General features: G+C 46.4%; 16 protein-coding genes, 2 long non-coding RNA genes and 1 pseudogene across 78 annotated transcripts in view; 13 read left to right on the forward strand and 6 right to left on the reverse strand.

The window, feature by feature from the left end:
• LOC148221932 (uncharacterized) overlaps positions 1-1,079 on the reverse strand; it is a 5,407-nt gene extending 4,328 nt beyond the window's left edge. The window contains exon 1 of the long non-coding RNA XR_015807283.1: positions 974-1,079. This is a non-coding gene — a long non-coding RNA (uncharacterized LOC148221932). The remainder of the gene's footprint in view (positions 1-973) is intronic.
• A 2,170-nt stretch (positions 1,080-3,249) lies between these two features.
• Positions 3,250-12,889, reverse strand: LOC148221933 (uncharacterized). The gene is made up of 2 exons (XR_015807284.1): positions 12,673-12,889; positions 3,250-11,339 (listed from the first exon to the last, which is right to left on the reverse strand). It is a non-coding gene; the product is annotated as an uncharacterized LOC148221933 (long non-coding RNA).
• Positions 9,036-31,921, forward strand: NTN3 (netrin 3). The gene is made up of 6 exons (XM_014890261.2): positions 9,036-10,026; positions 16,307-16,495; positions 22,139-22,288; positions 23,227-23,280; positions 30,001-30,075; positions 30,347-31,921. Exons 1-6 carry the CDS (start codon positions 9,060-9,062, stop codon positions 30,673-30,675), a joined length of 1,764 nt encoding a protein of 587 aa, XP_014745747.1. The 5' UTR covers positions 9,036-9,059; the 3' UTR covers positions 30,676-31,921.
• Positions 31,922-125,470: 93,549 nt separating this feature from the next.
• On the forward strand, positions 125,471-159,287 carry TBC1D24 (TBC1 domain family member 24). Of its 5 annotated transcripts, none has more exons than XM_088174697.1 (9): positions 125,471-125,535; positions 136,999-137,233; positions 139,075-140,109; positions 143,714-143,731; positions 148,522-148,680; positions 149,343-149,406; positions 151,807-151,902; positions 153,457-153,691; positions 155,317-159,287. In XM_088174697.1, exons 3-9 carry the CDS (start codon positions 139,127-139,129, stop codon positions 155,469-155,471), a joined length of 1,710 nt encoding a protein of 569 aa, XP_088030823.1. In that variant the 5' UTR covers positions 125,471-125,535; positions 136,999-137,233; positions 139,075-139,126; the 3' UTR covers positions 155,472-159,287. The 5 variants fall into 5 exon arrangements, with proteins under 5 accessions (XP_088030823.1, XP_088030825.1, XP_088030824.1 ...); XM_088174698.1 differs by having other exon boundaries at positions 125,472-125,535; positions 136,999-137,129; XM_088174699.1 differs by lacking the exon at positions 143,714-143,731.
• A 15,679-nt stretch (positions 159,288-174,966) lies between these two features.
• On the forward strand, positions 174,967-184,447 carry ATP6V0C (ATPase H+ transporting V0 subunit c). Its single transcript, XM_014890247.2, has 3 exons — positions 174,967-175,250; positions 182,347-182,530; positions 183,615-184,447. Exons 1-3 carry the CDS (start codon positions 175,175-175,177, stop codon positions 183,817-183,819), a joined length of 465 nt encoding a protein of 154 aa, XP_014745733.1. The 5' UTR covers positions 174,967-175,174; the 3' UTR covers positions 183,820-184,447.
• A 5,700-nt stretch (positions 184,448-190,147) lies between these two features.
• AMDHD2 (amidohydrolase domain containing 2) lies at positions 190,148-198,132 on the forward strand. 2 transcript variants are annotated; one of them, XM_014890242.2, is made up of 11 exons: positions 190,148-190,555; positions 191,096-191,232; positions 191,911-192,050; positions 192,397-192,451; positions 192,871-193,083; positions 194,103-194,191; positions 195,160-195,304; positions 195,559-195,666; positions 196,316-196,384; positions 196,820-196,921; positions 197,298-198,132. In XM_014890242.2, the coding sequence occupies exons 1-11, from the start codon at positions 190,473-190,475 to the stop codon at positions 197,384-197,386; spliced, it is 1,230 nt and encodes a 409-aa protein (XP_014745728.1). In that variant the 5' UTR covers positions 190,148-190,472; the 3' UTR covers positions 197,387-198,132. The 2 variants fall into 2 exon arrangements, with proteins under 2 accessions (XP_014745728.1, XP_088030829.1); XM_088174703.1 differs by lacking the exon at positions 190,148-190,555 and adding an exon at positions 191,329-191,427 and having other exon boundaries at positions 191,095-191,232.
• On the forward strand, positions 197,405-208,205 carry C16H8orf33 (chromosome 16 C8orf33 homolog). 4 transcript variants are annotated; one of them, XM_088174702.1, is made up of 7 exons: positions 197,405-198,525; positions 200,144-200,231; positions 202,712-202,846; positions 203,036-203,724; positions 206,684-206,774; positions 206,885-207,031; positions 207,155-208,205. In XM_088174702.1, the coding sequence occupies exons 3-7, from the start codon at positions 202,783-202,785 to the stop codon at positions 207,346-207,348; spliced, it is 1,185 nt and encodes a 394-aa protein (XP_088030828.1). In that variant the 5' UTR covers positions 197,405-198,525; positions 200,144-200,231; positions 202,712-202,782; the 3' UTR covers positions 207,349-208,205. The 4 variants fall into 4 exon arrangements, with proteins under 4 accessions (XP_088030828.1, XP_088030827.1, XP_014745726.2 ...); XM_088174701.1 differs by lacking the exon at positions 197,405-198,525 and adding an exon at positions 199,412-199,459 and having other exon boundaries at positions 206,687-206,774; XM_014890240.2 differs by lacking the exon at positions 197,405-198,525 and adding an exon at positions 199,414-199,459.
• LOC106861675 (uncharacterized) lies at positions 207,491-237,150 on the reverse strand. Of its 4 annotated transcripts, XM_088174705.1 has the most exons (5): positions 236,947-237,150; positions 226,588-227,349; positions 226,337-226,440; positions 226,063-226,229; positions 207,491-217,796 (listed from the first exon to the last, which is right to left on the reverse strand). In XM_088174705.1, the coding sequence occupies exons 2-5, from the start codon at positions 226,743-226,745 to the stop codon at positions 217,419-217,421; spliced, it is 807 nt and encodes a 268-aa protein (XP_088030831.1). In that variant the 5' UTR covers positions 226,746-227,349; positions 236,947-237,150; the 3' UTR covers positions 207,491-217,418. The 4 variants fall into 4 exon arrangements, with proteins under 4 accessions (XP_088030831.1, XP_014745700.1, XP_088030830.1 ...); XM_014890214.2 differs by having other exon boundaries at positions 226,337-227,349; XM_088174704.1 differs by lacking the exon at positions 236,947-237,150 and adding an exon at positions 236,481-236,884 and having other exon boundaries at positions 226,337-227,349.
• On the forward strand, positions 219,913-225,500 carry LOC148221934 (uncharacterized). 3 transcript variants are annotated; one of them, XM_088174710.1, is made up of 5 exons: positions 219,913-220,452; positions 222,650-222,720; positions 222,818-222,960; positions 223,077-223,149; positions 223,244-225,500. In XM_088174710.1, the coding sequence occupies exons 1-5, from the start codon at positions 220,394-220,396 to the stop codon at positions 223,270-223,272; spliced, it is 375 nt and encodes a 124-aa protein (XP_088030836.1). In that variant the 5' UTR covers positions 219,913-220,393; the 3' UTR covers positions 223,273-225,500. The 3 variants fall into 3 exon arrangements, with proteins under 3 accessions (XP_088030836.1, XP_088030835.1, XP_088030834.1); XM_088174709.1 differs by having other exon boundaries at positions 219,926-220,452; positions 223,077-223,176; positions 224,768-225,500; XM_088174708.1 differs by having other exon boundaries at positions 219,933-220,452; positions 223,077-223,176; positions 223,794-225,500.
• A 2,753-nt stretch (positions 237,151-239,903) lies between the features above and the next one.
• Positions 239,904-248,539, forward strand: RNPS1 (RNA binding protein with serine rich domain 1). Its single transcript, XM_014890217.2, has 7 exons — positions 239,904-239,963; positions 243,075-243,230; positions 243,511-243,702; positions 244,859-244,961; positions 245,493-245,646; positions 246,101-246,242; positions 247,458-248,539. Coding segments are annotated over exons 1-7 (855 nt in total). The 5' UTR covers positions 239,904-239,961; the 3' UTR covers positions 247,564-248,539.
• A 153-nt stretch (positions 248,540-248,692) lies between these two features.
• Positions 248,693-279,505, forward strand: TELO2 (telomere maintenance 2). 4 transcript variants are annotated; one of them, XM_088174718.1, is made up of 21 exons: positions 248,693-249,044; positions 249,450-249,727; positions 250,275-250,343; positions 251,509-251,656; positions 252,038-252,140; positions 252,908-252,976; positions 253,839-253,980; positions 255,226-255,362; positions 256,066-256,154; positions 257,342-257,452; positions 258,058-258,143; positions 258,388-258,485; positions 259,412-259,528; positions 260,477-260,548; positions 261,083-261,253; positions 261,954-262,045; positions 262,860-262,959; positions 263,462-263,526; positions 264,125-264,240; positions 267,147-267,257; positions 279,244-279,505. In XM_088174718.1, the coding sequence occupies exons 1-20, from the start codon at positions 248,713-248,715 to the stop codon at positions 267,248-267,250; spliced, it is 2,499 nt and encodes an 832-aa protein (XP_088030844.1). In that variant the 5' UTR covers positions 248,693-248,712; the 3' UTR covers positions 267,251-267,257; positions 279,244-279,505. The 4 variants fall into 4 exon arrangements, with proteins under 4 accessions (XP_088030844.1, XP_088030843.1, XP_088030842.1 ...); XM_088174717.1 differs by lacking the exon at positions 279,244-279,505 and adding an exon at positions 269,505-270,661; XM_088174716.1 differs by lacking the exon at positions 279,244-279,505 and having other exon boundaries at positions 267,147-268,814.
• IFT140 (intraflagellar transport 140) lies at positions 268,642-361,113 on the reverse strand. 6 transcript variants are annotated; one of them, XM_088174715.1, is made up of 30 exons: positions 360,972-361,113; positions 354,591-354,766; positions 353,263-353,484; positions 349,792-349,913; positions 348,968-349,110; positions 345,284-345,459; positions 341,901-341,992; positions 340,664-340,770; positions 339,380-339,528; positions 325,566-325,769; positions 325,102-325,174; positions 323,888-323,979; positions 322,946-323,073; positions 321,325-321,442; positions 320,764-320,891; positions 317,018-317,165; positions 315,162-315,293; positions 312,863-313,059; positions 277,328-277,505; positions 274,948-275,138; positions 273,846-273,941; positions 273,377-273,509; positions 273,144-273,287; positions 272,629-272,757; positions 272,242-272,424; positions 271,342-271,548; positions 270,969-271,181; positions 270,723-270,889; positions 269,661-269,802; positions 268,642-269,112 (listed from the first exon to the last, which is right to left on the reverse strand). In XM_088174715.1, exons 2-30 carry the CDS (start codon positions 354,735-354,737, stop codon positions 268,915-268,917), a joined length of 4,359 nt encoding a protein of 1,452 aa, XP_088030841.1. In that variant the 5' UTR covers positions 354,738-354,766; positions 360,972-361,113; the 3' UTR covers positions 268,642-268,914. The 6 variants fall into 6 exon arrangements, with proteins under 6 accessions (XP_088030841.1, XP_088030838.1, XP_014745696.2 ...); XM_088174712.1 differs by lacking the exon at positions 268,642-269,112 and having other exon boundaries at positions 269,185-269,802; XM_014890210.2 differs by lacking the exons at positions 268,642-269,112; positions 360,972-361,113 and adding an exon at positions 360,626-360,641 and having other exon boundaries at positions 269,185-269,802.
• Positions 284,400-312,566, forward strand: TMEM204 (transmembrane protein 204). The gene is made up of 3 exons (XM_014890218.2): positions 284,400-285,504; positions 298,747-298,902; positions 310,477-312,566. Exons 1-3 carry the CDS (start codon positions 285,225-285,227, stop codon positions 310,719-310,721), a joined length of 681 nt encoding a protein of 226 aa, XP_014745704.1. The 5' UTR covers positions 284,400-285,224; the 3' UTR covers positions 310,722-312,566.
• A 3,451-nt stretch (positions 361,114-364,564) lies between the features above and the next one.
• Positions 364,565-410,956, forward strand: CRAMP1 (cramped chromatin regulator 1). Of its 5 annotated transcripts, none has more exons than XM_014890213.2 (21): positions 364,565-364,872; positions 367,045-367,394; positions 376,238-376,431; positions 377,863-378,016; positions 381,090-381,173; positions 383,647-383,695; positions 388,359-388,444; positions 389,132-389,255; positions 390,326-390,407; positions 391,437-392,690; positions 394,869-395,043; positions 397,214-397,395; positions 398,051-398,125; positions 399,359-399,440; positions 400,130-400,234; positions 400,878-401,056; positions 401,607-401,675; positions 402,961-403,195; positions 403,512-403,676; positions 404,328-404,473; positions 406,764-410,956. In XM_014890213.2, the coding sequence occupies exons 2-21, from the start codon at positions 367,046-367,048 to the stop codon at positions 406,926-406,928; spliced, it is 3,954 nt and encodes a 1,317-aa protein (XP_014745699.1). In that variant the 5' UTR covers positions 364,565-364,872; position 367,045; the 3' UTR covers positions 406,929-410,956. The 5 variants fall into 5 exon arrangements, with proteins under 5 accessions (XP_014745699.1, XP_088030820.1, XP_088030819.1 ...); XM_088174694.1 differs by lacking the exon at positions 364,565-364,872 and adding an exon at positions 366,504-366,579; XM_088174693.1 differs by lacking the exon at positions 364,565-364,872 and having other exon boundaries at positions 366,808-367,394; positions 376,241-376,431.
• A 3,689-nt stretch (positions 410,957-414,645) lies between these two features.
• Positions 414,646-444,328, forward strand: JPT2 (Jupiter microtubule associated homolog 2). 5 transcript variants are annotated; one of them, XR_015807285.1, is made up of 6 exons: positions 414,646-414,789; positions 422,914-423,059; positions 423,509-423,651; positions 425,886-425,931; positions 426,677-426,906; positions 442,857-444,328. XR_015807285.1 is itself a non-coding variant. In XM_088174720.1 (5 exons), the coding sequence occupies exons 1-5, from the start codon at positions 414,746-414,748 to the stop codon at positions 426,853-426,855; spliced, it is 558 nt and encodes a 185-aa protein (XP_088030846.1). In that variant the 5' UTR covers positions 414,646-414,745; the 3' UTR covers positions 426,856-429,001. The 5 variants fall into 5 exon arrangements, 2 of the variants coding, with proteins under 2 accessions (XP_088030846.1, XP_088030848.1); XR_015807286.1 differs by having other exon boundaries at positions 443,371-444,328; XR_015807287.1 differs by lacking the exon at positions 442,857-444,328 and adding an exon at positions 435,154-440,715.
• On the reverse strand, positions 433,382-441,425 carry LOC148221935 (lysosomal dipeptide transporter MFSD1-like; annotated as a pseudogene).
• Positions 444,329-472,555: 28,227 nt separating the features above from the next.
• Positions 472,556-530,325, forward strand: MAPK8IP3 (mitogen-activated protein kinase 8 interacting protein 3). 30 transcript variants are annotated; one of them, XM_088174723.1, is made up of 33 exons: positions 472,556-472,994; positions 479,813-479,933; positions 480,678-480,748; positions 481,491-481,582; positions 483,412-483,435; positions 487,355-487,499; positions 492,695-492,944; positions 495,592-495,694; positions 498,376-498,494; positions 502,694-502,705; positions 504,346-504,363; positions 506,688-506,745; positions 507,689-507,841; positions 509,133-509,214; positions 510,939-511,090; positions 511,668-511,724; positions 512,195-512,365; positions 513,799-513,925; positions 514,666-514,761; positions 515,997-516,158; positions 517,094-517,259; positions 517,718-517,903; positions 518,512-518,695; positions 519,406-519,525; positions 519,802-519,882; positions 520,519-520,586; positions 521,672-521,820; positions 522,636-522,807; positions 522,908-523,021; positions 524,234-524,272; positions 525,832-526,011; positions 526,268-526,411; positions 527,437-530,325. In XM_088174723.1, the coding sequence occupies exons 1-33, from the start codon at positions 472,677-472,679 to the stop codon at positions 527,556-527,558; spliced, it is 4,056 nt and encodes a 1,351-aa protein (XP_088030849.1). In that variant the 5' UTR covers positions 472,556-472,676; the 3' UTR covers positions 527,559-530,325. The 30 variants fall into 30 exon arrangements, with proteins under 30 accessions (XP_088030849.1, XP_088030850.1, XP_088030854.1 ...); XM_088174724.1 differs by having other exon boundaries at positions 510,942-511,090; XM_088174728.1 differs by having other exon boundaries at positions 510,960-511,090.
• Positions 530,326-532,857: 2,532 nt separating this feature from the next.
• Positions 532,858-535,017, reverse strand: MRPS34 (mitochondrial ribosomal protein S34). The gene is made up of 3 exons (XM_014890239.2): positions 534,534-535,017; positions 534,397-534,439; positions 532,858-533,541 (listed from the first exon to the last, which is right to left on the reverse strand). The coding sequence occupies exons 1-3, from the start codon at positions 534,849-534,851 to the stop codon at positions 533,264-533,266; spliced, it is 639 nt and encodes a 212-aa protein (XP_014745725.1). The 5' UTR covers positions 534,852-535,017; the 3' UTR covers positions 532,858-533,263.
• A 1,559-nt stretch (positions 535,018-536,576) lies between these two features.
• Positions 536,577-562,688, forward strand: GLYR1 (glyoxylate reductase 1 homolog). Of its 3 annotated transcripts, none has more exons than XM_014890249.2 (16): positions 536,579-536,693; positions 538,647-538,683; positions 539,614-539,693; positions 546,820-546,958; positions 547,532-547,774; positions 550,775-550,861; positions 551,723-551,779; positions 552,819-552,869; positions 552,981-553,054; positions 554,796-554,895; positions 556,129-556,239; positions 556,540-556,641; positions 557,689-557,851; positions 558,269-558,448; positions 558,916-559,040; positions 559,376-562,688. In XM_014890249.2, exons 1-16 carry the CDS (start codon positions 536,656-536,658, stop codon positions 559,448-559,450), a joined length of 1,662 nt encoding a protein of 553 aa, XP_014745735.1. In that variant the 5' UTR covers positions 536,579-536,655; the 3' UTR covers positions 559,451-562,688. The 3 variants fall into 3 exon arrangements, with proteins under 3 accessions (XP_014745738.1, XP_014745735.1, XP_014745736.1); XM_014890250.2 differs by having other exon boundaries at positions 556,543-556,641; XM_014890252.2 differs by lacking the exon at positions 547,532-547,774 and having other exon boundaries at positions 536,577-536,693.
• The last annotated feature ends 673 nt before the right edge of the window (positions 562,689-563,361 follow it).

A 563,361-nucleotide genomic window follows, 5' to 3' on the forward strand; every position in this document is an offset into this window, starting at 1 on the left:
CCTTGGCGGCGGCACCCTCGGCGCGGTGGGCTACGGCCCGCAGCCACCCGCACTCCGGGGATGGATCCTCTGTGGGCTGAGCGAACTCCCGGGGTGCGGTGGGCCTGGCCGGGCAGCAGGTGGGACCGCGGCCACCGGGACCCCCGCAGCGCTGACCGGCGGGAGGGCTGCCCGCGGCGGGGCGGCCCCGCTTCCCGCCCGGCTCCCGGCCCTGCCCGCTGGGCTGCCGGCGGGGCGGAGGGCGGAGGCAGGGCTGGCAGCGGCGGCGGGCGGCGCACACGCACACACCTCCCTGCATGTGATTAAATGGCTCGAAATCTGCTTCTGATTTCCTTGGGGAGGTGACTTTTCCCTTCTTTTCAACCCGGGATTTATTGGAGCCTTTTTACTCCGCGTCCAGGCGGCGGTCGGGGCTCAGTTTCTCCATTTCTTGCTTTTCTTTTCCTTTTTATTTTTTTTAAGGGGTGGTTGTTTTTTTTTTTTTTTTCCCCTTTCCTCTCCTTTTCGCCCTGCCCTGCCGCCTCCCCCCTCCCTCCCGCAGCCGAAGCAGCCACGGGCGGTACGGTGGAGCGGGCGGGAGCGCGGCCGGCTGCGGGCACAGCGCTGGGACCGGCCCGCACCGCCGAGAGCAGCGCTCCCGCTTTCCACTATTTCGCCTTGTTTCGTCCCCACGCACGATTCTCTGGAAATTTGTTATCATTGCTTTTCCCCCCCCACCCTTTTCTTCACTTTTTTCCCTTTCTTCGCGCTGCGGACAGCACCGAGAAGGAGCTACCCCCTGCGCGCCGTCCGCCCCGCCGCGGACCCGGCTCCTCTCGCCGCCGCTCCCGGACCTGTCGCCCAGACCGGCCCCGCTACCTGCCCGGCCGCGGTAAGCTGCGCTCCCAACTTCCCGGCGCTCCGGGCTCTCGCTCTCCTCCCCACCGCTCCCTCTCTTGTTGCCCTTTATTCCTCCCTCTCCCCCCGAACTCACCCTCCCTTTATTTCCCTTTTCATCCTTTCAGCGCCGAGAACGGGGCTGCCCGCCCGCCCGGCGCCGAGTCCCGCTCTCGTCCCCGGGCAGCTCCGGCCGCCGCCGCTCGCACTCTGGCCCAGCTCGGCCCGGCCCGGCCCGGCTCGCTGCCGCCGCCTCGCAGAGCCGGCTCGGGAGCTCTCGGCGCTCTACGGAGCCCCACAGTGCCGCAGCCCGGCGGAGCTCCGGCCCCGCTCGGTGCGGGTGCAGTGCGGGCAGCGGCGGGAGCCCTGCCAGGCCGAGCCTGCGGTGCCAGCCCCGGCTGACCGGGCACGAGGCACGCACGTGGTGCCCTGCCCACCGCTCCCACCGCGGGCCCTTCGCCTGTGAGGGCTCCGCCGGCACAACGTCACCTGCGCGGGCGGCATCGCCCCTGTCACCATCCCAGGCTTGGGGTCCACCACTAGTATCTTCCTAGCAGGGCTGCTCCAAGAGACTCCCCTGCAGGGTGGGCTCGGAGAGTCGTCTTCCTTTGGAAACGGCTCCCGTGGGATGTGCTCTGCTCCACTGCAGTTCTGGAGCCAGGCTGAGCAAGACCCTCAGCACCCTGAGTACCCGGCCCTTAAGCCACAGCTCTGGCCAGTGAACGTGTGCGTGAGCAGCTTCACGGGAAGAAGGGAAGCTGGGCTGCGTTTGGTGGGTTTGCTTTTGCTTTCCTCTCTTGGAGCTGCTGAAACCTCATTTCCTCAAAACACCATCCTACCCACAGCTTCCCTGGCCCACTGGAGAGTGGGTGGGTGGAAACACCTTTCTTGGGATGAGGACTAACTGGTGTGATGGGGACGTGGTGCTTGGAAGTCTGCTGTGTCACCAAGTAGGGTGGGTGAGGAACGCCTCGTGGGCAGGAGCACCAGCTCCTCTGGCAGTGCAGTGGTCCTGCTGGCTTGATGCTCATCTAGGCAGCACTTGGGCATGGATACTCCTCTCTCAGGAAGTTCATCCCATGCATGTATGTGATGTAAGCCAGGCTGAACATCCCCACCTCCATCTGTGCCATTTGTATTGGACCAGTAGCCAGGCTGAGATAATACTGAGTGTAGACCTGGACATGCACACCCTGCATGGCTGGAAATGCCACAGATCCTTCTTCCCTGGCCTAGTTTTCTGTTGCCTGTCTCTCAGAGCCAGGAGAGGCTAGAAGTCTCTGTAACCAGTGGAGAGGGATGTGGCTTCAGCCATGTGCTGGAAACATCCTCCAAAGTGTTTGGATGGATGGAGGGCAACTTTTTTTCTCTTTTTCTGCAATATCCCATTTACAAAACAGAGGGAGCTGCTGTGCTGCTCTGACACCTGTTTGGAGCAGGCTGATGAGGGGACAGGAGATCCAGCAGTTCAAGAGCAGGGTGGCCTGCAAGGGTCCCGACATCCCTTCGTCTTCTACCTGTGTGTGGAAGGAAGGTAGGACCCTGCAGAGAAGAGGGCAGGTGTAATGCCAAGCTGGGAATGAGCTGATGTGTGTCTGCAGGCTGTGGAAAAGAGAAACCTGGCCTAGGGACATAGCTGATTGCAGGATGTTCACCAGAAATGCAAGCTGCTGGGTGTAGAGGCTGAGGAGCAATTCCAGTGCTCTCTGAGCACTAGAACATTGATGTCTTCAGTCTGAGTTGGACGGAATGGAGGTTCCACCTTAGCTGGCTGCTGGCATAGGTGTGACTCTGAGAGGGGGTTTCCTCAGCCCTGAAGAAGAAGGTGAGCATCAGTGCACACCTTGGAGGGTGTGCTGAGATGTTGTCAGCAGGGAAACAGCCCACCACGTCAAGGATGTAGAGGCAGAACTTCTGCCTCCTGTTTCCCCACCCTGGTTAGTCAGGCCCTGCTCCATAAGGAAGCAGTTATTTTGTGCCCCTTTGAGCCCCTCCCTGAGCCTGCGCAAGACACTTGCACTCGGTATGGAAACGCGACAGATTTTCCATATTCCGCTTTGCCCCGTGATGTTTAAAAATGTACGTGACAGCTTCTTCCTAATGCTGCAGGCTTGGCTGGCACTCAAGCAGTAAGAGACTGTGGGACACCAGGGGCATGAAATATCATACCAATAGCCAGAAAGGGGGTAAAAAAAAATGAGATGTCAAAGTGCAGTGTGTTTCCAGCCCGTTGTTGTGAGCCATCCTCTGCCCGATGTAAGAGATCTTTCAAAGCCAGCCAAATGTTGTAATTTCTGAATACCATTTTAAATATTCATCCAGACTATTTTCAACATCTGTGCCCGGCATGTTGTGAAAATGCAATGAGGGATGTTATGGAAACCAGATCACTTTATTCTCATATGGAGTGGAAAGGGGTGGAAGCAATGAGGACGTCTGGACTGGAACTCTGAGTCCCCTGCATCCACTGGGAGTAGTGGGAAGAAAATCCTCTGCACCTTGAGGGATGCTGCTGAGACCACTCAGTAGAGCTAAGCACTTTGGTAGGAATGTGCAAAGGGGTTTGGGAGATTGCGGTGGAGTTAGAGTTGGGTAAAATAACTAACTGGTCAAGATGTAGTAGAGGTTAATAAATGGGTAGAAAAAAATCACAGAACACCCTGAGTTGGAAGGGACCCACAAGGACCATCGAGTCCAAATGCATCCAGGCAGTGCTTGCTCATCCTGCAAGGTCAAGGGCTCCAGATGTCTCCTTGACTCGCTGTTGCACTGGGAACTTTAGGAGGAGATCTCCAGCTTGCTCTAGCTGGGGGACACAGGAGTGTTGCAGCAAAATGGATTCAGGTCTGCATCATATGGGTGATACTATGCTGAAGTCTCCTCTCACCAGAGCGGAACCACCTCTACCCGGGGCCAGTGGGGGCATGGGGGACCCAGCAGGACACCCATGCTGGGTGTTGGTCCCTCCTTTCTGTGGTCAGCATGGCTTATGAGTTACTGAAACTGGTGAGCAGGGATGTCTCTGAGCATCCTGCATTTGACAGCTCCGTACACATAGCTGAGTAGCCTGGGGACTGTTTGCTTTATGGTGGATTTCTTTTTTTATTATTATTATTTTTTGGTTGTTTTCGATAACCTTGGAAATCTGGGCTCCTTTGCTGCCTTTTGTAACATCAAGCTGTGAGTAATTCAAGTCAGGCCAGATCCTGACCACAGGTATGCCAGTGTAAATTTGAATGGAGCTGCTTACGTCTTGGTTTGGCCTGATGTGAATGGAGTTACTTCGGGCTGATGCCAAAGCACTGAGGTCAGAATCTGGCCCATCCTTTCCTGTGTGCAGTGTAATTTGTACATGTCTCCTGGCACTGCTGGGGTATCATATGGCTTGTGTAATTCTGGCTCCAACCTGCCAAGAGTGCATTGCAATATCCATCACCTGCAGTGCCTGCTGCAGGAAGATGCTGCTGTGTAATTGCCCCCCTGAGCTGTGCATGCAGGGGGCTGAGAGCCCAAGGGGCTGCGTGGAATGGGCAGCCCTGCAGATGTGGGCCTGTAAGCACTCAGAAGCTTCTGATACTTAAATATCAGGAGAGATGAGGGAGCTTGTAAAGGAAAGTGAAGCATCTCCTTTGTGCCATTAGCCATGTCCCAAGTGGGCACCAGTTACTCCATTAGCAGCTGGGAAGGCGATTCGTGCTCCCAGCCACACTGCATCCATCCAGCCTCTCCCAGTGCACACTCCCTCCCTCTGGAAAGCTGAGCTGAACCAGTACCTTGGCTCCATGGAGTTTTTCCTTTCACTTTAAATACTTCTCAGTTATGTTTTTATATCCCAGAAACACATGGAATGATTTATCCACAGCCGGAGCAGAGTTTGGGCCTGATTCTGTTTGTTGCATGGAGGAATTAAGTTTCCCTGAGCTGACACTGGCATGGTGGAGAGGGACCTGGGTATCCGGGGACCCTGGCAGCCCCCCAGGATGGATTTTGTTCATGGGCTGGGGCAGAGCTGCAGTGTGCTGCTCCCACAGCATGTGTGGCAAGGGAGTGCAGATGCCCTCATTACAGCCATCACCTGCCCTCTAAGCCCACATTTTTCCAACAGCAGAGCACCACTCGTGCCTTCCCCTCCACTTTAATTAGAGATGGATGCTCCTATGCTGCAAAGGTCCTCGGATCAAATCCGGTTAATAACCTGCTTCCCTCCCTGTCCTGTGTTGTTTCACCTAATCCTGTAATTACTTCAGCAAAGTTGTTGTGGCCCTCGTCTGCCAGATGGTGATCCTGGGCCCGCTGTAGGCAGCAGCATCCACGTTGTGGGAAGTTTGTTCTCCTTGCCCTGCCTCACCTGCTGCACTTGCCTCATTCATTCTATTTTGGGGACCAAGGACCTACCCGATGGCTCAGCATTGGGAGACCTGGAGCTCCAGGCATGCATCTGCACCCAGCATCACCCTCGGCAGCACTGCCTCCTGCCTGGAAAGATGATGGAAAGGAGCATTGCCCTGACAAGTCTCCCACAAGGCAGGGAAACACTGCTGGTTGCTCTGGGAAGCGTGTGGTTGTAGAGAGAACGGGTGTGGAGGTGTTGGATGTGGAAGCTAATTTTTTTTAAAGCACTTCTGAAGCGCTCCGGCAGTATGACTTCCTTCCAAGCCGCACAGCTGTTAGCATTCCTGGAGTGGAGGAGTGAGGAAATCGCCCACCTCAAAAATGCAGGCGCTTCTGGGGAGGAGCTGGGAGGGTAGCCGCTTCCTCGGGAAGGGTGAGCCCCGCCGCCGCATTCACCCGGACCACAGCTGCTGCTGGTGGCAGGGAGCTGGCATCCACCCGAAAGCCTTGCTAGGGACACCTTCGGGATGCTGTCCCTGCGAAAGGGGCTCCATTGCTTACGTCCCTCCTCATGCGAGATCCAGGAACGTGCTGGGCTGGATTCGGCACCCAGGGGTCATCCCAATTCTCTCTGCTTAATCAGCAGTGTCTCCATTTTATCTGAACCGGGGGCAGCAAAGATGGGAAGTGGAAAGGTGGGGGGCAGATGGGGACCAGGGAGAGAAATGCCCACTCCCAGGCCTCTCTGGCAGCTTGCCGGCAGTCCCGGGGTCATGCTGAATATGCATAAAAGGGAGCAGATTGCAGCTTGCCCTCCTCTCCAATACGGAGGTGAGGCCCACAGAGACCACTGGCCCCAGCTCTCTTTCAGCGGGATAATGGGGTGAGCTGAGCACGGAGCGTGCGTGCCTGTGTGTGGTCCTGCGGATGATAATGATATCCACTCATGCCCTGCCTCTGCAGCGTTGATGTGCTGCTGAGCGAGCACTGGCTCCACGATGGCTGTTCCCCGACAGCAGAGCCACCAAAACTTTGGCACTGATCTTCAGGGACTTGTGCCTTAGTAAGACTGGCAGGAGGGACAAAGCTTCCCACTGGGGTGGGGAGGATCAGCAAGAGATGCTCATGACCCCATGCATGCCTACACCAGTAGTAACCTGGTCCTGGCTCCTAGACCTGCTGCTCCAGTGCTCATAACAGCTTCACCTGTGGCCTCTCCCCTGGCTACCAGAGATGCTGCTGCTGTCACCTTCCCCTGGGCAAGGTTTTCCCCACACCTTTGTGTCTTACTAAAATAATTCAGAGGAAATTGAAAGGCCTTTGCTTGAGTATGTCCCTACTCCTGTCACCTTGCTGCCACAACATAGAGGGGGTGGAGGACACTCATTTTTGGCAGGGTTTAGCAGATGCCTTGTTCTATACATCCTGATTCTCCCTGGAGCGGATAAATGCAGCTGCTGAGGACCTCTGGGGATTTCTCCTCTCTCCTACTGATGCAAAGGTTTTCCCACTGGGTTGTCTCCCTACTAGTGCTGCCCTGTGAGTGATGGGATGGGAAGTGATTGCTGCAGCACTTGACTGTGTGCCCTCTGTGGGATGTGCAGTTGCAGGGGACAGTGAGGGGAAGAGGGCTGGCAGCACCACAGGGCCAAGGGTGCTGTGCTGGCTTCTGCAAGTACGTGCATGGCTAGGTCTTGCTGGACATTGGAGGGGTCTATGAGCACCTTGCAGCCCCTTTGCTGGGTGAAAATACAGGAGCAGGACTCTGCCAGTGGGTGGCAGTGGGTGGCTTGTGCCCACCGTGCACTGCTCGGCACCAGGCAGGGGCTGGGGATCATCCTGTCAGGATTGTGCAGGGGGATTAACCAGCCGCAGCCTCTGCTCAACAAGCAGATGCAGGTATCTGGCAGCAGCCATAGCTTCTCCTGCCCAGGAGGCAGGTGCCTGCAGTGGGGCCAGAAGTCCCAATAGGGCCCTGTAGGCTGCCTGCAGTGGGGGATGCTCTTCACTGCCTGGTGCTTGTGGCACAGCACCTCCTCTGCTGTGGTAACTGCCACATCCCGGCAGTCTCTAATCTTGCAGCCACACTCCTCAAGTAGTGGGTTCTCAATGCTCTGAGCACTCCAGGGACAGAATTCTTTGTCTTGCTGGCAGCCAAGTCACCAAGCCACGGGCTGACATGCCCCCAAAAGGCTCTGCGGCATTGTGGTAAAGCTGGAACTGTGCTCCTGGGGCGACACAGGGACTGCCAAGGGAGCTGCCAATTTTTCACATCTCTCTTTCCATCAGCAGAGGATTAAGCAGTGAAGAAACTGCGTGGAAGTGGCAGGGGCAGGTTTTGCCTTGGGGGAGATGTCCCAGAATGGGCTGAGACCCCTGTCCCTGTTGCTCCCTTGGTAGGCACAGGCTGTGGCTGCTGGGCTGACTGTGGCTGGGCAGGGAGGAGCTTCCCTTCATTAGTGGTTTGGCAGCCTGGAGAGGCCATTTGCTTCCACAGTCATGGCTCCTTTTTCTTTGCAAAATGGAATAACAAACCAAAAAAAAAGGTTCTGGATCATTGAAAGGGGCTGTTCCCTGGAGCCTCCTTTGGCCAGAGTGGGCAGCTGGACAGGCAGGAGTGGCACTGGGGCTGTAGGTGGGGGCTGGAGCTGGGGATACTGGGCTGGGTCATGCAGAGATTCATTCCTCAGAGAGAAACATAAGTCATCCTGTGAAGATTTACTAGTGGGGAGGGGATGATCAGGGGATCCCCTCCTCCTGACTGGTCATGGCATTGGGCTGAACCCGTGGGATGGCAGGGCTGATGCCACCCACCCATCCAGGAGGCTCAGGGGTCTGCTTTGGCAAGAATGGGACATGGCCAATCTGCATTGTGTGGGAGGTCCTTCATGCATTCAGCACCAGCAGGAGAGAATGTGACCTCCAGACCTTTTCCACTCTTCAAACTAATAACTCAGAAGATGAGCCACATCCCCTGGGAGCCACCAAGCTCCCTGGCCCTGTGCTGCAGCTGCTGGGAGAGGAGCCCAGACAGGTCCTGCATTTGGTCCTGGCCTTCCCCCCCGTCAACAAACACACCAGACCCAGACCTGGATTTCTTGGGGGTGAGGCCAGAATAACTTCCTTTGCTACTGGGTTGTGTGGCAGAGGAATTTGGAGGGGATCCAGCCCCTGGCTTGGAAAAGCCACTGTGCCCATAGACAGCAAAGAAAGTAGTGGTGTGTTCAGGAGCTCCAGGTATTCATCCTGACAAGCTCCTGCCTCTTGCACAATGTACCTTCAAGGTATTTTTGCTGGTGTCTGTTTCTCCTGCTCTGTCAGGAGTTATTTTGTGCCACAGGTGCATAACTTGGGGTTTGCAGCTCCTGTTTCATCTGGAAAATCTCCCTTAACTCTTCCCCACCAGTAGCTCTTGTCAGCCATGCAGTGACAGGGTCTCTTAACTGTGTGTAACAGCCAGGGCTGCTAGCAGGCAGGAACATTCCTGTCGTGATGGGACAATCTGTAAGAGGCCAGGGAAGGACTGTCCCCTGATTTCAACCTCTTCCGTCCAAAGCTCAGGCTCTTTTCCCATTTCTATGATATTTCAGTCCTGCTGATAAGCAGTGGGGGATTGGTGTAGATGAGGCAACACGAAGTAATTGGTTCCCTGCCCTGCTCCCAGGATACTGCATCAGTGGATGTGGAGTGGGAAGATGGCTATAAGTGACTCCCCCACCCAGATGTGGGGGAGTTTCCCATCCCTTACCATCTCTCCCAACACGGGTGGTGCTGTGGCCGTGACACTGCCAGTGCCACTCACTCTTGCTGTTCTTCCTCCAGGGAGGAGCCACTTCCCTCTCCCCAGAAGGATGGAGGTCCTGCAGCTCCTGCGCCTGCTCCTCACCACTGCCATGCTGGGCCTGTCCCAGACAGTGAACCCCTTTGTGGCCCAGCAGACGCCCCCAGACCCTTGCTATGATGAGAGTGGTACTCCTCGACGCTGCATCCCTGAATTTGTCAATGCTGCCTTTGGGAAGGAGGTTCAAGCCTCCAGCACATGCGGGAAGCCTCCGACACGGCACTGCAATGCCTCAGACCCCCGCCGAGCCCACCCACCCGCCTACCTGACTGACCTCAACACTGCCTCCAACATGACCTGCTGGCGCTCAGAAACCCTCCACCACTCACCCCAGAACGTCACCCTCACCCTCTCCCTCGGCAAGAAGTTTGAGGTGGTCTATGTCAGCCTCCAGTTCTGCTCACCCCGGCCTGAGTCCACCGCCATCCTCAAGTCCATGGACTACGGCAAGACCTGGGTGCCCTACCAGTACTACTCCTCCCAGTGCCGTAAGATCTACGGCAAGCCCAGCAAAGCCACGGTCACCAAGCAGAATGAGCAGGAGGCCCTGTGCACCGATGGCCTCACCGACCTCTACCCACTCACCGGGGGACTCATCGCCTTCAGCACACTCGACGGGCGACCCTCAGCCCAGGACTTCGACAGCAGTCCCGTGCTGCAGGACTGGGTGACGGCCACCGACATCCGCGTGGTCTTCAGCCGCCCGCATCTCTTCCGTGACCTGGGCAGCCGGGATGCCGGTGACGAGGAGGGGGCCACGGGCTCCAGCCCCTACTACTATGCGGTGGGGGAGCTGCAGGTGGGCGGGCGCTGCAAGTGCAACGGGCACGCGGCACGCTGCATTAAGGACAAGGAACAGAAGCTGGTGTGTGACTGCAAGCACAACACAGAGGGACCCGAGTGCGACCGCTGCAAGCCTTTCCACTACGACCGGCCCTGGCAGCGAGCTAGTGCCCGTGAGGCCAATGAGTGTCTGGGTAAGGCATTTTTAAACATTTTTGTTTTCTCGGGCTGAAATGCTAAAACAGGTCATCAGGGTAGGAAGTGATGGGTGCTGAGCCAAGTGCTTGTCCAGAGATGCTGGGGAGCATCCCTTGTGCTGGAGGATTGGGAAATGCTCAACCATCTATCCTGTCTCTGCTGCAGGTGTCCTGTAAGAGACGCAGTGGTTCCACCATGAGCCAAAGCACAAAAACCCTCCCAAAAATCACTGGTGTCTTCCAGCCAGTCAGCAGACCTCAGTACGGGATGGTTGTCTGTCTGGGATTGTTTCCCTTGGGTAGCAAACCAGCTGTCCGTGGGCCAGACGAGCAATCGCAGCAGTTCCCTGTGAGATGTGCTTGGGGACAGAGAGCAGGCAGAAAAACCTGGCAAAGGTTGAGGCTCCCAATTCAAAATTTCATCCTTCATGTTCAGTCTATGTGGTGGTTTTAGCTTGTCTGTCCTTGAAAAGGTTTCCCTAAGTTAAAAATATTGTCACTAAAATGAAACATTTCCAAAACATCAAACTGGTATTAGTTGGCTGTCCTGCTCATGATTCTTTATGGGATTTTGGTGGAGACTTTTGCTTTTTGTGCTGGTTTGGGATGGGGCTGGGAGATGCCAGAGCCCTGTGAAGGTCTGGGAGAGAGAGAGGAACAGCTCCTCCTGGACAGGAGCCCAGGTCTCAGGGGGCAGCGGGAGGATGGAGACAAGGGAAAGCTGTACCATTAATCAGCCTCTGAAAGGCTCAGTGGATGTGCCAGAGGTCAGCAGGACTTGTTAGTATTTGTGATCGATGTCTTGTTGAGAACCCAGCTGTCTGCTTCAATATATACATGTTAGAGCAGATTTCTTCTAAGAATGGCTAAAAAGGCAGTGGATTCAAAGCAAGTGCTGGAGCTGATGCTTTAAGCCACCTCATGCCCTTGGGAATGTGTCAGCCCTTGTGTTTTTCCACTTGTTTCAGAAAGATGAGTTTTGGAGCTCAGAAAAAACCTCCCAGGGCTGCTGCAGGTCGTGGGGGGAGGCCTCCAGCAGGTGCGTGAGCCCATGGAAACCCCCAGGACATAAGGAGGACCTCGCGCCACTCGCTGCCCCCACTCTGCACTTGCCTCACTGCCACGTTCTGCAGAAAAGCAGCACGATAGCAGTGGTGGTGGCTCTGCTGGCACAAAAGGGGTTAAACCAGACGAGGCTCATTTTTGAGTAGCATCTGCAGGTTTTCTGTCCATCTCGTTCAGGGCGGGGTGAGGGTCCCTTGCTCTGAGCATCCTGCCCCCCAGCTGCGTCACCCTATTGGCAGATGGAGCTGAAAAGATAAACGAGGGAGGGAAGAGGAGGCGGGGCCGCAGCGCCATCTCTTCAAGCCCCCCCCCCCCCCCCCCCCGACAGACCCGCACACAAAGACCCTTTCCCGAGCTGCGTGTGAAAGTAGTTTTTTCCTGTTGATTCGCTCCCCTTCTTTCTCCCTTTCCCCTCTCGGGCTTTGTGCCCTCTCTGAAGGGACCTGAAAGAGCTTCTCCATCACCCGCCTTCGAAGGGTTTAGCGGCTGAAAGCTGGATTAGCTCCCCGAGCCTTCCCCTCTGTGCCTTTCAACAATGACATCTCCCCAGCCAGCACGAACAGACGCAGCAATTAGCACCAATTAAAAGGAGTGGCTGCCCAGGAAGTTCCCTTTGCTCAGCCTGGGGGCTGCGGGGTTTCGGACTCTGTCCTGTGGTCAGACGGCGCTAATGCTGGCTCGTGGTGATGGATATCAGGCGTGGCTGGGAAGTGGGGAGGAAGAGGAGGAGAGTGGGTGGATGCAGGAGCTTGGCAGCTCAGTGACAGCCCAGGGGGAGGGTGGAGGATCGCAGCGCCCCGAAAGGGGCTGAGAATGGATCCATAGGGCTGGTACAGCTTCAAGTCGTGTTAGGGTATGTCAGCTCTTGGCTCTGTGCTCCTCAGCACTCTGCATGGGGGTTGTCTCAGTCCAGTGCATGGGAGTATCTGCCTGCTCCATCACGGGGACAAACTGACGTCCTACAGCATGGCACGATGCTGGGACATCCATGCAGCTGCAGGTGAGGACAAACATTTGTTGTTTCACCGGAATTTTTGCCTCTGGGAAATGCGCAGGCGAAACAGCCAAGTACTGCATGAGGTCTGAGCATTGGCACAGGGCACAACCCCACCACGCTGCCGTAGGGTAACTGTGGCGTTCGCGGGGACATCACTGTGCTGCCGTGCTGAGGGGGTCGGCGTGAGATTGGCAAGCAGGGAGGTTTGGGGCTGTCGCAGCCAGGACAGTGACAGTGGATTTGCCAAACTGCTGGCTTGGCAAGAGGGCACGGTGCCAGCTTTGTGCCGCAGAGTGCATGGCCCCGTGCCTGGTGGTTGGAAACCATCGGTCCACAGGCACGGGAGGCTCTCCTGACACACCACAGGGGCTGCATGTCGTGCAGGGAGCTTGCCCTGCCAGTACTGGGATACTCTGTGTGTCCTCTGGCAGGGAAGAGGAACGTGTCCCCACCCATGTATCCCCCAGCTTTTAGCCTGGGACACGCTATGTGAAGGATAATCCCAGCAGAGGGGCTGGCAGGAGCAAGACTGCGAGAATCCTGGGGACCCTCCATCTTTATCTCTGCAGATATACACTTACCACTGCTGCCGGTTCAGCCTGCACCCACGAGCAGCTCAGGCAGCCCTCTCGGCAGCTCGGCCCCCAAACACCCGGCCCGGGGTAGGAGGGGAAGCGGATTAGCACGAGGCAGCCACTGGAAGTAATTGATGCACTCGCTGGTGATGCGGGAGCCCTTGTTCCCTTTGTGGCCGCCGCGGCAGGAGCGCTCTCCAGAGCACCGGGATAATGCACAGGGCCCGCTTTGATCCGGGGCCTCGGCGGGGAAGGGGCGGCGCTCCCCTGGGAAAACCTCGCAGGCTGCTCGGGGGGGGTGTGGTGAGCCAGCCGGGATGTCGGTGCTTGAAAACACCAATCCCCGGAGCGGTGGTGGGATTTGGAGGATCACATGTAATTCCCTTGTGCCCTGTGCCCCTTCCTGTACATTTTTCCCTTCCCTTGGGAGTTCCTCTCACAGGGTTCTCTGCACCTGCTCCCCAGTAGGCGTGGTGGAAACCAGTGAGTTCCCAGCAGCACTGGTCATGGTCCTTTCCTGGGGAGAGCAGGGGGAAGGCGACGGCTTTGGGAGGTGGGCAAGAGGACAGCATGTCCCTGCCGCCCCTGCCTGGGCAGCCCACCTCCCACCCGAGAGCAGTACGGCAGCGGACCTGGAGTGCAGGGGAAGGCAGCCACTCCGGCAGAGGAGATTTACAGTTGTCTGACCATCTTGAGTCCTGCTCCTCCCGGGTGGATGGAGTGCCTCAGCCTTGTCCCTTGCAGTCCCTTGGGGAAGGTTCTCTCTTGCTTCTCCTCCTGCTTCTTGGCAGCAGCAGAGTGAGCCCTTCTCTCCCACCACCTTCCCCAGGATGGAGGGACAGTGTGGATGAGAGGAAAGGAGCTGTTCTGGTCTTGGCTACTATGGAACCGAGAGGTGCAGCCTCATCCTGCCCTGTGTCCCAGCTAGGCTCTACTCCAGCCAAAGCAGGGGCGTAGCTCCAATCTGCTGCGGGTTGGCAGCAGCAACCGGTCTAGGGTTTCGCTGATCCGGCTGCCTTCCCTAATTATTCCCAGGGAATTTGTAGGGGCGGTGAGCCTCTGTCCTGCTCTGCGGGCTCCACTGCCTGCTCCACTGTGTGTATCAGTGCACGGCGCTGCCTGTCTCGTGCCAGAGTCTCTGTCCCAAAGCCCCTCGTGCTGTCGTTCCAGGCTCCTACATCTGCAGCAGCCTGGTGGAGGAGAAGTTTTGGGGTGGCCACGGCTTGGGAAGGGGTTCAAACACCATCAAAAGGGAGACAAAAGATTGCTCCATTGCAAGGTGTCAATGTTTAATTAGTCTATTATTGCAAATTATTAGATCTTGTGATTGTTTAATTGATCATATGATTGTTTAATTGGGCATACTGTACAAGGGCGGAAGCGAGCTACCAGGTAATTAGCCCCAAACTGTGCAATTAAATTCTTATTAATACCCCAAACAGCAGGGAACATTCAAGCCTTTAATTAGTGATTAACAGGAGACAGACAGAGCTTACAACTGCCTCAGTACTGAGGAACAGTGAAAGTATTTAGCTGAGTAAGAGGGGGACCTGTCTGCTCCGATTAGCTCTGGATGGCTGCGCCAGGGGGTGAGGGAACTGCCATACGTGTTGGTGTGACCCTGTCCCTGAGTGGGGCCAGCCACCCAACCCAGAGTGGCCAAGCCCAGCCAGGTCTCCCTCTTGGCTTTGGAATCCCAGCCTGGCAGTTACTGACACCGACCCAGAGCGGGCAGCACCACTGTCTGAAGGAGAGGGGATGATGCTGGGCTGCCAGGGGAGGTTTCTTTCCCAGACCCAGCTCCTGAGAGGATCAGAGGGTCTGCAGCATGTTCTGAGGGAAAAGTGGCCCTGGGGTAGATGAGGACGTGCCAGGGTCAATGATGCCAGGAAAAGGCCCCACCAGTTACTCTCTCACCAATTAAACTGTAGGCAGAGAGGGACCCGCACCGAGGGCAGCATATCATTTACCCAACCATTCTCCTCCACTGCCCATCGCCTCCCCTCTGAGCTGCCAGCCCCTCTCCTTCCCCAGAGGATGCTGGGGGCATTCCAACAGAGACACAGAACTGCCTTTTGGGATGACCCTACTTGCCTTTCAGTACTGCAAGGGGAAAACAAGGCCCCTCTCCTCCCAAAAATTGCTCTTTTGCCACAATTCTGTAGCAAAAACTGCCTTGTCTTGTCCTGTCCCATTATCTGGAGAATGCAAGAGCACCCTGGCTGTCAGGATACTTCACTGTGTCTCTTTTGGCCCTGGCAAAGCCTGTTTGAATGTCAACATCCCCAGTTCAACAGCATCCTGTGCTACCCGGGGCCTTGGGCAGTATTTGTTGCTTTCCCTCCACACACCATAACCCAGAATTTGCCTTAAAAATCCCTATTTTCCACTGTCACCAGGGACAAAGAAAATAGCTCAAAAGGAACAAGCCCCTGAAGGTACCTACGTCCACACCGGGTGTTATTTTGATGCCTGCCATGTGATTTCTCACTAATCTCATAACTCGGGGGAGCTCTGAGGGCAGCCGAGGTTTGAGTGTGCTGGCATTAACCTTCTGCTCAACTCAAGCCTCAGAAAAACTCTTTTTTACGATTGGGGTTTGCTGTGTCTCCCCGCAGCGTGCCCGCGGCCAGAGCACCGGGGCAACGTTTGATCTGTGCGGGTGAAGCTCCCACTGGCGCTGCTGGCTGTGGTGAGGCAGCTTCACACGGCCGCCAGGCCAGGCCCAGGCAGTTAAATCTGGCCTGACACGTTAATGAATTTCACAGTACGCCTGGAAAAGCTCTCACCCAACCTCAATTTACCAGCACAGGGAGGGGGCCAGGGCTGGGGGAGCAGGGCGCCACGTTTTGCCGAAGGAAATCTTGTTCCCATTATCTTTTTGCAAGAGTGTTAAGGCTGGAACAGGCAGTTCTTTGCCTTTTTATCTCACACACGTGGAATCGGCCAGGAGGGCTGTGTGCTTCCCAGGGCTAATTTGTGTGTGCACATGTAGGGGCGTGCAGATGTTTCTGTGCACATCTGTGTGTGCCTGCCTGTGGGCACATGTGCGGCTCTGGGAGTATTTTGGTGCACGTCTGTGTGCACACATGTTCACGTGTATGCTTGTGTGCATGTTTGTGCATGCACACACAGGGATGTGAGCACACAGGGGCTGCTGTGTGGGTTTCTCTGTGTGGTTCATGCACACAGGATAGACCTGTAAATATAAACAGCTGAGGGCTCAGTTGCAGGGGAGGGCTGTCACACAGCCTGGCGTGAGGTGGGTGGTCCTGCTGGGAGGCCGGGTGGGCTCTGTCACCAGAGAAGTGTCGCCAGGGAAGGGGCAGGGGCGACAGTGGGGCTGCAAGTGCCCAGCTGGCACTGCCAAACCCCCCAGCTGCAGCCCTCCATCCCACACTTGCTTGTCGAGTGGTGCCAGTTCCTACACGTGTCCCTTCTCCTGTGCCCTGACCTCATGGCACTGGCCCCACAGCGTGGTGGGAGCTGCACATCTGGATGGTGCATTGGGATGACCTGTGCTGTGCTGTACCCATCACAGTCCCAGTACACCTCCCTAACCAGGACAGCTCCAGCCCACCCAGAGGGTCCTAAGTTTCACCTTCAGCCCTCATCCTCATCCTCTCCCCTTCCCTCGCAGCCTGCAACTGCAACCTGCATGCTCGGCGCTGCCGCTTCAACATGGAGCTGTTCAAGCTGTCGGGCCGCAAGAGCGGTGGCGTGTGCCTCAACTGCCGGCACAACACGGCAGGCAGGCACTGCCACTACTGCAAGGAGGGCTTCTACCGCGACCTCAGCAAGGCCATCACCGACCGCAAGGCCTGCAAAGGTGAGCTGGGGGGTCTCCATGGGAGCAGATGAGTGAGAGTCTCTCTCGGTCTCCTTGCTCTCCCTTCCCGTCCTTGGGATGTCCTTCTGCTCACTTTGGCAGCTGCAGCTGCCACCACCCTGATCACCTCTACCACCCCAAGGCAGGGATAGCACTTTGAGCCCAGCATCAACTCGAGGTGGAGGAGGATTACAGGAAGGGAGAGAGCAGGTTGCCAAGACCCTGGGAGGGTTCTGGTGTGTTTGCAGTTACCATCTCCATTGGTCAGTGTTTGGAGAGATGCTGGGGAGGTGCTGAAGCAGACGTGACTAAATGTGCTGGAAACCTGCCTCTGATATGGATGTTGTCCAGGATTTAGACATGCTTGGAGTGTGGGTTCCCTCCTCTGGAGAGCTGAGGATGCTGGTGGAAGTCACATTTCCCAGGTGGCTGTGGAGCCAGACTCCACGTTGTGTTTTTCAGTTATGAGATGGTTCTTGGGATCTGCTTTTGGGGACATGCTGAGTTCCGTGGCTCCTGGTAATTGGCCTTGAGCTGGCCAGGAGCCACACTGGCTCCAAGCCATTAAACTGCAACTTGACTTCTCAAGGTCCCTAGCCCATGCCAAACATCATGGGACCTGTACGTCTCCTCTCCCTCCGCTTAACTTTTGGCCAAGCTTGTCTGGTTCCTCTTCCCTCTCACTGCTCAGCCTCTCTGTGGAGCCTTTTCAAAGCAATAGTTTCACCAAAGAATTTGAGATAAGAAAACACCCTGCCTGTCTCCAAGGACTGTTGAGATCCAGACTGGAACATCAGATGGGCAGGAAGTCAGCCATAACTGTTTAGAGGCTGAGAATTCATCCCTGCTCCCTGTTTTTCTGTCTTTGATTGTGAGTCCCTCCTGGAAGGGAGCACACTGTCCCTCTCAGATCTCTCTCCAATGCCTTTAGCAGCCGTGTGAGCACTGGGCCTCTTCACTTCTGCAAGAGCACGATGCTTGTGTGTTTATGTAGAGCCTACAGGAATTACTGGATCTGGTTTTGGACCACTAACATTGTGGCCATGGACCCCAGTTGAAGGATTTGACTTTTGAGGTTCCCCTGTCAGGTGCTTTAGTGCTGCTGGAGGTCTGGCTAGTCCAGGTTGGGATACAATAAAGAAAATCCCTCCATTGCCTGTGCTGTGCCAGTGACCTCTCCTCGTCCTTGCTGCTTCCAGGAGTGCTTGAGAGGATGGAGTGAAGGGAGAAACTTCCCACATTTGCGCAGTGTCACAGTGGGAGCAGGACTGAGCAGGCACTGGCAGGAGGAGACCTACCTGCAGGCAGCTCCTTAGCAAACTGAGCTAATAATTTTCAACAACCCAAGCAGCTGACTTGACACTTCCCCCTCACAGCCTATGTTCCCAGGGACAACAAGCTGTTCCCACCCTGTGGCCTTGGTCAAGCCATGCCACAGGCTGTAGGCATGGCAGCCCCTGGCACCACACCATTGATGAAGATTGTGCCAGGTGCCAGCATCCTTGGGATGACACGGGGAGACACTGGGAGAGAGGAAGAGGAGGAGACACCTCAAGGCATGCATTCTGATGGTCTATGGCCCAGCATCCCAGTGTCCCATTCCCAGGAGGGGTCGTGGCTCTGCTGAGGCCAGGGATGGATGGCAGCAGCCCCCAGCTCCTGCTGCAGCACCACCAAACTGGGGCAGCTGCAGCAAAATTCTCTTTTCCATGAGGATTCTGTCAGGTGCTGAGGGCTGGCAGGCAGCCCCAGGTCTTCCAACACTTGAGAGCACTGGGGTGGCTGTGCTGCCTCCACCCTTCATCTCCTGCAGGCAGCACCTCACCTCCCAGCCCTCCCCAAAGAACGGTTTCTGCTTTTCTTTGGATTAGGGAGGTTTAGGTTGGATATCAGGAAAGGTTCTTCCCCTAGAGGATGCTGGGCACTGCCCAGGCTCCCCAGGGAATGGGCACGGCCCCGAGGCTGCCAGAGCTCCAGGAGTGTTCGGACAGCACTGCCAGGGATGCACGGGGTGGGATTGTTGGGGTGTCTGTGCAGGGATAGGAGTTGGATTCAATGATCATATTTAGTCCCTTCCAGCTTGGGATATTCTGGAATTCTATGACCAGCTCCTTCTACTTTTGCTCCAAAACTGATACAATCCCAAGCAAAGTGGGCAGCCTGTAGGCATTCACCTCCCCAGGGCCCCCAGCACCATTTCCCTGGGCATTGGGAAAATGAGGGGCTCAGTTTCTGCTCCAGATGGGAAAGAGCACTTACTAAAGAGCAATAATAGAAAAAAATGACAAAACCTAATAAAGCAATCTGGATTTGGCTGGGACCGTGGAGGATTACTGAATATAGCATGGGTTTGTGGGACCAGGGCTGCTGCAGGTTGCAGTGTTTCCTACCTGACTGTGGCTCAAGTCCCTCTCCATGCAAGGCCGAGGATAGGGGAGGCAGAGGGGGCCTGGCTGCTCCCATCTGCCTATGCCCACCATTTGTCAATGCTAGTCTTGCTCCACCGCCCTCGTAGGGCAGTAATTGTGCAGCATTGCAGTGATGGAAAGTATCTCTGATCCAAGGTGGCTTCTCTGAAGGGGACAGGGTGGGCAAAGGATCTCAGGATGCCCAGGAGTGGATGAGACGGAGTGAGCACAGATGCTGCAGCCCAGGAGAAATGGCAGCCAGTGATGCCTAGGCTGCAGAGTACTGGGACAGATCCTCCCTCACAGACAAACCTCTGTCCTTTGCCAAGCCACAGGCAGAGCTCTGCCAGTCTGGGTGGGGGATGCTGCTACCGGAGGGCTGGCAGGGTTTGCCTGTGGTTTGGAAATGCTTCAAAGCTCAGCCGAGCCAGGTGAACATGTGCACAGGGCCGACCCCTGCCACGGGGCATATGTTGGTACCCTGGGTCTGGGGAGTCAGTTCCTGGCTCTCCCTCAAGGAATAGAGTTAATAATAAAATCCCTGATGCTTCTGCTTCGTTGGCTGCCCCTCCTCCAGTAAAGCAGAAAGCATTTCCACCCCTCCCTTATCTAGGCGTGGATCTGCTGGGATTGGGAGCTCCTTAGAGGAAGAGCAAGGTCCCAGGTACTGGCAATGGAGAACTGGTGCTCCCAGAGAGGCATATAAATACACAGAGATGCGACAAGACAATTTGTTTTTCCCAAAGATGTGTCCCATACCTGCAGCTCAGGTATCTACACTCTTTCAAGAAAAGACAAGGCAAGGATCCTGACAGTGGATGTTTAGAGCAGACATGGAGCAGGTGGATGGGAGCAGTGTGCTGTGTATTTGAACAAATTTGCTCCTACCACAGCACTGGCCCAGGGCAGAGGCTGAGCATCACAATGAAGGCAGATGCTCATAATATCACAGACTGGTTTGGATTAGAAGGGACCTTGAAGATCATCTGGTTCCAATCCTCTGCCATGGGCAGGAACACTTTCCACTAGACCAGGCTGCAGATGGCTCAGTTAATATTCAGGAGGCAAATCACTAACCCAGAGGCCAAGAACTACTACATCTTATTTAAACAAACCCTAGCACGTGTTACTAAATAACTCTTCAAGCATGGCGTGTCTCTGCTGGGATGCAGCATCCTTGAAATAGGCACAAAAATACCAGCTGCAGGTTGTGTCTAACTGAGCAGAGCCCTCGGCCACCAGCCATTGAGCAGGGAGTGCTTCCCTCTCACTGCCAGCATCACTGCTGGACCCTGAGAGACAGAAAAGCTAGGAGGATAGAAAAGGCAGAGCAACCAACAGGATTAATTCAATGGTGGTAATTGAAAAGTCAAATAAAGGTTGGCTGCATTAATCTAGTAGTAGTTTAAACAAAGCTGTGGGCTTTCTCCAATGAAAACTGGTGAAGCAGTAGCAGCTAAGCCTCAAGATGCAAAAATACCCTCAATATGAAGTGCAAGACATGCTTTCTGGCAAGCACAGCTTGATGAATTAAGCTCCAAGCTAGTAACTTAATCCACCATTCAGGCTCCATGGGCCAGATCCTGGCAGCCAGAGGCTGGGAGCAGCAGGGCTGTGTGTGTGGGCAGTGGTGCAAAGCTGCACCATGCCCCTAGCTCTCCCTTCCCTGGGGCTGGGATAGGCTCCCTGAGCCAGCCCCCTCCACAGGTTGTGTCAGGGTGAGGAAGGATCAGATGCTACAGCTGCAGTGGTGGGATGGGCTGTGATGCAATGCAGGACCCATCAGGGTAGATTGGGATGCTCTTCCCACAGGAATGGGAAGGAACAGTGTATTTTTGTGGGACTGTGGGAAATCCCACAGGGGTAGGACAAATGGGCAGAGACTGGTCTGGCAGAGACCAAGCTCATACCCCAGTGACACTGATCAGTTGTGCACTTAAGATGAAAAAAGCTGCCTTAATTACTGATCTGGGTAAAACATTTAGAGTTACTGAAATCTGCCTTCGACCACATGGAGAGAGATCAGCTTAGATGAACTAGATCCTGATTGGGCTGAGATTTATGTCTGTCTATAAACTTTACACCAGGAACAGACCGCTGGAGCCCAAGAAAGGCCCTGTGTTTCCAACAGCCCTGCGTCATGCCAAGACTCCCTTGCTCACTGCCATTTGTTATCACAGCTGAGCCCCCAAAATATCCCTGTCAGAAAGATGTCCGCTTCCAGTCCTAGCCAAGATCTGATAAGGATGAAGCATCTGGTCCCCATTAGAGGCTGCTCGCTTTGGTTTCTGGCTGTGCGGGGCGGGGCTCGAGTGCCATGGTGCTCCCACCAATCCCATCTGGTGAAAATTAGGAAAACAGTAACATCAGGGGGCTGCGGAGGCGGGTGGGGGAGATGTTTTTGTTTTGCTTTGAAATCACATTCAACTCTTACACTGATGGAGGCCAAGATAACCTCCTCCAGCTCGTAGCCAGCCCAGCTCCAGGCAAGCAGATGGGAAGGTCCTCTCCTGAGCAAGCATCTCCTTCCACATCCCTCCATGTAGACAATCTTCATCATCCATCACATCATGCACTGTGACGTGATGCAGCATTCTGAAAGCAAAGACAACTTTCACCCACCTCAGGTGTGGCTTGTCCCTGGAGAGACTGTGGTAGAAAGGTGTAGGGTCATCCTTTGCCCAGGATCTCCAGGAGTCAGGAGGGGCATCGAAGCTTATGAGCTTGGGAAACATTGAGAAAATATGCTTCATTCTAAAACCAAGACAAGGTCAATGTTTGTGTAAAAACCCAGTGTTGATTCAGCTCCATGGACTGAGAAGTTCGGAGGTAGGGGAACGAGTGGAGAAAATGGTTTTTACTGCTGTGACAGGAACATCTCCATAGAGCTGAGGTGGGGGAAGATCTTAAATGAGAGCTGCTGGCTGCAGGCACCTGTGGGAATTGCAGAGGCTCTGAGTGCTCATCCTGAGCATCCTGTCAGAAAGGCCATACCCTGGCCAACCCCTTTGTCCACTCGCTCTCCTGTCTGTGCTGATCACAGCACATGTGGGGCCATGGTTGGTCCAGACCCACGGGTCCAGCTGGGTCTGTGTTGTGCCAGCCTCAGCAGCTGATTTCCAGCAGTGCTCTGGAAGGCTCCCCCTCCACCTCTCTGGGACTGCACCTTGGCTCCAGTTTGGGGTTGGTGTTGTGTCTCCCCTCTCACATAACCGTTTCTCTCTCTCCCACCCAGCTTGTGACTGCCACCCAGTCGGTGCAGCTGGCAAGACCTGCAACCAGACCACTGGGCAGTGCCCGTGCAAGGACGGCGTGACTGGCCTCACCTGCAACCGCTGTGCCAAGGGCTACCAGCAGAGCCGCTCGCCGGTGGCCCCCTGCATCAGTGAGTGTGCCATGCCTTGCCCTGTACTCAGGGACCCCCACGGGCACTAGGGGATTCTCCTTGGCCCCCCGCTCACCTTGGATGGCTTGTGGTGGGTGGGAGGCTCAGACAAGAAGCTGTGTGTCCTTATGGATGTTCTCCAGGAAGTGGTTGAGCAGGACTCTCTGATCACTTTCTGGGGTGACCTGGGCTTCAACTGCCCCAGGACAGGAGGCTCTGAATGATCCCTTGGACCAGTGCTTCCAGCTGGCTGAAACAGCTCTGCTGGGTCCCATCCTTGGTACAGCACGTGCCCTCTTCACCCAGCTGAGCCCTGAGTGTGGTCACTTTTGGGGCAGGGCCAGAGCCTGTGGTCAGCATAAAACTGTGTTTATTGTCACAGTGGGTTTGAATTTGACCCAAGTGGCAGAGGAACAACTTCCCACCCTGCAGCATTTGCTGGGCTGCTGGAGCAGTGGCAGTGCGGGTGACTGGTGGAGCTGGCTCCTCTCTCTGTTTCTCCCCAAATCTGAGTTTAGGAAAGAAATTCCACCAGGTTTTCCTGCCAAGAGTCCTGAGAAAGTGTTACCTTTTCCCACATTTACCCCTGTGCTGGGCAGCCTGAAGCATGCTGAGATCAGCTAGGCACCCATCTGATGTTCAAACTGAGTTCAGATGAGCTGAGCACCTGGGGAGCATCCATCACTGGAACACACATCCTCACACAACTACTTAGGGCTCTTGGGGATTGCAGAATTGCAGCCTGGCCCAATTTACTGAAGTCTGTGCATCTCCAGGTCTATTCAATGGTCTGCAATGGTCAGGTCAGATTCATCCCATCATCTCTCATTTGTGACCAACAAAATCTCCTTGTGGCCCATTTTCAGAGGGCTTTTTCCCAGTTTCACTCCCAGAGCTGGGGATCTCATCCTTAAGCTACCTCTCCCTTTCTTTTCCAGAAATTCCTGCCATCAACCCCACCTCCCTGGTCACCAGCACAGAGGCACCTGCAGGTAAGTGCTCCATGTCCCTGGCTGAATCCATGGCCCAGCCCTGCCCAGAGACCTGGGGGCAGATTCCACCTTCCCTCTCCCTGGACAGCACAGGGGAGAGCTGTGCTCTATACCAAATAATTTGGCAAAAACTTAATGGTAAAAAATTTTGGTGGAAGATGTTAAAGTCTTGTGTATTTCGGGAAAGGAACTGACTAAGATTGATAGACTTTTTCTGGAAAGCTTTCTCCATTGCCTCCAAGGAGGAGAGCAGGAATGCAGCCCACTGGGGCCTCGCTATCCCTTGGCAGGTTAAGGCAGGGATTGTGGCATATAGCACCAGTGGGTGCTTAGGAACTGGCTTTGTTTAACCTACTTTAATCAGTGCCAGTGCAAGAGGTTTCTCCTCAGTGTCCTTGGCCTCTGCGAGACCCCTGCTCTCTGGGAGGTGCTGGGAAGGTGGGGATCTGGAAGGTCTCAGGCAGGCTCTGGGGTTCCTGTGCTGAGGCACAGGCTGCCAGGTCTCCCCTGGGATGTGGGTGACATGGTGCTCACCTCATCCAGGTCTGCAGGAGTGAAGGGTCTGGGTATGAGCTGCTTGTCCTGGCTGCACAGGGTGATGGGACCATGGGTGATGGGACATGGAGGGATGAGTGTCACTGCTGTGGTCACCCAGAGAGAGGTGACAGCTCCACTGACAGACTGTAGGCCTTGCACAGGCAAGGCAGGCATTGCTGCAATGGTCCCCAAAGCTCCTCAAGAGCTGCCCTGTTTCCCCAGATTGGAGTGGGAAGGTTGGCATCTCAGTACAAGCTGCAGGGTCACCTGCTGTGTTCCTGCATAGGCTTTGCTGGGGCTGGGCACTGCTGGGTGGGGACACGAATGCTCCCTGCACTGATGGATTACGGTCCTTCTTGCAGCCTTGCCAGGGCCCAAGGTCCCCTCCAAGTGCCCTGAGCTCCCACCGTGTCATGGCACATCCCAGTAGCACCAAGCAGTGCTGTGCCTGCTCTTGGATCCAGTGCCACCATTCTCAGCCCTCCAGTGCTGCAGGATGCACCTTGCAGGGTAAAGAGGGCTGTAGCAGGGCTTTCCTTCCCCCCTCCTCCCCTTTCTGCAGTCCCCTCAGCACTGCAGTGAGCCTGTTTCCAGCCATCCCAGGTCTATCCCCCTGTAGGGATTCCAAGCCAGGTGGAGGGGGAGAAGCTGGGAAAGAAACAGCCCCTTCCCTCCTTGGGCCACCCCTATTCCTGCTCTCCCCAAGAGCCCAGTCTTCCCCTGCATTCCACTGTGGTGGAATAGACATCCCGAACAATTCTCTCCTCCGTGCTATGGTACGTGGTCCTGTGGAGACAGCAGGGCCCCCTCCAGCCCATATTTAATAAGCAGCTTCCCTGTGCCCTGACTGGGGTACATCTCTCCCAAGGAAGCCTACAGCCTTCTTGGAGAGCCAGTGCTCTCTTTGTATACAACTCTCCAGCTCCCCTTACCATGGCCACCTTGCCTTGGCAGTGGAAAATGCCAACAGCCTCTTCCCAGGCTGGTGTGTGCCTAGGATGTGCTCTCCAGCCCTCTGGGAACATTTTCCAGGACGGCCACTGCAACTCCATGCATGAACTTGCTGGCACGAGCCGCAGGAGAGAGCCAGGGATGAGGTGTGTTGAAGAGATGGAATTTTTGACCCCTCACAACAAGGCAGACACTGAGTGGCTGGAGCATGTCTTGAGAAGTGAAAGGAGCTGGGGAAGGGTCTGGAGCACAGGTCTGATAAGGAATAACTGAAGGAGCTGGGGAGGCTCAGTTTGGAGAAAAGGAGGCTCAGGGAGAACCTTCTCGCTCTGCACAACTCCCTGACAGGAGGGGCCAGCCAGGTGGAGGTCAGGCTCTGCTCCCAGGGAACAGGGACAGGACAAGAGGAAACAGCCTCAAGTTGTATCAGGGGAAGTTCAGGTTGGACATCAGGGAAAATTTCTTCCCTGCAAAGGTTGTCAGGCAGTGAACCAGGCTGCCCAGGGCAGTGGTGGAGTCACTATCCCTGAAAGTGTTCAAAAAGCGAGTAGGTGTGGCACTTTGCAATGTGGCTTAGTGGGCATGGTGATATTTGGTTCAAGGTTGCACTCAATGATCTTGGAGGCCTTTTCCAACCACACTTTACTCCTCTGGCAGGAATAAAGTGTGTGGATGGGGATGGAGAGGGGAGATGCACAGGAGGAAGCTGTAGCTCCTTGCAGAGTGGTGCTGGCTTAGCACACGTGGACCCCAAGGAGTGGGCAGAACCTGGGACCTCTGCACAGCTTGGCACCCCACCCAGCACTTATGGGCACTGCTGAGCCCTCACAGCCCTGCCCCTAGAGGCTCTGGAAAAGAGGGGGTGTTTTCAGGACAGTGAGGAGCAGCCCTGCCTGGATCTGGCAGAAGTTTCACTCCTCACTGTGGCAGAGGGGGAGAAATGACGCTTGGAGTACACATCCTGCCCAACGGGAAGATGCTGAGCTGAAGTGATGATACCACTGCTGGGGGGAGCTGCATAGGACAGGGCACACCACCACCACCTCTGCTCCTACCTGCCCTGCCCAGCCTGCCAGCTGTGAGGAGGGAGCTGGGAATATCTTTGGGAAAAGGAAAACAATGGGGGGACGGAATGAGAGATTTGGCCGGTTTTATTGCCAAGAGAGATTGCAGCATGGAGCAGAGTTAATCAAGGTGACTCCCCTCCGGTGTTTTATAAATAGGATCAGACTCACAATGATGTCTGAGCTGTTCAGCTGCGCAAAAATGAACAGCAGTGGCAGAGAGCTGGGTTGTTTGCTCTGTTTTAGCAGAGCAGGTCTGCCTCAGACTGCCTCCAGTTTATCTGTGGGTTTGTTGGTTTAAGAGTTCTGGCTTCTAGCTCAAATACCCTTAATGCAAAGTATCTGCCTCTGCCCAGAGTCTGCACCACTGGGGGATCAGAGGACTTGGTGGGGGTCCTGCTGTCCCCTTTGCTAGGGGGTATCGGAGATGGGAGGTGCCCTGGCTGGCGCTGCCAGGGTTACCTGCACCTGGTGGGCTTGTCCCGCAAGCAGGGCTGCCAACAGTGGTCCTTTCTGCCCACACCCTGTGCCTGTTCCTTGATGCCCCTCGGCTTACATCCCTCTGCCCCAGGAGCCCCCAGCTGTCCCTGAGCAGGGCACTCCCCAGGGGGCCCTCAGCACCTCAGGCAGCCTCTAAGCCCCTTCTCCCCCCATTTCCCCACCTCCAGCCCTGCCTCTGGCAGCAGGTGCTGGCTGCAGGAACAGGGGCACATTGTTCAGGGGCACCTGCCATGCTCAGGTGCTGGGCTTCCCGCCCTCTCCCCACCCTCCTCCGTGCTGGGGTTCAGTCCCTGGGTGTGTCCAGGCTTTTCACTGACATTGCCATCTTTTGCATCAGTTTTCCCAGTTTTCTCCTGCCTTTCCAATCTTCCAAAGCCTTTGAGGTCCAGCTTTGATGTCTGTGTCTGAGCAACTGACTGGCTTGGTGATGAAACATCCTGGGTCCACTTCTCATATTTTTATTATTACTATCTTAAAATATTTTCCACTTAATGGAAAAAAGTAAAATCCACGTTCCCCATTAGCAGAATTAACAAAACTCATGGAGAAAAAATCAGAGCCTTAAGGGAATTCAAAGTGAGCAGCAAAAGATTTGCAGCCATAGCACCTAATTAAGTTACATCTCTCTTAAAACAAAGTATTTCTTTTTTTCAAGGAGAGGAGAAGTAAACCAGATGTGCAAAGCTGCCACCTCTCACACACGTGCTCCCCCACAGGGATGGGGAATGCCCACACCAGGCCAGTGGCTCTGGTTATCAGCTGCCTCATTTCTCTGCACCATAGCATCTCCCAGGGATGCAGCAGCGTTAGAGCTGGGGCTGCAGCATGTCCCAGGGATACATTTGTGCCTGGGATGGGGCTGTAGTGAATCCCAGGGATGCAGCAGTGTCAGGGATGGGGCTGTAGCATATCCCAGAGATGCAGAAGCATTTCAGGGTTTGTGGGTGCACTTCTATGCCATGGGCTGTGTCAGGTCTCTGCTGAACCCTGCCCTTCTGTGGGGCCTGACTGCCCCATCCAACTGCACCCACACAGCAGAAGGGAGGCTGAAGCTTCTCCCCACTGCCCTGTGGAATGTGTAAAGTCATGGGCTCTCAGGGCCTGTTTGTGTGAGCAGCCCCATGAGGCACACAGCATCCCAGTGCGCTTGGGAGCACGGAACCATGGTCCGTAGCTGTGTTGTGATCAGGACTGGGGGGCTGAGATCCTTGAGCACAGCCCTCCCATGGCAAAACCCTGCAGGAACAGGACAGGATGCTCAGGAAGAGGCAGTTTGGGGAGGTGCAGGCAGGATCCATCTGCCCTGACATTCCTTGCCACTTTGCAGCCACAGCATCCATGTCTGCCCCACACCCACTGATGGAGGAGGCCATGTGCTCAGGGCCAAGGAATGGAAATGCTTCCAGTTATTTGGACTTTTTTTTTCTTCCCAAGTTTCTTAGATAAGTGGAGCAGGAATTGATTTTACATTTGAGGAATGTTCCTCAGCACAAAGCCGTGGTTCAAAAATCCCCAAACTAATCCTAAATTGTTAATTCCCAACACAATTTTCTGGCTCCTTTGAATCACAGCGTTATGTTGTTAATCATGAGCAGGAGCCCAGGGCAGTTACAAGATTTCTTTCTGCATCTCTCTCATCCCCATTGCCGAGGGAAGGGGGCAGCAAGCTGGCTGAGACTGCCCCACAGCCTGCTCCCACCACCCATCAGCCCACACTGCACCAGCCCAGCACTCATCAGCCAGGCCATGCCACCCTCCTCCCCCGCAGCGCCCATGTGGTATCCGTGGGAAGGCCTGTGGCAACTGATGCCAGGTACAGGACGGCTTCTGTGCCCCTTTGCCTGGGGAGGAAAAGGTCTCCTGTCCTGACAGGTGCTCCCCCAAATAAGTGGGAGGCTATCTTCAGAGTCCCTTTCATGGTGCAGGAAAGGATGGAGCAGTCTCAGGGGACATGGTGGGGTCTGGGATGGAACTGTAGGGTATCCCGGAGAACACAGCAGGCTGAGCCTGAAGCTGTGGCACATCCCAGGGGATGCAACAGGGTCCAGGCTGAGGCTGTAGCATATCCCAGGGATGCAGTGTATGAGGGCACCTTCAGTGCCACCGCCAAGCACTCCAGCACACTCAGCAGCCATCCCCTCCTATGGAGAGGCCCTGAGCCCCCTCTGTAGCCACCACGGCTGTTTCAGGGGAGGCAGCAGGGCCAAGGCAGCTCTGCCAGCCCAGGCAGAGGGGCAGCATGAGGGGGCTGAACAGAGAATCAGAGCTCATCCTCCTCTGCCAAGAATTAGCTTCATGCTGCACTGCTTCTATCACTGACAAATTTGGAACAGGTGGCATGAAGTCCCAGATAAAAAGGAGTTGGTCGGAGAGGAGAAAAGCAGAGCCCAGGGTGAGTTTGTGCTCCTGGGCTTTTCTTTCCTTATTTCTCCTCCTCCTCCTCTTGGCACAGGCTTCTGTTATTCCCAGTCTTGCCTCAGAGCTTCGCCTCCATCCCCAGTGATCACTGTAGCAACCCACAAAGACCACTTTAGAGGCTGCTGGCTTTGTCCTGGGACATGGGGCCAAGCCGGAGGGAGAACCTGCAAAAGGCAGAGAAAAGAAGAAAGATGGGCTCAGAAAAAAACATACCATTTGGAAAGAGACAAATTGAGATGTTCAAAGGAAGATGGCAGAGTAAAGAAAGAAGAGAACAGGGCTGCTTCGGGCAATTGTTGGGATCAAAGGCTTTGGGGAGAAGGAAAGAGGCATTCCCTGCCCTCCCTCTGCTTGAGATGCAAATCTGAGGGCTTTAGAAATGCACAGAAAAAAGCTTTCTGGAGGACAGGAGCCTTGGGGGACAGCAGGGTGATGGAGGACAGCCTGATGGCCTCCTCAGCCCCTCTGGAGCAGCCTGAGCAGGGGATGCCTGGGCAGCAGGAGTGGTATGGTAGAGAAGAGCCACTTCCCTCACCTGCTTCCTTCCCACAGCCTGAGTCCCCTTCCCCAGTTATGGGAACCTATGAGGCACAGGTCCCTGGAGGGGCTGCCCTCTGAGGGTGCTTCCCAGTGCTCTGGCCCCTGAGAGCTGAATCACTCTGACGATCGCGACTAACTTGGTCTGGTGTCAGACCTGTCTTTGGATCTGCCCCCTGTGGGGCTGATTGTGAGACTGGTGCCAAATCCTGTTTTCCCACATCACCCAGGACTGCAGGGTCATAGCTGTGACTCTCTTGGCCATGGCCCCTGCCAGCCCTCCATGGAGGCAACTATCATGTCACCTGCATTCCTCCCGTACATCCCTTTGTGTGTCTGGAAGGAGTCCCCAGGCTTCCTCCACCACCCCTGTGCTGACTTGTCTTGCAGGACACTGTCACCACAAGTGACAGAGTCTGCTCAATGCACCCAAGGCCACTTGGTTCCTCTTCCTAGCTGATGTGGTATCAGTTGTTCGTGCTGGTCTTTGAGTCCCTAGCCCATGAGGTGCCAGGGGAGCAGCTAGACTCCACAGACCCCCATCACCAGCATTGCTTAGGCCCTGACTTGGGAGGAGACAGTACCCACCACTTTCTTCCAGGCTGGGTCTTGCTGCTGTCCCCTCCACCCGACTCCCTCCTCCCCTGTGGTGGGATGAGTCCCCACATGCCTAAAGCCCCTCAGTGCTCAACCCACTGTTCTTCTGCTGCAGACTGTGACTCCTACTGCAAACCAGCCAAGGGCAACTACAAGATTAACATGAAGAAGTACTGCAAGAAGGACTATGGTAAGGACCTCCGACCTCTATGAGCCACCCTGGGCTCTGCCCCAGAGGTAGATGAGGGCTGGCTGTGGCCAGAGGCAGGAGGGTCAGATGAAAGCATCCATGGGGTGGGGGACACTCCATATGGAGAGGGGTCCCCAAACGAGCCCTCCCAAAGTTGCAATGGATGAGGCAGGTGGGGCTGCAGGGGAAGGGCAGTTCCTGTCCCCAGCCTTCCTTTGGGAAGCAAGGCAAAGCATCCTCCATCACTATTCTTCCCCCTTTTTTCCCTCAGTGGTCCAGGTGAACATCCTTGAGATGGAGACGGTGGCCAACTGGGCCAAATTCACCATCAACATCCTCTCTGTCTACAAGTGCCGTGACGAGCGGGTCAAGCGTGGTGACAACTTTTTGTGGATCCACCTCAAAGACCTGTCCTGCAAGTGCCCCAAGATCCAGATCAGCAAGAAGTACTTGGTCATGGGGATCAGCGAGAACTCCACTGACCGACCTGGACTGATGGCCGACAAGAACAGCCTGGTCATCCAGTGGCGGGACGCCTGGACACGCCGCCTTCGGAAACTGCAGCGGCGGGAGAAGAAGGGCAAGTGTGTGAAGCCCTGAGGGGTTTGCACCCACCCTGTTCCCCATGTGCCCAGCCCAGCTGGGCACTGCCAGACTGCGCCCACAGACTCTGTACATATATATAGTGTGAACGGACTGTCTATAGTGTATATTTTGGCAATGGTTTCCTGTTGTGTGCGTGTGCACGGGTGGGTGTGTGTGTCAGTCCTTTTCTCTAAGTGTGTATTAAAAATAATGCAGTAATGACAAACCTTTAATGAGGAGCAAAGTGGAGCGAGGTCCTGTGGGTGCCTGTCACCTGAAGGAGCTTGAAAGTGATTGGTGTCCTGCTCCGGGCACTCTGGAGCTCATTTTCAAGGCTTATATATTCTCTTTAACACAGTTGTCTTCTGCCCAGTGTTGACATCTCAGTTGACAGCTCTCCCTTCTCCAGGGTATGATTCTTCCTCACTCTGAACATGTGCTCACCCTGAAATGCTGCCAGACCTCTCTCTGCCTTTCTCCTTGCCCAGGAGGAACAGGAGGTCAGAGTCTTCTGTCCCTTATCCTGATGTGCGGGCAGGCCGAGTGGAAACTGTCCAGTACTGCAGAGCGTCCAGCCCCAGGAGCTCCACCAGGAAGGACAAATAAACTTTTGCAAGGCCTGATTCCCTGGTGACCTTGGGCTCATGTGGACTAGTGCTGCTGGCTGGAGCAGGACCTGTGCAGTGCCATGGGAGGAGCCAGGCCCTGGCAGTGTGCTAGTGGCCACTACCAGGCAGGACTGTGTCCACTAGCGAGAAAGGGACAGACTTGGCAACCCTTGGTTGCCACTGTCCTGCTGCCTAGTCCAGACAACCCAGTGAGAAAGACCTGGACACACCATTTTCCCCTCCCATGTCCACCTGCTCCATCTGAACATGAGCTGAACTGGACAGACTGACCAGAGCCATCGTATATCATCATCCGTCCACCCAGGTGTCTGTGCCTGTATTCTCACCTGGTACCAACTGACATAATTTCATCTGTTTCTGTTGAGATGACACCAAGTGGCCATCTGCCTTGGTGTGCATCTTCCAGAGCTGGCCAGACTGTGTACTCTCCTGGGAAGAATTGCTGTGGCCAACGTTGTCCAAGGAGATGCACAAGGCAGAGGTGACAGGAAGAGAGAAGAGTTTTCATTGATCCACCTCTAGTCTTTTATATCTTCTTCATCGTGTATTAGTCTCTGGTTAAGCAGACACCAGTATCTTCCCATGTTGAGATTGTAGCGGTCTTGGCTTAATAAATACAAATAGAAATAATAGGTGCTATGACAATAGATATTCCTTTCCACATAAACCTTGCCTTGCTTATTGAATGGCTCACTGAGGGGTTGTAGCCTACATCACTTCCAGTCTTCCAGTCCATTAGGATGAAACTTTACCCTTTGCAGCCCACGGCAACTTGTGTGGACTCCCCTTTCCATGGTGTTGCTTCTGGGCTTCAGCATTCCAGGGTGGTGCTGGAGCTTCCAACTGAAGAGACTAGTGGAGCACTGTTGGGTTTCAGGACAAGGGAATTTGGGGATTGAGGATCTAGGCCCTGGGGATGTCTGTGTGGACATGCAGGTGCATTGGTGAAGCTGCTGCAGATGCTGGAAGTGATGTTTCAGAGCTGTAGAGGGCCTGCAGTGCCACTGTTCAGGTCCCATGGGTACTTGGATGCCTACAAAAGACATGGGCAGAGATGTGGGGAGGCCAGAAGGGGCAGAAGATGAGGGGCAGTAGGTATGTGGGACCACTTGGGCTTGGATGAGCTGGTATTATCCTCCTCCCAACACAGACCTTCTTCCCTCCTCTGTCTGAGCTGAGGGGACCCTCCCATCCCTGACTCCTCTTGTTTGGATTGTCACAGATTATTAGCCTCTACCACGAGATGGCTCTTGGTGTAGTTGAGTCACCCAGTTCTCCTCTTCCTCCCACAGCTGCTTTCACCAGACTTGCCCTTGGCTTAGGCTCACTCGAACCTCATGCACCCAACAGCCACAGAATCACAGAATGGTTTGGGTTGGAAAAGACGTCAAAGATCACCTTCTTCCAAGCCCTGTGATGGGCAGGGACACCTTCCACTAGACCAGGTTGTTCAAGCCCCAGTCTGGCCTTGGATACTTCCAGGGATGGGGCAGCCACAGGCAAATGGGCAAATGCAGGAGTCCTCACACAGAAGTCAGTGGTGGAACACCCTTTGTGTTTGCAAGGATAGGACTTTTATCAGGATCATCTCTTCTGTTCCAGACACTGCTCAGCATCCGCATGGGATGTGGGGGTTCTCTGCCCTCTCTTCTCAGCAGCCACAGCCCAGAAAGATCAGGGCAGCAGCACTGTTTGATGGGCATGGATACTTCTCAGGGCAGGGCTTCAGCAGCATGTGGTTTCTCCAAGCAAAGAGAGGCACAACGTGTCTGTGTTCCCCAAAAACGCTGGGCACAGCCTTCTCAGGCATGGAACTCCAGGGTTTCCTTTGGCACTTGATTTCTCCTCTGCTGAAGTGGGACATCTAAAACTCTTGGAGGAATTTGGTGATTGGAGTTCTCCACTTATCCTCCCAGGCAGCTCCCCCTCTTCTTTCACCTTTGCCATCTGGGACTGTTGAGGAAGGATGGCTCCCAGCTGGCATCTCAGTGTCCTGCTGGGGCAGATCAGACGCCAGAGCAGAACCACCACCTGTGGTCTGTGCTGAAGAGAGGAGCTCTCTCTCTCTCTCCCTTTGGCTGGGGAATGTCCTAAAATCCTGGCTAAAGGACCAGAGGATGCCGCTCTGCACCTTCACTGGGTCCGATTGCAGAAGGACTTTTCCTGACTTCCCTTGTTTATGTCACCTCCATGTTCAAAACAAGAATTCACCTTGCTTATTCCTCTGCTTGGCATGGTCACCTGGGAACTGGGGACTGCACAAGAGTTTGGCTGTATCTGAGATGCTGTATCACCCTGAGCTAGTGCCAGAACACCAAGGGCAGTGAAGGAGGCATGGACTTGCTCAGAGGTGCTGCTCATCCTGCCCTGTAGATTGGGCAGGGCTTGGAGCACACACTAGCATAGGCATCATTTGGTGGAGGGCTGCAAATCCAGGGGCAGTTCCACATCCACCAGCACCCACCCAGCCCTGTCCACCCCTTTAGTGGTGAGGAGTGCTTTACACCACTGGGAGCTGCCAGAGCCGGTGGGTGACACAGGGAGGGGCCTCAGGTGGCAGCAGGGTATGTCACACAGTCCTGGTGGCTGCAGCCAACAGCTATGGGCTTTGCAAGGGCAAGAGAGAGACTGCAGTGCAAACTCTGCTTGGCACTACAAACCCATATGTTTTCCAAAATAGCTCTTCAAGGAAAAACGTATTAATTCAGCAAAGCATATGAAAAGCCTTTGGTGCACTCTGGTGCACTCCCAATTCCTCGAGCACAGATCCCCCGCCCTGTGCAGCAGCTGGCTAAGCTCAGTGTGCCAAGAGGCACCGTGCTGGGACCGGCTGCTGCAGGCAGCGGATGCCGGCCCACATGGGAAGGGCCAAAACCACCACGCACATTTCCATCCGTGTTTTTTTATTTAACAGGTCTTTTCTCAGTATTCAGCTGGAGTAAAGTATTTGAGACACAAAGGCAGCAGAAAGAGAGGCCAAGTTTGCAATTTCCCTCCTGCTTTGGGACTGAATTTTGCAGCTGGTTGAAATTTTTCTCATTTCAAAACGCCAGTGGACATTTTTCATGAAAACCCGGAATTTGGCCAAGGAAAGACACAAAATGTGAAAATACTACAGAAAACTCAATGCTCTGTTTCTGTGTTGTCCAGCCAGCTCCACTCATGAGAGATCACGGGAGTTTGGACAGCTGAAACCCAGCTTGAGTGGACAGACAAATGGATGTATGTGTAGCGTATTTTCCATCATTTTGCTCTTGGTAACCAAACCCCACATAAATAAAAATTGACTGCATCACACAGGAAAACACGTTCCTTAGGTGAAATAGGATCAAGCAAAGATCATTTTGTTTAGCCAACAGGGCACAGCTCAGTGCTGGGCTGTGGGGATATTCTTCCTGGTGAGGAGCTGAATCTCTAAGAAGGAGCAAGGCCTACTTAAAGTGACCCCTGTCATAGTCTGACCTGGTCTTGCTCTCCTTATTCTCCTGATGCTCTCTGGTACACAGAGCAACTTCTGTCCATGCTACCATGCAGATCCAAGTGGATCTTAGTAGCGGCTTCAGTTATCAGAGAGCAGTGATGGTGGCTCTGCCAGCCCATACTCTCCAGGCTTCTATGGTTAATAACATGGACAAGTTGTACTTTGCCACCTGTGAAAACAGTACTAGGCAACTGTGGCCTGGTGCCTCTCCTCAGGTGTGGTGACCTGTCTCCAACCAACCACATCCTGTCATCCAATCAGCGCCACATCCTCTGCCCTGTGCCCTTGGTACTGCAGCACTCTGTCCATCACCCCTTACCTTAGCATAGTGTTTTACTCAGCGCTTTACAACCCTCACAAGTCTCATTGACATCCTAAATATTGCTTCCTAAGCAAAGCACAGCCTCTGCAATTCTCAGCCCTCCTCCTGTCCTCCCAGTCCCAACCAGGGCTCCTTCATCCACTCAGGCTCCTTCCAGAGGGGCTGTAGGACCAAGGCAGGGCACACTTTTTGCACCCATGACCACGTCAAACAAGTGTTTGGGGAATTTATTTGCTCCAAACCTCTCTTGTCCTTGCAAAACTGAGAAATGTGCTGTTCTTCAATATGCCTAGTGTATTTTTGCCAGCCTTGGGGGCACTTATTACATCAGCATTAGTCACCTGTCATTTGTTCATGTAGTCCTTCATTCAACCTATCTAGCTCCTTGTTCATCTTTACAAGGGCACAATTCACTGGCTAAACATATGCTCCCCGTGTGCACAGGATATGCAGCACCTGTGTGGGGTCTGGGGCATAGGGGCAGGGGGGGGCTCAGTTCAGCAGGGCTGGGGAGCAGGGAGACAGCTTCCCACGTCGGCTGTGCTGGGGGAACATGAGGAAACCATTAATTGATGGGTTGGCCCGTGCCGTGTTTTCCTAAGGAAGAGCCGAAGATGGGGAACAGCTGGGGTCAGCGGGGCACCATCTGGAGAAACCCGTCAGCTCCCTCCTGCTGGGTTTTTCCCACCTCAGCAGCAATGGAGAGGATGAGGCAGGAGGGAAGAGCAGTCCCGACCAGCACCCTGGGGATGGGGGTATCCTGCTGCAGTCCCAGACCTGCACATGCCCCAAGCTGGCTCCGAGGCATCGCTTTGGTGTTGTGCCAGGAGGTTTGCCAGAGGCATAGGAGTCATGGCACAAAGGTAACATCCTGCCAGGGGTGCTGCTGCCCCATCAGAGCCATGCTGGTACCCTCATGTCTTGGGCTCAGCATCCTTGATCTCAAATCATTGATTTCTGATTTCTCTGCACGGGAAAGGATCAAACCCTCAGCATCCATCGAAGCTGGACCTCTGTTTACACAGCCACAGTGAGACTCAATAAAGAGACAATGTTTTCATCTTGGACCAGATGCTCTACCCCAAAATCTTGGAGAACCAGCCTCTCTGCTGTCAAAATAAACACCACACACTGCTTCCCACCACCCCCTCCCCCCCCGCCCCCCGCACACCCACACGATGGGAAACCATCAGCTGTCCAGGAGCAGGGAGAGCTGGCATTCCCAGAAGATGGCTGGTCCTGGAGGATTCCCTGTCTGAGAGCAGGCAGTGGCCAGCCCAGGCACACACAGTCACCAGCTGACCCCTGGCTTGGCCGCAGTGGGGATCACGGTCCTGCTCACAGCACAGGGTGTGAGGAGATGAAGATGAGCAGATCAAACCCAGCTCAGCATATTCGAGGAGTCTGGAGGTGCCTGGGTTGGGTCTCTCCCTGACACCAATATCCCCACAGAGACCTCTGCAGCAGCAGAGGTTAAAGCCAGGTTCTGCATCCTGCCTGTCCCCTCCTGTCCCCTGCCTGTGTCTTGCCAGACAGTGCAGATGACAGTGGGTGCAAATCGTCTCCAATGCTTAAAGCTCCGGGACTGTGCTATGGGTCACTAACCCGACCTCAAGGCCATTTGCGGCTTTTGGTATGTGGTGACTCTTGAGTGTCCCTTCCCAGCCCTGCTGGCCACCCATGCTGCGATCCCCGTGGCCGTGGGACAGGGCTGGTGCTGCTCGGGTCAGTGTCCTGGGAGCCATGTGTTCTCCCCATGCTGGGGCAGCTGGGATTTGCTCATCCATCAGAATACCCAGCAGACCCCAACAGGCTCTAGCCGGCATCTTGAGCCAGAAATGAGATGGCTTTGGCCAGCACACACATACAGACTGTCCCTTTTCCAGCAAAAACAGACAGTACCTGGAGCTGGGAGCAAGGCAGGGTGGCCAAAGGGGGCCCTTGGACTGGCCGGGCAGTGCTTCCCCGACACCAGGAAGGCTCAGTCATTCCCGTGCCCTACCCAAATCTGAGCCACTGGCAACAGCCCCCAGGATGTTCCAGGAGTCCCCACCTCCATCTTCATCCCTATCCCTTGCTCCTCACTTCCTGAGCAGTGCCTTCCTGTCAACCTGCTGGCTGTAGGGGGAAATTCCTGGTCCTGACTGTTATGCAAAATCAGCTCTCAGGGAATGCTGGTGAAGTCGTGGGGCCTGCGTCTTCTCCGGGTGCTTTCAGACTTTTCCCTGGCATCCAGTGGGACGGCCATAAATCTCCACTACTGCGTCCAAGTCGAACATTTCCTCTGAGCCCCATTATTAATTTTCTGAAAGATCCCATAAACCCCCAGATGGAAAAATATGGAGATATTTGCACATGTGTCGTAAAACACATTGCCCATCCATTTCAAATGGATGTGGCAATATATAAAACATACTTAGGGCATGAGCCAGGTTTCACGGTATTTAAACAAGGCTGCATGATGTAATTGGAATTTACAGTATAGGAGCTGTATAAGACGCTGGGCCATGGGTGCGTAGCATATATCTTGGATCTCCTGAAGATTTGGCCTGCTCTAGAATGATAAATATCTTTTGTACTTGTCACCTGTATTTTAAGTGGATGAACAGCTCCTTTCACGAAATATAATGGTTGGAAAATATATATTTTTTCCATCTGAATTTTGGAGCCTCTCTGGAGACAAGAGATCTGCCCTATTCCTGTAAAAAGCATGATTCCTAGGGATGCAGGTGTCTCAGGGCTTTGTTTCCCTCATCCCCCAGCCCAGATGGCTCCTGTCCCTGGGAAACACAGTGCCACCACCTCTCCCACTTCATGGCCTCAAGGGTGGGGGTGAGGACCTCAGAGACTCCACTGTGTGGGGTGGGGATGAAGATCTGCTGCCCATAGCCACTGTCCAAGGCCAGATTGGATCAGTCTCCCATCAACCTGGTCTAGTGGAAAGTGTCCCTGTCCATAGCAGGGAGTTGGAAATGGGCGTTCTTCTAAGTTAAACCATTCTACAATTCCCTGGAGCAGGAGAGGGTGGTGAGCCTCAAACACTGCTCTCCACTACTGGGAAGAGCAGCTGGAGCTCCAGGAGCTGCTGGCAGGGGCACAGGCAAGAACTAGTACAGGAGAGAATAGCCAGTGGAAGAGGTGCCACCATCAGGTCCCCCAAAAAAAGCTGTGGGGAAGCCTTTCGGGTGCCTCCGCCTCCCTGCAGTGGTGGCAGTATGAGGGCAAGTGGTGGGAACCACTCCACAACCAGGCAGCTGGGATGATGGGAGAGTAGGGGATGTTTAGGGGCCACCCAAGCTGTTCCCATCACCAGTGCAAGCACCATCTGCCCCCCATCCCAGGATGGGGGGCAGATGGGCACAGAAAGGCTGTGATTTTGGCTCCAGCAGTCCAACTCCTCCCAGCAAGGCCCTGATCTCTCCCTTCTCCACACACTGCTCAGACCCCATGGTGCTTGCTGATGTTGGGAATTTTTGGGAGGTGGGGGTTGCTAAGGGGCTGCAGACATGTCACTCTTTTCCTGCTGCTCCTCGGTGCTGACCCAGCTGGGAGAGACCCACCAGCACAGACCACAGTCTGCACCTTGGCACAGGAATAAGGTGCCCCATGGTTAGGGCATAGTTATGGGCCCTGTCCGATGGACAGGGTACCCTATGGCCTGGAAATCCCCCTGAGCTCCCCCAGTCAAAGGGAAAGGCAAAAAGGGGAAAGATAAAAGACACCAAAGCATAAAAACTTGAATTTTACTCATAGGTGAACTGGTGGCTCCATCCTAGCCAGTGCCACTGGTGGGCTGTGGGCACAGGGCTGATAGTGGCCTGATCACCAGCCCAAGCATGTCAGAGTGCTTGCAGGGCACTGAGGTGACTGTGTGCAGTCAGAGGGGTCCTAAGGAGCTCATCTGCAAGCTGAGAACAGGGAGGAGGAGCCAGGAGCCTCAGCACAGGGTCCCCTGTGTCTGCCAGCTTCAGGCAGGGCTGGTGAATCTGGTCTGCCCAAACTCATTGTCCCTCTCTCCACCCCCATTTGAGCATTCAGAAAGTTTGGATGAAAAATTTTTGAAAAATTAATAAATCAAGTCCTTCCCTTCTGGCAGGAGGAAAATCCCTCCAAAAAATGTCCGTTAGAAATAATCCGAGTGATTTGTTTGGAAAATTTTGAAGGGCAGGTCCTCTGGAGAGCCAGAACAGTCTCTAGGCCTTGCTCTGCAGAGCCAGGAACCAAGAGCCAAGATCCTGCTCCAGGGCAGGAAGCCTGGATGCTCTCATAGCCACGGCTCAGGCTGGAGCCCAAAGGAACTACTGGCCACCTGCAGCCCAGCCAGAACTGGGACCACATGAGCCCACCTGGAGCCTCTCCAGGGCTTTCCAAATGCAGGGATTCAGCTTGCAGAGGACTGGGCCGGATGCTGAGGAGAAGAACAGTCAGCTGGCTCAGCTCAGGCAAACTGGCTTTTTCAGAGGGTAAAACCAGTTGGATTAGGAATTTCCTAACCAGTTCTTGACAACCAAGCATGGCGCTGGACATGGATGAGACACGGGACTGCTGTATGCTACCTGCTGGTGTGGAAACCAGGCTACTGCTCCTTGGCAGCCCCTGAGCTGTCATCCCATTGGATCTTTTCCTGCTCCAAAGCTCCAGACTGAATTCCTGCTCATGAATGAGCTGAACTGCTCTGCAGAAGCATGTGAGCAGCCATTAGCTGGACAGTACTTGTGGTTTCTCGAGATCTCCTCTATCATGTTCTGAAGGGCCCTTACAGCCAGACAGAAGGTCTCTGAGGGTTTCTCATGAGCTTCAAGTGTGTACAGCACAGCAGAAACTGCTCAGCAAGGTTGTGAGTGTGCACCCCCAGCCCCTAGACCTCTTGGAGACCCAGATATCAGAGGATGCTGAGCATCAGGTCTCTGAAAGATGGCAGCCTTCCCATCATTGCCACAAGGGAGGCACCTGGAACCACTTGCCAGGCTGTGGAGCTTGGACCTCACCAGACCAAAGCATCAACGTCATCTGCTGATCACAGGTTGTGATCAGGCCCTTCTCTAGGCTGACTGCAGTGGTCATCCAGTGTTTTGGTTCTTTAATCCAAAGAGGAACAAAATGAGCTTTTCTTGGCTACCCTTGTGGAGTTATTTCTCCAGGTGCCATTAGAGATGCAGGAAGAGGAGTAAGCAAATGGTTTTGGTCCTGTGGCTTTACCTAAGGAGTCTACAAACCACCCTCCTACCACAGGAAGGGTAGATTACAAGAGACTGGGAGCATTCAAACCCAGACAAAGCAGCTCTGACAAAAGGATGGAGCTGGAGGTGATGGCTCAGGAGGGGATAGCATGAATAATGGGAGATAAGCAAACACTGGCAGTTCTGTCTGAAGAGATTGCAGAGGTGACAGCTCTAGGCCATCAGAGGCCCATGAAGCCCTTGCCTGTGAGGCACACAGTGGGCACCGTGGCTACAGGCCTGACCAGCACATTAGCAGGAGTCAAGGAACTTGGTAGAGAAACCACATTTCCATATATCTGGGTCATCCTTTCACAGTCTCACTGCCCTCCTCCATCTTTCTCTCACTCATCTCTCTTGCCTTTGACCTCTCCCCTCCTCCCGTCAAACTTTCTCTTTTCCCAAGTTTCTTGCTGTTTGGCTGCTCATTCTCCCACTCCTGTCAGGGATGATAAATCGCCTCTACAGATGAGCATCATCAACATACCAGACTCATCCTTCTTTTGACCTCCTCATCTCTGAGTCACTTCCAGGTGGTAAGAACTGGACCCAATTACGCTGGAGAGGAGATAACCAGTCAACCCATTGAAGCAGGAACTGATCGATTTCCCTTTTTTCCTCCAGCTACAAATCCTATCCTCACCAGTCCTACATGTGTAGTGAAGACTGCACGTCCCTCTGGCCATCATGTTGTGCATTCAGCTGGGGCATCTCATGATGAAGAGATGTCCATGTAGATGTGCCCCTCCCTTGATCTGCCTCACCTTGCTCCTCCTTTTCCCTTCCCCCAACACACATCTGTTCACATAGTTCCAGAAAATTTGTTTCATATCACCACTGAACCGTTTATTTCTTTCCAGAGAGTTAAAAGCTTGTCTCCCTTGATTTAGTGAGTCAAGAGTGCCTAGGAGGGAGTGGAGAGAAGAATGAAAGAAATAAAATAATGAAAAAAATATCTTGAGAACATCTGGAGTTGCTCTTAAGCAAGACGCAATATTCTTGGCCAGATGTTGAATGACTGGCTTCTACTTGGGAAATGTCAACATGTCAGATGTTGAAATCCCACCCAACACCCTCTTCCTTACCTTCCTTCCTCTCTTCCTTGTCCTGCTCTGCTTGTGTTGCCCAAGTCATCCGGCTGGGATGGCACCAAGAGGAAGGGGTAGTTTGTCTGGGACCTTGATGGGTGTCACCGTGAGGCACCAATGGGCCAAACTTGTCACTTGAAAACCACTGCTTCACCAGGCAGAGGGCTGTGGTGAGGCTGGGTGAGCTTACAGTGGTGCTGCTTGTGCTGGATAAGGCAGAGACAGGCAATGGAGGAGGCATCTCCAAGAGATTCCAAGGAGCTGGGAACATGGCTTCAGCAGGCAAAGCCATCTGGAATCTCTGGAAGCAAAACTTTCCCAGAGAGGCAAAGAAAGACTTTCAATCCCTCGGTGAGCACAGCTGAGCAGATAGCTGCCAGCAAGGCAGGAAGGGCAGTGGCACGCTGGAGGCCTGGAGCCGCTTCCCTGGAGAAAGGACATCTCAGACACATGTGTCATTCTGGCTCACCAGCGTCAATGCAAATGATTGTGGGGATTTATACCAGCTTCAGGGCTGGCTGGGAGAGCGGGGGGAGCGGGTCAAGAGCCAGTGTAGCTGAGGGGGTGACATCCATCCTGAGCCAGACACGCTTCAAGTACCACAACACAGTTGGAGCTGTCGCCCCTCCTGGCTGGGCCTGGCTAATCTCCTGGGGGTGCCCCTCTACAGATCTGTCCATCACTCCCACCCTGTGATGCCCATCCGTCACTTGAGCTGGCACATCCAGCAGCACCACACAGAGATACTTGGGAGTTAAATATTCCTTTTGCCCACCACTGGTGTATAAATTATGAGCCACAATATGAAAAAGCAGAACTGGGAGTTGATCAGAGGAAAATCCCCATTGGCTGCTGAGAAGGAGGATTGGAACCCCAGGACAAAAGCAATGCTGGATGGCACCTGCCATGCCAGGCCAGTTCCTTCTCCATGCTGGATGTCCTGCAGAGGCTGAGGTCCATCCACCAGTGCCCGTCCCAGACTCTGGCCTCAGGTCCCAGTGCTGTTTATTTCAGGGCCAGCACATGGCCTCCACTAACCTGCTGCTCTTCAGCATTCTACAACCCAGGGCTCTGCTGGTCCAGGGCAGTCACCACAGCCAGGACCACAGGACCAGCCTCCTCTCCCATTCATACTGTTATGGGAATTAATAAGGAAAGAGAAGCTGTGGCTGCCTCATCCCTGGAAGAGTTCAGCCCAGGCTGGATGGGGCTCTGAGCAATCTGATCTAGTGAATGGTGTCCCTGTCCATACATGATCTTTAAGGTCTCTTCAACCTAAACCATTCTATGATTCTGTTGTCAGTCCAACCCTGGTGCTGTCTAGGGTCTTGTAGTTGGCTTTCTGCTCCCACATCTCATTATGGTGGGTATCAGGAACCCAGGGTTTGGCCTGTATGGAGGTTTTGGGCGGTGGAATTTATCCTCATGCATCAGCACTGTCCAGGTACCAGGAGGAGCCCTCCAGGGTTCATGGAGTCTCCCACACATCAGAGATTATACCTGGTGCAGGATGACCACCAATGTCTTCCTACTGAGCTGAGCCAGGTTAAAAAGAGACCTGCCTCCCCTCCCAGTGAGAGTGGGAAAAGGAGGGTGGAGAAGTAAAGGACAGCTGATCCAACCCTCCCATCACCAAACTCTGCTTGCATGTGTCACCTCAGCAGGTATTGCATGGTGATAGCTGGGATCTGACCACAAGAGGCTCTGAGTCACTCCAGCAGTTCCCATGGGCAGGCAAACACTCCTGCTTGGAGAGGGGTTGCTTTGGGTGCTGCTTCCTGCTAGCTGGAGCTTCCTAAAGCCCACTCAGGCCCTTATTAATGTTTGAAGAAACTAAGTAGCCTCAGGCAGAAAGAGCATCTTCTACCTCTTCAGAGCAGGGACAGGAACTTCTTTAGCCAGGAGACCAAGGCACGTGACCAGGTCTGCCTACAGCCTTCCCTGCACTTGTTTCTTTTTCCTAGACCACAAAGTAATAGCTGGAAGGCTGAGACCACAGTCACAATACACTCCTGTGACCTGTCCATCTCCCCATGGCCCCCAGCCCCCACCACCCCACATAGGCATTGCAGAAAGACACACAGTCCTCCCATCTCTGCTGGTCCCAGCCCTGCAGGTGCCAGGCTGGGCTCCCCATGGCCAGGACAGTGGGAATCTGCTGAGGAGGTGTCAGCTCTCCCAGCTGATCAGTAGAGGCTGCAGTAGAAGGGCTAGGTCCTTGCCATGGCCTGGGGCACCAGCAGGGAAAGTCTGGGGGAGAACAGATGGCCAGTGCTCAGGGTCACCCTCTCCAGGTATGCAGAGCCTTCAGCCCCGTGTGACAGCAAAGTTTTGTGCTCCCTCCTGCTGTGCGTGGGGTCCTTAATCCATGGAAAGGTGACCAGGATATGATCTGTATGGAAACAGAAGCAACTCTGAGGAGTAAATCAAGGTCCCCTTTCTGGAGGATCACCCTCTCCAGACTGTCTGGGAAAGCCTCTGACCCTCTGTCCCTCCACGGGGATGGGATTAGGGGATCCAGCCCCATGTTACATGGGATTCCCTCTCCCTTGGAGCAAGCTGCCCTCCAGAAGTGAAAGCGGTGTGGAGTGGGGTGATGAGAGAACCAGACAAGCAAGATCCTCCGTGAATCCCCACGGGGTGTCCCCAGGGCTGCCGTGCTCCCACCCCAGGGCAGCGGGGCCGGGCGCGGGGTGGGAGGGGAGGGCAGTGCCCGGGCACCGAGCTCAGGTGGCCGCAGCGGGGGCCGGGACCGTGGTAATGACAACCAGGTGAGCCAGGGGCGATAAGCTCCCAGGAATGCGGCGGTGGCAGCTGCCGGCCCGCGAGTCCTCAGCCCTTGGATGGGCCAATTAAGTAAATAGAAAATTTGGAGCGCGGAATCAAAGCCCGAGCGTGCGGGCTTTATTTATATGGAAAAGGTCAGATTATATTGGCAGATGTGTTAAAGGAGAGAGGAAGAAAAAAAACCTTTCAAAAACATTGGCCCTGATTTGAGGTTTCCTGACGGGCGGGACGGGGTTTTTTCTTTCTTTTCGGGCTACGGGTTCTTTGGAGCTCTGGGGGCAGCTGGGAAGGGCACGTCTGGCGCTGGGCTCACTGCCCCTGCCCACCCACCTCCTGGACCCTCTGCCAGCAGCACAAACCCCAGAAACAGGGTCCCTCTGGCTCAGACCACCACCTAATACTCGGTGGTCCACCAGGTGATGCGGAGTTGGTCTCCAAAGTGGACATGATGGGTTCTGCCCAGTTCTGCCCAGTGCTTCACCCCCCTATTACCCCCAGCAGCTCCATCAGTCCTGGACTTTGTACTCCAAGGTGGTGTCCCCATCCACCCAGTGTCATCCTGGATGTCCATGGCAGTCACTGTCTATCCCAGATCACTGTCCCACTGCTGCTCTGCTGCCTTTTTTATTTTCTCAGCTTGCAGAATTGGGAAGCCCACCTGTGTGATGGCCAGCCCTCCGACAGGCAAATAGGGACAAACATCACCTACTTTAGGACTCCAAAACTGCACAAGGAAGCCAACTTCAGCATCCCGCACCCCCAGGCTTTGCTCTGATTCCCAGAAGAAGCGTGGGGGTCCCAGATGAGGAAACTGAGGCAGGGAGGTGGCAGTGGAGAGGGGTAATGTGGTGGGAGCAGGGAGAGCGGCAGCATCCAGCAGCAAGGTGGGGAGGTGGCAGGAGGGACCTGTGATGGGGGAATAGAGGAATGCGTTGGCCCGGGCAGGAAATTGTTGGGCTCGGAGAGCGGGGGACCCGCCTGCTAAGAAAACAAGCGGAGGCTGAAAGGCAGCGGGGGCGCAGCGGCGGCGGGGGGGCAGGAAGGGGCTCCGGGGGCAGGAATGCCGGCTATGCTCCCGCTCTGGGCAGGTGTGCTGGCACCCGGTGCTGCACCCAGTGCTGCACCCACTGCTGGACCTGCTGCCAGGCCCCTGCCAGCCATGCCAAAGCTGCAGTTTCTCCATGGGACCCTCATTCCTTCTGCATGGGCAGGCGTGAAGCAGAGCTGCAGCCCCAGAGGTGCAGTCAGCTCCTCTTCTGCTCTTGGCCTGGCTATGCCTCAGTTCCCCAATCTTAAAATCACCCTGTGCATCAGTCACAGGCAGTGGCAAGACCCATCCTGGAGTTGCTGGGATGGGCACAAGGTGTCTGTGGAGTTAAGAGCTGCAGGGCTTTGCTGTGCCAGCCCTGGATGTCACTCAGGGCCATGACAAAGGGAGCTCCTGCTCTCCCATGTTATGGGAAGGAAAGCCCTCTGTCACCACTGATCACCCTCCCAGGTCTTCTCCACCTGCATACTGCGTGCCACCGGGGTGAGCAGAGCCCACAGGCGTCAGAGCAGGTCAGATTAGGAGAAGAGGGAAAAGCCAGGGATGGTCCTGCTCAAAAGGGATGGTCCAAGAGGGTAAAGCCAGTGTCTAGGGACAAGGGAGATCATGTTGGCATCTGCCACTTCCTGGTCCCTCATGGGGCTGCCACCATCCTGGCCACCTGCCCACCTTGTCTGCTCCAAGGGCTGCTCAGTGCAGTCCTTGGGAGGGACATGTCTGAGTGGTCTCTCTTCCCTTTAAGGGACAGCATGGCACAAAATGCCACCTGGATCACTGCACTTCTTGGAAACTCCACTAGTGTGTAATACAATATCTGGCAGGGGCGTCTACGTCTTTATCTGCAACAGATCAGGTTGGAGCAAAACCTTCTGAGACAGCATCTGGAAGTGGTTTAACCCTCACCAAGTTTTGCATGAAATACCAATTTTCCACCCCTTTCATTTAGTTTCTTGAAATTAGGAGGAAAAACTCGCCCTCCTCCCTTCTCCTCCTCCCCCCACCCCTGGGTTCTCCTCTAGGCTCAAGCTTCTCATAGCTCTTCTGGAAAAGCAGAGGACATCATGGAGCTGCATGTCCAGCCAGGAGCACCTCCCCGTGCTGTGCCAGGCAGTGGGGCTGTGCCAGCACAGCACCATCAGAGGGGTCTGAGAGGAAGAACATTGTACCAGGCCACAAGCAGGGTCCAGGCAGGGTCCAGGCAGCAAGAGGAGCAGGATGGTGTGGAGGAAGCCCATGGTGGCCAGCACTGAGATCGTTGGAGCAGAGGTGGGTGCCCCAAAGCAATAACCTGAGGGAAGGGCACAACTCATCACATGGAAACTGGGCAGGAGCTGTGCAGATCAGCTGGGGGCACCATGAGGGACTATGCCAAACTGTTACCAGTGCTGACGTTTCAGAGGAGGGATGTTTTAATCAAATCTGTTGTTTTCACCCCAGACTCCATCGTGCTGAGCCACAGGGCCTCGCTGCAGAACAGGGACACGTGAGCTGCTGAGGAACCATCACACACAATGGAAAATCAGCCAAATTTTGAACTCAGCTTCAAACTGCTCCAGCAGCTGCTAGGCTCCGCAGCCTCTTCCTGAAACTTTCCTTTGTCACTGGAGGCAGAGGGACAGAAAGGGACAGCTTTAGGAAGGGCAGTGTCAGCTTTGCCACAGGCTCTGGCTGCCAGGAGCTGCCAGCCGGGTCGCGAGGGGTCCGGAGGGGCTGGCTCGCACATGTGCCACGCTCACAGGATCTGAGCAGGTGTTTCTAGGATGGAGCTGGCACGTTGGCTTTGGGGACAGATTTCCATGTGTTTGCCCATGCGAGGTGGGGGCTGTGGAGGGACTGTGTCACTCCTGGCACAGGGCAGCAGCAGTGTGATGTCCCAGGGAAGAGCTGGCAGAGAAAGGGAACTGGCTCTCTCCCCACTGTGAGGACAAGGGGCAGGGGGTCAGAAACATGCCAAGCCCCTGGCCAGGAGGGATGTACTGAAAAACCAAGAGCTGCCCTGCCTCAGAAAGAAACTCGGGTACTAAAATAACTTGCAGGCTGGAAGCACATCCCAAGCCTTGCCTGGCGGAAGGTGATGAAGGCAGTTGTCCAGCTGCCTGCAGCTCTCACTGGCACAGATCCATCATGCTGTGGGCACGGTCCTTGCAAGCTCTCTGTCTTGGACATCTGAAGAGCATGGGGAGTGTCAGGAGGGAGCATGGGCCCAGGCTGCCTTGCACAGCCTGGACATCCCCCTCCAGGAGTGGGATGGGGCATTATGAGGCTGCTTGTCCCCTCACTGGGTCCTGGGGTGGCAGTGGGCATCATGGCACAGCTCTGTGGCAGGGTCTGTGCTGGTTGTCCCTTGCTGCACAGCTCCACCCCGGCTATGCCACAGCTTCCATGGGTGGGATCATGAAATGCCACTTCGCATTCCCACAACAAAGCTGCTGCCAAGGCAGGACATCACTTCCTGCCACTCCTGCTCCTGCAAAAGGGGGATGGAGGAAGAGGGGCCCAGTGTGCACATTGTTAGGGTGCAGTGAGTGGGAAGGGAGGGCTTTAGCTCCCTCATGACCCGGAGACCTGCTGCAGGAGGGACTGGGGAGTCCTCTCCTGCACCATGGTGGGGGCTTTAGGGCTGCTCCTCTCCAAGCACAGCCCCCCAGGCCCTTCTCCCCACCCTCATGCTCACTGCCCCCCAGGAGGGGCTGGAAGGGTGTTTGTTTTCTGCTGGCATTGGTCCATGCCGATCCCAGCTGCCAGGCAGGGAGGGGAGGTGAGGTGAAGCCAAAAGCTGTAGAATTAGGCGTGTGAAGCTCAAGGCTTAGCTGTCCTAAATACCGTCCTTCTCCTCTCACCCCTGTTCCCAGAGGACTCTGCCTTCCCCCATGCCGTGAGCAGGGCCAGAGCTGCACCGCTGCCCCTCTGCTCTGGACATAAAGGGAGGCCTGCTGGAGGCTCCAGGGGCCTTCCCAAACAGGCACCCCCAGCATGCTGCTGCCTCAACCTCCAGCTGTGTCCTCATCCAGATCCAACCCTGCAAGAGGTGGGCACAGGCTAGGGCTGGGCCCTGGTGCAGGATGTCACCCCTAGGGGTGAGATCCTAGTGCCCGTCCTGAGCTCTGTGCTGGGTGCTGTGACCACAGGACACATCCATCACTGCTGCAGGTGTCAGTGGGATAACACCCAATTCCCACTTGTGAGGTGGGGAAGCAGAACCTTTTGGGACAACTGGGAAACCTATGTCCCAGTTGGGGGGCCAGGAGGGACAGGCTGTAAGAAGAGCCAGATCCTCCCCACAGCTGGATTTCAGCTCCTCGCAGTGCATCCTGAGGGTCCCGCCTGCACATCACAGTTGGGCTGAGGCTCGGCAGGGGGGAGCCTGTGCCAGCCTGGCCTCAGCAAGTTGCAACCAGCATCCCCCTGGGCATTTGGGGATCTGGGATGGACACATCTGGGGTGTCCATCCCTGTGGCATGCCAGCCTGGAAGTGGGATGTGACAGTTCTCTACACACAAACAAGCCCTCTGGAATTACTTTCATGCACTCGAGTGATGGCTCCATTCCCCAGAGCCAGCAAATGCATGCAGGGCAAACAGCCTTTCTCCTCCATCCCTGACTTCTCCATCCTGCAAACTCCTGGGGTGTTCCAGGGCCCAAAGCTTCCTCCTTGCAGAGAGTTGCACCTATTTAATTTGAGGTGTGAAATGATCTCATTAAACCCGTGCTGGGCTCTTAGTCCAAACTGCTCCCACAGCACATGAATGGCTTGATTCCACTCTGCTTCATCCTTTTCTTTTTCATTTTTTTCTTTCTTTTTTTGGCTTAGTTTCCAAGGCACTCAAAGTTTCTGCTCTCGTGGTATGTGTGTCTCTGTGTCCAGCTCTGTAACTGTTGAAGCCACCAGCCAATTTCAGCTGGAGTTGGTGGAGGGATGGAGAGTTCAGGGTTGCTCCATCCCCATGCATTCTCTAGGAAGGGTAGGAGATGCTGCATCCCCAGCCATTTTTTCACTGGACACAGCAGGAGCCAGATAGGGCCAGATAGAGCAGGAGCTTTTGAGATACAAATCCCAAAGCCAGGGCTCACACTCATCAAACCTAAGAATAATTTGCTCTTTCCTACTGGAAATTTTGCCTTGATGCTCCCTAGGCTGATTCACTGCAGGAGTCATTTTGACTGAAAGATCAGTTTTAAAACACTCTTGCTATCTAAAAACCACAGAATCACAGTATCTCCTGAGTGGTAAGGAATCCATCAGGATCATCCAGTCCAACCTCTGGCCCTGCACAGACACCCCAACAATCCCACCCTGTCCATCCCTGGCAGCGCTGCCCAAACACTCCTGGAGCTCTAGCAGGCTCGGGGCTGTGCCCATTCCCTGGGGAGCCTGGGCAGTGCCCAGCACCCTCTGGGAGAAGAACCTTTCCTGATATCCATGTAAGCTTCCCTGACACAGCTCCGATAAGACCAGCTGAGGAAGAGGAAAGGAAGAGCTGAGCAATGTGAAACTTGTCCAGGGCACTGCCCAGGAGCTGTGTCAGGGCACAGAGCTCACACCATCTTACCCAGCTAGGATTAATGCCTACAAATTAATATTAAACCTTGTCAATAAATTAACTGTGGAGGTGCTTTCTAGATCTATCAGACAGAGGCATGGTATTGGATGGGGATGAAGGCAACCTGACCACAGCTGGAAAGACTGTGTGCCCTGCACTGCCCCAGTGGAACCAGGCAGGGACTATACAGCACGACCGACTGGCAGCAGAATTGCAGTGCAATCCCGGAGGTGCTGACCCATCCCAGTCCTTGCCCTTCTGCCACTGCCCTCCAGTGCAGTCCCTTTACCCCCTCCTCGCTCCTGCTCCCTGCTCAGACCCTCGCTCCCCCCTTTCTTGGCCGCATGTTTCCCGGCACAGGTGCACTCTAGTCACCCACCACTGCCCTTTTTTTAATTAGACGATAAAGAAAGCGTCCTTTTGAAGCAGGTAGGAGATTCTTCGCATCCCTGGCATTGCTGGGCTGCCTAGCTGTAACCCTATTCCAGTTAAAAGCTTTCAGCGCTCATCCACGGCCCCACACCTGCAGTCAGATCCTCGCAGGCTGCCCTCTCGGCCACTCGTGTAATTACCCAACGTGATGATTAACTGAGGGAGCACAGCAGGGACGGGGACTTCCCGCTGCCAGCTGCCACTGCCTTCACCCGTGCTGGGGGCAGGTGGGTCCCCCATTCTGGGCTGCCCAGCACCCAGTGCTGCCTCTGGAGAGATATGCTGATGATGAATGCTGGGGGGGACATGGGACTCAGAGCAACTGTCGCCTCCTTGTACCCATCTCAGGGACTGGGTGCTGTTGGCATAGGGATGTTTGTCACGGAGCCTGAAACTGGGCTGACATCTCTGCTCTTCCCAGCCTGGTGGGTGACTAGGGGAGAGAAAACCAAGCAATGGGGCTTGGAGTCCTCTTCTGGGCAGGGTCTCTGCTCCCTGGCCCCAGGCAGCCTGGAGCCCCTCAGGCAGACGGAGCAGCTCCTCCTGCACTCAGTGCAGTCCCTCCCCATGCACATTTTCCCCCACAGCCGCCTGAATGCCCTCCTGTAGCCCAGCGCACGCCCCCCAGCACGTCCCTCGCTGTGTGTCCCCAAGGGTTCCAGGGCGTGCCAAGCACGCCTGTCAGCGCCGCACGGCTCCCGTTCTATTGCGGAACCAGTAAAAGTCACTCCGGCATGTGCCTGTGTGGTCTGCAGCAGTGCCCCAGCCGGAGATAACCCGAGCGGAGGGAGCCCCAGGCTGCGTTTTAAATCTTCCCGTCCTTTGGCAGCCGCCCTCAAGTGCCCGAGCCCTTGTCCCACAGCCAACATCTCCGCTCTGCTCCCGCGAGCTGCCCGGGGAGCCTAGCAGCCACCCCGGCGGGGACAGCCAGCGCACCGCAGCGGGGACGGCATTCATATCCCTCTGGAAATCAATTGCCGCGCCCTGGCGGCTCTATTTCCACGCTCCCATGTTATTCTTTCACTCAATCACGGGGATAATGACTCTGTTTTCCTTCGGCAGTTTAGGTTCTTTTTCCTCTTTCTTTCTTCTTTTCTTTCTCAGGGCGAAGGATGGGGTCAGAGCGAATATTCATTTCCACGGTTCCAGCTCATTGAGAACAATAAGGGCAGTAAACAGAGGGCAGCATTGCTCAGGAATGTGAAGCATTTGCCTGCGGTTTAAAATTACTAATTTTTTTACAGCCAAGAATATATAGGGGTTTTTTGGGGTTGGTGTTTTGTTTTTTTTTTTTAAGACCTTTAAGAATTGGCCAAATTCTGCTTCCCCACATCGCCCTCTCCCCAAGATTTCCCAAATCTTCCCCCACACCGAGTTTGTTTCAAATTGGCACTAAGTGTGAGAGGTGATGGAAGGCTGCATCACCCAGGGGTCCTGGGGCAGCCTGGCCCTAGAGCAGGAGTGGAGGACAGAGACACAAAGTCACCATTTGAAGCCACAGAAGTCTCACCTGGTACTTGAAGATTTTTGGAATGGACACCAAACAGAAGTGCTGCTGCCTGTGCAGAAATGCAAATGAAATGTGTCTGGTGGGGAGAAGATCCCACCCTGGGCATCACTGGTGGTGATGGCCTGGGGGCAGTGGTGGGGCACAGCTCTTCTCAGTGCCTGCTCCATTGCTGGAGGTAGGAATTGTCCCAGCTGACTGGGAAAGTGCTGGGTACCAGATAGAGGAGCAGCTGACTCTGGCTGTTCTGGGGCACCTCAGAGCATCCTTGCTCCCGCCCAGCAGCCAGAGGCCCTGCTGTCCCCCACCCTTGCTCCTGATGGGCAGAGCAAACCTGAGAGCAGCATGAGATCCCTGTGTGGGCACAACCTGACTTTGCCCCACAGCGCTCTGGGAACAGCAACTATGTCATGCAATTTCCCCTGCCCACAGAGCTGCACCCACCATTTCCAGTGCCATTCCATCCAAAGGCAAGGGATGTCCCCACTTCCCAACCTCAGGGGGATCACTGCACCTTAGAGGACCCATTTTAGAGCTGCTCAGCTGGGGCACAGAGCTATGGGACTTGGCCAGGGGCCACCTGCAGCGTGTGATGTGAAGGCCCATGTACTCCTGCTCAGCTGTACCAGTCCCCACGTTCAGTCAATTCCTCCCCTCAGAGGGAGCAGAAGGACCAGGAGTGTCAGCTGAGGACATTTGGGCTCACAGCTTCACTTCCGAATGAAACAGAGGAGGGAAACGTTTTATTGAGAGCAATTCTTTCACAGCCCCAGCAGACACCCAAGCATCCTGTGTCAGGCTGATTAGCTCCAGATCCACACATGCTGGGTGTGTGGGGATGGCTGCCTCCCACTCCCACTCCCTACTCCCGCAGCCCCCCAGCCCCCGGGCTGCCCCCTGCCAACCTTCCACCCCACATTCCCAAAGACATGCAGGCTCCACTCGCAGGGAGCAGCTGTGGTTCCCCCCATCTGGATCCTCTTTGCAGATCCAGCTCCCAAACATTTTGCTGCTCATCCAGAGGCTGAATGGAAACATTTGCATCCTTTCTCTTTGCTTCCCTTTTCCTCTTCGTGGCCACAAAACCCTGTCTGTGCCTTCCACTATGGCATCAGGGCTCACCCTGGGCTTCTCGACCCTGCAGGACATCAGGCAAAGGCCATTGTAGATCCTAAACTGGACCCCACACAGGATCAGCCCAGGCTAAGGGATGGATATGGAGTCCCCTGGCTGATGCAGTTTGCTTCCACAAGACTTTTACAAGAGCTGAACAACTTGAAGAGTCACAAAGCATGAAGGATTATAGCAAAAAGACCATAAATCAAGTAAAAAGACATGGACATAAAGCGGGGAAGACATTTGCCTTTTATTGTCTCTTCAGACAGGCTTAGCATTTAAAGGCTTTTATCTCCTTCTTGTGTCTTTTCAATTGGGCTCCAAGCCAATAGGTACCTCTTGTCCGTATTCTGCATTAAATTACATCACGGGGACAGGAGCCTGGGGAGCAGATTGCCTGGATGATGCAGCCAATGCATCTGTGCCTGCTGCCAGGAAGACTCAATGCATCTGTGCCTGGGCTCTCCTCCGAGGAGAGCTCTCCTGCCCTGACAGCCTCAGCCTGCTGTCCAGCCTCAGCTGGTGGGAGGAACTGCTCCATCCACAACTTAGGCGATGCTTTGGAACCACTCAAAGGGACTGCAACCTGTCTGGAATTAGTCTGGATCAGATCCATGCCCATTAAAAGCCTGGATCACAGTGATCAAACGATGGAGCGAAGTCCCAAAACCTCAAGGGCTTGTGCAAACTGTTGGGGAAATCCCACCTTTCTTCTTAACAGACAATGCATCCTTCCTGCTCCCACTGCCAATAGAGACCCCAAACCTGCAGTGAGCCAGAGGCACCCAGCTGATGGGCTGGGAGCCCCAAATACCCCCAGGACTCCTAACCACGAGGTATGGTCAGGAAGGGGCAAGCTGCCAGAGTGAAGGAGTGAACTTATTGCAAGAGAATCCCAGGAAAATGCTGCCTTGGCCAAAGCACCCCCACAAACCAGCCAAGAGGCAGGAGCTCATGGTGAGCTCGCAGCAGAGAGGAGGGCTGTGATGGAGAGGGTCCACAGCCTCCCCAGCCTGGCAAGCAGACCCCTCAGCAGGGTGACTGGCCCTGCTGCGGTGACCCACAGTTTCAGGACAGGCTGTTCGTGCTACAGAGCTGAGTTTGCTTAATAACAGGCTTTGAATTGAATGTGCTTTTAGCAAGGTTCCCTGCTGACACCAGACATTGGCTGTGTGATGAAAGACCTCTGCTCCCCCAGGCCAGCACCCCATGACTTCCTTCTACAGACCTTCCCCTGGAAAAATTACTGTCTCCCACAGAAGTTCCTGGGGAGTATCAGGGTATAGGAAGAGTGAAGGTGGCCATTGGACCCCCATCTCACCCATCCCTGCAAAAGCTCTCCTAAAACAAGGTCATGGTCCCCAGAGGATCCCAGCAGTATGGATGTGGTCACGAGTGGGATATGTATCCAGGAGTCACCATGCCAGGAGTGGGGCTGTAGGTGCTTGGTGGCTGTGTCCCTGCTCCTGCATTCGCTGGCCAGGCTGGGTGGGGGATGGACAGGGACCTCTGCACCTGCTGGCAGCTGCTCCCTCAAGAGTCATGTGCCTGCATCCTACCACCCTCTGCTCCCCCAGCTCTCCGTCACCAGGGGTCTCTCCCATCACACCTGAGAGCCTTGAGAATGGGCTCTTGGTGGACCAAGCCTCCTTCTTTGGCAGAACTCACATCTCCCAAGGGCCAAGGGGACAAAAACATGTGGCCAGCACCTCTATCCCTGCTGTGTTCAGCCTCCTTTCCCAGTCTCAGGGTTTGGCAGTAGCTGGTTTTTTTGGCGCCCTGGTTTTCCCCCACCATGGGTCTGCAACCTCTGCTGAAACCGAAAAGATGCTGGGGCTGCAAGACACTAACTTAGATCCCCAAGCAGGATTTTTTCTTTTCAAATTTTCTCCTGTGCTTGTAGCAGCAGGTCACATGTGGGCAGGTGTGCAGGGACTGAGGCATGGCTATGGACAGTAGGTCAGGAGGGGAACTCCCAGTGAGTCCCTGCTGAACTCCCAGTGCCCCCAGAGCAAGAACTACAAGGTCAAATGGAAGAATAAGCCTCAGCACCCTGTTCAAACCAAACATCTGGCTGGACATCAGCTGGAGGGACAGCCCTGGGCTGGCAAGGAGATGCTGTGCTGGGGACACAGAGAGAGGAGCAAAGGGAAAGGTCATAGCATGCAAAGGGTTAAAGGCGCCCTTCCCACCCAGCCTACGCTGTGTGCCAATACTCCCAGCCATGTGTTTGAAATCCTTTCTGCTATCTCCTGAAAATATTTACAGTACACGCAGATAAATTAGCTGTAGCGCTTATTACGTCTCCGTGGAAATATATACAGCAGTTAAAGATGTTTAAAAAAAAATAGACGAAAGCCGTCTCTTTACTATATCTGGAAGATATTTCACAGTGCAGAGAATTTACAGGGCTGGGTGGTGGGGAAAGCGCATTTATTTTCACTCGAGTAGAGAAAGTTAAAGGACCCTTCACTGGAGTTTATTTTCATCTCTGCTTGTGAGACAAGGAGCCAAGGTTGGCTCGGAAGCGAGCCAGCACAGCGAGGCGGGGGCGCAGGGCAGGTTGGGGTAGAGTGGGGATGGAGACCGGGAGCCCAGTGGCACCATGAGCTGCCTGACACACATGGATAAGGACCAGCTGCTGCAGGGCATGCTGCCTGCCAGAGCTCCAGCTGTGCCTCCAGAAAAAGAAGGTGACACACAAGTTGGGGACACCAGTGCCAGGTATCCATGGAGGTTCAGAAGATGGGACACTTCTGGTAGTCCGGGCTGCCTGGTCCAGGGTGGAAGACTCCCCTCCAGCCAGGGGGATCTCAGCTACTCTTACTCCTCACAGATCTTCTTCCACAAAAGACATGTCTGGCCCCTTGCCCCAAAGAGACATTTCTGAGGGCACTGAAATTGTCCAGAGCTCCCACAGTGCCATCGCAGAACAACATCCTCCACACACATCTCCTCTGCTAAACCAGCCTGAGAAGCTGCTCCCATTCCCAGTGCCAGCCCAATTCCAGCAGCTCTGCCAGGACAAGGGGATGGGGCATCATCACACCCACTGGTTGCTTTGTGAGTTCTTGTCTGAAGGAGGAAAGTGTAACTGGAATCATCTTCATTTACAACTTTCTTAATAGCTTCCAGGTGAAAAATAAGCTGGTCTTGAAACCCACAGCAGAGGCACCAATGGTCACACTCATTCCATCTCCAGACCTCAAGGCTGACCCTCCTCAAACGTCCTTTCCAGAAACTCCCAGATCTTCACACTAGGGTGAAAGAGCTATGGTAGAACACTCCTCCGTCAGCTCCTGTTGTCGTGGTCCAGTGAAAGTTTGCTGATGGAATCCTTCTCTTCCTATCTTTTCTGGCTTCTCCCTTGACCGAGGTTTCGCATAGTGAAGACACCTGCCAGCTTGGACCCAAGGTCCTCAAACGCACTGGTTGACTCATGGTCACTGACCCAACATGAGATGACAATGTCTTTTGGGCCACTGGCACCGAGATCTGGAATCAAGCTGCTGTCCCTGACGTAAAAGTCTTTGAGAAGCCATTTGCTAATTCCCCTGAGTCACCCGCTCCCTCTGGCTGTTTTGAAATTCATATCTAATGAGTGGTTTGGGTGAAGGAATTCTGCAAAGATGCAAACAATTCCTTTGCCAAAATAAATGGAGCCAGAGCTAGGCTTATAAACATATAAATCATTTCTAGTTTTTAGCTTGCAAACAATATACTTGTTTCTTAGTGCAGATTTGGGGGAGAGCAGGAGGAGCAGGGTGAGGAGGAAACCAAATGAACTTAGCCCCAAAAAGCAGCCAAGGCCTTCCTCAAGGCATAGTATGGGGCACCAGCCACCATCCAGAAAGCCTCCAGGAGAAAGCAGCTCCAGAAAGTCCTCCAGAAAGTCTCCAGGAGGGAGGAAAATTGGGCTTTCTACCAGCTTTTTTGGTTATTTGCTCCTCAAACAATCATCTGCAGCAAATTAACTCAACCAATTCTTAATTTGCTCTCCAAGTGAGGGATGACATGACCTGGGCCAGGCAGAGAGGAGAAACATCCTTGAGGCTGCAGAACATTGCACAGGGGACAGTGTGATCACACTGCCCAGGGCTGGCTAAACGTGCCTGCTCTTCTCTGCATCACACAGAATTGCTACAGGACAGGAGAAAAATGGTGTAAATCACTGAAAACAGTCAGGCAGAGCACGGCCCTGGAATGGCCAGCAGAAGATGGAGCTCACGGGGCTGCAGCTCCCTCTGCCATTCCTCTGACCCCCATGACACTGGTGGGGACACCGGCCTTGGCTTTGGCACCCACTTGCCCAGGAGCTGGGTGGTGGCAAACCTATGCCCTGTTATGGGAGCTGCTCCTATGGATGAGGTTTGTACCGAGCTCATGCTAACCACATTTTTTCCCAAATAAAGTGTTCCAGCATGGTCAAATTTGAGCATATTCCAGGAACACAAGATGAAGCTCAGCCTCTCTTCCCTCTCTACTTGCCAAATTGCTTCAAAGACAGAATTTTAAAATGAGAACAAATCCTTTATTTTTTCCTTTTTCCCCATTCTTGAAAAGAGCCATGGTCTCCAGCTGAAATTTTCCCCAGAAATTTAACTGCAGGCTGCAATCTACCCTGCACACAATTGCCACCCACCCTGGGATGGTTTGGCAAAGCTGGCAGCAGCTGCAAGCAGGGTTTTTCAGCAGGAAGCACTGAACATCCTTAAGAGTCAGGGGCATCTCCAGCTCCCCACCCTGAGCACATGGAGTCTGTCTGCGGCACACTTGGAGCGCAGTCACTTTATTTATAGGACACCAAGGATGTGCCTCGGTCTTCCAGGGGCTCTTTCCCCTGTATTTTTCCCAAGCCTGCGGAAGCCAGGCAGATATCCAAAGCTATTCCTCACTTTCACAGCAGATAAGCTAATTGTCGGATGTGCCCTTTGAGATAAGCAGAGCCGGGGTTTATGAGGGAACATGTGTTCTTCGGAAAGCTGTCACCCAGCTGCAATGCAGGTGATAACCCAAGGTCGGGCAGGCTCCCTTCTCAGGGAATCATGGTGTTCCTCAGCCACGAGGGCCCAGGGGCAGCTGCCTTGGGCCACAGTGATGTGGTTTTTGGGGGCTCCTCTCCTGCTTCCCTAACTTCATCATTGCTGAGCAGGGAAACTCTCAAGTCCTCGTAGAGAGAGATTCAGCTCTTCAGATGCTTTGCAATTCAGCCAAAAGTTTAATGTTATTGAAAACCACCAAAAAAATCACAGTGAGGTCAGGCCAGGCTGTTGGTGATGGGGAGGATTCCCTGGCAGTACTGGGGAGTGCTGAAATCCTGCCAGAAGCATGAATGGAAGCAGGAAGGTATCTCCCCCCAGACCCTGAATACTCACCTGGCTCCATCATTGTGGCACTGGTGTGGCACTGGTCAGTACTGGGGGCAGCCAAGGCACGGGAGCTGAGGCTCAGTCCAGAAAGAGTGGAGCAGTAGGAAGCTGTGGGTGACCTTGCAGACTGTGGGTTCCTCCCTTCTAGCCAAAAACCTGCAGAGAGGCTCTGCCACCCACACAGCCCAGGTCTGGGGTCAGATTTCCCATATTTCACAGAAATATCAAGGCCAGGGACCCCTTAGAAACCCTTTTGCCTGTCCCAGCCTGCCCGGACTGCAACCAGCCTGTCTGGGAGCAGCCAGGTCCCCAGCTCTCCGCTGATGGGGATGGCAGAAGCTGCCGTGGCAGAGTAAGGCTCACCCCCATGGGAGCCATGTGCCAGCAGTGCTGTGCTGGAGGCCTGCACTGCCCAAGCGACTTCCACCAAAATCTCTCCCATGCAGTCTTTCCTGCCATGGAGAGAGAGCTGCCATGCTCCTCCAGGGCCATAGTCACATGCCAGTCATGAAAGGCACAAGGGGATTGTGAGCCAGCATGTCCCCAGTCCCAGAAGGCACTTGGAGGGTGTGTGGGAGAAGACTGTGGGAGGAGCCCTGCTTCTCTGGGAGGGAGGGAGTCTCCCTCAAGGAGACTGACCTGCTGCCTGGCCTTTGCTCGGGCACAAGCCCTGCTGCCCTGACCAGGACTTCCCAGCCTGACTGTGAGGGAGTCACTGGGAACGATCCAACCAGCATGGCTCCCAGCACTGGGGATGTTCTGCCCCATCTGCCTCCCAGCGCTGGGGATGGTCCCTCCAGACCAGTTCCCAGCACTGGGAATGCTCCATCTGGTCCAGTTCACAGCACTGGGCATGCTCTGGTCAGTCCAGCTCCCAGTGCTAGGGATGCTCCATCCAGCCCGGCTCCCAGTGCCACCACCCACAGCTGCACCTGCAGGACCTGACAGCAAAGGCCTCCACACCTTGTGATCCCAGCATGCCCCTCCCTGGAGCTGCGGCCAGGCCGCGCTCCCTCGCTCCCCCTCCTGCGGGTGAGCCACCCTCTCTCCGCTGTCCCTTCCTTCCCTCCCCTGAGCCGTCACTCACCAGGCTTTGATTACGGCCACAAAGGAGCCTTGGAGGAGCCACGGGAAGCTGGAGGGAGGCAGGCAGATGATGAAAGAGCTGTCAAATGGGATTAAACAGAAACCGTCTCCTCCACTGCTGGGCAGCAGGAAGGGGGACAGATTGTACCGGATTGTAATGCAGGAGCCCTCCCGCTGCTGGAGCCTGCCAGCACCGTCCCCCATGGGCTGCAGCTGCCGTGCCTGCCAGCGGGCAGCAGGACAGAGGGACAGAGGGACAGAGGGACAGAGGGACAGCGCCGCAGGCAGCCCTGGCAGGCAGTGGAGCCAGGCAATGCCCAGCACAGAGCACCCACATCTGCAGTGACACCCCTGAGTCCCGGGTGAGATCCCCGCTCCGTGCTGTCTCGTGAGCAAAGGAAGCCACACTTGGAGTTCCCAGGCACAAGAGACCCCCCACGGCTTTGGATGGAGGCTGTGACCACCCCCAACCTGCGGCTGGTGAAGTCCTGCTGTCCCCACCAGCATCTGTTGCTGCTAGCATGGCCCTGATCTCTCCTGCCAGCCAGTCTCCAAGGGGCAGATGGTCTGGCAGATGACAGCTCACTTGAAGTGTCCTTCTCGCCAGCCCTTGGGTAGAAACTACCTTTTTCCTTGCCTGGCCTTCAGGCACAGGATCCCAGAGGTGGGGAAGGGGTAGGCAGATGCCTTCTCCCAATACAGTGACACACCAGAGCTGTCCAGGTAGTTTCTGCAGCTCCCCAGTGTCATGGGTGATGCTCATCCCACCATGCAGAGCCCTGGGGGCAGGATGGACACTGGGGATTCTGGCCATCCACACATACTCCTGCTAAGCCAGAGCAGCACAGCAAGCAGCTCATGGGATTCCACAACTCTGGAGTTGTCTTGTGCATGGCATGGACATCTTTGGGCTTTCACAGGAGTGCATGGCATCAGTGGAACACCAGGGTGCTGGTAGGCCTCCCAGAATGCTGAGCCACGTTGTTGGCCATGTCCTGGTGCTCCCACCCCTCCATTCTCTGCTGCTGCTCTGGTTCTGCCTTCACCCTGGGACCAAGAGGCACGTGTGGGTTTGGGGTGCTGGAAACCCAGTGGGGATGCTGTTGTCCAAGATCCCAAAAAGCCACTCATTCTGGATCTAAAGACCAGCATTGCTGGGGCTGTCCAGGCATGGGAACAGGTCAGGGGTCCAGCAAACCCATCCCTACCAAAACTGGGTCTGTCCTGGCCTAGACAAGTATCTCCATCTTCCTTCTGCATCTCCCAACTTTTGGGTGCTCCAGCATCACCATGGCTGCTTTTCACCCCCAGTAGGTGATATAGCAGGGCTGACCTTTCCCCCTTCTGGAGCCCATTCTGGATGTGCTGGGGTGCGCACTGCAAGGCTGTCTCCCCACAGGCAAGGGATAGGCAGGGGGACAGGCAAGGGGCCCTATTCTTGGCTTTCCAAGCCCCCAGGCAGCAAAGCCCTCGGGATCTCCATCACTCCAGTGCCCCCCACCCCAGCTCCATGTAGGAGCCCCAGCCGGGCACTCACAGGCAGATCCCTTTCACCCCACCCCCCCCGAGCACCAAGTCCTCACCACCCACTCTGCCAGCGGCAGCCCCAGTTTCTCACAGCACCCTCTTTTCTGAGCCATTCGTCACGGCCCCCAGCACAAAAGCCAAGGAGAGAAAGAGACAAGGAGTAGGAAAAGGAAGGAAGATTAAAAAAAAAAAAATAGAGAAAGGGAGCAAGAAGGAAAGAAAGAGAGAGGACAAGGCGTGAAAAGAGCCAGGTCTGTCGCCTAGAGGGGAGGAGGGGAAATTATGAAATAAATGAAGCACCTCAGCAGTTCAGGGACACTGGAAGACAGCCCGACCGCGGCTGAATTTTAAATGCCTGCCGCACAATCGGTCCCATTTTCCGAAGAGAGGAAGCTGTGTCCAAAGACCCTCATGTTTATTCATGAGGAGCCTCACTGGCCCCTCCTACCCTATTGTCTGGGGGTATTTATTTGGGGGCATCTGTCTGGGCCGATGAATGGCAGAGGGGTAATAAATGGGCTGATGGGGCCGGGGAGGGGAACCGGTGCAGCCGAGCCGGGAGGTGGGCTACCCTGTCTCCCAACCCCCTTCCCACTCCTCCTCTCAGCCCCCTGCCACCTGGAGGGTGTTCCTGGCCCCCGTGCTGTCCCCAGCCCCCAGGGACAGCAGGCAGGCTGCCCAGAAGTGGCAGGCCTGGAGGGGCACAGTTGGGTGATGCTGGAGCAGTGGACTGCAGCAGGCCAGGGGAGTGGTGGGTGGCCATCCCCAGGGTGCTAGCAGCAAGGTCAGAGCAGGACACGGAGCACGGCGTGCCTCTGAGAGTGGCTGTGCAGGATGGGGCGTGCAGGGGACTTGCTTTGCCTGGCTGGGGACAGGGACAGGCAGTGCCATGGGCAGCAAGAAGGGCAGGCAGCCCCCAGGGACAGGCAGGCATGGTTCACGAAAAGGAGGTTCTGATTCATCCACGCAGGAGAGCAGGCACTCATCGAGGACAATGAGGAGACCTGAATCCCATGTCTGCAGGGCCAGGCCACCCTCTCCCACCTCTCCTGCTGGCAAGGAGCAGCTTCCTCTGGTAGAAACTCCTCATCCTCCCATGGTGGGACATGTTCTTCATGTGACACCACGTGGCCTGAGAGGAAGGGCAGGAGAAACTGGTGGGGAAAGAAATGGCTGGGAAAAACAGCCCGTGCTTCAACTCAGCAAAATCAAACACCTCTTGAACCACAGTGGTAATGGGGAAGTGATGTGATGAGCTGGAAGCCTCCAAAATCCCATCTCCTCTCCACTCAGGTGCCACAGGAGAAAAGATGGGGAAAATTACCACGAGTGAGAGCAGATAGGCTCCTCACCAACTCGCCTGCCAGCCAGTCCATATTCTTACACCTCTGGCAGGGTGTTTTCCAAGCACTCTATGTTTTGGAGACCTCACTCCGCACTAATGAAATGCTTCCTAGGTTGTAATTCGGACAAGTTGGCTTTGGTTGTGAGAAACCAGAAGGAAAATCCTCCGAGTCTTTCTAGCTTCTGTAATTGGATGCAAATTGCTCGGTAAATATCTGCAGCCAAACACCCCTGCAGCCAAGGAGCAAGGAGGGAATGCTGAGCTCCAGAGGGAATGGATGGCTTCTGCTACAGGGTGAGCCTTCTGGCACACCTGCTTGGCTCTTCATGACAAAGGGAGAGAGCTTGGGGCACATCCCTAGCCAGCACCAGCTTTGCTTCACAGAGGTGCTGACAGGTTGGACAGTACATGTGCAGGAGGCTGTGATCTTCCCACTGCCCACTGCCACCCTCCTGGCCTGCTGGCCCTGTGCCCCGCAGGGTCTGGGGTTCCCTGCAGGGACAGCAATCAGGTGATGTAGGCATTGACCCAGCAAGGAGGTACACTCCTCGGGATGGAGCTGGGTGGAGGCAGGGAGAGCAGGACGGAAGAGACATGGGAACAGAGCATGTCACATAGGCACTATCTTGTCTGTCATGCACTGTTTGGGCAATGTGGGGTCCCCTGAACCCTGGAGCCACTTGAGTTAGAGGCAGCCCAGCCAGACTTAGGGCACAGCCCAGCCCAGGACCACAGTACCTGCCAGCAGCCCCTTCCAGAGCTCCTCACTGCAAGTGACAGGGTCATCTCTGATGCTGCATCCAAGCCTCAGGGATGCCCTGTCCCCCTTCCATGGCCGTGGGATGCAGGATAGTGTCCAGGTTGGGCTCCACATGCTCTTGGGGAGAGAATAGCCATGAGCAGCACTGGTCCCCACTGTTGTCCACCACCGATGGGGAAGCCCACCCTGTTCTGCACTGATCCATCCATTCCTTGGCCACCCACCCATCTGCCATCGCTCAACACATGCTGAGAGTGGAAGAAGCATATTCGACAGCCCAGCATGACCCACGGATACTGTGCAAATTCTGCACGCATGGAGAGCTGTGAACACCTCCCCAAGCAGACACCAACACATGCAATAAGATCCTCGGCTACACAAACTCACTCCTGGGGAGATATTTAATCAGGCAAGGGGAACAGCCCCAGATGCCCAAACCCGCTAGCAGACAGATGCAAACATTGAGCAAGACACCCCGAGCCCACGACATGTGCATACACACAGTCGGACACATCCGTACACAATACCTCATTAAACATGGGCAGTGTACAGCCCCAGACTAGGGCTGGCTAGGCTGTGGGCACCCAGCCAGCCTGGGATAAGGGTTCAACTTTAGCTTTGACACGTCCTGCAGTCTCACAAGCTGTTCTCGTGGGATTCCAACACTCCAGGCTATCAGCGGGCACATAGGGGCAGCCCTGGACTGGAGCAGGGGCCAGAAATGCTAAGGCTCATGCAAGTCCTGGAAGCAGATTCTGATCCCTGAGCCTGTAGTGAGTGTCCCTGGAGATGCCCCATCCCTGGGAATGCTCGAGGTCAGGTCGGACAGAGAAAGATTTCCAGGACGATGCACCAGATGTTCTTTAAAGAAGTGGGCAAAGCCACTCTCTGATGTTACGACCTAGAGAGAGACCTGGCTCCAGCGCGTGGGTCCCGCTCGTAGGACCCTGGTGGGAGCAGCCATCGGGACGGGGTGACGCGCATCCTTCCCAGGCCGGGACCGGGCACCCGCGGCAGGTCCCCGCGACCCCGTCCCAGGGCCTTTGCTGCCACCTCTCCGCGCTGCCTGGAAGGACAGCCCCGGCTCCGGGGGAGGAACAGCCCGGCCCCGGTCCCGGTCCCGGGGGAGGCACAGCCCAGACCCGGTCCCGGGGGTCACAAAGCTTCTTCTCCCAAAGGTGTCTCCTCGTTCCCACACCCTGACCCCTCCTTGTCAGCGAGATCAGCCCTCGTGGGCTCCAGCACGGAGGAACTCCGTGGAACCTGTGAGGTTCCTCGCCTGCTCCTGCTCCCCACGTGCCCCACACCAGCCCCACGTGCCCCTTGTGCCTCACATCAGCTGCAGTCCTAATCGCCTCATGCCCCACCTGCCCCACACCAGATGCAGTCCCACTCCCACATGCCCCTCATGCCCCATGCCAGCCATGCGCCTTCTGCCACTCCCAGCCCTGCTCTGGCAATATCCGCAAGACCCCCATGCCTGGCCCACCTTCCCAATGCAATGAAGTGTCCCACCTTAAACTGGGAGAACTCCTGTGTTGCTCTGGGCCCAGTGCCTCAGGCAGGTTGCCCTCGCTGTGCTGCACTTCCCACCTCCGGAGGCTGCTGGGTGTGCAATAGGGTTAGGTCCCAGGGAGGACAGGGCAGAAGAGGTTCAGAACAAGTGATGAACCACAGGGGTGTAGCCGCCCAAAGCAGCCTCTGCCCACAGTGCAGCTCTCCACACTCCCTTATGGAACACCACGGCTGCCCAGCCAGCAGCTGGTAGGATGGGACTGGGACAGGCCATGAGGTGGTTGTTTGTGGGCAGGACACTCAAATATAGGAGCTGGGCCCACTCCATGACCATTTCCTATTGAAACAGGCAGTGGACTCAAGCAAGTGATCCTGAGAGATACCACAGGCATGGAGTAGTGCTTTCTTCTCAGCATCACTCTGAGCACAACCATCAGCCTTAAGCAATGTCTCTCCAGCCAAATGCCAGATGGACTTCAAACCCCATATGGGCATCCTGGAGAGAAAGAAGGCCATAATGTCGCCAAAACCAAACCCCCAGAGCCAGGCCTGGGAAAGAGAAACGCTTCACATCTTAATTGTGTCACCAAGAGCTCGGCAGTACACAGCAACAGGGAAACACAATTATTGAGACAAATGCAGCTGCCTCCCACATGAAAGAAACAGAACTGGTCCAAGCCAGGGAGCTTGGGAGGAGGGAATGAGAAAATTTTCATTAAAAACTTTTTTTTAATGACAGCAGGGCTGAATGTACATCGCACTCACACACACAAACACACAAACAAAAACCAAACAACCAAAAGCTCCGACACACACTGAGGTCCTCCAGTGATGCCTTGAATTGGTTTGGGGGAGGGCGGGGAGAGCCTCCCTGCAATGCCACCACCTCGATGGATGCCTCTCTCCTACACTGACAAAAGGCAGCCTCACACATGCCTGGAGAAGTGGGTCCCAGAGCCCATTTGCTGTTCTTTCCATTGTTTTGCTTTAATGAGTTGCTAGCAAGGGATGACCTTTCCCTCTCCCTCCTCAACAAAGAAATGAATACAATTCTGAAAATCACGGGGGAAAAGAAAACATGTCAGGAAGCACGATAGCCACAGAGCTACTAAACATGCTGCAGACAAAGACCAAGAGAACCACAGCGAGCTGGCACAAGCTGAAGAGCCACAGGGCCAGGAGGAATCAGGAGAACTTTAAGAGAAGAGGATGCTCCTGCGAACCTGGGGCTGCAGGTGCAAAGCACTCCGGAGACTTGCGCTTTCACCAGGACACGCAAAGCAGGTTCCCAAGAGCTCCTCTGGTGTGGGACTCCATCTGCCAGCCAGCAAGGCTGGCCATGCTCATCCTGAAGAGCTGGCACCAGAGAAAGGAGCAAGACTTGCCCATACCCACACACAAGAGTTGATGGGGTCCAGATTCACAGAGACCCCTCAAGACTCTGTTCCCCACTACTCCAACACCTCCTTTGGGTTCAACAGCAGGGCTTGGACCTCATTTACCTTGCCCATTTGGGCTTTGCCAGGTCCCTGTCCATCCCTTTATCAGGGATGAGACAAAATCATTAAACACTGAGGTCAGCACAGTCTTGAATGTGCCCTTCAGCCTGGATTTATCCTGCGTGAATCCTCACAGACCTCCAGAGATGCCTTCTTCACTTCAGGGGCAATGTTGCTCCTCCCTTTGACATAGCGTGACCACTACTCAGCTCTGGGACAACAGTGCTGAAGTCCTGGTTTCTGCTGAAGTGGTGAGACCAAAACAGGCCTATGACCCTCATCCAGCTTCAGCTAGGCAGGCCATCTCTTCACTGAGCTGTGAAAAGTGAGGAATGGCTTCGGATATCTGCCTTGCTTCTGCAAGCTTGGGAAAAAAACAGGGGAAAGAGCCAAGGCACATCCTCGGTATCCTATAAATAAAGTGACTGCACTCTGAGCTGTGGTCTCCATGGCTCAGTTATCCTTGACTGCCCAGGTGGCTGCTGCAGGGGCTCCAACAGAGAGGCACACAGCAGCAGTCAGACCTGGGAGCAGCTAGTCTATTTTCATTTACCTTCCCTGTCCTTTCCATGGCATCTCCAAGCTCTGAGAGAAGACACAGCCATGCACTCCCCCAGGAAACCAACCCCAGGAGGATTCCCTCCACAGGCTTTAGAGAAGGGGCAGGTTTTCCCAGGCACTTCCCATCCTTTCCGCCTGCTGCAGACCATGTTGTGTATTGGCAGCTCCACCCAAATCCCTGCCAACATCCAAACATCTGCAACTCCTTAGCATGCGGCATTCTCTTTCTTTATTTCATTGGTGTTGCTGGAGTTAACCTCCCTGCTCCCCAGCCGTGGCCCCACAACCACCACCCAGCGTCTCTGCTGGCCAGGGTGGCTGCTCACGGGTGTGGGTGTCACACCCAACCCCACAAGCGTTAACCCTGCAGAGCTGTGGGCACACGGCATCGGCTGCTGGCCTCTCCTTGGATGGTCTTATTTTGGTGGACTGGTTTCCCCTGAATTTTGGAGCTCTTGCAAAACGTTTAAGCTGCTGCTGCTTAGCGTGGAGAAGCACAACCACCATCAGAACTGGTGGAAAGAGTTGAAAGACTTTCTCCCCATCTTCTGTGATCCTGGTAGCAGCAGCCGGCTCTTCCTCTCCCTTCCATCTTGCTGATGTCCACTCATTCCCTTGAAGAAATACAACCACCAGGACTGTACTGCCATACTGCCATGGAAACAGCTGCCCTCAGCCCCATGCTGTGCACCATGCTATGCCATGCCACGCTGTGCCCATAGCTAACCTCCTACTCTCTCCCATTTCACCCTTTTTCTCCACTAACCAAATCTTCCTTAAAAGCCCCTTTTGCCCTGCTTACACCTGTGCTGGCTCAGGGGAGGGCAGAGATGTACTGCAGGTCATCCAGGCTGCCCCCAGAGCATGGCCAGAGGCAAGGACCAGAGTCTGTCCTCCCTAGATGCACAGCAAGAGCATGGAGGCAGAAAAAAATTACGTGGGAGGTTTTCCATTGGAGGACACTCCTTCCCTGCTCAGTGTTCGGGGCTGGAAAGTTCTCGGAAAGTGAAAGGGGTTGACACTTCTTCTGGCAGCAGAGTTCAGTAGGGGTCAGAGCTAATCCAAGCAGAGCCGACAGGAGGGGAGGGAAGTGGCAGGAGAAGCCGAGCATTGACGCGCTGAGAAGTAAAAGCTGTGTCAGACATTCCCAGGAGGGAGGAAACAAATGTATAATCAAAACAAAACCGGCTGGGGCTCGTGTGGTTGATGGTGGGTCTCCGGGGGCTCAAATTTTATGTTTAGCTGCTGCAGTCAGCATGGAGGGAGACCGGGGCTGGGAGTGCTGCTGTCAGGCGCCATGGTCAATGCAATCAACTTGCAGCCAGCTGAGGATCCACCTGGCTTCAAAGCCATCTAGATTCCCAATAGTCCTCGAATCAGCCCATGGATGCTCAAGGCTTGTTCTAGGTCCCATTTCCAAGGGATGGTTGGGTGGGAGCTCAGGCTGACAAACACACTGGAAATCATGTTAGGATGCAAAAACACTCCTGCACCTTCATCCTATGTTTGTACAAAGCTCCAGACACTGGAAACACAACCACCAAGACAAGCTCCCCACCCCAGAAGGAGATCAGGACAATTCAACAAAACCTGAGCTTTCATCCTGACAGCCATGCTATGCTGCTCCCATCACATCTGGAGACAGCATTGGAGCAGCCTGGAAGGGTCCTGGAGGTCTCTGGGCAGCCACGTGGCTCTGTAAATCCAACATATATTATCCAGGGCATGTAGAGAACCGGCACAGATCTAGAGCTCAGGGGAGACCTTTGCCTGCCAGTGCATGATTGACTTGGTGTTGAGCCTCAGGCACCGGTCCAAGCCATGGGATGATAGTAAGCAGTGTCTGATAATAAAATCAGCACCAGACAGCAGAGCCCATTTGTTTCAGATCAAGGGGATTACCAAGATTTTTACAGGTTTTCTAACAAACATGGTATTTCTGTGGAGATGTCCGGGCCAAATCCATCTTTCAGCCAGAAGTCTCAGCTCTGACATGGGGAGCTGTGGGCAGAGCATCTCTGTTTTTCAAGCATGCTTTTTGTTCATCTTAACAGAGTGCAGGACTGGAAAACAGATCAAAATCATCAAAATGCAGGCATTTCTAGTGGTTTTGAATGTTTTGGGGGCTGAGTTTTTTAACTTGGACAATTGAAATTATTCATTTCCCAAAAAGGAATGGAATGCACGGGCAAAGTGATGTCAGGGGCACGCAGGTGCAGAAGGCCTCTTGCATGTCCTGTTCCTCCAGCCTGGCAGGCTCTGCATCAGTTGGTGTTGGGATCGATGTTCCTCACTAAGCTCCCGGCCCTGACTCATCCATTACACTGACCTCCAGCCTTGAGACAGGGCTGGAAACCCTGGGAACTGAAGCCCCCAAGGCAGGATTCCCTTCAGCAGCACCTATTCATGGAAAATTAGCAATCTGCGTAGGCAAAAAGCTGCACAAGCAATCAGGAAGCTTTTAGAATATCTTAAACCTTCTGAGTCTTCAGATCATGCCAATATCACATTTTCATGTTTTCTTCATGATGGCGGCAGCTAAAGCCTTCCTTTTCCTTGTCAAACCCCCTCTAAAGAGAAAAGTGGAAAAGCCCTCCAAGCACTCTGTCTCCCAGGTACTGACCCTTAGGAGAAACATCTGGAATTGGGGAGGACAACCTGGCAGAGCTGCAGTACAAAGTTGTAGCACCCAGGTCCCTGATGTATCAGCTGCAGGAGACATTTAAACCACTTCTTCTCCCAGTATGCCCAGCATGACTGATAAATCCAGGCAGAGATGAGCGGTGGTTGGGTTCATTGCCTGGGAGCAGCTGTGAATGGCCTCAGATTGGTGAAGACTCACAACTGCAATTTCTCCACCAAAATTGTCCTGGTTTTGAATCATCACTGGGACTTTCACTGCAGCTATCCCCTCCCAGCCCCTCAGCAGTGGGGGGTGACTGTGTCTGTTTTACAGGCAGAGGGTGAAGGCAGCAGCAGTCCCAAGCCCAGCAGGAACCTTTGTCCACTCAGCAGTAGGACACACTGGGACAATGGGTTGCTTCAGTGGAGCAGGGTCTGGCTGGGACCAAATGCAGGAGCAGCCACCCCCCATGAGGGCTCCGAGATGAGGTAGATGGACCTGAAGCACAGGGGGGCATGATGAGGGGTTGCTTATACACCAACTTGCTGCCTTGCCAGGGCTTGACAACCTTCCAAGGACACTTCCAGTAGAAAGAGTACAGTCTCTCCCACTTGCCCCACAGACCACTGTGTGGTGTGTGTGGTGTCCCTGTCCCCCCATGCCCAAATGGCCAGAGGTCCCTCCAGCACATTCCGTGGGGAAACCCCCAGCCAGCACAAGCCCATTGCCTTCTAATAGTCTGGCAGAGCCAAGACCCTCTGACTGCATGGCATCAGAGGGGTTAAGAAAACTGAACCTGCCACAAGAGATTTGAGCAGAAACTCCACTGGAGACCTTGAAATCCTGTTAATTGATGCCACACATGTGCTGCATTTAACCTTTGCCCTTTGCTGTAATAGTTTACACAAGTGGCACGAAGGCTGATGCACAAGGGCGGTCTGCATGAGCCCCAGCCCGCAGGGATCACACTGGGCATCCTCCGGGTCCTGGTCCCCTTCTCAGCACCAGGTTCTTCCACTCCAAAGGCACTAGTGATCCTCCTGATGGGAATTTGGGCTCATGAGCCCTCACACAGGAATCAGCAGCTGTTTGCAGGCAAGTCCCAGGCAAAGAAGGAGTAATTATTCCATTATTTGCAATAAAACCCCAGCCACCGTCTCTGGGGAAGTGCAGCCCTGCCAGCTGGTGCCCAGGCAGGTGGCATCCCCATCCTGCTGGGTCTCACCCAGGGATGTAGAGAGGAGCTACTGCTGCTTGTGGTTAACACCAAGGGTGTGAGACGGCATCTTCCCAGCCCTGCCAATGAGAGATTTGTTCTTTATCACTCAGATAAAGGTCAGAGTTATAGACATTGTTAGCTCCTATTATAGCCAGGCAAAGGACAGAGTAAATGAGACTTATAATTTTATTCATCCTAAAGTCACCTGAGTAGGTGAAATATTAAAATATAATTTTGTAACTTCTACCTGATAGGGGTCATGCTTCAAACCAGCTTGTTTTTTCCACTACGCAGGCTTCAGGGCTGGACACAAGAAGGACGTGCTCTGACAGCAGGGCACCAGGAGGAATGAAGAGATGGTCTCAGGGCAAGGTAGGAGAAACAGGAAGTGTCACCACAGAGAACTTGCAGGGTTACCTGTGATGATGCCCTTCATGCCCCTCCTCAGCCTCAGGAGCTGAGGCCTCACCCAGCACAGCAGTGCCCGGGTCACAAGTGAGCAGTGGGACCTAATTCCCAGCTGGCACATTGGCAGATATCTGGTGAATCCACCACATTCCCTAGGCTGGGTCAGTTAAGACACAATTCATGTGTCTACAGGGCCATGAGCACCAGAAGCAGCCTACCAGCCCCCAGCCATGAATAGGGCTTATTGTGCCCCTACTATGGTGTAGGCAGCTGTGAGCTGCTCTCAGACAGCCTAGAGGTGGATTTACACCCTGTGTTTTGTCATTTGCTGTCATTACCATCCTGTCTTCACCAATCAAAGGATGCAGAGCCATGACCAAGGTCTCAGCTGAAGAAGAAACTGACATTCTGTATATTCAAGTACAATAACAGTCCTCAGCATTGTGTGTTGTGGAGGTAAGAGCTTCTGGATGCAGGAGAGCTGGTATTATTATCCACACCCATTCCAACTTCTACAAGCCACAGGAAAATCCCTTCTGGTAGAAACTCAGGGCAAGGCGAAGCACCTCATGATGGGGATCTGACTGTCAGTCACTTCAACCTACAACTGCCCCTCATTCACAAGCTGCTCCGTCAAAGACACCTCCCAAAGGTTTCCCTACAGGTTCACATCAAAAGATGCAAACAAAAGATCAGTTCAAATCTGTCCATTTCTCTTCCTCTTGGGAAGATTTAAATGAGATGTCAGAGATCATTTCACTGTTTTTATCTTCCCTCCACAGGCTGTTAGGGGGCTGTCATGGACAACCTGGTGCAAAGATGTGCTTCAGGAGAGACACAACCCCTCTGGGTTCTTCCAACCAGCTGTAATCTTACACCTGGTGACACAGAAGGTCCTGTTGTATTTCAGAATATTTACGACCAACCAAGCATGTGTCAATCAAAACATCTGGGGAAATAGGACCGTCCTGGGGGAAGCAGTGGGCGTGACACACAGTGGGGTAGCCTGAGGGCTTCTCATAAATGCTTTGGGCCACAACTCTGACAAATCCAGATCTCCAAGAGACCAGCACCAATAGGCTTTAATTAAGCTTCAGTAGGTCCTGCTTGGGAGTGTATGAGCCAAGTTTTGGGCAGTGGTGATGCGGGGGACTAAGGGCATCCCAGCAAACGGGAACCTCCTGCCAGCAGCATCCCCAGGCAGGAAACCTGCAAGAACAGCTGCCAGCACCACTTGCCTTTGGCATCAGAAGAGGGAGACAGGCAGAGAGCTGCAGCCTGGGCTAATTGGCTGAGCCCTTGTTTTATCTCCAAATGTTCCTTACGCAGCTATTAGAGCTGCCCAGCCAACATCCCAGGGATGATTCCCTTTGAACGGCCGCTTTGTCTGGTAACTTTATTTACACTTTTGATGCCAATGTTTATCCACTCTTTAAAAAGCTATTCAGAGCGTCTCCCAAATTAACTTCAGATGTGAGAGCAAGGGGAACATTCCCTACATCATATTTCATACACTTTCGTGTTATTTAATTCTTGGAAACTCTTTTTTTAAATATAAAAATATTTTTTAAAAAATCTCCAAGGTTTTAGAGAGTATAACCTCTCCTTGTGTGGTCTGTAAAATCTGGCTGTAAAGCTCTTTCCTAAAGTTCACAAACGCCATTATAAATTGTCTCCTTATCTTGCTTATTGGGTTTCTGCTTTCACTGACACACATCCTGGATAAGGAACTGTTCCACCAGTGGAACTGGCGTGCCCCTGGCAAGAGCAATTCTGTCTGGGGATGGCTGGCAAGGATGTCCTCAGGAGATGGGGATGAGGTGGAGGGCAGTGGAATAGGTGGGATGGCATGAGAGGGAAGAGGTGTGTGGGGTGAGTGGAATAGGATGGATGTGATAGGATGAGAAAGAGTGGGATGGAACAGGGTAGGATGGGACAGGAAGAACAGAAAATGGGGTGGGATGAGGTAAGTAAAATGGATGGGGCGGCATAGGATGGAGTGGGATGGGATAGGGTAAGATAGAATGGGAAGGATGTAGGGTAATAGGGAATAGGGTAAGTCGACTGGGATGGGTGAGATGGAGTATGATGGGATGGGATAAAGCTATGAGATGGGTCAAGATGAGATGGAGGCCAGACCAGACAAGAGCATTTGCTTTTCCCCACTTCCCCACAAACCTTCCCTCAAGTTCCAATCTTTTTCCTCTCAGTGCCTTAGAAGAATGAAGCTGGCTTGCTGTAGAGGAAAAAGAAGACCACAGCAGCCTGGTACTCACAGAGCTCACTGGAGACCTGCATCCAAGTCCTTGGAGGTTTGGAGCAGGTCACCAGCTCTGCTCTGCACAGAAGCAGCTGCAGTGGCACAGCAGACTCGAGGTCCATCCTCCAGATCCCTGGGAAGGGGCTGTACCATCAGCACCAGGAGCCAACCAAACTGACGGTGGTCATTTCTGCATTGATTTCCCAGCACAATGACCAGCTGAACTGGAAGAAGGCATCACCTACACCCAGAGTTAACCTCTCCATTCCCAGCTTGCATCACCACTGGCTTCCATGCAAAAGGCATCCCTGTCAGCAGTCAGCTCTTGGGCTGTAGCTTTCCAGTTCCAGGGGAAATTAAAAGGACTTTTCTCAGGAGGGCAATCTTCACCGAAAAGAAGTAGGTAGCTTGAGACAACCTCTAAAACCACCTATCAGAGCCCAAAATCCTGCTTGGATGCAGCAGCCACCCAGCTGTCTGTACCTCAGCAATGCCACTCACAGCCCAGGATGTGCAGCGGAGGAAGCCGAGCAGCTGAAGGAGCTGGAGCAGATCCGAGCAGGCAGACTGCTTCTGCTGCTGGGCCAAGCCAGAGCAGCGTCCGACAAAAACCTCTGCATCTCCTGGGACCCTGCAGCTGTGGAGAAACCTCTGGACAGGACCAAGGAGGACCTGATGACAGCCAAGGGCTTGGACAGGGAAGAGGAAATCTGAAATGCTGTATTATTTGGATTCAGCAAGCAAAAATTCCATGCCATTAACACCCTACTTGCCCCAGGGCACAGTGTACTAGAAAAATCCATTCCTGACCAAAAATGGGGTCTGGGGACACAGAGGGTGGCTTTTTGTTGATCCTGCATCTCTGATGAAGGGGGACAGCTATGCTGATTCCCTGGCAGGGACTTCTCAGGTGAGAGGTGAGGCTTCAGGCTATGTGCCAGGTTGCAGGGCAGCATCCCATCAACTTAGACTGGAGCTGTTCAGTGCCCTGGGTACCTCACCCTGGGCACCCCAGAAGGGACAGAGATCTCCAAGGAGGTGGCTGGGGTGGGAAGGCAGTCAAGATGAATGCAGGGGAAGCTGCAGCACCAATGCAGGCATGGTCAGGTATCCAGGTGAGATGTGGGAAGGGTTTATCACCTTCCCTTGATGGCAGGGGGGTGGAGGGGTGGTACTGCTACCTCCTGGCAGGCTCTGAGACATCCGTTTACAGAGCACTTGAGGATGCTCAGAAGCGAGGCGCCACACAAGCACGAAATGTCATTACAAAGGATATGATTTAAGGCCAGGAGGGGAGGGGGATCCAGTTTGCATGGAAGACTATACAAAATAAATCCTGTCCAAAAGGCTTCCCGCCTCCACAGCAGAAAGTGGAGCTGTATCAGACTGCCTGTCTCTGCCATGGTGTCCTTCTTCCTTTTACAGGCATAAGGAGTTTTTTTTTTTGCTCATCTTTGCTGCAAGACTTGCTGGGTCCCGCCAGATGATCCATGGCCAAGGGGGAATGTCGAGAGAGGAAGGAAAACAAAGGGATCCAGATCCCCTCCCTGGTGGGGCCTCCACAGCCATGTCCACCCTCAGCTGGGCAACCTGCAGAGTCAGCAGGGGGATGTGGGCACCAGAGGGAAATAGCACTGACATCACTGGTCACATGCAAAGGTCAGGAGAGGCTGTGGAAAAGGAAAGCTGGAGAGCCAGAAGCCATGATCCCAGTGTGCCACCACTCTGCTCTTCCCAGCACAGTCAGGCTCCCTGAAAGGTGATTGTAGTCAGGTGGGGTTGGTTTCTTTCTCCAGGCAGCACTGATAGAACCAGAGGGCACAGTCTCAAGCTGTGCCAAGGGACATAAAGGTTAAATATTAGGAGAAGGTTTTTCATGGAAAGGATAATAAAGTACTGGAATGGTCTACCTGGGGAGGTGGTGGAGTTACAATCCCTGGATGTGTTTAAAAAAAGACTGGATGTGGCACTTGGTGCCATGGCTTAATCAAGCTGTCAGGGCATGGGTTGAACTCGATCTTGAAAGTCTCTTCCAACCTACTGATTCTCTGATTCTGTGATTCAATCAGCAGGAATCCCCCCCCGCCCCGAGACTCATCTCCATGGCTGCAAATGGAACAAAAGGACATTATGGCCAAAAGGATTTGCCAAAAGTGCTGCTTCTTTTATTTTTAGGGAAATTTCAAAGTGAAAATTTCTGATTTTCAGCTTTGCTGTGAATTTTTCCCTCTTTCCCCACACAGGGCAGGTAAGAAGTCAAATGCTATTTCCACAGGAAAGGAAACATTCTCCTCTCCCCTTTCCCGTGCATTTTCTAGGAAGGAGAAGAAAATCTTGATAAAGTTAGAGGAAGGGGAAGCCCATTGAAATAAAATAGCCAGCAGCAAAGTCATTGGGAAATGTTAAATGAACAAACAAATGGTTCATTGGTCTTAAATTTCAGACCAAACTGTCTCTGCAGAGCACATGGATCTCCATCCCCACTGAAGCTCAGGCAGGAGAAGAGAAGGAGGTTCTCTTTGGCTTCTCTTAGTGATGCCCCTTAAAGCCTTTGATGTTCCTTCATTTAGCTGTGTGGTCTCCCCCTTTTGCCACAGAAAAGGGGAACCCTTTTCCCAGGAGAACTGCCTCCAAGGTCTGGATCGTTTTCTTTGTCAATTGGCTCTGAAGGAGGGCGAGGAAATACAGCTCCAAGCGTGGATACCTCTCTGATTAGGCCTTAAGTCAAGCAAGACAAACCCTGGCCTGCAGGCAGATTTCATGAGGAATTTGGGACCCTAATTAGAAAAATAAGGTCATATTCACACAACATATAAATATAATACAAAGGTTAGGTTGAAAAATCCAAGATCTAGAGAGGAGAAAAACCAAAGAGGCCCCAAAGTTTCCGAGTTCCTGTTGGCTTTGGAAAGAGGTCCATGCCTGGGGAAGTTCAAGCTTCTCCAGATCTCCAGGGTCTGCAAAACCTGTGCTGAGGCTCTCCAGCAAGCAGGCTTGCTCCCACAGTTTCCGGCATTTCCTAGTGAGGCAAGGTCTGGGAAGCACTGCAAGAACAGCCTTTTGCAAAGTATTTTGGCACTCTTGTTTCCAACAGGGATGCAGAAAGTACAAAGGCTGGAAAACCTAAAAGAAAGTAGGGGGAGGCAGGCTAACTGAAGGTTTCAAGCATTAGCAAGTTTGACTTGGGGGTGGTTCAAGTCGGAGGTGAAAGTTCGGGCGAGGTGCTCATTCTCCATGAGTCAGAGCATCCGGAGTAGCAGGAAGCTGAGGATCAAGAGGCAGCTGTCAGGGGCAGAGACTTTTACCAGAGCCAGCCCCAAGTGCTCTGCCTGGCCAGGGCAGCCTGTGGCTGGGAGCTGAGCTTAGCCCCGTGCAAGACGTTGGAGTAGGGGCAGGGGTGACAGCCCAGGCAGCACGGGAGACACCGTGATGTGGGCACAAGGGTCAGGCAGCCACTGGCAGCACTGCCTCTGTAGTTGAGCAGCTGGAGATATCCCAGGATGACCGGCTTTCCCTCTGAACTGTGACAGCCTGCCTCCACCCACTGCAGAGCCAGACACACCCTGACACACTGAGATGTCCCTGGGGGACCTCGTGGCACTGCCAGGGAGGCACCTGTGCCCCAAGAACGGCACTCGGACTCACTGGAGAGTGGGGCAGCAGAGCAGGGCAGAGGATAGGGCCTAGATGCTGTGCTAGTGGCTGGCACTGTCTCCCTCTGAGAAACTCTGGGCACTTCTGAAATTCTTCAACAATGGAAAAAAAAAAAAAAAAAAAAACCCCAAAAAAAAACCCAAAAAAAAAACCCGAAAAACCCCCACTCAATTTGGGCAAACGGAACCATTTTTGCTCTGATTCTGATGTTCCTTGATTTTGACTTTTCCATTTTGCCATAGAAAACATCATACAACAGCAGATTGCAAAGTGCCATTTTTTCCATAACCTGCCCTGGAAATGGCCTGTCCTGAATCTGCTGAAAGGACATGTCCTGATACTGCTAGAAAAAAAAATACAGAAAACAGGTTTCAAACCAAAATCCATACAATTTTCCAGAGCTCAGTCATGCCATACTGCTCAATTTTGCATCCTCTCATTAGCATTGTTTTCTGCTGAAACACCACATCAGCATCCCTTGTTCTGCTGTCCATCCAGAGTCTGTACTCCAACCTCCTACACATCCTCTAATTTTGGGTGTCTTACAATTTATGCTCACAGGGTTTTGGGAAAGAGGCTTGCAGACATGTAACAGATGCTTGATGGAGCTCAGAGACTGTGTGAAGGCAGAACCAGAACCCCTATTTTGCAGGCACCAAGACAAGCCAAAGATGAAGCTGCTGATGGCTGGTGTGGCCGCCCCATCTAGAACTTCCACCTGGCAGGAAATGGATATAGACAAGGCTGGAGGGTTTGTCAGGTCCCAAGTGGAAGCTGCAGCTGAGCCTGGTAAAGGCCTTTCTCTCTAGCCCCAAGGTGGCCCCACAGTGGTCCAGGGTTGAGCCCATCTTGAAACCTTCAGCCCATCCTGAAGACTTGTTTTCCACCAGGGTTGAGCCCAATGCAAGCAGGAAACACATGAGCATTTCTAAAAGAATCTGTAGACTGGGAAGAGCATCTCCCAATCTGCTCTGCTCTTCAAACCCAGTGCCAGACCCTGCCTGTCCAGCAGTACCCATTTCTTGGGAAGGCTTTGAATAGGGAAGAGAACAACATATGCAACCCAGTTTACAAAAACAAAGCCCAAGCAAAGGCCATAAAATCTAATAATTAACAGAGCAAATAAGCTGAAGGCCCATTAGGCTGCACATATTAGGTAATGACAAGTAGTTCGCAATAACCACTTCTGAATGGACTTCACCCAATATGCATTTAATTAGGGTTTAATAAAGCAACAGCATGTTCTTAAAAGCCAATTAGAAACATATTCACTGAGGTTTAGAAGCTATGTAATAGATGCCTGTAGGAACCAGATATGTGCTGATTACATAGCTATTAATCCTCAATAAAGGGTCTAATAATCATTTTGTTCTTCAGGAGCAGGCAGCTGCTTTATTAAATCTTAATGAAACGCATACTCAGGAGCTTTCCTTCAAAGCTGGTCTGTGTTAGGAAGATGGGTTTGGAAGTGGTAGTCTGCTGAGAGAAAGGACCCCCTCCTCATCACCACCTCTGCCATTGTGGCAGCAGGTTTGAGGCCAACTCTGCTTCCAGAGCAGGCAGTTGATTCCTGCAGCCACAGAAGTGAGAGATCACTGGGTCTGAGAGCAGCATGAGACATTTCACCCTGTGTTGAACATTTCTTTGCACCAGGAAATGTCTCCATGAACCAGGATATCCACCTGATTCATGGCTCTATGTCCAAAGCATCCCTGCGCAACTCACATCAGGAAGGAAGCAAGGGCCTAGAGTCAGTGAGGTGTGCCACATTCCATGAGGATCAGCCTACCCACTTCTCCAGAAATTCACCTCCTGCCTCTATTCGTAGCTGCCCAAAAAGGAATGAATGAAAGTGAGTTCCCTTCCACCATCCCTCAAAGAGGAGTTGGTTTGATTGATAGTTCTGGGCTACACAGGTGGTGTCTTCCTGCCTTACCTCTAGGATTGGAAGTTGATCTAAAACCTGGCTAGCCATTATTATGTTCCCAAGGACACACATCCAAACAAACTGTGCCCACACCATTCCACCACAACTCCATCGGAAAGCCAGCAAAATGCCACTGCCGGCTTTAAAACTGACACATTGCAAAAACTTTTCATAAACACCCATCTGTATTTTCACCTGCTGTTTTCCCACCCCTCTAACACATGGGCTTGAGTTTTCCATGTTGGCTGGAAACTTCAGCAACTGCAGCTGGGATGCAGCCACACTTCACCCGTACACTGACCCGAAGGTGAAGATGTACCTGCTCGTCACCCCAGGAGCAGAGACCACCCCAACACAGCAGATGAGTGTCAGCTTAGAGCTGCCAGCCCAATCCTCCTCTGCTGCCAAGGAGGATGAAGGTACAGCCAGCCAGAGCTGGTGCAACTGGGGTAGAACCAGCTGGCAGCACCAGGATGGATCCAGGCCCCACAGCTGGAAATAGCACCATCCAGCAGCACAAGGCTCTGCCCACCAGTTCAGACTGGGACTGAGAGGTGCAGGTCCCTGTGTGGTCCTAACTGATGCCAAGCCTGGCTCCCAGCCAGCAGCCCTTGTTAGCCCATCAGGACTCAGCAGTCTGGACACAGACAGGCCATGGCACTGTAGGGGCCCCATGCCCTCCCCCAGCTCCAGGTCCCAGCCTGGTGATGAACTTTTCAGAGGATCAGTCATGGCAGGTCATGGGAAGAGCGGCCCACTGCAAGAAGCAATGGGAATGAGAGAGGGTGAGTGATAGGGTAGTCCCTGCAGCTCTGAATTTCAGCTCTCTGCTGAGCTCTCCTGGGGAAGGAATGGATAAAGCAGGGAAAACACCTGGGATACACATGTGACATCCCAAATACGCTGCCCTCTTGAACACTCTCAGTGGTCCTACACTCTAATTAGCCCAGTTAAATTGAGATCTGCCTGCTGCTCCCGTGCCAGGCACGAGGTCTGGCTCACTCTGGAAGGGCAAAGTGCCTTTGAGTTCTCCTGGTTGTGGGGCTTTGCAGCCAGGGGAGCAGCTTGGAGGGGCAGTGCCCCACCTGCCCATGGCTGTGGGGCCAGGGAGGACACCCCCAGAGAACTCCTGTCTCCACAATGGGACTGCCTCCACCTGCTCTCCTGTCTCTGAGGATCACTTGCTCCTCCCCACCCAGGTTCTTGCACAGCATCCCCACCCCAGGGCACCTGAGTCCCCCCTTCACCCAGACCTTAAACCACCATCCCAGGCCCATGTGGGTATCTTTTGCAATGCCCCACTGTAACCAGAGCAGGTGTCCCACAAGGACAGCAGCCAAATATCCTGGGTCAGGCATGCTCACCCTCAAGGGTGCCTGAAACTGCAGGATCCACATCCCTCAATATGGGGAGACCATCCCCTACCACATCAGCAACTTCCCTGGCCAAACATCTCCAAAAAAGGAGTCATGATTAGCCCTAAGCAGGCTGCTGGGCGTGTCGGTGGACAGCCCTGGGCCTGGGAGCTGCTGGTTCACATTAGGTGCTGTCAGGCCTTGCTGCAGGTAATGTCATCTCCTGTGATATTAATTCATGTTTTTTCACAGAAAATGGTTACTTCTTCCCAGCCTCAAGGAGGAGATCATCTGCTGCACAGATCAGCCCTACCAACAGCCCAAGCCAGTCCTAAGGGAAATAAAAGAATGAGGCATTTCATTATTCTTGTTCCTCTCAGTAACAAAAGGATAGACCCAGCCAGAGTGCAGATCCCTCCCACTTGCCCATCTGTCCCTCTGCATGCCCTTCCAGCTTGGCATCCCACTGCTTTGTGGGGATGGAGAGCCTCAGCCGTGGACCCCACACATGAGGTGAAGGACTGGGAGCTCCCAGCCAGTGTAATACTGACACCCACTTCTAAGACATCCACTTCTAAGCATTTGCTCTGGGGGATGTGGCAGGAGAAAGATACTCCATTCTTTCACCATGGACTCTGGTTACCTCCATTAGTAACTTTCAGGTGGTCCTTCCCACCCAGCCACAGGTGCCTGAACTCCACACTGCTCTGCCCATGGGCTCAGTGCTGAGCAGAGGTGCCCAGACCTGTGCAGGCTTGTTTGTTCCCACTTTTGGCACATTCTGCTCTTCTTGTTCAGCCAAGCCTCACTCGCCTACAGCATTGGTGACAGTTTTCTGGTGGAACACATGGCTTCTGCAAATGTGATGCCTTCTCTCCAAGACAGTTCTGATTTTCTCCCAAAGACCAAGCCTCAGACTTGTTTAGCCAAACCCGAGCAGTTTGACATTGGCTTGACATGAAACCTCCTGCAAAGCTTGGTCTGGGGAAAAGAGTGATGCCCCACCAGCTCCAGAGGGCACAGGTTAGCATGTGGGAATTGAAAATGATTCTAGAATTGAGCATTGCTGCCTTTTTTTTTTTTTTTTTTTTTTTTATTTCCAGCCCAGAGAAGATTTTGAAAAGTTCATTTTTCCACCCTCTTGAGGACAGGTACAAATTCTGAAATACCACAATTTCTGCAAGGCTGAAACTCCTGATTTTCAGCCACCTTCTCTCAGGGCCTCTCCAGGAGGTCTGAATCACCCATGCAGAAGGTGCCTCGCATATATATAGATATGTCTGGGTTGCAGCCTGGGATTCTTGGGAGTTTAATGAGGCACAAGCCCACAGCATGGTATCCTCTCCCAGCCTGGCCCCACACCGGAGCTGAACATTGGTACCATCCCCACCAGCCCTTGCTGAGCCACCAAGGAGGTGGAGACATGGGAATCATGGGGACGAGGTAGGGAAAGAAGGACAATCATGCACGTTTGGGGTATCCTGAAGATTGTGACCTCAGAAAAAAATATGGAGGCAACAGGACTATATTTAATGAAGGATACTCAAGGGAGGGATAATTTTTTACAGAGAAGAGCCCCCAAAATGCCTGTCTGGAAGTCAAACCTGACTGAGCCCCAGTAGACAACACAAGGCAGGAGTCTTCAGCAAGCATGCTTTCATGCAGGGTCTGCCCTGCCCAATAGCCCTCTCTTGTGCCCCATCTCCTAGTTTGTTGGGTCCTACATTCAGAAAGAATGTTAAGAAAAGTCAAGAAAAGAATAATTTTGTTGCATGCTTACAGGAGTGAATTTAGAGACACTCCACAAGGTTGCACCGAAAGGACTGGAGCTGTGTGTCCAGCCCTGCCAGATCACAGAAGAACTCACATGAGACCTTCCCAGGAGCAGTCAGCTTAGGGACATTCAAATGGTGGCCTTCAACAGCCACCAACACACCAACATTTCTCTCATGCCTTTTTTGAATCAAACATGGTCAACTGGTAGTGTAAAACAAGCCTGTCTGTTGATTAACTCTGAATAACACTCTAGCTGAGGCACCACAGATGACCACAAGCTCAGTCCCACAGCGGCTGCTAGCAGAGACAAGAAAGATTTGTCACATGGCAATTAGCTGCAAGGAATCTCCAAAACCCTCCAAAGCTGCTGCTCACAGCCTTTGGCCGTTGCAATAAACTTACCACTGCTCCCTGTTTCAGCTGGCAGCTGGTCCTAATTTCTAGACCTGTTTCCTTTCTACTAATTAATCACCTCCAAATGTGTCTCTGCCTGAACATGTGGCCAGAAACACGATGTCAGGACACACTCTTTGATACACAGTTGTGCTGTATGTGAGAGGCCAGGAGTGCCAGTGGCAGAGCTGGGATGGCCCTGTGTGGCCACCCCTGTGGCCACTGTGCTGCTGCACACAGCCAGACACCACCCCCCCCCCCCCCCCCCCCCGCTGCACATCCAGGGCACAGGCAGCTCTCGGCAGGGACAGTGGATCGAGCAGACTGATGAAGATCAGCCCATTGTGCCGACTCCTGACCCCAGAACCCCACAGAGGGAGGCAAGAGCTGGCCCCATTTGCACATGTAACTGCAGCTCCTCTCCATGCAGAGCTAGGGCTGAAGTCTCAGGGATAAAAAATGTGTTCAGCAGACAAAAGAAAAGCAAAAGGTGGATGAACTCTGCAGAGCCAGCCCAACAAGGTCAGCTTGGCTTACTACCCACAGCTGACACACCCCAAGCAGACCTGCCTGCACAGGAACTAGCCATGGGGAAACAAGAACAGAGACTTGTGTCCAGGATACCAGAGCCAGTGGCCACCTCCTCTGAGCAGAGGAGCTGGGACCAGAGACCATTCCAGCACCCTGGGCTCTGCCGCTTCAGCTCCCTTCCTCTTGGAACAGCTGGAAGGAACCAAAGGTTTTCTTTTATCTTGTATTAGACTTGCGCAGTGAAGGTGCTCCAAGGCCACCTGTGCCAGGACATTTACAGAGTTTCACAGCATAACAATGAAGCAAAATGAGGGGAAGCTTTTTGATCCTTATGCATCTGACACTCAGAGGGAGCAGGAAGCATAAAGTTCCCCTTCCCAAGCTTGTGATCATTCCTCATGGCCATGGCCTCAGGCAGCAGCACAGAGCCTCTTCTCTGCTGCAGCTGAGCAGACCACAGAGGAGTGCTGGGAGCCGTAAAGCTCTGCAGATGAAGGATGCCAAATGAACAACCTTTTTTGACATTTAGTCTCTTTTCAAATCGTATTTTGAAGATTTTATAGAACCAAGGAGGATTTTGTGCTGTTTCTCCAGCTCTGCTTCCAAAGCCCATCTACCCCAATAAGCAGCTGTAGTTAACCTCCACAAAGGGAAAGGTTGAAATTCCCAAGCTGATGGCCAGTCCCAGAGATAATAAGTCCTTGGCACAAGGCTGTAAGACATATTGTGCCTTGGGTTTCTGTAAGTGAAAAACTGTAGGGAGGCAGGACTGTCCCCATGGTAGGATCGTCGTCCTTTTTTAGGGTCTCAGATTCACTGTTGCAGCTCAAGTCTGACATGCTAGCCTGGAAATTGGGTGGCAAATAGATTTGACTGAGACTTCAGCATCCCCTGCCTCCAGACCTGCTGGAGATTTGATGGGTCTTCCTGTAAGAGCAGAGGAAGAACAAGCCAGAGCCACAGTAACATCCACAGCAACGTAGGCAGGAATGAGCTGGTTGTGTTGGTCGAGTCACCAGAGCCAGGTCTTGGTTTTGTTGGGACACTGATGATTCCCATCCCACCCCAGGAATGAAGCCATGGGGTTGTTGTCCCCCGAGCAAAATATATCCTCTTATTCAGCTCCAGAGGTTACATAGTGCAAGGAGAGTTTCCCTCGTGCTGCTGAAGGAGGACCCTGGAAAATTCACACCTATCAGGCTCGCTTCAGTGCCCTGTAAAATTCTGGAAAATATTGAAAAATACCTGGAAGACAATGCTGGCATCAACCACAGCCAGCACAACTTCATGAGAAGAAAGTCCTGTTTGTCAAGCCTTATTTCCTTCTAAAGCAGGGTAACCCAACCGCTTGATCCAGGAAAGTCACTAGATGTGATCTTTTTGGACTTCAGCAGAGCTTTTGATATAGTCTGCCAGGATCCTTCTGGACAAACTGTCCAGCCCACAGCTGCCTCACAGGTCAGGCACAAAGAAGGACAGTGAGGGAGGTAACATCAGACTGATGTTCAGTCACTAATGGGGCTCTGCAGGGCTCCATCCTCAACCAAGTTCTCTTCAACATCTTCATTAATGGCTTGGATGCAGGACTTAAGGGAACACGAAGGAAGTCTGCCAATAACACTAAACTGAGAGGAGCTATTGACACCCTTAAAGGCCCTGCAGAGAGAGACATCTTGACAAATGAGAGATGGGCAATCACCAACCATGTGGAATTTAACAAAGGCAAGTGCCAGATGCTGCACCTGAGACGGAGCAGTCCTGGTTGTGTGTATGGACTGGGAAGGAGATGCTGGAGAGAAGCTGCAGGAAGCAACTTGGGGGTCCTGGTCAAGGGCCAGTTGGATCTGAGACAGCAGTGTCCTGGAGCCAGGAGGGAAATCCCTGTCCTGGGGGCACCAAGTCGAGCATTACCAGCCGGGTCAGGGAGGGGATTGTCCCACTCTGCTTTACACTGGGGTGGCCTCACCTCAAACCGTATGCGCAATATAAAGAAGACATTAAGCCATTAGAGAGGGTCCAAAGGAGGTCACAAGGATGGAGAAGGGTCGGGAGGGGCCATATGAGGAGCAGCTGAGAGCACTTGGTGTGTTCAGCCTGGAGAAGAGGAGAACTGACGGGAGACCTCATTGAGCTCTTCAACATCCTCCTGAAAGTCACCACAGGGGCAGCTCTGATCCCTTCACTCTCATGTCCCATGATAGGACTCAAGGAAGTATCTGGATCTGAGGGGAGGTTTAGACTGGATATCAGGAAAAAGGTTTTTTACCCAGGGGGTCTCAGGCACCGGAATTCACAGAGAAGCAGTCACACCTCCAAACCTATCTGAGTTCAAGGAGTTTGCACAATGCTCTCAGGCACAGAGTGGGATTCTTGGGGTGTCCTGCATAGGGCCTGGAGTTGGACTCAATGATCCTGATGGGTCCCTTCCAATTCAGCATGTTCTATGATTCTATGATTCTATGATTCTATGATTCTATGATTCTGTGATAAGGACTATTCAAATACCACCGAGCAGATCCCTAGCAACACTGCATGGGTTAGATCACCCAAGGCAAGCAAGGGCTCTAGTTGAGCAAGCCAGCATTTCTTCACGCTGTAAACAAGCCTGAACCTTGCCAGATCAAATGTCACAGAGGTTGCAAGCCCTGGACCTCTCTAGAAACCACCTTCACCAGGGCCCTGCTGAATGGAGAGGACTCAGCAGCTGCAGGGCAAACAGATCTCTGGAGCCATCCTCAGAGCCTCTGGCTTCTTCTGCTCATGGCAGAGCTCAGCTGAGACCTGCCCCACTGGCAGTGGGCTGTACCCACCAGCATCACACCCTCCAGCCCAGAGGAAACAGCTGGAGCTGACTGGGGGGAGGTTTACCCTGGCCACGTTCTCCATGCTACCCCGCACTCTGGCCCCACTGTCAGCTTTGTTCCAGCATAGGCTGCATGCAGGGTTTCAGGACCTCCTCCTGCTGAGGGATTTATTTGCACCAGCTGAGTTGTCTGGCAGGATATGAGCTGCCTGGGTTGCAGATGACCAATACACAAGCCTCTGCCAAAGGACTGATGTCCCAAGAGCACAGGGCTGTCAGCTCAGAGCTGCCCATCTGACTCTCAGGGGCTGTGCAAACCCTCTGTCAGCCCCTCAGCCCTTCTTGGAGAGTGAAAAGCCCTCATCTCATGCAGAACATGAAAGGACTGCTTCCAAGTTTTGCTAAACACGCTCCCACACTGCTGCCCAGGGAAAGGGCCAAACGCATGTGGAGCTGAGGCCCTCAGACACATTGCACCAGTGGCAGCTGCAGAGCAGCCTATGGGGTGGAGCAAGGGCAAGCAGAGTGTGACCAGCAGTGGGGCTCTGCAATCATGACTCTTCCCAGCCCTTCCCAGCACATTAGAGGGAATGTGGGAGCCTCGATCAGAGGTGAGGGGCAGCTGATGAACGAGGTGATAACTCCTCAGCAGATGGTTCCAAAGGCTGCACCATGCTTGGGGGACGCAGACAAAACACAGAGGTGAAGCCCAGATGTTTAATTTCAGCATCTGGATGTGATTCCTAAACAGAGACACATCTGACTGTTCTGCCTGAAAATAAATGATTTGTTTGACTTTCCCCTTAGCCCGCCCCAATATTTTCTGGGTCTCTCCTAAACACACAGCAGCTGGTCCCTCCTCGCTGGACCCAGCCATGTGCCAGACAAGTGCTGTTGGCACAAGGGACACGGCATCAGGGGGTGCGGGGCAGGGCACAGCACAGTCCAGAGCCGTTAGCCTGGAGGGAAGGAGAACATCCTTCTGCACTGCAGCCTGTTTTGGGCTCCTACTCAGCACATTTCAGAGCAGGATACCAACTCTGGGTGTCCACTCTGCCCAAGAGCCTGCTCACGGCTTCCATCCTGGCAAGTGTCTGCTCCTGCCCCGAAAGTCCTGTGGGAGTAGAGAGGGATGGGACTACAGAGAGCGACTGGTCTGCAACCATGTCCTCCTACCTTCAATCCCCGAGATCCCCACCTGAGATGAACCAGAGCAGCCTGGCTGTCTGAGCATCCCCTTGACTCACCCAGGCACCCCACCACTCAGCACAACCTGGGTCTCATTTCACTGCAGAGGCTGCAACATCCCATCACCCACAGCAGGGACTGCTAGCAGGTGCTTCCAAAGCCAAGCAGGGAAAAACATGCTCCATGCCTCGGGAGCACTGGAAGAACCTGCTCAGGGATCTAGGTCTCCAGGATATATTGAAACCAAGCAGTGCCCTTCACAGAAGATACCTCATCTTTGAATCAGAGATGCCATGTGCTGGAGAATCCACCACGCTCCTAATAAATGGGAATAGTAGGCATTGGGTGGTGCTGAAACTGACAATGAAGATAGTGATTAGTGATGACGGGCAGTACTAATTATGGCTGATCTGCCTAATGGCCAAGTCTGAGAGTAGTGTGTGTGACTGATGGTGAAAACTGATGGCAGCTGGAGGACGCCACATGACCACAGAGATGTCAGACAATGCTGGTGACAGACAAAGTGAACGAGTGGTGAAACAGTAAACTGTTACTTGGGTTGTTTGTAATCCTACAGACACATCTGGCTCCAAGCATGCCACAGTCCTGCAAGGCTCCTGAAGGATCAAACAAGCAGCACAAACCTCTCTCTGCAGCTTCCTGTGGAAAGTGTGGGGTGAGAAGTGGTGGCATGGTGTGGTGTGGCACACCAGCTGACACCTTCGTCCACTCCAGCCCAGCTCCAACTGTGCTCTTAGACCAGCAATAAGAAGGCAGAGCCAGCATGGTGGTGTTGGACCCCCCAGCACAGTGGGACAAGGAGCCCAAGGTCCCACTGAGATCCAGTGACCAGATGCCCACCATGAGGTAGCCACCCTGGCACTGTCAATCCCGTGCAGCAGGAGCAGCCCCGTGGCAGCAGCACATGGCCCCACAAGCCCTGGTCAGGGCAGCCAGCCAGAAGCAATGAATGGGTGCAGTCAGGGTGCCAGCATGGCCATCCTGGGGGGGTGGGGGTGCATTGGGTGCTGCACAGCCACCTACAGCCCAGCCTGTCCCTGGGTACGCTGATGGTATCACCCATTGCCTCTAGCACCAGTACAGCAGGCAGAAGGGACAGAGGTGCCCCAGACAGCAGTACCACAGCGTGGTGGCTCACAGGTGAAAGCCCAGCTGGCCCTCGGGGACCGAGGTGATATTTCACACAGGCAAAAGGAAAAGGGCAAAACATGTCAGCTGGCTGTGATAAGAGCAGTCACACAAAGCAGGCGCCACTTGCAGAGCAATATGTTCACTGTCATCAGCCTGGCAGCACAGCGGGGGCCAGCACCTCATGCCCATCAGATTTATTCTCTGCCTGAGGTTAAAGCAGGGCTCAGGTCCAAACAAAGCTGGGGCAGATCAGTCAAAAGCTGCCCACATATGAGCACAGAGTTACTAGCACTCATAGAGTGTAAGCAAGCTCCGAGATGCTGCAAAAAGCTGAAGCTCTGCAACCCAAGAACTGCTCATGTAGCCTGCTAGTTTGGGGCAAGAAAGGCTGCTTTTGTGGCATTTCCCTGGGATGGGTCTTGTGGTGGTATGTCCTGCCTGCACCCCTCCTCAGGCCAGCTCTACAGTGTCAGAAGCTCCTGATAAACCTTTATGGTAATTGGGCAGTGAAGCACGTCCTGACTGCACCAGGAGCTCTTGCATGGTACAGGAGGGAACGATCCTGCCTGTAACAGGAACATCAACTGCCCAAACAAGATGGGAAACAAAGGATAAGCAGTAATTCTTGTTAGCTTTGGTAAATCATTTACCTGAATCACAGTCGAAGTGAATTGTTACCATTGTTGTGAGATCTTCGGAAAAAATGAGTTGTAGCCCAAGTGGAACAGCACCATTGTTAATGGAAGAAACGTCCTGTAGCTTCCAACTTGGATACTGGCCAGGTTGGAAACTTACTGGTGACTAAAGCCAACCATCTTGTGACCCTGTAAATATCAGTCCTAAGTGAGGCCCTCCTGTACCTAAATGGGGCCTATCAGTACCTAAAGGCCTACAAGAGAGCGGGAGAGGGAATTTTAGCAAATGCTGCAGTGATAGGACAAAAGGAAATGGCTTCCCATTGCCAGAGAACAGGGTTAGATGGAATACTGGGAGGGAATCGCTCCCTGTGAGGGTGGGGAGGCCCTGGCACAGGGTGCCCAGTGAAGCTGTGGCTGCCCCTGGATCCCTAAAAGTGCCTTGGATCCCTGGAAGGCCAGGTTGGACACTGGGGTGTGGAGCAACCTGGGATAGTAGAATGTCCCTGCCCATGGCAGGGGGTGGAATGAGATGGACTTTAAGGTCCTTTCCAACACAAACCGTCCTGTGATTCTAAGGTGATGAACAAGCTCTGCCCAAATCCCTCCCTTAGCAGGGCTGCCCTGCCTATGCTGCAGCAGACCCTTTCTTCTCCAACACATTGCAGGGAGGCAGCTGATGGAGCTGGGAATACCCTGGTGTTCCCATAAGGATGTGGCTGCATCTCAGCTTATTAGAGTTCACAGGGACTTGGAAAGGAGGTTGGCAGTGGTAGTACAACCCAGAGCTGACCTGACAGCCCACACCAGTCCTAGCAGGAAGCACCAGTGAAGGACATAGGCACCAGTGGCACCTGAAACTCCCATAGCACCCTGTCCAGCAGGTCCCCCCGTTCCACATCCCCACGTACTCAGGATGCTCTCCACTGGTAGTGCTGGGGATGGCAGCATGGCATGGCAGCACAGAGCTGCTCCCAACTGGGGCAGGCATTTTCAGAGGGACATGCTCCACTCTCACTTCCCACCCACTGATCTTATCATCAGCCACGAGACTCCGACACACTTTTTTCTCAGTTTTGAATTCGCTCTGTTTTTAATTTGGGGGATGATGCCATATCTAGTGCTGCAGCCCTTGATTAGCACACACACCAGCACACACGCACACACGCACACACACATTGGCAGACTCAATCACACATATTTGTTCAAGACCTTTTGTAAATCTTTGGATTCAGACCAACTTTTCTTTTCTTACATGAGTTTGTTGTAGTCTGATATTTATAGTTTACTTAAAATAAATGGCTCCTTATGTTTCCTGCTTCCCGCTCCTGAGACAAGGGTCTCACAGAGTTGCTGCCTGTCTTCTCTCTTTCCTCAAGGTTTTGCTATTTTTTCCCTCTTCCATAAATATTTTTTGAGCAGATTCTACATTTGCCAGATGCTGCTGAACCTTGTTCCAGTGGTTTTCAGTGGTTCTGGTGAGCAAGACACTGGTTCATATTGAATCAGACATCACAGTGCATACTGGGCAGCTATGCCAAAGGGCCTTTGTGGAATAACATGCTGGAGGAGGATAAAGATGCAGATTCACTCCCTTGCAGGACTGGGACATGAGGATACAGCACCTGGACTCATTGCTTTTGCAGGGGACAGGAGTGGCAAGAATCCATGCCCACCCTTGCTACCCTGCTTGGGTTGTGAGCACAGGGCACTTGCAAGCCCCCACTCCAGGAGGGACCTTCTCCCCAGAGCAGGGTGGATAGTGGAGCTTCATGAAACAATCTCTCTCACTTGGGCCAGCTCCGAGCAGGCTGCTCTTGGGCTGCTCCCGTCAAGTATCTCCAAGGATAGATTCCCACCCCACTCCGTCTGAGTGTCCCAAGGTCAAATTCCCAGTCCTGTCCAGGCCCCTACTGCAGTATTTGAGAACACTCATAGTGGCCTCATGATTTGTCCCTGTCTTCATAGGGAATTTCCCTTATTGCAGCTCCTGCTGCTGCTTCTCACTGTCTCTCTGTGCATCTTTGAGAAGCCCCGGGTGTAGCCTCCTGTTTGCTCTTGGATGCACAAATGCCCTGTGCCTGCAGCAAAAGGGAGTGTGAGTCCTGACAGAGAATGAAAACCTCCCAGGAAGCTCAGCCACTGGGCAGGCAGGCCTGGGGGAGCCAAGGAGAGGGAGCCAGGGACGACCTGAGAGAGGAGAAGTTCCCAGACTGCTCCTTGGGGCCTTGCAGCATCTTGGGGTGCTACTGGCAGGGGTGTTGGTAGAGCATCTCTGCAGGGAGCAGGAGGAAAGAGAGATTAAACCAATGTTTACATGGCCTTTCCCACCCAGCAGCCTCTTGTCAGTTCTCTCCGGTGCTGAGGCTGACAAACCCCATTTGTTTTGGAAGAGCCAATTGTTTTCAAACCCTCTGCTGTGAAGGGAATGCTTTCACTGCAAAAATTATTCTCTCCCATTATTTCAGACCCTAGGGCTCTATTGGTCCAGTCTCACCAGAAGTAGCACATCTGCACACACATGTGCAACTCACACCAAGCCCTTGCTGTCATCTGTGAGTAGAATCCCACATGCCACATTCACAGACCAGCCCACATGCTGCATATCCAGACACATTTGTGCAGGCTCAGGTACTGCTCCCCACACACACACAGCGAGCAGGCTCGCACACTGCCCCTGTACCAGCCCTGTGTGAGCTCACACTGCCCCTGTGCACACCTGTGTGAGCTCGCACTGCCCCTCTTCAGGCAGCTTCCACCGTTCCAGGGGGGCAGCTCCGGGACCCTTCTCCCCATGTGCAGCGTACCACCTTGGTGTATGGGGTAGCCCAAGGTACCTGGAGGAGAGCAGGTCACACTCTCAGCCTGCAGGTGGCCCGGGTACGGTGCCAGCAGGGCCGGCTCTGCAGTGCCTTTCTGGGCCATGTGGCGTCCAGCATCGCTCAGTCTCAGGCAGCGCTGTGTGGGAAGCCGAGCTGGGAATCCTCGAGAGAGGCTGAAGCCCCTCTGTACCCCAGGCACAGACAGGGCGGTACCACTGCCCTCCCCCAAGCAGCAGCACCCCACCATGTCCCTGCAGAAAAAATATAATCACAGAATCACAGACTGGTTTGGGTGGGAAGTGACCTTGAAAAGTCAACCAGTCCAAAATTTTTCAATGAGTCCCTTCCACTGTTACAACTCCAAGCCCCTTCCAACCTGTCCTTCGACACTTCCAGGGATGGGGCAGCCACAGCTTCTCTGAGAAACCTGTTCCAGAGCCTTGCCACTGTTACTGTAAAAAAAAATACTTCCTAACATCTAATCTATATCTCCCCACTTTTAAATTAAAGCCATCCTACCTTTTCCCATCACAACAAACCCTGTTAAAAAGGTTTGTCCTACCTTTCTTGCAAGCCCACTTTAGGCACTGGAAGGGACTCTAAAGTATCTCCAGAGCCTTCTGTTCTCCCAGCTGAGCAACACCAAACCTCTCAGCTTTTTCCCACAGGAGAGATGCTCCACCCTCTGACCGTTTTTGATCCCAAGATCTTCATCCATGCTGAAGCCTGGATGTAAAGGCAGGAGTGTAGCCTGGCTTTCTCCTCCAGACAGCCCTGGAGGCACATCATCCCATTGGGAAGTGCACCCAGTCAAAAGCACCACATAGGCTGGGGCTGTTTCCTCATGGCACTTTGATCACTGATGCCTTTTTCTTTTTTTTTCTTTTTTTTGTCCTTTTCTTTCCCTTCTGTTTCTTCTTTCTATTTTTCTTTCTTTTTTATCTTCTTGTTTTAATTATTGTTATGGGGTTTTTTTTCTTTTCTTATCTTTTTATTTTCCTTTTTTTCTTTTCCCCTTCCCTGGAAAGCCAGTTTTTTCCCTTTTTTATTTTCTTTTTTCTCTCCCTTTTCCTTTCTTTTTCTCTCTCTCCTCTGTTCCAGCTGCATGCAATCCAGGCAAAGACCATATGACTTTCCCATACCCATTATTCATTTGCCATCTTGCTCTTTGAGCAGGGTGGGCACGTGAGCACAGCAGCACCACAGGCCTGGTGGAGGAGTGACAGAGGGCTGAGCCCCTGGTGGGGTGGGAGGACCCATGGCTGGGAAATGCCAGCAGATGAGTAAAAACCCTCCCAAAAATGCTCTTGTAGATTGTATGACAATGGGCTGAATAGAACTGCCTCCTCCAAATGTTCCTGCTGGGAGCAGGGCCACCAGCAGCCAATGCCTTAGCAAAGCAGCCAAAACAGCATCCAGTGGGCAGCTCTGCCCATCTTGCCCCAGCATGGGCTCAGCTTGCTGCTGAAAACCATCCAACCCCTAGGGATAAATTATGAGAGAAAAAGGCACCTGGGCAAGGTATGGTCTCAGCTCCAAGGAGACAGAAAAGGGGTGAAAGTAAATTGTGCTCCTGGGTACCACATGACATGAGGCTGAATGTTCTCCCTGCCCAGCTTATCCTAGAGCGGGCAGGGGGCCCCAGGGATGGGCAGCCATCAGAGGAGTTCCTCTGACAGCAAATGTTGAACAAGAAGGGAGCATAGCAATGGCCAACCAGTAGTGTTGGACACTCCAGTTAGAAAACTAGTGTTTCTGGATACAGGCTCTGGGGTTCCTGGTGGAAAGGGCAGATGGTACCCAAGTGGCTGTACAGGGCACATCCCAAGCCCCGTCGCAAAGCAGCTCCAGTGACTGTAGAGTTTGCACCCAGGAGCTCAACCAACCATGCAGATGCCTTTCCCCCCATCTTCATGCAGGCCCTGGTCCTTGGCCAGCACCCACTAGCACACCCCTCCTGATCAGGGGCCCCTGGGCTGGGATGATGCCACCATTCCAGCTGCAAGAAACAACCCAGAGAGACAAAACACCCTGAGTTGCCCAGACTGCTTACAGCAGGCTAAGGACTATATCTCCCAGGCATGAGCATGGATTTCTTGGCCATCCTCCATGTTCCTGGAGGCCTTGCACAGCCTGGGGGCATTAAAAGGGTTTCAGGAAGATCAAGAGTCAGACTGGGACAGGATCTGGGAGTGGGAACCACAGCCTTGGGAGCCAGCTCGCATGTGAACTTCTCAGGCACCTGAGCCACTGTGCAGCAGGATGTTCCTATGGGAACTGACAGCTCTCCACCCACTGGCACTGCAGCTGGGGTGAACCAACATCTCATAGAGCCATGGGGTCAAAGTACCCTCTGGCTGTCCTGAGCATCCTCATGGGCACACAGCCAAGAGACAACCTCACACCCTGGGAAATGTCCCCCATCCATGGACCATGGCAGTCCTGGTGTGACCCCAGGGATGAGCACAACCCTGCCCATTCCCCTGGGCCCCTGACCCTCTCTGACTTCCACAGCTCCCAGCTCTTTCTCTTCTGGCATAAGGAATCTTCAGAAAGGATCCTGGGCATCCAGTTTGGAGGGGAGCTAGAGCCAAGTGCCTGGGGCAGGTCATGAGGATGCTGAAGTATTTCAGAGCATGGGGGCAGGCCATCAGGATCTGGCAGGCGATGAGACGGGAGGACAATACAACGACCCATTTGTGCTTCTTGCTACCGGGCCCCCTGCCCTGCCCCATGCCATAGTAAGGCTGGTATTCAGGAATTAATTGATGTAATTAAAGTGTGGCATGACTTTGCCACGGCCTCCGAGGGCGGTGGCAGCGGGCCAGGGTCTGTGGGTGGAGGAGGAGCCCCTTGCGTGCTATTCTCCCCATAGAAAAAGGGCAGATCTTGGGTAGATCTGAGGCATGAAATTGGTGTAAAGAGATTGTCAGGGAAGCGTAACCATGTTGCTCTTGCTGTCATCAGCACTGCAGGGTGATAATTCATCGCAGGGAGCTGCTGCATCCCATCCCACCACAGCAGCACCTCTGGCAGGAGGTTGCCAGACCCAACACCAAGAGGTGTCTGGGTATGTTCCATCCCAAGTGTGCTCCGTGGTTGCTCTTTTCTGGTTCTTTTCTGCAGCTCTTGAGCATCGACAGAACTTGATCATGGGGTTGGAGGCTCCACTGGCAGACTGGGGACACCTTGCCTCATCATGGACCATGCACCAAAGGACAGGAATGTCTCCAGCCTCCCCCTTTCCCTGCTCCAGCTCTCAAAGAAGGCAGAATTCAAGCAGTGACTGTAAAAATATCACAACACTGGGCACAGAGGGCGAGGGAACAGAGCCTGGCCCTGATTTGTGACTGCTTGCCTGTGTGGGAATAATTTTCCCACTGGGGTTCCTGTGTCAGAAGGCAGCCAAACCTGGGGCTAGCCATGGCATGCCAGCTGGAGCCCTCCCAGTTCACTGCCAGCCTGGCAAGGCTGTAAGCAACTCCCTGTGCTTCCAACAGCCAGAAGAGAATAAAGTGGTGCAGCCCAGAGAAAACGGGATCTCACATGGGGGATACCTTGTTAAAGAGATGCAAAAGAGGACACAGACATCCAGCCCCTCATCTCCCCAAGGGTGCTGGCTCCGCAGCCATCCCAGTAGCTTTCCCTAGGTAAAGGAAAAGCAGCAGGCACCACATCTCCCCATCTCAGCACCAAGCACATCCATATCTGCTGGAGGGAGCCAGGGGGCCAGTTGGGATGCTCCACCGCAGGCAACCAGTCAGACCCTGCTAGCACCATGGTCTGGTTACTGCAGGGTGAGGGAGTCCATCCCTGTCCCTATAGCACAATGACAGCATCAGGACAGATCTTTCTTCCCTTCTAAGAGCTCCACAGCTCCTCGCACTGCAGCATCTCCTCCATCCACCCTCCTCAGCATGGTCCAGGCAACAACCTGACCAGGCCAGGAGGAGGTACAGAGCAGTCAGCTGGGAGACAGCAGCTCAGTGTCATCATCTCCCCAGAGTCTCCACCCCAGCAAACCCTGCAGCCTCAGGTAATGGGCTGTACTTTGCTTTTTTGGGGGAAAGGGACAAATGAGCATGTCAGCTTATTCCAGACAGCCACACAGAGGTGATGGGTTAGGGTTTTAGGGCCAGAGTGACATCACCAGCCAGCTGCTCCCTCCCATGTGGGTTCTGGAATGGTAGAGCAGGCAGGACATCCACACAGCTCCAGCCACTGGGCTTACTGGGCTGGGGACAAGCCAGAAGACTGGAAGCTGTAGGGAATCTCCTAGCTCCAGAGCAAGAGGAGCCACTGGGCTCCCACTACTGCTCCACTAGTTTGAAGCAGGACAGAGAGCAAAAATGAGCTCAACCTCCAGAGCAGCCACTGGAAACCCAAAGAAGCCATCCAGCTGCACCACAGAGAGCTGGGACTCTCCCCATCCCTCCTTTCCAAAGCCAGGGGCCACTTCTTTGCAAGACACTGCCAAAGCTGTGCACCAGCTCCTCTGCCTGCAGGAACCACAGCTCCTATGTCTTGCACACTCCGTCGTCTCTCAGTCGCTCGCCAGACACCGTGGCTTGGTCCATGCCCCACAGAGTTGGCAAGCATACTCATAGCCCCGGGTAGACAAATAGCCCTTCCTCCAGGGCCGATGACCTTTGGCTGGGCCGGCTGTGCCACCACACAGCTCAGAGCTTCAGCAAGGTCCAGCCCTGTGGTGGTTGTGGGCTTGGCTGCCAGCCACTGCCTCCCACCACGGCTGGCACAGAGCAGGGCTGAAACAAGTCACAAACAAGGAACATGTACAGCTTGGCTTGGCCTGCACATTGGAAACAGAGATAAGCTGCTCCAAAAGCTGAATCCCGAGGAGGCAGTGGAACAGGAGGAAGAGGATGATGGAGCTGCCGTGTGCTGCTAGGGAGGAGACAGCCCTGGCAGATACCTGATCCCACCTCTGGGTGCTAGGGAGGGGAAGCACCCCGAGGTGCGAGCAGAAGTGCCCAACTCCAGTCACAGGATGCAGGAGGTCTACTGGTTTGGACAGCACTGTGCCATCCCCTTGTGCCACAGCCAACCCTGCCAGAGGCCACGTGGCCAAGCACACACAGTGATGGTGGTATACAGGGGGCAGTAAATCATTAAACTGTTCCAACTGCTCAGTTAGACCCTGCACTGGAATATCTGGGTACGTCACCCTGTTTGTGGCTGCATAAGGGCTGGAGTCAGGGTCTGAGTCTCACCAGCCTCTCCCCTGCACAGATCCTTGTGCTTTGCCCCAGGGAGCAGCTGCCTCACCCCTTGAGCTCATTATCATTTTCTAAGCAACCAGTCTTGCAAGCGCAGCTTAGAGCAGAGCATCTGCTGGGTTATGTCTGCAGCCCTGATTCTTTGGAAACTGCTAAAGCAGGCAAAGTCCTCTTGAATGCACCCAACCTTCCCAGAGAAGATGGCTGAGTGAGTGGTTTGAGCAAAAGACATTTGCTTTATTCCCAGCTCAGCCACTGACTCACTGGGTGGCTTTGAATCACTTCCCTCCTCCTGTACTTCCATGTGGGAAGTGCCAGCCAGGGCAGCTGCTGCTCCCCAGGTACCTGGCTGGCTGCAGGACAGGCAGCAAGGGCACAACATGTTGGAAAGGGACAGCTGTCAGCTCCCTCAGGACCCTGAGGACCAGGACATCCTTGCTAACAGGCCAAAGGTAAAGCAGCCTGACTCCCCCAGCAGTACTCAGCCTGCCACTGCAGGCACAGAATGGACAAGACCTCATGTGCCACCAAAGAGGTCTACTCCCTCTCTTCCCTCTGCCACTCCTACATCCTTGGAGCCCACCTTGGGCTTGGTTAACCTGATGCTCCATCAGGCCAGGTCAGATGGGGTTCCTTCCTAGTGCCAGTTGAAAAGACCCGGATGAGACACAGCAGCAGTATTCCCAGGATTTCAGATCCTTTGGGAAAAAAAGTCTTGATGCTAGAAATAAACTATAAATGTTCTGGACTATCATGATGACTCAATCCTGCTAATGCTGCACAAGCTCTGCCTCTTGTGGGCTTGCATTAGCGTGGATGCACAGCACCCAAGGAGCTGCACCTACAGACCTGCAGGGTGCTGTTCCCATGGCACTGGGCTGGGCAATCACATCCATCAGAGGTTTGTGGTAGGGATCACCAGGTTTCTGGAAGAACTTCCAGAAGAGTGGCCTCTGGGATGTTATGAGGGGATGAAGTGAAGGTAAGAAATGCAGGAAGGAAGTGATCGGGAATGTGGACAGGTGTCCCAGGCGTCCCAGGCCAGGGCAGGTCGGGAGGTGCAATGGGCAGCATTGTGGTTGTTTGGAGAACAAGGGTCAGTCCATGAACACAAATTCTGAATTTTCCTGAAGAGAAAATCATGACAGGAAGAGGCAAGTCAGGTGTGGAGATCAGCAAGAGTATGAACATGGAGAGCAAGCTTGGAGCACCCTGGCCTGCACCTCCACCATGGACAGCCTTCTCACAATGGCACTGTTCCCCTTTGCAGGTTACAGAGGTACCTCAGGTTCACAGCCAGACCCTCCACAGTGCCCAATGAGCAGCCACAGAGACAGAGAGGAAGAATACATGCACCAGAACATAGTTATCTTCCACAGATAATGCTGCTACTGGGATCTCAGAGGAGAAACAGGATCTGGAGCAACCTGTCAAAGGTAACACTCAGTGGTCTCAGCTCTGTCCCCAGGGCACACCTCTCCTCCACCCCAGACTCTGCTGTGGCCCTGGGCATATCAGCCCCAGTGCCACTGAGGGCATTCTGCAGGCCATGGCAGCCAAGCTCTCTGCTAGGGAGTCTGCAGGCAGCTCCTGATGCAGCCATGTCATGGCAGAGCCCAGTGAAGGCACAGGGGCTCCTCCTGGGGCGCCACAGGAGCCACCTCCAGTCGATCCACTCCCGAACTGAACAGTCTGCTCCCTTCCCTTTCCAGATTGCTCCCGGCAAGGTGGGGTTGGATGTGCACTAGGCAGGCAGCTCTGCTCGCCTGCCTGAGTGAGCAGTGGGCAGGGTCAGAGCACTCGCTGCTCCTGATCCACCACCCAGCTCGCACACCAGAAAAGGAGAGAAACTCCAAGGCTCTGGCATGCCACCTGTTTAATAGGCACAGCAAAGGAAATTTATAAATTCAGTTCACTCATGTAAATGGATTTGCATTTGGCATCCCTTTCAACAAGGGCAATGAAAACAAACCTTTTAATGTCATATGCTACAATTTTACTAATAAAAACAGATTCCAGTTGCCAAATACATCTGAGCATCTTAAAAGTGCTCTGTGAATTAAAGTGACATTGCCAAATTTGAAGGGCAAGTTCTTAGTTTAGAAGCTAGCCTGCATCAGTTAGACACAGGACAGCACCAGAAATGAGGGACACACTGAGTACCCTAGTGTGCTCCTGATCACAGCTGCTTGCACAGGTCTGGCCTCTGCACTGCTTCTCCAGCAGCAGCATCCCTAGCTGCCGAGTGGATGTCCTGGGCCAGCTCCCTCAGCACACCTGCCTGGGAGAGCCTGGCTCCCACAGGAACCAGGCACTGAGCTGCAGGAAGCCGCAGCAGCACGGCAGGCTTTAGCTGGCCATGTGGCGAGCAGCGTGCCTCGCCAGCAGCCAGCGCCTCGCTGCGCAGCATCCCAGGGCGGTCCCACCTGCAGAAAAACCTGGTGGGTGAGATCACTTCGGGGATCAGCCGGTTGCTGAGGGGAGTTCACAGCATAGAGCTGGGAGCCCTCAGGTTGGATCAGAGTGACCGGCACTCAGGTGGGAGCCAGCAGCTCTCCAGCTCCGAGCATCTCCTCCAACGTGGCTGCCTGCAGCGAGACACCCGCAAAGGAGAGCAGCCCGCAGGCTGCTCCTGCCATCAGCAGCTGCTCCGGAGCTTGGCCCACAGGGGTGTGGATCATGACATCAGGGCCCTGCTTTTGTGAGAAAATGAGGACCCAGAAGCTGAGACAGTTACAAAGTCTGTCCCTGCACATTTCCATCTCTGAGTCACTGGCTGATGCAGGCTAACAATACAGGCAGTTATCAAAAAAGCAGTTGTCAAAAGGGATAAGTCTGATTGCTCTTGTCACTGTCTGCCTAAACCTGTCTGCATACCTTCACACCATGTCAATACAGTCCCTAAGGCTTGGAAAGGCTCCCACTTCCCGAGTCAGCAGTTTGGAGGGCTGCTTTGAGGAGTCCCAGCTTCCACTCAGCATGCAGGAATATGCAGAAGACCAGCCGTCACTCCTGCTGGCCTTGTCCACACTTGGGGAGTGGGGACCTCTGTGCTGGCTAGAGATGCCAAACTCTCTGCGTTCCAGGGCTCCTTGTCTCAGCTCCTCACAAAGAGGTCTAAAATTGGGAGAGGTGAATCACTCCCTTCTTCGCCTTTAGGGCAAAGTTGGTCAGGAATTTTCTGTCATTGTAATTTTTGTAAAGGAAACTCCACTTGTGCCCAGCCACACTTTTCAGCTCTGTGACCTTTAAGACTGGCTGCCTGCTGGGAAAGCAGGAAACAAACAGATTTGTTTGGATCAGTTTGATCCAACTCGAAATATTTATGGTTGTGGTCCTGATCCAAAGTGTTTCATCTCAGATCAGTTCCACATTAATCTGTAATTCCCTGGCAGGCTCCACTGCCAGCAGCACTGTGGCTGGGATGCTGCTCCCTCCTGAGGCCCTGCTCCTATGCCAGGATGAATCTCTGTGGCTGTCCTGACCAGCCCTGGCCAAGTGTGCCATAAGGGTCTTAGAGAGCTCAGCAGGAGCCTTTTTCAGGAGGTGCAGATCCCTAGCAGAGGGTGCAGGTCTGTGACAGCCACCTCATGATGTCCCTGTGCAGTTCAGTGCCCACATCTGTGCACTGGTTGAGGACTTGGCCTTGCTCTGGAGCATCAGGCTCCAGAGCTCAGTAGAAGGTTCCTCTGAAGCAGCTTCTCACTGTCTTCTCTGTAAATTTTTTTTGCTTCTCTCTGCTTTGGGACGATCACATTTCTTCCTAGTATTTGCCCTATCCCTAGATCTTTGTCTTTTGGCACTGTACCCCTGCCCTGCTCATAATTCTGTGTGTGAGCAGCACAAGGGAACCTGAGCCCTGCATGACCAGACAATAAACCTTTGCTGTCTTTTGCTGCCTGGCTGTCTCATTGGTATAAGGCACTCAATGTTTCAAACACAGAGCCATAATGGAGGAAGAAAAGGGACGACACTGTGTCAGGATCAACAGCGAACAGGGGCTGCAGACAACCCCTGGCTGTGTGTGCTTGTCCCACACCAGCTCCCATGGGCAGGCCCGGCTCCAGGCAGATGCACCCCCAATGCAGGAGGTGTTGATGGAACCACGGGCCTGGGTGGACCCTGCTCACAGGCAGCTTCATCAGACAGAGCAGAGCTGCTGTGACCAAGGGAAACCTCTGCCTGCGGGTAGACTCCAGGCAGGCTCAGGTTCTGATGTAGTGTGAACTTGGGGTGCCACACAGCACAAACTGTCCTTCTATTTCAATCCTGGGTGTCCTCAGCCACAAGCAGAAGGGTTTGTAAAGCATAAGGAGCCTGTCCTTCCCCTTGTTGGGATGCACCTTCAGGTGTGCATACTTAGAGAGCTGGCCTGTAGCAGGCTCAGCCCCAAGGATGCCTCTGCTGGACAGGCACACGCTGCCCTGCTCTGAAATCACAAAGGAAGCCTCTAGCATCACTCACCTCACCACCACGTGCTGCAGAAATTTGTCCATGAACCAAAACATCCCAGTCAGTCTCAGTGGCATTATCTGGAGGGTGGGAAGGAGCAATCCAATGAACTTCTATGCCACTATTACAGTGGTAATAGGTAATCCCCTACCTATTTCAGAGCAACTGCTGGGGATGTAGAAGCCACCTCACTTCCTCAGGGAAGGAAAGCAGAAGGCATGCTGAAGCTGAGGTCGAGTTACAACGGTGGCCTTGGGTGGAGGCATGCTATGCAAGGATCCTGATGAATATCATGAACCTCTGTGGTAAAGCACAGCATGGAATCCACAGCCAGGACAGTGCTTTCAGAGGGGGAACCTGCAACTTACCTCAGCATCTCTGTTTCCAACTGTCCTGTAAAATGGTTTCATACATGGATAGTTTTTGCCATGGCAGGTAGATATACACATAGCCTCCAAGAAAGACTTTCAGATTGGTTCTGCAGGAAAACCTTATAGTGTCTGGGTATTTCAGCCTGTCCAACTGAAATAACAGACACACAACTATCATCTCAGTTAGCCAAGGCTCCCAGGAGCAGCATTAGGAAAGCAAACATTTGGTTGCTAGAGATTGTGCTCCATGGACCCTAGGCGCATCTTTGCTATCTTGTGTCTAAAATGCTCCTGTTCTCCTGGCCACAGGAGAACACACAGGGCTACAGGACACACATGTACACAGTCCAGCAATTTATCACTTGAGTACCCAGCTCCCTGAGCTCATTTCCCAGTAAAAGACTTGCTGCACTTCTCCTCTTTGAGTCTGAATACAAGACTACCTGCCCCAGCAGGGGAGCACCTCCCCACACCTACAGACCCCAGGTGCCATGCCACCCATGTACCAGAACATCTTCCCCTTCTGTGGGGAATTCTTACTGCATAGAATGCTTGAGGGTGGAAGGGACCTCCAGAGGTCACTTTGTACAATCCACTCAGGGAGGAGGGGGACCCACACGGAAAACACACGGCTCCAGGGCCAGGCTATTCTGAAGTGTCCAGGGGCAACCACCACAAGACAGTGCTGACATGCTGATGTGATGTTGCTGCTTGGCACATTGCTGCCAGCTGCCGTCCATGACTGCATGGGTGCTGCAATCAGTGGGAAATGCATGGAATACTGCAGCCACGAGTAGGCTTCACAAACAGCTGCATGATCGCAATGCACAGAGCTGACATGCAGACTCATGCCAGGAACTGCACAAGGAGCCAGACAGCTCACAGACAGCGTTGGCATGGCAGGAACCATCTCCATCTACCACTGGCAGCATATCTGCTCTCATGGCATCACAGCACCAGGGAGGCTGCAGAAGGGAGATGGAGGATGGGGCAGAAGGGCAATGGATGGTTACAGAGGGGTGGAAAACTCAGAACCATAGAATATCATGAGTTGGAAAGGGACCCACAAGGCTCATCAAATCTAGCTCTTGGCCTTTCACAGGACAACCACAAGAATCTCACTACATGCCATGAGAAGAACTGGGAAAGGGAGACTGGCTGTGTGATTGGTCACGATAGAAAACAAGAAGCCAGAAAGAATATATTTTGTAATGTAAAAATAAGGTCTTTCAGCTCTTCATCTTTGCTCTCCGAGGGCTTCTGTGATGAGGACTGAGAAGTATGAGACAGTCCAAAGAAACAGCAGCTGTACCCAAACTCTAGGACCCAGAAACACATTTCTGCACCAGTATTTTGTGGGAATCAAATCACATCACAGCTCTACAGCAGGATAACAGTCATCCGTCCCACTCAACGCCAAAGTTAGTCTGTCCAGGCAGCAGGAGCTAAGCTGTCAGGCACTGTCCTGGACTTACAGTGCTACACCACTGCCTTTAGCAAGACCTTAAGGTGCTGGGAAGATGTTTGCAGAGTATCAGACTTGTGGAGATGATGTGCCTGGGAGCTCTGCCAACCTCCTCCTTCAGGTACAGAGGAGGTCACAGCCTGCTCAGTTGTTCATGGTCTCTTTATTCTGGCTCCCTTTTAAAATGTTTGCAGTTCTTTATCTAGAAACACCTTTGTTGCTCTCAGCAATTGTTCTTCCTAACTCAACAGTAACTCACTTTGTATTGCTCTGTTTATCTAACCAAGGATAGTTTGCTTGGTTCTCCTTATCTCTTCTGAGCTTCATAAAGAGCTTTGAATCACACCAAGGCAGCAACTCCACTCCCCATTTTTGTGGTTCAGAATACGTTGTCTGTGCTAAACCATCACTCACACCAGCTGCAGACTCTTTGACCTGCCCCTCTCCCTTGCTGAGTTTTGTGGGAAGTAAAGCTGGACGTAGAGCCTGGAAGGAAACTGTGATATGCTCTAATCCCGCTGATTAGGCATAATTTGTTGACACATGCTGAAGAACCAAAGCATGAATCTTTGTCAGAGGAGGTTTAGATAAAATATTAAGAAAACGTTGTTCACCCACAGGGTGATCGGGGACTGGAACAGGCTCCCCAGGCAGTGGTCATTTCCCAAGGCTTCTCAGAATTCAAGAAATGTTTGGACAAGGCTCTCAGGCACATGGTGGGGCTCTTGAAGTTGTCCTGTGCAGGGCCAGGAGTTGGACTCGATGATCCTTGTAGGTCCCTTCCAATTCAGGAGTTTTGTCGGTTTTCCTTCCTCCCTGGGTCCTCTTGGCTAGCTCTGGACTGCGGGGAATGGGGAAACGCCGACAAGGACAAAGGCAAAAGACCAAAGGAGGCTCTTTCTCCCGTGGGAAATGGTCCCACTGTTCATTGTATATTCCAGGTGGGAGATGGAGAAAAAGAGAGTGAACAGAAAATGGCGGGAGGTTTTAAACCCAGGGAAAGGGGAGGGGAGGAACAGGACCCTGAACAATGGGGTATAACCGAAGGGGAGGGCGGAACCATCACCATAGCTTGGAGGGGTACAGAACAAACCATTTAGTGCAATAGAACATTCACGAACCAAACCAGTGCAATACAACAGTTTCTAAGGTTCTGTTATTCTGCTGTGCTGCAGAGGGAGACTGGGCTCCAACTTTTACATTTGAATCACAAATAAAAGTCCCGATCTGTGAGTAAAATCAGACCAAAAAGCTACTTGGGTTACCTCTCCCAGCATCTTCATCCTCCTGCTTGTTGAAATCCAGTGGGAAGGACCTGTCTGCAGCAGGCCTACTCTACCAGGGCCAGCATACTCGCTTTGAAAGGCCCTAACATCTGAAAACATGACTGGTCTTACTTCTGTGTCCCTACTGTGTCAGTGGGTCTTGCCTTCTGTTGTCAGAAGCCCAACACCACACATTTCTTCACCTAATTTTCTCCTCTGGTTGCCTGTTCCTTGAAACCCTAGTGCAGCAGGATCTGCCATTTCAGGCCAGCTATTGCGTATCAAGATCTGTCAGCTGTTTCCAAAGGCACAGAATGAGTTTACACCAATAAAAGGTCCCATGCAGGTACCAGGAAGCATGACCTCTGCAATGTTTTTGGTCACAAGCAATCCCATAGGGAATAGTGGACCTGGCGCCTTCAGCCTGGTTTCCAATGGAAATAAAACCTAAGCAATCATGCTGTTTGTGTTTGTTCATCCATCCCCAACAGCTCAGAACCCATCAGCAAATTTCACCCAAATCAGACTGAGCCATCAATGGTCTGACTCGACCTGTGACATGGGATTCCTCTCTTTACCAGCTGCATGGGAGGAGCCCATACAGAAAGCTGCTGTGGGAGCTCAGCTTCTACCAGACACCAGAAAAGCGTACACAGATTTCCCCAAACACCTCCTCATGCAAAAACTTTAGGCAAGACTCACACTTTCCAGGACACCAGAGGATCCACCAGAGAAAAGAGAGCCCTGGGAAGTGAGGTTTCCTTGAATAGGCTGCCCAGGCTTGCTGCCTCTGGTTTTGCACTGAGGACGTCACCACCATGAAACAGAAAATTTAACACTGACAAGCAGAATGACGGGAACACCTGTACCTGATGGGCAGAAGCAGCCTCCCACTTTGTGAAATCAGCACCCCAAAAATATCACCATCAACCACAGCTAGGTACCAGAACAGCATAAGGGTCATGATTTTCTCACCCTTCCAGATGATTTTCAAAGATAATGGTGTTTTTTCTCCAGGCTTCACCAAACACTCAGAGCAAAATCCAGGGGAAACGATTGATGTCAGTGACTGATGTGCCCACTACAGTGCTTAAGCTGGTCATAGGAAGAAGCACAATAATAATACAATTTCACTGTTTATCTAACACCAGCTAAAGGTAAAATCAACAAACAGTCTTAGTATCTCTCAGGAGACATAAAGCTGACAGCCCCAGCCTACCCTCAACAGACACAGGACACATTGACTTTGGCAGCGCTGACTGCTGCATGCTGTCATGTCAATAAACATACCCATACAGATATTCAGGGGAGGTGAAGAGTCATGGAACATGGAGAGGAGCAGTGTTTGCTACAAAAAGACAAGGGAGAGAAAAAAATTAGTCTTATTAATAGTAACTCCTCACTTTATGATATGCTCATGAATAAGGACAAGTAGGAACACCAATGGAGGAAGCTGTCCTAGATACACTCCAGAAGACACAGTATGGACTGTACTCCTGTACACCTGGACCCAGCTAAGAAGGTGGTGATGCTGCTGCTTCCCTGTGTGCTTCCAGGAACACTTTTACCTCACCACACAGGGTGAACCACTCAGGTTGCTCCTTTCCGAGAACACAGTCCCCATGTGCCAGTTTGCATGGAGAGGAAAGCAGCTCTGTGCCAGGTTGTGGCTGGAGAGTTAATGTGGAGCAGGGTTCCTTCAAGCACACACCTCCTCTCATATCCAGGTCCTTTCCCACCTCACTACCCAGAGGCAAGCCCTTAGCAAAAGTGCATTAGGCTGATGCAGTAGCTTACACATGACGATGTTGTGATTACATCCTGATGCTACTGTTACTGTGGGAAACCCACAAACATACAACTATGGCTCACGGTGCTAATTTAACTCGCTGAGGTGTGACTAGTCTAATGCAGTCCCTTCAGCTGCTTACTTAGAGAAGCAATGTTTGTTTCCAGCATCTTCAAAGAAAGAGGGCTGCCTGAAATGGAAGCTAAAAGCAAACAAGCAGTGCAGGCAGCAGAAAATGCCAGGCCATCAGCCCTGAAATTCACATCACAGCACAGGATAGAGGACAGCTTGTGAAGTGCCCTTTGACTACCAGCTGTGCCCTCGGAGGTATCAACTGGCTGTCCCTAATCTCACTGAGAGTGCACTCTAAGCCATTAAAAAGGGCATTAAACATTATGGATCCCAGTATCAAAGAAGTATTGAATATCTGCGTTTTTCATGCCCTTTGTTTCTTTGTTTCATGCCACAGTATACAGCAAGCTCACACTTTTCCATAACCTTCATTTTTCATCTGGAATAGTTGAAAGAGGCCCCTCTTGGTGTCTTTCACATCTGCTGGTCCCAGCACCTTGGCTTTGCTCATTCCATTCTTCAAAGTTCAGGCAATGCCTCAATGCCCACTGCAGGTAACTTATCCCTGGATACACTCTTGGATTCCCCACTAAACATTATTCTTACATCAAGGAAGCTGGTCCTTTGTACAAGATGCTGCTATTTCAGTGATCCAGGGTGAAAAGGAAGGTAAAGTTTCAGTCCAGTCTATCCATGGGGAATCAAAAGTGAAACTCCACTCTTCCCAAAACATCTGAACTGGGAATACAATACAGGACCATTTTAAGAGCAACAATGCCCCCTGGCTGTCTCCACTCCTGCACACTCTTCCCATTCCTTTGAATTTTCCACCTACAAATCTGTTGATTTAGATCAGTGCCTTCTATCATAACACAGCTACAACTGTGGTACAACTCCAGGTTTAGGGGAAATGGATCTTTCTGGCCTGAATTCTGTTTCAGCATGGTGTAAAGTGTGGCTTCACTGAAGTTTCTGCTCTTCAGTCTGAACCAGTGCTTGGTCAAACATGACACATCCTCAGGAGTACCCAGAAACTCAGCTCCTTCTATTTCAGCTTCGTATTCCAACTTCATCCTGCTCTCTCCTTTCAACTCCATCACCTTTTTCAAATTCCCATTGTGCCAGAGAGAAGATACTGCCAAGATCTCACCACCGACCTCACTAGCATACTCCACATCTTCTTGCTCTCTAAGAGTAGAGCCATATTTGGACTCTCTGCTTTCTCCAAGTGGGGAACAAAACAAGATGGAGGAGAGGCAGGTCCTGGTGCCCATGCCAAGGAGGCCTGCTGGGCTGGAAAGGGTTTGCAGAGTGAGGGGATACCCTCTGAGCCATGACCTGGGTTCCCACAGGGAGCTGGCTGGCTGAGTATACCTTCAGAAGAGGACTAGGAGAGCCTGAACCTGGAGCAGATCATTGAGACTCCACGAAGCAGAGCAGGAGAGTTGCCAAAACTACTCTCTGGACAGACACGGGCTGTGGTAGAATCACAGACATCCCTGACGCAAAGGAAACCAGGCACTGGGAACCTGGAACAAGGGACTGAGAAGCACAGCAAGGGAAGAGTTTGGGGTGATGAGTCAGAGGCTGAGCGCAAACACAGGATCCGGCTATCACGCGGTAAGTGGTAACTGCGTGTCAGCCCTACAGTCCATGTGCATTTGCTTAGTCCGTGCAAATAAGGTCACTTCAGCCAGCTTAGTGCGGTTCTGTCGCGTTGGCTAAATTGAACTGACTTGCATGTGCCATGGATTAAGCATGTGCACACACAGCTGCCCCCCACAGCAGTATATTCCTCCGTGACAACTTGTCCAGTCTGTCCACAGCTCCAGCTTCAGAACAGCTTCATTGGTGGGACAGGAGAAGCCCAAGAAAAAGCACCTGGAATATGGTAAAATAGCTAAGAAGGTCACACAAACAAGGTGGCAAGTGGGCTTATGCTGAAGCACAGTGAGGACACATCCCATGCCATTTCAGACCTCCATCTTGGGTATGCCTTCTCCAGGACCACAGCCTCCCATATTCCTCTCCTAAGCTGAAGCCTACTGGGCTTGGACGGCTGTTTTACAGAACTGCCTCATTAGGAGGTTTCGCAATCAGCTCCCTGTGACTGTATTAAGCAGCCTGCATCATCTGTTTTGACTTTGCTGGATTTGTCTGTGTTCAATATATTTCTTGCAAGGGTCCCAGTTCAGCCCTCATTGACGTCAATGGGAGTCAGTCCATTCCCTTCAGTGAGAGCGAGAGCTGTCCCTTGGTGCTTGTATCTCGGCTATTCCATTTCAGTGCCCAGCTCCACATACCCTCCTACCTTTCCCATCCCTTCCACATGGCTGGCGGCTCTACCCTCTCCCTTCTGGCTGAACAGCAGATCCTGTCCCAAACTCTCTCCTGTTCCCTGAAACTCGTTTCCACCACCAATCTTGATTTTTCTGACCACCTTCACAATCATATTTCCTCAGCTGGACCCTCAGCAATGTTTCCATTTCCTAATCCTTCACAAAGCAGGTTTTGTTGGTTGACCTCTCCACCTGGCCATGTCCTCCTTCTACAGTACAATCATCCAGCTGGACAGTAAGGAAGGCTTTGGCTTTCCCTTCAGTTACATTTATTTCTGCATTAGCTCGAGAGTAAGTTCCAACCCTAACTTAGATCTCTGTGTGGGTGATTATCAAAGAGGAAAGCTGAACAGTCACAGGAGTCTGAGAATCTGGTTTCAACACCACACTCTGTTTCAGGATTCCCACTGAAATTTCGGATAAGTCATTTAAATTCTTCACTCCTTCCTGTAAAACTGGGAATCATCCTCCCCTCTCTGCAGTGTTTTTTGATGCTGAGATGTCCTCACAGTACTTTTGAGACCACTACTATAACTCATGCAGAGAACTTTACATCCCCAAGCCTGACTTAGCACCATCTAAGATACTTCAAAAATGGCCAAACAAAGATACAAAATATTTGCTGATCATCCACTAGATAAACCTTTCACCACATCCACGGACCATCAGAAAAGAGGCAAGACAACACATGCCATGCATGGATTGTTTCCAGCCCTTTCCTACAGCACTCACTCCAGTGATGCTGTGAAGAAGATCCTGTACTCAACAGCCCCATGGTGTGACCCACTCCAGCCTTGCTTACGTTTGCATGTTCATCCTGGAGCCAAACTGTCTGTCTGATTTATGTTATCCTAAGGAAGATCTTGAGTTAATAGCAATAAATTCCTTTAGAGAAGACCCATCTTATGGCAGAGGGAAAAAGACAAGGAAAGAGGGAACCACGGGAATTCTCCTTTCATATCACAGCTGGGCATGGCTGGAGCTGTCTCCAATTATGCTGGTGGAGCCCAGCACAGCGTGCACTTCTGAGGCTGCCACAATGACACCAGTGCCAGAGATGTGCTCTCAGGCAAAGTGAGAAGCAGATGGGCCAAACACAGCACCCCCAGCTTGTGCGGCAGGCATTGTTTGAGAGAAGGGGATTGTTTTTATCAATCAAGAGATTCTGCTGGAAGGGGAAGGCTTCCTGTGGGCTTCGGCAGCAAGGAGGGAATAGCAAAGTACTCAAAGAGCAGTCAGCCATGGTTCCAGGGAAACGCTTTCAAGATGTGGTCTGTCGCATTGATATGCAATCCCAGAGAATTCAGCCTCAGGAGCAACCCTATATCCCACCAGATGCAGAGATGAGAAGGAGGAGAGACAACTCTTCAAGGTTGATGGTGTCCAGGCTACTCCTGGACATCATCTCCCTGAGTATCTGCTGAGGCCTGTCAACTCTGTCATAGGGAAAGCCACTCAGATTGAGGTGGTCACTTACAGCTCCCATCTCACAGGCAAATCCTGGGAAATGAATTGTCAAAGACAAGGCCATCTAGCTCTGCATGCCCCCAGAACTTCACCTGAACAGCACCTGTACCAGCAAACACACAGGGAATGGGGACATGCAGTGACATTCCTGTCAGACTAAGAAGGAACCAGGGATGTGAGAATGGTGAAGGACGAGGGATGGAAAAGGTGAACATGAGCTGCCAGAGCCTCACTCAGGTGGAAGCTGGTCAGAAATGGCAGTGAATCCACTATTTACGAGGAGTAAAGTGCTACAGGGCACAGCTGTGCCTGGACTACCTTCACCAACACCACAGCCCTCCAAGCTCCTAATAAAACCCAACACAGGTTTACTTGGGTTCTCTTGCTGCTCCAGAGCAGCAGCTTTCCCCTCCCCACCTGGGGCCCACGTGCACTGTGAAGCAAGTGCTTCTCAAGCATCTCACCACATCCAGAGTCTCCAGGGCTTCCCTACACACCTCTACAGCCAAGCAGAGCATCCCAGGAGAAGTGGATGCATGCCCTCACTGCTTAACTCACCCTCTGCAGCCCCACCTTGCCACACAAGCCTCCCCACTCCAAGCAGGGATGGCGTATGCCCACAGTCTGTTGTTGTTGGCTTTGGCTCAGCAGTAGCAGGCCGCTTCCAACAAGAGTGGTATGAATAATTGCCCAATTAACTGAAGGAACTTCCAGATGTGTGTTTTCTTTCATATCCATCCAGCCCCCCTCAATCCCATGTGCCTAACGCTGTGAAGAGTGGTGGGGGTGGGAGAGCCATGGCTCTGCTAACTCGTGCAGCAGTGTGGGCAGGGCTTGCCTGCTGCCTGGCTCAGCTCCCCTTTCCATCCCCATCTCCCTCTCACTCTTTAAATGGGCAAATGGTCTTTTTTACTGATCCCAGGGAGAAGGAAATTTGCCCTGCCTGGCAGAGCTTGGTTACACATGCCAAAAGCCAAGAAAGCAGCGAAGAAAGCTGATCCCATGTTATGATTTTTATCAGGTGCACATACAGTGAACTCTCTTAAGACAGGTTGCCATTTTTTGCCATTTCCTCCCACCTTTTCCCATTGAATAATCTCACACCCAGCAGAGGTTTTATTGTCAGCTAAACTGCTTTTACTCTGCAGGACACTGGGAAACCTTTTAAGATTGTGGTTCTTCCCTGTTTTCAGCAGGATCCAGCACTACCCATCTGCTTTTCACCAGCTGGGAAAGGAGGGCTCTTTCTGGGATCCAGGTACAGATTTGACCTGGGCATGGGGTGTCTGGAACTCAGTCAACAGAACCAGGTTTAAAGGTGGCTCAGACTCCATAGATGATGTGAGCTTCCCACCAGCCCTCCCTCACACAAAAAGTGAAAGGAGGGGTTTCATCTCTGGTTTTAGCACCCAGTTTGGCACCTAAATATCTAAACTCCAGTGAGAAGAAGCAGAATCAGTTCCAGAGCAACCTGCTCCACCCAATAGTGCTTAAGACAAAATGAGCTGATTCACTCACGGGAGGCTTCAGTCTCTCCCCAGTGCACAGGACAGATGGAGCTCAGAGGACAAAATTACACCAGATGGCAAACTGCTACATAGCTGCCGTTTGGGGAAATAAATGCCATCTATAACACACATTCTGTCCAACCACAGCAGGAATGTAGCAACTCCGGCTCAAGGCATTCTCCCAGACCAAACCCTCAGCCTTGAGACCCTTTGGACAAGATGTCCGGAAATAACAGCAGCTAGGGATGATGATTCTGGAAGCAGCACTATCTTGGCATTTTGGGCTTCGCACATCCCCTTATGTCATCCAGCTCCCAAGGCTTTATCTTGCAGCAAGTAGCAGAGAGCATCCAGGACTCAACCCCAGCCAGAACATCTCCTTGAGCTCCAGCACATGGCTGCACACATGGCACTGTTGAAGCAGAAGGCTGCAAAGACCTGCTTCTCACCCAGCAGCTGGCAAAGCCTGAACCAAAGAAAGAGAACAAACTGCCACGTGATCCTGCCTCACTGCAGGCCAAGCAAATGCTCTTTCTAACTGAGCAACTTCAAGGAAAGTGTGCTCCTAAGGCTGGGAAATGGTTTGAATGACCTCTGCTCCCATCCTTTGAATCACAACAAGTGGACAGGGCAAACAGCCAAGCTCCAAATACCTCTGAAAGATGAACGATGGTGTTTTGCTGAGAGGAGCTCAAAAGTCAACATCAACTTTTCAGTAATCAGCAAATAGCCCAGTGCAAAAAACTCTTTCCCATGCCAAATTTCCATACCGCTCATCTCAAGACTGGGATATAAAGTCCCATTTCTCACAAATCTCTCTTCAATCACTGAAAAAGTCACTGCTGCCAGGACTTTCCCTTGCCCCTTAGATAGCTATTCAAATCTAGCCCACCTACAGCAATGATAGTTCATCTGCCCCCTTCTCTCCACAGCACATTTTCAGGTCAAATCTAGACATGGAGAGCTAAACAATCAGGTTGTTTCTTACAGAGGGAGTGTGAATGTGGTTGCTGGAGGGCAGCTGTCCTCCTGTAAAGCCTGCCTTTCACAACTCCTATGCTTGACCTGCTGCACATGGGGCAGCAGCTGCAGACCCTCCCATGAGAGAAGACAGACTTGAAGCCAGGGGAGGAAAGAGGAGGTGACATTTGTATGAGGAACACGAGGAGGGCAGGTTCTGAGATCCTGCCTGAGGGGTAAGATTGTACAGGAGTAAAAGCAATAAAGATAGGGAATTCAATAAATTTCCAAAGGGAGAAACTGTGTGTTTCCTAAGGACAGAAAAACCTTGCATCTGTTCTGGGCACTGGGGTCTCAACCCACTCTGACATCAGCAGAGCAGGGCACTAAGCCCACTGCCCACAGCACTGCTGTCAGAAGGCAGAGGAAGCCTTTAGACTCTGCTGTATTTTGCAAGGGTGGAACAACTCCTCCACAGCCATTGCTCTCCCCACCACCCCATAGGACTCAAAGAGGGCCATAAATGTTTTCAGCATGGCACTTTACCAAGCATATGTCATAAATTACAGTCCCGTGCCGATAATAAGTCAGGTAATAGTGACACTTTTTTGTCCTGCCAACTGCAGAAAAGGTGGTAAAGGGGAGGGAGGAAGGTGGGGGAGACGCCTATTAGCACCAAGCTGGATTTTACAGGCAATGGAAAGTGTTTGTTCAGCTGAAAGTGAGAAGGGTCCTTAACCAAAGAGCACACGCTAATGAAAACAGAGTGTGTGGAGGGGTGAGGGGCACCAGCACAGAGTAGCAATTCATGCTCTGGCACAGGTGCAAAGGCTGCAAGGACCAGGTCTGGGCCAGAGCACCACCGAGCCTGCTTTTGCTCCAGCTCCATTTCACACCTTCTGGAAACACTAATTGCAGGTTCTGCTTTGCATTAGAGGAGAACACGGGCAGGCCTGAGAGCACCCAGTGCCATGGATTTTGGTATAAAGCCCTCCTGAGAGCTGAGCCTGCCCTTGCTCTTTGGCTGGGATAGACAGGATCCCTCTAAAGGCAGAGGCCGTCTGGGCACTATACCCTCTTACCCTTTACCCAGGGAGGTTCACCCTATTCTCAGGTCTCTAAAAAGCAGATCTGTGGGATCGCAGCCTGGTTTTGAACTTACTTGTCCAGCCACCTTTGCTGGGAATTCTGCAGATCCCTCACTGCTCCCACTCAATCACACTATGAGGTAAATGCACCAGAGACCTTGAAGATCCAGAGCCAGAAGCCCAGACAGAGACATAATATCATGAGGGACCCCCAATTCCCGAAAAATGTTCCTGCTTTCACTGATGAAAGCCAATGAGCCCCCTGAGAAAAGGCGGTGGTGTGTTTGAGTTGGTGCAGTGGACTGCAGGAAGGACGAAAGGGTTCAAGCCAACATCAAAGATAGTGGAGGACATAAATTATGCAATATTTAGTTATCTATCCATGTCTGTAGAATGTGACTGACCAATAGTCCTTGGAGTTTATAGGATACACCTGCACTTGGAATAAGCCAAACTCCTTCAGAATCACCTTGCCAGGAAAAGCCCTTGGATTATGAGCCATTCCCTAAGACCCCACAGGTCATCAAGCAGGCACCCCACGGGGAGAGGGGAACTGTAATCTGCAAGATCCTTCTGCAATGAACTCTCCTCCTTCACAGTCAGGAGCTGGTAAGAGTACTCCAAAGATGCCCAGTAGCCAGAGGAATCTCTGTGGGCTGGACCCTACCAGGTATGGAACACCACAGCAGGACCTGCAACCAAAGCTGGATCACACAACAAAGCAACATCACACTCTGGAATACCTGGTGCAATATGCTGGGAATGTACCACACACCACGTCTCCTCACGGATGAGGGGGATTAAAGTCATCCTAAAGGGAAACTGCTAATTCCCTTCTCACAAATCCCCTCTCCACACCAAGAGGATCACCCAGTACCAGAAGACAGCCTTTCACATTCATGGTACAATGTGGCTGCTCACCCCTAAACAGGCAGGAGCTGCCATAGCTGGGCCAAGGGAATGGAAACAGGAAAGGCTGGCTGCAACCCATCCAACTGAATGGAAAATACAGTGTCCACAGAGTACTTCTTTCAGTCACAGAGAAATGCTTGGCTGCCTTCATGACCACATTTCTTTTATGTCATTAAAACATCCACCAGCACTCTCCCAGTTTTAGGACCATCAGACTCACCCTCATTGTCAGGAGTAACATCAACAGCTCACCTAAAGGGACAGAACAACGTCTGGCTGCTGCAAATGGAAGAGAAGTGATCCACAACACTAAGCAAACCTCTCCTTAAGATGCTGGCACGTGATAGGAAAAAGATTTGCTCAATCGTCCCCTAGTAATTCCCAGTTTTACCCACAGGAGGTCAGACTTTGCCGAGACTTATCAGCTTTCCATGCAAGCAGCCCAGCAAATCTCATTGCTGTGGGACAAGCAAAGCCACTGTTTTACTAGCCAAGCTTAGGTTTCGGCCTAAGACCCTTCTGTGCTTTCTGGCATTCTCCAATGATCCTCCAGCTGCTCCTCTACCCACTTTACCAGTGCAAATCTCCTCTCCAAGGCCGTTGGACACACATGAGGATAGGTCACGTGATGGCTCATTCCATCCACTTAGCTATTCCTCACTTGCTTTTCTTTTCTTGCTTTCATATGGTTTCCCAAATCAGCTTTCCAGTCCCTCCACTGCCCCTGTCAAAAAGCTTCCATTACATCAAGTGCCTAGTCCATAAGTCCAGCCTGGTTTCATAAGAAAATGTGAGATATACAACTGTACACACCAGAGAAATTTCTGTTCCTGTAGGTTCTGGAAAATGTATATTCAGGGGGAATAGCATTCCTACACAAAGGAACGGTTCAGTATGAGCTCACTTGTTCTTGTTCTTCGGAGAATAGAGAGAGGAGCCACCATCAAGGCACAAACCCAAAGGTCACAGGCTTCATCCAACCTGCACTTGTGGAACTACTTTATTTCATGCTGCATGAAAGTGTTTCAAAACTCTGGGAACTAGTTAGATATAACAAAGATCCTTCTTTCACCCCTAAAAAGTGTCTGTAGACTCACTGCCCTCCATGCCCAGGGGCTCACCAGTTCTTGCTCTTTCTTTGAACCACTGCAGGGTTTAGGACTTAGAGAGCCTTGGCATTCCTTGGCGTCTGTAAAGCTGCCAGGAATGAACATCTTCCTCCAGGAAGAGGAGTAGATGCATTCAAACATGTTTTCCACCAGCCATCAGCCAGCTACTCGAGCAAGGTCTTCACCCTCTCTCTCACAGTCACAGACAGTCCAGCAGCCTGAACATAGGCTGGTGATTACTCATATAGCCATGCAGGCTCCAAAGTTTTACAGCACAGAGCATCCGCTCTGCCCGTATCATCTGCGATTTTCACCACCCATGCAAGTCCACACACTGCTGTCTCCTTTTATCCTTTATTCAGACAGGCCCCTCTCCTGAAAGATTTCCCCACACTGACCTTATCTCTGTGCCCTTTACCTAATTTCTGCCTCCTTGAACTCTATCCCTCTATGGGCACCCAGAATACTAGAAGTAGGTAAAACCATCAGGCTATGCAGAGGCTTTAGTCACCATTATACTCCTGAAATATCTCTCAATAATGCACCACTGAAAATCAGGACAGAAGTCTGGAGAGAGTCTTCAATTATTCCTACTTTCAGAACACTGAGAACAACTGTCCGGCTAAACAGTATGTTCAGTTCCAATCGTGGTCCACATTTCAGCAGAGAAACTCTGGGAGTCTGGTCCCTCTCCCTGTGCCTACTCTTGCTTTTCCAAAGCCTGTCAACCTCCAGCTTTTTTTTCCCCATGTGAACACACTGTCTCTGCCGCAGTTTCCTGGGAGGGACATGAGAATAGCAGCACTGCTTTACCTCAGAGGAGCACCTTGAGCCCAAGTATGCAAAATACATAGATCTCACCTATCACAGTGAAAGGATGCTGAAGACAGATGAAAGTTTTTCATCCTCCTACAAAATCTTAGCAAATGCTGCCCACAGTTATCTGTGTCCTCACATCTCTCCATCTACTTTCATCCTCTTTTAAACCTGCTTTCCTTGCTAGCTCAGCTTCATTTTGCACAAGGAACATAATGCCTCACATGTGTGGAAGTGTCTTCTAGGACCCTGCAGAATCAAACACAAGTGAATATAAAATAATGTATTATATTTCCAATTTATGTTTGGATAAACAAATGACTTCTCATCACAGCTTCTGGAAATGACTCTCATGCTCCACAACACGAGTTCATTGCTGTCCATAGCGGCATTAGCTAGTCACAAGGAAGCACCTTACAAGGACTGCTTACTGCTTCCCCCCAGTTTGGAGCAGTGGGACTGCCCTGCCTGGAGACCAGCAGAGGCAGGGGCACAGCACTGCCCGAGACCCCACTGATCATTTGTCACAGCATAGTGACTGCTGTGACTTTCTGCAGGACCTAACAGGGGTCTGTAAGAAAGGTGAGGACAGCTCCTTCAGTAGGGCCTGTAGTAACAGGAAAAGGGAGGATGGTTTTAAACTGAAAGAGGGGAGATTTAGGCCAGGTATTAGGAAAAGGTTTATACAGTGAGGGTGCTGAGGCCCTGGCACAGGTTGCTCAGAGAAACCGCTCCATCCCTGGAAATGTTCAAGATCAAGTTGGACAGGGCTTGGAGAAATCTGGTCTAATGGAAGGTGTCCCTGCCCGCAGCACGTGGTGGGACAGGATGGGCTTTAAGGTCCCTTCCAATCCAAACCACTCTAGGATTTTATCTTTCCTCTAATCACTGCCCATTAGCTTTAAGGTAAATACAAAACACCCTCTTAAGACCCTGTTTAAAATGCAGCTGCAAACGGCTCCAAGTCCTCTGTGTATTTTATGTTTCATTATCATGTTTTGTACTTTCCTTGTGGTCCTTTGTGGTTTCCTTTAGATTGTAAACCTTAAGGATAAGGGATTTGTTATCTCTTTGGCAAGATCCAGCCGTCCCAAGCTGTGTACATGTACAACACCATATAAAAGATTACTGCTTTATTGGCCACTGAAGCATTGCTAGTTAATAATCTTTAATGTGGTAGTTATTTATCCAGTCGTAAACAGAACACTGCTGCCAAGCCAAGTCAAATAAACTCTATGGAAATCTTTCATCTTTAAAATGAACCAATTTCTGTCCTGGGCATTGTAGGCTTTGCAAAAAAAAAAAAAAAAACCAAAACAAAACAAAACAAAAAAAAAAAAAACAGACACATTGTTACTAAACACAAAAGTAGACAGATTTTAAAGCTTTCCTAAATCAACAATTGTTTGCGCTTAACTTTTCCCAGGCCCCAGGGCAGAAGCACAGCCCGAGTTCCCCTCACACAGCACTGGTGTCTGTGGGATGATGACCAAGGAGCTAAGCAAGGGCTAAGGCTTAATGTCTACAGTCTACGCTGTGTACCCTCTGTGTTATCTCTCTGGATGGAGAGCTGATAGCTGACATCAGGAAAGACCCAGAAGGAGCAGGTCCTGTGGAGATGCGATGATCCTGCTCTGGCTCTGAAGAATGAAGCAAATGAGAACAAAGTTATATGACCAGAACTTCGAAGGACACCAAAACAAAACACCAAACAAACAACTTTTTCTTGATTAGGAGTCATTTGGATATTAAAATGTACGACCTTGCATATGCTAATCACCTTAATTAAGTACATTAGTCCCACATATATTACTGTATTATGCTGCTCTCTGCTCAGATCATGTGATATATGAAGAAGGATGTGTTGGTTTGAAAGTAAAACCAGTGCGAGACTCCAAGTCAGTAATACAATTTAATAGGAGAAAAGAGAAAAAAATAAAATACATGCAATAATATAAAAGAAACAACCACCAACACAGTCAGAAATACAACCTGACACCCTGTCAGTCAGGGTGTTGGTAGCAGTCCGTATAGATGGTGGCTGCAGTCCTCCTGGATGACAGATGTGGTTCTGTTGAAGCAGTGCTCCTGTAGAAGGTGCAGTTTTCCTCCGAAGATCCAGCGATGATGTGGAAAAAGGTCCGACTTTCCTCTGGGATCCAGTAGAAAGGTCTGCCCTCGGGTCCCAAACCCCAGTTTTTTATCTAGGTAGGAAAGGCTTGGCTCCTGCCCCTGGTTGGGGCATCTCCCAATGGGGTGATGTAATCTTATCAGTCACACAATAGGACTTAATGGCCCATTAACAGAATATATCTTCTGGAGGAGGGATGGGTTGTGAATAGATAACGATGATCATCCCCCCATCTTATCAGATGGCACATCAGCAGAGGATATCTCCCACAGAGATAAGGATCACCACCCCTCCCACATTTTAACAGATGGTGATAGAATACACATTTTTGCATTGTACCCCAGGACATAATCCACCCCTTATTCTATTACCATCTACATCACACCCAAACCAATACCCTCTTACAGATATATAATACAAAATGAAACCTTACATACAGTTCTCACTAAAAATTAGGTCTCTTTGCGGTACACAACGGGTTTCCCCATCTTTCTGCATTACCCACCAAGTGTAACCAGGTCCTTGAGCAAAAACAATCCCACGGATTGGTTTGCCTTTGCCTGTGGTGGGATTAATCCAAACAGTCTTTCCTAAAATACCTTTCATGTGTACCACTGGGACCTTGTCCCCATCCACTGTGTGCAGGGGTTCAGAGTGGGCAGGACCGGCTCGATTGATGGACCCTCGAGTGTTAACCATCCAGGTGGCTTTGGCCAAGTTCATTTCCCAATTTCTGAAGGTTCCACCACCAAGTGCTTTCAAAGTAGTCTTAAGGAGTCCATTACACCGTTCAACTTTCCCGGCAGCTGGCGCATGGTAAGGAATATGATATATCCATTCAATGCCATGTTCTTTGGCCCACGTGTTGATAAGACCGTTCTTGAAATGGGTTCCGTTGTCTGATTCAATTCTCTCAGGGGTACCATGCCTCCAAAGGACTTGTTTTTCTAGGCCCAAGATGGTGTTCCGGGCAGTGGCATGAGGCACAGGGTAGGTCTCTAACCATCCTGTGGTTGCTTCCACCATGGTCAGTACGTAGCGTTTGCCCTGGCGGGTTTGGGGAAGGGTGATGTAGTCAATTTGCCAGGCTTCCCCATACCTGTACTTTGACCATCGTCCACCATACCACAGAGGCTTTACCCGCTTGGCCTGTTTGATTGCGGCACAGGTCTCGCAGTCGTGGATGACCTGTGAGATACTGTCCATGGTAAGGTCCACCCCTCGGTCACGGGCCCATCGGTACGTTGCATCTCTCCCCTGATGACCAGAGGCATCATGGGCCCAACGAGCTAGGAATGATTCTCCCTTGTGCTGCCAGTCTAGATCCACCTGTGATACTTTCACTTTGGCAGCTCGGTCCACCTGCTCGTTGTTGTGATGTTCTTCATTAGCCCGGCTTTTGGGTACATGTGCATCCACGTGTCGAACCTTTATGGTCAGTTTCTCTATTCGGGCAGCAATGTCCTGCCAAATCTCAGCTGCCCATATGGGTTTCCCTCTGCGTTGCCAGTTGGCCTTTTTCCAGCGATCCAGCCAACCCCACAGAGCATTAGCTACCATCCATGAGTCAGTGTAGAGATAGAGCCTTGGCCACTTCTCTCGTTCAGCAATATCCAAAGCCAACTGGACGGCTTTTAGCTCTGCGACCTGACTCGATCCACCTTGTCCCTCGGTAGCTTGTGCAACTTGTCGTGTGGGGCTCCATACTGCAGCTTTCCATTTCCGGTTAGTGCCTACAATTCGGCAGGAACCATCAGTGAAGAGGGCATATCGTCTTTCAGCCTCCGGTAGCTCATTATATGGTGGGGCTTCCTCAGCACGTGCCACTTGTTCCTCTTCTTCTTCAGAAGACAATCCAAAAGTCTCACCTTCAGGCCAGTTTGTAATTATTTCCAGAATCCCAGGGCGATTTGGATTCCCAATACGGGCGCGCTGAGTGATGAGGGCAATCCACTTGCTCCATGTGGTGTCAGTGGCGTGATGTGTGGAAGGCACCTTTCCCTTGAACATCCAGCCCAGCACTGGTAGTCGGGGTGCCAGGAGGAGTTGTGTTTCTGTGCCAATCACCTCTGAGGCAGCTTGAACTCCTTCATAGGCGGCCAAGATCTCCTTCTCTGTGGGAGTGTAGTTGGCTTCAGATCCTTTGTAGCTTCTGCTCCAGAATCCCAGTGGTCGACCCCGAGTCTCACCAGGCACCTTCTGCCACAGGCTCCAAGACAAACCATGGTTCCCGGCTGCAGAGTAGAGCACGTTCTTCACATCTGGTCCCGTCCTGACTGGGCCAAGGGCTACTGCATGAGCAATCTCCTGCTTGATCTGGGCGAAGGCTTGCTGCTGCTCAGGGCCCCAGTGGAAATCGTTCTTCTTGCGGGTAACCAGGTAGAGAGGGCTCACAATCTGACTGTACTCAGGAATGTGCATTCTCCAAAAGCCTATGGCACCTAGGAAGGCTTGTGTTTCCTTCTTGTTGGTAGGTGGAGACATAGCAGTGATCTTATTAATTACCTCTGTTGGGATCTGACGACGTCCATCTTGCCACTTGACTCCTAGAAACTGAATTTCCTGAGCTGGTCCCTTAACTTTACTTCGCTTAATGGCAAAACCAGCTTTCAGCAGAATCTGGATAATCTTCTCTCCTTTCTCGAAGACTTCCCCTGCTGTGCTGCCCCATACAATGATGTCATCGATATACTGTAGATGTTCGGGGGCCTCACCCTTCTCCAGTGCAGCCTGGATCAGCCCATGACAGATGGTGGGACTGTGCTTCCACCCCTGGGGCAGACGATTCCAGGTGTACTGCACACCCCTCCAGGTGAAAGCAAACTGAGGCCTGCATTCTGCTGCCAGAGGAATGGAGAAAAATGCATTGGCGATATCGATAGTGGCATACCACTTTGCTGCCTTGGACTCCAGCTCGTACTGCAGTTCCAGCATGTCCGGCACAGCAGCGCTCAGCGGTGGAGTCACCTCATTCAATGCACGATAGTCTACGGTCAATCTCCATTCTCCTTCAGATTTACGCACAGGCCAGATGGGGCTGTTGAAGGGTGAGTGGGTTTTGCTGACCACCCCTTGGCTCTCCAGTTTACGGATCATTTCATGGATGGGAATCACTGAGTCTCTGTCAGTACGGTATTGCCGGCGGTGTACTGTTGTTCTGGCGATTGGTACCCGTTGCTCTTCAACTCTCAGTAGTCCCACAGCAGAGGGGTCATCTGCAAGACCAGGCAAGGTGCTCAGTTTTCTAATGCCGTCTGTCTCTACAGCAGCTATCCCGAAAGCCCAGCGATATCCTTTTGGGTCTTTGAAGTATCCATTTCTAAGATAGTCTATGCCAAGGATGCATGGGGCCTCTGGGCCAGTCACGATGGGGTGTTTCTGCCACCTGTTCCCAGTTAAACTCACTTCGGCCTCCACTACAGTCAGCTGCTGGGATCCTCCTGTTACCCCAGAAATAGAGATGGATTCTTCTCCTACATACTTTGATGGCATCAGAGTACACTGGGCGCCGGTGTCAACCAAAGCCTTATGTTTTTGTGGGTCGGATGTGCCAGGCCATCGGATCCACACAGTCCAATAGATCCGATTATCCCTCTCCTCTACCTGGCTAGAGGCAGGGCTCCTCTATTCCTGATCCTGGTACACGTTGCTCTCTCCCTGTAAATAGGTTCTTGAGGTTCCTTCAAGAGGATCAGTCATATCATCATTCTGATACTGTCTGGAGTTCTGTACACGAGAGACTGGAGCAGCATTGACTCTAGATGAACTTCTTGGGGTAGGTGTCCCTCTTTTCAGCTCCCGTACCCGGGCTGCTAAGGAGGAGGTGGGTTTTCCATCCCACTTCCTCATGTCTTCTCCATGCTCCTGAAGGAAAAACCAGAGGTTACCTCGTGGAGTGTGTCCTCTCTCCCTGCCTGAGGAACGCCGGCTCCTAATGGCAGAAACTCTTGTTGGTTCAGGAGAGATCTGGTAGTTGTTTTCCTTAAGTTCTTTTTTTAGTTTCTGATGGCCCTCTTCAATCAGGCTTCGGACTTGCTCCACCAGCCGTGTTTCCACGGATGAGACATGGGTACGAAATGGGGCTGTGACAGTGTCCTCATAAATTCTTAGTTTATTGGCCAAGACGCCTACCATGTCCTCACCTTCCCTCCACTGCAGTGTTGCCAGGTAACGGGAATACATCTCTGGTCCAAGTCGTGCAAATCTCAACCACATCTGTGACGTGCACCGGACACAGTCTGGGCTCTTAGGAAATCTCTCATCTTCTGAGAAAATGATCTCCAGCACGGCCAATTCCCTCAGGCATCGGATACCTTGTTCTATTGTGCTCCATTTTCCTTGGTGCACCTGAAGATCTTCTTTACAAAGGTATCTGTCCTTCACACTTGTCAGCAGTCGCCGCCAGAGGCTGAGAGTTTCTTGGGTTCTCCCAATCCCCTGGTCAATGACCACATCCCGGGACAGAGATCCCAGTTGCCTGGCCTCACATCCATCCAGAATGGTGTCATTGGCTGCAGCGTCCCAGATGCGGAGCAGCCAGGTCAAGATGGACTCATTTGTCTGGCGGGCGAATTCCCTCCGCAGGTCACGCAGCTCACCCAGGGATAGAGAGCGAGTGATGATCTCTGGCTCTGTCACTTCTGCTGGGTGCGAAGGTCCTGCCACGTCCTCGTCAGTCACTATGCGAACTGATTTGCTCTTTGATTTCTTCTTCTGAACGGGCGCAACTGCTACTGGTCTAGGCTGTTCTGGCTCAGTGATGGTTTGTGTGGAGATGCTGATGGTGCTTCTGGCTTTTTTCTCCTCTGTGGCAGACTGCATAGACACGGACACCGTTGCTTTGCTTTTGGCTTTTTCCTCCTCTGTGGCAGTCTGCGTAGACACGGACACTGTTGCTTCGCTTTTGGCTTTTTCCTCCTTTGTGGCAGTCTGCATAGACACGGGCACTGTTGCTTTTTGTTTGGTTCTTCTCCTCTTTGTGACATTCTGTGCAGTCGTGGACGAAGTTGATTTGTTTCTTTTTTCCTCTTCCTCAAGAATACGCATCAATACGCCATGTAGTGTTCTGTTTCTAAGCATGTTGTAGGCTGTAAAGGCTGTGCAGAGGAGACAAAGCAGAACTAACAACAATATTGTGCTGTCCTTAGCATCCAGCGGGAACTCAACATTTCCAAAAACTACTGTATCAGGCCGGAAAGATTGGAAAAAATCATCCTTTACCCCTCCCCCCAAGGGCTGGGTGTGATTGTTAAAACCCCGGATGTAGCAACCTAGACTAGGACAAGCAAACAAAGTCGAGTATATATTCCGGATTATGTTCATTGCCTCAGAGGTTATCATGCAGTAGACATAATAGGCCAGTAAAGCAATTTTTATACCATATCCTGGTCTACACAGGAGCATTACAGCTGGCAGATAGTTCCCCATGTGTGGAAAAATATAGAGAGCAAGATATAAAACCCATGTAAGCATGTTGAGAATCATGGTGAAAACAAAATTGTAATACTGACTTTCCTCAGCACCCTTCGTGCCCCACGTTGGGCGCCAATTAATGTGTTGGTTTGAAAGTAAAACCAGTGCGAGACTCCAAGTCAGTAATACAATTTAATAGGAGAAAAGAGAAAAAAATAAAATACATGCAATAATATAAAAGAAACAACCACCAACACAGTCAGAAATACAACCTGACACCCTGTCAGTCAGGGTGTTGGTAGCAGTCCGTATAGATGGTGGCTGCAGTCCTCCTGGATGACAGATGTGGTTCTGTTGAAGCAGTGCTCCTGTAGAAGGTGCAGTTTTCCTCCGAAGATCCAGCGATGATGTGGAAAAAGGTCCGACTTTCCTCTGGGATCCAGTAGAAAGGTCTGCCCTCGGGTCCCAAACCCCAGTTTTTTATCTAGGTAGGAAAGGCTTGGCTCCTGCCCCTGGTTGGGGCATCTCCCAATGGGGTGATGTAATCTTATCAGTCACACAATAGGACTTAATGGCCCATTAACAGAATATATCTTCTGGAGGAGGGATGGGTTGTGAATAGATAACGATGATCATCCCCCCATCTTATCAGATGGCACATCAGCAGAGGATATCTCCCACAGAGATAAGGATCACCACCCCTCCCACATTTTAACAGATGGTGATAGAATACACATTTTTGCATTGTACCCCAGGACAAAGGAGCAGCAGGATAAGATTGGGCTGCATATAAGGAGGGTAAAACTATCACCTAGTTAGGAGAAAGACCCAGAGACAGTTGATGGGCTACTAGTCTCTCTCCTCCCAAGCATTCATTGTAAGCTTCTACGTAAGATGATGATTATTGTTACCTGGGCTAACACTATACTATAGTTACTGTTAGAATTCTATCACAGCTAGTGCATCCATCTAGGGCAATTCCAAATCTGTATTTAATAGAATCCCAGAATCTCAGAATGGTTTGGGTTGAAAGGGATTTTAGAGCTCATACAGTTCCACCCCCTGCAATGGGGTAGGGACAGCTTCCACTATCCCAGGTTACTCCAAGCCCTGGCCAACCTGGCCTTGGACACTTCCTCGCATGCCACAGCATCTCTGGGCAACCTGTTCCAGGGCCTCATCATCCTCTGAGTAAAGCATTTCTTCTGAAAATCTAATCAAAACATACTACCTTACAGTTATTCCCCCTTTCTATTCCCCCTTGCATTTCTGCTGCTTCAATAAAACACACTATTCATGAATTTGTGATGGTGAAAGTCCTTATTGAACATTACCAGACTCAGTGCTGAAAATGCCCTGTTTGAGAACCCGTGCTCATGGAAGTTCCTACTGAACACAACCACTTATAGTGCCAAACTGGTTATAATCAGAGACTAAGCTCACCTACCCTGACCCTCTCTGATCTCTAACGACCAGCGGGCTTACAAGAGGTTTCTTTTCCACCAAATTTCTATACTATTAATCACAACACCGCCCCAACCACCCTGTCTGCTCCACACTGCCCCCACCACCCCTCACAGTCCCTATCACCCCACTCAGCCTTCATCACCCTTCACACTCCCTCAACTTTGACCTGCAATCCCCCCCCCCAGTCCTTCACTGTCACCCGTCACAGCCTCCTGTTCCTCCAAAGGTCCCATCAACCATGGCAGCCACCCTCACCACCCCTCCATCGCTCCTCGCCTCTCCTCACAGCCCGCGGCCCCCCCGCACAATGCTCAGTCCTAGGGCCGGGGCCGCTCCGCGCGTGCCCGCCCGTCCCCGCGCTGCCGCGCCCTCTGCGCAGGCGCGGGGCTGCTCGCGCCCCCAGTCCCGCCGGACGCGGCCCGGAGCGGCGGAGAGCGGTGAGGGTCGGGCGCGGTCGCGGAAGCCGACCGGGGGGATGGAATTCGGTGTCGGGCGGTAGCATTGCGGCGGTGTCCTCCGGCGACCGGCCGGGAGGGACCCGGAGGGGGCTGGCTCCGAGACCGGCCTTCCGTCGGGCCCCCGTGGCATGGCCCCGGGTCGCTGGCCGTGCTCGTGCGAGACCGGGCAGCAGCTGCGGGGCAGGCTGTGTGTGTCCGTGGGCTGCAGAAGCCCGGAGCGGAACCTCCAGGGGTGTCGGTGGCCGGAGAGCGGCCGCGGGGGCTCTGGGCTGCGCCTGGGGGCTGGTTCGGTGTTTGAGGAGGCTGGAAGGTGTTTAAATGGCTTGTGCGAGCCTCAGGGGCTCCTCTGACCGCTGCTGACGCTCGCCCCAACACGCAGTTTACGCCCCTTCTGCCAGCCCGCCCTCGCAGCGGGACAGTGGATCCTCACAAGGGAGAGTTCTCTAAAAGCAGCACTGATGTTCTGCAGACTTAGCCTTATGTTTTTGAAATTTCTGTAAAGAAAGTAGAATTTTGTTATGAGCTTGTTTTCACGTTAGTCTTTCTGGCCCATCCTTCAGTGAAATCTGCTGCTGAAATATTTGGGCTGGCACACTGTTAGCTACCAAATACCAAATTTAGAGTGCTGGCTAGAACCTGCCAAATGCTGCCTGGCCTCTCTGGGCCTGTGAACAAGCAAGCAATAGCGGGGTGGATGCAGCATGCTCAGCTGATTCCGGTCCCAGGGCAGCAGCAGGGATGCCACCTCTCAGGTGCTGTGTACTTGTGATGAGAGTAAAGTGGGACCTTCTCCTTTGAACTGTATTATCTCAGTCCTTGTGTTTTTATGTCCAATTCCTACAAGAAGCTGGAGCGTCTGAAAGTTTCTCTGGCTTAGAGGGAATCCCAATAGGATTTCAGAACATCCTGCAGTACCTAGAGCACAGAAATAACCTGGATCATATCTAGGATACTGTTGTTGGAATTTCCTTCTTTCTGTAATCACTAGCTGTTAAGACTGTTGCAAAAGACTTCTCCAAGATAGTTACTCAGGAACAGCAATGATAACTCGAGTCCAAGGATTCCAGCAACATTTTATGATAACTCTTTGTTCCTTCTAATCAATACATGGTACTTATATCCTTTGTAATTTTCAAAACAGCTGCGGATAGTATTGTGCAATAATTAGCTGTTGGGAATCCTTGTACTGAATGTCTTTTCTGTCATTAATATTTGAAAGTTTGTAGGTATTCCTGCGGCCAGAAATTTTAACTCAAAGGAAAACAGCTTTCTCCCTGGTTTTTGGTTTTTCTGGGATTTTTTTTTTGGTTGTTTGTTTGGGGTTTTTGTTGTTGGTTTGGTTGAGGTTTTTTGTTGGATTTTTGTTTTGTTCTTTGTTTCTGGGGGGTTTATTTGTTTAGGGTTTTTTGCTGTTAATGATTAAGTGCTGCCAAGTAAATGTTTCTAGCAGGTTGTTTGTGGATCCTCTCACATATTTAAGTACCTCTGCTCTTCCCAGCTCACTCCTTTTGTTGTGACCTTTGTTTTCTCCCCTTGCTTGTATTTGCTTATTTGTTCTGTTAATCTCAAATCTTTAAGGGCCTCCATCCTGATCCTCCTGTTATTTGAAGTGTAAAGAAAAGTGGGAAAAGAAGCTATCCCTGTACTAAAATAACTGTATATTTAAGGCAAGCAAAGCAAACCAGTCCACACTGCACTGGTCTCTCACCATCTCCAATACCAAGGTTATTGCAATCTGATAATGCATTGTTTAGGCATTATTGTTCTCTTGTATTGTATGCATTGTCATAAGTGCCATTACTTTAGTGCTGAAGCCTCATAAAGTCAGTGACAAGCATTGGTAATATACCATAAGTTAGGTCCTTGCTGTTCTTCTGGCTCTGTAGAATTCCCCCTGCCTTCTCTGTTAGGTTGGAGAGCAGCTGGAACTGCTGCTGTTAGACTCTGTGGCTGCATGCTCAGGCACAGGTAAGTGTGTGTTACCACTCAAAATTGATAAGCTGTGCTGATGGTCTGAAAGAAAAAATAGCTCCTTATATTCTCTCTATACAGCCTTGAATCGGGAATAAAGAACTACAGTTTCTCTCAAAATCATCTGGGGATGCCTTTATTTTCAGGTTTATTTGCAGCAGTCTGACACAATTGCATGGGGTATGTTGGCAGGTGCAGTGGGTCTTGTTGCAGAAATGGTGTTCTTGAGCTATTTCCTGCTTTGGTACTTGACCAGATAGTCTACCTGATAGAAAAATACATCTCATTGCACTATAATTAATGATTGACTGGCTTGGAGTCCACATGTGTTGGTGGGAATATGTGCTGGCGAGGTCCAGTCCTGGACTCAAATGTTTTAAAATCTCTGACCTTAATATATAGATGTGCTCATGTCTGTGGTGTTCACACTCTTGAGCTTTAAAATAACCTGTTTGTTCTCCTCCGGCTTAAACTTCTGCAGTTAGAGAACAGTTGCCTGAACTTTCAGACATGTTGCAAAAGACCATGAGCTGTTGATTCCCACTGTCGTGGGAGACTCAGGAGAGATCTGGGAGACTGCAAATGTGTGTGTTAAGGAGCGTGCTGAATGATGCTTGGAGTGTAGGCAGCTACATCAGCACAGAACCACAGAGTGGTTTGGGTAGGAAGGGTCCTTAAGGCTCATCTCATTCCAGCCCCTGCCATGGGCAGGGGCACCTTCCACTATCCCAGCTTGCTCCAAGCCCCATCCAGCCTGGCCTTGGACACTTCCAGGGATCCAAGGGCAGCCACACCTTCTCTGGGCACCCTGTGCCAGGGCCTGCCCACCCTCACAGGAAAGAATTTCTTCCCAATAGCTAAGCTAAACTTACTCTCTGTCAGTGTAAAACCATTTCTCCCTCTCCTGATTATGTTGTTAAATAAGTGTAACTTTGGTGTAGCTGCCAAAATTCAACACTTCATTATTTTGTTATGTTTTTATAGGGAAAAACAACTTAAAGGAGAAATAACTTCTACACAAGTAAAAGTGTAGTGACTGTGTTTCAGAAAACTTGTACTGTATTATTGCCAAATCTCCTATGCTGAATATCAACCTTTTGAAAAGAAAAATAATGTTCAGATTAGTTTTTTTCTGCCTAATAGGACAAAGGCCATATACCAATTCTCAGCAGATCAGCTGTTCTAACCCATAATCCATTGCATATCTTCAGAGTATAGTTGGGTTTGTTTCAGAACTGGCGATCCAAACACTGCAGAGCTGGAATTCCAAAATCAGGTACCTGTGCAGCAAATACCTGTTAGTCACCAGAAGAGAGACAATTTCCAGAGATTGCCTATTTTATGCAGACTTTGTACATCCTGTATAGAATAGGGGGAGCTAAAAGTATTTGTGACGTAGCTGCCACAAGTAGTAATCCTGCTTGTGATTTTGGAGACTGAAATTAGTTGTTTTTGCTGCAAGCACTTTAATAATGTAGTTAATTAGTTGTTCGTCTCTTTGGTGAGGTGATTTGTCACCTTGTTTTCTGTAGCACAATTTCAGGTATGAAGGTTGTAAGCCATACATGCAGATACCTTTTTTTTTAAAGTATGGAGGTCACTGATGTATATCAGTGTTGCCCAGTGCACTGTTTAAAAAACAGTCTCATATTTGCATATTATTTTTCCCCTCATAAGCAGGTCCAACAGAAGGGAATAAGTTATAGGATGTATACAATGACAAGTTCCAAGGTAAGGGTTAATAAAAGAACTTTAGTCTGAGTGGTGCAGGAGTTTTGGAGTTCTTTTTGTTTAATATTTTTGTTTTGTAATATCTTCATTCTATAAATAAAATGTTTGTTTTCTAATCTTGGCCCGTGTGGAGACAGGATTCCTGTCAATACACCTGTATCCTCCAGGTGAGAGACTTGGAATCCAGCCAGTGCAGTGCCACTGGAGAGAGGAGTAGGTGTGTCAGGTGTGTTAAATCCCTTCAGATTTGCTCAGAACAAGCACATGGGTACACAGCAGCCTCAAGCAACAAAGCTTCCTGTAAATCCTGTGCCCTGGATCCTGAAATCTCCCAAAATTCTTTCCCCAATAAGACGAGAATATTACTAGTAATAACTAATTAAGAAGAAGATAATTAGTAATTAACTAGGAGATTACTAGTAGTAAGATTATGAACCTGGCAACCAATCTGTTGTCATAAATGCCCTTTGATTTTGAAATCACAATCAAAATAAGGACTAGTTTTTGATTCCACACTCACAGTTTTTCATTATGAGGTGCTGTTTCTGTACCTTTGCTGCTGCTGCACAGGAGTCTCTACTGGTACTCTTTTAACAGAGTGTAAGTTTAGAAAGATGACAGAAGTAAGTACCAAAATAAAGCAATGTGTTGTTCCAGTTCCCCAAAATGGAGCTGTTGGCTGAGCTTAGGTTCTCCTGGTTGTAAAGTGTAGTTGGTATCTGAATATGTCCCCCGTGTAGGGTAATCTACATTTCATGAAAGGGTAATCCATTACAGGGTATACCAGATTGTTGAAGCTTTTGTCCTGAGCGGTGTCAGAAGAAAGGAACAAAATTTGTAGGGTTTTGCAGAAATAGAAGAAAATAAAATTGTGAGTAAAATGATAGCTTTAACTTTCATTTTTATATGCTCATCTTACTGTAAATTGACTTTTGCTTTCCAAGAGAAAACTGCTGTTCCCTTATACATAGTGTAGACACTAATGAAATAGACTGAGATATTAAGATTTCCCTACACTGTTTTTAGCTGCTGGCTGAAATTTTGGGAGCACAGATCTCCCCTGGAATAAACAAGTTGTAGAGATAACTGCTGGCAGGAATAAAGTGTACATCTCCCTTTGCTTACTACAGAGACAAGGAGTGTGTGCAATGATTTTCATAGGCTCAGCAAAGTTTAAAGATTTGTGTGTTCTATTACACCAGGGTTACTGCTGCATCCACCCATTTCCCAATTTAGGTACCCCTTAAGCTCTCCAGCAGTGCCCATTAAGGCTTTGTATGTTCATGTATTGCACTGAGGGGGTCTTAAATATCTATAAACATGTCTTATCAGTTAATTTTACAGAAGATTTAAACTGGCCTAAGTATCCAAACTGATACTTGAATTGTTTTGACTAAATTGTCTTTTTGTTTTGTTTTAAAGATGATGTGGGGAATTGGGACATTGGCTGGTTTCCTTAACAGACTTTAAATGACACCATTCGTGCTTTGAACCTTTAACAAGAGAGAATGTCCAGCACTCATCTGTGTGGGTGTATTTTCGATAAATATGAATATTATGGGGAAAATTATTCTGAGCATTAGTTTTTTAAAATTGCGTATGTATTTGTTATATTGTATATATACACAATATTGCCATGAACTGGGAAAGGCCTCTTAGCAAACGTGTCTCCTAGAGAGGCCCTTTCCTGGTACCTCAGATTGAGTCTTCTGCTTGTAAAAATCTACCTGCATTTCCATTCGTGCTGTCAGTTGCTGTTCTGGACCTGAAGAAACTCTAAATGTAAAAGAAAAAACACATGTACCTGTGAAGTACAAGTTCCTGCACCTTCTGGCTTAGATAAGAGAAAAATTAATAAATCAGTGTCTGACAGAAACCAATGCAGACACTGCATCTAAGAGGAGAACATATCATCAGCAGATATTTAAATATGTTTTTCTGCCAGTAAATGTAATGGAAGAGGGTCTCAAGGTGATAGATGTCAAACTGACAGCATCCAGTGCAACAGAGAGAGAAAAGGGATTAGATTTTTGTGCATGGATTTGATACCATGTCAAGTTTCTAACTGACAGTCAACACTGTCTTTGGTTCTACATAGTTGACTGTACTACAAAACAGAAAGATATAAACTGAAGTGTTATGGGGAAGTTAAAATAATAAGACCAAAGATTGTATGTTCAGTCAGAGTTTGCTGTTGAAGGGAGACATGTTTGTAGTTATTTCTGATTTTGCAACGAAGGGACGACAAGTAGCACAGCATGAAGGATTTTTTCAACCTTATGATTTGGAAGGACCAAAAGGAAAACGTAGTCAGACAATGTAGTCAGAAAATTGTATTGATTTTTTGCACTGCTTTGATAGATATCTTTTTTTTAATGGATCATTTTTAATGCATCATGTAAGATAGTTTTGCAGGTTAAGTGCAGTTTTCTTTTGATCTGGAGGGAAAAAAAAGGTAGGAATTACCCTCTCTCTAATTTTACTGTTTGTTCCTTGAGTGTTTTAATGATATAGGCAGGAGGGCTAATTATGGCTTTGATAACATTTACCCCCAGTACCTTCTTACAATGCTCTGCTCTTTAGCCCTTTTGGACCTTTGTGGAGCCATTAACCATTTATTTCCTCTTACATTTTTTCAACAAAAATGTGTTGTGTTTTTCCCCAGACTTTTATCTTGTTTGGTTTTGCGTGTTTACCTTGTGCCTTTTTGTATCTTACTGCTCATAGCATTCACAGAGACTGGACATCAGAAGTGCTTGTGTCATCCCAACCCAGAGATGGGAAGGAGAGGGTGCTTTGTATTGAAGTGCTTGCAGCTATGAGATGAATTTAAATTAGATATCAGGGAGAAATTCTTTACTCAGACGGTGGGGAGGCCCTGGCACACGGTGCCCAGAGAAGCTGTGGCTGCCCCATCCCTGGAAGTGTTCATGATTCTATGGCATACACATTCTCCTAAATATAAGCTGCTGTCACTTACCTGCCCTGCAGTGAAGAACTTTAGGCTGTAATAAAAGTGCACAACAAATTACACATAATTTAAAGACTGTTTAAGAAGGTGATAGTATGTTCCTAAGAAAGAAAACATGGGATTCTAGGACAAACTTTCTGTTATTGTGCTTCATATGCAGTGGTGATATCCCAAGAGAAATTGTCTAAATGCCTAAAAGTATTTGTCCTGTAGGAGCTCTGATGTCAGGTCTTTATCAGTTACTCGGGAAATTGAGAGGTTTTTAGACTTTGTCCTAAAGGCATAAAAAAAACCAGCAGGAAGCATCTAATAATCTGCTATCACACTATTGCTAAACATGTAATAGAACTTTGTCAGGAATTTTATCGTGGTGCCTAGGTTGTGGGTACAGAGAGCCCAGGGCACATCGCAGAGATCGAACTGCATTTAACCACGTTAAAGCAATCCATCGAGCTCTGTGTACTCTGCTGGAAGGGATCATCACTGCACAATGCAGCCACATGCTCCCAAACACTCCGCATGAGATGAGCTGGTCACTTTCTAATGCTAAATGGGGTGTTTAATTCAAGCTCTGAAACACATCTGCCCCAGGGAGCGTGACAAAGGATGTCACAAGCTTGTACAAGTGGCAAGCTATGCTTCTAATCAGGAGGTGTTTGGGTGCAGGGGGAACAGTGGTGTCCAGTCTTGTTCCCAGATCCATGTAGCAGAGATGTCAAGGTGTGCTGCTCTAAGTCCTGGCTTGGGAAAGCTGCAGGATGCACTGAAATACTGAGGGAGGAGAGGGAAGCTGCCTGCCAGTTGTCTTTTGTTCTGCAGTTACTGCTACCTTGCTGTGTTGCTTTATGCTTCTGTCAGACTTCCCTTTAGGAAGCAAACATCTCAGAGGTGACTGAGTATTCCTCAAGGATGGAATTCATCTCCTCAGACTTTTGAGGTTAATTTCCTCTTACTGGGAAAAGGACTACTAGCAAGCAGTCTTGAGGAAGCAGTTCTCATTATCTCTTCATGTGCCTTCTGCATAGATTAGTTTAACAAGGTTATGAAAAAGAGTAAATTTGAGTCTTTTCCATGTCTACAACACTGGTCAGAAATATAAACACCCAATCATATGCTGCAGCTCAGGAGGATTACATTACTCTTGCTTTGCAGGGCAGCAAAAGGGAATGTTTGCTTTCTGTTAGAACCTTCTAAAAATGCCTGCCAAAATGTTGGTTGTCCGTATCTAACTGTATCTGTACATAGCAAAGAGCTGAATCCAAGGTGGTGTAACTGCCCATGCACGAGATGAAAAATGTAATTCTCAAACTTTGGTAGTTCCTGTTACAGAACAGTTACACTAGATTTAAATGAAGTGTCTTAATAATGTTTTAAACTGTAGGCAGACTTTCAGAACACAAAGTTGCAAGAATACCCAAATGGAATAGGGAACCAAGATCTCCTGATTAGTTATAGCTTGGCTTTTTTAGGACACTCTCTTATGTTTATTTAAAAGAATATCAAATAATGTAATCTCAGGCTTTAACCAAAGTTGGAATTTATTTTTAAGAAGTTTAGACTGTGAATATTTCACTACTATAGAGTATTTAGTGTGCTCTCAATTTGGAAGAAATAATTGCCCTCTGAGTTGGTTGTAGTTAGATATTTCAGTTTGCTAGTTCCTGCATTTTGGAGAGAAAAAACAAACAAACCCCTTTAATAATAAAATAATTATTCTAAATAATAAAATTATTGAAGTTGCCCACAGCCATTTTATCTTTAGTAAAATTATAACTTTATATTCCCCCTACTGAAAGTAAGTAATAATTAAAATCTTTTTTTTCTGATGTGGTTTTTGACACTTTCATAGAATTTTTCTTCATAGGCAGTATGGGAATTTGCCTGTCACACTTGGCTTCATTGCTGTGCATTTTATACAGATTCAGACAGCTTTCAGCAGTCTTCTGAAAGCAGTCCAAAAGACAATGGAAAGAGATAAGGGAATGAAATGGAAAATGTGGCTAGAATAGCAAGCTAAATATTTCCTGAAAATTCAGTCACTGACTTAAAATCATGCAGGTTACTGTGACCTTTGCTTGGGTTTGAATTGTAATGATTGCTTGCCTGTTTCAGAGTTTAAACTTAACTGTGGAAAAGCTTTTGCCTGTGCTGCACCCATTGTTGGCAGATCTTCAGTATGCATTTTTCTAATTCTACTTCTCACTTGTGTACTTGCTTTTTTTTTTTTTTTATGTTGCACTTAACTGAAGAGCTCCTTTTAAAACTAGTAAATCTAACAATATACAGATGTGGGGCAGGTACTAAGAAGAAAGCTCTTCCTCCTGGTTCTCTTTATTCTATTTTAATTCCTGCTTTTTTTTAAAGTCAGTCTGATTAGAAAGGATAATGACTGCTTACCTTTAGTACAAGAACTTTAAAGCTTTGTGGCTGCCCCATTCCTGGCAGTGTCCAAGGCCAGGTTGGACAGGGCTTGGAGCAACCTGGGATAATGGAAGGATGCCCTTGCCCATGGCAGGGAGTGGACTGGGATGGGCTTTGAGTCCCTTCCAACGCAGAACATTCTGTAACTCTGTGGTTGTTATGAATAATGCAATTTCTTTATAGTTCTTACAGTGTCCTTATCATTCTGTGCTAAGACATATTAGACCACATTTCAGCTCTGTGCAGTTGAGATGCTCATCCATTCTGTTGTCCCCATCTCCAGTTAGAGGGTATTTACCATAACATGATGCTGACTTCCCTAAAGCAGGAGGGAAAGAGGTTTGCTGCAATAAGGGTCTGTAAATGAGTCTCTCTGCCTGCCTATAGCCATATCTATATATAAACATTTCATTCTGAAATGTTGTTTCTATTCTGCCTGTCTTACCCCTTCTTTATATGGAGGGGTAAGTGAGGTAGTTTAGGTGAATATGGGACTTTGTGACACAACTGCACTCTCACACAGCCATCCTCTAGTTTTACTCCCTAACTGAAACTCCAGCCTCCCTCCAAGTAGAAGTCTGTACTGCCTGCTTGCTTCCTTGTGTTGGAAGGGATGAGCAGGAGACAGCCCTGGCTCACTGGCTTTTGGCTGCTGAGGGCAAGACATCTTCTGTCTCCTCTCCCAGCTGCCCATAGTTAAACACTACTCTTTACACGATTACTAGAAGAGAGAGAACTTGCCTCACAGGAGAGAGGGAGGATGAATCTGAAAGAGTTGAGGAGGAGGAATTTTCCTGAGATTTCTTGGGCTCTTCTCCTTTGGCATGTAAATCCCCCTCCCTCTTTGAGACCTGCTGGCTTACAGTAGCTGCTGGCAAGGTATCAGCAGCTATGCACCATTACGCTGAAGCACACAAGTTTTGTTGGTTTTGCAAGCACAGTTAAGAGCTGGTCATGCTCTGGCAGCCCTGAGGATGCCCAATTGTTCTGCTGTCAGTTTTTATTGCAGCGTCTAGACTTGTGAAAAGCATAAGCAGCCAGATCTACTTGCAGACCCCACAGTTTTATCCCAGCCAAAATATGTATAAAACTGTGAACTCTAATTAAAACATATGGCAGTCTGTCTTGGTTTGAAAGACAGGTATCTGCTAAGAAACTCCCTCTCCCTCCAATTTATTATAATTTTGAAATTAAGGGGCTCTCAGCTAAAGATATGGAGGTAGGAATAATAGTTCTTTACTGGTATATATAAAAAACAAGGCAAACAAAACAACAACAACTACGAAATTAACAACAGAACAGGAACCCAGTAACAGCTCTCTGGGCTGTGGACACCTTTCCCCTGTGCAATTACCGTCCCGTCCCGGCTGGCTCCCGGTGAGCAGGGGGACGTGCGGTGATCCCACGTGGCTGGAGGGGCGCTGGGGATGATGGCGTCTGTGTCCCGGATGGGAAGGGTGGAGGAGAGGCTCTGCCCACGGATCTTGGGGCAGTGTCGGTCCCGGTACTCCAACAGGATGCTTGGAGTTGGCAGGGAGGGCCTCCGAGCAGGGGGGAGTTGCGAGATCCCACAGCCGAGGAAGAGCAGCTCCCAGCATCGGTGTGGCAGGGCGACGTTTTCCAGCGACGATCCTTCTCCACGCCAAACGAGAGAGAGAGAGAGAGAGAGAGAGAGAGCACAGCTGCGTCCACCTCTCCTTTACCTGCCCCCCCCCCCCCCGCACCACGAGAGAAACTTCCAGAAAAAAAAAGAAGGGACAGGGAGTCTTTTCCCTCCCCCTGTCGCTAGCCATCCGTGCTAGGGTGTAGCCAGCAAATTTCTTAGTATGACAATGGAAAAAATTCCACAGAGACAAAAGGGAAAAATCCAACCCCCAACACAGTCTGACTGCCATCCTCTAGCCATGGATTTCAGTGAGCTTCAAGAGCACATATTCATCAAATCCATTAGTTTCTGGAACAGGCAGTAATTGCTAGAGTGGAAAATGTCTGTTTGATGCAGCCTCTAAGTATTCCTGTGTATCTTAGAAAAGAAGACAGGAGAAGAAAGTTTACAAAAAAAAAAAAAACAAGATGGATCTGGGTGTCTTAGAAGTTGCCTTATATGATGAACATTTTACTTAACCCTCCCTAATAAAAATCTAAGCGGTTCCCAAGGGATGATGGCAGAAGGTGGAAGTGTGCTGGAGACTCCAGCAAGCACAGGACAGTGATAAGAGCAGGATTCAGGAGCAGAATGGTTCATGTCTCCATGCTCTCACCACTGCAAAGTAGGATTACATTTGTCTTCTACAAAAGGACCTTAGTCTAGGATTTGAATTAAAAATGAGTGTTTCTGTGATTCCCAGGAGGAGAACTACAGAAAAATGTTCACTTCCCTGGAGCTGACGTTGGCTCTGCGATGGACTGGTGTCTTGCTGTTACTGGATCTCCAGAAAACACATGCTGAGCTCACACTGAGACCCCACAGCTGAACCCTGTAAGATATCTCACTTTCAGAACTGGAGTCAGGACAATGTGTTGCCTCCTTTAATTACAGTCTGAGAATTAGTTTCAGATGTGGAAGAATGCAACAAAAAAATGGTGAGCATTTCTGTGTCACTCTCACACTGTAAGAAAGATGATACAAAACCAGTCTTCTTTTTATAAAAAAGCCCTTAATTAAATATGGTAGCGAAGAGCCATCCAAAAGCCTTCCCTGAAAGGCTCCTGCATGCTGCTGCCAAACTTTTAAAAGGGGAGTTGAATTTGGGACTTTCACCATGTGATTCCAAAATACCCAGATTAGCATTTACTCACAGTCTAAAAACTGTCTGGATTGACTGTTATGGCTGCTTCAGGCAAAATGTTTTATTTCTTTTCCTGTGGTGCAGCTAGGAGGATGAGATCTCATCTTGATGGTACATCTGCCTTAAGAGTTTCAAATCATTTTGAAACACCTGATTTATAGACGACCATGCCAATAAATGTCAGGTTCCATGCATTTTTCAGTCTGTCAATACAGGAATGACTAATGGTTCTTTGGAAGCCTTTCAGTGAATATTTTCATTTATTTAACCTTGCTATATAATGTTTTAATTGGACAAAATAATTTTATGGATCTGTCAGATTTTATAGGGACTGTCTGCTTTTGCAGAATGTGCAGCATTCACAACCATGTTCAGTTGGACACTGAGGGCACATGGGTAGAGGTTCCAGCCCTCAGCAGTGCTGCTGCGATAGTGGAGGTTATTGTGCGTCCCCTTCTGGCTTTGCACGGACTGGTTAAAGGTTTGGATATGGCCTTTAGTGGTCACAGCCACACTCTGCTGGGACACAGGTATGCTCTGAACCTGGAGCCAGCTGGTAGATCAGATAAACCTGGCACGAGGCACTAGGGGCCAGAACCTGATGTTTCAGCTCCTAGTGCTGTCACAAAGTGTCTGTGGCATTGCCAGTGGCAGAGCTGTTGTGTGCGTGTGTGACAGGGCATGGCCAGCATCAAGAGCAGCACTCAGAAAATGTAAGTGCTTTAATGAAGGTGTTTGAAGCTGACTTGACCCTGTGCTGCAGTCAGAAAGCAGGATTCTTGTCCTGCACAAGTCTCTCTTCTGTCACTAGCAATGATCTGGCTGACTGTACAGCTGCACACAGTCATTGAGGTTGGAAAAGACCTCCAAAATTGAGTCCAGCCTTTCACCAGTCACCACTTTGTCATCTAGACCGGAGCACTAAGTGCTACATCCAGTCATTTCTTGAACATTTCCAGGGAGATTTCTTGAACACTGTTCAGTGACAGTGACTCCACCAACTCCCTGGGCAGCCTGTTCCCATGTCTGACCACCCTTTCCATGAAGAAATCTTACCCAATGGAAAAGAAGAATTGTACGAGATTTAACAAGCTAATCTCAGTGACTATGTGGTCACACAAGTGCTAGTACCAGCACAAAGAAGTTACTCAGAGGGCATGGCTGTGGTTAAGTAGGAGCACAGTATCTCTTCTCACTAGCCACACAGTCTCAGAACAACATACGCTACTCGTGAGACTGCATCCTTCTAGTATAAGTTTCACTTATACTTCCCCAGAGAATTGGAAAAAGATTGCAAATTGAACATATTTTGCAATATATTTTTTTTGCAGTGGTAGTCTTCTCTTAAGTGTGATGTTAATGTAAAGGTCAATGCCTCAGCTTGGACTTTCAGTTAGGGAAATTAATTTTTTGGTGAGATGTCCTCAGGATCAGCCTCTTGGCTAGCCTTTGATCAATTACTGCAGTAGGAGTTACTGGCAGAATTGAAAAGTTTGGCTTAAAAATAAAAGGCATCTTTAACTTTCTTTGCTTTAGAAAACAGTTTTGCCATTACAAGAACAAGTATGTACATATGCGTGTTCATAAAGAAAATTATGTTACTCAGATGTCTGGTTTTTTACTTTCCTTTTGCAGAAAAATACAAGAGCCTATCAATAACTATCTAAGGTCTCTATTCTCATGATTTATGTGCTTTGCTTCTCCTGGAGCCATGGATGAATACTGCTGCTTTGTGGACTGGGACAAAATGGATGTAAGTGCCCAGAGCCAGGATACGAAAGAGCTCACCTGCACAGACTTCCATGAGCTCAAGCAGCTGGCCCGGCAGGGCTACTGGGCCAAAAACCACTCTCTGAGAGCCAAAGTGTACCACAAACTCATCAGCAATATCCCGTGCCGTACAGTGACTCCAGATGCAAATGTGTACCGGGACATTGTGGTGAAGATCATTGGAAAACGCAGCAGCAGCTCCCTTCCACTGCCGGAGTTTGTGGACAACAGCCTGATCCCCACATACTGCCTGAACGCCGAGGGCATCGGAGCCGTCAGGAAGATCATTCTGTGCATCGCCAATCAGTTCCCGGACATCTCCTTCTGCCCGGCGCTGCCGTCGGTGATCGCGCTGCTCCTACACTACAGCAAGGACGAGGCTGAGTGCTTTGAGCAGGTCTGTCGCATCCTGGCTTGCAACGACCCGTCCAAGCGGCTCATTGACCAGACCTTCCTGGCCTTCGAGTCCTCCTGCATGACCTTCGGGGACCTGGTGAACAAGTACTGCCAGGCAGCCCACAAGCTGATGGTGGCAGTGTCCGAGGACGTGCTGGAGGTGTACTCGGACTGGCAGCGGTGGCTTTTTGGAGAGCTGCCCATGGCGTACATTGCACGAGTCTTCGACGTCTTCCTAGTGGAAGGGTACAAAGTTCTCTATCGTGTCGCACTGGCTCTTCTGAAATTCTTTCACAAAGTCAGAGCTGGGCAGCCCATGGAGTCTGACAGCATCCAGCAGGACATTCGAGCCTTCGTGAGGGACATCGCCAAGTCGGTGTCCCCAGAGAGGCTCCTGGAGAAAGCCTTTGCTATCCGCCTTTTCTCTAGGAAGGAGATCCAGCTCCTGCAGATGGCCAATGAGAAGGCTTTGCAGCAGAAGGGCATCACAGTCAAACAGAAAAGGTAGGGCTCAGCAGAGGTAACCTGAGCAATCTTCTGAATTTTCCCAGTGGAGCAGTCAGGCAGCCCTGGGTGCCTGGTAGGGAAGCTCCACTGGTGCATGCTGGTATCTGCTGATGCATTTTCTCTGCAGAAAAACTCAGCAGCTCCAGAATCAAGTATTGCTGGGACTATAATGGGAGGTGTAACTGTAGTGTTATCATACAAGAGGAACAGAAGTTTCTTGTAGCTTGCTCAGTTATACAAGAATTTATACAAGTATATATTAATTACAAGTGTTGTATCTCAAAAGTGGGTTTCATAAGCAGTTTTTTAACTAAAAGTCATTTTAGCAAAGTTGGAAAGAACACTGATAAATTACTTGGAAGAAACATACCCAAAGAAATGTGAAAATTGATTCTTAAATATGATATTATTTGTATAAAATGTCAATTTGATGCTGCCCAGTACTGTGAATTCAGCAGTTTCTTTACTGTAAGGCACTGTCACAGCTGGAATCATTTTGTCTGACTGAGGAGCTGTTTTAACAGAGCAAGGAAGAAATAAGTCATATTTACATGTTACTTTTAAAATAGCTTTGACTGCAAGCCTCCTGGATATCAGGAGTATAGTACTCACAGGTAGAAGTTGACCTGTTTTGTGACAGGTTCATGTACTATTAGAAAAAACAGTTTTGAAAGAACCATGGAAGAGTGACTATAAAGATCCAAGAAACTGTTGCATAATCACAAGCTCTTCTCAGAAATAAGGGGAGGAAGAACCAACTCTGAAACCAGTAAATGAAATCCTGTTCTGATGTGACAGTAAAAGTCATACTAATAAAAAGCTTAGCTGAAAGGCCTCTCAATGGGTATAGAAAAGGCAGCAATATATTAATCTGAACAAAATTAACATCTTGCCAAGTGCAAATCAGTGTGCAGGTAAGTCATGCATGTTCTGTTTTTCCAGAGGCCTCTGAGAGCAGAAAACTTGCAACCATTTTTGAACTCTCAAGTTTAAGTGCTGGACAGTTTTATGAACTGCCCTGCCCTCTGAAGAGAGACGTCTAAAAGTCCCCTGGGTCAGTAAGTGTGACATCTAGAACTTGATAGTCTAGACGCACAGTCTCATTTTCTCTAAATCTCCACTGATGTAGTAGGATCTTCCAACCAACTGCATTGCTGAGTTAGTTACAGCAGTTGCAAACAGATACTATTCTGTGGCATGGCAACACATACTCTGTACATTTCAGCCTAAAAGATCACATAAATGTTAGCTGAACCTTCTTAATGTGTTTACATTCATGTAAAGCTCCCCCTGGTTTCTTCCAAGGGTTAATTTCTTAGACTCACAGCTTGATTTGCAATCAGCTTCAGCATGTTGCTGTCAGTCTCAAATATTTTGAGGCCTTTAGCCACTGGATTGTCACACTGGAGGCAGTTCAAATCACTGTATTTGAAACTTGTAACAAAATATTGACTCCTCCATTGTGTCTCCTTGTTAGGAAATTTAGGAGAGTTGTAATATCCTTGAGTATATTGTTTAAAACAGAATTAGAGCTTTCAATAAAAATAAAATTTAAAAAGTAATTTAAAAAGTAATTTAAATAAACCAGAGAAAAAGAAAACATACATCAACCACAGACACTCCAGAAGCTCCTGCTGTGTTAAATGTTCCAGAGAAATTCTCACTCACAACAGTGATGCTTTCAAGGCAAAATACAATAATATACTGTCTTGGTTTAATTTTTACTTACCCGGCCAACGCACCAAATTAATGTCTTCGTTTTGAGTTGCCAATTTAAATAAACTTATTTTTTCTGTTGTGAGACAGAACCAGGAGCAAAAGAGCAAGGCAGGCCTAAAACTTGAGAGAGTATAAAAGAAAATTTATTAACTACACAAACAAAAAGAGGGGAAAAAAAATTCAGAATAAGATTTTTTCAGATCACTCCTTCCCTCCCTCTCCCAATCTTCATAACAACAAAACAAACATATAACAAATACTTCGGTCAGTCCCCAGTTTAGTCTTTCTCAGTTCACTTCTGGAGAGAGAAGCCTCTTCTTGTTGAAGTTGTAGGGATTTTTCCCAGAGGAAGGAAAAAGACAGTTCTCTTGTGGTTTTATCTTTCACGATTTGCATCCGTCCGGGAACCTGCAACTGTGATGCTCCTCCCAACTCTACAGCCGTCCCAAAGTTGTAGATGTGGGCCATGTCTGTCTCATGGGGTATTACTTTTAAGAATTAAATGTTCGACAGCAAAGATTCTCTCTGTCTCCTTTCTCTCTGCTCAGGCTTCATCTTCAGAAAACCCAAATCCCTTTCTTTTCTCAGGGCAGAAATTCTCAACACAGGTGCTTTTTAGTCAAATAATCTGTTAAATGGAGCATTTCCATCCCCCCATGTCTTTTTTCATGGTTTATAGGAATATTCAGTACATCAGTTCATCCCTACAATTTTACAAAAAGATTTTTCAGCCATTTCAGCATCTTCTCATTCTCCTTCCATCTTAAAAACTTAGCTCTTACGTCACTGACTTCAGAAATCTTCTTATTCCCTTTCATATTCAAAGGAAAGGCTGGAGGCTTTGCAAATCTTATGTGAGCACTAAAGAGTTAAAGTTTAACACAACTACAAGAGTTGGGCCAGGCTCAGGCCGTGCTGGGGAGGGCGGCTGAGGTGTTAATCAGCCTTTCTGGGGCTGGGCTGCAGCCCCACACTGCTCATGGCCACCCGGGCAGGCCCGGCCCGTCCGACGGCAGCAAGAGCCGGCCTCCCCCCCACGCCAGAGCAGCAGGCTCGTGGAGGAGGAAGCCGTGAAGGTTTTATCACACAACCTTTTCTCCCCCCGGCCATCGGGTCCCCTTCTTGGCAAACGGGGCCCAAGCGGCCCCCTGAGCCTTCCCCCCCCCCCGCATGGGGAGGGGGAAGCTCGGGTTGATGTTACCTGCTCAGCCGCCGGAAAGACAAAGAGACTCAGTTCCGGATTACCTCCTTCAAAATGTGTGTACACGGAGCAAACTAACTTTCTCTAATTGGCTGTTGCAGGTGCCACAACCCCCACAGAGGAAATTCCCTTAGGAAGAACCCCTTCTGAGTTTCTTCTTCCTAAGTCAACCTATCACATATACCCAAATAAAGCCAGTAGTTACTGGCAAGGCAGAGTTGCTACTGCAACTCAATGAAAAATTTTCATCCTCTCTTGGCTACCTTTGTAAATCCACTGACATGTCTTAATGTCCCCAGGTACGGTGCTGCCAGGAGCTTGGCTTGGCTCAGTTTGGGTCCCAGTGTGGGCAGATGGAAGTGCAGAAGTGAGCTGTTCTCCAGGGCTCCATGGGGTACCAGTGAGTTCTCTTCTCCAGCTGTGTTTGGCCTGTGCAAGGAGAAGATGATTTATTTTCCCATCACATAACAAAAAAGGGGGGAAATAGAAATACGAATTTGTCTGATTGGTTTTTTTGTGCTTGGTGACTCAAATCAAACCTTACTTTGTTTCTCTCCAGGCTCTTTTCACTCACTTTGTCATGGATGTAAGAAGTCACTGATCTTTTCTGTCTTTTTCTCTTTGTCCTTGTATGTTCTCCTTCTGTCCATTCCATCTCCACTGCACCACTCCTGTTTGCAGTCTTGCACCTCCCAAAAGGTAGGTTAAAACACTTGAGTCTTTGCACTTTGCTCATTCCTGCTGTCTTTGGCTTGTTGTTTTTTCCAAGGCCATCATGTATTGCTAACATTGGGGCAGGAGAGGCAGGGCAGCAGTCAGATTGCTGTGCCACATCTCCTGAAATACCTTCCTGCAAAGTTAGTTCATAGCACCTGCAGAGCTGTGAGAGAAGGGGTAGTGGGCCCAAGGAGTCAGTGCAGCACTTCAGACAGCAATACACCTGTGTTTTCCAGAGTGGGAAAGAGTCCTGTACATGGAGAAAGTACATAGGGGTTTATGGTTATGGCTGTAAAGGGCCATTAATGGTCCTTTCTACTCTGGAAGAAAAAGTGTAATTTTTTTTTTAACATCTCAAATAATAGCTCAGAAGAGCTGTTAGGTATTATCCCTCCAAACCTTGTATATGCTGTTGCATTAGATGTGAAACAGAGTCAACTTTTTATCTTCTTTGGAAGCTTTCTGCAGTTAATTGGAAAAATTTTGGTCCGACCCCAACTTGCCACACTCGTAAAAGTGACCTGTTTCTATTTATAGTAGATTATTTTTAAGTAGGTAGAGTTTTTTTAGAGTGGAGAAGACAAGACTCTTTTTCTTTGTCAAGGAGGTCAGAGTTACTCAGCCATAGAGCATTAATGGTTAATGAAGTCATTTATCAAGTCTAGGCCTGAAAAGTAAATCTTAAAGAATGAAACCCAGTGAGTGGATTGTGATACCTGATAAGCAGAGAACTTGGAAAGAAAAAGGCTGCCCTGTGAGTATTAAATACCACAGATGTTTGGTTTTAAATTCATGCCTTTGAGAATCCTCTAGCCTTGCTGCAGGTACCCTGAGTTAACTTTAGTGAGTGATGCACATTAACATTTGTACTAATTTATAAAATCAAATTTGGGATTAACTTCCTCATGTTTTCATGTTTGAAAGAACATCTTAAGAGACTTAGCAAAGCATGTTTCATACCAGAACTTCTGTGTTGAGGATTTTACCTCTAATAAATCAGCAAGCTTTTAAATCCAGTCAAGCAAATAGTCAGCATCTGTGTATTATTTTTGCAGTTAGGTTGTTCTGAAAGCAGCAGAAAGCCTTGATTTATGCTAAGAAACAGTTTGGGTTTGAGGGGACTTAGGGAGAGCAGGGTGTCTGTTGACGCTGATGTGGACACAGGATTAAGTTTCAGATTTGTATACCCCAAATTACTTATATTGCTATTTATGACTGAAAAAGAAATCTCCTTTTACCACACAATTATGCCCTCACTGACATTATAATGGATTTTAAATATAATGCATCTCCTCTAAGATTTGACCCAAGCCAGAGTAGAGCAGGAAGATGTAATTCAATGAGTAATCTTTGGAGCTGGGTATTTGTTGTTTTTTGAATAATACAGAGCACATCCACTTTGTCAGGTACTGCTGCATGTCCTCAACTTTTGGGGACTTTGAGGTCTCTGAAGCACATTGTATAAGTGATATAGCTGGAAAAGCAACATTCCTATGAAATTAGCAAATGCTGCTTTATTAAACATTAATTGTGCTGGTTTTCAAATCGAATTCCTTGGAATAATAGCAGTTGGACAAGTTTTTTCAATATCAGCAATTGTAGCAGCATGGAAATGGATGTTGATTGCTGCTACCTCTCCAAAAGCATCTTCTGAGGAAGCTGCTTGGGCAGGCACAGCCAGTCACTGAATCCACACTTACACACACCACAGATAGGTCAGAAAGACAGGAAGAATCTCCTGAATAGAGTTCCAGCAAGGTTTATTGCAAAGTCACGCTGAAGGAGTCCAGGGACAAAAGACAGAAATCAGTGCAGTGTCCCAGGTTAAGTACAGGGTCAGGGGCCAATGGTCTGAGGGAACAGGGGCGGTACCACAGAGCAGGGCAAAGGGCAGTGACCTATAGGGAACTGAGGCAGATTAACATAGGCAGGGCACCATAGGGGAAGCCTCTTTGTCTCACTCCAACTACTGAGGCATTCTCAAAGCCTGGGGCAAACTCTTGCAGGGCATTACCTTAGAAGTTCCCCTGATGGGCTCAAGGGCCCATCAAGCAATCAAGAGAAAGTTGTCATCTGAATCCCAGTAACTGAGGAAAACATTAATGCAGGGCAAAGCCTTCTGAATTTGTTCAGTTCTAATGGTAGACTCAGATGACCCTGAAAGGAGTGGAGTGGTAAAGGCTAAACTTCATTTTCCTCAATCCTTTTTTTTCCTCAAAAACCAAAACATTTGGTTGTTTTCTTTGCCCATTTGTGTTCTATTCATTTTCACTCATTTACTACTTTGAAAAACAACTGCCAAACTGGAGGAAATTATTTTCAGTGTCATTAGATAAATACTGTCAAAAATAAGAGAATTAATACAGGTTAGGTACTTGTAACTAGCTGCAATTTTCTGGAATTCCCCAACAAAGTTTTATGTCTGCTCAGCATCATGGAGTTTGGTTTGATAGATGCAGGCTGTATGTGGACCCTTCTCAAGGGTCAAGTCTCAGTCTCAACCATCCCCAGCTGTGATTTGTTATTGGGAAATAGCAGGTCATTTTGTTTCACATTCTGTAGCCACGTTCTTTGGTTTAACTAGATGCTGCCATTAAATATAAAATTATTTACCACGATATTCAATGGGCAGGAACTTTGTATGCCTGGTTAAATGGCCAATACCATGGTAAATGCTTTCTAGTAAATCAGAAAGATCTGTTTGAAAAGGTGCTGTTCTACCTGTATGGAAGAGTTGTGGGAAGGCACAGGATACTGAAAGGGATGTGTTCAGAATGCTGCTGAACACAGGCTTTGAGAGGAGTTTGGGTAGGAAAGTCTTTACATCAACAGTTCAGAGTAGCCAGGAGAAGGAAAAAAGGCAAAAGCAAAGAAACCCTGCATGTGAGAGCCTCTTAGAAAAAATAACTGTAGTTTAGTTGCCCAAATAAGCTCATAGAAATGTGAAAAATGTACAGACCAGGTGTACAAATAATTGTGAGGCTTGCTTGAGGTGTAAATTTAAACCTGTTTTGATATTTGCTATTGAGTCTTAGCCTATTTATCACCTATTTATCACGCTGGAAATTCATTTTAATAAACGGTTGACTGCCCTGAGTATTGTTTAATGTGGGGGGAAGAAAAATCTTAATTTCTGCTGAACTGAAACCAAGACTTTCTCTCAGCTCTGTTCCGTAGTGACACCAGTTTTAGCTGCAGACCTGCCAGAACACAGAGGGTGAGACCTAAAGTAAGATTCGGGACATGGGTGTTCAAGGCTTGGTTCCTAGTTTGTTTGTACTTTAGATCTCTCCTTTGCCTCGATTGCTGTGTTTAAAAGTACAAATAATGTCTCTAGTCACTGATACTGCAAGTTTTAAAACCCATAAGTAGTTACAACTTGCTTAAACAGCTGCCCACAGAAGTTCTTTGCATTAAATAATGAAGGGTAGCAATGCAAAGACTGATTTTGCTCATTTGGATAAAATAAGCAGTAATTTTAGTAATTTTTTTAAGTGACGTAAAGAGTCACTTTGTTCAAAATGCTGACATCAAGGTGCCTACAGTGAATTCCAGAAAGCAGTTCCCAGTGTCTCCAGGCACTGCTCTGCATTGCAAATGCTGCTGTTTCTTCGGTGTTACTAGCATACAAAATAAATATATATATATATATATATTTTGTGTTCTTTAGGGAGTGAGCTAAGCTTTCCAGATCCATGCAGATATTGAGGGTAATACATACAGTATTGAGAGCCCCTTCACGATCATGAAACTGAGAGAAAAGAAATGTGTAATGGTCAAAAAAAACCCCTCAGAAATTGGCAAATACTTGCACTCAAACCCTTGCATGCAGAGCATAGTAATAAAGCTTTACTTATTTAACACCTGGCTGCCCAGTAATTCAGTGACTTGTGTAAATTTTGTGTCCTTGGCTGTCACCATCGCATTTTAAGCATTTAACATAGACAGTGGAAGCAAATAACGTTTAATCCCCAGACTCTGGGTTTGCGTGCTTGTTTAGCCTGAGAAATGAAGGCTGGTTAAGATGGTGATGATTGTTACCTTCAAGTGTTTAAAAGCCATGAATCAGTCCTTCTAATTGTATCAGACCCTTCTGGGGATACAGGGATTTCCTTCCCAGTGTCAGTGCCTGGCATTCCTTAATGTTCTCAGGCTCTGTTCTCTAGGATCTGTAACCATGATCCCAGGAACATTTTTGATTTATAATGAAGTCGAAGTCATTGATAATGACATATTTCCAAGAGGTGGAACTTCTCAAAAGCTTGGATTAAAATTGCTTGCCCTGGAAATATTGATTCCTCTGAAGTTTCTGGGGAGTTTAAGAATTCTCTAATCCCGTGATACGGGCAGGACCTCACAGATAGAAAAAATACTACCCCTTCCTCTTAGATCCTGGCTGTTTGTTTAGGTGTTCTGTTCTCTGTGCTTAAATACAACTACCAGTGAGACTGTCACAAACAGCAAATATAAGGCCATGGTCATTTTTAGTGACTGTGTTGTGTCTTCGGTGTGTAAAGGTGCAGGCCACTGCTGCCATACAGAGGAATATTTTCTTACAGAAAAGCCAGATCTCTGCCTCTGAGGATTATGTTAAATTGCAGTAGTTTCGTACCTTCACCAGCTCACAGCCATGTAATCCCGTGGGCTGGAGCTTTGACCAGTATTTTTTATGCTGGAGTCTGTTAGTGTTCAGCTGTCTTCTCATGTTTCAGTTCAGTAATCCAAAATTTGTTAAATTATTGCTTCTCAATGTTTTGTGTTGTATTTCTTAGGCAGAATGTGCACTTGGCAGTTCATGCTGAGAACTTCAAATCAGAAATTGTCAGTGTGAAGGAGATGCGGGATATCTGGTCGTGGATCCCAGAGCGATTTGCACTGTGCCAGCCCCTCCTGCTTTTTACCACTTTGGAACATGGCTGTAGTCTGAGCAGGTAAGGAAAACCTTCCTCTCTCTTCTCTACTGTAGAAAGAAGCAACTGCTGAAGTGTTTGCTAGATTGACAAAAAGGCAGTTGTTAGTCAGAACTTGATCTGAAGGAGGGGGTTTTAAGTGAGATAAACTAGATATGAGTTGTCCTTGTTCTTGCTACTGAAGACTATAGCCCTATAGTTCCTAATAATGACTTTGGCATCAGCAGTTGATGTACTGAGGCAGGGAGTGACCTGCTCTCCCAGCTTTATGTGCCTATGACGAAGAGCAAAAGCAAGCAAAGAGGATGCATCACAATTAATTTCCATGAAGACCTAAAGCCCTTCAGACATTGCCATCAGTCCTCTAGGTCGTTTTACAATTCTTTAGGTTGTTTCAATTCAAAATGCCATAAAATGCTGCAGTTGATCTAGGTAAGCTTCTAGTTATTCTTCAGAGATGTAAACTGTACAGGGGACTGAGTAGAGAGCAGCTGCTTGATAGTATTCATTTACACTCATCTGTATTGTTTATATGGACTGTATAAAGTACTTGCAGGAATATTCTTAGTCTTCAGGTGTTTTTTTGCCATGGCATCAGTTGGAGAAGGAGGTGGTGCCTGACTCTGAGGAGGAAAGGAGTTGGTAGCAGTCAATTGCTCACTTTGTTGTGCTCTGCACTTCAGGTTCTATTCCCACAGCGAGGGACACGAACCAACTCTTCTCCTCATCAAGACAACAGCAAAAGAGGTGAGTGAGGCAAAAGACAAGTGATTAAATTGGGGTTTGGGCAGTGTGCGATGCTGTGTTGCAACACACAGCTGTTTATAATAAAATGAGCAAGCAAAGTTTGGCTTTGGATTTTTAAATTATTCTATTTGTTGGTTATAGGACTATGCATTCTTGAGCAGACCTTGCAAACCAGATCTTGGTTAACTTCTTTTTCTCTTGCAAGTAGTGTGGGGTGATGGACTAGAGTAGCTCATTTTGCTCTTGGACAGACTCTGAAATGCAGAATCAGAGGGACAGAGTGGGAATTGTGCTAAAGTTATGATTCATAGAAGATATTTTCATTTTCTCAGAGATATGCAGAGAGAAAGTAGCAGAATGTAAATGGTATGAACAATGTTGGACTACATGATGTGAAAACAAAAGCTTTAGCTTCATCGCATGCTTGATTGAGAAAAAAAATAAGCGGCGGAAGCTCTGAGAACCTGTGGAGGAGTGCACACACATCCCTTATTTCTGCTCCTGTGTATGACAATACTGGACATCATAATGTGAAATCAGCAACATGCTTGTTTAAAAAGTTAACACATAAAACAAGAAGTCTTCCCAGATCCTTCTCAGGAGGGCACACAGGAACTTCCTGTAATGGTGGTGTTGTCTGTGCCACTGTACATGACTTCTAAATATTCAGTATATAACAAATTAAGCTGTTATTACAGCCTGTGGGCTTTATTCCTGCCTATATCTCTGCAGGATGATTGTGCATGAACAAGCCCATTTCTACTCTTATTTACTTGTACCTAATGCTCACCCTCCAGGCCATTTCATAGTTCTACCTATGGTTTCGGCCCATTTAGACCTGTGTTGAGATGCCAGTGGCTTATGGAACACCCCTAGTGTCTAAAGGGTAGAGGGGGGAACAATTATTTTGTTTCTTGTCTTGGAGCCTATCAAAAGTCTGGCTTTGTAAGGGATTCTGGTTTTCATTAAGACAGTTTGTTTCTCACCCCTAAATAAAACATATATTAGCAAAAAAACCCAAAAACCCTAGGAGAAAAATATGGGGGGGTTGTTTCATATGTTTTGTTTTTTGAGGGTTTTTGCAAAAGGTTGTTCATCCTTTATTTGTATGTCTATAGTTAACTTTTAGAATGAAGAAAATTTGCCTTCTGATTTTCTGCCTCTCATACCTATTAGGCATATCACATCAAATGGACTTCTGGGTTATTTGGATTGAATTCTAAATCTAAATTTAGATTTAAATCTAAATACAGATTTATCTGTATAAAACAAGTCTGATCCTCAGTAATTTTGTCCTAGATCATAGATTCATCAAGGTTGAAAAAGACCTTTAGGATCATGAAGTCCAGTCATCAACCCAGAACTACTACTACCCTGAATCATGTTCACTAGTCAACTATGTCCCCAAGTGCCACATCCACACGTTTCTTAACATTTCTAAGGATGGAGTCATGGTTTGACACTGGCCAAATGCCAGGCACCCACGAAAGCCACTCACCCTCTTCTGCTACAGCTGGGCAGAGGAGAAAAGATTTATCAAAGGGTCCATGAGTTAAGGACTGGAAAAAAACACACCAATGGCAAAATAGGCTCAACTTAGAGATATAGAGTGAATTTATTACTTACAAGATCAGAGCACAAAAATTAGAAGTAAAATAAGCTTGTAATGCTCATGGAGCATTAGAACAATTCTGTATAATCATAATTGTTTTTCTAGTTTCCGGGGGGGAAAAGCACAGATGTTTTCATCCCACTCTTGGACCTTCATTGTTTCCTCTGTGTGCACTTGGCAGGGATGTGTATTGCTGGTAACAAAAAATTCTAGTGCAAACACAAGACTCGAGAGACCAGATCAGCCCTCAAAGGATGCTTCTCTTTATTGGAGACTAGTGATCCCCATGTGGTTCGAGTAGCTGCTCTAAATATTTGAGCTAGTTCAGCATTTGCTTAGCTAACCTGGCATTAACCTACACTTTGAAATGTAAGAAAGTCACCAAGGCCACTGTTTGACCAAAAAGTATTCAGGCAGAGCTGCTCATACTGTAACTTGGGACAGCCCTGCTGCTTTGGTTGCCAAAGTGAGGGAGTGGGAGTCAGGCTGTACAGACCTGCAGTGACCTATGCTTTGGTACCTGGGGTTGTGTTAGAAAATTTCTCCCTTAAGGCATCAGAGGTAGGAAATAATTTATAACACTCCTAGGACTTAGAGGTAACCACTGGTGGATTAAAGCAGTTTAAATCTGTCTGTAGATATAAGTACTTGTGCTGCTTTAATCCACTGGTATAGAGACTGTGAAACTCAAAGTAAATCCTGCAGTTTTGGCCTCTGAAATGTCAGTATCAGTGGGTTTAACATACTTTCTCCTTCAATGGGAAACCTGACTGTGGTGTCTGTGCCAGGTCTGTGGGGCTTACCTGTCCACTGACTGGAGTGAGCGCCGGCGAGGAGGGAGCAAGCTGAGTTTCTTTGGAACTGGGGAGTGCTTTGTGTTTAGGGTGAGTAAAATTTTGTTGTTGCAGTCCAGTACCAAGAGAGAACAATTGTACTGGTTAACTGTCACCTCCCACTTAAAGAGGCTGAATTACATGTCTTTCTAATTTACAAAGTTTATTGAACTCTTAATGTGGAGAAAAATTTTAAGTTTTGTGGTGACTCTTTCTCCCCTCGTACAGAACATTTTCTTAAAAGATCATAGAATCATCAAGGTTGAAAAAGACCTTTAGGATCATGAAGTCCAGTCATCAACCCAGAATTACTACTACTCTGAATCATGTTCACTAGTCAACTATGTCCCCAAGTGCCACATCCACACGTTTCTTAACATTTCTAAGGATGGAGTCATGGTTTGACACTGGCCAAATGCCAGGCACCCACGAAAGCCACTCACCCTCTTCTGCTACAGCTGGGCAGAGGAGAAAAGATTTAACAAAGGGTTCATGAGTTAAGGACTGGAAAAAAACACTCCAATGGCAAAACAGGCTCAACTTAGAGATATAGAGTGAATTTATTACTTACAAGATCAGAGCACAAAAATTAGAAGTAAAATAATCCCTTAAAACCACCTTTTTCCTCCTAGCCCCTCCCTCTTTCCCATCAGCACTGCAGGGAGACAGGGGCTAGGGGGTTTGGTCAGTTCATCACTCAAGGTTTTCTTCCACTGCTCTGGGAGAGGAGTCCATCCTCCGTGAAACCGTGGAGTTCCTCCCACAGGAGACAGTTCTCCGTGAACTTCTCCAGCGTGGTTCCACTCTCACAAGCATCAGCTCCCTGTGGATCTCTGCCTCCCCTGTGCATCCCCATGGGTGGTGGGTGGATCTCTGCATCCTTCATGGATCCCCATGGGCTGCAGAGGCACAGCTGCTTCAACATGGTCCTCACCACGGCCTGCAGAGAAATCTTGGCTCCAGTGCCTGGAGCACCTCCTCCCCCCTTCTGTTATCACAGAGGTGTTACCACCATTTCTGACTGACCCAGCCTTGGCCAGCAGCATGTCCATCTTCAGAGCCATTGGGATTGGCTCTGCTGGACATGGTGGAAGCTTCCAGTAGCTTCTCACAGAAGCCACCACTGTGGCACCCCCACTACCAAGAACCAGGCTGTGCAGAACCGACACAGATGGTCACTCTACCCCCTTCCCTGGGCAGCCTGTGCCAGTGCCTGACAACCGTTTCAGTACAGAAATTTTCACAATATCCAATCTAAACCTTCCCAGGCACAACTTGAGACCATTTCTTCTTGTCTATCTCTTGTTAACTGGAAGCGGAGCCTTACCCCAACTGGCTCCACCCTCCTTTTATGCAGTTGTAGAAAAAGATGATCTAGAGATGAGAGATGTAATAAGGTAACTCAGAAGGTATTGCATAATTTCTTCTACCACCTAAAAAGCAAAGGAATAAAGGATAACATATGGCCTGAAAGAAAGATTGATTCAAGCTTTACTGCTGACTGTGCGAGTGGAGACTGAGAGGCTAGAATGTTCTTTTCTGAGCAGAGCTCTGTGTAGTGTGTGTACACTAACGTCAGCTCTGCCTTTCTCTGCCTCTCTGCAGCTGCAGCCAGAAGTGGAACGCTACGAGTGGGTGATCATAAAACATCCAGAACTAGCCTCGACTGCATCAGAGACAGAAAACCATGCCCAACCAGCTTCCGGCACCCTTTCCTCCAGCAGCATCCCCTCAGACCCCTCGGATCGCCTTTCTCCCTTCTTAGCCACTAGGCACTTCAACTTGCCTTCCAAAACAGCCTCCATGTTCATGGCTGGCAGCAGTGACTGCATCATTGTAGGTTAGTCTGTGAGAATTCGAGCACAGATTCTACCCCAGCTCTTCCTGTCCACCTTAGATACGTAGTAAATACACCTGACCCCTTTATCTATTTGAGTATCACTACAGGTAGAGATAAAATTGCCCAAAACCTGCCATCGTTTCCCAACCAAAATTTTCTGTGGGAAAACCTGCATACAAGCATTTTAGAGAAGAGAGTAACTCATGGCTTTAAGTACAGTCATTCTTTCATACTGCCTAATGCACAATGAGAAGTAGTTCTCAAAAAGTAGATTACTTTGCATCAAGGCTTTTGAAACACAGAGTAAACTATAAAATATGTTAATTATCCAGGAACTTTATTGGATCTGTGGTGCTGCTGACTTTGGCAAAAGTCTGCTTAATAAAATTCTCACTTAAGTGGGATTTAAAAGGAACAGATTAAAATAATAGTTGTCATTTTCCTGAAAGTCTTTACTTGACACTTGTTAGGAGAGCAACTGGTCTATAATTTCCTCTGTAATGTCAAGTGTTGGCTGATTTCCCACTTAGCAGCATGTGCTCGAAGCATAAAATCATGAAATCGTTTAGGTTGGAAAAGCTCTCTAAGACCATCGAGTCCAGCCATTACACCAGCACTGCCAAGGCCACCACTAACCCATTTCCCCAGGTGCCACATCTATATAGTTTTTGAACACTTCAAGGCATGGTGACTCCACCACTGCCCTGGGTAGCCTGTTCCAATGCCTGACCACCCTTTCAGTGCCGAAATTTTCCCAATATCCAACCTAAATCTTCCATGGTGGTTGAGGTATTTTCCTCCTGTCCCGTCACTTGTTCCCTGGGAGCAGAGCCCAACCCCTACCAGGTTCCACACTCCTTTCAGGTGGGTGTAAAGTGTGATGTGTCCCACCAGCTCTTCCTGTCAGCCTTAGGTAAGGGAGTCACTTATATTTACCATATACTACACTATGGATGGTAATAAGAGAGATACAGGCCTGAGCAGTAGATACATAGAAGTGAATGTTGTACACAGCTCCAGCTGTGGACCAGAATTTTCACCCTTTTGATTGTTCGGATGGCTTTAGTAACAGTTCTTTGATGGTTTCCCAATAAGCAATAGGTAATCTTCCTTTTTGTTCTCCTAACACATTTCTGCCTAACTTTATTTCACTTTTCTGACTGAAAGCTCTGTGAACCTTGACACAGGCTCATAGATAGCCAAAATGCTTTCAACTCTTGCATGTTTTATAGTGATTTAGAAGACCAAGCCATCTTGTTCTTCTCCCGGCTTTGATTTCTGATTGCTAACAGAGTTATTTGGTTTTCCTTTACTGGAGAAAAATTTGAAGTTGTAGCTTCCAATATCCTCCAGCATTGAAATAGAAATCTTAAATGCAGGTAGTTTTTGTTCTTACTGAGTTGGATTACTTTCCTTTATTATTATTAAAAGAAATCATACAGTTCTGATATTATCATTCAAAACCTATACCTCTCATCATATATTATTACACCTGAAGCCAGCAAGTAAACATTGCTGAGGGCTTCCAGTTGTTCCCCTTGGGAAAAGCACTAAAGTCTTTGTACAGCTGTTTCCCATAACAAGAAATGCAGAGACATCCTCACCCTGTTTTTGTGTCTTCCCAGGAGGTGGTGATGGCCAGGCTCTGTACCTTGATGCAGATCTGAACCACGGGAGAACCAGCCACTGCAACACTTTCAATAACCAGCCACTGTGCTCTGAAAGTTTCCAGATCTCCATCCTGGAGGTATGGGGCTTCAGGGACACCATGAATGGTTGATGTGATTATCATTAATCAGCTAGCTTTTCAGTTGTCCGAGGTAAATTCCAATACAGAAGCTGAATTAGAACATCCTTCCTGCTGGGCTCAGTGCTCTGAGTCATTCCTAAGTGGTGCACTTGCATGCAGGCCTAGTTGTCTACTTTTATTTTATTTAAGACAGGTCAAGGTGAAGTAATGTATCTGGTTAACTGCTTGTCCCTTTACCTCTAGAGATCTGTATTCAGGGACTGTTGGTAAAAATGAAAATGTGATGGGTTCAGAGATGGATACAGGTCTGAATAAGGATAGGTTTGAGTCCACAGTTCCTCAGAGGCACAGCCCTGGCTGAGCTGTGCTGCAGAGCCCTGAGCCACTGGCACCAGTACCTGGCTTGAACCAGGAATATCAAATGTCTCCTCACAAGGGAACACTAGTGACTTCAGATTTGACATAGAAGAGTAGTTCATAAAATCACTGCCCTCCTATGAGCAGATGTTGTGCAGACAAATCAGTACCATTAAGTTATGAAGCTCTTCATTCACACCCGAACCATGAGTGCTGATCATCTTGTACCAAAACCTTTGACATGTTCCAGTTGCATATGTTTGAGCAGTCTGCCTCTGAGAAAGGCATCCAGGCTGGATGGTGATATCTCCAAGTCTTGATTTTGTTTACATTCCTATTCCATATCAGTAGGATGACTTCACAGTCACTCCCTGTGTCAGGCAGCTGAAACCCAGAGAGTATCTGCAGTGCTCAGAAATGTTCTTTTCCTCCTTTTTCCTGGGAGCTGAAATAAAGCTTTAAATCTGAAAATAACTGTGCGGATATCCCCGTGTGTTTGGGGAACTAGACATGATGATAAGGGGAACTTAATCCTCTCCCCACAAGTAAAGAAAGGAAGGCAGGAAGCAAATGTGGGAGTGGGTAAGTTTCCCAGGAGAACTGGAGGCAACACTGTTTCTCCGGATGTCTTCCCAGTGATGAGATCCCTCCTGAGAAGGTAACAGTTTTCTTCCTGTGTATTCTGGTAGAATTTGGGTGATGCAAACGGGCTTTGCTAATTCTTGAGGATTTCTGCATTCTCTTCAGGCATGCCCTGTGGCATGTGGTGTCTGGAGGCAATTCCCCAGAGTCTTTATCCAAAAATTACACTATCTGTTGTGGAATTTCTCCCACATGAACCACACATATACATCAGTGAGTAGTCCAGAGCATACAACAGGATGATCGGAGCATCATTGAGTAACTCACTAGTAAGATTTATCACAACAGGGAAAATGAAGGGAAAGATAAATTACTGATTTTCTAAACAGTTCAATGTAAAAAATTGCTGTAGAGTAGGTTTGCTGCTTAATGTTTTTGCTACTAAAGCTTGAAGCTCATTAAAAGGAAAAATTTAAATGGATAATGTTAAAAGCTAGGCTGGACAGGATCACATTCATATTCAGAGGTCAGAGGTGAGTTTTTGGTCATGTTGGCTTGTCCAGCTTGCCAGCCATGACAATACGTCAAGACTTGGTTGCCTCTTGCAGAGTACGTGAGTAAACTTAGCAAAAATAAGATTTGCTTTTTAGGGTGCCATTTTGAATTTTTGTCAAAATAACTCTTTGAAAAATTAGCCTATGTGTAGAACAGTTTAAAATGTCTTTTGCACCATTTGTATTTGGAATTGGACTCTCTCACCCCGTCTGAGAGTCAGCATTGGGCCTCTCTATCTCCTTCCCACACAGTGGGTTCTAACCTGTTGTCTTTTCACTGGTTTACCATAAGCTTGATTGAACTGCAAGAGGTAATTCAGTTGTACCGATGTATTTTGATGTGGAAGAACTCAGTCGTATCTGTCTTTTTGCAAACGCTGGCTGATACTGCCTTCTATTTTTCCAAGCCACACACATCACTTTGCCCTTGCAGGTATCCCACAGGCTTCCTCAGAGAAAAGAAATCATCCAAAAGTATAGGCTCTCCTTAGGTGGGATTTCTGTTTGGTTTGCGTCTCTTTTGAGCTTGTCTGAGGGAGTGCCCCTGGGAACAAAAAACAACTCAAAAACACAATAGTATTAATTTCCAGCTTGTTGTCAGAAAATTCCTAGAGCTGTGTGTTGCTAGGATTTGTGGGAGTGTAATGTTCTACTCCAAATGAATAAATTTTATCTGCAAAAACTTGACTGCATCTGGCAGTGTGGTGGGTTTTCCTCACTCCCATCCCTTCCAGATGCAACTACGTCAGTACCTTGTCTTAAGCCATATCTAAGAAACATTCCTCAGAAACATGTTACTTTCCCTGCTCTGTTCTTGGTGCACAGTGATTTGGGTGTTTGGAATTTGAAATAATCTGGTTGCTCAGAAACTCGTCATAGGATATCAGTGTGAGAATCCAAGGAGCAGTACTGGATGCCAGGCACAGGACTGGTTTGGCTTGGTAAAGCACTGCCCTGCCACAGCCACCCCGTGGGACTGGTCTGTGTGGTTTGAACTGGAATATCCTGGGTGAGCAAGAAGCTGCAATAATGCAGGGAGAGCAGTTCTACAGTGCTGCAACAACTTCACACAGTCCTCGTGTTCAGTAAAAATGGATATTCCTTGTCCTGTGCAAATCCTCATCCATCATTCCTGTTGTGGTTGTGAAACACCTTAGAACAGCAGCGTTTTGACTTTGTCATCTTTCAAGTAGGAAAGAGGCATTTTTCCTCTCTGTCTGGTTAGTTGTTGTTGCTGACCAGCTGTATATCGCAGTTCAAACCCTTTGTTTCATGCAAAGCTCTTGAGATGGAGTCGACGGGCTGGTTTTGAAGACAATGACTACAATGGACACCTTATCAGAAAGTGGAGTTACCTCAAGTACTCCAGCCATGAAGTAAGTGCTTTAGTCAGCTGTTACTTGCACCTTTGAACAACTGTTGGAGTAGGCTGTAATCCCAGTTTGTGGTCCTGCTGGCAGCTGTAAGAGTGCCAGAGTCACAGGATGGGCTTGGGCTGGGAGCTGCAGGTTGGGTGTTGGTCACCACAGTTCTGTGAGAACTTTGTGCTTTCCTGAGAAGCTGCTTTTTGCTTTGTCATATTCCTTAAAGGCAGAAAAGATTAGAGACTCCTGATATCAGAAACCTGACTTCACTGTAAATGGCAGCCAAGATGTTTGCAGGCCATGGGAATTGTATCAAGCTACAGTCAGGCTCGACTGCACCTCAGCTGTCTTTCCTGCAGCTCCTGCACTTTGGCATGCTCCTTTTTCTGATGCAGTTCATTAAACAGCCTTCTGTTAATAGAGGCAAATCAGCCAGAGGAAAGGAAAGAATTCTCATTTCCTCTCTTGTGACATATCTGAAGTCAAAATGTAGTGAGAGCCAGTACTGTTCTTTGAAGAGTCAACCCATGCCAACTGAGATCTGTGGTAACCCACAGAGGGGTGATGTGCAGATCCATCAACTGCTCTTCATGTGTGTGTATTGAAATTGTGAACTTTGTCCTTGGAAATTCATCCTTCTTTTCAGTGAGGCGTGATCTCCTCTGCCCAAGGGAACACTGATTCCACAGCTAGGAGCTGACAACCATGGCACTGTGAGAGCTCAGCTTCTGTGAGTGACACTGAGTCAGGCTGTTGGGTACAGCCGAGGCGTGGGCATCTGGCTGTTCTGCAGCTCTCTCATGAATTTCAGACTATTCATAGTCAGGTTGACTGTGTGTGTACTATTTGGGGTGATGTTTTCTTCAGATGAGTGGTGAGGTGCTGCTGAATCGGTTTTCTACCGTATCTTGAAATCACTGCCCTACGTCAATGGTATTTTTGTCACTGTGCAGAATCTTGGATTATATTAAAAGTATTTGACTGTGGAAGCTGCTGGCTTTGTCCTTTGTTCTGGTCTTTTCATTCCAGTACAGATCATAGCAAAAGGCAACCTGAAACTGAGAGAAACCTTGGAGCATGTGTTCTCTGACAGAACTCTCACTGTGGTAAGGTGGTTACACGGTTCCTGATTTCAGATCTCACAAGACTTCCCCTGTGATCAGGTGTCAGACTGACTGTGAAGTCTCTAGATAGCAAATTCTGACATGAGCCTTCTTCCCTTTGCAGAGCCAGGGAGCTTGGTTTGCCCCAGCCCTGCCTACGTTTAAAATGGAGGTTAGGAGTGTCTTCTGGCCACCAGCACCTGTAAGTTGCCATCAGACCATGCAGTGACCAAGGATGTAAATGAAAAAAGTGGAATTCCATGAAATGGACTTGGGGTTTAAACAAGCTGCTGTCAGCCCAAAGGGATTTGGGTACTTCCCCTCAAAAACTTCCCACCCCTCTGTATCCAGCTCATACACACATCTGGCCTGCCTGTGCTGCTGTACCACAGAGCAGAGCTGTGGTTTAAGGTTCTTTGGAAAAGGGATTGCTGAGCTGGCAGAAACAATTCCCAGATGATTGATTTTCCAGCCAGCTCCGCACTGGCAGGAGGTTTGCTGCACAGGAAGCCCGTGACCACTAGAGGTTCCTCTCAGCCTGGTCCTGTGCCTCCATCACCAGTAAATCCATCCTTGCAATCCAAAAAGGCTTTCTTCGCATGGTTTCCAGAGGTGACCTGAGCCTTCAACACCATAAATCAGAATTTTACAACTCTCATAAATGCTCTAAACTTAATCATGAAGGTCCATAGTAGCAGGAAGGTGTGAGGGATTTTGAGGAGCTGAGCAGTGCAAGCAGCTGTTTTGGGACGTCACAGCTGCTATAAACCCAGTGACTGAGACCTGAGAGGGGAATGTGCTTGGTTGCATCAGGCAGCAGAAATCTTGGTGTCCTGCCTACAAAGTGTAGTGGTGGAAAGGTCCTGGGTGATGTCTCAGGGCTGGTAGCAGCTGCAGGAGCCTAGACTAGAAAAGGAAGGCTGTGCTTGTGTCTTGCTGTGCTACTGCAGTGTGAGAACAGCCTGATGTTTGCCAGTTGTGCTTTTTTTTCCCTGGATTTTCTGTGCAGGCCTTTTTGTAAATGTCTCAGAGACACCTGCTTCCTTGAGAGATGTTTTATAACCAGCTGTGGCATAACTGCCTCTGGCAGCAACTTTAAAGGGTTTTCTGCCTTTTCAAGCCCCTAACTGGGTGTTTCCAGCTCTGCCTTGCTATTGCCTTTCCCAAGCACAGCTTTGGGCTGCAGAGCCTCTGCCTGAGCCTCTGGGAGGGTCATGGCTGCACTCCTTGGCTGTACTCTGGTGCCATAGGCTGCTGCTGACTGATTTCAGACCACACAAACAGCTCTTGGGTGGTGCTGGGTACAGACTTCAGCTGGGGGAAAGTGGAGTGTGTTTGTTCCTGCTTTGCAAACCTGCAGCTGGCTGCTGCTGGGCAAGGTTAGATAAGGCACCAGGTCTGTCGTGAACCTGGGGGTGCACCTCCCATTGCTGACACAGCTTTAATCCATGGCCTGCATGTTGAGCCACCTCCCTTTCTGTGCTTAAATGTCCTCCAGAGTTAGGGCTGTGCCCTCCATGTGTCACTGATTGAAGGGTTTCTGACTGGGCTCACCCTCCTGACCCCTCAGCCATGAGATGAAGGAGGCAGGTCTGGAATCCCATGGGGAAAAGTGCAAGCCTAGCAAGCCTCATCCTCCCAGCCTGCTTGATGCTGGATCTTCTGTCCCATAAATGACTGGGAGTACACATTTTTGATCTGTGAGCATTCCAGAGCAGCACCAGCCTTGGCTGCACCAGCTCAGCAGCCCAGCTGGCTGCAGCCAGAACTCTCCCACTGGCAGTGGCTGGGCAGTCTGTTCCTCTTCCTTAAACATCCTCCTCATGCTGAAATCCTCCTCCTTGAACTTCTCTGGGTTTATGTGAAGACCCGCTTTTGCCCCCTCTCTCTGTGAAGCTCTTGGCTGTGCTGCAGAGAGCCAATCCCTCTCCTAGAACGTTTATTTTTTCTTTTGCATCCTTACCTGCTGCAGGAACCTGAGTATGTATGCCATACTTGGCACACTCAGCTTGATGATGCTCTGAATTCAAGCCCAAGAAAGACTACAACTCAAGTGAGTTTGGCTGCTCACTGTGAATCCAGCAGAGCAACAACTTGTCCAGTTTTGTTCAAGTGATCTTCAGGGCTGAAACTCCACAAACTGCTGAGCTGGGTCCAGGTATACATCCAGTCTGGTGTCTTATCCATGGACTTCCTGCATGGCAAGTCACACCTGCCTTAGGATAGCCCTGCCAGCTCCAGCAGCACAAAGCCAGTGGCTGTGGGGCTCCTGCTGAGCTGTGGCACCCTGCAGTCTGGGTTCTGGCAGCCAGCTGGCATGAGAGGTACATCTGCATCAGTCCTTGGCACCCCCAGAGCTTTGCCACGAGCAGCTGTGTCTCTGTAGTGTAGCACTCTGCAGCCACCTGCTCCCCTCAGCTGGACAACAGGATAGCCCTTGGGCACAATGCAACAGTGGAACTGGGCTTCCACAGCTGCAGGACTTCCCCATGGCCACACTCAGACCAAGTTATTGGGGAAAGAGGCAGCAGTGTCTCAGAGATCTATTTTTCCCCAGGTTTGGCTGCCTGTTTCACAGAACCAAGGCAGCGAACTCCAGCACTGCTTCCCACAGGGAAGGGCTGTGGTGGGGCTGGACCCCTGCTTGGGAGCAGAATCCCCCCCCAGTTAGCCACCATTCAGACAAAGCCAGAGGAAAATGGACTTCAGCAGTTCCACAGCTCACAGAAATACTTGTGGGTGCTCCTGTAAGAATCTGCCTAACAAACAGTCATAACCTCTCTCTCAAGTTCATTAGGCTTTTCTTGCACTCCAGAACACCAGCCACAGCTCCTGCAGGATACTGTGCTCTTGTGGGGCGAAGTATTTCCCAGAGTCATGGCTTTCCTTGCAGCCCACCGTGCGTTGTGCCCCAGGGTTGACTCCAGCTCGGAAAATGAACTCGGCAGTTCAGCTGAGTTCAACTTAAGGACTGCAGAGCCATAACTCCTAGAATTCCTGAGGGTGTGGGTCTCCTCAGGATGGCTTTCTTCCCTAATGAGCAATAATAGACTCATGAACAGATTTTTGAAATTGCAGAAGTGGAAACCACAGGAGGCATAACTGACTCACTGAGGAAATTTTATTAATGTGTTCAACAGAGCCTTGGAGTGGAGGCAGGGGCAAGTTAGGGCTTTCCAAGGAAGTGTGAGAGCACCTCTCCAGACCAGCTGCCTGCCTTGTGCTCAGCCCTCTGACAGTGTTGGAGACGCCTCCAGCTCTAGCCAGTCTCTTGGGGAGCATTTCTAGCCCATACTTAGGAGGGAAATGGGCTACTCCTCTGGTTGGTGGGAGCAGATGTTTGCTCCAGCCTATCCCCTGGGTCAGAGCAACCTCCAGCTGGGTCAGATCTAGTCCTGGGCTGTCCTGCTTGCAAAGAAGAGGGTCCAGGGCTGCCCAAAGGAAGTGGAAGGGCAGGTGCTTATCCTGTAAACCAGCACAAACACACTCCAGGCAGAAGCTTTTGGCCTGATTTGCTCATGACCTTCGCCTTGGTCCATCCCTCAGATGGCGAGAGCCTGCTTGCCCAGGCTGGATCTGTGTTTCCTTGTACACACAAGGGTTCACTCCAGTCAGCTCCTGCCCTGCCTTTACACTGTTTTTTTCAGGCATGAGATGATTTTAAGGGTTTAATATTTAATCTGCACTCTACTGAAGAGGAGAACTTGTAGAGGTTATAAGAGCCTGGGAGATGGCTGCTCAAGCTCCTTATCCTTCCCAAGCACTGTGCACCTCCAGCCTGGGAGCTTTTCAGAAGGACACCGATGTGAAATCCAGGGATGTGAATCCATGTGAAAAGCCGCTTGCCAGGTATGAAGGGAGGATGAAAGGCACATGATGAACACACCCCTCCAGGCAGGAGAGCTGCACTGCAAACACAGGGAAGAGGGAAAATGGGGAAGTTTTGAACTTCTGGGCAGTTTTCTGCAGACATACACTGCTCTGGGCAGGAGCAGCCATATCCAACAGTGAGCCCTTGTGGCTACAGGCACTGCCACAGCAATGGCGGTCCCCCTTGTCACGCTAAGGCTTTGGGACCAGCTCTGTTCCTCCTTATGCATTGGATAAGGGTCTCCTTTCTCCCAAGGCTGCAGAAATGGGGTTTATCCAACAGGTCCCACTTGATGCCTGGAGCCAGCCACTATCCTCTGTGGAGCAGCCCTGCCCTGGCCCCTGCAACCCTAGTGTTCTCCAAAGGACCTTGTCCTGAGCCTGTCCTCCCTGCTTCTGGTTCCTCACTGTCACCAAAACAACTACAGATGGATCTGTCCCGAAAGCACTTCGGGGCCAAAAATCCCTATATCCCAATCCCAAATGTTCCCTGCTGCCATTTCTGCAGGCTGTGCCATCCCCAGTGCTGCCTTGGTGAGATCCAGCACATGGAGCTGCCACCTCCCACCAGCAGCCTCAGCTGGGAGCTGTGAGCCTGCAGCTCCCGGTGAGTAGAGAGATCTCCAAGGGCTGCTGCAGCAGAAGTTTTCCTGCAAGCATGGAAATGGGAAGGGAGGGCTGGACCACGAGGATAAGTGTCCAGGGAACAAGCAGTAGCTGGAGTGAGCCAGTGCCTCAGCAGATATTACTAATACACATGTACAGGCATTCTGAAATCACAGACTATTCCTGAGCTCAGCTTCCCCGTGTGGTCCTGACTGTGTCAGCTGATGGGAAAAAACCTCTGTGTGGAAGAAACGGCTGTTCTTTGGAAAAGCCTGGGACTGTGCAGGCCATCCCTCGCCTCTGGGGTCAGCCAGCCTGGAGCCAGCTGTATGTGAGGAATGGGTGAGGACAGAGCCTGGAGGGAAGATGGAGGAGGGACCAGACTGAGATTTGGTTGAGATGTTTGGCTGGGTGGAGGCTCTCTGCCCTGATCTTAGATACGGGGCTGCAATCTAATCAGAGTCCCCCTGTGTTGAAGAGAGGTGTCCTCCCTTTGCCATCACACACCAAGTGTCCAGCCTCTTTCTCACTCCAGGGAGAGGAGCGTGTTTGGAAGAGGAGAGTCCAGTGCAGGACCAGGCTGTGAGGACGTAGTGTGGCTTCACTCATCCCAGCTGTCTCCCGTTTCCATCAGGGACTAGGGTGATGGTGTTTCCCCCTTTCCCAAAAGGAATCACAAAGCTGGTTTTATGCCCACTGTAAAACCTCTAGTTTTTTTAAACCCTCAAAGCAGTGCTGGAAAACACAGTGCTTGATTGTCACTTTTATTGTTCCCTGGGCTTCAGACCATGTCTGTCCTTATCTCTGGCTTTCTGAACAATGCCTAAACTTTCTGAGCTAATAAACAAAATATATAAAATCAGCTTCTTTTAATCTGTTCAACATATGCTGCCTTTTGATTTCTGCTGTGCTTAGGGGATATGGTAGAAAGAGGAACTAATTGTTTTCATATCTCCCCCACATCTTTCCACTGAGTCTCCTCTCCCTGTTCCCCTTTCCTGAGCCAACATCCTTGTATGACCTTTCGTCATCTGCAAACATCTCTCGCCCTTTTCATCTGCAGCCACTGAACTTTGCCATCTTGACTGTGTCTTCTCCAAAACTCAGTGATTAATGCAGCCATGGCTCTGCCCCAGCAAGGAGCCCAAACTGAAGCTGTCTCTGCAGTAGGCAATGCCTGCAGAGCCTGTGACAGCTGCCTGTGATCAACAGTGGCCAGTGACACCTTGTCTGTACCAGCCCTGGTGTGGCCACAAGCCCAGGGCAGTGACCATCCCCTGTGCTGGACACTGCTGAGGCATCTCCAGTCCTGGGGTCAGTTCTAGGGTCCTCAGAACAAGAAGGACACTGAGGGGCTGGGGCATGTACAGGGAAGGGAACAGAGCTGGGGAAGGGGCTGGAGCACCAGGAGAGGCTGAGGGAGCTGGGAAAGGGGCTCAGCCTGGAGAAAAGGAGGCTCAGGGGGAACCTTCTGGCTCTGCACAACTCCCTGACAGGAGGGGGCAGCCAGGGGGGTCGGCGTCTGCTCCCAGGGAACAGGGACAGGATGAGAGGGAATGGTTTCAAGTTGTGCCAGAGGAGGTTCAGATTGGATAATAGGGAAAACTTCTCCATGGTTGGGGTGGTTGGCACAGGCTGCCCAGGTAGTGATGGAATCACTATTCCTGAAAGTGTTCAAGAAACAAGTAGGCTTAGGGTATTTGGAGACATGGTTTAGTGGTGGCCTTGGCCAAGCTAAGGTAATGCTTGGATTCAATGATCTCAGTTGTCTTTTCCAACTTAAACAATTTCATGATGGATGGGCAGCCTAAAAAACACTAGAAAACAGAGGACTGGGCTTTGGAAACCCTGCATTATGCAGATCTGCTGCTTTGGTGGCATTGAGGTGAGTAGATCCACAGCACACGGTAATTTCTCCGATCAAATATAATCTTTCTTGGGTATTTCAGCTCTGAGAGCAGCACATTTCCTGCCAGCAGTGGTGGTCATGGGCTGAGGCCTGGGATGCACCTATAACACAAATGTGAATGGCCAGCAGGAACCTGCAGGTAACCAGCTGCTCCCCACTCTACAGAATATTTGAACAGGAGCCTTTGGGGGTCTCTGAATTTCCCTGTGGTGTGTTCTCTTTGCTAGGACATGTCTGAATAAGGCCGTTTTTGACTAGGCATGATGGAGCTACCTTCAAAGGAGTTGTTGGATGCTACACTCGTGGTTGATGATGAGTGTAGACAGAGGAAATCCCAATCAGCCTCTGGCACACAGGAGAGAGGTGAAACAGCCCCAGACTGCGGTCTCACATGGGTCTGCCTCCACTTTTCCTGGCTACAGCAGCCAGAGACATTCAGGGCTCAGTCCCCTTTGCAGTGTGACAAATCCCAGCCTTGGGGCTGGGCTGGTGGCAAAATCTGCAGTTTTTTCTTCTCTGTCCTGCCAAGGCAGCTCTAAAATACCATCTCCTGGGGCTGGATATGTCCCTGGCTGCAGGCACCAGCACTTTGGTCTCCAGAGGCTTAGAGGAGAAGGCAGCACGTGAAGCCAGAGATAAGGCAGACCTTGAGAGCTCAGACCAGCATACTCGGTCTCTGGGTATGAATTTTGGGGTTGGGTGAGCATTTCTTCCAACCCAAAAGGAACATAAACTTCCTCCCACAGCCGCAGGTTTTTCTGCATTCTTGTAGTCTTGCTCCTTCCCAACTTGCTCGTTCCAGAGGAGGTACCCATGCTTTTGGAAAACAGGCTTTGGTCCCCGCAGCCGTCAGCGAGTACCGCGGGCTGCCCGTCCCGGGCGGGGCCCATGTAAGCAGATGTCACCTCGTCCCCATGATTAGCCAACTCTTCCCCATGATTAGCCAACTGTTCTCTCGCCACGGCGTGGGGGTGGAGAGGAACTGCCTGCAAGGGAGACGCCAAACCCAGGAAACACAAAAATTATGCTTAAAATAAAGAGGTCTCGTGCTTTACTGCTCGGCAGCAGCTCCAAGGGCAGCCAGGCCTCGGTTTTCTCCAGCAAACCGAGCAAGGAAACAACAGCCTGAGAGGGGAATAACCGTAACAAAGGAAACACATTCCTTCTGCCTTTCAGTTTGTCTTTCCTCAAACAAAGCGATAACCAAGCGCTAGTTAAGTTGGCCCACCCACAGCATTTTAGGTTGAGTGATCCTGGGCAGCAGGGACATGGCCAGGAAAGGCACCGGCTGCCACACCCTTTGTCCAACACTGGGGCAGGGAGGTAAGGCCGTGGGATGTGCTGCCTCACTGTGAGCTCACGGGGGCTGCCAGGGGTCAGAGCACAGCTCCCGTGGTCCCCCGGCCAGGCAGGGTGAGACTGGGGCACTGCCAGCACCCACACTCAGAAATACGTCTGCAGAAAAATTGGTCACCCCAACCCATGCACTGAAGTATTGATGAGGACAAACTGACCCTGTTTTGGCAGATTTCTTCACCCAGTAAAAAATATCCTTCTCTGATTGTATTAGTCAAGCCCAACAGAGTGTGTGCAGGAGGGGAGCAGGAGGTGGGGGTTACACTGCATCCGTGAGCTGCAGAGGACCGGAGCTCCAGGGACTCCTAGACAGCTGCCCCTGGCACCAACACCATCTCAGCCTCATCTCTAGTTCTTGAGGGGTCCATAGGATGGGAACCCTGGAGGAGAGGCTGGCATGGCAGCATGGCAGAGGTGATGCTCCGTCAGAGTGCAGGAGCCAAGGCAGGAGGAGCCAAGCACAGCAGCTGTGTAGGAATACCTGGAAAGTGCCAGAGGGATTGGATTTAATTTGCTAATTGTAGTGAGGACTCTGATACGAGCTGAACCAGGCGGGGAGGGGAGAAGAGACTCCTGCCCTGGTGCCTCTCGCAGCAGTAGTTCTTCAGCACCTCGTGCTCAGCAGCTCTGCAGGAAGGTGCTTTTCTGCCAGCCAGCCAAGGGTTTATCTCCCTTTCTACCTGCCAGGGCCAAGGGAGAGCTGACAGCACAGAGAAGAAGCAGCTTGTGGGGGCAGAGCCATGGCACTGTCCCAGCTTAGTGACAAAGGATACATTGGGAGCAGCCCAGCACATGGTTCTGAAGCAGCAACAAAAAGTTTCTGCCCTCACCAGCCCAGACTTTCTCCCCAAAACTGAGTGTAATGACCCAAAATCATCCTTCCCTTCCTTGATGACCTGTGGCTGCCTATCCTCAGCATCTGCCAGCAGCTCCATCCTCAAAAAGACTGTGGCAACCTGGGCTTGGATTTGTCTTGCCACATCCTGTCCCCAACATGCTCCTCTCCCCATGTTCCCAGGGCATCTCCCACAGCTGGAAAACACAGCAGTTTAAAAAATATTTTTATACAACTTTAGCCAGGTTTGTTTACCTTTGCCCCGGGAGAAGGGAACTGAAGCTTCTTTCCAGGACATTGTTGCTCTAGGTGAGGTTTGTACCAACAGACTGGGAGTACCCACAGATACCCAGAAAGATAAAAGGCCATCAACCGAACATCAGCGGAATATCATCAGCCATCTACGAGCATCTACCCCAGACTCTGCCTCTGGCTGAATTGGAGACATCTCCTCCAGAAAGAACTTGTAAAAAAATCTAAGAACGAAGATCTAATTAACATCAGAGGCAAGGAGATTCAGATCCGGTGGGAAACTGAATACTGCAGATTACTGAACTCTGGACCAATGAACTTTGAAACAGTGCATTTCTATGGGTTTTGACTGTATAAAGTTTGGGGGAAATCTTGTAAAAGAATGCGTCATGAAATGATTCTCTCTGCACACCTGGGCTTTGGGTGGATGAGATGATTTCTGTGGTACACCCTGGCCAGAACAACATCCTGGCCAGATAATAAAGTAATGCCTTGATTCTCTAACATAAAAATGTTGTTGAAGGGTGTTTGCTTTTCCCGCAGTGTCGGTGACACCAGGGCAGCAGGAGAATATCCACAGGCAGGAGAGTCCCAGTGGCATTCCAGGCTGGTTCCAGGCTCTCTCTTTGAGGTGGTGTCTGCCATGGCTGTGGGAAGATAACAAATACTGCCTGCACCCACAAACCTCTGGCAGGAAAAACCCATGGCTAGAAGGCCCCAGTGCCGGACTAACCCAAGCACTGGTTTTGTACTTCTCTGGGTGTCTCTGCAGGGAGCCCTGGAGCACAGCCCACACATGGCTCCCAGCCACCAAGCACCCTTTCCATGCTGCATCGTCATCTCATCATGTCTCCAGCATTGCCTCACCAAGATATGCCAGCTGTTCCAGGCCCCCATTTGCAGACTAGCTTCCCAAAAACCAGGGGTGGAGTGTGGTGGGAGGCTGGTGTGCTGGCTCTCAGTGTCTGCTTCCAAGAGCCCTAAGATGCAGTGTAGGGACAGGCTCCGTCCTGGGAAAACCATATTGGCTCCTCCAAGAAATACAAACCCTGTGATTACGGACTGAAAATCCACAACAGCACTGCAGGTGCAGCCAGCGGGTTACTAAAGGATACCAGGGTGGAAGAAGGCATCCCATGCAGAGCCCACCTAATGCCCAAGAAATTCCTGCCTTTTCCATTGGTGAAGGTAGAACTAGACAGTGATGCCACAATGGAGAGAATCTCCCAACCCAGCAGCAGGAGCCGCACGACTTCCACTAGTAACTATGGTAACCCAGAGCAAATAAATGCTATTTTGAAACCACGGGCAGAACCTCCTCGTGGGAAGCCCTGGCTGATCCCCACTGCCAGCTGAGTGCTGGCAGCTAGCATGGATGCCCTGTGGAAGGAAGGATGAAGACCAGCCCCCACAGTGTGTGGTCCTGGAGAGGCCCCTGACAGGGCATTTCAGGAAAAGGATGGCAGAAAAAACCCAGCTTCTCTCCACACCATTCCCAGGAGCTGAAGAAACTGTAGGAACACGGATGTTTTCCCAGCTGCATTCACACAGAGGCATGGTGTGAGAAAGGGGAAGATCAGAGGGCTTATATAGGATAGGAAAGTCCTGGACAGTGAGAAGGCAAAGGGATTAGATCAGGGTAGATGAGGATAGGATAGGATAGGATAGGATAGGATAGGATAGGATAGGATAGGATAGGATAGGATAGGATAGGATAGGATAGGATAGGATAGGATAGGATCAGAGTCCCCTGATTGCCTCATCAGGAAGCCCAGCACTGAGGAAAAGAGGCAAGAGGTAAGAGCTCAGGGTGGGCATCAGTTAATTAAGACCCAAATAGAGCAAGAGAAACCCCATTTGCAAATAGCCCAAAGCCCTGACCTGGGGAGGGAGGAGGAGCCAGAGGATGGGCCCCCAAGGCCCGTGACTCCTGCTCTGTGATTTCAGTGAGACCGCAGGAGACACTGAATGAGGAAATGCTCACAGGGTTTGCCCTGTGGCTGGCCAGTGCTTGATGCTGAGGCTGAGGGCAGTGCATCCACTACCAGGCCTGCATTTCTCATTCCTAATCCCAGCACCAGCTCAGCTCCACTGAGTCTATCAGACCTCCAGACTGAAAGTCCACCTGGGCTTGTCCTGAGCTGAGCTGAATTTTTAACACCTTTATACCAAATTCCCTCGTGGCACCCGAGGGCCAGAGCATTCCCTGCCAAAGCAGCTCTGTCCTGCAACAGTGCAACTCCATGCTAGCACCTCTGTACCCAGACCTGTCCTGGAGGGACAGGGTGCTCCCAGCTGGCTTTCCAGACTCCTTCCACCTTGCTCTTTATGACATAGGCAAAACTGCCAGCATTGCCATGGCTTTTAAAAACAGATGTTCTGGCGAATAGCTCTCCAACTTGCCAAAAACCAGCTGGGTCAGGGCAAGTCAGTAGACCTGGAGTCCCATATGTCAGCATGGAGCAGCCAGTGTCCAGCTCTTGCTCACTGGAAGCAGCTGACAAAAGCTGGAGCCCTCTGAAATTGCTCTCCAGAATGTTTGGTCCATGCACAGACAAGGCCCAGGGCAGCAGGAGAGTCATCTGCCACGAGGCCACTCAGAAAATACCCCCCAAAAGGTGGGGTACCTATCGCCTGCACCTGCTGGAAAGCCCACCTCATCCCTCTGTTCCTTCCTTGGCATAGCAACAGGCAACCCAAACTCCTTCTTAGGCTGGGTTTGGTTTGGTGTGGTGTCATGCCATGCTGTGTGGTGAACCCAGCTCACAAGAAAAAGGCAGAACTGGAGGTGCCACCCTCATGTCCCCCTGGTGAACGTGGGCGCGTTGGTGCCAGCCTGGCAAGCACCTGGCACCGGAGCAAGGGGGTGAGTGCTGGTTGCTGTGGGAACAGGAATTCGGGTTGTGCTGCATCCAGACTCTGGCTCTTTGCCTTTGATCTTCTGTTTGCCTCCCAGCGTGCATTGAATTTTGTTCCCTCCTTCTGTTACCCTTTCCCTGAGGAAGAAATACCCCTGCACCTCCACGAGGCAGAAGCAGAACTGCCATGAGAGTCTTGGTGTCCCCCCGAGGGGTGGCAGAGGGACAGTGACATTCTAAGGAGGGCTGGGTGTGTGCAGCCACCATGGGGCCAGAAGAGAGCCAGGTCTGACTGAGGCCCCCTAACCAAGGATGCCATTGCTCACAGGCCTGCAGGGGCCAGGTGGCGCAGCTGCAGCAGCAGTGCTGCTGATGGTGGCAATGCCACAGTGCTTTCAAACAGCACTATTTTGGAAAGGACTTAAATTGCTCTTAGGTACTTTCTGCAACTCACCAGGCATGACAGGGAGCCGGGCGAGGACACATGTGCTGTCACTAGTGTTCAAATAGTCATTCCCCTCCTCTGGCCTACGTGGGCTTTGTGCATCCTGTCCATTCACTCCGCCAATCACAGCCACACCTGGGCCACCAGTATGACTCCACAGGCATCTCAGGAGGATGCTTGGCACACTGTCCCTCCATTGGCCTGGTCAGTCCAGGGTGGTCTGGAGAGAGTGAGGAGGACTGGGCAGTTCTAGGTGGGTGAAAGGAGGTGGATGCTTTCATTTTCAGAACCCAGACCTTTCCTCTGTGCAAACCCTTAGGAGTGCTGGCACAAGGATGTGCAGTGGAAACCATTCTGACTCCAGCATGACCTGCATGGCTCCACTGGGTAGGAGGAGGCCGAATAAATACATGCCGCAGGGAAAATGTAAAATGCAACGTCTTGAAAGGAAATTTTGTTGCCAAGAGCTTTAAAAAATATCCTTGCTGTGAATCAGCAATTTCAGGTGAAGCCCAGACAACTTATTGGACCTTTAGTGCTGGAGAACTGAGACCCAGAGACATTGAGTGAGTCCCAAATGAGGAGCATGGGGAGGAGGAGAAGGAAGGAGAAGAGGACTTGGCTCGAGGTGCTTGACCACAATGCAGGGGCAAGAAGACTCCCAGCATCCTGCAGTTCCAAAGGGTGGAGGGAGGGAAGCTCGGCCCTCAGGCCCCACTGCTCGGCTTCTCCAGAGACACGGCATCCCACGGCATCACAACTCGTGAGATCCCAGCTACAAGGAGGCTCTTTGTGCGCCGGGATGGCCACTCGCCGGCAGATGGAGTGAGAAGTGGGGCTGGGGCCCGATGATCTGTGGGAAGCCACCAGCCAGCTGTGGCTGTGGAGCTGGCACAAGAGGAGAGGGCAGCGTTCCGGTGTGTGCAGCTATGGACCCGCTCCTTTGGCAGGGGGAAGAGCATCCTCTAGGGCCCCCTAAAATCCACCCTGGGCCCTGGGTCCCTGCTCCAAATATTGATGCTGGTTTGTTGGTGTCCTTGGGGCTTTGAAGCTCTCATCCAACAACACAACAGCACCCAACACAACAGCACCCATCACACACAGATAAATTCCATGAGGCAGATATCTGGGCTCATCCCTGGCAGCCAGGATGCCCATGCCACTCTCTGCCTGGGCTCTGCACCCTGCAGGGTCCCCTCACTGCAGCCAGGCCAGGCGCAGTATTGGGAGAGATGTCCACTCCAGGTGAAGGCTGGTGTCAGCATGGCTAGACTCAGCCCAGGTGAGCACCAGGAAGTGCAGACCTGAGAGCCAGGGTGGGACGAGGCACAATGGGCCAGGCTCTATCTCCCCTCATGTGCCCAGATCTCGTGAATAAACTGGTAATGATGCCAGTGGCCTGAGCGGTGAGAAATTCATCCAGTGACAAATTGCCCTGGTCCCTAGAGGCAGAGATTGTCCCTGTGGTAGTGAAAGGTTAATTTGAGCTGCTGGAAACACTGCTAGCAGTGACAGCCACCACACACAGTGGTGACAACGATGGCCAAACTGACAAAAAACATGTCTCAGGGTAGGAAAGCAGTGGTGAGGGGACTGGTGATGGTGGTGGCAGTGAAGATAATTGTGGTGCTGGTGGCAGTTATGATGGTGGCGGTGGGGTTGCTGGTGGCAGGGATGGCATTGATGCTGCTGGTGGCAATGATGGCAGTGGTGGTACTGCTGGTGACAGTGCTGGTAGCACTGGTGGTGGTGACAGGGGCAATGTGCTCCACACATGGGATGCACAGCCCCTGCACCCATCTCTGCCAGGGCTCAGGACAGACTCTCCCTCTGTGGCTCTGACCCCCAGCCTGCTCCTCCTCTCTGTGCCTCCAGCCAGCCCCTGCCATGGGCCATGTGCTGGATGTCCCCACAAAGACATGGTGACAGTCTTCCACAAGACAGTCTCTCTCTCAGAACCAGTGTGCCCTTATACCAGTCCCCAGCACATGCCAGCCACCTTTGCCCACTGCAGTGCTAGAGCCCTTTGTGTTCAAGCAGCAGCAAGGAATTTGCCAAAGTAAATCCTGTCCTCAGCTACCCTGTGGGCTCTAACAAGGCTGAGGTGTCCAGAAAAGTGGCAACACAGGGGAAAAGACCCTTGAGTAATTAAGAGATCTGGTGCTTTGGGACATGGAAAGCTCAGCCGGATTTATGGCAGCAGGAACTGTTAATGAACTTCCAAATCCTGGATAACAGAATGGCATCAGCCACCCTTCCAGGATGGGCTGTAGGAGCATCCACCTGGGATGTTTTGCGATGGGGTTGGCTCAGGGGAGTGCCTGCAGGAGAGAGCATGTGGTAGAGCCTATGGAGGGACGATATCATGGTTCAGACCCAGCCCACCCGCTCTCCTCCGGCCCGGGAGAAAGGATGGGCCAGAGGTTGGTTGTTCAGATCCAAGGGAGCAGGATCGATGGATGGGATGGGAGTAGAACTGCAACAGATGCTACTTGTATTGGACCCTGGGAGGATGTGGAATGCAGGGGTGGGAAGCCCCTAGAGGGGACCCCAAGCCAGGAAGGCTCCATGGGGGCAGCTGATGCCTCATGGGAAGCACATGACAGGTCACCACAGTTCAGGCGACAGGGCTCTGACACGGAACGGGGCACAGCATGCAGGCAAAGCAGAGGGCAGGCGACTCATGGCACACAGGATGGGCTGTGGAGGACACGGCACCGGAGTCATGGCACATGGGACACAGGACATGGCACGGGGAACATGGCACATAGGATGCATCGTGGCGGATGCGGCAGCGGAACACGGCACACGGACACGGGGGTACGGAGAGCCGCGTCCTGGGGTCAGGTAACGTGGACACGGCCAGGGCGAAGCTGCAGGGACACGACACACGGACACGACTGAGGGACAGGACACGGGGACGTGACACGGGGACCTGACACACGGACACGACACACAGACAGGACAGGGGCACAAGACACACGGACACGACACGAGCACCCCCGGCCCGGGTCAGAGCCAGCGCCGAGTGGGCGGGGCCGCGTCGGGACACGCCCCTTATGCTAATGACAGCTGAATCACGCTCAGCGGACCCCAGCCGCTGGGCAGGACGGGCTCACCCGGGCGGCGCGGAAGGGGGAGCGAGGGCAGGGGATCAGAGCCGGGCTCCCGGCGCGGCCAAGCGCCGCCTCGGCGCGCGCGGGGGAGCCCGAATACCGCTGGGCCTCGCCGGCGGCCGCGCCGATGGAACGGGACCGGGGCGCAGGGGAGACAGTGAAGAGCGTGCGGGCGGGCAGGCGTCCCCCCTGCAGCCCATGTGGTGTGCGCCGAGGGCGGGGCGGGCGGGGGCGGTGGGTGCGATCACGTGACGGGCAGGCCACCGCCATTTTGTCCTGCGGAGACCGTATTTAGGGCGCAGCGCGCGCGCCGCTGCCACTCCCGCCGGGACGGAGCTTCTGCACCCCGGGCCTCGTCGCCGCGCACCCCCGCCCCAGCTTCCCTCCGCCCCGCCTTGCTCCCGGCGCGCCTCCGCCATTTTGTGGCATTGCCCGCCGAGGACCGACGCCGCGGCGGAGCTTTCCGCCTGTCCCCCGCCCTCTCGTGCTCCCATTCTAGCGGCGCCTCGGCCCGGCCCTCGCAGCCATGTCCTCCGGCTCCAGCCCCGAGTACGCCTCCTTCTTCGCCGTGATGGGCGCTTCGGCCGCCATGGTCTTCAGCGGTGAGCACCGACGGGCAACTGGAGGGGCCTAGGAGAGGGTGGGGAGGAGGGGGAGCATAGTGTGGGAGAAGCGGCTCCTCTCTCCCCGTCACTCATCTGCCCCGGCGGGGCGCCATCGGTGGCGGGGGCTGGAATTCTTCGGGCCCGAGTGGGTCCCCTCTTCCCCCCCCCTTCCCCCCCCCCCCCCCCCCCCCGCTTCATCCGGGCTCTCGGGGGCAGCGGAGGGTCCGTGCCGGTGACGTCACCGCCGGCGGAGCCCCCAAGGCCACGTGACTGCGGCGGCGCCGCCCGGGCCGTCCCCCCCCCCCTCCCCCGGGCAGCGGGTCGGGGTCTCCCCGGTGGCCCCGCGGGGCGGGGAGGGTGTCGTGTCTCTAGGACTCTGCCTGCCCTGGCCTCCGCTGTGGCGGCGCTTCTTCCACTGTGAATGGACGCGGTTGGTGCTTAAGCCATTCCCCAGATAATACAATACCAGTTTTTAATGGGATTAAACATGAATGTACGGTCGTTTGGCGGCTAGTCCGCCTTAGAGGCGTTAATGCCATTGCAGGCAATGGACGGGCTCCTGAGCTACTCCGTGGAACGGGGATGTCAGGGCACGGGGAATGCCCTGTTCCATGGCCCTCCCTCTGCGTCTCCAGGCAGCGAGCTTAGTGCGGTGTAAATTGGGTCATCCTGCGGCACTGCTCTCCCCACTGAAGGAGCTCGTATGTAGGGACCATAAATGCTGGTTTACACCAGAAGGCCCGTCCTTTAGTGCCTTGTCTCTTAAAGCCTTGTTAAACCTCCTGCAGAAGGCGACTGCTGTTCCTGCACAGCGTTTGCTGGTCCCTGATGGGTGCCGACCTGCTATTACCTTTGGGATGTAACATGGGGAAGGCTTCAGCTGTTTTTTTCCCAAATGCAGGTGTCACAGTAATTGGGAACAAAACAAGTAGGAGTTAATCTGTTTTTCCCAGATTCTAAAGGCGTAGTCCGTGTCTCCACAGATGTGAACATACTGACTGGTCTTCATCTCCCACCTCATTTGGCTCCTTTCTAATACTGAATTGGTTGTAGCTCATGCTTTGAAAGTGCTCTTGAGGTGCTTGGGATCTCATTGTGTTAATATCGGCTCTGGGATGGTGGCTGGGTTTGCAGGATGGATTTGGGGAAGCTGCTCTTGATTGATGAGTGTGGGAGATGAAATCATGTAAAGAGCCAAGTGGACAGTGGATTAAAACTAGTGTTTGAGAGTAAGCTGTCTAACCATGCTGGTTGACCATCATGGACTGGTTCCACACCAGCCATGTTTGTGACTAGTTTTTGATAAAACAAAAGCTTGGTTGGCTGTGTTCAGTCTTGCTTAGTTTGTACCTGGTGGCAGGATGCAGATGTCCATGCTGAGGGCAGTCAGTGGCCTGCCACCTTTCATTTCAGACACTTACTTATGCTTGACCGGTAAGAATTTTCCTGAAAACTCAGTGGTTGAAATACCGTAGGAGCTAGAGTTGGGACCTACCTGTCACTTGACTACTGAAGATAATGGAGGAAGAAACTAAGACCTAGTTACTTGTTGGGGAAAAAAATAGTCAGCAGTTCATTGTGTTTTGCAGAATGGTACTAAATAGTGAGCTTTCTTTTTCCAAGGAAGGAGTTGCTGGTTTCCTCTTGCAGAATGGATTTTTGGAAGCAAAAGAATATGGCTGTCTGGCTTTAGACACCAGATTTGTAACATGTGAGTGTGCTTCAGCTGTAACATCAGTGAGGGATGCAGACTTGAGTCAGTGCTTTAACAGCAATTTGGAGTGGTGCTGGCGTGTCTGAGCCAGCAGGGAAGCCTTTCCTAGAAGCTGCAGCATGACAGCATGGTGCTGTGGGATTGCAAGGGGAAGGTTTGAGTAAGGGAATGTGAAGTTAGTGCATAAGCTGTATTGATGAAGGTTTGATATGCATCATGTTGCAGCTGGTTTGTGAGAGGTCCTTGATGCAGAATCTGTGTCAGGTAATCCTGGATTCAATGAGCTCAGAGCTCTTTCTTGACCTCAGTGATGTTGTAGTACCAGCAGATCTGAGCCATGCAGATACTCCTGCCAGGGCCTGTGATGGGTTCAGCACAGGTTATAGATACTGCTGATGGGAAATTGTTCCTCAGATGTGACTGTTCAGTGAAACGGTTTGTATTTTTAAGGCAATATAGCAGAGGTATCAACATAGGATAAACTAAAACTTGCAGTATTGTGTAGCTTTTGTTACAGGCATGTGGTATCACAGCATGTTCTGATGTTAGTTAAAAAACAACACCCTGGTTTTGAAGTAAGGAGCTAAATCTGGACAAGCCGTGTAAAACCCAAAATTGTCCTGGATCAGTGTTAATTACTGCAGTGATGGTGTCTGACTCATGCTGTATCTAAAGATCACATTCTTGTGGCGCTTATAGTTCCAGGACATGTTTCTAGTAAATATATTCAGGTTCTGTACTGTCCAGGCTAGTTTGATGTGAAAACAAGCAACTTGGAGCAGTCCTGTGTGATGTGTGAGCATTACTTGCTGATGGTAAATAGATAGCAGAACTTGTTCTGGTCAGCCAGAGACAAAAGCAGGCTCTTGTGACCTTGGCCGTCTTTGAGCCTGTCTGGTTATTTGCAGATTACAACTTGGTCTCATTGCTGCAGTTCCTTATTTCCCATGACTGAAATGTAGTGGCTCAGGTGCTGTAGAGTGATTCAATTATTGTAGCTTTTTCATGTGATTTGAGCACACCAGAATGGACATGTGTGGTGTTGGGCAGAGCTGTCTGGTTCTGTCTGCTGGTGCTCTGTGCAAAGCTATCACAAGTGTGCCCACTGTGCCCTCCGTGGTGAGAGGAGTTGTCCTTAGGCCTGAATTCTAGCTGGACATTCGGTGCCTTTAATACCTGCTGCATTGTCAAGCAATTGGAAAATTCCTCATGAATTAGCCAGCAGTATTAAATTAGTCCTGTGTCTTCTCATTTTTGCTGCAGAGCCAATGAAATAATACTTTTTTTTTTAAACTAAGGCTTCAGATATTATAGCAGTTGGTTGACTTTTAAGGGACCTCCATGGTGAAATAGCTGGCTTAGAACATGAAGTTTGATGCAGCTGACAGCCCTGCACAGTCCGATTCTGGAAGGTATCAGGATGATAAACAACTTGCATCCTCAAAGACAAATGACACCTGTGCTTCCCAAAATACTGTCTGAGAGGTGGGGAGGTGGAACAGCAGAGCTGCTTGCAGGTAAAAATGAAATGGCAGAGTGCAGCTTAAGCTAGTTTTCTGGTCCAAATGAGGGTGCTTGTGATGTGGGCAGGTATGCGAGCTACCAGACAGTCTGCAGTAGAGATTAGCTTAAGCTTTCATCCTTAACAGCAGGTAAAGCAGTGGATGGCTAAGACCTAAGTGCTGTGACAGAAGTGAAGTAGGCGATATTTCTACAGCTTGAGATTGGGGGAAGGCATCTCAACAAGGGCATAATTTCTTCTCAGTAAATGCCAGTCTTGGGAACATCTGAAAATGAGATGGATCATCAGTATAAACCATTGACTCTGCAGAACATGGCTTAAGCATTTATGCTGCAGTTTGTACTGTGGCTTCCTGATGGTTCCCTGTGTCACCCTGGTGTCTCTCTACACAGCCTGCAGGTGTTTCCCCTCTGGTGGGAACACTGGGAGCAGCAGTGGACATGGATGAATGCTGCCTCAGAACCTCTTGGTCAGCTTCCTTTTTTCTTTCCTTAGAACTGCCCTCTTCCATCTCCAGAGCCTGACTGGTTGCACACAGACGTTGCAATGTGAACAGCATCCCAGTCTGACCAGGCTGTTTGGTACTCCTTGAAGCAATGATTTACAGCAGTGTGTGCTTCTCCAGTGAGGCATAAGTGACTGCACTTGCTTCCTTCAGACTGAATCCTGTAAGCACGAGGCTTTGGGTCAGGCTGCTCTGGCCATGGGAGTGTCTCCTGGGTGCAGGCAGGGGACCTGGGCTGTCCCATGCCACATTAATGGGGCAGCAGAGCTGTGGGTGCTGCTGAGTGCTCTGACCTCCCCTGAGACCTGCTGGTTGGGAAAGGGTCTTGCTAAGTCGTGTAACACACTGGTCTGCCAGTCAGTACCTGGAATACACTGGTCACCCAGTTTGTGAAACTGGTCATCTTTAAGGTGTTGGAAGGGAGCCTTTATGATGATAAAGATACGTAACAAGTGACTGGATACAAACAGCTGCTTTGCTTCTTGCAGAAGGACAAGCCTCTGCTGGTATAAGTGCTTTACCAAACTTATAAAATCAAAGAGCTCTGTGTGCTCTGTCAGACAATCCAGAGTGCCAATTGGAGCAGCTGTTGGGCAGTTGACTGGCAGATCCTTTATTTTCCTTGGACTGCTGCTATTACAGCAACATCTCAGGGAGCTGGTGGTTTTAAGTTTTCAGATTCACTGACCCAAGAGTACAAGTCCTGCCAGTCTTGAAGAGTTTTTGATAATGCTGTAGGCTGACAGTGCCAGGCCTGGTGGAAATACACATACCCTTTCATTGCATTGTGGAAGAACAAAAAGCTGTCCCTAATCTTGAAACAGGTGACTCACTAAAAGGTTCAGTCTACAGCTTCCTGTAGGGCAGCTTTGCTGTTTACCCCTCGGGTTTTCATTGAGGAACAGGCTCCAGCCAGTGTGATGGGAATTTGCATAAGCTCCAGTACAGTTCCCCTAATGCAGATTGTCTGTTCTGTGCAGATGCACCTGGGCAGAACAAGAGTATCCATTACTGTAACCTGAGGTGGAGCTGTTCAGTGGTGGGGTGGGAGGGGGCAGGGCCAGCCTGTGGGAAGGAGCCTGTTTCTTGGGAAGTGCCCAGGTTTCTGGCATGGTGAAGCAAGGACTGCACTTGACCTGCATGTTGCCTCTAACATTTCTCTAGCCTTTTAAGAGCAACCTGCTCAGGGGTGAATGGATGTTGGTGAATTGGTGCCTGTCTGCTCCCAGGGGAGCCTGCCTACTACGAAGGGCAGCCCATTTGATAATGATGGGTTTTAAAAGACTCCAGATGCAAGTGCTTGTCCCAAATGGTTTTTCATGCTTGCTGTGATGGTAACCAGTGATATCCTAATTGGAAATAGTACTTTTTTACTAGCTCACTTCTAATGCAGGGGAATTCTGCATATTAGTGCTCTGGAAATCTGTTTCATCATGGTAGGACATGGAAGGAATCCCTGTCTGTGGAATGGACCAAATGCTCCTGGAGTGTATGTGGCTGTTTCTGAGTCTGTCTGAATGTATCAACTGGTGAAACTGGATCTCCTGACTTGGAAAGCTCCTCACAGCCCCTTTCTTTATCAAGGAGGCGACTTAGGTATCTGATTTAACTGTAAGGTTACTCTTCTTGGTGTGTGATCTCGCTGAGCAGAGTCACCTGCTGGAGCTGGAAAAGATTGGTTCTGATGCTGGCAGAGCCCTATGGAAAGCTGTGGCCAGTGGCAAGACTACAACCAGTCTTCAGTTTTTGACACTACTGCCTATCTGGCAAGTGATTGTCTAGTTTATACTTGATCCTGGAGCTGCACAGCCTCACTTCCTCTATCACTTTTAAAGGGACAGATATGGTTCGGTCCCAGGCGGCATATCTTCAGCCCTGAGGGGAGGGCACTTTGCCCCCAGGAACAGTACATAAATCAACTCTGGGCTGTGAGTTCAAGGAGTAAATCAAGTATTTCACAAAGGAGTTAACCTTTAAAACAGGCTTACTGGGAGTAGGTGGTCTTGAGTGATGTGCATTGCACCTTCTTTGTATTGTAACACCATTGAACTTCCAAAAGGCACAATTTCTGGTTAGAGTCCAGCATGGATTCCTTCTCTGGTGAACTAGATATATGCAGTGCTTCTCCACCTGCCAGGTAAATGTTTTGATAGGTTTACCTCCTTTAAGGTAGTGTTTGGAGCTTGCTTGGTCTCTGTGTTAGAGGTGGGGGAATTGGATGAGCTGATACCAAAAACTTAGTCTTGGTGTGTAGCAGAGATACAGCTCATGCCCAGTTTCCAGTGTGTGCCACAGAGATGTCCTCAAACCCTGTTCACCAAGATTTGGGAAAACATATCCTTCCAGTCAGTCAGGGATATTTAAATGTAGCATATGAAGTCTATGTGCTTCAGTTGTTCAGAGCTGCTGCAAGGTAGAGGTGAAGATGTGCAGAAACATTATACAGGTGTTCTTAGCCCAAAACTGAGTGGCTGTGCCACTAGAGGCTGGGTCATGGTGGGAAGCAGGTATGGTCTTTGCCACCTTGTCTGTAATACTGGGATAATGTCAAAGATGCAAGGACAGCTTGCCAGGCTATTAAAGCGCTGCAAGATTGCCTTGTAAGGTGCTGGAGATGTCTCTTGTTTGGGGAGGTGGTAAAGGCTTCCTTGGAAGCAGATGTGCCAAGATCTGAAGCTCTGTGGCCACCAGTGAGAGTTCAGTAGAGCTTCAGTGACATCGAAGACTGCCATGTGAAGACAGTAAACATAGGCTTTCTATGGAATTGTCTAAAACAAGTTCAAGACATAAGATCTGGCCTCTTCTGAGCCAGAACCTTTCTCCAAGGAATGATGTGGAGTCATAATTTTGGAGTTGGTTTCTGTTTCAGTGTGTCTGATGAAGCTGCAATGGCACATTTATCTCCAGGACCAAAGCATAGGCAAATGGGTTTTCTGTGCATCAGTTCAAGTGGTCCAGCTCTCAGCTGTATTCTGCCGGGGTAGGCAGATGTGCTATGTTGAGCCTTGCAGTGTGGACTCTAGGAGGGCACAAACATTGGAGTTCCCCTTGGGACTTTGGGATTTTGGCTCCTAAGCAGGGTCATGGATGGCTGCTGGGGTGTGCCCTGCTGTGGAGCTGGCCTGGGAAGATGTTCTGCTATCAATGGTGTTTGAACAGCACCTCTTAACTCATCTTTGTAGTAGGACTCTGGGCAGGTCACTTCCTCATCCCTTAGGGGAATAGTCCTGGCTGTCATGTGACTCTTGGTTTTGCACAATCCTTCCTTGTGCTGACTTAGCTATTCTAACTGCAGCCTAGTGAAAGACACGGTATTTGTGGATGTGTCTAATGCATTTTCTTTCTCTTCCAGCCTTGGGAGCTGCATATGGAACAGCAAAGAGTGGAACAGGTATTGCAGCCATGTCTGTCATGAGGCCTGAGCTGATCATGAAGTCCATCATCCCTGTGGTCATGGCGGGTATTATAGCAATCTATGGCCTTGTAGTGGCAGTGCTCATTGCCAATGCCCTCTCACCTGAAATCACGCTATTCAAGTAAGTTGCTGCATCTGGCAATTCTGTTTCAGACTGTCTTGTCACTGTTTGATGCTCTGTGTGTGGGTGGTTTTGGCTCAAGGCCCCTGGAAGGGCTGGCAGTGTTAAATGCTGCTGGGCTAGGCTTAGGAGAACAGGTTGGATTCCAGCTGTTGTGCTGGGTGCCTCAGCCCTGGTGGAACTGTACTGGCTGTCACAGATCAGTCGGGCATCCTGCTGCTCATGTGATGGGGCTGTGGCTTGAAAGAAGCCATGACCAGGCAGCATTGGGATAGGAGGCAAAGCTTGTGTCATGATGCCAGACTCTAGACCTGGAGGCACAGGTGTTTCCAATACAGTCCAAATAGTTCTGCTGTTGCCTGGGAAATGCAAGTGAATAATTAATATTGCTTTTGCTTTATGTGCTGGTAAAATCGATCCTTGAGCTGTACATTGGGCCCCTGTAGCAGCTACAGTCTGCAACTTAATCTGTTCTTGGCTTCTGACAACAGCTGGAACTGGTGTGATTGAACCTTCTTGGAATTAAACAGTGCTGCTGAACTGTGACAGATGTGTTGCTGTACAGGCTGTACAGCAGTGTGCTTGCCTAACGAGACATGGTCTAAAAGAGCAGATACAAATGGTCCTTTGCAATTACCAGGTGGCCAGACACTGATAGGGACTACTGCTCAGAACTGCTCTCCTTCTTGAAAAACCAGATTATTTCTGTCCAGTTTCTGCAGTGCAAGACACCTGGATGTGCTGTGGCTGTATATAAGGTTGCTAAAGGTTGGAGATAAGCAGCTACTAACAGGCTGCACAGCACTGTGGGTCAGGCATTGCTGCAAGTGCTAGTAAGTGCTGCTCTGACAGCACACTGAGCCTGCTGGTGGCCATATGAACCCAATAACTCAGTTTGCTGTATGAGCCACACGTGAACATCAGGTGAAGATCCTTCACTGCTGCCTGTTTCTTGAAGTATCAGAGTTGGGAGTGTCAGTAAGCATCTGCTTTGAGACACATTGGACTTGTTGAAAGAGGTAGGGGGCTTAAGTCTGGGTGTCCTGTTCCTTGCCACTGAAACTCTTCCATCTCTGTCCCACAGGAGCTTCCTTCAGCTGGGTGCTGGCTTGAGCGTGGGTCTCAGCGGTCTGGCTGCTGGCTTTGCCATCGGCATTGTGGGCGATGCAGGTGTCCGGGGCACAGCACAGCAGCCCAGGTTATTTGTGGGGATGATCCTCATTTTGATCTTCGCTGAAGTCTTGGGTCTCTATGGCCTCATTGTTGCCCTTATCCTCTCAACAAAGTAAATGTTGCAGTATGATGTAAAGAGATGTAACAAATCTACATTTAACAAAAAAAAAAAAAGCTCCAGAATGAAAATGGTTTCTCCAATGTGTACAGTTGTCCCAATTTGGTAGTTGATCTCTTGTAAATGCACAATATATGTTAGTGACTCGTCTGTCCTGTGTGTACTTCAATATTAACTTGGATGGGCTGCTCCAAGCCTGCTGCATGGCTTGGGGTGGCCTGTGTGCAATTTTCCACCCATTGCTGTTAGTATTTTATGTATAAATATGAACTAGAAATGTAATTTTTTCTCTTCACTGGATGTTTATTTATAAAAGACTTGACATGTTCATACATCTATGGAGCAAGGATTTTCAATTTCCCATGCTATATATATTAATCTTATATATAGGTAGATTACACTGTGGGGTCAATTGTAAGTGCAGAGAATTCCTTGGATGTAATTTTGATTCTAAAGATTGCTGTAGTGTCCTGGTATTGGAGTATGAGAATTTTGTGTTTTATTACAGCAACTGTTCGAAACACTCCTGTGTTTCAGTGGTAACTGCATATGCTCCGGCATCAGTCGTGCACCCAGTGTTGGGTTACAAACTTTACCATGTTTCCAAATAAAACTTCCTCACTACATTGCTGTAATGAGTCCCTGGCTCTGATTTCCAGCTGTTGCTGCTGCTCCTTTGGGAAGAGGGAGTGAGGTTACTGAAGTGACTGGGCAGCTTACTGGAGTGATGCTGCCAGCTCTGCCACAACTTCTTCTTTCTCCTGGGCCATGGCAGTGTGATTCCCAGCTGCTGCGATGGGTGATATTTGTGGTGAGCAGGGATGCAGGGCTGTGCTCACCTTGATCACATCCGGCTCAGTGTGGTGCTCTGTAACCAGGGGTCAAGGAGCTGCAGCCTGCACCAAGGGCCAGGGAAAAAGGCTGAAGCCTGTGATCAGGTGGGAAGCTGCCTTGTCAGGAAACAAGCAGCCTGTCCTTGTGCTGGCCCTGCAGAAGCTGAGCTGCTTGGAAGCTGTATTGTGAACAATAATTGCCTCTGAAGTACCTCAACAATAGTCTCATCAACAAAATGGCTTCAGTCAAGAACTTGTATTTTTATCTTTTGAATCACAGGACCATTTCAGCTGAGAGATTCTGCTGCTGCAGCTACTGAGTGTTGGAACAGCCTCCTCTGGCCTGAGGATTTGAGTATTGCCAAGCTTATATGGGAAATGTGTGTTGGACCCTTTCGGTGGTAAAGCTTGGTCCCAGTTAGCACTGGGAAGTCTGTAGCTTGGAGAGGAGAGCCAAATTTCAAGTCAAAATGTTACTACTCAGACACCTGGTCCTAGCCGTGCTGATGCATGTGGAGGGATGTGTCACCTGGCTGGGAATTAAAGTCGTGTGTGTGCATGTGTTTCACCACTGTGTACCTTTTCAGTGAATGGTGCAAGTACCATGAAGAGCTGTGGCCAGAACATAAGAAATTTACTGAAGCTGTTTGGAGCTTCTAACCTGGCAAGGGTGTTTCCCAGGCCTGGGGCTGCTCTGTGCACCTTCTGGGCATTCAGGAAACTGTAGCTATGAGCCAGTCATCCTCTCAGGGACAACAATAATTTTTAACAAAGGAATGGGCTTATTTTTTTGCTGTTTGCTAAAACACTGATCTCTCAGCAGCCTGGGTTGGAGTTGGTTTTGCTTAGGAAGGGCTTTGCCTCAAGGCACTAACCAGAGATGGTGGGGCTGTACAGAGGTGTAAACTGACTGAAGGAAAATCCTGTGTGCCTGCTGAAGCAGTGGCCAGGGGAAGGAGAAATTCCTCATCTGAATAGTTTTGATCATTCTTTTCATCAGCAAAAGTAGTAGACTAAACATCATCTGAATTAGGCTTTCCCCAGAGGTCATAAAGGTTTACAAAATCTGTAGGTTAATTGTATCTCACACTGACTGCAGAGGGGCCTTCCTAGTGCAGTGTGACAGCTTGCAGCTGGGGCGTGAATCCCAAAGCCAGACTCTGGAGAGGATGCTGCATCCAAATTGCAGTTCTGCTGAGAGGAATTGAATTTGGCAAGTCAAATTGTGTGGGAGGATAGGAGAGGGTCCTGGCTGGGCCTGCAAATATGCTTCACATCCGGTTTTACCTTCTGTAAGGGGACCGTACTGCCAGTCTTTTTGCCACTTGTCAAGAATGTGAGCAAAAATGCATTTAAGAGAGAGCTAAATGCTCTCACCTCCAAGGGCAGTAAGTGATTGAAAGGCCCCCTGTTCCAATCACCCCTAAGGTCCCTTGTAGGTTGGTGACATCATGCCGAGACAGTTAATAGGTACTTGCAGAACTAATGCAGGGAAAATCTCCCAAATGGCATTTTGCTTCATGTCTTAGAATATGAAGCCTTTGTCATTAATATATGTAAACCCATGCAAGAAGAATAGAGCTGGGGCTGAGCGTGGATTGGGAAGGGCACTTTGTGCCAAGTACCTGCAAATATACCCAGAGTCAAATTAACAGCCTGGACCTGCTGCCTCAACCGCGACAGCGATGCTCTGAATCCTCTGTGATAGCTCCCGGCTGAAAACTCACAATTCAAGTCCTTCACTGGTGCTATTGCTGATGCAATAGCAATCATCAGCAATCACTTCTCAAATTATTTGGGGCATTAAGAATATGAGGGACCTTTGGGGTTTTTAAAATTCCTTTACTGCCAGGAGCATGGCAGCTCAGAAAATGAAGCTGAGCTTCATTCTAGCTGGCATTCATCCAGCTAATAGGGATTGACTTGGTAGTCGGTTTGGGAGAGGGGAAGGGGGTGGCTGTGCCGGCACTGCCATGGTGCTTTTGTGCTCCGTATGTGCCTGGGAGTACTGCAGTGAGTCAGCCGAGAGGGGAGAGTAGGGAGAGGAAAGGAGCCTCTGCAGTAGCAGCAGCACAGGGACAGGGCCCATCCGCAGTCAATGCAGGCTCGGGGGGTTCAGGACCTGCTGCGAGCACAGATAGTGCTGCCACAGAGCCTGCTGACCTTGATCTTTGTTAACCCTTTCACAATGATTTTTGGGGTTTTTTCAAAGGCTGCAATTTTTTTTTCACTGCTCTTGGAGGAGCATTTTTAAGTATCAGGATTTTTGTCTCTGATTGCTCAGAGATCAGCTTTCCTGGGGAGATCTGGCTTACAGAGAAGCATGGTAACCTTTTCGTAAGTAAGCTTTAGGGAAATAAAAACCTTGTTATGAGAAACTGATTCCCAGAAACCAAGTTGCTCTTTTCAATTGCAGCGTAACAGCAGAGCTAATGACTACAGCTCTCAGTAAACCTTGTTTTCTTCCCTGGCTGGCGAAGGGGATACTGATTGTAGGGCATTCTGCTGTTTCCAGCGGGCTGTACTGTCCAAACCATCACTGTGCTCAGGTGAGAGTTATTTGTCTCTGATTCACAGGATTTGCAGCTTCTGGCCTTAGTTTTACAGCTGTTAACCATCTTTTCCTCTTGACATGATTAAATTAAACCTAGAGCAAGTCTTCGCAATGCCACTGGCCCTGGAGTGGGAATTTTCTGTTTCAGTTGTGTCCCAAAATGCTTCTCCATTTTTGTTCCTGTTAAAGCTAATAAATGCTGTTACTTTTTCTGCAAGACACACTTCAGTGAGCTTCTGAGAGCCATAGCTTTGCAACTCCTATCAGTGGTTTTCAGCAAAGATTGTTCTAGTGTCACAACACGAAAGCACACAGAGAAAAGTCCTGCCCTGACCTTACAGTGTTTAGGAGCCGAGGCTTTTGGGGCCCACATTGTACCTACAAGGTACCTAGAGACCCCTGACAGCTCTCTCTGACCTGAGAGAGCACAGGCTGGGCTGGACGCAGCTCCTGGGGAGCTGGTGGCTTGTTTTTGCCATTTTCCTTTTGCTGAGGGACAAGCTGCCTTCATCACAGGATCAGGTCTGGCTCTTTGGGATTCATCAAGGGGATACCAGGGACTGTGTAAGTTCCGGGGCCTTTTCTGGCACTTTGAGCTGCTCTGTCTATGCTGTTACACCTGTGCTTTCTTCCTTTGCCTTTGGCAGAAGGGAAAAGGGTGACTTGAGTGGCAGAGAGTGAATTCAACCACACTCTCCTAATGGCTGTCTGCGTGAGGTAGGCTGAGGGACCAATCTTGGGAGAGCATGTATATCCCCAAGACTGGCAGTTTGTTCTAAGCAGCTTCCATGGCTCCTGTGTGCCTTGGGACAATTTCTTACACATCTTTGTGAATGCCTGTGAAAATCAGAAGACAAGGCTATATTTCAACAGCCCCTCATGCAGCAGCAGTGTTAGCCCCAGTCCCACTCCTGCAGCTGGCTTCGTGTGCTCCCCAGCTCCTCTCAAGTGCGCAGGTACAACTGCTCTTGCTGCCAGGCAGTGAACCTAATTTGGGAATTGAGCCAGGCTAAAAATAACTCAACCTGAAGGAAAAAAACACCCACGTTTGCTAAAGAAAATGCAAGCAAAACTACAGCCTGTGATTCCCTCTGCCTGTTACTGGGGCAGTGGAGAGAAAGAATATGGAATTATTATTAAACTAGTGTGCAGTATTGGTGATGCAAGACACGGTTAATTTAATGCCGAGAAATAAAAGGAGAACATCCAAAGGAGTAAGACTTTAGCAGTACATGCCATAAACTGGGCTGGATGATGTACCTGCAGCCTTGAGGAACAGATTCCCATCACTTGGCACAGGCTGTTTGGTTCTCCCAGCAGTGCAGACAGGAGGTGTCAGCCGTCTGATCCAGTAGAGCAGCCTGAGGAAGCCTTGGATCTATGTGGCTGGAGGGTTCTCAGGTGAAGCTCTCTTACTGCTCCGGGTGGGCCCAAGGCAGGATATTTACAGTGGGTGTTTTTATCTGTGCAGTCAGTATTTGCCTTTACTTCAGCATCTCTTCCACTGCCAGCTAAAGTTACTGTCACAACCCTGTCAGCTTGTATGTTCCTGGGGAAGGGACCTGTTTTGGCCATAGGCAGTTTGGGTGCCAAACATGCCTTCTGACATCCAAATTTGATTTAGCAGCTTGGATGGGTCCTTTCTTCTTCATAGACAGATAAGCAGGGCTGAGAGCTGCTTTTAGGATTCATCTTCTCAACTTCTAATTTTGGGGTCTCCTTAGCTCCACCTGTATGAAGCTAAAAATCATTCCCAGAAATACCATGTTTCATATCCCAGATGTGCATAATTTCATGAGGAAAATTTTACAGCTCATCCAGTTCCAGCCCCTGCCATGGGCAGGGACACCTTCCACTAACCCCAGTTGCTCCAAGACCTGTCCAACCTGGCCTTGGACACTACCAGGGGTCCAGGAGCAGCCACAGGTTCTCTGGGCACCCTGTGCCAGGGCCTCCTCACCCTCACAGAGAACAATTTCTTCCCAATATCCCATCTGTCCCTGCCCTCTGGCAGTGGGAAGCCGTTCCCTGTGTCCTGCCCCTCCAGGCCCTGTTCCACAGTTCCTCCCTAGCTATTCTGGAGCCCCTTTAGGCCCTGGAAGGGGCTTTAAGGTCTCCATGGAGCCTTCTCCAGGTTTATCCCTCTAGCTCTCCCAGCCTGGCTTCAGAACAGAGGGGCTCCAGCTCTTGTAGCGTCTCTGTGGCCTGAAACCATTCTTAGCCTCAAATTCCCAAAACAATGCTGCACATAGTTTTCCCAGCCTCAACCAGCATCATTCCCATCTCTCCCTTTCAGGTCCCTTTCCCTGTATCCTGCTGACAATAGGAGCAGCTTGCATTGTGGACAAGTACTGACATCATGGAATGATAAGCATGGCTTAAAACCTAATTAAAATCCAATTACAAGCCAGACAGGGATATTACATTCATGCACAATTATATTCTTCATCATTTTCTTTCCTGGGAGTGATTAATCAGCAGTGCTGGAGCCCACATCAGCTGGGTGGAACCACATCTCATCAGCTTCCCTCAGGTATATGGGGGCCAGTGGGCCCAGGGTGTCACAATGGGGGTCTTGGGATGGAGGTGTCAGCATGGGGATTTCAGGACGGGGTTTCTGGATGGATTCTCAGTATGAGGTCTCACAGTGGGGTCTCAGGATTGAGATCTCAGGATGGAGCCTCACGATGGGCGGGGTCTCAGCATGGTTTCTTAATGGGGTCCCGTGATGGGGATTCACGAAGAGGGTTGAGGATGAGATCACACGATGGGATCTCATGAAGAGGACGTTCGCGACCGACCTTCTCAAGATGGCGGCGCCCTTCCCGTAATGGCGGCTCTTCGGTGCCGGTCACGTGCCGCAGGGTGGGCGGGGAATCCCGGCACGTGCCGATAGCGCTCACGTGACCAGGAGCAGGAGATGCTGCGGGGCGGGGCCGCGCCGAGGCCACGCCCCCGGGTCGCGGTGCCCCCGGAGCGGGGACAGTGCCCCGGGCCCGGCGCTCATCGGGCAGCGCGGTGGGGTTCGGCCGCACGACCCCGCGGGCCTTGTTCCTCACAGCATCGGCTCAGAGTGCCGGAGAGAGGAGGGAGCTCACCCTTCGCCTGCCCCCGGGGCGGTGCCTCCGCCTCTCACCTGCTGCCCAGTCCCGCGGCAGCCGCTGTACCGGAGCTGCGGCCTGGCCTTGCTTCGCCACGCCCGGTTCCCGCCCCCTGCACGGCCACCGAGGGTTCGCGGTTCCCGCCGGCTCCCGCTGCCCCGCGATGCCATCCAACAAATCCGTCTCAGACGCGCCCATCGTCCAGTTCACCAACTGCCGCATCCTGAGGGACCACCAGCTCCAGAGGTGAGGCGGGGGGTACCGGCGGTATCGGAGTGACTGGGGGTACCAGGGCTGTTGGAGGTACCGTGATGTCCGGTCGTACCAGGGCTGTCCAGGAGTATTGTGGTGTCCGTGGGTACCAAGGCTGCGGGTGTACAAGGAGTGTGGGGGCTCCCGGACGGGCTGCCGACCTGACCTGACACCTGCAGTGCCAAGGGACTGTCCATGTCCCCTCTGCCAGGTTTTGGAGGGACATGGGGTGGGTGTGGTGTACAGTCTCTGTCGTTCTGTCTCTTCTGCCAGCCCCCCTGGCACTTTGGTCATCATCACCACCACCTTTGAGGGGCAGCCCATGAAAATCCCATTCCCGTGAGTTTTGTAGAGCCAGAGCTAGGTAGAGAAGGCTGCTCGCTGTGTCCCAGCGGGAAGAGCAGCTGTGCTCTGGCAGACATCGCAGTGCCCGTGGGATCCACTCTGCCCAGGATCAATGTCACTGGGGCAGGGCCGTCTGCTCCTCGTGCTGCAGATGGTACGAGAGCTTGGTGTGTGTACCTGTCCCCCCAGGGAGGACCTGTGGGTGCGAGAGGGGAAGATCCTCAACCCAGAGAAACTCTTCTTTGACGAGAAGGGCTCTGCTGATGTCCAGCTGGACTGCAAGGACAGCATCATCGCCCCAGGTTTCATCGATGTCCAGATCAATGGTACAGTGAAGCAACATGCACTCACAGACTGGGGGCGTCCTGGGTTTGTCCATCCCTGACCCCCAGCCCCACTGCGGGTTTCCTGCCCATGACCAGGTTTCAGCTGCTCAAGGGAGGTGTGAGTCACGCAACCAATGACAAAGAGCAATTTTGCCTGTGGTTGCTGCTGTTGTGTAAGTGATCCCCTTTGGCCAGGTGAGGGTTTCCTCTGGACTCATTTTTATCTGTATTTTATCCTGCCTCTGCACTGGCAGGATGCCTGCCCTATCCTTTCCGGGGCATGGGAGGAGAGGGCAAGACTTCCCTAGGGAACAATAACAATTAACTGCAATAGCTCTCTTCAGAAGGAAAGAGGCTTGTTCTGTGGTAGCTAAAGTTGGAAGTCAGATCCCTTTTCAGCTGGGAATAGTCACATTTTGCCCTGCATCAAAATAAAAAGGTTGTGCTTGCAAAACACTGGGGTGCTGTGGGGAAGAGCACTTCAGGGGGACAGCAATGGGGAGGTTTGTACTTGTGGAACCTTGGAATATAGGACAGAAGTGCTGGTGGAGCCCTCTGTGTCAGCGCCCTGCAAATGAAGCATCTCCCTTCAGTCACACAAAGTCTTTCTTTGGTGTTTCTGGGTGGAACTCACCTACTGGGGAAGCTGCAGTTTCCCCCGTTTTGTTTGTGGTGCAGGAGGCTTTGGGGTGGACTTCTCTCTGGCTACTGATGACTTCAAATCAGGTATTGACCTGGTCGGTCAGAAAATCCTCTCCCATGGAGTGACCTCTTTCTGTCCCACCCTGGTGACCTCTCCTTCATCTGTGTACCACCAGGTAAGGGGCCTTTTCCCCTCCCATCTGCAGGGTGATTAGGGACTGAGGTTGGTATCAGGAGGTGGGTGGGCCAAGACTGAGGTAGCTGCCAGGGCAGAAAAGCTGTGGGCATGAGAAGCTGGACCCTAGCCTGGGTTTCTTGCCCTCAGCCTTCAGAATGCTGAGGCAGCTATGTCTCCCAAGTGAGCTCTGCACACCAAGGCTTGGAGACGGCTTTTCCTTTGTGGGCTGTGATGGTCCCAAGTGGTCCATCTACACGTCTCCCTGCAGACCTGACATTTGGGTCTGATTTGGCAGGCTGGGGGGCTGTGTCTGGGTTGTCATGTCTGACAAAGCCTTTCTCTAGGTTCTCCCTCAGATCAGCGTAAGAAACGGTGGAGCCCATGGAGCAGGAATCCTGGGTAAGTAGATTTGTCCTTCTGTGGTGCTATTCTAGGTGGGCAATTATTTTGTTCACGGTTGAGGTGAAAGAAACTACAGAGCACGAATAGGGACTGGAACTCTCAATGGGAGGAATGCACAGGTGAGCATAGACCCACCTTGTCCCTCAGGCTGTGTCTGGCCTTTGCTGTGTTCTGTGTCATCGTACACACACTGCTCCAGCCCCTTTGGGGCCCCTGGAGCAATGGCAGTGGGGTGGCTTGGCTTGGCCAGTGGCCAGCACTGCATCCTCACTATGCTGAGCTCACAGTTGCCTGAGCCGTGTGTTTTGGTGCAGAAAAACGGCAAGAGTGTGACTGGAGCAAGAGTAGACATGGCAGGTGTCTTGGTCCTTGGCAGGGGGAGGAAGAGTCATGGTTATTTGTTCCTGTTTGGACAGGAGCCCACCTGGAAGGGCCATTCATCAGCAAGGAGAAGAAGGGTGCCCACCCGGAGCACTGTCTCCGCACCTTTGAGGCAGGTGCCTTCCAGGACCTGCTTGCTACCTATGGCTGCCTGGACTGTGTCCAGATAGTGACCCTGGCCCCTGAAATGAGGAGGAGCAGTGAGGTGATCCGGGAGCTCACCAAGCGGGGCATCTGCGTCTCCCTGGGTAAGGGCTGGGGCACCCCTCCCTTGGGGCTGTGGCATCTCTAAAGATGTGTCAGTGTAACTAGACAGGGTGGGACTCTCTTTTGCCTGGCCTGCATGGAGATGACAGACCTGTCACAAATGGGGACATCGCTTGATGCTGTCAATCTGTCATGGCAAGGGTCAAAGTTTGTATCAACTGAGGAGCCCCTGCAGTAAACACAAGGTGCTGTTCTGACACAGGGAAAAACAGCAGTCTTAGTTGGAGGTTTGATGATGTGGAAGGGTTCAAACTCTGAAGTTCCACTGCTTTATGTGACAGGTGAAATAATTTTCCAAAGGTTACTGTTGGTTTGATAACTCTGTTTTTCAACTGCAAGTGCTGTAGGAACCTCTCCCTCCAACATATGGCTGGCCGCTGTCTTAAAACTGGCTGCATTTTTCTTTTCCTTTGCTTCACAAACTCTTCTTTGTCTCAGATCATTGAAGAAGTCTTTTATTTTTAAAGAGGGGAAGTTATTCAGGGTGAAATTAAACCTCAAGTGAGAAGGGCATTCATACAGCAGATTATCTCTTATCCCACAGCCACATAAAGAACTCCAGAAAGGCAAGGTTAGCCTACAGAGCTGCTGTCCTGCTGGGGAAACAGAAGTTTTTTTCTGGATAGTTTAATTCCCATATGCCTTCCTGGCAAAGTCCCCACTGTTGTGAGGGTATCCTCTGATACCTCTCTACAAAACATTTAAGTATCTGAGGCCAGCAGAAAGGCGTGTCATTGGACCTCAAGCCCAGCCTTAAGACAACATGCTGTGAGCAAGACAACATGCTGTGAGCAAGGCAACAGTTGTGACAGCTGTGATGTAAACACTGAAGGAGTTCAGGTGAAACACCTACCCCCAGGTCGTGGCCAGACACATCTGTGTAAAGGCTGTACCTCAGGCCAGGGTGGGCATTAGAGCATTAGTGATGGGGTGTCTTTGCTCCTGTAGGGAAATCAGTGGAGAGATGAGCAGAGGATCAGGCATTGGTCTTTGTTCCCAGGTCACTCAGTGGCTAATCTGTCCCAAGCTGAGGAGGCTGTGCAGCACGGAGCAACCTTCATCACTCACCTTTTCAATGCCATGCTGCCGGTGAGTCCCCAGAGGCACCTGCCCTGCTCCAGGGCTGCTTCTGGGCTTTCTCTCCCGCTCTCCTTGGGTCTGTGTTCTTCCCAGCTGTTTTTGTACCATGCTTTGCAATGAGGTTTTGGCACTGAACCTCTGGCTTCACATTCCTACTGCTGGATCTGAAAGAAACTCAAGGCTGTAGCAGACTCTTGAAATACATCACCAAGAAGGATGAGGAAGTGTTCGTGGGTGAGAGCTGGACATGCCCTTGCTGTGTGCACCCAGACGCCCCCTCCGTGTGTGGGCAGCAGGGGAGGGGGGGATTCTGCCCCACTCAGGTGAGACTCCACCTGCAGAGCTGCCTCCAGCCCTGGGGCCAACAGCAAAAGGATGTAGAGCTGCTGGAGAGAGTCCAGGGGAGGCCATGGAGATGCTCTGAGCACTGGAGCCCCTCTGCTCTGGAGCTAGGCTGGGAGAGCTAGGGGGGTTCACCTGGAGAAGGCTCCAGGAAGATCTGAGAGCCCCTTCCAGGGCCTAAAGAGGCTCCAAGAGAGCTGAAGAAAAGCTCTGGACAAGGGCCTGAAGTGGCAGGACAAAGAAGAATGTCTTCCCACTGCCAGAGAGCAGGGATAGATGGAATATTGGGAAGAAGTTATTGGCTGTGAGGGTACTGAGACCCTGGCACAGAGAAGCTGTGGCTGTCCCATTCCTGAAAGCATTCAAAGTCCGGTTGGATGGGGCTTGTGGCACCCTGGGATAGTGGAAGGTGTTGCTGCCCATGGCAGGGGTTGGAACAAGATAAGCTTTATGGTTCCTTCCAACTCAAACTATCCGTGATTGATTCTGTGATTCAAGGCAATGCCCAGGTTTGCCTGGTAAACCTGCCAGGCACTATGTGATAGAAATGACAGCTGCATTCCCTGAAGGGAAGTCTCAGCCAGTGTGTCCTGGTGATCCTCCACAGCTTGTCCCCTCTCTCTCCCCTTGAGCAGTTCCACCACCGTGACCCTGGCATTGTGGGGCTGCTGACAAGTGACAGGATTCCTGCTGGGCGGAGGGTCTTCTATGGCATGATTTCTGATGGCATCCACACCAACCCTGCTGCCCTGCGCATCGCCCACCGAGCCCACCCCAAAGGTGAGCCACAGCAGTCCCCACAGTGTCACCAGCCACTCCAAGCACTGCACCATCTCCCAGAAGACATTTGTGCTGCCCTTGCTGTCTGGAAGGTCACAGCCACTTGTGCTGGTCCCTCAGTCCTCTTGCGGGATCAGTGGGATGTGGCTGGAGACACATGGTCCCTCTTTGAGAGGGTCAACAGGGCACAGTGCTTGGAGCTGCAGCAATATCAGCTGCAGTGTTGACAGGGCCCCTTTCCTCGTGTTCTGCAGGGCTGGTGCTGGTGACAGATGCAATGGCTGGCATGGGGCTGGCACCGGGTCGGCACACGCTGGGTCAGCAGGTGGTGGAGATTGATGGGCTGAACACCTACATCGCAGGTAAGTGCTGTTCCTCTTGCTGAAGAGCTCCAGACAACGGTGCCACTGGCACCATTCCTGAGGTGCTGAGCACACCTTGCTGTCCATGTCGGTGTGTGGCACCCTCTTGGGTTTTGATGCCGGGTGGATCTGCAGGGACTTGGCGTTGGGGATAATGAAACTCCTGGTAAAGAGGAGAAGTGTGCCACCTTCATGGAGGAATCTGTCCAGTTGTAGCTGTGTGCAATACCTTTGAAAGCCTCATTGCCCAGTGACAAGGGTGCCAGAGGTTCAGGGCGTCAGTAAGGACAGAGAAATCTTAGAGATATTTATTGTCCATTTTCTTTATTATAACACTACCACTTCTTGCTAGCTAATTTCCCTAAGTTTCAAATTCCTAAGTAGATGAAGGCTGGGAAGGTATTTCAGATAAGGAGCATTCCTTTCTCCATCCCCTTCCTCTGGCAGCAGATGCCTGCACTGTGAGCTGGTTTCACCAAGTCCAGCTGGTCTGATAGTGGAGGTGGGGGTAACACCCATGTACCACTTCCTGTGCTCCAGCAGGAAGTGGCTGCAGGCCCTTCAGCTTGCTCCTGCTATTATGCTTCCCTAGTGCCCTGTTTTTTGCTGTGAGCTATAGGCACTTAGTGCCATCCTGTTTCTCTCCCAGGCACAAAGACCCTGAGTGGCAGCGTGGCGACCATGGACACCTGTGTGCGACACTTCCAAGAAGCCACAGGTAAGAGAGCCACAAGCTGCTGCTCCCTGTGTTGACACGGAATAGGTGTTGCTTTTGCCAGATGTGTCCATTCCACCAGGAATGTTTCCTCTTACCTGAGACGTGGCAAGAGATGGGATCAGTGCCCTCAGATGAGCCCCTTTTTGAGGGGAAGTTTCATTCTAACCCATAGAATTAATGGGAGGTGAACTCTCCTACTTCTTTCTCACAAAAGTGAATTGTTTTCCCTTCTCCATACCCTAGGTATTCAGTTTTCCTATGCCTGCTCTCTCTTGTACGGGTATTTCCCTTCCCAGCTCCAGTTGGCTGTGCTGAGGGTGTTCCATATTGGGTCCATCAACTGCCTAGTTGACAGTTGCCTTGTCCAGGGGGATTTGGGCTGCTCTGGAAATGGGGCTCTGGCTGCCCTAACGTTTCCCCAATTCTCTGTCCAAGGCTGCTCAGTAGAGACCGCGTTGGAGGCGGCATCTCTGCATCCCGCTCAGCTCCTGGGGATTGAACATAAAAAGGGAACACTGAATTATGACTCTGATGCAGGTACTGGTATGGGCACAACACGTACTGGTATGGATACAAGGGCTCACAAAGTGCTGGAGCAAAGCAGGGGGTGTTGTAAGTACATGCTCATCCCCTGTTTCAGTGGGAGCTTCAGGGAGACTTGCTCTACCTGGAATATGCTCTAGGCTTTTGCTTCAGTGGTTTTTCCTTTGGATGCTGGTGGTGTTTGGGAAACCCTCTGAAGTGCTCCCCCCACATCTCAGCAGAGCAGAAAGCAGAGCTACCATTGCCAGGATTGCACTGCAGTGCCATCCTGGGGTGGGGAGAAGTCCTTCCCCACTGAGCTCAGCTCTCCCCAGCCAGCTCCAGCAGCTCCATTCTGACAGCTGCTTTCTTTCTCTCTTGTCCAACACAGATTTCCTAATGCTGAATGACAGCCTGTATGTGCAAGCCACGTACATTGCCGGCAAGGAAGTTTGGCGACAGGATGTGTCAGGCATGTGATGCTGAGCTGTCCCAGTGCCCTCCAAGGCTCCCTGGCACTATGGTTGGCAGCTCTGGCAACCATCCCACTTCTCTCTTTTGTCCTTCTTTCTCAATTCCTTCCTGCAACCCCCTCAAAGGAGCCTCATACCAAAGAGCTGCATTTTCCAGCTTCCAGTTGCAGCCATGCCTGCCACGAATTTGTTGGTGCTCAGTTGGTGACATGGGGAAAGAAGGCAGCTCTGTGCTGGCAAGGAATGCCAGTCCTGGAGTGACCTACAGGACTGCATAGCTGTCCTGCCCCCTGACAGGTGCTCCTATCACCAGCTGACAGCAGTGAGGAACTGTCCCAGCTTTTGCACAGTTTATACAGCACACACTAACCTGCTCTACACCTGAGGCAGGCTCAAGCCATTCCCATTCCTCTGCCTGCTGTTTGCTTAGCCCCCAGACAGCCATGACTTGTTAGACATCAGCTTCCACCAGCTCAGCTCGTAGCTCTTCCCGTCACAAGGTTTCTGTTGTGTCAGCAGAAGCTGAGGATCACATTCGGATCTCCTGACAGCCCTTCTGTCGTCTGTCCTCAGAAAAAGGCTGCCACAGCTCACTGACTCGGTGCCCTTGTGGGGCTGAATCCTCAGGGCAGACATCAAACCCAGGAATACCAAGGCATTGCTGGTCCTTTGTGCCTTTTCCCTGCATGGGCATTGAGTCCATAGAGCTGGAGATACGAACAGCGTCCTGCCACATAAAACAATGTTCCTTTCTCTCCTTTCTCTGTTTGGATGGGTTCTGCAGGCTCTGTGCCAGCCATACCAAGAAGAGCCTCGATGGGTTTGTGCATTCCTCAGGCCACGGATGGGGAGCTTTTGCTTTAGGGGATGTATCCAAACTGGTAGTGACAGGCTCATGAGCCCTCAGTCCAGCTCAGGCACTGAGGGAGTGGAAAACTGCAGTGGGATTCTGGCCTTTCAAGACAGATAGGTTAGCTCATTATTTTATGCTCATTATCTCCTCCAATACTTGACTGTCAGATTTTTTCCTGACACTTGGACACTTGTATGTGAGAACTGATGCTGATTTTGACCCTACTCAAGCACTCAGAATAGGCATCAAGATGAAGTCTCAACACAACCTTGGATAAGGCTCAAACCACTAAGGTGGGTTTTGTAATGAGGGGAGGGCTCAGACAACATCTCAGCAAGGGTGGAGATTGTAAGGCAGACAGAAATCTGGTTGGGATTGGCAGAAATGTACCAATTTTTCCAGTACCATTTTATAATCTTTAGCAGCAACATTTGGAAGTGCTTTCCCAGCACTTTAGAGCCCTTCTGTGAGCCTTGGAGAATTTCTAACATCAGCTGCCAATGTCAAGAGAAATTATAACCTCCATGGTTGGAAGCATTTGAGAGATACGAAACCAAACCCTGTGCTGTGATGTGCTGTGCTGCTGCAGTGCTGACCTCATGGGGATCTCCTGGCTGTTGTTGGAAACAATCCAAGGGGGAAAAATGTGTGTGAAACAAGGTGTCTACCTTTTTATTTACAAAATTAAATAATCAAAAGAAAATCTATAATAGAAATGGGATCAGACAGGTGTGTATTAAGATTTTTTGCGTGCCTAGGGTGGTGCTTGCTGGCATAGCCTGTGTCAGGCTGGCATGTGAGGGGCCAGGACTGCTGTGGGCGTTCCTGCGGGGATCTGACCCGCGGCGCGGCCCGGCCCGCTCCTGGGCACACGCGTGTCCGGCGGGCGCCTGGGAGGCTCAGGGGTCACGGCCAAGGTGGGCGCTGGGGACTCCGGCCCGTGGCGCTCTCGGGCGGAACGGCAGCGCGGAGAGCGGCCGGAGCGCTTAGGGCGGCGCGCACCGCCCCGACCCGCCCACCCCGAGCCCGCGGCTGGGGGAGGCCCCGCGGAGGGTCCGGGGGCTCCGAGAGGGCTCCGGGGAGGCCTCGAGCGGGCCCCGAGCTGCAGTTGGCGGGGCCGGGCCGGGCTGGGCTGCTCCCGGAGCCCACGCGAGGCCCGAGAGCGGAGGTGGGCGGTGCAGGCGGCCGCTTCCTGCTGCGGCGGCGCGGGAGCTCGGCATGGAGCTGGTAAGGCTGTGCTGGTCGGCCTGCACCGAACCCAGCTGCCGCAGGTTCTCCTTAACGACCTTTCCAGCGCTTGTGCCTTTCACAATCCCTGCCCATCTCCTTATCCTGAATATTCTTTTCGTTTCCAGTGTTTTAGTGTACCTTCTCCCCAGGCGGGCTGCAAACCGTAACTTCCACCTCCTTAGCGTGAGGCAGCCAGCGTAGAAATACAGCACATGGGGCCTCAAGGGCTTGTGTTTAGCCTAAAGATAAATTCTGTGTGTTACCAGAGCTGCGCTAAAGGGAAATTTCCTGCTGTGGAGACATTTTGCCATTGTCTAAGATTCAGGAAAAATGAGAAATCTTTATTTGGGGCCTTTAAAAAGGAACAGGTGGAGAAAAAGATGAAAAAAAATGTCTGTGACAAGTCCTGGGTTGCTGGGAGTGGTGAGGTTTCCTGCTGGTAAGAGCTGTAATTTTTGTAATGCAGAGGGTTCATTTGGTGCTCTCCACACAGGACTCGTATCCCTGTGCTGTGTTAGTTTATGGTATAAATGAACTGTTAAACAGCACACCTCCAGTGTAAAGCCAGGTCTGATATCCTGTGAGAGGGGAGAAGGCCTCAGAAAACTCAGTTTGGAATCAGGTTTGGAGGTGAGAGATTTGTGCTTCTAAACATTCTGCCTTCCCCACACGATGTCCAAGGCTCCCCAAGGTGTGTTCCAGGAGGAGCTGGAGCGGTGCATTTCGCAACTCGAGGCAGATCTCCACCTCACCCCACATCCCAAACTAGGTATGTTCCTCTTTCCCAGCCCACACCGCTTGTATTCTGGCCTTGGATGTGATTCAGCAGATCTGAGTGTTTTTCTGTTTCTTCTCTCCTTTATGTTCCCTGTTCTTGTGTTATTTGGGATTTGTTCTAAACACAGAATAACATAAAGCTTTGGGCTTTAAGGACTGTGTTTCTGGAAGCAGTTTTATCTTTCATTCATTTAGTGTTTGTTCTCCCTGTTTTCTGTATTTTTTGTCATGTTCTCTTTTTCCCATATAATGACTTGTATGGTTCTGCTACAGCTCTGCCTTTGTTTTTCATCTTAGCAAATACTGTGCCAGTGTGTCTGGCCCTTAAACACCAGTAGGTTTATTTTTGTGAAGCTTGTTCCAGGGAAAAATTACATGGAAGATAAAATTCTATAGGGCCATAGTTTGATCTCGTCAATCCAATTTGTAGAGCTGCAGACACACGTCCTGCTGCTGGTCAGTACCTAACCTTGGGAAAGGGCTGTGAACCCTGTGTAAGATGCTCAGGTGAGTGTTTGCTGGTGCACCTGAGGATAGAGTAGTGACTGATAGGTGCCCACACCCTGTGCTTGAGCATCAGGCTCAAGAAGAATTAAGGTTGAGAGGGTTGTGATTGTTCAGCCTGGAGAAGAGAAGGCTCTGGGAAGACCTCAGAGCCCCTTCCAGTGCCTAAAGGGGCTGCAGGAGAGCTGGAGAGGGACTAGGGACAAGGGCCTAGAGTGACAGGGCACAGGGAATGGCTTCCCACTGGCAGATATTATGCTTAGATCAGATACTAGGAAGGAATTCTTCTCTGTAAGGGTAGGCAAGCCCTGGCACAGGGTGCCCAGAGAAGCTGTGGCTGCCCCTGGATCCCTGAGAGTGTCCAAGGCCAGGTTGGACAGGGCTTGGAACAACCTGGGGCAGTGGAAAGTGTCCCTGCCCATGGCAGGAGTGGATGAGCTTCAAGGTTTCTGCCCAAGCTGTTCTGTGATCAGACCATTTTGTTACACGTGTATCCTTCTGCTGGTCCCCAGTGCCCAGCAGCAGGGAAGGTAGCTCCTGGAGGGGAGGCAGAAGCTGAGCACGGGAACGAGGCAGCAGAAGCAGTGCCCTGGCCAGAAAAGGCACTGAGCCAGGTGAGTTGAGCAGTGCTGCTGATGGTACTCAGGCTCTGCCTGGAGTCTCAGTCTCTGGAGAAGTCTGGTGAGGAGGCAGATCCAAGCTCTAGCCAGGAATTCAGGATCAACGAGTTATTTGGTTGTAGCCCTGTAGGCATGAGTTACTCAGAGTAGCTCCCAGGGGCGGGAGGAGAGCAGCTCCCTGGAGCTTTCTCTACCTGTTGTTGTGTAACTGGCCTGGATTGCAGCTTGCTAAACCCTTTGAAATAAGGGTATATGTGCTCAGGACCCTCAGACGCTCAGATGCTGTGAAGTTACATCCAACTTCTGCCCCACCATGGTCAGGGGTGCATTGGGCCCAGCATCACTGGCCAAGACAAGGAGGGGATTGTCCTACTCTGCTCTGCCTTGCCCTAGGGTAGCCTCACCTCGAGTGCTGGGAGCACTTTGGAGCACCACAATATCAGAAGGATCTAAAAATACTAGAGAGTGTCCAAGGGAGGGACACAGGATGGGGAATGGTTTGGAGGGGAAGCCATAGGAGCAGCAGCTGAGAGCACTTGGTTTGTTCAGCTGGAGAAGAGGAGATGGAGCACAGAGCTCACCTGGGCTGCAGCTCCTCCAGAGGGGCAGCTCCAATCTCTGTTCCCTGAGACAGGACCTGAGAGAATGGCTGGAGCAATGTTAGGGAGTGATTATTAGGCTGGATGTTAGGGAAAGGTTTATTCCCCAGAGGGTGGTCGGGCACTGCAGCCAGGAGAGGTGAGATGTTCCCATTCCACAATACTACTCTCAATTTGTTCTGTGACTTAAGGTGAGTGAGACAAACACTACAAGACTATATTTAGGATTTCCAAATGGAGGTCTTGGGGACCACTGTCACAGAACAACTCTTTTTTAGAGAATTTGTTCTAACACAAAAGCTTTGGATTCCTGTTGTGGTCAGGCTGGTTTGTAGGAGTCAAGCAAGAGTCCTGCTTTTCAGGGTATACTCTCTACTCAGATTTTTCCAGTTTTCCAGAGAAGAGACACTGAGCTGGGTTCTGGGATTTGTCTTCACCTTGAGGGAAAGATTGCTAAGCCCTCTGTAGCTTCTGTGCCATTAGCAATGCACTTATTGCAATATAAGAGTCCAACTGTATGTAGTAAGCAGTTAAGGTTTTTTTTTCCATCTGTGGGAACCTCTCACAGTATTTGAGCTTCTAGAAGCACTTGGAGTTCCCTTTCAATTGAATGCTACTTAAGGATTAGTCAGAGGTGATATGAACACAGAGCACATCCAGAGAAGAGTCAGTCATCAGCATTCCACAGTGTGGATTTTAAGGCCCACCGTAAACTGTTTCTTGTCTTTCTTGGTGTTTTCTGAGTGCAGCAGAAGAGACCCAACACATTTTCAAGGTCCTGCAGTCCCCTGAGACTCCTCTTGCAGAGAAGCAACAAGTGATGAGCAATGTGTTTGGGGATTGTCATCTCAAGATGGATGAGGATCAGAAGAGCATGGAGAAAGGTGAGCTTGAGCTGTCCCTCGGGGGATGTGAGATTTGGTTCTTTTTGGTAGATTTCTTAGGTTGCAGCATTAATTGAGTCACCTCTCTGGGAAGTGCCTTTGAGTGGAAGCTGCAGTGGCACCCCCCATGGCAGGAAACTGGTGCATTGAGAACACCAGTATTGAAATAATATTCTTTGTCTTTTCTAGGCATGAAGCCTGATATTGTGGAAGTACAGCCAAGCAAGGGGCAGGCTGCACATCATGTGAAACAGTCTGACCCAACTCCTGAGGCAAAGCCAGAGTTGTTCACATCATCTGGCAGTAGCTTCCAATTTGATTTTACACTTTCTGAGACTGACACAGAAGCTGACCCTGGTGACAGTGGTGCTGAGCAGGTACAAAACAATGTCAGAGCCACCAAGCAGGAGAACTGGAATGGAGCCTTGAGGTTTGCTGCCTCTGCCTCTGGACAAGAACCCAAGTTTGCTTTCAAGTTTGCCATCCCAGATGAAGACTGCCCTCATCTTCAGTTACTTCCAGCGTGCCAGTATACAGAGCACACAGCAGATCCTGCACTGCGTGCTGCATTAGCAGCTCTGCCACAGGCTGCAGCCTTGCAGAAACCTGAGGTGACTCAAGTGACAGAGAGTGCACCCAAAGAGGTTAGAAGCCATGTCACTTCAAAGATCCCCCAAACAGAGACAGCCCCTGCAGATGAGGCAGTGACGGAGAAATCAACAGGAGGTGGAGCTGCCCAGAAGAAGAAAAAGAAGAAACAAAACCCACCTGTCAGTAAAAACAAAACAGAAGAAACAGAGACCAGCAGGAAGGCAAAGGCAGAAACTAACAGCTGTCAAAATATAGATATCTCCCATCAGGATAAGAAGACCTCTCAGGTAGTTAAATACTGATGGGATCCCATAATTTATATACCCTTGAGCTAAAGAGACACTTTATCTCTTTGCACACATGAACAATTAGCATACTGCCTTGAGATGGAAGCTGAAAGACCACACTGGCTGCTTCCGTGTTCCAGCAGCTGTTCTCTTTGTCTTCTACACAGCTGAGGAACCTGACCAGTGCAAAGGAAGTTAATGGTCCTTCAGATTTGTGCTGAAAGATTTCATGTTTAGGCTTGTAACAGCTAGTCCTGGGGAGCTGGATGCCATGTTTTCTTAAGAAAATGAAAATAGGAAAAGAAGGTAACTGTCTTCACTTGGTGGCAAGCTGGTGCCTGTGGGTGCTGAGCCAGGCCCTGTAGCTCTGATGTGCATGTTGCAGGATGAATTGCTTTTGCAGTGCAAGGAGCAAAGCCAAGGCACAGAATTGCCACCTGGTGTAGCCAAGGGCCTGTGGTAAAGCTCAAGGGTGCTTCTGAGAAGGTTCTGCTGTAGGGTGTGGCCCAGAAATCAACTGAAATTGCAAGTTATGTGTAAACACAACATTAAGGCACACACTGAAGTTTTCTGTCCTGCTAAGGTCCAGGTCTTCATTTTATTTTACTTTCCAGCACTGGTGTAGGTGTTATTAACAGTGCCAGCTGATCAATACCGTAATACAAGATTGCACAAAACCTTCATTTTCTTAATATATTACAAGGAAATTGCACTGAGTGTTCAGCTGCCTCTGGAACATTGAAAGGTCTGTTTCACCTGTGGCCCTACCAATAAACACCGCTGAGCACCAGAGACACAGGAAGAGTTGAAGGTCAGGTGAAGCCCTTCCAGTCCTTTGGAAGGACACTGTTGTGGTTAAAAGGAGACAGTGTGAGGGCATTTGTATTTACATGTGCATGACAGTTAAGAATTACTTCAGTCCAGGGTGCAGCCCTGTTTCCCTGTTCTACTCCTGAGAGCCAGCTGGCTTTGCTCAATGGGGCTTGGCTTCCTTCATCTCCATGGGCTTCATCTTCCTTCTCCTCATGCATTTCTGATTGAGCAAGCACAGAGGAGCCGAGAAGAAGTGTCGCTATATAGGCAGGCGCAACATATAAAAGGCACACTACATTTCAGAAGGCTAATACCTGTTTATTACAACAATGCAATGTCTCTTATACCCTTTACATAGTTTACACTTTCATCATGGGTTACAATATGTCAACATAACAGTCATTAGTGGAAAATTCTCCATCCCTATTCTTCCCAGGACATTTCTCAAAATAACTGTGGAAACACAGCTGTGGGGTTTTTTTCCTACTTATCTTCTTTTCTCCTTCTCTTGCTCTCCATGTCAACAGCCTTGGTCAGAAAATACTTCTCAAAACAAACGTCATTCATTAACCCTCTCTAACCCACAGACCAGCTGTGGGTCTCACTATAATTCCCCCTTTTTCTTATTTAAAAACAAGTGCTGCTAAGGATCTTGCATGGCCCTTGCAAAAATCCAAGCAGACAGCAGAGGACAAAACAGTATTTTAACTTACAAAAAAAACCCCATTCAGTTATTCTCATCTTCAAACCTAAAACATTCCCGTAAACTGATCCATTGCAATCTAACAAGTCCTTAAAATACATACTCTCAAAATCCTGGCATCCGTAACCATGTGCTAACAATAAAAAAATACATCAATAAGGCACATAAAGGATAGATTTTCAAATACCTTTACAAACTGCACAATTCCTTGATGACCCATTTGTGGCAGAATGATACCTTCACTTTTAGTCAAATAAATTTTCCTCCATATAGAGTTACATTTTATGGCCAAAAGACCAAGTCATCTGTCCAGTCACCAATCAAAACTAAGCAGCATCCACTTAACTTTACAACTGGCTGCTGCTATCATAATGCAAGCAAATCTAGTTGCTCAAAGTATGAGCTTTCAGCTACTAATTCAACACCCTTATACAAAAGCAATACCTCTCCCCTAGGTACATTAAGTTCCTCTCTTTTGGGGTAGTAAATGCTATGTGAAAGGAAATGGTTCAAGACACATTACTCAGTAGTGCCAGCCTCTCTGTGGAGGAGAGCAAAAACCCAAAGTAAAGGTAACATCCACCAATTCAAATTTAAGTGTTTAGCCTGAGTCAAATGTCCCCGTTTATTCGCCCTGAGTGATCATGTTCACAGCGTATTCTTTAAGAGCCCATGCTTCAATCCACCTGATGGTCATTGTCTTCCACACGTTCTGCTTCAGTTATGGGACCATCCATCCTGTTCCTTCTGGTGTGCTCCGAGTATGGCTTAACACAACGAGCAGAAACCCAGCGAGGGCCATTCTCTGTCAAACACAAGCATACTCTCTCTCCCATATTATTAACTCCACTAGGCCAGTCCACATTCCAGTAATCAAATCCTTAACCCATACCTTAATATCCTTACGAAAACTTGGCTGTTTAGAATTTAAAGAAGAAAAATGATGAAATAGAGGAGACAACTGTGAATCTGGTGAAGGGTGCAAGAAGTTTAACACATAAACAGCTTTATCCACTCTCACTTGAGGTGGTTCCCTTTGCAAAGAAAGACTCAGCTTCTGATTTTGTCCATTGTTTGATTTTTTTGATTTTGTGCAAGTTTGAGGATAGGGGTTTTTTATTGTTAATGTTTATTTCTCCCATCTGTAAGTTTATTTGAAAGCTGAACAACTTTCCAGAAAACAGCACCTTCTGAATGGCAGCCCCACATTAAATCCATCTAATAGAGACAGTGAGTTGCAACTAAACATTTGCACGGTGCTTTTAGTTTATATGATGAAAAACACTAGAAGGAAAATATAATGAAGTCTATAAAGTGATCACCAGAACATGATATTTGGAGTAGTGCTGACTTTATGGAGTTCCCTTTCATCCTGTATAGCAACTGCTGCTGTAATTTTTGGGTGACTTGTTTCCTCTTTCTAACTGTGCCTCATGTTGATAGCAGTCAGATGAGCAGCTGCGGAAAGAGGTGGACTGGTGTGTGAACCAGCTGGAACTCGGCTTGAAGACGCAGAAACCCACTCCAAGGCAGAGTAAGCATTGAAGTAAAGAAGAGCTCTCTCCTGGGGGGAGCATTGGCAGGAATGCAGTTGCAGATCCAGCAGGAAGCCTCAAACTGTGTATTGTTTCTCCTGTGCTGCAGCTGAGGAAGCCCTCAGGGCAATCAGGACACTGCGCAGTGACAAGGCTCCACTGGTAAAGAAGCGTCAGCTCATGAGAGCCATGTTTGGAGACTACAGGAAGAAGATGCAGGAAGAGCTGTGCAGAGAGCTGAAGCTCATGGAAACAGGTAGGAGAACTTTGCATGGTGAGGAGGAGAAGAAAGGGGTTCAATCCTGCACTATGCTTTGCAGACTGGGGCCTCACTATATGAGATGACTGAACATCTCTTATTTTTTCTCCCCTCTTTAAGCTGCAAAATCAGCCAGGATTGTGGAGTTGAAGGGAAGCATCCACAAGAAGAATGGCCAGTTCATCCGGAAGTGCTTGGGAGCTTGCAGGAAAAGCCAAGGTTCAGCAGAATCCCCTTCAGAGTCACACAGCACATTTAACACAGGCTTATTCAATTTCACAACTCCCCAAGAATTTCGCTTTAATTTCTTCTAGAAAAGTCACTTCGACTAAAACCATGCCAGATCTCCTGTAAACTGAAGAACGGTGTAAAGATGTTGTGCAGTAGGAAATGTCATGCGTGAATCTCTGGTCCTCTTCTAGGGTGCCTTATCTAGAAGTTTAAACCAGATCTGCCTACTATGCATATGACCCCAAAACAGCCTACATAAGTGCTCCTCTATGCTCACACTGGAGAGAAAAGCACCTTTGAAAGGGTCAGTAGTGTGGAAGGATCTGCTTTCTTTCCTGTAGAATTGTCATTAATTGTCAATCTGTCTTTTACACCATGAGATTTTCCCTTTCTCTTGTTGCTTTTAAATAGAGCAGAGCGTTTCTAGCAGCTGAGGCAGCAATGCATACAGCAGGCAATGGTTTGGAATTGAGATCCAGCAGTGGATAGCTGGGTGCTTCCACTCCCTGAGTCTGTGAATGCAGCTTCTGGTGTCCAGCAAACACCAGCAGTGTGTCATCCTTGACATGGAGGAGCACGAGCTCAGGGTCTTTGGGGGAAAGTAAGTGAGAAGCATTTTTGCTCATTCATCTCTTTCACTGACAGGTACAGACACAGAATAAAGCTGCACGTCATGGTTTACATGCACATCATCTAAGGACAGTTGTTCCCAGGAGAACAAGGAAAATTTTTGTTGCTGAAGCCAGGTTCTAGGCAGCTAAGAAAGATGTACAATCAACTCTTAAATAAAGTTTACTTTATAAGTAGCTCAGTTACAACCACAGTGCCTCAGAGGGAAAAATAGCTGCATGCCAGCCTTGGATGGTAGTAAAATCAACTGTCACAAGCCCAAAGACTCTATTCCATTTGATTTGTATTAAATTTTGGCTTTGTGAACGTGTGTCTCTAGTCTATACTGCTTGAGTCACTGAACCCATCTCTTAAGTTCATGCAGAAAATCTTCCCACCAAGCTTAGAAAATTCTGAAGGAAGAGAAGTGCTGTGAAAGAGTATTTGGTATCAGGTGATCCTAGGGAGCAGTGCTTTCCTCCCTTTTATAGTCCAGTCAGCCTGTGTGGAAAGTGAGAATTGGGAGAGTATGCAGATTCCATGGAGTGCTGAGAGCACCTGAGAGATGGTGAAAGACATTGGCTGTGAAAGACTAAAAACCTGATCGTGGCTCTAAAAAATTTATTATTAAGCTCTGATGCAGGCAGTTGCATCTGTGAGATTTCTTTTTTTCCTTTTAAATTCTAAATATTTTAAAAGAATATTTTAAAGAATTAATGTCTGGACATAAGGAGAAACTGAACCTGGGTAACAAATATGATGAAAAACACCATATAAGGAGAAATGAATTTGTCTTTTGTAAGTCAGTAGGTGAAAACTGGAAATCAAGGTCGGCACAAGGAGCCACAGCTGTTACTTGAACCTATAGAGCAATCTTAGACAGTATTTTTTTTTTATTTCCAGGATTTTACATTAGACATACAAAAGCTGTATTCTTGTCACACTTTTTGTGTTTTCATGCCATTTTCTGAGATTCAAGAGCATTGTCTACATGACCTTGGAACTACAGCTGTTTGCTTCCCTGGCTGATTATGCAGGAGATGTCTGGGAAATAGTTATTTTTTTTCCTTGTCATATCTAAGGTAAAGCTAGAGCTGCTAAAATACTATAAAATCCTTGCTCCAGAAGGCTGAAGAAGTATTCTGGAAAGCATTCTTACATAATGTTCATGCTGTTAATTAGGCATTCACAATTAGACTAAAGATACCAGTGAGGTGGACATTTGGTGTAACCCAATCCAGCAGTTATCTTCAAAGGGGTCAGAGAAAACTGTTCTAATATGAGAACAACTCCTGTGGTTTTCCAGAGGTCTGAATAATGCTGACCTGCAAAGCCAGTTCCTTTTTCTCTATTTCATTACTGGAGGACTTATATATATATGTCTGTGGGAAGGCAGGTGTTCATCAGTGTGATACCTTGTGTCCCTGAGTGTCAGGTCGGTTCCACGAGTCAGCCATGTGACCTTGGATAAAACATTTTACCTTTTTCTATCTACTCCTTGTTTTTATAGTCAAGGTGATGTCTCCTGAGTTTTTGACAAATGTGCCCAAGTTATTTCATTAGTGATTGTATCTTGAAGAGGTGTCTGAAACTACAGCAGTCTGTACTTCACTGTTAAGCTTTGCTGTATTATTTTGTTTGAAAGGGAATAAGCAATAGTATTAGAAGTTAGGAAATGCCATGGCTGCCCCATCCATCCTTTCTCCTTTACAGAGGCCACAGTGCAGTCTTAAGGATGTTTTTTAAACGCTGTGTTTTCCCCTTTTAGCATTTCTTTATTCAAGATTTCAGTGCTGTTTAGAGTTTCAGTGATGTCTCTTAGTACAGTGGTGTCAGGTTTGGATCAGGGCTTTGCTCTACTAGTGACTGTAATACCTGTTCTATACCCCAAGGCATTAATGATGTACAACAGTGAGGGAGAAGGGAAGTATTCTGATCTACCTGGACATCTCTGATCCACTGTTTTTGCTTTATGGAAATGTATCTCAGTTTTGATAAAAAGTTAAGCTCAATTCTGACCTGCATATTTCTGCATTCTCTCCTCAGTTTTGTGCCTGGTATTTGAGTTTGGTGCCACCAGGGTGGCTGGTCTGGGAGTGCTCTATCTCTTTGCTGAATGCCCACCTAAATGTAGAGCAGCAGTGCCAGGCCCAGGCTTGTAGGCAGCAAACTGCTTACAGGAGTATCCAGCACAGCTATGAGCTCAGGAGTGAGTTAAAGATAATGCAAAAGGGGATGGGAAATACCACAGTGCTTCTAGAGCAAAACTTGCTTCACAGCATCAGTCTTGGAAAACTAAAGCTGAGGATCAGCTTCTAAAGACAAGAACACTGTAAATTGTCTCAGACCATTCACTGTAGTAAAGCAGGGGAAACGTCTCACTTTGGGGAACAAAGTGAAAATTTTTATTTTTTTATTTTCTGGTTATTTCTTTGGCAGGGTGAGGCCAAGAATGTTTGCACACAAAGGCAGAAGAAATCTGGGTGTGATCTCTCCTCTTAGACTTGGCACCCTCCTCTGTAAACAAATCCCACAAGCATTGCATTAGGAAATGCAATCCCATTCCAGACAGACCCTGCCTTCAGGGGATGGCTCGCCTGCCCCCTCACAGGCTGGCCCTCTCCCTGCTGGCATTTTGGCTGTTACCCTGAACACTGGGCACTAATCACATTTGTCCAAACCCTTCTCCTGAGCTTGGTCAGTAGAAATGCATTTATTGGTCCTTGGGCAGCCCATATCTGAGTAATCAGGGGGCAGAGTCATTGAGGAACAGCCCACAAAGAATCTCCAAGGGATCCCTACAGAGTTCAGCTGGAATTACTTCCAGAGTCACAGCAGCCACTTCCAGGGGGACTTCCAAGACCACAAATAAGCCAAATTGATCCTGTGTTTCAGGTGACTGATAGTACTTTGTCTCACTTTGATTTTCAAGATGCAGAGACTGTGTACTTAGTATCCAATCACTCCTAAAGGATAACACATTCCCTTCATTTGGGGAGGGAAATCCCAACTTTTCTTTGAATTAGAAAGAGGAAGAACTTACCACTTCAGGAAAGAAATAAACTGGAACATTCTAATAGAAGGAAGGTGTTGGGGGTTGAATTGTTCCCTTTTTCTTTCTGTGGAATTTCTCCCATTGTTATGCTAAGTATTTGTGGCTACACCTTAGTAGCAATAGTCTTCTCTCGCAGGGGGCTGGGGGGATGGGGGGAGACCGGAAAAGGAAAGGTGGGAGAGGGGTCTGGAGCGGGCTGGGACTCTCTCGCTTGGCTCGTGGAGTGAGAGAACAGCCCGTGCTCCGATCTAGCATCTCCCCCGCCATCCCAGCGCCGAGATCCACGTTCCCTGCCGTTGAACATCGCTCTGCTGCTCTCCCACCTCACCCTACTGCCTCCAGACACTCTGCTGAGCATCACAACTGACACCGTGAGGGGGAGTCACCTCCCCATCCCTCTCACCCCTGGGTCGCTGCCGCCATCACCCAGCCCTCTTCAACTGCGCGGGACCTGCCCTGCCCCCAGCACCGGTAACTGAGCGCAGGGAGAGAGTGCCTTGGCCAAAAGGGACTGGAACTGAGCTATACTGTTCTGTTTTGTTGTCAATTTTTATAGCTGTTGTTGTTTCAGCTATTTTGCCTTGTTAGATATCAGTAAAGAGCTGTTATTCCTATCCCCATATCTCCTGCCTGACAGCCTCTGATTTGAAACTAAAATAATTAGAAGGGAGGGGGTTGCACTCTGCATCTCAGGAAAGGGGTTCTCGCCTTTCCTTAGAAAAATACCTCTCTTTCAAACCGAGACAGAAGGTTAAAGAGTAAGGATCATTTTACCTGCAGCTCCATAAAAAAAAAAAAAAAAAAGAAAAGGAGAGATGCTGTTATTTTAAGAATATACAGAGCTGTGACAGATAATCTTGTATCTTTCTGCTGCCTAAAATTTTTCTGCTCCTCACTGTTTCTGCTGTTTTCATCTTTAGAACTGTAGAAGGTTTGTAAGACACACTGTTTTAGAAAATCCAGCTGTGACATCCCCAGTGGTTTCATTCCTGGCACCAGTCTTCCTGTACATGCTGGCAGCTGGAGAGTTCTGATCACTGGCAGTGTTAGGTCCCTTTGGCTTCTTCCCTGTGAGTACATCAACAGGTATGACCAGCTTCTGATTTTTCATCTCCAAAATGGAAGAAGTTTGGGTTGTGTATCTCTGACTGATCTTGATTATCACCATGCTTATTCTAACGAAACAAAACCCACATGTGGAAGAGGCCAGGAAGGAGAGGGAAAGCAAACTGTCCTGCCATCTTCTTTTTCCCCCAGTAATGTTGGCAAAGAACTGGAGTATAACCAGGAAGAGCTGTGTAAGTATCTGGAGAAGCTAAACCATTTCTTCTCTGAAGAACTGCCGAACCGCAGTTCAGCAGGCAGTAGACACAGAGCTGGGTGAGAGAAGACATCAGTGCCAATCTGCTTTCAGGAGATACCCTGAGTGGACCGGTAAAGATTGTTCTCTGTGGGTTTCTTGTCTTGGCTATTGCTCTTGTTGCCTCCCTTTCCTGTCTTTCCCTGCACTTCTGGACTCTGCTAAGCTCAGCCACATCCTTAATGGGTTAGGGTGAGAAAACAACTGCTGGCAGCTCCTCCTGGTGTTGGTGGCTCCCTGTGGGAGGTATGCTGTGGGGCAGGAGAGGGCTGGGGATGGAGGAGGCTGTGGAGATAGGGATGTGGAGGAACACAAGGGGTTCTGGGATATTTTCCCTGTTAGTGTGGGGCAGGAACTGTGACCATGTGGGAGGAGAAGAGCTAAGGAAGGGGTGGTGTCATTTTCTCCGTGTGCAGGGGATGTCCCATGAGTGATTGGCAGAGTGGCTTCTGTCATTCACCTGGTGTCTGTGTGTCTGTGGGATGGGACAGTCTAGGAATCACTATGGAAATGGAGAGCCCGTTCCTAGTGTGTGGTCTCTGGGTGGCAGCAGTGCCCTTGGTGGAGCCTGGAGTCTGTCCAACATCCCATGTCTGCAGGCACTGCAGCTTGTTCTTGGTTTTCTGAGCTGTCTTCAGACAGTGTGCTGGGGGCTACACCTGAGGGGAAAGGTTGTCTTTCTGTTGCTGAGCTATTTCACAGCAGGCTCAGGGACACAGAGTGAGCCAGGTTCCTCTTCCATCCTCCTGAGAGGGGCAAGAGTGGGCCTCTCTCTCTGCTCCCAGCATGAGAGACTGCTCTGTACTGGTCTTTGTTGTGAGATGTGGGATATGCCCCTTCCCCACTTCCCTGGGAGGCTGCCAAAGGAGCCAAGCTGGTGTCCAGTGGTAGGAGGTCAGAAGTAAAGACTCATCCGGCAGGAGAGGGCAGAGGAGAGTGAGAGGCAGAGGAGGGTGGGATGAAACCAAGTGTTTTGCAAGGGGCACATAGCCAGGAGCTTGCTAGCAGTCCTGAACTGCACCCAGAAAAACCACATCTCCTCTTCACCTAGACTGTTCCATGTGGACCCTACACCATAGGAGGATGCTGGAAAGTTTGGTGTTGGTGAACTCCTTGGAGGAGGAGCACTCCTGCAGTGTCTCTGACCTCTACCTGCAAGGTTGGTACCTGGCTCCTTTGTGCCTAGTTCAAGTGCCCTCCTCCCCTGTAATTGCTCATCCACAGCTGCCTTATCAGGACAGTTCCTGCTCCAGCTCACCCTGCAGGCTGGCACTGGAGTGAGGGGACCTTGAGGAACAGTGGTGATCACTGTGAGGGGAGCAGGAGACAACCTGACCTGGGCTGCTTGTGAAGCTAAGCTGGAGGGCCCATGAGGAATGGCAGTCTCTGCTGATCCTTGTGGTGTCTACCAGACAAACCTAAACCCACAAAGCAAACAGCCATTTGCAGTCCAGAGGACTCTGGTTCCCAGCTCCTATATTTATTCAAAGTACCCAGACAAAATAGTCACTTCTGGAAGCATAAGGAACTACAGATTTTGAGGGATAGGAAAAATGTTTCCTGGGTTTTGGCTGGTTTTGTTAGGAAGAGAAGACTGCTGCCATGCTCTGTCTCCCTCACCCAAATGCCTTTTTGACCAGCTGAATTATTTCAGTCAATTCTGGCCAGTGGGTAGAGGTACAAAGGTGTAGTAAAAAGTATTCTGCTGGGTGAGATGACAACCTCAAGCCCCTTTTGACACCCAAAGAAAGGTTGAGAATGTGCTTAAGTTACCCGTGATGCAGCATGGCAGCCTGATTGCAAAGCAGTGGGAGCATCAGAGCAGAAGGGCATAAAGTCATGGGAGCAATATGATCCCTGACACCAGAGAGTTTCTGACCACCCAAATGTGCTGTTGTTTCTTGGCAGAGCTTAGCCTGACATGTGTGGGGTCACTGGTGAAGATCTGGGGCCAGGTGTGGGTTCAGCAGCCAGAGCAGGAGCAGTCCATCAAAACCTGTCTCCAGGGATTCCTGGCCATCCCCCATCCCTTCTCTGTGGATGGGAGAGCTCTGAAAACCAGTCCTGAGTGTGTCACCCCCAAAAAGATGCCATTCATGTCACACAGTGGTGGTAAGTAGGAGGGACTCTGCTTCCAGCACAGTGAAAGGGGCTGGGACCAGGGTCAGGCCATGTCTCCACATGATAGAGCACATGTGGGCAAGCCACCAGGCTTCAGTGGAGAGCCCCTTGCTTTTGGACCTGTTGCTCACGCAGCCAGGAAGCCCTGAGCCCAGTTCCTGGGAGCAGCTACTGGCACACAGGATGGAACTGCCAGAGCTGGGATGTCACAGAGGGTGTAGCAGGGGAAAAAAGAGTGGAAGGCTGGGACAGCCCAACCTGTTGTTGCCCAGAGAAGCTGTGGCTGCCCCATTCCTGAAAGTGTTCCAGGTCAGGCTGAGTGGGGCTTGAAGCAACCTGGCATAGTGGAAGGTCCAACCTGTCAAAGGCAGGGGCTTGACTAGATGGCCTTTAAAGGTTCCTTTCAACTCAACCCAACACAACCTAGCCCAATCCAACCCATTCTGTGACTCTGAATGTGTGACCTCCTGGGGCCCCCCCATGCTGGGAAAGGCCATGGCTGTAATGCCTCTTCTCTGCCTTTGTTCCCTCAGCTTCCTTCCAGGACTGCGAAACTGCCCTGTTTGTCAGGAGATCTCTCCTGCTCCTGTTATCGTTGCTTGGTCTGGCTTTTTATTTCATCAAAAGGTGAGAAATCACTGTTGTATCTTCTGTCCATCACCCACCCTCTCCTTCTCCAGGGCCTCCTCTCTAAGTGCTGCACAGAGACCTTCACTCAGGTGAACATCTACACTGCTTTCAGACCGTTCAACATGCCGCTCCTCATTTTTGCAGCAACGTCCCTTTTTGTAAAGCCCCTTTGTTTCTGACAGAGCAGACTGCAGGTTCTGCGGGAGGTAGAGATAATACCAGTAAATCCTGGATGATGCTGGGCATGTCAGCAGGTGCAGGGTAAGGGCCATCAGTGGTACTGACAACAAAGGCGTGTTGTGGCACACAACAGATGTTGCTGTGGCCACAGGGAAGAGCTCTTCCTTGGAGCAGGATGGAAATGACAGACACCTTAGGATTACCTTGGTGGGAAACACCTTCCATGTTATAACATGACACTGCTTTTAAATAATAACTCGGTGTTCCCTGATGTGATCAGGAGGCAAACAGCAGCTGAACACTCAGGCTGTATGTCTGTCTGAAATAAATGTTACAGTGGATGGGTTATTTAACCAGCCTAAGTGATTTATTTTTATTAATTTTTACTGGGTATTTTTAGCACTGGGTAAGGGGCTGATGTGCAAGAGTTAGAAATGAGGAAAGTTCTTAGAATACATTCAGGGAATAGAAAACCCAGTAGATTTTTTTTTTTTTTAATTTTTAAAATGATTTAAGAAATAGCCTAAGTCAGATTTAGGGAAGCTGTTTCAGAAACTAGGGTGGTTTTATGTACACATGCCAGGGAATCGCAGCTGCTCTGCTCCTGTTTTTCCGTAAAACATTGACAGAGACATTAAGAAACTGTGCCTGCTAAGTGCTGGTCATCCAGCCTCTTCTTTTCAAATCTGAGGTGCAGATTAGCTACCTTGTGCAAAAGAGCAGAGCGATTGATTAGGTATTTTTCTTCATCTGTTACTTTTCAGATGTCCCCAAAATTACATCAACATCGAAACGAATGACCACAGGCAGATGGCAGCAGACTTCTAGTGCTCCTGGGCAGCCCTAGGGCTAGTGATGTGTCTCAGGGGAGCAGAGGGGGTGTCCAGCTCCCCCATTCACTGGGGCTGCTGCACAGACCTGCCACATGCATCTGCATCTGTGCATGCATGAGCTGTGTGTGAGTGTGTCTGTGTACAAACACCTGAATTGGTTTTTACCCTTCTTAGTTTTGACCTTGGACTCAAGGAGACCTCAGAAACAGACTGGGACTTCTCACAGGCACAAGTTGTGCCAAGTGTGGTGCCCGTGCAGACAGAAGCCTGCTTGGCTGATGCAGAGGAAGGACACATGCTCTGCCTCCTCTCAGGACTCACTTCTGGGTGCTGAGCCAAGGCCACTTCCATCAGACTTTTCCTCAATCTCTGGTCCTTCTGGACTCCATTGCTCACTAAGGGCCCATCAGCCTCCCCTGTGCCCTTCTGGTCCAGGCAAGGGGGTTCTCAGCATCATGCCCTGCTCTGCTACAGCCGTTCTGCACCACTAGCAGCCTCTCTAGGGACAGCCCTTGCAACTGAGGATCACAACCAGGAAGGTGTCCTGCCCAGGAAAATGGGTTAGAGGAGAGCTGAACACCCAGTTAATCAGCTCCTGCCCACGTGCAACTCTTATTGGTATGGTCCTGCCCATATTTTGCCAGACAGTGGGCAGCAGCAGTACCATACTCCAGATCTGCTGAGTTTCTGGGATGAGGAGGGTGGAATCTGCTCAGTAAAAGATTGTTTCCTACACAGTGTGATCTATCCCTAATGGTGCAGCAGCTGATACAAGGCTCCAACAATATCACGTGTGCAGCACTGGTTTCACCTCATGGGTTTCCGCACCGTGTGCCATTCCATGCAAGGTGACAGTGACCCTTGACAGATCTTGCTTGCTCACTGGCTGAGTGAGGGGTAAGGAAAATGCAGATACTGATCCCACACTCATTCTGAACTGTGGCATAGACAGATTCTTACTGAACAAGGTTCTGTGGAGGGGAGGGCAAGATTGATCATCATGGCATTGACCCTCATGAGAAGGAAGTCTCTTGTATCCTTGGAGTCCCACATTCCTGCTGTGTCTGTCTCAGCTACATCTTCTCCTTGCAGGCAACTGCCTTCTGCTGAGGTCCATGGGCCCCAGCCAGCTCCAGTGCCAGTCAGGATGAGCAGCACAGGAGGAGCAAGGCCTCAGCCTTCCACTGTCCAGCCTCTTGTGCCAGGCAGCCCCTTTCCAGTCAGCAAGGCTGGGAACACGAGGCACCAGGGACCTTATCTGCTGGGTCTGCATGTAATCCTTGGGCAGCCTCTGAGAGATGGTTCTTCCTCCTGGCTCCATCCTGACATTAGCACACTACTGGCACACACAGGCCTTGCAGGAGATCAGATCAGCTCCATCTTGAACTGGCTGAAGTTTGGCATGGTGGGCGAGGGCTGGCCCATGCTGCTGAAGGAGCCACAGGGCTGGGTGGCTGGCACAGTGCTGTGGCTCACAGTGGAGCTGAGCTGCTGCAGTGCCATCAGCACCTCCTGCTGCAGCCGCTGCTGGTGCTCCTGCAGGCGTTCCAGGCGGCACTGCCGCTCCAGCACTGCGTGCAGGGCCTGGCTCAGCTTCTGCACCTCCATCTGTACAGCATCCAGCTTCTCGCCGATGGTGGGAGAGCTGGGAGCAGTGGGGGACAGTGGTCCACTCCAAGCAAGGCTGTGATTTCCTGGACCCACAGGGTTTGGCAAGACAGTCTGAGTGCTGGCATCTTTGACCTGGAATAGTGGGAGGTGGGAGAGAAGGGAATGTGAAATACTATCAGCTGCCCGTTCAATGGCATTTAACAAGAGATTTATTCTGCACTTTGCTACAAGGCTCAGAGAAGAGCTCTCAGAGAAAGCCATCACCTTGTTGCAGACCTCTAGACCTCACCATGAGCTACGCTTCAGCCCCACCCAGCTCCTAAGCTGCTGCTCATTGGAGCCCCTGGTGCACTGTGTTGTTAGCATCTGGAGGCCTCAGTAGCCAGTGGGAAAGTTGTGTGAGAACACAGGGCTTTTCCAAGGGCAGAGGTTTTCCCAGGAACAAACAAAGGCACCTGCTACTGTTTACAGAGTGTGTATTTTGAGAACTCTGTTGTCTATAATGAAAACAAGAGGTGTTGCTCGCTCTGAGCAATGAGCTGTATTCTGTTCTTGGGTTAGCAAGTGAGTGTACCTAAGGAAGGCAGTGTTACAATAAAGTGTCCCTTTCCTGTCTTGAGAGGAGACCGTGTTGCTGTATGTGTTTTATTACAGCCATTCCAATAGTTAATCCTTAATTAACAGCAACATTTAGAGGTTCTACCGAGATATTATTTGTGACTGTCACCAAGATCGTGCTCGGGACTCTTACCGATGTTAGAGCACCGGAAATATCCAGGGCTTGAAGCCTTCTGAAACCGGAACGGATCTCTTTGAGGTCTGTCTTAAACGGAGCATAAGCTGACCTGAGCTAGGCTGAGCCTGGCCAGAGCTGCGCCATGCGCCGACTGAGTAACCCAGAAAACCAGGACACAGAGCCTGGAGCCAAAACCAGTGCCGTGAGGATCGGCCGGAGTTCAAGCTGTCTGGGAAGCCGTGGACACCACCCCCTGGAGGCAGCGAGACAGAAATCTACGGGACGTTGGACTGTTTTTCCCTTCGTTGAAAAAGTACTGTGTTTCTGCCCTCCTTGGAGAGGAGCAATTCTATCGGGACACGAGTATATTAACTCAGGAGCCTATCGGCTCAAGTCCAGAACGGTAAATCCCTGACGTAACAGCCAGAGGGAGAGGGCTCTCTTTAGAGATGGGGAGTCAGTTATCTAAAAAGCCGGAGCATGTACTTTCCGCCAGGAGGAATGTCATGGCTGGCATGAAAACGCCAGTTTCTGATGAAGACCTGTGCGTTCTATTAGCTTGGGCAAGAGACCAGGGTTTCTCTGATGATGCAGAGGCAGCATTCTCTGTGTCAACATGGCAGATTCTTGGAGAACATTTATGGGACACCCTGTGGAGGGGGGATGCATCATTGGGCCCTTTAATTAACACATGAGGAATTATTACAAGAAATAGGATGGGTGGGACCTCGCAAAGCAATGAGGCACCAGAGGAGAGTGAGTCGGATCTAGTGTCCCAGCAAGATGAGGAGGACTCCATCTGCCAACTCGATAGTGGACAGGGCAGTGCGGAGGCTCCTCGTTCAGCGATCTCACCTGGAAATCCGTTGAGTGCGGCGGCCCGGGCCCGGCCGCGCCCCGCCTGCCATCAGCCCCGCTGAGCCCAGTGGTACCCCAGGCATTGTACCCGTCACCCAGGGACGGATATACCCTTCGCCAAATGATTATAGACAGACGGTATACCCTTTGCCGGCAGCGGTGGGGCAGTCGCCTGTAGCAGCAGATAATGATGGCGACCGCCCCCCGCCCTTTGCGCCTCAGGGGATGGGTGTCCCTCCCTGTGAGTGCTTGGGTTTGAACGCCCCACTCGGGGCCAGCTGCCGACTTACGTCACTGCAGCAATCACTCCCACTGCTCCTCCGTTGCCACTTGCAGAGGCTGCGTATGCCCCGTTTATTCCCGAGGATGCCGCTGCCAGAGCGGCAGCAGACGTCTGTGTGGCAGGTGTAGCAGTGGCTGCACTGCAGTCTGTAGTAACGGCCTTAGCCGCTGCTGGCCCTGGCAAACCGGTGGCAGGGATGTCCATGCCAGCACCACCCGCGAGCCCAAGGCGCCCAACACCTGTGGTCGGCCTGCTCTCCAGGTAGGACACACAGGCACTGGCCACCGCTGTTGCGGGCGTGGCCGCGGATCTCTCCCCACCACTGACATCCGAACCTGGCCCGCCCTTGTGGGCGGGGCCATGGAAGCCTGCCTCTGCTTCAGCGGGGGCGGGTCTGTCTTCTGTTTCACCCCCAGCATTGTGGCCTGCCCACCTCGATGGACCCCTCCTCGGGCCCGGCAGGGGTGGTGCTGGTGCCCCCACCGCCTCTGAGGCCGTGCCCCGCCTCACCGACCAGGGAAGATGTCCCTGCCGGAGCGTCTGTAGGCGGGGTCCCTCCTTTATTGCCTTATGACGGCTGTGTCATCTCCTGCTGGGCAGACACAACCCTCATCGCTCCCACCCTCGTCGATCCCACCCAACGCTGAAGTAGCTGATGGCCAGCACCCCTCACCCCAGGACATGCCTCCACTTTGGACAGCCAGCACCGGGACAGCTTGACAGCATCTCCCCGGAGTCATCGCTGGATGCTTCCCCCATGCTCGGTCACTGTGAGGCCGAAAAAGCACCGTGATTTCTGGGAAGCAGTCAAGCTTTGAGCATTGCAGCAGGGGGATTGTGACTTGTTGGTGCATGTGGGGATGCCTGGAGGTGGTGTTCTTCACGCGAAGGGAGTGGAGGAGGGTGTGCAGGTAGATACTGGTGGACTCAACCCAATTTCAGGGGAGGACATGCCGCAAAATTATAAGGATACTGTCCAGATGCAAGGGGAAATCCAGGCTTTTCCCGTGTTTAAGGCTGCTCCCAACACAGGGCAACATGATAGGCATGGGGTCATAGCCTGGCATGCAGTCCAAGATTTACAGGACAAGGTTGCATGATATGGGCTTGGATCTATGCAAATTATTAGGGTATTAAATACGGATCTGCTGGCACCAAATGATATTAAGCATATAGCCCAAGTGCTGTTTCAGCCTGTTCAATTCAGGGTTTTTGAAGTTACTTGGAGGCAGATGGCTGAAAGGGCGGCCACAGAGAATATGCTGTGCCCTTGTGCAGATCCCAGGTGTGCAGTGGGGTGTGAAGCTCTAATGGGGCAGCTCTGTTTTTCTAATCCTGATGTCCAGGCTACCTGGGATCCCCTGGTCCTCGAGCAGTGCCAAAAAATGGGTTTTGCAGCAATGTTAAACACGATAGAGGCAGCAGCTCCCAAGCCGAGATATATAAAGATAGTTCACAGTCCTAGAGAACCATTCTTACAATTTGTTGAAAAAGTGGCAGCAGCCTTGGAGAAACAGGTTGAGGATGACAATTTGAGACAGATGTTATGCAAGCAGCTGGCCAGAGACAATGCAAATGTCGATTGTAAAAAGATTATACAGGCATTGCCATCCATCATTAACTGACATGGCTCAGGCATGTGTTAATGTAGGTGCCATAGACCATGAGGTCTCTACACTAGCAGCTGCCATGTGGAACCACCATGTGATTTCAGGGGTGGGCAATGGAAACAGAAAAATAATAAGGGCAAGGATAAGCAGAAGCCATGGCAACAAAAGGCTGAGGGGCCCACTTTTCTATGTTCTAAGTGCAAAAAACGGGTCACTTTGCAAATCAATGTAAATAAAAGAAACATGCCAATGGGCAGGGAAACGGACGGATGAGCACAAAGGGGTACAGCACACAGATACAAACAGTACCTCAGAACCAGGCCCTGGCACAGGGGTACACTGCACAGACACAGGCAGTACCTCAGAACCCGGCCCTGGCACAGGTTTCCTCAGCCAATGATCAGCCAGTATCCGTGGGTCAGCCAGAGTGGATGTACACACCACAACAGTTACATTAGACTCTAACAGTGTACATAAGATTCCTCTGGGTGCCTTTGGACCTTTGGGCCAGGGGCTAAGCACACTGCTTGTGGGACAATCTAGTGCTATCTTCAGGGAATCTTTGTTCACCCAAGTGTCACAGATGCCAACTTCACAGGTCAAATCTCTGCCATGGTTTCTACGCCTTCTCCCCCAGTTACTATCCCAGCAGGAACTCGTATTGTTCAGCTTGTGCCTTTTCATTCATGTGTTCTTAGGGCTGGTCGGTGAGAGTGTAAAGATGGTGGCTTTGGATCTACGGGACTGCCACAAGTCTTTTGCACTATGCACATCTCCAATCAGCACCCACAGATGTTGTGTACTCTGGTTTTGCCTGGCGCCAGCACACCTCAAATCCAGCCCAGAGGTTTGATTGATACTGGGGCAGATGTGATGGTGGTCTGTTTTTCTGTCTGGCCTCCCACATGGCCAATGGCCCTGCTTGGCTAGGCCATTGAAGGGGTGAGGGGTACAGCACAGACCTTTGTAAGTCAACGGCCTGTGTTGTTCAAAAATTTGGAAGGGCAGACAGCCACAGTCCGTGCCTATATTACTGTAGCCCAAATCAAACTCTGGGGGCAGGATGTTTTGGTGGCCTGGGGAGTGCGACTTGAAGCACATTTTTGATCGGGGCCACTGGAATGAAGGGTGAGAATTATCCCATGATACCTTTACAGTGGTTGACCAACACCCCCATTTGGCAACATAAGTGGCCCCTAGAGAAGACTAAGTTGCTCGCCCTTCATGAATTAGTTCAGGAACAATTACAGCAGGGACACATTGAACCTTCTCACAGTCCCTGGAATACTCCCATTTTTGTGATAAAGTCAGGGAAATGGAGATTGTTACAAGATCTCAGGAAAATTAATGCGGTGATGGAAGGCATGGGGGCATTGCAGCCTGGTATGTCTTCACCCACCATGCTCCCTGCAGGATAGGCCATTCTGGTCATTGATTTGAAGGACTGGTTTTTCACAACTCTTTTGTGTCCTGATGACAGACCAAAGTTTGCTTTTAGGTGCCTGCAATTAACACCTTGGAGCCAGGACAGAGATATCAATGGAAGGTCTTGCCAACTATCTGTCAATGGTATGTGGCTTGAGCCTTGTCTTGACTCCACAAGCAGTTTCCTGACACGTATTGTTATCACTATATGGATGACATATTATAGCAGCTTCTACTCCAGATGAGTTGCTGAGGATAGAGCCTCAGCTGCTCGCTGCTTTACACTGTTATGGACTGCAAGTGGCTCCAGAGAAGGTCCAGCGGCAACCTCCTTGGAAGTATTTGGGGGTCAAGATCTTGGATCAAGTGCTTCAACATCAAGAGGTACAATTTGCGGATTCTATTAAGACTCTGAATGATGCCCAGAAACTGCTGGGTGTTATTGGTTGGTTACATCCTAACTTGGGACTGACCACAGCTCTGTTGTCCCTGCTTTTCAGCATCCTAAAGAGGGATTCTCATCTGGACTCATCTCAGAGTTTGACCCTCGAGGTGCAGCAAGCGCTGAGAGAGGTGCAGCACACTTTCTCTACTCATCAGGTATATTGGGTAGATCCTTCTGTTGATATCACTGTGTTTATTACCAATCCAGATTTGTATCCTACAGGTATCATTGGCCAATGGAACGAGGAATAGCCTGATCCCTTGCACGTTCTAGAATGGTTTTTTTTGCCGCATCAGTTAAAGAAGATGGCAACAATGGTGTTTGAATTGTTCACTCGATTGATAATCAAATGCTGTCAACGATGTCTGAAATTGATGGCAGCAGATCCTGTGAAGATCATTCTTCCTGTAGAGTGGGAATTTTTTGAAGGGAGCTTTGTCAACAATATTCCCTTGCACACTGCAAGATTTTAAGGGATAGATTGCCTATCATCTGCCCAGCCATAAGCTATTACAAATGGCAAAAAAGGTTAAGTTGTCATTGAGACCCAAGAATACTCGAGTACCAGTGCAAGGTCCTACTGTCTTCACTGACGAGTCAGACAATACAGGGAAGGCCATTGTTACCTGGGAGGATGAATCTGGCTGGCAAGTGTTGGAAGACCATGAGACAGGCTCTGCCCAAATAATTGAGTTGAAGGCTGTCACAATGGCATTCCAAAGGTTTTCTCAGGTACCCCTGAATTTGGTCACTGACTCCGCTTATGTTGCAGACATAACTCAGCGCTTGGATTGCTCGCTTTTGAAGGAAGTGGACGATGCTGTTTTATTTCGTCTGTTGAAGGCCTTGTGGTGCGCGATTCAAGCCCGAGTTCATTGTATTATATTCCGCACATATGGAGTCACACAAATTTGCCATGCTTTCTAATGGAGGGTAATGTCAGGGCTGACAGGCTGGCTAACCCTGTGTGGGTGGCACCTCAGCCTGACAGGATTGCGCAGGCCAGGCATGGCATGGTTTTTTCCATCAGAATGCATATACTCTGCAAAAGCAATTTCATTTGATGATGACTGAGGCTTGTGACATTGTAAGTTCTTCTGCTGACTGCCACGGGCTTGCTGCACCTTTGCCTGCGGGTGTGAGTCCTAGAGGTTTACAGGCCCTGCAGCTTTGGCAGACTGATGTTACCCACATCACGGAATTTGGTAGATTTAAGTATGTGCATGTGTCTATTTGACACCTTTTCTTCTGCCATGTGGGCATCTGCTCACACTGGGGAAAAAGGTTGCAATGTGATTGCCCATTGGAGGATGGCCTTTGCGATCCCAGGCATACCTTCCACTGTAAAAACCGACAATGGCCCTGCTTACGTCTCTCAGAAGACAAAGCAGTTTTTGCAGATGTGGGGAGTCTCGCATAAATTTGGCACTCCACATTCTCCAACAGGTCAAGCCATTGTTGAACACGCTCATGGTACTCCAAAGTGTTTTTTGGACAAGCAAAGAAAGGGAATGGCTGGGGAAACACCTCAGAGCTGATTGGAAAAAGCTTTGTATACCATCACCCTACAGTGCCACAAGATTCGAATAATCCTGTTATCGTAAATCACTTTGCCTCGTTACAGGCTTTAGACAGTAAATCACTTTGCCTCGGGCGAAGGTCTTTGTACGTGACCTGACCACGAACAAGTGGGAGGGCCCGCATGAACTTATCGTCTGAGGTTGTGGGTATGCTTGCGTTTCAAAGGATACCAGGGTATGCTGGCTGCCCACAAGGTGTGTCCGCCCTGACCTGCAACGTCAGAACCAAGATGTGGCTGGTGTACAACCTTCAAATGTTGATCAACATTCTGATGGCCCACTGGATGGTCCCTCTCCAAGTAGAGGGTGAATATTCACCCGCTCCTGTCTGGACTGTTTTGAAATCCCTGAGAGACTTTAGACAGAATTCATTGATGTATTAGATATGGTAAGATGTATGGTAAGATATTTTAGAGAGATTTTAGTTTTATGGTAGATTTCACTATTGTATTAGAAATAATATTTTGCAGCCTCTTGCAAGAAAGAGCAGCAGGTGTGAAAATTTTCTGAATATTCAAAGTATCTTCACGTCTCTTGAGTTAATATTTGTCCTCCCTTGCACAGAGCCCCGCAGGGGACTACAAACACTTCTCTTTTTTCCTTTTTTCTTTAAATAAAGAGGGGGGACTTGTGGAAGCCTCAGAAGCCCGTGGGAAAGCTGAGAACACGGGGCTTTCCCAAGGGCTGACCTGGGGGCAGAGGTTTTCCCAGGAACAAACAAAGGCACCTGCTACTGTTTACAGAGTGTGTATTTTGAGAACTCTGTTGTTTGTAATGAAAACATCTGTGCAAGAGGTGTTGCTCGCTCTGAGCAATGAGCTGTATTCTGTTCTTAGGTTAGCAAGTGAGTGTAGGAAGGTAGTGTTACAATAAAGTGTCCCTTTCCTGTCTTGAGAGGAGACCATGTTGCTGTATGTTTTATTACAGCTGTTTCAATAGTTAATCCTTAATTGACAGCAACATTAGCACGTGCTGATCCATCCTGGGTGAGTGCTGCTGAACGGCAGTGGGGCTGCCCAAGCTGATGCCAGGCTTGTGCTTGCCCTCTGTAGGGAGAGAAACAACATCTCCTACATTTTGCTTTCCAGCCTTGGGTGGCTTCAAGAACCTCCTGAGATGGTACTGACATCAAGCCTTGAAAAGAGGTTTGTGAGCTGCCAGTTGGAGGCCAAGCTTGGCAGCAACTGGCATTTCTGTGGCCAGCAGTGAGTGCTGGCTGGAGGCGGGTGGGCCCATGGTTCACCCCCATCCAGAGGGGCGTCCCAGATACATTCACCAAGTGCCAGAGTTAGCATTGCTGGGGAGTGCAGCTAGCAGAAGCTGGGGGCACTTTGGGAGCCTTTCACCCCTAGAAGCCTGCCCCACCACGTAGTGTAGATGCAGCAGGGTGCTGTGCAGGGCTGGCCAGATGGCAGCAGCTCCTGGCCAGAGCACATGGACTCTCCCTTCCTGCCATCCTACCTTTTTCTGCAAGAGGATAGCCCTGTCCACAGTCTTCTTTTTCACCGTCACTGCTGAGTTCTGGGTGGGGGTTGCGATCAGCTGCCCTCGGCTGGGCAGTGGCAGGGGGGCCAGGCCTCCCAGAGGAGTCCCTGGAGCCAGGGCTGTGCCTGTGGAGCTGTCATCACCTGCAACAACAGAGAGAGAAACACCTCAAAACGAGGCTCTTGGGGGGGTCTCCAGTGGAGCCCAGCAGTGCTAGGAAGTGGCTATGGTGAACCCCAGTGGACCTTACCATTTCCAGGGGCCAGCCCCATAGGCAGAGTGTCCCCAAGCCACACACCGTCCTTGCAGAGCGAGGCCACACCAAAAATGTGGATGTCCTCCTTGGTGTCCTGGCTGCCAGCAGAGCAGGGCGCCCGGCTGCCCATAGGATCCCCAGCAGGCAGTGCAGGGTGCTGTGTGCCCAACAGCCTGGGGGGCTCAGCCTCATGCCCCTGCAGTGGAGGCCAGGGTTGGTCCCCATCCCAGCCAGCTGCCACTGACCTTGGCTCCACACTCTTCCTCTTGAGGAAGAGATATACAGCCTGTGGCGTCACCCGGATGTCATCCAGCTCCAGCACCTTCTTGATCTTGCGGAAGCTCAGCCCAGCCCTGCGCAGCTCCACAATCCTCCTCTTGGCATGCTCATCCAGCCGGCCCATTGCTGCCTGGACCCCTCCTGTGCCCGGCACCTACATCCCTCGAGTGCAGCTGTGGTGGGGATGCTGGCACCCCCCGGCAGCTCTATGCCCCGTGATAGTGCTCAGGCTCAGCTAGTGCCTCGCTGTCAGGCTGCTGGCCCTTGCAATGCATCCATGTGGTGCCATCCGCAGCAGTGACATGGTTCCCAGGTGGAAAGGGTGAAGGAGGTGGCTCTTCTCACTGGACTGATTATGGACAGCCCCAAGCCTATCCCTTGCACCCTTCTTTAGAGAGAAGGGTCCAGCTTGGTCCCCCAATCTGCCAAGGGCACAGAGGATGGTGACGGGCTTGACTCTGCCCAGTGACCCAAACTGGACATCAATCTCACCCTGCCAGCAGTACGGTGAGGAATCAGAGGTGTTCAGGATCCCGAGCAGCAACTCAGTGTCCCTGGAAGCCTGGTGCAAGTCCTGGCAAGTGATGGTTCATCGCACAAGGCTGGCAGGACCCTGTTGTTTTCCTGGTGGCCCACAAGGTCATGGCGAGCAGAACTGCAGAAACTCCATGTGGAAACTGCTGGTGCTGCAGAGCCTGCCCTTGAGTCTGGAAACAAGTGTCCTGTACCTTTGGGAGAAGCAAATGCAACCACTGATACACTCTTTGTAAAGAAGGCACAACTACAAATATAATGGCTGCACTTCATGTGCTTCCCCTCACACCAGGTACATGCCTGTATCACACAGGGATCCTATATATGTCTGTACATGCACATGTGTGTGTCTATACAACTATGGTGGAGAGTTTTTTCCACTTTCTACCAAATTCCTTAATCTGCAGGCATTTCTTGGACCCTCGGTGATGCAGCTGCTCCCTAAAGGACACACTTCTGGGTTCCACTTTACTAAAAGAAGTATTTTCCAAGAATTTCCAGAAGGCAGAAAAACACTTCCAATTAGAGACTACCTCAAGTGGCTGCTGCCACTTGATATAGGAACCTTTTCCAAACCACACTTCCCAAGGCACACGTGGATCTTAAAAAAGACAATAATGTATTATGTTGGCCAAGGAGGCACAGAGACTATTGGACATTAGCCCCAGGGAGAAATGAGGTCACTTAATTTGACAGAGGAGTTTTGCCCTCTGCATCTTACTTGTTCCATGGCAAAAGAAAGATACTTTAGCTCCAGAGATGTAGGCTGTACTTTGATCCAGCTCTGTTTACGTCTAAAGGCCACCCCATACCCCGCTGTGTGCATTAGGGACCTTGTAGATAAGAGCTGGGGCAGTGGATACTGGAAAACAGAGGTCCTTGGATGCAGTTGCTATAATTGCAGAGCAAGAGCAAAAGGTCAGAAATTCTCAACCTTCCCCATGTCAAGGGAAGATGCTCCAAGGAGACCATCACCTTGAAGCCGGAGGTATGAGGAGCTTGAGCCCTGGCAATATATTCTGCCATCCTCCCAGGGTGTCTCCAGACACAAACAGATGACATTGGAGTATCTGAGCAGCTGGTGACAGAAACATATCATTTACATAAATTCCAGGAAAGCCAATGGCTATGGCTGCAGCCTTCACTCAGGCTCCACATGGAAGATGAGGAGACCATCTTGGAGAAGCACCAACTCCACACTGCATCTCCTCCAGCTCCCTCTCCATCAAAGATGTTGCTCTCTGTGTACCATCCCCATGTCCCAAATCCCTCCTCCATCACATGCTCATCCCCTTCAGCCCTTCTCCAGCCCTTGACTGAGGTCCCACCACCCTGCCCTGTGATTGATGGGAGTTCCCTTCACTTTCCAGGGCCAGCTTGGGAGTGAGATGGTTCCTCTAACAGCTTCTTACACCACTTGAGAAAAGTTAATTCCAGTGGTGGCTTTGCAGGATAGGAAAAGGGAGCTGTCCTGGGGTACAATGCAAAAATGTGTATTCGATCACCATCTGTTGAAATGTGGGAGGAGTGGTGATCCTTACCTCTGTGGGAGATATCCTCTGCTGATGTGCCATCTGATAAAATCAGGGGGATGATCATCATTATCTTTTCACAACCCATCCTTACTCCAGAAGATATCTTCTGTTAATGGGCCATTAAGTCCTATTGTGTGACTGATAAGATTACATCATCCCACTGGGAGATGCTCCAGCCAGGGGCAGGAGCCAAGCCTTTCCTACTTAGATAAAAAACTGGGGTTTGGGACGCAAAAGCAGCCCTTTCCACTGGATCCCAGAGGAAAGTTGGACCTTTTCCACATCATCACCGGACCTTCAGAGGAAAACTGCACCTTCTACAGGACAACTGCTTCAACCACATCTGTCATCCAGGAGGACTGCAGCCACTATTTAATCGAACTGCTACCAACACCCTGACTGACAGGGTGTCAGGTTGTATTCTGACTCTGTCGGTGGTTTTCTTTTGTATTATTGCATGTATTTTATTTTTTTCCTCTTTTTTTTTCCTATCAAATTGTATTACTGACTTGGAGTCTCACACTGGTTTTCCTTTCAAACCAACACATTTATTGGAGCCCAACATAGGGCACGAAGGATACTGAGAAAAGTCAGTATTACAATTTTGTTTTCACCATGATTCTCAACATGCTTACATGGGTTTTATATCTCGCTCTCTATATTTTTCCGCACATGGGGAACTATCTGCCAGCTGTAATGCTCCTGTGTAGACCAGGATATGGTATAAAAATTGCTTTATTGGCCTATTATGTCTACTGCATAATAACCTCTGAGGCAACGAACATCATTCGGAATATATACTCGACTTTGTTTGCTTGTCCTAGTCTAGGTTGCTACATCAGGGGCTTTAACAATCACACCCAGCCCTTGGGGGGAGGGGTAAAGAATGATTTTTTCCAATCTTTCTACCCTGATACAGTAGATTTTGGAAATGTTGAGTTCCCGTTGGATGCAAAGGACAGCATAATATTGCTGTTAGTTCTGCTTTGTCTCCTCTGCACAGCCTTTACAGCCTACAACATGCTTAGAAACAAAACACTACATGGTGTACTGCAGCGTATTCTTGAAGAAGAGGAAAAAAGAAACAAATCAACTTCGTCCATGTCTGCACAGAATGTCACAAAGAGAAGAACCAAACACAAAGCAACAGTGTCCATGTCTATGCAGACTGCCACAGAGGATGAAAAAGCCAAAAGCAAAGCAACAGTGTCCGTGTCTATGCAGACTGCCACAGAGGAGGAAAAAGCCAAAAGCAAAGCAACAGTGTCCGTGTCTATGCGGACTGCCACAGAGGAGAAAGGAACCAAAAGCGCCATCAGCATCTCCACACAAACCATCACTGAACCAGAACAGCCTAGACCAGTAGCAGTTGCCCCCATCAGAAGAAGAAATCAAAGAGCAAATCAGTTCGCATAGTGACTGACGAGGACATGGCAGGACCTTCACACACAGTGGAAGAGACAGAGCCAGAAATCATCACTCGCTCTCTATCCCTGGGTGAGCTGCGTGACCTGCGGAGGGAATTCACCCGCCAGACAAATGAGTCCATCCTGACCTGGCTGCTCCACATCTGGGACGCTGCAGCCAATGACACCATTCTGGATGGAAGTGAGGCCAGGCATCTGGGATCTCTGTCCCGGGATGTGGTCATTGACCAGGGGATTGGGAGAACCCAAGAAACTCTCAGCCTCTGGCGGCGACTGCTGACAAGTGTGAAGGACAGATACCTTTGTAAAGAAGATCTTCAGGTGCACCAAGGAAAATGGAGCACAATGAAACAAGGTATCCGATGCCTGGGGGAATTGGCCGTACTGGAGATCATTTTCTCAGAAGATGAGAGGTTTCCTAAGAGCCCAGACTGTGTCCGGTGCACGTCACAGATGTGGTTGAGATTTGCACGGCTTGGACCAGAGATGTATTCCCGTTACCTGGCAACGCTGCAGTGGAGGGAAGGTGAGGACATGGTAGGCATCTTGGCCAATAAACTAAGAATTTATGAGGACACTGTCACAGCCCCATTTCATACTCATGTCTCATCCGTGGAAACAAGGCTGGTGGAGCAAGTCCAGAGCTTGATTGAAGAAAGCCATCAGAAACTGAAAAAACACTTCGGAAAAACAATTACCAAATCTCACCTGGTGAGACTTGGAGTCGACCACTAAGATTCTAGAGGAGAAGCTACAAAGGATCTGAAGCCAATTACACTCCTACAGAAAAGGAAATCTTGGCTGCCTATGAAAGAGTTCAAGCAGCCTCTGAAGTAATTAGCACCAAAACGCAGCTGCTTCTGGCACCTCGACTCCCGGTACTGGGCTGGATGTTCAAAGGAAAGGTTCCTTCCACCCATCACGCCACTGACACCACATATAGCAAATGGATTGCCCTCATCACTCAGCGTGCCCATATTGAAAATCTGAATCACCCTGAGATTCTGGAAATAATTACAAACTGGCCTGAAGGTGAGACTTTTGGATTGTCTTCTGAAAAAGAAAAAGAGCAAGTGGCACGTGCTGAGGAAGCCCCACCATATAATGAGCTACCGGAGACTGAAAAACAATATGCCCTCTTCACTGATGGTTCCTGCCAAATTGTAGACACTAACCGGAAATGGAAAGCTGCAGTATGGAGCCCCACACAACAAGTTGCACAAGCTACCGAGGGACAAGGTGGATCAAGTCAGGTTGCAGAGCTAAAAGCCGTCCAGTTGGCTTTGGATATTGCTGAACAAGAGAAGTGGCCAAGGCTCTATCTCTACACTGACTCATGGATGGTAGCTAATGCTCTGTGGGGATGGCTGGATCGCTGGAAAAAAGCCAACTGGCAGCACAGAGGGAAACCCATCTGGGCCGCTGAAATTTGGCAGGACATTGCTGCCTAAGTAAAGAGACTAATCATGAAGTTTCGACACGTGGATGCACACATACCCAAAAGTCGGTGCTAATGAAGAACATCACAACAACAAGCAGGTGGATCGAGCTGCCAAGGTGAAAGTATCATAGGTAGATCTAGATTGGCAGCACAAAGAAAAATCATTCCTAGCTTGTTAGGCCCATGATGCCTCTGGTCATCAAGGAAAAAATGCAACATACCAATGAGCCCGTAACTGAGAGGTGAACCTTACTATAAACAGCATCTCACAGGTCATCCACAACTGTGAGACCTGTGCCGCAATCAAACAGACCAAGTGGGTGAAGCCTCTGTGGTACGGTGGACAATGGTCAAAGTACAGGTATGGGGAAGCCTGGCAAATTGACTACAGCACCCTTCCCCAAACCCGCCAGGGCAAGCGCTACGTACTGACCACAGTAGAAGCAACCACAAGATTCTGAGAAACCTACCCTGTGCCTCATGCTACTGCCCGAAACACCATCTTGATCCTAAAAAAACGAATCCTTTGGAAGCATGGTACTCCTGAAAAAATTGAGTCAGACAACGGAACCCATTTCAAGAATGGCCTTATCAACACCTGGGCCAAAGAATATGGTATTGAATGGATATATCATATCCCTTACCACGCGCCAGCTGCCACAGAAGTTAAACGGTGTAATGGACTCCTTAAGCCTACCCTAAAGGCACTTGGTGGGAAAACCTTCAAAAATTAGGAAATTAACTTGGCCAAAGCCACCTGAATAGTCAACACCCAAGAGTCCATCAATCAAGCCAGTCCTGCCCACTCTGAACCCCTGCACATAGTGGATGAAGGCAAAGTCCCTGTGGTACACATGAAAGGTATTTTAAAAAAGACTGTTTGAATTAATCCCACTGTCAACAAAGGCAAACCAATCCATGGGATTGTTTTTGCTCAAAGACCTAGTTACACTTGGTAGGTAATGCAGAAAGATGAGAAAACCCATTGTGTACCACAAAGAAACCTAATTCTAAGTGAAAACTGTGTGTAAGGTTTCATTCTGTATTATATATATATATCTGTAAGAGGGTATTGGTTTGGGTATGATGTAGATGGTAATAAAATAAGGGGTGGATTATGTCCTGGGGTACAATGCAAAAATGTGTATTCGATCACCATCTGTTGAAATGTGGGAGGGGTGGTGATCCTTATCTCTGTGGGAGATATCCTTTGCTGTTGTGCCATCTGATAAAATGGGGGATGATCATAGTTATCTTTTCACAACCCATCCTTACTCCAGAAGATATCTTCTGTTAATGGGCCATTAAATCCTACTGTATGACTGATAAAATTACATCATAAAATTACATCTCCCATTGGGAGATGCTCCAGCCTCCAGGGGGAGGAGCCAAGCCTTTCCTACCTAGGTAAAAACTGAGGTTTGGAACACCAAGGCAGCCCTTTCCACTGGATCCCAGAGGAAAGTTGGACCTTTTCCACATCATCACCGGACCTTCAGAGGAAAACTGCACCTTCTACAGGACAACTGCTTCAACTGAACCACATCTGTCATCCAGGAGGACTGCAGCCACTATTTAATCGAACTGCTACCAACACCCTGACTGACAGGGTGTCAGGTTGTATTCTGACTCTGTCGGTGGTTTTCTTTTGTATTATTGCATGTATTTTATTTTTTTCCTCTTTTTTCCTATTAAATTGTATTACTGACTTGAAGTCTCTCACTGGTTTTGCTTTCAAACCAGTACACCTTGTTACACCACCATGACTGCAACAGGAATTTTACTCCAGCTTGTCAATTTAGGTGCCTGTCCAAATTTCAGATTAGCTACCCTTTTCTTCAGCTGCTGCTGAATGTTTGCACTGCCTGAAGTCTTTATCTACTTAGTTGTAGCTGGGAAAGCTCCTTTACCCTGGTATTACTGCTGATAATGCTCTATTCCATAACTTTGCATGCAGGTATATCCACAGAAACACAGACCAGAGCGTGGAGCAGCCTTCCCATCTCTGGGATTATTTCCTTAGTTCCCATTCTCTCTGGCCCAGCTAACATTACATACAAAATGAAACAGCCTCAAGAGAGAAGGAGAAAGAAGGCAGCATGCCTAAGACTTCCTTTCAGAGCAGAGTGGATTTAAGGTCTAAAAAAAATGAAGACCATGAATTCAGGTTTCCTACAACTCAAGTGATGGAACCATTAGCCTTAGGCCAAGCAGATTCTTCCTCTGCACAACTTGTTCCTGTGCTTGTGCAAACCCCCACTCCAGTGGAGGATCTCCCCAGCGTCCATCCTGCAAGTCCTCGGGGGTAGAGCTCCCTCATCTGCCTGCACACACATTCACCCCAGCCACTGCCACCTGTCTCTCCCACAGTTCTTCTGAAGCCCTGATTACCTGGCTTTGAATGCCAAATTCCACAAGAGTGAAACATTAGTTGCGTGATCATGGAGTTTGCTCATGTCTGGGAAGATTTACTTCTCCCTTTCATCTCACAGCTGCTTTTGGATACACGCAGTTTTTATCCTTGGGAGATACAAGCAAAGCTGCTTCCAGAATTCATATTGGGGTGAAGCAAGGAAGAGTTAATCCTTCAACAGACATGGCATAGGTAGCTGTGCTACCCTGGGGCTATGTTTTCTCAATGGGTGTTTCAGCTGCACCACAGCATCCCTATGGCCAGCCTGGTCCACGCGATGGAACAGCCTTGGAGAGATGAAGGCATTTATATACAGATGGTCTTAATCGGAGCAACAAGCTCCCATCCATCATTTCAGGAGCAGCACAGTTTTGGGCAGCAGGTACAGAAGTGAAGCAACAGGTTTCACCAGAGAAACAAACTGCTGATGCTGAGAACAGATGTGATTGAAGGAGAGGAAGGAGAGAAGCAAAAGCTGTGACCCACAGGGAGTATGAAGATGCAGAGCAAGAAGATACAGCTCATTTTGTCTGGTCTCAGCAATTGAAAACAGACACTTTATGTAAACATCCCAAAGCATGTTGAGCTCAAGGCTTGCTGTGCTGCACAGAGTGCAAAATACTCCTGCCCTAAGAAGGCCATGTAAGATCATGAAGAACAAAGTTGGATGTGGCTATGTCTCTTTCCTTTCAATTGTTTGTACAGTGCAAGGCCAGTGTAGCATGGTATGGGAAACAGTTTACCTCACTCACAATGGATTCAGCGTTGCCAAAAGAGGATTGATTTTCATGGACCGTGTAAGGAGACACAAGCCAAATCTGTCAGATCTGGGCTTCATGATTAGTAACAGCTCGACAAGGTTCTTTTGCCCACAATTTCCTTTGTCTGATTTCCAGACCTCTTTCTCAGACCCCCAGCACACCCTGGGAAGCTGAAGCAGCTGCAAGCAGCTGGGGAGGGACACTCATCCATCTTGTTTAGTTTTGTTCTTTTCCCACAGTGTTCTGAATAGCTGCTGTAAAACCTGGCAAGACAAGTCCTTTTTCACTCTTCATTAGCTTGGAGGGAAAAAAAAAATGAAAAACATCTCCCAGAAGCACAGGGAAGATAGTGCTCGTTTACATGGGATTCAGATATGGATTCAGACAGCAAGAAGTGTATCAAGTAGAGCAAAGGAATTGTGAAAGGAGTGAGTCTGTTAGGAATGCCCAAAACCTCACCCTGCAGAGAACTGTGCTCTGAACACAGCCATGTGTCCATCGGCAGGACAATCCTCCACCGGGCTTCCCGCCCTCCATGTCCTGTTCCAGAGCTTGTCCGGCACAGCTTGGAAGGGATATAGATAGTTTTTGGCTATGCATGCAGAGAAAAGTTGAACTGCAGTAGGGACAGACTGGGAAGTCTTAGCTCTGTGGAGACAGGTAATCAGAAACGGCTCAGAGAATCACAGAATAATATCCTGAGTTGGAAGGGACTCACAAGGATCACTGAGTTCAACTCCTGGCCCTGCACAGGACAGCCCCAAGAATAGCAATGAGCTGGCCAAGGTGGTTCAGTGGAACTTAGCTTGGAAGAAGATGAACACTATTAGGTGTCCAATGCTGAAATGTTGCCAAAGCAGGAACATCTGTGCCAGGGAAAAATGGTCGTTTCTCCTAGGCTGCAATTTTACGAAGTGCCATTGTTCTGTGAGATTTCCAAGCCTTATGGGAGCAATAACATTATCTAACAGCACTGAGTATAGTGAGGCTGTATCCCACCTTACACAGCCCTTTCTTTGTAAAACTGGTGAAGGAGCAGCTCTTTTATACGTTTTATCAAAAGGTGATGGGTCAGATGAATTTAGACGGTGCTGCCACCTGAGCTATGCTGGCTCACCTCTGAAGGGATAACCTAAGAAGAAGATTTTAATCAAGTTGTACTTCAGACATTAAAATGGCAAAGAGAAAGGGCTGGGTGTCTGGCCCAGGATTTGAAGTGAGCTGTTTACAGCTCAGTTTGCTCAATCACCTGCTCTGACAACTGCTTCATTCAACTTTAGGCTGTGCTTTCAAAGCAGTTGAGGAGCTACCCCTGCCTGGCCACACTTTAAAAACCAGATCCTCACATGGCAAACACAAAAATTTACAGTTCTACTTTAAGATTTGCAGAATGTAAACATTGAAGAAAGTTGGATCTCCACAAGGTTTCTTTAACAGCTTTGGGGGTTGCAAAAAAAATTGTGAGTACAATGATACACATAGTTTGCTCTTGCCTCAGACAATGCCACTACAGCCTAGAGCTCATTAGGGAACAGGGTATAGATATATGGTGGGAAGAATGACCTACTCATCACCTGGATCTCCGGGAGCTCAAGGAGAGCTCTCTGTAGTCGCCACCACAACCCAAAGCCAATGCATAGGAAGGACAAATGAAGCAAGTCGGTGAAAAACAGGTGACAAGCGTCCTCAGCCTCAGACAGCCTTTAGAGACAACCGGCCTCAACCCCACTGGCACCAGAGCAGCTCACCTGTGGAGGTGACTGTGAATAGCCTGTCCTCAGCAGCAGCCTGGGAGTGCAGGAGGGAAGGGACAGAAAAGCACTGAAGAGCCAAAAGCACCACACACGCAGCTCTGTTATTTCATCTCCTTCTCGTCCACTAACACATGGGCAGTATCTAAAGGAATCTGCACTTCGCTGGAAAATTGCTGGGCAGGCTTCTGAGCTCAAGAAGCGGCTGGAGGACAGCACTTCAGATCGGGCATACCACTCCCAGCTCCAACACCGAACCTCAGCACGGCACCAGCCTCAGCACGGCACCGAACCTCAGCACGACACCGAACATCAGCACGGCCGCGGGCCCCAGAGCGCTGTCCTCCTGCACCCTCCCTGTGCTCACACCACTGCCAGGAGCTCCTCTCATCCTTCCCCACGCCACTCGCAGCACCCAAACCAGTTCAATGCACAAAAGCAATTGGGCAGAGCACCCACGTACAGGGACTCCCGACGGCTGCCGGGGTCCTCTCAGGCGACGGCACCAACTCGCTGCCACGTTCTCCGGTGGCCGGCACTAGCCAGGTGCTAGCACACCCCGTCTCTCCCACAGCCAACTTTCCGGAGGGGCGGCTGTTTGAAAACCTCCGGCCGTCTTTGTTTGGTTGGGACAGAGCCAGCAAGGGCTGCCGGGAAGGTCACCCAGGAGGACACCGATGTACAGGGGAGGGCGGAGCCCTTCTCGTAACCCTTTCGGGGCAGCCGCGCTCCAGGGCTGCTCGGAGCCGCGTCACTGTAGGGCACAGACCTGTTCGTGCCGTCCCGGGGCACAGGCCAGGTCACACCCGTGCCAGAGGATGGAGGAGGAGCCTCACAGGAGGCAGCGCTGCCGTCTGTAGAGGTCCCCTCCAGCCCTGGAAGCACCGGCTCCGTCCCTGCGAAGGGATGGTGGCCACGCTGTGCCAACTGGGCTGGTGGCATGCGGCAGAGGCCACAGCGGGGCCATTCGCTCTGAAACTGAAGCAGACACGTGCTTTGAGCTGTTCTCTACTCTGCTAGTGCCCGCAGATGTGATGTTCAAATGTCTCTCCTCGCTCAGGCTTGGCTTAAAGGCTCAGTGTTGCCAGCAGCCCCTGGAAGCAGATCAGAGCCCCACACACGCTGCCACCACCGTCCTGGGGCTGGCCCTGCGGCTCACAACTCTTCAGGAACTCAGCTAACAGCTGGCAGGAAACCTTTTTCACAATACTGTTATTTTTCTGCTTGTTCAGTGACCTAACCTGCCTACCCCTGGAGAGATGAGAGCTGTTATAAGAATAAGGGTCTGCAGGACTTCAGCACCAGTTAGCCTTTATGGCTTTGTCATAACTGAGAGAGAAAAAAATTTTAAACACTGTGGGTGCAGACAGGTGGGTGTCGGGCTCTGCTCCCAGGGAACAAAGGACAGGATAAGGGCAAATGGCCTCAAGTTGCACCAGGGATGGCTTCGTTTGGATATTAGGGAAATACTCCTCGCAGAATGGGTAGTCAGGCATTAGAAGAGGTGCCAGGGCAATGGTAGACTCACCATCTCTGAAAGTGTTCAAAAACATATGTAGATGTGGCACCTGGGGACATGGTTTAGTGGTGGCCTTGGCAGTGCTGTGGGAATGGCATTGGAATTAGACTCAACGATCTTAGAGGGCTTTTCCAACCTAAATGATTCCATGATTCTAAGCTCATCATGACAGTCTACTAATAGTCCTCCTTTGACATAATGCAGTTTCTCATTGAACCCATGTGAACTTTTAGTAGACTACAAAATCGCCTGTGAGGGAAACCTGCCCTTTAACAAGACGTGTGAAGAACAACTTCCTTTTTGCTTTCTTTGGGGTTTTGTTTGTTTTCTTTGTTTTCTGTTAAAAAAGGACTGCAATATTATATTGGCTTTTGCATTTATATATTAGTTTCTGCATTGATCATAAGTACTTAGATATATACATCATATATACCTTTATTTAGCTGTTAGTATAACGTAATCTACCAGTTTAAGTATGTACGGCATAGCTTATAGAAATAGTAGTGAATATACAATATTATAGGCCTTAACTAAACACTGGGTGTTAAAATATCTCTATGTGACCAAAACACATGGTGTAAGGCAATCATGTTACCCCCCTTCTCCGCTGAGTGAATTCTCCAAGTGATAACTGTGACACAAACCCGAGCACCGGAGGACAATTAGAAAATACCAGGTTAAATTTAAAGAGGACATATTAAATCCTTATCAGAGGATGTAAAACAACAGGATGGAGACACAAGGAGGAATAAAATATATTAAACGGACACACAGGATGTCATGCAGATAAGCTGGAGTATGAAGAAACCAAACAGAAAAATTCCCATAACATCAAACAATTCAAAAGAATGTTTGAATAATGTGTGGACTGTATGAATATCTATGTACATCAGTAATGTAACAGTATATATAGATCACACTCTCTGACTTTACCCGTGTGCTTTTTGGCCAAAAGCCAAGGGCACCCCAGTGGTGGTTAATTTTTTATCCTTTATTAAACTTCTAAAACAACAAAATTCCAAATTGCAAATCTCATTTTTCACATTTTCTGAACCTGTTCCACGCCACTTTTTAGGTAATACCCCTTGGTTTTGCAGCAGAGCAGAAAATAAGCCTGTTTTTCTTCTTCCCACACATGAATTTACAGACACCTGCCCTGAGGTCTTGCTTATGTCTTGTGATGGAGGTAGATGGGACTGCATCCTTGCACTGCATTCAAGAGGTGAAGCTTCCGTTATTAGGAATTTAACAGATATGCCTGCGGCCATACATTTCAGCTGATCAGTACACCTGCTTCTCAGAAAGATCTATCCCTTTTAAGGCCCTGCATTAGGGATGGGGTCAAAATGCACTTCTGACTTTGTACCTCTTAAGTAAGAAGTCCGGCAGCCAGTGTGATCAGAAGTTCAGTGCCTGCAGTGCTAAATTTCCTTTTCAGTGACAGCAAACACATTTGGCAGGGAGAGAGAGACGATATCCTTCCCACATGATATGAAATGCCACTGTATCGTCTCCATCGTCTTTCATTCTCCTCCTCCCAATTTTCTTGCAGTTGAGAGGGCAAATCCCCTCACAGTAGTGCCGTCCCTATACCCGCAATCACCTCAAATTAGAGTCTGTGTGCTGTGAATCTGCAACCTGCACCTGAGACAGGGGGAAGCCAGAATCCACATGTGGAGGCTGCAGCCTGCTGGCTTGTCAAGCTCTTAAACCCCAGGGCTGAAGCCCCTATGCTATTAAATGCCATTACTATTATTATGCAGGACAGGGTTAGCAGGCACTTTTATTTCACCAGCCAGTGTGTAGCTGCACCCTTCCCCCACCCCGATCCCGTTCGCTTTAAGCCCTTCCGCCTGTCCCGCCTCCGTTGTTACGCCGTCACCGCGCGCCGACGCTGCCCCTTCCCGCCCGCTTGCGTCAATCTCGCGCGACGGGCGCGGAGCGGTGGCGGCGTCGAGGATGTGAGTGCGCGGCCGGGGCTGCGCCATCCGCGTTCATCCGGCCAGGCCGCGACCCAACCGGCCCCTCTGCCGCGCGGGGCGCCGGGGGGAGAGCGCTGGGGCCGCCGAGAAGCGATGGAGGGGCGAGGGCCGGGGATGGGGCCTCGGAGCCGCGGCCTCCCGCGGCCGGAGGCGGGGAGGGCAGCGGAGGGAGGGGCGGGGCGGGGCCGGCCAGGGAGCTGGGCCCGGGTGTCGGCGCTGCCGCCGCTGCCGCCGCCCGGCCGGCGGGAGGAGCGTTGTGCGGGCGCGAGGGGCGGGTTGGTTTGCTGATCTCGCGGCTCCCTGCCCCACGGGCGCTGTGCTGTACCCACGGCGTGCGGGTCTGTCTGCCCCGCGCCTCGCTGGCCGCAGAGCTGCGCCGAGTGGCTGTAGTGGGCGGAGAAGTGTCGGACGCCGAACCCTCCTCACACTAGGAATTCTGCTGGTTTGCAGCTGAAACCTGAAGCAAGCTCAGTAAAGGACTCGCCTGTAGCCATACGGGAAGCCTGGGTGCGAGCGAGTTAGCTTACTTTGCCACAGAACTGCTGCTCTATGTGTGCAGATTCTGGCTCTAAAGCAGAAGTGTGTGTCAGATGGACGTTTGGTTTGTGTGAATTGCTCTTATACTTTATGGTTTGGGGTGGATGACCCTAAACCAGGTGTTTGTTAGAGAGTGAGAGGTTTTTGATTGTAGGGAAGAAGCATGTCACTTAGAAATGCAATGTTATACAGCCTCGTGTGAGGACTGTGATTTAGTCTTTACTCATTTTCCAGTGAATGCCTGAATTTGTGCAGATGAAAATGCCCACAGGGTAGGGTGAGGTTTCCAACTATAGTGAGATTGGCAAGTAGCATTCCTGAGAAAGGAGTGAAACCACTGCTTAGTTTGGAGACTCCTTAAATGCAGCATCATCTGATGAATGTTCCAAAGCCATGTGGCTGATCTGCCTGGTAGGCACCTGTCCGAGGAGCAGTAAGCGTACTGCTCTGAAAGGAGATTGTAGCCAGGTGTGGATCAGGCTCTTCTCCCAGGCAGTGGGCAACAGGACAAGAGGACACAGTCTTAAGATGCACTGGAGAGGTTTAGATCAGACATTAGGAAGAATGTCTTCACAAAAAGGGCGATTGGGCTTTGGAAGGGGATGGCCAGGGAGGTTGTGGAGTCACTGCCCCTGGAGGTGTTTATGGAAAGACCGGATGCTGCACTGAGTGCTCTGATCTAGTTGACATGGTCGTGTTGGGTCAGACGATGGACTTGATGGTCTCAGAGGTCTGTTCCGATGTGATTCTGTGATTCTATATCCTGCTTCAGCAGCAGGCTGGGTAATTGCAAACATGCTGGTCTTTATCCATGTTTCCTCTTCCCTTCTCCCTGAAGGGCTAAAACCAGATCCAGATCTTGGGCACTAACAGATAGTTTTGTTTGCTGATGGCATCACGACTCTGATAGTCAACAGGTGCAGGAGGAGCTGATGTGTAGGCAGAGATAACCCAAACCTGGCTATGGGACATTTGGAAGAAGAAAAATGGGCTCTGGGGTGACGTAATTGCAGCCTTCCAGTACCTGAAATGAACCTATAAGAAAGAAGGGCCTGGAGTGCCAGGACAAGGGGAAATGGCTTTCCACTGACAGAGAGCAGGTTTACATTAGAGGTTAGAAAGAAATTCTTCCCTGTGAGGATGGTGAGGTCATGGCCCAGGTTGCCCAGAGAAGCCCGATCTTTTGAAGTGTTCAAGGCCACGTTGAAGCAACTTGGTGTAGTGGAAGGTGTCCCTGCCCATGGCCAAGAGCTTGGAAAGTGATGAGCTGTAAGGTTTACACCATCTCAAACCAGTCAGTGATTCTGTGATTTTATGAAAGGAAAATCATAAGTTTTCTGGTCTTGTGAAACCAGGAACCTGTCTGCTCTGTACCACCCAGCTGGGCTCATGCAGTGGCTTTCCAAACTGCAGCCCCCTCACACCTTGCACTGGAGAGGCACAGAGCTGAATAGAAATATCCTAAAGTTGAGTGACATACACAGGTTTGTTTGTCTTGGCTTGCTATGCAACACCCATGAGACAGTCCGTAGAGTGCTTTCTTCCTGCCACTGGTGCTAGAGGAGACATTTCCTTTCCCAGCAAGCTCTGCCAGTGGCACATCTGTGGTGTGGGTTTCCTGTCCTCTATACAGAAAGGCCATGGGTGTTTCTTGGTTTCTGCAGGGAGCTGGATTTGTGAATATTCATTTGTGTTGCTTCTTGCAGTTGGTGTATTAGGGAAAACTGAAAATCAGGAAAGCAAGTTTGGCTGTTCAGAAGTAATCTCTTCCCAACCATACATTTAATTGCAATTCAGAGAATAAAGTAATTGCTTACCAGAAGCACAGAAGCAACAAGGTTATTGGATGCTGTGAGCTGGAGAAATTTTCTTCTTGTTTAGTGAGTTTGCCTGTGATGCACATGGGGATGGAGATGTTTCCAACATCTTGCATTACTGTGCGTATTCAGTACCGCTGCAGATAAGGCTGGCAGCTCCAACACACTTCTGCTCATTCCCTGAATGTCTCATTCCATGGTAGTTGAGGGTGTCACACTTCTTTAGAGGTTATTAAAATGTTGGAGGCAGGTTTGTAATGCAGGTTTTAAACAATCTCCATGGAATAATCAAAATGCAACATGTTTAAAGATGTTGCAGATTATTTGATGGATGCAGCCCTCACATGGCAAACATCGGGAAGTCAACTAATGTCCAGCATTACAGTGCTAAATAGAGAGGTGTTAAATCCGTCTCCTTTCATCTAGAGCAAAGAGAGAACTGGTTCTCTGAATCGAGGAGTTAGAAGTGAGATTTGAGACATGGGGCCCATTCAGTGTTGCTCTGGATATCTCTGAAGGGGAAAAGGAATTACCAGGATTGAAAAAGAAGAGTTTGCTAGAACTTTTTCTAAAGTGTCTGGAATTGCCTAAGGCTTTAACTCCGCAGTTTCAGTGATCCTCAGTTATGTTCAAAGTTCAGTGTTTTGTGTTGCTGTCCTATTCTTTATTTGGGTGTGGGGCTTTTGTTCTCTGTTGTTTTGAATTAAGCAATGCCTTCTGCAATTTGTTGTTGAAGGGCTCCCTCGCCGACCAAGCGCAAGGACAGGTCTGAAGAGAAATCCAAGGACCGGTCCAAGGATAAGGCAGCCACTAAGGAGTCGGGTGAAAAGGATCGTGGTCGGGACAAGACACGCAAAAGACGCAGTGCTTCCAGCGGGAGCAGCAGTACCAGGTGAGTACTTTTATGGGAGTAACAAATGACAGCATTTTCAGAAATCAGTAGCTTTATTTGTGGTAGTGTTGGACCTGTTGAAAGCTTGTGTTGTGTTAGTCACTGCGCGATTTTGTCTAACTTAAGAGGGTTTATATTTTAGGTATGAGGTTTTTTTTTTTTGGCTGTCTGGTGAGTTGTGGAGCCTCAGTCACCGTTACTCTCTCTGTAGTTGTCAGTAGTTTCTCAGCCATTGTTTTTCTGGGTATTGTACTAATTTTTGTTCTCGCCCTTGAAACAGATCCCGTTCCAGCTCAACTTCCAGCTCAGGGTCCAGTTCCAGCACTGGTTCTAGCAGTGGCTCAAGTTCCTCTTCTGCCTCGAGCCGCTCTGGGAGCTCCAGCACCTCACGCAGTTCCAGTTCCAGCAGCTCTTCTGGATCTCCTAGTCCCTCTCGACGGAGACATGACAACAGGAGACGGTCTCGCTCCAAGTGAGTTTTGTCTTCTAGGAATTGCCAGATGACAGGTTAATTCCATATAGAATACAAGATTGTGATCGGAACATATTGTTCTCTGAAGACCATTTGATTTTTCCATAACTTAGAGATGTGAAATTTTTTAGAATGGGTGTGCTCCATTTCCTTAGAATCCAAATATACGCCCTATAGGAACAGAGATTAAAAACCTAATTTTTAAGAGTTCTAAGTTTTTAAATATTATATTTTTTAGAGGTGGCTTTAATCAATGTTTCCTTATTAGTATGGGCCTAGATAAGAGTAAAGCTTTTCAGTTCCTGTAAACTACAGCCATGGCTAACAGAAAAGTCAGCGCTAAAACCAGGATATATGTGTATATATGTATATATTCTTGTTTATAAAAAAACAAAATAGGAAGGGGGGCAGAGGAAGCTCCTGTAAGGGTGACATGGGAATCAAACTATCTTAATGTCTGTACAGTTTTTCCTTTGCATAAGGGGATGAAGGCTGATAAAAGTCTCCTTAAGGCAGTGTGGGGTGTTTAGTGTATCACTCAATTTATGGAGTTTAAGATTAGGAAGAAGCATAAATACAATTTTTCTACATGCTGATTTTTTTACAGATTCAAGTTTCCTTCCAGATTTTTTTAACGGCAAAGGCATTGTGATATGCAGCTAATTTTAAATAGCTTTTTAAACATTTTTGGACCTCTGTAGTGAACGGAAGATACAGAAACACAAATAATTGAATCTGTTAATTTGCCTGGTTGTGGTATGCTGTGATGTTTATTAGGCCTTAGTTTGCCTCTTCAGTTGTTGAGGCAAAGAATGCTTTTGTGTTAACAACTGGGAAATGCTTTAACTATAACCAGAACTTCATAGAAGTGCTTGCTAAATTTTGTATTTGTTACCCTAATTGTAGTGAAGTTGAAAAGTTGCAAAAAAACGTTCTCAAATTTCAGAAGGTTCTAAAGCAAAAGCAAACAAGGCAAATGCAAGTCCTGAGGTGTTTCTGAGTGGAACACCCTCGCCACCACCCCAGCACTGTAACTTCTTCAGGACAAAGATGCTCTTCAATAAAATGGTATTTTTAATCACGTGATAATGACTGGCTTTGATTTTGTCTTGCATGTTCTCTGAAAACTGTAAATGTTTTCTCTTGTCCAAATCAGGTCCAAACCACCCAAGAGAGATGAAAAGGAGCGGAAGAGGCGGAGCCCATCACCCAGACCCACAAAAGTGCATGTTGGAAGGCTCACTAGAAACGTGACCAAGGTAATAATAGCATGTACCCCTGTAGTCAAACATTCAAGTTCTTCTCTGAGAATGCGTGAGTTGCTCTTTCAAAGCTCTTGAAACTTTTTGGTTACTAGAGAGTTACCAAGGTGTTGATGTTGGATATTGTTTCTTTGTGTCCAGGTTGATCAGCGAGGAAAATTTTGGTAGGATTTTACCAAATCAAATACCCTGAAGGTTTCTGAGACTCTGTAGTGCTTAAGAAGTCTGCCTGTTTTGTCAGTATTCCAGACCTTATATCCTGCTTTACTAGGAAGAAAACTATAGAATTTGGGACAACAGCTGAAATTACCTTGGAGGCATAAAGAATATCAGGCAGTTTTTGATAAAGGATCTGCAGAGAGCTGGGCTGGCTTGAGTTGTCTTTGCTAAAATGTAGTTTAAAGGTCTTCAGGGGTAAAAGGCTTAGGCTTCTGAAAAAATTATATGCTGTGGATTTACTGCTCTGTGCCAGCCAGACCTGGCTAGGGAGTGTGCTCTGTGTTCATAAGGCTTGCTCTCTCTCTTCAGGACCATATCATGGAAATCTTTTCCACTTACGGAAAGATTAAAATGATTGACATGCCAGTTGACAGGCTAAACCCACACCTCTCCAAAGGTTATGCTTATGTGGAGTTTGAGAACCCAGATGATGCTGAGAAAGCCCTGAAACACATGGATGGAGGTAAGTACTGACCTGCAAGGAGCCTAGGGGCTTTTAAAAATCTTCAGAGTAGATGGATTTGATCAGAAAATTAGTTAAAGGTGATAGGGATGTCTTTAGTGAGCTGATGTAAAGTACTGTCAGTTTTCAGCCCAAATGGCTTTTTTGTGGTTCAGGATAGATTCAAGAAATCACAGAACTATTAAAACTAATCTGTTTTTAAAAACAGTGAAAAAATTATTTTAAGCTTATATGAAAACTTCTCCAGGTTTACATCTGAACTGCAGTTTGGTGGGATTAGGTAAAGAAGTCTAGTAGGTGTGTGGACTTTGTCAGAATAGCCCCTGAGCAGGGTATGGAGCACCATGGGCTGATCCTACTTCAGTTGCTTTTGACAAAGCTGTGAGCAGTAATATGGTATGTATATGTTAGTGTTGAAAAGTGCTTCTTTCTCTTTCTGCAATTCTCTAAAAAGGCCAGATTGATGGTCAGGAGATCACAGCCACAGCTGTGCTGGCACCACGGCCTCGACCACCTCCCAGACGCTTCAGCCCCCCCAGGAGGATGCTGCCACCGCCGCCGATGTGGCGCAGGTCACCCCCTCGCATGAGGAGGAGGTGAGAGCTGGGACAGCACTTTTCTTTCTCACTAGCAACTCGTTATCACTGAAAGATTTGGCATGGGGACAATCCTATTGGACTTGACTTTCCCCTGCCAAGTGACAGTAACACATTTTGGGCATCAGTTGAACCTGGGTTGCAGTTCCTAACTCCTTAGCTCCAGGGTGCCTGCTCTGGTCTGCACCCTGAGCACAGTCTCTGGGAAAGGTCTCGTCATTTCCAGCCTGTTCCCTGGAGCCCCTTTGCATAAAGGCTTCAAGGTGAAGTGGGAACAGACTCTGGCTGACAGAGCACTTGTGGCAAGCTGTGCCAGTGTCTTGTTTTTCAGAAGCCCTTGTACCTCCCTCCCTTATTTCTGAATGGGCACATGACCAAAAAGCAGTCCTGTGTCAGGTCACTGGAGTACACTGGCCCCAAGGTGTGACCTGACAGTTGTGCAACTTGGAGCTGCCCGACTGTGCTTGGTTAAGTTGTTCTGAGTCTTCGGTGTTTACGTGTCTTCAAAATGTCTTACTTGTCAGTAGTAACTTGATTGCTGAACATCTTTGAGCTACAGGTTTAAAAATGAGCAGTAGTTACTCTTGCACAAGATCCAAGAGGCTTCTTGCTGCTCCTTTAAATACACCTTTGGCTGAGGTCTCACAGATTCAGGTTTGCCATTCCCTCCTCCTTTTGTTATCTTTTCTACTCCAACTTTTACTGTCCTGTTAAAGCTCTGTTAGTAATCTGTGCCTGGAACCTCTGTGTCATAGCAGTAGCTATACTGCTGTGACTGTTGGTTGTAGTACTGAGAAGCTTGAAGCTAAACTACTTCATGAATAAGCTTCCCCTAAGGTGCTTCCTTGTAATTTAAAAGGATTTGGATAAATCCTTCCCTTGACTATCACTCTCTCAGTAGTCAAAGATGACTTCAGGTGAAGGAGGATCTGATGTAGGATCTGAGCTCGTTTTCCTTGAGGAAGAAGATAAGTTTCTTGTCTGTTGTTCAGGTATTAATAATTTTTTCCGGCTCTTAAGAAGAGGGAGGATAACCACAATATTCCTGCTGTGTCCTCTCTGGTGCTGTTTTTGGCTCAAGCTCTTTTGCCATGATGTGTGAGGGATTTTGGCAGGAGGCGGGGAAGTGATTTTAAAAAGTTGGTAGCTGAGCTGACCAATTACTCGAACTGTTGCTTGTCTCCTAATGGAAGCTTTCTCCTCCTTCCCTGCCAGGTCCCGGTCTCCTCGGCGCAGGTCCCCTGTTCGCCGGCGATCCCGATCCAGGTCTCCTGGACGAAGGCGCCATCGCAGCCGCTCCAGCTCAAACTCCTCAAGATAAAGCAAAAGGACTGGACAGCTTTTTACTTTTTAACTTAAATCCCATCAGATGGAATATTGTACCTTTTTTTTTATAATGAGTCTGGGTGAGGAGGAGTGAGAGATAATCCTGGCAGTGAAGGCAACGTAAGAGGAGAGAGCACCAGTTCCTGGCCAGTAACCTTTACTGTGAGGCTTCTGGATTCCTGGTATTGAATTGAAATTATTTAAAAATGGCTTTGATTTTAAAGGCTGCAAAAACATCTTTTCCAGATACAGGGAGGGAAAGATATTTCAACCTCTGTTTCTCCACTTAGCAGCTGCTGCTTGGTGATTGTAAACGCTTAGTATGGTGTACAGACCAGCATGTAAATCTTAAGCTAGTTCAGAACCCCAGTGAGTAAGACAGTGAGCCACATACCTTGATCTCCAAGTGCCAGCACAGGACATTTCAGGGCAGCTGGAGCCCCAAAGCTGCCTGGGACTTAATTCAGAATTATTGCTTTATTCCAGTTCCCTAGATGATTAGTTTCTGCAGAGTAAGCTCTTCTGTAAAGTTTACACCAGGCAATCACCACAGAAACAATGGTCCAGCCCAGTGAACATGACACTATGTAGGAGAAGTTGGAAATCCTATGAAGTGTTCTGTAATTGCCCCCTAAGTGATTTCTTTCACATTTTTGTTGATGGTGTTGGTAAAAATTCCCTACTCAACCCACAGTGAAACAGTGTGAGCGTTTTCACAAATACTAAATGAGCGACTGAGCACCAACCCCTTGGAAACTGCAAAGCAGAGAGGAAGGCTTGAAGCCACGATGCTGGCTGGATTAACTGGGGTTTATACAAGGAAAGGCAAAAAATTTACCACCTGTTGTACAGTCAATACTATACAGATTTTTTTTTTGTTTTGTATGACTTTGTATCCTTTTGGGCCATGTTGTGTTTGTACTTGTGTAGGACAAGCAGTTACTGAATAAAGCAGTAGGGTTGAGAACGGCTGTGCTGCCTCGCTGCGTTACGGTGCGCGCGGTGGGGCTGTGGGGAAAGCCGGCGCGGGGCGCTGCCTCTTTAAGGGGGCGGTGCTCGTCCCTCCTTCCGTGGGCTGGCGCCGCTCATTGGCTGCTCCTCAGGGCAGGCGGAAGTGGGGCTGCTGCGTGCTCCCCTCAGCGTCATGGCGGCAGCGGCAGCGGCGCCGCCGGGGCCGGGACTCGATCTGGACCCGGGGCTGGGGCCTATCCTGCGGGAGGCCGTGGCGGCTCTGGACCGGGCCGGGGCGGAGGAGGGGCTGGCGGCGGCCCTGGGCGCGGTGCGCGCCGCTCTGGAGGCGGCAGGCGGCCCAGCCGCCCTCGGGGAGCGGGAGCGGGCGCTGTTCGGCGCCTTCCTGCGCAGCCTGGCCCGGGCGCCTGGCGCGGCGCGGCCCGAGGGCGTGTGGCAGCGCTGCTTCCTGGAGGGCCCGCCCGGCCTTGTCCTCTTCGTCTTGCTGGAGGCCCTTGGCTCCGCAGGGTCAGTCCGGCTCACCGGAGCAGGCAGTCGTGCTGGGGTTCCCCAGGGCTGGTCTCGGCGCGCGGCAGGGGTGCCTTTCAGCTGGGCTGAAGTGCGGAGGGAGACGGAGATATGGGTGAGCGCCGGCGGCCCTTGCCCCGCCCTGAGTGCCTTCAGACTCCACACGATGCTGTGCGTCCCCCAGAGTCACAGAACTCGGTCGTGGTTGTTGAAGGTCCAGAATGTTTGGAGCCGAGGAAGCTGCAGCTAAAAATATATTAAAATCGCTTTGTTTTTTTTTTTTTTTAATCCATTATAACAGAAAAGAGGCATTTCAGTGGTGATACCACAACTGAAAAGCAGTAGCATGTAAATTTTATTTTTACCATTTGAAAAAGGCAGGAACTTACACTTAATTTCTTCCAGCTCTGGCCTTGACCCGAGGGAGGTAGTTGAGGTCCTGGAGCAGTTCCTGCAGGAGGGCCGGTTGTCAGCGTTACTGTGGGAGGTCTGTCAGCAGCAGGCACAGGCGGGCTGCCCGGAGCTGCAGGAAGCCCTACTCAACAAGATCGTGTGTTTGCCTGAGCATGTGAGCAATAAACTCCAGGGGAAAAACCCACCAGTGTTCTTCCCACAGAACTACTTCCCTCTCCTGGGTGATGCAGTTCTCCAGGTGCTAGAGAAGATCTCTGACTGTCTGCGGGGTAAGGCTGCAAGGATGACTGTACTGTAGGGTTGCATTTTCTGAAGAAGTGTTTTGTGCATGGACCCCATGGCTGCTGCTTGGAATACAGATGATTAGTGTTACAGTGCCTCATGTTCCTCCTTGAGGCTATCCTAAAAGCATAAAGTCCCAGGAATGAGGAAGATGGCTGACGCCTGTTGGAATACACTGAAAGCAGTAATCCTCCAAGCAGTTAAACAGCTTAGCTGTGGTCACTTAGTGTGTGAGGAAGGAATTGTTTGGGAGATATGAGTGGTACTGAATCAACCAGTGGCATTGCTACCGGTGGCATTGCATTAAAGTGAGACTGAACTGCTTTAGCTTTCTGCCTGACACTGTAACTAATACTGAATGCTGGTTTGTGCCTGAAGGCAGGTAGTAGAGGGAGGAGGAGATGATAATTGAAGAGAAAAAGTTAATGTGTTTTCAGAATTCAGCACTTGTGGAAGTGTCTGCTCTTCCTACTGAAGGTTAGTTGGAGGATGCTGGTGCCACGCTTGTTTAAGCTCATGTCTGTTTTATCCCAGGTGGCTTGGATTGCTCCATCTCTTTTGTTTCTCATGTCCTGGGGAAAGTGTGCATTCATGGAAGGCAAAGTGAGTGTTTTACCATGCTCTTTTGGGGAGGGGGCAAATGTTTTAGTGTATTAGCATGGGAGGATAACTGTGATGATGATCAACGGAAGGATTGGGAGACCAACAAGTTAATTTGGAGCTGTTCTGAGTTGTGCTGCACAGACTGCCCTCTGCTTTCTGAGGCTGCTCAGCTGTGTCTGATAGATATTGGTGCTTTTCTGCTGGTTGATATGAATGGGACGTGTTCTCTCAAAAACTGATGGAGAGAACATCCTCATCAGGATGAGAATTGGGATGGGGAGATTCTCATTCTGCCATTTGGAGTATGACTACTAAATGTCTTTTAGTGCTTTTCGTGTCTGAAAGTGTTATGAATGCCAGTGTAAGTCCCTGCCCACATGCAGTAGCCATCTTGTTGGGAGCAGCCTTTGGTCTGGGTTTGCTCAGAACTTCAAAGCCACTGAATGCAGTAGTTAACAGAGCTGGGGAAGAAGAAGAAGGAAGATTTCTGGCTCTTTACTGTGATGAGGAATTCTGGCCAGTTCCGTAGGCTGCCTAGGTTGGTTCTTACCAGTAAGTTCTCCAGTTCTTGTTTGAGCATGAACAAAGAAGAGCAACAGAGCTGGGGGAAGGTCTGAAGCACAAGCAAGCTCAGGCTCAGCCTGGAGAAAAGGAGGCTCAGGGGGGAACTTCTCACTCCACAACTCCCTAACAGGAGGGTGCAGCCGAGTGGGGGGGGGGTCAGGCTCTGCTCCCAGGAAACAAGAAACAGGACAAGAGGAAATGGCCTCAAACTGTGACGGGGAGATTTAGATTAGATATTAAGGAAAACTTCTTCATGGAAAGGGTGGTCAGGAATTGGAAGAGGTTGCCCAGGGTAGTGATGGAGTCACTACCTCTGTGGAGGGATTTAAAAGCCGTGTGGATATGGCATTTGGGGACACAGTTTAGTGTTGGCCTTCGCAGTGCTGGGTTATAGCTGGACTTGATGGTCTTAGAGAGCTTTTCCAACCTAAATGATTCCCTGATTCTAGTCGTATTTCTACTGCAGGAGCAATTTAGAGCTGAAAACTGTTCGTTGTATCTTTTCATGTTGTAAAGATCTTAAAATTCTCAGGTCAGTCTCAAATGCTGTTGTACCAGTCCTACCCATCTGGGGTATTTACTCTTTTCTCTTGTGCTTCAGAGGAAATTCTGGGAGTTTTGGTGCCCCGCCTGACAGATCTCACCAAGTCAGACTGCATCTGGCAGAGGATATGCTGGCGGTTGGTGGAATGTGTGCCAGACCGCTGGATGGAAGCAGTGGTCCTTGGTTTTGTGCAGAGAGCACCTGGGTAAGAACTCTAAGAACTCTGCTTTCTCCCTGATCCACAGCAAAGGCAGGAATTGTCACAAATACTTGCAGAATTGGTCTCTGAAAGGTGCTGTATTTGTGTAGGTGGTTTTTTACACTGCCGTTTTCTAAAAGACTCAAAGGATTAAGTAGTTGCTTGTTGCCTCTTAGGGAGAACCTACGCAATTTCTTAAGTATCTACATCTTGACATGCAGTGGGAAAACAAGGGAAAGCATTCTTTGCCATTACTGCCTCAGTATCTGAGTTTATAGGTATTCTAGAGAATTGGTTGCAAATAGCTGCTCTCAGATTTTCCTATGATTAGGAGCAGCATGACAACAATGACGGGGATTCCTGATGTATTGTTGTTTGTCTCGTTAGGGCAGATGTCTTGTCCAGATTGCTAGGAAACCTGGTTATGAAGAACAAGAAGGCTCAGTTTGTGGTGACACAGAAGATGCTGCTCTTGCAGTATGGCCACACGGTGAGGACTCTGTGGGAAACACCAGTGTAGTAGTGCCAGGTTTTCCCTGGTGCCAATGTGTTTTTAGCTGAGCTCTTGCTTTTCCTGAGTGAGGTTTAACTCTTCATTCCGAAATGAGCCCTCAGTCTCCCCACATTTGTGCAGCTGTTCACTTACAGCAGAGTGTAACAGAGAGGGAGTGGTGAACAGTAGCTTTGAAATCATGGGATTCATGTGCTTTATTAGTGTTAATGGTGATTAGCAGAATTACTGTACTCCTCTGGAATCAAGTGATTATTTGCACAGAGTTTCAGAATTCTGGAGAGCTGAAAGCATTTAGTTATTTTAGAATCTGAAAGAGTAGATTGAGACAGCCAGGATCCACCCTCGGGGATTAGAATTAGATCAAAGACATGAGACAAGGACTGTTGGGATTTTTTCTGTGCACCTAAGTTTGTCACAGGGTGTTAGGAACTGTACTGTGACTTGTGAAGCTGTTGTGAGAGATGTTCTTTAGACTTCATAAGTTCTATGTTTGCCTGGGACTGTGCTGGTTTTGTTGGTAAAATACTGTTCTGTATTTCTGTCATGGTTTTCTATGTATTTTGTCAGCAACTGCATATGTGTTCTTGCTGGTTTTTTAAAATTTTTTTGCTTTTCTGTCTCTGCATGTTGTCAGCCAGTCCCTCAGAATGAGGTTTAATTGTAGTAAATAAACCCAGACACTTGTCATTGCTGAATGACAGCTTTATGCCCCGTTGAAGCAGAAGTTGTGGTTTTCCTTGCAGACGGCCGTGCTCCAGAACCTCCTCGGCTACCTCTCTCTGGACAGCCTCCGGCGCACCTTGTTGCTCAGAGTAAGGTTCACTGAGTTACTGGTGAGATAACTGGTTACTGGTCTGATCAGGAACAGTGTGCTCTGTTTGTATCTGGGAGTGCATAATTTCGGTGCTTCTCTCAGACTTTGCTTTCATGAGAATGAGGGAAGCCCAGCCATATCCCAGGTGAACTGTGATAAATGAATCAAAACTTTCTTTCTGCACTGCTGGCATTAATTTTTCATATTTAACTGGTAAATTTTCTTCCAAGTAGCAAAACTAGTGAAGCTTGGGTTCTGACAGATGTCCCATGTCCTCTGATCTTCTCACCTTCCTCAGTCACCCTGTTTATGTGGCTGGGCACATGGCAAGAAGGGATCAAGTTGGTGAACAGTTTACCAAATGGTTGATGTTTCAGATTCTCTCTCATATACATTTTCCTCAGTGGAGATGGCAGATATTTTGCCTCTCCAAGTCAGCAATGTGATGAAACTTCTATGAAATCTTTATGTCTGGAAATCCCTGCCATTTTGTCAAATTACTATTTTTTCCACTGTTTACATGTTCTAAAATGATCTAAAAGTGCTGACAGTTATCTAAAATTGGACTAAACATAGATAAAACCTTATAATATCATACTTTCTTATAACACATATTGCTTTGCATATAGTATTTCTTCAGGAGAAATAAACATCAATTTTAAATTTAAAAACCCATTATATTTAACAATATCTTAAATAAAAGTGCAGTTCTTGGGTGGTCAAACACAGTACGTTTTGGGCCCTGAAATACAGAATTTGTATTTTTTTACTCTCTTTGTACGGAGAGTAAAAATGTGCTTCAAAAATTACCTCTGTATAGAAAAGATCCATTTCAGACCAACCTGAATTATCTGATTTAGGTGCTACAGGAGCTATTGGAGACTTGGAGCAGTGGCAGTGCTGTGAAACACTCCCCAGCTGAGCAGCAGCTGTACATTAGCAAGGCCATCCTCATCTGCCTCTCGCACCTGAAGGAGCCTGAAATTGAGAGCTGCAGACAAGGTGAGGGTATGTGAGAAGCAGGGCTTAGATTTGTTCAGCAGAGTGTCTCACTATGAATAGAAAAATATCTTGTTTTGATCTGTGGATAAGCAGAATTGTCCCACTTTCACCTTGGCAAATGGGGTAACCTTCTGGAATCCTCTTTAGCATTTATATGATAGAATTCCAAGTGCATAACTTTAGATTATGGAATTGAAGAAGGCCTCACTTTGCCTTAAGGTTCTGACATGAGCAGTGATTTAAAAACCCTGAAGTTTTGTCACAGGAAAACAAGGACTAGCTCTGGCACTTGTGAGAGGAATGGTGTGATTTGTAATTTATAGGCTTAACCTTGGAGCATAGGTGCAGCTCCAGAGAAGCAGGGAAGATATCTAGGGGTAAAAAGCTATTAGCTTGATGTCTGACAGTCCATGGGCATTCCTCAGTGTGAAGTGAGCAGGTTAGTCACTGGCATGGACCTCCAGTTCTGTGCTCACACAGTGCATAGCACGCAGGGGTCCTGGCCTAACACCACTTTTTCTGTTGCCATTAAAAAAAAAAAATCCATACAATGTCTAGAATTAATTCTGTGTGTGTGTATGACTTATGGGGATGGGAAGGTTCACTTCAAGACTTGCTCATCTGTTTCATTCTAGCGTTACAGTTCTTTAAGTGAATAAGCGACCTGATACATATTACCAGTTCTGTATAGTTTAATTGTCAGGTTTTTGTGTGACAGCTGTTGAAAAGATAAGCTTTCTGAGATGAAGGAGGTCATTCAAACAGCAGTAAGCCTGCCTGGTGAAGCTGGTAACCAGTATTCCCTGAAGGCTGAGAAATATTTGTGTTATCTGCCTGTTTGAACATATCCAAAGTTAGGCAAATACCTGTATCTATGTGATTGTTGTACTGGTCAGAACTTGTAATGTCCTCAAAACATGACATTTATTTAAGTGACTCTGAAGTGGTCTAAAACCAAACTAAGGATTGATTTACCATCCTTTTTTGTTTCAGTGAAAACCAAAATATTGCAAATTTAGAATATATTGTAACATTTTGTTGACTTTGTGTGGGTTTTCTGTGTTGGTGCTGAAGGGCAGCACTGACACTGCAGGGAAGGAAGCCACAGTTCAGGGACCCTTTCTATCCGTTATTGGGCAGTGAGTGGGTAAAGCTGTCCTCAGGGATACACATAAAGATGGGTGTTTGTTTCTGCCACTGTTTCAGAATTTCAAACATGCACTGCTTGCTGGTTATTTGTTTCAGAGCTTCTGACAAGCATGATGGAGGGTGTGAAATGCCACTTGGACAGCAGTCTGCCACAACTACGGCATCTGGGCATGGTGGTAGCAGAGGCCATCAGCTTGAAAATAAACACTGAGGGGCCTGTCCTGAAGTTTGAGGTGAAGGTTTCAGTGAAATTTATGACTGGTTTGCTGGGCTTAGAGGAGGTAAAAGCTTTAAACCACATGATCCAGGGCATTATAGTCCTTTTTTATCTGGAAGTAAGAAAAGGCAGTCACACCTTCAAAAAGAGATAATCTGTTTACAAAAAAGCAGTTGTATTGTAATGGTCAGGTGGCTGAGAGTTACCTCAGGAGTGCAATCTGCTGGCAGAGGTTGGGATAAACTTGGTAATTAAAGTTTATCTTATTGCATGAGGGAATCAGAATCTGATTTGTAGGAGTTGAGAGGGGGCTTCAAATGTAAAGCAGTGGTGAGCATTCAGTCCCTGACATGGTGGGAAGACCTGTTCTGAGCTGGGATTTTCAAGACTAACATGGAGATATTTGCTCTGCTCTTTCCAGTAGAATTTATGTGACTTATTTGATTAAATCACATTAATTCTTTCCTGTCACATTGCCATTTATTAAATGTTTGAAAGATGGAAATAGCTTTCAGATAAGGTGTCATCAGGCACTACTCTTAAATATAAGGACAAAGATTACAGCTGCCTGTTGCTGTCAGCACAGGGATTGAAACAGGATTGATGAGGGTTCATCTGACCATGATTTAGTCCATGTGCAGTACAAGGATGAAATGTTGAATGCTGAGCATATTTGCAGTAGGTAATAGAGTGCAGCAACAGTTACTCTGTATATCTAGTATGAAGAAGAGGATGAAACAAGAGAATTGAAGTCACTTCTGGTGCAGGCTCCATCATCTTGTATTGTCCCCAGCCTTCCAGATGATGAGTAAGTTATTTCTACTATTCATGCAATCTTCTTGCCCTTCTCCATGCCTTTTTCCCATTACACACAAGAACTATGTACAGTATTCAAGGTGTTTTATGCATTCTTAAACATCATAATGCATCACCTTCTTAAAATGTGATTTAATTACATTTATAATTCAATTGGTAGTGTGTACTAAAATAGTCTGTTGATAGCTGCACGTGGTAAAACTGTGGTGTAGGGGTCTTGTATGCTCTTGTGTAGAATCAAATGGGCATTTCTGTTTGCTTCTTGGAAATCTGGTACTTGTGCTGTATGCCCCCAGCCCATTCACCCATGACAAAAATCTACTGCATCTGTCACTCTAAGGACTGGCTCTTCAGTGCTTGTGTAGCTTCCAGAGCTGAGGCTCTTTGAAGCACTGTTTGATAGCAGAAGAGAGAAGCACTTTATGTTATTAGCAGATGAAGCTGTCCAGCACTCCAGGGAAGTACAAAAGATTTATTGCTCCCATTTTAGGGGCATGATCAGCATAGACAGCTGTTAGAGACAGCTTTTGAGAATCGGAGAGCTGAAAGGATAATGCCAAAGTCCGCAGAAATAGGTGGAGACAGAAAAAATATTCTCAATTGCTGTATTCATCCTATGCAAGACCTAACAATGGTTAAAATTTTTGAAGAGTCATGGAATGGTTTGGGTTGGAAGGGACCTTAAAGTCCATTCCATTCCACCCCCTGCTATGGGCACCTTGGCCTTGAACTTCCAGGTATGAGGCAGCCACAGCTTCTCTGGGCAGCCTGTGCCAGGGCCTCACCACCATCATAGGGAAGAATTTCTTCCTAATATCCAGTCTAAACTTACTCCCAGTTCCGTTTCATTCACAGTTTCAAATCTGATGCAAGTCAATGTGATCTGGTTATTAGTCTTTCCTTAGCAGTCCCAGATATTGTGCAGAGGAACACAGCAAATTAGCCAGTTTAATTTTTTTTATCCATTGCTCTTCTGTTAGAAGATTCTGGTTCTTTCCTCCCCTTACTCCATTCTCCTTTCCAGTGCTTTGTTCTTTGTGTCAGCCAAACTGAATGTGAAACTGCAGCAGGAATAATTATCTGCTGTTCTATTCAGGCAGCAGGGATTGGTAGGGTGGGTAACTTCTTCTTTGTAAGAACTATTACCATATGCATTTTAAAACTTCTTGTTCCTCACAGCAGGAGTGAGAATGCAGGTGCTGCACTGCCACTGGTACTGGAGAATAGTGAGAAATCCCATACAGCAGCCCCTGTGATGCCAGATGAGGAGTCGGATGCTGAGCTTGACAGGTACAGGGCAAGAAACAGGGAGGAAATGGAAAATAAATGGCAGATGTGGGGGAAAAGCATCTGTCTGTACCTGCATTTCTTGGCAATTGTTCTGATTTCTGACCCTGTTCAGCTGAGTGGTTTGCAGCAGAGGAGGGCTTTGCATAGGAAATTACATTAGTTAATACATTAGGCAATGCCTGCGTTGTGTGCAGCCACTGTATTTGTTCTGTTTGACTTAGATATCTATTTCCTGGAAATCGTGAATGCATTTACCCATTTTAACAGTGGATCTGCTTTATTCTGTCACTATATAAAGAAGTATATATAAATATATGTATATATATAACGAAATCTCAAGAGTCGGTGTCTAGTCTCTTGGTCAGCTAACGCCTTCCTGTACTTGACCAGGAGATCCAGTTCCAGATCTGGTCACAGAACTGCTCTTTCCCTAGAACTCTCAGGGACCCCTCTCAGGCCAGGCTTCAGCAGTGCTGCTGAGTGATACAGGAGTGATGAGGTTATGACAGTGTACGCACTGGTTCTTTCTCTTTGTGTGGCTGTCTGGGAAAGCAAGAACATCTGCACCCCATAAACTAACCTGTGCCTTTTTTTTTCTTCTACAGTGATGATGATCTCATCCCTTATGACATGTCTGAGGATAAAGAGCTAAAAATTAAGGCTCCTGTGTATATCCGAGACTGTATTGAGGGTAGGAGATTTTGGGCTGAGTCTTTATCTGTTTCTTACTGAGCTTGAGAGAGTGAACTCTGTGTAGGTTTATTTTTTCTGATCTAATTGAAGAAGCTATAGAATTTTTGAGTCATTTCAGTTTAGTTCCTAATGCTGGTCATGCTGAGTGTCTGTACCAAGACAAATGATTGGCAGAAGGAAATCTGGTATATAGCCAAACATAGCCATTCTGTTAATAACTTTTGTTTGTCCTTTGATTTCAGTTCTGACTGGATCAAGAGCTGAAGATGTGGACAAATGGGAAGCTACAGTCAAGGCCCTTGAGAGCTTGGTACGGAAGAATCCAGCAGCAACAAGAGAGGTGAAGTATTATGGTCTAGGTTACTAGAGGGCTGTATTGCCAGAGAGGTTATCCCTTTGCTGTCATGCGGAGACTAAACATGCCAGTGAAGCAGAAGGCCAGGCTAATGTGTAGCTGGCTTAAAGGTATACATTCACAAGCTTTCAACTTGGAAGTAGAAGGAAATAGGTGCCTTGAAGGTGAGGCTATAGAGCACAATGGAACAGAGAAGCAGCAAAAGTGCTGGCAGCACCCTGCCATATTGCAGCTCCAGTGCTCAAAATGGAACATCCTACAAGTAGTGCTTGCCAGTGTGAGGAAGCTCCAGGCTTTGTGCTGGGCAGGAAAAATACTAGAAATGCAGATTACAGAGCAGCCATTTTGGATTTTGAATTGAAATTCAATTTAATTGTTATTCCCCAATGAAAACAGAGGCAAAATCAAATGTGCTTTCCCTGTTTGCTTCTACAAGCATAATGTCTTGTGGAGGGAGTAGTTAGATTGTTCTGGTCAAGATGAAAAGCTCAGGGGAGAGGAACATGGGACAAGGTCACTGTGCGCAGAGTGCTCACCACTACCTGCTAGTGAACGTTTGAATGTGTCAGAGACAGGAGCTGAGAAAGAGAAGGGCTGTGCTACTGTACCCTTTAACCCATCTGTTACAATGACAATTCATTCTATGTCATGATGCTACACTTCTCCACAAAGCCCGGGTGAAATGTGGACAGAGAATTGGCAGATGGAGGATCTGTTCAGGATTTTGTGAAATAAGTCTGATGGCATTTGGTGGCTTAATGTATTTTCTCTCCCTCCTAAGGATTGAACATGTTGCCTAAACAGAATACCTCATTTTCTTTGTTTAAACATTAGAAGTGATCTATAATTCCTATGAGGAAAAAACCCAAACACCATCAGGGTTTTGATTCCTTTTTTCATATTTTGAGCAGGTTAGTGTGGAGCTGGCAAAAATATTACTTCATCTGGAGGAGAAGACCTGCATTGAAGGCTTTGTGGAGCTCCGTCAAAGAGCTCAAGTAGCTGTTTTAACCACAGACCCAATACCTGTGAGTTCTTCTTACTATTTTCTTTTTTCCAGTTGAGGCACAGGCAAAAATTGAAGCAGCTAAAGTCTCTTTCTCATTTGATAGAGGGAGCTGTCAGAGTGGTAGAACAGATAGTTCAGGTCTGACAACATTTATGCTTCTGAAGAATCTGCAAGGAATTACTGAACCAATAGGAAAAAGAAAACCCTGTCAGACTGGAGGAACTGTTTGGGAGCTGTTGGTTTGCGTGTACCTGACAAGGCAGATCAGATAAACGACTTGTTGTACTGAAGGGTTTCACATAGAGGGAAACTGAGGCACAAAGGGCTTCTACAGAGAAAGACCTGACTGGTGACTGTAATTAGGGAATCACAGACTGTTTTGGGTGGGAAAGGATCTTTAAAGCCCATCTCATTTCAACCCCCTGCCATGGGCAGGGGCACCTTTCACTATCCCAGGTTGCTCCAAGCCCCATCCAACCTGCCTTGGGCATTTCCAGGGATCCAGGGGCAGCCACAGATTCTCTGGGCCAGTGCCTCACCACCCTCACAGGTGGTGTATTCCTTCCTAATGTCCAATCTAGATCTATCCTCTGCCAGTTCAACACCATTATCCTTCATGCTGGCCAGGCCCCAGTAAAAAATGTCCCTCCATTTTTCCTATAATGCTCTTTAAGTACTGAAAGGCCACAGTGAGGTCTCCTAGCTGCTGTGGTAGATGTTTGGGTACCTCTGCATTGAAGTGAGAGAAGAATGATGCAGTCTCATCTGTCATTTAGTTCTTTTGGGAGAACCTAGAACTGGAAGTGTCTGAATTTCCCATTTACACTGCATGTTTCCTCCCTTCTCTTGGAGGCTTGCTGTTACCTAACAGGAAGCAGAACCTGTGAAATTAAATGCTTTTAGAGTTAATGGGAAGGCTGTTTCTAGCCTGGGTCTGTGTTTATTGTACCCTGATTTTTTTATACAGGTTGCAAAGTACTTGACCTCCCAGTTCTACTCTCTGAACTACAGTCTCCGTCAGCGCATGGACATCCTTGATGTGAGTGCTCTCACTTCCCACTTTATTTCTGTCTGTTGCACCAGTGCTGAGGTGTAATGGGATTACCTTTTATGCCTCATGGGAGAAGGCAGAAGTATGGGAATCTCTTACATTACTATTTGTGTCTGGCATTCCCCTCTTGTTCCTAACCCTGCTACACTCCATCACACAGGGATACCTCCCCACAGAATGCAGAGCATGTGTTGGGCATTTGCCTGGGAAAAGCCACTGTTTATTTTCACATCACCAGTCTGTTTTATCTTCCCTTTCTGAAAGACAGCAATCTGTCTGTGACTCCTTCCACACTTGTGTCTGAAGAAGGAGCCACTGCTCTATTTCAGGGCTAAGTGACCAAGTGCTTGGTCAGTACCTCAGAGCCAGGTGGCTGGTAGAGGTCAATTTCCTGCTGTTCTTCACTCTGAAATTGTTGTGCCTTTCTGCCTTGTTGCTCCTGTCAGTTTGGATGCTGGCGACACTGTTGTTGTTCCCTCTGGATTGCCCTTTTTTAACTGAGCCTCTCTCTGTTTTATCTAGATATTGGTTTTGGCAGCTCAGGAACTGTCCTGTCCCATATTCCATGGGAAGACCAAGCATTCTGGTGCCCAAAAGCCTTGTATCCAGCTCCTTTCAGGTAGTGACAGCTCTAAGGGCTGGAGGAGAATTGTTGATGAGAGGATCAAAAGCAAGACTCGGAGATTTGATATGGTGAGGCCAGAAGCAAACTAATGTCAAATCCACCAAAAATAGGGACATTTGGAGTTACTCTACGTTCTGTCTGGAAAGAGCAAAATACCTGTGAAAGTGGACCCAATCCAAAGGAGAGTCAGATAAATATATATTTGAAGTTACAGAGTCTGAGTTTTTTGGTGCAGAGTACCAACTCCTGTAGTTCTCTCCCAGCAGGAGAAGTCGTTAAACCTGAAATTCCTTACCTGGCTTTGAGGGATAATTGTTGTTCTGAGCTTGTGTGGCCACTGCAGGGAGCTGTGACTGCACCTCACAGATCGCAAGGCTTCCATCAGACTAGCTGCCTCTCTGGACTACACTGTCTCATCCTTCCTATTTTCCAGAGAGATAAACTGATGCCAGTTTCCTAGTTTCCAGAATTCCCCTGTGGTTCAGCCTGGAGAGTTTGCCTTCCAAAACTCCTTTATCCCTTGCATGTTCTTGTTCCTTATAGCTAACTGAGCAGTACTGAGGCATATTGTATTGAAATGTTTAGATGTGGATAAGATCCGAAGTGGGAAGTGAGCAATCTATTCGGGAAACTGGTAGCCCTAGGTGTACAAGCAGTGGTTGATGATGGGCTGGCTGTAAGGAATCTGTAGTCTTGACAGTGTCCAGTGAAATGGAAGAGCTAGGGGTGCTGTATCTTGTGCCTAGACTTTATTTTTCTCTTGGACAGGGTCAGTCTCGTGTGGAACTTGCTTCCCGCCCAAACGAATTCAATTCTGTTGCTGGGTATTTCTTTTTCCCATTGATTCAGCACTTTGACAGGTGAGTGTGACCACCTTAGGATGTAGGATGTGGGCATGGCAGCTGCCAGAGTGACCCTTTCTGCTTGTCCTGCTGGCCTCAGAGCCCAGGAGCTGTGCAGGAGCCCAGTGACACCACACTGACACCTGGGTCCTTCACAAAGCCTGGGGAGGAGAGGGTTGTAGTCTGTTGGACTTACCCTTTGAAGTCTTGTGGGGCAGGAGTATGTAGGACCCTGCAGAAGTGAAGATCCATCAGCAGGTACACAGGCAAGTAATTCTGGAAGTACTACTCCAGTTGTCTTGGCTGAGCCTCTACTGTGGGAGGTTCACACAAACCACAGAGCTCAGACTGCAGTCTTGAATTAAAGTTAGCTCTGTCTCAGGTTGGGCCTATCACCTGCACTGGTCTTTGAGGCCACAGTATAGGGACACCGGACATAGTTTATTGTCGGTCCCTTAGGTCTTTGTGAACCGAAGGAAGGCTGAGTAATTGGTTCCCTGATAACCAAGATTATTGTAATACCAGTTGTAATGGTATGGCAATGGGGGGATAGCTTTTGCCTATAGGTCTTTCCAAGTAAAGCCTGTTGGTAGAATGTGTGATACCTGCTGTAGGAATAGAGGATATTGCTCTGGGAGATATTGGGAGATTACATCTGGGACGAGAGGAAACAGCTCTGATCTCTGTTAACCTGGTAGTGCCTGTATAATGACTATTGTTGTAGGGATTCAGGCTTTTGGGGACAATTCCCCCTGCATAACCTCCTAACTGTTGCAAAGAGGCACTGATCAGCCTTCTCACTGCTACACAACTCTGTGTCTTGCACTTGCAGGCCTTTAACAACATTTGATCTTCTGGGGGAAGATCACTTAGTCCTTGGAAGACTGGTCCACACTTTAGCAATCCTGATGTACTTGGCTGTCAACACTGTGGTAAGGAAGGGCAGAGAGCAGGGATGACTTCCAGCCTGGGAACCTGAGGTGCCTTCTGGAACAGCCATGTGCTTCAGGGCCTGTTGCACTGAGACTGGCAGCAAGTTGGAGTTGAGTGGGCTGAGAAATGGCTGGGAAGAACTGGTCAGAAAAGAGACGTGGGATTCCAGCCACCCTTGCACTATCTTTTGCTTCTTGTCTACTTCTTGGGGGCGTTGGGCACATTATTTTACTTACTGCCAAAGTTTCTCCATCTGTAAAATAAATTCAGTTGTAGCACTGATCTTTACAAAGCCTTTGTTCAAGCATTTGGACACCACTCCCAGGCACATGATGGGATTATTGGGATGTCCTGTGCAGAGAAGGAGTTGGATTCATGACCCTTATGGGTGACTTCCAGCTTAAGACATGCTGTGATTTGATGAGCAGTATGTCTCGATGCCCAGCTCTACAGGGCAGTGTGGATGGTGTTCAGTGGTGCTGTCACAATCTTCTTTTGCAGGCAGTAACAGCAATGGGAAAGGCACTGCTGGAGTTTGTTTGGGCGCTGCGTTTCCACACAGACTCGTGAGTTACTGTAGTTGTATGCTCTCATTTTTAAAGATCAACTGTGAGCCAGCCTCCATAGTTTGTCTTTGTCTGAGATAAGCATCTGGCTCAGAGTGTCAGTGACTTAAGACATTTACTTTGTGCTGTCCTCCAGCTTTGTGTTCTTATGACTGAGTTTAATGCAAACCCACCATATGAACTTTGATGGTGTCTTCTAGTGTGGCAGTACAGCCATTACCTATAGAAAGGTTGTCAAATTTCCTGACCACATGTCCATGTGATAGTTTCATCTATGTTTACTTAGGGAGCTCAGAAAACTTTAGATTCAATTCCAGCATTCAATCTTGGAAAGGAATTAAGACATGTAGCCAAAAGTCTGTAAACATCCAATTTCTGTTTTCTCTCTGATGTGTCCGGGACTCTGAATTGTGCTAGGTTCCTGTGCACAGCATGGCAGGGGCTCTGTATGTGGGGCACACTGCAAGATTGCCCCCCTAAGCAGCAGGAATATAGCATAAGTCATCATGCTGTTTGAAACTGGAGAGCCCTTGAGGTGAGAAAGTCAATGCAGAGCATAAAGCTGCAGGCTCCTAACCAGTTCAGTGTTTCTCCACAGGTATGTGCGCCAGGGCCTTTTGTCCTGTATCTCCTCCCTTCTCCTCAGTGTCCCTATGGAGCATATTCTGGGAGACATGACAGAGGAGCTGTTGGAGACTCAGTCCTGGCTGGGAGGTAAGACATGGTAGGGTACATCAGTGCTTTTCTGGTTTCTGAAGTCTTTGTGCAGCATCTCTTTAATTGTGATGGCAGCAGTGATGTCCTGGCATTGTGCACCAGAGATCTGCATGATCAGCAAGCAGAGCACGACGTGTGCTATAGGGATGCAGCACTGGAGTACTTGAGGCATAAGCGAAAAGCTAGGTATGGCATTACACACTGTGACTGTCCTCACAGGCCACCCAGAAAAATCCCCAAAGACAGACTGTGCCCCCTTTCTCTGTCTGAGCAGCCAACCAGAAACTTCATGAAGCTGCAGGAAGTGTTGTCATGTTGCCTGTTACACCCAGACAGTGACTTCGGCCAGCAGTAACACACAAAGCCTGTACAGCCTGTTTACACTATGTGCTCATGAGGGTTGTGTTGTTAGAGCTAAAAGCAGGAGGAAGAGGAACATGGCCTAGTCTCTAGTTTCCTATTGTCGATGGAAAGAAAAATCTACAAAAGACAGCAAATTACTTTGAATGCTGTACCCAGCACACGTTACGTCAACACAAGCTGTGTCTGTGGGTTATGGCAGGCTGGAGCTGTACAGATCAGTGCTCAGGTACTGCAGTGAGCTGAAGGGAAAAGAACTAATGCTGAAGCCTTCAGTGTGTTCTGAGGGCGAGTCTTGTGATTCCCTGGTCTGGTTTCCTTCACCATTCTCACTCTTGGTGAGTTGCTTCCCACAGGGAGCAAGCAGGAAGCAACACTGACCCAGCTGGCCTCGGATCCTGGCAGGTTGGGGTGCTCTGTGCCCTTTGAAAGGAAGAGAGCTGCCATGTGGGGCCGAAGACTTCTTTTTCCCATGACACAATGTGCTCTCAGCAATCTGCTTGTCTTTGCATTTAACACTGCTGTTACCAAGCGAAGCCTTTCAGGAATGTATTTCCAGCATGAGGGTTTGCATAATCTGTTTTCAGTGAGTTATTTTGGGGAGGAGGAGCATGACCAAGATAATAGCATCTTCTCATGCTTGTAGGTAGAGTAATAGCCCTGTCTAGTGCTTTTGCATGAAAGCTGCATGGTTATTCCTGGTGGGAATGAGAGCAGGATAAAATAACTGTTGTGGGTATACCAGAGAAAGGAAAATTGCTGTAGGAGTCATTCAGAAGCCTTAAAGAATTCAGCTTCACATACGGTCAGGTGCAATTTGCAATTTAAAGGGCTTCTAGAGCTGCTTCCTGAAACACACCAGCTTCTTGGGCTGCGCCTTTACTATTTATTGTAAGGCTGTTGGGGGAACAGTTGCACAGGGAGGTACTAGGCCCTCCCGGCTGCTCCAACAGCTCAAGTCTGGCACTAGGGACCTGCCTCTGTGACTGAATCACAGATCTGAGCTCATGGACTTGGCTGTTGCTTCACGTCGCTTCCAGACAAGATTTGCAAGAGGTGTCATGTATTAGCTGTGCTGTAGCTAGGAATGACAAACTGTCCTGCATGAGAGCCTTGACTACTATGCCTTTTAGCCACTTCAGGTTTCAGCTTAAAGCATCTGTGTTTCTCTGCCATGGCCAAAGCACAGTGAGAACAGTGGGATAGTGGCACATGAAGTGCTTAGTAGAAATCCACAGACCTCTTTCAGTTTGTTGTTCCATCAGGACCTCTTCAAACTGCTCTAGTGTGTCCTATGACTGACTGTTGGCCCTTCAACCTGTTGGCTGCAGCCCTGGTACTATCTACTTACTGGATGCTTTGGGACATATCAGCTATGGAGAGAGGCGAGAATCCACTTTGGACTTGTCCATCATTGCCCTTAATTGCCATGCTGGACTTGCTGCTGAGCAGCCTGATCCTTCCTGGGGGAGGGAGGGAATATCTAAACGCTTCTAGGAAATGGTCCCTTTGATTCCTCAGCAGCTGCCTTTGAGGGAATTCCCCACCCCTTGCAAGTGCTGTGCAGCTAGGTCACGGGTAAGTGTGGTTTATGACAGGGCCAACAGGACACTCTAGTGCTTTGTGCCTCCATGCAGTGCCAGCAGTGCCAGATCCATGCTCATGGAACAAAAACAGCACCAAAAGCACTCTGAGCTTTTGAGCTTGTTCCAGTCTGCCTTGTAACCTCCCTTTTTGCCTTCTGCAGAGGGAGTATGGAAGCACCAGGGTGCAGCTCTCCCTGTATTATAAATAGCCCTGCTCCAGTGACATGAGTCATGTGTTTGGTCTGACAGTGCCAGGCTCCCAGCACACTGCTCGTGCGTACAGGATATCCTCACACAGGCTCCCTGTTCTTCCAGGCTCCCCTGCTCAGACATCCTGCATGCATCCTGGTTGTTACTTTGCAGGCCCATTAAGGGCCCCTGGAATAACAGCTGCTGGGAACAGCCTCACACTGCCCTTGTGTGGAACTCGTTTATCAGAAGACTGGTCTCAGAGTGGAGAATAAGCTGAACCTTGGGGCCTGTCTCCTTTCCCCATTGGAATGGCATCATGACCCCAAATTCAGGAAGGAACACTAACCATTTTAGATTGCAAGAATGACAGAGTAGAGACTTCAGACTTTGGAGAAAGTGGATTTCTAGCTGCAGACTTCATTCACACGTGCAGCTCAAGGTGACAAGTACAAATTCTGGCACAGAGATTATCCCATGGGATCCAAGGTCAGGCAGTTTCTGTAATGTTTCAGACCAACTGACTGTTTGTTTCTCTTGCAAGTCTGGAGCAATACCCCATGTGGCAGTCAGGGCTTGGCTGAATTTATGCTGCTTTACATGATCAAGTTTATGCATCTCTGCCTTCTGGCCTAGTGCAGTTCCTGCAAGTCCAGTCCAGCTGTAGGTGCAAACACTGTTCAGTTCTGTGATTGTCAGTAAAACAGTGAGAAGTGTTAAGGGCACTTTTCTCCATTCTCCAATTAACAGCGGCTGTTTCTTTTGCAGATGTGATGGAGAAAGATCCTGATGGGGACTGCAGAAGGCTGGCCCTACAAAACTTGCTGCTAATGGAGAACCTGAAAAAGAAACTTGAAGCTGTTCCTTCCTAGCTGAAGGGTAACAGAAATGACCTTTACCTTGTGCTCTTGCCAGCTGGATGTATTTGGGCACTGCTGGGGCCTCTTCAGCAGTCACCTGACTGTAGGAGAGGAAGAAGGGGGAAGGGTGCTGAGCTGTAAGCCAGCGAGCCTGACTTGACATCTGGACTTTGTAGTGGAGGCCAATTGAGTGAGCTCTGGGTATCCGGTACAGCATGTACAGATGCAGGAAGGCAGGCGAGTCCTGCCATCCTCACACGCCCCCAGCCCCCAGCCCCCACCCCAGCTATTTATAACCTTGGCAGGTCCGAGCACTCGGCTAAAAATACAGGGAAGATCTTACAGAGCCTTCTTGTCAGAAAAACAGCAGGGCTAGGGAGGGCCACTTGCCACTATGACCTGCACCTTACAAAGGCTCCCGTGTCCCCAAGCAGCTGGAGTGTGCGGGAGCAGCCATTTGTCTGCTGCTGGAAGGGATGGCATGGTGGAAGGAATGGCACTGCTGATGGGATGCAAGCACTGGACAGCTACACTGAAGTGCTGAAAAGTGTGCCAGACTTTAAAGGTCTAAGCTAGAGCTGGGCTGTGGTTAGGAAGGAATAGGTCAGGGAGTTATTTTTGTATAATCTTAGTACAGAAGTAAGTTTCTACTAAAGAATTTCTAATTCTAATTTCTACTAAAGAAAATTAATGTTCAGATTTTGACCTTAAAATCTCCCCAACCCTTCTTCCCTGAAAGCAATTTAGAAACTTCATGTTCAAGTTTTGAAGCAAGTCAGAAAACATGAAAAAGAATTCTAAGTGTAATAGCTGGCTGGTAAGAAACAGGAGTGACCTGATACCCCTTGGCAGGGCAGGGTGACAAGCAGAGAGATGAGCAGAACCTTGGTTTTTACACTGAGCTTCACTTCTCTTCAGTCCTGCTTGTGCCAGGGAAGAAATTGGCCTCCAAAAATCTGACCAGTACAGAGTGACTTGATGTAACTGGTGTTTGGAGAAGGAGCTTCAAAGTAAGAAAGAAGCTTCACTTGCTCAGAGTGACCAGCTTGAGCAGGGGTTGGGCCAGGGGGCATCCAGGATCCCTTCTAACCAAGGCATTCTGTGACTCTGAGATTTACTTATAGATGTTTGTAAATGGTTGCTCTATCCCACATGATCCTCTGATGTATTTAAACACAGAAGCTTTTGTTTGGGAAACTCTGCCTTCAGCTGCAGGACTGGGTATTTTGACTATTAACCAAGCTTCTACCCAAATGGGATGGAGATTGTTTTCAGAAGGTCTCACTTCTAGGGAATCACAGATGGGCACCTTAGCAGATCAGAGTTGTACTTGAAAGGCAATTCGCAGTTTCCACCTCGGTTATTCAGCTCTTCTGTACTGAGAAAGAAGTGAAGTTACAATATGCAGTTCTTACTGGTTTTTTCTGCCTCAAATTTATTAAAATACTAAAACCAGCTTTCTAACAGGATGTACATGTGAATCGTTGTATGCTGTGCTTGAGAGAATATATTAACTCTAACACTGTTGCTTGTACAGTCAAGCAGGAAAAATAAATTTCTTGGTAATAACCAAAAAGTTGTGTGGCAACAGCATGTGACTGATCTGGGCCCCCTAATGAGGATGGAATAAATGAGCTGGCAATAAAGTCAGCTTTGCATTTGGTAAGTGCTCATTGTCAGGAGTCCTCCACTTCATCAGCCACTTCCTCCTCCCTGTCGTCCGTGCTGCTGTGGGCAGTGTGTGCTGAGGCCAGGGCTTGGCTCATGGGAACACCAGCTCCTTGGTGCACAGCCTCCATGGTCTGTGGGGACACATAGTAGCTCAGGTTTGCAGCTGGAATTCTTTTCTGCATCTCTTCCAGGTAGTGATAAGCCTAAAGGAATGCAGAGATCAGTGTCAGAGGGTGCACTGCCACAGGGGCCCTATTAAACCATTTCTTGTGCTTTGCACATTAAAAGTGAAGTTCATCAGCACAGCTGGAGGAACTTGCACTTGGCACCCTCATGTTTCATTGGAGCAGCAGGCACTGGACCTGTTCAGGGGGTGTGTGGCACATCTGTCCTGAAGCAGGGATTCACTATTTCCTCAAGTAACTGCTATTTTACAGTTTTCTTCTCTGGCCAGGTGGCAAACACAGCGTGGTGGCATTGCTGAGGCACGCACCCAGACCCTCTGTTCTCATTGAATCACTGGGAATGCTTAAGAATCTACCACCATTTATGCTCTGTGTCCTGTGAGCTTTCCTTTTGTCTTCTCTTCCCACAGAATGAAAAATAGGATAAAGTTCCTGAGCTGTGCCTCACCCTGCTGCATCTTTAGGCTCCTACCATGAAACATCTTCCTGCATGAGAGCCATGTTCCACTAAGCTGCACAGGTGGACAGTATGGGTTCTGTAGATTAGAAGAATTAAGACCACTTACTGTATGGAATTCCTCCACTTGTGTATAATGCTGAACCAAAAATCCCAGGACATCACCATGCCGGATGGCATCGTCGAAGTCCTGTTCAGCCAGGAGCAGCTGACACTGCCTGACTGCTTCTTCAGCGTCTTCAGAGTAAACTCTAGGAGAGGGCAAAATGGAAGTGTCACAGCCCAGGGAGAGCATGCAGCTTATCCGGCAAACAAAACCCAGAAACTCCCCTTTTCCTGAGGCTGATTGGCCAGCATGGGCAATGAGGGAAGGGGAGATTCTGCCCCTCTGCCCTGCTCAGATGAGATCCCCACCTGCTGAGGTCCCTCCAGCCCTGCAGTCCCAGCACTGAAGGGACATGGAGCTGCTGGAGTGAGTCCAGAGGAGGCCATGAAGGTGTTCCAAGGGTTGGAGCCATCTGGACCCAGGCTGGGAGAGCTGGGGGTGTTCACCTGGAGAGGAGAAGGCTCCAGGGAGACCTCAGAGCCCCTTCCGGGGCCTAAAAAGGAGCTCCAGGAGAGCTGGAGAAGACTGGGGACAAGGGATGGAGGGACAGGACACAGGAAATGGCTTCCCACTGCCAGAGGGCAGAGATGGATGGGATATGGGAAAGGAATTGTTCCCTGTGAGGGTGGGAAGGCCCTGGCACAGATTGTCCAGAGAAGCTGTGGCTGCCCCTGGATCCCTGGCAGTGTCCAAGGTCAGGTTGGATGGGGCTTGGAACAACATGGGGTAGTGGAAGGTGTCCCTGCCTATAGCAGGCTTTTTGAACAAGATGGTCTTTTAAGTTCCTTCCCACCCAAACCAGTCTGTGATTCTGTGATTTTTATTATAATCACCTTTCTGGTTATACCTCTGGTCTATCTCCTTCTCTTTCAGGTTACCTTACCATCTTTAATGCAACGTTTTAAATGCACTTTTAAAAATCATATTATGGTTTCCCTGCTAGAAAAATGTACCTATTTCCAGCAAGCTTCAAATTATTTATTAAATTTTAGGTGCTGTTACAACTTCTGTTCTAGTATGGTATTTCTGTCACTTAGTTTCTGTGCTCTCCATGCTGCAGCTCACCTCTGAGCATGAATGAACTGCTTCATCAGACTCATCCTGCTCTGCAGGTGGCCAAGTTTGCTTTCCTGTTCCACAGGGCTTCTGGCCTTTGCTTTGGAAAGGCACTTGTATGCTTCTGTCAGTGCTCTGTGGGCTTTTTCATAGTTCCGGTACTCATCGATTTCTACCTGCAAGAGGAGAAAGGAGACGGTCTTGCCCCAGAGCTAATAAACCAAACACCTTCAGCAGTCACAGAAAGGGCCGTACCTGAGCACATGCATCATAGAAACCTGCCAGGAGGTCAAGGGCCCCTCCTTTGGTGTAGAAGCTGATGATATTCGCAATAATCTTTGCGTCCTTACGCCAGTCCAGTGACTGCAGGTAGTTGGCTGCCATAATGTAAATTTCTCTCTGTCTGGAAACTCCCGCAAAGAAGATAATTTTCTCAGTATCTCCAGATTTCAGCAATGCCCTCATAGCCTGGCAAGGAAAAGAGTGGCACAGAGGGAGAGAGGGAAAGTACTGTAAATGCAAAAACACCATCAAGATGGCTCAGAGGTTTCATCTAGGCAGTTACTGTAAGAAGTCTGCTTCAAGGTTTACTTTTCAAAACACTTGCTTTGAGGCTAGCCAGGCTGACCTTTAACTTGTTTCCTGCTTGTGTGTATTTCTTGGTGGCCAGGTGGTAGTTGCCTTGTCTCATGCAGCAGTCAGCAATTTGCTCCAGCAGCTCCCTCCGGGACTCCTCAGAGAGATCCTGGGACTCCTTGGAGACTGTCATCTTCTCAGCCATCTCCTCGGTGATGGTCAGGTTCTGCTCCAGGCAGAGCTGCAGAGCTTCATGGTACTGATGGGAGCAAGAGAGCAAAGAGATGTTGCAAACACTATCATGATACATTGCATTTACTTGTGGTGTAAGGTACAGCAATCAGCTAGGAACATAAGCAGCTGAGGATGCTCTGTCTGGAACACTGGGATGTAGTTACATGTGTCAACATCAGCCCCTGAACATCAGTTCAGGCACACACTGTTTGCTAATAAGAACATGTTTGTTCTTCCATGACACCACTGGTCTCACACAAGAATGCCACTAAAGAGTCAGCCATTTTGACTCTCAGCATGAGTTTCAGAGACATACAAGTCAGGTTTGTTAGGCATAATCCATAATAACATTTTTAGCAAATACAAATAAATTGAAAGATTTTGTTAAATATTTTGGTACTTTCCATATATGAACAAATTTTGAATAGGCTATACAAAAGCTTGTAGTGCAGAAAAGGGGTATGGTACCTTTGCAAAATGTGGAAGAAAGCCAGCCATAGGAGCTTGTTAAAGAGGAGTGAGCACAGCACTGGTCTGGTACCCAGTATTTGGGTAAGGCTAAGCTGCCAGTGTCCCTGAATCACTGGTTTAAGAGGAATCTTGAAACTTTACAAGTGTTTCTTATATCTGTTTACCTGCATAGATGAATGGCTGTGCACAGGTACACACCAATTGTGCTCCTCTACCTGTGCACAGGGGATCAGAGGGCTCAGCTCACCTTCTTGGCCGTGAGCAGCAGCTCCATTGCCTTCTCATACTGAGCATGCTCAATGAAGAACCCAGAGCAGCGAGTGAGCAGGGATGGATCGGACTTCTCATCCAGGTCCTCAGCAATGAGCTGCAGGGCCCCGAATTGCTGCGTGGTGAAGGCCAGCTCCAGGGCTTTGGAGAAGTGTCCTGCCTGCAAAATTAGGAATGAGGCTTAAAAGACTAGAATGAGCACTACAGAGCCAGGACACCCTGGAGTGGCTTAATAAAGCATTACTCACCATGAAAAAATGGCTAATAAACAGGACCTAGTAAGCACCACAGCTGATTTAACATTCCTCTGCTGTAGGAACTGCTTCAGTGTAAAGTTCGGGGGTTTTTAGTAAAAAGCATTTACCTTGTGGTATAACATAACGGCTCTGTCCATTTGATCCCCCTTTTCCTCATAATAGCAGGCTGCCTCTATCATGTCTTCTGGTGAGCTCAGGAGAGCCAGGTTCATCAGCTGATCATCTAAATTATTTGCCTGTTCAAAAGCAAAGGTTTGGCGCTGGGTGTGCACACACAAATTTCATAATTCCAACTTCTGGCAAGCCTGTGGCTTTATACTGTCACATAGTATTAAACTCCCTCCCCCTCCTGTGTAAAACCTCTGCAACCCAAAGTGATTTTTAGCTTTGATTATGATTATTTCTTTCAGGGAGTTTCTGATGAGCTGTTTAAGAAAATATATTTCCAAACCACCAAGCCTTTATCGATCCACCTTTGGTAGAAGAGGTCAGCAGAAACCAGGAGCAGCTACATCACAAGGCTGTCCAAGAACAGGCAGTGTCTTATGGGACAGAATGGGCACAAACAGACACCTTGTAGCACCAAAGGGCTGAAGCGTGTGCTGGTGTGGGCACGCAGTACCTTGCACAAGCGGATGGCGTTGTTGAACGCCTGGGCCCGGCTGTAGAAGTGCACGGCCTGCTTGATGTCCTCCTGACTCTCGTACTGCCGCGCCAGGTGATAGGAGGCTGCCCCATTCCCTGTTTCGTTTGCTATTTCAGCAGCCTGCAGAGGGAATTGCACAGCTTTACTTTGTGTCTATGCTCCTCCCAGGAATGAGAACTCTGGAAGCAGGTGGAAGCAGTCTGCCTTACCTTCTGAATGTTGCCTTGAAAGCAGTGGACACGGACCAGGGAAAAATAATCCTGAGCCAGTGCATAGTATTTTAATGCAGATTCCATGTCTGACTGGCTCTCCAAGTACTGTGCCCACCACTTCCAGAGGCTCCTGGAAAAGCAACAGTATTAACTGCAGCACAAGAACTTCCTGATGCTGTTTTTCACTCCTAGAGAGCTTGAACTGAAGACTGAACACACTGTTTAGAACACATTCTTTATCTCAACCCAAGTGTGACACTCCCAAGTTCTGCATTATGTAAGTCAGCCTGGATAACCAATATGGCAGTTCTTGAGCAAGTGCAGCATAAACCTGAAAAGGGTCATAGTGGATAAGGCAGGGGTTGAATGAGACTGAGAGGATTCACACTCTCTCATCCTCAGCCTCATCACAAATTGTATGTCAGACCTGACAGCCCCGTGTAGAAGGAACAAGCATAGCACTGACTTGTCGTTCATCTTGTTGATGTAGTTCTCCAGGGCTTGTAAATCTTCAGAGAGCATTCGAGGTACCTCAAACCTGTGTGTGTCTGACTTTTCATAGCTGTAGAGAAGAAGAACATATTAGACATGAAATGTCAGCCTCCTTATTAACTCTCTATGTGTAAAACATTCATTTAATCTTGTTTTCCAGCCATCAACTGACAACAACTGTTTTAGCTGCATAAGTTCACTGTAAGACCAGTTGCAGTCAACCAGCACCATCAAAAATTAAAAGTTCAGTGGTACTGCCAAGTGGTACTTGGAATGAGGGAGGTGTGATCTCCACAGCACAGGAAATACTTTAAAAGTGCCAGTGATGGCCCAAAGTAGTTCCAGAAAGTTCCCCAAGCATCAAGCACACCTGACTGGACAGGTCACAAATACCCCAGGCTCCACATTATACCACCCACTGTAACATCAGTCTCTGTTACTGCTGGGAGGTCACTGCCCTTAGCCCAGCACCCAACTCTCCTAATCCCACTGCCCATCATGGCCATCAGTGGGTCTGCCTGAGCACAGCAGAGCTCTGTTTTGATTCTGAACAGAATTGACCTTATTGAATGATAATGATGATGATGATGGGAACTTTCATATTGGAAAACTCATATAAAAACAAGATCTCAAACAAGAAATACAAGACATCAAAAATAGCCTCCCCTAACTTCTCATGGGACTTGGAAGCCATGGGAGAGGATCAGGCACTAGAAGCAACCAAGTCAAACTAAATTCTGCTTCAGCAGTTGTGTCTGGGACTCTTGGAAAAAGCAAGTAATTGTTTTTGTCATGGAAATGGAAGGAAAAGATGGCAGTGGTCTTCCAGAGACAAACACAGGACTGGATATGAGTGGGGTGACTGGCCCTGACAGACTCTTGACCTTTTAGACACTATGCATTATTTGCATGGGAGGGTGCTGGGAGATTTCACTGGGAATGCTTTCACTCTGTGAGATAGAAGGCACCAGAAACAGGAAAATACTTTAATTATTTTTTACTGGTCATCATCAAACATCCTCCTTCACCCATGTCCACAGGAGAAAGAGGCTTCCAGTCCCCCAGCTGGTGCTTACTGGGTGAGCGCCAGGCTCTGCTGCCCAGTTGCCTCCAGGTACTTGGCGTAGTTGTAGTGGGTAGTGCGCAGATGAACCCGGTCATGAGCCTCGGCCGTTTCGATGGCTTTCTGCCACTGGTTGGAGGCCTGGTAGAACTTGTTCAAGAGGTCATACCGTTTGCAAGCCTTGTAGAGCCGCTCTGCATCCTCCTGGGAGAGGAACATCCAAAATCCCTGTCAGCCCCAACCACGCTGCGTGTCAGTCACACCAGGCACTGCATCTTGGAGCAGTTTATTAGTGCAGGGATTGCAATGCAATTAAAGCAACAGTCATTCAGGCAGAGGGTTTAACCAACTAAATACATGTGGCCTAGGATAGCATGTTATTGGGAAACAAGATGGTTATGTAAAAATAAGGAAAGCACTCAGATCCTGACATTTATTGTACAGGATTGACTGGGAGGGAGGAGAGTGACACAAGTAAGTCATCAATGATCAAATCCTGTCATCAGGAGTGTGAATCACAAAAAATGGAGACATGCTTAGGTGGGGACACAGCTAGCAACCATGCTGCCCACCCTGGGGTGAGGCTTAGGAGATCCTGGCAGTCAGGGTTTGAAATTAAGGTGCTGTGAGCCAGGGAATCCCTGTGACCTCCCAGCAGGTCTCAGAGGTGGCAATGCTGTTCGTGGAAACTGAGGTCCATTCCTGGGAATAAATGTTAATAATTTATTATGGAATTAGAACAGGAGAATTTTGCCAATGCTGACGCAAGGGCGAACAAATTTGGAACGATTATTTTTATTCTCTGAGAGGTACTAACTCCCATGGAAGGAGCATTTTCCTGCTCCACCCAACTGCTGTCTAGCTGAACACTATATTTAGTAAATTGAGATTATCTGTCCAAGACAGAAAAATGCCTTCTGTCTCTTATTGTTTCAAATTTTAAAGAGCACAGAAAGTGGAAAAGGAAGATGCCTGCCCTAGGATTCTGTAAGAGATGGAAAAAAAGCAGCAGAACTGCATTTGTTTTGCTGTAGTTCCCTTCCACCTCTCCAAACAGATCTAAATATCCAAGACAAGAAGCACTGACACTTCAGCTTTATAGTTTTCTCTTGCAGGAAGTATTTACAAATATTTAGTTTGAATTTTCTTTTTTCCTTACCTTTAATTCAGAACAGTTACTCTCTGTCTCATTCTCTCTCATACTTATCAAATAACTTTAGATTGCTAAATACCTTTTCAAGCCAAATTCTAATTATTTGGCAATTTTCAAGACTTCCTTTTCTGTGTAATTTTTCCAGGAGCTGAGAAATTTGCACTGATTTTCTCTGAACCTGTTCCAGTTCATCTTTTTTTTTTTTTTTTCTGTAATGAGATACTTAAAGGCTGGAAGTGATCATTCTAGCTGTACTTGCCCTGAATATACAGACAGGAGTTGCCAAATTCAGGCCCCCAGGATGTGGCATCTCCTCAAACATGGTCCCAAACTGACTTTTTCTGTCACAGAACCTTGCTATTTTTTATCTAATTCAGTATTTCTTATAGAGTGGGTTATTTCATAAATTCTTTCCCAGTTTTTCCCTCTGATGGATCATAAACCTAGATCTCCTACAGCGACCAAACTAAAAATTTCTGGCTTTCTTATGGATCACTGCTGAAGTTATTAAATTAGTGGAATACTAATTCCACTCTAACTAGCACCAGTCAATTTTCAATCCATATCCATTATTTGGGATAATGCTGATCCCAAACCCAGCTTAGATCTCAGTTCTATTGGCAGTGAAGGGGAATGAAGTTAGACACAAGACACAAGGTTCACTCTGGGGTGTTTTTGCTGCCAGGTTGGGCTCCAGATGGAGGAACGAGAGATAGCCAGATCTTGTCTTCTGGCTGAGCTGGATCCAACCAACTTTCTGCTCACACAGTAGGAGAAGTCAAGATAGAAGTCTGGGTGGCTAGGCATCCCTGAGAGAGCACAGGCAATGAATGTGACTGACCAGAGCTCTCCAGCCCCGCAGGAAAGGTCTATTTTGCCTAAACTCCTTCAACAACCTCAGGTCAGCCCTAACTCTGTGACAGCTCTAGCCTTTCACTCTAGAAACAAATAATTTCAAAATGGAACTTGTGTTCTGTATCAGAGCTTAAATATCAGAGCTCCAGAGCCTAAAACATGTTTGTTGAAACATTTTAACTATAATAAAATAGAGCCTTTTTTAAATCCAGTGAAACCTAGATTAGCTTGGAAGAGGCTTATGCCCCAGAAATGAGGTTTTTTTGTTAAATGTTTCACACATAAAACAATCTTTAAATGATGCTTCCTTTGGTAGCAGTTTCTTTCACTGAGTAATTTTTCAGAGTCTGATATAAACTCTTCACAGCCTGGCTGTGGGATTTACCAGCATGCCCAGCTGAATGGCCAGCACAGCCACCCTGGCCTTCTGCTCTGGCTCTTGCTCAGCCTCTCGCAGTGCCTTGGCTCCTCTTGCATGACCCATGTGCCCCAGGCAAATTTTGGCAACATCGAGCCTCTGAGTCTTCACACACATGCGAGCCATGTTGTCCCATACAGCCTCACTGCAGGAAACGGGAAAGAAAAAGAAAACTGTTATTGTGTCACCTGGAAGGCAGGTGAGGTGTGAGGAGAGAAAGGGTGAAGAGGGAAACCATCAGTACACTGGGAATGGGGTGACTGCAACAGATACTCCAATAGCTGTGTGAAGACTGAAGAAGAACAGAAGCAGGCTGCCACACAAAGGTCAGTTCTTGAGCTAAATGATCCCAGTCTTAAGGAAATATTTTGGGATTTGATTTATACCAATGTCTAAACAACAGCTGCTACACCTCTATTCTGGAGTCAGGCTGAGAGAGGGGGGTATGTTCAGCCTGGAGAAGGCTCTGAGGAGAACTTAAGAGCCCCCTCCAGTGACTAAAGGAGCTCCAGGAGAACTGGAGATGGAGTTGGGACAAGGGCCTGGAGGGACAGGACAAGGTGGAATGGCTTTAAATTGAAAAAGGGAAGATTCAGATTGGAAGAAATTCTTCCCTATGAGGTTGGTGAGGCCCTGGCACTAGGTGCCCAGAGAAGCTGTGGCTGCCCAGTCCCTGGAAGTGTTCAAGGCCAGCTTGGACAGGGCTTGGAGCAACCTGGAAATAGTGGGAGGTGTCCCTGCCCAAAGCAAGGGTGGGTGGAACTAGATGGTCTTTAAGGTCCCTTCCAACCCAAACCAGTCCAATTTGCACATATATAAACATTTATCATGTGCTCATCCTGTTGTAGCTGCAGCCTATAGACAGTCACAAGTCCCACAGAGATGTTCAGAAATCAAAATTAAAATTATGAAAAAAGTCTTAACCTCACACTGGAAATCTCCTGCTGCAGTCTGGAGTAGTTTAAATACTGAACAACTATTAGGAGCTCAATTGTACTTAGTAATAGGGAATGATGTGTAGAAAAATTACCAAACAACCATGTTCTAATTTAAAACTTGGATAAAATGGGAAAAAACCAAAAGTTTTGTGATGCTCAGAACCAGAATTCCTCAGGGCTATGTGCTTGCAGTTAACACTGCAAAGTCCCCTGCCCATGCAAGGCAGGACAGGCTGAAGACCACGCTCCTGGCTGAAATGGCTGGCACAATTGCTCAGCAGAAGGACCACGACAGAACTGACACGATGACAGAGTGGGACAAGCCAATACCTTCACAGATTCTATTCATATTTGAGGCTCTTCAGAATTTCATGTTTGACTAATAAAAACCATAAGCATTCAAAATAAGGTTTTTTTCAATGTCACCCTCAGCAGAGGTATGGTCAGTGCAGTTCTCAGGCACCAACACAGCACAAATTAAAGACCTAAATTTTAACAGCAGGGGAAAAAGAAGAAAATAATAGAATAGAATGACACTTTATGACCTGCCACTGTTTCCAGTGGCTGTGGGAAAGCCCTGTACCAACAGGAGAAAGTGACTTAAGGGGAAGCAGCAGAACGACGTGCTCTTCAACACATACCCTAAGAAAAGGCACAGGAAAAATCCTTTGCATAATTTACTTTAGAATTAGAGCATCTTTCACTTGCAGTGCAACTCATGTAAAAGTTTCAGGTAGTAATCAACATAAATACATGATACAGACTTTGCTGAGGACAAACAGTATAGAGAAAATAGAAAAGGAACAGAAGTGATAAAGCAGGGACAACTTTCAGAAAAATCAGAAGTATTTCTGGTTTAGAAAAGCAGAAATGCATGTCTGAGTGCTGCCCTTCTTACAACTGAGTGGTATTCAAACACAGCCTCTTCATGCTCTTCTTCCACAGGTCCAAGCTCTCCAGCTGAGGAGCCAAAAGGAACATTGAAATATAGCATGGTAATTTCAGACCTGGAAGGACCTGACAGAAACCAGTGCTAGATCCTTCTGCGCATCACCACTCAATACAGAAATGCTGCCTTGTGTCAGCGGATGTGACCTTCCTAATTTCTGAAAAGTTGGAACAGTTTTCTCTCTTATTCCAGACACTATCTGTACCTGGAATTGGGAAAAGTGGGAAAAACACCTTTAAAGAACATTGACATGTTTAACATGATGTTAATTATGTTCACCTGGCTTTGACCAACACAGACAGTTGAGTTCTGTCCTTAGGAAAAGCTGCTCAGGGCTGTGCCTGGGCACAGCTGTGCTTCACCACACTTGAGGAGAAGTTCATTTTCCAAGCTCTGCAGTGTGCCAGAAGAAGCTGCCAACAGCCAGTTGGCTCTGAGTGAAGGAAAGCATGTCTGTGCTGGGCTTTGTCAAGCTGACTAACAGTGAGTTTCTGAAAGGAAATCAAAGTCTTTATTTTTCCCTCCATGCAGGAAGATGAGAGTTCATGGGCTCACACAGGCGAGCAGATGAGTTTCTTATTTAGACTACAGGGAGTGGAAACTTTTGAGATGAAACAGACTGCACAGTGTATTTTAAAGTACAAAGTTAAAAGATAACAGCGTGCAGAGAGTCACAGCAGGATTTAGATGTTGCTCATCATCTCTCATCTGTGTTATGCTTTCCTGGATGGCAACAACTCTTGCCAATATCAAAATTCAGTGGGAGCTGCTGCCCCTAGGACTTCTCTTTGGGAGCTCTTGCCCTCCACACACCGGCCTGTGGGCCACGGGGACACCCAAGTCCCTCTGCCCTGAGGAGCCAGAGTTCTGCCATGCCACCTCTTTCTCCTCCACTCCAAACCATTTGCAAAATGAACCTGAGAGGCTTGAGCCATGGCTACGCTGGGGGCAGCAACAAACGCAAAGGGGGAAACATCTGCAGTTGATGTGCTCTGCAGCTCGTTTTATTCTGGCAGACACTGCCTTCTGCCACCCTAGCTGGGCAGGGGGTGAGCACACCAGGCTCAAACTGCACCAAAGGCACTGAATTTGGGAGTGTTCACAGCAGAGCACAGCTTGCATGGACTCACTCAGCACAGAGACCACAGCAAGAGATAAGAGGGACACCAAAGAAAAGTGTCCCTACCATGGCAGAGAGTTCGTACTAGATGGTCCTTAAGGTCTTTACCAACCCAAACCATTCCATGATTCCAAGATTCTGAGAAACATGATCAGAGCAGCTCACCAGCACAAGAACCCATGGCAGGTGAAACCGTTGACTCCCTCTGACTATCCCTTCTCCTGCTTCTGCCCTGCAGAAACACCTGAAGGAGTGTTTCACCTAAGGAACCCAGGCTTGCTCTGTCCAGAGCAGTTCCTAATGGGAGCAGTTGCACAAGGCAGAGCAATAGCCATAGTCCCCATGGAGCTGCAGCAGAGACTGGTTCTTCCCAGTAGACACATCCCTCACAAAGGGGACAGTGCTCTGATAAGGTACATGGAGAGGAAAGGGTAGGGAAGGGGAGGGGATCCTGGGAGCACCCACAATCCACTTCCATTTCTCTCTGTGTTTCACAAAGACCAACGAGATGTACAACCTCCCTGGCAGGCACACACCTCCAGCACCAGGGTAAGTTTTGCTGCCTCTCAGAAATGTGGACAGATGGATGTGGGTCTGGTGAAGGAACAAGAAACAGGAGGTGCATAACAAGTTCATTTAAATCCCAGGGAAAACCACAGTTTATCTCCCAACAGCTGCCAGTGTAGTGAGAAAGCTGAATCTGTCCATGCATCCCTAAAAGGCAGCAACTCTCCTTCCCAGACCTGGCCCTGCTGTCCATATAAAATGCCAAGTAATACTTTCCCCTGCCCCCAACTCTGATTCTGGTAATTTCCTGTTCTTCTCCTCCTCCTCCTCTTCTCATCCCCTCTGGAAAGCCTCTCACATCTGTACTTCATCAGCCAAAGCTGGAAACTTAATGCAGCCCAGGCACAGCAGCAGTGGGAGCAGAGCCATAGGAAGAGAGCCCAAGCAGCCTGGGAGCCCCAAGCCCCCCACCAGGCACAGGGATACACCATCCTCTGCTGCACCCTGCGCTCCCAGGCTCCAGGACACATCCACAGTGCCAGGGATTTGGGAAGCAAATGCTGATGCCTCTTAAGAGTGGACACAAATTTTACCACATATTTGATGAAACTTTCTTTGCTTTGTATCTGACCTTTCACTCTCTTTTCTTCCTGTGGAACTGTGTTTACAGCATCCACAGTCTGATCTCACAAACCCTTCTGTTCCCATATATTTTTCCTTGCATATTTACCATGAAAGTTTGAAGATTAAAAATGAAATATTATTTAGAAGTGGTGGAGATTTATGTCTGAAGCATCTCACTGAAAAACCTTTTCTCCCTCTATTTAATGGGCTGTATTTGGAAAATGAACATTGATCAGGATCAGGGTAAAAAAAAATCTCTTTTCAATTTGGGCCCCATTTTGTTGAACTGGACCCTATAATATACACATTAGGTATAACAAATTAATGTTGCATCCTATAATGTTGTATTACAGATAATCACAGAACCACAGAATAGTTTGGGTAGGAAGGGACACTAAAAACCATCTTGTTCCAAACCCCTGCCATGGGCAGGGACACCTTCCACTAGACTGGAAAACTCTAAGGACTTGAGAAAATGAGGTTTTATCTGATGTAGCAAAATTAGGTTTGATGCTTTTAAAATGCATTTATGGGATTCTGGTTATATCTTTCCGTGGGACTAAAAGACAACAAGGAACTAAGTAACAGATGAAAAGTTGTAATAGTTCAATGAGACTCTTGATAGTGTTAATGATAGTATATGGGCTACTCTAAGAAAAGTCAGGCATTTTTCATGTATGACCCAAACACTGAAAGCTGATGAGGCTACTCCTAAAAACTCTTCCCTGGCAGAAATAGATAATTTGATAAAGCAGCACGAAATCTATCTATAATATCCCATTGAATACATAGCTTTGTTCCAAACTTGCCCTTCGTAAAATCAACACCAAGAGATGGCTCCATTTGAGCTATATGACACAAACCCCTATGCCCCACAGAATTCAGTGAGTGCTGTAAAATGCACATCCTGTTGCCTGTTTGTCAGCAAAGAAACATTCACTAAGGTAGTTTGTTATTAAGGATCAGGATTCCCATACTGTTTAAATTGGATATTAGGGAAAATTTCCTCATGGAAAGGGTAGTCAGGCACTGGCACAGCTGCCCAGGGCAGTGGTGGAGTCACCGTCCCTGGAAGGATTTAAAAGCTGTGTGGATGTAGCACTTGGGGACATGGGTCTGTGGCTAGGGCAATGGCTGGACTTGATCTTTTCCAACGTTTATGATTTCATGACTAGACTGATTTGTTCAGCCTTTGTAAAATATAATTGCTATTGTTTCTAATGTTACATGAGAAGGAAGCTTGGGCCCTGCTGAAAATACATACTCAGACTTCATCAAATCACAAAAATCAAACAGGGGGAGGCAGAAGCAGGTGTGTGACATTTCCCTAAAGGTACATCTCTCCTGGCGTTATCTGCATATAAACATCATTTGCCTTGCTGCTGAATCCCTGGTTTATAACAAACACAGAATCATAATAACAAATAATCCAAGGGGTTTAAAATATGCAAAGATGGTCATTACTGGTAGGAAATTTCTTTGAAGAATGGTAGACACTGGTGTATTTATACTGGAAGTTCTAAAACCAGAAATGTAAAGAAATGTGACCAATCACAGGGAAAAAGAAAACCCAAAGATGCTTTCAAGAGATAAAGATGCTCAAAGTACTTAAAGCTTAATTTGTTTAATGATTGAAAATTATCAAAGCACATGGAGGAGGGTTGAGTTCATAGCCAGGTTAGTACATTCAACTTCAGGAGCTGAAAAACAATTAAAGGAGCACATCAGCTTTATTCCCCACTCCCTCCCCTCCATTCTCACAGAAACAAGCCTTGAAAATAAAATGTTGCCTTGCAAAAAATTTCAGACCAGTTTTTTTCTGTGTATTGGGTCAGGGCAAATTGGATGGTTAGGGGCAAAGCCTCTTGCCTGGCAAAATTATGTAAAAATAAAATATAAAATAAAATTAAATAACTTTCTAATCTAATTTATTGATTACAGGGATGTGAACTCCTGTGCCAGCCCCTCAGGTATGGCAGTCTGTGGCGAGGCAGGTCTGTGCCAGGTCTCAGTGCTGACCGGATGCTGTGCCTTCAGTTCAGTGTGTAGAAGGCAATGCTACACTCGTGCGCTGTTAGTGCAGCCTGAAGAACTGTGCCAGGCTCAGCTCAGGGGGGACATAACCCCAGGCAGCACCGCAGGGCAGTACCCACCAGAATCCCTGTCGTCGTCCCCGTGCTGCTGAGGCAGTTGATGGCAACAGCAAAGAGCCGCTTGGAGTGCCAGTCTGGGCACGACTGCTCTGGAAACATCCAGCTTCAAGGACAGTTTGGAGTGCCCTCAAAAACTCTCTTAAAGAGTTTATCAGAGAAGCACCTGCCGTGCTCTATGCGGTCCATTCCGTGCTGGGCTGTCAGCAGGGACATCCCGTGAAGCACACGGCAGCAGAGTTTCCACACCCTGGGCACCGAACGGGCAGGGCAGCCTCACGCCAGGACTCGGGCATGGGCTGTGCCTCTCAACCTCACCCACACCCCAACACTTGCCCCTGCCTTTACAGATACACCCAAACTGGGTTGTTATCGGGTTGAGAATCTCGAGATTTTATACTTCCTATTTATTTGCCACGATCCCTACTATGGTGCAGAGAGGACGGGGGCATCAGGGCACCCCCCGCAGCACTTTCGCCGCACTGTCCAGCAGCAAACCCCAATATTGTTTTGCTTCTAGCAAAAAGTATTTCAAAATCCCTCTCCTCGATCCGCTTCCACAGAGGTGATGCCCCGAAGGCTGAAGCTGGGATTTCCTTCTCTTCCTTTCCTGAGGAGCTCCGCTGTGCTCCCCGGGCTCTCCGAGACGCTGCGGGTCCCGGCAGACCTGCCGGGGGCAGCGGCGAGGGGAGGAGGCGTGAAGCAGGGAGGGGGCTCTCCGAGGGGAGGAGGGACAACTTTAGAAGTCTCCACAGTCTTTTCCTTTCAGGAAACACATCCTGTTAATATTTGACTGCCGTGGCAGTGGCTCTTTTTTTGCAGTCGACTACGCCCTGAGGCTCACCAAAACGAGCCACGAAAACAGCCATTTCCTCTTGGTGGGGAGGTGGGGGGGGGCCTTTTCCTCACTGCAGTGGTTGTTCTCGTCCCGGGACTTACAGCTCGGCTCTTCGGAGAGGGACAGGACAGAGCAACCTCCTCGGGATACCCCAAACTTGCAGATCACCTTTGGGATGATCGCATTCCCCTCTGGCTCAGCTTGGCTTTGAGAGAATGACATCTGTCACCGTTTGCAGGATATTCTGAAGTTTGCACCCAAACCCAGGCTTTTGGAGCAGCACCAGTTGTCTTGGAGGACCCGGCGCTCCGCAAGCTACAGTGAGCATCCCATCCCATCTCTGTCCCACCTCAGCTCAGGCTCTCCTGCCCTGAGACTGGATTCTGTCTGGATTCACCCCATCCAACACGGAATGGACCTCCCTGTCATCCAGTTCACCACGGGACTGGCATTACTTATCAAAGTCCAAGAAGGTGGATAAGCCAGCGCTGGGAAAGACCTAACAAAGCTTCTTTGTGTTCTTATTTTATGGAATTCTCCTATCTACCTCACAAAATTCTCATTTCCTTGGTCAGAAATCCCCCTGGAGTTGACTTCAAGAATGAACGGTGATGTCCTCTAGCGACCCATAACACCCTAGCACAGCCGACTGTTCCTAGCCCAGGTTCAATGTGCTGCAGCTGACTGGGACCTCGTGTCGTCTGCAATTAGAGACTGGCGGCAAGCTGACAGTCAGATATGACTATCCAGAAACTGGTAGCCACAGCTGTGTTGGTAGCCCTGGTCTCACTCATCCTTAACAACGCGGCTGCCTTTAGCCCCAACTGGGTGTACCAAACGCTGGAGGATGGGCGCAAGCGTAGTGTGGGGCTCTGGAGGATGTGCTGGCTGGCAGAGTGGAGCAGAGGGGGTGCAAGCATCAGTGCCAGGCACGGGCAAGGGGAGGAGCAAGAATGTGAAGCCCTGGGCTGGGGTTCAGAGTCGGCTGGGTTCCAGGAGTCACGCAGCACTGTCAAACGTAAGTGGAGCCTCTTATCTTCTCTGCAGACACGATTGATAGGGTGCACCTGGTCCCCCAGGAGTTCAGTGGCCTAACTCTGAAATCATGTTATCTGTCTTAGTCTAAACACCTCTTCACATTCATTCCCAAATAAATTAATTTCAGAAATTAAGAAACATGATGTCCATCAGTGATTAACTAAATTCCTTCTCCCTCCTCAAAACCAGCAATCTGCATGGTGCTGCCTGGTTTATATAGCCCAGGAATCGATCTGCTTTGAAAAAATGATTTAAGAAGTGTAAGCCTAAAGTTTGGAAACATCTTGGGCTCACTTCTCCTTCTGGGGCTCCTGCCATAAGATATCCCTTCCTCCTCAGTATAACACCAACCACAGTTGCTCTGCATACCCTAAAACTACAAAAAACCAAACCCAAACTCAAAAAGGTATTGCAATGAACGACATGAGTTTTTCCTCCTTTCTGTTTGTTTTTGTTGAAAATGTCAGGAGTAGAAAAGACAGAAATAGTTGTGGTAAAAACATGTAAAATTGAGAGAGGTCTTAAAATGTATAATTATTCTTGGTGAAAAAAATACAATTAATATACAACTTGGTGACTAATCATTACCCATGATGTATTTTTCATTTTGCACTTTCACAGACTGTAGGATCTGAAAAATGCAAATAGCTTACACTGAGCTAAGGAAAATTATTGGATAACATGAGGATTACAGAACTGATTTATAAATAATAAACCTTACGAACCACATTCATAGCATCAATGGTGCAACACTGCTCTCCCAGAGCAGAACTGTGCTGGAACAGGATCAACGAAAGGCTTGGGTTAGAAGGGACCTGTCCAAAATATCTGCAGACACCGTGGCTGGGACCACAATTACCCTGGTGCCAAGAGGCTTTTCCCCTAAACCCCCTCCACTGCCAGCAGCTGGGCTGTGAGCAGCCATTCAAAGGGCGATCAGTGCTTCTGCTGCACCCTTCAAGGCATGGAGTTTAACAGAACAAATGGTTGTAAAGTTCATGCCTAGACTGACCACAGGATTCTCCCAAGATTTCAAGGATGCTCATAAACAGCTCTGGCACCTCTGAAGGATGGTTGGCAGCATCTGTAACACACATGATTTCAACCCAGATTTTTTTCATGGTTTGAAATGTGGAGAAAGAGAAATTGGTCCTTGGAGTTTCTCAGATCCCTCTAGAGAGAAACCAAAGAAATATTAGAGGAATTTCTTTTAAAAATGCTATAATGTGGACCCATTCCAGATCATATTTTTCAACAAAATTATGCAGAAATATTTTTTGTACATTTGCTAATACTGAGCCTGCATAAATCACAGATGGAAAATTTCTCAAATGTTTTAAAGTCCTTACCCTTTCAATACTTTTTTAACTGAAATAACATTTATAACAACAAATGGTTACAAAAAGGATCAGACTGTGGGAGAAGTTCCTTGTGTGTTTTTGCAGCTTCATCTCTGGAATCACTTCCCCAGCTAATACTGATAAGCCATATTCTAACTTGAAGAACATGTGTACCATTCACAAATAGTAAGAATACATGCTATGTACTCAACACTGGAACGAGTTCCTGCACAATGAATTTGGCTCCTACAGCATTTTTAACACACAAGCTTGTATTTTTTGCTGTGTGCAGGTCAGGAAGTGTGTGGTACCTAAAGGTGAGAGGTATTACTTTCATGGCAGAACAATCTGGGTAGCAGTTTCTGATGTCAAATAGAAGGATAATGTGACAGAAAATGTGAAAATTTCCAAGTAATAATTACAGCATGATCAAGTGCTCAGAAGAATTATCTGACAACTACTGTTAAAAATTATAATTTAAAGAGGAGGCTTTTCAAGCCCAGGGACTTGATCTGTATAGGAGTAAAGCATCCATTCCCTATTGAATCTGGAAGCAAATAGCAAGCAAAGGCCAATTCTGAATCTTGATAAAGCATTGAAAGGAAAATCCCCGGTATACAGGTGTGTAATGACAAACTCAGTAGCAAATACAGCATTTATTTTTATGACAATTTTGTTTCCATGTATGTACACACGGTCAGTATGAGCCTGATTTTGCATCCTGGTTTTGTATTTCTGTAATAAAAAATCATACATTATTTTAGTTAAGAAATCACACATTATTTTAGTAGTACCTATGGCAATCCTCATCTGTCTGTAGATAAATCACAGACATGCAGGGGGGAGGGGGGGGCGGTGTAAGCATATGCATACACATCTCTAAAAATAACTTTATGAAGGAAAAAAAGCCTTCCTCAATACTGAGTTACCATGAAGTATTTTGGATACCATTTGTAGAACAATATAGAAAAGCTGTTCTACCAATAGCAATGTGAAAGAGGCCACAATCTGGCTCATATAAAACAATGTATTTATACGCATACAGACACACATATTTGAGAGGCAAGCTATTTATCTCACAGTTCAACAGAAAAACTGTAAACTCTTTGGGAATTTGCTTGTCCATATACTAAAGACTCCTGTACATGCAGTATGTAACTAACGGCCAACTATAGGCACTACTGTGAGCTGCCTTCCTCCCTGGCAGAGAGAAGTACATTCTTAGAATTTGCTTTTCACTGACTTTCTCTGCCTGCTCTTTCCTCCCGCTGAAATCACAGAATCATGGAATGGTTTGGGTTGGAAAGAACCTTCAAGTCCATCACATCCCACCCCCTGCCATGGGCAGGGACACCTTCCACTATCCCAGGTAGCTCCAAGCTCTGTCCATCCTGGCCTGGAACACCTAGAAGTGGGACGGAGCAGCCGCAGCTTCTCTGGGCACCTTGTGCCAAGGCCTCACCAACCTCACAGGAAAGGATTTCTTCCTAGAAATGTAAAAAAAAAGCCAAAAAGAAAGCCAGGGACAGGAACAAAATATATTAAAAATACAGGGAAATGAAGCATTGAAATGTGAACTACTTCTGCAAGGCACATCATCAGAAGCTTGGGTAACTGATTCCATGGGAAAGCACTTCAACTCTGTCTTTCAAATCTCACTGCTCTGGGAAGCAGAGATCCCAGGCCCTTTCACTTGTCTTTATCTACCTTTCTCTTTCTCATCCTCTTGCTGGGCAGCCCTGCACCTCTCTTTCAACCCCCTGTGATGCTGAAAAGCTTCTGTGGTCGTTCAGATGACTAGCAGCCAAAGAATCTCCAGGTTAGGGTGGAAGTTTTGGACATGGGGTGGGATGGAGTTTTTGGTGGGTTTTTTTTCATTGGATTAAACTGTGGTATCAGAGTCCAACAAGTGCTGCTGTTAACACTACGTGATAAAGTTGTAAGGAAGGGTGAGATGGCTCCTTTTTTAGTGGTAATAAACTCTCAGATCTGAAACCTTCACCTATGTTGAGAATCAGCCCAGCTGTGAGGGAATCAATCTAAGCTTTTATAACTTGGACAAACCACTGAATGATACAAACTTAAATGCTTCACTGACAATTCAGATTGCATAGCCCCTCCTCAAACACTTTAAGGAAACCTGGCCAGGTAGACTAACTCTCTTGTCACCTGAGTGTAAGCAACGACATTTGACGAAGATTATGGAGCTGCAGTTTCAGAGCTGTTGAAAAAATTTGGAAGATTATGCTCTTGTTTGCATCTCTAAATGCTTCAGAAAAACCCCAGAGGTAGTAGCCTCACCGTCTCAGTAAGAGCTGGGGTAATGAGTAGTCAACACTGAGCTTTGTGCCCATGTCATGTGTGACAAAGGCAACATACCCAGTGGTGTGGCCTCACACAGGGACATGTAAGCTACCTTGAGTGGACAGAACATGCACCTACACCACCAGTGATGCCTCTCAGAGCCAACTCTTTTCAAAGCCACCTAGGTCCTGGCCCAGTACCATGCCAGGAACACTGCACAAACACACCAGATTACTTGAAATCAACTTAGATACTTTTAACCACACTGCAGGGTACAAATATGCCCTTAAGGCTTGCCATGCTCTGAGGCTTTCTCTGGATGGGCACAAGGAGATGATTTATTCATCAGCCAAGGTCATAGTTTGTCCGTCTTTGTAAGAACATTAGGAACAATGTGGAAATGCAGGAATAGGAACAAGTCTAAAAGATACAAAACGTCACTGGGTTCTTCAGGGCTCAGGAAACATGAGGAAAATTGCAACAGCAGGATGTGTGTTTCAACTTCTGATGCTCAGAGTTGGATTGCTTGTGGGAATTGCAGTCCTAACAAGGACTGTAATTCATGCCAGAGAGAGGCACAGCATCAGGAGCAGCTACATGACTGCCACAGGGAACCCAGGTAAACATCTGTCCAGCCTGGACAGATGACTGTTGCACACACATGGACACAGGGACATTTGGTGGCTGAGGCAGGATGCTGCTCAGGGTGGGAATGAGGAACTGAGATTTGATACAGAAGCAGCCATTCACCTTAATACCCATGTCCATTGCATTTACATGAAGTTCCAATGTCTCCAAAATTTCCAATTTCTCTGGAATTTGGCCAGCTGGAAGCCAGGCTGAGTCAAGCAGCTGAGTGTGCTGTAGACATGTTACTTGTCTACATATATAATATTTCCATATATAAAGACCCAGAAGGGAGGCCAAGTGCATCTGGAGAACAGGAACTACCATCAGATTAAAAAAAGCCCCAAACCTTATGATACACATTATATGTATTGTACTGCTCAGGCTGTTCCACAGAGACGAGGCAGCACGGACAGCTGGCAGCTCAGGGTTTCTGATTTCCCATCCTAATATCTGAAATATGAACAATATTTGAATAAATGACACTACTCATTTAATGACGGAGGCAAATAGAGATGAATTTGGAGAGACATGGCTTTTCAATTAAGAGTGAATGCTCATTTTAATGTTGGGGTGCAATTCCGTGTACGCATTTTGGAAAAGTGCAAAACTCCTTGGGATTCAGGACAGGAAAATGAACTTAATACATTTCAATGTAGTACATACACAAGTCTTACACAGAAATATTGTCAGAGCAATCAGAGTTTGGTTACTCTTGCCATCAAGACTTTGAAATCAATTAAAGCATTATGAGTGAAAATGGCTCTGGAGCTTTTGAAAATTTCAGATTAATGCATTTATCAAAGCCACCAGTACAGAAAAATCTGCTGAGGTTTATAAAGAAGCAAATCATGATATCTAGACAACTCATACCCCACCAGAAATAGCTGTGTCTGTAAAAACTGATCACTGTATTGAAGGCTTTCAATGTTGGGTTTGCAAGAGCCCATTACTTAACCATAAGCACTTTCTTATGTGTTGTAATAAACAGATATTTAGCCTTCTGAAATACAGTGTGCCTTTTGTATGTCGCACCTGCCCCTAGCGCGACATCTGGTGACCCCGACATGATACATTACTGCCCTTTTTTCCTTTTCCTTCTCTCTCTCTTTTTTTTTTTTCTTTCTCAGCAGCTCACCTGTATTCTATATATCACTGTCAGTTGAGTCTGGACTCACTGCTGATCCCACCTTGGCTGCTGGCTCCCCACCCCCTGGCAGGTCTCCTGCAGTCCCACCGCAAATCACATCAGGCATCACCAGATGTCACTGTAGGGGCAACATCGCACTGTTTTTTATACCCTCTATACAGTTTACACTTTCTTATTGGTCACAATTAGTCAACATAGTGGTCATTGGTGGATAGTTCTCCACCCCTATTCTTCCCAGGACATTTCTCAAAATACTTTCCCCAGCTGCGGAGTTTTGTTCCTGGTTGTCTCCTTCTCTTCTCTTCTTGGTCTCCATGTCAACAGCCTTGGTCAGAGAATACTTCTCAAAACAAATATTCAACCCTCTCTAACCCACAGACCAGCTATGGGTCCCACTAATGTTGGAAATAGTTAACAGAGCTATGTCTTCACTCCAAAAGTAACAACTGAAGCTGTTAAAAAAACCACCCACCAACCACACTCTCCTCTCCCCAATAATATCTGTCTGCCTTTCAAAATAAGTATTCAAATGTCAAGTTCACACTTAGATGAACTGAATGGTTAAGTTTCAAAATACTTAAAGGGTTGGAAGATTCCACCAGTTTGTCACATCAGAACATTATTGTAATTGTGCCAAAACAGATGGGGTTTTCCCTGCTCCCTTCCTCTTCCTTAAATTACTATTTTTTAAGTGAAAAAAGCATAAATTGCATACTTCAGAAAGCCTCCCAGGAGGTGAAAAAAAGCAAAATAATTTTTGAGTTATCCATGCTTTCATAATTTTTAAGATATTCATCCAGCAACAGAACGTACTGAGGACTCTTGTTGCTGAAAGCTCTATGGCTACTTGCAAAGATTGTTTTAAAAAGAGCAGGAGAGACCTTCCTTTTCAGGACAGTAAGACCTGCAAACAACATAATCACATGGAATGGGTACAAGGCAAAAAAGAAATTCAGATCTGTTTCACTTTTGAAAAATTAATGACTATTCAGACCATCAATATACATTTGCATCACATAAGCATCTCTTTAAACCTTCCCATGATCCGAGTGACACAGTTATGCAAAGGTGCACTCAGATACTGCCAACATTTGGTTTAGTTTGTTTCATAAGTACTTTTAAAGTGTTTCCTAATTCATACTCAAAGAGGCTAACACTATAAATACCACAAGTTTAAATCCACAGAAGAAATTAAATGTGAAAGACTATAAATAGAGCCCAGGTTTGGGAGGCATAGCATGACACTGATAATTACAGTAATTCTATTTATTGTCCCTATTATCTCAGAGTTGTTTTAATAGTAATTGCAGACCTCCTATGCCCATGTTGTAAAATGAAGCACAGTTGTACTTTGTACTTTCATAGTGCCCTTGGTATCCAAGGCACAGCTTCAGCTGATTTCCATGGCAGCTGTAGAGACTGCTCAGCACACCTCACCTTTGCTGACAATAGTGACATCCAAAACAAAAGAAACACATGATTTATTGTCTGAAGTTTGACTGAAGTGATATTTTTTAAACTCTAAGGAAGGGTTTATTCTAAAATTTTTTATTAAAACTGAATCCATCTCTCCAGGTTGGAACTTGGGTTTATGAACAGCAGGACCATAAGTAAGAGTCAACAAGAGAGAAGCCTTGCTCTTCCTGACTCTTGCCTTTCATCCATTTAGGTTCAAGCATACTATTCTAGCTTTTCCTAATTTTGGTACTTGGTTTGCATTTCTGAAGTCCCTACAATGTGGATTTTAAAAATTACTCCAAAAGGCTGAAAAATATGATGCATTCTTTATCTCAGGATAACAGCTCAGCAAAATATCAAGTTTTAGATGAAAACGGCATGCTCAGTTAGAATTTCTGATTGCATTAAAGAAAACCTCATTACTTATCTAATTAGATTTTTATCAGAAGATTATGATCTCAGCCTGCAGGCATTCAACCCAAGAAGATGAAGTCTAGCACAGTTACAAGAAATTGAAAATGGCTTCTAACAAAAGTAAGTGAAGCAATTTAAGTGTAAGGAGCATTACCAGTTTAAGCTATAATCAATTAGAAATCTCTTTTCAGAAACACGACTATTTATTCTCCTTTCCAGAATAAAGTAATGTATGAACATGAAGCATTTAAAAGGACCATCAGGTACATGCCAAAATGTGTCCTCAATAATTCACCAAGTGATAAATAAATAAACCCAAGAACCATAGGAAACAGCATCAAGAGAATGTATTTTTTTAAAATTCATTTCATTACAAAACCAAGAAGCAATATCTGTCAGGAGATTTAAAGAATGGATGTAATCATAGATGCAATCAGCTTCACAGCAAGCTAAGGCGGCACTGTCACTATTTGTTATAGGAGCGGCGAAAGAAGACCCAGCGGCATGGCTTCCTCTCAAAGGTAGAAGGAGCGATTTATTGTAGAACTACACACATTTTATAGACTACTTCGCTGAACCAAGAATAGGCTCAGCTTATTGGTCCAAGAAGGGCAATACCTCTTACAAACATGCGTTTACCAAAGTATCATGCCTCACGTGCACACATCCTGTCAACAACAGCAAGTGCATTTTGTTATTAATTCTTTCCTTTCTGTTTTCCTTTGAGCACCTGAGAAAACTGTTTCCCCAGACTCCGTATCCACGTGGCACCATCCTTCATTATTAAGAGTTTAAGAGCTAATTAAGAATTTAAGTACCATTTTTGAAATGCAACAGACTTAGTGTCCCACAATGGATAGGGATAACAGCACACTCCTGGTCAGCTCCTGCAGCTCAGATGACAGCAGGAGATTGTGAAGGCACACAGAGATGCTGGGAGTCAGCACTGTCCCCATGCACTGAATAAATGTGTGGCCACTAGATTCTTCCAAGGGCTGGATACTTAATAACTTACTCGAAGTAGCGGGATTAAAGTTCACATTAAAATTTTTGTTTATCAAGAGGGGTCTTTCCCAGGGGGAGTTTTAAACTACTATGAAAATATCTTGAGCCATTTTGCTTAATCATTAAAAAGCTTGAATTTCCACTTAGCTGTTTTTTACCCTCTATGCAGACAGAAAAGGGAAAGAAACACTCACATTTTAAGCAATTAACATAATGTGATTTTCCAGTGAGATCGTTCTTCCTCATTATCCCAAAACACTGCAAATTACTCTCCAGTATGACTAATCTACTTCTGCAAACAGTCCTGGAGCTATCCTGGAACATAACACCAGGAGTTCTGAGGCTATCATAGATCAAAACCATAAAACTGCTGCTTGTAAATGAGAAAATGAAATTAACATCTCTAATCCAGATGGATACAGATGGTTTAGGAAGTGAGCAAAACAACAAGGAATCTGACTTCGTCTCATCCTTAGAGTTTGAGGTTTGATTCTTGATTGATCCCTGTTTTAAACAAAGCTGAATTCATTAAGCCAGTACCCCCCAGCTGTACCAGAGTCCCAGCTGGATGTCCTGTCCAAGAATTAACTGCTTCTCTGAGAAAATGGGGCCCACAGTGGGCTTCCAGAAGGAAAAAGGCAGAAACTAGCACCGTATGCTGATGAACAGCAGATACTCAGAGCAGAGTTTTTGGAGCCATTCAGATCCAGCCCTTTCCAGCTTTTTTTTTTTACGGATGGAGGGCTTGTCCTTCCTCTTTCACCTTTAAGATGTACACAAAGGAATTAACACCTTCTGCAGTGTCTAGGTATTGCAGCCAGTTTTATAAGAGATTAGAAATATTTATTCCTGGATTGAGCAGTCATTCAAGCAGGAGAAAAGTTTTGTGTCCTGGCCTTCCTCAACAAGATTTGCCTTTTCTCTTCAATGGCTCGGGGGCTGAGCTCTGAAGAAATGCTTTGACACTGCACGCTCAATTCCCTTTCGTGATCCATACTGTCCATTGGTTGTCATCACTAAAAAGAGGCAAGAGATGCTGGTACAGAGGCTCAGCTTAGGGTTGTGTATGTACGTGCCAAATAAAATTACAATGTGCTGAGCTGACAGCATGCAAAGTTACAATGGCTGCGAGTAAGGAAGCAGAGTTACCTCGCAGTTTCAGGCTGAATACAATAAACAAGCTCTACTGCAAGAAGAATGGACTTTATGCATTATTATAAGAGTTATACATTATCGACAGGCTGCCCAGGGTAGGGGTGGAGTCCCCATCCCTGGAGGGATTTAACACGTGTGGATGTGGCACCTGGGGACATGGTTAGTGGGGGCCTTGACAGTGCTGAGAGAACATCAGGTTCCCACATCAAGTTTTTGACTTGATGATCTTAGGGCTCATTTTAAGGCTAAACAATTCTATGATTCTAAGTCTGCTTTTTTCCCCAAGAGGAATCATTATAATTCTAGAACAAAACCAAAAGATGACAGATCATACATTAGACCTATTAGAATAAACCAACATCTCTCATATGAAAGATGGGAAGGTACTCAAGTTGTAATACTTTATTCCATAAAAATAATTGTCTGCACATTTAATGAAATCATATCAGCTACTTCCTTCTTATTCTGCCAATCATCAGCCTGCTGCAGCTCTGTGGACCATGTGCAACCTTCTTTCTGGTTAACTGGAGCAGCTATGTAAAATACCCGTTGCATTTCCACATCTCTCTGAATAGTGTAGTGTTTTAGGCCAATAAATATCCCTAAGTGTGGAGTTCTTACAAACAGCAACAAAGATCATGTTACCCATTCAATGCACTTCCAGCTGCAAGAGAGGACAATCATCAAAGAACCATTTTATAAAAATTAAATTGTTACAAATTTGCTTGAAGTTCAACTGAGTCACAGTCAGAAACTTACTATTTTTAGTATGCATGATATAACATCATCTGTGGCAAAGCATAAAGTCTGTAACAATTAAGTGTTAAAAAAAGTCATGAATAGCAGCAAAAGTAAAAATTTGGTGTTAATTACTGTGTTAGGGGCCAGTATGTATTTCTGGCATAAACTTCAGACTTTTAAATGTTATTTATATACAGAGGCTTTTTTTGGTGGTGGTGGTGGGGTTTTGGGGGGTTTTTTTGAGCTCATGCATACTATATAAAGACAAGGCAAGAGAATCCATTATGGCAACAATTTTTTAATTTGATGCTACAGACAGTTCTCTCACCAAATGAGAGTACTAATAATGGCTACAAGCCTGCTGTTTGGGCATTTCTCCTTTGAAAATCATTACTATCTTTTCAGCAAGAACTGGTGCTCAAAGTATTACAGAAGTCCATCTGTGTGGAAAAACAGGACACTCTGAATGTTCAAAGCTTACTGGTGTTTACAAAGCTCAAACATCTGATGGTGATTTCATTATCCAACCTGCTTCATGACCTGTGAGCATTTGATATGGCAAGAGGTGGAAATGTTGCCAATGCTAAAAGGGCAACTTTGGAAGTTAAACACAAAAGCTTTGAAAAATTTTTTTGAGTAACTGGTCAGAAATTAACTCACTAGGAGAAGCCAAAAATACTTAGTATGTTACCTTCTCAACATTTTATTCAATTGAAAAAATTTAATGGACTATGGTTCTTAACTAACTCTTCAGATACAATACTATATTTTATTAAATTTTAATTAAATCATGAGTTGCTACTTAGAACACGGGAAGCTGAAGACAGCCTGTGAGGGGAAAATAAAGGGTGAACACAGAAGTAGGTCAGACTTCACGATTAACACAGATTTATTCTTGTTTATATCAAGTTTTGTTTTCTGCACTTCCTAGCAGTCTCCCTGGAAGATTAGGAACCAAATTCTGATGCATCCACCAAACTTAAAGCCAGTTAAAACATTTCTAAAAAATGTTCTATCTGCTCCAGAGTCTCTTTCTCTAGTATATGCCAACTTACACATGGTGCTACTTCTATTTCAGAACAGCAATGACACATTAGCAAGTGATGTGGAACAATGATATTTGTAACTCCCACCTTTTGCTAGAGAAGAAGGAAAAAGATAAAAACAGAACATTCATCAGGTTAACAGGAAAAGCAGGAAAAAAGTCTGATTAAAAGGACCCAACTTTGCAGTTAATATAGGTCATTCAGCAGCCATCTGGGAGACACATTTTAATCAGGTTTCTAACCAAGCCTGCAGATGTCTGTAATCACTGCTGCATTTGTTCTTTGATAGAGAGTCACAGATTAGGTTGGAACGGACCCACAATGATCATTGTGTTCAGCTCCCTGGTGCTTGCAGGACTACCTTAAACTAAAATATATCACTAAGAGCATCCTACACAAACCACAACTCTGGCAGCCTTGGTGCCATGACCACTGCCCTGGGAAGCTTATTCCAGTGCCTAACCACCCTCTGGGGGAAGAACCTTTTCCTAATAACCAACATAACCCTACCCTGACACAGCTCCAGCCATTCCCTCAAGTCCTGGGATCAGACAGCGGAGAGACACCAGCACCTCCCCACCGAGAGGAAGATGCAGAATACGACAAGGTCACCCCTCAGCCTTCTCTTCTCCTCGCTGAACTGGCCAAACGATCTCAGCCACTCCTTGCGTGTCTTATTCTTGAGGCCTTTCATCATCCTGGTCACTTTGCCCTGGGCATACTGCCATCATTCAATGTAGTTTTTATTTTGAGTTTGTCATCCTCCCTGTCGTGGTGTTCCAGTAGGGACTCTGGTCTGTACACTTTCAGTTCAAGAGGATCCCTGTTCAGCCAGGCCCTCCTTCCTCCCTGCTTGCATGATTCCCCATGCTTTAGAATTGCTGGCTCCTGCACTATTAAGAGGTCACCTCTTTACCCACAACTCTCTCTTTACAAATTGCACATCTCAGAGGGCACCTTTTCTAGTTGGTCTTTCAGTCCCTGCACCACAAGTTACCTTCAATATGCTTCAGAAATTCCGTGGATCTGTTTGTGTCTATTTCATGATATTCTCAATTGATGTTTGGAAACTTAAAATCACCCTTAAGGCCCAGGGGAGCTGATCTAGAGATATCCCTTAATTCCTTGTACTGTAATTCATCAGTATCATTATCCTGGCCGGGTGGTCAATAGTAGACCCCCACAATGTACTCCCACAGCATCACTGTTATATATATATATGTAACTTCATATATATATGGACACACACATACACAATTTTCAAAAACGTAGCTTTTTACCTGTACATGCAGATTATGCCCCAACACCTCATTCAGAACGGCCAAGCCTTTACATCTTCATTACAATCATTTCCATCATTACACAGATGGAAATATAAGGTTCTTTGCAGTGTATCCCAGAGATTAATAAATGGGAAAAGTGGAAAAATTTAAGAATCCTCTATACAAAGCTGCTGTAAACCAGAATGACCTGAACATTAACATCCACAGGACGCTTTTTTAGGACAATACAGATGGACGAGGGGAAAAAGAAATTCAGGGTGTTACTGGTCTGTCTTAGCAATGATTATTATTTTAGGGCCCTGAAAAACTATTTATGCTTCCATTTCACTCTGTGCCACACAATAGGATGCAAACATCAATCCTGCCCCAAACAATTCTGGCTATGTATTACAGGTAGAATCTTCAGTGAAGAGAATTCCAGCATCTCCAGTGGACCATTAGCTGCTTGTTTAATGCACTGAAGCAATACCTATGAGATGCTGTGCAACTAAAGGAAAGAATCAATACATATCCTGAAGAAAATCTTTTCTTATTCAGACCAGAGGGAAGGCAGTTAGAACAAGGGACTGCTGGGAGAAGAAACTGCTGTCTGAAAATCGTTTTCCGTGGACTAATATTAACTTATATTCCTGCTCAGTCAGGATTTTCTTTTTCACGATTTTATATTATTGTAACTTTATGCTGCTTCTGTTTCCCTAGTGCAGTTCGACATGATGCGTGCCTGCAACCTCATCGCCACGGTGGCTCTGACTGCCGGCCAGCTCCTTTTCGTCCTGGGGCTGATGGAGCTCCCCATCATCTCCCAGGATACCCAGTGGTGGGAGGAGGCCATAGCTGCTGTGTTCCAACTTGCCAGTAAGTCCACTTCTTTCTACTCATGGAAAAGTGCTCAGTCTGTATTAAATCCAGGTGGAAAAGTGTTTCTTACTTTATAAATCTTTCAAGTGACAAAGAATACCAAAAAGGAATATATCTTGTCTCCGACAAGCTCTCCCCATGAGATTCAACAGTATATTAATAGAAGCTTTTATTTGACATATATCATAATGAGGCTTCTGCTAACCAAAAAAACGGCAAGACTTTATTATTTGCTATGAAACCAGGAAGGCAAACACAGGAGAAACAAACTGGATACATCGTAATCCCACAATTTAGCAGGGCAAAATATACTCAAGGAACTATGAGAAGAGCAGAAGGGCCGAGCAAATTTTGAAAGCCTTGTTGAAACATGATTATTTTATTTTAGCTAACTGAATTTTACTCATTGACCACCAGCTGGATTTTGACAAACAGATACATCTGCAAGCCAGCAAAGAAAGCCGACGTCAATTCGTATCTCTGACTGCTATAAATAAAATTCCCACAGCAATTCTCCTGGACTGTATACAGAAATGCATGAGGAAAAGAGGAAATGGGTTTATCACAATTCTGTTTTGACAGTAGTGACAACAAAGTGTAAACATTCTGCAATAATACCTTTCATTATTACAAAAAGTACGTAACTCCAGTATTCATTACAGCAAGAGTCCAATCCTATACGATATCCATTAATGGAGTAACATTCAAGCTGCTTACAAGATCAGATTAAAAATACAACATTTATATATATATACATATATATATTATTAATGTAAAGAACAGGTTAGAATAAAGTAAAACCATTTTATTTAAAGTTTTAATTTAATTTGACTTATTTATTTATTTAATAATTTATTATTTTTTAATTTATTTAATTTAAATTTAATTTAATTGACTTTAACAACCCAGAATATTAAGAATGCATAAAACTACTAGACCTCAGGTTTTCACCAATGCAAAGTCAGAATCTGGACTAGGTCATTTAAGTACAGTCTCACAGCAATAAAATGGTTAGGTTTTTTCAGGTTGACTAAGGATGAGGAACCTGAAATCCAGATGAGAGGAGGAGACTACAGAGGTTCTGTAACTCTCAAAGCACCTGATCCATCTTCCAAGTGCAGCAGTAGACAATGCTTCCAAAAGACAGATATACAGCCTTGCCATAAAAGCCCTCCCTACAGCCCCATCATGTCTGTGTCACCGTGGATGCCTTCTGGATAGTTCTCCTTGACTATCGGTGTGATGCCTGCTGTACTCTCCCATCCCCTCCAAACTCGACCTGTCTGTTTTTCCAGAGCGGAAATGCATTCTGGCCCTGTTTGGATGTGTTGTTTCATTGACAAACAGCACAGAGGACAGCCATGGGCCTTTCTTCTACCACGGCTGCTAATTTTAGACTGGGCTTTTTTTTTCCCCCCTGTGCTGGAGTCTGTTTTAAACACAGTCAGAGAGAGACTGAAGGGCGCCAGGATATCCCGACACAGGAGGAGGAAATGCCTGCTATTACCTGTTATGCAAGCTGAACCTTGAAATCCCCAGTGCTGGGAGGGGACATGGGAGAAAAGCCACAGTCAGAATGATTAACAAAACACTAATGAGAAAGGCTGAAGAATCTTTTCGATCAAGGAGCCTATGTCCATCTGCCTGCCTATGTTCAAAAGGTGGGAAGGGATAGACCTGGCAGCCTATGACGATATGAAGACAGACACTGTGCTGTGTGAATCTGTAGAAATAACACAGTGATTATCCCTGCCCCATTCTCCATCCCCCTTTGCAGTTATGCCACACTCTCCTTTACCATCACCGGATGGTCTTCTGCCCTGAAGTCATGATATTCATTTTACGTCTCATTATCTTTGTGCTTAAACAAGTTCCTTCCTGATATCCATAACAATCACCTGATGTCTTCTAAAATGCATACTTTTGGAAAAAGCAGGAAGAAGTCATTGCATCTGCATTAATCCAATATAAAATAAGACTTCTTGAAGATCTCCTTAGTTTTCCAGAAAAGTGGTACATCAACTGCTGATTCCTTGGGACATCAAGATCTGCACTCTCTTAACTCCCTGGACTGGGCTCAGGCAACAGCATTTTAGACATTACAGATGAAGTGTCTTTGATATCAGACAAAACCCATATGCGGTGAGAAAGCCAACATTTCCACTGTTCTGATGAAGGGCTGCTGCTGCATCTGGAGACTTAGAGTTCTATATTGAAGGGGAAGAGAGTGGCCACCACATGTCCTATGAGCCACTGATGATATTCAGTCTATGAGTCTCTACTCTGAGATAGTAACCTCTCAGTCATTCTCAAAGAAAAGAAACAATATGGAGCAAAAACAGAACACTGAATATGATACTTGTATTTAAAAGCATTTGTCCCACGCAAACAGTCCAAGAGAAACCCCTGCAAGGCTCTCTCTTGCTTCATTTGAAGAGTTAAAGCTAAGGTACTTTAGGTCAGACAGATCATTTGTGTGAGAGGGGCAGGTAATGTTTAAGAATGAACAAACTTAGATCTTATTAAACATTTCTGAAGTACTGGCTGGGTAATTTCTGTTTATTATACTTCCAAATGAAAGAACACCAGCACCAACCTTCTGGTTTTTCCTTTTCAAAATCCAAAATATCTGAAGAATTGTTCTGCAATTCTTCCTTTCAGTAATTTCAGAAATTATCTTGAATCATATTCCCTCTAATTCCAATTTCTTCTTGATATCTACCTTTCACTCTGGGATATGGCAAAAAGTGCTAAAGAGAGCTGCAGTGGTCACTGGAAGACTGAAATCTTATATTAGGGGGATAGGCTCAACCCACAACTCTCTTACTTTTACTCAGCTGAATCTGTGTGGATTTAATTACAGTTTCCCATGGCCTGAACAAAAGTCCTTGTTGGCTTAGAAAACTAAGTGTGCTAAGTATTATCTCCAAAGTCTATCACAAGCACCAATCAATGATCTTAGATCCACTGGAGCTTGCAGTGGCTCCAGACTCCACCACTTCCTCACTCCTGCCACCTGCACAAGCATTTGACAGCCATTCAAAAAGGATGGACCTCTGACAGAAAATCAAGCCCCAGGAAGCAAAGAGGAAGCAAAGAAGAGAGGAAACAGCAATGCTGTTTGGGACAGCAATTCACACAGCTCCTAAGCTCCACAGCCCCACACCTCCCCATTAACAGGAAAGTGAGCTGTTTGCTTTGGAAAGGGCTCCTAGTGAAAATGGAACCAGCGTTGTACAAGGAATTTTGTGTCAACACTCAGAAATTTCCCTCTAGAGGGTCTTGGGGTTTCTGCTTTTTTCCAAGGACCTCCATCTGCTGAATATAGGATGGATAACAGCTGACAGAAGAGCTGTTGGAAAGGGAAATTCATACTAACAGCACAGGGAAGAAAGAGCACTTCAGAGGATATTGAACTACTACAAACATTAGCTTGCCAGACAGGATCAGGCCTTGAGGGGCTCCAGCGAATTCTTGATCTTGCCCAGTGATGATTATCACAAACTTTAGAGAGAAATAATTTAGAAAATTAGAAACTTAACAGGAAAAATCTGGGAGAGAATATCCTTTACATTAGACCTCATCCTGGTGTCTGAATGTCCAAGACTGCAATAAACCTGAATCATGATTAATATTTTGCCAGTCCGCTTTCAGCATTAAATAACTTTAACACACAACATCCTGAAGATTAAAAAGTTTAATGTTCTTACTGAGGCTGTCATTTACAGCCAAATAAATTAGTCTTACCTTTCTTAAGTTTCAAGCATTGCATTCCAGCTTTGCTCAACATGTTTTTCTGATGAAAGTATTTCACTTCAGACCCATAATGAATCACAGGAAAGCTGAGCTCATGCATGCTCTAATTTCTGTGCTCTTAAAACTAAATCAGACAATTTTTGAATAATCTTCTCCAACCACTTTAGAGTAGTTGATATCCAGGAAATCACAACGTAGAAAACAACAACACAGCAGCTATTGGAAAACATGGCTGAAGATATTCCTGATAGCAGTGTGATCCTGAGTTCCCTATTACTTCCTTCCACCTATTTGCTTCATAACTCCCTCAAGAAGACAGATCCGTTCTAAGATGAAGTCCATGGAACTGTAAACCTAAAACTTCCTGAAAAGGAAGCAAGTAAATGAGATGCTCTAAGTAACCTAAAAATCATAGCAAAAATAGAGAACCTGACTGCTTGATTTGTGCTGTTTTCACTACTTATCAATTTTATTTCACCCTCAGTGCCAAATTTCCCTGTTATTTATGCGGACCACAAATGTCACTGTAAAGTGATTTTGTTTTCAGACATTCACAAAGATCCTAAAATCTGGACGTTTATCTCATTTGTTTTGTTGGAAACGGTTCCCGGGACAGCTGAACCAGCAAACTGGGAAGGACAGTAGCTCACAAGAAGTATGGTGAACTCCTCATCTGGTATAGCTGCAGCAGGAAGATTGTCTGTATTCTTTAAGGCTAAACTCTGATAAGAGCAGCAGGCAGATTGTTGTATCATCTCAATGTCAAGGGCACATATTCTGATCAGAAATACAGTAAAAAATCTATTAACAGATAAATATAATTTGGATATGTAAGCATAAGGAGCATGTAATGCAGAGCAAAGTGTGTGAGACAGAAAGTATCTCAACTCAAATATTCACTTTATTGCTTATGAACATGCACATTATATATACATGGAGATGTCTCCTAAAACTGTTTCAAACCCAGTTGCCTTGCTGGATCCAATTATGCAGCTCTTACCCTCTGATGTATCCAGAGATGAACAGAGCACTTGAACAATAAAAGCAGAAGATGAGACATGTCCAGGAAGATCACCTGTCAATGACTGCTTCTCTCTGCAGAGGGTATTTTTGCTCAGGCTGACCCCACCTGCAGCCAGGTCTGAGATCCTCAGCATGAGACAGACAAGGACCTATTAGAGTTGGTCCAGAGGAAGCCATATAAATGCTCCAAGTGTTGGAGCACATCTGCTATGGAGACAGGCTGGGAGAACTGGGGTTCCAGCCTGGAGAAGAGAAGACTCTGGGGTAAACTTACTGTGGCTTTTTACATAAAGGGTGCTTAAACAAAGAGTTACTTTTTACATGGACAGACAGCGATAGAACAAGGGAAATGGATTTAACCTAGAAAGGGGAAGATTTAAATTAAATGCTAGGAATTAAGTCTTTCCTGTGAGGGTGGGGAAGCCCTGGCACAGGTTGCCCAGAGAAGCTGTGGCTGTCCCTGGATCCCTGGCAGTGTCCAATGCCAGGCAGGATGGGGCTTGGAGCAACTGGGATACTGGAAGGTGTCTCTGCCCATGGCAAGAGGACTGGAAAGAGATGGTCTTAAATGATTCCTTTCAACGCAAAACATTCCATGGTTCTGATTCCAGACAGGAGCCCATAGCTGTGCCCTATATGAGGCCTACTACGATTAATCAGAGCTTTAATTGGCTCCAGCTGCCCCAGAACCCAAGAGGCCAAGCAATGCTAATAATTGACATCAAGTGTGAGAGTCTGTACATTTCTCCTTATTTTAGCTGCCCAAGAGGACCTAGTTCACTAGGAATGCTTTTCAACATTCCATTCAAAGACTGGCATAATTTCTAAGGAAACATCCAAAAGGTAAACAACAAAAGTAATTTACTGTAAACAGACCTAAACTGGTTAAAGATTTCCAACATAAGGTAGGACTACCTACTGCCTTACTCTAACTAAATCTCCCATCAGGTTAAAGACAAGGACTGACAAACTCAAAGAACACAAGTGGAATTCAGAAAAGTGAGCAACAAAAGGGTCTTAACACCCCTGAGAAGACATGCTACTCACATGTATAATTCTAAGATGTTACATGCTACCAAAATCCTTGGAAGGAAATTTTAAATTAGAACTGAACTAAACAAAACAAAACAACCAACAAAACAAAACAAAAAAAAACCCAAACAAGTTATTGTACTTAACAATGTACAACTGAAACCTCAAAGGTTACTTGACTAATGATCACACTAATTCCCTGTGGCATTAGAAACCAAAGCATCATCCAGAGTAGTGCTACAGTGAAGAGTGCATGACTATTATAGAGGCCCCATATTTGCCTTCAACTGCAACAACTTATTTTGTGCCAAGCTGATACAAGAAAAGGTATTAATTAATAAATAATTTGCATGAATCCTATAGGAATCACTCTGTGAATATAACTCACGCTGGTAAATACAGCTAAGTTCCTACAAACAGCCCATTCAGGTGTGAGACTCATCACAGCTAAATCATTCCCTGTGAATCGTGGTGGGGAACATAGAAGAGGAGTGAAATATTTCCCTTCTCTGTTTGCAGTTCTGCACAAGCATAGGTATTCTCAACACTCTGGCTGCTCTATTTTCCTTCTTCTCCCTTTCCTTGACAGCAAAAGTCAATTATGTCCCAATATAAACTTTCTGGTAAACCAGAAAAAACAATGTGGAATTCTTCAAATGCATTATCAATACACTAATAAAATGGAAGAATGAGAATCCAGCAGTGTCTGAAAAAAGCCAACAAACTATCACAGAAATAAAAAGGTGACCATTAGAGTTCTTTTAAAGTGCTAAAATTCTGTAGTTGGCTTGCAGCCAGACTCAGTCAAACAGGAAATCCAGCATACAAATCTGCAATGTAAGTTCAAAAAGTAATGTTCTCCCAACCCACCCCCACTACCACAGTCAATACTGTTCCAACCAAAAGTCTTCTGAGTGACTCCGTTATCTGTTTCCTTCCCCAGCGGAAAAGCCACCCCCCTCCCGGCTTGTTTTGCTGCAGATGGGAAACAACTAGAGATAAACAGCAGTTCTATGGGAAAAAAAAGCACTTCAAGTAATCTCATCAGGATTTTTAGTAAAGTTGTGGCCTCTGTGAAGTCTTGAGACAATATACAATAAAATTATCTGAAATTGATTGATGTACTTAAATTAATTCAGGGAAATTGAGCCATGCATTTCAAAGTCTTGTCATCACTACAGAAAAGAAATGAAATCAGATGAAAATGTTCAATATTTTCATAAATAAATTTAAAAGAATATGTGCCTTCTACAGCTCTTGTCAACCTGTATTGTGCATTGTGAGCTCAAGAATCCTGATGGCAAAGAGAGCAATTTTCTGGCTATTTTTAGTAGAATTGTTTATGAGAAATAGTCTGGGAAGCCAACTGTCTTCTTCTAGGTATTTTACTGGAATACTGAAACTGAATTCAGACATTGTTACAAGTATCTATCCAAAAAGGGAAAAGTCACCACAGTCAGCTCTGGAGACTATTCTTATAATAAGGTTAATTTCTATAGGGATACTTCTAACTATTATATGGCACAAATAACCTCGTGGTTTTGCCCAGTCATTTAGAGAACAGACTAAATATTCCACCCCAGTTCTTGGCTAGTGTAGAACAAGACTCCTCTAAGGGCAAGGAGAACATATGTAGCACATTGGGACACTTTGCTTCAAGAAGTCCAAGTTTGATTAAGCTGTTACAGACAAAATCTATCCAAGTAAACTTTGGGGTTTTCACACATCATCATCTTCACAAAAGCAGCATGCATCAAAATTTAAAACTCACCATCCTATGCAAACTCAGTCTTTTTGGAACATTATGATTTCTTCACCCTTTACTCTGGAGATCCTACATTTATAACTCCCATATCAAGCCATGCTAATACAAAATAAGAATGCTGGAAAATAATTTTCTCAGTGACATTTCTATTCTGGAGTCCTCTGACTCTTGCAGAACTGTAAAACTAACTGTATAAATTCTACAGGAATGTGCTTCCACCTCTGCTGCCTCTGTTATGTGTTTGTCTGTTCTTAATGTCTGTTCCTGTCTAAACTGCAGCAATGGACCCTAAGCAGACACATATTTTCACTCAAGAGCTCTGGCAACTGGCTCCAGAGATCTGTCAGTTTGGAAAGCTCTCAATCCCAGTCCCTCTACCCCACTCAGCCATTGCCACAGAACTGGGAAAGGAGATAAAGCCTCTTGCATGACTGGCTGCTCATCTGAGCAGGCTTCAGGCAAAGGGCTTGTGAAGGAAAAAAGTCCTTCTAGCAAAACTACCTTTATCTGGGGACCTGTAAGGAAGCCTTAGTGCTCTTCCCTGGTGGATAATTGCTCCATCAGATAGAATATGGAGATGTTAAGCTATTTAGGACAATAATTGGCCTTAAGTAATACAAAAGCAAGAGAGAAAAAGCTTAGTAATTTCATCAAAAACTGGGCATTTGGAAAAACTTTTAAATATTGAAAATATTCCTACAGTGGGAATTAAGCTTTAGGACACAACACAACATCAGAGTTACTCTGTGTAACTGGTATTCCTGAACCCATGTCGCTCTGCCAAGAGAGCCTCAAAAAATATACTGCAAGACAGTGGGATGTAGACTGTTGTTAATATTTATAACTGTCCCTTACAGGTACCTGTGAGTGTTCACTGGTCCAAATGGCTCCTGCTCAAAATTCCTCCTGCCTAAGGTTTTATGATTTTCTTCACACTTAAAAAAAAATTATTATTTAACACGTAATGGATTCCCTGTGAAAGTGTGTATGAATTGAAAATGGGTTCTGAAAGGAAAAGGGATTACACAAAGCCTTCTCATGTACCAGACTAAGTAAGATGGGTCTCTTGATTTATATCATTACCCTCCTTCCTGCCAATATTAAACCACAAGGAGATTAAGCAGATCAACTCAGCTGCAGGAGGTACAAGCATCTCCTTTCCTCTTGATTTTCTGCCTTCATAAGCAAATTACTATCATCCTTTGAACAGTGTACTGCAAAGCAGTATCAGCATGTATCATCCTTATAAGACCTAAATGAAGATGTAGACATCCAAATTCTTTATAAGCATATCACAAATAGCATGCTCTGCTCCCAATGCTCTGAAATACAAAATAAACACAGGAAGTTGTATCATCCTGATTCCACAGAGAGCGAACTGAGCCATCTCAGAGGAAAATTTAAAAAAAAAAATGTCTCTCACAAAAGAAAACCTAATCTCCCCCTTGTTTCTCTACCATGTGCCTCAGGACAAACTGAACTTAGAGACTGACACTGGAAATGAAGGGAAAATATTTTATTCGCACCAGCAAACCATTATTGTATGGATCAGTGATTTCTACAACTCAGTGTGTTCCACATGGCCACATTCTCTCCAAATAAAACTTGTTCATTTATAACTCAGCTGAACCATAATGTAACTACCAGATTTCTCGACAAAATCAAAGAGTAACTGTGTCCTTGCAACTGTGTTAACAACCTAAAAGCAATCCAGGGTATATTAAGCTCTTTTTAACATCAGAGTGGGGAAAGAGCAGTAAAGAGCTACTCCTTCCACAAGAACCTGTTTCCTCATTTGTCCTCAGACAAAGAAATGCCTCACTCCAAACCCTCTCTGGACCTGCCAGCTGTGGGACAGTGCTACCTCAAGAAGAGAAGGTGCAGCAAGCAACTGTTATAAAGCACCTTTTAGGTAGACACAGGAGAGCTAAGGATGCCAGACATTTCCTGAAGGAATATTCATTCAGTGTTTGTGTTATGAGGGGGATTCGGCCTTCATTTTACTGACTCTCAGAATAGTATAAGTGTCACACCTTTAAGTAATTATTGATTTTTTTTCCTCCTACTTGTATGTCAGTTCCCACCTCTGTGTTTTTATCTGTATGCAACTTGTGCTGGCTTCACTGCATTACTAGTACTCTCTATGAAAAAACATGGTAAAATGCACACTGAGCATGTGCTCTCTCATAGAAAATCAAGAACCAGGGACAGGGATAACACCATTGCCATGTATCCATGGGGACCGTGTTTGTACAGGCAGAGTGGCCAGCTGAGAAAACAGCATGCACTGACTGAGACTTGCTTTTCACTTCTCCTTACCCATGAACTTAGGAAGATGGTGTCCAGATATGTTTTGGTAGTTCATGGATATTTATTTATTCCAGTCTTCCTTCATGAAGGGGTTGTTTTGGCAATGACATTGCTTTGTTATGGTGGTGGTTAAGGAAGTGTGTAGGATAACAAAGAGAAAATATTTTTTTTGTTAGTGAGGCATATTTGCCTCTTTGTGTTTGTTTCTATCTAATTATATCAATGAATTTCTTTTAAAAAATGGAAAGTAGTTTTAAAACATGGAAAGTACCTGACAATAGGTACAGGAAGAAAGACTAGGCTGGAGCCCCTCTGCTCTGGAGCCAGGCTAGGAGAGCTGGGGATGTTCAGCCTGGAGAAGGCTCCAGGGGGACCTCAGAGGCCCTTCCAGGGCCTAAAGGGGCTCCAAGAGAGCTGGAGAAGTACTTGGGATGAGGGATGGACCGGACACAGGGAATGGCTTCCCACTGCCTGAGGTCAGGGAGAGATGGGATATTGGGAAGGAATGTTCCCTGTGAGGGTGGGGAGGCCCTGGCACAGAGAAGATGTGGCTGCCCCTGGATCCCTGGCAGTGTCCAAGGCCAGGCTGGACAGGGCTTGGAGCAACCGGGGATAGTGGAAAGTGTCCCTGGACATGGAAAGGGGGGGAATGCAATGAGCTTTAAGGTTCCTTCCAACCCAAACCATCCTGGGATTATATGGTTCTCTGATAACACAATAAACAGAGGGCAGAAAAGTAATCGTGGTTATCAATGCATTCTTCAGGGAATAGGCAGGTGTCAAGGAACATAAAAAAGGAGGTGTAAAGGGATACAGATTGCCCCTTGAGCTAACATGGGTCTCCTGCATGACTAGAACAGTCACCCCACCTAATTTCTGAAGTAACATTGCTGTCATCCATACAGTAATGTAACCACCAAAGAGAACGAGAAATTTTCCTTTTTTACAGTTTTTTTGCAAATCACATTGTGACAACTGGATGGAAATACTAGACAAGTGCACTGTTATTACTCGAACTTAGTACCGTGCATAAGGTTCCGAGGACAATAGAAATTTTGCCTTCAGTAGCTTCTGGAGGCATGACATTACTTCTACCTCATAACACATTTTTCCAGCAAGAAATAGTAGGACCACAAAGTTCTGTTTATTTCACCTTCCTCTTTTTTTAAAGTTTCTGTACATTGTTTTTTATTATTTCTGTAAGCTATTTAGCCACTCATGATCTTTGCAGTTTACATAGTGGCCTGCCTTAATAAACATTTGAAAATTTCAGAATAAGTGTACATACTGTGAATAAAATATTTTAAAAATTATTATCATCATCATTAATACAGCTGTTTTCTCTTTTGGCAATGGAAGTAAGAAAAAGGACATCTTGTAAGTGATTCAAATGCATTGAGGAAAAAAACCCAATGTGAAATACAACTCAGTGGGTGTAAGAAATTTAAATCAGAGTGAACAGATTTAAACTTAATACTGAGCCTCTGTTTAAGGTGCTCTTCTTTACATGTATCATGAGGCCCAAATATGCCTTCAAAAACACATCCAGCATATCATAATGGGGATGGAAAGGCTCTACAGACTTATGAACAGTGTGTGTGTAAAAGTTGATATATCAATGGCATTTTGCTACTACAGAAATTCAAGAGACCTCATTAAAAATAACTGTGCCATTCTGTTTGCAGGTTTTGTTCTGGTTATTGGACTGGTGACATTCTACCGTATTGGACCATACACCAACCTCTCGTGGTCCTGCTACCTGAACATCGGAGCCTGCCTTTTGGCCACGCTGGCAGCTGCCATTCTAATCTGGAACATCCTGCACAGGCGTGAGGACTGCATGGCACCCCGGGTCATCGTCATCAGCCGCACCCTCACCGCACGCTTTCGCCGGGGCTTGGAAAACGACTATGTTGAGTCACCTTGCTGAAAGAGCGCACTTGAAAGGGGAAAGATCTCCAAGGAGATCTGCATTGGCATTATATTCTATAAACATGTGCTATAATTTAAGGGTTGAAAGACATTACAACATTCACTTGTGTGAGCAGAGGCCCTTGATTATTATTCGGCTGGGCTCCATCTATATACATATGTATAAAACACATAATTTTATATATATATATAAATATTATATTGCCCTCTCCTTCTGCTGTACAGCACAGAATTGCTGGGTTCATGGCAGCAGGGTCAGCTGGAGAAAATACCAAGTGTGTGCAATGAGAATACAGGAAAGAGGGAACCAAACACATTTTCTCTGTCTACATCAAGTTCTCCTGCTCCCTAAAAATAAACCAAAAAGCTATAGGAGACCAGTGACAATAGCTTGGGAGTTAACAGGCACTCTGAGAAAGCAGAAAACTCACTATAGATTAAGTGATGGGTTTAAAAGCTGTCTAAATTTCATGACTTCTATTCACCTTCTATTCACCTCTCTACAAGGAATGCATTCTCATTAGCTGCAACACCTGCTCCCAGCCCCAGAACAGAACGTAAAAAGCAAAAGCAACCCTAACTATTCTTATGTAAAGAGAGGGATTGCAGAAGAATTAAGTTCATTTTTTTCCAGACATTTCTTTTGTATCCTGAGACACAGGTTTGCTAATGTCCTATGTGTAAACAGACATGAAAAATTAGAAGGGTATGTAGCTAGAACAGGACACACATGCTGCTGAAAAAATGTATCAATGTTACATTGAGGGCAAATGTCCACAGGAGGCTACCAGAACTCCCTAATAATCAGATATATAATTAAATTACATTGTTGGGAACTATTACAAGAAAGAAATATTCCCGACCAAATTGGTTTCTTTTCTCTCCAGCTAGTTATAACATTTGCTGTGACATTAGAATGCTATGGCAGCTCTGCTCAGAGCCACATAACACAGGGAATATTGGAGAATAGAGCTGCCACTCAAGTACCCAAACTGGAGAATAGGACAAATATACAGGACTTCGGGATTTTCAGATTTAAAAACAACCTGCCTAATAACTTAAAATGATAATGAAGTGAAAAATTAATGCCTTTAGAATTAGGTACAATGTTTATAAGCCTTACCGTGAGAAGAACATGGCTTTACAAAAGTAATGTGCATATAATTTTCAGAAAGAAAAATAACACATCAAAAACTATTAAGCAGGGATACAGGAACCTGAGGCAATGATAGGTGTGTAAGTGCTCTCAGAATGCTGCTCTGAGCACAATTAGTGATAGGTTTGAGCTGTGAATGTTACAAATACCTAAGGACTTCTGTGTTGCTCCCAGCTGAGTACACTGCCTTGCTTCTTTATCACCACTTCCACACTTTGTTAAAATGTGATGATCAAGCTGGCTCTTGAGTTCTGCACTCAGCTTTGGATGTGATAAGAAACTCAACCCTGACTGCTGCTTTGCACCACATTCCAAATGAGCAACAGAGACTGATGCTAAAGAATAACTGCACTGCTCTAGACTGTCAGGGGAAATACCACAAAGCTGACAAAGAGTTTCTTCTAGCAGTAGGTTTGTAAAAACCAACTAAGATTAGCACTCATCTGTCTGCATTAATTTTCTGGAAAAAAATAATTCTAGAAATAATATGCTATGATTAAATGCAGCAGTTTCAAAAATAAAATATGAGAGTATTTAAGAGACATTTTATTATTTCCTCTAATATTGCAATATCCGTATTATAATAATGTACATGTGAATTTAAAAATCAGCTATGTGGTTGGTAAATCTGTAACACTCGGTATTCCTGTGATTATTTTTGATGTATAAATAAAATTATGAGTGTTATTTTCTTCTAGTGATGACATTTTTGCCATTGAGACACAGGATTAAGGTTGCAGGTTATCAGTAATTCTTTCTCTTTTACTAAAAAAGAATCCACAATGTATTAAAGACAGAGAATGAGCAGAGATTGTATTAAAATGTCTGTGAGATAAAGATGTTTCATCTGGTTAAAAATTAAAGGGAGAATAAAATCAGAGAAGGAAAAGGTAAGGAGAATCTAGGAGGATCTACACTTCATACAAACTTTTAACAAAAATAAACTGCACCCATGAAGAAATACATACAAATAGTTCTGATACCTTTTTATCAGCTTGATGGATTTGAAGGCCTCATCCATGTCTCCAGCAGTCAGATAGAAGCTGAAGTTCAGCATGGCATCCTGGGTGGTCTTATCACAGTCTCCCAATCCAATGAAATCTCTCATGGGTCTTCTTGCAACCATCTGAGAGACTGTTCCTGAACCAGACTCTGATGCTCCCTTCTCAGCTTCTCCCAGCTAAAAGGAGAAGGTTGCCATATAGGTATCAAGCAGGTTGAAACTTACTCCTTTGTAATGTAATTAATTACATTATTCCCACCACAGTCCAAACGTTTTATATCTGCAGGCCTATGATCACTAGTGACAACAGTTGCAAAGTTTCAGAACTTCCTAGAAAATGCCACAAAATACGGAATGTCATAGGAGAGATTAGCATATTGCAGTGAACAATCACAGCATGTCAGATTTTAGATAAGCATCTCAAAGTTTAGTCTCTTCTCAAATACTAGTCTGCTATTCTGAAAGTTAACATACACAGATCAAATTCTTCTATCCTCGCCTTCATGTAAATTTTATGAATACTGAAGCTCCGGTTCAAACCCTTCCCCTTACAACGGGCAGTTCTAGAGCTTCAGGGGTACTTTCACCACTCACTGAAAGGCAACTCAAAGCAATTCAACCATTATGCAGAGAACAATAAAGTCTCAATCCTCAATGTCAAATGATCTGTCTGGAGTGTAACAAGGTAACTTTCTCAAGCCAGGCACAGAGGAAGATGATCTGAGTCATGAATGATGCCCAAGTCCATGTACACTCTACCCCAATCATATAGTTACATAAGATAACTAAATTTTAAGGTATACAGAAGCCAATAAAAATTGTATTATATTATAATACAATGGAAGTCCTGGGTACAGTAAAAGACAGAAATCAAAAGTGCAAATCTGTTTGACTAGAATTTGAGGAATTTCTGGAATCAGGACAGGAAAGACATTATAGTGAATAAGGAGAAACCCTGGAATGAAACTTGGTCAACAAGGCTTGTTACATCAACTTGATTTGCTCTATTTAAAGCAGACTCTGCTCTTACACTAAATTAGGTTTCCCAAATTAATACAAGTGATGTAAAAAGTGACTGTCATAAAGAGACAACCACATACCAAGAAAATGGAAACAAGAGAGAGGAGCAGAGGATGAAGGAAGAACAATGCAGATACTTACATGTTTACAGACACATCCCCTCCGAAAACACAACTAATAGCAGCAATAATCCATATAGAGTAAAAAAAAAAAGAAGAAACATAGCATCAAAGTAAAATAGCATGAGAAATTATGGAGAAGGGAGAAGTGTTTAAAAGAAAGATTGGAAAATGCAGCATATCACATTTGACCTTTCAATTTAAGCGAAAAAGAAAAGTAAAACAAAATACAGCACAACTAAAAGCTCTGTCTGCACAGGAAGACCGACAACAGGCAGTGCTTTAAACGGGATGAATTGCAAAGTTCTGCTCTGAATCTAAATATAATAAGTAGATACATTCTCCTTGTCTAATAGTGCTCCCAAGCTACATGAGGATTGGAAGTCTCCTTAATATTAATTTCCTGTAGATTTTACAAAGCTAAACACATTAGTATAGTAAATGGACTCTGTTAAACCCCTTACAAGACAGAACAGAGTAAATCATCATCCTAAGAAGCACCAGGAAACTCAGGTCAGAACTTCACCAGAAACCAATCTGTAGGTGAAAGGCTGCAGCTTGCTCAGTATTATCGGGTATTATTTACCTGAAACGCAAACAATTTTGGATTGAAATTCAAGTTTTTGAAGTTAGAGCCTGCATTCCTGGCATTTGCAGCACACAGGCACTTGCTGATGGTGCAAGATGACTATTCTTGTTCTCATAGGTATTCTTGGAGATTAAGCTTCATTCCAGCAAGGAAGAAGGATGCTTCTGCCAAACCCAGTATGAAACGTCCTGTCTTATGGTCTATCTAAATCTCACACACACCCCCCTCTAGTACTTGCAATAGGCACAGTTAGTAGATAAAACAGAGTTTTATTCACATCCCTTTTTTAATTGCATTACCTGGTAATTCCTGTTTCGCCTACATTTGTACGTCACAGTTTACAATACCCATAAAAAGCCATCTCATTACAAATTCCACAATTCTGCCAAATTAATCTGCAACGGAATTATCTTCATGTCATTTCTACATGTGATGCATCCTTTGCCGTTGGAGTTGCTCTACCTATCCCAGACTCAATTTGGTTAAATTTGATCCTTATACAGTGGAAAGAGTGGATTTCTGGGAAGAGAAGGAACTAGAAATTACCTCACCTTTTTTGCAAAGTAATAATGTGGCACCTCTATGCCCAGAAGGACCTGGTAGGATGAAGGCAATGGAAAGCTGTCCTGCAACAAAAGGCCATGCTCTTCAGTGCTGAAGAATGATATAATCCAAACATCCATCTGGAAAAGGAAGTGAAGCACTGTTTTGTTTTTCTGCTGCAATATCCTTCTCTCTTTTTGTTTTTACTTTCCATATTCACTTGGCAGAAGCTTCTCTTGACAATAGTATGACCTATACATTCAGACACACAGCTGCTGGGAGAGCAGAGTCACACACTTCCTCCCTACAGCAAGCAGCCAGCACCTTGCTCTGCATTGCAGACTACTCCTCCTGCACAGGGACCTCCATCTCTGCCTTAGCAACCAGCTTCACCCACCAAAAAGAGAGAAGCCCCGGCTACAGACGGCTGCTTCAGATCTGGCTCAGGGCCAAGAAACAGAATCACAGAATGGTTTGGGTCAGAAGAGGCCTTAAAAACTATCTAGTTCCAACTCCCTGCCAGGGCAGGGACACCTTCCACTAGACTAGGTGGCTCCCAGCCTGTCCAACCTGGCCTTAAACACTTCCAGGGATGCACATGGCAGCCACAACTATTTTCAACTTTGTTTTCTAAAGACATTATATGATTCCCATTGTAAATATATCAGCTCACAGACTGCTTTGAGTTCCCAGGAAACATATCATCCATTCAAAAACAGTTCCTCTAACAGTTTAAGTATTGGCCTGACTCAAGTTAAAATAGTATTTATTTCCAGCAGATGTTAATCAGACTTCTCATTTACTAAAGCATAAGCAGACACTAAAAAGTTCTGTTGAATAAGGGGCAAAAATTAAGTTGCATTCCTTTTATATCTTTTTATTCAACTTTATTGAGAAGCCAAGTATTTTTAAGCTTTTACCATGAGAAATATTACGTTGAATTGTTCTTCTTCTCTTTCCTAGAAGACCCTAGCCAAGCATTTTGAGACATACCTATCCCATTTCTCCTTTTTACTTTGATCTTCTCATGGTTCTTCTATGGTCATTTTAACCAACAAGAGACACAAAGAGCTTTTTATATCTAATTTTATGAGATTTAGTTAAAATAAGGCACAAATCCAAAAACTTGAGATTAAAATGGATGTTTCAAGTCAATTGAATGTTTATGCAAGAGAGACAGTTCTGTAAAGACAAAGTGGTAAGGAGCACTACAAGCACAATAGCAGGGGAAGAGGGGAAGAATTGTTTGCATGATGAAAGAAATATTTGATTTGATAATTTCAGATAAATATATATATATAAATATATAGATAAAAATGAAATATTTTCTAATGTAAAAAAATACCATAACAAATAATTTGGGAAGTCCCATAAAAATGTGCAATGTCTCCAGAAAAGCAGAAGATGGGAGGGACTGGGTGGAAGAGCATATTTCCCTATTCACTTTAAGAGTAGCATCCCTGCTATTCTATCAAATTAATTCTTGCTGCCAAAAGTGGACTCAAGATATAAAATCACCAATTTAAGTTACAAAACTTCTAGATTATCAATCCACCCAGTAATTTCACCTGAAAACCTGTAGTCCAGTTACAAACTTGCACTGTGGTCATTCCCAAAATTCTATCACAGCTAAAGAAATACCCTCTTTTTCCTTTTCACTGTATGCAAGTTCGGCCCAAACCATAGAGTTTGTCATAGAGGGACTGCCTGAAGCACAGACACCAAACACAGGGTTCACAACTCATTTTTGCACGTAGTAATGTGTACTACCCACTCCTACATCCTCAATGAAGCACAAAGGATTTATTACTTGGACAGGGAGAATTCCATGTGAAAGAAAACAAAACAAATAAAAAGACCGTACTGTGCCCTCAGTCTGGTTTTTCTTTTGGTCTGGAGGTTGAAGGCCTGATTCAGGAATTGCTTCACATACAAAAAGTCTTGGTTCACTCTGGTCCCAGAAATGGCAAGCAGGGATGTGACTGTGCAACTCTGGATACTCCACTACAAACCTAACAAGAGACAAGAAAAAATGTAGAAAGGGAGACATAGTAATTCCAGCCCATTCAGTGCATGAGTGCAAATAAAGCTCTAGCCAAGGGATCATTCTCAGTTATTTATACTCTGTATTAGAACATTACCCAAATACATTTTCCTGACTCCTAACATTTTACACATGGCAAAGACATTTCTACTTTGGTCTGTTACACTGACAGTGATGACAAGACATAAAGCATTTTGGTAGAAAAAAAAGTTGGCACTGCCTATAAAAATAGGTACTCAAAATCTGCCTCCCCTGGGACTGCAGGTCCTACAGAAACACTTGAACATCCTTCAAACTATCTACCTCAGTGCCTGCTGCTGTAACAGAGGGACTAGCTCAGCTCTGTCTTCAAACCATGGAATCACTAAGATCGGAAGATCCCTCTAAGTCCAGCCATGCACACAGCACCACCACCACGTTTACCACTAAATCACGTCCCAGAGTGCCACAGCCACACATTTTTGGAACACTTTCCAGGATGGTGATTCCACCACTGTCGTGGTCAGCCTGTTCCAATGCCTGACAATTCTACCTGAAGAAATTTTCCTTAATATCCGATCCTTTACTGGCACAACTTGAGGCCATTTCCTCTCATCCTATTCATTGTTACCTGAGAGAACAGACAAAACAACACCTGGCTACTGAATGTCAAGAATTCTGAGGCACTGTAGAACAGCACATTAAGCACAAGGACTTCCCCTGCAGCCTTGGGAAAGCCAGCCTCTGTCAGCAGTTTAAATAATAATATCTTACTACTTCCTTTGGGTATTTCAAAACTGCTTCGGTGCCAGCCATGTCAAGATTCCAGACATACAGAATCACACTATTTTAGCAAAAAAACTTCGGAAAAAACATCAAATTTTATTTAAAAGAGAAACCAAAGACATCATTAAAGTATTTTCTCACTTGCTGTCACCATTGAAGGGTGGGGAGGATTGAAGTAGGGCTAGTGGGCAAAATGAAACACTCTAAGTCCTCTCTCTGCCATGTAATTTAAAATCAGTAAATTGCAAACTGAAAAACAGAATTTGTGTAAAAAACCTGGGAGTGTTTAGATTTTGCCTCAGGAGGAAGGAAAGAGAAGCAGAAGAGATGTAGATTATTATCACTTTCTGCTGAGTTTACTCACTCTAATTTGAAAACCCTTTAAGAAGAAGCACAGATAAATGGATTATTCATACAGATGCTATCTAACACTCAGTGAAACAGCATTCCTGGCTTGGGTTGGCCTCTGTTGGGCTACATGAGATATTGCACTTGGAAACAACTTCCTCATTTACTCTTGACCACACTACTGCATAACTAACCAGGACGTAAGATCCCAGATTTGCACTAGTTTTTGATAAGCTGAGTAGTTTCTTCTTTCTTTCAGTGGTAAGGAGAGTAATTTTTTTTTTTTGCTTGTAATACCCATAGCAGATAGTTGCTAAAAAAGCAGTCCACGTGTTCCAATGCTGGTTTTTCTTAAGAAAAATACAGTTAGAAAAATTATTGTAAAATCAAATGGGAATTTGTACTCTAATATTACACCATACTTTCACAAACATTCCTACTTCACTGCATTGTGCTGCTAGGATTTCTAATACATTTCCTACAGCACAGTTTGCATGAACAGAAAGGCATTAGACACCTCATGAGTTTTTACCCACAAAACCCCAACTTTTATTATACTTAAAAAACACCTTTTTTCCTACAAGGACCTTAAGAATGTCATCTTCTCAGTTCCTATTATGTAAATGCTTCAAGGAAGTGTAGCTTTCCAAGATTTTTCTTTATTTAAAGATCTGGATCCTGATTCAAGTAATATAGTACCTCTGCATAAAACCCCCTACACCGAATCATCCTCTCCTCAGAGATCTCTTTACTGAGATGTGGTTTCCAAAGCACTAGTAACTCTCCTTGAATGTCTCTTCTATGAATTTATCCAATATCTCCATGAGCCCTTCCTTCATCTTCTCTACTTTCTTCGTAAGGAGTTCCTTGGCTCAACTGCATGTTGGCTGAAGAACTACCTCCTACTTATTTTGAGCTTGCTTTCTGTGTGTGTTGATTTGGCATAGCCTGGTGTTTGGCTGCAGCAGTGGGAGGATGGAAAGCCACAGGGGTAGCTCCTGTGAGAAGCTGCTAGAAGCTTCCACCATGTCCTACAAAGCCAATCTCTGATGGCTCTGAAAACAGACATGCTGCTGGCCCAATTAGAAAGGCTGGTAACACCTCTGTGATAATATATTAAAGAAAAAAATTAGAACAGAGCACACGTAGTTTTCCCCCAGGGGTGGGGAGGCACCATGGCCACTGTCCTGCCTGCCTGGCCGCCCCTGTCCAGCCACACTGTGGAAGGGCAGGGGCAGTGGTGGCTTCCCCTTCCCAGTGGCCCACATGAAGAGAAGCATTCAACAGCACTAGCACCGCAGCCACCACTGCCCCTGCAGTGACAGCAGGGCTGCCTGGCCAGCAGTGAAAGCATGATGAATGATTCCCTGGTGCAGAACCTAGATGGGATCAACTTCTTGGCACTGTGAGATCCTGCAAAAATCTTTGAATTAGTGGAACTTGTTGACAATGGTATTTACAAAGCAGCAGTTTTTTTCTAGTCAGAGAAGAGGAGGAAGCAGGGATACGAGGGAGAACAACATGGCGACACCAAGGTCACAGGAAAAGAGAGGGAGGAGGTGCTTCAAGCATCAGAGCCAAGATTCCTCTGCAAGCCATGGCGAGGACCATGATGAAACAAAATGTCCCCTTGTAATGGATGAAATCCATGCAGGATGCAGAAATCCACTCACAGCCCATGAGAAAAGTGCTCCCACCAGAGCGGGTGGATGCCAGAGAAAGCTGTGGTCTAGAAGAAGACCTGAATAGAGAGAGAGAGCTCTTGCTTCCAAATTAGAGCAGCCTATCATTCACCACATAGACAAGTGACCCATGCCACAGCAGTTTTGGGAAGACTGTTTGCCTGTAAGAGGGACTCCATGGCATAGCAAAGACTCCTCTCCCTGAGCAAACAGAAGATGATCTTGAGTGACAAACTGACCAAACTCCACCTCTGTCTCCCTGCATTGTCAGTGGGAAGGAGGGAAGGGCTGGCAGGAAAAGAGGTGTTTTAAAGGCTTATTTTACATCTCATTATCCTCCTTTGACTCTTAATAATAAATATACTTTATACCTTTAAACTTAAACCTGTTTTGCCCTTAGAGTGTTTTTCTCCCAGTCCTTCTCTCAACACATGAACCCTTTAATTCCCATTTTTTTCTTCCCTCCTCTCTGCCCTGTAAAGACAAGGGTAAGTGAACGACTCTTGTGGGTGCCTAGCGTTTGGCCAATGTCAAAACATGACACTTGGACCTTCATTTGACACTCCCTAGCTCATATTATTGGAACAGACAGGAATGCAGCTTGATGGACATACCATTCACCAGTGTTAATTAGTTCTCCAGAAATAATTAAATTCATACAAGCTCCTTTCCAAGTCAGAGGAATGTCAGAATCAAGGTGTGTTTGTCTCCACAGGGCAGACTTCCACCTTAAATCCACCATTAATCCTTCTTGAAGTAAAAGCTCCTTACTTGCCAATGCCTTGTCCAGCAGAAAGGCTCTCTCTCCCATCTCTCTGTTCAGCCTTGAAATCAAAGAGTGTCACTTGGTCCATTTCAACATCATAGAAACAGATCTTGGAATCTATGTTCCCATCTGCCTACAAGAAAGGAAAACAAAGGTTACTGGAGCATGCAGTCAAAAAGAAGAATAGGTATGTTTATCCCATCTGCTTCATGCTGTCAGCTTTCTTTGCTGGTAATCACATAAGGTCATTCTTACTAAGAAACACCAGAAAATTCCTGGCTGTTTTTCTATTCCAACAAGTCAGCCTTGGATTTCTTCGAAATGCTACAAATTAGCTTCTGTAACTAAAATATTCCTTTGCTGGACTGTTCCCAACACAGTACAAAGCCATAAGAGACCTTAATTAATGCTGAGACATGACACTTCATTACATGACTCAATATATTGCCTGGACCAGGCAGGTTTATTTCTGAGAAGTGATTCTTTCATCCTCAGTAATCTTGATCCACACCAGTCTATGAACCAATGGACAAGTCCCAGATGGTGAGTGAAGAGCTGTGCCTCACCCTGCTGACAAGGATGCTGACTTTGCTGCCGTTAGCATTGCATTTCATAGACACAATGTCTCCGCGGCCAGGGAGCAGCTTGGATAAACTCTTGCTGTTGCAGTGCACTTTTGCCTCTCTGTGGGAAGGAATAAACTTCAATTATATGGTGGCAAGCAACTGGCAATATGCATCAACCAAAACGTTTAGCAAATTAGGAATAAGAATCTTAAAAGCAAGCTATTTTGACTGTATGACACCCCTGCCCCAGACTCCTGCTTCTTCTCCAGAGGACTGTTGCCACTATCTTTCTTTCTTTCTTTCAGGGATACGTTAACAGGCACTCTCTCCTCAATGGATCAGCAAGAATAAAGACCAGTGCTTCTACAGGATTCCCAAAACGTGGCTATACAGCAAGAACATCTGACCAGAATTCTGAATTCAGAGGCCTGCTTTTCCTACAGAAGTAAGTTGAACAGTACCATGAATATTGAATAGAACCCATCATATCAAAGTTTTGTGTATGGAAAACACGTCGTGGAAGAGGAGTAAAGAAATGTCATTAGTGGGGCATATTTTTATATTTTATTATCTCAAAAGATTCTTATTTCTGGTATAGATACAAACCCAGTAATCAGTCAGCAACAAAGAGGACAAATCTCATGAAACAGAAGAATGCAGCAAAATGAAGTGACAGTAATTTGAAATGACAGCAATTTAGAGCTATAATACAATCTCATGAAAAAGAAATCTTTGATTCTGTAAAAATAACATTTGTTCTAAGCCAACTATGGTGCATTGAAATTAAAGTGCCATAATTTAAGAAGGGGTATTTTCAATACCAAACACAAAAGTTTATCATAGCATGCATGAGTGAGGCTATTTTTTCTCCCTATGAAACATCATAATCCAGTATCTACGCTAGTTACAACCTGCCCAAATTTAATAACCTTCAAACTTCCCAGGTGGAATGTGTCTGATCCCAACTCAAGCAGTTTCCAGACAGCAACTAATTAGACGTTAGCATTCCTCTGGTGACAGTATGCAAAGAAGAACAAAATCTGTTTCACTCTTCAGGTTTTTCAGCTTTTCAAAACTACATGTGTCATCAGCAGCTAAATTTTCAAAATTAATGTCACATCAGTATCTTCATGTTCATCAGTATGAGAGTACAGCAACCTTTGAACAAAGTCAGGTAAACTTCTTAAGTGAAACAGAAGGTAAGAGTCTCCACAGTTCTAAGTTCACTTTCTCCATGGATTCACTGAAACAAGTTTGCAGATTTATGAGGAGATACAAGATCTGGTTTTATTTCAGCTCTTTTGAGATTCAAGTCTTGTTCAAGTTATCAAAAGAAACATGGGACACCCTTAGCTTGATCTTCTATAAATTCTCCACACACTTTTAAATGCAGTCAGATATCCCTCGTGGTATCCTCTTTTTAAAATAATCATCATCATCATCGTCAATCCATGACTTGCCTAATTATTCTATGTTTCCTCCCTTCCTTTGGAAATATGCCATCAGTTCACACAGCTGCATGTATTGTCTCAAGATTTTCATCAAATCAAAAACAGCTAAAGATTCCCCACAAAATACATGCTTAACTATAAACAAATTATTTTAAAAGCCTTATTAATACCTGCGTGAGAGATCAAAGATTTTCAAGTGAGCCAGATCAGTTCCCACAGCCAGGAAATTCCCACAGACATCCAGGAGGCACGGATTCCCCTCTGCTTCAGAGAACACCAGCAGCTGTTTAACTGTGCCCTGGGAAGAAATGCGTAACACCAGGCTTGTGCAGCCACAGCCTCACTCGAAGGGACTTATTTTGTCACCAAGCTGAGTCACAAATTACTGAACTTCTGTGTTAGATTAATAACTACAAGCAAATTGGAGAAAATGCCACAAACGCCATCTGGGTTTCAGGTATGCATATAACCTCAAAAAAAGTCTAAATTTAAAGGCATCCTTCTGCAATAATTTCCTCTTTAGTAACACAACCTTTACCAAGTGAAAGACATACAGAAATATCAAGTCCCTGATGGTCCTTAAATATATAGCTGTAAAAAAAAATACATTATATTTAGGTGATGAATCACACACATTCTAAAATATAATATTTACTTCCTAAATAAAGTGATGTATCATAGAACTCTGATAATTGGATTGCTTTTTGGTTCTCACAGACTAACAGAGGCTGCAAAGGTTCACAAAAAATGTCCAAGAGGCTTTTTTCATTATCTTGTAAGAATATTCAGTATGTGTGGAGGCTGAAAGCATGACCATCTTCCTGAAAATAGTAGATGTATTTCAATCTGCATGCAATTTAGATCATCTTACAGTCTGTAAATACTTATTAGTTACACTGCAGTAGTGTTCAGAGTGGCAGACTTTTTAAAGAACACAAAATGTCAAAGATCTTTCTGCTGAAATACTCAAAGTATTTTTTATTTTGAGTATTATATTATGACAAGGTAGAGTTAATAGATGTAGAAATATTGTGCACTTTACTTTTAAGCTCAAACACCAGTCTTTGGAGACAACAAGGTCTATTTGTCCCTTCATGGTTCTCAGTCCTTACCTGCCAGGTGCGGACCTGGATCCGATACGGCTCCACTGCGTACAGATTTTCTCCATGAACAGACAGAACTGTAGAGTCACAAAGGAAAGAGCCTGAAACAATCACAACAAAGTCATCACTACAACAAATATGTTCTGTAAAAAGAAAAAAAGTAACTTATAGCACACAATTTCCACTATCTTGCACCAAATGCGTTTTTCAATCTGTCAGTGACTACTGAATCCCAACTCCTTGGTGTTCTAGCCTTCTTCCACATTGCCACTATATTTAAAAGCTGGGGATCCCATTGTAAACAAGTGTTGGTACACTCTGTTCATGAAAACAAGTGAGAGAGGAAGGGCAAAGAGTTGATATGGGGAGTGAAAGAAAGAAAAAAAATGTGTAGTGTGAGGTTCTGGTAAGAGAATTCACTTTTCCCTTCAGTGAACTGCTAATAAAGAGGGACAATCTCTGTCAAAACTGTAGCTCTGCAATAACTTCAGAAGTGGTGTTGATTGTTAGGACCTTGATTCAGCATGGGAAAGTTATAAAATATATCAATAAATATAAACAAGCAGAAAATACTAAATGATTCTTACAAGACAAATCCCAAGATTTAGGATGGAACTGATGGAATTCTACATCACTTATTTCTCAAGGCAGAAATATTTAGGGAGAATTAATAATTTAAAAAGCTAATTTACTCTACTTGGAACTATATACAGCAATTTATGGGTCAGCTTCTCCTGAGAGCTGGGACAAAAAACCTCCTTCCCAGTTCCTATGTGAGTGCTATGTAACCTTGATTACACTTTCTCTCAAGCAAAGTGGAGAAGTGTTCAATAGCCATTGCCATGTCTTATCTGTAAAGGCAACAGGAGGCACAGCTACAAAAGCAGGAAAAAATTGGTCTTCTTGATCAACATCAATGGCATACTTAAAAAAATATAAAAATAAGTAGTTCTAGCCTCACACAATGTTTTGTGCAAGCTCTGTATAATGTAACTTAGCTACATCAGAGAAAAGCTTTCTCAAGCCCTGAGCGTTTTTTCCAGTCTAGAAGAAAGTGTCCCTGCCCATGAAAGGGGGCTTGGAATGACATGTGCTTTTAAGTCCCTTCCAATCCAAACTATTCTGTGATTCTATGATTACAGTGCATCAGCTACCAAGCATTAACATATATAACGTTGGAAGAAAAGAAGCATTCCAACTCTGACCAACATTTTAAGTTCTACCTGCACTTCTGAAGGTATCTCCTGAGCACTCAAAGACAGCCACTTGCTTTCCATTCCAGAATACTACAGCATCCTAAAACAAACAAAGCACCAAATAAATATATACATTTAGTTCCTTCTGGAAACATGCAGGAATTCATGCAATAACACAGCAAGAACTCCCCTACAATAGCCCCCAGTTACAAGTTCCTCTGGACATTGGGTTTGAAGGCTCTTAGCATCCCAGAAAATTCTCTGGGTTCTGGTGAGCACCTTAGAGAATTCCTGAGCCCCTGTTCTACCTTAAAAAAAAAACCAAACAGGTCCACTGCAGCACCATTGCTACTGTCACAACAAGACCTTCATAACACACTATGTTGAATATTTTTAAAAAGGCTTATCTTAAAGACTTGGGAAGTTTGGTCTCGATAAACCTAAGTTAACCTAACTGATTAGGCAAACAAACAAAAAGCAAATCGATTAACCTTAGTAGCAAAGACTCCGTTAGCATTCATATCAATATGAAGGCTGTGAGTGGTTCCTGTGTTGAAGATCGTCACATTGAAGAGGCTGGGAGACACCTGTACCACAGCCACCTGCTGATGAAAATGTGCCAACATGGCCTGCTCACTGAGGATCACCACAGAGCTGATGTTGTTCACTGCCAGCAGGTTTTTTCGGGACCCCCACTGTACATAATGGGAAAAGAAAAATCACGATTTCAATCTCTGGTTTTGAACTGTCACAGCAATGTCCCAAGAGAAATAACAAGAAGAAAGACAGAATAAATATTTTTATACATACGCAAAGTCCTACTATCTAAATACAAACTGTAGGGAATGACAGGGAAATATAACAGATTCAAACTATTATGCTTGTTACCCAGTGTCCTGGTTTAAAAGAGGTGTCTGCCAAGGAAGGTGGGAACTTTCCTTCCTGGAATGGAAAGATGACCCCCTCCCGCCAAATTACCGTAACTTCAAAAATACAGGAAAAAATATGGGAAAATGAATAACGTTTCTTTATTAGAAAATATATCTATATAAAAGAGGACAAATAAAAAACAACAACAAAGAAAAAATGCAAGTTTTACCACCTATCAAGCAATTTCCCCTTTGGTGTGTTTATGGCCACAACCACTGGGGGACACCGTTGGGTGAGGCAGAGGGGCTGCAGTGGCGCCACGAGATGCTCCCATGTGAGTCACCCTGAGCCTCCCCAGGGGTTATTGGCAGCCTCAGGAAGACATCAAATAGGAAGTGATTCCTTTGAGAACACCTAACCCCCATTATCCACCCCAAATTTTTTTCCTCATACCAACATGTTACATTGAATTTACACTTTTTAACTATAGACATACATGCATTATCCTAATTATATACATATATACATGCAGATATGGATACAGGCACAATGTCATAGACACTTCACCCCAAAATAAGGTCCCATTGAGGTATATGTTATGTTTCTCCATCTTCCTGCATCACCAACCAAGTGCCACCATGTCCCTGAGCAGACAACCCAACAAATGGCCTTGTCTTTGCTCGAGGCAGAATTCATTCATATAGTCTTTCCTAACATACCTCTCATATGCACCACCAGAATCTTATCTCCATCTGTTTGTACACAGGGGTTCAGATTGGGCCAGCTCGCTCTGTGGAAGCTCTGCGTCAACTAACCCCATAGTCTTTGTTAAATGTAGATCCCACGGCTTGAAGGTCCTACCTCCCATTGCCTTCAATGTTTTTAATAGTCCATTGCACTGCTCAACCTCCCCAGCAGCTGGTGCATGGTAGGGAATGTGGTATGCCCACTAAATACCATGTTCTCTAGCCCAGGTGTTTATAAGGTTGTTCTTCAAATAAGTCTCGTTGTCTGACTCAATTTTTTCAGGGGTATCCTTCCACAGGACCTGCTTCTCAAGGCCCAAGATGGTGTTCCGAGCAGTGGCATGAGGCACAGGGTAGGTCTCCAACCATCCAGTGGTGGCTTCCACCGTGGTCAGCACAAAGCACTTGCCTTGGTGGGTTTGAGGCAGTGTGATGTAGTCAATCTGCCAGGCCTCCCCATACTTATATTTGGACCATCGTTCCCCATACCAAAGGGGCTTCACCCGCTTGGCCTGCTTGACAGCAGCACACATCTCACAGTCATGGACAACTTGAGAAATACTGTCCATGGTTAGATCCAGCCCTCGGTCTCTTGCCCACTTATAGGTGGCATCTCTGCCCTGATGACCTGAGGCATCATGGGCCCATCAAGTCAGGAACAACTCTCCCTCATGATGTGAGTCCAAATCTATCTGTGACACCTCTATTTTTGCAGCCTGATCTACCTGTTTACTTTCAGTGCTCCTCAATTAGCCTTAGTCTTGGGGACATGGGCATCCACATGACAGACTTTCACAGGTAGCTTCTCTACTCAAGTGGCAATGTCTTGCCATTCTTCAGCAGTCCAGACTGGTTTTCCTCTACACTGTTAATTGGCCTTTTTCCACCTGTCTAGCCACCCCATGGAACATTTGCCACCACCTAAGAGTCAGTGTAGAAGTAAATCTTTGGCCACTTCTCTTATTCAGCAATGTCCAGGGCAAACTGGATGGCTTTGAGTTGCACAAACTGGCTAGACCTATCTTCTGCTTTGGTAGCTTATGCAACTTGTTACATGGGGCTCCATTTGGCTGCTTTCCATTTTCAGTTCATTCCTACAATGTGACAGAAGTAATTAGTGGAAAAAGTGTAGCATGTTCCTTAGTTGGCAGTTGATTGTATGGTGGAGTTTCCTCAGCTCACCTCACCTGTTCCTGTTCTTCATCTGTCAGAACAAAGTCCTCACCTTCAGGCTAATTCATAATTATTTCCAAGATCCCGGGTGATATGGGTTTCCAATTCAGGTGTGCTATGTGATCAAGGAAATCTGCTTACTTCATGTGGCATTGGTGGCATGGTAGGTCAAGGGAACCTTTCCTTTAAACATCCACCCCAGCATTGGTAGTCAGGGTGCCAGGAAAAGTTGTGCCTCTGTGCCAATCACCTCTGAGGCAGCCCAAACTCCTTTATAGGCTGCCAGGATCTCCTCTCTTGAGGCGTAGTTGGCTTCAGACCCTACATAACTTCACCTCCAGAATCCCAGTGGCTGGCAGAGCCTCACCAGGCACCTTCTGCCAGAGGCTCCAGGAAAGACATTGTTCCCACCTGCACAGTAAAGCACATTCTTCACCTCTGGTCCTGTCATGACTGAGCCAAGGGCTACCACATGAGTAGTCCCCTGCTTGATCTGGCCAAAGGCTTGCTGCTGCTCAGGGCCCCAGTGGAAATCATTCTTCTGACTGTACCCTGGGATGTGAATTCTGCAGAAACCTATGACACTTAGGAGAGCTTGTATTTCCTTCTTGCTGGTCAGCGGAGACATCACTGTGATCTTGTTGATGAGTATGATGGGTTTATCTGCCACCATCTGTCTTGCCACTTCACTCTCAGGAACTGGGTCTCTTGGGCACATCCTTTAACCTTACTCTTTTGGATGACAAAACCAGCTTTCAGGAGAACCTGGATGATCTTTTCTCCTTTCTCAAAGATTTCTACTTCCTTGATCCCCCACATTACGATGTCATCAATGTATTGCAGATTTTCAGGAGTCTCATCCTTCTCCAGTGTAGTCTGGATCAGTCCATGACAGATGGTAGCACTGTACTTCCACCCCTGGGGCAGTCAGTTCCAGGTGTAGTGCACACCCTTCCAGGTGCAAGAAAACTGAGGTCTGCATTCTGTTGTGTTGGGGGTTGAATTGTTCCCTTTTCTTTCTGTAGAATTTCTCCCATTGCTATGCTAAGTAGTTGTGGCTACATCTTAAAAACGATAATGTTCTCTCACAGGGGGGTGGGTGGAGGGGGGACAAGGGTCTGGAGCGGGCTGGGACTCTCTTGCTTGGCTCGTGGAGTGGAAGGAGAACAGCCCGTGCTCCGATCTAGCATCTCCCCTGCCATCCCAGCACCGAGATCCACGTTCCCTGCCGTTGGACATCGCTCTGCTGCTCTCCCACCTCATCCTACTACCTCCAGACACTCTGCTGAGCACCGCGACCAACACCATGAGGGGGGAGTCACTCCCCCATCCCTCTCACCCCTGGGCCGCTGCCGCCATCACCCAGCCCTCTTCAACTGCTCGGGACCTGCCCTGCCCACAGCACTGGTAACTGAGTGCAGGGAGATGGCCTGTGGCCAAAAGGGACTGGAACTGAGCTATATTATTCTGTTTTGTTGTCAATTTTTATAGCTGTTATTGTTTTCTGCTATTTTGCTTTGGTAGATATCAGTAAAGAACTGTTACTCCTATCCCCATATCTCCTGCCTGACAGCCTCTGATTTGAGACTATAATAATTAGAAGAGAGGGGGTTGCACTCTGCATCTCAGGAAAGGGGTTCTCACCTTTCCTTAGAACATACCTGTCTTTCAAACTGAGACAGATTTTGGCACCTGGAACGTGAGGCATTGCCTGAGGGCATTGAGAGAGGGGTAGGAAAGGGAATAACAGTTCTTGAATTACCCAAGCTTGTGGTAGGTGACACCATGCTGTCCAGCTTACCCTGGATTGGCCTCCATGTGGTCACTGCTATATCTCTCCCATTTGCAAGCCCTTTTTTAAACATGAGTCTCATAACCAAGGTTACTGTGGCTATTATCCAGTTCATTCTGTGGGTTGATCAGTTGAAGAATTCATGGATTTTTAATTTTCTCTGGAAGATGGCCACATAGATTCAGAGCGACCACACTCTAAGTGTGTGTTTCTGGGGTTACTTCAATAATGGTACTTACTGTGAGGAAGTGGCAGCAGGTGAAATTTTCTCCCAACCCATTACACGGTTTTTGAAGTTCACCCCACCAGCCTTCAAGGGGTTCAAATCCACTCTAAATGCTAATGACATTATACGGTGGCTAGTCTTGCTGATATCCCTGTTAAACCTGTTTTATCTAACATTCAGAGATAAGGGGAGATTGACGTGGATAACAACCCCGATACCTACCCCAGGGATTAGTGATGTTACCCCAGAGCCTGATCCTGTTCCAGAGACTAGGGATGTTACCCCAGAGTTTGACCCTGCCCCACAGCCCACCTCAGAAAGGAACCACCTAGAATGGATGGGGGTGCTAGAGAAGGAGGTACCTGAGATGGGCCAGATGCTGAAGGAGTACCTCTCCCCAGCTGGTGAGAAACCCTTCCCCTGCCTTAAAGAGGGAGACTGATGGTGTAGCAGTGAGACCCACAGACGTTACATCTGTCCAGGTTCCAGCTGAACTGCAAGGGCACTCACAGCCAGCAACAGTTGCCCCTGTGGAAACTAGGAAGTCTAAGATGAAAACAAGGCAGCTAGACAATAAGGGTCAGGAAGGCAGCCCCTCACAACCAGCAGGGGAGCCAGAAGTTGAGATCATCACCGAGTCCCTGTCATACGAGAGTCTCCGTAACCTGCGAAAAGACATTGTACGACGGGGCTGTGAGCCTTTTACAACCTGGTTATTGCAAGTCTGGGACCTTATGGGTACAGGTGTGCAACTGGATGGTACTGAGGCAAGGAATTTGGGAGCCTTGACCCAGGACTCAGGTGTGGACCAGGTATTTGTAAGGGAGACAGGTCTCCTTTCCCTCTGGGAGTGACTTTTAATGACTGTGAGAGAGAGGTTTGTCCACAGAGAGAGAATGCAGGAGCATCACCAGAGACTGCGTTGGAATACCCAAGGAAAGGATCCAACAGCTGAGAGAAGTGGCAGTACTGGAGGTGCTCTTTGGGAGGGATGGACAGCATGACAATGACCCTGACAAGGTCAAGTGCACAGGGCAGATGTTGTGGAATCTGGCAAGCCTAGGCCATCTCAGTATACCACCTTTATTGCAATGATTAATGCTGATACCAACCAAGTGACAGTGGGCTCTGTTGCCAACAGGCTCAGGAATTTTGAGAGTATGATGGCTGGCCCAGTGCAGGCTCATGTCTCTGCTGTGGTTAAGGACCTCAAAGAGGAGATGAAGGAGATAAGGGAAGAGGTGAGGAAGATCAGTGCAGCACCAGTGCGAGTCATGGACCCCAAAAGCAGAGCCCAACGCCCCCCAGCTAGGGAGAGAGGGTACACCCCACGTGCTGACCTGTGGTTTTTTCTACGTAACCATGGGGAAGACATGAGAAGGTGGGATGGAAAACCCACTTCTGTCCTGGCAGCACGGGTGCGCCAACTCAGGGAGGGGAACACCAACAGAGGGAACTCCACTAAAGTGAAGGCAGCCTCAGCCTCCCATGACCAAGGTGCACGGTATTACAGAAGGGAGGATGATCTGTCAGATCCCCTTGAAGGAACCTCCAGTATGAGGTTTCTCCAGGAGAGAAATAATAACCAGGGCTAGAGGGGCCCTGCCTCTAGCCAGGCAGAGGCATGGGAAAACTGGATCTTTTGGACGGTGTGGATCCAATGGCCTGGCACAGAGCCACAGGAACACAGTGCATTGGTTGACACTGGTTCACAATGTACATTAATACCATCAGGACATGTCAGGGAGGAACCTGTTTCAATTGCCGGGGTTACGGGGAGATCTCAGGAATTGACTTTGCTGGAGGCTGAGGTGAGCCTGACTGGGAAAGCATGGCAGAAACATCCAATTGTGACTGGTCCAGAGGCACTACGTGTCCTAGGCATAGACTTCCTCAGGAACAGCTATTACAAAGAGCCAAAGGGACTCAGGTGGGCTTTTGGAATAGCTGCTGTGGCAGCAGAAGGCATTAAGCAGTTGAACACCCTGCCTGGGCTATCAGAAAACCCATCTGCAGTGGGACTCCTCAGGGTGAAAGAGCAACAGGTGCCAATTGCTACCTCAACAGTGCACTGCCAGCAGTACCGGACGAATCGAGATGCCGTGATCCCCATCCACAAGATCATCCGTGAGCTGGAGAGCCAAGGGGTGGTCAGTAAGGCCCACTCACCCTTCAACAGCCCCATCTGGCCTGTGCGTAAATCTGAAGGAGAATGGAGATTAACCGTGGATTATCGTGCATTGAATGAAATGACGCCACCACTGAGCGCTGCTGTGCCGGATGTGCTGGAACTCCAGTATGAGCTGGAGTCCAAGGCAGCCAAGTGGTATGCCACCATTGACATTGCCAATACATTTTTCTCCATTCCTCTAGCAGTATAATGCAGGCCTCAGTTTGCTTTCACATGGAGGAGTGTGCAGTACACGTGGAACCGACTGCCCCAGGGGTGGAAACACAGTCCCACCATCTGTCATGGACTGATCCAGGCTACACTGGAGAAGGGTGGAACTCCAGAACATCTGCAGTACATTGATGACATCATTGTGTGGGGGGACACGACAATGGAGCTATTTCAGAAAGGAGAAAAGACCATTCAGATTCTGCTGGGAGCTGGCTTCGCCATTAAAAAGAGCAAAGTCAAAGGGCCTGCCCAACAGATCCAGTTCCTGGGAGTAAAGTGGCAAGATGGACGGCACCAGATTCCCACTGAGGTCATCAATAAGATCACTGCAATGTCTCCACCAACCAGCAAGTAGGAAACACAAGCTTTCCTAGGTTCCATAGGTTTTTGGAGAATGCACATTCCTGAGTACAGCCAGATTGTGAGCCCTCTTTACCTGGTCACCCGCAAGAAGAATGATTTCCACTGGGGCCCCGAGCAGTAGCAAGCTTTTGCCCAGATCAAGCAGGAGATCGCTCATGCAGTAGCCCTTGGCCCAGTCAGGACGGGACCAGATGTGAAGAACGTGCTCTACTCTGCAGCCGGGAACCATGGTCTGTCCTGGAGCCTGTGGCAGAAGGTGCCTGGGGAGACACGAGGCCGACCCCTGGGATTCTGGAGCCAAAGTTACAGAGGGTCCGAGGCCAACTATACTCCAACGGAGAGGGAGATCTTGGCTGCCTATGAAGGGGTTCAAGCTGCCTCAGAGGTGGTTGGGATGGAAACACAGCTCCTCCTGGCACCCCGACTACCAGTACTGGGGTGGATGTTTAAAGGAAAGGTTCCCTCAACCCACCATGCCACTGACGCCACAAGGAGCAAATGGATTGCCCTCATCACACAACATGCCCGTATTGGAAACCCGAATCGCCCTGGGATTTTGGAGATAACTACCAACTGGCCGGAAGGGGAAGACTTTGGTCTTGCTGACGAAGAGGAACAGGAACAAGTGAGCCGGGCTGAAGAAGCCCCACTGTATAACCAACTGCCAGCAGATGAAACATGCTATGCTCTTTTCACTAATGGTTCCTGCCGCATCGTGGGGCGGAACCGGAAGTGGAAAGCAGCTGTATGGAGCCCCACACAGCAAGCTACTGAAGGAGAAGGTGGATCGAGTCAACTTGCTGAACTCAAAGCTGTTCAGCTGGCCCTGAACATTGCTGAAAGAGAGAAGTGGCCAAAACTCTACCTTTACACTGATTCATGGATGGTAGCCAGTGCTCTGTGGGGTTGGCTGGAAAGGTGGAAAAAGGCTAACTGGCAACATAGGGGAAAACCAATCTGGGCTGCCGATGAATGGAAAGACATTGCCACCTGGGTAGAGAAGCTGCCTGTGAAAGTCTGTCACGTAGATGCCCATGTCCCCAAGAGTCGGGTTAATGAAAAACACCGACACAATGAGCAGGCAGATCAGGTGGCACAGACAGAGGTGTCGAAGATAGATTTAGACTGGCAGCACAAGGGAGATTTGTTCCTGACTTGATGGGCCCATGATGCCTCAGGTCATCAGGGCAGAGATGCCCCCTATAAGTGGGCACGAGATGAAGGGGTAGATCTAACCATGGACAGTATTTCTCAAGTTATCCATGACTGCAAGACGTGTGCTGCCATCAAACAGGCCAAGCGGGTGAAGCCCCTTTGGTATGGGGAACGATGGTCCAAATATAAGTATGGGGAGGCCTGGCAGATTGACTACATCACACTGCCTCAAACCCACCAAGGCAAGTGCTTTGTGCTGACCATGGTGGAAGCCACCACTGGATGGTTGGAGACCTACCCTGTGCCTCATGCCACTGCTCGGAACACCATCTTGGGCCTGGAAAAACAAGCTCTTTGGAGGCATGGTACCCCTGAGAGAATTGAGTCAGACAACAAGACTCATTTCAAGAACAGCCTTATAAACACCTGGGCTAGAGAACACGGCATTGAGTGGGTGTACTATATCCCCTACCATGCACCAGCTGCAGGGAAAGTTGAACGGTGCAATGGTCTGTTTAAAACCACCTTGAAGGCACTGGGTGGGGGCACTTTCAAGAACTGGGAGAGTAATCTACCAAAGGCCACATGGTTAGTGAACACCCGAGGTTCCACTAACTGAGCAGGCCCTGCCCAATCTAAGCTCTTGGGAGTATCAGATGAAGATAAGGTTCCAGTGGTACACATGAGAGGTATGCTAGGAAAAACTGTTTGGGTGAATCCTGCCTCCAGCAAAGACAATCCCATCTGGGAAGTTATTTGCTCAGGGACCAGGTTGCACCTGGTGGGTGATGCAAAAGGATGGAGAGACCCGATGCATACTCCAAGGACATCTTGTTTTAGGGTGAAATACCTATAGTACTGTGCCTATATCTCTAACTGCATGTATGTATATATATGAAACGGTTTAATTTGATATAGCATATTAGTATGGGAAAAATTCAGGGGTGGATAATGTTGGGGGTTGAATTGTTCCCTTTTCTTTCTGTAGAATTTCTCTCATTGCTATGCTAAGTAGTTGTGGCTACATCTTAAAAACGATGATGTTCTCGCGCAGGGGGGTGGGTGGAGGGCCGACGGGGGTCTGGAGCGGGCTGGGACTCTCTTGCTTGGCTCGTGGAGTGGAAGGAGAACAGCCTGTGCTCCAATCTAGCATCTCCCCTGCCATCCCAGCACCGAGATCCACGTTCCCTGCCATTGGACATCGCTCTGCTGCTCTCCCACCTCATCCTACTACCTCCAGACACTCTGCTGAGCACCACGACCGACACCGTGAGGGGGGAGTCACTCCCCCATCCCTCTCACCCCTATCACCCAGCCCTCTTCAACTGCACGGGACCTGCCCTGCCCACAGCACTGGTAACTGAGTGCAGGGAGATGGCCTGTGGCCAAAAGGGACTGGAACTGAGCTATATTATTCTGTTTTGTTGTCAATTTTTATAGCTGTTATTGTTTTCTGCTATTTTGCTTTGGTAGATATCAGTAAAGAACTGTTATTCCTATCCCCATATCTCCTGCCTGACAGCCTCTGATTTGAAACTATAATAATTAGAAGGGAGGGGGTTGCACTCTGCATCTCAGGAAAGGGGTTCTCACCTTTCCTTAGAACATACCTGTCTTTCAAACTGAGACATGCTCTCAGAGGAATGGAGAAAAATGCATTGACAATGTCAATGGTGGCATATCACTTTGGTGCCTTGGACTCCAGCTTGTACTGGAGTTAAAGCATGCCCAGCATAGCAGCACTCAGTGGTGGTGTAACTTCATTTGAGTCACAATAGTCCACTGTCAATCTTCATTCATCAGACTTACACACAGGCCAAATGAGGCCAAAAGGCAAGTGGGCCTTGCTGAACACTCCTTGGCTCTCCAGCTCATGGATCATCTTGTGAATGGTAATCATGGCATCTTGATTTGTTTGGTACTGCCAGTGATGCACTGTTCAGGTGGCAATTGGTACTTGCTGTTCTTCTACCTTCAAAAGTCCTAAACACAGAAGGATTTTCTGAAAGTTCAGGCAAGATGTTTAGCTGCTTAATTCTGTGTCCACAGCAGCAATTCCAAAAGCCTATCAATGTCCTCTTGGGTCTTTAAAGTATCTGTTCATAGTCAATGCCCACAATACATGGGGCATCTAGGCCAGTTACAATGGGGTGCTTCTGCCAGTCCTTCCCAGTCAAGCTCACTTCAGCTTTCAACACCCTCACCTCTTGAGAATCCCAGCACCCCAGAAACAGAGACTGTTTCTGACCGCACACATCCTGGTGGCATTGAGCACCAGTGTCAACTAAAGCCTTGCATTCTTGTGGGTTTGAAATGCCAGGTCATCGGATCCACACGGTTCAGTGGACATGGCCGTCCCCCGGTGCCCCTACCTGGCTAAAGGCAGGAGCCCTCTAATACTGGTTCTTGCGAATACATATGGGAGGTACCTTCCAGTGAGTCAGATCCTTGTCCATGGGAAACTGGCACTGAACTCACTCTCACTGACTTCGCTTTTCCTTTCTCCTTCAGTTCTTGTGTTCAGGCTGCCAGGACACAGGTTGGTTTCCTGTCCCACCATCTCATGTCTTCTCCGTGGTTGAGTAGGAAATATCTCAAGTCAGTTTGTGGGGCATACCCACTCTCTCTGTCTGGGAGTCATCTGGCTCTGACTTCAAGGGCTCTGGTTTGCACTGGTGCCACAGGTAAACATGTCTCCCTGAGTTTTTTATTATCATCCTTGAGATTCTCAACCAATCTCTACAACAGAGATGTGAGTCTGCATCAGGCCTTGGACCCTGCTCTCATAATTGCTAACTTTGCTTGCTACAGAGCCCATTGTCTCTTGGTTGCCCCTGAGATGCATGTTTGCCATTAAACTAGAGTATTCAGATAGCCCCTGATGTGCAAGACTCCACCACATTTGCACTGTGCACATGATCTTGTTAGAGTCGTTATTGCGTTGTCCATTCCTCCAAAAAGTACCTCCAACACTGCCATTTCTCTTAGGCATTGGATCCTTCCTCCATGGTCTTCCATGGCTTTTTATGATGGTGCTCCTGCAGTCCGTCCCTGTAAACAAACCTCTCTTACACTTGCTAGAAGCCGCTCCTGGAAAGAAAGGGTCCTGGCTCCCTCATGAACACCTGCTGAATGGCCACAGCCTGGGCCAAGGATCCCAAAAAGCCTTGCTTTGGTACCATCAAGTTGCATGCCTGTACCCATAAGGTTCCAAACTTGAGTCAATCAAGCCAAAAAAGCCTTGCTCTCCATCATGTAATGTCTTTTCACAGACTACAGAGACTGCCAAACAACAGGTACTCAGTGATGATCTCAGGCTCTGACTCCTCTGCTGGTTGTGAGGGCCCTGGTTCCCCATCATCATTAGCTGGGCACACAGAATTGGTTTTATCCTGCCTCTTTTGCAAAGGGGTGACTGCTGCTGCTGGCTGTGGCTGCCCTTGTGGTTTAGCTGGAACCTGGACATTTGTACCATCTGTTTGTTCCACTACTGCACTATCCACCCTTCCCTCTGACTGCAGGTGGTTCTGGCTGAGCAGTGTCCCTGATCTCTGTAGAGGTTTTGGGGGAGCTACACAAGGTAACCTCACTCTGTCTCTGACTGGTGAATGGACCTCACTGAATAAAAACATCAACAAGTATATGAAATCTTTAACTTCTCAAGGAAATTTTAATGCTTCAGAAGCTGTTGCTGTAGGCCCAAAGAAGTGGGTGAAGGGCTGGGAGAAAATTCCCAGAAAACTCCCCTCACAACAGATAGCATTATTAAGGAAACCCCAAAGATACAAACTTCATCTGTGATGATTATATAGCCTTGTACCCACATTCCAGAAGAAGCTTACAAGCATTGAATTCCTCACCTTATTGACCCATTCTACAAACTGGATAACAGCCACAGTGGCCTTAGTTATAAGACCCATGTTTAAATAATGACCTGCAAACAGGAAAAACATATGCCATCCAAACCAAAAATCATATGCCAATCAAACCAGGGTATGCTAGACCACATGGTGCTGCCTAACAAGGTTTCTATATGCAGTACACAAATGGGTTACTCGAGACTTATTATTCTCTTTTCACCCTTTTCTCTCAATGCCCTTGGGCCTCACATTGGTCACCAACTAATGTCCTGATTTAAAAGACATGTGTCTTTTAAAGGCAGGAACCTTCCTGGAATGGAAAGGTGGCCCCCTCCCTCCAAATTATTATAACTTCAAAAATACAGGGCTTCCAGGAAAAAAGATGGGAAAAGGAGTAACAGTTCTTTACTAGAAAAAATAAATATGAAACAGAACAAACAAAAAAACAACAAAAAAAACCCCAACCCAATGACCAATTTTCCCTTTGGTGTAGTTATGGGAGCTGCAGAGGATGCACTATTTCTGGACAGTATCTGCTCCGTATCCTGTTATCTAAAAAACCTTGAATGGGAAAGCTGACACAATCACCTATATTAGCAAATGTATGAGATACTTACAGCACACGTTATTTCCTATATTCTGGACCTTTTGTTACTGAAGCTTGTTAATAAAACACTTGGATTCTCCATTTTCACAGCACTTCTGTTTTAACTTTGTAAGCTGGATGGTGTTACAGACTCTCACTCTATACCACCAGAGAGCAAGCAAATGCCATTGCTTTTTAAAAACTTTCCACTCTTACGAGAAAACAGAATAATAAAAAATATAAAATTACTTTCTCTTGAAAGTCACCAGATAGATTTGATTTTCTTTCCTTATAAAGAATAATGGGAATTGTTCTCACATAAGAAGCACAGCAACAGAATTATGCAAAGTATAACAGAAACACTCAAAAATTGAAAAAACTTCATAATATTGTATAAAACACAACAATCAAAGATGTTGGAGAACCTAAAGCACAAGCTTTGCCTTTTACCAGAACACTGGTGGCAAAAAAGCTGTTAATTAATATAAAACTTACATTTTAAATTAATGATTGTTACACTCAGCATTTCTCTTCTGTGTATATCAAAATGCTATTAGGCATAGAATGACAGTGTTTAACCTCATTGTGACAAATTAAAATATTCCAAATAAATTAAAATGCTGCATCCTGACACTTAATAGACAATAAGTTAAAATATATAGCATTCCTTTCTAGATGGCACATCTCCCCAAAGAGTATTTGGTTGTAAACATATTTTTTTATTTTCGCAACTACCAGTGAGATGAAACTTTACATTGAGATAGTGACAAATAGAAAAAAATTAATAAAATCATGCATTTAGTCATATTTTCTTGTTTTTTTAATAAATTTATGTAAAATTGACATTTCTGATAATCTTTTTGTTCCCAGAAAATTTCAGGTAGCTGAATCCAAAGGTTTTGCCAGTGACCCATATGATGGAGAGACTAGCTACAAACAGGAAGTATTTCTGCCCATTTCAATTTTAAAAGTTACTTGATTCTCAAGTGTTTTCCTCCTACTTCTAGAGGACCAGCTGCTGGAACATATATCCATATGATAGAGATCATGGTCATCTCTTTCACAAAGATGGTCTATTCATCTAAGGCTTGCAAAGTCCTGCTAACATTCAAGGAGGATCATTCCTTTCTTACCTTTATCTGAGTGACATTTCCTTCAAGTTCTGTAGATGCCTGGAACTTCCACTTCTCCTTGCCCTCTGAAGCCCATGTGCTCAGATCAGATCCTGCTGCTTTCTTCCACATTGCTACTCTCCCCTTGCTAGTTCCAGCGGCCAAGATACCTGCCATTCGCAAACATTTCAGGCATTTCATCTTGGACTTCAGAAAAACAAATCTACATCACACAATCTAACAGGCAGTGAACTCTAGCTCTTGGGGACTGAGAAAGCACTTTCCAGCATCAGCATTTCTCACCTCACTGCAAACCAACATCCTAGTCCTATATGGGAGAGCTTTTCTGGAAAAACAATGGGAGAAGTTCCACATAGCAAGGTGCATCTTCTAAGCTAGTATTTTTAAAATGCATCACACAATTACTTCATTTTAACCTTTTCTTAGAATATAGAACTATTGAATATTCTGAGCTGGAAGAGTCATCCAAGTTCAGCTCCTGGCCCTGCACAGGATAGTCCCAGGAATCCCAACATGTGCCTGAGAGTGTTGTCCAAACACTCCTTTACCTCTGGCAGCCTTAGGGTCATCTCCACTTCCGTAGGGAGCCTGTTCAGTGCCTGATCACCCTCTGAGGGGGAGAAAATTTTCCTGATATCCAGTCTATCCCTCCCCTGGCTGGAAACAGCTATGGCTGCTCCCTTGGGTCCTGTCACTGCTCACAAAAACCCCTTGTGAGGAAACTGCCCCATGGATGCTTCCCTCAGTCTCCTCCAGGATGAACAAACCAAGTGACCTAAGCCATTCCTCCTATGGCTTGTGTTTATTTTAAACAACTAGTTTTTAAGTCACTTTGGACAACCAACCACTGAAAACCATTGCAGCAGACATCAGCTGTGCCTATGCTAGCAAACAAGGTGGTGCCTAGGAATATCTCTGTAGAAAGGATCTGTTGTAAAGACCGGGCATACACACAATACATGCCACTAAGCTCTATTTTGCATTAGCTGTAGTGCAGACTTGTAGACTGAATGCGCAAAACCCTGGAATACATTAGGTGTACTCCAGGGGTATTTGTGTCAAAGGTAATCCAGGTCCTCTACCATGAGACAACTCCAGTGAGTCCAAGTATTAAATGATTTCCCTGCACTTTTCAAGGCACATTTCCTATCCAAACTAAAATCTTCAACATTGCATACTACCTCAGTCACAAGACAAACATAATGAAATTATTACACAGGGCATGAAGGCTGAGGTTTGACAAGGTTTAGGACCAGAGATCACAGCTGCTATGTTATTTCTCACCTTTAGCACTGCAGTAAGACACACAGTTGATACATTCTCCCCCCTCAAAGCCAAATTGCACATCTAGGGAGAGCACATAGTTCTCATCTCGATCCAAATCCCAGAACCTAAGACACACAAAACAAGAGTGTTAACAACACTTTTCTTTCCAGGTGTCTTGCCAAACACAGTCCATATGATGCTGTACATGGCATTAGTTTACTATTTCCCCAATACCTAGATAATTTAATTTTTAAAATTAAATTGTCAGCAACTGCCTCTGAAGTGTGAATTTCTTAACAATGTCCTTCCTTTTCTTTTGACTTTTTAATCTGCAGTATGTTTAGGGATATTCTCCTATGAAGGAAGTCAGAAGCAAGCACAGCTTAAAAAAAAAAAAAAAAAAAAGAAAGTGAGGGCTAGTTGCAATTTTCTTCCTCCCTAATTATGCTTCCTCCTCTATATTCCTGAATATAGTCCTTTGGGTTCCAGATTTATTTTCTCAAACTAAATATTGCCATGAAACTATTCCTTCTTGATACGTGGTCTTTATTGCATTCTCACAAAATTAACAAAAGTTTTTGTCTGACAGTAGCAGATAGAGGCTCAATAAAGGGAAATATAGATATTAATGTACCACTCCTACCTTCCCAAAAGGTTAGAGAAATAGGTAGAGAAAGTCATAGTAAAGACAAGGAAGAAAAGATTGCAAAAAAGGTAGAACTACAGAACACAGTAACATAACAGCATGGCAAAACAACATACTTTAAATTAATAGGTACAGAAGTAATTTAACTACTTCTCTTATATTACAGTAAAAGAAATGTCCTGAAAAGTAAGCACTTTTTCTGGTTGCTGATGCTATGAGTATCCTAAGGATCAGACAGTAACATTGGCAAGAACAGCAAAGGGACTGTATTTTCATGCAAAACCCCCAACTGGATTTATTTTCAGAAGAAATCAGAACAGCATTCATGGAAGGAACAGAGTAAGTAGCACTGCCTGACAAAATAAAATACCTAGAGAGAAAGCAAGCCATACCAAATTAGTTTTTGTCCTTGAGAAAAAAAAAAAACAAACAAACCACTTCATTTCATTTCTCTACTTATTTTGACAAACAAAATTAGGAAATGTTGGGAGTTTTTCATTATTGGTAAAAAAACCCCAACCAACGCTGCAGCAAAATATTTGGTTCATTGCAGACTGTAACTTTTAGCTTGCCCTTCTCAGGGGCAGCCAGAACAACTTTCATTCTTACCTGATGACTGTCTCACCTAGTGCTGTAATAACCAGGCTACGGTCTATTAAAATAATGTCTGCAGAATGACCAGTCTTCCCACTCAACTTCACCTGTTAACCATAAGCAAATAAATACATTTACAGAAGGTGGGAGCAGCACTTTGAAGGACACTAAGCATCTGAACTGCACAGTTTGGCTAAAAAGTAAAAATATGAAAATAACTAGACCTATGTGTCAATTCAGACATATTCAGACAGTGAATTCAGATGATTCAGACAATGATCACCATAAAATGCATCAAGACTTTAATGTATAAATTTAATAAAAGAAACCTTGTAGTGGGTTAATTAAGTAGAAAAAGGAGCACTCTTACTCTTGCACTAGAACTTCTCCTAGAATTTAATAAAGATTCCTTTAAAATGTGAAATTCCAGATCTTAATTCTAGTCAAATATAAGTAATGATCAATAAGAAGTGGACACTCCTGTAACATACAAGTGTCCAGCCTTTTTCTGTCTTGGATAAAAAGAAAAAAACATCTTAGGAAAGTGAAGGTTTGGGGTCTACCCACAAGCAGCATTTTGTAATAGCATAAGGCAGGGTGTGACACATTTCCTCTTTTAATTTCTGGACATCTTCAGTCAGTCTTTCCACTGAAGAGACACAGGCCTGTAACAGGGTGGAGATAGTTTCTTCATATATCTATTTGGTAACCAAATAGTTCACGTTTTGCTCTTGTTCCTTCTAAGACATCACTCCCAATGAGACCATATGACACTGGCACACTCTGTAGGAATTTCCGCCATATGTTTTGCATACACTGGATGTTGTCTGGATTAGTAAAGAATTGCTTGTTATTTGAAAATATTATCTCCAGCATAGCTAATTCTCTCAGGTACCAGACACCTTGTTCCACAGTATTCCACTTGTCTCAAGGCACTAAAAGGTCATCTTTCCAAGTAAACTTTTCCCCTCACATTTGACAGGAGTTGCATCCAGAGGCTGAGAGTTTCTGGACTTTTCCCAATCCCTTGGTCAGTACTTGCATCCCAGGACATGGATCCCAGTTGCTAAGTGTCACTACCATTTAATTTCATATCATGAGCCACGATAGCCCAGCATCAGAGCAGCCAGGTCACCAGGGGCTCACCTGACTGAAGGCTGAAATCTTTTTGCATGTCTCGCAGCTCACTCAGGGATAGGATTTGGGTGATTATCTCTGGCCCTGCCTCTTCCTCCTGTTGTGAGGGCCCTGCTTCCTCTTCATCACTCACTACATGAACAGATTTGGTCTTGGATTTCTTCTTCTGAATATGGGCAACTACTCTCAGCATAGGTTGTTCTTGTGGCTAAGCTGCAGTTTGAGTGGCCATTGTGCCTGTTGCTCTGCTTTCCTCCTCCACCCTCTGAGGGTGCTGTATAGAAACAAGCAGTGTCCAGTAAATTGTAGCCAGGGTCCAACACATTCCATAATGCCGCACTTCTCTGGAACTGCCACAGCAATTTTCTTTCAAACACTTTATCAGGGCCCTGTAGTTGTTCAGGGGTGAACTTCTGAACCAGGAATAGAGTACTCTTTCAAAAGCTGACCCATTTTCTCCCACATGCCACACCACTAATGACTATCCATCCTGGGACATGTTTCTGGACAACTTCCCTAGAAATCTCTGTCTTAAATCTTAACATGCTGTACACTGGACAGAGGAGACATAGTAGATATATCAATGAGGGCATACTTCCCTTAACATCCAAAGAGAATTCAAAATTCACAAAAGCTGTTGTAGCAGACCTGAAGGAGGAGAAGAGGATAAAAGGCTTGGAAAAAAATCATCCTTTCCTCTCCCTTACACAGCTTGTGTATGATTATCAATGAATCCTCAGAGGTAGGAGCCAAGGCCAGGACAGAAGAACAACACTAAATATGTATCAGAAATGACCCCCATTGCCTGTGATGTTACCATGCCATAAACTGGTATTACAGAGTACAGCAATCTTGATCCTTCTCCCTGCTTTGAAACAGATCACTGTGTTGGATACACAGCACTTATACAGGAGTATATACAGAGACAGGTATCATACCCATATGAACAGACCAAGCAACACTGGAACCAGGGAGCTCTCTACCTAAAACACAAATGCTTAGATCAAAGTTATCTCAATCCTCTTGAGCCTTACCTTGGGCACCAATTAAAAGCAGTGGTTTAACACCAGCAAAAAATTAAACACCAAATAAGCCATGGCCCTTCTCTTGCCCCTTCTGGTAAGACACATGCAGAGACTATGGATTGAGATAATTTACTGAAAGCAAAAAGCAATGGAATAAGAAACACAAAGTAACAACAGCAAAATGAATTTTTAAAAACTCCCAAACCAGAAGATGTTTTAGCCACAAAAGACTAGTTTTATGTGACTGCTGAGACCAAAATCAAAATGGTAGATGCTCCCCAGAGGTTGTGTCCACGTAACTTCCCCAGGCTCCCGCATGCCATCACGAACAAAGGCAGTATGGCAAGAGGCTTCCTGCCCCACCCAGGCCAAGACCATGAAAAACAATGGCAAACAGACTCCCCTGAAAGCTGGGTCATCCAAGACGGGTCACACTGCAGCCCCACTGGGGCTGCACCATTGCTTCTACCACTCTATTACACTGGGGGTTGATGCTACAGGTTGCTGCCACTCCCTGCAATTCTGCTGCACTCCTTTTGGCTTGGGCTAGCTGGAATGGGCTTGGCTGGACTGGGCTCAGCTGGGCTCCCTTTGGATGGACTGGGGGCCTCCCCAGTCCCCTGCCCGCAGCCTCCCTACTGGTGCTGCCATTCAGCACACATCAGTTCTGTGTTCCACCGCTTTCCTTTCAGCACCATGTCCCATACCTGCGTCTCAGAGAAAATGGGAGAGGGTGGATGGCAGGGGCAGAAGACAAAGTCTGCAGGGCTGATGCTGACAACTTTCCCACGAGAAAGAGCAAGGCAGATAGTGCCCACTTCTGGGGTTTTCTCCCTGAAAGCAGTGATGATATAGGTGGTATAGAATAATTTAGCTGCATCTACATGGTGCTAAGCGCCACTCACCTCTGCAAGCAGGACAACTGTAATTTCCAATTTTTCTCTAATTCACTAAGAAACAAAGTAAGTGTAAAAGAATTAAAATAGGGTCAAAATGAAAAAAAGTCTTAAAAAACAGGAAGACAAGACGATAACCATCCTTCCAAGTTCAGTAACACATCACTCTATTCCACTTTTAGATGAGCTATTTTTGCTTCTTCATCACCATATTATCTGAGAAATACGAAAGTTGATTCATTTGTAACCAAAACAGTGATAATAAAAAAACAAACCAAAAAAACCTTCAAAACTTATAAAGAATAAATATTGCAACTTTACCCCGTAGTACGACTCTTACCTTCATAAGCTCTTCTGCCTCTCCCTCGGGAGAAACTGCATGCAAGGACAACTGCAGATTCTCTGTTATTACAAGTAAAACATCTCTTTCCTCTAGCAACAGGAGCTTTCGGACCAGATTGTCTGTGCACAATACCTGCCTTGTCTTCCCTTTCTCATTTACATAGTGCACAGAACCTGTAGCACAAATAAACAAAGTGCAGATTTTAGTCGACAGCTTTTAGCTACGAAAGTCAAACTTGATGCTTTCTACCTTAATAAAACATGCCTCAAGTGCAGAAAAGGTAAAAATAACAAAAAAAAAATCTTTAATTTTCCAGTTTGTCTCAGGACAGACTACGATAATTGACCAGAGCAATAAAACCAAAGCATATTTTTCCCCATGTAGAAAATCCAAAGAGGAATACTTCAAATAATTTTAAACTGCAAGTAAACTTTCTGTATGAATGATAGCTTCTGAAATCTTCAGCCTTAGAAAAAAAAAATCTGTGAAAGAAGAATGGCAGCTAAGAATTGGTTCAATTTAGAGCAGAGCTTAAATGACCAAATTATGGACCTGAAGTTCTTCATTGTTTAGGAAACACTGCACCACACCAAATTCAGCTTTAAACCATAATTTGACAGGTAAATGGGACAGTGCTCTTCTAAAAATACTGACAACAGCAACTAATGCACCTATCAACATTTTACAAGCCATTAAAATGTCATTAAGTTGTACTAGTCTATAAATCATAGAACCACAGGATCATTAAGGTTGGAAAAGACCTCCAAAATCATCAAGCACAACCTTTGATCAAGTAACACCATACCCACTAAACCATATAATGAAGTGCCATGTTCAGTCATTTTTGAACACCTTCAGGGATGATGACTCTGTCACCGCCCTGGGCAGCCCATTCCAATGTTTAACAACCCTTCTTGTGAAGAAATTCCTCCTGATGTCCAGTGTACCCTCCCGTGGCACAACTTGAGGCTGTTTCCTCTTGTCCTGTTCCTTGTTTCCTGGGAGCAGAGCCCCCACCTGGCTGCCCCCTCCTGTCAGGGAGTTGTGCAGAGCCAGAAGATTCCCCCTGAGCTGAGCCTCCTTTTCTCCAGGCTGAGCCTCCCCAGCTACTCCTCATCAGACTTGTTCTCCAGACCCTTCCCCAGCTCTGTTCCCTTCTCTGGACATACTCCAGCCCCGTAATGTCATGAGGGGCCAGAATCGAGGTGCCTCAGCAGAGTCCAGCACAGGGGATGGTCTCTGTGCTGAGCCTGTGACCACTCTATGGCTGATCCCGGCTAGGTGCCATTGACTTTCTTGCTGACCTGGGCACACCTGGACACCTAGGCTCAGGGTCACCACCGCCCCCATGGCCTCTCCTGCAGGACACTTTCCAGCCACTCTCCCCCAAACTTGGAGCACTCTGTGGGGCTGTTGTCACACAAGTGCAGCACATGGCATTTTGCCTTACTGAATCTCATACAATTGGCCTCAGTCCACTCATTGCATGCACAGGTTTAGGCAGTGAAACCCCCTACAAGCAGTACAGTTCTTTGCAAGTGGTACTACAAAAACCACCCAAACCAATGTCATCAAAATCTGACCGATCTCAAGCCGCATCCACATAGTTTCTTAGCAATATATAAGGGTGACATTTTACACCACTGTAAAGCAAATAACCTTTTAAATTAAATAGCAACTTCCCCCAAAAGCTTAAGCAGAAAACACAAGTGTGTGAGAATGAACATTAAGGATCCACACTAAAATGTTGTACACAGGAGATATGATTTGATTTAAAATAATGTTTAGATTTCCAAAACTCTTGCAAATATATTACCATCCCCAACATTCCAGCTATATAAAAAAAAAAAAATTCCAAATGCTGTCCCACTGCTTTATTTTATCCGTGAAATATCCTGCACAGATCTCTTCATCTTGTTAAATCACAGGACAGTTTGGGTTTGAAGGGACTTTTAAAACTAATCTCTTTCTAACCCTCTTGCCATGGGCAGGGACACTTCCCACTAAAAAACAGGTTGCTCCAAGCCCCATTCAACCTGGCTTTGAACATTTCCAGGGATCCAGGGGTAGCCACAGCTTCTCTGGGCACCCTGTGCCAGGACCTCCCCACTTTCCCAGGGAACAATTCCTTCCCAATATCCCATCTAACTCTGCCCTCTGGCAGTGGGAAGCCATTCCCCGTTGTCCTGTCTCTCCAGGCCCTCCAAAGTCTCTCTCCAGCTCTCCTGGAGCTCCTTTAGGCCCTAGAAGGGGCTCTAACATCTTCATGGAGCCTTTTCTTCTTCAAGTGAAGACCCCCAGCTCTCCCAGTCTGGCTCCAGAGCAGAGGGGCTCCAGTCCATGAAGCATCTCCATGGCCTCCTCCGGACTCATTTCAACAGCTCCATGTCATTCCTGTATTGAGAACCTAAGCCCTGGAGGCACTCTGCACACGGGGTCTCCTCTGAGTGGGGCAGAGGCACAAAATCCACCCCCCTCCCCTGCTGCCCTTACTGTGGGATCAGCCCAGCAAGCAGACAGTTTCTCAGTGCCAGCACACACAGATGGGGCATATCCAGCTCTCACTCACCAGCATCCCCAAATCCAAACATGTCTCAAACCAAGCCAAGGACAGCACCCACAGGACACAGAGCCTGCCCCTAGATGGGGACCATCACCACAACAGCCGCTTTGAAGGTAAGGATGGAATGGGCACAGCTTCTCTCCTTGTATCCTTATGAAGCACCTCATGTCCATTTTCCATTTAAATGATACCTTTCTAGTAAAGAGGCTTGTATTCACACATTAAAAGAAGGTACAGTCTACTGCTCTGCAAACCAACCACACAGCTGGCCCATGCCACTCCTGCAAGCTGTACTGGTGTCAACAAAGGGTGCCAGTTTTGGTAAAACACTGAATCAAATTGTAAGGGAACTGCAGAACCAGCATAACTGAAATGTTTTCAGAGCAGTTAACACTCGAATCAAGAGGATTACTCCAATCACCTACCAGAAACATCCATTATGCAACTTCTCACATACATTCTGGCTCCAGTTCAGAGAGAGCAATTTACAGAGAGATGGCATCACAAGAAGAATTGAGGTGGGAAGAAAATTAGCTTAGAGCAAACTAGTACCCAGAAGACTAAAAGGGATAGGAAAAGACAGGGAAGAGTAAAAGGCAAGGAAGAGGAAAGTGCAGAGAAGAAACAACCTTAGGGAGAAAACTGACAAAACAGATTCTCAGACTTTTTTGTTCTGTAAGACTGAAGCATCCTTTCCAAAGCATGAGAACAAAATGAAAAGAAAACTCAGAATTTAAGAGATACATTTTAGCAGAATTTGCCTATTTATAGAAAAAAGAACCCACAACATATGCATTATTTTGAAGCACAAAAGCTAATTTTATCTACACTTGTATGTTAGAGATTGTTTTCCTCATACTCACTTCTTCAGGAACCTGGCTAACCCAGTCCCTCTGGTGTCCTTATGAACAAGATCACCCTGAAGATGACAAGACTTCAATAATTTTATTCATTTTTTACCAAACATTATACAACTCCTATGAATACTCTGCCCTATTGAATACATGAATATAACCCAGGTTTCAGATATATGAAAACAAGACTGTCATGCACTGAGCTATTTTGAAGCTCTAAGGAAACAACTTCCCAACCAAATGGAAAAGTGATTTTGCTCTTACCATCTATCAGAGTGATAAAGAAGGAGAGTCCTTCCTGGACTGCCATTTTCAGAGGTGGTCCTGTTCCAGCTTTCTTCCAGCTAAACATATCCAAGGCTTTCTCATAACCACTCACAGCTGCTTTTGCCAGCTGTACCAAGTCCCTGCAAAGAGAGATACTTCATTCCCAATTATTTTCATAACAGAGTAGTTTCAGTCTCAAAGAATGGATGAGTAGTTAATAATGCATACTGTATAAAGAGAATAAAGATGTTTCATACACTGACTGAAAAAAGAGCAAACTCAAAAAGATACAAACAAAATTTCAATATTAGTTTTCATTTGCATTGTTTCACCTTTTTTTTTTTTTTTCAAAATGAATCACTAATGTAAAAATACATAGACATGAAACAGAAAAGCCTAGACAAGGAAAACTCTTCTTTTTTACTGCAGCTGCTTCCAATTTCTTGCTTGGAAATGAAAGAAATAATAATGTTTAAGAACTGACTTTTAATTTAATTATTTTTGACAATAATATAATGATAATTGTGTTTCCAGCGTGTTTATGGCTTTCCACAATCAGCAATATTGCTAATTAGAGGAACTAAGACAGAAGAGACAACAGCAACGGACAGGAGATGTGGAGAAGAGAAAGAAGATCAGTTGCAGCACACAGGACACAGAGCCAGCTACCGGAGTGGGAGAAAAGGTTGGAAATATAGACCAGTTAGCTGAAGAACATTTTTTTATATATTTAAAAATAGTTCATTTGTGGGTAGAACTTTTTTTCTGTGGAACCAGACAAAGTTCTGGTCTAGCAGAGCTCTGATGGGGCCAATACTCACTCGCCAGGAGGGGGTGGCCGAAAGACACAGTGACACAAGCATTTCCCATACTCCTGCTTAACCAGGGCAGGACCCTGGACTCTGCCCCGATGGTCCATTTTCCACAGAAACAAGACACCGTGCTAGAAAAAGACAAGTTAATTCATTACCCTTTGCACATAGATGAGAATCCAGACTCCAGCTACTCACTGCACATAAAAATAAATGTTTTATTGACAGACCAAAACCCTTTTGTTTAGTTGACACATACAATTACTCCCACTTAAAACTAAGCCACAGAGAATCAGTTATCTTTAACATTATATTATTCGCTTAATTAGAATCACATTATCTATAAAAGCTTGTTGGTCCTATCCATTTTTACTTAAATCACAATTAACTTGCCAGAGCAATTAAATGGAACAGTCTTGGTTTTCTTCTGCAAGTAGCAAATGTAAATATTTGTCTTGATAATGTCCTTTCCACATTTTTTCTGGCAAGTAGTCTGATAGCTCATCTTTTAGCAATTGAAATAAAAGACAGCAGAGCATATGCATCCCTCAGTAACTGCATATAAAACCGATGTAGATGAGCATGGGTATATGATTAGACATGTGAAGTCATAGGATGCAGAAAGGCTAAGGGTTGAATTTCTGGAGCTTTCCTCTTCCTTCAGAGCAGACTTTCAAGAACTTACTTTTAGAAAAATAATCTACTAACTAGAATAATCATAGATGCTAAAGAAAGGAAGTCTGGTTAGCTAATTAACTCAACAGTGTTGACACACAGGCCAGCTCTCAAGCCTGGCACATATGCTGACATAACTCACACCCTGCAGTGCCAGCTTAGGAGCAACAAACCCTGCTGACTGGAAAGAATGGAGACAAATTCCAACAAACTCACTTACAACCTTACAGTTGGAATGCTAAGATGATTATTTATTGCTGTTATGCTAGTGCTAATGAAACCAAATTGCATTTGGGAACCTTCCATGTAAGCACTACATGAAAAACCCAGCAATGATTTTCAATACCAAGTTCAATCTCATTTTACTTCATTAAGATAGACAACAATAAAGTGGTATTAGAATTTGCTCTATTTTTATTTATTGTTTTCAATCAAGCATCATCCTTCTCCTAGAAGTGAAGGACTGGTAGCAGTGGCCACTTATTCTTCACAATTCTAACTAGAAGCCACACAAGATGTAGCCAAGGCCTTCCAAGGTAACATTTCCTTCTTTTTTCCCTAAGATTCAAAGTTCTAACTTCTTTTCAACAGTAAGATGGCAGTAGTTAGAGCATCCAAAACTGGTTTTTAAGTGCAATGTGTCTTGCAGCCTAAAAAGTGCCACTCAGCTGTGCAACTGTAACACTGCTTTACTCCTGTCCCAAGAGAACACTTGTAATTCATAAAATGTTTGCTAGTTACCTCTGAAAATCACAAGATCCTATGAACTTGTTGATTCTTCCTCTCACTCTTCCATCAGCTTTACACATAACCAGTTTCCAAGGATCCCAACTAAAACCACCTGCACCATTTATAAGCTGGAGGAAAAGCCTGTAGCTTTCTAAAGCTGCTGACCTTCCTTCCATCTCCTATATATTCCACAGCCTGTATTCAGATAACCTACTTGCAATCTTAATTCTTAGTTTGGAACACGTGAGATTGGAAACAAAAAAGGCTCACTATCTCTTGTAAGTGTCACTGGAAAGGATGCAGAATTAATCTATTTTCAAATGATATTTTTAAAGGGCACAGGACATTGACCTTATCATCTATCTAAATATCCTTTCCAAATGGAGATATTCTCTGATTCTATCCTGTAACTTCCAATAATTTTTAAAAACCAAAGCTTTAGTTCTTTGGTATGAAAGCTATTTGCCTTACAAATAGGATTTCATTATAGAAAGCACCTAGATCTTCTGTGTGATCAAAATGTGGAAATCATCCGTGTTATTTTTACTTAAAACAAATTAAGAGTTTCTGATTTTCACAGCATCCTATTCCATCTTTAGGAAGTTTCCTTCAAATAATTTTCTTGCATTTCAGGATGTATGACGACAGAAATCCTAGCGAAGACAGAATCATAGAAGATGGTAAGCTGGTAGTGACTCACACTTCCAACATCATTTCCATCATCAAGTCCAACTCCTGGCCCTGCACAGACACCCCAACAATCCCACCCTGTGCCTGAGAGCGTTGTCCAAAGGCTCCTGGAGCTCTAGCAGCCTTGCAGCTCTGACTATTCCCTGCAGAGCCTTTCCAGTGTCCAACCACCCTCTCAGTGAAACAGAAACCAAATCACAGTCCAAATATTTATCTTCTTTCTAAAGGTTTTCCTCTAATACAAGCAGAGCATGATTCTGGCAGCACTCATCTAATGGATGTTTCCTAAATATAAACCCTCATGGGAAAAATCTTAAAAATAAACTTAGAAACTATTGAAAAATATGTAGGAAATGAAGCATATCTGTGCTGCACCTCAGACCACAGCATAATGACACTGGTTTGAAATCAATTTGAAAATAATTTTGTTCATAAATGTAAGCTCTGTCTACATCAATGTATTGTCTCATTATGATTAAGGCCTCAGCTACACTGAGATATATCCATCTTTTGCCTGGGCAGAACTTCCTCTTTTCTAATAAAGAGGATGATAAATTCTCGTTTTACTCAATTTTGAATTTCTGAATTTCTGTCAAATGAAGCAGCAGAACTTTACAAACAATGAATTAAAATCATTTTTTCCTCAGAATAAGAATTCTGACTTATAGGTAAGGGCAGAACTCAAATTCTTGGGCAAGCTCAAGTTTGTATCAGGGAAAATGCAGAAAAAAACCCCTTTTTTTTCCTTCATCAGCTGACTTGGGAACTGGCAAAATCAGAATCTTCAATACTTAATCCTGAATATTCAATAGCTACTTTCTCATTTCACTATATAAAAGGGAAACCAGCTCGTAAGAAATAGTGTCACATTTCCCAATACAATCAATTTAAAATTATTTTAAGGCATTAATAAAAACAGAAAAAGAGATATTAGGATGAGTTTCCTGTGAGCACTGCTCTGCACACACTATGGAAAAATATGTCATAGCTGGAATTTGTTTCTCAACATCTAGGCTTTATTCCTGAGTCTGCCATAAAATTTGCACATGGACAGGAGCAAAAGAATTCAAATGGTCTACACCTCAATTACTCCATCCATGAAATAGCCTTAAACCTTCAATGCTCCGCACTGAGATCCAACATGCTTTTATTTAAAGAAAAATTATAGAACAGCAATTCTTTAATTGTAGAATAATATTGTAGAAAAAGTTAAAACACTAAGTTTTGATTTTATTCCCTAAGAGTTTTAATTTGTACCTAAGGAAAGAAAAATTCTCACCCACACAACTCTCCCTTCCCCATGGATGTTCATTCCATGATCCTTTCCCATTACAGAGCTTCCAAGACTGTTCCACATGAAAGACATGGGGTGTTTCAGCTACTCACCCCATCCCCAGATGCAAGGCAAGTACCATTTGTACTCCAGCTCAGGACTGTGATTTTGGTGCTGTGATTTGGGGGTACAGTGTGCTGCTCCTTGTCTTGTTTGTTCAGTAACAGAACTTCTCCTGTTTCCCATCCTGATGCCAGAATGGGTCTGGAAGGGTGCCAGGTAAGTAACGTGACATGAAAGTTTCTCTCAACATGGGAATCAGGCACATGTTCTCCCTGCAAACAGAAATCAGTGTGAGCTCAGTCCAGTGGAAACTCAGTAGCCAAATCTTCAGATACACAGACCAATCAATATCAAGCTTTCTCTCCTACATAAAGGATATAAAAAGGCTTCAAGCACATTTCACAGTAAAAATAAATTCCAGCTATTGAAAAAGAATAAAGCACATCACTAAGGACATAGAATAATCTAATGCTTCAACAGCTCTTAAAGGCAGATCCTCCTTTGGGCATGGTTTGCAAGAATATTTCATGTGAATCATGTAACCTCTCTAAGTATTTATTTTTCCATTTGTTAAACTTGGATAACAATTTTTCAGAATACACTTTGAAAAGTACCCATTTTATAGGCTATTGTATTACCAGACTTCCATGTCTCAGTAATCTGCTGCTAGATACCTTTTAGTGCTACTTCCCTAAAAATTATGCAAATCAAAGTCTTACACAAGACTCTCATGTAAAAGTTAGAGTATGCAAAAGAAGTATCTGCCTGCAGGCAGAAAACCAGTCCAGTCTTAAGGTGGAATGATTTGTTCAATTTCCATTTCTTAGTATGTTCTATTCACTTAACAGTTAAAAAGCAACAGCAGCATGTGTTCATTTACTTATAAGCCTGAAATTCTCACACTATGAGAGGCAAAAAGCAAATCAGTAACCATCATAAACAAGACTTATAGGCTGTAAACATCAAATTTCAAAGGAAAGATCAATTTAATTTATTAAGACCTTTTAAAATATATATATAATGAGTGGCTATTGAATCTGTCATGGTCTAGATAGCACAGGACATAAACTGTAATTAAAACTCAGAGAGACTTCAGGAGGGTAAGTAAGCCCGCAAAAAGAGAGATGAAAAATGTGAAGTTTTAAATTAGGACAATGATAAAGGTTGCTGAGAGAAGCTGTGACTTCTCACATATCTCTCACACCTATGTTTAAGGTCAGGTTGGATGGGGGCTTGGAGCAACCTGGTCTATGGAAGGTGTCCTTGCACATGGCAGGTGGTTGGGTCAAGATGATATTAAAGATCCCTTCCAATCCAAACCACCCTGCGATTCTGTGACTCTGTATCAAGACCAAATGCAAAGTTGCTGATTTTTCACCTGTTCCAGGTAGATATCCACACAGCCCCCAGCTGCTGTGCTGATGGAAGCAACTGCCAGGAGTGGATGAAGTGGGTGCCATGCTATATGGGAAGGGGAGGCAACAGAATCAGGAGCATCTGTTCGATGATCCACATATACAGCCATAACAACAAGAGCTGTCTCAGACTGCACACCTGTACAAGGAAAACAAACATCTCTATCAGGGATGTTTATGTAGATAATACATATATACTACATATATGCTATATTTAATTTATGTACTATACATAATGACATGTAGGGTTTAAACATAGGGGGAAGTAAAACTACAGCATCATCTTGTTGCACATACTACACAGACATGAGAGAAGTCAGAGTGGCATTTAAAAAAAGGTAAAAAGGAGAAACACTGAGTCTCATACTCCGTAGATTCACAGTGTGCACAGGCCAGTACTAGTCTCTCACCAGTGGCCTGTGCTGGCCTACTTCAAAGGACTCTGAAATTACTCAGAATTTACCAGAAAGTTACTTCCAGTATTTCATATCCAAAAATGTTAATATACAGACTTATGTTGTAAAGTCTTATGTCTAGGCTTTTAAAATAAGTTTCAACAGCTGTCACCACTTTGGAGGTTGTACTATTGAAATCGCATTATCTGCTATTTACATTGGAACTGTTACCAACATTTGAGTGCAAAAAGTAAGTGCTGATGTTGTACAGAAAAGAACACGAGAACAAAACTCTTTTCAGTGTTGGAAACGGAGGGCGTCACTAATAATCTATAATAATTTATACACAGAAATGGTCTTTGGATTTGCGTCATGGGATCCAGTCAGCTCAGTTTCAAAAGAAAAACAGCTGGAGCAAAATACCTCAAATTACTAGCAAATAACCAGAGTCAGAGTTCAGTGGGTTAACTGGTCCAACCTCCCTGCTCAAGCAGGGTCTTGTGTCCAGACAACTCTGCATATCTCCAGTGAGAAGATATCCTATTCACATCCTCTCTGGGATAGCCTATTCAGTGCTCAGTCACCCACACAGTAAAGAAGTTCTTCTTCATATTTAGATGAAACTTCCTGTGTTCCAGTTTCTGCTCATTGTCTCTTGTGTCGTTGCTGAGCCCCATGGAGCAGAGCCTGGTCCATTCTCCTGAGCTTTTCCTGCAGACACTGACAGACAGGGATGAGGTCCCCTCTCAGCCGTCTCTTCTCAAGGCTCAGCAGGCCCAGCTCCTAGAACCAGACACAGTGCTCCAGGTGTGCCTCAGTAGGGCTGAACAGACATACACATAAAAAAAGCCCCCAAAACGTTTAAAAGTCTCCTGTGACATTTAAGGGGGTAGAGATGTTTTCTTCTGCACAGCTAAACCATGAGTTCAGAACCCACAGGCACGTTATGTTACACATTAAGGTTGCGTGGTTGGAGACAGACACATGAAAAGACTCACCCTGGCCACATGACAGAACAGCCTTGTCTATTGTTCAGTGCCTTCTTTTATAGGCGCTTCAAATTTCCCACACTTACATGTGTGATCAGTTGAGGAATTAACACTGCCCAGCTCCCTGGCAATGATCCATCTGCATTTAGGGCTGAATGAGATTGGCTGAGATCCCGTGTTTGAGTTTGAATCTAACCTATCATTGCCTTACCCTGGGATTTAGTTGAGTTTGGGGGGCAGGTTCAGATCAACTGCACTGTGACACAGTCCAGACAACATGCAGACATGAGACTTGCCTAAGCCACCAGCATGTAAAACAGGCATGTACAGAGTCTTTTAAAGTCTCTTTTCTTTAAATCTTTTGTCAGTACCTAAAATAACTAATTTGCTGGGCACTTAATTTAGAAAGGTGGGCAACTGTTCAGTAAGTTGGGAGTTCTGTATCTTGCCTCTGACACATACAAGGAACAACAACTACTGGATATGAGAGCAGAAAACAGCACTCAGCCTAAGAACAAACCATTTCATCTTTCAACAAAATCCAATCACCTTTATCTGCACAATCCTTCAAAATCCTCACTGTGATAAATGTGATTTGTGCTAATTAAATTGTAACTATATTAACAAAATTGTATTTAGATCAATAGAAGACAATTATTACAGAGTGAGGAGGGAGATGGGTGAGACAGGGCAAAGGACATCTTCCAGATGTTGGGAGTCAAAGAAGGAGGTTGGAAGAAAGTCAAACAAGAATAGTAGAAGGATGTAGGTCTGATAAGCAGCATCTAGAAATAGAAAGTTTCGACCCTGAAATGGGCCAAAATGGGATGATTTCAAGCATGGGTCTCAATTAAAGTCTTGTTATGGAAAACATCTGCTCAGTCACATAGTGGACCTGTGCTACCTGCAGGTCACACCTCTGTGATTGATGAAGATGATGAGCCTTCATCAGAAATAAGACCCTTAAAAGGATGAGAGACCCCCTAACCCATTAGTAGAGCATGCACCGTACACAGTGACACACATTTTAGGAATAGAAACTAGGAGGAGTTTTCTAGAAACTTCTGTAGCCTACAGTATATAAGTGGGATTGTTAGCCTGGATGCTTTGGTACGTGAGGAATGGGAGCCACTCCCCGTACTCCCGGTCGGGGGGGGGGGGGCCCTCCCCGGTTGGTTTTGCGTATGCTTTATATGAACCTCAGTTATACTAAATAACTTACTGCCAAATTTTGTATATTCTTAAATATCTGCACTTTGATTGTATTCATCTCCAATACTTGGATTGTATTCATTTTGCTACTATTAAAAATTAACTACTTAAATTTAATCTTGTTGCTTGATAAATTGGAAAAATAGAACATCATTCATAACATTCACCATTACAAAAGTGGCATTGAGTGGGTCTAGTTTTATTGCCACACAAAAAAACCCCCAACAAACTATTCAAATAAAATTTGGTGTGCTTTTCATCTTGATTTCATGTATTTTAAAAGTTTTCTTACATCTCCAGTACTGTTGCAGAGTTCTATGCCCATACTACTACTTTATTCCTTATTTTATCTGTTTCATTTTCCTCTAAGAGAGGAAAATATTTCACTATAAGCTTTATATTGGCTCAAATTTGGAATAATAAAGAATTTCAGATTCAAATAAAAATATAAGATGCTTAAATGACAACAAAACTACATTTCATATGAAATAACAGTTTTATCATGCAAGCCATACAGCTGTAATGTCTCCTCTATAGCCACCATTTTCTACTTTCAAGTGTTCCTTGCATCTGTAGTCATAGATATTACTTATTCAGATATTTCAGTCCCCTTCAATGACAGCAATTCCAAATTGCATCTCTTGTTCAGCTCACTAATTCAATTTTTGGAATTAATAGACAGCAAGAAATTTTTTTCAACCAATGCTGTGTATATTTAAAATGGCAGACTGGCACTTACTAAAACAAGATTCAGTGATACTATCATGTAAATTATGAACAACCCCAAATATAAAGTACTCTTCATCATCACAGTAACTACACAGAATTGTGGGGCAGACTGCTACACACAAATAAATAGATGGCTTACATAATTATTTTTACACCACTAAGTAATCCACTTAAAACTAAATTAAAATTTAAAAATTTTCTTGCTGTGATCTTGAGAATCCATTAGTCACATGTTTACTGCTAGCTCATGTATATTTACACTGTAGCTTTGATAGCTGCATCTTCAAAGAAGAAAGAAAACCAAGTAACTGTCTCTACAAACCATTCTGGCACTGCATGTTCTATTTTTCCAAGGTTAAAAAAAAATTCTGGAAAAGTTAACCATTTTGTGTGTCAGAATAGAACATGACCAAGCCCCCATACCTGATCTCAGTAATCAAATTAGATACATCTGACAGACACTTTTGAAACAGTGCACAGGAAATTCTTAAGAATGCTTGCACTTTGTTATAGACAGATAATGTGATGGTTGGCTCTCACAATTAAGAGATTAATATTATGTGCCTCTGTTCTCCCCACTGTCTCCTTCCCCACTGTGTGGTTGCCAAGGGACGGCCTATGGTAGTCAGAACATGTGGAGGGAGGGCGTGTACCTTTGCCCCTTGCTGCAAGAAAAGTCTCACCAACAAACGGCAAAAAGTTCACTGACAGACTTTAGGAGGGGCCAAGGTTGCCTGGTGCAACCCTGGGCTATAAAAGGCGGAGCAGCCATTTTAGAGATGAGCTCCTAGCTGCCGGGTCACCAGGTCTGAGCGCACTGTGTTGTTTTCCTTATTCAGTCCTTTGTTGCATTTGTTAAGGTTTAATAAACCTTAGGAATTTTTAAAAGTGAGCGTCATTTCTCGCAACCTCATGGAATCAAAGCATGGTTTGGGTTGGAAGGGACCTTGAGCTCATCCAGTTCCACCCTCTGTCTGAGACCTGAAGGTCTCATCGGAGCCGGGCAGAGGGGCAGAATTCCCCCCTTCCCTGCTGCCCATGCTGTGGGGATGAGTTCAGGATATGCGGGTATCTGAGCTGTCGGTGTGCATTGCCAGTTCATTTCCAGTCTTTCATCCACCAGTACCCCAAGTCCTTCTCCTCAGGGCTGCTCTCAATCTGTTCATCCTTCAGACTGGTAATGCAGATTGCCCCAACTCAGTGCAAAACTTTGCACATGGCGTTGTTGAACTTCATGAGGTTCACAGAGATAAACACTACAGACTACATTAACAACTACAAATGACAGCAGTGAGCTAGAACACACATTTCACAAAACAATCATCAACGTTCAGGAAAGAAAAAATGCTATTCTCTCTTCGGGGCCAATACTTAAAAAGCTGCTTTTATGTTCTGTCAGTGTTATCAGCACATTTAAACGAGGTGGATGGCAACTTGGTTTGGAGCTGTGGACTCACCAGCACGCCAGTCACCACAGCATTGTGAGAAGGTCTCTGTCCTCAAGACTCAACACTTACCAAAGCAAAAGCAGAGGTTTTTCCTTTAATCCCTACCTATAAGAAATGCTGTTTTTTAAATCTGAAATTGTTAAAAAGAGCCAGCCCCAGGAAAAAAAATACAAACTTGCTCTGTGCTAATTGATAAAAGATTCGTGTTAATCACAAAAGCATTGGTGTTTGTATAAACCAGAATACTAAACTCCGAAGTGAAGCATGGACACTAGATAATGGAAATGTGATAAAATAATTCTGTTTAAAATCACCTTGTTATGTTTTCCAAATAAGTTGTATCAGCTACCAGCTTGCAAAAATCAGACTTCCCAAAAAGCCCTTCCTGCCTTTGTCTAATCAATACTGCCTATCCCAAAAATCAGACTCCCAGAACTTCTCTGGTGGTTATCTACAAGGACCAGATGGCTATCTGTGACTGATTATCACCCAAAAGCTTTGTGTAAGGATGTTTATCCAACCACCACTGCTTATGACAACAAAAATCCAAAAAATGGTTAACTACAATGAGAGACCACAGTATAAGAAGAGGCTGCAAACCGAGGTTCGGTGGAGGGTGGAGTGGGCAGTGACCCCTCACGTTCCTCAGCGCGCTGCTTGCTTTTTCTATATCAAATAAAGCAATCTAAATTTTGCTGAATATCGAAACTTCTATCTCTCATTTATAACACTACAAAAAGATGGTTAATGACTAAGCACAATCTTCTCTAACTAGTAAAACAGATGAAGTAAAAACCCGATTGAATCCCGCACCAGCACAAAAGAGAAGGGGAGGGGAGCCAGTGCCAGGCAGAGCATAGGCTGCTGCTGCGGTGGGCAGTTCCTGGAGTGGACAGAGCCCCTCGTCCAGGCCGTGACCGCCACTCGCCGGCACAGAACAAGGGGCTCCACGAACTCCCCAGCTCCGAAACGGCAAACACGCGGGCCACACCATCACGTTCTCTCCCGCGGCCGCCTCCGCCCCAGCTCCACTGACCACGGGCAGCAGCTCAAGCGTCCCTCACCTTCGGCTGACCGCCAGCGACGCCGCTGCCGCGGGCCGAGCCCAGATACAACCACGGAGAGCCGGCCGACACGCCGCAGGCTGCTGCGGGCAGAGTCCGCGGCCCGCTCTCCCCCGTCCGTGGGCAGAGCCCACCGCCCTCTCTCCCGCCCCCGCGCTCACCGCCCGCGCCGCAGGCCGCACTCGCTCCGCTATGCTTTGCGTTACCCCGACAACGGGGCGAGCCGCGAGCGGAAACTGTCGAGAGGAGCCGAAGAGTGGCGGGAACGGCCGAAGCCGCCCGACGGCACACGGAGAGTGGCGGAAAGTGCCGAGCGCAGCGGATCCGGGGGCGGCCCCGCGCGTGTCGACGAGCGGTGGCCGCTTTGCGCGGCTCCCAGAGCTGTCTTCACGGTTTGGGGGCTTAACCTGTGAGAAACTTTTTCTATCGCAGGTGATGGACTATGCTGCCGTCCCGAGAATCGAGATCTTTCCGCACACCCTCTCGGCCCCCAGCGTTATCACATACCTGGTGTGACGGAGCGTGACCCAGCTGAACCTCGTTGAGATAGAAATTCATATCGTAATCATATTGAATTGTACAGCCCTGAGCTCAGTGGCTCTTTCAGAGTTTTGGGGGGAAATGTTTTTAACTTAATGACCAAGATTTTCTAGTAACATCTAAATAGAGACAACCCCTAAAGCCCTCCTACCACGCTGCACCGCCTCAGCACACCACCTACAACCCATGTCAGGTACAGCCCAGCTCCTGCCCCCATTGGGCCTGCAGCCAGCCCTAACAGCCGGGTTTGCCTAACACCTTCAAAAGGGTTGAAAAAATTCAAGACCAAATCCTCACAGCACTGTCTTATCCACAATCATTTTTAATTCCTTTGTAGTCACAACACTTCTATGCAAGCTGATGAAAAGCAGCAACACCCGGTACAGCTATGACAAGCAGCTCCTGCATATTTCAAGGTTGACTGTCCATGTGTAACATGGAATTTATGTGGTGTTTATCAGTTTCCTTTCCCAAATACATAGGGACTTTTCTGGGGGAAAAAAAAAAAATCCAAACAACCAAAAACAAGCAACAACAACAAAACAAAACTCTGTTTTGGTAGCAAGTAGGAAAAAGTACCCAGTGAGAGGCACACAGTATATCTTCTAGAATCATGGGCAGGCTTCAGGTAGAGAGGCAAACTACTGGCATTAAACCACCTTCTAACAAGTCAGCAACCTCCATAGACCAGAACAGCAGAACTGACAAAGTCCTGTTTCCTAGAGCTTTTTATCTTCTCCCTTACAAGGCATCACCTGTAACAGTCATTTATGGCACCTCTCCATAGTGGATCCTTGGAATTGCAATAGCCCCATTAGCTCACTCAGGTTCAACTCCCAAAGCAGAGTCAGCAATTAATCTCTTGTCTCTGCCAAGCCAATTGGTCTCACTGTAGCTTTGAGTTCATCGGACTAGAAGTTGAGGATTTGAGTAGACCGTGTGCAGAAGCCTTGTTTTCTCAGACAACAAGGCTGTTGTGGAAACTACTGCAACTACATGATACAATCAAGTCAGAAACATACAGCCAACTGGAGCCTCAAAAAAATCATCTGGTCTATCATCCCTTCCTGGGCTGGAATAAAAATAGTCTAAACAACGCACTGACTGTTTCTGCTCAAGTGACCACTTTACAGCTATCAGAATTGGCTGGTTCAATGTTACACAGAATTTTCCCCAATAGTTAAACCACATATCCATACTTGTGCAGGCTTAGCTGGAAATGAAGCTTTCCTACTCTTCAAATATTCAACAGAGAAGCCCTGCTTCTATGATAAATAGACAAGCAAATGTGGAATCCTAGGATCCTAACATCTTCCCTTCTACTTATAAAATCATATAACCACAGAATGGTTTGGGTTGAAAGGGGCTTTAAAATCATCTAGTTCCAAGTCCCTGGTATCATAAAGGATGCCTAACAGCTCCAAGTCCCTAAAGTTCCAGGACTGACTGCAGTAGTGCAGTTGCTCACAGCCCATTTCCTCCCTTCCCCTAAGGGCTTGACCTCACACACCAAGAGAAAAACAAAGTTGCATGACTAGATGCTTCCTATTCTGTAAGCAATAGGGATTAACAATAGCAATCTGTCCTTCCATGTAAATCCTCTTACCTGCACAGGGAAGAACTGCTTTAGCAACACAAAGATCATCCATTATTGTTTGCCAGAATAAATAACTTCAGAGCCTTTTAAGAAGAAATAAATTATGAATGAAATGTGTTAGCTTCTAAATAGGAAAACACAGAACATTCACTATATTGGTGGCTTTTACATATAAGATCTTTGGAAAAGTATTTGCATGTTATAATTTACAATGATCAAGCACATTAGATGCAAAATTAAAAACAATTTAACATAATCTAAAGTATTAACTTTGGCCTTCTGCTGAACAATTCTGCATTGCTTGCTCCATTTTCCAGTAAAAATGCAATTTGTTATTCATACCTTAAAATACACAGGATGTGTGACAAATCCAAGTTAATGCTCTTGCCTGGCCTAGAAAACTATGGCAACAAACACTGGAAGATTATTTGCATTTTGTAGCTGTGCAGGTCTGTATAAACAGAATAGCGAGGTAGGGATTTGATCAAAACTGAACAAATGGAAGTTCCAGAGTCTTTTGACATCTCACCCTACCCCATCTCTCAGCTCTTGTCCAACTCCTTTTGGGTCAGCTTTTCTCTCACAAACACTTAGATACATGAGTAATTCCACACCTTAATGGTCCACTGGAGGCAATAAGGCTATTCAAGCACGGAAAATTATTTACATACAGAGACAATGGAAACCTTCAACCGGAGAGCTGAACATAACTCCACATCTCCTGGCAAAGCACTATGGAAATATGTGGCAGTGGAGATACAGAATCCATCATTTCCTAACAGTATTGCTGAATTTGGTTGTGGCCAAACCAAGGAGCAAAAAATAAGCCACATGATCTTGTGCTAGATTATAACAAAATTGAAAAATACTCTCTTTAAAAAACCCCAAACAATTAAGCTGCAGATTTAAATGCAAAGCTTGCCACTGGAGACAAACCTATTTTTAACAAATTCCACTTAGAGCACTTGGTTACTCACAAATACACTTTACAGCATATTTACACGTGATGACACAGTGCTTAAGACATGCTACAGTTCTACCATTATAGGTAACTGCTTGCAACATGCACCACAAGAGCCCAATTTTCCAGAATTTAGACACCATCATGAGGTTTAACTAGTTTCTAAGCTTACAAAGATTTTCCTCAGAAGAGGACTTTTCTGCTATGAGAGTTATAAAGAGTCAAAGAAGAGGATGACCTAATGTTCTTTCCACAAGCACGTTAAAGGAAAACTATCTTATGCAGTATCAGCTGTAAGGTTTTTTTTAATTATCTTGCTTAGCAGTTAACCTGAAGTCACCGCATAGAAGCATCAGTTCACATCAAGGAGCCTCCGCTGCGAAAAGCAGCAAGCCCTAGTCCAGTGAAAGGCCTCACGGGGGGCGCCTGTTCCCAGATGCAGCCCAGAAATGTTCCAGTTGCTCCAGGGAGAACGGCCCCACGGCTTTCTTGGGGTCCCGGTCGAGGTCTCGGTGAAGCGAGCGAGAGCCAGCGGTACTGCGGGCCCCGTGCAGCACAGCCAGGCAGTGAGCCCCAGGTCCTGGCAGAGAACGGAGACCGCACAGCGCTGAGCCAGAGCGCCCCCGCCCGGCAGCTACCAATACTGCGCCGCATGCAAATCACCCGCTCCCTGGCCAATAGAGTCCTGGAGCCCGTCCAAAGGGCTCGGCTAGAGGGCTCTCAATTGGTGTTTCTTTCAGCCAATCAACAGCCACATCTCAGGCTTCACCCCGCCCCTGGCGGACACGTGCTGCTGCCTCTTCCTCCGCGCGGAGCTTTCGTCACCCGCCCCTCGACGCGCTTTGTTTGGCTCTCGCTAGAGCCGCGGCCCCGCCCCCGCTTCACTCCCGCTCGCCGCCGGCCAATGGGGCGCGTTGTTTGGGGGGCGGGGAGCTCCGGCGCTCTCAGCTGGGCCCGCGCGCCGCGGCCCCGCCCCCGGCCCGGGCAGGGCGAGGAGGAACCGGAACCGCGGTGGCCCCATCCCCGGCCCGAACCGAGCGCGGCCCCGAGCCCGGCCGAGCCTGGTGGTGCTGGGACCGCGGCTGGGTTTCGGAGCATCCCGGAGAAGAGGTTGGCCCCACAGCCGGGAGCGGGGCTGCTGCCGCCAGCAAAACTGGGAGGGCCGCTGGGCTCCGCGCCGGCCGCCTCCGGAGCTGGCGGGTGTGGGCGTACCCCGGGGGTGCCTGGGGCTGTGGGTGCTGGAGCAGCCGAGCCAGCCGCCGGCGGGCGAGCCGGAGCGCGGAGGCTGCGTGACGGCATTGATGCGGCAGGTGAGGCAGGGGCGGGGGATGGAGCCTGCGAGGCGGGACGCACCTGGGCCTGGGGAGACCGGCCCAGCCCCGCTTTTCCGTCCGGGCCGGCCGCGCTTGGGGAACGCGTCTCTGCGGCTCTTACGGGAAGGCAGCGGAGGGATGGCCACGAGGGTGTAGACGACCAAAGCAGAGAGGCTGAAGAATTTTTCACTTTAGGAGAAAAAGGGAAAGGAGGAACAGCTGTAACGGGGAAAGTGCACGTAGGGTTTAGGTTGAATGCTGAAAGGAGACAGTAGTTGAGAAGTGGGGCAGAGCCTGGGGTGTGCTGCTCGGGTCCTGGAGGGAGCTGTCCCCAAAGAGTGTATCTTTGTTTCCCCCCCACTAATTGTTGGGGGAGGCCAGTGGGTGGGTGCATCGTTTAATTTGCAGTAATAAAACCGAGCTTGAAATTATTTAAGCCTTGCTTGCACGAAGTTTTTGAGCACACACTGTCAGAATTGGAAGATTTCTGTCCTCAAAATAAATAGAAACTGTAGGTTTTGGTGTGTGAAGAACCAGTCTGTAACTAGGGACCTGTCAAGTGGATAAATAACCAAATGTCAGTGCGAGTTTAGATCCACAGTTCAGATCAGTTTATTGAGCATTTTCAAGGAGTGAAACGTTGCCTGACACAGTTCTGGATGGGTTCAGTGGTTTAGCTGAAAATTAGAGGGAAAAATATAATTTTAATGGTAGGAATAGAACCCATAAGCAGTAACTTCATAAGTTTGTATGCCATGTCATGTTGATGCATCTTCATTAATTTGAATCTCGTTATCCTGGTTTCAGCCTAATCCATAGTCATGCCAATGTTTGTGATATTCAGAATTGCCTCCTCTTGTTGGTTATCTTTCCCCTAGATGGAAGTTGGATGGTGGGTCCTGCCATGGTGTCAAGGCAGCTGCATCCCAAGTGCTGCTCCTTGCTAGGTGCTCTAACTGGTTATTTCTTGGAAGGTGACTTCTTTTAGATATGCTGTCAGTAATATTTTTACACTCCTTAAGAAAAGCTAAAGCAGTTGTTGAGTTTTAACAGATAATGTGATTTGATGCCTTAAGCTTGTGTTCATATCTATTATTTTTTTCCAAGTGTTTGAAAAAAGCCTTCAGAATTGAGAGGATTTGTGAAGTCAGCACAGGAAGTGGTCATCCCGGCAACTGGTCCCAATGGCAGGTCCAAAAGTTGGCAGATGCCTTTGAAAGCCCAGGGATGCTCCCTTGGCACATAAGAAGGGTTCAGGGGTGCCCTGCTTGGCCAGGGTCTCTGCATGCTAGAAGCAACGAAGCAAGGGTGCACAACCGCTGTAGGTGCCTCCGAAGTTTATTGCCCTCCAAATTAAGAAAAAAAAAAAAAAAAAAGAAAGAAAAAAGGGGGGAAATGGGGTGGCATTAATTCTCTCCCAGCAGAGGCGGTGGGCAGGGGTGCGGGCCTGGGGAGCCGGTCCCTGCCCGTTGCCACTGACAGAACAGACCCGGCCCACGGTGCTGCCGTCGGCGGGGGCGGCGGGGTCGGGGCTGCCCGGCGGGAAGGAGCGCGAGGAGGTGCGGGGTGGGGGCGGAGGGGAGCGGGAACCTCGGTAGCCTCGGCCAGTCCCAGCCCCAGACACACACACATAAGAGGAGAAGCCGCCGCCGCATCCAGCAGCATGGATTCCCCCCCCGCGGCGGGCCGAGCCGCGGCTCCGCGGTGAGGAGAGAGGAGAACCCCGGGTCCGGGAACCGCGGAGGGGTGGGATGGGATGGGGGAGCAGCACTTCCCCGCTCCGTTCTGCTCCGCCGGCCAAGCGGCTGCCTCTCCTCCGGCGCTGGCGAGCGCTGCCACACGCCCGAGTTTGGCCGGGCGATTTCTCGGCCAAAGGCGGCCCGGAGCCCTTCGGAACGGAGACAGGGGACTACCGGGGGGGGGCCTGGCTGCTGTTTGGGCCGCTGTGGGGGGGGTTGTGGCGAGGCTTTCCCCCTCCCGCCCTCGGCACAGGTTGTTGGGTCGGGACAGCAAACGAAAGGGGATTTAGTAACAAACAACGGCGGCCATGTTGAGAGGAATTTCTGCAGCTAAACTTCTCCCCTCTCAGCCCAGGGGTTTCTGTGCCTCCCCGGGGGCTCCCTGGCCTGACTGTGTGCCCCCCTCTTTTCTCCCTCTGCTCCCCCGCAGGATGACAGTGAAACTGGGAGAGAGCAGCGGGGAGGAAGGGGTGAAAAAGCTGGGCAAGAGAGCAGGAGGAGATGAGGAGTCCCTGGAAGAAGAAGGGGCAGGAGGAGGAGGAGAGGCAGCTCCAGGCAGCAGCAGCACAAAGAAAGAAGAGAAGATCATTAATAGCAACACTACCAGCAGCCCCCCACCAAATCCCAACTTGTCACCAGCCCCTGCCTCTCTCCAGCCCTCCCAGAGCCAGGACCAGCATCATTTTCTCAGGTCCAGCGTCAGACCTCAGAGCAAGAGATTGAAGAAGGATTCCCAGGCATCCTCCTCGGTTGGCAGCAGCGCTGCCGGGAAAGGCAAAGGTACTGTGTTTTGACACCCTAAAAACATGCAGGCAAGGGGGATAGCAAAGGGGAGGCACCTGTGGGGCTGTGGATTGTCATTCTTTTTCTGTAGGTGCCATCTTCTGTTTGGTTTTGGGAAGGTGTTTTGGGGCTTGTTTCTCCTTGTGTCCCAAGGCTTCAGCTTCTCTGCTGCCCACTGTCCTCTCTGCACTTCCAGAAATGGGGGGTCTGGATATTTATGTGGAGGAAGAAAAATTCTACATTATTGAAGCAAATGTTTCATGTCTTTATTTCATCTCTCTTGAGTTTTGATTAGGAATCAGACTCTTAACTAGCTGTGTAATCAGGTGGCTGCACTCTGAATTCTGTTTTTGGAGAGTAACAAAACATTCACTGGGTGCTAGTTGGCATAGGGAAAAAACCCATCCATGAGACATTGGTGATTTCCCCCAATTATTTCTGTTATCCAAATAACTTTTGGAAACAGCAATGAAATACACATATTGACATATTTGTTTCTAAGGTGTTAGGAGTCTTGTTTCACTGTTTCAAAACAGTTGGGCATCTATGCGATTTGAGTTTTTATTAAGATTGGTTTGTATACATCTGAAAGTCTGTAGGTACAGACATACACACCTGCTTTTTCACTTAGCATTGGAGACAAGGATATGACTTTTTGGGGGGGCTGTTTCTAACTGAATAGCTGGAAGGCAGCAGGGATATTTGAATATTTTGATGCTATTGTGTGTGCTCAGCAGTGACTAGATGACATCTTAGCACTGCAGTTGAGCTGTACTTGAGCCTAATTTTGGATATAATGTGCTAAAGTACTCCTGTTCTTTTCTGTTAATTTTTGAGAAGAACAGCACTCAAAGATTGCATCAGCATTTAAAATAATTAAATTTACTCTTGTCTGCTAAATGGAAGTATAATTCCATGTAGTATGAATGTGTCTTGGTCTTGCTCTGGTACATCTCAGGAGTGTGCACGTGCTGGATATTAAGTAAACATTACAGTTACGAGTTTTGTTTTGCAGTAATAAAGCAGTGCAAATTCGGATGTTTTAGTTATTATTATATCAGAAAAATGTTCTTGAACTCAGTTGCTTGACAGTTGGTATAATTGACTATTTTTAAATACCTTAGTAAGTCCTCTTTAATCTCTTGAACGTTAAATGAAAGCTCTGTGTGGTAGTAGAGGACAGAACAGAAAGGCCTACGTAATTTTTCTTCCAATTGTGTGAAACCAAATAAACAAACAAATGGAATACCCAGGAGTGTTTGGCTACATATAATTAATTCCAGGATTGTAAGTAGTTATTAGGTGTGAGGAGGTGTCCGTGTCTTGTCCGTGATTCACAAGTTGAATGTCCATTTGAAATTATTCGATAGACTTGGAAGTGCTTACATGTGTGAACAAAAACATATGTTTGTGCAAGTGTATATTCATGTTTGTACATGAACATTTATTTCCAATTCTAGAGCAGCAGAATGTTTTTTAATGAGGAATATCAACACAATAGGAAGAAATTCTTTCACTTTTGCAATTCAAATTCCAAAACAAACATAAGAAAATTACATACAGAACAGAAAATATTGTCTCAGTAACCAGTCATGGATGGTTTGCAATCAGTGTACCATATTGTCAGGTTTGGGAAAACTTCTTCAATTCATCAGGAGTGACAGTGGTAGAATTATAACTGTGCTTTCGCTTTTTCAATTTTAAGACCAGCCACAACTCTGCCTGGCCAGATTTGGTGTGAATGTATCCAATTGATTGAATTCTCTGATATGGTTGAGATTATAATTGTCAGATTTTGGAGAACAGAGCCATTAAGTGGCATCCTTTCTAATTTGAGTTCTTCATGTTGGGAGATGCATAATGGGAGGTTTTCCAGGCTTGTCTAATTCTCCCTAGTGAAATGCATTGTGCTCACAAGTCGTAGTATTCTGTGTTCTGAGCAAAGTGTCTCAGAGAGCCAGCTTCTGATATGATTGGAAGGGAATGAATGGACTTAAATTCTTTCATTAGCTGTCCCACTAACTTTCTCCTCCCTTTGTAAGTATAAAAATGATGAAAAGCTGGAGTGCATCAGCTCTGAACCTGGAAGTGTTTGGATTATGTCAAAGTGAAGGTGATGGCTGCACAAGTAACTCTGACAGTGGCCAGCTGGAGTGACCAGACCATGCCTATGCTTGGTCCAGTGAAACCAGAAACTTGTTTTTGTCATAGGCATTCAATAATGCTGTGTAACCTTTAACATTTTTTTTAAGTGATTCTACTTCTAGAGCCTCTGTATTCTGAAGGGAAAACTCTCACTTGCCAACTTTTAAGGAGTGTGATCAATGCACTTTCTTTCAAATTACAGTTGCTCAGCAGGCAATGGTTTGCCTTTAGAAAAGTTTTGAAAACAGTATTTTTTTCCCTGTGTGTTGCAAATTCGTTTTTACTTTTGGCATTCATGCTTTTAGGGTCCTTAATTGCAGCAGACGAATTACTGATAAACTTGGCTGTAAACTAAAAAGAGTGTGCCCACTCAGCAGCTGCTGACTTTTCAGCTTTATCTTACTGTGGTTCATGGAAGCTTGCTCATAATAATTCCCAGGTTCTGCCTCGTGGAGTGTGTAAGCATGTTGCTAATAGTCAGATTGCACTGATGTACTCTTCAATTGCACCTTCGAATGCTGCCTCTTGCTTTTTGTGTAGTAAGGTGCACTTTTGAGTTTAGGGCAAAAATTGTGTAGGACGTAGTACAGTAAAGTAAAGTTCGGAAACTATTTCACTTCAGTAGCCAATCCATTTGGAATTGTGGAAAGGTTTATCAAATTTCCTTCACAAGTATCTAAATCTCTGCATTTTTTTGGCATTATTATCATATTCTTTTCAACTGTTCATCACCTTTTAATTGTATATTCAAGGTCGTAGTCTACACCTCAACTGAGGCGTGACTTGTGAAGCATGAAGGCTTGAAAAGAAGTCTTCAAGTAACTTGCATGAAACTAGCAGGAACTTGAAGGACTAGTGGGAATTCCAATGCAGAGAGGCTTGTTGAGCAAGGAGATGCAGACCAAGTTAAGGTTGCTGAAAAAGAGGGATTTCTGAGAGTTTGCTTCTCAAACACCAATATGCCATGATTGCTGAGCACAGGTGTTAAAGTGTGTTTTGGGGCTTTGGTCCATGAAGCCAGAGTGGATGGAATATGTGTGTGTGTATGTTTTGATGACGTAGGTAAAAGGCAGTATGGAACACATTGCCATCATGTGCTGTAGATGTAGATTGAACTAGAGTAGAGTATTACCATTTCTATGTTTTTATCCAATTTTTGAATGCAGAATGAAGTCAGGAGGACCTAATGGTGATGAGCTGAAGCTTGAAGATGTCTTTTATGCTGTTGTTCTGGATTTATTCCTAAAATGTGTAGAATGGCTCAAACAAGTATTTGGATTTGTTTTGCTATAATAAATAGTTCTTTTTTGAAAAAGGACTTACTCAGCTGAAAGCGTATTTGAATTAAAGTGTTGCATCTTTTGGCATGGTGTAGAACTTGCTAAAAAGCAGTCTAGTTTGTTTCAGCTTGCCAAAGTTTCATGTTCGGTAGCATGTGGGTTAAAACAACTATTGTTTCCTGTAGAGGGGATGTAGATACCAAAAAACCTGATGTGTGTACTTAGAAAGTGTTTTATTGTATCTTCCTGAGTTCGTATGTTGCAGAATATATTGTAACCATCATTTGAGATGTTATTCCTCCAGCATTATTTCTCTAGGACATGAACCATTGTTTAAAAACTACCTGGCACAGTCCCTTGTTCTGACATTCTCCTTAATTCTATCCCTCACTTGCACTTTGTACCTCTCCTTCCATCCTACCCTGACATGCTTTCATTCATTCTTTGCCATCCCGTTTACGCCAGTTCTCCCTCTCTCCCTTTGGAAGTGGTTCAGGACCAGAACTCCACAGTATCTCATCCTGTACTGCAAGAGGAGGATTTTCTCCTGTGCAGTAGGTACTGAGCTCTGACAGGTACCTACTTGCAAGGCTGCATGGCCGCAGGCTTAAGTGGAACTTCATACTTAGCTTTATGGGTGTTTTTCTTCAGGAGGAGCAAGAGAACAGTGATTTACAGGAGGTGGGGGAGTGATCAAATGTATAGTAAACCATGAGGGATTTTTTATAGCTCTTCTTGGTTAGCTCAGATAGTGCTGCCTTTGATGCATTGTATACTAAACATATCCTGTTTACTGAAGCAAGCCTTCAGTATAGGTTTGTTAGAAGGCTGTGATTGATAATTGGCACTGTGTGTGCTTTGAACACATTCAGCTACCTCTAATTTTCTAACTAGTAACAGGAGAAGATAGGTTACCGTTGTCTGTGTAGGACAGTTACCAGTTGAGCCTGAGATTAGCTGAGTTGGTCAGAGCATGGTGCTAAGAATGCCAAGGTCACAGGTTCAGTTCCTGTACGGGCCATTCATGTAAGAGTTGGACTCCATAGTCCCTGTGGGTCCTTTCCAACTCAGCATATTGTGTGCGTTTATGTTTCAGACTTTGGATGTTCACAACAAGAACGCTGTATGGCATAACCGTGCAATAATGCGTAAGCTGTTCTAGGCTCACCCTTCTCAGGAGCCCATGATATGTCCTGTGGAGACAGGGTAGAAAGTTCCTTTGCTGTTACAAAGTTAGCAAAATGAAGTGTTGACTTTCGGGGAACTTGACTGTTACAAGTCGGCATTTGCATCCTGAGCTTTGGGGAGTGAGTTAGTCCTGACATTCTGCATTTGAACTGTAGTAGGTGAGAGTGTGAATGCACCATCCTGTATATAAAGGTGTTCCCAAGTGAATGCTCCCCCTGCAGTGACTGGTGATTCCTGAAGACGTTGAGATGTTGTGAGCTAAGCCTGTAACCCAGACTGTTGGGATACAAGGGTGTAGTGAGAATTTACTCTGGGGATTCCAGCTTGTGTGTGTGTGTGTCATCTGTCACAGAAGATATGAATCAGCTGGCCTGTAAGAGCTGTCAGTGGAAGACTGAAAGGCATATTCTGAGATGCTACCTAGAAGGAAGAACTTGTGGCTGTAGCCACAATGAGATCCTGATACTATCAGTGTCTCGGTTATTTTAAACGTGTGTGTTCCACTGTTTGTCATTTTCATATTGGATTCTGAAACTGCAGTCTTTAAATCTCTTTATATAAACTTTTGCAAGTATTTATAGTTTGCTTAGAACTACAGAGACAGCTGTTTCCATGGGAATGCAGTTTGAGACGATATTATGCCAGTCACAGAAAAATGAAGTTTTAATAATAGGACATTTAGATGGGTAGAGAACACTGGACAAAAGGAATTAATAAGTTTCTCGGGAACACTGATGTTCTGACCTATGATTTTGTTGGGGGTTACAGTTCAAATACTGAGTACAAAAACCTGAAGTCTTTGCAAACTGTGTATTGAAAGCTGGGGGAGAATGCTGGAAACTTATATATCCAAATGACTGCCTTGTACCTTGTATGCGGGTGCTGGTGCTCTGGCGCACTTGGAGAGAAGGGAAGGAGTTGTTATAGCTGTAATGGTGGGGGTGTCTAGGTCACTGGTTGGGTGATGCAAGATGAGTAGACAGTAGGAGACTGTCCAGCTTGTCTTTGTCTTGTCTTTTCTATAAATGATTTTACATTGAACAAACACCTGAGCAGGTTATTAGAGTAAGCCCCCTACTTCTCCACAGCATTCTGCAACAGTAATGGTATAGCTGGCCTCAGAGGAGCTTCTTGTTTTAATGAATTGATGAAGTTTTAAATCATCCGTTATTGGGAATTAATCATAGAATTGTCAATCATTGGTGAGGGGATGAAAGCTCATTAGCTGTTCTGCATATAACAAGAATTGCATACAGTAAGATTGAGATAATGAATTTTTGGGGAGTGATTTATTGATGTATGACTGGTTTTGATTTTTCCTTTTATCCTGAACTGGTCTATAGTTCTTTGTTTTAGAATTCAGTACATTCCACTGCCGTACCAAGGTTGAGTATACTCTAGGTTGGATTGAGATAGCCCAATGATAAGTATTACCATTCACAGTAGTAAGAAAGTTTATGCAAAGGAAACCCCTTTGTTCCTGGAAGAATTGAATGGCAAATAAGAGCTCTGTAGAGGTGACAGGATATTCACATTTTTAGATCTTCATATACAGTACTCTGAACAATTGTTTGGATGGTAATTTATGAAAGAGTTTAAAGCAAAAAAGATTCTGATAAAATTTGCAGGAGTAGTTTGTCTTGTGGAATAGTAAGTGTGCATAAAGGAACAAAAGATCAGTTATGAGCTACATATCCTGTGTAGAAGTTGAATCCATGGAGTCCTCAGCATATCCAATATAACTCTTCAGTCCATCTTTTACCTACAACTAAAATGTAACTGAAAACGAACTGAACTTTAAATTCTTATACGACCATAAAATCTTCACTGACACTTTAGTTTCCTATGCCTTTTAATAATGAAAACTTTATGTATACCAAGTGTACTGAGCAATCTTTAGAAAATCCTTGAAAAGATCTGTTCTTCAGGCAGCTGACTTAGGATTTTATTTACTTTAGTAAGTATTAAAAAAAAGAAAAAGCCCCCAGAAACCCCAAACAAAAAACAACCACCCAGCACACAAATGAAAGCCCCAAATCCTGCATTCGTTGTTCCTTTGAAGGATTTCTCAGAAGTTGGGGATCTGTGATCTGAACTGAAATCCTGTGCCTAACTTCTGATAAAGGATGTCTTTTGTGTTGGGAGCTGGTAGCAACAGGAGATTGGAGATTGAGTTTGGGGAATGATGTGTTTCACTTTCCCCTTCTTGACCAAAGATCTGTATTTCATTACTGTGCAAATTGTGATATTCCAGTCTCACATTTGCAGAATGAAGAAGTGTCAGTTCTGTGTCTGTGTTGGGTTTCTTCTCAGCCATCTGTTAAAGTGCTCAGTTTTTTTCTTGTGGTTTCCTTTTTTTTTAAAGGATTTACCTCCACATTGCCAGAATTAAATGGCTTAAGTTTCAATTATTTTATCAGTGGCTGATGAAGACTTTAAGAAGTAAAGAAGCTGTTTATTTGAGAAGTTGTTTATAAGTGCATTTTCTTCTAGATGTCTAATGGTTTTTTATGTCTTGGCTTACATGCTTCGCTGTGGTGACAGTAATTTTCTTCAAAAGAGTCAATAGTCTTCCCTAGAAATAAAAGCAACATTAACTACTAAATGGTCGCAATATCATATTTTGTATCAACTAAATATTTATTGTATGCAGGAGAAAAATGGACTTTCACACACCTTGCTCTCTTCCAGGTTTGATTTCATATATTCTCCATTACTTGAACAAACTACCTTATCTAGGATTTGGAGAAACATGATTTTGTTGCCCAAAGGAATTTCTTTCAAATTGCAATTAACTTGTTAAGATTTACATACAAGTCTTTAAATCTCTAAAGCATAGTGGGCCTGTAACAGCTGATTCTTCTTATACTTAAAAAAAATACTATAGAATTATCAAAGTGGGATCTCTGGGTTTTTGAATGGGATATATATGTGTGTGTATATATACACTGGCTTTGTCAGGTAAAGCTTCATGAAGTTGAGTTTGAAAAGATAACTGGACTTTCTAGGCCTAAATATGAGAGAGAGAATTATGCTGATATATATAAAAATTAGGGAAACTGGTTGGGACTGCTGTATTGTACAAGCTGGGTGTATAAGCAAATAAACTAAGTCACGCCAGTATATCATGAGGTAAAACTCAAAACATACAGGCCAGTAACTGGAGAAAAGGAAAGTGTAATGAGTAGTGAAAGTGAATGTTTAGTGTTAAAAGGCTTTTGTTTTATTAAGTAGATGTCTGCATTGGTAAATACAGTCAAATCCTAAATATTTTTTAAAATAAAATTAAAGATAATTTATTTTTGAAATATAAATTACTGGGAATAGTTATATTTTTACATAAAAAAATGAGTACACTCTGGGGGGTTGACCCTGGTTTCTGGATTAGCACTCTGATTTAGAGTGTCAAATCAGGTGTGATGTTTTGTTTGTAGATTTTCCATCCCATTTTCTTTCCAGGTCCCTACTTGAGTAAACAGCAAAGTCTTTCTGTTTTATCTGGCATTATTCTCATTTTAGTATTTCCAGTCTTCATATCTCTTTTTCCGTGTTCTTTGGATGCTGATAACTGACAAAGGGACAATCAAGATTACACTTCTATGCCTCTTTTTGAAAGCCACAGTAGAATTTGGGAAAGGAGAGTAGATTGAGACTTGCCATCCTTTGGATAGCTGGAATTTTCCTAATGGTCCATGTCAGAGGTGGTGCTCTGAGGGTCATACACTGTGGATCAGATCATGGAAATGCTTGACCCATTGTCGTGTGATGAACTACAGCCTACATCTCTCAATCCTTCCCTTTCCACAGTTCTTCTGGAGGCAGTAGGATCAAGACCAAAGAAAAGAATGTGACGTTCTGCCTATTTTCCTCACGGACATCACTTTGTTCCATTGGTCAGCTCCCTGTTCAGTACTGCTCAGGAGTTCTCTGTGGCTGCAGGGCAGTGACTGCAGAGCTCACTAGCATATAAGCGTCAGAGAGGGTTATCTAGTAGAGGCTGCTATGATACATTCCTGCTTATCTGTGTTATTTCTAGAAATACGAAATTAAGCCATTGGGACCTTCCTCTAGTTTTTTTGCGCTTTGAGATTTTATTCCTATTAAACAAACCTCTTTGTTTGCCCAGTGTATTTCAAGTGTAAATGAGAACATTCTGAGTTACTCCCTCACGTCTATCCGAGGATCCTCTTGTTGGTTCAATATTCACTCTGGTTATGGTTTTTACAGCAGCAGATAATGGAGGGACTGCACCTGGTGGCACGTCAGGAATTCCTCCCAGCAATCCTGCTGGGAATTCCAAGTCAGCGGCAAGGAACCTGGGCTCCTCGGCAGGAGAGAAGGAAGAAGGGAAGAAGGTCCGACGGCAGTGGGAGTCATGGAGCACGGAAGACAAGAATACTTTCTTTGAGGGACTGTATGAGGTACACATAGAAGAAAATAACAGACTTAGATGGCTTTAGTTACAGTCTGGATATTCTTAAAGAAGGTTGATTCGGGTGAGATTGGCAGGAGCAGAAGGCCACTTAGAGATGAACATTTGTGGGACCATATACAGGGCAGTAAAACAGCTGTCAGTCAAAGCCACGTGTCAAAAGTTTCAAGTTTCTTTGGTTTTGTTTCTTTAAATACACAGGAAAGATTTCTGAGTTTTATTAATGAATGTTTATAATAATTTCAGTTACTGAATTACGGTTCTGTTTCAAATGAAAAATACTTAAATAATGTCCCCATCTGAACTTTCAAAAGTAACACACTTGGTCTGTGTTACAACAAACAAGAAAAGCTGTTCTGTTCTAAAGAGAATTGTGTTTAGTCTTTGGCCATGAAGAGGCTAGAACCAGTTCAATCCTAGGGCTGAGAGGCAGAAAAATGTTGCATCATCTTATCATCTGTTCCTTATGATGTATATGATGGATTCCTGCTTGACCTGTTCTTGTGATTATTTCAACAGCATATCTGTTTTGAAAATGCATGCCAAAGGTAAAAACAAAAGCAGTGATGAGGAGTTTTCTTCGTACATGTGCATCTTTTTGACTTTTTTTTCATCATAGGCATGGTATCACATACATATATTTTGTTGACAAAATGAACAGTTAAACAGTGTTTTTTCTTTTTTTAGCTCCTCTAAATTGCAGCAATATTCCTGGGAATCAAGTAATTTTTAAGCTGCTTCACTGACTTTTTTTGAATAGTGAGGAAAAATTTTAAGGATTTGCTTTAAGGTGGATCTGAGACTCAGTTTGTTCAATCCCTTCTACCATTCATTTTGTGATACTGCCTTTCAGAAGAGGTTTTCATACTTTGTAATTAAATCAGTTCCAATCTTTTCTGAATACAAAAATTTTGTGATACCAGGAGTTAATGTGTATAAGATCAAATCAAAACTCAAATTTTTTTACTCCGAGTAACAGTAACATGAAATGTACTGTAAATAAAAGTGCAGCTGGTAAATACAGAACATTTTTTATTTACTCTAGTCAGAAATGGTGGGGGCAATGCAGATGAAACTAAAGAATGCTCAGAGAGAAAATCAATGTTTTTAGTCCTGCTACTTAATGCATTAGTAAGTAAAGTTGGGTGATTTTTTTTTATTTGCTAGCAACTTGCTGTTTTTTATTTTGCAATAGTTAAAGAAATTAGAAAGTAATTAATTTGGCATCTATATTGCATTTTATATAAAACAAAGGAAGCCAGTGTCACTGTTGAGTTCTGATCCCCAAAAATTTTGTTTATGGATGTTGAAATCCAATTTCCCAGAAAGAACCCTGAAGTCCCTCACATTGTTTGACTTGACTTACGACAAGATCCAAGTTTGGGTTTGAGTATTTCAATTCGATTTATTCTTTCTTCAGCATGGGAAGGACTTTGAAGCTATCCAGAGCAACATTGCCTTGAAATACAAGAAGAAAGGCAAACCAGCAAGCATGGTGAAGAACAAGGAGCAGGTCCGGCATTTTTACTACCGCACCTGGCACAAGATCTCCAAGTATATTGACTTTGACAATGGTTAGTATGCACCAAAATGGGCTTGGTGCAAGGGTTGGAGTCCTGCCTTTTAGAGGTGAGGAAATAAATACTGCACATAGAGTTGTAGAACCACAGGATGGTTTGGGTTACAAGAGACCTCAAAGACTGTCCCATTCCATCCCCTGCCATGGGCAGGGACACCTTCCACTAGACCAGGTTGCTCAATGTCCCATCTCCAACCTGGCTGTGGAGACTTCAGGGAGTCCACAGTGTCTCACTTATTTTTGTTAGCGTGGCCCTACCGGGGTTCATGTTTTGTGAAAAATACTTTTTAAAACCTGGTATTCATATCACTACTATTCTGTGAATTCACCACACCATAGTAAATGCAGATCCTGATGTTAATACTGGGAAAAAACTAGGTTCAAGGAAATGTTTTTGTATGCTCAGGAACACACCTTCAAGGAGAACTGCCTAAACATTAATCAGGCATGGTTCTATCAAGCAAGCTGACCCAACACCACTTCGCAATTCTTGGGGGAAGGTAGAAACAAATAACAGTCCAATACAAGTGTAAATGGTGACATATTTGCTCCTACTTTAAAGAAGTTTGAAATTGTACCATGGGTTCAATAACTTAGGATTCCCAGTGCCATATTCCCCTTCCCATTCTTTTCCCTCCGTTTGCAACTGCTTTAATGAAAACGAAATTGGGAAGTCAGATGAACTGCTGGTGGTGTTTTATAACAGTAATAGTAACATGAAAATTGAGAATAGATTTTTATCAAATCCATCTTACTTATGAATGGGCAGAGAGGATTCAGGATAGTTTGTGGCTGGCCTAATCTGAATAATAGGCTAAATAAATGTATTTCAGAGTGACCAGATTTTACTAAGATTCAGTTCTGACTTCAAGGTGTCAAAAATGTTAGTTCTCCTGTTAGCTTGTTGATTAAATAATAGTCTCCAGAGTTTTCTGGTCCTTCTGATGGTGTATTCTAAGATGCATAAATCCAAAATGCAGTTTGTGGAGGTTGAATTTTTTTGTCTTTGAACATCTCTAAATATCAGCAAAAGTTTGGATAGTGAATTCATCTACAGTTTGTGGCCAGAGCCTCTCAAGTTAAAAATAACTCATCAGGGAGAAATGGATTTGGAAAGAAGTTAAGGAATGCAAAGCTAGTGTACAGTACAATCTCTTTATCACAGAATCAACTAGGATGGAAAAGACCTTTGAGATCATAGAGTCCAACCTAAGACCACCTTGTCAAGTAGACCATGGTACCAAGTGCCACATCCAATCCTTTCTTAAAACACCTATAGAGACAGTGACTCCATTGCATCCCTGGGCAGCTCATTCCAATGCTCAATCTCTCTTTCTATGAAGAATTTCCTCCTAATGTCCATCCTAGACCTTCTCTGACGTAGCTTAAGGCTGTGTCCTCTCATTCTGTGACTGGTTGCCTAAGAGGAGAGATTGACTCCCACCTGGCTACACCCTTCTTTCAGGGAGTTGTAGAGAGTGATGAGGTCTCCTCTGAGCCTCTTTTTCCCCAGACTAAACACCCCCAGCTTCCTCAGCCGTTCCTCACAGGACTTGTGTTCCAGACCCTTCACCAGCCTTGTTGCACTTCTCTGGGCATGCTCAAGCCGCTCCCTGTGCTTCCTAAATTGGGAGGCCCAGAACTGAATGCAGCAATCGAGGTGCTGCTCAACCAGTGCTGAGTACAGGGGAAGAATCACTGCCCTAGTCCTGCTGGCCACAGCATTCCTGATCCAGGCTAGGATGCCATTGTCATTCTTGGCCACCAGGGCACACTGCTGGCTCATGTCCAGCCTGCTGTCAATCAGCACCCTCAGGTCCCTTTCTGCCTGGGTGCTGTCCAGCCATTCTGTCCCCAGCCCATAGTGCTGCAGGGAGTTTTGACCAAAGTGCAGGACCCAGCACTTGGTCTTGTTAAACCTTCGTAAAAATTAAAAATGAGTTATTAAAAGTAACTCATTAAGGAGAAATAGATGTGGCTAGAAAGAAAATGAAGGAATGCAAACCTAGTGTACGATACACTTAGTATTGTACTGTGTACAATAGTGCATACTATACTATGAGTATGTAGTTTAAGAACTTTTGTGTTCCTTAGCTTAGGTTACCTAAAGGAGGACTTGAATATCTAAACCACCTGGCACCAGGTGTATTGCAAGTTCCTTTTTCAAAACAAGGCAACACTTAAAGATGAAGCCATTAGTATTTTATTTAAAAGCCAGTGTTGCAGCGAATGCAGTCTGGAAGAATTTTTAAAATAAAAAGATGTCATGGAAGAAGTTAATGTGTCTTTTTGATAACTAAAAGTTATGTATCTATATCTGTGGGGTCTAGAATCTCAGTGTCTGAAAGAATTTAACAATCAGTAGTTTGATTAGGTTTAGCATTGGTAGAAATATGTGTGCTTGGATTTTGAGATCAAAGAGAAGTAAAGTTTTGATGAATAGACAAGAATAAATATTTTCACTTGATTAGTAAACTACAAGACTGTCCTTACTATCATAGATCTTTTGATCTATTAGCAGTAATGTCTGCATCTTGTGTGTTGAAGAGAAAGGACAAAAAAACCCTTGCAAAGTTGAATAAAATGTCAGCAATTTTTTGTGTAAAAATTTAGAATCTAGAATTTGCATCAAATCTCTTAGGATGTGTTTGTGTGCACAAAAAATGTTCTCTGTCTTCTGGAAAATCCAGACCCACCTCTGAATTTTCGTGTAAAAGAGTTCTGTATGCATTTGCTTGGGAGCATCTGGACATTTCCCTTAGAATTTGTAAACAGTTGATACTAAACTTACCTTTATTATTAATTTGCTTTATTTTGCATATTGAGCAGTTGCATATTCATTTAAATTCCACGAAAGCTGCATTGTTTTCCTGTAATCTAAAAAATGCCATGAAAAGGAAGTTAGTGAACCAATCCCATTATAGTGTTTCTTGAGCCAGAACTTTGATCTGCTTTGTCTCATCATTGAAAATACAAATCCTCTCCTATTTAGTGTTGAAATGAGTATCTGCAATGTAGCTGTGCGTATCTGCAACCTGCATCTCACTGACACCTTTTCTGCTTTCTAGTGTTTTCTCAAGGGCTGAAAAAATCTTCCCTGGAGCTCTATGGCTTAATCTGCTATGGGGAACTAAGAAAAAAGATCGGAGGATGTGAGTATGAATGACTTCAGGTTATTTTTACATGATGGAATCAGAAGTTACTACCTCTGAGGTTGGCAGTGTCTAGTTCAGTTCCACTTTTGAGTTCTTCACTGTTACTGTAATCTTTGGTGTTATTTCATCATTAAATGTATTTTTATTTTTACAGACCTTCTTAATCTTGCATTAGTCCACTTTGATAGATTTTGAAGTTTTATCTGTCTGCAGACTGCAGTGCATGTATTGCCCACAGGTGATAGGAAAACGTACACAAAGCTTAGATGATCTATTCTGTTACTATTGAAACCTAAGCAAGTAAGTCTGTAAACGATACCATTTACACCCAGAATTATTTGTGCCTATGCAGTCAAATTCTGGGATGGTGTCTTTTTCTAAGTTTTTCTCTAAATGTTCTAAGTTTTCTTCTAAATGTTTGCTCATAATTGGAAACAACTTTACTGGCTAAGCAAGATGGGTTCTGACCTTGTCAGCCCGAGTCCAGTTTTGTCCATATTGATGAGTGGAGATGGAGGAGTATGTGCCATAACAATGCTCTGCTGTTTGCTGGCAGTTAATTATTTGCATTAGCAACATATCAGAGCTTAGGTTCACAGAACTATAGAGTCGTTTGGATTGGAAGGGACCTTAAAGACCATCTTGTCCCAATCCCCTACCATGGGCAGTGGCACTTTCCACTATCCCAAGTTGCTTGAACCCCCATCCAACCTGGCCTTGAACATTTCCAGGGATGGGGCAACCACAGTTTCTTTGGGCAACATGTTCCAGGGCCTCCATACACTCATAATACAAAGTGTTTTCATTATATGTAGTTTAAATCTCCCCTCCTGTGGTTTAAAACTATCAACCCTTGTCCTGTCCCTCCAGGCCCTGCTGAAAAGTCTGTCCTTGTCTTTGTCATAAGCCTTCTTTAAGTACTTCATATGCTGGGACCCCCAGCACTGTAGGTGGAATCTCACCTGAGTAGAATAGAGGATCCCTACCTTACCCTATGTCCACACTGTGGGGATGAGCCCTAGGACACGGTTCCTATGGTTTTCATGGTTTCCAGACCAGAGAGCTCTGACATGACTGGCTTGAAGAGTGGGCAGAGGAACATGCCCTATATGTGCCAGTCCATGTGCATACACCTTTTTATCGATATTTTTTTTCATTTGTCCCCAGGCTTTTTGTACAGTCAATGTTATATCATAGTGTATCTTCTACCTGCTTTGTTTAATTTGTGAGACAGGGAAAACCATCAAAATACCTTCACTTCTTTGTGAAGTCATACTAGTTATAAAGTGAAATGGACATGAAAGCGTTCATGAGTGAACATGTACAATTCCTACAAGGATTATGGGATTTTGGGAAGGGTTTTTTGCTATGTTCTTCCCTTACCTGGGATTGCTGTCATAACAGGTAATGAAAGAGACTTGTGAATGTTCATACTGACTTTATTCTGTTTGTTTAAAGATCTCCAGTTTGTTAACTGGAGAAGCCGTGCTCAGCTTGGAAAAGCAATTTTGAACTGTTTAGTAACAAAGCAGGTGCAGAAGCAAGGCACATTGCACTGTCAGCAGTAATCAGTGTTAATGTTTTTTTCCTGTACCCATATCTTGTTTTCCAAGCAGACCCTTCTTGCTATGACTGGGAGTAAGATTTCACACGGTCATCATGGCAATGCCTGCAGCCTCTGTGCTTCTGTCTTTTTAGAACTTTGGGACTTGGTTACATACTTCACCCACTGTCGCTTGGAAAATTCTTGTCTCCAAGACCAAATGTACTCAAGATGCAAGACTCTATACCATTTATGACAGATCTACTCTACAGCTGTGGAAAGCAGTTTCTTCCTTCCCCCCCCAACCCTTTTTTTTTTTCTCTTGGGGTATTCACAGTCACAGACATGGAGAAGACTTACTGAGAGCTATTGAGACACAAAAGCACTCCAGAAATACTTTTATAGCATTGCCAGAGGGAGGTTGATTGTTCAGTAAATAGATCTAGGTCTAATTGTCATATAAATCAAGTTACCAAAATGTCCGTTTAAAAACATGCTCTATAATACATACAAAAAAGTGAGGGTTGCATGCGCATTTTATTATTTTTATTTACTTTTTTGTTGTGTTAAGCTCTAGAATGCTGTTTTTCTAGAATGCTTTGCAACAGAGGTTGAGCAGGAAGAAGCTTTGCTTTTTAATACTCCAGTGTCAGATTAAAGCCCAGTGTTCAAAGATGGCTGTAGTACCTAAACTGTGGTGGTTTAATACATGTGTAAAGAGTAATTTTTGTGGCAAGTATCATGTAAAGCTTGCATGTTATGAAAATACAAACTTTCCAGAAGAGCTATGTTACAGCACGTTTATGCACATTAATCCTATGTGAGAATAAAATGTAATTAGCTTTGAAAACCCAATAGGACACAGAGAAGGCCACAGGTTTAACAGTGTATATCCTAATCCACTGTGTTATCTCATTTACTGAAAAGGTATGGATGACAAGAATGCAGCTAAACTCAATGAACTCATTCAAGCCGGGTAAGTAAGAACTTCATCCTGAAACTCCTAAAACTGCATTGTTCCCAACTTGACTGTTGTATTGATCATCCAAAGTTTGGGGCATTTCTTAATTTTCAAGAGCTGAAGTTTGATGTTTTCTATTCTTAGTCTGTTTTGTATTAGGATATATCTCCCCTTTTCCATGAAGCCATTAATTGTTAATGAGAAATGATGGGTTACGTTTAATAAAATAATTAAATGAGAATTCTTTATAGAAGCTACAGTAATTAAGCATGTGAATTCACTCAGGAAAATAATATAATTATTTAGGTTGGAATCCAATATCATCAAGTCCAACCATTACTTCAGCCCTGCCACCGCTAACTCCTGTCCCCAATTGCCACATCCATAAGTCTTTTAAATCTCTTTAGGGATGGACACTCCACCACTGCCCTGGACAGCCTGTTCCACTGCCTGACCATTCTTTCAGTGCAGAAATTTTGTCAGTAGCCCATCTAAACCTCCCCTGGCATAACTTGAGGGTGTTTGCTCTCCTGTTCTTGCTTCCTGGGAGCAGAGCCCAAAGCCCCCCTGGCTGCCCCCTCCTGTCAGGGAGTTGTGCAGAGCCAGAAGGTTCCCCCGAGCCTCCTTTTCTCCAGGCTGAGCCTCCTCAGCTCCCTCAGCTGCTCCTCATCAGACCCTTCCCCAGCTCCATTCCCATCTCTGCACAGACTCCAGCCTCTTAATGTCCAAACCACAAGAAACTCCTAATTAAAGGAGTATTGTGACTGTGAACTAGTTAAGCAGAGCACTCTTCAGTGTCTGGTAGTGTATGTAGTTTTACCCACCCAGCCTGAGAGGCTCTTTGTAGCATAAGGTGAGAAGGACAGAAACCATTAACAGGCATTAATTTCTCCATCTGGTTCAGATTCTGAATGTATTTTATGTGGGATAGGAGTGATTCTTCACTGTCTTACAGTTCCTTGGGAAAGCTCTTTGGCATGCTGAGGGGAAATCTGTAACTCTCTAAAAATCTTGGTCATAAAATAGCAGTTCATACTGAAAAAAATAATAAATAAACCAAAATATTTTAAGTAGGTAAGTTATGCTCTTGGGTCAAGTCAGACTAGTAATTCTGAATGCATAGTCAGTAGAGTGACTATTTTTAAGACCTAGCCTTTTCTGGAGACATCCAGGATCTAGGTAACAGAAGAAAATAAGAATTTTGAGCTAAGAGTAGTTCTGTTGCAGACTGACTCCTTTACTGTGTTTTCCCCTAAATTTGTAGAAAGTATTTTTCCAGCCTCCCAGCCATAGATTTCAATTAGAAAATTAGAATGTCTAAATAGATCTGCTTTTATATTAGTTTGATAATAAGTTATTCTTTAGACTCTGTCCTTGATTACTTGAAGCTAATGATACTTAATGGAAAAGGGAATTAGGGGAGGCTGAACACCTGAATGTGGGGAGCTGGAATATTCTAAAGCATGTGTTAGGGAAGCATGAAAATAGCATTGATTGCTGTAGTTGTGGAAGAGTGCTGTAGTGGCAGGGTGAAAACTTGCATAGGAAGACTTTTAATGTTTTGTCACATTTATGTGTGCTCTGTGTTTCTTCATTTACTGAATGGTGTACTTCGCTTACTGATTTTTGAACTGTGTCATTTCCCCTCACACTCAAGAAAGGCAGTAGTTCCTGCTTCTTCATATAGATATCAGCAGGTTTGCAGTTGTTTGGTTTCCTCCTAGTGTTTTGTTGTTTTGGTTTTTTTTTGTTTGGTGAGGGTTTTCTTTCAAATAGTATCTTTTCCATAACATACTTATATTTTTCACACTTATTTTCTGGCTTTTATCTTAGGTTTTAGTTGGGTTGGGGATTTTTTGGTTTTTTTTCTCATCTCTCTGCCCTTTGAAGCACAAATAGAAATGCAGTGAGGAGTTTGTGATGCTGATTCATGTTCATTTATAAGCTGTTCTGTGGTAACAGATGGTGGATACCTGCAGCCCAAGGTCCACCTGCACAGGTGGCAGACAAATTGAGCACGAACAACTACCAGGTAGCCTGGCTCAACAATAAATGCTTTACAATCAACTAGCTGGGCTCTTGAACAGACATAGGAAATACGAAAAATGAACAACAGCACTTTTCTTCTTTCTTCTTTTCCTTAGGTCATTTAGCTCAGCTGTTTTAGGCAGATCAAACCTCCTGGGCCTTCTGAGCAGCCAGGCCCTTGTTTCAGTCACCTTCCACTCACATGATGAAATCATTTCCACAAAACTTGATTGGTTTATATAGTTATATTAGTTAATATAAAAAATATGTTTCTTTCCCCAAACCTCTTCTTACTTTTACTGTTGTACTGTCAAGGTAATAATTATGATGATGATAATAATAATGCTATTTCTGACTCTTCCCTCACATTCTTCAAAGGCACATTTGATAATGAAGAATTGCATTAGCTAAAATCAAGGAGGAGAGTCTCAGCTTGCACAAGCAGTCAAAAGAATATACTGTATTAAAACAGATTACAAATAGGGAAGAGGATCATTGTACAAAATGATGATTTTTCTGATAAAATTGTATCTACACTTTAATAGAAGGATAGTTACAAGAGGATATGGAGTCTCATGCTAAGGCTGAGGTGCCCATGAGGAGGTTTTATCTTTTGTCCTTACCTTAACATTTTGATTAGATATCCACAAGGGTTTCTGTGTCTCTCTTAGAGAGAATCTTTACACTGGAAGACACTGACAGAGACTTTACCCTGTTGGACTTGGTGGGACTAACAATCTTCAAACAATTCTTGTTTCCAATAATTAAGTTGAAAGGAAATCTGCTCTTCCAGCCCAGAGATATTCCAAATCTACAGAAGTTCACAGTTTAGTAACTGAAACTTTGAGTTGTTCACCCCATCAGCTCCATCTTTTCAGGTCTGCCTTCACTTCTGCTGCCCTTTTTCTGATTTTCTTCTTAGCACTGTAGATAACTGCTCTTCCTTCGTGATGGTGTTTTACTTAGAGGAAGTCTGCAAGGACTTGTGTTCAATCGTGCTGCTTCTATGCCAGCTGATCCTTAATGCTTCAAGTATTAGGTAGTAATACTGCCATTGGTAATTTGATTGGGCTCTTTGCCTGCCTTTTAAGTCCCTAAAAAGAAAACAGGACTGATGGAGTGAAGAAATCAAGTCGTTTCACAGTGTGAAAGCAAAAATGACCTGTCACTTTTAAGGATCTTTGAAACTGCTAAAGTGATATTGAAGGTAAACCAGTTAAATCATAGTGTAAAAGATTATTCAGTTTTTTGCACAAGCTCTTAGACCTCATGTCTACACCAGATATGGTAATCATATTTCCAAATGCAAGACTCTGCAAAAACTTGACTCTCTTTCTTCCTATAATTGAGACTCATGAGTATAAAGGGAAGACTAAATCAAAACCACTTATCTTTCATGAAGCAGCTGTCTGTGAGGGTACTCTTGAACCAAAGTAACATAATCCTGGTCCACTTACAAAACAGAAGTCCCTCCCCAAGTGGGCAACCAAGTGTTTCATGAAAGTCTGAAAGAGGAGAGCCACAAGAGTAGCACTTCCACAATGAAAAGTAAAGGAAGATAGGAAAGACTGAATGCTCTGTGAACTTGCAGTGCGGACCCTTATGTTTCTGTATTCATTCCTGTAGCCATGATGGTGTTTTCCTCTGTGTCCCTGATCCCAGAATCACAGAATAAGCTGAGTTGGAAAGAACAGGGGTCATCAAGTCCGACTCCCAGCCCTGCACAGCACCATCCCCAAGAGTCACACTGTGCCTGAGAGCATTATTCTAATGCTTCTTGATCTCTGTCAGGCTTGCTGCTGTGACAACTGCCCTGGGGAGCGTGTTCAGTGCCCAAGCATTCTGGCAGAAGGAGCTTTTTTTGATATCCAACCTAAACCTGCCCTGACACAACTTCAGGCCATTTCCTTGGGTCCTGTCACTGGTCACCAGCATAGAGAATAAATCACTGTCTGCCCCTTCTCTCCTCTTCATGAGGAAGTAGTAACTGCAAGGAGGTCTCCCCTTAGTCTCCTTTTCTCCAGACCAAGTGCCCTCAGGCAGACCTCGTATGGCTTCCCCTTATACCATTTTTTTGCCCTCCTTTGGACACTCTCTAATAGTTTAATATCTTTATTACATTGTGGTGACCAAAACTGCGCACAATACTCAATGTGAGGCCACCCCAGTGCAAAGCAGAATGCGACAATCCCCCCTGAGCCCAGCTGGCAATGTTAGACCTGGTGCCCCCAGGTCCCCCAAGAGGGATTTCCCTCTTGGCTCCACGGCATTGGTTACTCAGCTCCAACTGGCCCTCAACCAGGACCTCCAGGTCCTTTCTGTAGCACTGCTCTCCAGCATCTCCTTCCCCACTCTGTCCATACATCCAAGGTGCAGAATCTGGCACTTTTCCTTGTTAAACTTCTCATGGTTGGTGATTGCCCAGTTCTCTCTCATTTGCTGAGGTCTCTCTGCAGGGCCTCCCTGCCTTCAAGTGACTCCACACCTTCTCCCAATTTTGTATTTTCTGCAGAATTGCTTAGTATCCCTTCCAGTCCTGTGTCTAAATCATATATGAAGTAGATGAAGAAGACAGGGCCTAAGATGGATAGGTCTGTTGGCACATTGTTGTTACTGGTTCCCCTAAGTACTTCTCTTTCCATATATCCAGGGCTACAACTGTTCGTTACAAAGGCAGAAACCTGCGTATCAAAGCTCCCATGTGCAGGGCTTTGAAGAAACTCTGTGATCCAGATGGTGAGTAAAATATGTTGGAACGTGATGGTGTTCTAGAAGATGGCCGGAAGCATAGAAAGTGAGCAGGCTTGTTCTGGTGTATCCATCACTGGCAGGGTAATTTGGGCTGTTGCATGTTTGTCCTGGGCACAGTATTCTGTCTTGGCCTGTTTGCTTGTGTAACCCTAGTAACTTTCAGGACTCACCCAGTTTTCTTACCAGCTAAGATGAAAAGAAAATACCCGCACCAGACCAGTTCACTGCTGCTTTACAGATTGTGCTTTCACTGAATGTGAAGGTGCCAGTGAATCAGCAGCAGTATCATGTTTAGCTTTGAACATTTTCAAATGTTTTACCTTCTCCTATTCAGCTATGTGTGATTTCATTTTGGGTTTATTGTTTACTTCCTCGTTCCCAAGTAAGTAGAATCAGGCTCTTCAAAGGTCTGAAATACTGTACTTGCTCAAGGTTTCCAGACATCTGATTTTTGACACTGCTTGCTCAGCTGGAATCCCCAGTACCACTGCAGTGTCCAGGGATAAGAAGGTATTGGTACCAAAGGTAATTAATGAAGCAGGCGCTACTGATGAAACTGAGCTGCCTGAGTTGTCTGTAGGGATGTCTGATCTTTTGTATTGTGTAACTGAGTGTACAGTGTTGTGACTGGGTTGTCCTTGCTTTGACCCTTTGTGCTTCATCTCCATTCAGGTGTGAGCGATGAAGAGGACCAAAAGCCAGTACGACTTCCTCTCAAGGTCCCTGTGGAGCTGCAGCCACGGAATAACCACGCATGGGCTCGAGTACAGAGTCTTGCCCAGAACCCACGGCTTAGGTAATGGAGAACTGATGGTGGTGCTCAGAATAGGGAAATAGATGAACAGCATCCTAGCCCCTTCCTCTTTCTTCAGGGTTTTCTTTGCCGGTTGGACGGTTCATCTTTGAGAATGCAGTTGGCCTAAGTGTACTTTTAGTCTGCAGCCTTTGTCCAACCAGAGTGCATGGTTTGTGAACATGAGTTATCACGTGGGAAAATTAGATTGCCATTGTTCTTTATATCTTTTAATTTCAGTAATGAAGGAGCTACTAACTTTAGAGATGAGTATAGTTTCTGCCACTTAATGTCAGAGCAGAGGGCAAGTAAAAGGAGATAGTAGCCTTTGTTCTACTAAAAATTGTATTGCATGTACCATAGACAGAGAGAAGGGAACATACATATTGGTCAGAGGTGCCTGCACCAAGGCTCTGAGCATTTCACCTGCACCCAATGATTAAATCAACATGGAAGGTGTTTGTAGCTTCTCCTTTGCAATGTGTTGTTGGTGCAGCTGTTCAGTGTCATCAGTGGCTGTTCATCTTGGTACTTTACATCTAGTCCAGAACTTGGGGCAGCAAACATGAGGCCTCTGTGATGTTGAGTGTTGTTTCAAATGCAACACTTCAGTGTAGTGACCAAAGAGCATGATAAAACTATCCATGCTCTTCTCTGCATTAGGTTTATTTAATAAAATACTTTCAAAAAGTAAATGTTTAAGAGTCTTTTGTGCCTCTTTTTCTCTTTCTTTCTTTTTTGAGTAGCTTTGTGCCTTGCCTGTACTTTTGCAGGCTAAGTCTTGCCATCTTTTCCTATCTTCTTCCATCTGGAAAAAGTAGTTTCTTGAATCACGGCAGTCAGGTTTATCTGAGAGGCTTTTAGAATGTGTGAGTTGTCACAGTTGTGAGTTAACCTAGATTTTAAAGTTGTGGGATAACAAGTTTTTCGTTTTGTTCTGTTTTTTTTTCTTAGCACTTGAGAGTGTTCTTTGTGCTGGTATTATAGAATGCCAGTTTATCCTTAATTCCCCTTCTAGTATCAAGGTTAGGACTTGGAGCTCCTGCTGACAGTTGTTCTCTGTTCCCTTGCAGGATGATCGTGGAGTTACATCGGAAGGTCTCCAGCCTCCTTGAATTCCTGAAGCAGAAGTGGGCTCTCCATGAAGTGCGGGTTGTATCCTTTTCCTACTCAGTCTGTTCCATGTTCTGTGTCCTGGGAGCAATTCCCTTCCTATTCCAAGTTCAGTTTTGCATCAGAAAAGTGAATCTACTTCATGAATATACCAGTCCCTGCTTAGTGAAGATAGAGGTAAAGCCTCAGCATCACTAATGGAAGCAGCTGTGGGACATCCCATAGCATTCTGCTTTTACCTCAACTCTGTTATGGTCCCCTGAAAGCTAGTTAAGAAAAAATTATGTTCCTGCTTTTATTTAATTTCCTTAAACAGTGATCTTAGTCTGGTTCATTATCAGTGGGTGACCCTCATACAGCCTGGATAATTGACAATTCTGTTTCCAGTTTCAGCAGACAGATGAAGGACAGATCTTTGCACTTAGTGCAGTTTCACCAGTGAAGGCTTAAGCTTCTTGACAAGGTAGCTGCTGCTGCCTGCAGTGTATCTCTGCACTGTCTGAGCCATACAGCGTTCAGGGCGTCCCTGCCTCTGATCCATACAGTCGAAGGATTTCTGAGTTAACAACTGTTCTGTTCTGAACCTAGTCCTTCTGATTTGTAGGTTTTATCTTCCTGGGCCTTTCATTCAGTCTTTTCTGTTTAATTTGTGAGCCTGGAAGAGGTAGCATAGCACTTGAAACTCTGAAGGATGTCAGAGAGTGTAAGGTGGAGTTTGCTGCACTCATGAGAGGCTGCTTTGCTGTGCAGTGTTGGAGGTTTTGTTGGGATTTGTTGATTGGGATTTTTTTTTTTTTTTACAATTACAGTGGTGTGTGAAACAGAGAAAAGTAATTTTGTTTGGAATGGATATTTATTTTGTGCTTGTAGCAGGTCTTCACTGCAGTTTTTATCACCACAAAGGACCTAATTTCTGATTATAGTGTCTTCACTATAATCTGTGCTGAATAGAGAACATGTCCTCGATCAACTAGGTTTTCTTTTACTTTTTTTTTGACTTGCAAAATAGGCTCCCAGGTGCTTTTTTGGAAGGGGCACACGACGTTACATTCTTTGACACATCTTTTTTAGCGTAAAACACTCGAAGAACAGCAACTTCAAGATTCCAGAGACTCAGAAACAAGAGGCAGCTTCTCAGAGGAGAAAGTGATGCTCCATCTCTTTCCAGGGGAGAACTGTACCCTCACTCCACTGCCTGGGGTAGCCAGAGTGGTCCACTCCAAGGCCTTCTGTACCGTGCATTGGCAGGAAACGGGCAAATGCAAACAGAACACGAAAGACTCTCACTTACTGCCCCCCGCCCAAATCCTTGGAATACAGAGTGGTCAGGGGACAGCAAGGGGACAGATGAAATACCTGCGGGGAATGGAAGGTAAGGGTACGGGAAGGGCAGAGAGCACAACAGAGCCCAGCAGAGCCTTACAGCCTGCAGCTGAAGTTTCTGCAAGCACTGAAGATGGTGCCCCAGAGCCTGTCCTGGTGGAAGGAACTGCCTCGAATCTCAGCAGCACTAATTCCCTCCAGAAACCACCTTCTGGACTTCAGGATCCAGGAGGGCACCAGGAAAAGCTGAGCTCAGTGGCCCCCTGTGTGGAGGGCAGGGAGGCCCTGGCTAGTGACCAGGCAGCTGTGCTACCCTCATGCAGCACGGTGTGTGCTTGCAGCAAGATCCCTGATGTCGAGGAGCTCTCTCTGCTCGATCCATTCCCACGGTACATGAAGTCCTGCCAGGACCTAATCGTCCCAGAGAAATGTTCTTGCACAGACAAACTGCATGGGAAAGACTCTGCTTCAGCATGTGGTAATGCTTCTCCAGTGGTTTTTCCAAGCAGGAGGAGTGCAGAGACCTCTGACTCCTGTTCCCAGCTACTGAGAGGTGGTGTGGCTTCCCCTGGCAATGGCAGATGTGAAACTCAGGCTGGCCACAGTCAGGGCCAGCAGCTCGATGCTTGTACCAAGGATATCATGGATGCAGTAATGGAGGATTCTCAAGAGAAGCTGGGCTCCTTGTTTCCACCTCAGGGACAATCCAGTACAAAGACTCTCAAGGATGACCCAAGTCGGCTCTCCCAACAAGTTAGAGAAGAAGGGTGGAGTCTGCGAACCTCTGAGAGCCTTACGCTGGCTGAAGTCTACCTCATGATGGGCAAACCGAACAAGCTGCAGCTGGAATATGACTGGTTGGCTGTCTTGGAGCCAGAAACCCAGGATGCTAGAGAGCAAACATCTGAGTCAAGTGCTGTCCCTGTATGTCCTACCTTTCACAAGCAGAGACTCTTGAATTGCCTTCTGAAACTCATCTCTACTGAAGTCAATCCCAAACCAGTAAGTAGCTCTTGTTCATGCTCCAGATACTAAACTCTAGTTTAATTTGGGGAATAATTGCCCAGTTGTGCATTCATAGTAAATAAGTAATCAGCCATGTCAAGAGCTTTGGAGATTCCTGTGTTTAAATTATACAAAAAACACAACACAAGACAGCTGGCTACAGAGTGGACTTTGCTTCAATATGGTTTTTACACTGCCTTTTAGCTTCTGGTTTGCTGTGAGTCTCATTGGTGTTCCAGCAAACGTTGTGAGGTGAGGTGCCTTCTGTTCTCTCTCAGATTCATGGAACCTTAGAACAGCCCATGTTGGAAGGGACCTTGGAAGACCATCTAATCCAACTTTTTGTGGGAAATGGATCTTGGATGAGATTAATATTCTACATGAAAACTGCAATGATTTTCAGTGTTTAGGTAGTTCAAATTACACATTATGAGAATGAAAAGAATATATTTCTTCAGAATAGCAGAGTCAATAGAACTGCACCACAGTTGATTTGTGTGAAAGTTCCCAGACTCCAGGACAGCTGTTTAACAGTCCCAGAAAAGTACCTTCCTCCTTAGGCAGACGTTAGGGAATGAACTTGCTTTCCTTCTTGTGCTCTGTAACATGTATTTAAGATTTGCCCCAGTGATACCTGGGCAGCCAATTCCACCTAGTGCAGCCAATTGAAACCTAGTAAAACATCTTTTACAAAGAGACAGAGTTCAGCAGATCTGCTCAAATGCCTGTGGTAGACAGGATGCAAATGTATCACTGTTACCAAACACTGAGTTCTTTGATCCTTCTTTGTTGGTGATTTAGCCTCCCTCGAAGCTCCTTTTGATTCTGGTTCTACAGATGTGGAATGAAGGATTTTATAAACTTAAACCCATCTTTGTTCAGAGGCAGCTCCAGATATAGACTTTGTTTGAACTGCAAAGGCTTTTGGTCTGACATCTCACAGATCTGGGATACTGTCTCCTCTTTGGCATCTACTTTTGCTTCTGATGACACAGGTGACAGCTAGGTATGGCATGCACAAACTATAAAGAAGGACATCCCTGACACTTGAGGGGAGAGGAATTGAAGGGGGAGAGAATCCAGCAGTTAGGATTTACATGTGTTTTCCTGTCTCTTTCACACTCTTGGCTGTCTTGAAGTAGCGTAGTGCTGCTGAAAAATAAGGGAGCTCTTTAAGGATATGTACCATATTGTACATTCCAGCAAAAAGAAGGAACACAACCTTTCATTTTTCAAATACCACTGTTTCACTGTTTTCAAATTCTCACTGTTTTTCAGAAAACCATACTCTTCTTGCAGCGTGAACATTGTGGCACTGATATTGCAAAGGCCAGGAAGATATTTACTGCCTCATTGAAAGCACTGTAGATGTCTTGAAAGTTGCATTTCATCAAATAATGACAGGAAACGTTATATTTTTGCTACAGGGTATTTAAAGAGGAAGGATTGATTGTGTGCATGCCTGCTGTTTTCTCCAGATGATCTGTAACATCCAAAGCAGCCAGCTGTGCTGTGGTTCATTCCTTAAATGAAAATCTTCAGCATAAAACAAACTGTGAAGTGGCATTGCAATAGAGCAGGAGGCGTAATTTTAAGCCTGTGATTGCACACAGATTCCTTAAAAAGGGAGGGTTTTCTAGAAAACAGTTTAAACAACTTAATGAAACAACTGTATATGCCTGGAAAATTATTGAAGTGCATGTGTCTCTTGTTAGTGCTGTGTTACAGTGTGAAAGAGAAGGGAAGGGAAAAAATTCAAAACTCTGCTTGATTAGAATTAAGAGAGAATTTAAATGTTTTCGTCCAGATGTATTTCTCACCACAGCAACCCTCTGGATGGAGTTTATGAAAAATAGTTTTGCACTGAATTAAAGCCAACACCTTTTTTTTTCTCTTTCTTTCTCTCCCACGGTGATCCAACACATTGCATGAAGTTTGTTGAATGTTAACCCAATTGTAACATAAATTACTATATTGAATTGGTTACATCCAACATTGCTAAATGGGCAGAAAGGTAATTTCAGCTGCCCCTCACCCACACTAGGAGGTATTGCTTAGAGTACTTTAAGGTATAGTAGTATATCAGATTTTAATTTTAAGGCTTCCTAAGTACACTGAGTTTCACAATACATTTGTTCTACCAGCACACAGTGTTCATTTAATGTGCATTTTCAGACGCCCGAGATGAGCTCCATTGCCACGTCACCTATAAAGCCTGCTCAGGAGGAGCAGTCCCTGACTCCCCCAGGAAAGGTGATTGCCATCAACGCCAGGAGTCCAGGCTGTTCACGGAATCAGTCTGCCCTTCGCAACAAGGCTTTTTCTCCTGGTGCTGCTTCCAGCTCCTCAGGCGAGTATTCCTAAAAATCCACTTGATGAAATCAACTTCTTAATACCTCACACTATGATGAGAACTTCCCAGTGATGGAGCACTGGAATGAGGAGTGCTCTTATTCTTAGGAACTTCACTGTCTGAGAGCATTGGTGTGTGTTAATTTGCTGTAGAATTGTCCTAAGTCCGGTGTTGCTTTGAATCTTGAATAAAAATGCACATCAATAATGCAGTTCACAATCCAAAAGAGCTCTCGTTAGTCGCTTTTAGAGAAGATACTTGTGTTTTTTGGAGCTGTGTCATGGTTTAACCCCAGCCAGCAACTCAGCCCCATGCAGCTGAAGAGTAAAAGTGAGAGAACTCATGGTTTGAAATAAAAACAGTTTATTAGGGAGAGCAAACACCATGCATGTAAAGCAGAACAAGGAATTAATTCCCTGCTTCCCCTGGGCAGGCATGGTGTTCAACCATCCCCAAGAAGGCAGGTCTCCATCATATGTAACAGTAACGTGGGATGGCAAAACACCCTCACTCTGAATGTCTACCCCTTCCTTCTTCTTCCCCCAGCTCTGTATGCTAAGCATGACCCCTCATAGTATGGGATATCACTGTGGTCAGCTGGGGTCAGCTGTCCTGGCTGTGTCCCCTCCCAGTTCCACATGCATCCCCAGCCCCGTCTCTGGCAGTGTGGGGCAAGGAGCAGCAAAGGCCTTGACCAGTGTAAGTCCTGCTCAGGAGTAACTAAAGCATCCCTCAGTTATGAACACTGTTTGCAATACAAATCCAAAACTGCCACTGAAGAAAATTAACCCCTTCCCAGCCTGAACTAGCACATGATGACTGGCACAGGGTGTGAGATCTCAAGAGAGTATCAGCTTAAAAAATAGGCAAGTAAATGCCCAGTATAAAATCTGTTGATAAATAATTATTGAAAATTTTCTCTGCCATCCTGCCATTATAGGTTTAAATTAAACATTAGGAAGAAATTCTTCCCTGTGAGGGCAGTGAGGCCCTGGCACAGGTTGCCCATAGAAGTTGTGTCTGCCCCTGGATCCCTAAGAGTGTTCAAGGCCAGGTTGGATGGGGCTGAGATAGTGAAGGTGTCCCTGCCCATGGAAGGGGGTGGAATGAGATGATCTTGAACGTCCTTTCCAACCCAAACCAGTGACATGATTCTATGATTATGAAATAGAGAATGATTATGAATTGCCTTTTATTTAATAGGAGGTACAGCTGTTGTAACCTGTGAGCCCCGGCCATGCAGGCCAAGAATTTCGGTTCTATGCTTCAGCCCAATTGCATTTGCCACCAAATGTTTATGACTTCAGGAAAGTTTGTGACAGTGTTGGGGTTACTGGGACCAGTTGTGATTCTTAGGCAGTCCTTTTCACACCCCTGGTCTGAGAAGCAGTGAACCCAGGAGCAGGATAACTGGGTTAACTGGTGCTGTAAAGCACCTGTGTGGAGAAAGGCACGTCTTGGATACCTCAGAGTGACAGGCCAACAATGCTGGCTTTCATCCAGGCTGGCTGCATGCAGAAGGAAATCCTACCTTTTTTTTTTTTTTTTTTTTTTTTTAATATAAACAGGAAGTTTTAGTCAGACAAGCAACCATTATTTCATTGTGTCAAATGTGTTTTGGAGACAGTCTATCTTTGGGAAGGTCTTTTGGTAAATTCATCTCCACTCCATCACTGGATTGATTTTATTGGGGTTGCACTTCGAATTACTATAGGGAAAGCAGGAGTGTAAATAAATCATACACACTGTAAAATGCCTCTGTGTTTGTATTATCTTCCCCTACATAAGAAGTGGCGGATATAATTTGCTTACTGGGATAGGCCCTCAGGTATGCCTACAAGCTGAACAAATAAACTTATTGTCATGGTCTATGCGGGGCTGAAAACAGGGCTTCAATTCTAGTTTCTTAAGTAGTGTAAAATTATATTTAATCCCCTACTTCCAAGTATTTCAAAGTAAGTGAATATTAGTGGTATCCATAGTGGGTAAATACTGTCAGTTTCCAGGTGGGACAACTGAAATATGGAGAGATTGATGATTTTGGAAGCAGCTGATGACAGAGCCAGAAGCCTTAAGTCCCAGCTTTCTATGATCCTTCTGTTACTAAACAGTTATTTCCTTCTTGTTTTCACTTTATTTCATTTAAATTGCTGTTAAAATCTCCTAGGTTTGAGAAATCTCCCTAGACCTCTCTTGGTGGCTAGTCCTTCAAGTTCTGTGAGCACTGAGGCCGACAGTGGACTGTTTGCAGTCCCTACAACCCTGCCCCCCAACAGCCGCCATGGGAAGCTGTTCCTACCCAGCAAGGAAGCAGAGCTGACTTTCCGGCAGCACCTGGACACCATCAGTGTAAGTGAGGTGGCTGAATAGAAAACGCAGCGTGGTGTGCATGAGCCAGCTTCCAGGAGGTATCACAGGGATTCTGAATTCATCAGAAAGTATGGGCTCCCTTGTGGAGCCATGCTTATCATGCTCAAGTTTAACATTGTATCAACTGAAATGAGTCAGATTTTGACTATGTATCTGTACTTTGAACTGACACTATCTGTTCAGGTAATTCAAATCTGAATGCCATCACACAGCCCGATGACACTGATTTGCTGTCTAATTAAATTGCTCCAGGAATTTATGTGCCATATTTAGCAAAAACTGATCCCCGTCTGATGTGGAGCTAATTTTAAGACAGCCTCATTGCTGTATTTAAGTCAAATTCTAATTTTTATGTACACAATCTCAGTAAGAGTTTTGTAGGAAGGTGAAGTAGTTGGTAATGAAATATCTTTTTTGTGACAAAGTTTTGTCTCCATAAAAAGAGAAGAAGAAATACTGTCTTGGTGGAAAATATTCTGACTCTAGCAGGAAGGATATTGTGCTATCTGAAACAAAACATAGTATTTTAGTTAACTCTTAATTCATCTATATTGAAAATAAGAATTTGAGGATATAATTTATTCTGTGTCTGGATGCTTAAAATACTTGTAATGCATTTCTTGTTGTTGTCCAGATGCAGTCGGACTTCTTCCTGCCAAAGCCCAGGAAGTTACGGAACAGGCACTTGCGGAAGCCACTGGTAGTACAGGTCAGAGCAAAGTGTAAATGCCTGTTTTACTCCCTGAGTATCAGTAAGGCTGTAGTGATTTGCACATTACAAATAAAAAGCAGAATTTCCCGCATGCATCCACCGGAAATGGAAAGCTGAAATTATGAAGGAGCAAACACTTCAGTCGCTAGTGGAACTAGCCATGTTACATTCCCTGTATGAAGAATATCAAGAACAGTGGAAGTCCAGTGCCTAAGGTAGTTTGGAAAAATAAAAAAGCTGCTGGAACAGGCTTCTGGAACCTGGAAGCAGGTTCTGCTACCTGGGCCTTCTGGTGCTGAGGAATAGAAAATGTATCCCTGTGCTGTCCTGTGCCGGCAGTGTTGGAGCTGGCAGTCCTCTTAACAACAAAATCTTTCTTTATATCCTTTTCCGGCTTCCTGCTCAGTAGTGGATGTTAAACTGTGGTGGATATTAAGCCTCTGTAGAGAAATAAACCATAACACACTTTGAAAGAGCAATGATTCCTGGGAAAAAATGGGGCTTGGAAAGAGATGTATGGAAGGAGTGGCCTGTTGTTGTGGTGCTTTGGTGACAGACAGGCATTACCCTCCTTTAGACTGCTCTGATAACCCTGGGGAAAGGCATGTGTCACCTGGGACACCAGAGGCAGGTGAGAAAAAACAAAACTGAAACATAAATAATAGTAACCTACTGGGGAAAAGAAAGTTCCCAAGTGTCACTATACCTTTTTTTCTCTTCTGTTTTGTGTAAGAGTAGAAGACACGGAAATTACCCCCTGGACTATTCTTTGATCCTGAGGTCTTCAGATCTGGGCAATTCCATATGTTTTAAGAGCTCCCAGTACACACAGCTATCTCAGTCAACCACACTTGCTGAATTTTAATGGTAGATCAGTTTGTACACAGACCAGGTCCCAAGCTTAAGAGCACTGCTGTAATTCTGAGAGAGATTTGTAAATCACTGCAAGTATAATCAGAGAGGATTACAGTTCTAATCAGCATTTTTCTGAGAATTTTCCACATGGAAATACCTTCTTTTAGTAGTTTACAGAGAAAATACATCATTCCTGTCTGTAGCTTTTTTCTCGAGACCACACTGATCCCATTGCTGTGTCTGGTGCATGATTGTAATGCCACAGAAATATTCTGCTTATTCTGGAAAGTCTTGTGAACTCCTGTAACTTACACAATGAGTATTGCCCTCTGTCTGTGTTTAAATCTATTCTGGTTTATTGTTTCTCTCACATAGAGAACACTGCTCCCCAGGCCATCTGGAAATCCGTCCCAGCATGTCTGTTCCTTTTCTATCTTATCCAACTCATCCATTACAGGTGAGTGTAGCACTTCTATAAACTGAAAAGTGTCCCTTAAAACTGCATAAAGAAGTAATATCTAAAAAAAAGAAAATACTCTTTCAAAATGACAGTGTCACCAGCCTGCAGAATGATGGGATTGCTCTCCTGGATCATTGTTAAGCAAGTCGTGCTTTTGATAAAAATTTTTTCTTCAGTTTTTGAAGACTGAAATCACAGAAGAGCAAGGAGTTCTTAACAGAGAGACAAAATTTGGAATGAAATACTTAGATAGAAATTTTTGTTCTGTAGGGTATAATGATTTGTCTAGATTTTGTATTTGGCTTTCTCTAGTATCTGGGGTACTGTCTAAATTTTATACAGCATAAGCAATCCACTGCCCATATGTCCTTTTCTGCTGGTACACTCTTGAGTACAGTGGTAGTACAGGTGATCCCCCACGAAAGGCAGCATTGAGACCTGAAGGGTTGCCTTCACTGACAGTATGAGAGCAGCTCCAGTACCACAGCAGCACTTGCTGTTGCATGTCCATGGCAAGACACTGCTTAGCTCAATCATTATTTTAGCTCTATTCCATCAGCTCCACTACTTGCATTCCTGCAGCTTGCTGCTGTTTGGAATTTTTTTGCATCTATTGAACTGTGTTGTGTTCTGCTTTAAAGGTGTTAGATTTCATTTGCCTGAAAGGTATTAATGCTTCCCCCCAGGGAGAGGTTCATTTCGGCCAATCCCATCTGCACTGACTAAAGCTGCTGTTTCTCGTCCAATTGTGCCCAAAGTTCTTCCAAAACAGGCCACCAGCCATCTGTCTAGTAAGTCATTCTGAATTCTGCAATAAAAGCCATGCTGGTGTCCTCCAGGCAGATACTGTCTCACAGCAGTGTGGGTTCCATAATTAGAACAATTAATGAGGTGAAAACAGTGACTGCATCTACGTTTTACCTAGAGGATTCTTTTGAGATGAGAAGACATACAGATGTTTGAAGTGGATTTTAAAAGATCTGGGTGAGGTTGACCCTTATAACAACTTAGATTTTTTACATTGAGTCTACATGGCTGCCAGAGGCAAGATAACAAAACAAGGCTCCATTGTTTCTAGAGCTCCTCGAGTAACCCATAGGAAATTTCTGGAAATTGCATAATGAAATACTTACCAATTTGGAGGACAAAAAAGGAAAAAATAGAAGAAGAGGATGGGAGGGGAACTGGGGTGTTTCACAACTATTTTGATATACCTAATAAGAGGTTGGAAAGGGCAGGAAAGTTAAACATTTCAGCTAAAAGCCGTGTTACCCTTGGTGCAGAGAAGATGATCAGTTCGTTACCATTGCTGCTTTTTTACATAGGTTGAGTTTTGACTCTGGGTAAGTTTAAAAAAAAATCATCTTTTAGAGAATCATAACAAAGCAAAGAAGAAGCTTGTGATATGTTTTTTGGTTTTTTGTTTCACCCAAGGTGCTATTGACTTGGCAGCGAAAAGTGCTGGCATTATCCCTGGTAGTCACGTGCCTGTCCTGGATGCAGATGGTTTGCCAGGAGTGTCTCCATTGTCACCAGATGCAGTGCCCACGGTGGTGACAGGGCAGGAGCCAGCAGTAGCACATCAGAATGGAGGCTCTATCACCACTGTGGAGGTCAGAGGCTCTTAAATGAGCTTTTTTCAAGTGCTTAACTACCTTGCTCTTTCATCGTATAAAAAAAGCTGTATTATTATGACTCCTCAGTGACCTTTCTCCTGGAGCTTGCTGTTAGATACTGCTGTCATGGCAGACCCAGTATGCATTGTGTCGTATGTATTTGGGGTTGAGGGATCAAATCATCATCTCATTGAATGAATTTCCATCCTGTACAATGGTTTGCAGCTGGTTAAGCATTGAACTTGAAATGCCAGAAATGTACAGAAATCTGGTTTGAAAAGAAATAATGGAATTTCAGAAATTCAGGAGGGGATCTGGTGCAAAACATGGACTTTTTGGGATTGCATTTGTAGTGGAAACTATATTTCTCCTTGCTGTTTCTTCCATTGAGACCCAGATACATGTTAGTCCATGTCATATTCTCAGGGAGTTGATGGACAACAACATGAACGACATGAGATGTATGAAGAGCATAGATAAATGGTGATAGGCCTTTGTCTGTTCCCTCCCCAGCTGGTCACTCAAGTGGTTTCTGTTGTGGTTGCAGGGCTCAGGCCCGGGGTGCCGGGTGCCATACATCAGCTTGCCGACCCGGCCCGAGCAGGATGGCTTCCAGGTACAGTGCTCTGGAATGGATAATGTTCTGTGAAAATACCACTGGTATTGTTAGTTAAAACTCTGTACTCCCAGGTAATTGTGCACCACGGGTACTGTCTGGTGGAAATTGAATCCCTAGAATCTGAAGAAATTGAAAGAAGTTTAGGAAAGCTGCTTAAATATGTGTGTGTGTCATTCCCTAAAATCAAAGTGAATCTGACAGTCCCTGACCTGTGAAGAACAGACAAGTTTTACATATCTCTTAATAGAGTGGAGGAGTTTATAATCACTCTGCTATATCTATGTGTGTATTTTAGACATCACAAGGAGAGATTTCAGCAGTTTGCAGTCCTGCAGCCTCCATGTTGACAAAGGAGGGGTATTAGGACTGAAAGTATGATTGTAATGTCAGCATCCTTTCCAGAGATTCGCTGTTCATTGTGCTGGATCCAGTAAGACATAGACAGATACTTTAGAGTAACTCTGATGGCACTTAAATTGTAAGAGCGTTGTCGTCCTGTCCCCGGACTCTTTCTCCAGTGGCATCCAGGACCTGGTGCTGGATTTTTAAGTCTCAGAATACAGGCTCTTCTTTTCTTCAGTGGGAGCGCTTTCCATGCTCCCTGTGATGCTTGCATGTGAAAAAGGTCAAATTAGTTTGATTGGAGATTAGGATTTTTTATGGGACAGATGTTAGGACATGAACTTATGAGGCATTTCTTGTGGTAATGGGGCCTTGGGTTCTGGTTCTTGCTCTTAGGACAGCTGTGTATACACTACATCAGAAAAAAAATACAGTTCTACAATGAGGTACTGGTAATAAGACTCCTTTAAGATCTTAAAGAATTTTGGGAAGTAAAAAGTGAATAAATGTGAGTTACCAGTTTTAAATATCTATGTACTTTTCCATCATTTAAAGGGTTTTTGCCTATACAAAGGCAAATTAATACATACTTATTTGGAACTGTCTTGTAAATTTATGAAAATTATATTAATTTTAAGATTATGCTTGTTCTGTTATGTAGGATGCTTTGAATATTTTTTTAGAATGTTACAGATTCATATTTTTTTAGATAATTTCGCAGGATATGGGCTGAATATATATGCTTACCAGTACTTTTCATTAAAATAGTACAGATTTATTACATAAACAGTATATTCCTCTAATTTAGGCATATTATCTACTGGATTTTTTCCCCTTAAAAGTCTGGTTTTAATCTGACATTTAAGAACCAAAATGTTGCTTTTTAGTTTTCCAAGTTCTTAATAAATTTATGAACAATTAATTCTGTTTCTTGTTATAGGGTACAACAGTCCTTTCTCTGCCAGAACTGGCCAAGACTTCTCTCCAAAATGGTCTGTCCACCCCTCCACTTCCCTCATCAGAAGCTTCCAGTACTCAGCTCTCTCCTCCCAATGTTTCTGCTCTCTTGGATATTTCCTTGCCTGGACCACCTGAAGATGTGCTTTCCCAAGGGGAACCTGCCACTCAGATCAGTGATTCCATCATTGAAATAGCCATCAGCTCTGGCCAATACAGTAAGTCTAATATTAGCTAAAGTCTCCCCATCAACTTGAAAAAAAATCCTTGACATCTTACATAGCAGCAGAAACTTTTCCAGGAAGCAGTTCTTGGGTTATGAAGTTTTTGTGGGTTTGGGATTTTTTTGTTAGTTTGTTTCCAAATATATGTTGGAAATAAAATTCCGTGCCTGGCCTTTATTTTCTAGCAAATATGGGGCGGGGGGGTTATTGTTGTTGTGTGAGTTTCTTTCCTTTCTCAACAAAAGTTGGTGCAGTGTCCTGTAACTTTACCATATTGACTGAATTCGTGATCTCCAACATTGGCTTTCAGGTGAAGGTGTTTCTCTCTCTCCTGCAAAGCTGAATGGCAGTGACAGCTCCAAAAGTCTTCCGTCCCCATCCAGTAGTCCTCAGCAGAACTGGATTGCGTCTCCCACCCATGATCCCCAGTGGTACCCCAATGACTCCACAGATTCCTCCCTCAGCAGCTTGTTCTGTAAGTGTTCAGATGCAGAGAAGTGCAACCAAGAAGTACTTTCCTCTTAACAAAAAACGCAACGTTGTTTATCAGAAGTAAATCCTTTGAGAAATTATAAACCCAGTAGAACATTTGTAGAATTATTCCAAATACTTCTTGCTTTCATTTCCAGTGTTGCCTTGAGTACATTTTCTCTCTCTTCACAAGTTTGCTCCTGAAGAGATCCCATTGCTAGACTGGGGCCCATAGCTTGGGACAAGTAATTCCTTGGCAGTTCCTTGTAGTTTGTTTGGAGCCTGACTCATCAGTTAGGGTGAGACATTTGGATGTTGTGCCAAAATGAACAGATGTCTTTGGCTCTGCTAGTGGAAGAATAGACTTTGTTGTGTGCTTGGTAAGTACTATCTCAAAGACATGAGGTTACTCACTGGGTTTGGTTGAGGTTTAGTTGTTGAGAGTTTTTTTTAATTAATAATTCATGGGGCCAATGTAATGAGTCTCCTTAGTCTTAGCAGTATGATGATGGTATCAATGCTGGTAACACACAATTTTTAAAAGATGGAAGAAATGGATATCTGTCCTCCATTTTTAATTTCCTTGTCCTTCTCTTTACCTTCCCAGTTAAAAACACTCAGTGCAGTGACTTATTGATGTGCTTTTTCTTTGTAGCCAGTTTCATCTCCCCGGAGAAGGGACGAAAAATGTTACCAACTCCAGTTGGGAACACCAGTGGCACCTCCTTACTGGGACCCAGCCTGCTGGATGGAAACTCACGGGACTCCTTTGTGTCACGTTCCCTGGCAGACGTGGCAGAGGTATGCCAGAAAATTACACTCAGAGTCTGCTTCCTCTTGCAGTGCTGGAAATTGCTGGGTACTGTCCCTCAGACCTTCCTGAGATACTTCCAAGGCAGAGGTGCTTTGACATCTGCACTTTAGCTCAGTAAAAAAGGATTACAGTCATAACATAAAGATGTACAATTATCTGAAGGTAATTACCCAACACCGGAGTTGCTGTGAGAAGCTGCTGTGAGTGCCTTCAACCCAGGTTCTTTTTGCTGAGGGAGGTCTTATTCACCTGTTGGATATACCTTTGTTTTGACAGAGAAAGATTTAATCATTCTGTTCTGTGTGGTCCTGCTTTGTAGAGCAAGAAACAAAAGTGCTAAAGATAAGAGAAACAATAATAGTGATGCTACAATACAATTGGAAGCCTGGTAGGAAAAAACAAATAGGTCAAGAAGGAAGAAGTAGGACATGGCTAATACCAAGTCACCTGAGAGGATGGCAGAAGATTCTGTGCTGCTGAATCTGAATAGCTGCAGAGCTATCCCTTTGTTTTGAACTATTTTGAAGGGGTAGAATGAAGCCCAGCAGTTTTTAAGGCTGTTACACACTTAAGGACAGAGCTCCCTTTCAGAGGGATGGATGGGAAGAATGAGCTACAGGAACATTATGCAACTTAGCAAGGAAAATGCAGTCCTGCTCTAGGAAGGGATTAAGGTATAACCCCCACAGCAGTATCAGCTGGGGACTGGCTGTCTGGGAAGCAGCTCTGCTGTAGCTGCATATGCCAATAGACACGAGCTGAGCGTGATCCAGGGCAGATCCAAAGGTGTGGAACCAAAGGGGAGCAACAATGTCATGAGCTGTTCTTAGTAGGAGCATGGCAGGGATATTGAACAAAATTATGATTACCGTGCTCTACTCTGTAGAGTAGTAGAATCTACCTGCTGTGAGGCCATGTCTAGAATATTGTCATCAGTTTAGAGCACCCAATATATAGGAGAGAGATTAACCAGAGCAAGTTCAGCTGAGGGTTACCAGGACGATCAGGCGGTGAAGAAAGGATGATGTCTAAGCTTGTTCAGCCTAGAAAAGGCTTCAGGGTGCAAGGGACCCTGCTGCCTGCCAATGCCTGCAGTAAGGTCATTGAGAAGATGTAGTAAGCCTTTTATGGAACAGTGACATGAGGTGGGAGAAACAAGCAAAAGCTGAACTGAGGAAGGTTCTGCTGCGTCTATAGAAAAGCTTTTTCATGTTGAAGATAGGCAGGCAAGGAAACAGGTTGCCCAGAAATGTTATGCAGTGTCTGTCTTCGGAGCTTTCCAGGGCTCACCTCAATAAAGCTCCGAGTAAGTTGGTCTGTCCTTATAGATGAACCTGCTTTGAGCAGGTGGTTGAATTAGAGACCTCTTCAGGTCCCTTCCAGTCTCAGTTGTCCCGCAGTTTAGTTATTAACTTAGTACAACATCACATAACTTCTATTTTCTTGGGGACATGCCCTCATGGAAGGAATGTGTCATTTGTCTATTGCCCTTTGGGTTTGGATAAGGAGGTTCTATACAGGCCATGTAACCAGGAGCTGCAGCAAGGTCATGCAGATTTAGTGTGACATTGGCAGCTTCAGACCTGAAACACAGATCCACTTCTGGCATAAAGATTCTGTTTGCTTGGTGGTGAGAAGCTGTGAAGGTGTGTTCTAATTAAAGAAATGTATGATCATTTATTTGCATGGATTTGAAGTGACATTGTAGCCCTCAATATTACCAACTCGCTTTAGAAGAAAATAGGGTAAGCCTCCATGCACAGGAGAGCAGTTCTTGTGGCAGAGATAATATCTTTAGATCATCTACCTGAGCACCCTAATGCTAAATTGGAGCAGTTAAGGCCTGTTGAGACTGTAGGTGATTAGGTTTTTTGGAAGCTTCCATTTAGTTGTGGATGAGAAGAGCTGTCCTCTAACTCGGGTCAAGTGAGATAAAGTGTCTCTTTCATATGAGGAGAGGCTGGGAATGAAGCTGAGGGGAGCCAGACTCTTCTCAGGACAAGAGGCTGCAAGCAAAATTTGAAACACATTAAATTCCACCTGAAGACAAGAGATCTATTTTGAGGTAATCAGGCATGGAAACAGGGTACCCAGAGAGTTTTGGAATGTCTGTGTATGGGCATAATTCAGCACCTACCCAACAAGGTTCAGGGCAGCTGACCCTGCACAAATGAGATGGTTGGATAAAATGCTTTCAAGATGTCCCTTCCAGCTTCAGTTACTTCGTGAAATTGTCACTGACATGTAGCTCATCACTTCTCTCCTTGTCTCTTTCAGGTGGTGGATTCCCAGCTGGCTTGCATGATGAATGAGAACAGCATAGATTACATATCTCGGTTTAATGACCTTGCCCAGGAGCTGTCAATACCTGAGCCGACTCGCAGGGAGATCCTGTTCGATGGAGGAGGTGGTGGTCCCCCGACTGGGGATCTGTCACAGTAAGGGAATGACCAGCAGGCTGGTGCAGACTATTCAGCTAAGTTGGATCTTGCAGAGCTGGAACTTGATGAGGGCAGCAGCTGAGGCTGAGTTATCCCTGTTCTGAGTGCTTTTTTCTAACAGAGAAGCATTGATTTCAAAGGTCTTAAGAAGAACTTGCAAGTCTTGGAATGTGCAATATGCTGGCAACAACAGAACATGGAATAACATTACAGGAGACAAGTGTGTCCCTGTATTAGTGATGTAAGATTGCAGGTTTGTGGGACAGTCCTGGATTTGTACTTTGGAATCACCTAAACAAGCAGCTCAAGTAGGGATGGGATTGCCACAAGCTCCTGTATATGAATTATTATTTGCGTAATGATCAAAACGCCATGCTTTTGGATCCACGTGAAAGTTGTGGAGGATGAAGGTGGGTAGGGGAACCATTGTGTATATTGACACGTCCTAGTTGGCAGTCTTCTTACATTCAATCAAACTGAAGTTCTTGCACTCTGTCCAGGGCACTGCCACTCCTCGATGCTGTCTTCTTACAGACCACTCTGTTCCTTTGGCTCTTTGATCATTCCAGCAGGGCTCACACCTAGTTGCTTGTTTGGTAGGGGAGCTCTGATCTGCCCTCCTCCCATGCTGCTTGGATCCCCTGCTTTTAAACCCCATCACATCACAATCATCATCATCACTCTGACTGCACTCATATTCCTAATCTTTGAGATTCTTCAGCACATTGCACAGTTCACCCTGTGAGTGGGAGAGTGCTTTATTGCTCGCCATGAAGAGCAATTGCTTTTTAGGTCTGGAAACATGGCCAAAGAGCTTACACTAGGAAAGCTGTGTCATAATTATGTCTTGGCTTTGCTAGAAACATGTAAATATTGTCGTCTTCACAAAACCTGAGGATTTACCTGGGAGAGGAAATAGGAAAGAATATTGTCATGTGTAGGAACAAATACTAGGTTAGTGCTAAAACAGTTGAGATCAGTTTCATATCATGAAGAGAAGTGTCAAGTCCTAGCTTAATCCTTTAGTCCTTCCCTACTTCCTCTTTGTTCTGTGAACTCCGGGTGCTCTGTAGCACCTCAGCATCATTCTTCATTACAGTCACTCCGAGGCATGAGTGAGTCTGGCACTCCCTCTCTGAAATCCCTGTGCATTTAATGTTGTGTTTTACTGTAGGAAAAACCCAGATACTGATTCCAGTGGGTTCAACAGGATAGCAAGTTAATAGTAAATCGACAGTCAATTTCTGGGGAGCTGATTGTCCGTCAATTCTAGCTTTTTAACTCAGGAGACTTTTCTTATTCCCTTTCCTTTTCTTTCTTCTTTCTTCTTTCTTTTACTATCCTGAGTAAGAATACCCATGTTTTGCCCCTTTTGTAAGCACTTGTCTGCTTCTCCAGTTAGAGGATGTCCCTTAGCTGGTGTGAGTAGCTGAACATTTTCAAGGGGCTGCTACTATATATCTGTATTAATAATGAATAAACAAACCTTCTCCATTCCGTAGGCTGTTATCATGGGTTCATTTCCCAACTTGCACTGTACTTGGTGGATGTAGTTCTGCCTGCCTTTAGCTACTTGTACAAGGCATTTCTTTGACTGGGAGTCTCCTGTAACTTGCTCACAATGGACTGACTCTGCTGTTCGCCCTTCACCCTGCTTTAGGCAGATGATTTTTAGCTGCTACGGAGTTGGCCTTGTGTTTTCTGTCGTTAGGAGAAAATTGAACAAATTTTCTGATGCACACAGAGCCTTATTTGAGAATTTTGACAGAATTATCAGGTAATCACATAAACCTGTAATAGAAAAGGTTGGAGGCTGTCACAGAAATGAATGCTGGGGCCTTTTTTGTTCTGAGCATTCCCCCTTGGTATGGAGAGGAGACCTATTAATCTGAAGAGTCAAGACCACTAAAACTTTTCAGTTTTACTTAGACTTTAACTGTGTTTGTTTTGGACTTTGTCAGATTGTTCCTCTTGGTTTTGGGTTCCTCCATTACTAATGCTGATTATTCTATATGCTATGTCTCCAAAAATCCTTCAGAAGGCACCTACTATGGCTGTGGATTACAGAACGTGCAGGAGGAAATGTGTTACATTCTTATCAAGTGCTGTCTGAAAAGAAATCTGAACTGTCATTCTTAAACTTCTAAATATTGCAAGAGTAATGTGGGGGTCTCCAGTGTATTTGGAACTTGACAAACTTTTCATCTTCCCCATTGATGCCAGTAAGACAATGGATATAACACTGGGTTTGACTCTGAAGTTGCCTAGAATAATGGCCAGTGTTGCTGCACCTGCCACAAGAGTGGAGAGCAGAGCACTTCATCCTGATCCATGAAGTTTTTTTGCCCGCAATACAAGGAACTTTCAGCTGCCCTTCTTTAGACCATCCAGGGGGAAGGACACAACTGCAGAATGTAGGCAGCACAAATGGCTATTTTTGATGATGCCATGACATCAGAAAATTTCTAAAACTCAGAACCTTTGCAAGTGGGCTTGAACCACTCAGTAATAATGGAGTATAAATTACAGAAATCAGTTCAGCACTCAGAATGTTACGGTTAGAAATGTGTTTGGCATCAACCCCTTAAAAGTTGGCATTATGAAGCAGAATTTGATTTCAGAAATGCAACGCATTGCAAACTGCTTTTTAAGAATAAAGCCCTTTGAGGACAAGGGAAGACATTAAGAATAATTAAGGTCATTGTGGTAATTCTGAATTGATGCAGTATTTGTTACCCTTACTATGTGAAAGGCCATTTTAACACATCTTAAATCGGAGCAGCTCTAGGTTTTAGGTGACTGTGCTTTACAATAGTAATCATCTGTTTGTGCCTGATATTGCTAAGGAGGTGGTATATACACACACGTGCATGTGTGTGCGTGGGCAGGGGGGTGGTAATACTCAAAACTTGTTCAGTTTTAATTATTTCAGCTTCCCCAACAGCAGTAACAAAGTCTGTATGAGGGACAATGTCAGGCTAAGCAGACATCCAAGCAAGTGACACTGAAATGCACACAGTATCATTTCTGACATAGAAGTGACTTCATTAGGTTAGTACTTTCCCGGAGCACTATGAAGTGTTGGAGAGGACTAAGGGACACTAACAGCCTCCAGGTCTGGGATTAACTGTTCTAGGCTTTTCCCTCTCAGTGACCATAAGGCAGTTCTCAGTAGTTGACAAGGTAAATGGTAGAAGTTTCAGAGTCTCTTCACCATGTGCTGGGTGCAGAGCAGTACCATAGCCCAAGGCTGGATCCACCCAGGTGTGTGTGGAGACACTGACAGAGATCTGTGCAGGGTGTTGCATCCTGATCATAATCCGTTTTATCCTGTATCACTAAATCTGCAAAGCATAGGAATAGTAATTGTTTTTCATACAGCATTGTTAAGCCTTTTTTTGACACCTCCTATATTTCTAAATTGAATTAAATGGCTTGATTCAAATCTAACCTATAAAGACAGCTCATTTACTAACAGCAGATCCCAGAGTGGAAATTCAGTTGCATTTTGTTTTCTACACTCAAACTTCAGATGCATTTATAAGGAAAGTACTGCACTTTTTTTTAACCTTTTCAAACCTTTGAATCTGTTAATTTCACAGCAGTTTGTAAATGTTAACTAAATGAAACCTTGGCAAGCACTATGGCAATAAGTTATCATTAATTATGAAACATGGTAACTGCTTTAGAGCTTATGGTTCTGGCAGCAAAATTTAATGCTGTTTCTTTTAATAATAGTTAAGCCATATCATCTAAGGTTTCTGGCTTGTTTGAGATGTGAATTTGTTTTATAGATTATAAATATACCTATATAGTGTATGTATAAAGCAAAATGTCTGTCCTTACTGATTATTTTTTGTACCATACTGTAAATTATATTATTTATTCTTTACCAATTTTGGAAAAAGGTGTTTTGGTTATTTAATATAATATACAAAAGCTGTTAAACTTCTTCTGTTTAAATTTCCAATTCAACTTGTAAAGCTGTTTTTATTCTTGTGCATAAATACATACTAATACTTGGTCTAACTTGTGTCCAGTGTATTCCTTAGTATTCATGTCCTCTCAAATTTTTTCATTTAAGCTTTATTTACATGATCATGGCCTTGTAGGGGTGGAGGTTAAGATTCGTCCATAAGGCCAAGCCTTTCAAAGTGATTTGATTGCAGTGAAATCAGTCACCTAAATCCCACTGGCATCTCCCATTCCAAAATTTTAATGATTCTCACCATGATCAGAGAAAATTTTGGTAGGGTTGTTTTTGCTTTATAGCTTCCGTTCTCAGTAGTGCCTGCTCATGGTGAGTTTCAAAAATGTGGCAAACCAGAGGGCTGGCTATTGTGAATGGTATGTCTGAGGCCATGGGCATCCGTAACAAGGGGGAGAAAGAATAACAAGAAAACCACCACAAAAAAAGTCCCAACCACCACCAACAAGAGGGTACGATAAAAATGGTAGTGTATATCTTAGGGGTTTGGTTTTTTTTTTCCATTCACAGCTTCAAATAAGCAGAAACTCAGCTCTGGAGGTTGTATTCAGGCTATCATGTTTTATACAGCCACTACCAGAAACAACTTTTCACCCCAGGACATTCAAGAACAGGAAGCCCTGATAGGATGGCATTGTCTGTCTTCAGAGCTTTCCAAGATAAAACTAATTGAAGCCCATAAAAAGGTGGGCTGACCCTGCACACTCAGCTTTGGGCGAGTTAGGCTCGAGGCCTGAAGTTCCTGTGATCTACGTCAGTAATGAACTCTTTTTTGTATACTTTCAGCATTTTGGTCTCTTATACAAAAAGGCAGCTTTAATGTTGCACTGAGAAAGTGCAAGTGTGTAATTGGTAAGAAATAGATAAGAATGTTCTAAAAAGCTCAACATAAGTTTTAATAGTAACATTTTGATACTTCCCACCCTAAAAGTGCATACTCATCTCTCCCACCTGTTTACTGAGAAAATAGGGCTATTACCAAGTTTGAGCTCTTCTGTGCAGCTTCTCCCCTCTACAGGCTGTGAGCCTTTGTCAGCATAAAGGATCTTTAAATCTTTTCCACATTCTGTAAAACTGCTACTGAATCTTCTCTCACAAATTAGCTAATTTTGCCCTTAATGACCAAAATATAAGACTGTAAAAACAGAAGGAATGAGTCTGAAAAATTATTAGAAAAACAAGATACTGCAGTGATAGTACATATTTTAATGCTTGTTGGCTTTATTTTATTCACGGTTTCTAGTCCTTCAAAAGAAGCAGTATGCTGCTAAATTTATGACTTTTTTACTTCTTGACATACAGAAAACTGTAGAGCTGTGAAATAAAACCTTCAGCTGAAAATGTTAGCTTGTAATGTTACAGTCAATGAAAAATGGTTAGAAAGGCCATGCAAATGCTGGCTATACCATCTCCTCCCAGTGCTTCCTCAGGCAGCCAACAGCTTTCATGTGGTAGTCATCCCATGCTTCAGCTGCAGAGCTGTGAGCAAATCATGGACACATGCCAGGAAGCAGGGTGGATCACACCAGCCAGATTCTGCTCAACACTGTGCTGGCCAACCCTTGTGCACACTGACAAACTCAGGTGAGGCATAGGGGCCCAACACGCAACAACCACAGAATTTATCAGTTTGGAAGGGACCACAGTGGGTCATCTGATCCCATTTCCCTGCTCAAGCAGGATCATGCCAGAACACATGGCATAGGGCTGTGTCCAGATGGTTCTGGAATATCTCCAGCAAGGGAGACTCCACACCCTCTTTAGGCAGCCTGTTCAAATGCTCAGTCACTGCACAGTGAAGTTCTTCCTCATGTTTGGATGGAACTACCTCAGCATCAGTTGCTGCCTCTTGTTCTACTGGCTGACACCAGACAGACGAGCTTGGTCCATCCTCTTGATACCCATCCTTTAGATATTTATACATCTTAATGAGGTCCCCTCTCAGCCATCTCTTCTCAAGGTTGAACAGGTCCAACTCCATCAGCCTTTCCTCATAAGAGAGATTCTCCAGACCCTTGACCAACTTAGTAGCACTCAGATAGAACTACTCCAAGAGCTCCATGTCTCTCTTGTACTGTGAGGCCCAGATGTGTAAACAATGCTCCAAATGTGGCTTCATCAGGGCTGAGTTGAGGGGCAGGATCACCTCCCTCGACCTGCTGGCAATACTCTTTCTAAGGCCCAGACGTTGCCTTTCTCGGCCCCAAGGCACACAGCTGGTCAGGGACATATAGCTATGCACCAGGACACCCAGGTCCTACCCTGCAGCACTGCTGTCCAGCAGGCTGGCTCCCAGCCTATACCGGTGACCAAGGCTGTCCCTCCACAGGTGCAGGATTTGCATTTCCCCTTGTTGAATTTCAAAAGTTTCTCCTCTATCCATCTCCCAAAGCTGTTGAAGTCCCTCTGAGTTATCAGCAACTCCTCTGAGTTTTGTATCAGCACTGAACTTGCTGAGCAGGCATCTGCTCTTTCATCCAATCATTGATGAACAAGTTACACAACACTGAGCCCAACAGAGAACATTATGTCTAGTATGACAGATCTCCAACTTTACTCTGTACTACTGATCACAAGACTTTTTGGACCTGCCACTCAGGCAGTTCTCAGTCCATCCCACCATCACACTCATCCAACTCACTTATTCTTGAGTTTGCCTATGAGGATATTGTGAGGGAAAAGTGAGGTGGGCAAACAAGAATTTTGCTTGCTTCCCCGAGTATGGACTGCTCTCTACTTGCTTCTCACTTCACAGCTGGTACCTGCTCTTTGCTGGTGGATGGATACAGGATCTCCTTTCTGTTGGCTTCCTGTCTTAGGGAAGCCAGAGCATAGTCGCACCAGTCAATGTCCGTCTCTGATTTTCTAATACCTCTCAGCCTTCCTAGTTTGTTTTGTAGCTCTACTACCAGGCTGGGCAGGTCATCCATCTGGTTATATCTGATGCAGCAGTCCTTCGGTGGTCCAGTCCACTGACTGACTCAGACATTAGCTACAGCCGGAAGCCTGGGTCGGCTACATTAGGTTTTTGCATGTTATTTTGGGACTTCAGTCTGAGTCACCGCATCTTTTTTGGTGAGTTTAGAGGACTCAGTTCCCTGCTGAGTGGGCACCACATATTTGAGTTCTCTCAGCAACTGTAACGACCAGAAAGTGAACAAACTGCCTGCGCTGCAGCGCCCTTCCCGCTCTATATCCTATTTACTCGCCCAGGTCGCCCGCGCTCCCTGGAGCCGCTTAAAAATCTCCGGCGGTACCCCAGGCAACGCTCCCTCCGCGCCTGAGGGGCTGCCAAGGGCTGCAGGCGGGGCTCGGGGCTGCTGCTCGGGTATCCTGGAACTCGGAAATGCTGTGGAGGGCAGCAGGTTACGAAGTCCTCCCTGAGGTTATTCCGTACACTGATCTTCCTCCTGTTTGCTTCTTTGCATCGCCATGTCGAGGTGAAACCCTCACATAAGGTCCCGACTGCAAGGTCGAGCCTCGTATCGGACGCTTCTCCACCAGTACACCTTCCTCGCCCCGTCGCTTTAAATGCCCCCCCCGCTGCCCCGCCCATCCTCCAGCCAATGGCTGTGCAGTTTCCTCTGACTGACGGGCAAAACAACCAATGGAAGCCATCCAGGATGAGCGCCGACGCGGGTCGTTTTAAGCTTCCCTCCCTCTGCAAGGCTGGCCGAACAGGCGGGATCTCGAGTGGGAGGATTGTGTTCGATAAGCTGCTCGTCATGATAGGCAGCCAAATAGGCCAACGGCTGGGCAAGGTGGGGCGGCCGGCTCTCCCTTCGGCGCGCTTGGAGCGCGCCTGTGGAGCTGAGTTTCTGAGTGCCACCATGTTCCAGGGTGCTGAGGCCGAGTCGGCCAAGCCTAACTCCAGGTGGGGTGGCGTGGGACGCTCGCGGTTCGGGGAAAGAGTCGTGTGGTGGCGCGGAGTCCTCGGCGGGGCGTTTTCCGGGCGCGGGGGGGTGCGGACTCCGGATGAGCGCCGTGAGGGGGATAGGAGGGCGGGTCGGGAATGGTAGGCTCTGGCCGAGGAGATGGGGTCTCCCCTGAGGGGCCCCTCCACAGCGGCGGGCGGAAGCGCAGCCCCATACCTCCCGTACCGCCGGATAGAAGTCAGCGCGTGGCTGGTGCGTTCGCCGTGCCTCGATTTACTTGACCTGTGCCCCTGGGGCTGGGCAGGGAGTGGCCGCACTGCGGTCCCGTCGGTGCTGCCTCAGGCTGAGGCCACGCTTGGGGCATACATGGAGAGCCTCAGGGCTGGGCACGGTACCCGTGAGTGCCGCGCCCGGCGCGACCGCGGAGCTCCTGTAGGGATTCCGGCGCGGGGAGAAGGGCCCGGCGCTGGGGAGCACCTTTACTCGCCATGTTTCTAGTCACGGGGAGCGAGGGGCCCCAGCTATTCTGTGCGAAGCTGTGAGGGGGAGGATTCAGCACAAACGCCTGCAAGAAGCAGACGTCGGCTTGTTTTCGCCCTACGAAGTGAAGTATATTGCTTTGTTTGGAGGGGAGCAGATACCCTGAATACCGCAGGGCGTGAGTGCGGTGGTGAATCTATCTGGAAGGCTGTTTCGTGCGGGAAGGAAGAAGGGTTTCGAAAGTGTCTAAGAATGCCTTAAGTTTTCCCTCATTCCAGTCGCTCCAATCTGTGAGCTGGTTTGAGAAGACTTTTGAGGGTGCTCTGTCCTTGGTGATGTCTCTGAGAAGTGTCTGTTCTCATAATAATTTTGAAACCACGTTTAACGCATAAATTGGCCTTTCTGGGCAGACCACTGCAACGTGTTGGTTAACAGCGAGCAAAGGTGGCCTTACAGCTTGTTCCCCGTTGCCGTGTTGGGGTGTGTTGGTGATGCCTAAGAGCAGGCTGGAGCCACTCACAGCCCTGTACCAGTTCCCGTGGCAGCACCGCAGGAACTTCCTTCAGCGGGTTTGGAGCGTGGTCTCTGAGGCGTTTACTATATAGACTCATGGCCTGTGCCATCAAGGGCAAAAGTACGTAGTTTAAAGACGCAGCTTATTCTGTTCATTCCCTGAACAAAACTTTGTTTAGTGAGAATGCAAATCTTTTTGCAGTTCTTGGTATGTAGAAGTTCCTCTAATTAAAACTAAGCCTAATTCCAAACCCCTGCGGCAGCCAACACCAGCTGTGGAAGTGGGGGGAAAAAAAGTCTTCCTAATATGAAACTCTTGGCTAGAAAATTATAAACAAGTATTTGCATTTTGAAAACTTCATAATGCAGGGGTATTACTGTTAGAAATAAATTATGCTAAGAAGGTTTTAAGTGTAAGTTTTCACTTAGTTGTCCAGTGAAGTGTGTTTCTAGTGATCCTGTAAATGTGTACAGTGATTGAGCAACTAGTTTGCTGAATTAGCTGCCTAGTTTTATTTTATTAAACTTCAACAATGACACTTTGTATTTTTATTTTGAAAAAGTAAAATTCCCTTAACACACGGAACTGCATGTCTAAGAGCTTCTAAAAGCAAAGCAGGACAGTTGTATCATTCTGCTGTTGTGCGCTATAAAGATGCATTGTATTAACATACTCTCGATTCGTCCTCTGTATGAGCAGTTTCACAACTACTGCAGAGAGCTGACTGGTAAATTTAACCATCTTGGAAATGGAACTCATGTTCCTCTATGTGATAGGTTGACTTAGGAAGAAGAAACTCAGAGAGAGGTTTTCTCTAAGAGAATTTCCTCTGTGGGGGTTGTGGCACCTGCAACAGCCAATTAGAGAAAGTTAGTTTGCTCCGTGTACACACATTTTGAAGGAGGTAATCCGGAACTGAGTCTCTTTGTCTTTCCGGCGGCTGAGCAGGTAACATCAACCCGAGCTTCCCCCTCCCCCATGCGGGGGGGGGAAGGCTCAGGGGGCCGCTTGGGCCCCGTTTGCCAAGAAGGGGACCCGATGGCCGGGGGGAGAAAAGGTTGTGTGATAAAACCTTCACGGCTTCCTCCTCCACGAGCCTGCTGCTCTGGCGTGGGGGGGAGGCCGGCTCTTGCTGCCGTCGGACGGGCCGGGCCTGCCCGGGTGGCCATGAGCAGTGTGGGGCTGCAGCCCAGCCCCAGAAAGGCTGATTAACACCTCAGCCGCCCTCCCCAGCACGGCCTGAGCCTGGCCCAACTCTTGTAGTTGTGTTAAACTTTAACTCTTTAGTGCTCACATAAGATTTGCAAAGCCTCCAGCCTTTCCTTTGAATATGAAAGGGAATAAGAAGATTTCTGAAGTCAGTGACGTAAGAGCTAAGTTTTTAAGATGGAAGGAGAATGAGAAGATGCTGAAATGGCTGAAAAATCTTTTTGTAAAATTGTAGGGATGAACTAATGTACTGAATATTCCTATAAACCATGGAAAGAGACATGGGAGGATGGAAATGGTCCATTTAAGAGATGATTTGACTAAAGAGCACCTGTGTTGAGAATTTCTGCCCTGAGAAAAGAAAGGGATTTGGGTTTTCTGAAGATGAAGCCTGAGCAGAGAGAAAGGAGACAATCTTTGCTGTCGAACATTTCATTCTTAAAAGTAATACCCCATGAGACAGACATGGCCCACATCTACAACTTTGGGACGGCTGTAGAGTTGGGAGGAGCATCACAGTTGCAGGTTCCCAGACGGATGCAAATCGTGAAAGATAAAACCACAAGAGACCTGTCTTTTTCCTTCTTGTGGAAGAAATCCCTACAACTTCAACAAGAAGAGGCTTCTCTCTCCAGAAGTGAACTGAGAAAGACTAAACTGGGGACTGACCGAAGTATTTGTTATATGTTTGTTTTGTTGTTATGAAGATTGGGAGAGTGAGGGAAGGAGTGATCTGAAAATCTTATTCTGAATTCTTTTCCTTTCTCTTTGTTTGTGTAGTTAATAAATTTTCTTTTATACTCTCTCAAGTTTTAGGCCTGCCTTGCTCTTTTGCTCCTGGTTCTGTCTCACAACAGAAAAAATAAGTTTATTTAAATTGGCAACTCAAAACAGAGACATTAATTTGGTGCATTGGCCGGGAAATCAAAATTAAACCAAGACACTCTACTCCCATTGGGGCCACTGCGGAATATCTTGGAGCTTTTAGATCGAGAGCATGGCTGCACAACACAGCTTGCTGTTTGTATGTGAGTGAGCTGTTTGATGAGCCATGAGTCTCTATTGATCTCACAGCAGGAGCACCCCACGACCTCTGGTCTTGCTTTAGATCCTGCGGTTCCAAACCTCAACACTTGCTTTCTGCTAGGTTCTTATGTATAATGCAGCTCTTATCTACTATATTAGAAAAGTGGTAAAACTTCAATGTTTAACTTTCAGGCAGGATTTAAAAAATATTAAAATGAAGAGGGAGTTTGAAGTAATGGATAAGCCTTCCATAGGTTGGCTGAAAGGCTTAATGAGAAAAGGGCATTCAAATTCAGGTGTGTTAGAATGTAGGGGATAAAAAAAAGATCAGAAGAACTAATTAAAATTCTTCAAATCTGCCAGAAGAGAACATAGCAATTAGCAGGGCCTTCTAAACTTGCAGAATAGGGCTCTTGATTTAGCTGTTTTAGAGTTCACAAACTTCTGGTCTGCTGGAGGGGAGGGAGAGAAAGGCAGATTTAGATTTTGTAGAAGACAAAGGGTTGGGTTTTTTTTATTTGAAAGAATAAAACAACACCTTCCCAAAGGAAGACCCAACGGACTTGGCTACAAGAAACAAAAATATCTCTGTATAAACTGGCCTAATACTGATGTAAACTAAAATGACTATGAAGTATAAACTAAAGTTACCATACAGTATATGTTAAATTTCTGTGTACTCTGTTGAAGCAGCTCATCTTGGCTTGCTGAGTTTAGCATGCTGTTTTCCTTTGGAAGGATTACAGGTGAAATCTGCCTTTCTTACTTGATATGGAGGCCTGCATGTCTCACTACTCTAGAACTGAGTGAGTACATGGTAGTACAGGGAGGCCAGCAGTGCTCTAGAGGCTACACAGCAAGAAAATAGCTTTGCAGTCTCCCACGTATTTGGTTGGAGGGAACGAGTGAAAAGCCCTGTCTTCTTTGTTGTTGGCATCAGCTGACAGACTTCGTTGCTGTATTTCAAGGTTATTTTTGGTTATTTTGGTAATTCTTGAGAATGACTTAGTTATCTGACTTTGTATTAGTTTGAATTTTATTAACCTGGTATCACTGCCATTTGAAAGTTTATGTAATGCTTGGAAGGTTCCCAGCATTTTGAAGTTCTTGAAATTGAGGTAAATCCATTTTGTGTATGTAGAGTCAAGACGTTATTTTGCGTGATGCTGGCAGAAAAGGTGATTTCCACATTGTAAGCACCACCAGTGATGGCTCTGGTTAATTTGTTCAACAGTAGGGTTTTCTATATATACTAAGTTGATAATAAGAGGGCAGGATAAGATTAATCACTGTTGAATTCATTTTGAATTATCTTGAATTATTACTGAATTATCAAGACTTTTAATCTTAACATGGATTTTCTCTAGAATTTATTTCTGCAATAGCTCTTAAAACCCATTGCAGGAATGAGAAGTAATTTGATTCTTATGACTGGCTATTTTTCTTAAACAAAAAAAATTCTGAATGTAGTCGTTTTATTATTCCCTCGTATGCTTATATGCATGTGTTAAGCAAACAGCATGGTAAATTGAATTAATCTGGGGTGTAAGAAATTCCAGCTGTATAAACAGCTTTTTACTTCCTTTCAGTCTCTTGGTTGATATACTTAGTGTAGTTGGAATGCAACAAAGACTAAATGTAGTTTAAAAATAGCTGAAAAGAACAGGTAAAGTCAAAAATAATTTAAATTATGTGAGAGGAATCCATTTTAACAGAAACCCCTTCCCAAACGACTTTTTTAGAGTAGAGTTCCCTTTTCCTTCAGTCTCCCCGCTTTTAATATTTAAACTGCCTCGTGCTTTCTGGACCGTTGTGAATTATTTAAATACATAATTTACCTATACAATATTGCTTTAAATCTTCTAAAATATGTGGAGAGCACAGAGGCTAGTTGGATCTGTAGTCCGTTGGACACTAAATTGTAAATTAATAAACTTTGTGTGATCTAACCTGTGCTTTGGACAAGGAGTTGTCTACTGAAATTCTAGTTACTAGTTAAGCTAAAGGCATTTATTAAATCCGTAATCATGCTAAAGATTAAAATATTGAAATTGGCCTGCAAAGACAGTTCCTCTGAGGCTAGTACTGTTTATATAAACTATTCCCAGACTAAAAGAGGAACTTCTTTCTCCTTCCCAAAAGGCCTAAATCTGCTTTCTGCATCTTGAGATCTGAAATGCACACAAAGCTCATTTTCTGACATAGCAGCCAACTATCTCTACTTTTGTGAAATTAAATCTTAAAGTGGAGTAGATTTGGCACCAAGAGGAATCTCACTTTATGCTCGATGTAGCTCATCTGTAATGACGTGCTGCTGTTACAGGGCTAGGGAGAGGAGGGGTTGTAATAATCCACTGACATTTGAATTGTGTTCAGGTAGAGTGGGATCAGTATCTTGCAATTTATAACTGTTCTCTTGGTTTAAAAGCAAAGGTTACTGTAGTTTCCAGATCCAGGGTTCAGATTAGAAGTTGTATAGTTGAGCTACTCCCTTTTTTCAGCTGCTAAGACTGTGGGTAGATGTAACTGTAAAAATTATTTTTGATACAGAAGCCCAGAATCATTAAGGTTGGAAAAGTCCTCTGAGATCATGGAGTTCAACCTTTGACTGCTTGTCAACCAAACCAGAGCATTAAGTGCTATGTTCAGTCATTTTTGAACACCTCCGGGGATGATGACTCTGCGACTGCCCTGGGCAGCCCATTCCAATGTTTAACAACCCTTCTTGTGAAGAAATTCCTCCTGATGTCCAGTGTACCCTCCCCTGGCACAACTTGAGGCTGTTTCCTCTTGTCCTTCCTCCTGATGTCCAGTGTACCCTCCCCTGGCACAACTTGAGGCTGTTTCCTCTTGTCCTGTTCCTTGTTCCCTGGGAGCAGAGCCTGACCCCCACCTGACTGCCCCTCCTGTCAGGGAGTTGTGCAGAGCCAGAAGGTTCCCCCTGAGCTGAGCCTCCTTTTCTTCAGGCTGAGCCTCCCCAGCTACTCCCTCAGCTACTCCTCATGACCCTTCCCCAGCTCCATACTCTTCTATGGATATGCTCCAGCCACTTAAACTCTTCCTTATCGTGAGGTGTTGGAGTCAGTAAGTCAGGAGTCTTTCTGAATTCTTCAGAGAGAAATCAGAGTGCAGGGATTGAATTAAAGCCTTTAGATGGATTGAAGTATGTTAAGCCACTCACACATAAAGTAGAAGTTTAAGTTTTAGTATAAGCAAGTAAGTAAGTAAGTAAAATGGGTTTTAAGTGCTTTAAAAGTAAAAGGTCTTAGATGCCAGTGTAGAAGTTCAAGTTCTAGTAAAGGTTGAAAAATACAGTGTTAGATACTTAGGGGTTCTGTGGAGGCTCCAAGAACATAGTTTTAGATATAATAAAGCTATAGTAAGAATATTGCTTACATTTTTCAGATGGAACAAGATAGACCATATGCTTAGTTTATATGTAGCCTGGTGTGCTAAAAAACTAGAATTCTAGTAGGTTAAGAAGTAGTGGTCTGAGTTTGTGCTTTAGCTTGTTAGGAAGTTTCTATATAAGAACATGCGTTTGGGAGAGCTGGTGCTTTTTGCCATTGCTTTTGCTTTGCTTTGCTTTTGTTCCTGCTCTCTCGCTGCCATCATCAACACCCAAAGAAGATAAGAGTTGCCCAGCTTCACTGGCCCTGCTGAGACCACCAGGAGCAGCTTCTGTTTCTACTTGGGACTTTGTACCAAAACTTAGCATGAACTTTGCTGTCTGTGACTTTTGCTTTTGGGACTGATGTGCTTTTGCAATAAACAACTTTATAGCAGCTAGTAGCTGCTTGGCTCATTAAAGAAGACAACCTGACAAGTTGGTGCCGAGAGCTAACACAACAGTGAGGGGCCCAAAAATGCCCCCACAATTTGAGGTGCCTCACTAGTGCACAGCAGAGGTTACTGTCCTGGTCCTGGTGGCAACATTGGTCCTGGTACAGGCCAGGATGTCACTGGCCTTCTTGCCCACCTGGATACACCCAGCTCATGTTCAGCCACTGTCAAACAGCACCCCCAGGTCCTTTTTTTTGCTGAACTACTTTTCAGCCTACTTAGGTATTCATCTCTTTCCTGTGCTTTTTCTGTTAATTTTCCAATTAATTCCACTGATTCTACTCTCAAGTAGTAGTTTGATTGTTTTGGGGGCAGGACCTGTAGTCTGTTGAACAAGACCTAGGCATTAAATATGGAATTACTACTGAAGGACAAGCATGACTTTCAGTAAGTTTTCAAGAATTCACATGATTTCTGTCATAAGCTCCAATTTTTCTATAGATCCACTTGATATCCTCTGGTGCAAAGCTTCAGTTTTAATGGATTTGCAGCTTGACTGCTAAAGAATTGGCTTTTTGGTATTCTGTCTCTTCATTCTAAACTACAGCAGCTATTATGATAACTGATGGTTGAGACTAGCAATTTTTTTAGTAGTTGTGAAATGTCTGCTTTTATTTAAAAGTCAGTGGGTTTGAATTGTATCACAGATTCAAAGTTGGTATGTGCAGTTTAGCAGAAATTCTGATTCTGTAATGATTATTTCTAAAGTCCTAACCAACATATGCCTTGTCTTAATCTCTGTTCTTTCTGGAACACCACAGATAGTGTAGCCATTTCTGTAGATGGCAGTGTTTGGATCATTCCATGTAATCATAGATACCTTAATAATGAAGTTGACAGACCAGGAGATTGGCAATACTTGTGCTGAACTTAAGAATATTAAAACAGCTCTTGAAAAGTAGTTACTTCATGGATATAGCAAAATTACCTAAAGTAAATTAAAATCAAGATAATTATATACAAGGAGAGAATGGGAAGGGGACACCAAATATGTTGAATGCTATAAATTTTAAATGAACTTTCATATCTTGTTTCTCCTTCTGTGATATAGGGTATTGAAGCCCCCAGGAGGAGATTCTAGCAATCTCTTTGGGAGTACAGAAGTGTCTTCTTCAAGCAGGCCACACCGGATGGCATCCAGTATCTTTGGAGCATCAGAACAACCTCAGAACATTCCAAAAAGAACAAACCCTCCAGGTAAAAGCTGCCCCCTCTTTCTGTGTGACTTGGCTCTGAATTGCAGCATAGAATGGTTTTGTGTTCCTAAACTAGAATGCTGGGATTGGTCTTTTTATGTTGCATTTTTATATACTGACTAGGTTTGAACAACAAGTAATTTCAGACTTCTGAATATTTGAATATTTCAGTGATCTGTATGTTTACAGACTTTTAGCACATCATTCAAGTCTTAATTCTTTCCAAATTGAGGTTCTAAGAAATGATGAAAGGGAGCTTCTGTTGTAGAGCTGTATCAGCAGTTAGCTCAGTTTGAGACCTGCAGCTGAATTGTAACAAAGGATTTAAACTAGGCAAATGCAACAAAATCCCTAGAGAGCAGGGTTGTAGAAGTCCTTGAATTATATATGTATATTTTTAATATAGTGTGATAAAACTAATCTAGAAAAAAAGTCTAAACTGCCTTGCAGGAGGAAAAGAAAGTGGCATTTTTGAGGACTCTAGTTCTGCTCAGCCTCGTCCACGCATGAATCCGCCTGGTGGGAAGACAAGCGATATCTTTGGGTCTCCTGTCTCTCCTAGCATTGTGCGAGCACACCCGAACAAACCCAAGGTATTTGTACATCTGTTGCTGTCAGATCAAGGACCCAGCAGCTCCAGGGTCCTGTCGTGCTCTGTCACATGCCTGTGCTCTCCTTAAGAACAGAACTGAATGTGCATGGAGTGACTTCGAGTTAGACAGTTACTCCCAAAGTTTCTTTGATAGCTTGCTATTTTGGGTGTATCAGATCTCTGCAGTTTGTTGTAAAAGTATTAAATTAGACTGTGCTGTCAAAAAAAAAAAAAAAAAGATAAAAAGTCTTTGATTTTTTTGTAAGTGAGGTATAGCTGGAGCTCTTGACAGAGCCAAGACGCATTTTAACTGGATAGGAAGGAGATATTTCTCCTTATTCTAAAGTTTGGCAGATATGATCTTGATGCAGACTTGGGAAGTTGGTGAGCTACAGTCATAAACCTTTGTGAGACCTGGCTGTGTACTTCACCTCTCTTAAATACGTGTATCTACAGTCACTTTGAAAGCACATTAGGCTTAAGTGATCAACAGTGAAAAAGTGAACTTGGGATCAGTGGTGTCAGGCCCAGCAGGTACTTGATTTGTGCAAGATGGGCAAAAGTATCTCTTAGTATAGTATTACAATTGTTACACATAGGTTATACATTTGCGTTTTGTTCTCAAAACTGGGATGTGTAATAGTTGCTTGTAGTTATGACCACATCTGGGTTTGGAAAAAGAGTACCTTACCAGTTATTGTATTTAAGTGCCTTATATGAAGATTTACAACCCGCTGCCTTACTCTAAGTAAATACCAATAAATGAGTAGCTATTACAGTGATAATGTTTCAGCATGTCAAATAGCATGGAAATTTAACATTCTATGAAACTGATGTGGTTTAAGAATGATATTCCCCAGTTTAGTGTTCCCACTGAAACACTCCAAAACATGCCCCACTCACACTCTCCTCCCCTTCCCCTTGCAGCTGGGGAGGGAAATTGGAGGTAAAAGGTAAAAATCACAGACAAGAACAATTTACTGGAAATAGCAATGAGATAAGAAAAGAACAATAACATCAACAAAATTAATAACAGAGTGTACAAGAGGATGAACAGTTCAAACGTGAGTGCTCACCATGCTCAGCCACCACCGCTGACCAGATGGGACCTTTTCCCCCCAAACCCTGCACATGATGTGGTATAAAATAAGCTCCAGGTCATGGCTATGCCGTCCCCCTGGCTACTGCAACAATTAACCCCATTACTGGCTGGAACCAGGACAGAAATTGTCATTGTACTGAAAACAGTTTAGTTTTTCCCAGAAGCTTAGGAAGATAGGATCAGTACAATTTAACTTTCTTGCCTTTGTTTTTTTCCACTTAAATTTAAGGTGTTGGTAGAGTGCTTTCTTTTTATGCATGTTCTGAGTAGTATCTGGGGCCATATGAAAGGACAAGGAGGAAGAATAAGATTGGGAGCTAGGTTTTGGCAGGAGTAGTGCTGTTGGTGTAGGAGAGGACTTTGCCTTGTTTCTCTGTAGCCCTTTATTGGGATGGTTGCTCTTTCTTTTTAGTTACTTTTTTAGAAATGTGACTTTAATTCCCATGAATTCCTGACTAAATAGAGGACATCGTTGTGGAAATTCTTATGTCATTAATTAGAACATTGGAACTGTGGGAGATACTGAGATGGAAAGAAGACTGCATACTTACAAAAACTACTGCAAGTTGAATTTCATGGGTGGGAAAACACACTTCTCTGAAGTGTGGCTGTGTATTTCCAACAGTCAATTCAGATTGTTGGGGAAATGGTCTTTAATGTTTTCACTGTTGGGATACTTGCTGAAGACAGGAATTGCTGCATAAAAATAGGGCTTCTTCAAGGGCTGCCTGTGTTATAATGTGGACCAGCTTCTGCATGATAGCAGGTGCTTGACAGGAGTGGTAATTCCTGACCTTAAAATCAATGAATCCTTAAGGTTGGAGAAGGCCTCTAAAATTTGAGTCTGGCAGTTTACTGCACTGCTGTGCTTACCATTTTGATGATCTAATGTAACCTCTTTATCCATGTTTCAATGAATTGTCTGAGATATGCACCTTGCCATAATGAAGATTTGTGCCCCTGCATTTGGGGTTCTGTAGAAGTGGAGGGGATGAAGGACTGCGCACATCTTGCTTTTATTTGATCAGTGATCTATAAACTTAGAAATGAAGCAAAACTTTCAGAAGGATTTTGTGACAGGCTTGCTGTTTGAGAATAATAATACACTAAGATAGTTTTTGATTTCTTTGCAGGATCACATTGTTTTGAAAGAAGAGGAAATACCAAAGAATCTAGAAGGTCAGCAAGAGAAATTATTTTCTTTGTTCTCTTTGGGAAGATAAGCTATGAGGAAATTTATTGTGCTTCTCCTTAAACGCTAGCCTTAGTCTCAGGTTTTTAGGATAATATGACTGAAAAGTTTAGTCAGAAATCTAATCACTTGTCTCAGGGAAATAGTTCTCTTCCTCTTACTGAGGAGAACACAGGCGTGAGTCATGATACTCTGTCTGTGTGTTTAGACTTTGCTTGATACCACGGATGTATATACAGATATGCATGGAATCTGTATGTGACAAAACATCTCTTAAGATAAGGAAGAAGTTTACCTCTTCCTCTCTTGCCATTTCCTTCAAATGGCTAATTCTGGCCTTCTGTAGTTGTAAATAATAAACAGCTGACTGACAAAATATATTATTGCTCTGTTAAAGAATGATGGAAACCCTGCTTTCAAGCTCACTATGAAAGGATCGATTGTACATTGTCTCTCTTAAATGACTGCAACTGTCAAAATAATTCTGAAGGTATATTGCTCAGTCTTCATATCCTTGTTGGAAAGATTGCTGAAGGAAGAAAGGAATTGTTGTGAAAAGTGAAATTCTTTTCTTAGCATGTTTCCTTCAGGAAAAATGAATAGGTAATGAGAGACCTTGGTGTGCTGTGGATGGGAGATGTGGGAAATAATGCAGCTGACAGAAGATGAGGCACTTTATGCACGACAGAATAGTGAGTTATCTGATGATCTAATCTGTTTTCTTTAATGCAGAAAATATCAAACCACACCTGGAAGATGGAGGCAAGAAAAAAGCTCTGGGCAAAGAGGAGCAATGCAAGGAGCCAGAACCCAAGATAGACAATCATGAACCCCGACTAGGGCCAAGGCCACGCTCACACAACAAAGTCCTCAATCCACCAGGGGGGAAATCCAGCATTGCATTCTATTAGTGTCATCATGACACTGTCACTAATGGAGAAACTCTTGTCTGTGGTGGCGAGGTCAGTTTATACACTATTGCTTGTGAATAGATTCTTAGGCAGATGGATGAGGGTTACGTTAGAGTGTGTAGGAAGGATAATCTGGTGATTTGGGGAGGAAGGGCTGGGGAGGGAATGGGTTCCTTGTGGAAGATATGAGTATTGGCCTGCCTGGGTGGATGGCAGAGTTGGATGTTAGTGCAACTTTGTGAAAAATCAGTGCTACTTAGTGGTGAGTTCCTCAGACTGTTAGGTTCTTAGCTAGTTTATGGCTCAGGATGCTCTTGTGGAATCAAGCTTATCCATACAGTCAACATGTTAAACATTGTGAATGGGGAGGGGCCTGGAAGTCACACCTGAAGATTCTGATGTACAGCAGGTAGGCTGGGCTTTCCCCTGGACAATGGGATGCAGCTTCACAGTGTGAGCTGACTTGCAGTCATGTGAGTATAAACAAGTTCCACTGGAACAAGTACTGCTGCCATGGTTAAGAGTGTCTTCAGTCATTGCTTCTTTTTCTCCTTTCTTGCTTGCGGCACTTGATTGCTAATACAAGGACAAAAACCATCACATGTTTGTAAAGATTGTGGTCTTCTCCTCCCCAGGTATTCAGGATGCCTTTAGTAATTTGCTGATTACTGTGACTTGCTCTTCACATGTGGCAGTCCAATATGCTGTTTCATGTAGGTGCTTCTAGTTAAGTGCTTGTATATTTTCCTGTAAAGATGTGGGTGCAAACAATAGCTTTTTGGTACTCTTTGAACAGAGGCAACTTGGAAGTATACAGTTACCGTGGAAAATATGCTGAGGTGTCAGCCTGGTCACTCTGGCCCAGCCTGTGTAGAAAGGGCTTAGTTTCAGCAAAGGTTTTCATTTGGCTCTCCGTGGAAACCAGGACTGTTCTCCTGTCTCCACCACAGTGAATTTCCTGTTGGTACTGTCTGTGCTGAGTCTGTTAGTGAATTCTCCTGTCTGTCATCAGCCTTACCTTGGTCTCAGATTTTTATTGGTAAGGTTGGGAGAACTATGTGAGTTCTCCCCAGTCTAGAGCTGTAGTTGATTTTGCTGTAGATTACCTTAGCTGGAAAAACAAAGCCAGCACAAACAGAAGGTTTGTATTATAAAATCAATCGTAAATCATGTTTGGAAGATGTGCATGTTTTGCACAGATGGTTTTGGGGGAGGGTTTGTTCTGTGAATCGATTTTATGATCATATCCAGAGCTTGAATGTTAACTCTAGGTGCTTACTGTTAAATATATTGAATACTGACCTTTTAAATCTGACATATCAAAACAGGAGTAGTTCAGGTACACCAAAGAACAAGTGGCCTTATTGTGTATATCCACGGTTGTTCTAGCCCACATTCCCTGGGACCTGCTGCCATTGAGACACAGTGCTGGGCCAGGTGCTAAACCTCTCTGTGATTATAATGCTTCCTAGGCCAGTTACCTTGTGTCAGCAGCGGTGGGTGACTGCTTTAAGACTTAGTTGCCTTTTCAAATAGTGAAACATATGGAGTAGTGCTAGGATAGAAATAGCTATGGAAAGTAGGGATTTAAATGCCTTTGTACCTTTCAGATTGGTTTGGAGCTGCCTGTTAATTTCCGCCCAGGAAAACAAGGCAGTACTTGAAACTGCAACTCTGGAATGAACTTATATATGTTACTTCCAAACGTGTTTTTCTTACCAGCTCTTCCTGAGCTCTCCAGCCTGTGGCTCTCCAGCCTCTGGCTGAGTTTCAGACACATTAGCCATTTCAGTTCCTTGTTCCAGTACTTGACAGGAAGCTGTCATGTAGAAAAGACAACCAGAGGCTGCTTCCTACATTGCAGGCTCTGATGTAGTTGATGCTATCTGCAATGCAAAGCATTTGGCATCTTTTAGTACATGATGTGCATTGGCTTCAGTGCCTGTCTTTTAAAGAGCAACTTCTGACTAGGCCTTAAATTAGTTAAACTATGTCAATTTTCTTGCATTTCTTTCTTTGGAATCTAAACAATGTTTTCAACTTATCAAGTAAGATTGATCTGAGCATTTCTCTGGGACATAAGGGGATTGGAAATCAAATGACAGAACATGTAGTTATCAATAAACTTCTGTATTTTGTTACTTCATTGTGTGCTGTAGATGCCTGCTTTTATAAATTGGTCAGTACTCTATTTCACCATAGATACATTAGTAAATTTTATGGTCTGAAATGGGAAAAATTGCACATGTATTTTCAGGCCTTCTGTACGTGAGATTGTGCTCAGGAGCTGTGACATCCTGCCCAAGGCTGCCTGTGATACCTCTTATCCCTGGGGAGGGGTAGGACACTAGCAAGAGCTTAACTTAATGCCTTTTTGTGGGCAACATTCCATGATGTTCTGTACCACACTGGGATTCTGTTGTGATCTTCAGCAATATTGTAAATAGAATTAAATACTCAAATATTTTAAATATTCAAGGCTATGTGTAGAAAAACATAGAAATTCCCTCTGAGCAGGGGATATTCTTTATGTGGAGAAGGCATGCCCTCACTTATGTGTTTCTAGTGAGTGCATAAAACACCCTTCATGTGCCTGACTGCCTTGGCTGACAGAGGAAGGAACTGCAGCTAATGACACTGCAGTTCTGGATGAGCTGGACACAGTGGCCTCTCAGCCAGGATGTTGTGTGTCTACAGCATTGATCTCTGAACTTCCAGGCTGTGATGCTCAGAGCCTCTCAGCCAGCCCTCACTCCTAACAGTGACTTCTGTGTTTGGCCACTTACAGTTCAGAACTCTCCTCTGAAGCATGTACAGTTTGGGTGGAATCTGCATAGTGTGGGACTGTGGCAATGTCCTTGAGAGTTAGCACATTAGCAATGAAGAACTGTCTTTCCTTTGAGCTGTAGCCAACAGTAGACTGTAGTATAGCTCCACTTTGCAACTCTGTATGTTACCTCATTGTTTTCCCCAAAACTGCTGGTTTGTAGCTAAATGCTTGGGATAGAATGTTAACTGAGTTGCTGTTTCAGTCTGGGAAGGAAACTGATGGTGTCCATAGTGAGCTTAGCCTAGGAAGTGGTTAAAGGAGAACTTGCACGGTTTCATGACTCATGTGTGGTTCTACGCATATCTGCTACTTAGTCCCTAAACATGTCACTGTCTCTGTCCCGTACAAGACCTCACGGCTCTAGTGGACAGCCCAGCTGCAGTGTGTCATCCCTCCTGATCTCCATGTGTGCCAGTTAACCCAGATCATGCATGTTTTTCCCTGTGAAGACTGCTGGCTACTATGCAAAACCTTTTAAGCAAGCACTGTGTGATACTGTCCATCTGTTGCATCACTGCATCACACCCTGCATTGCACTCTCAATGAGGAAGATTAATGTCCTCTCTTGTTAGTGTTTTAAGCAATGTAAGTTTTTTGAGTTATTTATACAGGCTAATCAGAGTTGGAATATCCAAAGTATATTCTTGGGGGTTGTCTAGTGAGAGAAGATATGTAGTAATGTGTTGAGACAGTCACTTAAGCACTAAATGAGTAACTACTGTAGTATGTTCCATGGAAGGTTGTTAAGAGTTGCTTATGTCCAATATGATCACACAGGTGTGTGGATGTTCACGTGTCTTGACTACCTGGGTTATTGTGTGGTGGAGCTGGCCACCCAGCGATTTGTCCAAGCCCCTGATGTGTCTGTTGTTAAATTTCATCTTGAAGCTCTGCTGAAACCGTGTGTCGCTTCCCTTTGGAAAAGGTCATGGATTAAATGTTGAATTTTCCATTGTTTCTTAAGGAGCAAAGTTACAGCATCCCGGCTGGGGGGAGACTTGGTCACATGTAAGCTGTTTCTGACATTACTGGTTATCAGCTATGCAAGAAGTGGATTGGGTAATAACAATTCATTGCTGGCAAAAAACTGATACCCAGAAGTCTCCCAGCAGGCTAAGCTGGCTGCCTAGGCCATGCTGAGTCACCACTCCTCTGAACAAAGTTGGTGAGGGAGAAGAGGCAGATTTAAATTATTGGGCTAAATTAGCAGCCCTAATTATTTTTGTAGTTCTATCTTGCTTCTGGGAATGATGACAGTCTCATCTTGAATTGGTTTTCCCTTTCTTTCAAGTTCCTTATATTGCTAGCAGGACAACCTCTTCTTCCTCAAGCTGGTCAAAATACTCTCCACAGCAGCAAGAATGGAGGAATTTGCTTTACTCATCAGACTCTCTAGCTCCAGCTGCCTTCTAATTGTGGTGTCTTACCCACTGCATTCTTCCTCCTACATACTCAGATATAGTAGCTGTGCTGCCTTTGGCCTCTCCATGATGCCCCCTCAGCTGTTTGCTTGGGTGTGTGCTGTGTGCCACTTAAGCGAAAACCACAGACCGCTCTATGTCCAGGTGTATCAGAAGCGCAAGGGCCTGTTGCAGTAACAGGACCTTAACATTATGCCAGGTTCTTCATGAAGTTCATAAAGATGATGGCTTTTTCTCCACTGTCTCCTCCCACAGACTTACATAAATGTGTGCTCTACTGTGTCTGTTTTATGTTCTGGCTGCTGGGAGCATGCATCTGGGCATGAAGGGCAACAGAAGTCCAACTCAGTGTGAACTGCCTGAACTGAAGTCCACTTTCAGGCTTCAGTTTGTGTTTTACAAGTCTCAGTCCTCTGTGTCTTTGGCAAGAGGAATGTTCTGCCAGAGGATATGTGCAACTTAAATGTTAAGGGCCAAGTTGTCTAAGGCTGGGGACAGTGTAAGAGGTAGGGGTTTCAGTTATCCATAATCGTGATCAGTGCAACACCACAAAAGTTAAACAAAAAAAAACCCTGATTGTTTCTTCCATTTCTTGCAGCATGTTGACCTCTGTGAATGCCACCCTTTCATTTTTATGACAAGCTCAACCAAAGTATGAGAGCCATGCAATTGCCTTTTTGAAAGCTCAGAGCTGAGCTCTGGTATCCCAGCTGCAGTTGTCCAGCAAAAATGGGGAAGACAGGCAAAGTGAAGGTGGCTTCCTGGTCCTGAAAAAAGCTGAGTAAGAGTAAGTGATCAGTGTGCTCAGTGGAGGTGAGCAGGTACTGTTCCAGGAAGGGTCATCATCTCCTTTACTGTTATGTCAGCTTCAAGTTTTATCCATCTGAAAGACAGGAGCCTGTCCAGAAGAACTCTGCCTGTGAGAGGCTCTAGTAGAGTCCTCCTACCCTGGAAATCGTCTTTGTGCAAGAGACCCAAAGGTCACCAAAATGTCCCCACATCTTCAGATTCTGTGACAGGGCTTTTATAAGCAAGTGCAAGGGTCTTTGTTTGATGGTTTCTATAAAACTCTCTAGCCAACAGAAGTTCTCCATATAAGCAATGAACACAGGAGAGGTACAGGAATGTTTCCCAGTGACACCCAGCAGAACAGGCAATGAGGCTTTGGTGCTACACCAAAGAGAACCTTGTTAATCATTGGCAGACTTTAAGAAAAGTACGTCACAACTCTTCTTCAAAACAGAAGAGTGACGTTTCTTTTCTAGTAATTTTGAGGTAGACTGTGGGATGTCAAACAGGAATGGCTAGCTTTTGAGTGAGCTTCTTCCATGAAGGAGCAAGTTCAGCACTTTGAGTGGTTATCCCAGCACTTGTTACAGCACCAACCCCCTTTGAGTTTAGCTGGTGCATCACATGACATAAACTAAGAAAGCTGATGGCTTCAGCAAACCAGTCTGAAGTCCGTGCTTTTAAGCCAGAGTATTAACACACAAATCAGTTCTGAGTAAGTATTTTCTTCTGTTCGTAAGTCTCCAACATTAGTTTACAGCCCTGCTGCATGTGGTTTTTCATAATTACAGCTGGAAATTCATAATGGGATTTTTCCTCTGAAAAAATCCAAGTGCAGGATTTCAGCACTGAAGAGTAGTACAGCAAGTAGAGGCCTGAGGATATTTTGAAGCCACAGTCTAACAGGAGTCTAATTTGCCAGCTGTAAAAATACTGATGAGGCCTAACATGGAGCACTGTGTGCAGTTTTGGCCTCCCTAGTACAAGACAGGTGTGATTTAGGGAATGCAGTGATGGCCACAAAGGTGATAAAGGGACTGGAACATCTGCCAGAAGGAGGAGCTGAGAGGGCTGGGACTGCTCAAGAAGGCTCTGGGAGATCTGACCAGTGTGCTCAAGTACCTGCTGGGAGGGTGCAAGGATGAGGGGGCCAGACTCTGCTCTGGACAGGAGATAATGGGCACAAGGGAAGCCACACAGAATTCCATGTGAACACAAGGACACACATTTTTCCTGTGAGGGGTGGTGAGACACTGGGACAGGTGGCTCAGAGAGGCTGCAGAGTCTCCATCCATGGAGATGTTCAAACACACTCTTTGTTCTGTGCTCAGTCTTCTGCTCCATGTTGATTCTTTGTTACTGAGCAAAGACTTCAGGCTTGCAGAGCCAGTGACTTCAACCTATGGCTGTGAAACCTGCTCAGCAGGACACCAGGGCAGCAGTAATTTGCCATCCTGATGTAGGAGTGTAGTCACAATACACCCAGCTACAGTTGAGAACTCACAGCAGCAAAGGAGTAAGTGATGCCCAGCCAGATGGTAGAGACCAGCAGAGGCACAGACGTGAATGCCAGGAGAGTGAAGACTGGCAGAGTCAGCATGGCACAGACATCAGCAAGGACACCTCTCAGTCCGGCGTAGTCCTGGTGAAGGGAATGAACAGAAAGCCTCTCCCAGGGGACCCTGCTTCCCATGGGTCCTAGTGGCACATGAGGCTGTGCAAAGAGGGCTGAGTGGAGTGGCAGTGACGTGGCATTTCCTGGCTGTTGGCAGTGTAGCAGAACAGCTGTTCTACCTCTTGCATACCCCCAAACTGAGACTGAAATGTAACTAGGTGTCCGGTACTCAAGCAAAATCCTAGGCTTTAACAACGGGAAAGGGAAAACATCATTATACTGAGACAATTACGGAAATAAGAAATGGAAGGTATTTCACAAAACAGGGCCTGATTCCGTGCAGATTGTCCTTTCCCATTTGCAAAGCCCAGTCCTTTCTGTTTGAGTCTCAGATTTCACAAAATACACAACCATGTACCATGGATTGATGCTACCATAGCACAATTACAGGACAGAGGTAAAAACAGGAGAATGTTACTTCTTGTAATTTAAGTCAGGTTAAGGTGCATCTTTCAGTTTGCAAGGATATAAAAGACTCCTTGTTCAGCCACAACAAAATTCTATGAGAGGCTCCAGTAAAGTCCTCCTATGCTGGAAATGGTCTTTGTTTGATGGTTTCTATAAAATTTGAGAGGTTTGAAGGGGCTGTAGTGGACATTTCAGAGAATCAGGAACAAATTATCAGTGAGTGCTTTGTGTTTTGGGTACTCACAATTAATATGCCAACTGCTGTGGAGAGAATGAGGGACCTGTCATACACTGCCCCAAAAATGTAAGCAGCTGCCTGCTGATTTTAACCAGAATATTTATCCTGGATAAACTTGCTAAAAATAAAATGAAGCAAAGAAAATAAAATAATTAGTATCCTTGATCTGATTATTTTGATAGAAAGTAAGTTTGAGCACAAGCATATGGGCCAGAAAGGTTTGAATGAGAGTACTTGTGAACAAGCTTGATTCTGTCTGGTTTGTAGTGCCAAGCCGTTGGTGGTTTACTTTTTTTTAAATTAGTGCACACCACAGAGGAGCTGGTATTTTCAGACACTTGAGACACTTCTGAAAGTGCAGAGTGAAACTACAGATAAAAGTGGAGCATGTGTTTCCTATATCAACACAGCTCACACCAGCAATGTGCCATTGCCTGTCCAAATCACATGGATGAAGTTTTGACATCCTCTTTTAAGAGGCTAAAAGCCTTATCAGTTCAAGGGATTGAATGCTGAGAGGCAGTACCATGGTTTAAAAATAATCCAGCAGCAAAGATCAGCATTTATATTGAACATCTGCATTTGAGAAATACTAGGAATTGTCCAGGAAATTCCTAGAAGGAGACCTGGTTACAGAAAAAAAAAACAGCAGAAAAAAATAACCAAGTCAAAACCAGCCTTTCAGCTGTGTTAGGGACATGCAGAAATTTCATGTAACTTCCTCAAATTCTTTATAGAATTGACAGTCATTCAGCTTAACAGCTTTCACAGTTTTATTTAAAGATCTTGTAGCAACTTACATTTGATTTGGCTATCTGTATGGCTACTTCCCATCAGTTGTCATGCTGATAACATTTCTTCCCTTCTGATTTCACAGTGGCCTCTTTCAAATCACCAGTGAAATACTATGAAAATAATTTTATTTCTTTTACTGCAGGCCTTACCTAATATAAAAGTTCATCCTCGTTGTGTGACAGAAGCTGCTGCATCATCCACAAAGGGGAACAAAGCAGCAAAACAAGTCCATGGCAGAGCCCCAGGACAGAAGCAGTAGTCTCAATTTAGATGGCCAGGTTGCTGTTTTCTTTTAAGCAAAGGCAGGTATTAAAAAGGACATCTGCAGCTTTCACCAGATACAAAGGCTTCCTCTTGTACAAAGCCAGGCTGAGCAAGCCCAGTTATATTCCAGACACAGCAGAATGCAGAAGCTGCAGGGCAGAGCTGCCCCAGGCCTGTGAAGTTGATACCCCACCCAGCTCAGGAGACACCCACTTCACTAGTCTGTCGCAAAGGTGAAATGTCTCTGGGGTGTTTTTTAAATAGAGTATTTCTTCCCCTTCTTCCAAATCCTTCTGATCCTTCTTTGGCAATGTTTGAAGCTTTAAATATTGGATGAATCATTTTCCTTTAAGGTAATTTTGCAGTCTTTCAGAAGTTTCTCTCATCTTTGAAGGGAAAGAAAGGTCAAAGAACCCCCAAACCTTTAGGTGTTAAAGGCGTGTTTCTCCACATTTCACGAGTGGAAGGAACAAGTTTATTACCCCTGTAGTTCCCAGTCCACCCAAAATCGAGGCCTGCAAGGCTCTGTTGGCTCATGTCAGTCAGTGGGTCACAGCCATAGAACAGTACCTGGTGTAAGACTCATTTGTAGAAGAACATGATGATGAGGACCAGGAGCCAGTAGGGAAGAGGAAGGTGCTGGATGTCCTGAATCTGCTGCAAAGATGAGATGTGCCCTCACTCCCCAGGAAAATAGCCTAGCTTCACACCAATGTCACTTTCTGAAAGCCACTGATGGGCACAAGAGATTTAAGAAACAATGGCAAGTAAAAGGGAAATGAAAGCCAGCTCATGCACCTCTAAGTGAAATTTGAGATGTTCTGACCCTAAAACATTCCTTCTTTAACACTATTCAGTAGAGAAAACAAAAAAGCTTTCTTATTTTTAGAAAGTTTCTGGCTGCAAGAGACTGTTTTGAGCAGGCTCTGTTAGGAATCCACTGCACATCCTGAAGTGAAACACAGCGGAAAGGTACAGTTTAAACGCGAATCACAACACAACTACAGAAACCAGTTGAGAGTGCTGTCATGAGAAGGAAGCCATCTAATAGATCAAAGTGACATAAAAATTGCAGACCAAAGTTGCTTGTAGCTCTTGTTCCTAGACAGAATGCAAGGCAGAATTGAAGATATGGGCTGGCAAGTGATAGTTCAGTACTGCCCAGATTAGCTATTTCCTATCCTGGATCCTGTGAGCCAGAAAGCAGTTCAGAGGGAGGCTAGTTTTGTGAACAGAATGCTCCTCTGAGCCACCTACAGTCAGAAAGTAACTAGCTTAGAAAGCTACTGCCATTCTGAGTGCTACCTGATCTCTCTGGAAGGCTCTAGGCAGAGAACTCTTGGCTGACGGTTCACAGATGCAATCTCCTCAGCACTGCTCTGCAGGATTGAACCGAGCAATGTGAATGCCCTCTCCTGGCGAGGACTGGCTCTTGTTGCTGCAGCCTTCCCTGTGCTCTGGTGGCAGTGCTCCTGCACCTGGGATTTCCAGGATAAAGATGGAAAAGTACCACTTTTTTAGATTCTTGCCGGATAGCACCATTGAAGCCCTGCTGCCCACTTTATCAAGTACACTGACTGTGAGGGCTGAAACAAACCCCAGCACACAAAGCAGGCTCCCTGGGATAAACAAGAGGTGAAATTCCTTGGAGTGGAGAGCACTGAATGACAAAACCCACTGCACGTAAAATGCTGAATTCTTCATGACTCTTAAGCCTGGATTCTCTTAAAGCAGAGTAGGACCCTTCACCTTGCACCGCCCTGTCACAATCCATGAGCTCCCACTGAGCTCCCACGGCTGCAAGACTGCCTGAGGCCAGTGAGACTAAAGCCACCTGAGTCTCTCGGGCAGAGCTCAGCTGGCCTGTGGCTAAAATGCTTCTGACCTGCAGCAGAACTTTGCAATAAACCCAAGGTAAAAGCAAGGTAGACACTGGGAAACTTCCCTGGTCCCCATAGCAGGGGAGGCTTATCACAGCTGTACAGGAAGCCACGCTGTACCTCTTAATTGGTGTGACCTGCTGCAGTTACCACAGCAGTCTGGCTTGTGAGTACAGGCAGCTCCAGAGTAGTGAGTCTGGTTATGCTGCCTATGCCAAAGCAAATTAGGCAGTGATCACCTACTGCAAACATCCTTCTCAGGAGTTCTGTACCCATTTTGTTTTCCAAAGAGCCAAAACAGTTTCTGAGATGAATGCACACTTTGTATGATGTATTGACCCCTTCATGGACTGCAGAAGTCACTCTGCTTGCAAATGCTGCCTGAGCACAAAACTAAATGTCAGACAGGATGTGACACCCCATGCCCACCACAGTTTTCTCTCTGAGAGCTGGAATCAGAGGACACAAATCAGTTCCAACTTCTGCATAACACTTCTCTGTAATCACTGAGTCTTTGTACACAAATAAGGTCCTGAAGCAAGTTTCCCTAATATCACCATTCCAGCACTCATGTGCCGTTTAACCCTTTCCTTCCACTTGAGACAGATTACATCTCACTGCACCAAAAAGAAGAGAGAAGCTCAAATCTTCTAAAATCTTCTAAAGCTACAAGCCCTAGAACAGATTCACACTATGAAATGTGCAATTCAGGTTCTGCTTCTCACAGTAATTTAAACATGTGGTTTCAATCAGCCATATGCAAGGCATCTTCTGCTAGGACCAGTACAGAAAGTGCTGCAGAATCAGCAGGTTCTGCTGCCCAAAGTACAGAATAACAAACACATTTCATTCCTGTCTCTTTCACTCTGAAGTTTCTATTCCATGGGAGTACTCCCAAATTAAGTACTGACTATCTGTAACTGCAGATGTCAAGAAAACAAAACTGTGAGGCTGACACTAGAAAGTTAGAGCAGGTTTTCTGGCATCAGTGCAGAAAACACCATTCATTTCGCACAGAAAGCAACAGGAAAAACTGGAAAACCATGTTCCACTTCCTGCTTACCTCACTACCTCTTTCAGGTTCTTTTAATCATTGGACAAAACAGGCTGGCCTGGGTCTAGAAAACACTGAAGAAATTCACCTCCCCAGAGTGTCCATTGCATTCCAAACTTTGTCTCAAACTGCTGAATGAAGAAGAAATTTGGGACACTCCAAAGACAGGAGAGAGACAGAGTCAATCCAAGTGCCAGTGCCAGTTCCTTCCCCTTGAACCAGAAGGCTGTGATAATGGTTCTGCACAACTTAAAGAAGAGAAAAATCCTCTCTTGAACAGACTGACTTGACCAAGAGCGTGGCACAGAAACAGCAGCTGTCTGAAGCTGGAGAGCTCCAGCTGGGAGATGCTTGACATTTGCAAAGAGGAGGCATGTGCCAGAGGAGGTATGTGCTAGCCTCGTAGTCCATTTTAAAAAGTAGGAAATCATGCAGGGGCATGGGAGGTGAACTTACCCCTCCTATAAGGCAAGCAAAATTAACTTCAAAGGCAGAGAAATCACAGGTCAGTCCCCACCCTTCAGAGAAGGACAAACTTGTCCTTAAACATTTCAGCACGTATTAAGCAAGGAACAGTGGTCTGCCAACAACACAAGTCACTGGGGAAGAGCAAGTGAAGCTGACTGGTAGGACAAGGGTCTAGAAGGTAAAAATTTATCATGACCCCTTGGTGAGATGTAAATCTGAAAATCTGAAAATATGTAAATCTAAATTCCTTACTAGTAAGTGACCCATTCCCCGAACCAAAGAGCAGTCTTCCTGTTAACATCATAAGGAGGAGGTATGGTGAGCCCTTGAACAGCAAGCCTAAAACAAAGATGGATGATCCCAGCACAGAGAGAAAAAACAAAAACATCAACTAGGAAGAAACAAAAAATGCACAAACCTCAACAGACATGCTGAAGTCAGGACAAAGGTATTCTGTGTCAGAAAGCTAAAGAACAACCTCAGAACACAGCAGTAAACCTCATCAATTTACTCTCCATTTTCAATTTTATAAAGACGTCTCTTTATAAAAGAACTTGGCAATCATCAAAATAATGATGATATTATCATGGTAGGAGGTTAGAGAGGCAGACTAAATGGCAGGGAACTCTCAAGAGGAGCCTGATTCTCTAAGTCTGACTCTGCCCTGAGCTCCATTGCAGGCTATGACCTAGAGGAGATAAATGATCTCCTCTGTGCCTCTCTCCTAAGACATTTACCTCTGTGATACAGAGTGAGAGGAATTAATCTAATTTTTATTTATGCCTCACCATATGTTACACATGAAGTGGAAGATTCCTATAAGGCTGGCAGCCCTGTCCCCGGCGAGGCTTCGCCTGACAGCCAGTCAGGCGAGGAACTTTCCATGATCGGGCTCTGAGCGACATCTCCCTCCCCCACACTTGCGCGTGGAACAAATGCCCGGATGCCTGGGAAGAATGGCTGGGAAATCGAGCTATAGGAGGAGCTTTAGCAGAAAAAAAGCACTTAGCCGCGCCACAACGAGAGCTATTATCCTTCGGGTTTCTTAGAGGGAGCAGGGGCTCACCTGTAGGGTCGGCTTGGTCCCCTCTCCCCCTCGCTTTTTCATCCAGGTGGTCCTGTTTCCTTGTCCGCACCTGTTTTGCTCTGCTTCACCATTTCCGTGAACCAGCTCATCGCCACGGCGACGTCCTGCTCCGCTGCCTCCCCAGCGGAGCGGGGCCGCCTCTGCCGCGTTTCCCGGGGCAGCCGCGGCCACCGCCGCCGCGATACCAGCCCGTGGCCGAGCCTGGAGCCGCGGCTTGCCCCCAACCATTCACAAGAGCTGCCCAAGGCTCGCTGCCGCTGTCGCTTTGAAAGCCGCGCCGAGCAGCCGCTGGAGCCACGCAGCTCGCTGTGGCTCTCAACGCACGCTCTCCGTTTGCTGTGCTGAGGCTGACAGAGCGCTAGGGTTCTTACGGTAATAGCGTCCCTGTGTTATAAGTATATATTATATTATTGGCTTTTCGCAAATATTAAAATGTATGCTATATGTACAATGTTGGAAAACTTTGCTGAATGAATATAGTTTCTTTTAGTTCTGCTATTAACAAAACTTAGAAAAGTAGAGTGATAAATATATTTTTTGGACTATAACATGGTGATGTAAAAAGCTTTTGTTCATGTAACTAACTCAGAGAATGGTAAAAAGATAATCAGGAAATTCTTCACATTCTTGGATTATCATTTCTGGATGAAGACAGGGGTGACGAACATCAGAACTCCAGGGAAAGGGTTTATTGATCTCTGTTGTCAGGGAGTGCACCGACAAAAAGGAACCACAAGGGGGAAAGAAAATAAAATTTAAAATGTTGATTTGCAGGTTGGAGGGGGTGATTTTGAATTATGCACGAAGGTCTATGGATATGCAACAGGTTGATGCATTCAAGGAAGTGTTCTCTGAGTTAAGGTGTGCTCTTGGCAGAATGCAAAGTGCCTGGCCGTTATAACCTCTTGCTTTATTGTCTCATATTGTCTTTTATTAAACTTTTAAAAAGTCTACTAGGAAACCAAATCTCGTTTTTCACACCTGTCTCTGTCACATCTGTGTCGGGGAGAGTGTATTTACTGCCATGCTGTGTCAATTCAGGTTAAGTCAGTGGTCAAAGGATGAATGTCTCAGTTGCTCAGCTGACCATTACACACCCACACACAGAGCTGTCGCAACCCTCCACACCTCTCTGGTGTTTCTACAGTGGGACCTTTCATCATCCCTTTGAATTATTTGAATGCATTGACAGGGCAGCCTGACATTCCACTTCAGTACAAGAATAAATTCACTGAATCCCAGAACTTACAGCAATTTCCCATTTTATCAATCAGGAATGCAGCCAGAATAACCACCACTGCATTTATAGGGAAAAACCAGAACAGAAATGTGCATCTCACTCCCTGGAAGCAGCTACCAAAACACCCATCCCCAAAGCTAGAGCAAAGTGACTCGTGTCCAAGCATAAATCACATACTTTGTATGAGTTGTTGTTGTTGTACTGAGTTGTTGTACTGAAGTAATTCCCAAGCCTTCCACACACTCCAGTGTGCCATTACACCTGGTGCTGTTATGGTGAGTTCCATTGGGGCAGGTCAAGTTCTGTACAAGTCACAAAGCCTTAATGAGGTGCAGATACAGACAAAAATTCATGTATGCCTTTAAAAATGAAGTTCTTCCCTACTAGATTTCTGTTTCTCCTGCTCAGTTCCCACGTCCATGACCAGTCAGCCATTAGGGAACATGTCTTCTCCCAGAAAGCCAGCCCTTGTCAAATGGAAAATGACTGGCCACTGGCACAGCACAGTTTCCCTTTCCCTTCCTGTGGCAGTAGCAGCAGGAGCTCAGCATTTTTATGCACATTTCAGTCCAAAATTAAAGCCAGGAGACTTAACCATCAGCTTTATCTAATCCCTTAGCGTCTTGGCTATAGTTCACCTTGATCTGACTCCTCATTCTATAGTATAAAGTCTTAAGCAACATGTAAATATGAAACTTAGTGTTAGTCTGTATTAATTCATAGTTCTAAAGCATTTGCTGAAGAGTAGGAAACTGATAGACCTGGCATGATTTAATAACTTTGTTTTGCTACTGTTGTGGTTTGATGCTGGCCAAACGCCAGGCACCCATGAAAGTTGCTCACTCACCCTCCCATGCCCCAACTGGGCAGAGGAGAGAAAAAGTTAATGAAGGCTTCATGAGTTTAGATAAGGACCGGGAAAAATACCCTAAACAGGCTGAACTTAGAGGTACAAATTGAATTTATTACTAACATGTTTTGGTTTGAAAGACAGGTATTTTGCTAAGGAAAGGCAAGAGCCCTTTTTCCGAGATGCAGAGTGCAACCCCCTTCTTTTTAATTATTATCATTTTAAATTAGACGCTTTTAAGTAGAAGATCTGGGGATAGGAATAACAGTTTTTTACTGATATTTAACAGAGCAAAACAGCAGAAACAGTAACAGCTATAAAAACTGATAACAAAACAGAACAGTGTAGCTCGGTTTCAGTCCCTTTTTGGTTACAGGTTTTCTTTTCTTGCGCTCAGTTACCGGTGCTGGGGGCAGGACAGGTCCTGCGCAGTTGAAGAGGGCTGGGTGATGGCGGCAGCGGCCCAGGGGTGAGAGGGATGGGGAGGCGACTCCCCCTCACGGTGCTGCCCGAACCCCAAGTAAAACACAAACTAACAGAGTGTCAGTTTATGCGGTGCTTTATTTAGGGCCCGGGGACCTGCGGACTCGCGTCCCAAGTCAGGATCCCACTGGTTCCCTTTTTAGAGGGTTTTTTATACCCTTTTTACAAATGGTTTATGTGCAGAAGTACACATTCTTCTATAGATACATTCACCTTGAAGGTAGCATTTTGCGTCATAAATCTTACATGGTTGCTTATCTTAGGACTATAGTGTTCTCCCCCTCAATCTCTCTCTTACGCCACTGCCCACCACCAGTACTTTATTTATGTTTATACTTTAACCTTATCACTAACAGTTCTGCATGCTCTTAGCACAGCACATGCCTAAGTTAGTTTCCCAGGGCCTACTCTGGGGACTGCAGTCTTCAAGCCTTAGCATTACTACTACTATTATGGTTTATACACTTTATATTCTAATATTTCTAATTTCTAATATAGGATTCTATATTTCTAATATAGGATTTCTAGTCCATACGGTAGCAACGGTGTCGGTCGTGGTGCTCAGCAAAATGTCCGGAGGTAGTAGGATGAAGTGGGAAGGCAGCAGAGCGATGTCCGATGGCAGGGAACGTGGATCTCGGCGCTGGGATGGCGGGGAAGATGTTAGATCGGAGCACGGGCTGTCTTCCTTTCACTCTACAAGCGAAGTGAGAGTGAGAGCGAGCCCAGGCCCCTGTCCTACCTTCCATTTTTTGGTTTCCCCCTATTCCCCACCCCCCTGCGAGAGAAAACTATAGCTACTAAGGTGTAGCCACAAATACTTTGCATAACAATGGGAAAAGTTCCACAGAAAGAAAAGGGAACAATTCAACCCCCAACATAACAAAATCAGATGAGGATAATGACTAGTAAAATAAGCCCTTAAAAACACCTTTTTCCCTCCAACCCCTCCCTCCTTCCCAGCAGCAGTGAAGGGAGAAAGGGCATGGGGGGTTTGTCAGTTCATCACTAGAGGTTTTCTTCCACTGCTCAGGGAGAGGAGTCCATCCTCTGTGAGACTGTGGGGTTCTTCCCAAAGGAGACAGTGAGATGGAGCTTCTGAACACAATCCATGGAAACCATCCTTGAAGAGACTCTTTGAAGAGGAGGATCCATGATGGCTTGTAAATCCTGGAGCATGTTTGTCAGAAGTTGGCTTACTCATGATTTGCCTTAGGTTCTACCTTGTAAGGCTATCTATGAGTTTGGTATTGTCTCCTGGCTATTGGGCCTCTTATATTCTGTCAAATCCCACTCATCTTAATAATTAACTTGAATTTATAAATGCTCAGTCATTCTGACTTTGATTTGAACTATTACCTGGTTCCTTCAGTTGTGTTTCCATAAATGTATCATCATAACATTTTGATTTGACTGTAAATTTATTGTAAAACAGTACCACTTTCCTTATTTTCTAGAGCTTTTGGAAGTCCTGGTTTTAGTCCTCTCATAAAAACTTATGCAGATAATTGTAATTTTAATGTAAGTTTTACAGGAAGCTCACTGAAAGTAGTATCAAGGCCGTCCTCCTGCCACAACCTTCTTGTGCTATTTTTTTTTCGGATTTCATAGATTCAATTTTCTATCTGAAAACAGGCAATCTCTCCTGGTATACGCTTCCTCTAGTTTATCTGGATTTCCTATCACCAAGCTCTTAGTCTCAGGGACTCCTCAAGTGTTCTGAACAGTCCTTTAACATTTAAATTATTGAAGCATATGTCATTGTTTGCATTCTGTTCCCAAGTGATTGCTTTGCGTGAGAGAAAACAGCAAGATTTGGTTTGTGACATGTTTTAAACCATTTTGAAATGAAAAATTCTCTTCAGTCATGAATAGGTTAAATTACAGTTGTAGTAAAGATAACATTTTCAGGCAGGAGAGGGATTTTGTCAGGTGTTTTACTTAATTTTGCAATAAAATGTGTGTTTCCTCTGAAAACAGAGGCATCAAGAGATCAAGACTATGTTGTCATTTAACATACTTTGCCATCTCCTAATGGCTTTGTGTTATTCTCACTGACCAGCTCATATCTCCTCTCAGCCTCACTGGGTCCCCAGGGGATATTCTGCTGCCAGATCTCTCTTCGCTGCTGCTGCTGTCAGAGGCTTGTTAGTGATATGTGCTGCTGACATCGGGGCTGGAAGGGAGGAAAATCCCAAAGCATGGAATGAATAGCAGGAAGGAGAAGTGTTCACAGTGGCAGGAAACCCCATGCTGGTGTGTGTTCGTGCACTTCAGTATCTGAGGACTGTTCTTTTTGTCCTGTAATACCCTGCTGCTGTGAGAGCTCTCTTTCCTATAATTAATAAATCCCCTTCCCTGGCATTGCTGCTCTGTTTTCTGTAGCTCATCCCAGCTAGCTTAGAGACTGTCCCTCCCATGGGTTCAGCACAGACATAAACTCACTATGGATTTACTATGGCACCAAGTTAAGCAGACCTGTTACTTAATTATATTCTTTGTTCTTGTCACAGAGGAAGAATTTCCCTTTTTGCTGAGCCTCCAATAAAAGCCACTTGACTTTTTGCTTGTCCTGCACCCTCTATTGCCATACCTGAGCATCTGTGTGTCACCTAAAATTTGCTCTGAACATCTCTTTTGGACGCAGCTGAGGTTTTTGGTGTCTGTGGTAGAGTCTGATCTCCTTGATACATTGTGTCTCAGGGTGGTTTTCAGTGGAGGCCAAAAGCCTTTCAGCAAAAGTCTGCCTCTCTCTCGCTCTCCTGGAGGTAATGCCCTTAGGCACTCCCTGAATGGTTACAAAAAAGTTACTCCCAGCATGCCACCCTGTCTCATGTAAATTGTTTGTATCCTATTGGCCCTTTCCCCCTTGTACCACCCCTGTGTCCTCAGATGATTGGTTAGATGCTCTACCCTGCCCCCTCAACTTTCCTATATGAACCCTGCTCCCTCAGACCCCCTGAGAGCCAGTTTGTTTCTGGACCTCTTCAAGGAAAGAATAATAAAGTTTTGCCTTGGACCACCACAGGCGGCTCCCATTTCTTCCCTCCTGTGCTGGCCGAAGCAGAGTGCTCGCAAAAGAGCTGGACTCACTCTCCGCCCGGGAGTGAGCAAGGAGGACGTCCTCCCCAGGACACTTCTCTAGAGTGTTGCAGCAATCCACCAGCATCCCAGGGCCCGCCACAACAGTTTTCTATTCCCTGACCATCTGCTCTAGGCCCAGAAACGGTTGCTGTAGCTTTAAGGTGAGCCTGGGGGTGGGGGGAGCCTTGGGGCTCTTGAGTGTGCTTTTTCAAACCTCACTCCTCAGGCGTCTGTGGTGCCCGAGCAGAGCGGGCTCTCTTTGTTGCTTAGCTAGCTTTTGTTTGGTTGGTTGGTTTTGGTTTTGGATTTTTTTGGTTTTGTTTGTGTTTTTTGTTGTTGTTGTTCCAGTGTGGGCATGGGGTTGAATCATTAAAAAAAAACGGTATAATCACGGACAAAGACCCTCTAACTAATTAAAGTTAGAAAGTGGTATGTTTATTCACTGGCGGGCAGCACGGGAGTCACCTCCAAAAGGCATGACCGCGCTGAGCAAGGTTCTTTGCCATCTATTTATTCCCCAAGATCTTACGTACAATACATATGCATAACCCCAGCACCTCCCATCCCCATCCCATATTTTAAAATGAACCCATCAGTCCTTCACGCATGCACAGTTCTTCTCTTGAATTGGGTCGGTGGTCTCGAAATGGGTCAGTGGTCTCAAAGGATGAAGTCAGGAGAGTCTTCATCAGGTCTCTGTGACCCTCTGGCATGATCCAAGGCCCCGTGCTTTATGATTAACAGTTTACTTATTTCACGTTCTTCTGTACGTAAATTTATAATAGCAGATAATTATACCAATTAGCTCTAGCCTAAGCATCTAGTAATTATTAACCTACCATTTACCTACCTAGCTTACATCTTGGTCATGGAAACTACTTCTACTCTTAGCAAAAATTCTAACTTTTTAAAACCATGATTCAGGGTAAAGGTCTGACAATTCAATATCTAGTATTTTTCCCATGCCGTGTGGGCACTTGGTTTGTGTTGTGTTATAAACACGTATCGTGGTATTGGCTTTTTGCAAATACTAAGGTGGATACCATATGTGTCGTGCTGAAATGGTTTTTAAGATACAGTTTTCTTTAGGAGTAATGTAGGCTGATAAAGTGTCTTTGTAGTACGTGAACTGCCTGCTTGGTTGGATAACACTCAGTGAAGACACCTGCTTCTGATATACCAGATACCAGCATGGACCATCTGTAGAAATTGAAGACTGGTAAGAAAAATAAAGCCACAACCAAGAAACATGCATGCTCTAAAAAGGTGGACTCAAGGAGTGGCCATGCAAAACAGTTCCTGGAACATGGCAAATAGTTTATAGAAAAGTTTGAATAAGCATGACAAGTCTATGAATATGCAATGGACTGATGAATTTAAGCGGTGTCTCCAAAACAGCAAGTGTGCTCTTGGCTGAATGCCAAACATTCCCAGCTGTATAACCTTTAGCTTTATTGTTTGTCTCATTGTCTTTTATTAAACTTTTAAAATTTTACAAGGAAAGTGAACCTCGTTTTTCACAAGTTTGCCAATAAATGGCTGGTTTTTTCCACTTTCATCCACTAATATGCATTTCTTATCGGTGGGAAGAGATTGCTGAAACCCTTTTCTTCAGAGGAAACATTAATTCCAGAGAGTTTTCTCTTAAACTTGTCTCTAAACCGAGACACATTGCTTTATACAAAGCAATAGAAATAAATGGGAAAGATGGGGAAGTTGCTGTAAATCTTTGGGGCACTAAGGTGTGTGCAGCTGCACCTTCCTGCCTGAAGAAATTGTCTTGAGTGTGAGAAACAGGGTTCACTCTTTGAAACTTTTAAAAGTTTTATAAGGGATAAAAGGGACAGTACACAGTGCTGGGGTGCTTGGCAAACTGTCAGAAGTACCACAGTTAGCATATAACAATTTTCTTATATATTTTTTTCCATTACATTGGTTAAATGCCTATTTATGAGGATTATACATACTTAAACATTCCTGTTTTGGGAATTCTTTTGCTTGGCTCAACCTTTGACTTGTCTTCATGCCATCTTGTAGATTAAGGGTTTTTTTGAGGTTTTGTTTGGTTGTTTGACATATCCTGATAACCTGGAGGGTCAGTAGTAAATTCCTTGTATTTTTTTGTTTGTGGTTTTGTTGGTTGGTTGGTTGGTTTTTTTTGTTTTGTTTTGGATTTTTTTTTTTTTTGTTCTTGACAATGTTATCTTATACTCTACAAATACATTGAATCAACATATACACTTACACTATTTTCTGAGCTGTTCTTAACACTGACAGTTAGTTACACAAATAAAAGCATTTAACATCACATAGTCTTTATTTTAATATTTTTCAAAAGCTAAAGCTATAATATGTATTTATCACACTACTATATATATATATATATATATATCACAGAATAACTAGTCTGGAAGAAACCTCCAAGATCATCAAGTCCAACCCATGCCCTAACACCTCAACTAGACTATGCCACAGAGTGCCACTTAAAAAAGACATCCAGTCTTTTTTAAACACATCCAGGGCTGGACTCCACCACCTCCCCAGGCAAAGCATTCCAATCGTTTATTATTCTTTCAGTGAAAAACTTGTTCCTAATATCCAACCTATATCTCCCCCTGGCACAGTTATAGATTGTATCCTCTGGTCAGTGCTGCCTGGAGAAAGAGACCAACCCCCACCTGACTACAACCACCTTTCAGGGAGTTGTAGAGGGTGATAAGGTCACCCCTGAGTCTCCTTTTCTCCAGGCTGAACAACCCCAGCTCCCTCAGCTGTTCCTCACAGGACTTGTGTTCTAAGCCCCTCCCCAGCCTCGTTGCCTCCTGTGAACACACTCAAGCGTCTCAACATCCTTCCTAAACTGAGGGGTCCAGAGCTGGACTCAGCACTCAAGGTATGGCCTCACCTGTGCTGAGTACAGGGGAGGAATCACTGCCCTGATCCTGCTGGCCACAGCATTCCTGATCCAGGCTAGGATGCCATTGGCCTTCTTGGCCACCAGGGCACACTGCTGGCTCCTGTTCAGCCGGCTGTCAATCAGCACCCTCAGGCCCCTTTCTGCCTGGGCACTGTCCAGCCATTCTGTCCCCAGCTTGTAATGTTGCAGGGGGTTATTGTGGCCAAAATGCAGGACTTGGCACTTGGACTTACTAAATCTCATCCTATTGGACTCTGCCTATCCATCCAACAATTCCAAGTCCCTCTGCAGAGCTCTCCTACCTTCCAACAGATGGACACATGCTCCCAGCTTAGTGTCATCTGCAAATTTATTAATGAAAGACTCAGTACTTTCATCTATGTCTTCAATAAAAATATTGAACAGGACTGGCTCCAGCACAGACCCCTGGGGAAAACCACTGGTGACAGATCCTCAGCTGGATTCAGCACCGTTCACCACCACTCTCTGGGCCTGGCCATCCAGCCAGTTCTTAACCCAGCAAAGAGTGCACCTGTCCAAGCTGTGGGCTGCAGCTTTTCCAGGGAATGCTATGGCAGACAGTGTCAAAGGACTTGCTGAAGTCCAGGTACATAACATCCACAGCCCTTCCCACATCCACCAGGTGGTCACCTGGTCATAAAAGAATACCAGGTTGATCAAACACGACCTACCCCTCCTAAACCCATGCTGGCTGGGTCTGATACCCTGGCCATCCTCTAAGTGCTGCATGATGGCACTTAGTATAAACTATTCCATTACCTTACTGAGGTCAGGCTAACTGGCCTATAATTACTAGGATCCTCCTTCCCACCCTTTTTATAAACGGGTGTCACACTGGCCAGCTTCCAATCATCTGGAACCTCCCCAGTGAGCTAGGACTGCTGGTAAATAATGGAGAACGGCTTCGCAATTTCATCTGCCAGCTCCCTTGTCACACACACATTTAGAGAGGTAGAGAATTACATCTTGGAAATTCTTTTTCAGGCCTGGATTTCTTCTGACTCTCAGGTTCCAGGCTGACAAGCTGACTGCAGCTTCCGTTAGGGAGGAAGTCTCCCAAGGTGATAATATGGTGAAAAACAGAGTGGAATTCATAATAAAGATTAACACCTGATGTCTTTCCTGTGGGATACATCCTAAGGTACTGTCCCAGGGATGTTTTTCCCAATTGTCCCATGAGCTACTGTCCTGTCCTAGCTGCACATAACATACTTTAAATACAGGCTATCCGTACAATAAAGTTGGCCTTTTTTCCCTAAAGAGGTCCATGTGTGTTGCTGTCCTTTCTCTCTCTTTTTAGCGCAGTAACCACATTCCCTCATCACCCTGGGATGGATCCCGTCTGGTCCCATAGATTTATAAATATCCAAGCATCTCAGCAGTTCTCTGACTGCCTCCTCTTCAATAACAAGGGGACCATTCTGCTCCCTGACACCATCTGCCAACCAGGAAGACAGTTATCCTGAGGACAAATTGTCTTCCCACAAAAGACTGAGGCAAAGAAGGCGTTAAACACCTATATATATGTATATACTATATATACATACATATATATATATAGTATATGCCTATATATATGTATATGGTATACAGGGCATTGGCTACAAAAGCTAACCGATTATACTATGTTTAAGCAGTTAAAAGTGATTACAACTGTACTATATTAAAACTGTTGTGATTAATAATAATTTGCAAAAGCCAACACATAATAGCAAAAGCCAATGACTACATAGTTTTTTATAACACCCAGCCTGGCCTGTCTGCACCTGCACCTTGTCAGCTGAGGGTACAGCAGGAAAATGGGGCTGGGGTTGGAGTCCAGGACAGGGGAACAAAGCAGCATGCTGGTACTGAATATATGCACAGAAGTGGCATTGGCTATCTCTCATCCTACTCTGTTCATCTTTCTCTCTCTCAGTGGATGGAAGGCTATCAGGTGTGGAATGGCTACTATAAAACATTTAATAGCAGCCAGTGTTTCTGGGATTACCATGAGCCTCTTCATATTTTACTACACTTCTTAGCTCTTTCTTAGTTTAACATGAGTTTCTGTCCACTCTATACACTATAGGTCAGGGAATAAAATATCAAAGATCAGCAGGCTAGAACATCTAGGCCGCAATTCAGAAAATCTTTTTTACCTTCAGTTCAGGATCTACTCATTGATTTAACATGCATGAAAAAAACTAATAAAGCCCACGTGCAAGTTAATAGAAAGAAACCAACCCTGAACTTACACTTTGCATGCACTTGTGGTGTTTGTATCTACTGTGAATGTGATTATCATCTTCCCTGTAAAGCACACTTTGATACCAATAACACAGCAATGAGAACTAGTAGAATATGAAGCTAGAAGACAGGACTGTTATCCTACAGTTCCTCAGAGTACATCCCACCGCACTTAGGGTTTGGCAATTAGCACAATGCCGTTAGAAGGGAATGCTACACCACTCATCCATAATTTCCTGATACATGACAGAGCTCTCAGGGGACCTTCAGCTGAGAGTGCTGGGGACAAGGTAGGTAGTGCACAACTCCAGCAGCTTATTGTTACAGATCAAAAGGTGGATAGCAACTGGGTATGTGCTAATTTGGAGGACTGTAGCAAAAAGACATTTGCTTTAGGCAAAGATGCTAATTTTTAACACTGTCCAGAAAATGGTAGTTAAGTACACTGAAGAGAGGCAGAGGAGAAAATAACTTTTCTGTTGCCAAACTACCTCAGCACAGCAATGAACAGGGCACTTTTAATATTCATCAATCAGCCAATTGAAAAAAAAGTTATAGCAAATTTTATAAATCCGTGTTTTGATCAAAATATTGTAAAAAATATAACTACCTGAAGCATTTCAAATACAAAATCACAGTCCTTCTAGTGAATGCACCTCTGTTTTCTTATGTTCTTTAAAGAACTTAAATAAAATAGAGTACAAAGAAAGAGTTGAAATTGCTTTCAGGGATGCAGAAATCCATGTTTGTGAATCTCAGGGGTTTCACCCATAATGAAAGTTGCTTTCACTAATGTTTTATGAACACAAAACAAAACCTCTCCTGAGCCTTCTCTACAAGGCCTGACTTCCCTTCCCCTTCTGCTTTCCTTTCCCTTTTCCTTCCCCATCCTCTGTATACTGAGGCACTGGGTACAGTGCCACCAGAAACTTCCAAATGCCTCCTTAATATACCATTATTGTTGAACAGGGAGCAGCAGCCTGAGATCCTGCTTGGTATTTTCACAGTCTTGCCTGATTGAACATTTTAATTTTATTTATTTTGTACACATTTATACCAGTGCCACTTACTACACTGAAGCAATATAAAGACTTAGAGAGAACAAACCAGTGTATGCATCTGCTTTTCTGTTGGTTAGAAAAAGCAACATGCTACACTGAAGCCATTAATTACATTTTGACTAATGAGAGTATTGTTTGCCAAACAATGATGGAGTGCTCAGATGGATACAGCTAGTCTATACAAAAATTTCCTGGTTGTGAAGGTATCTAACCCATAGTTTTACCTATTTTTTCAGCCCATTTAATTATTAGAAATTCTGTATAACAATGCGGAAAACTACAGAGAGTCTGCAGTCAGACGAGAACAGAACAAACAGAAATAGTAGAGTGTGTGGTCTCTGAGTACCTAACAAGGATGATGCCTGATTTGAGATCGGTCCTGAGTCCTGTAGGAAACACCCGATTCACTCCAATGCTGAGCCAAGAGTCACCTCAGACTGACTCAGTGAGGTGGGTATTTGCTTTATTCGGTGCCAGGTCCCTGGGGAATCACTCTTCCTAACATGCCCGCCGAGCACATTTACACAGCACAATATATATGGTTAAATGGAATGCATATTTATTACATTCCTTGGGATAGGGATGCTAATACAAATTAAGTCCCAGAAGTCATTAATAGAATTAGCATATGTGATGCACAAGCGCAGTGTACTCCGGTGGTCACACTGAGAAAGGCTCCCAGTCTTCCTCAGGGGTCATTCCAATGAAGGCTAGCAGTCTTCCTCATTTTGCACTTTTCACCTGCCTTTCTGAAGCATGAACAGTCCTTCGCTGGCTGGTTCAACGTTTTCTGCGTGGATTTCAACAGGTTTTGTTCCTTTCATCTTGACAAGGTACATTCTGTTTCTCTTATCTTAACAAGGCTAAGGCACATCCTGCTGCTTAGGCTTGTGATTAATATTTGCTGACTCTTACTAGTTTACTCATGGTTACATGACTTAAATTCTCCCCCCTTCACTCTCAGATCCAACCTTAAAGGTACAAAACTTATTTCTGGGCTAAACAGATGAATGGGGATACAATTCAATGTGACAAAGTCACCCCAGGACATTCTACCTCTTATCCACGTATCGTCAACTCACTACCTAAACTAATATATATTCTAACTCTGCACACACATACATTATGCATACATATATACGGTATACAGCTTATACGGTATACAGCTATGTACGGACAATGGCAGTAACATTTCACAAACAGTGATATTGCATATGGCTCTCACCCAAAACTCAGATCTCCCTGAGGTACACGTCGTGTTGTTCCATCTTTCCGCATTATCCGCCTTGTGCAACCTGGTCCCTGAGCAAAGACAGCCCCACAAATGGGTTTGTCTGTACTTAAGGCAGAATTGATCCAAACTGTCTTCCCTAACAAATCTCTGACATGCACCAGTGGGACTTTGTCTCCATTTACTGTATGGAGGGGCTCAGATTGGGCAGGACCTGCTCGGTTGATGGAGCCTCGGGTGTTAATTAACCAGGTGGCCATTGCTAGATGCTGCTCCCAATTTTTGAAAGATCCCCCACCCAATGCTTTCAAAGTGGTTTTCAATCAGTGCCCATTGCGCCTTGTGGGTCTTGTAAATAAAGCTAGATACTGGGAGATAAAAGAAACAATGGGAAGGATTCCACTGACTGATAAATGGAATGAGAGATTTGTCTTCACAAACAAACTGTAGGTATGCTGATAAATAAAATTGAATACTGAGAGATGAAAGAAACAGTGGGAAGTATCATAAATTCAATGAAGAATTCCACTGAGTGATACAAGGAAAAGACAACAAGGGGGCTTATACATTAGAAGGTGGTCTTAGGTATTAGGTGTTTCAGATAGTCTGTACCTCTCAAGTACTTCAGCCAATGGGGAAAGAGAGAGGAACATGCAGCTGGGAAATTAGGATAAAAAGGAGGCTGAGTCCTCCAAAAATCTGAGAGACCCCAGAGGAAATGCCCCATGGCTTCTCCCTTATTTGAATAAAGTTACAGGACTCCTCTGTTTCCTTTTTGGACACAAATCTCTGGTGTTTGTGGATTAGTTTTCTTACAATTTGAAGCCAAATCACACATTCCTTTTAAACTTTTAAATAGGAATGCTACTAACCAGTTCTTATTCTAGACAGAGATAAAGCTTTTAAAAAAGGTTTTATACATTCCCATCTGGGAGCTAAAGCTTGTCAGTTACTCCTCCAGATACTGCCTTATTGATAGAAAGCACAAGTAGTTCCTGAAGTCCATTTTTAAACAAGAATAATCACTTGTAAAGAAAACCTGGTTTACATAAATTCTTCCTCTACCACAAGTGTCCTATGGTACTGTGGTCTATCTTTTTCTATACAAACAACACCTTGAATTTCAGCTCAATACGAATTAAAGGTGAATTCTAAGTATTAAAAACAATATCATATTTTCCTTGGTTGTGTGCCATCAAAATAGAAACCTAATAGGATTTTTGTTGTCCCCCCCCAAGAATTTTCTCTCATCTGTTGCCTTAGAGATAATAATGACAAGTTCTTAAGAGAGACAAAATTGCCGAAGGTGGGCTGAAGTAGTGCAGCTGGCTGCAGACTCTTAGCTGAGAGCTTTTCTCTTGGGAAGGGCAGAGATATCTTGAGACTTTTGGCTGGGAGGGCAAGGGGGTGGGATCAGGTTTTGTCTCTCTCTCTCGGGATTGGAGGGGAATGGTCGAGCTGCTGCTACCACGGGGGAATTTGCTGTCACTGTGGAGTCCAGCCTGCTACTGCTTTCTTCCTTACCGTGGGTGAGCCTCTGCTTGTAATATCAGCCATTGAACTGGGACTTTAGTAATACCTGATCTGACTAGAAAGGACCCTCACTATCTACTCAGGTGCCTCCAGGGAAAACCCGAGATCCCAAACCCTTCCCTCTTCCCAGAGGGCGCGTCTCCTGGCTGTGTATGGCAACTGCTACGGAGAAGCCTGGCTGCCGCTGCCCAGCCCTGCTGCTTTCTGCCGCTGCCTTCCTTGGGCTTTTTCGCTACGCCCTAACCCAACACCCCAACCCAACACCCTGCGTCCACCCTGCAGCTCCTGCTAGGGCTGTGGAATTGTCTGCTACATTTTGTTTGTCACCCTGGGTGTGCCCACTGAGAGGAATGTTGAATTTGTCTTTACAAATGAGTTGTGGATCAGCCTGTAGATAAGGCTAGCACTGAGAGATAAAAGAAACAATGGGATGGATTCCACTGATTGATTAATAGAAAGAGATATTTGCCTTTATAAACAAACTGTAGGGCTGCTGATAAATGAAATTGGATATCGAAAGATGAAAGAAGCAACGAGGGGAAAACTATGAATTCTATAAGAATTAAAAATTAAAAGGGAGGGTTATACATTAGAGGGGAATTTCAGGTATCAGGCGTTCCGGGAAGTCTGTGCCTCTCAAGTACCTCAGCCAATGGGGAAAGAGAGAGGGAAATGCGGCCGGGAAAATAGGATAAAAAGGAGGCTACGTCCTCCAAAAATTTGAGAGATCCCAGGGGAATGTCCCATGGCCTCTCCCTTTATTCGAATAAAGCAAAAAGGACTCCTCTGTCTCCTTTTTGGACATAAACCTCTGGTGTTTGTGGATTAGTTTTCCTGACACCACCTTGGCCGTTCCAGGCAGCGTTCTGAGGTTCCTGCTGCAGCACATTTCTCCATCTGGAGGGGCACTGGTACTGGTTGCCCTTGTAGGTTTGTAAAGTCCCTTTTTCTCTCTGTCCCACCAACTGAGTTGCCATCATCGTGTGGCAAGGTGGCCGAGTTCGTGTCACAGCGCCCCCTGCAGCCACGGGGGAATCCTCGCAGCCGTCCTGCCGGGCCAGGAGTCAGCAGCACCCCTGGTGGCTGTGCCTGGAACTGCACCACAGGGGAAGGTGCTTGCGGCCGAGAGAGGCTGGGACTGGGTTCGTGGTTGTTACCGGGGTTGTTGTTTGTTTGCCTTGTTATACATATATATAGACCTACTACTAAAGAACTGTTATTCCTTTTACCATATCTTTGCGTGAAAGCCATGTAATTTCAGAGTTATAATAATTTGGAAGGAAGGGAGTCGCATTTTCTGTTCCAAGGGAGGTTCCCACCTGCCTTGGTAGACACCTGTATTTCAAACCAAGACACCTAAAAATACTTACTCTTTCACAAAGCAACCTTCCAACTGTCCAGGGGAAAAAACCCTCAATAGTTAATTGGAGATCATATGGTTATTACAAAAGAATCCTGATTTTCCTTGCATAGTCTCAGTGTTTCTATCCATTTCTCTCCTTGGGCCTTTACTTTGTCTACTTGAAAAGGTAAGCTCTTCAGGAAAGGGCTCTTGCAGCCATAACACAATTACATATCCGTAACACAGTCAGTTTTTAGTTTGCTGTTAGTCCTAAGCAAAAAAAACCTTGAATTCTAGATAAACCTCTATGCTAGATCAATAAAACCCCAAAAAGGAAGAATAAGGAAATATTTTGCTTGCCAGCTTTCATCTGGAAGTGGCATTTTAACTTATTCTCCTGCAAAACAGCACCTAGCATTCCTGCCATTTCTTGACTCATCTCTAGACTTGAAGTTATTTATGAATGTATAAATATAGGTGTCTTGTTTTGAAAGATAGATATTTGCTAAAAGAGACAGGAGCCTCTTTTTGAAAAGGAGAGTATAAACCCCACTCCCTTCACTTTACTATGATTTTGAAATTAAAGGGCTCTCAGGCAAAGAGATGGGGCGTAGGAATAACATTTCTTTGCTGAGATATATATATATATATAAAACAAGGCAAACAAAACACAACAATAACTGTGAGATCAACAACAACAGAGCAGACACTTTCTTCTGTGGTGCAGTTACTGTTCTGGCGCTGCCTGCCAGCTCTTGGTGAGCAGGGAGGAGATGCGGTGATCCCACATGTCTGGAGGGGCCCTGCGGTGAATGGTGTCTGTGTCCCAGATGGGAAGGGCAGAGGTGAGATGCTTTCACGGATTCCAATGCTCCAAAAAGATGTCTGAGGTTGTCAGGAGATCCAGGGGAGAGAGAGAGCGTCCGAGTAGGGAGGCTGTGGGATCCCACAGCCAAGGAAGGCAGCTCCCTGTGTCGGGAGGGCAGTTTCTAGTGACCATCCTTCTCCAAGCCAGATGAGCGAGAGAGCACAGCTGCCCCCCTGATCTCGCAGTGTTCCTCCTCTTTTCCCCTCCTGCCCCCATCACCAGCCACCCATGCCAGGGTGTTGCCCACAAACCTCTCAACATTACAATGGGGAAAATTCCACTGAGAGGCCCAATGCCCAACATTATCTGTCCCGAATTTCTTCCATACCAACATGCTACATCCAATTAAATCCTCTAAATTATATACATACATGCAGATACAGATACAGGCACAGTACTATAGGTATTTCACCCTAAAAGAAGGTGTCCTTGGAGTATGCATTGGGTCTCTCTCTCCTTTTGCATCACCCACCAGGTGCAACCTGGTCCCTGAACAAATAACAACTTCATGGATGGGATTGTCTTTGCTGGAGGCAGGATTCACCCATACAGTTTTTCCTAGCATACCTCTCATGTGTACCACTGGAATCTTATCTCCATCTGATATTCCCAAGGGCTCAGATTGGGCAGGGCCTGCTCGGTTAGTGGAACCTCAGGTGTTCACTAACCATGTGCCTTTGGTAGATTAATCTCCCAGTTCTTGAAAGTCCCCCCACCCAGTGCCTTCAAGGTGGTTTTAAGCAGGCCATTGCACCGTTCAACTTTCCCTGCAGCTGGTGCATGGTAGGGGATATAGTACACCCACTCAATGCCATGTTCTCTAGCCCAGGTGTTTATAAGGCTGTTTTTGAAATGAGTCTTGTTGTCTGACTCAATTCTCTCAGGGGTACCATGCCTCCAAAGAACTTGTTTTTCCAGGCCCAGGATGGTGTTCCGAGCAGTGGCATGAGGCACAGGGTAGGTCTTTAACCATCCAGTGGTGGCTTCCACCATGGTCAGTACATAGCGCTTGCCTTGGTGGGTTTGAGGCAGTGTGATGTAGTCAATCTGCCAGGCCTCCCCATACTTATATTTGGACCATTGCCCCCCCATAGCAAAGGGGCTTCACCCCTTGGCTTGCTTGATGGCAGCACACATCTCACAGTCATGGATAACTTGAGAAATACTGTCCATGGTTAGATCTACCCCTTCATCTCGTGCCCACTTATAGGGGGCATCTCTGCCCTGATGACCTGAGGCATCATGGGCCCATCAAGCCACAAACATCTCTCCCTTGTGCTGCCAGTCTAAATCTATCTTCGACACCTCTGTGCCGCCTGATCTACCTGCTCATTGTGTCGGTGTTCCTCATTAGCCCAACTCTTGGGGACTTGGGCATCTACGTGACAGACTTTCACAGGCAACTTCTCTACCCAGGTGGCAATGTCATTCATCGGCAGCCCAGATTGGTTTTCCCCTATGTTGCCAGTTAGCCTTTTTCCACCTTTCCAGCCAACCCCACAGAGCACTGGCTACCATCCATGAATCAGTGTAAAGGTAGAGTTTTGGCCACTTCTCTCTTTCAGCAATGTTCAGGGCCAGCTGAACAGCTTTGAGTTCGGCAAGTTGATTCGATCCACCTTCTCCTTCGGTAGCTTGTGCTATTTGTCATGTGGGGCTCCATACAGCTGCTTTCCACTTCCGGTTCATCCCCACGATGCGGCAAGAACTATCGGTGAAAAGAGCATAGCATGTTTCACCTGCTGGCAGTTGGTTATACGGTGGGGCTTCTTTGGCCCGGGTCACTTGTCCCTGCCCCTCTTCGTTGGGGGAGACCAAAGTTTTCACCTTCTGGGCAGTTGAAAATTATCTCCAAAATCCCAGGGCAATTCAGTATTCCAATATGGGCGCGCTGCGTGATGAGGGCAATCCACTTCTCTATGTGGCGTCAGTGGCATGGTGAGTCAGGGGAACCTTTCCTTTAAACATCCACCCCAGCACTGGTAGTCGGGGTGCCAGGAGGATTTGTGTTTCTGTGCCAATCACCTCTGAAGCGGCTTGAACTCCTTCATAGGTGGCCAAGATCTCCTTCTCCGTTGGAGTATAGTTGGCCTCAGACCCTCTGTAACTTTGGCTCCAGAATCCCAGGGGTCGGCCTCGTGTCTCCCCAGGCACCTTCTGCCACAGGCTCCAGGACAGACCATGGTTCCTGGCTGCAGAGTAGAGCACGTTCTTCACTTCTGGTCCCATCCTGACTGGGCCAAGGGCTACTGCATGAGCAATCTCCTGCTTGATCTGGGCAAAGGCTTGTTGCTGCTCAGGGCCCCAGTGGAAATCGTTCTTCTTGAGCGTGACCAGGTAAAGAGGGCTCAGGAAAGTGTGCATTCTCCAAAAGCCTATGGCACCTAGGAAAGCTTGTATTTCCTTCTTGCTGGTTGGTGGAGACATTGCAGTGATCTTGTTGATGACCTCAGTGGGAATCTGGCGCTGTCTGTCTTGCCATTTTACTCCCAAGAACTGGAGTTCTTGGGCAGGTCCATTGCCTTTGCTCTTTTTAATGGCGAAGCCAGCTCCCATCAGAATCTGGGTGATCTTCTCCCCTTTCTGAAATACCTCCATTGCTGTTTTTTCCCACACAATTATCTTATCATTGTACTGCAGCTTCACCCTTTTCCAGTGCAGCCTGGATCAGTCTATGGCAGATGCTGGGGCTGTTTTCAACCCAGGGCAGTCGGTTCCAGGTGTACCGCATGCCCCTCCAGGTGAAAGCAAACTGAAGCCTATACTTTGCTGCCAGAGTAATGAAGAAAAATGTATTGGCAATGTCAATGGTGGCAAACCACTTGGCTGCCTTGGACTCCAGCTCGTACTGGAGTTCCAGCATGTCTGGCACGGCAGCGTTCAGTGGTGGAGTCACTTCATTCAATGCACGATAGTCCACAATAGGTTAATCTCCATTCTCCATCAGACTTACGCACAGGCCAGATGGGGCTGTTGAAGGGTGAGTGGGTTTTGCTGACCACCCCTTGGCTCTCCAGCTCACGGATCATCTTGTGGATGGGGATCATGGCATTCGATTTGCCTGATACTGCCGGCGGTGCACCGTCACAATTGACACATGGCACTTGTTGCTCTTCCACCTTCAGGAGTCCCACTGAAGATGGGTTTTCTAATAGTCCAGGCGAGGTGTTCAGTTTCTTAATGCCCTCTGCCTCTACAGCAGCTATTCCAAAAGCCCACTTGAGTCCTTTTGGGTCTTTGTAATAGCTCTTCCTGAGGAAGTCTATGCCTAGGATACATGGAGCCTCTGGGTCAGTCACAATAGGATGCTTCTGCCACTCCTTCCCAGTCAGGCTCACCTCAGCCTCCAGCAAAGTCAATTCCTGAGATCTCCCCGTAACCCCGGCAATTGAAACAGGTTCCTCCCCGACATGTCTCAATGGTATTAATGTACACTGTGAACCAGTATCAACTAACGCTCTGTGTTCCTGTGGCTCTGATGTGCCAGGACATCGGATCTACACTGTCCAAAAAGACCCGGTTTTCCCGTGCCTCTCCCTAGAGGCAGGGCCCCTCTACCCCTGGTTATTATTCCTTTCCTAGGCATACATCGTGGAGGTTCCTTCAAGTGGATCTGACAGATCATCCTCTCTTCTGTAATACCCTGCACCTTGGTTATGGGAGGTTGAGGCTACCTTCACTTGAGTAGAATTCCTTTGGTTAGTGTTTCCCTCCCTAAGTTTACGCACCCGTGCTGCCAGGACAGAAGTGGGTTTCCCATCCCACCTTCTCATGTCTTCCCTGTGGTCACACAGAAAGAACCATGAGTCAGCTCATGGGGTGTACCCTCTCTCCCTAGCTGGGGGACGTTGGGCTCTAACTCTGGGGTCTATGACCTGCACTGGTGCTGCATGGGAACTATTTCTCCTCATCTCCTCCCTCACCTCCCTCACCTCCTCTTGGAGGCTCTTAATTATGGCAAAGACATGGGCCTGCATTGGGCCATTGATCATACTGGCAAGAACCCTAATCTTGTTAGCAACAGAACCCACTGTTTCTTGGTTATCATCAGCATTAATTGTTGCAATAAAGGTGCCATATTGAGCTGGCCCTAGGTTTGCCAGATTCCACAACATCTGCCCTGTGCATCTGACCTTGTCAGGGTCATTGTCATGCTGTCCATCCCTCCCAAAGAGCACCTCCAGTACTGCCACTTCTCTCAGCTGTTGGATCCCTTCCTCAGGGGTATTCCAACACAGTCTCTGGTGGTGCTCCTGCATTCTCTCTCTGTGGACAAACCTCTCTCTCACACTCAGTAACAGCCATTCCCAGAGGGAAAAGAGGCCTGGCTTCCTTATGAATACCTGGTCCACACCTGAGTCCTGGGTCAAGGCTCCCAAATTCCTTGCCTCAGTACCATCCAGTTGCACACCTGTACCCATAAGGTCCCAGACCCGCAGTAACCAGGCTGCAAAAGGCTCACGGCCCCATCGTACAATGTCTTTTTGCAGGTTACGGAGACTCTCGTATGACAGGGACTCGGTGATGATCTCAACTTCTGGCTCCCCTGCTGGTTGTGAGGGCCCTCCTTCCTGACCTTTATTATCTAGGAGCCTTGTTTGCATCTTAGACTTCCTGGTTTCCACAGGGGCAACTGCTGCTGGGTGTGACTGCCCTTGTGGTACAGTTGGAACCTGGACAGATGTAACATCTGTGGGTTCCACTGCTTAACCATCAGGCTCTCCCTCTTTAAGGCAGGGGGAGGGTTTCTCACCAGCTGGGGAAAGGTATTCCTTCAGCATCTGGCCCATCTCATGTATCTCCTTCGCTAGAACCCCCACCGACTCTGGGTGGTTCCTTTCTGGTGTGGGCTGTGGGGCAGCATTCCTAGTCTCTGGGGCAGGATCAGTCTCTGCAGCAGCATCCCTATTTCCTGGGGTAGGTATCAGAGTGGTTATCCAAGCTAATATTCCCTTATCTCTGAATGTTAAATAGAACAGGCATGTCAGCAACACCAGCCACTGTATGATATCATTAGCATTTAAAGATTTGAATCCTTCGAAAACTGGTGGGGTAGACCCAAAAAACTGGGTGATGGGTTGGGAGAAAATTTTTTCTGGTGTCATTCCCTCACAGTAGGTACCATTGCTAAAGTAACCCCAAAAACATACAGTTAGAATGTGATAACCCGGAATCCATGTACCCGCTTTCCAAAGGAATTTAAAAATCCATGAATTGCTCACTTTGTTAACCTATAAAGCAAACTGGATAACAGCCACAGTAGTTTTAGTTATAGGGCTGATGTCTAGATAAGGACCTGCAAATGGGAGGAATACAGCCACAACCACGTGCCACTCGAACCAGGGTAAGCTCACTGGTTCCACACAATGAGGTTTCTATATCCAGCACACAAAAACCAGATTAATCAAGAATTATTCCTTCTTTCTCTCGATGCCCTCTTGCCCCACGTTGGGCACCAAAATCTATCTTGGTTTGAAAGACAGGTATTTGCTAAGAAAGGCAGAAGCTTCTTTTTTTGAAATGGAGAATGTAAACGCCCTCCCTCTAAATTATTATAATTTTGAAACTAAGGGGGCAAAGATATGGGAATATCAGGCAAAGGTATAGGAATAGGAATAACAGTTCTTTACTAGGAAAATTAAAATAGAAATACAGTATTACAGAGAACAAACTCAACAGTGACAGAGTCAGAATACAACGTGACATCCTATCAATCAGGGTGTTGGTAGCAGTCCAATTAATTGGTGGCTGCAGTCCTCCTGGATGACAGATGTGGTTCAGTTGAAGCAGTAGTCCTGTAGAGGGGTGCAGTTTTCTTCTGAAGCTCCATTGATGATGTGGAAAGGTCCAGTTTTCCTCTGGAATCCAGTGGAAAAAAGGCTGTCTTGGTGTTTCAAATCTCACTTTTTATCTAGATAGGAAATGCTTGGCTCCTCCCCCTGGCTGGAGCATCTCTTAATGGGATGATGTAATTTTATCAGTCATACAGTGGGACTCAATGGCCCATTAACAGATGATATCTTCCTGGAGGAAGGATGGGTTGTGGAAAAGATAAAGATGACTGCCTCACCTGGTTTTAACAGATGCTTCATTAGTAGAGACTGTCTCCCACAGAGATAAGGATCACTGCCCCATCTGGTTTAACAGATGGTGATAAATACATACTTTTGGTTATATCCTATATTGCAATCTGTCTTGGTTTGAAAGACAGGTATTTGCTAAGGAAAGGCAAGAGCCCCCTTCCTGAGATGCAGAATGCAACCCCCTCCCTTTTAATTATTTTAGTTTTAAATCAGAGGCCTTCAGGCAGGAGATGTGGGGATAAGGTTAATAGTTCTTTACTGATATCTAACAAGGCAGAAAACAACAACAGCTATAAAAGTTGACAACAGAACAGAACAGTATAACTCAGTTCCAGTCCCTTTTGGCCGCAGGCCATCTCCCTGCACTCAGTTACCGGTGCTGGGGGCAGGGCAGGTCCCGCGTGGTCGAAGAGGGCTGGGTGATGGCGGCAGCGGCCCAGGGGTGAGAGGGATGGGGAGGCGACTCCCCCTCATGGTGTTGGTCGCGGTGCTCAGCAGAGTGTCTGGAGGTAGTAGGATGAGGTGGGAGAGCAGCAGAGCGATGTCCAACGGCAGGGATCGTGGATCTCGGCGCTGGGATGGCAGGGGAGATGCCAGATAGCAGCCTGGGCCGTCATCCCACTCCACGAGCCAAGTGAGAGAGCCAGCCAGCTCCAGACCCCCCGTCCCACCTCTCCTTTTCCAGTTCCCCCCCTCCCCCTCCACCCACCCCCCTATGAGAGAACATTATCTATCGTTTGAAGGTGTAGCCACAACTACTTAGCATAACAATAGGAGAAATTCCACAGAAAGAAAAGGGAACAATTCAACCCCCCAACACAACCTAAGACAATATTTTAATTTACAATTTAAGTTAAGGCAATCACTGTATTTCAGCAGGAGCTTTAACAATGTCACTGGACCTGAACCAGGATTCTGTTGTAGAAAGGAAGATGCAGTTCAGCTGATATCTCCTCCCCTCAGGGATGCCTGCTACACCTATTGGGATTACAGTCAGAAGAGTGGGTAATGCCATGAGCTCATCGGTCTTTGTGATTCAACAAGCTTTAGTTTGTGATACTTCTATTGTTTCAGTTTCTTATGTATGTGGGCAGAATGCAAGAAAACTTTATAAATATTTTTACATGCTCTCTAGATTACATGATGTTAAAAATTCAGTGTAATATGGAATTAGTGAATAAGCCTTACCTCTCTCTTTGCCAGTCTTGCTTCTCTCTCTATTCACCTGTACATTTTTATTCATAATATTTTGCTGGGGGTTGAATTTTGCTCTTTTCTTTCTGTGGAATTTTTCCCATTGTAATGTTGAGAGGCTCGTGGGCTATTACCAAAGCTCAGATAGCTAAGGTAACAGTTTCTCTCGAAGCGGGGAGGAGAAGGGGAACATCGGAAAAGGAGAGGTGGGGTAGGGGCCTGTTCTCTCGGGCTCTGGCTCTCTCGCTCATCTGGCTTGGAGAAGGATGGTCGCTAGAAACTCTGCTCTGCCCTCCCGACACAGGGAGCTGCCTTCCTTGGCTGTGGGATCCCACAGCCTCCCTGCTCGGACGCTCTCTCTCTCCCCTGGATCTCCTGACAACCTCAGACATCTTTTTGGAGCATTGGAATCCATGAAAGCATCTCACCTCTGCCCTTCCCATCTGGGACACAGACACCATTCACCGCAGGGCCCCTCCAGCCATGTGGGATCACCGCATCTCCTCCCTGCTCACCGAGAAGTGGCAGGCAGCGCCAGAACAGTAACTGCACCACAGAAGAAAGTGTCTGCTCTGTTGTTGTTGATCTCACAGTGTCCTGGGGTAAAATGCAAAAATGTGTATTCTATCACCATCTGTTAAAATGTGGGAGGGGTGGTGATCCTTATCTCTGTGGGAGATATCCTCTGCTGATGTGCTATCTGATAAGATCAGGGGGATGATCATCGTTATCTATTCACAACCCATCCTTCCTCCAGAAGATATATTCTGTTAATGGGCCATTAAGTCCTACTGTGTGACTGATAAGATTACATCATCCCGTTGGGAGATGCCCCAACCAGGGGCAGGAGCCAAGCCTTTCCTACCTAGGTAAAAAACTGGGGTTTGGGACCTGAGGGCAGACCTTTCCACTGGATCCCAGAGGAAAGTTGGACCTTTTCCACATCATCGCTGGATCTTCGGAGGAAAACTGCACCTTCTACAGGAGCACTGCTTCAACTGAACCACATCCGTCATCCAGGAGGACTGCAGCCACCATTTATACGGACTGCTACCAACACCCTGACCGACAGGGTGTCAGGTTGTATTTCTGACTGTGTTGGTGGTTGTTTCTTTTATAGTATTGCATGTATTTTATTTTTTCTCTTTTCTCCTATTAAATTGTATTACTGACTTGGAGTCTCGCACTGGTTTTACTTTCAAACCAACACATTTATTGGCGCCCAACGTGGGGCACGAAGGGTACTGAGAAAAGTCAGTATTACAATTTTGTTTTCACCATGATTCTCAACATGCTTACATGGGTTTTATATCTTGCTCTCTATATTTTTCCACACATGGGGAACTATCTGCCAGCTGTAATGCTCCTGTGAAGACCAGGATATGGTATAAAAATTGCTTTACTGGCCTATTATGTCTACTGCATGATAACCTCTGAGGCAATGAACATAATCCAGAATATATACTCGACTTTGTTTGCTTGTCCTAGTCTAGGTTGCTACATCAGGGGCTTTAACAATCACACCCAGCCTTTTAGGGGAGGGGTAAAGGATGATTTTTTCCAATCTTTCCGGCCTGATACAGTAGTTTTTGGAAATGTTGAGTTCCCGTTGGATGCAAAGGACAGCATAATATTGTTGTTAGTTCTGCTCTGTCTCCTCTGCACAGCCTTTACAGCCTACAACATGCTTAGAAACAAAACACTACATGGCGTATTGATGCGTATTCTTGAGGAAGAGCAAAAAAGAAACAAATCAACTTCGTCCACATCTGCACAGAATGTCACAAAGAGGAGAAGAACCAAACAAAAGGCAACAGTGTCCGTGTCTATGCAGACTGCCACAGAGGAGAAAAAAGCCAGAAGCTCCATCAGCATCTCCACACAAACCATCACTGAGCCAGAACAGCCTAGACCAGTAGCAGTTGCCCCTGTTCAGAAGAAGAAATCAAAGAGCAAATCAGTTCGCATAGTGACTGATGAGGACGTGGCAGGACCTTCACACCCAGCAGAAGTGACAGAGCCAGAAATCATCACTCGCTCTCTATCCCTGGGTGAGCTGCGTGACCTGCGGAGGGAATTCACCCGCCAGACAAATGAGTCCATCCTGACCTGGCTGCTCCACATCTGGGACGCTGCAGCCAATGACACCATTCTGGATGGATGTGAGGCCAGGCAACTGGGATCTCTGTCCCGGGATGTGGTCATTGACCAGGGGATTGGGAGAACCCAAGAAACTCTCAGCCTCTGGCGGCGACTGCTGACAAGTGTGAAGGACAGATACCTTTGTAAAGAAGATCTTCAGGTGCACCAAGGAAAATGGAGCACAATGAAACAAGGTATCCGATGCCTGAGGGAATTGGCCATGCTGGAGATCATTTTCTCAGAAGATGAGAGATTTCCTAAGAGCCCAGACTGTGTCCGGTGCACGTCACAGATGTGGTTGAGATTCGCACGGCTTGGACCAGAGATGTATTCCCGTTACCTGGCAACGCTGCAGTGGAGGGAAGGTGAGGACATGGTAGGCGTCTTGGCCAATAAACTAAGAATTTATGAGGACACTGTCACAGCCCCATTTTGTACCCATGTCTCATCTGTGGAAACAAAGCTGGTGGAGCAAGTCCGAAGCCTGATTGAAGAGGGCCAACAGAAACTAAAAAAAGAACTTAAGGAAAACAACTACCAGATCTCTCCTGAACCAACAAGAGTTTCTGCCATTAGGAGCCGGCGTTCCTCAGGCAGGGAGAGAGGACACACTCCACGAGGTAACCTCTGGTTTTTCCTTCAGGAGCATGGAGAAGAGATGAGGAAGTGGGATGGAAAACCCACCTCCTCCTTAGCAGCCCGGGTACGTGAGCTGAAAAGAGGGACACCTACCCCCAGAAGCTCATCTAGAGTCAATGCTGCTCCAGTTTCTCGTGTACAGAACTCCAGACAGTATCAGAATGATGATATGACTGATCCTCTTGAAGGAACCTCAAGAACCTATTTACAGGGAGAGAGCAACGTGTACCAAGATCAGGAATAGAGGAGCCCTGCCTCTAGCCAGGTAGAGGAGAGGGATAATCGGATCTATTGGACTGTGTGGATCCGATGGCCTGGCACATCCGACCCACAAAAACATAAGGCTTTGGTTGACACCGGCACCCAGTGTACTCTGATGCCATCAAAGTATGTAGGAGAAGAATCCATCTCTATTTCTGGGGTAACAGGAGGATCCCAGCAGCTGACTGTAGTGGAGGCCGAAGTGAGTTTAACTGGGAACAGGTGGCAGAAACACCCCATCGTGACTGGCCTAGAGGCCCCATGCATCCTTGGCATAGACTATCTTAGAAATGGATACTTCAAAGACCCAAAAGGATATCGCTGGGCTTTCGGGATAGCTGCTGTAGAGACAGACACATTAGAAAACTGAACACCTTGCCTGGTCTTGCAGATGACCCCTCTGCTGTGGGACTACTGAGAGTTGAAGAGCAACAGGTACCAATCGCCAGAACAACAGTACACCGCTGGCAATACCGTACTGACAGAGACTCAGTGATTCCCATCCATGAAATGATCCGTAAACTGGAGACCCAAGGGGTGGTCAGCAAAACCCACTCACCCTTCAACAGCCCCATCTGGCCTGTGCGTAAATCTGAAGGAGAATGGAGATTGACCGTAGACTATCGTGCATTGAATGAGGTGACTCCACCGCTGAGCGCTGCTGTGCCAGACATGCTGGAACTCCAGTACGAGCTGGAGTCCAAGGCAGCAAAGTGGTATGCCACTATCGATATTGCCAGTGCATTTTTCTCCATTCCTCTGGCAGCAGAATGCAGGCCTCAGTTTGCTTTCACCTGGAGGGGTGTGCAGTACACCTGGAATCGTCTGCCCCAGGGGTGGAAGCACAGTCCCACCATCTGTCATGGGCTGATCCAGGCTGCACTGGAGAAGGGTGAGGCCCCCGAACATCTACAGTATATCGATGACATCATTGTATGGGGCAGCACAGCAGGGGAAGTCTTCAAGAAAGGAGAGAAGATTATCCAGATTCTGCTGAAAGCTGGTTTTGCCATTAAGCGAAGTAAAGTTAAGGGACCGGCTCAGGAAATTCAATTTCTAGGAGTCAAGTGGCAAGATGGATGTCATCAGATCCCAACAGAGGTAATTAATAAGATCACCGCTATGTCTCCACCTACCAACAAGAAGGAAACACAAGCTTTCCTAGGTGCCATAGGCTTTTGGAGAATGCACATTCCTGAGTACAGTCAGACTGTGAGCCCTCTCTACCTGGTTACCTGCAAGAAGAACGATTTCCACTGGGGCCCTGAGCAGCAGCAAGCCTTCGCCCAGATCAAGCAAGAGATTGCTCATGCAGTAGCCCTTGGCCCAGTCAGGACGGGACCAGAAGTGAAGAACATGCTCTACTCTGCAGCCAGGAACCATGGTTTGTCTTGGAGCCTGTGGCAGAAAGTGCCTGGTGAGACTTGGGGCCGACCACTGGGATTCTGGAGCAGAAGCTACAAAGGATCTGAAGCCAACTACACTCCCACAGAGAAGGAGATCTTGGCCGCCTGTGAAGGAGTTCAAGCTGCCTCAGAGGTGATTGGCACAGAAACACAACTCCTCCTGGCACCCCGACTACCAGTGCTGGGCTGGATGTTCAAGGGAAAGGTGCCTTCCACACATCACGCCACTGACACCACATGGAGCAAGTGGATTGCCCTCATCACTCAGCATGGCCGTATTGGGAATCCAAATCGCCCTGGGATTCTGGAAATAATTACAAACTGGCCTGAAGGTGAGACTTTTGGATTATCTTCTGAAGAAGAAGAGGAGCAAGTGGCACGTGCTGAGGAAGCCCCACCATATAATTAGCTACCAGAGACTGAAAGACGATATGCCCTCTTCACTGATGGTTCCTGCCGAATTGTAGACACTAACCGGAAATGGAAAGCTGCAGTATGGAGCCCCACACGACAAGTTGCACAAGCTACCGAGGGACAAGGTGGATCAAGTCAAGTCGCAGAGCTAAAAGCCGTCCAGTTGGCCTTGGATATTGCTGAACGAGAGAAGTGGCCAAGGCTCTATCTCTACACTGACTCATGCATGGATGGTAGCTAATGCTCTGTGGGGATGGCTGGATCGCTGGAAAAAGGCCAACTGGCAACGCAGAGGGAAACCCATATGGGCAGCTGAGATTTGGCAGGACATCGCTGCCCAAGTAGAGAAATTGACCATAAAGGTTCGACACGTGGATGCACATGTATCCAAAAGCCAGGCTAATGAAGAACATCACAACAACGAGCAGGTGGACCGAGCTGCCAAAGTGAAAGTATCACAGGTGGATCTAGACTGGCAGCACAAGGGAGAATCATTCCTAGCTCGTTGGGCCCATGATGCCTCTGGTCATCAGGGGAGAGATGCGACGTACCGATGGGCCCGTGACCGAGGGGTGGACCTTACCATGGACAGCATCTCACAGGTCATCCACAACTGCAAGACCTGTGCCGCAATCAAACAGGCCAAGCGGGTGAAGCCTCTGTGGTACGGTGGACGATGGTCGAAGTACAGGTAAGGGGAAGCCTGGCAAATTGACTACATCACCCTTCCCCAAACCCGCCAGGGCAAACGCTACGTACTGACCATGGTGGAAGCAACTACAGGATGGTTAGAGACCTACCCTGTGCCTCATGCCACTGCCCGGAACACCATCTTGGGCCTAGAAAAACAAGTCCTTTGGAGGCATGGTACCCCTGAGAGAATTGAATCAGACAACGGAACCCATTTCAAGAACGGCCTTATCAACACCTGGGCCAAAGAACATGGCATTGAATGGATATATCATACCCCTTACCATGCGCCAGCTGCCGGGAAAGTTGAACGGTGTAATGGACTCCTTAAGACTACTTTGAAAGCACTTGGTGGTGGAACCTTCAGAAATTGGGAAATGAACTTGGCCAAAGCCACCTGGATGGTTAACACCCGAGGGTCCATCAATCGAGCCGGTCCTGCCCACTCTGAACCCCTGCACACAGTAGATGGGGACAAGGTCCCTGTGGTACACCTGAAAGGTATTTTAGGAAAGACTGTTTGGATTAATCCCACCACAGGCAAAGGCAAACCAATCCATGGGATTGTTTTTGCTCAAGGACCTGGTTGCACTTGGTGGGTAATGCAGAAAGATGGGGAAACCTGTTGTGTACCGCAAGGAGACCTAATTTTTAGTGAGAACTGTATGTAAGGTTGCATTTTGTATTATATATCTGTAAGAGGGTATTGGTTTGAGTGTGATGTAGATGGTAATAGAATAAGGGGTGGATTATGTCCTGGGGTAAAATGCAAAAATGTGTATTCTATCACCATCTGTTAAAATGTGGGAGGGGTGGTGATCCTTATCTCTGTGGGAGATATCCTCTGCTGATGTGCTATCTGATAAGATCAGGGGGATGATCATCGTTATCTATTCACAACCCATCCTTCCTCCAGAAGATATATTCTGTTAATGGGCCATTAAGTCCTATTGTGTGACTGATAAGATTACATCATCCCACTGGGAGATGCCCCAACCAGGGGCAGGAGCCAAGCCTTTCCTACCTAGATAAAAAAACCTGGGGTTTGGGACCTGAGGGCAGACCTTTCTACTGGATCCCAGAGGAAAGTTGGACCTTTTCCACATCATCGCTGGATCTTCGGAGGAAAACTGCACCTTCTACAGGAGCACTGCTTCAACTGAACCACATCCGTCATCCAGGAGGACTGCAGCCACCATTTATACAGACTGCTACCAACACCCTGACCGACAGGGTGTCAGGTTGTATTTCTGACTGTGTTGGTGGTTGTTTCTTTTATAGTATTGCATGTATTTTATTTTTTCTCTTTTCTCCTATTAAATTGTATTACTGACTTGGAGTCTCGCACTGGTTTTACTTTCAAACCAACACACACAGTTATTGTTGTTGTGTTTTGTTTGCCTTGTTTTATATATATATATATATATATATATATATATATATATGTGTATATATATATATATATATCTCAGCAAAGAACTGTTATTCCTATGCCCCATCTCTTTGCCTGAGAGCCCTTTAATTTCAAAATCATTGAAAAGTGAAGGGAGGACAGGGGTTATACTCTCCTTTTCAAAAAGAGGCTCCTGCCTCTTTTAGCAAATACCTGTCTTTCAAACCAAGACATATTTTAAATACAATCATGTATTTAATAAAGCATGCTTTCATGTTTTTTGCCATCTTGTGTTTGTTGCGAATGACAGTACAATGCTTGGTCTATAAAGTTTCCCATACAAGATAGAGTGAATCAAGGCCCAACATGGGTGACCTGTTGGATTTTAGATTTTTGAGAAGTTTCTTCACCTTTGTTTCACATTTGTTTCTTTTATCTATGCACTCAGTGCCTCTGATGCACTTGGCTGAGCCTGCTCTTTGTGGAAATATTTGAAAATCTGACTGCTACATTCAGATGCCTCATGATCTACTGGTGATCCAGTCCACAACTAATTACACCTCAGCCTCAATTATTGTAGGACCCTTCCAAGTGAACTACACCTATTTCCTTCAGTACTATTCTATTCCATTCCATTCTATTCCATTCCTTCTCTTTCAATTTCCTTTTTTTTAGAGACAAATAGGTTTTTGCTATAAAAGCAGCTGTCTAAAATCTGCTATGCTCTGAATCTATAGTCTATGAGCATGTAGTCAGCTATATTGATGTAACATACAACAAAAAAGTCATAAACCTTAAAGTTCTTAATTACCAGTGAGATGTGATATTCCCATTGCAATTAGGCTTTCTGGGTAGGGTTAAAATTCTTTCCCTTTGTGCAGTATGAAGTTTTTAGGGTCATTGCTAGTCACAACTTTGGAATTGCACTCTTCTTCAGAGCTCTAAGCCAAATTAAGGTGTGGGAAGCCTTTTCCCAAATCAACCCCTTATTTCTCTCTTTCCTGCCAGGCTGGCCTCAGTACAGAGAAGAATGATTCCTGCTGTCTTCCTCCAACTCTACAGCCCAAATTCAGCTGAGCCCAGGATGTGGCAGACTGATTTCTGTGACTGCTGGGGGTATAGGTGGCTGCCGAGGGTGTTGGAACTGCTGCCCGTAATTTGGTGTGTGCTGCTGTTGCTTTGGGAAACCTACTGATGAAATTCGGTGGTTGTGCTGGATTTTCTTTTAGAACTTGAGATGGCCAATTTGGCCCTCCGGCTTTCAGTTCATCCCTGACTGGACAGGTCCTTTTCTGCTTTCTCTGTAGTAACTACGGCTGCCTCATCTCGGACGTATAACTCCCGCGGCTGTGATGGGTCTCTAACGTGACTGCCAGAGCCGGTGCGTGTCCGGTTTGCGGCGCACCCCGGGCACGCGCTGGCTGCTGCTCTGTGTCCCTGCGTGTGCCGCCGCAGCGTGGGGCCCGCGCGCGCCCCTCGCGCCTTGCGTGGAGCCCCAGTGCGCGGCGCTTTGTCTGCCGCGAGGCTCGGGACCGGCCGAGGGCGGGCTCGCTCCCGGCGCGGTGCGTTGCGCGGGCGGCCCGCCGTTACCGCTGCCGCTCGCATCTCTAGGGCAAGAAGCGCTGCGGCGCCACGCCTTCGCTCAGCACGAGTAGCCCACGCCCCCGGATCCAGTAGTTCTGGGCGGTGCCGCCTCGCTCCGCCCCGACCGGTGCCCGCGGACCGTGACGCGGCGTGCGAGGCGGGGCGGGGTAGCGCCCGGTGGCGGCGGCGTTAGCGGGGCGCGGAGCGGGGCCGAGCGGATCGGGGCTGAGGACTGTCGGCCGGCAGGATGCTGGAGATCCAGCTGGACGATGGCGGCGTGGGGGGGTACCCGGGAGATGATTACTGCTCGGGGTCGGTGATGTCGGAGAGGGTGTCGGGCCTCGCCAACAGCATCTACCGAGAGTTCGAGCGGCTGATCCACTGCTACGACGAGGAGGTGGTGAAGGAGCTGATGCCGCTGGTGGTGACGGTGCTGGAGAACCTAGACTCGGTGCTCACCGACAACCAGGAGCATGAGGTGGAGCTGGAGCTGCTGCGGGAGGACAACGAGCAGCTGCTCACGCAGTACGAGCGGGAGAAGGCGCTGCGCAAGCAGGCCGAGGAGGTGAGCGCCGCCGCCCCGCGACCATCTTGGCCACGGCCGGGCGGGGGCCCCGATGCAGTGAAGCGGGAGGGCCGAGGGGGTGGCGGGGGCGGCTCAGGGCTGCGGCTGGGCCGCCTCTCCCAGGCCTTCGCTCCGTTGCCCGATCGTCACCACTGGCGGGGCCCTGCTGCCCGCGCCCCAGCGGTGGACCCGGCTCGAGGGGAGGTGGGAGGCGGGGTGGGGTGGAGGGAGCCTCGGGGCAGCGGCCGCCGGTACCTTCTAGAAGCGGAGTGCGGGGGCGGGCTCGGGCCTGGCAAGGCGCATCTCTTTCCGCGGGAGCGCGGGGCTCCCACCCCCGGGACTTCTCCGGCCCGGCTCGGCTCGGCTCGGCTCGGCTCGGCTCGGCTCGGCTCGACTCCGCCGCACCGCGGGGCCGGGGCCAGGGCCACTGCGGCTGAGCTGCCCCGTTACAGCGGGAGGGGAAAAAACCGAACCAAAATAGCTGCAATCCTGTGGAATTCCTGGGGAATTAGGAATTCACTTTGCAATGCCAACAGCATCCGGAGGGGTCGGCATAATTTGTGGTGTAAAAAGTAGCTTTTAAAATTTGTGCAGCCGTCCAGCATTCTCAATGTCAGCTGTAAGCTGTTTCATTGGAGCAAAGAATTGCCTTTAGCGTATAACCTCTTATTTTTGTAACTTATTTTTATCAAAACTGTGCTTCGAGTTTTAATAATATTATTTCCAAGTCAGCACCTGCCGTTTCCTGGAGTGTGGATGCGCTCCCGGGAGAGTCGGGGAAAGGTTGCCCAGCTGGTGAAGTTGTTTGGAAATGGCTCATGAGAAATCCAGCCCCTCTGATGGGGAGAAAGGAGAATCCTAGGGTAACAGGGATCTGGATGTAGACAAGACAGAGGGGAGGTCATCTGCACTCTGTCATCTGGCTGCATCTGCACCTGTCCCTGCTGACATGCAGAGCATCCTTACAGACTTGAAGGCTGGGAGCCGTAGGGGTTGCTGTTCAGCCTCTTGGAATCACAGTCTGTGAGCTAGGATAGAGCTTTGGTGCTGAAAAAAAGTCCATCCTCAGCACATCGTCTCCTTCAAACGTCTTAAAAAGTGGCATTTTTCTATCTTTTAGATTAAGGAAGAGCAGAAGATTTAAGATTCAGTTGCTTACCTAGGAGTCAAGTTCTGGTTTGATATAGGGTAATTAATAAAAAAAGTAGTAATTAATGAAATACTTGTTGAGCTGGAGAATGGTGTAAAGCACATGCAAGATTTTCATAGACATGCTTAATAATCATGTGTGAGAAGCTCGGTAACTCAGTGGGAAGGACACTTGTGGTCCATTATTGATACTGAAAGCAAGAGTCAGTTAAAAGTTTTAGTCCCAAGTTCTAATTATGTATTAATGCACTAATAAATGATCCTAAAATTCTTTTCAATGCTTGTAGGGGTTGATAAATTTTTCTGAGTACATGAAACTTATTTATGTTGTGTAGAGAACAGCATTTTGCAGCTTCTGAGAAATAATTTTTAAAGTACACTATTTATGGGAAAAAGATGATGCTGCACATGGGGGTTGGAACAGTCCAGTTGGAATCATCTTGCATCTTTGGACTGAAGTGGATTTCTGTTCTGAATTTACTAGATACAGGATGTGTTTTCTGGAAACAAATGTACTGATAGCTGTTACATTCCCTGAAAGGAAACTTGAGAACCGTGGCAGAATACCATTTGCCAATGGTATTTTTAAAAAGTGAGATTTGAAAAAGTGCCAGTGATGATGATGAAGATACTCCCTCATCCTTACACAGAGCTCCGTGTGAGTGGGAGAGCTGTCTGCAAGGAGACTTGTTATCAAAAAGGAATAGATAATGTGCTTCTTAGAAGAATAAACGAGCATTCTGCCTCTACAAACCCCCTATTATAAGGTCATACACGGAATACACAGCTGCTGCTTTCCTTGGTATATAACAAAGTGCGTTCTTTATCTGCACCTGTTTACCATGCATTGCTTACTCTGCAGTAAATTACATGTTATGGAGGTGTATGACAAGGAATTCTGCTTTTTTTCTTCTTTTTTTTCCATTGTACACAATGAAAAACCAGAAAACTTTCCTTCTCAGAATGTGCATTGCTGCTCTGAAACAGTGCCATAGTGACTAGGGACTGTCCATCTCACCTCTCCAGCAGCATGTGTTTCCTGGGCTGTGCCTCAAATCTTGGATGGGATCTTCGGTTCTAACTGGGAAGATCCTCCCCTGGAAACAGGATTTGACCTCAGTCTTGATTCCTCTCTGTGTATGAGTGCCAATTACAACAATTAAATTGACACTGAGAGGTTGGAGATGAAAAACAGATCTTTTTTCTTACAATATGCTGTCAAAGAATCCTGAGTTATAGTTACTTTATATTAATTTATTAGATTCAAAGTAACTGGAACCACAGATGAGCATTGTTCTGGCATTAAAATGTGCAGACCCTGGGAATGAGAAACCTCTGAAATCAAGGGCAGCTTCCATAGCAGGCTCAACCTGGTATGCTTCACCACCACCAGATTTTTCTCTTGCCTCTTGGCAGCACTATAGTGAAATAATGCAGTCAACAAATTTGCAGCAGTGTTCACACTTAATAGCTTGGGCACTGGGATTGTGGCACAGTGCTTTATAAAGAGTGTATTGGGTTATTTTAAGATACATTTTAAAAGCCCATGTGGTTATGCTGTTTGGTTGTTTCTTTGGGGTTTTTTGGTCCCCTGCTTGGCTTCAGACTGACAGAGGGCAGAGTTAGATTGGATATTGGGAAGAAATTGTTCCCTGTGAGAGTGGGGAGGCCCTGGCACAGGTTGCCCAGAGAAGCTGTGGCTGCCCATCCCTGGAAGTGTTCAAGGAGAAGTTTGGATGGGGCTTGGAGCAATGTGGTCCAGTGGAAGGTGTCCCTGCCCATGGTAGGGTGTTGGAACAAGATGGTTTTTAAGGTCACTTCCAGCCCAAACCAGTTGTGTGATTCTATGCTCCTGTTAAATGTTTATAATGAAAAAGCAGTATTTGTAGTGTCTGCTTTCAGACATCATTGGAATTGTACTATTTGGAGGCCAGAATTATGGATTTGATTCCTGTGAATATTCCCTGCCCTTAGGAAGTCTTGCTGGTTAGCAAGTGTGAGTTAGCATCCACTAATTAATTTCACTCACTAATTTCATCTCTGGGCATCATACGTCCGAGCATTTAGGGAGGACTGGCTGGACACAGACAGATAAAAACCACAAAAAGTGGGAGAGTAAATCATAAGGATTATTTTTCTGTTTTAACAGGGTTTGATGCTTTTTGTAAGTATTACAGCCATAAAATGTTCTGATGGGAAGGAGACTTACAAGTTAGTGTTCCCTCTACCTGGTTATTTTTAGGAGGTTTAAAGAGTTGAAGTGATATACTGGTTCCTCTTCAAGTTATGGAGAAATTCCCACAGCTTCAACGGGGCCAGGATTGTATAGTCCCTCTGAAAGAAATGGAAAAAAGTGAAATGCCGATGGATAAATATTTGTTTACCAAGTTGCATTTACTCAATAACATGTACTTGCAGTATGACTGCCTCTGGGAGCCTGGTTAATAAAAAAAAGTTTAAAAAACCCCAAAACACTTTATGCAGTTTGTGTTCTCTGTTTCTCCTGCCCTGTTGTGAATTTCCAGCACCATGGAAAGTCAGGGTGTAGTGTAGAGAGCACTGTGTGACTGGGGATTTCCTTTGTGCTGGGGATATACTTGGTAGATTGAGTTTGGGTAGGAGAGATGCTGGAGCCAGTCTGGCTGCTTATCTGGGCCACCTGCAGCCACATGCCTTAGGCCACTTGCCACAACTTTAGGCCTGTGGTCCAGCATTGTGCTGAAATTCTGCTTCTCCTGTCCCTGGAGGCTCTCGTTCAGAAGAGTAATTCATGTGAACATGAAGTGCCTGTTTTCTCCAAAGTTTTGGTGCAGCTTAGTTGTTCTTGTGGGTATGCTCACTTCTCTGAGTAAAGTTAGTCAGTTACTCTGCCGCTTCTAGTGGCTAGTGAGGTGTTTCTCTGGATGCTGTATGGAATGTCTGTTGTGGCTTACTGGGAAAAAATAAATCCTGCCTGGATACCCTCGTGAGAGCTCACTGGTGCCATGAAGGATGAGCAGCAGTGACATCTGGACGTTAGGAACATGTTCCTTAGGCAAAGCCCTTGCTGTCAGAGCTTGTGATGAGCATGGAGAAGCTCAGGTAAAATTAATTCTGATGTCAGAGCAGGTGCAAGGTGCTGGAGAGCCAGGAACTGGGTCAAGCCATTGGGCCCCTGCACACAAATGCCATCATTTGATCTCCTTAGAACCAGGATGGGCCATCCTGCAGTGCTTTTATCCAAAATGCTGTTCTGCCCTACAAACACTTAGGGCAATATTAATTTTTATTATCGTTGTCTCCATGTCTCTTTCTTTTCCAGGTGCTTAATTGATTTCTGGTTTTATGTTTCTTTGATTACTCTTGGGTTGCAAAATAGACAGGTAGTATGAGAAAAAAGACCAAACCATATTTGTAGAAGAGTTAATCTTTCAATCAGTTTCCTTTGAATTAAACCGAAACAGCAGTAGCAAATCTAGGAATCCTATTAAAGGTGACCTATGTTACTGGAATAGAATTGGGCTTGTACCTTCTTTCCCTTTTTAATTTACTGTTGAGAAACCTGTAAATTATTTCCCTAATGTGCATTTTTATTGCTCCTAAATCCCTAATTCCTGCTGGGGGCGGGGAGGTGTGTTACATTTCCTGGGTGGAGAAATGGGAGCAGGAAAGTGGTGAAAGCTGAGCCACTGTGATGTGATGGGGATTTAGCCTGTGGCTGTAATTAAAAGGGTTCATCAATAAAGCTTTAGCACAGAGTGCTTCCAGCAAAATCCTATGAGGAGATGGAGATTATACCAGGAAAAGACTCTTTGTTGGAATAGTTTCCATCAGCCTCCAGATGGAGCAAGTGAAAATGCTGCTTCTCAGTTCTGTTTCTCACTATCAGTGTCTGTTAGGACTTCTTTTCCTTTTTTATTCATTCTGAAAAAGATTTCAAAAATAAATCCACAAATCTACAGAGCATGTTGTTTTATAAAAAGTTCTCAGAATCCATAAAACAGGTTGCTGGGTGAGTGACTAAGGGATATCAATGTTTAATTGACATCTCAGGAAGAAACATACTTAAAAATCTAAACCCTTGAACAATCTTAAAGATAATTAGAAAAAAAGGTAAATGTTTAGTCTCTGAGATGACTTCTTTATGGTGGAAGAAAGGTGTTGGCACTGCTGCCATTTCTAGAAAATTTCATGCAAAACAACCATAAGTGGAAAAACCCCAAAACTCTTATTGCAGTAAATTTGAGTAGGAAGAGGAATAAAAGCCCAGTTAGAGGTTAAAGGCACTGCAGAACACTGAGTACATGGAAGCAAGAAGTGTTTCTTTAAATACAGGTATTTGGGAATGCAAACTGAGTCATTGCTCCCATGCATTTAGTGAGCAGTTTTAAAAGTTTGCAAGAATCATAAATAACGTTTTAGTCACCTGCAGAGAGTATCCGATTTATAATGATGGTTCCAGTATTCTTCCTAATAATTCCAGTAAAAGCAATATGGAATGTACCTCTCGGGGTTTACCCTGAGAGTGCAGCAGTGCAGATTGATTCATGTGCACGATTTAACAAAATAATCTTACTGAGCATTTAAATGTGCTGATTTCCCTGGGAGTCTTTGCCAAAGAAGATTCTTACCAGTGTTTGTCTCTTTTGGAGTAAAACAGAGCTTTTATTTGTTGAATTGAAATTCTCATGCCCCTGAGCAGTGGTGTTTGTGGGAAGAACACTTCCCCCATGCAGAAGGTGGAGGGAGAGGGATTTTTCTTTCCATTATCCGTGCTTTTAGACAGAGGAGGTTTCTCCAGCCAGTGTGCATGTGCTGGTGAATCTTACGGGCCTGGACCTAAGGAGGATTTGACAAAATGGAGAGATGGAGAGAGAAATATGACAGATAGAGAGAGAGAGAGAGGGGCGGGGTCAGGAGCAGAGCCTTGTGAGCTCTTCACAGACTCCTGTCACTTCCTGTGGGCTCCTCTTGGCCCATAAACATTTTTAAGGCTGGATTAAAGCCTGCTTGGCTTAATTTCCTTCTCGCTGTCATCCTCAGCAGCTCCAGATCCAGGGCTGCTCCCAACCCTAGCCGTGCTCATGCAGCTCAGCTGTTGGGTTGGTATTCTAGTCACTGAACTGGTTGGTGCAAATAGTGCTGTACTTCTGGCTTCCTTGGATAGAACTATTCAGGAGTAATGTAACAAGACTTGGATTTTTGGGTTTGTAAGCCATGCCAGGATGTGCACTGCAGCTGGGAAGATAGCTTTGCAGTACTGTGCCCTTGTGAGCTTCGTGGTAATGTTTCTGGCATAGGTATTCTTAAATACATGATTGTGAAAATAAAATTTTCCTTCTGTGACATCAAATTAGCAAGAGTCAAAATTCAGCCTGGCAGAAAGGAGACCAGCATTGCTGAAGAGGATAAAGTTGTACTGGTTTACAGATCTCATGTTGGACCATAGTTTATATATTTATTATTCATTAAAGATGACAGTACGTTTCTAATATAGATTATTCAGTTTGATTAAATACTGTGGTACTACTTACAGTACTTAAAAATTCTTATTTCTGATTTTGTAATTTATATTCCCTCAGTTTATATTCTGTCAAATTTCTGTGAGGAGATGAAGAGTCATGGTAGGGCAAACCCACTTTACATGTAATTGTCGTCTGTGCTTCCTTCTCCACTTCTTCCCTACGCAGAAGTTCATAGAGTTTGAAGATGCACTGGAACAGGAGAAGAAAGAATTACAAATCCAAGTGGAACACCTTGAATTTCAGACTCGACAGCTGGAGCTGAAGACCAAAAACTATGCAGACCAGAGTAAGTAAAGCTGTGCATTTGATACCATTATACACATGCTTTCCACACACATACAGTGCTACTATAAAAATAATCTTCATACTTTTTTTGTTTTAATGTAATTTGTGCAAAGCCCAAAATACCTGGTTGTCCCTTACTTTCATGTAAAATTCTGAGCTTTCCAAAGGGTATGATGTACCCACACTAGTTCAGTAGAGGCTTCATTTCTTCTCTTTTGTGGTCAGTCTTTGCAGATGCAAGATGCAAGATTTGGGCCTTTGGAACCTGATTTCCAGTTGCTCCTTGTTGAATCTTCTGTTCTTATAAAAATCATCACATTAATTAGTTAGTTAGTTACTTAGTTTGTGTATTTGTTTTTACAAATACTTCCTTAATATGTACAGCCATTGAAGTTCTCCTCAGAATTGCTGGTATTTTGCCCAGTACTTCTGCTCCTTTAGTAGACGGAAGAGACAGTCTCAGAGGACAATAAGTTGTTGCCAAACTGAGATGCTTACCGGGCACCAGGCTACTGCTGAAACACTTAGGTGGTTTTATTGCGTTTGTGGTGCAAAACCGCTGGCATTGGGAACATGGAAGTACCATTGAACGAAGTTTGTAACAAAGACCAAATCCCACAATTCTGTTTCTGTTTCTTTTATTCTGTAGATGTAAATTAATTTCTAAAATTAGGTTTTGTTTCTCAAATAGTTTATTTTGAGAGCCAGGTGTGTGTTAGCTGATAGTTGGGATTTCTCTTGGCAGTTTCTCGACTGGAAGAACGTGAATCGGAAATGAAGAAGGAGTATAATGCTCTACATCAGCGTCACACAGAGGTAGGATATCATCTTTCTAAATAAATAAACTCTTTGTCTCTATCCACATGACTATATCATGTCAAAGAATTTGGCTTTACAATCCTAGTCATGGCTAGAACTTCTGAACTTTGGGAACATCAGAAATACCTGACTGGAGGGTGTAAAGAGGATGGATTCAGGCTGTGTTCACTGGTGCCCAGTGGAGACAGCTGGCACAAACTACGACACAGAAGGTTCACTCTGAACAAAGTAGTAAAAACTACTGCGAGGACAATGAGCCCTGGCACAGGTTGTTCAGAGGCGTGTTGGAGTCTCCTTCCTTGGAGATATTCATAAGCCACCTGGACGTGATCTTGTGGCAGCCTGCTCTGTGTGGCCCTCTTTCAGCAGGGGCTGGACTGATGGACCTTAGGACTTTCTTTACAATCTCAGCTGTTCTGTGATGCTGTGCACAGTGCCCTGCTACTGCATCTCCCATTGCCAATGAGCCTCCAGGCTTATGTTGTTTTGGGATATGCTCTTTCAAGGCTCTTTGGTTATGAGATTCAACTGAAGTGATTTCTGACACTATTTGCTGACAAATTTTCTATCAGATTAGACCATTCACTTACATCATCAGCTTAGAAGGCAACAGTAAAGACAAGGAAGTGTGCAAAAAAACCCAGGGAATTGGAAATGGATGCCATAGAAAGTTAAACAAAACCAGAAAATGAGCATTTCCTTCTCATCTGTTTGCCTCATGGATTTTTCTCTCTCACAGATGATCCAGACCTATGTGGAACACATTGAGCGATCTAAGATGCAGCAAGTTGGTGGAAATAACCAAACTGAGGGCAGTGTACCTGGGAGAAGGTAGGGCCACGACCTCTCCATGTAACACGTGTCACCTGGGAACTTACACACTGAGTGTGTGTGTTTGAGAGAGAAAACAGAGCAGGACCTTTCCCTGGGGACACAGATTGTAGCTGAAGCTCTCTTTTAATGGGTTCTGGGTGAGTTGTGGATACTTGTTGGTGAGGAGCTTTGTGTGTTGTTTTACAAAGGTGAGGCTTTATCATGCTGCTATTGATGGGGCCGCTGGAAAACACGTTTATATTCTTAGGTAGTATGTAAGAGTTTATCTGAAGAATGGGTGAAGGTGTCAAATAAAGTCTTTGTGTTCGTATGTGTCTTTGTATGTGAAATAGGCAGCAAAACCATAGCAATTAAATGAATTAACCATTACAGGATTTTTTCCTGTAATGTTGTTCCTGTTGTTGAACCTGTTGTTCTTTCAGAGGAAGCTGTCAGTCACCAAAAATCCTACTGATGTCCAAGAAATGGATATTCCTCCCTTCCTGCAGTGTTTGGATTCTGACTAGAGATAGAATTTCTGACTAGAAATTGTCTAAAATATAGGAATCAATTGAGAAAAACAGACAAAAAAAAAGCTAGATGTCAGCTTTCCTAGGCAGAAGAGACAGGCATGAGGGATGTAGAAAGCTTGAGAGGACATGGTGTAAAAATAGACAGTAGTTCGTAGGTGCTCATCTGTTCATAAAATCTTCCTTACCAAATTATTTTTCTTCCTTCTCTTCTATCCCTCACAGTCTGGAAGTAGAGAGTGAGCTCCCAGAAAATGATCTGATCTTAGTGTTAGAGATGGAATAGGATATGTGTATTAGGCTTGTTTCTCTCCCAACTTACACTTCTGGAAGTAGGAATATATCTGTAGAAGTGCTTACACAGTAAAATCTTAAAGTACCATAGGCAAAAACAAACTTAGGGCATCTCTCGTAAAGGGTGAGTTCTGTGTGCACCTGCCAACTTTGAGTCATAGAATCATAATGTCCTGAGTTGAAAGGGAGCCACAAGGATCATCGAAGTATACCTCGTGAATTGGACTACATAGTAGAAATGGTTTTTAGTTTCTTCCTTTCTTAAAAGCTTAAAAGCTTTTCCTTCCCTGACTCTCAAATAAGCTGATATTAATTATGGCTTTATGTTAACATTCCAAGAAAGAGCTGCCCAGTGAAAAGTGTTGCTGGATATATCTACAAAACTGCCAGTCTTAGTGGTGAAGGGCAAAATTTTAATCAAGAATTACCTTTTCATGTCAGAGAAGTTAGTCTTTTACCCTTTTAAGTGTGGCATATTCTTCCTTGGGGAGAAACACTGTATGTCTTTGAAAAGCCCATGATGTGACTGTGATCCAAGTCTGTAGGAGCTACCAGTAGGAAATGGGAGTTTTTTCTGAATTTCCAGCTTTGCACTGTTTGTGTGTGTGTGTGTAGCTCTCTGTTCGTTGTGCTTGTGCACAAGCACCTAGAACAGGTGTACTTTGATGTCATTGCACAGCTGGAGAGAGGAGCACCAGTGTTTGTGGATCTTAGTGCACTGGGTGCGGGGACAGGCATAATTTCTCATGACCTGTGAAACAAATTTGGGTGCATTTATTTAAAATAAATGAGATTAGGGAGAAGTTTGTGCCACAACTTTTGTGGGGGTGGTGTGTATCAATGGCCTTCCAAGAGATATAATGAGTTTGTACTCACTTCCACATGGCGTGGGTTGCAGTGCATGTGTACCTTGTGTCTGTGGTAGGTTGCATGTTTGCATGACATTTGCTCTCTAATGGTTGTTCTTTTTGTCTCGCTTTTTGTGGGATTGCTGCTGTTTGGCTGTTATGTTTGTCACTGCAGTCATCGCCAGTCCTGGAGGAAAAGGTAAATCCTATTGCTGCATCTTAACTTCGTTAATCCAAGTGTTTCAGGTTGCAACAGTGTGATGCTGGGAATGTGTTGTACTCTCATAGTTCTCTCTGTGTCTACTGGCACCTGTGCTGGATTTGCTGGTTGAGGGGTGCAGAGGGAGCCATGAAGCTGGGATAACACAGCAGGGAGAAGCTTGTGCATGCAAATGCATAAGACACACAAGTTTGGATCAGATGTCTGGGATGGGATGTTTACACTTCACATCCCCTAATATTTTAAAAAGTCATAGAATCATAGAATATCCTGAGTTGGAAGGAGTCCATAAAGATTATCAAATCCAACTCCTGTCCCTGCCCAGACATCCGAACAATCCTATCCTGTGCCTGAGAGTGTTGTCCAAACACTCCTGGAGCTCTGGCAACCTAGGGGCTGTGACCATTGTCTGGGGAGCCTGTTTAGTGCCCAGCACCCTCTGGGGAAAGAATCCTTTTCTGAAATCCAGCCTAAAACTCGCCTGACACAGCTTGATGCAATTCCATCAGGTTCCAAGAAATTTCTTCTCTCTTATTTTACTCTAGAGAACAAGCCATGCCTGATTTCTGAGTGGAGCAGAACAAATATCAATGTCAGTAGGTTTCCAGAGGCACTTTTGGTTGATGGTTGGGCAGGAGTGCTGTGCCCAGACCCTTCAAAGAGACTAGTTCTCCTCTTTAAATGCTGGCTAACAAACTGTAGTTTTGTTATGTTTTGTAAACTTCAGGATGTTGCTTGTAGAGCATCTTAATCCCAGGGTTTGGCTACTGCAAACCTTTAATGGAGAGCGTGCTGTTCATCTTGTAACTCAAGGTGGAACTAACAAGTGTTAAGACTCACCATAGCTGATTCCTGGAAAGATTTGGGTATATGAGGGCAACTTCAGCACTCAAAATTTAGACCAGTCCTGAGGATACTTAAAATTTATTTGCATTTAAATTTGGTAGCCAACTCCAGGACTGCAAAACTGGAGTTAGCTCTTCTGGGAGGTTTGCTCTTTCACCTTTCCTGGGAGGTTTTGAAGAGGCTTGAAGGTGTTTCCAAAGAAACTCAGCAAGGAAATTTCATAACAGTCTGTGCTAAAATTCTTTCCTGAAGATTCTACAGCTTCTGCTTCTACAGAGACCCTGTACCTCTGTCTCTTTAATAGAGGCTGTGAAATTCACACATTTCCCTTCCATTCAGTGGGTCCTCTATTTCCTTGTGTGCTAAGTGTGTATGTGTTTGCATATCAACAAAAAAGAAAAAGGGAAAGTATAATTTGATGTCTCTCCTCATACTTTTGGGGCAGCTTTTATGTCTCAGTGTTGTCAATGATTTACGTCAAATCATTCCAGCATAGTCACTAAGATATTCTGGCTGCACCACTGGTTTGACAAGGAACGTTCTGCAGTTAAAGGAAATTTTCTCCTGTTCCATACACCTGTGAAAGCAAGACTCTCTTAAAACTATCATTTGGTCCTGAAGAAAAGGAAAGATACAAAACGAATGGTTAAAGCATCTAAAAAAATGGCCCAATTTTGTTTTCTCCATAAAAAGAGATTTTTTTTTTTATATATATAGACTCTTGGGGACCCTTGTGTTATTTCTTAAACTGTAAAACTAAGAATTTTCTGATTTTGTGGCCTAAAGTGACTCTGATTTCTAGTTTTAAATCCCTTCATAATCTCTTACACATAATTAATTCTACTTTCTGTGGTGCTTGTATCAGTGCCAGAGTGAGGATTTCCTAGGAGGGGAAACATTTGCCTGGTATGTTATTTAGAAACTTTTGTAGAAACTTGAATCCCAGCTGTTAGAGACTTTCAGGGTCTTGGAATGATAGCAGTGGGATAAAGAGAGGTACCTACAGCAGACAGGCAGAGGTAATTGTCCTTTGGCATCATGACCTAGTAGGAGCAGGTGTAAGTGGCAGGTTACAGTCATAAATTGGGATTTAGACAAACAGCAGCAGAAGGTTTTCACTAAACCTTCAGCGATTATTTAAGTCACAAGCAGCAAGACGCCTTTAGTAGTGGAAAGGAAAAGCTACAAGGAAACTGACAATTCCTATCACGTAGGAGTCTGGGTTTGTATCTGTGGAGAATGACAGAATCATTAAGGTTGGAAAAGACCACCAAGATCATCAAGTCCGACCTTCAACTGGATACCCTCATGCCCACTAAATCATATCACAAAGTGCCACATCCACACACCTTTTGAGTGCTTCCAAGGTTTGTGACTCCACCACTGCCCTGGGCAACATGTTTCCATGCTTAACCACTGTTTCAGTGAAGAAATTTTCCGCAATATCCAATCTGAACGTACCCTGGTGCAACTTGAGGACGTTTCTTCTTGTTCTATTGCTTGTTACCTGTGAGAAGGTTAATGATGTTTTATCAGTGATCTGTGTTCCTCCAAAATCCAATTACATGCCTCCTTTCTAGGAGGGTTTGTGTATGAAACTTCCATGTACAAGTCTAGTATCTTCAGGAAAGGATTATAATGCAGATTCCTCTGAAAAGTGCATCCCAAACAGGCCACACTAGAAACACCTTTCTGCCCCGTCTTGCCTATTCAGGACAGGCCATAGTTGCTTATTCAAGGTAGGCACTGATGCAGCAATGCAGCATGCTGTGGTGGCTGGGCAATGCTGAGTGAGGAAGTTGGGCATTGTGATTTTTCTCAGTAAACATTGTCTCCTCTTCTGGACACTCCATCTCTGTCCTTCCTGAATGAGCTGGCTGGTGTACCATCCCCTGTGTTAGTGTGTTTGCTCTCTGCTAGGGGCCCTGTAGCAGTTGTTTGCCATGGTCATAGGTGAGGTGGCTGTGCTTGTGTCCCAGACTGGACGTGACACCCAATGCTGATGATCATTACGGAAAGCACATGGAGGTCTGTAGTTACTAACAGGGTGCTACAGGAGGGCAGGTTTCGTCACACCCCCACGATTAAGCAGAAACCCTGTGCAGGAGTAGGTGAAGTACAACTGAATCCAAGTGTGAGTGCATATCACACAGAGAATCAATTTGGTTCAGCTCTGCAGGGACTAGAGTCAATTAGATATACCCTGAACCATTTGCTGGGTTCAGCAAGCTGCTGCCACAGCCTTTCCACCTCCACTGCTTGCTCTAGATTTCTCCCACTGAAGCTTGGCCTCAAAATCTGTGCCAGCTTTTATGTTCAGAATCAAACCTGAAGCTAGCGAGTTGACTGCAGTTGCCAGAAAGGAGGGGATGAAGAAAACACGCTTAGAGACACCTAGCAATATGCACAATGCATTCATTTATGTATTTGTTTAGTTTCTGAATTGCGAGTGCATTGTAATATGGGTATGGAGCAAGGTCAAAGACTACAAATACTCTCCTACTTAAAATTTGGAAGTGATCCAACCCCTCTGGTTCCTGTTGTTAAAGCTCACCAGATTTGGGATGGAATGCCATAAATTACATGTAGATGACACTTAAAAGCCTTATTCCTCACCCTGTGATGACACCTCTAGAAGCTATGGAGCTTTCCTTTTTTGCTGTGAGGGTTGTTTGCCGTGGCTTATTTTCCTCCAGTACCTTTGTTTCTCAGAAGAAACGCTGACTTAAATTGGCTGGTGGTTCCCTGCACTTCCGTGTTCCTCCAAATTTCTCATACTGATTCAGTTGTACCTGTTATGTCCACTGACCCCCTCCCTCTTAGAGTTTCCCAAGGAGGAAGTATTACTCCAGCAGTAACACCATGGGACTGATCAGTCAGCACCAAGGAAGTGTGGGAGTTGGGAGTTCAGACAGCTGCCACCTGAGGATAACAGTTGCAGTCCAATTTCTAGTAACTAGAATTTCGCATACACTAGTGTGCTCTTTGTTTTCTCTCAGAACCTTGTACACGGCTAACATGCTTTCCTCTCTCTCCCTGTTTGTCTTTTTAGCAGGAAGGAACGTCCCAACTCCCTGAATGTCTTCCCCCTCGCTGATGGCATGGTACGTGGGCAGATAGGGGCCAAGATCGTCCCAACACTGGACCACTGGCGCCTGAGTGACCTCGGCCAGCTGCAGTCCAACTCCAGCTACAAGGTTTTCTAGACCATCACAGAGCAAGGATTTCCCACTCTCTCGCTGTCGATAACATCTTACATTTTCATTAAGCTAGAGACGATCTGTGTCTGTAACCCTTTGCAGCCTCTCCCTATGTATTTGCTCCCATAGCAGCTGTGCTGGAGGTGGGAGGATATTTTTCTGCAGATCTGGCGTATGGTGCAGAAGATTTGACACAGCTCCTCATGCTACTTTGTCTCAGGGATAATCTCCTTTACTTGGCTGGCCCCAAGCTGAGAGGGATGTGTGTGGAGGCAGTTAGGGATTAAGTGTAGAGAAATCCTTCACTTCTTAATAGCTTATTTGGGAGAGGATATGATGGAACCTGTCCCTTCTCTCTACTTTGATAAGAGCAGTGGTTCTCAAGCAGCTGAACTGGGGCCAGGCATTGGGTTGCATTTGCCCTTAAGTATTTGTCATTTTTGACTGATCTCCTGGCCTTCGTACCTTCACTAGAAAGGTCTCCTTCTTATCCTGTCTGGATGCTCAAGTCTTGCGTTGCGCTTGAAAGTCTTATACTCTAGACTTGCACTGTCTACCTTCAGTACAGCTGTCACTGTTGCTGCCCTACCTTCTGCGCCAGGTCTTCCAAAATCCTCACAGCATTTCAGCTGCACTGGGGCAGCTCATGGTGCTGCCTGACAAATCTTACGCTTTGCTCTGCCATTCAGGGGCCTCTGCTCCACTATTTGGAGATTGGTCTGAGCTCCAAGGCCCAGGTGATGTGCTCTGAGCTGACAGCTCACTGCAGCTGTTAACAGATCAGGCTATGCATGGTGACCCGTATTTCCCATGAGCTGTACGTGTAGACTTTGCAAAGTCTTTGTGCTCAGGATCCCACCAAATTCTTCTCTTTAAATGATTTTCCACAAACGACTGGTGACAGGTCTGAGAGCCACTGATTTTTCTGCTGAGCACAGCTCAGTGTGTCCACTGGTATCTCACAGAGCTTCTGCTCTACTTCAAAAGTGTCTGATTAAACTTACCTTCACTCTGCTTGGAATTCGTAGAACATCAGCTGTTGTATGTGTCACGTGTAAGGACTGGTCTCCTTTTGAAAAGTTGTGAATCACTGATCCTGTAAACTACATTGAGGCAGTAAAGGCAAAGAGGAGATAAAAAAGAAGAAATCCCCAGCTTGTTATACCCATTCTACATGTCTCCAGATGCCATGAATGGGCTTTCACGTGAGGGACTCTACAGCAGTAGCTTTTTTGGTGTATAGACAAAGTCACAGTTTACTCGGAAAACAAAGCAGCAAGTTAATTTTTTTAATACTACGTCTGTAAAGCAGCCAGGCCTAGCACAAATGTCAGTACTTTGTCAGCTTTCTGCCATTGTGGAATTTGGAAATCCAAAATATCTGTGCGTAGGATGGAGGGTTGGAATCCAGTCCTTATTGTACTGTTAGAGGCACAGAATTTTGGGAAATGTAGCAACTTGCAGAATGCCATTCAGATCCTACAGTCGTTTCTGGAAAGCTCTGCCTGGAATTAGGGAATAGAAGTGCCACAGTACAATAACATAATAATGGATGGTGGAAAGGAATGAATGTGTGTCTTCATACTAGTGCTGTGCCAACATAACCATAATGTACTGAGCCCAGCCTACCTCTTGAATCAGTTATTCCTCAGGCTCTCCAGGCAGTGCTGCACACCTTGGTGTGGACAGACCTTGCAATGTTCAGGCTGGGCAGTGGGGGCTAGTTTTTAGAGAAGAGCTGGGTGGACACTGTAGTTAGATCCATCTTCCGTGGCCTTGCTAAGGTCTAATTCTTTACATGGTCCCACTGAGAACTTGCAAAAGAAGTAACCCAGCGTCTGTATTGCAGGGGAATGCAGCAGCAACCCAGATAAATGGGAAGCTTTGGTCTCCAGGTAATAGAGGTTATTCTGCTTTGGGCAGGGAAGACACCCTGCACAGCGGTTGGAACTAGGTGGTTCTTAAGATCCTTTCCAACCCAAAGCATTCTGTGATTACTGACTGGATCTCTTTGTTATTTGGTGGTGGTGGTATCAGGCCAAAAAAATCGGATTCCAAGAAAGCTTTGTGCAGAACTAGCAGTGTGCTGCTCCAGGTGTATCATGCTGGGATTCATGCTGGTGCTCATTAGGGAGACTCAGAGTGGAATGTTGGGATAAAGGAAGCTAGGTGGTATAGTGGACCTAAGGAGCTTGTGCTGTGGAAGACTTGGATGGGTTGTCTATTGTGGAGAATTTCCTCAGTATGGAGAAAATTAATGAATAATTAAAGGATGTGATTAAATGACTTGCTAGTTTGGAATGGAGATTTTCCTCCTACAAGCTTCTTGTACAGTCTGTGACTGAAATCTCTTAAATCCTCTGCATGACTGACTTCTCAGAGATGTGGCTCATGCCTCCCTTGCCTCTTCTTCAGAGCTCTGATGTTTTGCTGACATCACTCACACACGACTCACCTTCTCAGTATATACCTGACTATTCTCACTAGTTTTCCGTCTTCATGGGACCATGCTGTACTTACATTTTAAGTGTCCTTGTTTACTTTTTATTACTATTCTAGTTGCTGTCATTATTTTATTTTTGCATTCAGTTGTACATTTATTTTATACAGTGTTTTGGAGATGAAAGTCCTTAACGTTTTTGTTTTTATGTACTATGCTTTCAGTGTTATAACCATGCAATTATGGCTTCTCATGGTGACATATGACTGCTATGAATGTTGGGCCTTTACATTGCATTTTGGAGGTCACTACTACACAGTTGATGTTTAGGAGGTTGACAGGTATGGCTGTAGGTAAGTGGTGGCTGTGCAGATTATTCTTTGGGTGAGCTATGGGTTTTGGAGAATGCCTCCTGTGCTGGAGAGAAGATCTGTACTCTTAGTGCAATATTTAATGTTAACGGAGCACTCAGACAATAATAGGAAGATAGCAGCTTCTGGGCTGTGAAGAGGAGCACGTTGGTAGTATATCTATTTGGAAGGAATTTCTCCAATGCAGGCTGGAAGGTTGATAAAAGATGTTTTCTAGGTAAATACAAAAGTCATATCTATAACCAAAAAGTAGTGAAAGACCAGGGTAATTACTTATTCGTGTGTTCAGGGTAAGGGGCAGGTTATGTCAATAAACAAGAAGTTACAGAATATTGCTGATACAAATATCACCCAAAAGGTACTCATGATCCAGGGCTTTTGAATGACATCTGCTTCATAAGAACAAGGAATGACAAGTGGAGTGGACCTACCTGGGTGTCTCTTACATGGCTCAAATGCTTCTGAACTTTGATTATTCTCATAGATTTGGTCCAAGAACATCCCTGAATTCTTTCATCCAACAACAGTTTTCTTTGAGAAAGGAGGTTTTATGGTTGGACTTCACACTTGATACTCTTTGCCCCTTTGTACATCTGAAAGCACAGAAGACAAACTGCAGTTGAGGTAGTCCAAGGCTTATTGAAGCCTATTTATTATCAAAAATCCCTTTGATTCTTTTTTTTTTTTTTTCTTTATATACTAGGAAAGTAGCCCTAAACCAGTAATAGGAAGTAGAGGTTGGAAGTGGGGTTTTCATATGTAGCAGCCTAGGTGCAAAGTTCTCATCTCAGTCTCGATGCTAAAACCAGCATATGTGCACGGAGATGGTTTGGATATTCATGTGGGAATGTGGGTGCTGCTTGGACTGACAATGTGGAAAATAACAAAATGTGGATTTAAAAAAGGCAGTGCCTTTTTTAAAAAACTGAGTTTCCAATATAACTGTGCAGATGCAGTGTAAATCCTTTGACTTCCATGGTGCAGTGTGCAGCAGGGCATTCTAAGATTAGCATACAGAGGCCAGTCTAAAGGAAAATTTTAATAAAATTCCAGATTGAACAAAAATAAGGCTGCAAAGGGTTAAGCCACCATTTTTTTGAGTCTTCTCACTCATCCCATATTGCTTTTTTTGTCATGTTGTGAAGCTGTTATGTTCAAGAGAACGAGACTTCCAGATGAGCGAAGTGAAACCGTGTCACAGATCCAAGGCTGGGGGGCTCAGAGCAGTCTCTAGTTCCTCAGAACCCGGATCTCTCTAGCATAGGAGGTGAGAGGCCAGTGGTGAAGATTAAAGCTGGGTCTGGAATACAGATGCCAGATGCCACTGCACCCAGTTGCAACTCACTGTTGCATATAACTCTCAGCGTTAATTATGTCTCCTCCCTGCAGGCAGTAATTAGAGCGCAGCTGCACTTAAGACTGGGGAGATCTCATTTGGGTCTGGGGGAGGTCACTGCGCTGGCCAGGGCATTCCATGTCTGACTGAAACAGTGCTGCTTTAATTGACAAACAGGTCACAGTGTAAAACTCTGACAAAGTCTTGAAGCCTCCTTGTTACTCAAAAGGTGATGGTACAAGAAGTGGGGCTGTAATGTCTGTTAGAACCAAGAGCTATTTTGCATATTCCATACTGAGAATCCAACTCCTGTGTTCATTTCTCACCTTTCTGAATTCTTGGGTATTGTCATCCTGCCATTTGGAAGTGGGAGACCACACCTGTTTCTGCTGTGTTCTCAAGCTGGACCCACGCCTGCCTAGCTCTGCATAAGGTAGTTTGAGGGCATGGGTCTCCTGCCTCAGACAAGCCAGAACATCCCAGATCAGTGTCCACTCTGCTTCTGCAGTTTAGTGGCAAAACCAGTTTAGTTGTGTAGTTTGCTGTTTCTCATACAGGTGTGTTGGTGGCTTACAGTAATGACATCTGCCAAGACTTCTAAGAGGCCACTTCACATCCTTCCCAAGCGATATCCATGTTGCCTTCCAGCCTTGGAAAACACTGGCCTAGTTTGCTGCAAGTGCCAAAGCCCTTCAGCTTTCACTATAGTCAATATGAGCTACAGGTGCTTTTCATCTGTGATAAGGTCATCATTCTTGAGGTCACATACCCGTGTGATTTGTGAAGACCAGTATTCCTGAAGGAGGAAAGTTATCAGCCCTTTCCACAGGTGGGATTTGCTTGTTGAGTTCAGCACGAGAACTCACTGCTTCACTGTGGTGGTAGTGCTCAGTGTCACCAGCAAACAATGGGACATGTAACTGATACAGTGAGCAAGAACCATGCTCATAATGCTTTAAGGCAGCCATATACCAGCAAATGGGACTTACTGAAATATATAATTGTGCTTTTCCCTTTCTGTTCTGCCGCCCTGGAATTGCCACAGTGCCCCCAAGACGAAATGTCTGAATCTGGGCAGTCCTCAGCAGCTGCCACACCAAGCACCACGGGAACCAAGTCCAACACTCCCACGTCATCTGTGCCCTCTGCCGCTGTCACCCCTCTGAACGAGGGCATCCAGCCCATCAGCGAGTACACCAATGGCACTACCAAGAGCAATAAGAGGGCACGAGAAAAGCGGAACAGCCGGAACATGGAAGTCCAGGTCACACAGGAGATGAGGAATGTCAGCATAGGTATGGCAGCTGGAGCTCAGGTACTTTGTCACTAACATAATCGACTTCTCAATACTTGTGTCTCTCTCTTACAGAGAGAGGCTGGGAGACTGCACTGTAAGTATAGAATTTGAATAAGCCTGACTTGGGAAGGTACATGAATGAGACAGGGTTAATTGGATGTTAGCAGTTTTCTGGGTAGTGATTTTTTTTAAAAAACATCAGTTATATGAGTAATTTCACAAATTCACAAGATGGGAACAGGTTACCGTGTTCAGTTCTCTGCAGTGACATGCATTCATGTCATGGTACCTCTTTCATGAGCACTCAAGTCATATCTTACACTGAGCTTTTGGGAAGCTATTTCTAGACCTCGTCAATATGACAGTTAAAAGCTTATATTTAGTTTTCTCTCTGGATTTATTCATAAGTATTTTATATCCTGTTGTTCAAATGCCAAATGTATTAGTGAGATTGAGTAATTATTTTGTCTCTGTGCTCTTTTCCCACTCTGATATGATTGAAACAATTGTATCCAGCTGTTTTCCCAGCTAAATGAGCTAATTTCTTTTAGCCTCTTTGTCATATAAGAACACTCCCAAATCTGTGGGAGTTGTCACACTTATTTTCTCTCTGTTTTCAAGAGTCCTTTAGTAATTTGAATTCATGATTTCTTGTCAAGAAAGCCACCATCTAAGCTTTAGCACCAGGCTGTTAAATAAATAAATCATGTAGTAACATGATAAAAAGGCCCTTTAGCTGTGCCCATGTAGTGTCTGAGCAGATCTACCCTGGATTGTGAGATTTGCAGTGGCCATCAGAAATGAGAAGTGATCTGTTTTCCAGGTCATAAACTTAAAATACAAAAGGACTGTAAGATTTATTAAAGGTCGTTAGGATAATCTGCAAGAGCACAGGGGTAAACATAGGTAAACTCTGAGGTTGGCATCTGAACCAGTTGATCTTTTTACCCAAGGTATTCCTTGGGAATCAGAAGTTATAACTAAGTTATTACTGTAGCGGAAATTCCTCTGCTAATATTCATAAGCTGCTTCCTAACAAAGACCATAAACCAACATGTAACATCTTTTGCTGTAGCACTGAATGAGAACTGCCATGACTGAGTCCCAGTGTGTATTTTCCTGAGGCATTCCTCAGGGTCACAGATGTCCATCTGTTAGAGACTAGGATAGTTGTCCATGGAAGCATATGGTTTCTGCACAGCCTACTGTTAGATTGTGGTCTGGCTGTGATCCTGGCCAAGGCAAGATCATGAAACACTTGTATCAGGAGACCTAAACATGGTTGTCAGTAGTTTGAATGCCCTATAACTACCCTGATTTTTACAGTTGCTGCTTTGCAAGCTCATTGACAATCAACAGTTTTCTTAGGTCAAAGTAATCTCTTTTTTGTATGTGTGCAATTGTGAAGTGGAAACTTTATTTTTTTTTTCATTTTCTTGGTGGAAATGTGATATTGTGGAATTTGCTCAAAGCAAATAGTTATGGCTTCCTTATGTACTCTGCATATTCAACCTTTCATCTATTTCTCACCTCTAATGCGAAATCAGTTCTCCATACTTAGAAGTAATGCACATACTTGAATTTTAATCGTGTATTTTATGCATCTGTAATTAAAATGTCTGTCAGTGATGCACATGCCTTAGAGCTGAGCTACCAAAAATGGTACTCAGATGTATTTGCAGAAAAGCTTCCCGGCTTGATAAAGCTGAGAAAGGCTGTATTTGTGTTAGACCCGCTGGGTGTGGATGCCTGCTTTGGCAACAGATCCACATCACACTTTGTCTTCTAGCCAGGGTTTGCTGCCAGCTGGTGCACAATGCGAGCCTGAAAGAAATTAATACTTCAGTTGTCATGGACTTTGTATATTTGGCTACTGAGATCGTCTGGAAAAGTCGAAGTGTCACATCCTAAGTACATTGAGGGACTAATGTAATTCACAAATTAGGTTGTTAATCCTTCAGGAATTCCTCGTGTGAACAGACACTGTGTTCATGTTGCTTGTTCAGAATAGATGCGAGTCTGAGCTTTTGAAGAGTTTGGTATCCAATACATAGGACTTGAGAAGAGGAGGAAATTCCTTATTCTTTAAATATTGGCTTCAGGCTGTAGATTACACACAAACCAGATTTCATTTATTGGTTTTGAAGTCAAGTTGCACTGTAATATGTATCTAAATGAGTATAGACTTGAGAATTTATTTTGAAAACCTGTTTCTATTAAAACTAAATAGTGCCAGTTCCTGACGATAGTAATTTCATTGAAGCTGTGCAGAAAATCACTGTGTTGCCTTCAGTCTCAGCTAATGCTATATAAGGATGGAGGAGTTTTTTATTGGCAGATAAAAAGGAGGTTTTGGAATTTATTTCAATGGATAAAATATTTCTGCTTTTCCCATGTCAGTGAGTATTCAGGACAATGACTTTAGTGATGCTCTGGAATGGGGGTGGGAAAAGGGGGATGCTTATGGTGTTCCTGCTCTGGAATTGAGAGACCACCTTCAGCCACTTTCTGTTCTGTTTTTAAGACTTTGAACATGGCACCATGAAATTTTCAAACCTTGATACTCACAGCCATAAAAGTCCCTTCAAGAAATACCATTCTCTCAAAGTCCTGATCCTATACGTGATATGTACTGTCTTACCTAGGGATGGGCAGCAGCGATGAGTGGTCAGATGTCCAGGACATCATTGATTCTACGCCAGAGCTGGATATGTGCCAGGATCCCCGCCTGGAACGCACGGGTAGCAGGTACTGATTGTGACTTTTCCCTGTGTGCTCTGTCACTTGGCTTCGCAAGGATGAGGAATGGATGCCCTGGCAAGTGAGCTCACAATGCAGCTATTTGAGACAGTCCATATATTCTGCCTAATATCAGAGGTCCTGACCTGCTTTGTGTTCTCCAAACGGCAGATGCCTGCCTGTAATCTGCAGGAGGATGTGTACTGCTGACCCAGGACTGGGTTTGTTTGCCTTACTGGTCAGGGAGTTTGGAGAGATGATGGAGCAGCAGAAGGTTTAAGACAAGCCAAGAGAACATGGGCTTAAGCTGTCAGGAAGAGGGAAAAGGTGCATTTGTCTAGTAAGATCTCAGTTCTGAATTCTATTTTAAAACCTCAAGATTTTTCAGTTCTAATTTTTTCAAGTGTTTGAGGAGTAGAAGCAGGGCTGTCCCCCAAGAGAAGACAAAGAGAGGTAACCTCAGCAATCCCAATCCCACAGGCTCTGAGCAGGATGGCTCAGGTCACTGGTACTGAGCCCTGTCAGCAGCCCCAGACAAGGCAAGGGTGTGAATTCGGTCCCAGTGCTACCCATGAGCAGCAGGAGACAGGACTGAATACAGGTATCAGCAAAAAAACAAACCCAAAATCTCAACAGATATGCAGAAAATATAGTACCCCAGGAGAGTGAAGGCAAGATTATCTCATGGTCCCAGTCTGGACTGGATTTGCCTATCCTATTGAGCACCCCCACTGAGAAGCGTACAAGCAGCAATAACACCTGTGTTTCTCAGTTGGGAAGGCATGCACAGATAAGCTTCCCTTGGAACATGTAGGATGCCTGGACTATTTTTAGGGTCAAGAGAAATCTAGGGAGTTGAAACCGCTCTGTGTGGAGAAGACAAAAGTGACTGATGAGATCAGATAAAAATTAGTCAAATCCAAGAGAAAGAAGGAAACAGAGAGGATCGATGCATCATAGCTCTTCAGGCAGGAATTTCTCCTCCAGGTGGTGAGACTGAGAGCTACAGGAGGCACAGCCTGTCTTGGACTAACCGTGTGTGTGCTGCTCTGAAAGCAGAGTGCTTTCATGAAACATATAACTCTGAAAGCTGAATGCTGGACAGGAAAGTTCAGTCTGAATTAGGTCTCCAGGTCAGACTGGGTGCTGATTTCTCTCGTCATTTGTACTGACCATCGGACTGTGTGAACTGATTAATTGCAGTGCCATCAGGGCACCATTTGTACCTCCTCAGTGCTCTCAGATGTCTGGGTAGATTGAATTTTTCTGTAAGTGAAAAACGCGCTTTTTTTCCTCCTCTTTGCAGTGTGCTGTAGCTGCAATATCGGAGGCAGCTACTATTCTTCATTTGTAATCACTAAGATTATTTATGTGATAATGAAGTCATACAACTTGAGATCGTCTCACTTGGTGCTGACCTTTCTGATATATTGCTGGAGAAATTGCACAGCTGCTGTTCATGCTGGGTTGATGGCCCTCATGCAAGGCGAAGTGTTTATAACCCACATTAAGACAATTTTTTAGAGTAGACAGCCACAATCCCAGAGGTTGCCTCGCCTGCCCATCCTGTAAGAGCTGTTTGCTGCTTTGAGCCATGAGACTGTCAAGAAATATAAGAAGATTCTTGATGGTATCAAAGACACTGAGAGGTGGAAATGTGCCGTCACCTGATAAGACTAAAAACTATTAACTTTGATTTACCTTTAATGAAATACATTTGGGGACATTTGAAGAAGCATTTCAATACATAGGCTTACCCAAAGGGAAAACAGACCCTTCAGGCTGATGGCACTTAGTGGTGGGCCAAGTAAAAAGGCCGTTGCTGTTTTCAATACTGAATTTCTTACTTGGTCTTACTGCTGTCTGAGGTTTCTATCTAGATTGATAGGAGCATGGGAATCCTTGCAGAATATCATTGAGATCTTCTGTGAGTTGAAATTTTTCTGTGAAATACTGAATAGTCCTTAATTTGTGTGACTTCTGAATAAATCATCTGGGTGAGCTTTGAGGTTGTGCATGATAGACGCACAAGAAGGACACGAAGCTCTTAAAGCAAGTCCAGCGGAGGCCATGGAGATGCTCCAAGGACTGGAGTCCCTCTGCTCTAGAGCCAGGCTGGGAGAGCTGGAGGAGTTCACCTGGAGAAGAAAAGGGTCCAGGGAAACCTCAGAGCCCTTCCAGGGCCTAAAGGGGCTCCAGGAGAGCTGGACTTCGTGACAAGAGCCTGGAGAGACAGGACAAGGGAGAATGGCTTCCCACTGCCAGAGGGCAGGGTTAAATGAGATATTGGGAAAAAATTATTGGCTATGAAGGTGGGGAGGCTCTGGCACAGGTTGCCGAGAGCAGCTTTGGCTGCCCCGTCTCTGAAAGTGTCAGAGGCCAGGTTGGATAGGGTTTGGAGCAGCCTGGGATAGTGGAAGGTGTCCCTGACCATGGCAGGGGATAGAAACAAGGTGGTCTTTAAGCTCCCTTCCAACCCAAATCATTCCATGATTCTATGATATGGGGAATAACATGCTATTTTCTTTACTCAGTGTGTTCCCTGATTCAGCCAATGGTGAACAGATGGAATGTGTTCTCAAGGTTTTGATTGCAACAGTCTGAGATGCTCAGTATTTCAGAGATAGATTTTTGAGCTTAAATGTTGCCAAGTAACAAGATTCCTTCTGTTTTTTTGCTTCCAACAACAGCCCAACACAGGGGATTGTGAACAAAGCATTTGGCATCAACACAGACTCCCTGTACCATGAACTTTCCACAGCAGGGTCTGAGGTCATTGGAGATGTTGATGAAGGAGCAGATCTGCTAGGTAAAACCTTGTTAGCACCATTCTGCTTTCTCTGGTACAATGACACTATATTAAGCTTCTAGAACATTTAAATTCTCTTTTTATTTCAGAGCTTGGATGTTTAGCTTTTTTAAGAATGCATGGAAATTGAGATACATGTGATAGAAGCCTGTACCTGCAGTACAGTAATGATTATTTAGAATTATTAGCTGTTAGGTAACTTTTATTTGGGTTGTCATAAGTTACTTTTCTGCAGGATTCTCCCACACAATAATTTGAAGACAAAATTTTCTGCTTCTGGCCGAAAATTCCTCCCCCAGTAATTTTATATTCAGAGTAAAAAAAATTGAAATCTGTAAGAAAGTAACTCATTTGTTTAAATTTTTGATGTTTAAATGATACGGAAATATTATGGTCTATAATGAAATATTTACTGTTTTACAGTCAGCGTAAGAGATGTAATAATTCACTTTTTAAGTTGGTTTTGAAGGTGTTTGTAATACCTGTAGCCAGGCTGTGTTCTCTGTTCCTGACTGGGACCCTGCAGCAGTCAGAGAAGCAGCTTTGCCTCAGGGAGCATTCTGAGCCTTCTCCATACTTTTTCTATTGGATTCCTGAGTATTTAGATCTTGTTTTTTGACAGAATTTAAACATGTTCTTAATTCCTGTTGTTTTCCTGCATCAGGACAGAACAGGTGGTCTTTGAATACTCAGGTGACATGAGCAGCTGATAGAGTTTATAACAGTGTAGCTCATTTTCCATGTTACTGCTTGGTTTAAGGAGCCTTAGGACACGAGGACTCCAGAAACAATGCTTTATGTGCACTTAGTGGCAAGAAAGCTGATCTGAAAGCGAACGTTTCCTTTCTGGTGATTACTGATACGGATCTGTTTGTGGATAATCTTGTAAGTTTGGTTCTGTGTAGGTGTCCAGAACAGAATGAGCTGAAGTGTGTCACATAGAATTGCAGCAGCTCACCTTTGCCCAAATTAGGAAGGTACTTATGTCAGGTTTGATATGTCTTGTATCAGGACCAATAAAAAGCATGTTTCTGCAGGGGTGATATATTTTGCCCTATTAAACAAAAACTTAACCTTGAAGATGGGGACTGAAAACTGGAAAGGAATTAATACAGTACTTCTTGTCTGATGAAAGACAAGTATCTGTGAAAAATCTTACTATTATAGCCAAATAGTGTACTGGAATTAAGAACATGAACCAGAAGACCGTCATGAGAATGCTTGCAATAGCTTTTTGATATGGGTAGATTTGGGCTGGTTTTTTTTTTTAAATCATGCTAGCCCTGCAGCATGTGTGAGAGCCCTCATGCCACTGTCGAAAGTGTAAAATCATTTATTGTTTCACATTCAACTCAAGACTACCAGAAGGAGAAAAATCTGCAGAAGATTCAGGATGAACACACAGGTTTTCTCTGCCTGCAGTGGGAGCCAATCTGTGCAAGTATTTACAAAATGAGGAATTTTGAAGGAAAAGCGAGATTTCCAGATTTGAGAATCCCCTGGATGCTGGTAGCCATTTACAGAAGAGCTGGGGCTCCTACTTAAAGGAAAGCTTGACAGTAGGAACTACCTGTGATGGTTAAAGCTATGGAATGAATTTTGATTAGCCAGCTTCATACATTATCAGGAGCTCTCTTCATAGCAGAATCAAAACAATAAAACTGGATAATATTGTCATTGACTATCTGTTTTCTCTTGATCCTCATGTCCACTCCTTCCTTATCAAGGAGTGTCTGCTGATCACTGTGCCAACTGCTGCTTTCCTTCTCCCCCCAAAATGGCTGGGGTATCAGGTATTATTGACTTGAAATAGATACTATTCTGGAAAATTCCTTGGTGTATGAATGGCTTTGGACAATATGCTTCCCACTTTGGAAGCCTGCCTTCTTTAAATCCCCTTCCCCTTGGGATTACCCTGTAGTCTGACCCAGTGATTAGCAAGAAATGCAGGCTGTTGTTTTCAAAGAGCCAAAGCTTTTTGTTGCCCAGGTCTTGGATGGTTGTTCACTGCAGTCTCGGAGGAAGTCAAAGGTGCCTCACCTCTTCCTGCCATAAGGCTGCCCAAAGACTTCGGTGTGGTGAGATACCTGTTGTTTGTGAGTTACCACTTGCAATAAAAATGTACAAAGACTTTCTTGAACAGTGCCCATGTAAATGTGGGCCCTGAAGATCACAGTCAAGTTTCTGAAGACTGCAGTGTGGCTTTTTGAGGAGGACATTTCTGTGCTAGGACCATTTGCTGGCCTGAGCAGAGCAGCAGAACCCTTTCAGGTGATCCCACGGCAAGCCAGTAAAATAGGAAGGCTAGTTCATTTTCAAACCTGGGAGATGGACTGTGATGAAATCAGATAGTTCTGTGCCTTTTTTTGTGATAAACATTGATCTAATTAATCCTTTTGCTGAGTTCTGGCCACTGACTCTGGCATATAAGAGTGTTTTTTAAATGAACACACACCTTGCTGGTTGTACAAAAGGAGGAAGCCCACAGAGATCTCATGGGGTCATGTCTCTCGACAAAGACTGGTACTTTTTTGGCTTTGCACAATAGAAAGCATAAAAGAAAGTCTGGTAAAGATAGAAGCAAAGGTCTAGATCTTGGGGCTGACAAAAATCTGTCAACATTATCCAAATTTTTGCTTTTTTGTTAGGTAGAATGTTCTCTCTTTGTGCTCTCTTTGTACCTTTGAGTCTGAAGAGACACAGAGGAAATGGTGTTTAATGAACATGATGTAAGAAACAAGATCCACAAGCTGAAAGAGGTCTGTCTAGGTCATATTTAGAGCTTGATTCTTTCTGCAAATCAAATTAGTGAATAACTCTAAGCTCACTTAAGTGAAGACTTATTACTTCCTCTGGTCTCTCAAAGCTTGGCAGTCAATCTGTAAAGAATATTCTCTTTTTTTTTGTCTCAGTTTCTTAAAGAAAAAGAAATCTCATTAAAGAGGACCTTAAAAACAAGACTTACAGAAATTACCCTTGAGCAGTGGCTGGCAGGCAAGTCTGATTCTGGAATGGAGAATCCCATTTATTCCTGATAAATAATTGGCACTCTTCATGTTTTACTATTTTGAATAAAATCCACAAAACATGTGGGTTCCCTTCTGCCTCTAATACTGCTTTGCATACATGGGTTTGTATAGGAAGTATTTTGGAGAAAAATGTGGCGTGAGAACAGATATTTTCTGATGAGAATTGAGGACCAAATTCCCGTATTTCTCCTACAGACTAAGGAGTGTTAGTTGGCACTCCTCTTTCTACCAGATCCGCCTTCCTGCTCTTAGCTATCCCAAGTGTTTCCAGACACAAATGATCACAGCAGTTTGGCTGTGCTTAGGGGACAGGTCCTTTTTGTGAGGGTGATGAGTGTGGTAAGCTGATTGCCCTGAGAAGCTGTGGCTGTGCCATCCCCGGAAGTGTCCAAGGCCAGGTTAGAGGGGGCTTGCAGCAAGCTGGGATAGTGGAAGGTGTCCCTGCCCATGGCAGGGGATGGAACTGCATAATCATTCCGACCCAAACTGTTCTGTGATTCAGGTTTAGGATAACCAACTATATTTGCTTTGGAAATTAAAGAACAGGAGGTCTGTGGTTAAGGCAGAAATGCAGCCTTATTAGCGGTAAGTTTATGTACAGTGTTGTGTTTAGAAGTTGAAATGAGATTATCACACTAAGCCAGATAGATAGATAGATAGAAGAAAGGTTTTAAATGCAACCAGTTGTCTTTTGCAAGCTAAAGTGTCACTGGAGAGCACAGTCATTGTCTCTGTGTGATGTCTCAGAGGATCCAGCTGTTAAAATCGCAGTGGGAGGGGAAAGGAAGTGAGAGGTAGTGGGAATGAGCTGTTCTGCATTTAGTAGTAGATGAGTAAATAAAGACAAAATAAATGTTTATCCAGTCTAGGAAGATCTGATTGCCTCAGATCCACGTCTGGAAATCTGATCTTAGCTGAGGTGTGGTTGCAGTTGAACTGTGGGTTACCTTTCCTTGGTTTTTTTTTCTGTCCTATATGTAGAGTCATGTCATCAACAACTATGGCAGGTCCTGTCCTTACTATTTCATGCCTTTTGACATTGAAATGGCTGAATCATTGTTAATTTTTTTTGAACAAAATTTTGATTTTGTTGGTTTCAGTTCACTGATGGATCCTTTTTCACTTCCTTTTTCCCTTGTCTCTCTGTGCTTCGCTGGACATGGCGCATAGGGGAGTTCTCAGGTGTGTATCTCCTTCTCAGTTCTCCTTGTTTCTTTTTTTCTGGTTGAGGTCGGATGATGTGGTATACACGTGTGATACTCCCCGCCTCTTGTCCACACACGGTTGGCTTTGCAGACTTCTCCCACCTTGCCTTGCTTGGTTGCCTCACACTGGTGGGTCCCTGCAGCAGGAGGTCCCTGCCATGTTCACGTTCCTGCTACCTTTCAACCCGCTTTCTCTTGTGTGGCTGTGGGCAGGTTTGCTCCACAGTGTTGCACTAGCCTTCACTCGAGGTCTTGGGGCTCAAAGGGTTTTTTTTCTGCCAGGAAGGGTGCTTGTAGCAGAGGTCAGGTGAGCACAGATTGAGTGAGGGTCCCACTGTCCTCTCCATGGCCTGTGCTATGAGGAGTCCCTCCATGTGCCAGTGCCTGGGGGGGGGTTACCTGGTGCAAACCAACCTCCTTCAGGTGTTGTGGTAGTGACATTAAAGACATTTTCATGATGGGTTAGAATGGCAAAACCTCTGTCTTCGGTGGAAACTTTGCCTTTCTGTCTCAGGAGTTGGGCGGTGGCTCTGTCTTTTGTTGGGGGAGGCTGCTTGCTGCCCTAGGGCCATGCTCTGCCATCAGGTTTGCACCTACTTGTAAAATACACTTGGGCTCTGATGCAATTTCAGTTGAAGTCAAGGAGATCTGTCTTCATTGCAGTGCAAACTAGGTAAAATTTTCCCTGTAGTAAAGGTGGTAACCTGGCAGCTGCAATAGTGTTATGTGCCAACAAGCTCTGCCACGTCCTTGTGCCTGGCACTGCTTTGTGTGGGCTCTTGATGATACCAGGAAAGGGATGGCATCATCCCTTCTTCTCATTCAAACTGGTCTTACTGTAAGCAGCATTTTTTGTGAAAATTCCTCAGAAAACCTCCCACTGAAGTTGGGTTGGATTTTGTTGCAGTGTGGAGGTGGATTTGGGTCTTTTTAGGCCAACTGAAGGCTTTGATACTCAGCCCCACTTTTGTTTTCTCCGCCCTGCTACTGTCCTTCCTTCACTCTGTTCATAATGTCTATTGACCTGCCTTTGTTGTTGTGATGGGAAACTCAAGGATGTATCATACAGGAAAAATGATGAAGATGAAGGAAGCAGATGAGGTCGTCTCAAGCTTATCCTGTCATCTGTTGTGACAAGGGGTGACGGTTTTAAACAAAAGAGGGGAGATTTAGATTGGATAGAAGAAATATTTTTTCTTGCAATTAGGATAGTAAGGCCCTGGCACAGGTTGCCTAGAGAAGCTGTGTCTGCTTCATCCCAGCCACAATGAGTGTTCAAGGCCAGATTGGATGGGGCTTAGAGAAATATGGTCTAGTGGGAGGTGTCCCTGCCCATGGCAGGGGACTGGAAACAGATTAGTTTTAAAGGACTCTTTCAATTCACACCATTCTGTGACGCTCTAAGGTAAAGTCCCCATTAGGTCAGGCTGCAGCAGAACAAGATAACTTTCTACCAAGCATCACATGTGCTGGCACCACACACTGTACATGTGCTGATGAGCTGCTCTGTTTGCTGTTTACAGACTGGTACTTAATGGCTGCTGTTTTTCTCTTCCTTTCTTCCCCTTTGTCCCCATCTCTTTCTGTTCCCTTTCTCGTATGGGATGGCTCTCATAGTACGGGATGATTTCTTTGGTAAGGCGAAGGCCTTTTTACTTTTTTTTTCTTTTTCTTTTTTTTTCTTTTTCTTTTTTTTTCTTTTTTTTTAATATGTATTTTTTTTCTGCATTCCTTTCATCCACTCATCATCCATCCATATGTCTTGCATCCCCTTGGTTTGGTTTTTTGCGGTGGTGGCGGCACCTCTCCAAGAAGCAGGATGTAGCTGCTCTGTGGAGGTGGTTTGGAGATTCTTGTCTTTTTCATTGCAGTTGATTATCCGCTTTGATGCTTCACACTGTTTGCCTGGCTGTAGGAGGAAGATGTTTGAGGTACTCTGCTGGACAGGGCTCTGCCCAGACCTCGCCTCCGTTTGCTCCATGCCCCATGGGGTTGAAGAGGTCTCTTTTTAGTCTCTCCACACTGAAAGTTTTCTTCCCATGAACAGGGCTGTGCAAGATGATCTTGTAGTGCCATTCCATTGCTCTGGGAGGCTTCTTCCTGTTCTTTATTCCCAGAGGAGCCTTTCCAACCTCTAGGTAGTTAATGCATTGGGCTGTCACTGCATCACACATAAGTAGAAGCTGTGTGAAGGATACTGCCAGAATACTGTGTGGCCTTGATAGCTCACCTTCTCCCCCAGAATTTCTTTCTCTCCCAAAAACAGCTGCAGAGAGGGATGTATGACTCAGGAATATGAAGGAAAAATATTTAATCCAAAAAAGATGGGGATGAGCTTTTTTCTGGATGTTCTTCAGCACCTTTAATGTTCTTGTGCCAATTTAATGGCATACAGGCTAAATATTTGATTGATTATTTGTAGAATCACTAAAAATGAGCAAGAAAAGAATTTAGTAAACAGAGGACTTCAGGGTCTTCTGACCTACATGCAGCATTGTCAAAAAAAAAAAAAAAAGGGATATAGATCCTTCACCTTACCAACCCGAAATACACTGTAGTTTGCGTTGCAATTAGTGTTTCCCACTTTTGTGCTGTTGGAATATTCTCTGACACACATTTTCCTGAAACATCAAAGTGATTAATTATCTGTCACTAATTTTTCAAAAGTTCTTTGAAAATGCTGCTTCTAACTAATTCTTGCTGGGAATTTGCTTTTGTCATCATAAATTCATCCCATTTAACTGTAGGAACAGGATCTGTGTTGTTGGAGTGTTGTGATGTGTTCTCACTTGTCATGCACTGCCATGTTCCTCTAACTTCCATTTAATTCAAGTTTTTGTTGTTTTTATTTTCTGCAAATACTAATTAATCAGCAAATGACGTATCATGAAGACTGTTGATGTCTTTGCTGTGAAGGAAGAGAGAGTTCAGAGGGCAGGACAAATACTGATTGTGGGGAGACTTCTTCATACTCTGGGACCTGTGGTGAGACATGAGCTGCACCCCTCAGCACTGCCCTCCAACAGGGAGAGGCCTGTCTGCCTTCAGCTCTCAGGCGGCCTGTGTTCCTCACAATAAGACAGAGGCTGACTGTGGGACTCAGCAAGTTCCTGGTAGCAGGAAACAATCCAGATGTGCTTTTAGTCCCTAAATAATCATTGGTTTCATTAAATACTGTATTCAACCTTTTCTCTTAGCCCCATATGTGATTACAAGATCAATGTTCTTGTAAACCAGTCTGCAGATTGCAGCTGTACATGGGTGTCCAAGTGAAGTGCAGAGTCTGCTGTAGCTGTTGAGTGTGGGTCTGAAGTGGTGGAGGAACTGAGACTTCACATTTTAAACAGCTGTGAGAAAGCTGTTAGAGCTAGATATAGCAAGGAACAATCCACAGTCTTATTAAAATTGCTCTAGCAGAAGGTCAGTAATGGGGAAGCCTTTCATGTGTATGAAAGGCGTCACAGCCATGATCCCAAATCATGCAAACAGAAAATTTGATGTATACTAAGAATGGAAGAAAATCACTAGTGTGCAGATCAGGACAGCAACTTGGACAGTGTTCTGATATCCTCTGTGAAAAACCCATAAACCCTACCTCCATTTTGTGTGAGGAATGATAAAAAATTTTTGCAATAGCTCAGGGCTGAAACAGAAGTTACTGCCTTGACTTCCCTGGTGGGGTATTAGTGAAGCTCTCACCTTTGTCCCTCTCAAAAAGGTCTGTGAAGGTTGGGGTGAGAAGCTAGGTCTGAATTTGGGTTCTCTACAGGACAGATGGGTGTCTTTGCTGGTGCTATTTGGTCATTCAGCTAGAGACACTCCTCTCTCCACACAGGACATAGGAATCTAGGGAAGCCTAACAAAAGTGATTTCTTTTCCTCAAGCGTAAGTTAGTCAGTGCCACAAAAGCTGCATGTTTCTAGGAGAGCAGGTGAAAACTGCCTGGCCTTTCTTTTCAGGAATGGGCAAAGAAGTGGGCAACCTGCTCTTGGAGAACTCTCAGCTGCTGGAGACCAAGTAAGGAACTGTCGCATGCTCTGACCTACCTGCCTGGTTATAAATGAGATGTCACCTTGGAGTAGGTCTTGGCCAGAACTCCTGCCTCACTTGTTTATCTAACTGGTTGTCCTGAATACTTGTTCCTTCACTTGTAGAGGAAGATTTGCTCTCCTGAGCTGTTTCCTAACTATTTCCTTTCTGCAGGCACTTGGATAAAGCCTCTAGGCATGTACTTCTAGGGCCAGATACCATCTGAGATCAGTTGCAAGCTTTCAGTTAACATCAGTGGGAATCCATGTGTTGGTCTGAGCCTCTGTGAGGATGCTGCTGATAATAAGGTTTTATTTGCAAGGTTTGTTTTTAGAAAAAAGTTGTCATTGTTGAATTCTCAAATATTTTGTAGTTGATGGAGGAGACTCAGACAATGTAATGGAGTTGGTTTTTGAGAAAAGCTGGCAAACCAGCTATTAAAGCTGAGCAGCTGGGAAGAGGAAGGCAGGGTACTCCCAAGGGAGAGCTGGATAACCTCATGTGATGGGAGGCTACTGATTTTATAAATTTAAGATGTTTTGGAGCTGTTTGGAAATGCGTATTTCTATTGCCATCATCTGCAGTTACCCTCAATTGCAGATGACAGCAGTTTTGATTCTGTCAGAAATAGATAGGTTGCTCTACACATGCCTTCGGCAGTGTTCTGTCAGCTTCTGAAGGAGAGGTTGGTTTGTTAGTCAGGATACAGGAATGGAAAAACCTCATCTTGAACAATTCTGGTGACTTCTCTGTTCTTCTGCAGCTCCATCTTCCCGAAGTTTAATTTCCCTTGAGTCATAAATGGACTGAATTGTTAAACACACTTGTTTCAACTCTCCTTGTAGTGTTTGTGACTTTAGTTAAAGGTCTCTTTTATGGACAGCTGGTGGTTTTGGGCAGTTTTGCTTATTGTCCCTTTCACACCTTTAAGAAATGCTTTGAACGTTGTGAAGAATGATTTGATTGCCAAGGTGGACCAGCTGTCTGGGGAGCAGGAGGTGCTGAAGGGAGAACTGGAGGCAACAAAGCAGGCCAAAGCCAAAATAGAAACCAGAGTCAAGGAGCTGGAGGAGGAGCTAAAGAGGTGAGTAATTACCCCCATGCCCCAAGGAGCTGGGGCACCCACCTCTTCTGTTTCACTCTGTTTCACTCATGGGATTGTCATTGGCATTCAAAGGTACCTTAGAGAGCACAAGACGGGATTAGGATTCTGAAGCAGCAACTTTAAACCCACGCTCCCTGGAGTGAAGCATTAAGGATTTAAATTTGCAATTAAAAGCCAACCAACCAACCACAACAACCAAAATCACCCAAAGGAAGGGAATTTCAAGACAGATAGTTTTGAAGGAAACTGCCAAGAGCTTGATCCTCCTAGCAGCCAGGATAGCTCTGAGAGAAGTGAATGCCCATTCAATTACTGAAAGAGCTCATACAGAATTGCACAAGAAATACTTAAATGCCTGTATCAGTAATTGTTTCATTGCTCATGTTAAGAGTGAGAAGAGGCAGAAGAGATTCTAAAGTCTGATACAGGCAGATGCCATTTTTTATCTTCCTTTCAAACTAGAGAAGCTATCCCAACTGCCCAGTAAAGCCTGGGGTGGTTTCACATCGTATGCACAAAACTGCCTCCTGGAACTCAGAGCAGAACAGTTCCATTATAGCTGGCTGTGCAGCTCAGGGCAGAGGACAGGGTTTTTCTCTCTGGCTGGAATCCAGAAGGTTCTGTAGTGTGAGCTCAGAATCACCAAGAATAACAGACTGGTCTCCTCATTGTTCAGAACGTCTGAAATGAAAGTAGTCTTGCAAGCAGGAAGTTTCTTTAAATGCCTTTTGTAATGCCTCATAAAGTAGGAGTTAAAAGAAACTGAAAGCACTCACTTAAATACTTCCAGTATTTTTTTATCAGGATTTGGTGTTCTTTACCATTTTGGCAAACTGTTCTTCATGTTAGGGGCTTTTTTCACTGCATTGAATCACAAAGAATCTGATAATCTACTGAAAGCGGAAGCAGTCCAGCAGAAGCATTTAAGCCAGCATTTTCCCTGTTGAAAATGGTTCAGTTCTCATCAAATATTTGAATATTAAATATTTGAATGTAGATGCTGGTTCAGAAATAGAAACTGGCTGCATTATTCCAGTGGTCAGTATTTTGGTACTCGCAACAAATGTTTGAAAAAAATGGGGTGAGGTCAGCGAAGCTGTTCAGAGTAATGCGCTGGAAGAGGTAGGGAAAATGCCAGAGAAGCATCTCAAAATTTGTACACTTGGTACACATGGAGATGGATGCAGACAGACTTCCCGTAGCTGGTTCTCTTCCCAAAGCCAGCCATGGTGTCACTTGGTGTTTTGATCCCTTTCTTCCTGTTTCCTAGAGTGAAATCTGAAGCAATTGTTGCCCGACGAGAGCCCAAAGAGGAGGTGGAGGATGTAAGCAGCTATCTCTGTACAGAATTGGTATATGACATTACTAAAATGCCTGCGGGGAAAGGGGATTGATTTACTTACCTATATTGCTTCATGTATATGAGTGCTGAGATGCAGATTGATGTGCCTATGTTAGCAGTGAGGGCAAGGGTGGTGAATGGGTTGCAGCTGATGAGCATGAAATCCCTTCATACAACTTTCAAACCAGAATCTGGCACAGAAGAGCAGCTGACCCAGTGGCAGTAGCACTGTGTAGGAAATAATTTGTGCAGCTGGGTGCTAGAGCACTGCCCTGCTCAATGCCATCCTAATTTAGAATTAAATTCTAGTGTGCAGTGAGGATTTTCTCAGGGTGTTAGAACTGTCAGGCTTTTCCAGAAGAGCCCGTCCCCATGTTGGCAGTGAAGATGTAGCTGTGAGGACATCGTGCAGTGAAATCCAGCTTACACAGCCAGCTTTGCAACAGTGACTACCACCATGTCTTAGTGCTGCGTTTTTCTTGTTAATTCTTTTCCATACGCCATTACTGCCTATTACAGGGTACAGGCAGAGAAGGCTCATGGGCTGTTCTTCTAGGACAGCTCTTGAAACTCTTTTGGCTGGGATAGAGCTTTTCAATGAAGACCAACTGTAGCTGAAAAAAGAAAGGCAAATCAAGCAGTAACAAGATTTTCCTTGTAAATGTCCCTGCTATGCCAGGGAATTCAATGCATTGCTTATCAGTGTTACTGTTTTCTTTCTTACACAAGGCATCAGAGCAGGTTCAGTTTTAGCCTAAATCTCTTGACTTAATTGGAGTGAACGTGATCTGTTGAGAATTTAGGTAGATGGGAACATTTTCAAGTTTTGCTTATGAGCTACTGAAGAGAGTTGGATTTGTTTTCAGATGAATGGACAGGAGGTCTGGTTCTTTTTTAATTAAAAAAATAATTGAAAAATTCCTTCTTGTTTATACAGCTCTTGTTTTGACTAGTCATACAGATTTGATTCAAAGTCCAAGGAGGCTAGAGAGGGACTTGGTTAATTAGTGCTGTTCCAGCTCTCAGCAGCACCTACCAGCCAGGCTAAGCTTGGGAATTGCCGCAGTCTAGCACTACTGTGTGCCACCTCCTAGTAATGAATTCCTAAAACCCTTGCAGTCTTTATTTTGTGCAAATATTTTCTGCAATTTAGTCATGTTGTTCTCATTTTCCACTCTTCAGAAGAGACAGACTTTCACTTGTGTTGTTTCCAACCCAAAGCTGCCTGTGCCATCATCGGAAGGTCAAGTTGTGTCACTAAAGAGGAAAATGCGTTTCCTTAGTTTCCTTTAGCCTATCTCTATCCATCTGTACTAACAGAATACCTCCTTCCAGTCCTCTTGAGGGGGCAGATGGCATTATGTGGTGCTCCCTGCTGCGTGTGACTGACTTTGCTACTGAATTAAAATTTTAGTTTCCAAATTTCTGGACTAACAGACCACTGTCAATTCTCACCATTCCTTGCAGACTATAAAAGCACCTTGCTGGTCCCACACTGGGATGTGTGTATGTGAGGGCTATGTGTTTAAGTTGGTGGTGATCCTCATTTTAATTTCCATGGGTTTGCCGAACAGTCAGGGGTCCATGGCCCTTAGAGCACACTGTCTAAATTAGCTCCTCATATGGGGAAATGAGGGTGAAATCAAGCTGGACAGAAGAACTAACGAATATGTATCTGTCCCCTGACTTGCCTGGTACTAACCTCAATCCCATTCCATCTTTTGTTGGCTGAAGCAGTGCTCCTCCCCTCTGCAGGACAACATTCCCATTGCCCAGCGCCGGCGCTTCACACGTGTGGAGATGGCCCGGGTCCTGATGGAGCGCAACCAGTACAAGGAGAGGCTGATGGAGCTGCAGGAGGCTGTCAGGTGGACAGAGATGATCAGGTGAGGCTGGGTGTTGGGTAGACATCCCCGTTCAGGACGGAACCTGTTCATGTTTTACCTTGTGGTCAACACAACTCCTACCAACATAGCATTGAGAAGTACTGGGAGTTTTCTTGCTCGTAGATGCTTCTCTCCTAATACCAGTTCTTTCTGTCTTGTTCCTGAGCTGCAAATCTCATGTTGCTGATACTATTTGGAGACACTTGACAGTTGTTTGTCTTGCTTGTTTCTTATGTGCTTATTAAGCTGGGAGAAGCTCTAACTTTTGATTGATGACTTCTAAAGGCTACGGCTTGAAGTGAGTCTAATGCTGGGTTCTGTAGCTCCCACACTGTGGCAGACAGTGTTACAGAGTCTTGATAAAACTTCACCTTAAACACACTTACTTGCCTTTCACATTGATACTTAAAGTGGATGGGTGTGCTTGCATTGGAGACCAGTGCGTGTCCTTTTCCCCGGTGTCTTTTGAAACACGTTAGAATGAATTCTGACTTTTGATATGGCTTCCTTGATGGAAATGACCTGTTGCTTGGCAGAGATGCAGAAATTAACTTGGTTCTGCTGTGTTTGTCCATAGAGCTTCCCGTGAGCACCCATCTGTCCAGGAGAAGAAGAAATCCACCATTTGGCAGTTGTAAGTTCTTTGGTGGTTCATTCAAGTTAAGAAAAGGGAGAGTGTTACTGTTACTACTTCAGGCAGCAACTTAGTAGACTCTGACATTAATGTCAGATAGAAATGTTGTTGGCTTAACCTTTTTGTGTTAAAGGGCTTCTTTTGTCCTAGTGAAATTAAAAGCAGATCTGACCATGCACATTGATTTTGTTTCACAAGCTGAAAAAGTTCATGAGTGTCCTGGAACGTAAACTTTCTTACACTCAGTCAGTTGTAATAAAGGGCTGTTTTCAGAAGTTACCTATTTCTGGAAGCTAAAAACACTTTATGCTGATCAGACTAAGGATGTAGTTCTGGGTTTGAAGTAGAGCAGTTTTTGTGACAGGCTTACAGCCTTTGATCCCAAACTCCTGTTTCCCCTTTTGTGTGTCTATGGTGCCTCTCTCCTTAGGAACCTTTTCTCTTACTTGTTGGCCTTTTTCTGTCCCTAGCTTCAGTCGTCTGTTCAGCTCTTCCTCCAGTCCTCCCCCAGCAAAGAGGAGCTACCCCTCTGTGAATATCCACTACAAGTCTCCCACCACGGCAGGGTTCAGCCAGCGGCGCAGCCACACCATGTGCCAGATCTCCTCCGGCAGCCGTACCCTCGAGTTCTTCCCTGACGAGTGAGTTGCAGGGCTATGTGTCAAGCCAGGCTCCCCTGCAGCTCTCCCAAAGAGCAGCAGTGTTTGAAATAAGCTGTTTTCCACTCTGGAAATAGTCTGTGTGATGTTGGTATGTGTCTGTTCTCTGTGGTTTATCTCCCTGGACTTTCACTCATCAATTAATATATGGATAGGTTCAGCAAACTGTGTCCTCCCAAACATACAGTACCCATGGCTTTTCAGGCATGATAGATCATCTCAGCAGGGACCACTGGACTCAAGTTGCCGCCACTCTAGTTCTCTACTTGTATTTGCAGATTGGTATGGAATGAAGGAGGGTTTTTGTGGTGGAGTGGGATGGCAGCATCATGATAAAGGGATGGAATGTCTGCACAACCCTTTTGATAAGGTTTAAGTGAAGATAAAAGTTCTCTCCACAGCACATTTAAGTTCTAGTACTTGGTTTTAATCTTAACCATGCTAAAAATGAGCCTCTGGGTATCGCTACTACAGTCTTACCCAAATTCTTTGTGTTGGTGACATGAAAGGAGAAAACTCTTCAGTGCTTTACATGACTTCACAACATGTTCTGCCATTGCAAAGGTTGTGTGGTTTCACATGAGGTGTGTTTTTATGGAAGGACTTTGGAGAATGTGGTGGTAAAGCAGGATAACTTTTACAAAAAAAGAATTTGTTGAAAAGACACTGGATCTTGTAGAAGGGTAAATTTAAACTTTTTAGATACCCACTGCCCTTATTCTGTCCTTTTCTCTGATGACATCTCACAGTCATGCTGTGGTGTCTCAGTACTTCCCAGCAGTGCATTACATAAGGGGCTGCCCACAGGATGTAATTTTTCTGCTCATGTTTGTACCAGAGAATGATACTTCAAAAACCTTTTGAGAGCTAGAACTGGCAAATAAAATTTGATTATATTAAAATATGTCTAAAAGCTCACAGATCAAGTTTGGTTTAACTTTTGCCATGCAAAACTGGAGTTGTTCTGTTGGAACCAGCAGTTAGTGCATATTTTGCTTGTCAGCAGAGAAAACTTAATAATAGAAAAATCCATAGTTGACTATAATGAGGAGGGAAAGAACTGAAAATGCCTTCCTGATGGAGACACTAGATTAGTAAATTGTAACAGCTCAGCAAAAATTGGTGTGGTCTCCTAGACAGGTTTTAGAGAAGGATTATTCTCTGTTTCTGAAGGGCTCTTGGAACATTACAAGAGGGGATGACAATGACTTGGCTTGCCACATCACTCAGGTGGCAGATCAGAACTGCCTGTGTCTGATTTTCAACAGAGTTTTTCTGTCTCTGATTCCCTACATCTATTTTCACAGCTGGAATTGGTTTGCTGTGTGTGCCCTCCCTGATACTGGCCACACTCCCTTCACCCTCAGCTCCTGTCTTTAACCATCAGCTGGGTGACACTGTGCTTCTCTCCTCAGTGACTGCACGTCCTCGGCACGCCGTGAGCAGAAGCGAGAGCAGTACCGGCAGGTCCGGGAGCACGTACGCAATGATGATGGGCGCTTGCAGGCCTGTGGCTGGAGCCTCCCAGCCAAGTACAAGCAGGTAAGGGACCATGACCTGGACAGGCTGAGTGGAATTGACTTCAGTCATTAACTAAGGACCTTAGTCATTCACTGTTTAATTTAGAGGTACCATGTGCATGGTTTTTTGGTGTGATAATTGTAGGCGCAGACCAAATTAATGTTCTGTGTATCTCCAACAAAGTCAATGGAGGGACATAAAGTTTCCTTTGTTATAAGTGGGCTGGAACATTAGTTACTTCATTTATACTCTGAGAACTTTAACAGTCATTTAGTATGAAAAACAAATGGAATTTATGCCCACTTCTTCCCATCAGTAACACAAAATCAACAACATCAGCCTCATTTGCTGGCTTGTCACACATTTAACTGGTCAGAGACCCTCTGAAAGGGAGGAGACTGGCAGCATGGCTTAGAGGTTTCAGGCCATAGACTCAAGTTTGGAAAATACTTTTAAGATTATCAAGTCCAGCTGTCATGATGAAAGGGAATGCTAGTGTCCTGATTCTTTGCAGGGAGCATCTTTTTGCTAGCAGCAGGGCAGTGTGTAGCCTGTTGGCCATCACTGGGGCACTGATGACTGTGAAATGGTCTCTTGGGTGCACTGCTCCTCTCTCCTTAAAGACTCTATTTCACACAAGACGTGATAGGAAACCTCAGCAGCAGCCACCTCTGGTTGGTTCTGCCACATTGATTCCACCTTTCTTGCCATATCCCAGTGTTTGCAGCTTTACTGTCTTTTTTTGTCTTCTCTCCCCCTAGCTGAGTCCCAATGGTGGTCAGGAAGACACTCGCATGAAAAATGTCCCTGTGCCTGTGTATTGTCGCCCACTAGTAGAGAAGGACCCAACTATGAAGGTGCGTTGTTTCTGCTCATCATGCAGTCCAGAAAGGGGACATGAAACAAGCAAAGAATTTGGGTTACTAAACCTGCAGTTTTTACAACTATCTGCATTCTTTTGACATTGTATATTCCAAATTCTATCCTCCACTTCCTTTTTTTGAATGGTGGTTTGTAGTGAATGTAGGAAAAAAGTATTTTTGGACAAAATTCTCAGCTGGTTATGGTTGCTAGGTCCCCTGCTGCTCTGTGACATCTTTTGCTTTTTTGAGACAATTCATCAACAACAGCAACATTTTATGCTTCTAATGCTTTCGCTAGGTCTCCTCAGTCCGGTTATGGAAACCGATTTAAAAATTCATGAAAATGACCAAGTGAAAGTAAAAAATTCCATCATTCTTTAGATTCTACTTCTTCTGTTGGCCAGAATTCATTGGTAACAGGCCACTATAATATGCAGTAGATTTTTGTGAAGCCACGTCTATTAATACTAGAATGTTTTGAGTAGAATTGCAGTTGGGCATAAGTGGTCATCTGTGCAGGTGGCAGACTTACCTACTGTTACTGGTTGTTTTGAAATAGCCAGTTTGTCATTACTTGATTCAGAGATGGTTTTTAGAAGTCATCTTGATGGTTAAATTGTAAAAAAAACCACTATGCTGTTGTTTCTAGAAGGTTCTAGGTGTGAACTTTAGATAATGTTCTGTGCAGCATCTTTCCTTAAAGCTTTAGATAAATCTAGTATTTGTTTCTGTACTCCTGTTCCCAGCATTTTCTAAAAAAGCTTCCTGGAAATAATTCATAGGAAGTTAGCTGGATTTGATTTCAGAAAACTGCTTATGTGGGAGCTAAACCAGCAGACTGTTTTTCCACACTTCCAGAGATGGGGCAGCCACATGCTTCTCTGGGCAACCTGTGCAAGGGCCTCACCAGCCTCACACCCTCACAGGGAAGAATCTCTTTCTAATATCTCATTTAACCTGTCTTCTGTCAGTTTGAACACGTCTGCCATGTCCTGGCTTGCTTTGCTGCAGTGACTAAAAAGCAGTGTTATTGCTGGGTACAGAGATTCTCTGTCTTAGCTCCATCAAATCTGTTCTCTTCTAGTAGAAATCATCAAGATCTGGTATTTTTTTTCAACTAAATATTTTAGATATTTCACATTTGACAGTTCTTCACAAAGGCGCCTGAATTCAAAGAGATCATGAAGCCTGCAGAATTCTTAGTTCAGATTCCTGCTTCTGTTTCTTAGCTGTGGTGTGCAGCTGGAGTCAATCTCTCAGGATGGAGACCTTTGGAACAGGAGCCTGGGAATGGGCAGAAACTAGATCCTGGGCATGATCCCCTCACCTGTGATAGGGAAGTGGAAGGCGAGAACAACAAAAGTAACCATACATCTCCTGAGAAAAAAAAGGTCAGAAAATAAAATGGGGTTTTTTTGCCTCTGATGTTTTTTCTCATTTCATCCCTACCATACCCCTTCTCTTAGTACTTTTGTACTATGCCATAAAATGCTCTTGTGCCTATGGGGCAGTGCTGTGGTGTGCTGGCTCTTCTGTGACTTTTGGTGTGATTTGGGACAAATCATCCAGTATAAAGTTTCCCAGCTTTTGCTTTTGAAATGATTGGAATTTTGAATAAAATCCTAATAATAAGGGCAATTAAATGCTTGATGAAGGTACTAGGAAGATTATATAGCCCTCATCATTGTAAATTAATAAAATAATAAATACATTCAGGCAAAGCTTTGTTAAAAGAGGAGAGTCTGTGAGCCCATTTGCGCCTCTTGAGATTTAATCCAGTTCTGGTTTCTGGTAGGCTTAAGTGATTTTTTTGTTTTTTTCCCTATTTAAAGAACCAAGCTTTTGTAATTTGCAAATAACAATAGAATATTTTATGCTGTCTGGTTTGTAGAGATTTTCTCCACACCTGTCTTACACTGCTGCCTTTTACTCTCCCGAGACCAGCTTGGTTAAGCTGATCAGTGGGTGCATCCCAGACTTACGGCATTCTGGATGACTGAATATTCAGTGATACATTTGTCAGATATCACAGCAGAAAATTAGTGGCCAGATTGCTCTTGCCCTAAGAAACCAGATAGGCTCTTTGGCCAGTGCTCTGCCTACTGGTGCAGCAATATGAATGGAATCAAATTAATAAAAATAAAAATTTAAATATAACTGATTAGACAACTGTATGAAAGAGAAAAATGTCTTCTATAGTTCTACCGTAGAATAGAATCTATAATTTAAAATAAATTACACCATGTGTAAATGTTGCCAAGCACTGTTAGGCTCAGGTTGATCCAGGAGGAGTGCTGATTGTGCCTGTGTGTCTTCTGTCCCGAAGGCAAAGGAGCTCCATGAAATGGATGCCACATCCAGCCGTGTCTGGATTCTTACTAGCACACTGTCAACCAGTAAAGTCGTGATTATTGATGCCAACCAACCTGGCACAGTGGTGGACCAGTTCACTGTCTGCAATGCTCATGTACTCTGCATCTCCAGCATCCCCGGTGAGTGTGGCCCAGGCTGGAGTCTGTTCAGGGTCACCTGCCCCACTGAGGAATAACAGACGTCCTCACTTCGGAACTAATCTCTGAGCTTTGTTTTGTTCTGTAATTGTTGCACAAAATCATAACCCAGATCTTGCCTTCCTGTAGGACCTTTCTGTGGAGATCTCTCCCTGTTCAGTGTTCAGTAAGTCATTCCTTTGGTACACAATGGGTGGTTTTTGGAAGCAGGAGTGAGCCTTGTCTGGTGTGCAAGGGCTCTGTACCTGCCTTGGATACTGATTCTAGGGATGAGGGGATCTGCCATGGATCAGGCTGCTGGTTGATGCTCTGGTGCCTCCGCAGGGTCGTGAGCCCCGAGGATCAGCATCTCCCATCATTAGGGTGACCTCAGGAGTACAGCTACATTAAATTAGCAGTGACTGCTTGACTTACATGAGAACATGTTCTCTGCCCTTCAGCGGCCAGTGAGAGTGACTATCCCCCAGGCGAGATATTCTTGGAGGGGGATGTGAATCCCGAAGAGTCAGCTGGAGCAGATGGTGTCTTGGCAGGGATCACGTTGGTGGGCTGTGCAACCCGCTGCAATGTGCCACGAAGCAACTGTTCCTCACGTGGGGACACACCTGTACTGGACAAGGGACAGAGTAAGTTTTGGGATGTAAAACTTAGTGACTTATCAGTTACAGCTAGTCCTGTACAAGCTCATGGTGTTACAGCCATATCCTCCTGTCCCCATGTTAAGCACTTCAGAGGCCTCCAGAATTTTACTATGATACAGGAGTACCAAAGGCCCTTTTGGTACGTTTCTTCTTAGAGCCCTCCTTTTTCCTGTGATTCACATGCTGCAGCCTGAATACAGGAGTGATATAGCAGAGTATTTTGGGCATGTGAGATGTTTGCCCTGCTACAGGTGCTGCTCTTCTGATGGCTTTGTTCCCTGAGCCTTGGGAAGCCAGTTAAGCTCACATGCAAATCATACTGCTGCACTTGCTGACTCCATACTGTAGTGACAGCCTTGGAGCCCTTCCAGTGCTGCGCTATGCTAGTCACAGATTAGGCCTCACTTCAAAATACTGTCTGTTTCCCATCCAGGCAGAAGATACTGGATGAGCTGCTGTGTCTGTGGCACAGGCTCAGGGCTTGATTTAGTTTGGAAAGGAAAGATAAATTAAAGAATTGACAGCTTGATGTCTATATAGTTAACTTACCAACTGATTATTCAGCATGTCTCACACTGTTCATTGTCCTCCAGGTGAGGTGGCTCCTGTCTGCAATGGGAAGATCAACCAGTCTCAGTCTACTGAGGAGGCAACAGAGGCTACAGAGGTCCCAGAGAGCAGTGCCAGCGAGGCAGAGCCGACACAGGCCCGGCCTGGGCCCCTCACCGAGCACGTGTTCACAGACCCTGTCCCAGCCCAGGCACCCAGGCAGAACGGGTGGGTGGGCTGGGGTCAGAGTTATGGTTCTGTTCTGTTACTGATCAGTTCTGTTTTCATAAGCTTAGTGATAGGAGAAGCAGCCTGATCTTCTGATAAAGTGGCAGACTTCTATCAGTTTTACACCCAAGCGATATTACAGATGGGATAACAGGGAAGGAAAAAACTGAAGTTAAAACAGACATGGCTCAGCCTGCAACTGACTGGGTCAGCTGTTAAAATGCAAATAGGGCCTCTCATTATGAACTTAGACCTGTGGTTAAGGCAAGTCTCCCAAAATTTGTGTACACTTCATATTCTTACTGAAGGAGCTTACTGATACGTGTGTAGAAATGATGGTTGATTTATTCTAGTAGTACCTCTGATGTGCTGTAAAAGTAACCAAGAAAGCATATTCGCCACTCAAAAGTTTTTGAGACAAACAAAGCTGAAGTGATGGCCTGAAGAACAGGGTGGAAGTCTCGGATACAGATTGTTCCTGAATGCCCATGTTGTTCTGCGTTGTTTCTGTTGAAGCAGGAAATGAACAGAGAAAATACTGTTTATGTAATAGTCTTGGTAAACTCAGTTAGGGTCTGTAGTTTTGAAGTACTTCTTGTTTGTAAGGGGAGGAGAAAGGAAATACTGTAAATTGCAGATTTGCAGTTGAAAACTACCAAAGAGAAGGAAGTGATGCTAAATCTCTTAACACTGTTTTTTTGCCTCTTCAGGGAGAATGGGCAGCTGAAGATGGAACCCAACACAACACTGCCAGATCAGGAGTCAACCAAGGATGCTGGGATGTGCACCAGTGCCGCCCCCACCATGTGGCTGGGAGCTCAAAATGGCTGGTGTGTTCCCTTTGGGCTAGCAGATCTCTGTGTCACCTCCCTGCTCTGGGCTCTTATTTTTCATGTCCACACATGAGTGTCCTTTGGTTCACTGCTTGTTTCTGGAGAAGGTTTTCACTCCTCATTTCATTGCTCAGCTCACCATAGTCTCAGGGATTTAACATCACTTTCTTATCTCACCTCCACCTTTCCTACCATAAGGGATGAGTCAAATCTGGGCAGGCTAAAGGTGTGGGACCCTGCTGCTAACTCTCCCCAATTTGTCCTCTCTCACAGGCTTTATGTGCACTCAGCTGTGTCCAACTGGAAGAAGTGTCTGCACTCAATAAAACTGAAAGACTCTGTGCTGAGCCTGGTGTAAGTGTGTGTGCTTTAAAGGGGGTTAGCAGCTCTTTGTCGTTGACTTACAGAATCGCATAATGGTTTGGGTTGGAACAGGCCTTAAAGATCCTCTTGTTTCATCTCTCTGCCATAAGCAAGGATACCTTCCACTAGACCAGGTTGCTCCAAGCCCCATCCACATTCCCAGCCTTGAACACTTTCAAGGATGTGGCAGCCACAGCTTTTTCTTTGCTTTCCTAAGTGCATTGTTTTGTGAGAGGAGTTTCCCAAGGTTTTTGTAATGGGAAAGCCTCATACCAACCCATTTTCCAGTTCAGTTGCCTTCCTGACCTGATTCAGTGAATACATATCTAGAATACCAGGAGGAAGTAACTGGGGAGGAAAAAGGCAAAATTTCACTGAGGGGTAAATGAGGGGGAATTTGTTGAAATTGATGGTGTTTGTATTGTGAAGAAGAATTTCCTCAGCCGTAAATTTACAGATGTGATGATCTTACTGCAGCGAAGGTAAGAGGTGTGAACTCTTGCAGGATGTTCCTGCAGTGCTAAACTGGCTGGGAATTCTGGAGACTGTGTAAAGTTGGTGTGTATGGATGGCAGGAAGAGTTTTCTTCTATGGTGCTTTTATGTATTTACTATTCTGTTATTTCAGGCATGTGAAAGGGAGGGTCCTGGTTGCTCTGGCAGATGGAACATTAGCCATATTCCATAGGGGAGAAGGTAAGAATCAGTGTAATAGAGAAAACAAAATTTGGCTGAAAGTGTAGCAGTGGATTAAACGCTCTTCTGAGGTGAGAAAGTTGCTGGCTGCTGGGGTATAAACACTTGAGTTAAAGCACATGGCTATTACACATAATTGCTATCCTAAACCATCTCAGGTGTACTCTAACACCACTTCCTGAGCTTTTCTGAACAAAAAATGAGTGTATGTGCTGTGTAGCACATGTGGAGTAAACGTGACGCTTTTAGGAATACATGTGCTGTGCAGTTGTTGGAGGTACAGTTAGTAAATTCAATTTCTGATCTTCACTGCTGTGCGTTTTGTTTCCCTGTGGCTTGAGCAGTTTCTTAGCTGTGTTCACATCTGACAGCACATGGGAATTTGCTAGCTGTGACTAATGTTGGCGTATAAAGAGTGTAGTTATTCATTGAGTAGCAGTTCATTCAGAAGTGGAAATAAAGATATTTCTGGGCTGGTGCAATTCAGATTTTGATTCAGCCTTTGTCATGAGGCTCAGGCCTAACCACTGACGCATCAAATTTGTTCCCATCAGAAATAAGATAAAGCTTCATGATACAGAGGCTTCCTGTCTGTGAAGGACACAATATCTGCCTGGTTAGTTAAAAATTAGTGAGAAAAGGGAGATCTGATTCCTTCTGGATTTGACACTTTGGGGGAATTATGTTGTAGGTCTGTGATGTGAGGAAACCTTACCACAAAGACTGTATGGCCCATTTCCTTTTAAGTTTCTGCATAGTCTTGTTCAGCTGTCTTCCCTCTTCTCACACGGGTTTTGTTGTACTTGTTAGAGAAGCCTGTTCACTTCATTGCAAGAAAGGATGTTTAAATTGGCCTGATTTGAGAGCTGTTGGACACCAAACTAAACTTTATCTTTACATGTTTCATGAGTGTAAGGCTGTGCCCGAAGCAGGAGTCATGGGAAGGTCACAGACATAAACAAACTGAGCATTTGAGTATCAGCTAAGCCTGTATACCCAGATATATATAGAAAGGTAGAGGATTCTGTTGTATGCTCACCTGTTATGGAGGAGATGCATCTTTCCATACTTGTTTTTCACTTCAGATGCTCAGTGGGATCTCAGTAATTACCACCTGATGGATCTTGGCCACACTCACCACTCCATCCGTTGCATGGCTGTGGTATATGATAGAGTCTGGTGTGGCTACAAGAACAAAATCCATGTTATCCAGCCGAAGACGATGCAGATTGAGGTAAGAGACCACATACACACATCTATGTATCTCTGCATACACACACTTGTGTTGTACTTGTTCTTACAGCTGTTCTGTGCTGCAGTGTGTAAAATTCAGAACCTTTGGGTTGTCATTGCTGACTGCAAGACCAAGACTGTCAGTCTGGGTCATGTTATGATCTAATCTGCCAGGGGATATTTGTTCCTTCCTCTCTTAGCAGAGCATAGTTCTGTCAGTAAGTCTAAACTGACAATTTTCTTTGCCTTTACTGGGGAGTCTGTGAGGCCATGTACTGTCCAAACATAGGTGTTGGTTTTACAGTGACTCTTCATGTATAATCTGAGGCTTCTCCATCTGTAGGCATTACAGCACAAAGCAACAGTACAGTTAGCAAACCCCCGGGATCTCACTAAAGAAAAAACAATGTTTATAGTGTGAAAATCAGTACAGTGGTGTTGGTAAATATCTGAGAGTGCTTGAAATAATTCTAATTGAGGAGAGAAGTGCTGGATCTGAAGTTCACATTAGTGAGCCAAAGCAGTTTGATCTTTGCAATTTATCCTGGAGTTGTGTGTTTTCATTTTCTATCAAGTACATTGAACGTTCTTGATCCTGAAGTGGTCTGAAAAGACCATCAACTATGCAAAGCTGCCATACAGCTGCTCAATCCAAGGATTTTTTGAGTACAGTAGTGAACTGCTGGGATCAGCTAGCATTAACACAGCTTCTCCAAGATCTTTGGAACTCAGACAGATGATCTCAGTTGGAAATATAGTGTATGTGTATGGATAATGCAAAACTTCTGTGAACTCACATTGGCTCACCTCCTTCAGAAATCCTTTGATGCCCATCCTCGTCGGGAGAGCCAGGTGCGACAGCTGGCATGGATTGGAGATGGAGTGTGGGTTTCCATCCGCCTGGACTCCACACTGAGGCTCTACCATGCCCACAGCCATCAACATCTGCAAGATGTCGACATTGAGCCTTATGTCAGCAAGATGCTAGGTGAGGACCTGTTGCTTACTGAGCTCAAGGCAGAATTTGCCCAAAGGAGACCTTGCCCAAAGTCATCACTGACTCCCCGACTCTCATTCATGCTTCCTAGGCACTGGAAAGTTGGGCTTCTCCTTCGTGCGGATCACAGCCCTGCTCATCGCTGGCAACCGCCTTTGGGTGGGCACTGGGAATGGTGTTGTCATCTCCATTCCCCTGACTGAGAGTAAGTGACATTTATTGAAAGTCCTCCTGCATCCCCCCTAAAAAATATAAACTTTTAGGTGTTATTTGTACAGCATGGCAGGTGGTTCAGGCAGGCTGATGTTTTCCTGAATTTGACACTCTTTAATCATAGCCATGTTCAGGAAGAAAAGCCCAGAGTATGAGCAGCCCTGGACCTTGACAGAGCAGAGTGATTTGAACTGATTCTGCAGCTACTGTGAAAAAGGAGAACCAAAGCTTTTGGAATTGTAGTAAGTCTCCAAAAGGAGGCCATGGGATGAGAAGTCACCAGGAGGATCTCCCTGGAAATTCAATTTTGGCCTAGTCATCTAAATGTCTCCATAGCAGTATTTTCCAGAAACTGAGCTTAGGAAAGCTCCATTTACTCAGATTAGGACTCAGGTTTATCAGTCAAGTAGAAATAGGTATCCTACATCAAATCCAGCCTGGTGAGACGACCCAGCAGTCAATAGGTAAGTCTCTGGAGCTGTAAGTTTAGTTGAAGCTCTTACTAGCTCTCTTCTGTACCTGCCTGTCAGCATCTTATTTTGAAGGTCTTATCCAGATCACCATGGGGAAGTAGGATTTGAGGCTGATTGCAATTGCTTTCAACAGAAAGCAGCCAAATGTATGTTTTCTCACCAATGCTCGCAGGAAAGCTGAGAAACAAATACCTCAAAAGAGCAAACCTCTTGTAATTCTCCTGGAAGTCGGGCTTAGGATGGTCTTCTCTGAGGGCAGTGAAGCTGGATGTGCCTGGGGTTGACACCAGGAGGGCAGTGACACAGTCCTGTTCATTCATTGCAATTTTGGTCTTGTTTCTGAGTTCCTTTCTGAAGCCCATTCTGTCTTAAGGCTGCTGTCCTTGTTCTGAGTTAAACTTTTTCCCTGCTGTAAACCAATTGCTTTATCTTTGTATGTTCCTGTAAAAAAATGTGGTGAGCAAGAAAATTTCACTAAAAGTGTAGCATTGGATCTTGTGACACAGTCCCTCTCCCACCTCAGATACCACATCTGTCCCTCTATGGTAAGAGCAAAGTGAGCAAGAACAGTGTTAGTATGAACTCACAGGAACTTCTGTGGTGGTTTCACTAGGTTTTTTACTATTTTTGTTGCCCCCTAATTATCTCCCAGTAATCAACTTTTTCTTCTCTCCCATCCTACCTGTCACTTCCTGTTCCCCTCTGTGTTCCCACTCCCCGCCTGTGCCTAGCTGTAGTCCTCCACCGTGGCCAACTCCTTGGGCTCCGGGGTAAGTCCATTGCCTCCCCTCAACAGCTGTCATTCCTTTTGCACCTGTTTCCCTATGTAGTCATTCTCTCACCCTTCCATTCTGCCATTCAACTTGTCTCCATCCATTTTTCCTCATCACTCTTTTGTTTTAAGTTGAATTAGAGAAAAGCAACCAGAGACAGTCATGTAAATATCCTCATTTCCCATGGCTGTGAACAATTTTTTCCATCTCATTGTTGATCCTTCTGGATTTCGTGTTAAGAATAATTATTCTTCAACTGTAGTTCCCTTACTGCGGTAGACCAGTTTGAGATGGGGACTGGAAAGACTCATTCAGTCAGAAGCAGGAAGCAAGAGTAGAGTGTTCTTCCAAGGTCTCCCTTGGTCATCCTTTGTTTTCCAAGGATGTTTCTTTCATCCGTTTCAGGCCAATGGCAGGCGATGCTATGGCACCTGCCAGCTGTAAGTCATCAAACAAGATGTTGAACCCAAGGGGACTTGATAAGCATGAAGAATTGTTTAGATTTGTGCTAGTTAAGGCAGGATCTGAGTTCAAATTCATGCCTTTCTAGGGTCAGAAATTAGAGGGGCTTCTTTCTAACTCAGAGACATTCATGTGGTTGTCCAGATGCATCATCAACACGTCTCCTCCTTTTAAAGTATCTTATATTAGTGGCAGTAAAAAGCCAGGTACTGTACACACACTGACTCATTCTTCCATCAATTTGTACTTGTCCTACTGCCCTTGCTTGAGCCTGATAGGGAAAAGTCTCTTTTGTCCAAGTCATGTAACTGAAATTCACCTCAAGTTAAAACAGAACTACAGATAATTAATGAAGCAATCAGCCTCTCTCACAGAAAAGTGAAAGCTGCCTGATTTAATATTGTTCCTGTTGTACTGATGTGGGTGCATGCAGAAGGAAATTATCTCCCACCCTGAACTCAGAGCACTGGTATCTGTTGCTTGGTGAGTGGAAACTGTCACATTCTCGTAGCCTGGTTGTGAAGGATACAGGCCCCTCAGCCCTCCTTGAAAGCTGTGGATGGTGAGCATCTGAAAGATGTTCATTGCTGGAGTAGCTGACAATCTGGTGTCACGGTTAAATCAAGAAATGAGGAAGGATCTCACTCCACTTCTGTGATGACTCTGAGTGGGCTGAGAGGCTTCACCAGACCCAGAGACTCCTTTTAGCAGCATGTGTGCTCATGACGAAGTCAAAGGACTTGACTTGGAAGTTGAGCAGCATCACTAATCTAGAGCAGTAATTGTCCTCCAGGTGCCTTCTGGGGACAGCAGACACTTTGGGTACCTTGCCAGCTACCAAAGACCAAGGTTGAACCTAGGACAGCAGGTTATTTCTGGAGGATAGACAGATCACTACTGGTGACACCAGTCTAGCTTTCCGCAGTCTAAAAGACAGGGACTGTGTAATCTGGTGTGGTCTCCTCCATCACATCATTCATAAAAGACCTTTAAAGGTTTTCCTTCACGGCTCTTGAGTTTTCTCTTTGATTTGAGTCCCTTCTTAAAGGGGCCTCAAAGTTATCACTGATGGCGTTCCTGCTCCCTGTCTCCAGCAAACAAGACTTCACCAACCTCTGGAGAGGGCAGTCGCTCTGGTGGGGTGATCCATGTGTATGGTGATGACAACAGTGACAAATCTGCCAGCAGCTTCATTCCCTACTGCTCCATGGCTCAGGCACAGCTCTGCTTCCATGGCCACCGTGATGCCGTCAAGTTCTTCGTCTCTGTGCCTGGTAAGGATGTGCACAGCCCTCCCTCAGCAGGGGTTTGTCCCTCCATCCCTTTTATAGCAGGGGCTGGAGCTAGTCTGAAGCAGACTAGGGTCCAGGCCATGGCTGGCATTTCCTGTGGTTCACGTATCTGTGTTTAAACTGGGGTGGCTGCCAGATGTGACTAGCATAAAGAATTGGTCTGTGCAATGTGTTTGTGTGCATGTAAACTGCAGGGGGGCTGAGCAGAGGCACTGACCGTACCTCTGTCCTCTCCTAGGCAATGTTCTTGCAACCCTGAACGGGAGTGTGTTGGACAGCCCTTCAGAGAACCCCAGCACAGCAGCCACTGAGACTGAGGGTCAGAAGCTAAAGAACGTCCTGGTGCTGAGTGGAGGAGAAGGGTACATCGATTTCCGGATTGGTAAGTGGCCTTGATGGGAGGCATCTGGAAAGGTAGCAGGTGCATAGCTGTGGTCATGAAGCAAGGCATCACTGTTGTGGGGAGCCAGAGGAGAAGAGCCCCGCACTGTTTCTCCTGGATCTGACTGTGAGGGCAAATAAGGACTTTCCTTGCACAGCACAAGACTGTCAACATGTGCCCTGTGGCTGCAGTGCCACACGGCTGTAGTGATGCCTACAAAATCAAGAACAAAACAACACACTTTCGAGATTATATTAATATAGGAAGTAATATAAAAGCAGCAACTCTCTTTAACTGGAGACCTCCAGGTGCAACATACAGACATGCATACAGGACTTCTACACTTTCTTAAGTTAAACAAATTAGCATATTTAACAAATATTTGCAATTAGAAGAACAGTTGGTCAGGTAATTTTCCCTGTGTTCTGCCCCACTGGAGTTGGTCCAAGAGCTTTGCCCCTCATTTATTACATCTATGATACAGGTTAAAAAGCAAGATCTCCTTGGTTGACTAAAGAGGCAAGACTAAATAGTATTTCAGGAATTTGTTAGGTTAGCTTACTGTTCTAAAATGTAGGTGAAAAGGGTAGGACAAGTATTGGGAGCTACAGCCATGCATTAGCAATCTACAAAGCTACAAAAACATGAAAACTATAATAAAATAGCATCAATATGAATGGGTTTGGAAAAAACAAATCTGTGCCACTGACTCCAAACATTGCTGCCCCACTACAATCACCCACGCTGATGAGGGTGCTCTATGTATAAAAATTGGCTTCCCTAAAAGGAAGGGTGGTTTTTGCTGCTGTTGGAGCTAGTTTGTCCCATCCATGCAGACCAGCTTCAGAAGAGAATGGGGTTGCCGTAAGTGTTCTCCAGGCACAAAGAAAGATCTCAGCTCACAGTGCCTGTTATCTGACTGCTGGGACTCTAAAAGAGGTATTGGCCTCTTTGGAGTATTCCAGAGCAGTGCACCATTGGCATTTTCTTTCCTGCCATTTTTACTCTCTGTGTTCTCTCGTCAGGGGATGGGGAAGATGATGAGACGGAAGAGAATGCAGGAGATGCCACCCAGGTGAAGCCAGTACTTTCCAAGGCTGAACGGAGCCACATTATTGTGTGGCAGGTATCATACATCCCTGAGTGAGAGGTCCTCTTTTCCCACAATGTAAGTGTCCCTCCTCCCGCCTGAATGCCATGATGTACATAGAGAATGCCTGCAATGTAACTCCTGCTGGAAACTGACCCTGGACAACTGCAACGGTTCCTGCCTTGGACTGTGACCCCCTTGAACCTCTGAACTTGCAGCTTTCATCTCAGGCCCGTATGCTTTTGGCGTGGTTAGGTTCTTGTTCTGCTCTGGAGCTGGCATCTAAAAGGAGAGAAATGGCAGTACACCATTAAGTGAGCTTGGAGCCAAGACTGTGGGAAACCTTTGCCCAGTGTCAGGAGGGGCAGCTGGAGGAGGGTGGCTCAGGTTCTTGCGCAGGTCGCCTCACTCCCACCTGCATGAGAAAGAAGTGTGTCCCCAGGCATTCCCTGCCAAAGCAGTGATGGTGAATCGTTCCTGCAACACCCCAGCAGAAATCCTTCTAGTTCACCAGTAGACTCTTACCGTTATTTGCCCTTAAGCACAGAATAACATCCTCTGGACTTAGAACAACTAAAGGTCCAAGGAACCCTCCAAAGAGCATCATGGTTTCAGCAGCACTTTGGCTGTGCGGCTGGAAAAGGCAGCAGCACCCTTACTGTGGGGATCACATCTCCCATCTTTGCAGGGCTAAAGTTCTTCCTCTGCTGCTGCTGTTGCCTCAGCAGTCACTGTTGCCCACCAATGCTGGGTGCCTGCCTGTGTGTGTCCCAAGAGGTTTGGTGGGCTCAGATGGGAGATGGGTGTTTGATGGTTAAGGCCAAACAGCCGTAGTAACAAAAGAGTACCAGAATATTGCTTTTTTTAAGACCAGAAAAGGCAACACTTTTAACTCTTCCTTCCAAAAATACCATACAGAAAAGAATTCCTGAGTTCATTCTGAAAGGTTCATGTGGTGGTTATCTCTGCATTGCGTTTGGTGGCTTTTAAAAGATAGGTGAGGGCAGATGGTGTTGATCTGCTGTGAGTTCTGCATTAACATATTGAGATTGCCTCATTTCAAGGCTGTGTCTCCTTTTTATGACCTGCTGGAAGGAGATCTCTTCACCAAGACTTGGAAGTTGGTTAGGAAAGACTGGACAAGTGCAGTCAAGGCTGTGTCTCACCTGATGTCACACAGAAAAAGGAATTGAAGCTAGATTCCTGACATCTTTTATCTCACATCACAGGCACGGCACTGACTTTGCTAGTAAGTAGTTTGAAAAGCTGGAAATTTGTGACTCCTGGAAAAAACTGACAGCCCCCAACAAAAGGGGTGATAGCCCTTTCTGTCTAAGCAATGCTGAGTGATTACAAATGTGCATTCTGCTTACAAAAGAAGCAGCAAAAAATGGGGCCACAGAGAGTAGTTTTGAGCTCAAGATGCAGAATATGGAAGTTCCAGGTGTAGAGGCAATGGTGTATGCTCCCTTTCTGACACATGGACAAATTCTGTGTTCCTTGAACATTATTTTCTGGGTGTGCAGGATTAGGGCAAGTTGCATGTGTTAGTGATGAATTTGGAAGCTCCTGGTAGTCAACTTGTTTCTTCTCTGACCTGTACAGCACTCCAGGGTTCACAGAGATGTCCTTGTGACTGTATGAGGAGAGCTGGGCAAGCCTCCATCTCCTGGAAGGCTCCCCACTGTGTCTTGTGCTTGCTGCTATGGATCAGCCTTGCAGGTTCTGGTGTGCTGCAGGGATGTCATATTCCCAGGGGATGCTCTAACATGTGGCATCTCTTCTGCCACAGGAGCATTGAAACAATTTTTGTAACCAGAACAGTTCCGGAAAGGTTTGAGGTATACATTTTCCCTGCAAGGCAAGAGACGAATCTGGTGAACAGAGGCCTCAGCCAGCCACAGTGGTGCCCATGCTACATATGAGCAGTACTGGTGACATGCACCCACCACAACACTCCTCCCCAAGGCAGGAATCCAGCCAGAGGGCATCTTCCATGCATCTGCATACTGGGCTCTGTGACTGACACAAGGTTAAGGGATACTTGGAGCCAATCTGCATATTGGGGGACCTTTCACCAGGGACATTTTGCTGGGGCACTGCTGACCGTGCCAGGCTTCTAATTCACTTTCACTGTATGCTTTCTGCAAGGAAAACTTCTTTGGATCCCAACACAGAGTGCACTGAAGTTAACAGTATCACATTTAGAGCACTGATTCCACTGTCATTTAATATTTCATCAGTTAGGGCCAGGCAAATTTCAGAATTTGGGCTAGTTGAAGGGGAAAAAAAAGCCCTGGTAGGGTTCAGTTCCTTAGCTCTGTCAGCTCTTTCATAGCAAAGTCAGAATTGCACCATTTGTACTGTTCTGACTGTTCTGTATCTGGTTTGAGAAGTTGAAGGGACAGCACTTGGTCTCCTGTCTGACCCACTGGGCCACAACAACACAAGGGAGTCTCCCTTCAGGTTACTTTCTAGCTCAATGCCATGTTTTCCTCCAAGAGAAGCACATGGCCCAGAGGGGCAGCTGCAGGGGAGAGACCCAGCCTCCATTGATAGCTCCTATGGCCTTGGGTGGCTGCTGGGCATCAAAGTGAGAACCGACTGGCTTCAGTACGCTTCTCTGTCATATCTCCACTGTGATGTATGTAAAGTATTACAAAAGGATTTTTAAAAGTGTCTTAAGGCCTGTAAACTCTGCGGTTTGGTCTGAAGATGGCATTCTGTAAAGAGCCTGCTGTATGAATATGTTCCCATGCTTTGTCCCCTATGCTGTCAACAACAAACTGTATCTGTTCTGTATGTAGTAAACATGTTAACATCAGCTTGGGCAGTGTGTTGTGTTCCTATGAAGCCACTGGGATTGCTGCTCAGTTTTTAACTGGACACTTGCAAGTGTGGGAATGCAGCTCAAGTGTTCCCTGTTGAGCAGTTCAATGGCAAGAAATGAAATGCGGATGGCTCACAAGGTCGGAGCAGAAGGGGCTGGTCCAACAACAGTGCAATCTGTAGCTTGTACCAGCATCAGAAATAAAAGGTGGCACAACTTCAGAAATAGAAGCTGGAGCACAGAAGCATTCACCTGCTGGCTTTCTGCAACTTCAGTCAGGGTGGCCTTTTCAGGTGAAGTGCCAGGGATAACACATCCAGTCAGTTTTCAGCACTGTACAAGGTGGCACTTCAGAGTCCCATAGGCATTGGTGATACCAGCATCATTCGACTGCAGGGAGCCCCTCAGTCCCAGCAGCATTTGGACACCTTCATAGTTATTTTGTAGAATTGCACTGATTCAAGGGCTAGACATGGCAGTGTACAAGGGAATCATGTCCTTAAGATTGGAAAGGAGCATCTTCTGCCCCGAGCAGGGAGCCCTAAGGCGAGTCACCTCCATGACCAACACATGCACTGTGGTGTGGCACAGGCTAGGGTGTGGTACAATTGGCAATGTCTCTGAAATTAATGAAGGCAACTCAACAATGAGGTTCGGAAGCCATGTGCTGTGATCCATCCTAAATCCCTGGGTCTGCACCCTTCAAAACTGTCTGGAGCAGTTTGAGCAGGACCCTGGGTGAAGTACAGCTGTGTCTAGTGACTAAGGAAGCAGGTCAACGTCAACATCCTTCAAACAGTCCCCTGTTGGTAAACGATCTGTGAGGTAACATCCAGGTTTGGGAGGCCCATCAGAGCTCACAGCATGTTCTGGACATGGAATCCAACACATGGCAAACAGGCTGTGCAGCTTCCCAGAAGGGACCTTCATTATCAGGGTAAGGCTCCCAGGCTGCCCAGGGCTCTGTGAGAAGACACCCATTCTCCCAGGTGTTATGACCCTGAGCTCACCCCAGGAACTGTCCTTGTAAGTGCCACCCAGACATCCACTTGTACAGGGGCCCTTTCCTCCTATAGCCCAGGAGCCTCAGACAAGTACAACCTGGGGTCTTCAACATAACTGTGTTTGTCTCCAGTCCCTCCTGGATAGACTCCTTGGGCCCAGGGGGCTGCATTTTGACTACATTGTCCTGAACGATCCTGCCTCACTCAAGGTGCTGGGTGAGCCTTATCAGCTCCATCTGCTTTTTGCTGCTATAGCAGGCTTGGCTCCTTGCTATACTTTGGTCATGGGCAATTTCTTGCCTTTCTGGGGCTGCTGTGACCAGCACTTGAGTTTGCCCACTGTGGTCAGATTCTGTGTGCCCCCTCAGGGAGGCACTTCCTGTGGTGGTGCTACATTCAGATCCCAGCTGTGCAGGACAGAGGACTAGACTGTTCCACTCATCCCATCTGACTCACAACTACACCTCCCTCTCGTCTCCCTTGGTCTTGGTTTGTGTTCAGTAGTACCTCAGTAATGGCGAAGACAGGAAGACACCAGCTCAGCACAGTGCTCAGCCACAGCAACTGCTATGGGAAGGCCCACAGCCTCAAATTGTGCCTTTAACATTATTGATTCTCCCTCTCCTGGATTCTCCCATTCCTTCTAAAGCCAGAGAACTAGATCTGGCACATGCTCTGCAGTGCTCCTGCCACAAGAAGGCAGGCTGTCTTCCCAGACTCTGCTCCTTGTCACAGGACCAACTTCTAAATCACAAGAAAAGCCTTCCTTCGTATCCCATAGTATCTTAATCCTTCAGAAGCCTCTGTTGAGAGACCCGATGTCAATCCATGTGCTCCTGCCTGATGACAGCCATTTCCTGCTGACTAGGGCCACACGTTCCCAGCTTCATCCAGGCCACACACAATGAGTGGAGCAGAGTTTGTGCTCTCCCTCACTAAATCCCTTCAGGCTATTTGTGATTTCAGGATGCAGCAGTAAATGGAACACCACCTCCTGATTACCTGCAGACACAGGAACTAAACAGTTACTTCTGCAGGGAACTGATCTATAGAGCTGAACAGCTCTTGTATTCCCTCCACCCACACCCAGACCAGAGACTCCAACAGCCTTTGACACAGCAGCAGCATCTGCAGCCACTGCAAGAGACAATGAAATACCAGGAACTGTGCTCAGGAGCTGCATGTTTTAATGTTCACAACATGCTGCCCTGGAACAGGGATAATTTAAAATTGGCTTCAAATGGCAAGAGTCAATCATCCCACTTCCTTTGCATTACCAGAACTAAAATAATTTTTCCTATCTCTTGACAGCCATCTTTGGGAGTAAGAGATGGATAGCTTTGCATTATCTTAGTACTGAAGTCATGTTCCTCACTTCTTGTTCACTGCCTTCACTTGCCAGTAACCCAGATGATTCTGCAGTGTTCAGAGAACCAGATGCAGTGCCTGAGCTAATGGCTCTGCATTTGGCTGTCATAATGACGTCCAGGCATTGAAAAAAATTCATAAGTTTTCTTAGAACTGTGCTGCAGAATTAAGAAAATATTTATTTCCATTTGCAGATATATTTTTTCACAGCTCTGTGAAATACTGAGATATTTGGAGTCATTTTTCTGTGATTCATGCAGGACCCAAGTTATGTAAAACATGTTATGCTCCAAAGAATTGCAGCTGGCTGACTGGAGCTGTGTATTTAGAGACTATCCAGGGAACCAAGAAGACTCTTCTGCTGACTGAAGCCAAAGTTATGGAAGAAGAGTGTGAATATATCTGCATCTTCCCTTTCAGATGAGGTGACTTGCAGAGCTGAGGAGAAAGCTGGAAACATCCTACCACAATGGACAAAGAGGGGCTCTGTAAGACCCCCTGTCCACTGAGCTTCTAACAGGCAGTGAGAGCACAAGGGACTCAGGACACAGAAGAAGTCTTTATACTGGTGTCCCTGTAGCTTTTTTCTTTGTCTGCTCTTGGGGAGAGGCCAAGACCTTCTCTAGATCAATAACTGGCTCTTCCATGATTGGTTTTCCCTCCTTCTGCCACTGTGCAAGAATCATGGCTCGGAGCAGTGGTGGGTATGGCAGGAACCGAATGGTCTCCTCAGGCACTGGGGTGAATTTCTTGAAGGCCTCCTCCTCGTGTTTGGGCACCATACGCCAGTCATGGTACATGGCTTTGTCAATCTCCCTCACTTCCTCTTCAGTTTTGCCTGGGAAAAGATGATGACCACCAGTGGGTAATACCATCACAATAAACTGCCTCCAGACACAGGAAGTGTTGACTCTTTGGCACCCAAAATGCTACAACAGGCAAGAGTAAACAGAGTTTTTAAAGGGCTAGACAAATTATTCCCTGCTATACTATAGGATCTCACTTCTGTCCTTGATAATCGAAATAGAAACAGGCTAGAAGGACTAAAGGCAAGATATTCCAGCTGTGTGGGTGACTCCCTCTCTTAACTTAAAGTTTTGCTTTGTCTCTCTCAAGTTCCATTTCCATAGCTAGGAACAAGAGTAATTTCTCCCTACATTGATGAAAGCTTCCTGGAAAACTAAGAGTTAAAAATGCTCAACAACTTAGAAACCTTTGAATGAGTACTATTTCAGTAATTCCAGTAAGGGAAAATTGTATACTTAATATAAAGCAGCTCTAAAAAGAAAAATTTGCTCATACAACTCCAATCATTAATTTAAAATTCCAGTAACACAGCTTACTTGCCGTTGCATTTTTTCCTTTTTAGTGACAAATTTTAATTGGAATACTCTCATGCTCACACCGTGTCTTGCTTTGAAAGTCTCAGAATAGTCTGTCGGCTCACCTAATACGCTTTTAGTGCTGCTGTTCCCCAAGATCATACTGCACTGTCTCTCTCACAGCATTCCTTGGGAAAACATTCTGAAGGGGCTAAATCCCAGTTTTTGAAGCGCGGGGAACTTATTTTCTCATTAGAAGATCTGAGAAAAACAAATTTCCCAGGCAGGGAGCCCGCGGTCCCCCTGCCACCCTCAGGCACCCGGTGCTCTCTAGCTGTGCCCCCGTGTGTGGGAAAACGAGCCGGATTTACCTTTGAAGGTCAAGTAGCCCCAGGCTCTTCCATGGTCCATATTCTGCAAAGAAAAGAGGAATCTGTTGAGGGTGGGTCGCAGCGGGGTGGCGGGCGGGAGCTCCGCCGGGCGCGGCGGGGCGGCATCGGACAGGTACCTCAGCCATGTAGTCCGCCTTCACCTTGGTGATGACCCAGTAGCAGGGCTCGTCGTGCGCCCACAGCCAGGATTTGCGGGTGACGGTGCGGCCCACACCGAAGCGCGGCTGGCGGCAGAGGAGCGCAAACAGCCGGTTCTCGTTCCGCACGTCCTCCCACGCCCGCACGGGCAGCCGTTTCTGCGTCAGCGGCCGCCGCATGGTCTCGTAGTTCACGGCGAAGCGCTGAGAGTCCCGCGGCCGATCCTTCTGCGCCCGGTACTCGCGGATCTTCTTGGCCATGGCGGCGATGGGCCGGTGCAGCTTCTTGCGGGCCATGGCGGCAGCCGAGGGCGCGCTGCCGACCAGAACCGAGGGCCACACCCAGACCCACCGCTCCCTCCTCTCCCGGAAGCCCTGCCGGACCCCACGGAAGTAGCCCCGCCCGTCTCCAGGCACGGCCGCAGCGTTCCGCGTGGCCCAGCCGCCCGCGGTGCGTGGTCTCAGGCTGCTGCTCGTGGAGCGCGTGGCGTGCCGCGGCCCCTCGCCGCGGTGCGGGCCCACCGGTGCCAGCAGGCCCGGCGCGGCCTGACGGGTCTGTGTAGTGGGCGGCTCTCGGGAGAGCTGGGCTTGGTTGTTGAGGTGCGTCTGAACGGCGTCTGGTTTAGAAAAATCTGAGCAAATTCAGCTATGTCAGGGAACGTTCAAAACCAGGTTTTGGGAACATTAAAGCAACAGGTCTGGCCCAGGTCTTCAGTCAGAGGCAGGGCCACGAGCAGCAGTCGGGTGCTGGAAATTCCTCCGAGCTGCTCCAGCTACGGAATCCCAGGACAGTGAGGCTACACTTTTAACGAGTAGACTTTAAGTAGAAACTGCATAGGTCAGCCCATGGATTTTGGCCATAGACTGGTAAATTAAATCTGACAGAAGACTTATATTTTTTTCTTTGAAATCCGTATCTTAAAGGAAGCACAGCAATTCCAGCATTGCTGTAAAGTCCTATATTGAAGGCATTCAGGATACTGACTGGGTTTTTCCAGCAGCCAAGATCAATGTGTGAGGAGAAAAGGTGTGTTCATGCGTGCTACACACAAAAAAAGGAAACCACATATTAAAAAGGCTGACAATGCTCTTTAGAGTAATATGGTGCATCTCTTGAAAAAAGACAGGGGCATGGGAGGAAGCAGGTGTTTTATTCTAAACATGGGTTTAGAATAAAATATATCAATCCACCCAAATGTGGGGGAAGCAGCAGAGCAGTTAAACCACTTATTACAGGGTACAGAGTTGGGAGCTTGTACTCGGGGGTTGTGCGGCACAAGGATAAAGCTTGTGTCCGTTTAAGGCACCTACACATCAGTTTCTGTGAGTCCACAGAACAAAAGAGGTGACAAGAATGCTTGAAAAAATGTGAAATTACATGGACAGAAATTAAAGGCATCACTACACACAGCAAATCATCAGGGAAAACGATACAGCTCCACAACAGCCACACATATGGCGTTCCCCCCTCCCCGGGAGAACGAGCGCAAATCATATTCCAAACCCGCCACTTCTTGGTGTGGCCCCGCGGGGCTAGCGGGGATACATATGCAATCCGAGGGCAGCAAGCACCGGCAGCAAAGGAGTCCTTCGGTTACTGCTTCTTAAGGGGAATTCTATCAATTCGGGGGTGCTGCAGTGCCCTTCGCTGCCCCGACACAAACACGGGCCCCGACAGGTGCGGGGGCGGCAGCCACCACCAGAGACTTCCCGCGATGCGCTTGGCACACGGCGCTCCTTCCAGCGATATTTCGGACGATGCGCTCCACACCGAGCTCCTGCGCAATAGCCCCTGCCAACCCACGTCGGGCGCGTGCCCCCAGGAGAGTCCGACAGAGGGCCGAATAGAGCCCCGCTCCTGGCTCGGCTCGGCTCGGCTCGGCTCGGCTCGGCTCGGCTCGGCCCCGCCCCACGCGCCAATGGGAGCCGCCGCCGTCACGACGGGGAGGGAAAGGGAGGTGGCCGCTGACTGCCCTCCCGCCCACGTGACGGACCGCCTGCCCACGTGACGGGCCCACCCAATAGGCGCGGCCACCGCCCCCTCCCCCCTGCTCGTGCTCCCGGCAGCCCCCGCGCGGCGCGGCCGGTCTGTGTCGGTAAGATGGCAGCCGTGAGCCTGAGGCTCGGAGACCTGGTGTGGTGAGTGGTGGCGTGAGCTGGGCGGCGGCCGTGGAGGATGGCGGGCCGGGCGCCTTTAGCGGAATCAGGCTGCGGCTGCGGAGATGCAGGCGGGGCTGTACGCGGCCCTGGGAGCGACGCAGCGGCTGCCGAGTCGGGCTGGGCCGCCCTGGGCGCTGTCAGCCCGCTGTCGACTCTGGAGAGCGGCTGCGGGCAGGGTGGAGCTTGGCAGGGCAGGGCAGTGGTGGGGCTGCTGCCGTGTTGCAGGTATCGCTGCCGCTGTCCCTTGGGCGGTGTGGGAGGAGTGGCGGGAGGGCACCGGCCCGGCGGGAGGCGGGCTGGGCTGTGAGCCGGATCGGCGCTGGAGGCTGGCGGGGGCGGCGCATGATAGAAGCTGTGTCAGATGGAGAGATGAGGGAAGCGGGATGAAAGGACGAGCACTGCGGGGTTCCCTTGGAAGCACGGGCTCGCTTCCCGAGGGATGCGAGAAGGGTTAGAAATAGAAGGTGTTTAGGGAGAGCCACGGCACCGTTTCTTGGCAATGCTTTAATGATGCAGCACAACAATCCAGCGTTTAGTTGCATATTGGGGTGTCCCTGTGTAAACCCCCAGAAGCCATTTTCCCATGTCACTGTGGTTTTACCCTTAGGTAGTCAGAACTGTGATTCTGTGTTTCCTGGTCGAGAGAAGTGAGAGCATTCCACCACGCCCTGTAAGCACTGATTAAGTGCATATAGGTTCTGCTGTATGGGCTAGGCTGTCCTGCCAGAGCTCAAAGAAGTAGCTACACGCAAATATATGGATTTATAGTGATAACCCAGATAAAGAAGCATGTGCCTCAGGCTGTGACAACTGCAGGTCTCATAGGAAAAATTTACAGTGCTGGGAAGTTGTCTAATTTATATAACAAAGTAAGTAAGGATTAGTTACTTTTAGCATGTTTCTTTCAGATGAGAATTTGGGGAGTGTTCTGCTCGTAGTGTTGGAATGTAGATTATCCTGCTTTAGTTTTGTACATGACAGCCAGGTGCTGTCCCTAGAGCTGTCGCAGGGAACTTTAGCAATCAGACAGCAACAGCAGAAAAGGTTTGCTGAGTTTTTTTCTCAGTACAGAAATTGGAGTATTGAATATGAGATATGGTCATGGTCACTTGGCACTTGGCAGTGTTCCTGCCTGCCCCTGGCTTCTGAATCTTCTGTGCAGCTTTGCCATCTCAGGAGGCTGCAGTGCCGCTTGCTGAGAAGTTTCGTGTCAGGAGCTGTTGGGCCCCACAGGTTCTTTGCCTGTCTATTGCAAGATGGTTACTAATGGAGTTTTGTGAGAACTGCAGCACAAGTCCATGACAAGGGTGAAATAAGGATAAAGCTCACCAGGAAACCTGGTGAGCTGAGAGCTAAGACTAATGTCTCTTCCTCCTCTGTGATTCTTTCTACTATTGCCTAGTTTTTATAATGGAAACATTTGCAAGTGTAGAAAGTAATCTTCTCCCCCTTTCTTTTATGGCTCTTCATGTCTAGTGTGGTGGTGAGCACCTAAAGAAAGTGATAGTGAAGCACCTGTTGAGGGGATCCAGCTTTTTGAGCTGGGAGTTGGTAGCTTCTCTGCTCTCCAGCTGCTCTAGACACGTGGATGGAAGGTCTCAACCTGAACTTCGGTCTGATTGACTGCATCAGTGCTTTTCTTTTCAGTTCCATGTGAACTGAAACGGTGCTATAGTGCCTGTTACTCTTGTATCTTGCCGGCAGTGTAGCTGCTGCTCTTCAGTTCTGACAGTGCAGCAATATCAAACAGACTGTTCAGAGACCTGAGCTAGGTGCAGGTGTCAGCCCTGTGTCCTGCCTTGCACAGAAGGTTTTGACTGCAAATTGTAACTCTCTTAATATGAAAAGTGTCTCATAATGTGAAAAAGCAGACACTGGGATGTTTGTTTTTTTCTCTCTGGTTCTGGTGCCTAATACTTTCTTTTTCTCTAGGGGGAAGCTGGGCCGTTACCCTCCATGGCCAGGGAAGGTGAGGTTTATTTGTATTTATTGTTGCTTTCTTAGTTATTCATGGTTTGTGGGGGTTTTTTGGGTTGGTGGGGCATTTTTGTTTGTTTGTTTTGGGGTGTGGAGTTTTTTGTGTTTTCCTTCTTTGTAGGGAAAGCTTTGCTTGAAAGCATTTCAGTTGTAGGTTAATACTGGTTTTCTTGTTTGTTTTTTAAACACATGTACCTCACAAATCTAAAGTGTGAACTAGTTTAGGGCTTTATTTGATAACAGCTGGAAGTTCATGTGGAATGAAAAGCAAACAGAGAGCCAGCTCTGGAACTGATTGTGTTTCCCAAATTTAGTTGTTTAATCCCTGTCACTTTCTGCAAGACACATTTTTCTTCCATAGTAAGTTGGTTAATAGTACTGTGTTAAATAATAGAAATAAGGAGCCTGGCTTCTCAAGATACTGTTTTAGAGCTGTGGTTTTTGAGAATTATCTTGGGGCAGTTTGATCCTACTTCTGGTTTGGTGGGAGTTTTCTCAGATAAAATATTTTTAAAAAATAATTTTATATGACATTTCTATTATTTCTACTTCACTGAAAGACCTTTCTTTTATGTCCTGTGAAGGCTAAGAATGCTGAGGTAACAGCATGAGTCAGGGAAAAGAATTGTAAATGTGGCTGACAACTATAAATATTTAGTTATTGGATCAAGTTAACACCAGGCTCCTCTACAGATGTCACCTATGTAACTGAATGATAGCTTTTCTCCTTACTAACGTTTTAAATTTGGTAAGCAATCTATTTGTAGACAGTAAAGACAAAGTTTAAATTTTAAAGGTTACCTAAGTGGAACAGTTTTTTATTAATACCAGTTATTTTCCTAATCAGATTTTTAAAAAATCTACAATAGCTGAACACTCTGTCACTGTGTGGTTTTTAATTTTGATTTCTAATCACCTTTAGATTGTTAACCCACCTAAAGATCTGAAGAAACCTCGAGGAAAAAAGTGCTTCTTTGTGAAGTTTTTTGGAACAGAAGATCAGTATGTACCTGCTTGTTTTCATCTGGGGAAAATATTGTGTCACATAATGTGGACCGTTTGTGGAAGAAATATTTACTGATTTTTTTTTTTTTGTGGAAGAAATGTTTACTAATATTACAGTGCAGTGTAGCATTGTAAAGGATTCCCTTTGAACCACACAATAAAAGAAATTCAATTGTTATTGCATGCTATAGCTGCTCATTGGGGTGTATGAAGACTGTAAAAACTTAGCTTAGGATTTGAGTTGCTGCTGTGATGATAGCTCACCACTTTTAGGTGTGACATGACTGTGTTAGATTTTAGCGTGTAACCATGAATGAGAAAGGTACAACTCAGAGTATTCTTTTATTTTGCTGCCAGAGGAATAAAATTAACTATATAATTGTCATTTGTGAAAGAATATACCGTCTTACCTGCTGACTGAAAACATTCTTGCTGTGCTTTTGGAAGACTTTACAGGATAAGAGAGCTAAAACTGTTTTAGTCTGCATTTTTGCCAGACAGAATTTAATGATTTCAAATGTGAACAAAATCATAGTTGTCTTAGATTTAAATGATTACAAATTAGGAGGAAAAAAACAACAAAAAAAGCCCCTTAGAACTTGGATATTTCATGAAACTGAAAATTATTTTGATAATTTTTCAGTTTTACTCTTTATTTTCTGCTATTCCTATCAAGTGATGGAATAAAGAAGAAAATTGCAGATATCTGTGGAAGACTAAAAAACCCTTTGGATTTTGGAAAACAGGTGGCAAGAACTGAGACCGTTTGATGAATGTCTCTTAAGCAAATAATTTTTCACTGCTAAATTATTTTTGCTTAATACTTTAAAATATTTTTCCATTAAGAAATTAGGTCTAAACTTGGAGTAGTAGTGAATACCACATACTAATGGGAATATTTGGATTTCTAGTAACTTGAGGCAAGTGAAGGTTGATTTGAGAAGGTTTCTTGGTGGTGTTATTAAATATGGTTATTTGAGCTGAATTGTGAGTTGAAGTGGATTATTTCTGTCCTGATTATTTGTTCTCAATTCTTGTATTTCACGTTACTGAATCAAATACAGATTTTTTTGATGTTAAGAGAAGTGGTCAAATGTCTTGGATGCTGTAGCTGAGAAGATAGCATGAATGCAAATGAGGAGTTCAGAACTGCAAAATAATCGGGATTTATTACAAGATTCTAGAGCTCTGGCCAGGGCAAATTCAGTCATCTGGTACAGTAAGGTAGTGTGGTTGTTGTGGTGTAACCCCTTTCTCCAATATTCATCTTGTCAAATTTCATTATATCATGCTAGGTAATAATGAATTAGAAATTTGCCCGCTTTGATTGGCATATCCTACCTGAAAATTGAATAGAAATAAATACTATCACCTTTCTTTCAAATAATGTTGATAGAACAGAGAGAAGCTTGTGTGCCTCTTCTGTTCTGACTTGGAACTTTAAAAGGCTGTGTGTTTAGAACTGTGCTGTTCTAACCAGTGTGTTGCTTGAGAAAGTTCTCACATTTGAGCATAATCAGTGAGCTAAATCAGGAAAAATATAAATGATTTCACTTAAAATGTGAAGATGAAAAAAAGTCCCTTTTCTTATTTCGCACAACGTAAACTAGTGAGTTTTGCAAATACTTTTTTCAGGTGTGTGTATAAACAGGACTTGGAAATACATAACTGAGAGAATGTCACCACCTTATGAACAGCCTGAGGAATGAGCAGAGCTGTCACTGTTCAAGGGGTGATGAGGAGCACAGTTACCCATACTGATGGTCTAATCCATGCAGTTCTTTTTTTAGCACTTCCTTTTTTCTCCCATGTTCACGCTGTACAATGTCATTTCTGACCATGGATCCATTGCTGCAACTCTTGTATTACTGCCTTGGCTTTGAGGTTGAACAGGAGAGGGTCTGGTCATCGGCTGTTCACCTCTTGTCCAGTATCTGTAAGGCAAAGGTGATGCTGGTTGCTGGGTACAATCCCTCCCATGAACTTCTGAGGGTTGTTGCCAGCCAGTGGAGTCTCAGGCCTTATTTTTGTCTTATTTCCTTCTGAGGATTCCTAAATGCCTGCTGTGGCCAGAAATGCCCCTGTTCCAGGCTGGCTGCGAATTGTTCTTTCCTGACTCATGTGGCTTTGGTTTGTCATACTGAAGGTTAAGGAGAAAGAAGTAAAAATGGATGTGCGTGAGCAAAGCAGAAGGGTAAATAAAAACATACTGATGAGTTTGGCAGGGGTTTTGGTGTAGTGTGTAAGTTTTGGTTATTTGTGAAATTCTGTCTAGCTTAGGATACAGCACAGAGGGAAATGTATTTTCCTTTTCCTGCAAATTGAATATTACCATGTACTGGGCCTCTGCAATGCTTCAGTGACTAAGGACATAGGTTAACTGGAAAGCTGTGAATAGTTTTGTTCCAAGACACACAGGTGAGGGCATGAGTGCATTTAGACTGTTCTCTAGGTCCTGGCTTTTGATAAATTTTCTACTGAGCTCTGTATGTTAGTTGTGTTGGTGATGTTAGTTTCTCCTGTTACTTGTAAAGGAATGAGTTTTCTGGAAGATAAGAATATTCTACCCATGGAAGCAGATTTTACTTATATTTAAACTATAAAGTACATGTAGGCTTTACCACAGTGAAAGCCATTTCGATGTTCATACCAGTGATGTAATATCCATGTCTTATTCTAAGTGATTGTGTGCATTGCAATTAAGGCAATCATGTAATGTCTCTCTATTGCCTTGTTTTCCAAATTGATAAGTCTAGATAATTTCTAGTCTGATTAGGAGTTGTTTTTCCTAGTGTCTCTTCTTAGAGTAAGTCACATTAAAAGGATTCTTTATCTAAAATCAAGAACAGTTGATGTTTCCTGCCTGAAGACCTGACAAGCATGTAACAACATCCTTTACAGGAATCTAAACAACAATTTTAGTTTCGTTTAGAAGTGGAACTTAGACCTCTTATCTATGTTTCTAACTGTGCTTCTCAGATAGCATTTAAAATCCCCTTTTATTATTTCCATGCTACAGTCTTGTTCTAGAAAATATTTGTAGATATTTCAGTAGTCAGGTAAGAACTTTTATTTTGCTTAGATTATGTACATTCATTGCTTTTAGTAGTTAAAACTAATAGACTGGCTGGCCTACAAGTCTTTCTTGGTGTGTGTCATACAGTTCAGAATATTTTTGCGTTTTTTGGCCTGCTTAGGAATTCATGATGCTGTTTTTCAAAACTAAGAATATCATTTGAAGGTATCTTTCTACTATGATTCCACAAAAATATTAGTGAGAGTCCTGCAGTCATCAAAGATGTGTGTACAAACACTGGCATTCATCTTCCTTCCCTCTTTGGTATTCCCTAATAGCCAAATGGACTTGCAAGTTGTGTATATCACAATCTTATCAGGAAGCTGGGACAGCCCATTCTTGGTTACAACCATTTGAAACATCAGTGTGAAACTAAATATGGTCTCGTCAAGGAGCACTTCCTGACTTTATGTACTAAGGAAAAAATGGAGGAAGCTTGCAATCTAAGATAAGTGTAATAATTTGCAGCCCATTTCCATCAAGTGCAGTGATTTTTAACACAGCGCTCATTACCTTTCCATCCTCCATGTCCTGTTGGGATGAAAGCACCTACACCTTTCTTCTGCCACTGTTTTCCCTGGTTTTCAAGGAGAGAGTAAATTCAGGATGTGGTCTTACTGAAATGTTCTTTCAGGTCCTGACATCAGAAAATACTTGCTTTAAATATGCCAACTGTTGGAAATAAACCTTAGTAGTCTGAGGGGCTGGAGGGATAGGCTCAGCCATTGGAGGAGGTGAGCTTGTGTTCCTGGTACTTCTCAGTGAGGCATATTATGACATATGGAGCCCTGTGTTGCTGTAGCAGAGCGAGCTGGAATGTTATTCAGCATCCCTGCAGGCACAGTAAAGTAGCTGAAAATCACTACAGGCAAAACTCTTTGCCTCGTACTGAGGAGGTATTTTATGGCACAAATTTGAAAAACCTAATACTTAATTTCCTTCAGTATTGCCCTGCTTCTGCGTTTCTTCTAATTATCCCTTCCTTTATTCTAGTATGATGTGGTCATTTTTGTATTTTTTTCTAGGAGTTTATATACTAAGTTGCAGAGATTAGTTATTTGAGTAATTTAATTGATGAGGGTGGGGATGTTCCCTTTTAAACAGGAGGAAATCCATCTTGATGTGTGTAGTGTGCTCACATACACTGGCCTTGTAAATAACTAAGTAATTTTCTTTTGACTTTTAGAACTGGTTGTGTTAGCACTTAATGTGGGTAACTAAAGTGCTAGTCTAAAACAATAGAAATTTTCCCAGACTGTGGTGAATAGAAATTTGGAGATACAGTCCCACTGTTTTCCATCCCTAGATGTCCAGTTTGCAGAAAGTGAGCATTGATGGATATTCTTCCATCTCTTTCCTGCAGTTTATCATTAGGAATTACTATCTGTAGACAGGAAGAGAGTGGCTGGAATGGTGAGGGTTTGAAGATCTCCTTGCCTGTGCCATGCTTGTGCCAGGGATTTCAGTCTGGTGTCTTTGCATCTCTCTGTGCCACTGTTTCCCTGTGGCTGCAGGTCACTTGCGTGCTTGTCTCTGCTTATTCTAAATTTTGAATATTGTTCATGTTTATAATGTGGATTTGACATGAGCAGGGTTTTTTTAAGAGTGGTATTTTGGAGAGAATGAGGAACAGTGTGGAGAAATGAAATGAGAAAGCCATGGCTGATGGGTATTTTTACTACATCTTTCCACTTTCCATGTAGCTCATTCTTTACAGATGCCTGGTGATTGTGCAGTACTATGAACGCAATTTCATCTTAAATATGACATCTTCAGTGTCATCGCTAATGTTTTTCTTGTGCTTTGATTCACTGCTGAATCAGGAGAGAAACAATAGAAACCTTTTATATGTTGTATCCTTGAGACTGATCTAAATACTGGGCTTCATTTGCCTTGAGGGTTTTGATATCTTGTGTATAAACATGAATGCTTTTGTTTGGTGAAAAGTTATTTTGTTTTCAAGTGCTTGAAACACTGCATGCAATTGGCTTGTATACATTGGTGTCAAAAGATGTTCATGTCCATGTAGATGATGCATAAACAAACTGGAAAGGAAAAGACCAATTTAATTTTTTCCTGATATTTTAAAGTTTCTTTTTAACTGAGGCAGCATTTAAGATTGTTTTTCACTTACTCAGTTTGTCTCTGAGATCTCTAGTTCTTTGTCCTGGAGGATCACAGGTGCCAAGATGCATCTTTGAAGCCCCGAACCAGAAAACTTTCTTCTCTGGGCTTTCTCCATACCAAAGGAAAAGGAATTAAAAAGGAAGCTAATGAATGTGCAGTGAGGAGGGATAGGATGTGCAGAAACCTAAGAGAATGCCTTGGGAGAAAGTAACTTATTTTTATTTAGAAATTCAGTCCTGCAACTACATTTAACGTGCTTTTTTATATTGTGGTCCAAAATTTTGTTTCCTTTATACACAATGAAAGACTTCTCATAAGCTGCTGCTTTGTGGTACCCAGGGATATTTGTCATTGTTTGTCATACAGGCAGGCTTTACAGTATAAGATAATTTTAAGGTGTGTTTCACAGTAATGTCTGGGCAGCCAGGAGAGATTCCCTGAATAGCTGCTGGACTCAGACTCTAGTCTGAATGCAATGATTTGACTTGTTATATTAAGTCAGTTCTTAAAAAAATTGTGTAAACTAAGTGATTCAGCTTTGCATGCAGGAGCACTGGGTTCTTTGGAAAGGATTCTGGCGTTTTCCACAGTCAGCTCTTAGCAGGAGGTCTTGCCTCTGCAAATGAGACCGAAATGTTTCAGTCTACTTTCTTAAAGTTGATTCCTGATAACAAACAATTGCTATTGCCAGGTGAGGAGAAAGATCTTAATGAAGTTACAGAATTTTGTGAAGAAAGGACAATCAAGATTCAGCAAAACATTACTGGTTTTTTTGTTGTTTTAATTTTCATGTTCAGTTGAACTGGAGATATCTGGGGGCAAGAGAAAGTCTGATTGCCCCATTTTTGCTGTGTGCTAAGAAGAAGTACCATTGGCCATACTAACTGAAGGAAGGGTTTTCAAAACTTGCACAGTTCTGTTTTCAGTAGGGTGGAAGTAGCTTTGTAACAGTATGGTTGATGAGCCTGGACTTGAATTTTGGGAGGGAGAAAGGTGGTTTAATCTGTTGAGAGCCACAGGGAATTCAGGCATCGAGAGAAGCAAAGGCATTCCCTTAAATCTCACTGAAGAAGTGGTAGAAGAGCTTGTTTATGTAAAGGAAAGTGAAGTTGTCACCATACTTGACGACTTTACAATTTGGTAAATGTCAAGAAGTCTTATTTAGCAGGAGTGGAAAAAGGGAAGTAATTTTGATTTTCCTCAAATGACTGCAGTCTTAATAGGACTGCAGGTTAATACTCTGCTACTGTACAAGTCAGGTTATCTTAAAATAGCAAGAATGAAGAAAATAGTTCTTTTGCCTCAAAAACAAAATTGTTTTCATGCAGAATACCTGGATACATCAGAAATAAGTGCAGCAACGAGCTGTGGCTTTTGTATTCACTCTGTGTGGTCATCTCTATAGTGAGATACATAATTTGGTTTTTTTTTTTTTTTCCTACTGTTTTTTGAGATAGCAGTATGTTCAATGTATTTGAACCAGGGATTCATAGCTGAGAATTGTTAGGTGAACTTTGCTTTCAACAACCTCTTGAGTAGATTGTGGTATTGGCTTTACCTGGAGGTGTGGGACTGTGGGTGTTCCTCATGGTGAAACAAGTGCAGTCATTTGCAGCCATTGTTTTAAATGCCTCATGTGATCACATCCAAAAACTGTTTTGCTGGTAGAGAATAATGTTTAGAGGGGGACACTGCTAAAATGAGGAGATTAAATTTAAGAAATAACAAAGTGAAAGTGCCAGAAGAAAATTCTCGGTGACTGCAGTAATGGCAGTCCTTCACTTTCTAAATAGGAAGTGAGTTTGGGCTGTTGTCATCAGTAGATCTGGGGGAGAAAGCACAGTTGTGTGTTTCTCAAAGTGGGATGATTGAGAAAGCTGCGGTTTGGATAATATAACTAGCTTCTCTTTTTGTTTCAAGTGCTTGGATCAAAGTGGAGCAGCTGAAGCCTTATCACCCTCACAAAGAGGAAATGATAAAGATTAACAAGGGTAAGCGCTTCCAGCAAGCTGTGGATGCTGTAGAGGAGTTTCTTAGAAAAACCAAAGGCAAGGACCAGGTAAGTGAGTTCTTTTTCACTGTGTGCATCAAAACAGGTCTTGGCAGGAATGATGATTAGATGCCTTGTTATGTGAAAGGAGTTTGTTGCCTCTGGCAAGTTGAGGAGGATTTTGTTTTCCTTCCTTTGGTTTTGGAGATTTATTTCCTGTCCTATCTTCTTCCCCACTTAATCTTGTTTGGTGGGGGAAAGTGATTATTGGATTATTAAATTATGAAGAAACTGAAGAGGCTATTTGATCTGCTTGTGATGATTTTATAAATCAGTCTACAGATTAGTAAATACCAAATTCTTAAGTCTTTAGTATGTTGGAAGTGCACACAGTCCTGGCAAATCTTCAGGTGGCCTGTTCTGTTATGCGTTGCTTAAACTGCTGTGTTTTTGCAGGAGAACTAATCAGGAACTTCACCCGCCAACTCCAAAGGGGTAACAGATATGTAGTGTTCAAGTTACTGTGCTGTTGTTTTGCTTGATAGTTATCAGCACAGGGTCCTTCACATCCTTGGTTTTGCATGAAAATCATTCCATCTCTTCTCTTCTTTCCTTACCATCTTCTATTCTATAATCTCTCAGGCATCTTCCCATAACTCCACTGAAGAGAAGAATCGGCGTAATTCCAGTGAAGAAAGAGGCAAACAATCTGCTGGTGAAGAGAAACGCAAAGCCAGTTTGTCTGAAGTAAAGGTGAAGAAGGGCACAGGGGAAGGAAAAAAGAGGGTCTCTTCTGTCTCGTCAGAGAGAGGATCAAAGTCACCCTTGAAAAGAGCCCAGGATCAGAGCCCCCGAAAGCGGGGGCGCCCGCCCAAGGATGAGAAGGTTTGTGTTGTGCATGTCCGCCAGTGCCCGTGGACGTGGCAGCTGGACTTGAGGGCTGACTGGCACCTTGACTAACAAGCCAACAGGAAGAATCAGTTCAGTATCACTTTTTTAAGCTTTTCCATATTGCTACTTCTAGACCATTTGGCTGCCTGATACCCTTGGCAAGCATATTGTTGATTCTTCCTGTGATTTTTTTACTAGTTAGTTACTGTGAGTGGCTCTGTTCCAGGCTTTGAGAGGGCTTTGAAAGCTGTATCAGGAGACTCCATTCTTTTGTCTTGCCATCCTCGAGTTCAGTTTGTGTGGGAAGGATTAGCAAAGAGATACGGGCTTCATCTGGCTCCTGACTTCTCCCATCTCATCTACTTCACATGATCAGGTGATAAGTAGTTGCTCAGCTTCAACCTTAATACTCACAAAGAGTGAGATATCCTTAAGGGCCAGGGCTTAAAGGAGAAATTTGTAGCCTGGAAAATCCACCAAAAGAATTGTCTTCATTTCAGCTTCTATGCTTTAGGGTATGTTTCCATCCTCCATTATAAAGGAGCCTGAATATTTTATTCCCCCTAATTCCCTGATATTTCTCGATGTTGTGGCAGCGCTTTGTCTACCCTCATTTAGAGTTCCAGCTTTTTTATTATGGAACTCACTGTTGTGGTCTAGATCTTCCTATTCCAAATGGACATTTATTTTGGTGGATTATTGCGAGGCACGTCCTCCATTGGAGACTACATCTGAAGACAACTGGGAGACCTCAACTGAAACACCATACAGCAACATGCTTGTTCACCTGTGCTTCAAGGGGATCATGTTGTGCTGCACAGTCTTTACTTTCAGTCAGGATACAAGTCAAGATGGTGGTCTTTGCTCTCCAGAATTGTGAATGGATTGGCCTTCACTGGTTGAACAGCAGACTCTCTCTTGATGTAGTAAAAAGAAGGTGATCATCTAAGATATTAGCTGTGAAGGCATCATAAAATAGAGTCACAGAATATCATGATTTGGAAGGGACCTGCAAGGATCATCACGTCCAACTCAAAAGGGATTAAAGGAAATACTGGCTCTTTTTTAGCACCAGTGTCTGAAATTAGGCTGTACAACAGATCCCATCAGTTTCTTCTTTTGAGGGAAGTTGGAGGAGAGGAGGAATGGATGCATGTTTATGAATTATAACTAATAATTACAGAGCTTGTCTTGACTGCTGCAGGAAAATGCTTTATTGGCAACATAATTTTCAGTTTTCTAAGTATCTTCCTATATGCAGGTTGTGTCTCCACATATTTCTGTTAAAATAAGCCACAAGACCTTTTTTTTCACTTGCAAAATGATTCTGTGTCTTTGAGCTAGATTAATTCCAAAATTGATCAAAACCAATGGCTGGGAGAATTCTGATTGTGCTGACACATTGCATGCGTAGTTTTTAATGTGTTAACTACCTCAGGACATTGGCGTGCTTTGAGTGAGCTAATTGTGGTAGTAGACATTATTTTACTGGCACATGACAGGCAGACTGATTTTAAGTTGCCACAAAGTGGTGGCCAGTTGTGTGATAACTGCCTGGCCACAGATGAGGAAATTAAGCCGTATAACGTAGGAAAATAAGCCTTATAGCTTCTGGAAAGTGACAAATAAAATAATGTTATATGAAAATATAACAATACTGCCTTAATACTGTTTTTCAGCCTATTAAATACTTTTAAAATCTTATCTTCTTGCCTGGTTCTCATAAATTCCTCAAGTTCTTAGCCCTAGAGTAGAAAACATCGTTGTCCTGAATTAATATGATGCTAGGATTTCGTGTTCTTTTCTCCATCCCAATCCAATTTATGGCTTCCAAACAATAAGGATGGATAAAAATCAAGAATCCAGTTGTTGCTGAAGTGTGCTCTGTCTAGAAAGGCTCTGTAGCCATACATGATCATTCTCATACTCTTATTTTGAAGCTTATATGAATGTTTTTGAAGGAGCAACAGAACTTCATAGGTACCAAAGCAGGTTTTATCCACACTTTACCAGCTGAAGTATGCAGGACTCTCCCTAGACGCTACAAGATTGGAGACTAATGTCTGCATTGTCCTGCTAACACTTGGACAGTTGCATCGTTCTGGGTTACCTCCAGGAGTCTTGCTCTGGCCATTTTTGCAATTAGTGTTCTCTTGTGCTTCTGTGTGGATACTAAGGTATATTGTGCATTTTCAGGAAGCAATTTTGGAGGCGAGATAATGTGACTCCATTTCTGAACCCTCATTTCACAGGAAGACAGCACATATAAAGTCCTGGGCATTCTCTTAATGTAGCATAAAAACCTAGATGTCGATAGCATATGTCTATGACCTACAGCATAAAGACCTGTTGTAATCTATATGTCTTGGGGAAATAAAAGATAAAGTTTAATCTGCTCAACAGTAAAAGCCCCAGTATGTTAGGTACTATCATGGTACTACAAACCAGGGCCTGTGGAGCAAATGAGGCAGCCCACATACTAGTTTGTCTCATGGATTCTGCAAACTTGAGCAGCAGAATGCTTTGAAGGTTGTCCTTATAACAGGTAGGCTATTCTATTGTGACAGGGTAGGATTAAGAGTTCAGACCTCTGCTTGTAATGATGTTCTTCACTCATTTAAGATTTTTGCATCCACCAGAGGAAAATACAAGATCAAGCGTGTTTCTTTTCTGCTCATTGCCTAAGTGTACAAGTGCAGTGACTCCTCTTAGGTATGAAGAATGGACACTCCAGAAGCCATAAATCTTGTTGAATTCCTTCACTGGCAGTTGATGTTTTCCTCACCTTACCTCACCTGTGTTGCTAATACTCTGTGTTTAAATATGAATGCTCATGGAAAGGCCTGTGAAATGGAAGAGCTCGTGGAAAGGCCTGTGAAATGGAAGGCGTTTGTAGTGCTTTCAAAGCTCTCTGTGTGCTCAAATGTTGATCGTGCTATGATCAGCCCTGAGCCAGGTTTTAAGCTCTTTCTGATCCTTCTTCTATCTCCTCAGGACCTCACAATTCCAGAGTCAAGTACAGTGAAGAGAGTGATGACTGGAACAGTGGCTGGATTTAAATGGCCACCGAGTGTGAGCGAGGTGAGGAGCTTTGCATCATCTAGGATCTGAGTTCATGACAGCAAATCTAGAGCCTTTTGTCTGTCTGTAAAACAGCGAGATCTTATCTTCCGGTGTCAGAACATACTGTAGCATAACAAAGCTGAACAATATCCCAGACAGTTCAGAAGTATGCTGGGAAATGAGATTTCTGTTTCTGTGGAACTATTTGCAGATTCACTGTTAACTTGCTGTACTAATGTTTACAGTTTTTGTTTCAAAAGCATTTCTGGGAATGACTTCCCGAAAGTAGAGGTGGTCTGGATAGTCTCTCCCTGTCTGAATACGATCACATGGGGTGCTTTCATTTCATTTTGAAAACCTTTTGATTTTGTTGAATAAATGAGTGCTCTTACTCTGCTGATCAATGTGATTCCAGGCTAGTATGTATCATGCTTACTGGGGAGATGAGGTATCTGGGCCTGCAGACCTTGTTGCTGTTAGGATGGGTTTGCTTGGCATGTGGCAATCTCCAGTCAATTCTCAGAATGCTGTCTTATGGAATTCCTTGGAAGCTGGAAAATAAGTGTTTTCTTTTGCTTGGGAGAGGAAGGAGCAGAATTTGAATTTTCTTCCTCTCACGTTAATCTTGCTTGTATACTTCTTTGGTTTTCTTACAGATATCCAAAAACGAGGAATTTGGTTTGAATGGCTTTGGTTTTGAGAATGAAACACTATGTAAACTACTTAATTGAAACAGGCTCCTTGTGACAGCTGATACATTTTATATTTTTCCCCTTATGCTATTGTTCTCATGCAGCTTAGGAGAGCAAGGGAATTGTTCTGTGGTCACTCAGTGACTTTCTGGATTTATTTTTGAGGCTGTACTTTCTCTCTTTATAGCCTGTGAAGGACAGTGATCCACACTTTCATCATTTCCTGCTAAGCCAGACAGAGAAGGTAAGGATTTGGCAGACAGGATCATGCTGCTGGGTAGTTTGGAATCCTGCCCTTTGCTGGAACTGAATTCAAGGAGTATGCATAAAGAGCTCCAGGATTCTGCTCTTTAGAGACTGGCAATTAGATTAGTTGAAATACTTCCAAGCCTTAAGATTTAGAGTGATTTAGCATTAAGTACAGTGAATAGTTTTAAGTAATTCAAGATTATCTAACACTAATTTTTTACAGATCTGATGTAATAAATTGTGTAGAATGAGCAGGATGGACAGGAAAGGCTTTTTTTGTGTTCAAAAATGCTGTTGTTTGTTTTTTATGGTTGGCCTATCAATTTATTCATCTGGATAGTCTTGTCAATTCACTGAATGTTGCATGAAAACTTCCAGGACCAGAAAAGCTCCATGTAAAATACAGTCAGTTTATCTCCTGAGAGTCAGGAGCCTCGCAGGATTTTATATTCAGCAGTGAACATCATGAGGAAAAGAAAAGATCAAATTAAGCATAAAAGGATTTATATCTCACTGAGGATCTGGGCAGAGCCAGAAGGATTAAGAACTGCTAAGAGTTTTATCTAGACTCACAGTAAGCAGCATGGGGAGGAACAGCCTTTGCCTTAGTATTTGTAGAAAGCCACATGCCTTCTCATATTAACCAGAAGATTTTGGTTCCACAGCTGCAGAGACATAGTGAGCACAGATGTGAGGCTTCAGGGCAGGCTTCAGAGAGCTAAATGTGGGAGTAGGGATGGCCCGGGTTCTGGTGCTTCCAGAGGAGCCTGTCGTAGGAACTACAGAAGGGAGTTTGCAGTGCCTACGTTAGAAGACAGGCTGAATTGCTGGGGCAGGGTGGGAAAGAACAATCTTAATATCTTGTAGTTTATTTTAGGTTTTATTTTCTCCCCTTGAGGGAAGAGTTGTCCTGCTTTGAATGTGGTGGCGGGTAGGTGAGCTGCCTGTTTCTTTGGAACAAGGATATGGTCAGTTTGCTCAGGACAGTAAAATAGTACTATCCTTCCCCTGAATGTTTTATCTTCTCCATACAGCCAGCTGTCTGCTATCAAGCCATCACAAAGAAACTGAAGGTTTGTGAAGAGGTAAAGCAAATCTTCATTTTGATGGATTTTTATTGTTATGAGGCCTTGCAGTTCTTCCAGAGCTGTGCATTATATTGTTTTCATTATTATTTTCCCCCCCCACTCCCTCAGGAGACAGGATCCACCTCCATCCAGGCAGCAGACAGTACAGCAGTCAATGGCAGCATCACGCCTACAGACAAAAAGTAAGATCTCCAATACACTTCAGCAGCCATTTCCTTCTCAGCTCACACTCCAGCCTGTCACTGAGAATTAATAAACCTAACATTTCCCTTTAACTGCACATTCCTTCTGTCCTTGTGTGAAACTGTTTTGGGGGGCAAGGTGGGAGGGAGGCAGCTAACAACAAATGGGGGCAGTGCAATACAAAATTCAGAGTAAGTTTTGTCCTGGATTCATCTGCTATTTGGAGTGTTTCTGCAGTTGCCCTGATCAGCAGGTCACACTGCAGGTTGTTAGCAGCAGTATTCCCGAGTGTCACATGAAATAGGAAGATAAAAGGGAGTCTATCTCTAGTAGTTGCCTGGCAGTTGTTCAGTTGCTCTCCTGAGCATGCAGAAGACAAGAGGAAGAGGGAGGTGTGTTCTCCCATTGCAAGGTCTTTGCTGTGTAGCACGTGAGCTTTCTGGTTTCTCCTAACATCCCTATTCTCCTTTTTAGAGTGAGAAAAGCCTAACTTGAGTTTCCTGTTTTGTTCTGTAACTTCTGCTCTATTCACATTGAGTTCAGGCCACTCTTGCTGTTTGCTGTTGGGGTAGTTCACATGGGATGTCCGTTCTCACCTGTACTGCAGGGGAACAAAAATAACAGTGAAGCTGTTCAGGTAAAACAGTCTCTTAGAAAAGTGTGTCTCAGAGGTGGGTTGGGAAGGAAGTAATATCTCTGCTAGTTTACAGACTTGAAAATAGGTAGACCTTATTTGTGCCATATAAGGAGCCTGTAGTGATTTGCTCTGCCTTGTCTAAATTAGTTTGCTTGGAGAAAAGACAGCATGGCTAGCTGGAATAGGACAGGTGGCTTGTGAAAGCCACAGTGTAGCTGTAGTGGGGCTAATTCTGCAGAATGAACTGCGGATTTCCCAGGTAGATTTTGTTGTGATATTACCTTGGATGTAACTGAATGCTTCAGAATCTCACTGAAAACTGGGTTTTGTGGGAAGTTGCATGATGGATAAAAGGGTTCTTGCAGCAATATCTGCGGAGGAATTCCTGTTGCAGGTGATTGCAGGGACTTGGTGGCATATTGTCTTTTTTTTTTGAATGGAGGGAGCAAAACTCTTTTCCAGCTTGCAGGAGGAGGGGAAGGCTGTTTTCCGGGAGTGATGGTGGCCTGTACTAGCCTAATACTTCCTTTCTTCCAGTGTCTGAAATGGCAGCTGTAGAGCAGGGACTAGGTCTCTGGTCAGGCATGATGTTTTTAGCCCAGTAGTCTTTGCTAGGCTTTTTTAAAACTAAGATACTAATGTATCATTCAGTTATACAAACAAGCATTGTATGTATGACTTAAAGTCAGAAGATGAATTAGAAAAGCACTTGCTCATTTCTAGATGTTCCCTTTAACTTCAGTAAAGCAATGACTGTCAACAGAAAGTACACAAATAACAATTTTAATAAACAAAAAACCCACACACCAACAAACCACCCCAAAGAATCTAGACCATCCAAACTTTTGATATTTAGATGTTCTTCTGAAATAGGCTAGAGACTTTCTTCAGGAAATTGTTAGGGATGCTTGGTAAGCAAAATAAATTCCAGCTTGCTTTTAAAGGTCAATATTCGCCCATTGTAGCTGTGGCTGCATGGGACATGTTTGTTTGGGTATTTTTTTGTGTTGGTGATGCTCCAGTTTGCTCTTCATCATTTCCAGCACCATGAGAAACTGACACTGATTGCTTTCTCTTGCATTAATATTTATCTATACCCTCAGGATAGGATTTCTGGGCCTTGGTTTGATGGGAAGTGGCATTGTCTCCAACTTGCTGAAGATGGGTCACACTGTCACTGTCTGGAACCGGACTGCCGAGAAGGTAGGCATGTGCTTAAACCTCTCCAAAACATTGTTACCCCCTGTATCTAATGGAATCATCTGTCAGTGGTGCCTGGGAGAGGATGTCAAAGAAACGCAAGGATGTGCTTGCCACCTTGTTCTGTCCTGTTTCCCAAGTGCTTGTTGGTGGGCACGTGTGACTAGGTGCAGCTGTGGTCTGTTCTAATGTAGTCAGCAGTCCTGCCCCACTGTGTTTTTGTGTGAGAGGAGAAAGTTGTCAGAAAAATTGCATCCTTTTATATATATATATATATATGTGTGCGTGTGTGTGTGTGTGCGTGTGTGTGTGTGTGCGTGTGTGTGTGTGTGTGTGTGTGTTGAAGAATGGGATGTAACATGCCTCTGAAAATACTGCTGATGTGAATAGCCATGCAGTGTATTGTGCCAGAAAGGCTAGGTGCAGGGAGTTATCCCACAAGATTGAGGTATGGTAAGATGCACTGCTCAGCCACAGGTTAGTCTACACCTGTTGTGCAGTCATATGGTAACAAGCATTCTGTCAAAGACCTGCTGTGTCATGAGACCAGGATGGAGAAGGGTTTTATAGGAGTATTCAAAATGAAAATGGAGCTTATATTGCATTTTACTTATATACTAGACAGTGTTACTCTTTGTAGTGGAGGAGGAAAAGTAGGTAGCTGGGGGAGATGTGGTACTGTGGAATAGCTGTGGAATAGCAAAGCAGGATGGGCACTGTGGTTACTTTGTTAAAAGGGGATTAAAAGATTTATTTTTTCAAGAGCAAAACATGGCTGGTATGAGAGGATAAGGTAAGAAGGAGCTAAAATTTTGAAGCAGCTGCCCTCTGAAACATAGCAGTCTCAGCTGTATATTCCTGTTACTATCCAGTTAGACATTTTGCTATGTCCTTTTACCAATTTTTTCCCTAAATTTGCCGGTTTTCCCTAATAATTTCTTGTTAAACCCACAACATTCTTACTGTTTCATCTAAGAGTTTTGTTTATTTGTGCCTCTCTTTCAAAGTTCTTCATCTGTTCTTCAGAAAAGCTGCGAAAGAGCCCTGTGTGCGTGCCTGGTGTGTCTGTGTGTGTTTGTGTAGACAAAGCAACAGAAGAAGACAAAGTTGCTGTGTAATTAACATACCTGACCCCTTTGGAGATGTGTCCAGCAGTGGAGTTTTTACAGCAAAATGCAAAGAATCCATTTGCTTTGTATTTAATTTGTCTTACCTTTGGACTTGTGCCTTTTGCAGTGTGATTTGTTCATCCAGGAGGGTGCACGGCTGGGAAGAACCCCTGCTGAAGTAGTCTCCACCTGTGACATCACGTTTGCCTGTGTATCAGATCCAAAAGCAGCAAAGGATGTAAGGATTAGCTCTTATTTTAACTCCGCTGGTTAGACTACAAGATGGCAGTCACTGAATGCCAGTTCTGACTCCTGCTAACCACAGTAGCTTGGGTTATTGTACATCCTGAGCAGTGCAGCTGTGAAAAAATAAATGTCCCAACAAAAATTAAGCATTTTAAAAACTACATCTTTGAGGGCAGTTTCTGATAACCCTCTGGGGGCCTGCCACTGCAGTGCCAGGCTCAGCTGGACTCCTGTAGAACTGGGGTTTCTCTGCAGACACCCTATTGCTTTACCGCTCTTCTGTTCTCCACAGCTGGTGCTTGGTCCAAGTGGAGTGTTGCAGGGGATTCGCCCAGGAAAATGTTACGTGGATATGTCCACGGTGGATGCAGATACAGTCACAGAGCTGGCCCAGGTAATCACTGAACTGAGCTTCTTAACAGCAGCAGTTCATTCAGCAGCAGTTCTGCAGTTTGTGTTGCTTCAGTCACTTTATTACCTGTTGGTAATAAAACTGCTTTTAGAGGTCTTTGGGCGTCTTCTCAACTTCCAGGCAAACAAGACAAAATAACATGTCAAATCTTGACAAGCCAGCAGTGTTGGATGAGATGTTCCCTGGTGATACCAACAAAGCCTGTAAATTTGGCAGAGCTGTTACCTGACACCAGTGCAAACAGATAGCCAAATTTCAATCCCCTAAGAAATATTTGTGGACAGGTTGGTATTCTGTAGCAAACTGGAGGGTAAAACACTGTCTGGATTAATGACTGATGAAATGCATAATCTGCCCAGTTTAAATGCTCTGGTTGGGAAAATTAATGTCTTCACATTTCATTCTATAGAAATATTATTATATGATTTCTGTAGAGGTGTTCTGATTACTTCTGCTGTGGAATCTGTGATTTCTTTTTGGCATCTTGATTGTTCCCCACTGCTCTAAGGCAGCGTGTGTGGCTTTACAAGGAAGGGGAGCTGGTTTTGCTAATGTTTTAAGTAGACATGTTTGTGAAGCACTAATGCATAACATCAATTCAGAGAATGAAGATCACCCATATTGGTAAATGTCTGGCTGAAGAGATCTGTCAAAGACCTTTCCTCTCTGCGAAAGAGGGGGAAATATAATGATCAATCTTTTGGGATTCTTATGCCACATACATACCTTCAGCATTGATCCCTTAGCCAGTATAGAGTGCCATGACTAAAGCATGTCAGTTCAGCTGCTTAAAATGTGCACAGTAGTGATGGGTGCAGGAGGATCTTGCCTGGAGTGTGAGGTCAACTTTTGGTCTTCAGCACTCTTTGCAGGATACAGTGTGATACATCACGTTGGTGCTTTCCTCTCCTGTTTATGTTTTGGAGCTATGTGTTCTGCTTTAAAATTCTGTCCTTAGGGACAGGAATGCCCTAAATGATGTTCTTGTTACTGTTCATGCACAGCTAACCAGAGATGCTCTTCTCCCAGGTCATAGTGTCCCGAGGTGGTCGCTTTCTGGAAGCACCAGTCTCAGGAAACCAGCAGCTCTCTAATGATGGAATGCTTGTGATCCTGGCAGCTGGTGACAGGGGTTTATATGAGGATTGCAGCAGCTGTTTCCAAGCCATGGGGAAAACCTCTTTTTTCCTAGGTAATTGAAACATGGAGGGCCTGATAGCAGTTTCTTAGTGCAAGGACTGGAAATGTCAGCAAGGAGTCTGAGATGTATATGACATCTTTTTCTTTTCTCTGTGGGCATTGTGGGAAACTGGCCTGCTCCTCTGGAACTTGGCCAGTCTCAGAGCCTGCAGGCTACAGTTTCTTTTTTGAATACTGGCTCGTTTTAGAGGGTCTGTGATGCTTTTCGTTTTAATTCGTGTTTTCTTACGATTTTTCCCTTTTTTTGAGTGGTTGGAAAATGGGGATATTTTCTGAAGTCTTTCAGGGCAAGGAAGAGCTGCCAAGTGCTTGATGCCAGGAGTCTAGCAGTGTTACTGCTGTGTGGGCTGGGGAAGCAGGGCTGCTGTTTCTCTTCTGGAGGAATCCCAATGATGTGTCTTGCTCCCAGGTGAAGTAGGCAATGCTGCCAAGATGATGCTGATTGTGAACATGGTCCAAGGCAGCTTCATGGCAACAATAGCAGAAGGACTGACTTTGGCTCAAGTGACTGGCCAGTCCCAGCAGACCCTTCTGGATATCCTCAATCAGGGACAACTTGCCAGCATCTTCCTGGACCAGAAGTGCCAAAGTAAAGTTTTCTTATATTGTTTTATTAGAGGTCATTTTTTACAATCTAGCAGCCTTTCAGGTAGTGGCAAAAGGTAGAAAATAACAGTCCTATCTTCATCATCCTGAGATTATGGTTATTTTAAGCATTCTGGAAATGAAGAGCTGAGTTCCCATTCCTTCCCGTTCATGGCTAGAACTTCTGAGAATCTGAGTTAGGACTGCTTAGGGCTTAAGTTAGGATTTCATTGGGGCAGGGTAACAAGTGAAGTGGAGGGCAAGCTGCTTAGAAATCTGAGCTCACTTTGTCAGTGGGCAGTAGTGACATTATCTGCTGTTGCCAGATGAAGATAGAGAGTAGAGAAACAGGAGAACTAAAAGTAGTGATCAGCAATGGAAAGGGAGATTGGTGTTAAATTGCAGCCCCCTGCAGCATGGGCTTGGCTTACTTTTGTCGTGCTTACTTTTTGCATGGGTTCCTCTCCACAGATATCTTGCAAGGAAACTTTAAACCTGATTTCTACCTGAAATACATACAGAAGGATCTTAGATTAGCTATTGCACTGGGCGATTCTGTCAACCACCCAACTCCAATGGCAGCTGCTGCCAATGAGGTAAGAGTTGTTCAGTGTTCAGATATGTTCTTCAGCATTTATTCAACAGAGCCATTTGTCAACCAGAGACACGGATCTAAGAATTACATCATCTCTAAGACAAGGGAATAGTGATTGAAATATATTTTGACTAGGGTGGCACTAGATTTGTTTTGATTGTAGAGACCCTTAGAATGTTACATGAGGAATCACAGACCTGGCATTTTCTGATCTGCGCTTGAATTATTTGACATACTGTGCAGTTCTCTGGTTGCAATAGTCAGCAAAGGAGTTTTTCTGCTGGGAAAAGGCTTCACACAAGAGCAGGCTCTGACCCTTTTCTGATTTCTCTTTAGGTCTATAAACGAGCAAAAGCATTGGACCAATCTGACAACGACATGTCTGCAGTGTACAGGGCCTACATCCATTAGGCTGCACCCTTCTTACTGTTCATATGATGATTATCGATTAATATTATTATGATACTGGGTTTTAACTCTGGACCAGTCCATCTCTGTCTTTCCATTTCCTTTTATACACAAACTTTAAGACCTGCTGCAGTGAGCCTTCCACTGTGGCAGGAGGGGGGAGGAGGGGACTCGAATTGTTGCAGTCTAATTAGAAAAATCCATGCCATGCACTGACAGTCATGAGACGGAACGGCGGCAATTGTTCAGAAGCTCTGAGGCAACTCTGCCAGAAATCTGCTGCTTGGCTGCTTTAATTTTCCTCTTTGTTTGCTTGTCCAAGATGCTGTTTCTAGCAATCCTTTTTCTCTTTTGCTGTGAAATAATGCAAGTGTTGGACTCTCTGCATCAAGGGGACAGGGTGACATACATCCCATGTACCTGTGAATATCACTTGAGTCCTTGGTCCCAAGTAAGGTGAGGAGCATTCCTGCTAATTAGCCACTGTTACAGAACAAAGCACCTCCCATGGAGGATAAGAGCAGTTCCAGAGGGTAAGGGGAGTTGAGTGCAACACTGTCTTGATTCAGTTTCTTTTTAGACTTCCACTTCCCCAGCACCTTGATGGAGGAATTCCTGTACTGTTAAAGACAAGATGTTGCATCCATGTCTTCCCCTGTACAGACAACTCCAGCTTAGGGAACACAAACTGTACTGAAAATAGGAGAATGCCAATGTCAATGAGACTCCTGAAAGGCTTATCATAGCCCATCCAAAATATCATTAGAAAGTAACATGTTTGCATAGAAAACTGCAAGAGAAACATAGCACCTATAAAACTAGAGAGTTTACTTGTTCCGGGCCTTAGCTTATGTTATGTTACTACTTGTTTTTTTTAACACTTGTAGTCAATAATTACAAAGGTGTCTTGGATTACAGCAGTGTCACAAGCAGAGTGGTGAGTCTGAAAGGGGACAGAAGAATGATCCAAGAGATTGAGATTCCTGAGCTCCTTTCCACGCTCTCTGGCCTTTGCATGGTTGTCACATCTCTCAGCCTGTTTGCCCATCTATAAAGGTGGGTGATGGTTACCTACCTCACTGGGATACTTTTGTGTACTGACTAGTGATCTTTATACATGTCGGATTTTCCATACATGTTCTTAGTGTTATTACTTTGGGTACAAGATAGCACAGCATATACCTTCTCCCTGTATCTGTGAACTCTGTTTGTGGCCAGATACCAACTTCTAGAAAGACCAGTAACTGAAACTGGGGAGGCTAAGACCACTGCTAAGCTTTCGTCTAGAGATGGGTGACATGAACTGCAGATGCCAAGGCTAGAGATCAGAGATGCTCTCAATGTAGATAGCAGAGCAACCCAGAGTCCAAAGGATGCCTGTCACTAAAAATGCACAGAGCGTGGCTTGGTTTTTTTTGTTTGGGTTTTTTTTTTTCCCCAATTCTCAGTATTAGCCTTTTGGGAGTGTTCTTGCATTTTAAATTCGAGTGTTATAAAAATGACAGTGAGAAACTTTGGCCAAGATCACCTAGTGGTACAATCTCCTTCCTCCTTTGGGCTGGGATTCTGAAAGGAAAGAAGACAGATTCAAATTAGGCTGTGTTCCTGACATCTGCCCCTTGCCACCTTACCACCTTATTTTTCTCCTAGGAACTTAATGGCTGTGTAAGGAAATTTCCCCCGGGTTAGGATTTCTTACCAGTCCTGCTTTGTGCAGCATGTGCATATGGTTCAGGGGCACCTTGTCAAGAGAGTGTCACATACTCATTTTGAATCCCATCTAATGCCTCATGCTGTAAATGTTATTTTGAGTATCTCACCTCCTGTGATGACTGTTCCTTGTGGGTTAATGCTGTATTCTGCATTACTTATGTCCTGTGGTGAACACCTGGCAACAGAGCTGTCAGACCTCACTGCCTGTTGGCCACTGCGTGTGAGTGATGGTGATTGTACACCTGTGTTCCTTTGGTAATGCCACTGCCATTCTGCATGTAGGTATTTACATTAAAGGCACATAAAATCGCCAGGATAGCTAGCCACTGACCTGCTATGGCACACTGTTTGTTACCCACAACTCCACTGTTAGCATCTGAAATCCTTTGTTAGACATGCCGCAGTAAAAAAAGTCTCTCATATGAATTACACATTGAGGGCATCTGAGGGAAGTTGTGGGTTTGGGGACAGGAGATGAGACTAAAGGAAAAAAATCTTTTGAGAGGGAGAAGGAGGTACTGTCCCATGTGCAGTTGAAAGTGAACTGTGCTGAGCTAGTTTAGTGACATACCCCACTGTCCCTGCCCTCTTGGGCTAGAGTGACGGTGAATGGGTGTGAGCAAAGGTAGTGGAGGATCTTCGTTAGTTCGTGTTGCCTCCGGATACAGAGAGAATGCCAAAGGAGCTCTCAAGTCCTGTGACAGGCATTTCGTAATGAATTCAAAGGACCAGTCCCTTGGCAGCTCACTGCTGTAGGGTTTGTTTCTAGAAATACTGTAGTTCCCAGAATGGAGATGGTTATTTCTGTGGGAGTGGCAGATGTGGACTAGTTCAACACTAATTTATCCTGGGAGGGTCTAACTGCAGCTTTCAGCCGTTGTGGGTGGCTGTAGAGTGGCTGCAGTCCTGCCTGGACAGCTGTGCAGTCACAAGTGTGCCCAGGAGGAGCAGGAGGAGACCAAGAGCTGTCATGTGGCTGTGAAGAGGGATGGAAATGGGGGAATCCAGACTGTTCCAGATGCTGGTTGAGATTGCTGTCAGTCTCACTCAGATTCTTGTATTTATGTCTGTAGCCTTAGAACATGGATTTGAGTCTGTTCCTAGGCCTGATATTTGGGGGAGGGAAGTGGGGGAAGCACAGTGGATTGAGAGATGCTCTAATAAAACTGGCTAGTTAATGTTGTCCTAATATGGTTGAAAATTCTGTAAAGTTTCTTTTTATGAAGATTTGTTTTAGAAGTTTGCTTTTTTTTGACTCCCTCCTTTTTAAAGAGAAAATGTGACACTTGTGAAAAGCTTGTAAGAAAAGCAGTTTCCTTTTTCCTCGATGATATATCCCGTAGTTTATTAAGGTTGTGAATTTTTATTTTCCTGCCTTGTTTTTAATTAACATTTGTCATTCAGAATAGGATGTGTGAAAATGTTTAAATGGCAAAGTTTTGGGTGGGGTTTTTTTTTGTTTGTTTTTTTTTTGGTGCAATTAACAAAGCTACTGGCAAAAAGAATAAAACCTTTCTTGGTAACAGAATGTTTTTGTGGCATTTTCTAAAGCCTGTCAGAGCTGTCTTGGAGCATTAAGGAAGTGTGTGTTCCTCAGACCATTAGAAACTCAGAGCTGCTGAAAACCAAGTAATCTGAAAACCAGGTAATCCTGAGAGCACTTCAGTCGTTGCTGAAGCCTGGAACTGTCAGTGAGGCATTACAGAGAATGAGTTTGGGTAAATTCCATGCTCTGTGTGCCGAGGGCTGCATGCATCTGGGATGAGAGGAGGATACTTGGTTTTAATGTTCTGGTGATGACAACAGTTTTGGGCTGGGATATCTATCCTTCTAGCATTTGGGGTTTTTTGAGTCCAGTGGAAGATTCCTGTCCATCGCAGGAGGGTGAAACAAGATGAGCATTAAGGATACCCTCAACCCCAGCCATCCCATGATTCTGTGAATAGTAACTCGGCAGTGATTTGGGTATTCTAAGAGATGATCCTTAACTGAAACGTTTACAAGCTCTGAATACTGCTTGTGCATAATCAGACATCTGGACAACAGTAGCTGTTCCTGCCCTGAGGCCCGAGGCTGAAACAAAGTGTAGAGGAGAGTGGGTTTCAGGTGCAGTGTTACAGGTGCCAGAGGAAGCACTCTTTTGGAGCACGGTCATTAAAAGTAACAGCTAGGAAGTCGAGAGCTGTGCTTGCAGCAGGAAC

The sequence above is a fragment of the Sturnus vulgaris genome, chromosome 16 (assembly GCF_052056855.1).
Source record: "Sturnus vulgaris isolate bStuVul1 chromosome 16, bStuVul1.hap1, whole genome shotgun sequence".
In the NCBI taxonomy this organism is placed as follows: domain Eukaryota; kingdom Metazoa; phylum Chordata; class Aves; order Passeriformes; family Sturnidae; genus Sturnus; species Sturnus vulgaris.

What these genes read in the sequence shown, in the direction of transcription:
- TBC1D24 (XM_088174697.1), top strand. Translation starts at nt 139,127, where the DNA reads ATGTGCTTTGCTTCTCCTGGAGCCATGGATGAATACTGCTGCTTTGTG. An exon ending in GGGAGTGCTTTGTGTTTAGG is followed by an intron (nt 151,903 to 153,456) that starts GTGAGTAAAATT and finishes GCCTCTCTGCAG; the next exon opens with CTGCAGCCAGAAGTGGAACG. An exon ending in CAGTGACTGCATCATTGTAG is followed by an intron (nt 153,692 to 155,316) that starts GTTAGTCTGTGA and finishes GTGTCTTCCCAG; the next exon opens with GAGGTGGTGATGGCCAGGCT.
- AMDHD2 (XM_014890242.2), top strand. Translation starts at nt 190,473, where the DNA reads ATGCCATCCAACAAATCCGTCTCAGACGCGCCCATCGTCCAGTTCACC. An exon ending in CCATGGAGCAGGAATCCTGG is followed by an intron (nt 192,452 to 192,870) that starts GTAAGTAGATTT and finishes CTGTTTGGACAG; the next exon opens with GAGCCCACCTGGAAGGGCCA. An exon ending in TTTTCAATGCCATGCTGCCG is followed by an intron (nt 194,192 to 195,159) that starts GTGAGTCCCCAG and finishes CCCCTTGAGCAG; the next exon opens with TTCCACCACCGTGACCCTGG.
- NTN3 (XM_014890261.2), top strand. Translation starts at nt 9,060, where the DNA reads ATGGAGGTCCTGCAGCTCCTGCGCCTGCTCCTCACCACTGCCATGCTG. An exon ending in CGACCGCAAGGCCTGCAAAG is followed by an intron (nt 16,496 to 22,138) that starts GTGAGCTGGGGG and finishes TCTCCCACCCAG; the next exon opens with CTTGTGACTGCCACCCAGTC. An exon ending in GTACTGCAAGAAGGACTATG is followed by an intron (nt 30,076 to 30,346) that starts GTAAGGACCTCC and finishes TTTTTCCCTCAG; the next exon opens with TGGTCCAGGTGAACATCCTT.
- RNPS1 (XM_014890217.2), top strand. An exon ending in CCTGAAACACATGGATGGAG is followed by an intron (nt 245,647 to 246,100) that starts GTAAGTACTGAC and finishes TTCTCTAAAAAG; the next exon opens with GCCAGATTGATGGTCAGGAG. An exon ending in CCCCCTCGCATGAGGAGGAG is followed by an intron (nt 246,243 to 247,457) that starts GTGAGAGCTGGG and finishes CTTCCCTGCCAG; the next exon opens with GTCCCGGTCTCCTCGGCGCA.
- IFT140 (XM_088174712.1), bottom strand. Translation starts at nt 354,737, where the DNA reads ATGGCTGTATATGTGGATCATCGAACAGATGCTCCTGATTCTGTTGCC. An exon ending in CGGCCACCCCCTCCTGGCGA is followed by an intron (nt 349,111 to 349,791) that starts GTGAGTATTGGC and finishes CTCTCTTTGCAG; the next exon opens with GGACTTGGTACAGCTGGCAA. An exon ending in TCCATCAAGCTGATAAAAAG is followed by an intron (nt 277,506 to 312,862) that starts GTATCAGAACTA and finishes CGTTTCCTGCAG; the next exon opens with TGAGGCTGTATGGGACAACA.
- TMEM204 (XM_014890218.2), top strand. Translation starts at nt 285,225, where the DNA reads ATGACTATCCAGAAACTGGTAGCCACAGCTGTGTTGGTAGCCCTGGTC. An exon ending in GTCACGCAGCACTGTCAAAC is followed by an intron (nt 285,505 to 298,746) that starts GTAAGTGGAGCC and finishes CTGTTTCCCTAG; the next exon opens with TGCAGTTCGACATGATGCGT. An exon ending in TGCTGTGTTCCAACTTGCCA is followed by an intron (nt 298,903 to 310,476) that starts GTAAGTCCACTT and finishes TTCTGTTTGCAG; the next exon opens with GTTTTGTTCTGGTTATTGGA.
- TELO2 (XM_088174718.1), top strand. Translation starts at nt 248,713, where the DNA reads ATGGCGGCAGCGGCAGCGGCGCCGCCGGGGCCGGGACTCGATCTGGAC. An exon ending in GAGGCCCTTGGCTCCGCAGG is followed by an intron (nt 249,045 to 249,449) that starts GTCAGTCCGGCT and finishes AATTTCTTCCAG; the next exon opens with CTCTGGCCTTGACCCGAGGG. An exon ending in AGACTCGGAGATTTGATATG is followed by an intron (nt 261,254 to 261,953) that starts GTGAGGCCAGAA and finishes TCTCTTGGACAG; the next exon opens with GGTCAGTCTCGTGTGGAACT.
- LOC106861675 (XM_014890214.2), bottom strand. Translation starts at nt 226,745, where the DNA reads ATGGGCCGGCTGGATGAGCATGCCAAGAGGAGGATTGTGGAGCTGCGC. An exon ending in GGGGCTGGCCCCTGGAAATG is followed by an intron (nt 226,230 to 226,336) that starts GTAAGGTCCACT and finishes CTGTTGTTGCAG; the next exon opens with GTGATGACAGCTCCACAGGC. An exon ending in CTATCCTCTTGCAGAAAAAG is followed by an intron (nt 217,797 to 226,062) that starts GTAGGATGGCAG and finishes CCACTATTCCAG; the next exon opens with GTCAAAGATGCCAGCACTCA.
- GLYR1 (XM_014890249.2), top strand. Translation starts at nt 536,656, where the DNA reads ATGGCAGCCGTGAGCCTGAGGCTCGGAGACCTGGTGTG. An exon ending in ACCCTCCATGGCCAGGGAAG is followed by an intron (nt 538,684 to 539,613) that starts GTGAGGTTTATT and finishes AATCACCTTTAG; the next exon opens with ATTGTTAACCCACCTAAAGA. An exon ending in TGCTAAGCCAGACAGAGAAG is followed by an intron (nt 551,780 to 552,818) that starts GTAAGGATTTGG and finishes TTCTCCATACAG; the next exon opens with CCAGCTGTCTGCTATCAAGC.
- MAPK8IP3 (XM_088174723.1), top strand. Translation starts at nt 472,677, where the DNA reads ATGCTGGAGATCCAGCTGGACGATGGCGGCGTGGGGGGGTACCCGGGA. An exon ending in CTCGAGTTCTTCCCTGACGA is followed by an intron (nt 512,366 to 513,798) that starts GTGAGTTGCAGG and finishes TTCTCTCCTCAG; the next exon opens with TGACTGCACGTCCTCGGCAC. An exon ending in TTATGTCAGCAAGATGCTAG is followed by an intron (nt 522,808 to 522,907) that starts GTGAGGACCTGT and finishes CATGCTTCCTAG; the next exon opens with GCACTGGAAAGTTGGGCTTC.
- LOC148221934 (XM_088174708.1), top strand. Translation starts at nt 220,394, where the DNA reads ATGTGGGGATGCCTGGAGGTGGTGTTCTTCACGCGAAGGGAGTGGAGG. An exon ending in GAGTGGAGGAGGGTGTGCAG is followed by an intron (nt 220,453 to 222,649) that starts GTAGATACTGGT and finishes GTTTGCTTTTAG; the next exon opens with GTGCCTGCAATTAACACCTT. An exon ending in TTGCCAACTATCTGTCAATG is followed by an intron (nt 222,721 to 222,817) that starts GTATGTGGCTTG and finishes CTTCTACTCCAG; the next exon opens with ATGAGTTGCTGAGGATAGAG.
- JPT2 (XM_088174720.1), top strand. Translation starts at nt 414,746, where the DNA reads ATGTTCCAGGGTGCTGAGGCCGAGTCGGCCAAGCCTAACTCCAG. An exon ending in CACACCCGAACAAACCCAAG is followed by an intron (nt 423,652 to 425,885) that starts GTATTTGTACAT and finishes ATTTCTTTGCAG; the next exon opens with GATCACATTGTTTTGAAAGA. An exon ending in AATACCAAAGAATCTAGAAG is followed by an intron (nt 425,932 to 426,676) that starts GTCAGCAAGAGA and finishes TCTTTAATGCAG; the next exon opens with AAAATATCAAACCACACCTG.
- MRPS34 (XM_014890239.2), bottom strand. Translation starts at nt 534,851, where the DNA reads ATGGCCCGCAAGAAGCTGCACCGGCCCATCGCCGCCATGGCCAAGAAG. An exon ending in AGGCGGACTACATGGCTGAG is followed by an intron (nt 534,440 to 534,533) that starts GTACCTGTCCGA and finishes TTTTCTTTGCAG; the next exon opens with AATATGGACCATGGAAGAGC. An exon ending in GGGCTACTTGACCTTCAAAG is followed by an intron (nt 533,542 to 534,396) that starts GTAAATCCGGCT and finishes ATCTTTTCCCAG; the next exon opens with GCAAAACTGAAGAGGAAGTG.
- C16H8orf33 (XM_014890240.2), top strand. An exon ending in TCAGAAGAGCATGGAGAAAG is followed by an intron (nt 202,847 to 203,035) that starts GTGAGCTTGAGC and finishes TGTCTTTTCTAG; the next exon opens with GCATGAAGCCTGATATTGTG. An exon ending in AGGATAAGAAGACCTCTCAG is followed by an intron (nt 203,725 to 206,683) that starts GTAGTTAAATAC and finishes TCATGTTGATAG; the next exon opens with CAGTCAGATGAGCAGCTGCG.
- CRAMP1 (XM_014890212.2), top strand. Translation starts at nt 366,923, where the DNA reads ATGTTGAGAGGAATTTCTGCAGCTAAACTTCTCCCCTCTCAGCCCAGG. An exon ending in AAGAAAAAAGATCGGAGGAT is followed by an intron (nt 381,174 to 383,646) that starts GTGAGTATGAAT and finishes TTTACTGAAAAG; the next exon opens with GTATGGATGACAAGAATGCA. An exon ending in TGCTGCTTCCAGCTCCTCAG is followed by an intron (nt 395,044 to 397,213) that starts GCGAGTATTCCT and finishes AAAATCTCCTAG; the next exon opens with GTTTGAGAAATCTCCCTAGA.
- ATP6V0C (XM_014890247.2), top strand. Translation starts at nt 175,175, where the DNA reads ATGTCCTCCGGCTCCAGCCCCGAGTACGCCTCCTTCTTCGCCGTGATG. An exon ending in GGCCGCCATGGTCTTCAGCG is followed by an intron (nt 175,251 to 182,346) that starts GTGAGCACCGAC and finishes TTTCTCTTCCAG; the next exon opens with CCTTGGGAGCTGCATATGGA. An exon ending in CCTGAAATCACGCTATTCAA is followed by an intron (nt 182,531 to 183,614) that starts GTAAGTTGCTGC and finishes TCTGTCCCACAG; the next exon opens with GAGCTTCCTTCAGCTGGGTG.